Source organism: Halichoerus grypus, chromosome 2, assembly GCF_964656455.1.
Source record: "Halichoerus grypus chromosome 2, mHalGry1.hap1.1, whole genome shotgun sequence".
Taxonomy (NCBI): Eukaryota; Metazoa; Chordata; class Mammalia; order Carnivora; family Phocidae; genus Halichoerus; species Halichoerus grypus.
This window is the reverse complement of record NC_135713.1, coordinates 204,923,205-205,427,963: the sequence shown is the minus strand read 5'-3', so window position 1 is coordinate 205,427,963 and position 504,759 is coordinate 204,923,205. Positions and strand designations below refer to the sequence as shown.

General features: G+C 54.2%; 2 protein-coding genes, 10 long non-coding RNA genes and 1 other non-coding gene across 35 annotated transcripts; 5 read left to right on the top strand and 8 right to left on the bottom strand.

The window, feature by feature from the left end:
* Positions 1-65,332: 65,332 nt before the first annotated feature.
* Positions 65,333-67,748, top strand: LOC118547163 (uncharacterized). Its single transcript, XR_004922967.2, has 3 exons — positions 65,333-65,529; positions 67,000-67,176; positions 67,414-67,748. It is a non-coding gene; the product is annotated as an uncharacterized LOC118547163 (long non-coding RNA).
* Positions 67,749-98,663: 30,915 nt separating this feature from the next.
* Positions 98,664-160,936, bottom strand: LOC118547160 (uncharacterized). 4 transcript variants are annotated; one of them, XR_004922963.2, is made up of 5 exons: positions 160,528-160,936; positions 124,863-124,925; positions 105,926-106,265; positions 100,936-103,507; positions 98,664-100,231 (listed from the first exon to the last, which is right to left on the bottom strand). It is a non-coding gene; the product is annotated as an uncharacterized LOC118547160 (long non-coding RNA). The 4 variants fall into 4 exon arrangements; XR_013445242.1 differs by having other exon boundaries at positions 105,926-106,262; XR_013445243.1 differs by lacking the exon at positions 160,528-160,936 and adding an exon at positions 126,219-126,451.
* LOC144380901 (uncharacterized) lies at positions 134,430-150,537 on the bottom strand. Its single transcript, XR_013445241.1, has 3 exons — positions 148,212-150,537; positions 135,194-135,352; positions 134,430-134,510 (listed from the first exon to the last, which is right to left on the bottom strand). It is a non-coding gene; the product is annotated as an uncharacterized LOC144380901 (long non-coding RNA).
* Positions 160,937-178,300: 17,364 nt separating the features above from the next.
* SEPTIN9 (septin 9) lies at positions 178,301-329,897 on the bottom strand. 6 transcript variants are annotated; one of them, XM_036110441.2, is made up of 12 exons: positions 329,864-329,897; positions 315,571-315,627; positions 248,998-249,639; positions 190,431-190,622; positions 187,863-187,991; positions 187,396-187,477; positions 186,946-187,083; positions 186,125-186,242; positions 185,132-185,227; positions 184,741-184,837; positions 181,306-181,357; positions 178,301-180,200 (listed from the first exon to the last, which is right to left on the bottom strand). In XM_036110441.2, exons 1-12 carry the CDS (start codon positions 329,880-329,882, stop codon positions 180,065-180,067), a joined length of 1,758 nt encoding a protein of 585 aa, XP_035966334.1. In that variant the 5' UTR covers positions 329,883-329,897; the 3' UTR covers positions 178,301-180,064. The 6 variants fall into 6 exon arrangements, with proteins under 6 accessions (XP_035966334.1, XP_035966336.1, XP_035966335.1 ...); XM_036110443.2 differs by lacking the exons at positions 315,571-315,627; positions 329,864-329,897 and adding an exon at positions 307,039-307,353; XM_036110442.2 differs by lacking the exons at positions 315,571-315,627; positions 329,864-329,897 and adding an exon at positions 273,258-273,474.
* On the top strand, positions 212,453-216,603 carry LOC118547161 (uncharacterized). 2 transcript variants are annotated; one of them, XR_004922965.2, is made up of 3 exons: positions 212,453-212,565; positions 213,287-215,018; positions 215,124-216,603. It is a non-coding gene; the product is annotated as an uncharacterized LOC118547161 (long non-coding RNA). The 2 variants fall into 2 exon arrangements; XR_013445240.1 differs by having other exon boundaries at positions 212,474-212,565; positions 213,287-216,603.
* Positions 329,898-353,467: 23,570 nt separating the features above from the next.
* SEC14L1 (SEC14 like lipid binding 1) lies at positions 353,468-416,977 on the bottom strand. Of its 8 annotated transcripts, none has more exons than XR_013445228.1 (21): positions 416,822-416,977; positions 414,740-414,832; positions 382,281-382,430; positions 382,031-382,162; positions 379,926-380,054; positions 378,624-378,858; positions 377,263-377,372; positions 376,123-376,312; positions 374,324-374,412; positions 373,585-373,655; positions 372,477-372,648; positions 372,025-372,159; positions 370,272-370,406; positions 367,356-367,607; positions 366,061-366,239; positions 365,688-365,789; positions 359,548-360,242; positions 356,422-359,333; positions 356,261-356,320; positions 355,549-355,612; positions 353,468-354,914 (listed from the first exon to the last, which is right to left on the bottom strand). XR_013445228.1 is itself a non-coding variant. In XM_078066156.1 (17 exons), exons 2-17 carry the CDS (start codon positions 414,800-414,802, stop codon positions 363,774-363,776), a joined length of 2,160 nt encoding a protein of 719 aa, XP_077922282.1. In that variant the 5' UTR covers positions 414,803-414,832; positions 416,822-416,977; the 3' UTR covers positions 363,255-363,773. The 8 variants fall into 8 exon arrangements, 2 of the variants coding, with proteins under 2 accessions (XP_077922282.1, XP_077922283.1); XR_013445229.1 differs by having other exon boundaries at positions 359,667-360,242; XR_013445230.1 differs by adding an exon at positions 415,626-415,730 and having other exon boundaries at positions 356,422-360,242; positions 416,822-416,975.
* Positions 398,473-414,725, bottom strand: LOC144380900 (uncharacterized). The gene is made up of 2 exons (XR_013445239.1): positions 399,173-414,725; positions 398,473-398,806 (listed from the first exon to the last, which is right to left on the bottom strand). It is a non-coding gene; the product is annotated as an uncharacterized LOC144380900 (long non-coding RNA).
* Positions 416,978-417,247: 270 nt separating the features above from the next.
* Positions 417,248-426,747, top strand: LOC118537251 (uncharacterized). Its single transcript, XR_004918026.2, has 3 exons — positions 417,248-418,119; positions 424,361-424,779; positions 425,124-426,747. It is a non-coding gene; the product is annotated as an uncharacterized LOC118537251 (long non-coding RNA).
* LOC118537248 (uncharacterized) lies at positions 426,084-452,162 on the bottom strand. Of its 5 annotated transcripts, none has more exons than XR_013445234.1 (5): positions 451,139-451,369; positions 450,896-451,015; positions 447,590-448,969; positions 430,351-431,063; positions 426,084-429,353 (listed from the first exon to the last, which is right to left on the bottom strand). It is a non-coding gene; the product is annotated as an uncharacterized LOC118537248 (long non-coding RNA). The 5 variants fall into 5 exon arrangements; XR_013445232.1 differs by lacking the exon at positions 426,084-429,353 and adding an exon at positions 429,395-429,409 and having other exon boundaries at positions 429,632-431,063; XR_013445235.1 differs by lacking the exons at positions 426,084-429,353; positions 451,139-451,369 and adding exons at positions 451,399-451,563; positions 452,050-452,162 and having other exon boundaries at positions 429,822-431,063.
* Positions 444,563-449,855, top strand: LOC144380899 (uncharacterized). The gene is made up of 2 exons (XR_013445238.1): positions 444,563-444,810; positions 445,118-449,855. It is a non-coding gene; the product is annotated as an uncharacterized LOC144380899 (long non-coding RNA).
* On the bottom strand, positions 450,673-450,859 carry LOC118537252 (small Cajal body-specific RNA 16). Its single transcript, XR_004918027.2, has one exon.
* Positions 451,556-465,684, top strand: LOC118537250 (uncharacterized). Of its 2 annotated transcripts, none has more exons than XR_013445236.1 (5): positions 451,556-451,987; positions 457,223-457,279; positions 458,046-458,206; positions 460,732-460,882; positions 464,062-465,684. It is a non-coding gene; the product is annotated as an uncharacterized LOC118537250 (long non-coding RNA). The 2 variants fall into 2 exon arrangements; XR_013445237.1 differs by having other exon boundaries at positions 457,200-457,279.
* A 28,622-nt stretch (positions 465,685-494,306) lies between these two features.
* Positions 494,307-497,652, bottom strand: LOC118537246 (uncharacterized). Of its 2 annotated transcripts, none has more exons than XR_004918017.2 (3): positions 497,266-497,652; positions 496,198-496,342; positions 494,307-495,021 (listed from the first exon to the last, which is right to left on the bottom strand). It is a non-coding gene; the product is annotated as an uncharacterized LOC118537246 (long non-coding RNA). The 2 variants fall into 2 exon arrangements; XR_013445444.1 differs by lacking the exon at positions 497,266-497,652 and adding an exon at positions 496,505-496,982.
* Between the last annotated feature and the right edge of the window lie 7,107 nt (positions 497,653-504,759).

Genomic DNA, 504,759 nt, shown 5'->3' with positions numbered 1-504,759 from the left:
GAGGACAGCCACGCGCCGCCGCTCGCTTGCACAACCCCACACAGTGAGCCGGCTCTTCTGGCAGATCTCCGGGGCCCAATCTGGCAGTTTCGGGCATTTGCAAGAAGCCAGGGCACTGAGAGGAGGTGGGAGGGGCGACTGCCGGCACCGAGTCTTGGCAGTTGTTGCCGGGCGGGCGAGAATGCAGTCCCGCCTCTGCCATGGGTCCTGCGGCCTCTTCGGGCGGGGTGGGGAGCGTTGCCCACACACAGGAGGCCGGTCCGTTCTGTCACCTTGGGGAGGCCGTGACCACCAGCTTCGGGCCCCCCCCTCCCCCCGGGGCCCAGGGCCATCCCGGCCAGCCCCGCACGGAGAGAGCTGCCACATCACCGGGCTACATTTATCCTTTATCTTGCCTGCTGCCGGCTCGGCTCAGCCTCCTCCTCTCCTACCCAGGGCTCACGCTTTCCTGCGCCCTGTTCTTGCTGGAAGAGCAGGGGGGCACCCCGGCTCCAGCCCTCCCCCTATCCTGTCTCCCAGAGGGCTGTGTCTGGCACCCACGGACAGCTGGTGTCTGTCTTGGGCGGTGGGGACCTGAGCCCCCTTCTGGAACACCAGCTCCCCGAAGGCAGGCCCCCCACCAGCTTCTCCAGGGCCACACATCCAGGGGCTTAGGACGCACTGCTGAGCGGACAAGTGATCTGAGAGGCAACAATACCACATCCCTCTCCCCGGCCTGAATTGACCCTTTTGCATCCTCCCCATGGAAACAGGACCTCAGGAGAGAAGGGGCAGACACCAGGGCGAAGTGGCAGTATGGGGCCAGGGAAACGGAGCAGGGGTGGCAGGGTGGGTGGCAGAGAGGCTAAGGGGTGGGCAGAGGCAGGGGAGTGAGGGCAGATCCCGAAGAACTCCGGAAAGCCCTCATCAGCAGTGACCCACACTGATCAGGTGTCCCCCCTCCAGCTAGAGTGGCTGGATATGCCGACCCATCCGAGAGGCCACAGCGGGAGCGAGGTAGGAGGCGGTGTGGCGAGGTGCTTAGAGCACATGCTTTGCAGGGACACAGACCTGGGTCCATATTGCTGTGTGACCTTGGAGAGGTCTCTCACCCTCTCTGGGCCTACTTCCTCCTCGGTTAAATAGGAAGACCAGTAACAGCAGAGTCACAGTGACGATAGCCTGTGTCGGGCTACGGCGAGGATTCAGTGTGATGCCGCATGAGGAGTGCCTAGAACAGGGCCCGGCGTACGGTGCGTTCCGATGACGTTTCAGGGAGAAGTTGTCGGCGATGATCTTGGCCCAAGTGTGGGTGTTGACAGAAGCCTTGGAAGACAAGAGGCCCGGTTTTACAGCACATGACCTCCGGGTGTCGCTTAGCGAGGGAGGGGCCTGGGGCTGGGGGCCGCTGGGGCCCTGCCTTTGTCCTGGAGCCTTTCTGTGCGAAACGATGAGAGGTTTTCGGCTCGTGGTGCACCAGTGCTGGAGTGACCACAGTCCGTCCTCCCGCCAGTGACGACGATCGCCACGTTTCCGGTGAGGAAGCTGGAGGCCCACGTGGTTAATGACTTGGCCACGGAGGGCCAGAACCACAGCACCGACCTCTGCCCGGAGGTCCCGTGAGGCCTGTTTGTTTGTTTTGAATACTTGGCCGTGCACAGTGTTGGCAGCCCAGACAGTCAATGCTAACGTGCAGGAGGCCGTGCACCAGGGAAGGGGCTGGAGTTTACATAGGAATGTTCTGGAACATGCCGTTATGATCACGTCACGGCCGTGTATCGGGGGTCTGGTGCCTGAGAGGTTGCAAAGTACTTGCTCATCTTATGTCACCTGTTCTTCCCAGGAACCCGGGAGGCCCTCATCCTGTTGTACAGACGCAGTCGAGGCAGAGAGGCGGGCATCCGCTCAGAGCCCCAGAACCAGCAAGGGTTGGGTTATGAGCCCAAAGGTGCCCTCTCTGACTTCTAGCATTCTACGACCTGGCCAGAGCCCGGGGTCACCGAAACTTCGCTCCTCTGGGAAGAAAGCCCAGGCAGGGGTCACCTCCTGTTCTCCAGAGAAAGCAGTGCCCCGTCATTGACCCATCAGAGCCCAGAGGATGCTGGGAAACTCCCTCTCAGGTGCAGAGACTCCCCTCCCCCGCCCCACAGTTTCTCTACAAAGGGAGCCATCTCTACGGGGAATATTCCCCAGGAATAACTGCTAAAAGGCCTAATTTTGGAGACAATCTCTGTTCTAGACACCTCAGTGCTTTCAGTAGCGTCGCCCCTGTGACGTGCCGTCCCCCCCTGCAGAGGGACAAGTGCGGCAGCAGCCCGTGTGTGCTTGACCGAGAGGCAGAGCGTGCTCGCGAGGCCCCCCGCCCAGCCTTGTCAGGCCCCCAAGCCTCTCGCAGATGCCTGCTTCCTCCTCCACCGCCCGGATGCCCCGGGGCCCCGCAAACACCCCCCGGGGCCCCGCAAACACCCCACCGGCCCTGGCAGCTGGAGGCTGGCCAAGCTGGTGCTGGATGAGCCAGACGGTGACTCCGCACAGGAGGAGGTGATGCCAGCCACAGGGCTCTGGGGACACACGCACTCCGGTGGGGGGTCCCGGGGTGCATCTGCTCCACCTGGGCATTGTAATAACCTCACCGGCACGCCCTCTGTGGGGGCTCTTGGAGCATCCTCGGTCCTGTTGTTCATGCTTGGAAACCCAGCTCCGAGAGCTCGAAGGGGACGTGGGCAGGCTCTGAGGTCTGTGTGTCTGTGCGTCTGACTCCAGACCCTTCCATACAAGCCCAGATGCCGGAGAAGTGCCATCGCTAGGTTGGGGATGGGGGCTCGGCCCACTGGTCACAGGAGGGCAAGGTCGGGAAGGTTATGAGGAGGGCGGAGCTGCTCTTGCTGCAGCAGAGGGAGAGGGAGTGAGGACTGGTTGGGGCCAGGCTGAGCCAGGCTCCAGCCTGGGGGGCAGAGGGGAGTCAGGACATCCTGGTAGGAAGTTGAAGGGGAGGTAAAGATGAGCACAGGAGGCCTCTGGAGGGTCTCTAGTAGGAACCAGACCGAGTCATGTGGAATCAGGTGTGGCCCCAGGTGGCAGGACCCAGCCAGAGCGTGGGTACCGGTCTGTGGCTCCTGAGAGGTCTTGTAAGCACCAGGCAAGACTCCGTGACCCGGGGCATGGGGTAGGGCCGAGTCATGGGGCGACAGGTGGGTATTCTGAGGTAGGGAAGGGGTCTGAGGTCTCAGCAGGCTTGGACACAAGGCTGTTGATCCCGAGCGCTGCAAGTACACGGCAAGGGGTCCGGGCTGCAGCCAGGGGGGCCGGGCGTGGGGGCAGATAGACTGATAGCTCCAGCTGGAAGGAAAGCCCCTGGGGTCTCCTGGTGGAGCAAAGCCCAGGGTACCTTGGACGGACTGGGATGGGCTCACCTGTCAGCCGGGATCAGCCTGGGCTCAGGATCCAGATAAAAGGGAGTCCACTCCCTCTCCCATCCTGGAAAGCACACCCTGGCAACACTACCTTGCTATCTGTCCTTCATAGCTGGCCTTTTCTAGAATTTCCTGTAAATGGAAACTTCCAGTACGCAGCCCCTTGAGTCTGGCCACGTTCACTCAGCATAGCGGTTTGGTCGTCCATCCGTCATACTGCTGTGCGTGCTGGCAGCTCATGGCTTTTTATTGCTGAATAGTATCCCACTGATGGAGAGACCTCAGTCTATTTTTTCCTCCACCTGTTGATGGACAGCTGGGCTGGTTCCAATTTTTGGCTATTATGAATAAAGCTGCCATGAGTATTTGCCTACAGGTCTCTGTACGAACATATGTTTTCCTTTCTCTTGGGTAAATACCAAGGGATGGAATCGCCGGGTCATCCAGTAAGTGGGTATTAAACTTTATAAGAAACTACCAAACCGCTTTCCAAAGTGACGGGTCCTTTACGTTCCCCGTCCCCCCACCCAGGGTGGGAAAGTCCCATTTTCTCCCTCGCCGCTCCCTCATTTGCAAACCAGAATGAGGGCTAAAACTTCTTTTCTCATTACCTTGACAAAAATCATCCTGATACATGGGAAAATATCTGTGTCACATATATGTAGGTGGGAAACATAGAACGGAAGGAAAGCTGCAAAGTGTCTGAAACTGTGGGGTTCTCGCCAACACCACTGGTCTCCCCTGGTGCCTCCCCTGCCAGTCCTGCCTTCCCCCAGGGGCAGTGCCCAGAGGCAGCCCTGAATTCTGTGTTTATCATTCCTGGACTTTTCAAAGAGTTTTCTCCCTAGAAATGCACTCATCAACATTGTGATATTCTTTTGTTGTTGTTGTTGTGTTTGTTTTTTAGTTTTCTTAAAAAGATAGACTGCATGATGCATGCTCTGCTCAGGATCTTGGTTTTTGTTTTGGTTTGGTTAACTCAGCATTCAGGACTCCCTTGCAAGGGAATTGCTCAGGTCACAGCACGTGGCAGGAGTCCATGCATTGTTAAAGCTATGTAATACCCCACTGGTGAATATAGAGAAATTTATTTATCCATCCTTCTACTGATGGACACTTGGCCCCTCCTCCCGGTGTTTTGCCAGAAGTCGCTATAAATATTCTTGTATATGTCTCTGGATCTACCTATGTAAGGTATCCCTTCCTTGGACATACAGGGGTGGGGCAGCTGGGTCACGGGCAGGGAGAATATCCAGAATGAGTTCTCTTCTTCCTCCTTCGTAACCAGCATCTTTCCCATCTCCTGAGCCCTGCTGAACGTCAGCCTCGGTGCTGGGCACTTCAGCTGGGTCTCATTCAACTCTCAAAATCACATGGTGAGGAAGGCCGCCTTATTATCCCCATTTTACAGACCAGCTAGGGCTCAGAGAGGTTAAGTCACTTGCCCGAGGCCACAGAGCGAGTAAATAGCAGGGACAGATCTGGGTCTGTCCAGATCCCACGGCGTGGGACAAAATCCTTGATCTCAAGGCCCTTCTGCCGCCTCAAACACGCAGAATCCTGGGCACGGCTCTGGGACGGTGGAGGCTGCCTACACACAAGCTGGCCTGTGGACCAGGCCTGACGTGCGAGCCGTGCCTCTCCTGGGAGTGCAGTGGAGGTTCACGTTTGCACGGCTTCGACAGGCGGGTGTCCCACTGTGACCTGTGCGCCTGACGCTGGAAGCGCCCCCCTCCACCCCCGCCCCGCGCAGGGAAAGAGCCTCAGCCCCTGCCTTGCTCACACTTTACTTTCTCTTAAGTGGCCACGGGAGAAGCCATTTCCCGAGACAGAATCTGGCTCCATCCAACCATCCCTGCAAATGGCCCGTCAGCTCAGCCCAGCTACACAAGCACGAGAGAGATGAGTCAGGGGAAGGGAGTGAGCAGGGATGTTTTTTTCCTTCCTGGGGTTAAACATGCCAGTTTGAGGTAAAACAAATTCCTTTCTGGAGCTTATCACCTCCAGTTGGGCTATCGGAAGCCCCGTTGAACCAGATCATTTAGCACTGAATCACGTTAACAAGACGACTGGGCGGGCTAATTTTACACTTGCTGAAGGCCAGTCTCTGGCGGCTGAGGGAGCGGCATGCTGGTGGCCGGTCTGGAGGCTGTGGGGCTGGGGATGGGCTGGTGGAGGCCCTCCGTCCTCGGATCATCTGAAGACATGGGCGGGGGTGCTGTCCTCGGCATCCAGTGTAAGACGGAGTTCTCCCCGGGCCTCTGCTTGGGGTCCACGGTGAGCCCATGGAGAACCCTCAGAACCACTGCCCCTCCTCCAGGTAGGAAGAGGACACCCTCCCCGCCACCGACCTGGGGCCCCACCATTCTGTGTTCATGACGATTCTGGCCAGCCCAGCGCTGTCCAGCTTAAGGAGCCTGGCAGTCATCCTCGCTCCTTGGCCTCTGACTCCAACCCGTCTGCTGCCGAGTCTACCCACACGGCAAACAGGGTGCACTGTCATGGAACCCCTTCCCTAGGGACTCCTCAATCCCAGAAAGGGGAAGAGAGAAAGGGAAGGAGGAGTACCAGCCTTCTGCGCGGACACCCTGACCACTGACATTGCCAGCTCCTCATTCTTTCTGGCAAGACCACTGAGAGGCTCTGCTTAAAGCGTGTAAGAGTAATATCTAAGAAGGACAGTACCTGAGTTCACTGGCACCCTTTAATACTCTAGCAAGAGCTAGCGAGTCCGGGGAGCCCTGTCCCTCAGCCAGGGGGCAGCAGGCCGGCTGGTGTCACCAGGGTGCCCTCTTTGGTGGACACCCGTCACCTACTAAAGACTGCCATTTTCCAAGACCCTCTGTCCGGGAAAGTCTGGTTTAGGGAGTGGTCGGGACTGGCCTGGAGCTGCGCCGACAAGCAGCCCCCGTCTCCGTGTTCCCCGCCAAACACCTGTGCCCCTCTCCCTGCTCATGTTTTCGCTCTTTCATTTGGGTCTTCTAGATTTCCTTGTCCCTTCCTGTCCCCACTGTGTGCCTGCAAGTCTCAGATGTCCTGCCCGCCTCCATAAAGGTCCTTGATTCCCTCCCTGCTCTCCAAGCACTGAGTCGATCGATGCCCATGGCTTGAGACCCAGCTCCTCCTTCCCCTGGCTGGGTGGTCGGATTACATACAGATGTGTCTCATCCACCACGCTTTCCAGTTACTCCGCCGCCAGCCCCTGCCCCGCACAGCCCATGCGTCCACATGGTCGGGTGACAGTTGAGCAAACACATCCTGTGTGCCGGGCACCGTGCCAAGCGTTCAACGCATCAGCTCGTGCAGTTCCCGTGACAACTCTCTGCGGGGGGCGGGGGGGGGGGTGACGAACACTCCATTTCACAGACGAGGGACCTGAGCGGCCACCATTCTTCTGGCTTGCTCCTTCAGGAACGGATCCCTCTGCCTTGGGCCCGCCCCTCCCTGCACCCTGCGGACTCGAGCAGCTGATCTGGGCTTTGCAAGGTGCCCCCAGCCTTGCTGCCTTGGGCCGGGATGTCTGGGGCTCCCGGGTAGCTCTGTCTTTGCAATGGCCTTTGGCCGGCCCTCTTGCACTTCCACTATTGGACGATGGTGTTGGCTGTTGGTTTCTCTGGTTAAAGACCCTGCTTTTCTTTCCGTATGTTCTATGTCTTCTGTTTGCTGCTCAGCAGAAAAGAGAATGAAACTCAGGGTTTCATAACCCTGAGCCCAGGGTTATGAAGCCCAAGCTGCTTCGGTGCTGTCTTGTACGGATCAGTGACTTCAGATAAGCTGCTTGGCCTTGACCGAATGGGAGTGTTTACACCGGGGGAATTGACAAGTGCCACAGCTCAGGGATTTTTTTTCTGCTGGAAAGCTGGGCAAACACTTACCAGCACACACTTGGCGGGACCCCCTGGAGGTCCATTCTGTCGACACGGTCTGCACTGTTTTCACTTGGCTTCGGACCCTCAGCCAACACCAGAACTTACTTTAAAAAACAAATACTTATAAACTGAACAAGACAAGGTCCCCACCCAGAGCCATAGAACAGCATGATTTCTTTCCCCAGTGAATGGGAGACAGAGCCTGGTCAGCATCACCCATTAGAAAATTTGGCCGTGTCGAGCTTTCATCTGTTCCTCTCCCTGAGCCAACCTTCCTGGAAGTTGGAGGTTCCAGGGGTTCCTGGAAGCACGAGTGTGTGGGGTGGGATCACAATACTCTCCCATGTCCTTCAGAACCCCCGGAGCGTGTCAATTACTCCGCTCGGCGAGCCCAGCTGTATGGAGCGATGCGGCCAACTCTTCATTGACACAGTTGCATTAAAGATTCAGGATATAAATTTGAACAAGGATTAACCATTCCCAGAACAAACAGCCCTCACCGGCACTCCTCCCGGCACACAAACCCCACTGCCTTATCCATGTGCAAACAGCCCCACTGCTCTCTCCCTCTCTCTCTCCTCTCTCCACCTCCCTCTGCCTGGCAACTGGTCTTCCACCAACAGAGTCCAGAGTTGGTGGCTGTTGGCCTGCAGGGAAGGTAGCCCGAGTGTTGGAGGAGCAACGGGGACCTCAATCCACCTGCTGGAGTAGGTAGGGGCTAGGTGAGACCCTCGGCAGCTTCCCTTCTGTTCCTCAAAGGGGAGAGAGCCGCACCTTGGCCCCCTGCGTCCCTTGGCTCAACGTCAGCAGAAATGGAAAACTGAGAACAGGTCACGGATGAACCCCAGTTGCCCCCAGTGGCCTCCCAGTTTTAGACAGAGAAACCACAGAGATTGGGGAATTAGCATCCTGATCCTGGTCTGGGGTCTCCCAGAAAATTCAGATGCACGAGAAAGCCGGGAGGAAAAGCCATTGTGTTGGTTGCATCCTGAAAATGCCAGGCAGAGTCCTCCCAAACCCGGACATGGTGCAAGCTACAGAATTGCGGTCCCTGGGGGAAGCAGAGTCCTCCATGAACAGAATCGCTGCGTGTCCACTCACCTTCGGGGGCCAGGCAGGTACCAGTGGGTGGGCCTGGGGTCACCTGGGGAGTGCCACAGTCCGCAGGCAGCCACTGCCCAGATCCAGATAATTGCTGTCATGGGGGAGCCTGGGGTCACCTGGGGGTATCTGGTTTCTTTGGAGGAGCCAGACCTACCAACTAGATTTTTATGTGGAAGCATATGATTTTAGATGTTGGCACCCAGATTTTAAAATTAGAAAGCATGGTATGGGCCAAACAAAGCCTTTGGTGGGCTGGCTTCTCCTTCCTCAGCCTAGCAGTTTACAATCCCTGCTCTAAACGTCCAGCGGCTGGCGGGGTGGGGGCAGAGGAGGGGGGCAGGCTCCGGAGTTTCTGTTTTCAATTTCACAAGCCATGCTTCTTCCAGGGGCTGCTGCCTTCCAGGGTAATTTGATTTTGCCTTTCTCTTGCTGTCCTTGATCCTCTGAGGTTGCCAGGCATGGCTACCATTTTATTCGCAGGCTCCGATGACGGGAGAAGATTTTGAAAGCTGCAGCCTGAAGAGGCATGCTTCCTCTGGGCTGTTGTCAAGTCATTTTTCATAGTCTCCAGGGGGAGTGGAGGCCACCGCACAGGACAGAGAGGCTTGGGCGGAGAGGCCCTCAAATGTTCTCTGGGCCACCTTGGGTTGGGATGACCTACTCCCCTTTGCTGACACTGGGCTGCCAAAGCTAGGAACTAACTCTCTCTACTGGGTGCTGTCACCAACCCATCCATCTACCTACCTATCCACCATCACTCCATCCATCTACTCATCCATCCACCACCCCATATACCACTCCATCCATCACTCCACCACTCCGTCCATCCATTCATCCATCCATCCATCACTCCATCTATCACTCCATTCATCTGTCTACCCACCCACCCATCCATCTACCACCCCATCCATCACTCCATCCATCCATCCATCCGTCCACCACCACTCCATCCATCACCCCATCCATCACTCCATCCATCCATTTATCACTCCATCTATCCATCCACCCACCCATCCATCCCACATTTACTGGGCATTGGTCATGTGTCAGGGCTGTGCTTGGTTACGGGGTGATCATGATGGTGGACGGCGGTCCCTCTCCTCACGGAGACGGCATCCTTGCCCCCACAGTTGTGATGCAGCAGCAGCAAAGTCTTCTTTGCTGGGTTTTGAGGTTTATACAGTTTTGGACCAGACAAAAGGAGGGGAAGATATTTCTGGAGGAAGGAATAGCATGAGAGAGAAGCAGGGGCCCCTCCCAAACCCAGTGCAGACTCAGTGGAAAAGCAGAGGGGCATCCTTCTCATTTCTCTGGGCACAGCACTTAGAGGACCAGGGGTGTTTCCCCTTTGGTGCAGAATATGTCCCTGCAGGCAGTGAGCTGAGTTGGTAACTCGGGATAGATGTCAGCAACGGATGGACATTGGGAAGATGAGCTCCCCCAGAATGGGCTATAAAAAGCTTCATATCATGATTACTGCTGGTAGAAGAACCACTTTTAACTTGAACTGAAGTTTTCCACTTCTTCCAGCCAAATGCCCAAGGCAATTACTCATGCTCACGACACTTTGGGGTAAATATACGCTACAGATGAGCAAACATGCTGAGAAAGGTTTAATAACTAGTTAAAAACCACACAGGTCTCTCTGGTCACAACTCTGTTCCCAAAGCGGTGCTGTTTGCTTGCGCGCCGGGACAGAACCATCGGCACGCCCCGTCCCTTGTCACCGTTGGCCTGGGTGTCAGTGCACAAACACCAGCGGAAACCCACAGTCTTCCTTATAATCATACACTACAGAGCTTTTATCTGTTTTCCATTTTTGCTGACGGATTCCCTTTGCATGGAATTATTGTGCCAAGTCGGTGTTAATAATGTGTCTGCCCCACTTACTCTGATCATCTGTATTGTTGGGCAAACGTGGGTTCCTTCTTATTGTTGTTTTACTCCTCAGAAGTTCTCTCCATCATCAGCAAATCCAAGCTCTGCTCATTATTTGTGCTGCCTGAGCCCCTGTTCACCTGCGCTTCCTGAGGGCCCCCCCTCAGATCCAATGGCCAAGCCCAGGAGGCAGCGGCTGTTTCCATGTGAACTAGAGGGAGGGAGGGGGAGGGAGCGCAGGCTGATTGTTTACTAGTTGTCTAACCTCATCCCTTCCTCTCTTCTGTGCCCTCCTCAGACCCATGGAAGATAGTACCCTGTCTTACCTAGGCTCCCCAAGAGAAGAAACAATGAGCCAGAGTTGAAAACCTGTAGACTTTTTGAAAAGGTAGAAGACAGGTCTTCTGGTTAGCTATTCCCTGGATGTGAGCCCGGGGGGGAGGGGAGGTGGTGGAGAAGGTGGCTTCTGGAAATCTCTATGCCCGGCAATTCCCTGGACTGCAATTTTATTCCCAGATCTCCCATTATCTTAATTTGTGATCTTGAATCCTTCTCTGGGGCTCAGCTTGCTCATCTATACAACGGGAGGATTCGATTAGATCAGGGGTTGTACAAACTTTTTCTGTAAAGAGGCAGGTAATAAATATTTCAGGCTTTGGCAGCCAGAAAGTCTCTGTGGCAACTTCTCTCCTCCACTGTGGTGTAGTGAAAGCAGCCATAGGCAATCTGTGCATGAACAGGTGTAGCGTGTTCCAATAAAACTTTATTTACAAAAGCATATGGTGGGCAAGCCCGCTGTGGCTGTTTATTTGCAGTGGAATCCTTTTATCAAATCAAATCTTGCTTGGAACTCCAATAGATAGACACCTAGCTTCTCCGATTGCATTGGGAGACTGCACCCTCCCTCACCACGACCCCTCCGGCATGCCCAGCTCCCACCCCACCTGACACCCTTCCTAAGCTCCCAGAACACAGCTTGAGACCCTGGGCCTTGATGACCTCTCAAAACCCCCAACAGCATATGATTTATTCATTCATTTGCCCATTTCCCTATGTCGTGCCAGATACCCACACTGTCCTGGGACAGCAGGTGCCAACAGGCTGGTGGATTTTTGATATATTCTGATTTTGTTAAACCACATGTGTATTAGTCAACAAGTTCTGTTTTAAATAAATACATAATGTCTTAGTCTGTTTGGGCTGGTATAATGAGTTATCACAGATACAGGGTGGCTATAAACTATAGAAATCTGTTTCTCACAATTCTAGAGGCTGGAAGTCCAAGATTAAGGTGCTTTTGGGTCTAGTGTCTGGCGACAGTTCCCTTCTTGGTTCACAGACAGCCCATCATCTGTCTTCTGGCTGTGTCTTCACAGGGAGGAAGGGGCAGGGGACCTCTCTGGGGTCTCATTTATAAGAGCACGAACCTCATTTATGAAGGCTCCATCCTCATGACCTCTCACCTCCCAAAGGTCCCTCTTCCTGACACCACCCACCAGGAGGCTAGGAGTCCCACATCCTAAATCAGGAGGACAGGACATTCAGCCCCTGGTGACAGATAACTTAGTATGAACAGTGTATGACCTCGAGTTTGCTGTTAGCAACGTGTACCCAGGACTGGCTGCCTAACTTGCAGACCCAGTGCAAAGGTGTCTTGCTCAAAAATGAGGAGCGTCTGTGCATAAAGATGCTCCCCAAAGTGCTAAAAGGAAAGCTGGGGGGGAATCTCAACTTTCTTCGTGCTTTTCTGTGAGCGCAAAACTTTCTATCACTGTGTGTCACCCTCATTGTAGCAGAAGTGGACAACAGATGCTTTACATGGGACGGAGCCCTCAATGCCCCACTTTGCAGCCGGGTGGGGGCGGGTGTCGGGGGGCCCTGCAAGGGGAGGGGTGTTGCTGCTGAGGGGTGGGTGGAGCGAGGGCCACTTTACCTCCAGGTTTGCCCACGGAGACACGCCTCTAGTCCACGTGGGCCCCCGACCTTCCCAGGGCGTCACCGAGCCCCTTTCCTGGGTCTGGAAGCATGGACCCCTCACCCACACATTTACTGCAGAGTTTTAAAGGGAAATTGGGGCTTGATGAGGGTGCATTCCTCACATCCGAAGGTCTGGGTCCCCAGGAAAAAATTACCACGAGCTCCCCAAGAAATATCCCTGGACGTATAACGCTGTATAAATGTAGATCCAACATACATGAATGGGTCATTAAGGGAAATTAGGGAAGCCTCGGGATAGAGTGCTAACCTTTTAAGGAAAATGTCATGCTTTTCCACAGAGCCCCCCAGGGTGTGATAGGGAGAACCAGAATATTTGGGCTGTTTCCGACTTCCCTCCCCAGGCTCTGGCCAGTCTGAATATCTGCTGTGGCCTTTACCTTTGTCCCTGCCCCCTGCCTGGGGCCCCTGTACCTCGGGGCTGAAGGCTCCCCTGCCCCTCTCCCCAGCTGCAGAGTGAGCACACCCCCTCCCATGCTGGCCCTGGCCCCCTTCCTCTCCTGGTGACCCACCTCTCAGCCAAGCCAGCAAGTCTCAGATTGTCATTCATAGGTCACTGTCACGTCACTGTCCACCCTTCTCGGATGTTCTGGAGCATGTCCTCTTCCTGTATCACTGTTACCTTGAGTTGTGAGGTTTCTGACTTCATCAATTGAGGCGTTCCACTAGGGTGTCATTACGGTGTGTAGGGATGCTGGCGGAAGGAGTGGGCAGTGACGGGGCCTCACAGAGGAAAAAAACATGATACCTGAGGGGGCAAGGGCCATCCCACACAAATCCCCTCCTTGTTTCTTAATGGAAATAAAATTCACGGAACACAAAGTAAACCACTTTCAAGTGTACCATTCAGTAGCACTTAGCTCATTCACACCGTGGTACGACCACGACCTCTACCTAGTTCCCAAACATTCCCATCACCCCAAAGGGAGACCCCATCCCCATTAGCAGCGACTCTCCATTTCCCCTCCCCCAGACTCTGCAGACACTCATCAGCTTTCTGTCCCTATGGATTTGCCTGTTCTGGACATTTTTGGAATCATACGGTATGTGGCCTTTCGTGTCCGGCTTCTCTCACTGAGCAGCCTACAACCCCTCTGTCTTACCGATGGAAAGGCTGCGCCTGAGCAAGGTGAAGTGAGCTGCCCGAGCTCGCACAGCATGCTGTCGGGAAGGAACAGACCTTCCCATGAGCGAGAGAAAATGGAGCCAGGATTAGCAGCCGCAAGGTGGAAATGAAGTAGAGTAGATAATATATCATCTAGAAGGTGAAAGCAAGATCCATACTGACGAAGCCTATGCACTGACTGACTGAACATCAAGCATCTCATTCAAGGAGCATTTCTGGGGTGTCTGCTGAATGCACAGCGAACCCACCGCCTGGGGGAGAATTCTTCCTTTCTCAGAATTTCTGGGTTTTGATACGAAGCTCAGGCGAGACTCCGAAGGCCCCTTTCCCACATGCCGGCCGTGCGGTTCCAGGCGGGCCCTCCGTCTGCACAGCTCCCTTCCTCAGCGCTCAGGGGCCGCACCCACACAGCCTGCTTTAGGGGCAACTGCGGGGTTGAGTGGGGCAGCGCACGGCAGGCGCTCGGCTCGGCAAGCGTGCGACAAATGTCACCATTAGCACCACTGTGTCATCAAGTTGTCATCATGTGAGAAGGAAGCTGCTTCCTTTGGGCGCCTCCATCCCCCTGGGGAGTGCGGCCAGAGCAGCAAGCCGCGCCCCCGCCCTGAGGTCACCAGTAAGGGTGGGGTGCCGGGCCTCGGCTTAGCACAGAGAAGTCAGGGGCTCTTCCTGTGCGTGGAGGGTGGGGCGGGGGGGAGGTGGGTAACAGTGGCAGCCTCCGGCATCGGCCTTTGTCACCATGTCCAAGAAGGGGCAGAGGAAGCCCACACTGGGCTCATTTGTGTCCCTGTCCCCTCATCTATCCTGTAAACCGTCCCCAGTGTCCTGCTTCCCATCACCCCGGCTCCTGACAGAAAAGATTGGAACACCTGCTCTCCTCTGAAGAGACACGTCTCCAACACTCGAGGACCGCATACACGTGACAATTACTAGTCAAAAACGTCTCAGCCACGCGCCGGCAAGCGGGTGTAAATCATAGAGACCTAAGCAGCTCACACCGACCCCCCTCCCCGGAGCTCCCAGGGGCTGGGCTGCTTTATCTCGGCTGGCACAGAGGGAGGGGAGCCCCGCTGCTCCGTTCGGAGGATCTAGAACAGCCCGATATTATTTATTTTTCATCAACCATCCCAGCGTGCTCCCTGTAGTCAAAGGCAAAGCCGGAGCGCGGCGCGGGCACGTGATTGATGGTCAGCTTCCATTTGCCCAGGGAAGTCTGGGGAGCTGCAGTCCCTCGTTTGCAGAGGTGCCCCGGGGGCGACACGGCATTGCTCAGAGCGCGACCTGAGCTTTGCCCAGATAATGTGAGGGCAGGGCTGGGCGGCCCTCCGCAGCCAGGACCAGCTGCCTCCTGCCCGCGTATGGGCTGCCGGGGCGCCAGCCTGGACACTGGAAAAATACCAGCCCCCCAGGAGGAGCCGGGAGCCCTCTGCATGCCCGCCGGCCCCCCTCCCCCACCGCTCCTGCACGCCCAGCTCGGCTGTCTCCCGGCAGGGACACACAGCTAGTGTCCCCTGACGGCCTGGCGTCGCTCGGCTGCTCCTGGCGGCGAGGCTGTCCCACAAAGAGGCTGGCTGCCCCTTCTTGGGGTGTGCTGCGGGCTTCCAGCAGGGGCTGGGGGCACTCCCTGCTTCCCCCACTCACCGCTGTCCACCAGTTTGTGGTCAGCCTCCCACTTGGGACTCTGGAAGGCCACTGCTCCTTGCTAACCTCTTCCTCCTTATTTTCTAGGGAGGCCTAAGCTGGTGATTTCTGAGCCAGAGTCGTGAGGCTGGATCAGGGCCCGGTGGGTGGGGCCGGTTTGCGATTTGGACACTGCAGACCGCAAACAGACAGAAGGTCCTGTAGCCAGCGTCCCTGTCTGCCCCCCGTCTGCGTGGGGATGTAGGAGCAGGTGCAGTGGGGAGGGAGGAGGCAGGAGAACTCGAATTTACTCTGGTCATGTGGGAATGGAGGGAAAAGTGGCTCATCTGAGCCCAAATAGGGATAGACCTGTCCTTTCCATCCCTCTGCTCAGGAAAGTGAGGCCCGAGCACGGGACAAGGGACAAGACCCAATATCCATTAGGGCCTCCTGAAAGCTGCAGACTCATGGGGGGGTTCACCTCCACCCCCCTCCTTGGAGTTATTTACATAATAACCTGACCCTCAGGTTACCTCTCATTAACAAACACATGTGAAACACAGAATCGGCAGGCGACATCTCATAAATATAGATTGTTAACCCCGGTGTAGACGGCTTACTCTCACTCACTCGAAAGAGAGGGGCCCCCTGCTTTGCATAACCATCAGGCGCTGACGGGAAGGGCCTGGCAGAAGATGGTGGCAGCTTCTAGACTGTGCACTCACCCGAGAGATCATGCCTCTTCCTCTGAGTGCTGAGTTCAACCTTCAATTAATTCCTTTGCCCAGGTTCTGGGCTTTCCCCTCCTCACTCCCTCCTGGCGCCGGGAGGTCTGGGAGCCAGGGATGGGGCATTTCAGGCCAATTTGTTAAGTGCTCGCTGGCAGGATCACCTTCCCTCCCTGGTCCCGGGGCTCCAAGAGAGAACCAGGGCTGTGCACACTCAGGTCTGGAGCTTACACACTATGGCTCTTCAAGAAACATGTGTCAGAGGGCCGTGCTGGTCCCATCCTGTCTTCTTACTTTTGGAGGTGCCCCGTTGTTCTCTCTGGGATCCTCACTGAGTGGTGCAGGGGGTTTCTGGGACTTCTGCTGTTTCTGAGCCATTGAGGTCCCTGAGCGGTGTGGGGTGGGGCATGCAGTCTTCAATTGCCCATCTGCCTGGCAGGTGGTGTCCCAGCAAGCAGGGAGGCGACCTAGGTGATGAGGCTTGGGGCCCAGGCTGGGACAGGTGAGATTCTGGAAGGCAGAGCTAAGGAAGAGCTGGTACCAAAGAGGGGGATTCCTGGGCCTCCCTTTCCCGTTCCAATCTCATAACAGTCCTCCTTGCGAAGTTTTGAATTCACCCTCAGCCCCCTGGGCAGCCTGCCATGCGTTCAGGGCTGAAGTGTGGACACAGGGTGACAGCGAGGTCCTGCCGGAAAGGCCCTCAGGGGCTGGAAGGGGCTTCCAGGGTGGGCTGGATCCAAGGGCTGGTCCTAAGCCCTGGATGCCCAGACCCCGGACTTGCCAGCACCCACTCATTTCCTGGCTGGTGTTTCGAGTCAGATGACCACACTGTGAGTGGCCGCACTGCCCATACTCGGGCTGACATCGAGGCCAGAAGACCGATTTCCTCATTTGCAGTAAGGATGACGACTGGGCAGACAGCGCCGCCCGTGTGGCAAATCTGGGTGCTTTCCCCGTGGACCGGCTCTGTGGACGCTGGCCAGAAAGGCTAACAGGAATTAAGCACTACCATCAGCCACGTCTATCAGCTACCTATTGCTCCATAACAAATGACCTCAAAACTTAGCGGCTTAAAATAACAAGCATTGATTATCTCAGAGTTTCTGAAGGTCAGAAATGTGAAAGCAGTTTAGCTGGGCAGTTGAGGCCCCGGGTTGTGGTCAAGCTGTCGGCCAAAGCTGCATGATCTCAAGATCTAACCGGGGCAGAAGCAGCTTCTAGATGCTCACTCACACGGTTGTTGGTGGGAAGCCTCAGTTTCTCACCATGTTGACCTCTCCATAAGGCTACTTGATGTCCTCACCACATGGTAGCCAACTTCCCCCAGAACGAGGGATCCAAGAGGAGGACAAGAAGGAAGCCACAATGCCCTTTAGGACCAGGTTTGCAAGTGACACACCATCATCTCTGCCACATTCTAGCCATTAGAAGTGAGTCCCTAAGCTCAGGCACATTCAAGAGGAGAGGAGGAGAGAAGTTGCTCCTCTTCTTTTTTTTTTTTTAAAGATTGATTGATTGATTGATTTTAGAGAGAGAGTACATGCAGGGGGGCAGAGGGAGAGGCAGAGAGAATCTCAAACAGACTCCCTGCTGAGTGCAGAGCCCCACTCGGGGCTCGATCATGAGATCCCATGACTCATGGGATCACTCCCTGAGCTGAAACAGAGTCAGACGCTCAACCGACTGAGCCACCCGGTCACCCAGCGAAGTTGCTCCTCTTGAAGGGAGGAGCCAGATGCCCTCTCCCTCTTGGGTCCTGCTTTCCTGATTGGCTGTGGACATATTTTTAAACACCACACCAGGCACAGTGTCGGTGCTTAACATGTATTATCTCGTTTAATCCTACCGCACCGAGTATTACTGCCATTTTACAGAGGAGGAAACCGAAGCTCGGAGGGGTTGTGTGATGAGCCCACGTTCACACAGCTGATTAGCTGCACAGCCAGAATTTGGAGTCAGATCGTGTAGAACAGGGCAGCCCAATAGAACTTTCTACAATGATGGAATTGTTCTACGTCTAGGCAGCCCAATATGGTAAGCACTAACCACCTGTGACTACTGAACACTTGAAATGTAGCCAGGGCTGTGTCTTCCAGCAAAGACCGCCAGGAACACACTTGTAGTTGAACAAACTGGGCTTATTACTTGGCACGGGGAAAGAGAGCACACACCCTAAGGGTTCATGGGGTGTCTTGGCAGGAGGGAGTTAGGAAGAATCTAGGATACTGTAGGTCTTTGGTTGAGTGACTGGGGAACCAGGTCATCCTCATAATGACTTGCTGGAAACATTCTTCCCATTTTACAAATGGGTACACTGAGGCTCAGAATGGTTACATGATTTGCCTTGAGCCACGTGGCTGATGAGCTAGACACAGCCCTGCGTCTGACCTGAAAACCTGTCCTTCCCCATCACTCCCAGATCCTGTTCAAGGCGGGAGGAGAGAAGAAACTTGCCCTCGGATAGCTTGCGGCCGCTCTGTTCTGGGGAATGCTCTCTGGGCAGAGGAGATTGCAGCCTGGCACCGCTCAGAGGCAGGTGCAGGTGCGGCTGGCCCTGGCGCTGTGCCAGCCTGTCTGGAGAAAGGGAGAGAGGGTAGCAGGGAAGAGGTCTGCAGCATCCTTCAGCTCTGCGGGCTGGTTTGGGACTCTGGACGCAGTGTTCCCAAATCTGAATCCTAATGATGTTTCTGCACCGCGGGCTGAAATTAACAGCGCCTGCCCCCACCTATGCCGACACGACAGCTCCCCATGCCTTCAAGGGGACGTGTCATTTGACATTAATCCCCTTGAAGCCTTTTTAGCTATTCATTTGGTATTTCCAAACCAATTATAGGCTCAGAGTTTGCAAAAAGGGTTGACACTTTGGTTTTCCGGCGGGGACCCCCTCAGCACCAATCTGAGGATGTGGTAATTTCGCAAAGAGAGAAAGCATATAATTTTTTAGCTCAGGGGAGGCTAGAGGCAATTGCAAATATCCCTTGAGCAGAGTCAAATTCTCTGGTTAAAAGAAGCGACGTGTTCCCTGCCATAATTGGACTTTAGAACCCCTTTAATTTGAAGGGGGGGACAGACAGAGGAGGTTAGAGACGTCATCACTTCGCCGGGCTGTGCCCTCCTGGGAGCGGGGCCTGAACCTCCATTTAATTGGAACAAACCAGGGAAGGTCTCTCATCTGGGCTGGCACCCAGCTGTGCTCAGGAAATGACTAGCACTTCCCCACTTGAGGACAATTCACTGGTCAGTGTGACCAGAGGGGGCAGGGAGCCAGATGCCCTCTCCCTCTTGGGTCCTGCTTTCCTGATTGGCTGGCTGGCCTGGTCCAGTCTCTGGGCATGTCCAGTTCTCCTCTGCTGGGCCCTCCCGGGCTGCCCAGGATGGACAAAACCAAACTGGAGCTCGAGTCCCTAATCCTTCTCCAGGTCCCTAGGTAGGAGCTCCAGCAGCTGTCAGAGCTGCCCCTACACACCGATCCCAAACCCTAGGCCCAGACACCCCATCTTCGTGGGGAGCGGACCCTGGACCAAAGCCTAGCGTTGAGGGAAAACACAGGTGTCTCTCCTGGCCTCACCTCTCTCTAGCTCACCCCCGTGGGGGCCTCTGCAAATACAGCCTTGTGCGGGAGCCCTGGGTCCCATCAGCTTGGGTAAACAGAGACACCTGCTCCCTGGACAGGAGCATTTATGTTCCAGCTCTGTTACCTAGAAAAGCAGACATCCCTCTGGCTCTTCCTGCTTCCCGCTCATCTCCTGGGTCTCTGCTTCTGTATGGAAGTGCCCAGCAGGGGAGCTAGGTCCTGGGGGTTATGGGGGAGGAGGCTGTGCTGGTAAACTCGAAACAACTGCCTCTCTAGCAAAATAAAAGCCCAAAGGTGGTGTTCACGTTTCCCTGGTGGAAATGCTCCCACCACCACCAATTTCAAGCTGTTGGTGTGATGTCACGAAACAGGGAATCGACTGGCTCCAGAGCACCGCCGTGGAGAGAGGGGACGTACCACGCTGAACCCTGCTCCAGAAGACCCCACGCCTTCTCCAGGCACACCCTGCCTCAGGCACACCCTGCGCCTCTGGGGGAGGCCTAAGCGGGGGGCTGGGGGCGCAGGTGAGTCCAGGCCAGGAATCCCCCGGACAAAGGAAGGGCGAGATTCCTAGAAATGTCCCCAGAATGGAAGGGGGGTGGGAGCTGTCCTACCTGAGGATCAGCAGAGCCTAATGAGAAGGCAGATTTCAAAGCAGGAGAGGATTTGAAGCTAATCCTTACCCAGGCAATTAGCCAGAAAGCCACTCTTATGGGGGATCTGGTTTCTTTGCTTATTCCGGAATCCCCTGGCTTTAGGGAACCTCAAAGCACAGGAGGCAAAGGAAAATGAAAATAAATCCTGTCTCTTTCAATAAAGCACAAAGGCCTTGCCTCTTTTGGCAGGAACTGGGCTTGCAGTTTCCCAGACAGCAGATGCCCAATGAGGTCCGTGGAGGCGGAGGGGCTCGGGACCGGGCAGGCTCCGGGCGGCCAAGAGGGAGGGGAGCTGGGCTGCATTCTGCAGACATCACAGTGCGAACAAGGACCCTTGATAAACACCCTTGCCACGCTGAGCGATCCGACCTGGAAAATGCCATCATGTATTTTTAATCTGCCTTCCCCTCGCTGAATAATGAAAGACGAAAATCACAAGGTTTGACTGGCATTTATAAGGAGGCTCTGAAGGGGGCTCAACGAGGAGAAAATGAGCTCCAGGGCTCATCACGGTTCAACTCGTGCTCCTGACACCCACCGCCTCCCGGAGAGCCTCTTTCTGCCCAGGGCCCGCAGCGCCCACCTTTCCCAGCCTGGCCCCCACGGTCCTGCGCCTCCAGTCTGCGAGGCTAGAGCTTGGGGACCCTGACCAGCACCGGCCAGGGGAAGATAGGAGGGTAGAGGGAGCTGGACAGCCAGCTGGGGATGGACCCCTGGCCTTGGCCAAGCTCCATGGTGCAAAAACGCCCACCAGGGCCCATTTCCAACTACCACCAGGAAATGGTTGAACCCGGGGTTGGGAAAAGATGGGCAGAGTCAGCTCTCGAAAGGTCTCGTCTTGGGGGTAGGGGCCTGGGATGGCCAGCAAGTTCCTCCGAGGTGGGAGGTCAAGGGGAGAGGAAGAGGGGCAGAGGGCCGGCGGGGAGCTGAGGAGAAGGACAGGGTCTTCGGAGGGCTGGTGGGGATGGCTGTGTCGTGACCAGGATGCTCCGTGTGAGGAATTTAACCTCTGGGAGCTGCCAGGGCCCCGTGCTGCTGCTGGAGATGAGAGGTGTTACCCACTTGTTTCATGGGGCTATTGGGAGGTTAGGATGAGGTCATGTGTCTACAATTACTTTGCAAAACCGCCTGATACCCTCCAAATGTATTATTACAGTCACAGCTAAAAGGTGAGAATACCCGGCTTCCCCGGCCACACTGGGACCGAAGAGGAGACGATGTATACACTCACTCTTAACTAAAAATAACCTAGAGCGTTTTGTGCAAAGCAGGCAGGCGAGCCCCAACGGTGGCGTCAGCGCCAGGCTCCCACGATTCCAAGTATGAACCGCTCGTTGCCCGGGCTGGTTGGGCAAAGTGCAGGCCCGGGCCTTTATTTTTTTTTTTTTTTTTTAAGATTTTATTTATTTGCGAGAGAGAGAATGAGAGACAGAGAGCATGAGAGGGAGGAGGGTCAGAGGGAGAAGCAGACTCCCTGCCGAGCAGGGAGCCCGATGTGGGACTCGATCCCGGGACTCCAGGATCATGACCTGAGCCGAAGGCAGTCGCTTAACCAACTGAGCCACCCAGGCGCCCCGTGGGCCTTTAAAGATACTTTCCTCCCAAAGAACCCGCCTGCAGATCTCACCCCAAGTGAACACTGGCCGCGACTGCCCTCATCCGTTCACCGGACGGACGTTGCCCCCGGGCGCTGAGTCTGGGCTGGGGGTTCCGACGTGGATCCACCTGGGAGACGCCGAGTGTTTGGGGAGGTGGTCACGGGAGCATGGACTGTTGCTCCAGATGAAGGGCACCGTGAGGGAGGCCCTGGGGGGACCCGAGACTCCCTGAGGTCCCACGCGAGATGCTGTTGTGTGGCCTGGGGAATGGTGTCGCCAGATTCCCTCACTGGTCTGTGGTGCCCGCAAGGTTAGGACCGGATGGGAAGGTGATGGGAATTTGCCAGAGAGGGGTCTGCCAGGGACACACAGGTAGGGATGAGCCTGGCCTGCGTGTCAGGGAGCTGAGTGGACGGAGCCGGTGGGGTGGGGGGGACTGGAGGCCGAAGGGAGGGGTGAGTGCTGGAAGAGGAGCAGCCAGGAGAAGGTGTGGCTAGAGGTGAGGAGCAGGGGGAAGCGAGATCAGGGATGAGCCTCAGACGGGAAGCCGGCCTCACGTTCCCATCAGACTCGGTTTCTCTAGCCAGTCCTTGTTCTGGGCTCTGGCCTGGCTCCTCCCTGAGAGCCCGGGTCTGCTTCAGAGAATCAAAGCCCCAGAGCTTCAAAGTGAAGTGAGAACTTTCTGCTCGGTCCCCTTGGGAGGCAAATTCACCCTTGAGTGTCTACCCAGGCCCCTTAGACTCTGCCAGCTCCAAGGCTGTGCCCCCAGAACCTCGAGGGCATTTCCAGACCCGCCCCATTTTGTGATTCTAGGAGTCTGCTTTCTTCAAGTCACCCCCCCTTGCCCCCACCACGAGCTTCCCTGAAGTCTGAAGGTGATGGGTAGTCCAGAAATGATCTTCACTGTTACTGCCCGGGTTGGCCCGCCCTGGGAGGGGAGGCCTCGCAGGCAGAAGTGGATTCTGTGCTTGGGAGTGAAATGTCTGTGGGCCTTGCATCCAGTCTGTGAGGTGTACAGGTAGGAGGAGGAGGGGCAGAAGTCTCTGAGCATAGATCACATTCACGGATGCTCTTAACCGCACTGGTGAGATAGTTGGTACTCCAGGCCAGAGAATTTTCCACCAACTACAGCCATCTCTGGAAAATGCATGGCCCGCTTTTGTGCCTTCTCCAAGGATAAATCACACTGACCCCTTTCCTGATGTTTCAGGAATTACCGATGGCTATGAATCACCACCCTCGGGTACCTTTCGGTCACGCCCATGGCGGCTGCGGTGTAAAGGACTATCTGCCCTGGCCCCTAAGTGCGTTGTCCCAGACTTGCAATCTTTGGTTTCTTGAGTATTTTTTGTATGTTTTCGACTCCCTCCTCCTTCTTGTCCGCCTCTGTCCTGGCTCTCTCCCTGTCCCCCTGCCCCCAACGGCTTCTTATAATGTGCTGTGGGTCATAAACCCAAACTCTCAGTGTTCAAACTCTTTGAGGAAGTGGATAAAGTGGGCAGACTGCGAGTGAGGCCCAGGTGCTGGAGATAGGGACGCGACAGGATGATACGGGTTTTGGCTACTCCGGGACATTCTGCCTTGGCCCTGATTCCAGTGTGCTGCTGGAGATATGATCGGTACAGTCCCTGAGGGAAGTGAAAAGAATCGTGTTTGATTCGGCCAGAGAAAATACGAGCCGGCCAGTAATGCCTTCGGCTCACTGAGCATGTACTGCTAGGCGTCTGCCGTGTGCCTCGAGGCTCTGGAGTGGACGGAGAGGGTCTGCACGAGGACCACCACCAGCTGACGCAAACAGGCTCATCAAGCAACCCGCCTCCAAATAGCCAAAGGCCCTAACTGACCAGTTACAACCAGGCATACTTCCTAAGATGACCAAAAAAGGGAAAAGTCCATCCATCCCCATACTCCCTCACTCTGCCCTGTAACTATAGTCCCTCACCACCACCTCCTGGCAGACCGTCTCTCCTTTGCTGTCCTGCCCGATGTGCCCTTGCCGTGTATTCGGTAAACGTCTATCTCTTTGTTCTGCCTTGGGGGATCTCTTTCACTGCCCGAGCTGCCACCGAACCCCACCCCATCTGTATGCACCGCATCTTCCCGGACGGTAAATAAAGGGGGATTTTCAGAAGACACCCAGATCCTTGTAGCACAAAGATGGCATGATTCTGACAGTATTTGCATTGTTTTGGGGGGAGCTAAGTCATGACCAGTAGAAACAACCGCTGTCCCCCTCTACTGTACCGTCAGGGATGAAGCAAGGTTCCAGAGTGAGCAGAGCGCCAGAGCTAGATCCTCGGGTCCGCGTGTCCGGGCTGGGGCTGGACCCTCAGTAAAGCGTGAACCTGGACTGGAAGCAAAAATGTGTTGAACTATCAAGCCCAAGAGCTAGAGGAGAGAAAGAAGGTGGTGTGATGTGGGGGTTGGCAGCAAAGAAGGGACAACAGGGAAAAAGAGGGTAGGGAACGGGAGCTTGGAAGCATCTGGGGACACAGCACTTCACAGGTACACGCAGTCCTGTTATCTGAGGGCACACGGTCACGGACTTAAAAGGATTGGCATGCAATGAAATACTTTTAACACACTCAGCAGAGCCCAATTCAGTCTAGGACAGTTTGCACGGCATTTTGAAATCAGGCTGGACGTGGAATGCAGGCTGCTGAAGGTCCCCGCTCAAATCCTGGCTCCTCGGGTCTGGGTATCTCCAGTCCGTGAGAACAGACGCTCTCTCTCTCAAGAATGGAACTAGCTCCGGAACATTAGATTTTCCAGGTGCTTTGCATGCGATTTGGGTGAGCTCTCACCTGGAGCACGGCCACACTGCGGTTTGAACCTCAGCACTGGTCCCAGAGGAGATGTGCACACTGCTAGTCAGTTAGGATTTTCCACGAAAACGAATCTCTTTCTTGCCATATAATTCTTTATTAAGCAGTAAGCCCTGAGAACCATAGACTATTTCATTTCTGAGATTTAAAAGCACACTTTTAGGTAACATTTGGCACACCCAATCGTGGATTTTAGAGCCGGAGCCCACAGTAGAAGTGACCTTGTCTGGCCTTCATTTTACAGATGGGGAAACAGAGGACCGAGAGGTTGTTTGGCCTTCCCCAGACCTCGTAGTCATTTGGAAGCCAGGACCGGTCCTACTGTTCAGGCTTTGGCAGAAGTTGAAGAAGACATTTGTGTTCAAACAAATATCAGAGCTACCATCTGCTGAGTTTTTGGTGTCGGGCATGACACTCGCTGACTTCTTACATTGATTAGTTCATTTAATCTTTACAATGACCTTATACGGGTCTTCTATTCCCACCCCAACTGTGTGAGCCGCAGTTCAATGCTGGCACCGGCCCCCCCAAGTCAGTGTCAGACCCCACAAATCAAGGACTGAGTCCTTCAGGAGACTGCCCCCACGTCAGACGCCAGCCAGGGGTCCCCACACCACCCTCACTTCTGACCAGCTGGCCACAAACCCAGGGGTTCTTCTGACTCGCTCAGGTTTGACAATTCACTGAAATGACTCACGGAATCAGGACGGTGCTATACTTTTGATTCCAGTGTTACTAGAAAGGGTAGACTCCGTCCCTCCTGGGCCTCTGGCTGGCCCCTGGTTCCAACCTTTCATCCTGTGGTTAGTCTTTGTGGGGGCCAGCCCTCCTGAGGCCACCTAAGCACCTGCCCCAAGCAGGATTTGCGAACACTCTCAAAATTCTGAGGGCTTTCTGTGCTGGGAACTGGGGACAAAGACCAGGTATCTTCATCATACGACAGAGGGGTTATCAGGGTCATGTTCTCCAAAGCTGGCTGAGGCCCAGAGGGTAATGTGCTCCAAGTCCAGCCGCCTGCGCTCAGGCCTGTCCAGATCTCAGGCCTGTCCGGATTTCAGACCTGTCCTGATCGACGTCTCTGGGTTTCCCACTAACAGGGTCTGGAGCACCACGTGAAGGCCTCACGGAAGGAGGGCACTGAGCCCACTCTCCTAGAAGGTCAGTGCAAATCAAACGCCCAGAGGCAAAGTTACATGCAGTCAAAGAGGAGGCGTGTGGTCAAGCCACGAGAAGAGTGGCTCCAGGGGAATCAGACCCAGGGCCTGGGCTCCAGAGCAAGGACGCCGAGCCTCACTCAGGAAGCCCTCACAGAGGTCCACCAGTTGGACAAGCCCTTCCCAGCCCCAGCCCTGCGCTACCCGTGCACACCAGCAGTGGCTTGGGCAAGTTCGGAGTCCCTAGGAAGCCTCATACCAGTTAAAAGAATTGATTCTCAGCCAAAGTAGAAAACGCCTGACTGCCCACCTCTCCATCAAATCAATTAATTAAGGCCAAAAGGATTTTATTTTATTTATTTATTTATTTATTTAAAGATTTTATTTATTTATTTGACAGAGAGATAGAGAGAGAGCACAGATAGGCAGAGTGGCAGGCAGAGGGAGAAGCAGGCTCTCTGCCAAGCAGAGAGCCCGATGCGGGGCTCGATCCCAGGGCCCTGGGATCATGACCTGAGCCGAAGGCAGACGCCTAACTGACTGAGCCACTCAGGCGCCCCTTTATTTATTTATTTTTAAAGATTTTATTTATTTATTTGACAGAGAGACACAGCGAGAGAGGGAACACAAGCAGGGGGAGTGGGAGATGGAGAAGCAGGCTTCCCGCGGAGCAGGGAGCCCGATGCGGGGCTCCATCCCAGGACCCTGGGATCATGACCTGAGCCAAAGGCAGATGCTTAACGACTGAGCCATCCAGGTGCCCCAGGATTTTATTTTTATCCTTATTGTATACTGATTTTTTTTTTAAGTTATCTCTACGCTGATCACGAGGCTTGAACTCACAACCCTGAGATCAAGAGTCAGGAGCTCCTCTGACTGAGCCAGCCAGGTGCCCCTGATTTTTTTTTTCTGAAGCTTTTTAGCAGGCTGGGTCAAGTCCAGATCTTTTTGGAAAAGATCTGGACTTCAAGGCTATGGGTTCTCACCAGACGGGTCTGTGTGTGTCTGGGGCCTGGGGCTGGAGTGGCTGGATTGACCCCTTCTCCAGGGTCCATTTAGCTCTGGAAAGAGAGAGTGAAGGAGCGTGGCCAGGTAGGACAGAGTTGTGTGTGCCTGGGCCCATTCTTTTGGGGAGGTCAAGAGCAGTGCCGTCCAATGGAAATAGATTATGAGCCACTGAGGTCATTTTCAGATTTCTAGTAGATATAATAAAAAGAAATAAATAGCATATTATCACTTCAACACATAGTCAATATAAAAATTATTAATGAGGTATTTTCAATCTTTGATTCATACTAAGTCTGCCAAATTCAGCATGTATTTTACACATAGATCGTATCTCATTTTGGACTAGCTGCATGCCAAGTACTTAAGAGTTACTTGTGGCCGGTGGCCGTCATAGTGGACGGCTCATGCCTACATCCTTCCTGTTCCTGAAAGGCACGTGCTAGGACCCATAAAAAGTTACAATCATGGGGCATGTGGGGGGCTCAATCATCTGACTCTTGGTTTCAGCTCAGGTCATGACCTCTGGGTCGTGGGATCGAGCCCTGTGTCGGGCTCCACACTCAGCACAGAGTCTGCTTGAGATTCTGTCTCTTCCTCTCCCTCTGCCCCTCCCCCGCCTCAAATAAATAAATAAATAAATCTTAAAAAAAAAAGTTACAATCTCTGCTTAAGTGTCCGCCATGTTGGACAGGTTCTGATTTGCATATGTAAATGAAGGCTATCCACTTCAACCTTTAAACACCCAGGTCTTTTATTGTGGGTATTCTGTTGCTTTGACACCTGGGGCTTTGCTGACCCTGGAGAGACACCCCCCCAGCCAGCCAGGGTGAGCCCAATCCTCAAGATTGTAAACAACTCACCCGAATGTGCTTTTCAAATACAAACCAACCAATCCCAAGCCACTCCCCACCCTCTTGTTTATTGGGCTCTCATGCTTCGGAGCCCCAACCACCTGCCCTAGTCACCCCAGGATCAGGTAGGAGACAACTAGGAACAGCTCCTATGCTCCAGAGTCCCCCTGAAATTACTCAAACTCGCCAATCCTACATCTGCTTTCCCTGACCCACAGCGTCCTTCCCATGGAAACCACAATAAAGCCTCTTGCCTGTGCTTTCCCCTTGCTGCCTCTGGTGCTTCCCCAGGTGGCCCCAAAAGGCATGGTGTACCCCCTCTTCTTGGGCCCTGTGAGTCACACACTGTGTTTTCAACGGCAATTTCCTCTTGATCTGGGGGCCTCACCATGCGACTTTGCTGTTAATATACTATATGTTAGAGCTCTCTGGCTTTGGCTTTGTGGATGGGGGTGGCGGTCAGGGACCCCGGCAGGCATCTCTGCGTGTGCCAAGCACTAATGACAAATGTTGCTCATCAGCAGAATCTCTCCTGTAGCCACCTGTGCAGAACTTCCTCAGAGCTAATTTGGGTAAATTTGGAGAGGAATTGTTCCCTGGGCCTGGGTCATCCCTGGTCCCCAGAGTCTGGGAAGGCCGGATGACGTTGCTGGCCTCCTGGAAGGACAGCCTGTGATCGGGGCAGGGAGCCCCCTTGGGTCAGAGACCGCTGAGATCATCACAGGCCAATGGATGGTCAGGGAGAGGTGCTGTGACAGCTGAGTTACAAGAGGCTTCCCAGAAGTTGTCTGACCTCGTGGAAAAATCAATGCACCTCTTGTTTTTGTCTCCTGAAATATTTCATCCGTGATGATTCTTCCCCAGGTGACAACGTATTTTATGACAAAGCTCAGCAGGCTGCTGGGCCCCTGCTGGCTTCAGACGCAGGCTGACATCCTTTCTTGTCTTTATTGATGAGCCTCACCTGCACTCCCTGCCCGGTTAGGGAGCCTGGAGGGATCTCAGGTGCCATCAACGCCGTTTCCGGAGAAGACCTCCCCCCCCACCACTCCCTGGGCTGCTGTGACAGGGGAGGGCTGGGAGCCTGGAAGGTCACAGCCAATGTCCGGGCATCTGGGCCCACCCATGCCTTACAGACCAGGAAACGGGCCTGGAGAGGGGAGGTCCCCGAGAGGGTGGGGAGGAGAGAACCCCCAGGCCACACTGCCAGTGAAGGAGGGGGCAGGAACCAGAACAGGAGGTTTCTCCATCCACGTCAGTCTGTCTTCTGCTCCCCCACTAGCTTTTTAAAAAATGGTTCCTCCCTCCCCCTCCTGCTCCTCCTCTCTCTCTCCCATCGTCCTCCCTTCTCCCTTTTGCCTCCCTCCCTCCCTCCTTTTTCACAAATATTGGCGAGGCTTCCCTATGCCAGACTCCCTTGTGTTTCTTCACTCAGCCCCAGTTTGTAGACAGCCACCAGGGCCATGTAAGGGGACAGCAGAGAAGCCATACTGGGAGGCACACTCTCCCCCAGTCCTATGTCCACACTGGCCCTGTCCCCGGGTGAGTCCTGTGTCCACACTGGCCCTGCCCCCCCCCGTGGGTCCTGTGTCCACACTGGCCCTGTCCCCCCGGGTGGGTCCTGTGTCTACACTGGCCCTGTCTCCCCTGGTGGGTCCTGTGTCCACACTGGCCCTGCTCCCCCTGTGGGTCCTGTGTCCACACTGGCCCTGTCTCCCCTGGTGGGTCTTGTGTCCACACTGGCCTGTCCACCGGGTGGGTCCTGTGTCCACACTGGCCCTGTCCCCCCCGATGGGTCCTGTGTCTGCACTGGCCCTGTCCCCCCCACGCCCCCGTGGGTCCTGTGTCCACACTGGCCCCATCTCCTGGGTAGCACCTGCATGTTGGAGCAGGGCCCCTGGGACCCAGTCAGGGTCACCTGGGCAGGGAGGGTCACCTGTGGCGTTGGGACAGGCCAAGGCCAGGTGGCTTCTCCACATCACCTCTGGGGGGACACAAGAGCAGACAGTCTTAACCTGCATCTGGGGAGTGGGGCGGGCACCCTGGGCATGGCCCCCGGGGGACTCTGACCTCACCCTTGGGCAGGCTCCTCACCTCCTGGACACTTAGGGTCAGTGGAGGGTCCGCAGGGTGTCTTCTGCCTCAGGACTGTGTCCTGGCTGCGGGATGAAGAGGAGAGAGGCTGGAGCTCGTTCCTCTCGTTCCTCGTCTTCGCTGGGTGACCGGCTGCTGTGGGTTGCCCCTCTTGGGGCTCTGGGCTTCCGTCTACAACTGTACCACAGGGCCTGGATGAGCCGAGGCAGGGTCCCCTCCTGCCCAGCCACTCCCTGGTTAGGAGGTCTAGGGCCGTGTTCTCTGAACATGGCCCATGGACCACAAGCCTCAGGGTTACCTTGGGGGATTGTTCAAAATGCAGACTCCCTGGGCCCATTCCGGATCTCGGGGTTGGAATAGCTGGGCTTGGGGCCTGGAAATCTGCTCATCCTCAGCGCCCTGCGGTAAGCCCCACGGCACTGTAGACCAGACACCTTGCCGGCAGGCCTGGGACAGGGGGGCGGCAGAGGATGCACTGGCGGAGCCGGGAGGAGGGCCCCGTTAACTGGAGAGGAGCCTCCGCCCCCTCCCTCTCCCGCCCCGCCCCTCCCCCTGGGCTGCCTGCCAGGCCTTCCCAGGATGGAGACGTCTCTCGCCTGCCTGCCCAGCCGGATCCGGGGAGGAGCCAGAACCCAGCCTGTGCCGACTCAGCTCACCGCTCAACTAACGTGCAGGTCCCTGAGCGCAGGGACCGTCGCTGCGCCTGCCAGCAGCTCCCCCGGGACCGAGGTTCTGGGGAGGATGCAGGGAGGCGGCTCCGGCGAGGGGCGGGGCCAGGCTGGTGCTGCCTTCACGTCCGCTGGGCTGCGGCGGGCACATGCCGGGATGCCAGCTCCTGATCTTGGCAAAGGGAAACAAAGCTGCTGCGGCTGAGTTAATTAAGGAGGGAGGGAGGCAGGTGGGTGGGAGTTGGCAAGCGGAGTGGTCCTGAGTGCCAAATGTCCGAGGCAGTGCCCACGTGCGGGGTCCTGGGAAGGGGGTGGGGGAAGGGGGTGGGGGAAGGGGGTGGGAGACGGGGGGTGGGGGGGGTGGGGGGTGTGGGGATGGGAATCCTCACAGAGCAAAGCCGGCTGTGCTGTTCGGAGGCAAACTCATGCCTCCCCCTGCCTGCACCTGTCAACTCAGCAGATGGGGGTGTCTGGCCTCCCCACGGCTTACCAGGCACTTCCGGGAGGAAGGAGACCCAGACCCCACTGGCAGAAGCCCGGGGAGCATTCGAACAACCTCCAGGATGGAAACCTCTGGCCACATGCAGCTGTTTAAACTTAAATTAGTGGAAATGAGATAAAATGTGAAATTCAGTCCCTTGTCTGCTCTGGCCACATTCCAAGTGCTCGGTGGCCACAGGAGGCCGGGGGCTACCCTACTGGACAGAGCAGATGCAGGACCTTTCCTTTATCACAGAATGTGTTGGTCGGTCTTCAGCAACAGGCCCAGCACTTCACACAAAACACAACACAACCAAAACCACTGTATGGCTGTGATGATCATCCTAACAACTGTGTTGATTGTAGCTCAAATACATGTATGTTATTCTTAGGGAGTCCTAGGAAAAGACATAAACACACGCCCCGCATTGAGATTGCCAATCGATGGAGGCCTAGTTACTGAGCCCTGCTGTGCATCTCTCAGGCTCTGTCCAAAGCCGAGGGTTTGCTAACGTGAGTCAGACCACTCTCAAAGAGCGTGAACCACAAGTGTGCACGCGGGCAATGTCACAATCTCTCCGTGTGGCAAATGCTGAGCTGGAGGGACGCGTAGCAAACTGTGCAACCAAACCTGGGGTTCAGAGCCAGGCTTTTGGAAAAATCTGAACTCATCTACCTTTCCTTTGAACAGTGGGTTTTTATGATGTGTTTCAAGACTGCTCTGCTCAGTCTGATAACGGTTACTAAGAAGATCGTCACAAATGCTGCGCGGGCCCGTGTTGGGGCCTCTGCTGCCGAAAGACCGGCTTTGACCTCCCCATTTTAAATGCCCCTGTCCCCACTGAGCCTCTGAAGCACCTTGTCACACAAGCCTGCAGACCTAGGGGCTCTCTTCCCGCTGACCACAGACCGCGTCTTTCCCTGGTTGGTCATTTGGGAACCCAAGGTCAAGGTTTCTGTTCCTTGGCTCCCCTGGGATGGTGGTGGAAGAAGGGGCAATTATTGAGCCTGAAAAGCTTCTGAACACTGTCTCCCTAGGTCCAGGAAGTTCCCTTCCTCCACTGTGGCCTGCAAACCCCCTCCAGGCTGTGAGCTGGGGCACCTGCAGGTCCCACCTCATTTGCTTTCCTCCCTCGGAGATCCCTGTTCTACGACGCCTGTTGTCTCGTGTTTGGAAATTGCTGTTTCCCATGTTTGATGTATGTTTAGTGGTGTAAGGCAGGAGAGTAAGGGCTTATCCCACCATGGGCAAAGTCTAGCTGTTTACAGTCTACTGGAGAGAGAGAGCAGATACATACTTATTGAAATACAAAGTGCTGTCTTATCTTTAGAGCGGCAAGGGCAAATGCCATGATTGCTCACCTCTACCCGTGTGGTCCAAGCTTTTATCCCTGAGAAGGTAGCATTCTCTACCACACCAACCACAGAGTATTGACCCCCAAATCTAGCCCTGCAGCCCAGACTCTCTCTCCTGGATCCCGCCCCATTGTGCACCCAGTGGTGTGGAGCTCATCTCCACTTGGATGTATCGCCAGCCCCTCAAACTCTACGCATCCCAACCTGAAGGCACCCTTCGTCTTCCCAAGCCCTGCGTCTTCAGACTCTCCTCCTCCACTGTTAGCTAGTGGTCTTGGGAGATTGGGCTCCTTGTCACCCCTATCAGGAACCTTTCCCTAACTTCTCCCAGCCTTCCCCGCCATTAGCGCCTCAGCCCTGCCTGCACTGGATCATCCAGCCACCTTCTCTGCTATATCCGGCCGTGTGCTCCTGGGCCACAGTCCCTGGGGATGCTACGAGCCCCCTGAGGGCAGGACAACGTGTGCCTTCGATGTATATCCTTGGTTATTCTAGCTCTTAGCTCATAGCAGAGGTTCCGTAAATGTTCCTTAAGTAAGTGCTTCCCCCAAAATGGTGATTGACAGATAGTGGTTGGAGATCAGATGACCCAGTTGTATGGAAATGAAGAAGATGAACCTGAAAACATTCATGCGATCCATCTTCTAAACCAGGGGCCAGGAAACTTTTTCTTGAAGTGACAAAGAGTAAATGTTTTAGGCTTTAGACTCTTTAGCTCTGCTTTTGTAGCCCAAAGGTAGGCACAGACCACACACGCACACACAGTCACGCTGTGTTCCAATAACTACAGGAATAGGGTAGGGGCTGGATTTGGCCCGCAGGCCACAGTTTGCCTTCCACTGCCCTAAACCAAGCCCTAGTGGGCTTGACCCCGCCCCCCAGGCACCAGGCCTGCTGCTTACGCCCACTCTGCCCGCCCCCTGAAAACCCGCTTCTTGTCCCCTGCTCCCATATGCTTACTTCTGTAAGCCTAACCACCAGCCCGAGGGTGAGAATTCTGAGCATTCCTCTTCCTGGGGGCGCAGGGTAGGAGTGAGGAGACAGAGAGGGAAGAGGGCCGAGCACCCTGGGGAAATAGTAGGAAGATCTTCATCAGGTGTGGCTCGTCCTTCTGTGACAGCTGGTCCCAACAGAAACACGCACCGTGTGCCTGTGTGTTTGTGTGTGAGCACGTGTGTGTGTGCATGTTTGTGTGTGTGTGCGCACACATGCTCAAAAAAGTTGTTTAACCTCCCTGGGTCTCATTTGTGCACCTGCTAAGGGTTTATTCTTGCTCCCTAAGCAATGTGTTTTCATGTTGTCTTTTGTTGTTCTATTTTATGGCACATTCTTCCCGACACCATACTCTTACCATGCTCCTGGGTGTCAGGGGCGGACGCCAAGCACTGCACAGAGTGGTGGTGGGGGGATGGCAAAGACCCCCTTGACTCGCAGAACTGTGGGGATAGGAAGTGAGACATTATTTGGGAATATGCTCTGAAAATAAATAAAATCAGGAGAGTCTAGTCCAACTCAGAAGTGCAAATTTCAGAAGAGGGCAGGAGCTTGCAGCTGACTGGGGGCGATGCGGGGGCTGGGAGATGCCAGGTCCCGCCCCCTCTGTCCACAGCACCAGTGTTCATTCCCTCATTTTTAAAGGAGGACAATACCCCAGTCCTGGCCCTTCAGCCTTGCCAGGGCTCGAGGTTTGTGGCTCTGAATGCATTTTGTGAACAGCTCAGGGCTGGACACGTGTGAGGAATTAGAGAATTATTTCTCCAGATTCTGGACCCAGAAGCTAGGCCTGAGACATGAAATCATGCTTCATGTCTTGTGTGGAGGAGGGTGGAAAAAGGGGGCAAGGCTGGAGCAAAGGTGGACAATGAAGAAAAGACTTGGGCTGAGATCTTTGTCATAAGACGGAGACTCTTCCAGAGGGTTCTGGTTGCCCTGGGTGGGTGGGTGGGTGCTCTCTTCTCCTCCCTGGCCTCCTTGGCTTCCCTCTGCTCTCGCCATTGTTCTGGAGACACACGCACACACACACACACACACACACACACACACGCGCGCGCGCGCACACACGCACACACACGCGCACACACACACACACACACACACGCGGCTCCTTTCAGGATGCTGCCTCCCCTCCCTCTTGGAAGGTAGGGACCAGGTCCTCAGCGAGGGGCACTAGGGGCTTGCGTGATGGAGAGGCTGGGAGGGGCTGCCACCCTGTGCCAAGCATGCGGTGGAATTGAGTTCATTTTTAAAGTCAAAACCCCTCATGGGACTCCCCCCAGCCCCTCTATTATCCTTAGGCCATTTGGTAGTTGTTGCTATGGAGACCACAAGCAAAATGGCATGCAAATCAACACAAGCAATCACAAGCAGAAAGGGCAGGGGGAAGACGGGAGGGCGGTGGTGAGGTGCGGGGGGAGGGGGGGAGGGGGGGAGGGCAGGGAAATGCTTCCACCTGCAGTGCTCATTAGAGCCCTGGGTGCAGAAAAGGCTGGGAGGGTCGGGGCAGGGGTCAAGGGGGTTCCCGTCCGAACTCTAACAGGAGGAGTGGGACGCTGAGAATACAAAGCCCCTGCTGCAGGTGGCAATCAGCCCGGGGAAACGCACGGAGGGGCAAGTTACCCCCATCCAGCATTGACAGGGGCTGAGAGGGGTGCAGGGGGTATAGGGCATACAGCGGCAGCTGGCTTTTGGGGAAGGCCCCCACACTGAGCAAAGGCTTGGCTGGGCTAGCTTGCAGGCACTTTGGGATGAGCCGTGAAGCTCAGCCATCCCAACCCAGGTCCTAGGGGCTTGGCCAGGCGCCTCCACTCCCTCCCCTTGGAAACCGTCTGCCTCTTCTGCGTGGGTCTGGCTATGCAAAGAGGCAACCAAAAAGCTTAAATTTTAAGAGGAAAACCCACAGCCCCCAAGGATAGAAATACAAGAAACTGAGGCTTCTTGATGGAAATAAGGACTGACTCCATGGGACGGAGAATTTGGTTTTTTTTTCCTTTGGTCCTAGAGGTTTCCCAGTCAAGGCTGATCAAATACAGCAACTGTGCCCCAGGGGCTCCAAATGCAGTGCTCCAGGATGGCCAGCTCAGAGGTGGAGGAAAGAAAAGGTAAGCCCCAGCCCATTCCCTTTTGCATTCCCAATAGGGAATGGCCCCGGCATTCTTGGAGACACCGTGTGACGCAGAGATTAGCACTTAGCGCAAGGGCTGCTATCTGAACTTGAACCTGAGTTGCCAAGTTTTCTAAATAGAACACATGGTCTGCAGGAGTTGTGGGAACCGGGGGCTGGAAAGGGCCTGCCCATCCCCTCCCCACCCGGAATCCTACGTCTCATCAGGTTCTGCACTCAGACACCTCTTTGCTTGCTCAAGCCTTTTATCTGAGCTTGCTAAAAGGACGTGCGGGGAGCCTGGCGCCAGCCTCCATGCTCACGCTGCCCAGGGGACCCAGCGTCCCTCTGGGGCCTTATCTCCCCACCCAGTAAGTGGAGTACTCAGGGCAGGGTGAGGCCACCTCCCTCCACAGAGGACAAAGGGACCGGCTCTCCTTGGCTGCCAGGACAGCCAGGGGTGGGCGTGTCCTCGCTCAGCCAATCAGACAATGTCCTGGGACTTTGGCCCCTGAGCCCGGGGCTCCCGGCAGACAGGGAATTGGGCGGAGCTGCCTGGTGTGAGGCCAAGCTGTAGGCCCTGCTGCCCGCCCCCCAATTGCGTGGGCACCCCTCCCCCACCACAGCCTCCCAATAAATCTCTCCTGTTTCCGGTGACCAGTGACCGGTGGAGCTTTCTCTGTCTGCCCCCAAATCCTCACAGGCATGCCCATCTCTTGCCTGCCTCCCGTTTCCTCCCAAAGAGCCAGAGCGTCCTGGGATGGGAGGCTGCCCGTGACACCAGCTGTGCTCCCCAGTGTGACATGTCGCCCTGGGCACCTGGACTGCCTTCCCTCTGGAGGTGCAGAGAGAGTGCCAGAAGGACAGGGGCAGGTGAGGGGAGTGAGGGGAAACCCCGGCGTCTCCAGGGGTCTGGGGCCACACGGGGCTGCCACCATCAGGCTCAGCAAGCTGTCTTCCTGATCCTGTGAGGCTCCAGAGAGGGAGCGCCTCACTCCTCGAAGTCTCTTGAGCAGAAAGGGTCTCCATGTATCACTGAGAAGCTTCCCCTTGCCCTGGGCCACCCAGGAGCTGCCCCACTCGGCTTACGATGGGCAGGTCCCACCTACACATACTCCTGCAAGTGTCTGGAGAAGGTGGGGGGCCATCTGGAGAGGGTCGAGCTCATCGCAGGAAGACAGGGGGATAGTCACTGTGATCTTTGTCCCCATGAGGACAAGGGAGGTGGGGAGAAGGAATTTCCTCCCTCTCAAGCCACAAAAGGTCTTAGAGAACACCTTTGCTCCTAATGGCTTTTAAAACCAGTGCTGGGCAAAGCCCCTTCATCCCCTTGCAAAGTTCAGCTTCCCCGTATGCTCCCCACGCCCTGCCAGCCGTGTCTCATTGATCTTGGGAATGCCCCTTCCTGCTTCTCTTTCTACCATCTTTTCCCTACAAATACGCACATGTCTGCATCCTACCCTAAGAAATCCTGACCAGCCCTGTACCTGGCCCACGACTCCTTCTCTCTTTTCTTTCCTAGGTTCATGAAACAGAGCAGCTAATTGCATCAGGCCCCCCTAGACCACACAATCAGCTAAACGAAGGCCAATCACAGACTCTGGAACCTGGGGCTTTGACCGTCCTGGCTCGGGAGCGGCAAGTTCGCAGGGCAGGGCGGGTCAAGAGTGCGCAAGGCAGCTCCTGCCAGGCGAGAGGTGAAGGTGACCTTGCTCTTGGTGAAGGCTCCAGGAAGCCTTGGGAACCCTGGCTGCTCAGCCAGGCCCACAGAGAAGGCCTGTAACTGGGAAGACGGGGAGCCCGATGGAAGGGTAGGACTGTCCCTTCAACATCCTGGGTGACCTGTGACCCCGTGCTCCGGAATCAGGTGTGTGAGACCCTGCGGCAGGCAGCTTTGTCAGGTTGCTCGGAACAGGCCCAGAGCTTGATGGGTCCCCTTCCTTTGGGGCCCTCGGGCACGGAGTCCCCCTGGCTAAGCTGGCTCCCGTGAGGGCCATCAAAGGAGGCAGCGGAGTAGGGAATGGCCACGAAGACATTTGGCCCATCTGGAGGGGAGTTCTCACTGGGGGGGGGGGGGGTGAGGGGTGCTGTGCGGTGCAGTGGTTAGAACTCGCCCTGGGACCCAAACCAGCGTCCTGGCCGTGCGACTCGGGACAAGCGATTCAAACTCCCCAAACCCCAGATTTGCCAGACTGACTGTTCACGAGCAGGGGTTGGGATTCACTCTGCTGCCAGCTTCTTGGGCATCTGGGTCCCCCCTCCAAGGGGGGCTGGGGCTCCCCAACACTGCCCTGTGGGCCAACTGACTCATGGATCCTGGCAGTGGCCCCAAGACTAATCGCTCCAGGGCAGACATCAGAGCCGGAGAGCTGAGCCAGTGACCCGGCCGCAACTGTAGAAGGCTCCTTGTTGATAAAGACGGGGCCCGGATTCTCGCGGGGTGTGCTGTGTTCTTTTCCAAAGGAGGAGGGCTCACCTCGCTCGCCGCTGGAGTTCTCAGGGGACAGGAGCACAAAGACGCCTTCTGCCCATGGTATTGCTTTCTTGGCAGGGGACCCGCAGCCGGGACCGCATGTGCCAAAGGCAGTAGAGGCAGTGGCGTTTGACAAGTCAGAACAGTGCTGTTTCCAAATTAAATCCCCCAGGCTGGCCGCCGACGTGCCCTCGTGGGGGGACGGAGGGTGGCCAGCTCTGATACTTGCAAAATCTGAACAGCACGCAGAGCCCCAGGAAATGCTGTCAGACGGCCACAGTGGGACCCGAGGCAACCGGCCATGCCTTCCCCTAGGACCAAGGGCACTTGCCATATTCTGTTTCTCAGAAGGGGAGACTGGGATTCCAGAACACCCACCATGAGCCTGGTCCTCATAATGGTCACTGGTAGGCTTTACGTTCTTGCCTGCCAGGGAAGGAAACAGACCGAGCAGTGGTCACTGGCCCAAAGGCACAGAGCTGATAAGTGGAGGGACAGCAATGGAACTCACATCTGGTCACGCCGAAGTTCCTGCGTCTCTCTTCCTCCCCTCCTTCTTCATAGTCATCCTTCTATGCTCTAGTCTATGAGAAGAGGGACCTCTATGCATGTATAACTGGTATTAGTGTTGTTTTTTGTAACTGAGGACACTGAGGCTTGGGGGCTTCATTGAACTCAACACACACTTACTGAGCACCGATCTATGGCGGACCCCGTGTGCTACTGGGAGCACTGGGTGCGTGACCCACGTGAGCCTGCGGCAGTGCCCAGCGTGGATGAGGATGTACTTTGCCCCGGGCTACATGTTTGTTAAAGGAGGGTTTATCTTCAAATGCGGAATGATCCAGAGTCTTTCCTGATGTTGCTTTTTCCCTAATGACTAACACATATTGAATTTACAGCTTGATGTAAAGTTTACCTCTTTGCATGGATTGTCTTCTGGAATCTTTACACCGCCTCCGATGAGGGAGTCAGGAGGGAACAGAATGGGCGGGAGGACCCACGGTGAATGGGGCTGCAGGATGGGCCTCAAACCTGGGGCTGGCCCTTCTCCTGCTCCTGGGCCAGCGTTCCCCATCATTATTGTCCTTAACTCCCTCGGCCTCCCCTGCGAGGACTCCATATTTTGAAATATGTTGCCAACAAAACCGAATGCATTAAGTAAGTGTGAACGTGTTTCCCCATTTTTATTAATCAAAGACATATGTACCTGCCAATCACAGCTCCTGCTCAGCATCCAGCCCCCGGGGAAGAGGCTTGAGAGCTTTGACTTAGTGGAAGGGGTTTTCCTCCGTTTACTACCCACCCCCGGGATTTTGTGCACCCACTACGTGCCCTGTTCAAGGTGCTTGAGATATGTCGGTGAACAAAACAAAGATTCCCAGAGTTTATGTTCCAGTAGTGGGCAGATGGAATGAACAACAAACACAACAAATGTGCACATTATGCATGGTGTGTGGGAAACATGAATGCTGTGGAGACCCAGTGCACAAGGTAAGGGGGGTCGGAAGAGGGAGGGGGCAAGTTCTAGTATAAAATAGAGATTCAGGACAGAACTGCAAAGACTGTGATTTTCAGTGGGCATTTTCTTTCTTTCTTTCTTTTTTTTTTTTTAAAGATTTTATTTATTTATTTGACAGAGACACAGCGAGAGAGGGAACACAAGCAGGGGGAGTGGGAGAGGGAGAAGCAGGCTTCCCGCAGAGCAGGGAGCCCGATGCGGGGCTCGATCCCAGGACCCTGGGATCATGACCTGAGCCGAAGGCAGACGCTTCACCAACTGAGCCACCCAGGCGCCCCTACTCCTGTGAGTTTTCAATTTCTGTATCTACAAAGTGCATATTGTAATGGTACCCATTCCATAGAGTCTCGGGGAGTAAAAGAGATAATGTGTGTGAGACCCTCCACGGTGCCTGGCACAAGAGAGCCCGTTAAATAAACTGCTCGTAGTAATCGATAGCAATGACAATAAATGACCACAGCCCCTTGTGGGGGGGACAGCGTGGGGGTCATTCATCAGGGGAGTCCTGGCCAGGTCCAATTAAATGAAGTCCCCGAGGTCCACGGACCCAGTCAGAGATTGAGTCTGTGGTCCCAGAATGGATATCAGAATGGACACAGTTGGTGGTTGGCGGGGGTGTGGTTTCTGGCCCTGGGGGGGGGGGGCGTCATGGAGGAGCCCACCCAGCAGAGGCCCCTCCCCGTCCCTGCCCAACACAGTGGGCACAAACCAGTAGCCCCTCCCACGAAGGACTAACTGCTATGAGCAAGTGAGTTTCCCAAACACTTTGCTGCAAATTAGAAATTAGTCCCAGGATCCTTCTGGAATTCTCTCTTCTATTTTTCAATACCGGGACAACGTTTTTTTTTCCAGAAATACATATATCTGCTTTGAACAGCTGGTGGCTCTCCAGCCTGGGTGGGGAGCTCTTTTTTCTTTAGTACTTTTTGGAAGCAGCTCACGAGAGAGGCAAACCCTCCATGGCCTCTCGTTCAAGCACATTCTTGAGGGAAGCGAGCTAACGATCCCAAACAGGGTGGTTTTCATCAGGCCCTTACCTGTTATCGCCCTGTGTTTTCGTCCGTTGCCCTCGGAGTTGCGGGGTTTCCGGGGGCGTTAACCGCCGCCCCACTGGGAGTTCTTGGCAGCAACAACCCAGACCCAGCTGCTCTCCAAGGAAGGGCTGGGGGCGGAGCCACTCTGGGACTCAGTGTCCAAGTGACACCTGGACCCAGAGATGGGGCAGAGATGGGGGAGAGCTTGCACCGGCCAGCAAGTAGCCAGACTTATGGCTTGTTAATGCAGTCTGTGCAGAGCATGGGTTAATAGTCACAAAGCCCTGCGTTCGAATCCCAGCCCAGCCCCTTGCTGGCCCTGCAGCTCGGGAAGGTCCCCCACCTTACGCTCTGTGATCCCATCCGTGAGATGGGATGGTAATCTCTCCAGCTCAGGACTGCCGTGAGGATCAGCAGGGAGAGGTGGAAAGGCAGAGCGAGCTGGCAGCGCCCCACCCTCTCTGCTCCGGACCCGCCCTCTCCATTCCTAGACTCCCCGTCCTAGAGCTAGAACGCATGGCATTGACCCAGGCCCACTCACTGCTTGAGGAGACCAAAGTTCAGAGAAGGAGAGAGACTCCTTCAGAACACACAGTGATGGGGTCCAGTTGGGACCCCTTTCACTCAGACTCCATGCTTTGGAAAATAGCAAATTGGATGAATTATTTATTAGTTGTGAATTTTTATATCAGATCCCTGGGTGACCATGTCACTCCCATGCCTGACATCCTTCCCCAGCTCCCCACTGTCCCCGATAAATTCCTCACTTTATGGGAAGTGCCATGGGCCCCACCTGCTGTTATTCATGGGTGTACCTGTGTCCCTTGCTGTCTCTGAGATCCTGGAAGGCAGGGACCATGGCCGGGACTCATCCACATGTCCTCCTTCCCAGGACAGGACCTGGAACACAGCAGGGGCTCAAGAACGTTCGGACGTCCATCAGAACGCGAGTCATAAGATGATAATGATGTCCAAAGCATGAAAACTGACAGCTCATTTAACTCGTGAAGACTGATTGAAGGTAATTTCTGGTTTAAAACATATATTGTGATTATTTATGTTCTGTTATGGGCTGAATCATGTACCACCTAAAATCCGTATGTTGAAGCCCCAATGCCCAGCACCTCAGGGTGTGACTGTATTTGCAGATGAGCCTCTGAAAAGGTGATGGAGTTGAATTGAGGTCATCAGGGTGGGCCCTGCTCTGATCCGGCTGGTGTCCTTGTTAGAAGAAGAGATTAGGACACAGGCACTCACAGAGGGACGACCCAGTGAGGACTTGGGGAGAAGGCGCCAGCCACAGCTGAGACGAGAGACCCTGGAAGGAACCATCCCTGTGGACACTGGGATTCTGGCCTCTAGGACGGAGGCAGCTGATGTCTGTGTTGGAGCTGCTCAGTCTGTGACACTTGGTTAAGGCAGCCCCGGGGCCCTGCTCCCTATGCCCACGTAGAGAATCTATGCCCCTTGCCATCTTTGCAAAACCCAAGCATCCCCAGTGGGTGGCACCTGCTTCCTGGCACCCTGCCCTTACGTGGGGGTCCACAGACCCCCCAGGAAGCACGTGGGTAGGCTTCCCTGTGTCTGTCCTCATCACATGGTCCTGTAGGGGAGGGGATATTAAGACCAGCGTGGAGGTAAATAAGAACCCAGGCCTGCAACCCAGGGAGAAGGCCATCAAAGGCATGCACTGTTGCCCCCTGCGAGGCTTCACTCACGTCCTTGGCACCCCATTTGATGGACCCAGGTCCCCAGCGAGTACAGATGAAAGCACCTCTTGTAGCTACTTACATTTATTTATGGACCCCAGAAAAGATGGGGAGACAGCGCTGGGGGAAGGTTGCATTAATAAGGCAGAGGAAGGGGCAGCCCGTGGATGTGGGTTCTTCCTTAGAGGCGCGGACTGTCAGCTCGGTCCTGCTTCTCCAGGCTGCACGCAGGGATGAGGGGAGACAGCCAGAGGGACTGGGGACCGAGGAGGCCGGAGATGGAGACGCAGGCCCAGAGAGGAAAGGGAAGGAAGGAGAGAGGGGGATGTCGTGCCCCAGAGACAGAGCTGTGGGGTCATTATGGGAGCAGGAGGAAAGAGGCTAGGAGAAGCTTGCTGGCCCCTTTCAGGAACCACTGGAAAATTCTGGAGGGAAAGTCACTGATCTAGCACTGGAGACCTCCATCCCAGGTGGGTTTCTGCGTGAGGCCTGGTCAGATGGCTGAGGCCACAGCTGAGCCATCTCCCCCCCACCCCCCGTTTTTCCCGCTGAGCCATCTCCCCCCTACCCCCCGCTTTTCTGAGAGCCCTGTAGCACGTGAGAAGGGTCCCCTGAGCCCTGGTCTGGAGAAGCCCCAGGGAGGTCAGGCCTGGGCCTTCGAGGCCCCCCAGACCCCGCTTTGTTCCTTCCCTCCGGTGCTGCCAAGGATGGGGGGCGGGGGTGTGTGTGGAGGAAGTGGGGACCTCTTTTCTCTCTGCCAAGCACTCACTTTTGCTCTCAGACTTCTCTGCTACCCTTCTCCGTGAGGGGAGCTATGGCAGGGGAGTTAGGGAGAAGCCACTGTGCCTTCTTTGGACAAAATCTCCCTGTCAACCTCAGCAGGCCACGACTCGAGGAACCCCCACCGCAGGGGATTTGGGGGGACACTGACATGGCTCCATGAGGACAATGGTGATTCATTCTCCATTCTTCCACGAACCTCTAGCGGCCCCACCCCCCTGCCCTGGGCAGTGTCCCTTGATCCCCCACTGTGCCCTGCTCCTCTGCCCAGCTCTGGGGACCAGCAGCCTGAACCAGGTAGGGGTCACGGGACTTGTCCATCTCAGAAGGCAGGAACAAGGGAGTTGTCAAACACGGGGGACAAAGACCCTACCCGCCCCCATCCCACCAACCCTCTGGCCCTTGGCATCTTGCCACACAGGTGCGCACGCAAACACGTGCACGTACGCACACACGTAGGTGCACACTCACAACCACACACATGCACACATACACGTGCCCCGTAAAAATAAAAAAAAGCAAAAAGCCAGTCGACGCTTTGTCATTCTGTCACACAGTGTTGCCAGAAGAGGTGCCTGTGGTTTGGACAAGCCCCAGGCCCTGGGGATCGGAATTCTTCCTACTCAGCCAGACTGCAGCAAGAGGATCCCCAGGTCCAGAGAGAGCATGTTTACTTATTTGTTCATTCAGTGCACACACCCCGGGAGCCGGCTGCTTGCCTGGTCCTGGGACTGGCCCAGGGGACACAGGGAGAAAGCCCCAGCCCTCACTCTCAGGACATCCCTGCAGACAGGCCCAGGGAAGGCCACACACTAAGCTGGCCCTTAGCCCAGGGCTAAGGTCATTTTCCCCAACTTGCCTCATCATTAGAATACCTGGGGGTTCTCACCCAAACTTCAGGCTCCCAGGCCCTGGCTCTGGGGTGGCTCAGCTGGTAGGGGTGGTAGTGGGGAGCCCAGAGTCCTGGAAGCAGGTCCCTACCCACTGGGACGAGGAACGAGATCCGGGAGCTGCCCCGCTAGCCTGCAGAGGTCCCAAGGGTGGAGGGGCCGAGAGCCGTCCTGGTGCCCCCCGCAGACTGGACCAAGGGGCCTCCGGGAGACACAGCCTCCCTCTGTGCCCGTGACCTGCAGGGAAGGTCAATTCACAAGCGCGCAGACTGGCCCCTGCAGCCCTCAGGAAAGTCAGTTGTGTGCCCGGTCCCGGCTCTGCGACACCCAGCACCTCGGTCCCCTGCTGATCTGTGGAAAGGCAGCTTTGATTCTGGCAAAGCAAAAGCAAACAACGAAAATGAAACACCCCCCCCCCCCCGCCCCCGACGGACAGACGCGCCTCTCACAGATGGACCTATTGCTGTCTGCAGCCCCGGCGCCTCCAGGACGGCAGGCAGACGCCCCCCGTCCACCCCTCGCCCTTGGGCTGGAGGAAACTGCTCAAGGGTGGCCCTCCCTGTCACCCACAGATCCCCAGGAACCCCATTCCGAAGCAACAGAAGTCACAGGGACATCCTAGGTCTCTCGTGGGCCCCGCGTCAGTGGCTGGTGTGAAGTCCACCAAACGCAGGTGCCGTGGTGCTGAGGGCGGCCGCCGGGAGGAGCCTTCTCCCCCCACACCGGCTACTCACAATAAATGCAGCTCCCTTTCTTTAGGGGGCAGTCAGGACATGCCACGCATTGTCCCAAGGCTTTACGGAGACCATCTCATTGAAGACTAATAAATGGATCAGTGCATTAGGAACTCCGATTTTACCCCATTTACAGATGAGGACTCGAGGCACAGAGAAGTTAAGTAACTTGCCCAAAGTCACACAGCTTGTAAACAGTGGGACTGGGGCTCCAATCAGGTGGTTGGCTTGCAGACTCTGTGTTCTTCACCATGTGTCCTGTTCTCTGTCTAGCGTCTGCCTCACAACTTCTCCTACAACTACCTGTGAGGATTTTACCTTGAATTTGGGTTTTCCAGTGCCACGAAACCATTCTTGGGAGAGTATATTAGCCTGGATCCCCACGGAGGAGAGGTGTTTAGGAACCAGGAGCTCAGGTCCAAAAGGGACCTTGAAACCAAGGACAGAGCAGGTGTGGCTTGGACCGGTGTCTGGGTGATGGGGGATGGGAAGATTGGGAGCTTTCTCCCCCCCAAAACTCGCCAACTCATGGTTTTGCCTGCTGCCTGAGTATTTTATTTTGCCTTTAAAATTACTTCTATTGCCTTTGGCTATAAGGGAAGTCAACTATAAAGAAAGTTGCCAGGCGCCTGGGTGGCTCAGTCAGTGAAGCGTCTGCCTTCGGCTCAGGTAATGAGCCGGGGTCCTGGGATCGAGTCCCACATTGGGCTTCCTGCTCTGCGGGAAGCCTGCTTCTCCCTCTCTCTCTCTCCCTGCTTGTGCTCTCTCTCTCTCCCTCTCAAAAAAATAAATAAAATCTTAAAAAAAAAAAAAAAAGAAAGAAAGTTGCCTTCCGGTCAGCCCCACTCTCTCCCCTTTCCCTCAAATTCACCAGGGTCTATAGGTTTTGTGTATTTTTTCCAGAAAGAAAGGCATCCATTTGCAGTTATGTATCTATTTCTATAAACCCCTCTTTCTGCACGAAGGGCTCACTTCTAGGTGTTTTCTATTGCACACATTCTTCACACGGCTGAAATCACTCCACAAGGGCAATTGTATATCCTGCGTTTTTCACTTGACACTGGGATAAGCTTTCTCTTGAGAACACGCGCTTCGTACAGACTTCTCCGCCCTGTCCCAGAGCAGCGCCTGGGTGAGCCTTCGGGGGCTTTGGGAAGAGACAGCAGAAAGAGGTGGATTTCAAACGCCAGCCGTCCAGCTGACGGAGGGATCACATGCATGGCTGTGTTTGCACAGGCTGATTTCCAGATCAATCCAGCCGATGTTTCTTGAGCGCCTACTGTGTACGGAGGTCTGCGAAGACAATTTCCTTGGCTTATTTCTGCAGCCTCTTTCTCGAAGGGAGGTGGTGGTGATACCGTGAATGACCTCACGGGCACTTGCGTTTCAGAGTGCCCGTCTGGCTGGATACGGGATCGATCCAGGAGACAGCTCCTCTGAACTCCAGCAGCATCGATCCCAACACCTCCACCTCTGGTCATGGCTTCAGAGTCTAAAACCAATTTTCTCTTTGCTTCTGTGCAGGGTAGCCACCGAGAGCGACAAAGAAGATGCCCGAACAGGCTTGGGGAGGTGGGAGAGGCTGGGAGTCAAGTGTCCCTCAGGCCATGTCAAGCAGTTGGGGTCAGGCCAGGTGGGGGAAAGGCTGGGAGGACAGACAGGAAGGAGGAGGCTCCGTCCTTCTCTGAAGCTGCCCCAGCCTCGGGCCCAGGGTAGTGGGCACCAGGGCTGGGCTGCAGAGCTAGGCTCCTGGACCCAAAGTCAGAGAGCAGCACCCCACGCGGTGGGTGTCCACAAGGCCACCTGGCTTCCAGGACAAACTGGAGGGAACATCTGGTGATTCATCGGAGTCCACGCGTGTGGGCAGCTGAGCATAAGAAGCTACCCCCAGACCCGGGCCGGTGATCCTCTTCCCAGAGGAGGGCTTTCAAGGTTGTGTAAACTTGCTAAGCCTCAGCTTCCTCATCCGTGAAATGGGACAGCAGTACTTCCTTCCTTGTTGGGTCAAAGTGCATTCATTCTCAACAAATGGTGACAAATATAATTATCATGCCATTCCTCCGGTCCTAAACTGATTGCATTGGTTTCCTAGGCTGCCATATGCATCACCACAAACTGGGGGGCTTAAAATGACAGCAGTTTATTCTTGTACAGTTCTGGAGGTCAGAATCTGAGATCAGGGTGTCAGCAAAGCCATGCTCCCTCTGAAGGCTCTAGGGGAGGATCTTTCCGGCCTCGTCCCGTTCCTGCTGCCTCGGAATGTTCTTGGCTCATGGCTCCCTCCAGGCTAGGCTTCGCATGGTCTTCTTCCCTGTGTCTCTGAGCCTCAAAACCCCCTCTGCCTTTCCCTTGTCAGGACACTCGTCACTGGATTAAGGATGAATCAAGAAGGAGGGGTAAGGATGACTCTAAGCCTTTCCCCTGGGAATGGAAGGACAGAGGTGGGAGCAGTTTAAAAGAGGAAGAGGCGAAGTTTACCTTGACTTTGAGGTCCCATCCATGTGGACACGTTGAGTGGGCAGGTGGTTATGAGTCTGGAATTTGGGGGAGAAATAAAAACCTCACTAAGTGGAAGCATCCTGGACTCAACCTTAGAGAAAAGGGGGTTTCAGCAAAAACTTGACTCTGTCCCAGACCCGCAGGGAAAAGCAGGCAGGTTGCCAGTCAGCCATGCCCCTAAACTTCTCAAGGCCTTTTCCCAAAGGCTGTGGCCAAGGGCCCTCTGGGAGAAGGACGTTGGCCACCTGAGGCAGAGGAGAGGTGGGGTGACCTGCAGAGCTCCCACGGCGCACCCACCAGCTGGCCCACTGTGCACGCCCTTCCAAGCTCCTTCCCTTCCCCTGCCCTTCCCGGTACTCCTCCCAAAGTCTCCCACTCATCCTGCTCGCCCACCGGCCGCACTGCTCCCGGGCTTGTTTCCAGGGCTGCTCCCAGCTGCCCACAGCGTGTCCTGTGCAGCAGACCCTTCTAATCCACCTCCGGTCCGACACTAGCCCGGTGCCTACATGCACTCAGTCCGCATTTGTGGAAACGAGCACGCATGCATTTCTGGAGGCCACTCACCAGGAGTGAGCAGAGACAGGCAAAGAATCACGGGGACCCCAAAGGCTCCGGCTGACAGTGGAAGGGCTGATATTCACCAGGAATGTGACAGATGCACGGGCTGAACCAGGAGCTGTCTGACCTCTCGGCCACAATTAGCGGCAGCTCCGCTCCCCCAGGGAGGCCGCTAAGCACCAGCTCGCCTTCTCGCCTTCTCCGGGTGCCCGTCTGCCACCTGCACCTTCACCAGGAGGAACAGCAGCCCGGTGCCCCTGGACTGCAGCAGGAATGATGATCCTTTGGAACAGGGTTGTTTGTTTATGTCACGGACCACTGATTGTTGTCACAGGCTCCCGAAACCCAGGGAGGCTTCAGCTCCGGGGAAGGCAAGGCCTCTCAGACATCGGGAAGTCTCCTGATGGGCATGCTAAACTGGAGAGGTCATTCTGGGGTTCCATCCCAAACACACACACACCTGGGGGGGCGGTGCAGAGAGAGGCAGGCTGACCCTAGGGGGATCATGGCAGCCAGTGGCAGCCAGCGCCTCCCCTTGGTGACAGCATGCCCCACCCCGTTCGGTAAGCTCTGGTGCAGCAGATGTGGCCACTTCAATTACATGGCGGGCGGGCTGCCTGGGCACTCCAGCTCATCAGCCCCGGGGGAGCCGAGGCCCCGAGGTTTGCAGTGAGGTGTGGAGAATGGAGAGGAGGAGGCTGTGTTAATGACAGCAACCCACGCTCCCCGAGCAGCGCCAGCCGACTCGATCGTTCTTTAATTATCTGGAATTAGAGTGCCGTCCTCACCCTCTTTATGTTCTGGTGGAGGAAATCGGGGCATCCATTAATTACCTGATCCATATGTAAAGTGTCACACATAATTTTTCCAGAGCCAAAGGGTTCGTGCTCCAAGACCTGCATCATCTTTAATAATGACGTGAAGTGAAGGGGAAGAGGACCGCAAGCCTGAGTCCTGCTGAGACTGGGTGACGGCCGAGCAGAGGGCTTCACCCAGGATCCCTGAGCACCAGACCCCGTGGGCTCCTCGACGGCAGAGAAGGAGCGAGGAGTCCAGACACAGAATTCAGTGTTTGCTAAAGGACCGCTTTCCATCTATCAGAGTCTGTAAGTAGAAAAATGACTGAAAACAGACCGTGAAACAAGTTTAAGCTGCAGCACGAGGGATGTAGCTTGGATAAGAAGAAGGATTTTCCAACAGGAGGGAGAATTCAGGTGCACTCAGTCTCCCCAGTGGGTGTTTCATGACCAGGCTGGGGAGAAATTCCCTTTTGGGAATCACCACTACAGCAGCGAGAGGACCAGATAATACGAGGTCACAGCCTCAGCCCTAGCTTTCGACACACGTTCTGGGGGCACTAGGGGTGGGGGGAGTAGAGGAGGAGAGAGAGAAAGAGGGAGAGACAGAGACAGAGACAGAGAGACAGAGAGACAGACAGAGAGAGGGAGACGCAGGGACCTATTTGAGGCTGCACCTTCCCTTTTGTCAACTAGAAACATCTTAGCCTTGGACCAGGTCTCCAGGGGCCCAGCCACACTCCCCGGGTGGCCTCTCGGACTATTGATGGCTTCCCATCTGTAGGAAAAAGCACAGGTGTGTCTTCCCTCTGGTTAAGGCCCCCGCCCCAACCCCAGGCAGGTTTCCTTCTGGCCAGACAAAGGGGGCCGAGGAGGTGGCTGATGAGGTAATGACAAGGGTGGGGTGGGGGACAAGGCCCCTGCAGCCTCCAGAGCCGCCCCCCTCACTTCACCCCACTCCTCCTCCTATCCTTAAGCCTCACTTTACAGAAGAGAAGGCTGAGGCCCAGGGCCACACCTTGAGTAGGTGGCCACGCTGACCCGGCTGCGCCAACTCCAGCCTGGGCTGGCCAAGGCCACGCGACCACCCACCAAAAAGCACCGGGCGTCCCTTGTGCTCACGGGAGGGTTGCCGGTGTCCTGGTCTCTGGAGCTGGGCCCTCATGTGGAGACTGTCCTCCAGGGCCCTCCGCCCCCGCCCCGGCTGGAGTCTTAGCCCATTTACAGACAGAATTCCTGGGCTGGGCATGTCCGCAGCTGAGCGGAGGTCAAGGAGAAACTGCTGCCCCTTCCCACCCAAGGCCTCCCAGCTCCTCCTGCCGCCGCGAGATGAGCCAGACCGCAAGGACAGCGGCCTGTGGAGGCGTCTGGGGCCTGGACTCAGGAGCCCACCGCACCGTGGAGCCGAGCACCCTGCCTCCTCCAGGACTGGTCCTTGGCCTGGTGCTGCGCTGGGGGCAGCACAGTGTCCTGAGCACCTGCTAAGACACAGACGCTGGTCCTCCCTTCCAGGGTTTTCGGTAAGTTCAGGGTGGGGGTCCGAGCCGCCCCGATGCACAGCCAGGTTTGGTAACCTCTGCCTCTGACTTCCTGGAGGACAAGGACGATCTCTCTTCTGCGCTGTGCCTCCCCCACCCCCCGACACTGGGATGCCCCCTCGAAACACCAGAGCCCTCTTTCCTGCGTGGCCTCCTTCCCCTCCAGCGTGACTCAGAAACTGTTGTCTTCTCTCTGCTTCCCTGGTCTCGGGAGGGTGAGCTGGCCTGTGGCCGGAGCAGCTAGTGTGAAATGAGGAAAATCTTTCTAGTGGAAACATGCTGTGGATGGCCGGCCACCCCGGGGCAGGTGACGGGGGTCCCTGTGTGGCTCCAGGACGGAGCTGCTCTTGTTGCTTGCCACCCCCAATCCCCCCCACCGCACCCCGGGCTCTAAAGCCCTATAGAGTCGCCAGACAGCTGACACAGGCTTCTGGCATATTCTAGGAAGAAGCGAAATCATTCTGCCTGGATGTGTTGTGAGCACCACCTGGTTGATCCCACCCCAACCCATTAGTTGGATCTGGAACTTGCACAACTCAGGAGAGGGGGATGTTAAGAAGAGTGCAATTACGAAGGACGAGAAGCCGATGTGTCCTGAGAGAATCCAGGTGTCCTGTTCGGCCCCGGGAAACTGGGCTGGCTGGCACCAGTCCGGCCTGACCTGGGACCCATCACGGGCTCACACCGCTCTCGGCTCCGGCTCTGTTCGGCAGCCAGGCGGCCCAGCCAGCCTCCTCCCCCTGCGCCCGCAGTCACCCCTGTGTGCCACCGCTCAGAGGACCCACACTTCCCGGGATCAGATGCTGGCATGAGGCACACTGCCCTTTTCTTGGAGGCCTGACGGAAGGACCCCACAGCTCTCTGCTCCATTCTGGACCCTGGTCCTTGGAGACCCCCCAGGCTGCACACCCCCCCATGGGCCACACTTCCTTGAGGGGGTGCCCAGGCTTCCCGGCAGCCCCAGACACCCAGCCTGGGGGTGCTGGCAGCCCCCCACCTCCTTCCCCCTGCCCCTGGCCCCGTGGGCCCAGCGCTCCCTGATACACCTGCTCTGGGCTGAGGCTGGACCTCCCTCTGGAGGGAGGGAGCGGCTCCCGTTTGTCCCCGCCCCTCACTGGCGCACGCTCTCTCTCTCTCTCTCCTTCCCCAGCCTCTCCCTCCTCCTCCCCTGCGTTTTCCCCTCCATTACATCTCCCTTACATCTCCTGGAATAAAAAACAATTCTCTTGTGTCACCTAATTCCCCCCTCCCGACAGTTTAAGGCCATGATATTAAATAATGATAATCACAAGCAGCTCTTTGTTCCATCTTCAACCACCGCCTGTTCGCTTTAAAGCTCTCAAGCCCAAGGTCACAGGCCCCTCCACTCGGCTTAGATAAATCTTTCCCATCGCTGAATTCTGACAAATCCCCGCGTCTGCCGGCCCTTTGTTGTATATTCTTTGTTTGAAATACGGCCTGCCGTGCGGATGCGTGCCGCCTCTCCACCTTTGCATATTAAATCGGGGCCGCTTCCTGGGGTAGGGAAGGGAAGGGAAGGCTGGGCCTCCTCCCGGCCCCAGCCCTCCCCTCCCCTCCCCCGCCCCCCCCACCGTTGCTCAGCCAACCCTGTGGCTCCCACGGTGGCGGCCCCTCAGTCCTTTGTTCTCTGCTGCCTGCTGGTCCTCATCACCTTCCCGAAGAGCGCTTGTCTCTGCTCCCGAATCATTTATTCTTAATAACTTGATTAAATCAGAAGGCGTCATCACGGTCCCCCCTTGCCCAAGCAGGGGCGAGAGGGTAAATGGGGATGGTGGAAGGCTCCAGAAGGGGAGGCTGAGCAGGGAGGTGGGGTGGAGGGCTCTCCTCCCCTCTGCCCTGTCGACCCGGCTGGGCCCATTCCTGCTCAGGTGGCACACCGGGTGCCCCCATCCACTCTCGGGGACTGTTTTCATTCCCCTCTCCTGCTGTGGTGGGTCGGATAGTGTCTCCCCCACAAAAATTCACGTCCACCCAGAACCTGAGAGTGTGACCTTCTGTAGAATAAAGGTCTTTGCAGATGGCATTAAGGTAAGTGGGCCCTAAATCCCACGAGAGTACCTTGTAAGAGACAGGTGGGGAGGCCATGGGGAGGTGGAGACAGAGGTCAGGTGACGGGGCCACAAGCCAAGGAGCATCGGGGACTGCAGGAGACCCACAGAAGCTGGGAGATATGGAACATTCTCCCTCAGGGCCTCCACAGGGATCTAACCCCGCTTCTGCCCTCCGGAACTCTGAGAGAACACATTTGTGTTGTTTCAAACCTCCCATTGGGAGTACTTTGTCTTGGTGGCCCCAGGACACTAACTTAACCTCTTCCCTTCCCTTCAGGGAGGAGACCCTTCTGCAGACAAGACCAGGAAGGGCACCAACCCAGGTGTGAATGCTGGGACCTTGGGCATGAAGTGCTCAGGTCCAGGAACGGGGGTCCTCCGCCACCCTAGATTCCCAGGCATAGAAAGGACAGAAGCTCGCAGAGAGCTTCAGCCTCCTCTCCCCTCCTCCTTCGCAGGAGAGTGGCCAGGCGGTGGAGGGGCCACGTCTCCCAGGGTGACCACCTGGTGGGCTCTCTGGCCCTCCCCGCCTCTGCACTTAGGACCTGAAACATGCTCTGAGGTGGCAGAAAACGGCTCTTTCCTCCTGGTGTTTGGACCTTTGTCCCAATGCAGCCGGAGTAGGACTCATGGGTCACTCGTGTCATGGCCTTAAATGGGCACACCACCGACCAGCCGGCATTTAGTCTCCTCCCAGGGTTCCCTTCAGACCAGGGGGCTGCAGGAGCCCCACCCAGCACCCCAGCACCCCAGCATGGGGCAGGGCCTCTGAGCACCGAACAAGTGCTGAACCACGCTCAGGTAGGCTGAGGGCCCGGCGAGGACAAGTGTCTCGTCGAGGGGTGGAAGGGAGAGTGCGTGGGGATGAGCAGTAGCAGCTGCTATTTTGAGACCCCAGGAAGGAGTCGTTTTAAACCCCCCGGGGGGCCCGATGCCGGGATGGAACTTGATGTGGCAGGGTTGTGTTGGGGGAACTGCCTGCGGAGGGTAAACAGAAGGATCAGGCGGGGACCCCGGGGAAAGAGAAGGCAGAAGGAAGGAGGGCTGTGGGAGGAGAGCCCCAGACTACCATGCAGTTGGAGGGGCCCCGGCCGGCTGCGGGGGCGCCCAGAGCAGGGACAGGCGTTAGGAGGGCGGGCTGGGGTGCCCCGCCATGCCCGTGCTCAGACGTCTGGGAGGGCGGGTGGGAACCAGGGAGAGAGGGGAGGCTGCGGGGCGCCCTCTCTGCCGGGCCCTCCCCGCGGCCGGGTGCTGCCACCAGCATCCCGCCCGCTGCCTGGGGCCTGTGGCTCCAGGTTCTCGCATTCCCGCTCTTCTGTTTCTAAGCCTTTCCTCCTCCAGCCTCACTCAGTGTTTGAAGGTCTCCTCCTCACTCCCCCCAGTTTCATGTGTTCTCAGAGAAAGGCCAGCAAATGAGCAATGCTGTCGCCTGCATCTAAGCTCCACCGGGAAGGGAGCAGCTTGATCCTTTCGCTTTTTCCCTGAGAGGTGAGCCTAGTGGGGATGCTTCCTCTGCTAACTGCCCTTCCAGCACTGGCCCCAGGCCATTGGCTCACAGCAGGGGTCGGTGGTGCCCCTGGGGTTGAGCCCCATATCCCCTTTCCTTCCTGCGCCCTCAAGGTCTCCCCAGGTCTGTTTCCCAAACCCTCGTCCTGCGCTTTGTCCACCTTGCTCCCCGTCTTCCCCAGAGAGCGGTGCACTCGGGTCCCACCCCCCACCCCCGCCATCTCTAGTCCTAATCCCAGCAATTCTGCTTCCAGCTTTGCTCACCCTAATTGCATGCAGGTCCCAGTGCACCCACAGCACTCCACACCCCCAATCCAGGGGCCTCCTTGACCGCCATCACTCGGGCATTGCTGGCCTCCCCTCTCCTCTGCTCTGACTTCCCTCCACGGGCCCCTCGCCTGCTTCCCACCGCCCTGCCTTGCAGCACTGAGCCCCAGCCCACCGTTCTCGGTGTGGACCAGGCCGAGGGGCAGCAGTTTGGAAGAGGTGCTCCTTCACAGTTCCGGAATGATCCATGCACACTGTCGGTCCCCTGCAGCCCCAGCCCCCCTTCTCACCTCCTGCTGGACACTTCCACCTGGATTATTCAACCAACACCTGCTAAGTGTCAGACCCACGCTGGCTGCTGTGACAGGTGCTAGGGACACCCAGCCGGAAACGGGCTGCGGGGTTCCTGCCTCTCAGGAACCTAGGAGCCTGGCAGAGAGGTCTCCACACCGCCTTCCCCTGCAGCCCAGCAGACTCAAAGTCAGCCTCACCTTCCCCAGCAAACCACAGCCCCCTCAGCTGGCTCCCCGGCCGCCACTGGGACCCCTGCACCCAAACCCTAAAGGCACTATGACCCCTCCCTCAGCCTCGCCATGACCACGCACGGCCGCCCACCAGGCCCCACACGCGACTGCTGGGTCCCCCATCTGACCGGCGCAGGCCTCTTCCACGACTTCCGTCGTCCCTCTGGTCGGCGCCTCCCTCCCTCAAGCCGAGCCCTCCACCTGCCCTAGCCACGTCTCTGCTCCCTCCAGCCCACGCTGCGCACCTGGGCAGACCCGATGGGGGACAAGAGGCCTCAATATAGGCACCGATGTGCATGTGTAATACACGGAAGGGTGATAAGTATGTGTGCTGTCTGCTGGAACAATGAGTGGCAAACACGTAGCAGGTGCCGAGACGTGGGGATTCCGCCCTGAGCCACCCAGCCGTGTTCCCTTGGACGGGGGGACAACGAAGCGGGGAGATGGGGGCTTTGGTGGCCCCTTCCAGTCTGAATTCTTTACTTCTATGCCTGACTCACCTGCATGTTCCTGGTGGCACCCAGGGGCGTCCTCTGCCTGCTCTTGTTGGGGATTCAGGAACAGCAAGAAAGAGGAAGAGCTAAGGGGTTCCAGAGGCCACCTGCCCCCTCCTCACCCCTAGCAAGCTGCAGTCGGGTCCCAGGAAGGCCGTGTGAACCAGTGCACTTCTGGGGTCTCTGACTCCCTCCCAGTGAGGGGAAGCCCCTCGCCCACCCCTGTCCCTCCCATGGCTGCCCTAGGGAACAGCTGGCTTTCCTCTGCTTTCTCACGCCCACTGCCCCTCGTGCTTTCCCACCTTTGAGGATGACTTCTGTCCCCACCTCTGAGCACTCAGATGAGATTTGTGCTGTCATCAGGGAGGGTGCACCACTGCAGCTAGGCCTCCCAGCGCTTGGTCCTGCTTCCGAGATTCATGCACGGCGGGCGGCCACAGGGGCACCCCCACCCACATCAGGATGTGGCAGCGAGCAGCGGAGTGGATGCAGACCCCCGTCCCCTTGGCACACACCTAGTTGTAACTTGGGTCTATAGACACGGAAATGGGCTAAACCCATCAACTCCGTTTTCTCCCGTGGTGGGTGGGAGGATGGATTTCTTAAACACAGAGATTTAAAATTTAGCTTTAAAACTGTAACTGAGCAAGATTTTATCACTGACGATTCGCCTGGACAAACAGTTAATCGCGCCAGTGGGGAAATACACACAAGCTCTGTGCAGCCGGGAGGCGGGCAGTGTGTCGCCCTGCGCGTTAGTGCAATGAAAGGGGCAGCAGCCTGGGGAGGGGGCGGGGGTCACCTGAGGCTTCCCGTCCCAGTGCCCTGACAAGGCAGGAGCAGGGGTGGGACTGTCCCGTGCCACGGGCTCTTCCTGGCAGTCAACCCCCAGCCCCGGGCCGTGGCTGAAGGAGCTGGGGTGACAGAGGCAGCTGTCTCGGGTCTTGGAAAGGGAGCATATGTGGTAAATACGGCCCCGCATGTCTGCAGGGCTTGAAGGCTGTTCTGCCCCTGGGGAGCTGTGTGGGCTTGGACATTATTCACCCACTCTGCACCCCGGTGTCCTTGCCAGTGACATGGGGAGGCACTGGCCCAGGAGGGTCCTTGGGGGATGTGTCTATCTTGGTTCCTGGCCCACGTAAATTCCCGAGGTATGTGCACTGCGCATCGCCCCGTCTCTACTACGCGGAGAGCACCCCCAGGTGCCTGGCACTCCAGCGGTGCCCACAGACGGGCATTTATAACCTCCCATGTTTCTCCCGGAATAGACCTGTTCACCTACAGCAGTGGGGCCCTGATTCTTTGAAATACCACATCAGCGGGGCGCCTGGGTGGTGCGGTCGGTTTGGGCTCACGTCCTGATCTCGGGGTCATGGGATCGAGCCCAGCGGGGAGGCTGCTGGAGATTCTCTCTCTCCCTCTCCCCCCGGCCCTCTCCCCCCACGCTCTCTCTAAAATAAATACGTAAATCTTTAAAAAAATACCACATCAGCAAGACTTTTAAAGAAGGGCCAGGGTCTGAGCCACAACCATTTTTGCCTCGCGCCTCTCCAGGCTGCAAACCCCAATGACCACAGCGACTGCTCTCTCCCTCCTGAGAACCCCAGGTGCATTTTTGTCCATTTCGCGCAGTTTCGGGGAGCTGCTCTCTGCACCTGCATGCGGCCACTTTCCTCAGGAGTCCGGTGCGATGATTTCTGCGTGGGTGGGGTGGACCTATGTCCCTCAGGGCTGAGGAGGGCGAGCGGTGGACACCTGCCCTGCTCCTGTCTCCATTTGTGGGGTGCCAGGTGCCCAGGCAGGGAGCAGAAGGAAGGTAGGGAGGACCGCTCTGTCCTCAGTCAGGGGCTGCGGGAGGCTGGATGAACTGACCAGCAGGGTGGGTGCGGGCAGGGCTGGATGGCCTCTGCACTCAGCTGGGAGCCCCTGCCTTCCTCCCCCCTACTCCCGTGGGCTCTCTGGTACAACCCGTGAGCCGGAGGGATGCAACAGCATTAACACCAAACCCTCGCCTGCCCTTGAGAAGCCTTCAGGCCAGCAGAGAAATCAAACAAAAAAACAATCAGTCCCATTTCAAAAACGATGACCACTATTCATAGCAGCGGAAAGGTAGAAACAAGGCAAGTGAGGACCAGAGAGACCAGATGTGGTGCATCCACACAATGGAATGTTCCTCGGCGAAACACTGACACCTGCTACATGTGGATGAACCTGGAGGACGTGATGCTCAGTGAAAGAAGCCAGCCGCAAAAAGACAAATATTACATGATTCCAATAATATGGCACGTCTGGGAGAGGCAGATCCATAGAGACCGAGAGTAGAGTCGTGGTTTCTGGGGGTTGGGGAAGAGGGGGGATTGGAGTGACTGCTGGTGGGATGGTGCTTCTTTTTGAGGCAATGACAGCTGTTTGGAACTCAAGATCCGTGGTGGTTGTGCAACTCTGAATATACTAAGTACCACTGAATTGTTCACTTTAAAATGGTTAATTTTTTATGTGAGTTATATCTCTATTTTTTAAAAAGATTTTATTTATTTATTTGACAGAGAGAGAGAGAGCACAAGCAGGGGGAGCGGCAAGCAGAGGGAGAGGGAGAAGCAGACTCCCCTACTGAGCAGGGAGCCCGATGCGGGACTCGATCCCAGGACCCTGGAATCATGACCCGAGCCGAAGGCAGACGCTTAACTGACTGAGCCTCCCAGGTGCCCAGTTATATCTCAATTTAAAAGAATGATTCCAAATTGCCAGAGGTCCATGAGGGAAACAAAACAGGGGCTGAGCCGGTGAGGAGCCCTCCGGCCCCCACCGCAGGTCCTCTGAGCCACCAGAATTTGGGGCCGTGAGTGGAGGGACCCCTCCTGCCTCTAAGCCAAGAGCAGGGTAGGAGCCTGCAGGCGGGACAGACACACTGACCACGGGGACAGACCTCCCGCCCTGTGGGCCGGCTCTATGGGATTTCGAGAAGCCAGCTGTCAGGCACCCACCTGACCACCGGCTCTGCCCCACCTGGATTCTGTCCACGTGACTGCTCCCACTTCCCCACCAGAACCATCGCTGGGCTGGGGCATCCCCTGAGTGGCCTGCAGGCAGAGCATTCAAACAGGAATAGAAAGCATAGAAAGGGTCAGATTGCATGAAATGTCCGTTTCGGGTCCACAGACACTTTTATGGACCTGGGTTTTGCAACATCTCCTTCTTGCTATCAGTCAAAGTTTAAGAAGTGTGAACAACTATGTTTTCGGTTAACAGCTCCCCCGTTGCAGCCTTTCATACTCTCCTCACCTTCTCTGTGTTTTCTTTCTGTCTTTAAGTTGCAAAGGCCTGGGACAGCAGAGGGGGGACGTGTAAAAGGGTTATTTGGGTGGGCTAGTCTCCTTGTGTCCCGTGACACACCGAAGGGTGCTTGGATTTGGTTGTGGGGGCAAAGGGAGGACACACGGAGTGAGGTCAGGCTGGGACAGGCTCCCGGGGACGCTGGGCAACTCTGTGCCGCGCGGAGAGTCACAGGGTTCGGTCCAGGACGCCTTCCCAGTTACCCCACGGGGAGCGCCCCCAGCATGCTGCACAGTCCTGAGACGTCACTGTCGCCCGGGCGCCTCTCCCTTTTTGGAAGAGACTGGTCTCGCCCGTGCCATCCCCACCACCAACGCTGCGCCCGTCCCACACAGGTGACCAATAAATCTCTCCAGGTGGGCTGCCAGGTGCCAGGAGTGCAGCCCCCCAGCTCCCAGGGCCGAGGCGAGCTGAGACAGATCCGAGGGGACATTGTCGAGCCGCAGGTGCGTGACAGTGCTGACGGGAGACGGGCTTTCGGTTGTTTCCGTCTTCAGCCCCGGGGAGGAGCCATAGATCTCCGAGGAAAGGGTGGTGTGGGGGAGGGGCCAGTTTGGGGGAAATTCGTGGCAGGCTCTTTGCAGACGATGTACAGAGAGAGGCCCAGACATGCCAACAGCAACGGACTCGGCCCTCGGGCCAGCAGAGCCCCTCCCAGACCCCCAGGGCGCGCACACACACGAACACATACATTCAGTTGGTTCTCCCACCTGGGCTTTCTGAGGACAGGGCCCCTGATGGCTTTGTTGTTAAATGGACTAACGCTATAATGGCAAGTTTACTGACTGTGTGCACTCTGTGTACACCGCTGGGCTAAGCTTCTTGCGTGCATCGACCTGCTCGATCCTCCCAACAACCACAGCCATCTCTCTTTCGCTGATGAGGGAAACGAAGCCGAGAGAGGTCAGGACACCTGCCCAAGGCCATCCGGGTAGTACATGGCAGAGCAAAGACTCTGTCCCAGTTGCTGCAGCCGCAGCGCCCACCTTCTTTTTCGTGACATGACCTTGACCCCCAGATCCAGAAGGGCAGATGGATGCCTGCCTCCTTCCATGCCATGCTCACGGTCACCTGGGCTCACTTATCCCCACACCCTATAAATCTGCACTAGTAAACAAGCTCTAGCTTCAAGCAGAGACAAAATTCCATGAAAGGCAGCTTGTTGGTTCAAAATAATTGCCTCCTATCATGATGTGTTAAAACTGAGGAGTAACCAGGGCTCCGGTTACCTTAAGATTTATGGTACATGACATGCTATTCTTTCCACCACAACACATTTGCATAAAATGCTTATATTACCGCAGCTTCATCGGACCTGAAAATGCAATATGACTCCAATAACATTTCTCTGGAGGTAGACAATGGGCTGAAACAGAAACACCATGTGTTGCCGCAGCTCTGTGTCTTTATTAACAAACATGCCAGGACGCATTGCTGAAATTGCACAATTGAAATGGTGTGAACAGCCCCACCTCACACAGGGTGGCTCTTGCCTTCCTCCGATCCATCTTACTATTTCCTGAGTGTCAAAGCATTGCTTTAAACATGTAAGAAAGCCCCCAGTTCAGACGCGCGCGTTCCTGCAGTTCAACTCCTTTGCCCCTCTGGTATCACTTTGCATTTTCAGCGAAGATGTGGTCGGAGATACTAGGTTTTCTTGATTCAAAAATCTTTGCTCTTTGAGCCAAAAAGATGGCTCAGGGTTGGAAGATGCTCTTGTGAGGGCTGTGGATCCTGGCTGCCCGGGGCTCCAGGCTGGAGGCAGGAGACGGCCCATGGGACCTTCTGTGCCCTGCTAACCAGAGAGGGGAAGGCAGAGCCGGAGGCATGGACAGGACTCAAGGGGAAAAGGCGCTGCTATCCGGTGATGTGAACGCTCCCATTGCCCTGTGGATGTCCTTTTAACATCTGGTGCCGTGAAAATCAAGGCCCAATGTGTGGGAGGATGCTCAGCCTCATTCATAATTAAAGAAATACAAATTGAAACAATAAAATAAGACTTTCCCCCTGTCCAACGGGTAGAACAGCAGAGACTTCCATAGCAGCCAGCCTCGGCAGAGAAGTGGGGAGCGAGGCTTGTTCTCAGCACTCCTCGGTGCCATGCAAGTGGGAACAAAGCCTTTAGATCCTCGTGACACCGAGCGGGGTCCAAAGGTTGGCACCTAGAGCTCGTCAAAATGCAGATTCTCGGGCACCACCCTGGGTTTGCTGGTGGGAAGCTGGGAGCGGGGCCCGGCAGCCTATGGTTTGGGCCCCCCAGGTGATTGGTGCTGGTGGAGCCCACAGTCTGAGAAGTGCTGCTGGGCCTGGGAGGACAACTGCTTTTTTACGCTGAGCGTCCATCTGGTCACGTTGCCGAATTGTCCATTGGTTCTAGCCATTTGTCGGCTGATTCTGCTGGATATTCTGGGTAGAGGATTCTGTTGTCGGAAAATAATGACAGATCTGTCTTGTCCTTTCTGATTTGTGTACCTCTTATTTCTGTTTCTTATTTTCTGTTCCATTTGCTGGGACCTTCGGAGCAGTAATGGATTCTGTTCTGCTTTTAGGAATTGTTCTTCAGACAGGCATCTTTGGACATGTATGTGAAGATGGTGGCACAGGACCGTTCCCACAGTGGCCTCTGCAAGAGCAAAATGCTGGAGAGGCCAGAACGCCCATCGGTGTGGGGCTGGTTAATACACCAGGGCTCGGCCAAGCACCGGAATGCTATGCAGCCATGAAAAAGTTGGGGTCGCTCCAAACGAGCAGATTTTAAGAGACTGCAGACATGCGTCATTTGAAAAGGAAGGACGCAGCTTGGCGTGCACAATACAGATATACACAAACACAGGTGCTCCCGTGCACACACACAGTTTGGAAGTTTACGCGGGTCATCATTCTTCATAGTTGCTTCTGAGGAGGAGGCCTGGGGGCCTGGGGCAAGAGGGACAGGGACTCGGGCACACACTTCTTTTCACTATTTTAATTTTTATATTCTGAAAGTGTTTACTTTTTCAGTAAAAAAGTTAGTACACATTTCTGAAGGAGTTTTTAAAAAATAGATACACGCGGGCTGGTCAGAAACGCATGCCTCTCTCTCTAGGTCAGGGCTTCTCAGCCTGGGCTGCATACTAGAATCCCATGCACCTGCTGTTCAAGGAGCGGAGCCCGGGGCAGAGCCCGGAGCAGACGTCTTGTTGGCTGACGTCTCTGGCTGACGTCTCCCTCTGGCTGACGTCTTGTTGGCACCGAATTCTGTTTCCAGGGGCCGATGTCAACTCAGCAAGAAGCCAACATCAGGGTTCATTCAGCAAATTCACCCTCACAATTTAACTTGAGCGGTTTCACCGAAAGCAGAGTTTCTATTCCCCAGGACACCATGGGCACCTTGCCCTCCACACTTGGAGATGTCGGGGGAGTTTGTCTTCAACAGCCGGCAGTTAAGGTCGTGGCCTTGGGCCCCGTGGATCCAGGTGCGAATCCCCCCACCACTCTGGAGCTATGGGACTTAGCTGGGTTTCCTGACCTCTCTGGGCAGAGCTGTGCCAACTTTCGGGGATGTTAAGAGGATGGGCGAAGAAAAGGTGAGGTGAAAAGTCAACAGACGTGCTCTTGGAGGAGCGTCGTACTAACCCAACCCCAGGTGCTGGGTGTCTGCACGTGGTAACATCTTCATGTTCATACAGGGAAAGTTGCAGGCAGGCATCCTTCCTCCCTGCGCCTTTCATGGCCACCCTCTGCTCTCTGGTGTTTATTCCAGGCTTCATGTCCAGGAAGGGTTTTGGACTTCCTTTTGCACACGGGGAACCTGGAGACTTGGCAAAGTCAGTGGCAGAAAACAAAGCACAAGGGTCCGGATGCTGCGTCCTGGACAATGACACTTTCTGTCCCTTGAATCCCACCTCTTCCTCCTGCCTCGCAGACATTATCGGGAAAAGGCCAGATACAACCTGAACATACTCTATGCGTGTTCCACTCTTATAAGGAAGGAAAAAATAAGAAGGATATGGACCAACATGTTAAATGGTCGGATTATAAATTCTTTCTATTTTCTTCCTTATCTTGATTGCCTAGAATCCGTACAATCATATGCACTTCCTTTGCAAAGGTGGAAACACCTCATATATATTTATCGTACCAATTTTTAAAAAAATACATATTATATATTGACACACAGGAAATGGAAAGACAAACACAGCTACAAAATGACTAGTGTCATGTTAAATTTTAAAAGCACAATACAAATCTGTCCATTCAAACATGAAGACAAAAGCTAAGGTGTTGGGGTGGCGTGATTTCTGAGTGATGGTTATGGAGCAACATGGTCTTCTTCGGTACTTTCCGAAATGCTAACAAAGATATATACTACTTTTAAAATGATCAAGTGTCACCTTTTCCAAGAGGATTTTTCTAGATACTGTGTGGGAAACATTCGCCTGCCCTTGGGGCAGGAAATCATTTCTGCCCCCTTCCTCTTCGCTGTTTTTATTCATCGCCTCCCCTACTACCTGGGTTATGCGATGCAGGCAGGTGTTGTCTCTCTGGACGCTGGGTGTCAGTTCTCGAGGTCCAGGACCTTTGCCCAGAAGAGTGTCTGGCAAGTGATGGGTGTTCACCCTGCTGGATGAGTAATGGATGGGAGGCAGGCGAACGGACGAAGAAGGAGGGGCTCGCGTTGTGGGAAGCAGGTGGATAGATCAGAAATGTGAGTTTCATCATCCTGATGTATATTGAGTCCCTCCTATGTGCTGCTCGCTCTGCTGGGCGCTGGATACGGAAGACGTGCTCACAGTCCGCGAGGAGCATGACCCCTGCGGAATCTGGCCGAGGTGGGGGGCAAGCAGGGAGGGAAGGGAATGAACATTTATCAAGTAATATATTTCATGTCAAGCTCTATGTACGTTATCTCATGTAATATCCTCAGCGACGCTCCAAGACTGATAGTAGAAGATCCGTCTCTCCCCGCGGCAGGTGCTTACTTAGAAGATGGAGATGATGCACGAGCCGAGGGGTGTGGAGGGCTTCCAGTGTTCTCGGCGCTTGGCAGGTGCTATTTAATGGAGCTCACAACATCCATGCAGTGGGCACGGTGCCCACAGAAGCAGAGACAAAGCTGAGGCCTGGGGGGCGGGGCAGGGGCTTGAGTAATTTGGCCGCGGCCCCCTGACTCGTGAGGATGGAGTGGGACCCCGCGGAGTGGGACCCACACTGTAACGTCAGGTGTGCCTCCCGGGGTCGTGACGAGGAGCAGACAGGAGCAGACGGGGTCTGAAATCCATGGCACATGGTAGGTCCTCAGTAAAAACAGGCTCAGTGAGTATTTGTGGTTCACAGATGGGGAAACTGGGGCTCGGAACTGTTAGGGGACTTACCTGAGGTCCAGGAACATAAGCCGGGCCGCTAAGGATTCGAGCCCAGGGCTCTCTGGCACCGAGGCCCCCGTGTCGCCACAGTATAAGCGCCTATAAACAGAAGATGAAAACGCAGTGGGTTAAGGATGAGAGGTGGCCAGAGTCTGCCACGCTGACCTGCAGGACAGGGAACCCTACAGGATCGATGGGTCTCACCGAGGAGATGCAGGCCAGCTGCAGGGCTGGAGAAAATACCCAGAAGGGAAACAGAGGCTCTTTCCTGTGGAGGGATTACAAGTGCGAGGCCCAGAGGCATGACAGAGCTGTGGCTGGACGTGATTTAAGTGCAGAGTAGGAGGGCTCGGATCCCGGGCAGATAGACCGGGGCCAGGTCTGATGAGTACCCAGTGACCTTGAGCTTCACCCTGGAGATGCTGTTTCTCAAGCCTGGCTGCACATTAGACTCCCTGGGGAACTTAAGCATATGGCAGAGTCCGGAGCCCCCCAGACCTGTGCACGACAGGCAGCCAGCTGGCTGGAGCAGAGTGAGGGAGACGCTGGGGCCAGAAGGGGGCCTGGTCACTGATGACCCTGGAGGGCCATCGGGAGGCCTCTGGCTTTTCCTCTAAGATTTTAAGCCAAATCTGTCTGGTCCCAACGTCTGTGTCCTTGGATGGCAGAGGGAGACACTTGGAGGGAGCAGAGCCTGGCTGAGGGGAGAAGCCTCATCAGGCTGCAGGAATTGTCCCAGTGAAAAGTCAAGTCTCCACCCAGACTCTGCACAATGGGAATCAAGAGAAAATCAGGTTCCAGAGATGCCTGAAGGGCAGGAGTACAGGTCGTCCTGGGGCTCCCAAGGCAGAGGACAGCGCTCCCCAGCCTGGTTGCTGTGCGCACCTCACCTGCAGCATTGCTGAGCCTGGAAGGGCCCCCCATACAACAACCTAGCACGGGCCCCACAAAGCACCTCCCAGCAGGACTTGGTGTCTGAGCCATCACTGGGGAGGCGGGGGCAGTCAAGGGAGGAGAGAGAATCAAGCACAGTAGTTAGGAGGATGGGGTGAAAAGAAGACTCTCCCCGCCCCAGGGGAGTGGGGGGCCCACCAGCCCGAAAGGGAGGCTGCCCGAGATGGAGGCAGGGCCTCGGCGGAAGGTGTGGTGGGTGTCTGGAATCTTTCGGCCGCTGTGGAAGTCGTCATAAGACGTGGGCCCCGGTCCTATCTCTCCAGGAAACAGACCTCGACGCTGACACGCCCCCCCTCAGTGTTGGGGCCACTCCCCCTGGGGGTGTGGGGTGGGGAGAGGTCGATGCTGGACACATGCAAGGGGACAGGGCAGTTGGCAGGAGAGGAAGGCAGACCCAGACCATCTGCATCGACTAGATTTAAGCTGCTGGAAGTTCTCATTTTCCATTTCTATCTCATATTGCAGTTAAAAAATAATGACATAGGGTTACAGAGCAGCCTCCCCCTCCTCAGTAATTACCAAATTAACACATTCTAACAGGCCAGCCCCCGGCGGCGCGCTGTGATTAATGTCGAGGGCGATTAGCTGCAGAGCCTTCCCGGCTGCGCTGACCTCCTTAAATAGCCTGATCCCGTGCGCGGGGTCTCTGGGGCAAGTCCCTGCCGCGCACACTCCCTCCACCTCAATTTAATGGGATCTGGGGCCAGGTGACCCCGCAGGTCAGGGAGGCAGCTCCCCCACTCAGGCAGGAAGCTGGAAAATGAGCCCCAAATTAATTTATTCAGCCAATTCCTCAGGCAGGTGGGGAATGAGTGTGCCGGCTTGCCAGGCAGGGGCTGCAAGATAAAAGTAGGATGCGGATGCTGCCTTCTGGAGCTTGCCGTCCAGGGAGGAAAATGATGTGGGGCCAGCTTGGTGCTGACCCCAAGCTCCGGACGGACGCAGGGAGGAGGACGGGGGCTGGTGCGGACAGCGGCTGTGGGAAGGCCGGGGCATGGGGTACGTCCCCGGAGCCAGGTCCGTGGGTCCGCGGCAGGAATTGAGCTGAAAGATGAAGGGTGACGCAGCTCGAGCAGGGGAGCAGATGTTAACGAGGAAACCACAGGAAGGAGGAGGCATCCGGCCTGGGTGTGGCACGGTCCCCGTGAGTGACACCTGGCTTTGGCCGGATGCACACTGGTGACAGGGAGGGGGAGAAAGAGGCGTGGGGGGTGGGGGCCAGCCAAGTGAGGGACACGCCGGGCTGCTGATCCCGGGGCAGGTTAGAGACCAGGGAGTAAGCTGACGCTGAGTCCAGGCAAGAAAGCACCACTCTGGTCTCAGGGCCAGGGGAAAGGAAGGCAGGAATTCAGAGGAAATCGCGAGGAATCCGAGGAGGAATCAGCGAGGCTCACATCGGGTTAGACCTGACGCCCAGGGGAAAGGTAGGGGATGACGTCTGAGGCCACCCTCCAGGAGGGGAGGAAGCTCGGGGCCAGGAACCTGCTGGTTGGGGAGGGCCCGGTGGAAGCAGGGCGGGGGGCTCAGGGGGGAGGCTCTGCAGGGAGGACAGGGAGGGCAGCCCGTGCTGGACCCTGAGGTGTGGAGGGGCCGGTGTGGGCCCCAGGGAAGGCCTGCAGACTCGGGAGTCGCCCAACCCAGGCCTGAAATCTAAGGAGAAACCTCCACTCTCGGACCCCCTTCAAAGCACATCCTGGGGGAGGAGGAGCAGTCCAGATTCCAGACACCAGACGTTCATTTTCCTAACCAGCCGAGCTCTAACCACAGGCCCACTCCAGCCTCGGCTCTAATAAAGCGGCATCCGGAAACCACTCCTCAGCCTCCGACTGCCTTTGGCTGGAGCACCTGGGACCAGGACGGGAGGGGGAAGGACCACGGGGTAGCTTTAAAGGTGGTGCTGGACCACAGCGGCCGCACCGTTTTGTACTCCCACCAACAGTGCGAAAGGGCTCCAGTTTCTCCACATCCCTGCCAACACCTGTTATCGTTTGTTTTATATTTAAGAGTAGCTGTCCTAATGAGTGCAAATGGTATCTCCCTGCAGGTTTGATTGGCATTTCCCTGATGATTAGGGATTTCCTAATCCCCGCGATTTCCTTGTGATTTCCTCTGAATTCCTGCCTTCCTTCCCCCTGGCCCTGAGACCAGAGTGGTGCTCTCTTGCCTGGAGCATCTTTTCCTATGTCCGTCGGCCATTTGTGTGTTCTCTCTGGAGAAATGGGTAGATGAACGCACAAAGGAAATATGTCATGTGCCTACAATGGAGTATTAGCCTTAAAAAAGAAGGAAGTCCTGCCCCTTCGACCAGATGGACGAATCTGGAGGACCTGATGCTCAGGGAAATAAGCCAGGGACAGAAGGAGCAATAGTGCATGACTCCGGGCATCCGAGGCATCTCGGAGAAGCAGGGAGGAGAAAGGTGATTGTCGGAGGCTGGGGGCAGGGAGAAGTTCCGCAGAAGTTCATGCAGGATACAAAGTCCCACGGATCTGCTGTTCAACCTTGTGTCTCTTGTAACAGTCCTGTATTGTTCACTTAAACATTTGTTAAGAGGACAGATCTCATGTTAAATGTTCTTACAATAATAAGATAATAAAATTTAATATGAAAGGTGGCTCTGGTAGTACCTGGCCTCTGAGAAGCTGAGCTGCCAAAGACAATTTATCTGATATCGCCAAAACGTCAAGTCTGTTTGAAGGGAGATTTAGATTTGTAACTCCCACACAAAACCGTCCCTGGGTGCACTTGTGGTTTTGGGGGTTATTTTTTGTTTTGTTTTGTTTTTTAGCACCTTCAGAACACTGGCTTTGGTAACACTCAAAGGGGTAAAATAATAAAATAAATAAAATAAAATAAAATAAAATAAAGGTATTTCTCCACATTTTTGTCTTCAGGAGATGAGAAGGAGAATGCACGCACTCTGCTTGAATCCCTTACCCCGGCTGGCTTGGGAGGAAACTAAGAGAGAGGCTGTTTGTCACTCAGCTACACTTACATGACCCCATTTCATCCTCCCGGCAGACAATGCAGGAGGAACCCTCACCCCCATTTTGCAGACAAGAAAACCAAAGGTTAGTGAGGTGACCCGTCCAGGGGTGGGTGCCTATGTGGTGTCCTTGGGGGGGGCCTGTTGTGAGGCAGAGGCAGGGGGGCCCCCCACTGTGGGGGCAGCAGCGTGGGGTCTGGGGCTCCCACAGGAGAGAGGTCCAGCTTGGCGTCAGCACTGAGCCGCCGTGTGGCTGAGTGCAGGGGATGTGACCTGTCCACCCTCCGGTAAAATGAGGCTAATGATTGCACCTTTCCTGAAGGTTTGTTAGGAAGATTTATCGAGATCATTTGGGGCACCTGCTAGGCCTTCATCATCACCTTCGCCACTGTCCTCCTGGCCAGGAAAATGCAGGCAGTCACAGCCCCTCGCCCTGCATCTCTTCATCCCGAAGTGTGAGAGTCATGTCTTCTTAAATCGGTTATTTCTTTGAAGACATCTTAACCAAAGCCTCATGCCTCCAGAGTCCTTACCATGACGAACGTCAATAACCATGATGACTCCCTGAGGCTGAATTTTAAAAGAGCATTAAAGATTAAAGGACACACAGGTCAATTACTGGTACAAGTAAATGACTTGAGGAGTAATTACATATAATTTTGTCTTGTTTATTTGGCATTAGTTGTAAGTGTCCATAATCCTGGGTCCCGGGGGTCCTTCACTTCGGGTTTGCATTCGGCAGATGAAGGGACTCAGCTCCAAAGGCAGGGGCTGGGGCATGGGGGAAGGGCCCTGGGGCACGGGGACTCTTGGCTTCTCCAGACTCAACCTGGTTGACCGGCTTCAGTCCAGATCCACAGACAGATTCATTCCTCATCCTCCTGCCCCAAACCATCCCCCAGAGGCACCAGTCCATCATGCACCATGCACAGTGGGAGGCGCCAGGCTACCCACCAGCCTCTTCGCCCTGGAGGCTGCCACTGGGATGCAGATGCTGGTGCTGGGAAGACCGGGCCCATGTCCTCTGGGCTCCGCAGCCCAGAGAGGAGGTCATGTGACTGAGGGTGAAGGGCACATGAAGGGCGAGAGTAGGTCACTGGTGGGGGAGAGGGTGTGCGTGGACTCCCATGTCCGAAGGAGACAGAACTTCCAAACATATGTGAAGGAGAAAGGGGTGAGCTATGGCTAAGACCATTCCTGTGATTCAAAGGGGCAGAAGCTCACTCGAACCAGCTTAATAAAATGGTCTCTTACTGGAATATCTGTTAGGTACAAGCTGGGTGGCTTAAAGGAACAGAAATGTCATCTCTCACAGTGCTGGAGGCCAGAAGACTGAGATCAAGATGTGGGCAGGGTTGGCTCCTTCCAGTGGCTCCAAGGGAGAATCTGTTCCTTGCCTCTCGTAGCTTCGGGTGGCTGCCGGCATCCTCGGTTTAGAGACGTGTCCCTCCAATCTACGCCTGTCTCACCCAGCCACCTTTCTGGGTTTCATGTCACTTTCCTTCTGAGCCTCCCTCATCTTTTTTTTTTTTTTTTTTTAAGATTTTATTTATTTATTTGTCAGAGAGAGAGAGAGCACAAGCAGGGGGAGTGTCAGGCAGAGGGAGAAACAGGCTCCTTGCTGAATGGGGAGCCCGAGGCGGGACTCAATCCCAGGACCCTGGGATCATGACCCGAGCCGAAGGCAGCCACCTAATCAACTGAGCCACCCAGGCGTCCCATGAGCCTCCCTCATCTTACAAGGACCAGTCACTGGGTTAGGACCTCCTTACTCTAGCATGACTCATCTTAACCTGATCACCTCTGCAAACACCCTTTCTCCAAACAAGATCCCATTTGTAGATTCTGGGCGGACATACATTTTTTTTTTTGGCGGTGTGGGGGGACACCATTCAACCCAGTACAGAAGGTTACAACAAAGAGACAAACCCCAGAGGACCAACACCCGAGCGGAGCCGGACTTCCCCGAGACTGGACCTGGGGACAGGGAGCTGGGGGGCCAGGGGCAGCGCTGCCAGACTGACAGAACCTGGTTCCGGGCAGGCATCGGACACGCGCGTGCTTAGGGAGGCGGGACCGCCCCAGCCCTAGAGGGAGCTCAGTTTCATCAAGTTAATCAAGGTGATTCCACTTGCCTTATCAATGACTGCTTTAGTCCTGCGCTTGTGAGGCCATCCTGTCCCATTAGATGGAAAGATAAAGTTCTGCTGAATCAAAGTGTGGAGCCCAAACAGAGAGCTCTGTTTTTATTGGGTGGGAAAAAGCAGAGACCAGAGTCCGGCGTTGCTGCGGAATCTGCAGTTTGCAGGGCAGGATACCAGAGTGGGGGGGAGCTATGCAGAGAAGTGGGTCCCCAAACTGGCATGGAGTTCACTTGAGTTTGGGGCCAAAGGCTAATCAGGTTATGCACGGGGCAAGCCTCCATGAGGCCTGACACGGAATAGCTGTTGGAGGTCTGTGGGCTAAGTGGGGATTCCAAAAGCAGGGGACGCTGAAGTTCTGACCAGCCAAAGTGCAGACACGGGACTGGTAGTCAGGAATGTAGTCCAGACTCCAGAGAGACCACGCCCTCGGAACAGGGCTGCTCTTACCTACAGTAAGAGCTACTTCAGATCCACCCTAACAGATTCACCCAGCCAGGGCAGGATGGGGCTGGTGTCCACGAGTAAATTAGCCACCTTTTGGAACAAAAGCTAACGCTCTTTAAATAAAGACAAAATATCCAGATGATCAATTATGGAGTATCACCAATATTACTAGCTATATGAAGCAGTGAAATGGGATGAAATAGCCAGGAGAAAAACTCAGCTGGTAGAAACACCGAGAGGTAACAAAGAGACTGAAGTTAGCAAACAATATTTTATTTATTTATTTATTTTATTTTTTTTTTTAAAGATTTTATTTATTTACTTGAGAGAGAGAGAATGAGAGACAGAGAGCATGAGAGGGGGGAGGGTCAGAGGGAGAAGCAGACTCCCTGCCGAGCAGGGAGCCCGATGCGGGACTCGATCCTGGGACTCCAGGATCATGACCTGAGCCGAAGGCAGTCGCTTAACCAACTGAGCCACCCAGGCGCCCGCAAACAATATTTTAAACACAGCTCTTATAAATGTGTCCAAAAAAATTCTCATGAAAGATATCTATCTCTATTTATCTCTCTATATATCTTTATAGACAGATGCACACACACAAAGATGGGAAATCTCAACAGAGAAATAGAAACTATAGAGTCTTAAAAATCTAACGAAGTTTCTAGAACTTAGAAATTAAAAAAATTATGGACTTAATGGCAGAAGAGACACTGCAAAAGAAAAGACCACTGGGGCACCTGGGTGGCTCAGTTGGTTAAGCGTCTGCCTTCGGCTCAGGTCATGATCCCAGGGTCCTGGGATCAAGCCCTGCGTCAGGCCCCCTGCTCATCGGGGAGCCTGCTTCTCCCTCTCCCCACTCATGCTCTCTCTTGCTATCTCTGTCTCTCTCTCTTAAATAAATAAATAAAATCTTAAGAAAAAAGGATCACTAAACTTAAAGGCAGGTCAATAGAATTTCTCTAAACTGAACTAAAGATGGAAAAAAGTGGATAAAATTAATGGAAAAATATTTGAAGGAATAGTAGCAGTAAATTTCAAATTTGATGAAAAAAATATCAGTGCCAACATCCAAGAATTCCAACAAACCACAAACAGCATAAACAAAAAGAAAACCTTCCCTAAAAAATATCAGAGTCAAATTGCTGAAAACCAAAGATAAAGAGAAAACCCTAAAAGCAGTCAGGAGAAAAAAAAAGAGAAATGTACTGCATGCAGGGAAAGAAATAGTAACTATCACCACTGACTTATTAAAAATACTTGTTGCCAACAAACAAAAGAATAACATCTTTAAAGTGCTAGAAGAATTAAACTAGAATTCTTTACCCAACAAAAATGGCTTTCAAATATAAAGTAAAATAATAATAACAAATAACAAGATACATTAAAAAAATAAGATAAAATCATTTCTGATGAATCTACCTTTCAGCATTGCCTTAAGGTAATTTGGGAACAAATTAGCTCCAAAATAACTGTGGTTCTGGACCTGCCCTAAGGAAGCTTTAAAAATTATTCTCAAAAAAGTAAAATTGGGGGTGTCTGGGTGGCTCAGTCAGTTAAACGTCTGACTCTTGATTTTGGTTCAGGTCATGATCTCAGGGTTGTGAGATTGAGCTCCGCATGGGGCTCCAAACTCAGTGTGGGGGGGAGGGGGTCCACTTGAGATTCTCTCCCTCCCTCCCCTTCTGCTCTGCCACTTGCCCTCTCTAAATCAATCAATTAATTAAATCTTTAAAATATAAAATAAAATTGATTTTAAGTGACTTACTTGTGTTTCACAACACGGTTTAATAGTATTTAAATGAATATTTAAGCCTAGCACCAAGCAGTGTAAAATTAAAATGTCTAGTGTCCAATGAAGAGCCATGCAAATAAACGGGGAGGATATGTTCCTGGGTCAGGAGAAAAATCAATCAATGGAAAAAGACTCTGAAATGACACAGAGATTAGAATTAGCAGAAGAGAGTGTTAAGACAGCCACAAAGCAAACCATGAATGTGATGAGAGGAAGAATGAAAAATATGCAAAAGACCCGAATCAAACTTTGGAGATAAAAGTGCAGTATCTGAAATTAAAAAAAAAAAAACTGGCTACTGGACAAAAAATATTCAGCAAATGTATGGACCTCAAAAAGTATTATCTGGTGTTTTTACTAAGTTCAGTATCTATCTATCTATCTATCTATCTATCATCTATCTATCTATCATCATCATCTGTCTATCATCTATCTGTCTCTCTATCATGTATCTATCTGTCTATGTATCTATCATCTATCTATCTCTGTCAAGTCCAGTGCTTCCAGATTTTCTTTTTTTTTAAGGTTTATTTATTTATTTGAGAGAGAGAAGGCAGAGGATGAGAGCAGAGAGGGTCTTAAGCAGACTCCATTCTGAGCGTGGAGTCTGACTCGGGGCTCCATCTCACAACCCCAAGATCACAACCCGAGTCGAAACCAAGAGTCAGACGTTTAACCAGCTGTGCCACTCAGGTGCCCGGCTTCGAGTTCTGATGGTGTATTCCTATCAGAATAAAACTGTTGAGCACTACCCACAAGACAAGTACAACGGTAAGAGTTTGTGTTGGTTTCAAATCCTTTACACATGTTAACTCCCTTCCTAAGAACCTAGGAGATCGATGCCTACTGATCTTATTCTCTTTTTTTGGATGTGAACATTAAGGGACAGAGAGATTGAAATAGCTGGCTGGGGGGGGTGTCTCAGTCTCAGCACTGCTGACGTGTGGGGCTGGGTCAGTCTCTGTTGTGGGGCCATCCTATGTTGTTTAGCAGCACCCTTGGCCCCCACCCACCAGGTGCCGGGAGCAATCCTCTCTCCCACCCCAATTGTGACTCCCGAAAATGTTTCCAGACACTGCCCAGTATCTCCTGGGAACAAAATCATCCCTAGCTGAGCACCACTGGACTAGAGTAACTGGCAGGATACACATTAGAAAATATATACACGAAAATGAAAAATTTACAAGCATGACACTGAAAAATAAATGTAACTAGAATATCTAACATTGTCTTCCTGCACCCAGTTGGATGCCTTGTGTCCAGGCCTCTGGAGTATATGCACTGTCTATAAGATCATTGTCCTGGGGACGGGGACAGGGGTGTGTGATCCTCTGCCCCCAGGGAGTTTTAACACCCAGGGCAACAAGACTCGTTCTCGAAGGCAAGACTTCCGATGAAAGACAATGGATATGCAAAACACAGCTGCCAGTGGATTGATTGGATTGGTTTTCGTTCATAAACAGTGTCAAGCAGCCTTCCTGCTGGGAGGGCCATCTAGGACTTCAGGACAAGGGTGTGTCAACCAGACCCTGGACACAGAGGGCCAGAAGGACAGACGAGACCCTAGAATGGTTTCACGAGCGTCTTAGCTCTTCTTCTGTGTCTGTGTCTTCTGTTGCTGGAGTTTGTTCATTTATTTATTCACTCAATAGATATTTATGGAGTCCCACTCTATGCGGGGTGCTTCCCAGAGTGGGGACACCAGTGAGGAGAAGGCATGGCTGCCTTTGGGGACTCACATTCCAGCACCCTTTGGGGTTCGGCCCTCCAGCCCACTCCTTGGTTCCACGCCGGGCGGCTGAGCCCCGCATCTACCCCTGGCGCCTCCAGGCTGGAATCCAAGACTAATACAGACAGCCAGAGCTGCTTGGACCGGGTTTCTGTTCCCCAGGCCGAGAGGCAGGACCACAGGCAGCCGCTCCCTGGTGCCCCGTTCCCCGAGGGGTGCCAGGCAGAGTCTGGGGAAATCCCACTCAGGGCTCTATTTTGCAGCGTGTTACTGGCGTCAGGAGCCACGAGGATCAAGAAACAGCCAGCCCTTTCCTCTAACGCTGTTTTACTGGGTTCTTGGACACTGCTGTAGAAATAAAGGTTTTAAAGGCGCATTCATTCGCCATAACTCTGGGCGGGCAGCAAGCCACCGTCCAGCCCTGGTGCTAAGCCCTGGCCGTGGTCTTCCCTTCCCGGGCCAGCGATCCTCCCTGGACCTCGCCACCTTCAACACGAGCCCTGCTTTTTCATGTGATTTTGGAGAAATTAGTTGATGTAAGTTCCCATGTCTCTCGAGTGTGTGTTTGTAAGAGCCCGTCTGCCCACTGTCATGGGCTTCTATCTAATAAAGACCAATAATGCACTGACTGTGCTCACTTTCCTGGGCAATTTACTCCTTTATAGAATTTAATCTGCCACTGAGATTCACTGCATTATTAATGGAAGCCAGTGCATAGCGCCTCAATAATTAAACCATTCACTCAACAAACACCCACGTGTAAACACGCATGAACCCTCTCAGCCGGGTCCGCGGCTAGACGTGCTCAGCCCACAGCCCCCGCCCCAGCCCTTGGAGCTGGGGTTGCGCTCCTGACATAACGTCCTCAGGGACCTATCATCCCCTTTAAATAAAACCCGAACTCCTCGCCTGGTCTGGGGGGCCCTCCTGGATGGATGCTGCCGCCCACCCCGCAGACCTCACCCTGTAAATTCGGATCTGCCTTGACCACCGGTCTGAGGATCCCCCTGCCCTCCATTGTTTGATCCAGTTTTATTTTTCTCATGCTATTTAAAATCATCTTGTTTGTTTCTCGTCTGCCTTTTCCTGATGGAATTCCAACATAATAGAGCAGCGATCCCGCCTGTCCTGCTCCCTCCCCAGTCTCCATGCTCAGAACAGCACTTGCAGTGTGTGGTCGGGGCTCAGGAAACAGGTCTTTAATAAATGAATCCATGAATGAATGAATGACCTTCTAGCTGGGAAGCACTCAGGTCCAGGGAGTCACCCAGAAGTTGACTTGCTTCTGAATTATCAGATCACATCTCCACTTTCCACAGATTGGGGTTTGGGGAGGCCATGGGGGAGAAGGACATCAACCCGGATTCCCCAGAGCAGAGTGTGGAATCTAAAACCCTCTCCTGGGGCGCCTGGGTGGCACGGTCGGTTGGACATCCGACTCTTGGTTTCAGCTCAGGTCATGATCTCATGGGTAGAGGGAGTCAGGCTCTGAGCTCAGCAATGGAGTCTGGAGTCTGCTTGGGGATTCTTTCCCTCTGCCCCTCCCTCCAGTCTCTCTCTGTCTCTGTCTCTCTAAAATAAATAAAATCTTGGACGCCTGGGTGGCTCAGTTGGTTAAGCATCTGCCTTCAGCTCAGGTCATGATCTAGGATCCTGGGATGGAGTCCTGCATCGGGCTCCCTGCTCAGTAGGGAGGCTGCTTCTCCCTCTGCCCCTCCCCCAGCTTGTGTGCACTCTCTCTCTCTCTCATTCTCTCTCTGGCAAATAAATAAAAGCTTTAAAACAAACAAACAAATAAACAAACTGTTCTCTTAAAAAATAAATTAATTAAATAAATAAAATCTTTAGAAAATAAAATAAAATAAAACCCTCTCCCCATGTTGGTGAAATGTGAAGCATGCTTGTGACTCATCGGAGCTCACAGCATGCGGCAGAAGTGACGCTGTATGGCTCTGAAGCTGGGGCAGAAAAGGCCATCCAGCTCCTGCCTCGTTCAACGGGACACCCCCCTTTGCTGCCCCGAGCAGCTACGAGAATGGGCTGACTGCCCCAAGGCCACCATGCTGTGGGGAAGCACCGGCAACATGAGGCGGCCCCAGCAGGAGCCCTGATGTCCCAGCCAATGGCCAGCCTCAGCCGCCAGACTTGTGAGGGAACAAGACACCCCAGCCTGATTCCAGCCCCAGCTGCTGAGCCAGCCCCGGCCACCAAACCTTCCCAGCTGACTCCCAGACATTAGAGAGCCGCAAAGAACCATCCCTGCAGTGTCCCATCAAATCCTGACGCAAAGAATTCAAGAGCATAACACAGTTATTGTTTTATGCCACTAAGTTTCTTACCTAGCAACAGTAGCTAGAAATTCCCCATCGCCCTCTATTCTGGGTTGCATTCTGTCCCTGCAAATTCTTATGTTGAAATCCTACCCCAAGTACCTCGGAATATGACCTTATTTGGAAATAGGGTCTTTGAAGAGGTGAACAATTGAAAATGAGGTCATTCTGGGGGGCTCTAACCCAGCAGGTCTGGTGTCCTTACCGAAAGGGGAGATGTGGACGCGGACACGCACACAGGGCGGTGGTGGGGGAGGTCAGGTGCAGATGAAGGCAGAGATCTGGATGATGCATCTATCAGCCAGGGAACGGCAAAGATGGCCAGCGAAGCCCAGTAGCTGGGAAGGAGGCCCGGAGCAGAGACTCAGAAGGAATCCACCCTGCTGACACCTTGGTCTTGGACTCTGGTCTCCAGAACGGTGAGACGGTCAATTTCTCTTGTTGAAGCCACTGAGTCTGTGGGATGTTATCGTGGCTGATGCTCAGGGACACAGGCCTGATAGAGACGGCAGTAAGCTGGTGATATCCAGGAGCCTGTCTGCACAAGAGGACTCACGAGATGCGGCATCCGGCACGCGGAGGGTGGGTTTTGCCTCTCCGATCGTTATCCCCCTCATTCCTGAGTCATTTCCATGATATGTTGAGGCGCCTGGGTCTCTTTGGGGAGCGGGCTCCAGCGGGGTCTCTCACACCATATCACCGCCTTACATCTTTGCTGGATTGTCCTTTCAACATCTCTGGAAGTTTTCATTTTTATTCTATGTTATTGGTCTTCCTGGGCAAACTTCCTTGGCTCTTTAAAAGAACAGCATTTAATTTTAAGAGCTAAGAGCTGGGCGTCAGGAGAGCACTAAGAGTGTAACTGATGGCCAGTGAAAGAGGTGCCTCATCCGTTCACGCAGACCCAGCATGCATCTGCAGAAGGTATCCTGGAAGTCTGGGGCGGGGGGGGGGCTCGAGTTCCAGCCCTCAGAGCCCCGCCCCTGCCGCGCTGAGCAATGCCACAACCCAAGTCTGGTCTTGATGTCGCTTCCAGCACATTGCAGAGCTCAGGGCGCACAGTAGGCACTCAGTCAGTATTTGTGCAAGGAAGGAAGTATCTTGGAGCTGCTGTAACAAATGACCACAAACAACAGAAAATGATTCTCTCCCAGTTCTGGAGGCTAGAGATGCACCATCAAGGTGTCTGCTGGGTTGGTTCCTTCTGGAGACTCCTAGGGAGAAACCAACCCACGCCCCTGTCCCGGCTTCTCCCAGCCATCCTTGGTGTTCTGTGGCTGGTGACGCGTCCCCTAATCTCTGCCCTGCTGTCACATGCCTTCTCCGCATCTCCCCTCTGCACCTGCGTCTCCTATCTTCCTCTCCTTTCTCGGAAGACACCAGTCATTGGATTTTGGGCCTCCCTAAATCCTGGATGATCTCACCTCAAATCCTTAACTCAGTTACATCTGCATGATCCTTTTTCTAAACGAGGTCCCATTCTGAGGTTCCAGGTGGACATTTCTGGGGGACGATGTTGACCGGTGCAGAAGGAGATAAGGGCTTATGGCAGGAGGATACTCCACACCCAGCAAATCTGGGGCCATGCTGAGAAACTGTGCATCCTGGACTAATGCCACATCTCGGGCAGGGATGAGCAGGTGCAGAATGTGGAGGTGCAGGGAGGAGAGGAAGTAGGACGGGGGTGCTGGAGCATCATGGAGGCTCTGCCCTGCCCACTGGCTCGGAGCTGCAGGAGCGGAGGGGAGAGGCTCCCAGCAGCCAGGGTCCTGTTTTGGAGCCATGGAAACCTCTGTCTTCTGTGGTGTCTCCTGACCCCACGCAGAGCCTCCTCCTGCTCTGTCCTGGGCCCTTAGGGCCCTAGTAGCTTTCAGCACTCCCCAGCCCCAGCCCCTGCAACTTCCCTCAAGCCTACATGGGTTCCAAGTGGTGACCCTCTCAGGGGGCATTTTACTGTGGGAAGAATTCAAGCCTGCAGAACGGGAGAAACCCAGGAGGGATCTACCTTTGGGCAGAGAGGATCCCTTAGTGATCAGGCCATCCTAGATAGGTACAATCATCCTCCAAACTGCACTGAAATGGAGTCTGGATTAGCTGTAACTTCAAATTCAGAATTCCAAAGGGACAGCAGGTAAAGCCATTAGCTTTGGGTGTCAGTATGGTGTCATCAAGACATCTGTTCAGTCAAAATGCTTGACCAGAGGAGGGGGAGCTGTATCCCAGGGGGGACAGTCCAGCAGGCACTGTGACCCCAGAGGAAAAGCACTCTGGCTTCTGGAGGAATCTACAGCAAGCACTCACTCACTTGCCCCTTCCCGTTGGCAGACTTCTCCCGCCGGCAGACTTTTCCCGCCACTGGGAAGGTTCTATCCATGGTATTTGTGAAGGATGATTGACGACGAGGAGTCTTTGTTGTCCTATCAGCTGTAATTATCTTAATTCAAACATACTCCCTTATAGGGCTGACATCATACATGCTGTTTTCTAGAACAAATAGCTGTCAGAGCTGTCAAGCAGAGCTGCTTACTGTTTTATATCATTACAATATTTAATTTCAATTGGCTATTTTTTCCCGTGGAACACTTTCGAGACTGTTTCTTCCACTTCTATCTGGAAAAATTGGAGCCCAGGGAAGTGAGACAGAAGCCATTCTCTCACATCAAAGTAAGTATTGACTTGGAAGCTAGGAGGAAGAAAGGAAAGGAAAGGAAAGGAAAGGAAAGGAAAGGAAAGGAAAGGAAAGGAAAAAAAGGGAGGGAGGAGGGAGGGAGGGAGGAAGGAAGGAAGGAAGGGAGGAAGGAAGGAAGGAAGGAAGAAGGAGAAATAGAAAAAGAAAGAAGAGGAAGAAGGAAGGAAGGAAGAGGAAGAGAGGGAGGGGTGCCGGGAGGAGAAGTTCATGACTTTTTGGCTAGCCAGGTAATGCACCTAATAACTGAGTTCCTTTGGCTACTGAGTACTCATGGGAGAAAGGAGAATGAGCAAAGGGGTCTGGGTGGCCTGGTTATAGACACAGCGCTCGTTTGGAAATACATGTTTAATGGTTGCACTGAAAGATCATGAACAACAGAACAACTTCAAAAGACTAGAGGACTCAATGATCCCAAGTCACATAGGTTTTGATTCAAGACCAACTTAATTTTCACGGTTTACTGAGCTGCATTTATGGGTGGGTTTTGTTTTTTTTTTAAACCAGATTCACTACTTACTTGCATTTCGTGCTTTATCGCAGGCTTTTTCTCTGAGCATATTTTCCCCCCATACCCTTTGAGAGTAAATTGCAGACATCATGCCCCCTAATCTCTAAATACATCTAGATGCTTCAGTGGGCATTTTCCTGAGAATAAGGATACTGTCTTACATAACCATAACTGCACATAATACTAGAATTATCAAAATCAGGACATTTACCATTGATAAACTATTATTATGTAATCCATAGTTGATACTTGTTATGGACTGAATGCTTCTGTCCCCCCCACACCCCCAGATTCATATGTTGAAGTCCTAACCCCCAACGTGATGGAATTTGGAAGTGAGGTCTTTGGAGGTAATTGAGTTTAGATGAGGTTGTGAGGGTAGGACCCCCATGATGGGATTAGGATCCTTAGGAGAAAAGATCCAGAGCACGCTCTCCCTCTCCCTCTCTCTCCCTCCCTCTCCCTCTCTCTCTCCAGCACGGGAGGGCGCAGCAAGAAGTTGGCCATCTGTCACCAGAAGAGGACTCTCACCAGACCCCAGCCATGCCGGCACCCTGATGTCCAACATCCAGCCAGTGCTATTTCGTTAAGGCAGCTTGAACGGGCTAATACACTATTCCAATTCCATCGATTATCCAAATAATGCCCTTTATGCCACGTCCTACCTGGTCAGGACCTACCCCGGGCTCACGAGCAGTGCTTGGCTACCATGCCCCCTTAACTTCCTTTAATCTGAAACAGCACCCGAGTCTCTGTGTTTCTTTACCATAATGTTTCTGAAGAATACAGGCCAGTTATTTTGCAGGCTGTCCCTTGATTTGGGTTGTTCTGATGTTTGATGATCAGATTCGGGGTGTGCATTTTTTAAAAAAGATATTATTTATTTGAGAGAGACACAGAGAATGAGAGCATGAGCAGAGAGAGGGAGAAGCAGACTCCCTGCTGAGCGGAGAGCCTGATGTGATATGGGGCTCAATCGATCCCAGGACCCTGAGATCGTGACCTGAGCCAAAGGCAGATGCTTAACGGACTGAGCCACCCAGGCACCCCGGGGTGTGCATTTTTGATGGGAAAACCACAGAAGTGATGGATGCCCTTCTCAGCGCATCACACCCCGTGTGGTACACGCTGCAGATGTGTTCAGTATCTGCTGGGTTTTCCTGCTGTGCTGACACGCTTTCCGCTTGGTGTTTGCTAAGTAGTGGGGTGGGGGTACATGGCGACTATAGGGTATCCCGACCCTCCTCATACTTCCGCCCACTAGTCCTAGATCATGGACCGTGTTTCCAGCTCCACCGAGCCACCACCCCTCCCGTACGCATTGGCATTCGACTATAAAAAGAAGCTCTCCCTTCACCCTATTTGTTCGTTTTTGTGTACTTTTGACAATTCTACCATCTCCAGACTCACGAAGATCAGCACAGACTCAGCCATAAAGGATGTTTCAGACTGGGTGCCTATGGCCTCCTTAGAGTTAGAAAAATCCAGAATCATGGAAGATCACTTACTTCAATGACATAACTTTACAGATAGTGCGGCCAGGTCCAGAGAGGAAAAGGACAGGGCCAGAGTCACACAGCCGAGAGGACCAGCTGAAGGGCAGAGTGGTGGCTCTGGTGGGGAGCTTGGCCATATCCTAGCGACGTGGTTCCAGAGCCCTACTTGATGGAAGCCCCTGGCCGCGGGCTTTGTTGTTCTCCTCTGCGGCCTCGGAGCCACGTGGCTGACCCACAACTTCGGAGGCCCTCCACAGGGGTGCGTGGGGCCCAGGAACCAATAATCGCATGCCTAAATTCAAGAGGACCTAAATTCACAGTGCCCATGCTGAGGACGCCCACGGCCGGGAGCCAGAAACAACAGAAAGCCTGCAGCTCACCAGCTCAGACCAACCGCGAAGGGTTGTAGGAACCACCTCCTGCTTCCCTGGGACGCGTGCAAGAGCTGACATCGAAATAATCCCCCCTAATAGCTCTAATAGCATGCAGGCGCATTAACAAAATTCCTTAGACCTTGCCTTCCTCAACAACAATGACAGCAATGGATTTTATTATCTTGGAGGTTCTGGCCCCAGAACTAGGATTCTGGAATCTAGAACTCCAATCTCCTTGGGAACTTACTGGATTGGATTAATGCAGAATCTCTTATGTAAAAGCAAGAAATCATTAGCCCTGATAGTAGAAGCAGAAGCAGAATTGTGATTCATGATTCTTCTAATTGTTCTTCTCTCCTGCACATTTTAACCTCCCCTCCCCAGCCTTGGAGTAACATATGTTCTACACGCACATGGACAAATAGAATCACACTGGCATAAATGAGCGTGATTGGGGGGGGTCTGATTCTCAGCCAGCGGCTCCCTCTTTCCCTCTGTGGGTGTCTCTCTGCGCTGGGTACAGAGGTACAGAATCCTGTCGCCTTGCTTGCCAGCACAAATGTGCTATAAAACACCCATAAATTCTCCTGACATTCCAGTGACCTTCGTGGGGTCTAGAAGAGCCACATTTCACACCAAAGATGGAGCTGTAAATATTCTGTCTGTGCAGTAAACACCGAGCTGACGTTGGCACCTCACTCATGTCCCCTCTGTGCCTGCCACCTCTCGGAGGAGATTTATTTACTGCCATGGAAAATTCCGGCCCCAAGGCAGGCAGCTTGCCACGACCCAGCATCTCAGCATCTTGCTGCTGGCTGCTGCCTGCTCTCTCTTACACACACACACACACACACACGCAGGCGCGTGCACACACATACGCACACGCACGCACACACTCCCTCCCACAATTATAAAGCTGGGAACAGGAAGGCGGCCCCCGAGCAAATTACACTAAAGCATACACCACAGTCTTATCAGTCTTTCTTGGGACTAAGAAAATCATTTTAGAATGATTTACATTTTATTTATTTTTCTTTTTTCTAGTCTGAATTTTATGTTGTCTGCAGCAGTCCAATAGTTTTTATATAATTTTTAATTTTTCTAACTAAAATATGTATTTAAAAGAGATAGGTCCCCGCCCCCACCCCACCCCCCCACCCCCGCCCTGGGAAAGGGAGTCTTGGAGAAGCAGGACGTTCCCCTGCTCCAGTGACTCTCTGGTGGGCCACTTGGCCAGCTGACCCATCCAGAACCATCCTCCTTCAGACGTGCAGACGGGCCAAGGGGCGACCTGCGGGGTCTTGGCCGAGGAGGTCGGTTGCTGTAGTCACTGTCTCCTACAGCCAAGAGGCACCTATGGTTTTCCAAATAATTCCATGGGGCAGTCTGCAAGGTGCTGGGTCTGCCAGCTGGGAAAACCATGCACGATCTCGGCTCTGTGTGGGTAGAAAGAGCCAGACAGATGGCTGGACCATCTCTTGTCTCCTGTGGCCTCCCAGAAATCAAATTCCAGCCTCTTAAACCACAGCCCCCCTGAGGGGAGAACTTTACTTTGCCCTCATGCACCCCCTGCAAGAAATCAGGGGTCAATGTAAGCTCCCCACCTGCCTCCCAGCTATTGCTCCCTGCCCCCCAATTCATCTCTGCAATTGTAATTAAGGTGCTGACAGAGAGGGTTAGCCGCCAGAATTGTTTGTTCAATTTATTGATTAGCTATTTCTCAGAAGTTCATTGCCATCTCAAAGCAGGGGATGGGGAATTGGGTCTCTATGGTTTCTCAAGGCTTGGGCTGCTCCCAATGATTAAATGCAGCCACAACACATCCATCCTAGCGAGCAGCTCTACCCAAGGTCAAACATTCATGCAAAACGGGAGCCAAGATCTGCATGTCTAAATCCCAGTAGCAGGAAGGACTGGACAGCGATTCTGAAAGCCAGGAGAAGGGGAAGAAGAGGGAGGCAGGGTAGAGGGAAGCATGGAGGGGAAGGAGGCTCAAAGGAAAAGCAGGAGGTGTGGTTATAGTGATTCTTACAAGGGGACACCAAGTGGGAAAATCTGGGGTGCCCCCCACCCCCTAAACAAAGGCCACAAGGTGGGCTCTCCACACAGGAGCCTGAGCATCCGAATGGGTCAACTTGGTGTCTTAGCTCGGGTGACCCAGAAACAGAGTCTGAGTCAGGCTTGTGTGGGAGGACCTGGGGGAGAAGACCCCAGGGGGCAGGTGGGGGGACCCAGAAGTGTGTGGGCTGCTGACCTCGGAGCTCAATAAGGCGACCTGAGGCAAGTCTCAGGTGTGAAATGTGCCCCCCCACCCCCGGCTGCTGGCTTCTATTGCCCTCGGGGCAGAGACCCCCACACTTCCGAGGGGCACGGGGCCTCCCCCAGGTAAGGTGCCAGCAGGGTGCCCCACTAGCTGCATATGAGCCCCAGGCAATGACAGGAAGAGGTGTCAGCTGCAACCCTAACAGCCCACCTGATCACCCAAGAAGAGCTAAGCCCCTGCTGTGCTTGCTCTCACCTGAGCTAGAGCCCAGTGCTTTGCAAAACAAGCCCCATCTTGCCCTCAGCATGTGTGGTCTAGCTGGGGGAGTGGAGATGGGCATTCATCAATGGAGTGGAGGGGGCATTCACCAATAACCCCTAGGTCCATGAAAACATGCAGCTGTGACATGGGTCAGGAAGGAGAGCCAGGGGACTGGGCACCCAGAGGAGCACAGGGGAGGCCCCCCCAGCGACAGAGGTCCAGGAAGCCTTCTCTGAGGAAGTGGTGGCTGGGGGCAAGGTCTCAAAGAAGGTGGAAGCTTTCCAGGTACAAGGGCAGGAGCCATCCCCAGCCTGTGCTGAGGGTAGTGATGGAAAGGAGTGGTGTCAGCAGGTGGGTGGGCTTTCTCTTCAGAGCTATGGGAGCCACCAAGGGCTTAAGCACGGGGTACTGACGTGCTCAGAGGTGCACTTTGAAAAATGTGCTCTGGCTGCTCCCTGGAGGATGGGTTAGAAGGAGGTCAGGACCCTGGGGCCCCCTGTCTGGGCAGCAGGTGGTGGCGGATTCAATGGAGGTAGAGAAGGTGGAGAGAAGGGATGGGTGAGAGGTAGGGGTAAAACCAGTCTTGGTGATGGGCTGGACTGGAGGGTGGAGGGAGACGGAGACACGAATGGAAGTAGGGTCATAGCTCTTCCCTGGCATGGGAAGACGTGCAGGCTGACTGTGAACATTCAGGCTGAAGTCTAAAAGGCTGGACACCTGGAGGAGATCACATGGTCACTTCTGGGGGAGGACGGGGACGGGGAGAAGGAAGAGACTTCCACTGCGCATACTATAAACTTCCAAAATGTTCTCTTCAAGAGTCACTCAAATATAATAATTCAACTTTTTAAATAATTAAACAAGGTGAACAAATACATGTAAAAGTGCTCAACATCATTAATAATCAGAGAGAGGAAATGAAAACCATAATGAGATACTACTACACAGCAAGTAGAATGGCTAAAATTCAAGACTGAAGATTCCAAGTGTTGGCAAGGATGTGGAGCAACCAGAGCTCTCATCCATCGCTGGGGAACTGAGAAATGACACAGCTCTGCTGGAAGGGCACTTGGCGGTTCCTTGTGAAGCTAAACATACTCTTACTCTATGCCCCACAAACCTCAGTCCTCCAAATTTGCCCAAGAGAAATGAAAACATGTCTTCACACAAGGATCTGGGCAAGAATGCTCATGGCGGGTTTATTCATAATGGGCCCAAACTGGAAGCATGTTTATTATCTAGTGACTAGGTCAACAAAGTGAGGTACATCCGTTCACCAGAAGATTACCCTCTGATATAAAAGGAAAGCTGATACATGAGATGAGGATGAATCTCAAAAGTTTTATTTTTTTTTAAATAAAACTACACCCAACGTGGGGCTCAAACTCAAGATCAAGAGTCACATGCCCCACCAACAGAGCCAGCCAGGTGCCCCTCCAAAGCTTTAGACTAAATGAAAGAAGGCAGAGATGGTGTAAACCACAAAAGATAGCATAGTCTATGATTCAGTTTATATGAAAATTCTAGAGAAGACAGAACTATAGGGATAGCAAGCTTGTGGGGAACGGGGGTAGTGTCCCCAAAAGGACATAAGGAAACTCTTGCGGGTGATGTTAAGTGTTCTATATCTTGATTGTGGTGGTGGTTACACAGGTATATACATTTCTATTTTTATTTTTGTGAAGACTTTTTTAGAGAAATTTTAGGTTTGCAGCAAAATTGAGAGAAAGATACAGAGGTTTCCTATAAACCCTTAACCTCTGACACACATACAACCTTTCCTACTATCAACATCTCCCACCAGAGAGGTGCATCTGTCACAAACAATGAACCTACATTGAAACATAATATCACCATAAGTACGTAGCATACATTATGGTCCTCTCTCGGGATTGTACATTGTATGGGTTTGGACAAATGTACAATGATATGTATCTGCTATTGCATCACACAGAGTAGTTTCACTGCCCTAAAAATCTTTGCTCTGCCGATTCATCCCTCCTTCCCCCCAACCCCTTGGTTACCCCTGATCCTTTTACTGTCTCCATAGTTCTGCTTTTCCCAGAATGTCAAGGAGTTGGAATCATACAGCATGGAGACTTTTCAGATTGGCTTCTTTCACTTAGGGACATGCATTTAAGATTCCTTCACGTCTTTTCATGGCTTATTAACTCATTTCTTTTCGTCACTGAATAATATTCCATTGTCCAGATGGGCCACACCTGTTCGTCCATTTACCTTCTGAAAGACATGTTGATTGCCTCCAAGTCTGGGCAGTTATGAATAACACTGCTCTAAACATCCGTGTGCAGGTTTCCCTATAGACATAAGTTTTCAACTCCTTTGGGTAAATACCAAGGAGCACGATTCCTAGATCCTATAGTAAGAGTATGTTTCGTTTTGTAAGAAGCCGCCAAACTGTCAAACAAAAGTGGCTGTACCAGTTGGCTCCCAATGGCCAAAGCTGCCACAATTTGAGCAATGAAATAAATTATGTATTGAATTATAGCCCAAAGTATAAAATAAATATCCATGAGTCTATACTGACATAAATAAATGACTGAATAAATAAATTTAAAAAAAGGTAGAGAAGAGACAAATCCTCCTTGCAGGAGAACTCCTAATATAATTTAGGTAGATGCTCCACCCTCCAGCAATTAAGTATGGGCTGTGCCTAGTGTTTTTCTCTTAAAGAGCACAGCGTGGAAAGGGATGAAAACAGCACCTTTACCTTGGCGAGAAACACACCTCAGCCAGCTGGTCAAGCTCCCCATCAACAGCCCCTAGTCATGGCTCCTCGATAGGATACAACATGGCACTCCACCTCTGTGCTCTTCCTGCCCCGAAACCCACACTCAGTCTAATCCTGGGGAAAATATGGAGCAAATCCAAAGTGAGGAACATTGTACGACACACCTGGCCAGTTGTCCACAAAACTGAGAAGGTCATCAAGAGCAAGGGGAGATCGGAGATGAGCCCCACCATGAGGAGGCTGAGGAGACATAGCACCTGAGCGTGACTCGGTGTCCTGCATGGGATCCTGGAGCAGGAAAAGGCCATTAAGGAAAAACCGGAAAGCTGAGTAAAGCAGGGACTTTACTTATTTATTGTCTTTTAAGATTTTATTAAGTGATCTCTACATCTAACATGGGGCTCAAACTCACACCTCCGAGATCAAGGGTCGTGTGCTCTACCCACGGAGCCAGCCGGGCACCCCTAAAGCATGGACTCTAGTTAATGATGTTATCGACACTGGCTCACTGATTTCAACAACTGTACCGTGCGAATGTTAGATGCTAACAGTCGGGGAAAACAGGTGTTGGGTATATGGTGATTCTGTGTTATTGGCACATTTTTTTTTTGATAAATCTAAAACTATTCTAAAATAAAAGGTTTATTAAAAAAATAATAAATGAGGGAGGCTGGGTGGCTCAGCCGCTAAGCGTCTGCCTTCGGCTCAGGTCATGATCCCAGGGTCCTGGGATTGAGTCCCGCATCGGGCTCCTTGCTCAGCGGGAAGCCTGCTTCTCCCTCTCCCACTCCCCTGCTTGCGCTCTCTCTGTCTCTTTTTCTCTTTCTCTCTCTCAAGTAAATAAGTAAAATCTTTAAAACAAATAAGTAAATGGCATGACAAGCCAATGGTGTGCGGTGCAGCCCCTCGCTGGCATCTCTCTCTGTCCCGGGCAGGAAGAGCCAGAGGCCACGGTGCAGTCCCGCCATGCCGTTTTGTTGGCCGGGTGACTTTGGCCAAGCCACTTCCCTTCTCCCGGCTCACCATTCCTCATTAAACTTGTGGCTAGTGACACCTGTGTCACTGGATGTCCGGGAGGACTGGACGCTCTTCTCAGTCTTGCCTGGGATTACCTGGGGCACTTCTAGGTCATGCCATGTGGCTTCATTAAAGAGAATTTGGTTCCGTGGGTCCCAGACCCCCACCTGTTTAGCCAGAGCCCCTTGCGGTTCCGAAGACACCGAGGCCCGTCCTTGGAAAGGATGCCCTGCCTGCAGGTAAGGCCGTTAGGATTATTATTATTATTGGCTATTCTTTTGCCCCTGGTGATTTTAGGCTTGACCGTGGGTCCGGAGGCACTGCTTCTTGTGATGGATCCTGCAGAAAAGTGGGCGCTAACCACTGCCAGGCCTCTCACTGGCCAAGAGGCCTCGGGATGCCAGCACACTTTTGAGCATGTCGTCCTAGAGGTGCTGCCACAGTGAAGGGGGGGCGTTTTAGGGGGTGGGGGCCCTGCCCTAGTCAGAGTTCCCACCGTGGAGCCAAAAACCAAGACCCAAGATGGAACAGAAGGCAGAAAGATGCACATAAATAGACATTGACACGTGACCATGTCATCTCCAGGATGGTGAAATACAGCTCTTTTGCAAAAACATATTTGTGTTCATTCTCTTCTGAATTTTCCGAATTCTCTGCGGTGAGGGTATGTTTCCTTTAAAACCAGACCAAAAGGGGCACCTGGGTGGATCCGTCGGTTAAGCCTCTGACTCTTGGTTTCGGCTCAGGAGCTGTAGGCAGCTTGGAATGTACTAGTTGGTGATGCTTACATGGTTGATCAACAGTCACTCGGCCTCCTTTGCGCTGCAGCTTCTCCTGGATCTGGGGGAGGTAAGGGGGTGACCACCAACCACCTCCTGATTCTCCTTCCTCCACAAGCAGCTGGCCTGGGGCTGCAGGGACTCCCGCTCGTGCTGTGTTTACTGGCGGAGACCGGGGCGGGGCGGGGGGGGGAGGGGGGTGCCATCAGCTGGGCTGGTGCTGGGCGTCGAGCCTGCTTAGGATTCTCTCTCTCCCTCTGCCTCTCCCTCCCCACCCTCTTTCTCAAGTAAATATATAAAACCAGGCCAAAAGAAATTTTCTGTGTTCCTTTTTTATATATAAAACTAGAGTAAAGAGAAAGCCTTTTCACTGGGATGGAACTCCAGCCGGGAAACAGGACGGCCTGTGAGGGGACACATCCAGCCTCCCTGGGATGTTGTAGTTACAGCTGTCTGTCTGTCTGTCTGTCTCACCCCCACGCCTCATCAACAATGACACTCAAACACGTGAACTTCGGGGTCCCTGCTCTGCTAAAACCCTTTCTCAAAGGAAAAGAATGCCCATTTTGCATGCCTGTCACGGGACACAAAGAACTTCCTCTGACCAGCTTCTCACAAAAAAAACCCAGGCGCATTCCCGCGCAGAACAGAAGCCTGTCGCCCAGAGTGCCACCACCCACTCCTTGCGCACCCTCACCCGTGTCGCTGTGACTCCCTTTCTCCAGCGGACCTGCTGGTCCCGTCCAATCAGTTCTTCACCTGTGGGGTCGCAGCTCCCACAACAGGGGGCAGCCAGAGGGCACCCCAACAGTTCCAGGTACTCCTCAGAAGGAAAGTCTCCTCATTAATCAGAAAATGCATCTGCCCTGGACCTTCCCACCCCCTCCCTCCCAGCGTCAGACCTCGGCTGCCCTGAGCCCGTTCTTGGCGCCTCTAACACTTTCCTGCTCTGATCATCATCTCCTGGTGTCACTTTGAGACGTGCCCCCCACGCACCACGGAGGCGGGAACCCAGTCCTTGGAGGGCCTCCCATGCCTGGCTCCTGCCCTACCCCTCCCATGTCTGCGAGGACCCTCCTCTCCCCTCCCTGGGGCTCCATGCTCTGCTGAACTAGGGCCCCCGAGAAGTTGCTGTATTTGAGGCCAGCTTCCTTCCCATGGCTGCAAAAGCCCAGAGGACACAGGAAACCCAGAAGACACACCTGGGCAGGGGTGGAGGGTGGAGGGGAGACCGTGGAGAGCCCGCCCACGGAGAAACAGAGCCCATGGTTTGTGAGGGGAGGAAAAGGAGAGGAAGTGAAGGAAAAGGTGCTCCTGGGCCGTTTCCCTCCTGTTTAGAGCTCAGGCTGGAAGAGCTTTTCCGGGGCTGAGCCTGGGGCCCCAGGAAGGGGCTGCCATCCGGCGCCCGTCCTGCCCCCGTCCCACACGGGGGAGCCTCAGAGCCAGGCCCTCACCACCGTCGCCAAAAAGAGCATGTGCAAGACGTGATCGTTTGTCACCAAGATGGAGTATATGATGTGAACCATGGCAAACACCGTAATGACTAATTTCAAACATTTATTACAATTCTTGAGAGACTTGAAAGCTGTCCCCGCTCTTGATTTTAATAATTGCAGTCTTGAAGCAGCCGCTTATCAAAGTGACACAAATTGTGTGGTAAATAGATTATGGCACAGCTGAAATACTGGAAAATGAGATCAGAAATGCTCCTTCTCCCCCATTTAAAACGCCCTGCAATCCTTCAGAGAGCCATAGCCGTGCGGCAGCCACGGCGTGCAGGTGGGAGAACTGGCGCCTGGCGAGGCGGCTTTGATCAGCCTTCCCCCCCCAGACCCCCTGCAGCAGCCCTGGCTCCTGCTCCGGCTCCCTCGGCCCATCCTGACCCAGCAGGGGCGGGAGGGGGGTGCGGGAAGGAAGGAGGGGCGGGAGGGGGGTGCGGGAAGGAAGGAGGACCCGTGTTATGTCAGGAGTGGAAGGGAATGTGGGTTGGGGGGCCGTGGGCACTGACCCCTGCCCCCCAGGAAGCTTTGATAGGGAATCCAGCCCCCCCATCTTCTCTGTCCCCTTGCTAGAGAATTCTCACTCCCTTGAGAGGTTGGAGCCTCCCTGTTCCGGCCTCTCGATTCCGAGTCTCTCCTCCCTTCCACAAACTGAGCACCTACTATGTGCTAGGCATGGTGCTAAGGGTTGGGCATGCACAGGTGGGCCAGCAGGGCAGATGCCTACCAAGGGCTTCCGTCCAGAGCAGGAGCCCATGTGCAGGCCATGCAATGAGGTGACAGTGTGACCCACGCCTGGCTGTGCCTGCCTGACTACGGGAGGGCCCGGGGATGCTGACCCCGGCCTGGCCACCGCTGACCCAGCATCTCAGGACGTTTCCTGGCCAGGGTGCTTGTGCGCTTGGGCCCGGACCCTGCCCTGCCCAGGATTCCAGGCTCCAGGGCCCAGCTTCCTGTCTCTTCCTCCAAGGACGGAATGACCTGGGAAAGCCCCATGCATCTTGAAAGGACAAGGAAACCCAGGGAGACCTAGGGAGACACCTTCCCGTTTGCCTTAAGCCCCTGAACCAAGTAACGGTTAAAGGACCCGCAGGGCTCACTCACCCCAAACGGTTCTCTTCTAAGTGTGTGACATGATTAGAACCAGTCCTGTGGGTTGTCACTTAGTGCGTGGCCCCTGTGAAAGGCAAATGATTTACCTTTGGGGTGACACAGAAGAGCCCGCGGCCCTGGGTGAGGATGGTGTAGCCTGAATGCTCCCGGGAGCGCCCCGAGGTACTTTTCAGGAACCTCCGTACCAGAACCTCATCGGTAACTAAGCCCCAGTGTAACCAGACACAAGCCGTACATCACTGCCAATTAATATTCAAACAGAAAGCTTGGCGCGTCGATTGGTACATAGTTTGATCTCCCTGTAAGAAGCCTCCTTCCTTCCCTGGCCCTGGTGGGAGGGCGGTCGCCCCCCTGCAGCAGCCACACCTGCAGAGGCCCATTGGCTGTGGGCCGCTTGGAACGTACCAGTTGGTGATGGTTACGTGGTTGATCAACAGTCACTCGGCCTCCTTTGAGCCGCAGCTTCTCCTGGGTCTGGGGGAGGCAAGGGGGTGACCACCAACCACCTCCTGATTCTCCTTCCTCCACAAGCAGCCGGCCTGGGGCCGCAGGGACGCCTGCTCGGGCTGTGTTTACTGGCGGAGACCAGGGCGGGCGGTGGGGGGGGAGGGTGCCAGCGGGTGGCGGGGGAGGGGGGTGCCTCCAGAATGTGCTCAGACTCTGACAGCTCTGAGAGCCGTTCTTATCTGTTCCGTTTTTAAAAAACAGGCATTGAATTAAGAAATTCAAGAGTTTAAGGGCGCCTGGGTGGCTCAGTTGGTTAAGCGACTGCCTTCAGCTCAGGTCATGATCCTGGAGTCCTGGGATCGAGTCCCACATCGGGCTCCCTGCTCAGCGGGGAGTCTGCTTCTCCCTCTGACCCTCCCCCCTCTCATGCTCTCTCTCTATCTCATTCTCTCTCTCAAATAAATAAAATCTTAAAAAAAAAAAGAAATTCAAGAGTTTATATATATATATATATATACCCAAGTTAATAGATATTAAATTTTATTATTTATTAAATATTAATAATTCATTAGGATTTTCAAATTAAATATCAGACCTCTAACAAATTAAATTTAAATACTTAAGTCTATTATTAGTGGAAAGAGATTGCTGGGATGGGGTGGGAGGAAATACATTCCAGAAACTATTTTTTTAGCCAAAAGGGCAAGGGTCTTCTTATCGCCATTTTATGGCTGGGGAGAGGAAGAGCCGCGGAAGTTAAAGCACTTGACCTTAAACACACAGTGGATTCATCCGTGAGGCAGGATTCAAACCCGCATCTGATTATGTCCTGGATCTGGTCCCTGCTTAGAATACACACCTGCTTTACTCTGATATGAGAGCAGGACTTGTCAGGTTAGAGGAGGGGAAGGATGGATGCAAAATACGCTAATTTGATCTCAGGGTTCTGGGATCGAGTCCTGCATCGGGCTCCCTGCTCAGTGGGGAGTCTCCTTCTCCCTCTGCCCCTCCCCCCCTCGCAAAAATAAATAAATAAAATCTTCTAAAAATATGCTAATTTTGTGGGAAGGCAGAATGTGGGGATAGGATGTGTGCTTAGGAAGGGCAGTCCAGGTGGGGGTGTCTTGGGGGAGGGGGCTGACTGGGGGAGAGGGCTGACTGGGCAAGGAGGGCGTGGGGGGGGACGGGGGGAGAGAGGCACCCACTGCACTCCCTGGGAGGCTGGGTCCTGCCCCAAATCCCAGTCCTCCCAAGCCTGTGGTGGGTGCAGTGGTGTCCTTGAGGTGTCCTCGAGGTGTCCTCATGCCAATCCCCAGAACCTGTGTGTGTGGCCTTATTTGGGAAAAAGGTCTTTGCAGATGTAGTCAAGTTACGGACCTCAGATGAGATCATGTTGGATTATGTGGGTGAGTCCTAAATCCAATGGCCAGCATCCTAATAAGAAACAGAAGAGGGAAACATAGCGAAGAAATGAAACCATGTGAGGACTTAGAGGGGGGCAGAGACTGGAGGGAGACAGCCACGAGGCCCTGGAAGGCCCGTGGCCACTGGAACTGGAAGAGGGAGGAACAGCGGCTCCCCTGGAGCCCCGGGAGGGAGCACAGCTCCGGACACCCCCATCTCAGACTAGTGTCCCCCAGAGCTCTGAGAGAACCCATTTCTGTTGTTTTCAGGCCCCCAGGTTGTGGGGATTTGTTTCAACAGCCCCGGGAAGCTTCCCTAGTGCCAGAGGAGCTCGCCCGTCCCCTCTCTGCTCCAGCCGTCTGCAACACGCGGGCACCCCGACTCGGTGGGGCAGGGGTGGTGGGAGTGCAGCGAGGGGCTCCGCTTTCCATCCCTCGGGCTCAGGCTTGGGGGAATGAACGGTCCAGTGACAGCGGGGACAAATACAGATGACAGCCTCAGATATTTTATAAGTCTAAATACAAAATTAAAACTTACATTGTCATAGTCTAATTATAAGATGATTCCTTGCTTTGCAAGCAGCTTCTGCTAAATAGAAGACCCCTTTGTCCATTTCAAGTACCAGCTGATTCGTATCTATTGTTCCTGACGCAGCTTTCACCACTCTGGGAGGGACCCCCTAATTGTGTTTCTCCCCCGGGTCCCCTTGTCTGAACAGCTAGACCCCCGCCCTAGTTCAAGGCCGCATCTCCCCTCTGCCCTGCTCCTCCTCCCAATGTCCTGGTCCCAGCTGCCTCCCAGGCTGCCCTCCCATTCTGGTCCTACCCTGGGGGTGCCACTTGCGTGCTCAAAACCCTCAACCTCCCCACTGCCTACCACGCCCAGCACAGACCCAGCTGCGGGAAGGGTAGGGTCATCCACATGTGGCGCAAGCAACCTTCAGGTCTTTCTTCCGGCCACCCCCACGTAGATGCTGAGCTCCAGCACAGAGGGAGCAGGATGCCCCCCACTGTCCCCTTGTTGCTCCCTCTCCAGACTGTGCTCCTACTGTCCCCTCCCACAATGCCCTCCCCCCTTCACCTTCTAAAGGCCATGGCCCGACTGTCCTTCGAGGTCATCTCCAGTGTGATCTCTTCCTTAGAGCCTTTTGGTTTCCCTCCCCATCTCCTTGGACCCTCACGCCGCTTTTGTGGCCCTCTACTGCTCATACCCACCACCGCCATCCAGCTTGTTTGGGCACGGGCAGCCCCGTGGCAGATCATGGACTTGAGGGTCGGAAGACCCCAGTGCCAACACAGTGCTGCATTACCCGCTGCTAGGGCCCCCTTAAGCCACGTGCCTCCCTTGGCCTCGGTCATCAGCCTAGACTGAGGGCAGCCCAAACCAGCAGTGTCCAGCCTCCATTTGGCTGCAGACTCCGATTTCCAAATAAAACCTTGTGTGACTTCCAAATAAAACCTTGTGGGACGGAGGACTGATGTCTTATGGCCCAGCGTGCCCCCCTTCCCCAGCTCCATTCCACTCTGCCCTGCCCACAGAGGGAGCATTGTCTCAGCCTCCCTAGCCCCCAGGACATCTCAGCACCCCCCAACCTGGTTCCTGGGCCCCCAGGGACAGAATCACAAGAGGAAGAGAGAGATCCAAGACCACAGACATAGGAGGGAAGGAAGTGGGTTCTTGTTTGAGTGTCAGTTCCTGGGCTTTTATCTGTTCTTAAAGAATCCAAGCAGTTGGTGAGGTACTAGAAAAGTCCTAAAGAAGCTAGGATGGACAGACAGACAGACAGACACACAGAGAGAAGGGAAGAGAGAGAGAGAGAGAGAGAGAAGGAGAAAGGGAGAGAAAGGGAAAGAGAGAGGGAGACAGAGAGGGGGAAGGAAGGAGAGAACTGACCACTGCCCAGACAGCTGACAGAGAGATGGGTGTATCAGCCAAGACTCTTCAGAGAGAGGTTTGTTTTAGGAAATTGGCTCAAGTAGTTGTGGGGCTGGTGAGCCTGACATCTGTAGGGCAGGCCTGGTGGGATTTGGGCAGGAGTTGCTGCCTCAGTCTGGAGAATTCCTTCTTTCCAGAAAAGCGCAGTTTGGGCTCTGAAGGCCTTCGACTGATTAGGCGAGGCTCACCACCAGTTTGGTGGGAGGTGTTGTTTTCTCAGTCATCTGGTTGTGCATGGCAACCACATCTACCAAATACCTTCACAGCAGCACCTAGATTAATGTTCGATTAAATAACTGGGTACTACTGTCTGGCCAAGTGGACACAAGATGAAACGTCGCATCGGTGACCTGGGGAGTGCGGTGTACTGTCCCCTCCCACAATGCCCTCCTCCTCCTGTTCCTTCCAGTCCCCTCTTAATTGGGAACCGGAGAGAGAGGAAGGAGGTTCTGGAAATCATTGCTGGAGGTTAGGAAAAAGATCCCGTTAATCCCTCAAGACTGTCAGATGCACGTTCGTGGGTATCCAGCACGTGGCTCAGGGACCTGCTCTGCTGGTAACAGGGCTGGGTGGGCAGACCAGTTTTGCCGCAACCTCAACCCCCTCATCTCAAGGGTGGTCTTCCAGCTGGACCAGCTCATGCCTGGACAAAGCAGGAGAGCCAGAGGGAAAAGCCCAAGTCCCTTGCACCCTGCTCTAGCAGGTGACAAACGTGAGTCTGCAGAGGACTAACCACGGGACTCAGGCTGGAGCTCAGTTCTGCACAGATTGCGGGTCAGGGTAGAAGGAGCACTCCAGGTTCCCCACTCCCACCCCCCTACTCCTCCAGGTGTGGGCAGAGGTGAAGCCAATCCTACTGGCCTTCCCCTAGCTCAGCGGGGAGCCCCTGCTCCATCATTTGGGCCCCAATAGGCATTTACAAGCTCAAAGGCAGAGCCCCAGCCTCTCCCCACCACCCTCCACCTGAAATAAAAGTCTAACGACACTGTAGTCCTTGCTTCGTACATCTTCCTGGCACTTTCCCCTGGGAAGTAACTCTCAGGGCGGTGTCCAGATCAGCAATCATCCCTGACCCTTTCCCTCCCCTTGCTGGTCCCAGTTCCTCTCCCTGCTATTTGATCGCCACCCAGGGCTGCGTTTGGGGCCAGGCAGGGCAGAGCCTGGAAAGACTCTGGCATTAAAGACAGAGATGCTCACATTGGCTCATCACCATGGCAACCTGCTGGCTGAGTAGGAAGGCAGAGGGGCCAGGGCTGGGGGTCTGTGTTCTCCACGCTGTGGGGGTGGGTGGCTGATGATGACACCTGGGAACTTCTCCTTGGGGGGCCCAGAGGAGGGGCTGCCTTGCCAGTCTGGCTCAGCATGGGTCTGGTCCCACCCCCAGGCATGATATGAATTGCATGATCTCTCAAGGTTGGGCTCAACCAACGACCTGAGTCCCCGCAAGAGTAGAAGGGGTTCCTGTGCCAGGCTTTGGGAGAGCCCCAATCCCCCAGGAGGCAAAAGGGGTGCAGAGAGGCCAGAGACAGGCTGCCTTATCCTTTAGGGCATTTCCCACCACTGTTTCTGTCTCCTGCAGGCCAGCCACGCACCTGCACCTCCTCACCTGGGTGCTGCTGCCTGGCCTGTCGGATTGACCCCTGCTCTGGGTGGCAGGGCGGGCATCCCAGTCATTTCCAGACAATAGTTCCCTCTGCACTTCCACACCCCCGTTTCTGCTCTCTTAGCCCCAATTCCTGCTGGTGCTCTCAAGAGCATGGGTTACTGGGACTTGCAACTGGGGGCCTGGGCGCTGGGCAGAAACAATTAAGAGGGGACTGGAAGGAACAGGAGGAGGTGAGCAGTGGGCCTGGGCATCCTTCAGATGGAGCCAGGCAGCATGCTCATCCACCATGTTCCAGAACACCCCGGGCCCTTCCGTGGCTCAGGGTAAAGACCAGATTCCAGAACATGGCTCAGGAGTCCTCTTCCTGATCTGGCCCTGTCTGCCATGCAACCCCCACCCTGCCTTATTTCTGGAATGTTCTAACCACAGTGAAACAGCTTCATGTTGTCCAGGCTCTGGGCCTTTGTATAAGCTGCTTGCTCACTCTGCCCAGAACACTTTCCCCTCCCTCCTCCAGGTCTGAGTTTGGAGCTCACTTCTGAGAACCCCCCAGGCTTTGTGAAAGAGCATCCGGGGGGGCCCTCCCTGCCCCATTCTGCTCCCCCCTTTCTTTACACAGGCATCACCCCCAACTGTCACCACACCCCTGCACTTGCACTCATGGGCAGCATGTGGTTTCAGAAAGAGTAAGACTTTGACAACACATGGATTATGTGTGGAATCCTGGCCTTACCATTAACAGCTATGTGGCTACAATAGTGGCCTTGCCCTGGGAGGAGTCTCAGTTTCCACATCTGTAAAAAGGGTGTGAGCCCCTAGCCTGGCCCCCAGCAGCCATCCACATGCAGCCTTTGTTACAATGCTTAGCTAGCTGCCTTTGGATGATGTTTTATTTATTTTTCTCCCCCAGGGTAGGGAGTTTTTGTAGACAGGGACTGTATTTTATCATGTCTATTGCAAAATAGAGACTCGATAACTATTTGGGGATGGTGGATGACAACCCAGCCTCCAGCCAGCTAACAGGAATGAGATAAACATGACCCACAGAGATGAGGGGATTTATAAGGTCACAAGCAATTACAGATGGTGAGGAGATAGAGTCCTTCTTGGTGTCCAACTCAGGACTTAAGTCTTAGTTAAAAAATATCTCGATTCGGAAGAACTGCCCAGCTACCCAAATCCAGCCTGCTCCTTGCCCAGCTCACAGCCCTGCTGACAAGTCCCCGAATGTCTGCAGTTTCCCCTGGGTCTGCCCAAGCCCTAGCTTAGCATTCTTTCTACCCAAGGAGGGAGGCTCCGGCTTCTCCATCCCCCTCCCTCAGGTGGAGCTGCCTCTGATTCTAGGAGCAGCAAGGCTGCCCATCTCTCCTGCCTGCAAAACATTCCCACCTGACATAATTAGGTCTCACCTTCCACCTCGAATGCTGGTAGGAAGTGGTCTCTCTTCAGAGACAGGCCCACTTCGTAGTTTGCTCAGTTCCTAGGCCACAGTGCTCAGCCCCTGACTGGATGCTGGCAAGGCAAGGTGTGGGCAAGTATGCCCAGAGCAACTCACCACCTGCACTGAGGTGAGTGGAAATCCTCAAAAGACATGCCCTCCAGGAACCTATGAATGGGACTTTGTTTGGGAGAAGGGTCTTTGCCAATTACATTATACTTATTAGTAAAAGACTGAATGCTTTCCTGCTAAGATTGGGAACAAGGGGAGGATGTCTACTCTTACCACTCTTTTTCAAGATAATCCTAGAAGTTCCAGCCAGTGCAATAAGGCAAGACAAACAAATAAAGAGCATAAAGATCTGAAAGGAAGAAATAAAACTATTTGCAAATGACATGATTGTCTACTTAGAAAATTCCAAGGAATACTTTTTTTAAAAGATTTTATTTATTTGAGAGAGAGAAAAAGAGAGAGAGAGCGCACAAGAGAGCAGCAAAGGGAGAGAGAGAAGCAGGCTCCTGGGATCCTGACCTGAGCTGAAGGCAAACGCTTAACTGACTGAGCCACCCAGGTGCCCCCAAGGAATAATTTTTTTTTAAATCGTGGAACTTATAAGTGAGTTCAGCAAAGTGACAAGATATAAGATAAACATAGAAAAAGTTATCATATTTTTATATACTAACAATAAACACATGGACACCAAAATTTAAAAACAATCAACCACTCAAAAAAAAAAAAAAAAAAAACAAGAGAAATATTTGGGTGTAAACCTAAGAAAATTTAGCATAGGATTTATATGTTGAAAACTACACAACGCTGATCAAAGAAATAAAAGAAAACCTAAATAAATGGAGAGACATACCATGTTAATGGATTGGTCATAGTAGAGATGTCCATTCTTTCCAAATTGACACAGTGTAAAGCAATTCCTATTAAGATTCCAGCAAGATTTTTCATAGCTGTAGACAAGATTATTCTAAAAATTTTTATGGAAAATTAAAGGAATAGCTAAGATAATTTTGAAAAAGAGTAAAACAAGAGGAATAAATCTACCCTATTCTGGGACTTTTTATCTATCTATAGTAATCAAGATTGTTTGTGGCGTTGGCAGAGAATTGGACAAATAGATCAATGGAACAGAACACAGTACCTAGAAATAGACCAAAACAAGTGTGCCCAAGTGAAATAAGCCAGACACAGAAAGAAAATACCTCATGATACCGCTTTTGTGAGGAATCTAAAATAGTCAAACTCATAGAAGCAGAAAGTAGAATGGTAGTTGCCAACAGCTGGGAGGAGGGGAAAATGGGGAGGTATTAGTCAAAGGGTACAAGGTTTCAGTCATGCAAGATGAATAGGTCCTAAGATCTACTGCATATCGTAGGATATCCCAGCCCCTATAGTAAACAGTACTGTATTTTATACTTAAACATTTGCTAAGAAGGTAGATCCCACGTTAAGTGTTATGATAATAATAGTAAAGAAGCTAGGAAGAAACTTTGGAGAAAATAGTTATGTTTGTGCCATAGATTATGGTGATGGTTTCAGGGGCGTGTACTTATCTCCAAACTCAACAAGCTGCATCCATTAAATATGTACAGCTTTTTGTATGTCAATCATGCCTCATTTCAGTGTTTTTTTGTTTTTGTTTTTGTTTTTTTAATGAACCCAAAGAGCTGGAGGAAAGAGAAAAGGGCATGAACTTGATGACTAGCAGCACAGAGTCGGGAACAAACTGGAAATCTCAAGATACAAACACGCCATACACACAACACACACACACACACCCTTAAAAGCGACCTTCAGATCAAGGTGAACAGGGACACCCACGGTCTCCCCTCAAGAAAAGAGAGAAGGCAGACAAGTGCAATGCTCATCCTGTTTCTGCCTGTTCCAGGAAAGAGAATGGTCTTCAAATTGAAAAGGTTAAAACAAAGCACAGGGCATGCCGCAGGAGCTCAGAGGCTGTTTGTTAAATTAAATGCAAAGACGGGACTGCAACCAGATGTAAGCAAAGAGAGAAAAATCGCTACCTGAGCTGCTGTAAATGAGTTCCTTCCCGAGACCCCGATGAATTGCCTCCCCGGGTGTTTAAGCTGCCAGCAGCAATTGTCTTAGAGCTACTGCTGGTAATTTCAAAAAATTATGGAGGGCCAGGGAGGTGTTGAAACACTGGCCATGAACCACACCTGACCTGCTTTTCCAAAAGAAAGGAATAAAAGAAAATTCTAGAAATAATAGGCCAGCAAATGTGTTGTAAATCTTTAGAAAAGGATAAGACTATTAGAGAGTCGGCCCATGAATGCATAAGGGAGGCAACACAAAACTGGAAACTCGCTAAGACTAACACACACCGCACGAATCTTTTTCCCATTTTCAATGAGCTATTAGATTGATGGATCCAAAGAATGTCTCAGGCAAACACACGGATTTGCATAAACATTTGCAGATTAGGTGGTCAAAGACTACATGATAGAACCATAGGGAAATTCATAGCTCGTTGGACGCTGCGCACAGTGTGTCAGCCTGCGAGGAGAGCTGTAGTGGAGGGCCACAGGGCTCTGCTCTGTCCTGGTACCAGTCAGCACTTCTACAGCGGAAGTGGATAGAAGTAGGGGATGTGCTTTTCAAATTTGCAAATGGCATAAACCTGGGAGAGATGCTTAAAATGAATGCTGATAGAGTCGAGACTCAAAAGTAATTAAACGATAAGCCAGAGTGTGCACGAACCAGTGGGTCAAACATTGCCAGAGATCATTCCCATTTGTTATCCCATCATTAGAAGCCAGGGAGGCCTGACCCGACAGAAGGATGCCCCTGTGGGAAGTTGCTGCCAGTGGACAGAGGTGTACACGGGAGCCATTGGGAACACCGCTGGGAAGAGACACCAGCCCGGCGTGGACTGCACTGATAGCAGCGTGGAACCAGCTCATAGAAACCGCAGGCCACGGGGCTCGTCGCAGCCTGAAGCCAGCGTTCAGTTGAAGGACATGAGCAAACACGAGTGCGTTCACGGGAGAGGCCTGGAGGATGAAGGGTCTGGAAACAGGAGGAATGATGAACAGAGTGTCAGCTGGGCCTAGAGGAGAGATGGCCGAGGGGGGACCTCATCACAGGCTGCAGAGAGAAAACAGATGGTTATTGGAAACCCAGAATGAGTGCGGCTGGCCCTGCCTCCCGGGGAAGGGTGCTATAAATCCCGTGGGCAGGAAAATACATCTCACCTGCTCCCTCATCTTGCTGAGGGATGCAGGGGAAAAAGAGGGTCCTTAACAGACTCTTCCAGTCCCTGAAGTGAGGATCCACAGCTGGGGGGGTGGGATGGGGCCCTGGTGAAGAGGGGGAGGTGCGAGACAGCAGGGGCGGGGTGCATCGGCTGGAGAAACACGGAGGGGGCTTGAGTTGGGGAGACTCACGCAGGGCACAAGCAGAGGGATGCGGGTACCCGAGCCACCCGCTGGGGGCTGTCAGGGGTGGGCGGGGATCCCAGTTGCCGGGGAAGCCAAAGGAGGACTAGGAACGGGCTCTGTGAGGTTGAACCTGGGTCGGCTGTCGGGTGTGCGGTGGTGGGAACCTCCCTCCCTCCCCAGCCCAAACATCGTAGCGGCTCACACACGAATGCTCCCCTGAATAACGTTTGGAGGGGATGACCCGTGTTCCTGGGCCAAGGGGATGGTAAGAGGACCACGTGGGGGACACTGAGGTGTCTGCACACAGGGCTTAGTCCCCAGGAAGCTGCAGAGGGAGGTGGGGGCCCACAGGCCAATGAACCCGAGTCTGAGGCAAGCATCTTTAAAGCTCAGGGGACAAAGAGGTCTTACCCGACAGGATGGTGCTGCTGGTTCCCTAAAGAGAAACAGGATGCAGAAGGAGGCCAGGGTGGGGAGAGCCTTCTGATACCAGGCAGAGGGACCTGATGGTGGGCCGGGCTGCAAGTGAGCAGCCATCGATCTCTGCATGGTTTTTAATAGAAAAACAGTAGCCACATGACATGGGCGCCGGAGGGACTCTTGATGATAAAGGATCAAAGACTAGTTTAATTGGCTGAAGTAAAAGAAGGAGGGGGCTGTTTTAGGGGGGCCCGGGGGGCTCAGTCGGTTAAGTGTCTGGCTTCGGCTCAGGTCAAGATCTCAGGGTCCTGGGATCGAGTCCCGCGTTGGGCTCCCTGCTCCTCGGAAAATCTGCTTCTCCCTCTGCCTCTGCCGCTCCCCCTGCTCGTGCTCTCTCTCTCTCCCTCTCTCTCAAATGAATAAATAAAAAAATATTTTTTAAAAAAAGGTGGGAGGTGTTTTGGCTCACATAACTGAAAAGTCTGGAATGTTCCACATGGTTGGACCTCAACGTGTAAACCATATCCTCAGGAACTGCTGTGTCTCACGTCCGCTTTCCTCTGGGCCAGCTTCATTTCCAGGCAGACCCTCCTCAAGCAGTAGCGGAGACAGACTCTCCGGGCTTCCCTCCCACCAGCCTGCCTCGGAGGAAATCAGGAGGACGGAGCTCACTGATTGGCCAGGCCTGGGTCAGCTGACCATGCAGCAGGTGTGAGTGTGAGGGTGGATGTCAGCCCCCCGGACCTGGGGCTTGACCACCTGACACGTGACAAGTTTCCATGTAAGAGTCCACAACTCTACCTCTTGAGTGTTTGTCCCCGATGCAAGGACCCAAAGGAGAGCCAAATACACAGCAAACTGGGCAAAACTGCGGCTTAGTTGATGTTCGAAATACCTTACCAGATTGTCTATAGTTCTTCCTAATTACATTCTTATCAGACTTGATATTCTCATTAGAGTTGCTTATGCATCATTAACTACTGCCTCTCCCCCTTTAAAAAATACTTTTATAAAGATGAGACCAGAACTTTCTTGCTTTGGACCAAATGCCATTTCAAAACTCCTGGTACACAGAGGGGCCCCTGGGTGGCTCAGTCGGTGAAGCGTCTGCCTTTGGCTCAGGTCATGATCCTGGAGTCCTTGGATCGAGTCCCGCATCGGGCTCCCTGCTCAGCGGGGAGTCTGCTTCTCCCTCTGCCCCTGCTGCTCTCCCTGCTTGTGATCTCCCTCTCTCTCTAAAATAAATAAATAAAATCCTAAAAAAATAAAACCAAAAAACCAAAAAACAACAAACAACAACTCCTGGCACACAGAATAAGCGCCAAGTACTCTTCAGAAAAGGCATCAGGTTTCAGACAGGGCAGAACTAGGAAGTTCGGACCATACAACAGCCGGTGTGTCAAAGAAGGATGGAGATCATTACACCACAGCCGCTTGACTGTGCACAGAAATGAGTGTAGCTCCGATTCTGGAAGCAAAGTTCGGGGAGACTCAGAGTTACCCGTGTGCAATCTCTGGCTCCGCGTGGGACCCTGGAGCCACAGGTGCGCCGGGGCCGAGGGGACAGGTGGCCGGGTAAGGCTGGGTGTGAGCCCTGCGCTTCGCACCATAAAGGCTCGGCGGGGAGCAAAAGGTAAAGTCTATCAGGCAAAGCGTTTCGCTGGGATGTTTCGACTCACCTGCCATTTGGGGAAAAAATGTATTCTTGGTACCGAGGGAAGATTTTATTCCCTAATCAGTCACCCGACGTATCCTACGCCATTCTTTCCCTGGAGCCCACTCCTGGCCCCAAACCTCGTTTCTCATCTGGACTCCTGAAACAGCATTCTAATGCTCCCTACGGCTCCCTTGTCCCCTGCTTGTCACCTACACCGCCCCCTGGGCAAACTTTCTAAAAGTCAACTGTGGCCGCTCCTCCTCTTCGGAAAACCCCGTCATAGCTCCACCCACCTCTTCTTCAGAACCCGGCTTCATCCGCGCACAAAGGGGAGCCTTGCACTCATTGGCGGTGCTCCCCATTTCTCCCGCCCCCTGCCCCCGGCAACCACCAATCAGCCTTCCGTCTCTAGGGATGTGCTCATTCTGGACATTTCATATAAAGGGAAACACACTATCCTACCAACTGCAGGTGGGGCTGCGCTTGAACGAGGAGGTGGCTCTGGGACGGAGGGGGAGGGGCGCCTGTGATCTGGAGGCACCAGGAGTCCGAGTTCTTACACTGGCTCTCAGAACACCTTGAGGACAGAGGTTACTTCCATTTAGCAGCTGGGGAGCCTGGGGTCTGGGGATGGTAGAGAGAGGAAGGCGCCCAGGCTGGGCATTAACACCCCCCCACACTCACAACCTCAGTTCCTGGTGGATTTGGCCACTCAAGAAGGTGGGTTTTTCTTCTTCCAGCCATGGTAGAGGGGTGTCCCATCAGTCTCGATGCCTGAGCGTTGGAACAGTTTCGAGAACAGAAGGCAGGACTCCGCAGCACCTCCTAGTTTGAGAAGTTCCTCCTTTCAAGGTTCCTGAAATTTCTTCTACGGCATTTTTCCCCCGCCAGAGAGGCAGCCAAGTTCTGGAAATCAGACCCAGGGAAAGGAAGCCTCAGATTAAACACGAGACCACAGAAGGTGTCCCTGTTCTCCGAAGTCCAAACCTAGCAGGACACAGAAGCTTCCTGGATTTCGGTGTGGGGCTCGTAAGCCCACCTCGTTTGGGGGTGAAGCGAACACCCCGTGGGGCTGTTAATTCCTCATTAGCCTGATCCAGCTGTGAGCACAGCACTGGCCCAAGAGGGCTCGCTCAGATCCCCAGACCAGGGCCGTGTGAAAAGGGTGGAAAGCAACTTAAAGGGTTCTTGGACCTCAAATTGCTCTTACAAAACAACATTTTTAGGAGTTAAGCAATTAATCCAAACACACATGGATTCAATTTCCTTCAAGCAGAAATGGCTTAAAAACCAAGGCAGAAAAATGCTCAGGGACATATCCCCTCTGAGTTCAGTGTTCCTCCAGCGTGTGGGAAGAACCCGAGGAGCTATTGCACTACCCCCCCGCGCCCCCCAAAGGCACCGGAGCCTCCCTGCCCCCCTCTGTCTTGGTGGAGGGAGAGGAGCCACGTGCCAGCCCGCTGCACTGCGCCTGGGTTTGAGAAGGAAGGAGCTAATTCCCAGAGTGGGGGACAGGCAGGGACCAGGGCCCCCGCTTTCATGTGGACTGTCTTTGGGCAAACAGGACACGAACGAGAAAATGGAACAAAGACCCCGGCTGGATTGCAGCACCATTTCTCCACGGAATGCTTCCTTCCCCTGGTTTTCCTTGAGGCGAAGGAAGGGGTTTCAAGGCAAATGTTTGCTTCCCCCTTGCAGAGTTTTATGACTTGGCCTCAACTATTCACTCGGGAGACCAGCGATTTAATAGAATTATGTTGAGACCTTTAATTGACCTCGCCAAACAAAGGAAATTAAACACAAGATGATGTTTACATAAAACTTCTAAGGTCAAATGGGAAACAAGCCATCCGCTCCAAACGCAGAAGGACACGAGGACTTAGAGCTCTGTCCTCTCTCGGGTCCCACGTTCTGGGGAGAGGAGGGAGCGTTGGGGGGGTGGGCACGCCAGGCTCAGCCACTGGCCTGTGTCCCCAGCAAGCGGCGTCCCTCGGTTCCCATCTGGAAGGTTGGGGGAGAGGTGAAATAATAGGGAGTTTAGAAAGCTAAATGTATATGAAAGAATTATAGCTTTGAAAAACTATTAAGCACCATGCCAGTGTTCATCACTGTCACCTGCCAAGGGACATGGTCGGCTCTAAGGGAAGCCATAGTCCTCAACAGGGCCCAGGGCCTCACCCAGACCTGCACACTCCCCAAGCCCTCACCTCCTCACCCCTCACTGTGCCCACGGCAGCTCCCTTCTGTCTCTTGAGGGCCAGGCAGATTCCTGCCTCTGGGCCTTTGCACCTGCTATTCCCACTGCCCTGACCGCTCTTCTCCAAGACATGCTGTGGGTCTTTGCTCAAAGCCCCTTGTTTAGCTCCCCTAGAGGCCCGTTTCAGCACTGCCCTCCTTCCCCTCCCCCCCCCCACCGCCAGGCCCTCTCTGCTTCCCCTCTGCTTTGTTTTTCTTCGTGCAAACTCTCACCTTCTTTCTCTTTCTTTTTTTTAAAAAAGATGTTATTTTTAAGTCATCTCTACACCCAATGTGAGGCTCAAAGCCACAACCCCCAGAGCAAGAGTTGCACGCTCCACCGACTAAGCCAGCCGGGCGCCCCCCAAACTCTCCTTCTGAGAAGCACTGCATTTCTGTCTCATTATTGCTGCCTGTCTCCTCCAGGATGTCAGCTCTGTGAGAACAGGGCTTTATTCGTCCTTGCTCACCGTTGGACCTCGGTGTGCTTGCTGGCTGGCACAGGCATTTGATAAAGGTTGAGTGAATGAGCAAAAACACTAGCAAAGAGGTCCAACCCTGCTTGGGAGGCGAGATGCTGAGGGGAGGGTCCGTTGGCTGGAGGAGTCTGGCGTCTGCCCCTCCCTTCCTCCTGGGGGTGGGGCACAGTGCCCCGAGCTCGCCCCAGGCCTTCAGGGACCCACGGCTCCCAGGGTACAAGTTGGCCTGGGACCCAAGGATCTCCTTCCCTGAGCAAGGGTCTGTGCCTGTTCATGTTCTCACTGGGGGGCTGGCAGCCCAGCCTCCTGGGCGGTCGCCGCCTGCCTCTCCCCGTGTCACCTTGAGTGCCTTCCCCTTTTTGTGCACGCTCAGCAAATGGCACCAGGGTCTCTGGCTGGGAAGGCTGTCCTCAGGCTGCTGGAGGCTGGTTGGCAAGAGGACTGAAAGTGCTCGGGAATCTATGTCTCCCCCTCTCATGACACATGGTCAGCTCCTGAGCCCCTGACTGGGACCGTGCTCAGCTGTGACCTTAGTCTCCAAACCGCGGTGGCCTCAGCCTGATACCGTCCCCTTGTGTGGCCTTGTTCCTCAGTCTCACTCCCCACGCACCTGCTCTGCTCTCTGCGGACACCTCCTGACACGCCCTTGGGGTGCAGATCCTCCTCTCAGGACCTGCTCGTGGGGCCCCAGCCTGCGACATACCTTGCGGGGTCCTGCGAATCATAGTCCGATGGGGGCGCATACATGTCCGGCGCGTGCTGTGCGCCTTCACCCACTGAGCCCTCAGCAGGTCCCAAGGAAGGCACATCATTGCTCCTTTTTAAACGATGAGGGGGCGCCTGGGTGGTTTAGTCGGTTGAGCAACTGACTCTTGATCTCCGCTCAGGTCTTGATCTCAGGGTTGTGAGTTCAAACCACATGTTGGGCTCTGTGCTGGGCCTGGAGGCTGCTGGAAAAAAAAAAAGAGAGAGAGGGAAACCTGATGCCCAAGGTCACATGGTAAAGGGCAGCAGCAACATTCGAATCCACAGGAGTCCCCCCTGATCTGCGGGGCAGGAGGGGGCGGGGTGTGTTCCAAGACCCCCCAGGGGACCCCTGAAATGTCAGATGGTACAGAACCCTATGTGTGTGTACTGTGCTCTTTCCCCTACACTCATACCTATGATAACGTGGAATTTACAAATCAGACACAGGAATAGATTAACAACATTAATAATCAAATAGAACAATTATAACAATATACTGTAATAAAAATTATGTCAATGAGGTCTCTCTATCTTGCTGTCCCGTATTCCCCCTTCCTCTTGCTGTGGGATGATAAACTGCCCCGTGATGAGAGGAGGTGATGTGAGTGACGGCAGCTACTCTTGACCTTCTGATCATCTGTGTCCAGGCTGCGGAAGGCCAGCCCGCGGATAAGGGGACGCGGCCTGGAATGTGTGTCCCGCCACGGCGTCCTGCTCCCTGCAGAAGGCAGCAGTTGTGAACCGCGTCTCTTACTTCTCAGCATACAATGTTTCAGATGAGAGCGCAGGTGTGCTTTTTCTTTCCACCCGACACATTTTTAAAAACTTTCGTGTACTTCTTCTCTTGAAAATGGAAGAGACTAAACATGGTGCTCCATCCCATCCCTGCAGAATTTGCTCCACGAGAAGAAAAAAAAAAAAATCATCCTGCCATATTTTTAACTGATTGCTTGCTTGTGCCTGTTTGGTGAGATTTATTCTCTCATTAATCACTGCCCTCCCTTCATTCATGTTAAATATAAAATTGATTAGGAAAGATCCCCATCATGGTTAAAAAAATAATTAGCTGCTACATCATGTTGCCCACAGTGCGACAGAAAAGAGTGATTAAATTAGGAATATTAAAACCCCATTAATCTGCTCTCAACTTAAGCCTCGCTTGTTCATCTCACAGTGGTGCTTATTATTTCTGACGCTGAAAGATATTTGAATTACCAGCTGCAACAAGGTCACTCGCTGAAAGATGTCAGGTCAGCCATTAGTCAAACGGGGAGAGGCGACCCAAAGGGAGGGCTGGAGGCCCTTCCTCACGGATGTCTTCCGATGCCGCGACATCGGGCCGAAACGCGGGGACACCCCACGCCCAGGCTGGCCGGCGGCACAGGTGCGCCCCTGCTCTCCATCACCCTCGGCGGGCCACCTGTGACCTTAGGGACCTCCACGGCGTCCTCTGTCCCTCCACCCCCGGGCCTCCTCCTCTTGTGTGTGGGAGCTCACAAGCCACACTCCCATGAGAGCCGTCCCACCAAGAACGGCAGGGGTCTCCTGTTGGACGTGTGTACGTGCCCGGCTGGGGCTGAGCTGTGCCCATCTTCTGTCTCGTCCAGTGTCACAGCCCCGTGAGGAGGCCAGCGCTGTCCTCGCAGCACCTGGCCGAGGGTGCGCACTGGCAAGGGGCAGAGCCGGTGCTCGGGCTGGTCTGCTGGGCTGCATCCGTGGGGACAATCTCAGCCCCTCGAGACGCTCCTGCAGCTCACAGGGACTGGGGTCCGCAGGCCTCCCTTCGAGAGCGTGCAGCTGTGCCCAGGCAGACGGATGTGGTCTGTTTTGCACGACTTAACCATTAAATGAACAGCAATTACACAGCGTCTGCCACTGCAAAGCTGGGTGAGAGAGCCTGGCTGAGCCCCTGCAGTGTCGCCCGCAGCACGAGGGACAAATCACCAGCAGGGGAAGGAGGCCTGCTCACCCCCTCATCTTCCTTTTGAGTAAAAATTTAGCTACTCTCTGCCTCTAGCTGTCTATGTCTGAATTTATTTCTGAAAACACCTCTTGTTGCTAAAGAACCCGATCACCCCAAATCCATCACTCCTCTGGCTCCAGAGGAAGGAGGAGGGAAGGTGCTTCTGTTGGCAGCCTCGCGCATGCTGACCACCCGAGGGTCCCATCTCCTGGGCCTGTGCGTCCCGGGGTCTGCGCTCCGGGTACACACAGCCAAGGTGTCTCCCCAGAGCAGCTGGAAGTGGTCGCATTGAGAGGGCACAGGTGAGTGGTGCTGGCGATGGGAGGTGGGGTCCCCTCAGGGGGTCAGGGTCCGGAGCAGGGCTGAACTGGGGTTGGGACTAAGCCTCATGGGAGGAGCTCCATAGATACTTCCCAAATGAATGAATAAAGCCAGGGATGGGAGCTGGGATATCAGCACTAGTGCAGGGAAGAGAGAGATTTGGGGCCAGGGGTTCAGAGGAGGGGATGCTTGGGGGCGGGCATGCTGGCCTTCTCGTTGGGTCCTGGTCCTGTCAATCTTTGTCTGACCTTCCCATGCCTCTCTGATGCAAAACTGCGCTGTCCTGGCCTCAGCCAGCCGGAGAGCACCTCCTCCTCATCCCCAGGAGCACTGAGTCACTTCCCTCGGAGCCTTCCCCTCCAGGGCCAGCTGACTCAGCCCACAAGAGGTCAGATTTCCTGCTGCCTCCGTCCCATGTCCTGCCCCAAGCGGGCACAGCCCTGCCATGACCTCGGTGGCCCCTTCCCACCCCTGATCACCCACCTGCAGGCCCCTGGGACCCCACTCCGGGCACCCACGCCTCACAGCACACCCCTCTCTCGGTTCGCTGAGTGCCTGGGGCCCCCGTGCTCAGTCGAGGCTGTTGAGCTGAATCCAGTGGGGCTGGAGACCCCTTGGGCTACATCCTTCATTTCACTGATGAGGAAGCAAAACCCAGGTGGTCACCGATCTTGAGCTGCTCGCACAGCTGGCTGGTAACGGGCTGCTCGGGAGAAGTGCACGCGGCTTACTTAAAAGCAGAGGAATTCAGACTTGATAGAAAGGGTTTTCTCCACAAGGAATGCCTGGAACAGTCCAGAGTTGGTTCCTGTTACACAGTGTTCTCTGTCTCGTTTTGATGCTTACCAGATGCGTCGGCCAGGGACTGGCCCAGGGGAAGATGCTTTTGGACTTGGGCACCACGGCTTGTCCCAGATAACCAGAGTCACGTGCCGGCCACAGGGCCAGAGACGGTGCGCGGATCCTGAGCCAAGCAGGCCGGCAGGCCCCTCCTAGACGGCGGGGAGAGGGCTCCCCCACCCCCTCCAGGTTGTCCCTACCCTTGCTGTGGCCCCAGCCCAGAAGCACTCAGCTGGATTACTGGAAAAAACGAAGTCGCAAACCTGTGAAAACAGTCCCTACTCCTAGCGAATTCCTGAGCCTGGCTATTTATAGAGGCGGTTTGGATCAGCCTGCGGCCCTCCCTCCAGGTCTCCTCGGAGCCTCCATGGAATCTACACAGAGGGAGCATGTGACAGGTCGGACAAAGAGGCTCTGTGGTGCACGGGCTCCGGAGCCCCAGGCAAAGGCTGCCTACGCGGAGCCAAGAATCGGGTTTTATTTGCCACTGGCCTGCCATTTTTAAGGGCACAGAACACATTTGTGTCAGCCCCGCTCTCCTGGATGAGGTCCGGAGCAGGGCCAGACCTCAGACTTCTCGGAAGGCTGGCATCCTCCAGGCTGGGGACCAGGCTCGGCCACAGCTCAGAAGAGCGCGTTTAGGCCCTTTGTCTCCAGCACACACACCTGGGGGAGAATTGTAAATGATCTGGGGACCCTCAGTCAGATAGGTCCATTCAATGGCATAAAATATCCTAGAGAACAAGTATTTCATTGGTGACTTCTGGGAAAAGGACATTGTAAGAATCAGAGAAACATCCTAAAGGCTCTTTATGATCGGCTGGATAGACCCACAGGGCCCAGTGAAGAGGAGAGCGGCCCCCCATCCCCACCTCCGCCCTCCCAGGAGCACAAGGCCGACCTTGTTTTTGGTCGGGACAGTGCATGCATGTCACATTGTAGGAATCAGGAGGCAGCCAGAAGGCAAGGTCAAAGAGGCAAGGTGGAGAGCCTCGGAAAAGTACCCCGCCCTCCGACGGCTGCCTGAAGTCCCTGTGTTTAGCCAGAACCAGAAGAAGCAAAAGGAAATAAATTTGTCGCCTGCTCTTGGCTAATGATCTTTGAAGAGGACAGGAGCATTTAATGCTTCTGTGTTCTTAGCAGGGAGGGTGACCCGGGTGGACAGGGGCAGCCCCAGAAGGTGACAGTTCAGATTTCAGAGGGATGGGTTAGTGCTGTCATTTAGAGTGTGACATGGGGACAGAGTTGTGGGAGGGCTGGGGGCTCTGAGAGGATCCTTCACACTCGGAGTCTGTGTGGGCAGTGAGGGGGCAGGGAGAGAAGCTGTGAGCCCGCCTCCCGTGGAGCTGGGCACCGGGGGTGCCTCATGCCAGCAGGGGACCTCAAGACAGGGGAAGTCTGTGCCCACACAGGAAGGTGTCGCACCTGTGGACCTTGACTGGACCAGCCTGACGCTGGGAAGCACGAGGGAAAGGGGCCTGGGGAGGGTGGGAAGTGTTCAAGCGACGCACAGGAAGTCCAGTCCAGACTGGAGGGCACCAACAAATGCTTTGACTGAGTCCAGTGTCATGAGTGGCCCCAGATGAGCCCAGCAGACCCAGCGCAAGAGTCTGCACTTGAACTCAGAGGACACGGACCCCAGGTCTCGCCCTGCCATTCACTGGCTATGTGACCTCCTTACAATCTTGGACTTCAGTCTCTGCATCTGTAAATTGGGCGGATGAGTCATTGTGAGGGGTGAATGAGCCTGGCATACAGTAGGCACTCAATAAATGCCCGGTGAGCCTGGATCACCGCAGCTTTGTATCATTTATATACCGGGAGGACCCATGCACCCTCCCTGGGCAGGGGGGGCTTTACATTCAGTTACATTTAAAATTACATTAGAAAGTTTCAGAAAGATTTAAAACAAGAGTCCCAAAGAAAATGGGAGACAAAGATTGATTTAGAAATTTGGCCTCAACTCAAAAGGGTGTGATACATTGCAAAATACCACCCCCAATCCTAATCCCCAGAACCCGAGATAGGACCTTATTTAGAGAAAGGGTCTTTGCAGATGTGATTAAGGGTCTTCGGATGAGGAGATTATCCTGGATTCTCTGGGTGGACCCTAAATGCCATTGCCGGGGTCCTTATAAGAGAAAGGCAGAGGGAGGTTTGGAACAGCCACCCCGAGGAGAAGGCCATGTGACCACGGAGGCAAATCCTGCAGGGACAGGCCCACAGGCCAAGACCGGTGGGAGCCAGCGGGGGCTGAAAGAGCCAGGAAGCATTCTCCCCTGGAGGGAGCACGGCCCTGCCGACATCCTGACTTCAGACTTCAGGCCTCCAGAGCTGCAAGAGTCCATTTGTGTTGTTTTAAGCCCCCAGGTTTATAGTAATTTGTTACAGCAGCGACAGAAAACCGATGCAAAAGGGAAAACAAGCTTGTCTCAAGGAGCCCTTCACGAAAAATGTGAAGGCAGAGGCAGAGGAGACATGACCTGCTCACCCCAAGACAGACAGGGGACCAAGAAGGGGACTAAGAGCTGAACCCCAGGACTAAGGCCTGGCACCCTGCCCTCGCCTTCCACCGAAATTCCTCTCCGTGCACACGCTTCAGGTGGGGCTGACTCCCTGCCTCATTTTGTCCTTCTACAGGCACAGACTTTCATCCCCCTTTGGCAGAGGGTGGCTTCTGGGGGTGCTGACTGCCCCCAAGCACCTTGCCTTAGCTTTGGAAAAAGCCCTGAGGCAGCACTCGGGGTTGGGGGACCTCCTGTGGGACAGGAGGGTGCACAGTTGTACCATCGCGAGGCTCACTGGCGGGCCAGGAGGATTTGGGCGGGAAAGTGCTATTCCTTCACCGACCGCCTGACCCCACATGGATCCACATGTCAGGCACGCCCTGTGATCGGTGCAGGTCTGTCCAACGAGCAATTAGGAAAGAACAGACGGTCTTAAAGCTGGTAAATCAAGGGTCTGGAGTGGCCAGGACCTGCCACGAGAGGAGCCCACCTGGGAAGGAAGCTAACACAGAGGAGCTCAGAGGGGGAGACAAAGAGACACCTGGTCCTGACCATAGTGTTTGAGTACCAGGATCCAGCCAGACCTGAAGCTATTGAAGCCAATGAATTTTCCTTTTCCTTATTTGAGTTTGGGATTTGGGTCACTTGCAACCAAAGACTCCTGATTAATACAGCCCCTGCCATGTTCTCACTTAATCTCCTCTGCAAGGACAGGAAGGAACCTGGGACAGAACTCAGGCTTGGTCTAAATCAAAAGCTCATGATCATTTTTTCCTCGCCCTCCAGGTCTGAGCTAAGCTGAGATACAGCTGAGAAGAGAGCCAGTCATCACCAGCTTGTGCCTGAAATCTTTGCTTTTCCCCCCTGCTCTCCATAAGTGACCGTAGGTGACTACTGTTTATTCAGTAACTATTTTGATGAAGCACAATTCTGAGCTCATGTTCATTGTCCAAGATTAAAAAGCCAAGATCAAGCACATTTTCCTTGCTGCTGGAGACCTGGACCTCTGGGACAAGGTCCTAGATTCCAACAGTCTGCCTCTGGGGACCAGGCTGGTGGCATCACCTTGCCTCAGGGATAGTCCTTGCCAAGCTGTCCAAGACCCTCGCACTCTAACAAAGGAATCCTGCCCTTGCCTGGTGGGCAGCGTCTGTGCACCCTGCCGGGGAGAAAGGGAGGGCAGTTTGCCCCCAGCGGGTGCAATCCTAGAGGGAAAGCAATGTCAAGGACGTGTCCCTTTAAAAACATCCTGAGGCGAATCCTCCCTTGACTTTCGGGACCAGCAAAGGTGGCTGCTACGAGAGCCACCGGAGGGACAATGAACACAAGCTCACCTACCACCCCAGCCCAGCTCCGGACCCTACTCTAGTCCCTCTCCAGAGGGAAGAAGCACGTCTTCAGTAACATCTGCCCTCGATGGGGCTCAGGGTCTCTGTGGCTCTCTTCTGTTTCCAAAATCTGTCTCAGCCCAGCTTGTCACTGGATGGCAGCCTTTGCAGCCCCTTCTGGTTCTAAAGCCTCTGATGACAGGACTTGCCTGCCCGACCTGACAACGCTGGGCCGAACATCTGTGCCCAGGAGCTGGGGCTACAGCAGTGATGAGAGGCCTCCTGATGGTCATGGTGATGAGTCAGAGCAGGAATTTGGCTCCAGACAGCAAACTCCTTCTTACCCGAAGTCCCGGAGGCCAGCCACCGGGTCCTCTGTTCACTCCGGGCGGGGCGAGATCCCACGGGACCCTCATTAACACTTGTTGACTGGCTCAGCTCTGAGAGGCTCCTAATTGCAGTGCCCGCCCTGGGGGAATAGAACAGCTTCCCTCCGACCCAAGGATAGGGGATGAGATGGTCAGGGAGGCCCTGAATGGTGCATCCTGACCAAGCTGTGGTCCTGCAGAGAGAGAATCAGTCTGTGCTGGGAATGAGAGCTGCAAGTTTTGCTGGGGACCGAGGCTCACCCGGCGCACGGTATCCCAGCAGACAGCCCGGCGGAGCCGAGGGGAGGGCAGGATGCACCGCTGGTGACTCTGGGGAAGCTGGTGAAGTCAGAGGGAAGCCGGCCCCACTCTGCTCCACAACCACATTTTCTCCAACACAAAACCCTGCCAAGAAGCTTCCATCGGGGGCTTCTCGCCGACCGGCTCGTCCCGGGACTGTCTGGGCAGGCCCCCATCACCCCGGTTTCTTGCATAGAGACGATTGCTGCCCTGCTCTCCCGAGCAGACTAAATCCAGGTCACGTTCATAAAAACAACGCAGCATTTTATTTTGCGGTTTCCACCAACGACTCACCACGCCTCTACCACCTGTTATCACAAGGTCGGGTCAGACGGCCGCAAACGCCCCTCAGGGAGGAGCAGGCCGGGCAGGCTCCAGGGAGAGAGGGCTGGTCTGACCCCTTCCCTGCCTCCCCTGCCTCCTGGACCTGGGGACTGTGTGGGGAGAGGCAACCGCAGAGGCCCACGTGCAAAGAAATCTCGATCATCTGCCAAGCTCAGGCCTGAACCAGTCACGATGGACACTTTACTGTTTGTTCTCTTCGGATAAAGAGGAGGGGGAAAATGTTTTGAGTCTGATGCCATTTTTGTATTTCAGACACAAAACACACAAAACCAAATGAAAACAAATCCCCTATGCCCTGGCTCTCTTTTGTCCCAGCTAAGCTAGATCCAGCTGGCTTACCAGGCAGCAAGAGACTGGAGTCACGGGGCCAGCCCAGAGAGGGCGGGTGGGATGCTCACCACCTCCTGTCCCCTGCAGCCATCCAGGTGCCCGCACACCCAGAGGGCTGCCCCTCCCTCGTCCAGGTACCTTCTCCAGCGGCAGACAGGTATAGGCTGCGAAGAGCAAGAACATTCCTGGAGGGAATGAGTCTCACTACAGAAGAAAAGGTGACAGAATAGCAGTGGTCATCTGTAATCAGAGAGCGAGCCAGAGCTTGGGCAGGGCCACCCAGGGGAGCCACTTCAGAAATAAGCGCTTGGGCAGCAAGAGGGAGGCGGATGCCATGCACCCAGCTGTTCGTTTCCGGGAAGGAGCCATCCGCCCCACATCGAAAATGCCAGACGGGGTGACTCGGCTGTTAGCTCCTGTCCCGCCCCACCAGATACCTGGGGGGACCTCGGCTGTGAGGTCACAGGAAGGGTTTCTGGGTTCGTCCTAAAACAGCTGGGGTGGCCCCAGTGACTGGTCCCCTTCTGGGGTCCGGGCTGTGCTGGGTTCACTGCGGCCTGAAATGAACTAACCAGGTCCTTGCTTTGGAGCATAGAGGTTAGGGACCCTTGGACTCTTCACGTGTAACTGCTCAGAGCTGGACACTATCCAGCGTCCATCTCGATGATAATTCTGCAGCTTCAGCTCTTGCTCTGCCTGATTTCCCACAGCACAGACCCGGGGGTGCTAGGGGCAAGCGGCTGGCCCTCCTCGAGGCACAACAAAGTTCCTCGTGCTCTTACCCACAGATACGGCTTCTGTCTCCTCTCTGCGTGCACTCTCCTTCTGGAGCCAACCTGCCCTGAAGCTGCCCGGGGTTTGGGCAGAACCAGAACAATCCCCATGTGGAGTTGCATCAGGAAGGGTCCCCCACTCCACACCAGAGACGAGCATTTGATGGGATTCGGTATCTAACCCCCCAGCCGTTCCTGTCCACCCCACGAGCACAGACTGCGCCCCAGACTCGAAGCTGCCTCTCCATCCCCGCCTCCTGCTCAGCCCCTTGGCCGCCCCCACTCCCTGCAGACCGACTGGCTCGCTCTTTCTGGCAGAAGAGGGCATCTTTGTGAGGCAGCTCTGGTCGGTGCTAGGTTGCTGCAAAGCACCCGCACTTTCCTTCCACTGTAGTCCTTGTGGTGGGAGTGGGGAGATGGTCTGCTCTCTGCAGAACCAGTCCAAACCAAACCCAAGCCAAGCCTGGCTTACTTTTGCACCTTACAAACAGGTGGGCATACATGCCAATGCAGAGACACAGCATGACCAGCTTATATTTCCTCCCCCTGGGTAGAGGAGCAGAACAAGAGAAATTTGGGGGCGATTGTATTAGCCATGCACCGCAGAAGAAAGTCCCAGGAATGATTGACCCAGCATCAGAATCAGCAGTGAGGCATCCACCGTTGAAGGTGTAAGGAGAAGCCTGTGCTGTGGATTCCGAGTGGGCGTGAAGCAGAACCACACGAAGGTAGGTGTGTGCAAACAGGTGCTGTTGGGAGCAAGCTACGGGGCCAGCCCACCGGAGCAGGACTCAGCCTGCCACGGCCGGGTTGTGTGGCTTGTGAAGCCACTTAACTTCTCTGGGCTTCATCTTCCTTTGTCCAAAGAGCTGGCCGGACCTGACCTTCTGTTTTCTTTCCAGCTCTAATGTCTTTGATTTAATGACCAGGAATCATGGAAAGTAAGGATTATTAGAGAGAACACATGATGACCACCTGCTTATTTCTTTAAATCTTGCTCTCTCTCTCTGTTATCCCTTAATTCAAATAATCAGGAAAATCTGTTTAAGTTATTATGCTCGTCTTGGGATGCCTGGGTGGCTCAGTCAGTTAAGTGTCTGCCTTTGGCTCAGGTCATGATCCCAGGGTCTTGAGATCAAGCCCCGTGTCTGGCTCCCTGCTCAGTGGGGAGCCTGCTTCTCCCTCTGCGGGAGGGTGCTAGGGCCCCTGCTTATGCTCTCTCTCTCTCTCAAATAAATAAATAATCTTTAAAAACAAATTCCATACAACCATGGAAATATTTCCAATAATATTTTTTAAAAATTGGAAAGTATTCATAGTGTAAACACGCCCACAAACATGACCACATCTGCAATGGGTATCGCTAATTGCATGTGGCATTCTTTCCTCTTGGAGATTGGATTCAGGCTCAGAATCCTACTGAACACTGCACTCAGAAGAGCCCCCCACCCATCAGTTATAATTGGATGACATCTACTAGCGACCTCAGTATGAGATCCTTCAGTGACAAGTCTAACGGTCAAGGTCAAGGAGGAAAAAGGAAGCTAAATGAAAGTTTGATAGCTCAAATCAAAGAAGGTCAAGTGAAGGTGAATGCAGGGTTATGATAGTAGAGTCGTTTCCTAGGGTGAGGTGATTGGAAATGTAATACATTTCCTGCTGCTTTGGTTGGAATTGTAGGAACAGAACATTGTTCTTTTGAGACAAATTTAAAAGGTTTTGGGTTTTCCTTGTTTCCCCATTCCTGTTGGGGGATGGTCCTGGAAGGCGTAGCTGCTTGAGAATGCCAGACTCTCTTAGTTGTTTGAGAATTGATAGGCTTTTAGGGGAAACTCCCCCAAAAGTAGGTTTGCCCCAGACCAAACATGACTGTGATGTCTCTGGGCTAGCAGACAGAGGACCAGGGTCCCCCTGGGCACCTTGCAAGGGAGGCTGGGAGGAGCCGTTTGCCTCGTCCCTCCTCATGGAGGACGGGTGCTCTGAGGACAGGGAGATTAAGAGGCTGAGCCATGGAAATCTACGGACCACACGGGAGCAGGCGGAGGTAATCCCGCTGCCGGGTGACACCTGGGCCCACGGCCTGCTGGGGATGATGGAGGGACTTCTCCTGGCGGCCATGCATCCCTTCCCCCAACAGACACTCTCTACTACTCCCGTGAGCCCGTGTGATTGCGAGGACGGAGTTTTCTAGATTAAGTCCTTTATTAACCCTCGGGCGGGAGGGGGAAATGGGCGGAGACAAGAGCCTTCTTGGCATCTTCATTTCCTCTCCCCCACCCCATAAATCCAATCCGAGTCAATGACATTTGCAGAGTGTATTTTCACGGGTCTCCATAATCCCTTCAGAATATTAAGGCGGCATTACTTTATCTTTGGTTACATTAACTTCAATTTTCCTTATGAGTTCGTATTTGGCTAAAAATTAATATAGTGAAGTTGAAAAGAATCTTATGATAGGAAAAAGACTAATTTCATCTCTGGCTGCTCAGATCCCGGAGTACACTGGGGTTAATGTAATTAACTTACAATTTGAGCCTGGGTTGTGTACATACACTGAATCTCCCCGCTGGAAACGAGATTAGATTTTATTACTCTATATATCCTGGTTATCTTCACTGCCTGCTCGGTGCCGCAATGAAAATGCAGAACCATCTGGTACTGAGCCCATGCAGTTTATTTAAGGATTTAATTAAATGCTCTAAATGGAGAGCTTCTCCGAATTAACATTTTAAATGTGACTTATTGCAGGTTTAATATTGTCTTAATGCCAACCTGGGAAACTCCAGGGCCAAGTTGTTGACGTTCGAATTGAATTCATTTGGGTGGCTCCAGGGGGATCCATTAATTAAACAACTAATGGGGATTGGTTCTGACTTTTGATGAAGATTATTTACTGAGACAATTTGCAATGAATAAAGAGTCACAGTAGGCAAATGCTTAATTGAATTCAAAAAAGTCTCATTGTGTTTAATATCAGGGACGCATCGTGTGAGTAAGCTTTGAAAGACCATGAAAGGGGCTATTGCTCCAATCTTCTTAGCTGTGCACTAATAACAGTGAATGGGTAATTACATTTTCCTGGGTAATTTGCTGCTTGCAAAAGGACAACAGGTCTGGCTGGCTAATCGCTTCCATGGAAAGAAATTTCTAAAAGCACAAGCTTTGCCCTTGGATGGCACGGGGCCCCATAGGGTGCCCAAAGGCAAAGACACGTGCAGTGTCTCGGCTGCTCACCCTCGAGCTGTCAGGAGCCCGGCTGGCTGAAAAGCCCCCCCCCCATAAAGTCCCAGATAGCCACTCTGCCAGACTCAAGGGTCTCTGATGAATCCGATTGAATCAAGTGAGGATGAGCTTGCCCATCCGTCCTTCCTTCCTTTGGTTTTCACCTTCTGGGTCAATGCAAGTAAGACCTCTGCTTCGAGGACAATGGAAGGTGGCCCCAGCGACGAGTACGACCCCCGTTCTGTCCATCCTTCGCGGCTCCGGGCAGCGTCTCCAATCGCCGCACTCACTGTGCCCTCTCTCCCCGCGGGTCACGGCTTTCCCCGTGTCCCTGAGTATGGCTCAGGACCTGCGGCACCAGCATCACTGCGCATGTTGGAAATGCAGACTCTCAGCCCAACTCGACCCACTGAATCAGAGTCTGCCTTCAGCAAGTTGAGTTGAGACCACTGATCTGGGGCACTTATTCTGTGGGATAGTCATGCCGCCCTGTTGAATGAGCTTTTCTTTCTCTGGCCCACCTAGTGTCAGCGCGTTGGGAGCGGGGCTCAGGGCTTTGCTTCTCTGGGATCTGCGGTGGCCCTCGGGACCCGGAGAGACACTGAAAAAGATGGAGGTGATCGGTGCTTTCTCCCCAGACCTCTCCCGAACCTGGTGGGGTGGGGAGCCTGGGAGCTGATTCCTCGGTACTGGGGACCACAGAGACCTAACCCTGCCAAGGCCAGGGAGCACCCGGCTCTCATGGTGATGCCCTCAGAGCCCCAGACCTGGGGACAGTTGAGAGTGAATGAGCCAATTGTTACCGTGGGATGAACGCAAATAGCTCCTACGGACACCAGTTCGACCCAATGGCCTGTCCTCAAGAGAATGGACTCGGAGTCCCCCAAAAAGGTCCTCACACTCTGTGTCCTGCCACCCAGACCTCTCACTTCCCAGATGCAGATCTGTTCATGTTTTGGCGGAAAGTGCCCCTGGGTTCTGGTTTTATAAAGCTAGACCTAACGTGATTTTTACCAAACAAATCAATGATGCAAAGGTGATCCGTGTGACAGAAAAGTTTTCTTGCATAAAAGGGTTCACCCTGTGGAGGAGGCCTTCTTGGTGCACTTAGAGTTTGTCTCAGGCCACCAATGACTTGGAGAGCAGAGGGTGCACGAGGTGTAAAGAAATAAAAGTGTTAAGTTAAAAAGCCAACTGATCACAACAAAAGAAACGGTCAGGAAAGAGAGAAGAAAACCTAAGGAATGGCAGAGGGTATTTGCAAAGCACACATCTGATGAGGAACCAAGACCCATAACACATAAGGAGCTCCTACAACTCAATAGCAAAAAAACCCCAAACAACCCAATTAAAAAACAGGCAAAGGACTTGAATGGGCATTTCTCCAAAGAAGACAGACAAATGGCCCGTGGGCTTATAAGAAGATGCCCAACCTCACTAACCAGGAAAATGCCAATCAAAACCAGTTCATTGGGACCTGTTAGGATGGCCATTATAAATACAGAAATATATATACAAAACAAGTATTGAGGGTGCCTGGGTGGCTCAGTCGGTGAAGCGTCTGCCTTCGGCTCAGGTCATGATCCCAGGGTCCTGGGATCGAGCCTCGCATTGGGCTCCCTGTTCAGCGGGGAGTCTGCTTCTCCCTCTCCCACTCCCCCTGCTTGTGTTCCCTCTCTCTGTCTCTCCCTGTCAAAAAATAAATAATAAAATCTTAAAAAAAAAAAAACCCAACCAAACAAGTGTTGAGGATGTAGAGAAATTGGCATTGTGCATTGTTGGTGGGGTTGCAAACTGGTGCGGCCACCATGGAAAGTGGTCTGGAGAATCCTCAAAAAATTACAAATAGAGCTACCAGCAATCTTACCAATGCAAATTTATCCCAAAGAATTGAAATCAGGACCCTGAAGAGATAGTTGCACTCCTGGGTTCATGGCACCATCATTCACAACAGCCAAGGTGTAGAAGCAACCTGAACACCCATCGACAGATGAGTGGATGCAGAAGATGTGGTCCATCCAGACAATGGGATAGTATTTATTTCATCTTAAAAAGGAAGGAAATCTTGACACCTGCTACAGTATGGATGAACACTGAGGACATGATGCTCAGTGAAATCAGCCAGTTCCAGAAGAACAAATACTGTATGATTCCGTTTATATGAGATCTCTAAGAACTTGAACTCATAGAAGCCGAAGGAGAACAGCAGTTGCCAGGGGCTGAGGGGAGGGAGCAAGCAGAGATGCAGTTCAACGTGCATGAAGTTTCAGTTACACAAGATGAGAAAGGTCTAGAAACATCTGTACATCGTTGCACTTATGGTTCACAGTAATATTCTGGACACTTAAAAATTTATCAAAAGAGTAAAAAAAAAGCCAACCAACATCAGTATTGTACCAATGTTAATTTCTTAGTTTTAGTAAATGTACCATGGTTATTTTAAGATGTTAACATTTAGGAAGCTGGTGAAGGGCATGTGGCAAGCCTTCTCTGTCTCTGTTCTGCTGACATTTTGAACGAGATCCTTCTTCGAGGTGGGACTGTCCTGTGCGTTGTAGGGTTTTCAGCAGCATCTCTGGCCTGTACGCACGACCCACAATGTCTCCTGATCCTGCCAAATGTCCCCTGGGTAGCTCCCAAGGAAGAACCTCTGTCGAACAGCACTCTTTGTACTATCTTTGCACTGTTCTAGAAATCTAAAATTATTTCAAAATAAAAAGTTTATGCCATAACACCTAAGGGGCCATCCATGAAAGAAATCCTTGATATGACAGGCTTCATCAAGATTAAAAACCGCTGCTCTGGGGCACCTGGGTGGCTCAGTCGTTAAGCGTCTGCCTTGGGCTCAGGTCATGATCCCGGGGTCCTGGGGTCGAGTCCCGCATTGGGCTCCCTGTTCGGCGGGGAGCCTGCTTCTCCCTCTGCCTCTGGCTGCCGCTCTGCCTGCTTGTGCTCTCTCTCTGTGTGTCAAATAAATAAATAAAACCTTTAAAAAAACAAAAAACGCTGCTCTACAAAAGGCAGTGTGAAAAGAATGAGAAGACAAGCCACAGACTGGGAGAAAATATTTGCAAAAACCCATCCGATAAAGGACTGTGATCCAAAATATAAAGAATTCCCAAAATTCAACAAGAAAACAAACAACCCAATTAAAAATGGGCCAAAGACTTTGACCCCTCACCAAAGAAGATACACAGATGGCAAATAATCACAAAAAGATGTTTCACATCGTACGTCATCTGGGAAGTGCAAATTAAAGCAACAATGAGATACCACTACACACTTACTGAAGTGGCCAACAATCCAGAACGCAGATGACACCACAGGCTGGCGACGGTGGAGAACAACAGGAATCTCACTCGTGGCTGGTGGGAACGCAAAATGGCGCAGCCACTTTGGAAGCCAGTTTGGCAGTTTCTTATGAAACTAAACATACTCTTAGCATGCGATCCAGCATCGTGCTCCTTGGTATTTACCCAAAGGAGCTGAAAACCCACGTCCACACAAAAACCTGCACGTGGATGTTTATAGCAACTTTATTCATAATCACCAAAACTCGGGGGGTGACCACAATGCCCTTCAGTAGGTGATGGATAAATACCCTGGGGTCCATCCAGACAACAGAATGTGATTCAGCACCAAATCGAAATGAGCTATCGAACCATGAAAAGGCACAGAAGAACCTCAAGTGCATATCACTGAGTGAAAGAAGCCAATCTGTAAAGGTTACAGACAGTGTGGTTCTATCTGTACGACATTCTGGAAAAGGCAGTGAAAGGATCCGTGGCTGCTGGGGGTTGGCAGGGAGGGAGGGAGGAGTAGGTGGGGTACAGGGGATTTGAGGGCAGTGAAACCACTCTGTCGGATACTGTCATGGGGGATACATGTCATTGTACATTTGTCCAAAACCATAAAATGTACGACACCAAGAGCGAAGCTGAGGGGCGCCTGGGTGGCTCAGTCATTAAGCATCTGCCTTCGGCTCAGGTCAGATCCCTGGGTCCTGGGATTGAGCCCCGCATCGGGCTCCCTGCTTGGCAGGAAGCCTGCTTCTCCCTCCCCCACTCCCCCTGCTTGTGTTCCTTCTCTCGCTGTCTCTCTCTTTGTCAAGTAAATAAATAAAATCTTAAAAAAAAAAAAAAGATTGAAGCTGAGTTTATAACCTATGGGCTTTGGGTGGTAGGATGTGTGATGGAAGCTCATCCATTGTAACAAATGTACCCTCTGGGGGGGGGGGCTGGTAGTGGGGGAGGCTGTGCATGACTGGGAGCAGGGGGATGCAGGAAATCTGTTCCTTTCATTCAATTTTGCTGTGAACCTGCTCTTAGAAAAACTATATTTAAAAAAAAAAAAGAAGAAGAAGAAAGAAACATAAATAGATCAAAGCCTCACAAGGCTGGGCTGAACGGGGGTTTGGGGGATGATGCCGAAAGTCCGTTTGAAGGGAAGCAATGATACGCTATGATGACAGATGACATCTAGGATGTGGATGGGGGACCAAAAATGGCAAGTTTCATAACCTGAGTTGAGCTACTACTCGTAAGAATTGGATGCAAGAGATGGACACTGCCAGTCACTTCCGGAAAAGCCAGCTCGCTCCCCTCCCCAGGCCTGCCCTGCCCTGGCCTGGCCTGGCTAGCTGGCCGCTGTGTGACCCGATGTGGCAGCCAGTCCTTCCTCCCTGAGCCTGGAGAATGGAGCCACAGGTGGCAGGCCCATCTGTGTGAGGTCCGAGGCCCCGGGGTCCGAGGATCATTCGCCTCAACCACAGGCTGAGCCCAGGCATGCAGCCTTCTTGGCTGGAAGCACCTCTAATCTGAGACCTCAAGGGTGAGTAGGAAGTTGCCAGGTGAGGAGGGTGGAGCACGTGCCACGCAGGGGGACAGCAAGGCCAGAGAGAGGTCTGGGGCCTTGGACACCTGGAGGGTGCACAGCTGGGTCACAGGTGCTGACGGGGTGTGAGGTTCCCTGTGATGTTGGAGAGGGGCTGCCTGCAGACGGCCTCAGGGCTCTTGTAGGGAGCTTGGACTCTGGCCTGAGGGCAGTGGGGAGCTATGGAGGGATTTAGGCAGAGGTTTAGGCAGATGGGGAAGGCAGGCTGTGCCCACCCCACGCTCCAGGCAGGTCACCAGCAGCCACCGAGCAGGGCATATAGTGTTCACAGTGTCACGGCAAAAATGTTGCCATTGAACGGATGAAAAGTGTGACCAAGCTCCTCCCCCAAATTAAAGGCGACGACGTCAACAGCACAAAAGAACAAACCAGAGATCCAAGAGCTCGGGAGAGACGAGAGAAGAGGCGGCAGAGCCCAGAGAAGGACGGGAAGGAAACACAACAGCAAGGACCCCCGTGTAGAAATGAAGCTGCCACAGGAAGAATGAAGGGGGGCGCGGCCCCCGAGAGCCCTGGGAAAGCACGCGAGGCAGGGACAAATGAGGCGGGAGCAGAGCCACCCCTGCTGAACGTTGTCCAGCCCACAGTTTCTCACATTAGCTCATCACATCATCTAAACCCCATTGTTTAGAAAGTACCTGTTAGCGTCCCGTGAGACTTGGTTTCCCCAGAATACATGTTGGGAAATGCTGCCCTACACCCGCCCGCAGTTCTCAACCAGGCGTGGGCGTGTGCCCCACGGGATAACTGACAATGTCTGAAGGCATCTGGGGTTGTCATGAGGAGGGGTGCGGCCGATGTGAAGTGGGGGGGACCAGGGATGCTGCTCACATCCTACAACGTTCAGGACACTTGGGCCCCACGTGTCCACAGTGTCATGGCTGAGAAGCCCCGCCCTTGAGGGTCACGGGGGCATTTGCACTTACACAGCAATACATTCAGCAAGCATAACCCCTTGGAAAGGGGAGCCCCCGTGTTCGGTGCTGCGTATGCACCCTGACCGTCTCAGGGGCTCCCTGCTAGCGGAGGTGGCTGGGGTGGGACCCGTGGGAGGAAAGGGGCGGTTTGGTCGGCTTTGGAGACCAAGGGCAGGTCCAAACTCGAGGGAAAGCAGAGCTGCAAAGGGGCACGAACGCTGGGAGGCACCGTTGGAGGGCAGAGGGGTGTGAGCCTCTCACACCCGGTCTTCCGTTTATGGAAGAGATTTCCACTTCCCTGGCTCCCATTCACAGGTGTATGGACCCCAAATGTGCTCACAGAGGGGACAAAATGGAGCAAAAACATCACCCCAGGAGACTGGCTTGACCCCTGCCTTTCTCCGGGCCCCGAGGGGTAGGGCAGTCCCCCAGACCAGCCTGGCTCCCGTTTTCTTCCTGCGACAGCCCCGTTCCAGGGAGTTCAAGGGAAGCTTTGTGTGAGCTTCTATTTTACTACATTTATCTCATTGCCAAGCTTCAAAATGCCAAACGCTGCCACTCGCCCTGGGGGAAGTAATTTTGTCTCTTACCCCAAATGTCAGCACAGAAACTCACTTCAAACCCCACTGACTGATCGGCTTCTCCTTGCCGGCATCCACTGGCGCGCTAGGCATCAAAGACAAAGGGACTCACCTCTGCCTCTCCGCGCCCTCGGCTTTCTTTGGTATTAAAATCACAAGGTGCCACTTCCACATCCTGAAAGAGATGTGGAAAATAATGTATTCGCAGAAAGAGCTTCACGATGACACATCCACATTATAAAATAGTATGCAGCCGCTAAAAAAAATAAAAGCGGGTATTGAAGACTATTTAAGGAGATGGGGGAAATGCTCGCCTGATGATGTTAGCTGGAAAAAAAGACAGAATACAATATGATCTTAAGTTTATAAAAGTAAAATAAACAGAGAGAAAGAAAAGAGAAGAACAACAACAAAACAAAGCAGAAAAATATGATCTCTTATCTCCAGACAGGAAAGTACAGATAATTTGTTTACCACTGTGCTATATTTTCCAGTTTTTCTGCACGAGTATGTATGACTTGGATGATGTGCAATTAAAAGTTCATTTTTATAAGAAAGTTGAAATCCTAGTGCTCTCTTCGGGCTCAGGGCAATGATGCTCTCATGTGTGACACCCCACAGGAAGGGCCCACATTTGAAGCCACCAGTCACCTTCTCACCTAATTTATCATAAAGAATCTCCCTACAATTCACCCACAAAAGACATTTTCGGGGGATTTCTTTCTGGTGGAGGAAGTAGGCAGAAGGAAGCCACTGGGAAGAACATAGCATGGCCCATTGTCTCAAAGCCAGAGGTACACAAAAGTACTTTCAAGGCACAAACCCATCCCGACCACAGCACCAGAGCCCCACCCCCCACCCCTCCCCTGCCATCCCACCAATTCTGACACCTATGGAATCTTCCAGAACCAGCTGGTCCTGCGAGATGCTCCCTGGGCCCAGGAGCCTGTCTTAGACCTGATACCAGAGCTCAGCAGGCAGGGGGAGCATGTCTGGGTGTCTGGCCTGGGAAAACTACCTGCTGCTTGCGCACCATCCTCCTCTCCTCGCACACCCCCCGGACGCACTGGGGAGCAGGTGTGCCAATGGCCAAGAGGCCGGATTTGAGGACAGCCTCCCCAGCTCCGTCCATCCGACACCTAGTTCTTGAGCACGTCCGTCCGTGAGGTGGGTAAGTGCTGGGTGCCGGGGCAGGGCAATAAACACCGGGCACCGCCTTTCTCTAACACAGATGTTCTCACCCTGCATGGCTCTCAGCATCTCCCAGGGGGGCTCGTTAAAAGCCCAGGTTGCTGAGCCCACCTCTGATTTCTGATTAAGCAAGTCTGGAGCAGGGCTCTCCCCACACGTGCATGTGTAACAGGCCCCTGGCAACGTGGTGCTGCTGCTGGTCAGGGGACCCCACTTTGAGAACCAGTGAAGCAACAATAGGGAGGCGGCAAGGTTGAAACCCACCAGCTCCTCCTACCCGTGAAAACGGACCCAGCCTCCGAGGGATGGCCTGCCGCGGGCACAGATCCGGAGGGCACAGAGTGAACCGGGCTTGCCGAAGGGGCTCAGCGCCCGAAGAGGGCGAGTCCCTCCTCCGGGAAATCTGCAGCCTGGCTGGAGGGGCTGCAGCAGGATTCCTCCCCCTTTGTCTGTGCAGACGCCGGGGCCCAGAGCTGCGGGCTCTGCTCAGCTCCAGCCATCTCCGTGGCAGCCAAATTGCAAGAAACTCATTGGAATTCAGGCTGCTTATAAACACCTGCAGGTTTTTGAGATTTTGCTGAGGTCCAGAGCTCGGGGATTTTGCTCGGGGAGTTTATCAGAGTTAAGTCGGTGTAGGTAAAAAGAGGTGGGTGTGTGTGGTGGGGGGAGGTGGTGGGGATCAGTGAAGATTAGTAAATTATTCACACATCTCTGTCTACCAGAACGAAAGCTCGCCTTCCACTCAAGAATGCTTATCAGCACCCTTAGTTTTTTTTTTATCCATTTTTAAAGGAGGTAGAAGGAAAAATAAAATAATTTTTAATTAAGAAATCAAGCCATCCCCTTCCTAAATATTCTGCGTTCATCACTTCCAGGAGGGGGGAGGGGAGAGTCCAACCATTGCAAGGAAATGGTTTTTCATCATCCGCAAAATCCGATGCCCAAAATAGCCCCTTTGTTGCCCTGGCAACTAGCATTTGCTCCCCCTTCTCCTCCCCCCCTCATCCCTTTGCATATTGCTGCATATTTCTATCATCTCTTTCCAGGCACAGTTCATAAACAGGACGGCATAATAAAGAATGTTATCACCAATGACTTACAGCCCAGCTGCGCCCAGCGAGATAGGAAGTGGCAAACAAATACAATTTCATGCAGTGAGGGTAACAGATTGATTGGGTGCCCTTCAAACGTGATGCCACCTCTTTAAGTCAGTCCAAATTCAGAAATAAAGTTGGTCTCGCCCTTTTCCTGGCCACGATAGACAATACATGCAGGGATAATGCCCGGGGGTCTCATTAAGACTGGAACAATCTTGCCCCGAGACAGGGATTATTCCGACAGACTTAGCTCCTCTCCCTGCCTCCCCTTCTCGCTCGTCAAAGGGCCGAGGCCCCAGGATGTGGGCCTTTTCGAATTAATTATCCTCTCTTGCTGAGGATTACTCAGGCCCCACTGCTGGGGGCAGTGGGGGTGGGATGGGGGCTGTAGTTGATGAAGATCAAGTGCAATTTTTTGTATCTGTACCTGGATCCTCCTGTCAGGGGAGTGGCCACGTCCATTATGGGGTCTCTGTCTTTATGGGTTAATGCAAGAAGGGTGGGATCTTAGTATGACCCTTGGGAGCCACTTCTGTTCCAAGAGGTTTCCTTGAGGCCCGGGAGGTTGGGGACCTGCCTCTCTCTGCCCACCAGGCAGGGATGTAGCAGAGGAAGGAGGGGTTCCCCAGGGCACCAGGAGACACTTGGGAAGATTGTAGTTGGGGACAGGTGATGGAGATGGGGGTGGTGGCAGGATAAGGGCATCAGGGTGAAGACTCAGGTAGAGTCTTCTCAGAATCCCAGTCCGTGGTGGGGTTCAACAAGGAAAGCTCCAAGGAATGGTCCCAGGGAGAATGAGCTGGCAGAAGACCACCCACCATCCTTGTGGAAAATCTTAGGGGCTGCCTGGGACCCAAACACCATCCAGAAGGAAGACTCTTTCATTCTTCCTTCTATAGACACCATTTATGAAGCCAGCCTGAAAGTCGTCCCCGGGCCAACTGCAAGGGAGAGAAGCAGAGAAATTGGGCCGTCCTCCTGAAGCCCGCAGGTGGAAGGGGGAGACAGGGGCACCATGTCTCCTGGGGGCCATGCGTGCATCCCACGTGCTCGGCTTCCTGGCGTTGTACCCCCAGCTGGCTGCCCACGCCCTTGCCTGTGCCAGCTCTCGTGGACCGGCTTGGCCCAGGCAGAAGAGCCTGGTGGTTTGGGCAGGTGGTTGTGTGTGAGTGGGGTGGGGGCGGGGGGCTTGCAGCAGAGGAGGAGACAATCACCCTCTTGTGTCCCCTGGGTTCTTGGCTCTGTCCAGGCTGGTTCCCAAGGTTCTCCCAGAACGGATTGTATGCGTTACCTGATGTTCCCACCAAGCCTTCATTCCTGGGATGGGAGAAGCAGGAAATTCTGGAGGAAAACACAGCCAACCTTTCTTCTAGTTGCGACAATTCAGCCTGAGGCAGCCTGTCTCCCAGAGCTTGCTTCTCAGGGCCCTGCTTGAAATTTTGGTTTAATATACTTTTCACAGAGATGAAACTTGCACAACATAAAATTAACCATTTCAAAGTGAACAAATAATCCAGTGGTTTTCAGTACGTTGACAATGTTGTGCAACCAACCCCTCTATGTACTTCCAGAATATTCGTGTCACCCCGAAAGGGAACCCCATACCTATTAAGCCATTATTCCCCATTGCCTCCTCTTTCCAGACCCTGGCCACCCAGTAATCCGCATTCTGTCCCTACTCTGTTCTGGATATTTCATGAGAGCCGAGTCACACAGCGCGTGACTGGTTGCTTTCACTGAGCGCAGTGCTTCGGAGCTTCGTCCACATCGTAGCAGGGGTCAGCGCTTCCTTCCTTTTGAGGGCTGAGTAACACTGCTCTGTATGGATGCGGCACATTTCGTTCGTGCTTGCATGCGTGACAGACAGCGGGTTTGGGCTATGGTGAACAGGGCTGCTACAAGCATGTGCGTACACGTATTGGTTTAAACACGTGTTTTCAATTCTTTGGGGTCAAACCCAGGAGTGGGATTGCTGGACCACAGGTAATCCTATGTTTAACTTTTTAAGAAACCACCAGACTGTTTTCCGAAGCGGCCACCCCATTTGACGTCCCACCGCACCCCCCGCCCCGCACCCCGTCCCAGCAGCGCACGAGGGTTCCAATGCTGGAACATCCTGGTCAGCACCTGTTACTAAGGCCCTTGGTTCCACCCATCCTCTCGGGTGTGAGGTGTGATCTCACTGTCCGAAGGTCTTTCTCGATAACCCACGATGTTGGGTGTCTTGAGCATGTGCACTGGCCCCCACTTGAATGTGACCTGGGTTTCTTTGCTTTTCTTCCCTGCCAAGAAATGGCGTTCTAAAATGAAGCCTCTCCCTCACGGAGTCAAGGACGAGGTCCCTCTGAGACAGAGAACTTTCCCTCTCTGTCCTCAGGCCTTCCCGATCGCAGAGCCGAGCAGACAGAACTGCGGGGGGGAGGCTGAGAAGAATAAGGTTTAGAGAAATCTCTAGCATCAGATGCTCTGCTGTTGCAGGAGCTCTGCGATCCGGCCTGGAGAGAGTGGGAAGACGTGCTCCCCGGCTCCGCCGCACCAGAAGGAAGGGCGGCCTTGGGGGGGCGGGGGGGAGTGCCTCTTCATTTTCTTTACATACGGAAGGAGGTTTGCAAATCCCATTTATCTTCCTCACCTTGAGTACATTTCCAAGAAAAGCAAAAGAAAATCAACTTGGTATTCTGCCGACAATGAGGGTCTTTGCAGGACAGTAAGTTCACAGTTAATTTTTCCCTCTCCTGGAACCTGACACCCTGGCACCATAAAACATCTCTATGGGCCATCAGATGATGGGGTCCCAGAATCTATGGGGACATTAAATGGAGGAAAATTGTGCTGAAAAATGACACTGCGTCTCTGCCCCCCGCCCCCCTGCTCTGGGTTTGTGTCAGCCCAGGTCAGACACGGGCTTCCTCTTTGTCATTCTCCACCGTGACAAATGCCCCTGCACCCCGTCCCTCAGTGTCTCATCAGCCTGCCAGCCGATGCAGCCTCATAACTGGGCTTTGTCCTGAGAAGAGCCCTGGTGGGGACAATCTGTCCCCCATCCTGTCTCCCATGGACCCCCATGAGTCAGATGAGATCTCGCTCTGGCCTGGTGTCAGACCTGGGGCCGGGGCTGTGACCCGAGAGAAGGCTGGGTGGGCCGGAGCTGGGCATCACATGGGACGACAATCCGAGAGCCAGTCCTGTCTCCTCGTCTTGGCTGAGATGGAGCCCCTTGACCCCAAGGCCCAGAACTTGTTTCTCCTGACGTCTTGCTGCCCTGCCTCCGTGGGCGACAGAGAACCTTCTGGAGCTCATCTGTGTGCCACCCTCACCCTGATGAGGGTGAAGGACAGAACACCGAGGAGGGGGGCACAAGGAGGAAGAGAGGGCACAGGGCTAACCCCTCAGCTCTGGTACGGAGGACCCACGATGTGCCCGGCACTGTGCTAGGGGGTGCTGCCCCCAGACTCTTGGAAGGCACAGTGGTTTTGTAAAGCGCCCACTGTGTGCTGGGCACAGTGAGGGCCCTTCCCCTGTGAGCTCTGATTCAACTTCAGCAAAGTGCAGTAAGACCCACACACGAGAGAGCTGAAGAAAAAAGAGGCAGTGCAGAGACAGTGGGTGAAACTCTGTGATCAGAGAGGCCGGGCTGCCTGCTAACAGGGATTATTATAACAAGAAGCCTGCGGATAATCCGCGGGGCACCCCTGCCCTGTGCCAGGCACCGCTTGGAGTCCTGTCTGCATTATCCCATTTAAGGCCCACAGGAACAGACGAGACAGACACCATCAGTCACGAGGATTAGACACGGTGGAGCTGAGATTTGAACCCAGGACTCTCTGACCCGAGGCCTGAGTTTTTAGCCAGCAAATGAATTTCTTTCCGATGGCATGACACGTGGAAGGAAGGAGGGAAGAAGGAGAGAAGAGGGTCGCTGCCCGAGGACTAACTCAGACGCGCACGGCATCGGCAGGCATTGCCCATCGCAGGGGCCTGTCCACGAGCCCAGGATGGGAGGGCCGCGGCGGGTCTTCAAGGAGCGGCTCTGGCTGTGGCGGGGCCGTGACCCATCGCGACATGGCCGTGTGCCATAGCTGGTCCCGAATCATTCCGACAGATCATCTCCCGGAGGCAGAGGGTGGCCGCCCACCCGCCTCACGCCGGCAGCTGGAGTCTCCACTGCCCTGTAGCGCATCTCTGGGAAGGAGAGCAGGGAAGGAGGTGAACGAGAGGCCTCCGGAGAAAGGTGGACACGGGTCCGAGCCAGGACTCCAGGTCTGTGCGTCCTCACTGTGGGGCTCAGGCACAGGTGGGCAGGACAGACTTACCTAGAGGAGCTACACGTGGGGTGCCCTGGGGCCTCAGCCAGGCCTGCCTGGCCCACCCGCCCATCCCTGCTAGTGTTTTTGGCTTACGGGTTTTGTAAAAGCAGACTTAGCAGGGTCCCAGGCTGCAGGCCCACATGTTATGGGGGCCACGGATCTGGGGGAGCTGCCTGACCTAGAGTCCTAAAGCCAAATGAACAGCCCCCGTGGAGGGAAACATCGTCGAGGTCCCTGGAAAGCGTACGTGACCACACAGGGAAGATGTCATCCCCGCTGTTGGAAAGGCACCCAGTGTCTTGGGGTCAAGGGCGGGGGGGTTCTTTCCATGGTGGAGGGGGACTGGAAAGGTCCTCACCAAGTGGTAACGTTTGCAGAGAGCCGTTAGAAAGCTTAGGGTTTCCACAGACCGTAACCAGGGTGGGGAGGACACTGCAGTGGAAGGCATAGCCTGAGCGAGCCCCAGGAGGCGGGCAGCTTCTGCAGTTGAGGGGGCTCCCCGGGTCCCATGCTCTCACCAGGGTGTGGGGCCTGGGTGGGAAGGGACAGGAGCAAGAGACGGACAAGGGGGTGGAGCCAGTCCGCAGAAGGAAGGTCTCAAAAGCAAGACTTAACACTTTGTCCTGACCTCTGCCCTGTGCCTGGCAGGAGGCGTCAGCTCTGATCAGCAAGGAAATCCCTGGCTTCTCCCTTCTTCTTCTCCAGATGCATAAGAAGCCCCTGTCTGTGACCCGGCGGCAAGCAGTCCTGTAGCTGAGGCCAGGCGGCAGGGCTTAGCGACCCTCTTGTGCCCTTGGGGGAGCATTACACCATGTGCCCCAGGGCCGTTTGGGCGTCCTTGATTGCTCGGACCCTGAGGCTAGCTGCCACCCTGCACATGCGGGTAGCCCCCCCGCTGGCCTCCTGGACATGACCCTTCGTCAGCCCAGCCCCAAAGTACCAGCCAGCCTCCTCCTTCTCAGGCCTGATCCGTTTCTGCCTCCACCCCACTCATCTCCTGGGACGCAGACGCCGTGGGGGGCTGGAGCCAGCTCAGACCAGCTTACCAGAGCCAAACCCGCACAGTTCTTCCCAAGCACCCCCCTCAGAGAAGTCCCGTCCGTTAGCCTGAAGTTGGCCATGGTGAGAATTGGCGAACGTCAGGGCTTCTCTCCCCAGAAAGCCAGGTGTGAGACACTCGCCCACCGCCCCACTGAGGATGCTGGCAGGGCAGGGCGAGAGAGAGCTGACGAGGAGCAGAGTCCCTGGGCTGGGTCCCTGAGGGTCGTCTAGGGGAAATGACCTTTCCTAACGAGCCTCCCTGTAGCAGCTTCGAGAAGGACACACTCACCTGGAGCTCTTGATGGTGACCCCGGTTCTGGCACTCTCCTCCTCCTACTCCTCGAGGCCCCTAGGAGGCCGAGGTCCCTAACTGTGTCACTCACTGCTCTGAGCCTCCATCTCTTGTCCACAAAAGGGGGGACAAAGGGAAGTGCTCCGCAGGGTGCTCTCACACCTCAGGGTGCTCATGAAATACCTGTGTGGCCGGTGGGATGCATCTGCCCAGGCCCAAGCTCCACCAGGAAAACCCAGCTCCCTGGGGCTGAGCCTGAGAAACTGCATTGAGTCCAAGGCGGGTTGTCTGAGAACCACCTTGAGAAATGCTAAGCAGCCAGAGCCACCACCCCCCCGTGTCCACCTGCTATCTCAGAGGGGTGACACGGTGACCTGCTAGTGGGCCATCCCTGTGAGCGTCTGTGTCCTCCGTCAGCAGGGGCCCAAAGTACATCCGCCGCATGGAGGGATCTGAGCATCTTCCGTGTTCAGATCAGCCGTGGTTTCTGAGACCCCCTCCGGCCTGCGGTTCAAATTCGCCGTGACTAATTGTCGCTACACCCTCGGGATTCCACCGGCCACTCACGAGGCCTTGTTGGCTCAAGAGCCATATGTAAAACACTTGGAAAGAACAAATAATTCCTACACAAACAGCAAAAGGAGAGGCAATTTTCATCAGCCGAGGAGCTATAAATCTTTATATATTTTATGAATCTCACTTACATTTCTTGTCCAACTTGTGCATAAAACTTCAACAGATTTATACAAGCCAACTGCGTAAGTCATTCCCTTCCCAAACGGGCTCTATATCTTGATGACCTTTTAGAAACCAATAACTGCTTTTCTGTTGTTATCCATAATTGGAAAAGCACTGGAGATAAGAAAATTTATGGCAATGAATGATCTACCTGAGCAAAGCCATAAAGAACGCCAGGTATCTAAGAGAGGGGCGGAGGGAGAAGGCGCGCTCTCCCCGTTTATCAAATGTTATCTCCATCAGCCAGGGTCTTCCGTAGCCGTGGCCCCCTAGGCTGACTCCTGAAACCCAAGGATGTGGCTCATGCGGGCTGGTCCGGCCACTGGCCCTCGAGACGATGGTCCAGGAGCAACATCGTTTCACTAGCCAAGTTCACTCTCATGGCCACGCTGATACAGACTGATGAGCAAGGACAGAGAGGTCGGTGTGGGGGAGGGTCCCAGGAGTATTTTCTTGTCCCTGCCAGTTCCCTGTTGGTTGACCGAGGGCCTACTAGGCGCCATGTGCTATTGTAAAGGCTGGAGACACTCAGTACAAGAATCCCGCCTTTGCGGTATTTACGCCTCTTGGACCCAAGATACACTCTGACGGTTCCCGTCACAGAAGGGGCAGGACATGACTCTGAATGGCTAGACAGGCACCAACCAGCTTTCCTTCCTCTGAATGGCCCCATGAAATTGACTGCTCCCCAGGAAAGGACTGTTAGCTAAAGGAATTCATGATATTCCTCCTGGCCACCGGGAGAGCCGAGGAAAGCCAAGGAAAGCATGCATTGATGTAACCAGCCTTTATCGAGCCCCTTTGATATACAAAGTCCTCAGCCTGGAAGCTTTCATTCTCAAACACATCTGTCTAGGTCTCTAAGGAACACAGAGTCAGTGGTTCATGGCAACACCGGAGGAATTGAGCACGTCCCTCACGCGGGACAGGGAAACGTGTGGCCTCTTCCCCGAGGCGGAGAGGGGCAGCTAAACCAGGACAGCCACTGCCCCGGGAAGTTCACTCACCGAGGATGGACGATGGAACCAAGAACTCTGCCTCCACCCGGCTGTTCAACCGGAAACAACCAGTTACTCTCTCTGAGTCTCACATTTCTGGAAGAGGAGAGGGTGGAGGGTGAAGAGCTGCAGGAAGAGGCATTTGAGACCAAGACCCAGCGAGGGGCCGGAAGGAGGATGCGATGACCCATCCGTCAGGAGTCCTGGCTGCAGCCTCCATGGTGACCACCCAGGCTTGGTGCCTTCAGGAGGCATCTGGATGGGGGGTGGGGGGGATGCCATGGAAGAGCGGCCAAGGACAAAGTGAATTCACTGGTGACGGATTGTACGATGGAGCTCACCAGTGGGCAAGTCCAGATGGCAGGGTTTTGCCCCCCGGGATGAGAAAGGCGTGGGAAGAGTGAGGGGCCACGGGGAGGAGTCTGTCCCCACTCCGGGGCCCGCACTAGGACCAAGCTGGAACTTCCAACCATGACACTCTCTCATGCTCTGTGAGAACCAGCAACAGTGGGAGCCCTTTTCCTAACACCACCCGCCCAAGAAAGACCTGCTGAGCCCTCCAGGGACACGAGCTGGCCATGTCCACTGCCCAGCGCCCATCCATGCAGCTGCGATTATGTGGCACCCACGGCTGGCAGGTGTCTACTGGGAGGGACCCACGGGAGGCCATGCACTGTGAGAGTGAGAATCGGGGGTCCAGCTGGCTGGGTTCCAGCCCGGCTTTCACACCTTGACGCTGAGCAAATCACTGAACCCTCTTGGAGCCACCATGTCTTTACCTGTTGTACCTGTTCACGAGACAATTGAGAGCACCGTCTTCGAAAGGGAGACGCGAGAACTCAGCAGGAGGGCGTGGGTCCCGTGCTTGGCACACGCTGGCTGTGGTCATCGCTCGTCGCAGCTACAGCTCCTCCTCCCCCTACCTTCCGAGACGGAAGCTTTCAGTGAGGACGGAGAACCAGGTTACTGATTACAAGCAAGACTGTGGTGCCAGCAGGAAGGGGGCACTGCCCGGGGTGCCCTTCTCTGACCAGTGCCCAGGATGGCGGGCCGTGCTGAGGACACGAGGAAACGACTGGCTAAACGTGCTCAGGGTCTCCCTGAGGGGCTGGACATCACAGGAAAATGGGCAAAGATGGTACCTTGGGCCACCCCCAACAGCAGTGCCATTGAAGGTGCTGGGACCTCGGGAGCCAGACAGCCTGGACCCCAATCCTATGTGACTCCGGGCAAGAGACCTTCCCCGGGTCTCACTTTGCCCTTCTGAGACACATACCTACCCCACGGGGCTGTGGGAGGGCCGACTGAGATAATAGGGTCACGTGCTTAGTATGATGGCGAGCTCCAAGGAAGCCTCATGCTCTGGGGTCCCCGCAGCTGGTGGAGCTCACTTGGGGTGCACGGGAGACACTGTCCCTCCGAGCCTCTGGCCAAGTTGGCGGAGGGACTGCAGAGCTGCCGCTCCCTCTGGGCCTCCCAGCCTAACTTTGGGTGACCCCTCCCTCCCCAAGTGCCCCTTCTCAGCCTAAGAGCCACGTTAATGGCTTAAGCTGGGGTGCCTGGAGGAGCACCAGGCCCATGGCCCCCCTACACTGTGTGTGTGTCTGTGTGTGAGTCAGGGTGCAGTGTGCGAGCGTGTGTGAGCGTGTGTGCTGTGTGCGAGCGTGTGTGCGTGTAAGCATGTGTGTGCTGTGTGTGTGTAAGCATGTGTGTGCTGTGTGAGCATTGTGCTGTGTGTGAGCGTGTGTGAGCGTGTAAGCGTGTGAGAGCATGTGAGCTGTGTGTGAGCGTGTGCTGTGTAAGCGTATGAGTGTGTGGTGTGAGTGTGCAAGCACGTGTGCGCTCTGTGTGCTGTGTGAGTGTGTAAGCACGTGTGAGTGTGTGTGGTGTGTGAGTGTGCAAGTGTGTGTGTGCTGTGTGAGTGTGTTTGTCCTAGGGAAGGGGCCGAGGCTGTGCTCAGACCCTCCGAAGGACAGGAACTCCCCCGACACCCGCCACTGCTCTCATTCTATCACTTTCTCAGTGCGATGTCAGGTGTCCTCGGGACTGGGAAAGAACCCCGGGGCCGGACGCGCCCACTCGAGTTCTAGGCCAGCTGGCAGAACACAAAGAACCGACAGGCACTAAATCCTAGGCAAGAAGAAGGAACTGATCTTGCTGTGAAATGGCGCTCTCGCCATGCGGCGGGACAGGCACGGCGGGCCCGAGGCTGCTCTCCTTAGAGAGGTGTGCGTGCAAGGCTGGGCACGCAGATCCCAGGACCACCCCGCCCCTGCACCGGGAAGGAAGGAGCAATGTGGTTTATGCTACATAAACGCCTGCTTTCTCTCCGGGGGTCTGGCATCCCCACTCGCGCCAGGCAGAGAGAGCCCAGTGCAAACCCTGGGGGCTGTGTCCCCGGTGGGCTCTCCTGGGCAGGAACGTCACACACGTGTTGCTGCCTTTTCCGCACTGGGGGAGACTCCAAGCTTTCTAGTGCAAGACGCAAAGTGCTGACCATAAGGGAAAGGTATTAAAATGAAGAACTTGGGCGCCCGGGTGGCTCAGTTGGTTGGGCGACTGCCTTCGGCTCAGGTCATGATCCTGGAGTCCTGGGATCCAGTCCCACATCGGGCTCCCTGCTCAGCAGGGAGTCTGCTTCTCCCTCTGACCCTCCTCCCTCTCATGCTGTCTCTCCTTCTCTCTCTCGCAAATAAATAAAATCTTAAAAAAATAAAATAAAATAAAATGAAGAACTTCTGGGGCTCCTGGGTGGCTCAGTCGGTTAAGTGTCCAACTCTTGATCTCAGCTGAGGTCTTGATCTCAGGGTCTTGAGTTCAAGCCCCACGTTGTGCTCCACATTGGGCTTGGAGCCAATAAATAAATAAATAAATAAATAAATAAATAAATAAATAAATAAAATTACTGTTCCTCAATAGTCAATACGATTTCTTTTTAAAGATTTATTTATTTGACAGAGAGAGACACAGCAAGAGAGGGAACATAAGCAGGGGGAGTGGAGAGGGAGAAGCAGGCTTCCCGCGGAGCAGGGAGCCCGACACGGGGCTCGATCCCAGGACCCTGGGATCATGACCTGAGCCGAAGGCAGACGCTTAACGACTGAGCCACCCAGGAGCCCCGATAGTCAATACGATTAGGAGGATGGAAAGGCAAGGCACAGACACAGACTAAAAAGACGTCCTCTGTCTGTTTCTCTCTGTCTCTTTATATGCACATACAGGAACAGATTTAGTACAGGGCACTCACATGACCGTGGAGGCTGAGAAGTCCCATGGTCCGACCTCTGCAAACCAGAGACCCAGGAGAGTTGGTGGTGTAGTTGGAATGTCTGAGGGCCAGAGAGCTAATAACACAGGTTCCAGCCTGGGTCTGGGGCCTGAGAACCAGGAACACTGCGGGCAGGAGAAGATCAATGTCCAGCTCAACCGGCCAGGCAGTTAATGCAAGCTTCTTCCACCTTCTTGTTCTACTTGGGCCCTCGGTGGAGGGCATGATCCCCATTTACGTTGGGGCAGGACATCTACTTTACTCATCCACCAATTCCAAGGCTCATCTCTTCCAAAACCACCCTCCCAGACACACCCAGAAATAAGGTTTAACCAGCTTCTGGGCCTCCAGTGGCCCCGCCAAGTTGACACATAAAATTAACCATCACAATATAGAAAGAACGCCTACACGTCATTAGGACAATTTAATATATAAATGAGCCAAAACCTTGAGCAGGGACTTCACAGAAGTGATGATGGTCAACAAACATATGAAAAGGTGGCCAACTTCACGAGTCACCAGGGATTCGCAAATGAAATCCACAAGGGACACCGTCACCAGAGCCGCACGGGTGGCTGCAGGGCGGGGAGTGTGGGGGGCGCGTGGAGCAGCCAGACCCTGGCGCGCTGGTGAGAATAGGAAGTGGTACAACTAGACGTTGCTAGAATCTGCTAGATCACTCCCAGGCTCGCACCCCACACAAATATGCCCCGTGTTTGCCAAAATACGTGACAACAATGTACGCTGCAGCGCTATTCGGAGTAGCCCCGACCTGGAAATGCCCCCAAATCCACTGATGGATGGATAAACACGGCACAGCTTCTTACATACAGCTGGACGGTTTGCAGCAACAAGAATGAGAAATCTCCAGCCGCGTGTGAGATGATGTTGAGGCACAGAAGCTAGAAGTATGATCTTATTTACATGAGATTTTGAAAGAGGCAAAAATTCATCTATTCTGTTCGAAGTCAGGCTAGCGGGCACGATGGTGCATCACGCGCACCCCAGGTTCAGGCCTACGGTCGTCACCAGTAGCCCCAGGGGGGTCATCCTCCCCTCCCTGCCCCTCCCCCACCCACGATTCACTGGCCTCCTGACCCAACCCGTCCTCTCCCGAGAGATCTGGCTGAAACACGGATACAGCCGTGCCGCTCACGGCCCCGCGGGACCCCGCCCTGGTGCAGCCACGTTCAAAGCCGCGCTCCTCACGGTAGCCAGAGCATCTGTCCGTGGATAAACACGATGTGGTCCAGACACCCAAGGGAATCTTATCCAGCCTTAAAAAGGAGGGAGACGCTAACACCTCCTACAACGTGGATGAACACGGAGAATGTGCTGCCCAGCGAAATAAGCCAGACACGAAAGGACAAATACTGCATGATTCCACTTACATAAGGCACTTACTTTGGAGCAGCCCAGTTCTCAGAGACAGAAAGGAGAATACTTCTGGGGCGGGGGCGGGAAATGAGGAGCCAGTGTTTAATGGGGACAGAGATCTAACTGGGGAAGAGACGAAAGTTCTGGGGACAGACAGTGGTGATGGGCGCATGCAGGGTGAATGGACTTAATGCCCCTGAGCTGTCCACTCAAAAAGTGGCTAAGATGGTAAGCTTTACACTATGTGTATTTTATCTCAATGAAACAATTAAATAGCATGAATGAAATCACACTGGTCACTTCACCCCGTCCTGTGGTGTGTCCCCATTTGCTCCCCCCCCGCTGAGGCCTCTTTTTGCCCCTTGAAAGCACCAGGCTTGTCCCTACCTCGGGGCCTTTGCATTTGCTGCTCCCTGTGCCGGGAAAGGTTTGCGCGGGACTGGCCCCTCTCTCTGCTGAAGGGTCAGGTTATATGTCACCTCCTCACAGAGACCCTCCCGACCACCTGAGGAAGGTGGCCTCACCCTGCCAATTTCTAGAACATCATCCCTTTAACTGAGCAGAACACGTCTATCAGATATTTTTCCTACGGTTCCTTTCTTTTCTGCCTCCGCCAGCCTGCACAGATGCTCCATGAGAATAGAAGCTTGTTTGTCTGGTTGACGGTGCTCAGCACATAGTAGGTGTTCCAAGGACTTTGGAAGGATGGAAGGAAGGAAAGAAGGTGCTCAGAAATCACACACGGACACCAGGCACGGTTAGCCTGCAGGCCGCGGGCTGGAGACAGAGTTCGGGGGTGCAGGAGGTCGCCCATGCTCTTGGAGAGCTGACGCAGGCTCGGGGAAGACTCGCGGCCCCACTGGGAGCCCTGGAGCTGGAGCCAGAGGCTCCCCAGCTGAGGCAAGGCGCTTCCAACACCCCCCCCCCCCGGCCGGCACACAGGCCGCTCTGTTCAGCTGGAGGCAAGTCCCCCAGGAGGACTCCACTGAGACCTGGGGGCGAGTGATCCCCAAGCCTGGATGGGCCCCTGGGGGGTCCGCCACAGCACACGCTACCCAGACTGCCTTCATGTGGCCATCACCCCAAACCTGAGGACAGCCCTTCCCAAGGGTTTCCCATTGCAAGCGCTTTCTGCAGGCAGCGGGGGGGGGGCTGGGAATAAGGGAGGGGGGGCAGTTGGGGGGAGACGTGGAGGGGAAGGGAGAGGTGGGTGGGGGACGGGGGAGGGAGAGGGGGCGGGAAGGGGGTGGTGGGTAGGGGAAGGGAGAAGTGGGAGAAGGAAAGGTGGGTGAGGGAGGGAGGGGGGCAGGGAGGGAGAAGTGGGGCTGGGAGGGGAGAGGTGGGCGGGGGAGGCGGAGGTGGGCAGGGGAGGGGAGAGGCGGGCAGGGGCAGCAGAACGTGCGGGACCCTCTGCATAGGCCTCGCCGTGCAGGAGTTGCTGGGGTGCTTCCTGAGCCCACCCCACTTCCTGAGCTGCCCGCTCCCGCCCCCTCGGGAGCCATTTTCCCGTCCAAGTGCCCATAAACATCTTGCTCAATCTGCTTCCTCAGCAGCACTTCGAGGAGCCAGCTCCTCTCCCTCGCTCACAGGGCGGGCCTTTCCAACCAGCCTTTGCAGGGCCTGAGCCTGGCGGGGGGTGTGCCCGCAGGGATGTGGGGAAGGGGTGGCCGGGGGCACGATGACACCGCCCGTGGCACTTGATTTTCCTGCGGTGTGGGTGGTGTGGTGCGTGCGTGTGTGTGCTCGTGGTGCGTGTGCACATGGTGTGTGTGTGTGCGTGCGTGTCACTGCGGATTGCTGCCAGAGCAAGTTGGTTTCCAAGGAAACGGTGTGAAGGTGCGGGCTTCTGCGCTCCCGAGTGAGAAATGCATGTCATCCGGAGCCCAGGCGCCCAGCTGGAGCCCAGCCAATTACTGCCCACTCGGCACACGGAGAGCCTTGCCTGCCACGGAGCTGGCCGGGGGCCAGGGGGCTGGGGCGCCCCAAGCCCTGCCCCAGGAGAGGCCCCTGCCGGGGTGGGGGGGCAGCGCTGCACGAGTGGGGGCCGGGTCGAGGGGTGAGGATCGATCCGAAGCCACTGAAGCCCCCTGGTGAAAGCCGGTAGCCCACCTGCCAAGCCCACCAGCTCCCCCCGCCCCGCGGCTGCAGGGTGGGGGCGCCAGGCAGGCAGGCAGCAGGCCATCCCGGGCCCCACTCCACCGCTAATTATTTTCCATGATGAACATGTTATTATGTCTTACACTCGAAATAATCAATTTGGAATCACCACTTTGATGAGTTAATGGGCACTTGGTGGGTGTCATTTGAGAATCGCTCTGCAAAGTACGGCTCTATTTTTAACAGCAGCTACCTCGGGTACCGAAGAGGGCATGCTAAGCACGCAGGAGTTCTCACCTCCCCTCTCTCCCCCTCTCCCACCCCGTCTCTCCCTCTCCATGTCTCTCACCTCCAACACCACCACCTCCTGCCCCTCTGGGCTGGGGCCCCGTGGACCAGTGAAAGCCAGCGAAAGAGTTCCAATCCCTGTGCCCAAATCAGGGTCCCCCCCACCCCCCGGCGAAGCCCTTGACGTCTGCTGTAGATGGGATGTTCGTGTCTTCGTGGGGTTCCTAGCTTGAATCCTAACCCCCAGCGAGATGGTATTTGGAGGCGGGGCCTTTGGGAGGAGATGAGGTCATGAGGGTGGAGCCCTCATGAATGGGATCAGTGCCCTTATGAAAGAGACCCCGAGAGCTTCCTCATCCCTTCCTCCATGTGTGGACACAGTGAGAAGCAGAAAGAGGACCCTCACCAGACTCTGAATCTGCAGGCACGTTGATCTCGGACTTCCAGCCACCAGAGGCGTAAGAAATACAGGTCTATGGTTTAAGCCCCCAGTCTGTGGGGGGGTTATGACCTCCCGGACACACTAGGAGGATGTGCCAGGAGCCTGCCGAATCCACCAGACGTCTTCAGAAGGCAGTTTTGATCGATACTTCCATTTCTCTTGGGAGAACACTGAGGCTCTGGCATTTGAAACCAGAGAGTCTGGCCTCATGCCCAAGGATGTCTGCACTATCTATCCCAGTATCCCGACCTAATGTTGATGAAACAAGCAGCAGAATTTCAACAGATGGAACTGTTCCTTTGCAAAGGCCGACAATGGAAGGATTAGATGAGAGTCGTCAGACCCTGCAGGGGAGTGTGGACAGAGTGGGCTGAGCAAGGGGGCTGAAGCTCGTCGTCCAATGGCGCCAACAGCCGGTGGGCCAGGGCACCCCTGCCCCTACACACCACAGACTCACCAACATCCACGCTTCTGAGGTGACCCTAGCCTGGTTCCTGTGGGCACCTGCCTTGCAGGGCGTGGACATCTGTCTCTGGTCTTCTGAACCTTAGTAGGATGGAGCCCGGTTGGCTGCCTCCCTAGCATTCCAGCCCTCTTCCCAGCAGCCTCCAACTCTCACAGTGGGGATCTCTCCGCGTCCCAGGAACCTCACTCCGTTGCTGGGTCCAGAGATAAAGCACATGACACAGGCTGTCACCCTATATAGTTCCCATCCCTTTGTCACACTGATTAGCCCAAAGGTGGGCATGTTAACGAATGCAGCTTCATTAATGCAAGTTCAGAACCTTCGCTTGGAATGTTGGAACAAAGAGGCTCTCTCTCTCTTACTGGATATGACCATGAAACCATGGAGCCCTGAGGAGCTGCCAGCAGCCACCTGGGACCTATCGGAGGCAGAAATTAGAGATGAAAACACAAGCCTGTGTGCACGCACGCCCACGCATTATGGCTGCCATGGTTCTTCTGTATCAGAAGGTCCTGGTTCCAGCGCACACGGGCACCCTCGGGAGAAGTGACCAGCAGATGGCCCCAGTTCAGTTTGTTCTTCAAAAGCTGGGCAGCTCTAAGATCTGCTTTCTCCATTCGGGAAGAACAGGAGACATCCAGACAGGCCAAAGCAGAGTCCTGCTGTTTCAGCCAACTCCTTAGGAAGCCAGATGGTCTGTCCTCTGGCCCCCTCCAAAGCAAATCCTAGTTTCTCTGCAGTTTCGCATGTGGAGGACCCAATTCTCTTTGTTCCCTGTTTCATTTCTATGTCTTCTGGCCACAGCCCACCCAGGAGGGAAGAGGAGCATGGAAATTCTTGCATAGCATTTCTCTCCATGGTGCCTGAGCTATTAAGCCTGCAGAGCTGGCAAAAATCCTCACTCAAGTGCTTGCTGGGTACTGGGGGGTTCATAGGGCTTTGTAGAACTCATGAAAGCCAACATTACAGTGAGCTCTCCAGGGCACCTTTCCAAGAACCAAGGTGCTACATGAGGGGGAAAAAAGGGGGCACCCAGAGAAAAGCAAGTTTGCACTTGTTGGTGTTGTGAATTCTAGGGGCTCCCCCAAACTCATAAAATAAAGGGCTAGAGATGCCTGCAAAAGTATGCAAACCCCAAATTCAGGATATGACCCACAGGAAACCTGAGGGGGTACGCAGACCTACCACTCCAACACTGGTAGGTAGACTCATTGAGAAGCCTCCTCTCTGCATCCCAGACACGCAGGTTAAGCAGGTGTGGCTCTCAGTGAGGCTGTCCACAGGGACCAACAGGCTGGTGTCCCCAGAGCTGCCCCTACTCTCCAGTACCTGCCAGATGAGAGGACACTCTGTCTTTGGTACTGTCTGATGCGTTCAGCTCTATGGTCAAAGACAGCTTCACTCGTGCTGGATAAAAGTCTGGGGGGGTGGGGTGGTAGGGGGACCTCCAAGGAGGAACAGAGTAGAATTCAAAGAAGCAAGATCCTCAGGAACATACAATCTCCGCAAGGAAGGAATGCCAGGAATGCGCCCACCATAGCAGGAAACAGCAGGGAAACTGGGAGCTACCATTTGAGAACATCACCTTCCCAGTCTCCAAAGGCAGAGCTTCATCAACATTTTTTAACAGGTTAGGGGGAAAAAGACTATGGATTGAATAGAAAAGTCAAACCCTACAGGTGTGGAATAAGTCACAATTGACAAAGAACACAGGTTTCACATATTCATTAAAGCTCGGGCATTAGCCCCTCACCTTATCCATGTAACACATTTCTGGTATGGTGCTCAGCGTCTAGAAAACCACCAGACAGGTGGAAAGTCCTCAGTAGAGTCAAGTTGGCATCATCATTGCCACCTGTTCAAAAAATATCTCATACGTGTGTATATAACAGAAGCAATTTCCTAACAAGTTTCTAAAAATATTTTATATGAAGAGTATTGTGGGTTTTGAACTCATTTGTTAAAGATATGAAATGTGCAACACTTTCCAAGACTGTGGGAACAACTGACTGACATAAGGAAAGATGGAAATGAAACCAACAAATTTCAAATAAAAAAAAAACCCCACACAATTGTCAGATGGGATTGAAAAACAAGTGTTTTGGTTTAGTAGTGCAGGCCCCATCTTGCTTCCTCTGGATGGATCTACGTATCTTTGCGAGGCCTTGTTTCCATCTAGGATCACCACAAACAACTGTTGACGTAAACAACTTAGAAGGAGACCTTCAAGTCACATTAAGCATTAAGCCAAATTTTTCAAAACCAATGAAGGATGGTCAATTTATTTTCTATAAAGCATGAAGACATGTCAGTGGGGAAAGGACAATCTTTTAAAGAAACGGTCTACCAACTGGACACCCATAAGCAAAAGAGATGAATCTCAACCTATATCTTTCACCATATATAAAAACAAACTCACAAGGAACTCAGACCTAAACTTTTAGAAGAAAACATGGAAGAAAATCTTGGATTAGGGGAAGATTTCTCAGATACAAAATAAAAAGCCTACTCCATAAGAGAAAAAAAAATGAGCTGGACTTCTGGACTAAAAACTTCCACTCTTTGAGAAACATTGTTAAGAACACAAAAACACAAGCCTCAGACTGGGAGCAAATGTTTGCAAAACATATTTCTGTTCACGGACTCATGTCCAGGATATTTAAAGAACTCTCAGAACTTTAATAAGGCAAAATAAACCACCCAATTTTTAAAAGTAAGCAACAGATTTGAAAAGACACTTCAGTGAAGAAGGTATATGGAAGGTAAATAGGCACACGAAAAGATGCTCAACGTCATTAGCTGTCAGGTGAGGATGTGGGACTCTCGTCCTGCTGGTGGAAGAGCCACGCTGGGAGGACCGCTTGGAGGCATACACTCATACGACCCAGCAATCCATCCTGTGCTTCCACACAAACCTGCATGGCAGTGTTTACAACAGCTTTAGTCATCATCATCAAAAATGGGAAACATCCCGAATGTCCTTCAACTGGTGACAGATAAAGAAGCAGCAATAAATTGTACAACAGGATACGACTCTGCAATAAAAGGGAACAAGCCTCCGTGCACTCAGCGCAGATGATGCACAAATGCATCATGTTACGTGAAGGAAGCCAGACCCAAAAGGCTACACACTGTAGGAGCCTACTCATAGGACATTCTGGAAAAGGTAAAACTATAGGGAAAGATGACAGATTATTCGTTTCCAAAGACCAAGGGGAGGGGAGCTTTGCACTGGGCTAAGGGAACTAAGTGTTACACAGCTTGATTGTGGTGCTCTTTACTTAATTGTATGCATTCATCAAAACTCACAGGGCTGGCCACTAACAAGGGTAAATTTTACTGCATGCAAATTATACCCCAGTAACCAGAATTAAAAAAAAAAAAATATGAATCAGACTGACCTCATTAAAATATAAATTTGTAACAGGAAGGTAACATTTATTATCAACACATGTGGCATGTGTTCAAGTCAGGGTGCTAATGCCAAGTCAAATAATTAACAGTAAGGCTCTCTGGCATGCCCTGCACGGGAGGTTCGTGCCATCCACTGAGAGGGGAGCTGGGCAGCACACGTGCCAACATCCTTGTGGGTCACCCAGCGTGCTGAGAAAGACGGAGGGCCCACATGGGTGACAGCTTAGGAGAAGAGGTGGGGAAGGCGGGGGAGGGACCAAGCAGAGGAGAGGTGGGGACTTAAGGAAGAATGTGTGCAGAGAGGAGTGTTGGGAGGGAAGAGCTGGAGGCCACCTGGGTGGCGCTGGGTGCCACTTAGCAGCCCACCACCATCACAGCTGTCTGCGCCGTCAGGATTATGTGAGCAAAGCAGGCCAAGGGCTGAGGTCTAACCACCACAAGCCAGTTCTCCCCCCACCGGGGATCATCTGGGCCCATGAGCAAATAAACTAGTGACCCCATCACTCCAAACTAAAAGGGGTCACCTGCCCCTTGACCTCTGTGTAGTTTGACCGAAGACAAATAAATTCTCCTGTTTGTTTAAGGAAAGGTCTGCAAAGCCCAGAGCCCTGGGAAGAGACCTTCTTCCCTCCACTTGAAGTAATAGACTCCCCGCACATCCCTGGTGCCCGGCCCTAGGGGTAGGACAGAGGGGAGGCCCAGCTCTCTCCTGTCCGCGCTTAGGGCCACCACGCAGTCTACTCTTCAAACACAGGCATCTTGCTTTTATTAAGTGAATGTACCGTCACCTGGGGAGGATGTGTTCCAGCTCCTAGGATGTTTCCAACATTCAGGAGAGTTGCCTGGCCCACAGCAATCCCGGGTACAGAGGTGATGCTCTGGGAGCAAAGAGACAGAATGCCAAATGGACAGACAGGGGCCCTACCCTGGGAATTTGGAATTGACATGCACAGAGATTCAGTCTTGCTCTGAGTGGCTGGTCCGTGCATTTACCCACAGAGAGACCAGAGGACGGGTCAGTGACCTGCTGAACTAGGGTGTCATGCGCGGCTCCAGAGGCCCTCCCATTCTTACAGTCAACACCCTTCTTGCTTCTCTGAGCTGGCTCCGGCAGTCTCCGCTCCTTGAGGAATTATTTCCATTTTACTAATAAGCTCTGAGGCGCTGGCCAGTGGAGTCACTAGTCCAAAGTGACATGGTCAGTTAGGGGACAGCCGAGAGAGAGCCAAGCTCAGATAGGTTTGAATCTGAAGTCTATGTTCCCAAAATAGTGCTCTTGGCAGGGCAGCTTCCAGAGAAATCTCCCCATTTCTGAACTCTTCCCAGGACCTTCCCTGGGGTTCTCAGCCCTGGCTGCCTGTCAGAATCAACTGTGGGGCCTTGAAAAGGGACCTGACCCCTCCAGAACCACACACACCTGGCCCTCTGCCAGAGGAGAGCACAGGTCAGTCCTGGGAGCCCCTGGACATACCCACGGGATCCAGCCTCAGAATTGGTCAACTGTCTCCATTTCTTTGGGGACTCCAGAACCCCAAGCCATGCTGAGGAAAGGGCAGGAAGGGGGCAGGGCGGCGGGGGAGGGGGAGCTGGGAAAGCAAGGGTACATTCCGGGAGGCAGGCAGCTCAGGAAGGAGGATGCTCCCAGAGACCAGAGGATGGAGATCGGGCGTGGAGGGGGCCGCCTCCCAGGCCAGAACGGGTGGGCAGGGCCTGCCTGAGAATGCCCACCTGCGGAGAGGGTGGAGCACGGGGACCAGGCTCACAGGTGTTGGTGACAGGCAGGAGGGAGGTATAGAAGCTGCAGGTGAATCCTGCAAGGTAAGACGGAGCCAGAAGGACCCGGATTCCTCCCCGCTGAACTCACCGCCCCACCCAGTACCTGGTGCGGGTTTTTATTTGGGAAGAACTGGCGGTTACTATACCACCGGTTTGTTTTCCCCTGGAAACACCGGGCTGATCTCCCGGTATTCCCAAGTCCGGTGAGACTTCACCGGAGGCCGCAAACAGCTGAGCTGTGGAGCATGGCTTCTGCAGAAGCCAAGAACTACGGCTCAGAGGGGAGCCAGTCACAAGAATCTCTCCTTCTAACTGCCCCTCAAACTCTCTCAGGAAGCAGCAAAAATGCTGTTGTCTTGCGTGTACGGCTCGGGCTGACCCAGATAAGATGGGCTCCCCGTGCCCCGCCAAGGCCCTGTGCCTCTGGGTCAGTGACTTTGACACAAGGACTGCGGGGCCCCGGGGATTAAGCTAAGCTTCTGTTAAGTCCCTGACCTTCCAGATAACATCATCCAAACCAAACCCACGGGACATTGGTTCTCCTCTCAACACAAATGCATCTTAGACTCTGCCAAGAAGGCTGTCAGCCTACTCCCACGTCCGTTTCCAGCCCTCTTCCTCCGGGGACCGCTGAGGGTCCCAGCATCGGGGACACGCACACACACACACCTGAGACACCGAAGCCAAGGCCGCCACCTCTCCCAAGCAGGCTGGCTTCTATTTGAACCGGCCACTTCCGGCCCTGGGGAGGGGTGTGAAGACCGCGGGCGCCCACATACTGGGTTAGGACCACCTGGGATGGTCTCTACTGCAACTGACGTCCTGCCCCCCCTCCAGCTCCTGATTGGCTGACACAGCTGTCCATCACCAACCCAGGGAGCCAATAGGGTGACAGGCACGTGACCGCACACGCGGCGTCCACGTGCCCTGAACAGTCACGTGACTACACTTCCCAGCGGAGGATGTGTCCCCCGGCCCAGTACCCAGTCGCTGGTGGAGGGACCGCACAGCTCCTGTAATGTAGGGACAGTTTCGAGGTGGTGGGATGCGCCGAGTGGCCCGTCCTCAGTGGAGGGTCAGGGTTCTTCCCAGAGCGATGATGTCCCCTCCCCGCGGAGGGACACTTGTTTGCCAAGTATTCGTCTTCGCATCCAGCCTTGTTTCCGGGCGAGGGCGAGGCCGAGCGGGGGTCCCCGCACCACCCCGTCTGCTCCAGTCTTTGCACCTGCAGCTTTAGCAGCGGACAGACGCGGCATTGCGGACACCCCCCGGCTCACGGCAGCCTCTTTCCATCCCTGGCACATCCACATCCTCAGCATTTCGGAACTCCGGGGAGGCAGTTCATGGAAACTCCGCTGACCGGGGCGCGGGGTCACGCTTCACCCCCACGGTGCCCCGATCAGCCCGTGACCTTGGGCATGTCCTTGAACCTCCCTGGGCCTCCGTCTCCTCCTCCAGGAGGTGAGCAGGGTGAGGCCGCTCGGTTTCCGTGGCCTCTCTCAGCTCCGAGGTCTGTGCATTTGCTTCCGACACCTCTGTACCTTCTCCCTGAGTCCAAATCTGGAAGAGAGGAATCTGCCGCGTATGAAAATGCTTGTGTTTTCCGGAGGGACCCTCTCATCCCCTGGCATCCTTTTGTGTGCTGCTGTCTACCTGTGTCTCTGGCTCCCAGGGAAAGGATTATTTGATCTCATTGTACGGTGTCCTGATTGTTAGCTCCATCTGGGCGATTGAAGAAGTTCCAGCCATAAGTAATAATGATGATTATAAAAATAATAACAGGCACAGTCTCCTCCCCATGTCAAAGCATTGGTTGCTTCCTCTTCTTTTTTTTTTTAAATGCCACTCTGTGCCAAAGGCCTTCAGAAAAGGAGTTAATTAATATCCCTTGCTGTGGACTAATTCTCGTTTCAACATGTGGCTGTCATTTCCCTGTCATCATAGCTGATTTACAACAAGGTTTAATTAAATTCTCCGTACATTATTCAGCATTCTCCAAAGACAACACCAGAGAGGCCCGGGGTATTTAAAATGTCACCTGCTGAGACATATCACCTCTTCTTAAATAAATATGACAGTGATCAAACTTTGGCTAATTACAGTGACTTAGTTATTTGTTTGTATGTTTTAATATTTAATTGCTTTCATGTTCATCCAATTACCGAGCAACAGCAAATAGAAATTAACTTTTTATCAGCGTGTTCCCAGCTTAGCGAATAAACGCCCCGAAGCCTCCGTACAAGGGGAGCTGCCCAAGCTGAGAGACTGCAGACACGTTCTCAGCTCAGTGCACGGGTCGATTAAATTAAGGGAGAATCCTCGCTGCTCCTGCCCCAACTCGCAGCCTGCTTGGGGCTGCACGCCCAGCTTCCAGGAGCATCTGACTCGAGACTAAGAGCCGTGAGCAGAACACGCTCAAGGATTTAATTCCATACTGCCACCCCATGGCCACTCGGCACAATTGCCCCGCTTCCTTCGGATGCTCAGGGTTCCCTGGAAGGAGATAAAAGAGAACGTGGGGAGCTTGTGTCTTTAAGTTCCCCACACCACAACCTGAGTTCTCTGCACCACGGAGGCTCTGTTTTCATGCTCATCCAGCTCCGTGGGGCGTCTGCTCCTTGTTAGAAGTTCTAGCGCCTTCTGCCAAGCTCCCTGGGACAAAGGCAGCACCTGAGAATGTGTCTACTGTTGTTGTCATTTATTTCACAAATTCCAGCAACTGGATACCCGGCCAGCTAAGAAATGGGAGCCAGAATATGCACACAGCTTACCATGAATGGTGTTCTGATCACACGCCTTAGCCAGACCCTGAGATGTCCCACAGGGCTCCCAAAATCTAGTCCCTCAGGCATTATCTTGAAAGCTCCCACTCTCTCCAGCACATCATTTGACATTTCGACGTTTGCTTTTCTCCCAGTCCTAACTTCAGTATCTCAATCTCTGCAGAATTTCAAAAATAAAAAGGGATGAAGAATTAAGCCTTCCTGGAACTCTCTCAGTGATTCCAAATTGGATAAGCCTGTTCTGCCTCCAGCCGAACCCCACAGCCTCATGGGATGTTGGTTTAAAATGTTCAACTTTCCAAAAATAAAAATAATCTTTTCATGTCCTTACGTCTTATCTTCCCAGCTCAGCTGTAAGCTCCTTAAGGGGCGGGTCCAGAAACAAGCAGAGACTTAACCATGATAAAAGCTAAAGAAAATAGCAACTGGCTAGCCTTCTGCCAAATGGCCCATGAGTGGCCTTATATAGGGTCTGGCTCACGAAGGGGCACACAGGTGTCCTGGAAGGAAATACATCTGTTCATTGAGCAAGTAACACCTACTGTGCACTAAGCATGGGCTATCCAATGGCGATTAAACAATGCAAAGGCCCTGTCCTTGGTGCTGGAGTCTGGGAGAAAGCACAAATAATTGTGAGCTGAGGCATGTGGCTGAGAAGGCAGAGGACAAAGGAGTGTGGCCAAATGAGGGGACCTGGTCTGAGGAGCCAGCACGAGCTTGCCCAGGAAGCCATTATGAGCTGACAGCTGAAGAAAGAAGAGGAACCTTTTTCATTTAGCAAAGAATAGGTCATTTGGAAGATTTTTCCTGGGGGCCCTGAGTTTATGCAAATGAACTCAGCCCAGAAAGAGAGATTCTAATTGGTCCCAGCAGGTGCTTCCCTGGTCAGGGGTCAGCACACAGTTCAGCACCTGTGTGAACATCTCCATCGGGGTCCCTGAGGCTTGCATTGGCTGTCACACCCACTCTCTTCAGATCCTGGAGATTTTTTACCTTAAATTCACATCAAATCCTTATTCCCATTTCCTCTCAAACTAATTCTCCTTGACAGGCAAGTCCTTAGAGAAAGCAAGAAAGCTTCAAATCCCTTGGCTTGGTCAGGAATTACTGAGACACCAAGGCAGCAAAGAATACAGCACAGTGGATCAAGGCGAGCCCAGACATCAGGGAAGGGTCTGGACCTTAGGAACCTGAGGGGGCCCTGCTAACATGGGGGTCCAGCTCGGATGGTCCCTCTGAAAAGCAAAAGCACCTCTACGGTATTGAAGCCATTCAGTTTATCCTTGTCAGAGCCCATCAGAACGAGGTGAGTGGTAGGGCTCAGGCGTAAGTGTCACAGGTTGTCACAGGATGAGGCAAGGTTCTGGCTGTCCCCATCTGAGCCCATCTGGAGGAGCAGGAGAGGTTGCAGAGAATGTAGGAGGATATATAGAACATTTAGGACATGAAAAAAGGACAGGAATGGGCCAGAGGGAAAGATCAGTCAGTTTTACAACTTCTCCCTGACTCCTTCTCTCAAGACACACATCCTTGGTGTCAAGCCCCATAGAGAGGCAACAGTTAAGGGCCTGGATGACAGCCAGCATCAGCCACCAGACTTGTAAGTGAACATATCTTTGGATGATTCCAGCCCCAGCCTTTGAACCATCCCATATGATGCTGAGAAGAGCAGAGAAAAGCTGTCCCCACTGAGCCCATGAGCAAAATTAATGCAATCATTGTTTAAATAACACCCAAGTTTGGGCTTATTACATAATACTAGAGAACCAGAACAATACCTGTGATCAGTCTCAACCTTGTCCCTCTGACGGCAAAAGATATTACCACTTTTACCTTCAAAATTTATTAATTTTTATCTGAATTTCTTAATTCAGATACTTCTCATTCCAAATTCCCACCTGGGCTAAGATGAAGTGGGTCTTTTCTTTGCCTGAATTAAGGAGTTACCTAAGCAACTTAATCATGTACCCAGATGATAGGGCAAAATCTTTCAATTGAAACTATCTTCAGGGGATGCCTGGGTGGCTCAGTCGGTTAAGCGTCTGCCTTCGCCTCAGGTCGTGATCCCAGGGTCCTGGGGTCGAGTCCTGCATCAGGCTCCTTGCTCATCAGGGAACCTGCTTCTCCCTCTCCCTCTGCTGTGCCCTCTGCTTTTGCTCTCTCTGTCAAATAAATAAATAAATTAAATATTTTTAAAAAAAGAAACTATCTTCAGGTACATCTATTATAACATGTATTTGCATACAAAGAGGTAATATTCCAGTCACAAAGTAAACTTATCTGTTTGTTCTGGTCCTTACCAAGTAACTTTGAGACATTTGAGTACATTAAGTAGTCACTACAGGTGCTTGAACATAATCCATCAGTGTTTCTTTAAAAACATTCAATAACCAGGGCGCCTGGGTGGCTCAGTTGGTTAAGTGACTGCCTTTGGCTCAGGTCATGATCCTGGAGTCCCGGGATCGAGTCCCGCATCGGGCTCCCTGCTCAGCAGGGAGTCTGCTTCTCTCTCTGACCCTCCCCCATCTCATGCTCTCTCTCTCATTCTCTCTCTCTCAAATAAATAAATAAAATCTTTAAAAAAAAATAAAAAAATAAAATAAAAATAAAAAATAAAAACATTCAATAACCAGCTTGCTTCCCCAGCATTGCTCCAAGGACTCTGAACCAAATCATAAGTAAATCCTTGAACTTTCTATATAGAATTACCCTGATGAGAAGCAGCTCTGTCACAAATCCATACCTGCAATTCATCTGTATTGTCCTGTGACTTTCCATTTAAGACTTATATCTGTAACGACTGTGCATTTTCTCTGTCCTCAACATCTTAATATACTCAGCAAATCTCTACCAACAGTCAGGCAAACCTACTTGTTATCATACTTTTATCTTCACCCCCTTAGCTAGAGTAATTTCTTTCTCCTTGTGATGCACCCTCAAAGGCCCTAAGAAACGTTTACATCAACCTATAGAATATTTTAACTGAAAGCACCATTAAATTGAGACCCCAGAAAGCCCAGGTCTTAGCAGGAAATACCATGTCTTAGAGTAAGGGCCACACCCTAAATCCAAGTTGAAAACCAAAGCAGTCCACCCAGACAAAGAATACAATCAAACCTTGCAGGAGGAAAAGCATTCACCAGAATTTACTGTATGCCAAACAAAATTCAACATTTTTTTAAAAGTAGGATAAGACAATCCAGACTCCATATAACATATCTTCTGAAATGTCCAGCATACAATCGAAAATTACTAGACATGTGAAGAAATAGAAAAATATGACCCGAATCAAGAAAAAAAAAAAGAAATGAATAGAAAAAGATCTGAGCTAACCTATCTTAGCAGAAAAGACCTTTAAAGCAGCTATTAAGAATGTGCTCACAAACTTAAATGAACGTTGGTGATGAACAAAATAGGGGGAATCTCAGGAAAGAAATAGAAACTATTAAAAAATAACCAGATTGATTCCAGAACTTAAAAGTAAACTATTTAAAATTCCCTGACTAGGAGATTGGAGACTATGGAAGCAAGGATTAGTAAGCTTGAAAACAGGTCAATAGAAATTATTCCATCTAAAGGATATAGAGAAAAAGATTTCATGAAAACCAACAGAGATTTGGCAGTCTATTGGACAAAATTATGTGGTATACATATATGTAAGTAGGAGGGTTTTTTTAATGTAAGTAGAGTTTTTAACAGAGAAGATAAAGAGAATGGGGCAGAAGAAATATTTGAAGAAATAATTGTTAAAAATTTCCAAATTTGATGAAAAACGTTCATTTACAGATCCAAGAATCTCAGAAAATCTCAAGCAGGGTCAATTCAAAGCAACCCATACCAAGGTACACTAGAGTCAAACTGCAAAAAAAAAAAAAAGAAAGAAAGAAAGAAAAAGAAAAAAAAGAGGATCCTGAAAGCGGGCAAGGGAAGAAAAAAAAAAGATGCATTACATAGAGAGAAACAACGATAAAAATTATAGCCATTTTCGCAACAGAAATAGTCACAGCCAGAAGACAAGGGAGCAAAAATCTTAAATAACTGGAGGCAGGGGGTGAAGTGGAGGGAGGGTTGTTGGCTCATGAGTCTACATCAAGTGAAAATAGCTCTCAAAAATGAGAATGAGACAAACACATTTGCAGATAATGAACTCAGAGAATCCCTCTGCAGCAACCTGGCATGACAAGAAATGCCTAAGGCAGTTCTTCAGGATGAAGGGAAATAATGCCACACAGAATTCAGATCTACAAGAAAAAATAAAGAGCACCAGCAATGGCAAATATTACGGGTAAAAATGAAAGCACATGTTGCACGAGGGATCAGGTGTCCAATGGCCTGGGCTTCTATCTAGTTCTACCACTTCCTAGCTATGTGACCTTGGGCACTCCCTTATAATGAACCTCAGTGTCTCCATCTATAAAATGGGAATAATTCTAGGACTGAATTTATAGAGTTGCAGGGGGATTAAATGAGAAAACCGATGTAGAGAGTATGATACAGTACCTGCCTTAAAGCCTTCACCTATACGAGCTCTTTTAACCATTCAGCACCCTTGTTTGGTGGCTGTTGTCCCCATTTCAAAGGGAACCAACAGAGCACAGATCAGGCAGCCATGAAGAGGGAAAGGGTGTCCACACTCAGACACAGCATAACCTCAGATGCATGCATGTACTCTAGGGCACACCAGCAGTGCCTAACCATGGCTCCACCATGGACCCTGTCTCAGAATACTATTTATAAATGCACAAAATTAAATACATAGAATTACAATGGTGACCAATGACAATGAATGCCCGTTCTTAAATATGTTGCAAAGATTGACATTGTATAGGTGCTTCTTCATCAATGCATTAAATAAAGCATAGTTGCTGATTTAATAACCAACACGATTTCTTTTTTTTTTTAAGATTTTATTTATTTATTTGACAGATAGATAGAGAGCACAAGTAGGCAGAGAGGCAGGCAGAGGGAGAGGGAGAAGCAGACTCTCCACTGTGCAGGGAGCCCGACGTGGGGCTCGATCCCAGGACCCTGGGATCATGACCTGAGCCGAAGGCAGCCGCTTAACCGACTGAGCCACCCAGGCACCCCTAACCAACATGATTTCTAAGTGATGATGAGCATAAAGAATATTTTGAGATATCTGCAACAACTTTAATGTAGTGAAGAAACAGTTGTGAAAACCACAGTGGTGTGTTGAGTCCATTTATAATGGAAAGAAATGCTAAATTGCAGTAGAACTTTGCCGAAACTAAAAATGTAAATTTGCCTCATCCAAGCTCCTGGACCTCAACAGATCCATAAACGCCAGGTTAAGGACCTCGGGTGGTCTGGTCTGTATTGCTCTCAATAAATGTTAACCACTATCCTCTGGGACGTGGATTCCCTTTGTCCATCTGCAGAAACCCCCCGACTCACTTCCTCAGAGGGAAACTAAATGCCTATCCATGCATGTGGATACAACATTTTCCAGATAATTGCAAGGGGTTCTCAGACCTTTGGAAGCCCCCCTTGGATCCCAGATTAAGGAGCCCTCCTTCCTGAACAGCTGTCAGAGTCCTTATCTGCTCAGGAGGAAAATAATCTCCCCAAGAACACACAGTATTTGAAAGGAGAAAACATGGAGCAGAATTGGCCATTCAGGAATAGAAAGAAAACATCTTTCTTGACCATCAAAGCCAGCAGGTAGCTGTGACCCAGCGTAGCCCATCTACAAGACTGATTACTTAATGGGATCCAGTTGGCGATGAGACGCGGGGTGAGGCCAGTGGAGGGCTGGACAGAGAGGGGACATATTACGTGATGCAGTTTGATGACACTAATTACTCATAATGGCCCAAGCCACCCAAATGACCTCCGCCACCCAAAGCACCTTAAGGGACTCGTGGCTCCAACGTGTCCTGTAGATAAGCTTCCCCAGTGGGAGCAGCCATCCCCGACCTACTCGGGAAGTAGATTTGGACTGAACATCTTCTCAAAGCAGAATTCCTTGACACCTAGCAGTAGTAACCCCATTGTTAAATGGCTTCACGTCCCCAAATTTCCACTGTGGAATATTTTGGAAGAGCACCAGATATATATATGAGGCCTAAAAATCGCAACTGCCGGGACTGGGCCACGTTACTGAGCTTCTCTGCCTCTCTCTCTCTCTCTCCCCATCTGTAAAATGGGCAAGATGTGACCTCTTTCATTTACTCTGGAGTCTAGGGTATAAGATAAGGGCTCTGTCACTAGCAGTCAGGGCATAAGATCCCAACTGCTTTGGAAATTTAAAGGAAGGCAAGTTCACCCCTCATTGTGGACATCATCACCAAAGGCTCTGTGAGCAAAGGAGGGAGCTTGTGAAGACCAACTGAGGCTGCGTGATTCTGCAGGACATCAAGACTCAGTGCCCACCGCCACCCAGGTCCCCAGGAGCAGTCACACCCCGTACCCTCTCCCGTGACGACGTGGATGGCAGGGCCACATGCTCTGGTCCCCACACAGGGAGGCCCTCTCAGCACGTGGGCTTCTGACAACTGCTCCCTGGGATTGGAAAACAGCAGGTGTACCCTGGGGGAGGGGTGGGCGGGCAACAGGGTCCCTCCTCCTTCAGAGTCATTCCTCTTTTACTGGAATACTTCACCCCCACTCGTAGCTAAAACTGAGAGGATGGGGTATTATCATAAAGGTAAATACATAATTACAGTAGGTGGTAGGTTTAAAAAAAAACATGCAAGCTGATTATTTATTTATCCAACCAACTGGAAACACATGAGCGACACCATCTTACTCTGACAGGTGAACATAGTCATAATTGCTCTTTAAACATGTATTTAAATGTTGATCTGTTGTGTAAATACATTTTTAAAAGAACACGTTTTGAGAAAACATCTTTGGGGGGGATGTGCTGGGCAGGGGGCTTGGAGCATGAAAACATCTTGGTGTGTTCCAGCACATGCATTCCGGAAGTTTCTTCTCCTATCAGAGCAGATGTTTTTAAGGCCCTGGGATGTACCTTTTAGAAATACATTTTGTTTTTATTTAATTAATTAATTAATTAATTAATTAATTAATTAATAGAGGGAGAGAGTGGGGAGGGGAGGCACAGAGGGAGAGAATCCCAAGCTTCATGCCCAGCACGGAGCCCAACACAGGGCTCAATTCCAGGACCCTGAGATCACGACCTGAGCCAAAATCAAGAGTCGGACGCTCAACCGACTGAGCCGCCCAGGTGTCCCTGGAAATACCTTCTGGATTCACATTTTCTAAGAGATTCCATCCTCGTCTGCTCAGGCTGCCGCAACAAAGCGCCACAGGCTGGCTGAGCGGCTTTAGCAACAGAAATTTACTTGCCCACAGTCCTGGAGGCTGGAATCTGAGATCCAGGTGTGGGCAGGGCTGGTTCCTCCGGAGGCCTCTGTCCTTGGCCTGCAGACGGACACCTCCTCCCTGTGTTCTCGCACAGTCTTCCCTCTGTGTGTGTGTGCTCATCTACACTTTTTATAAGGACACCAGTCATACTGGATTAGGGCGACTCTAGTGACCTCATTTCCGCACCCTCTCTCTGCACCCTGAGCTGCTGGGGTCTGAATGGGGGTGGGGTATCCAGTCCACACCAGACCCCGTCCGATGGCTGGCGCTGCCCGGGTAGGAGAGGCTTCCCGAGGACCCGTGTCATGCATCTTTCTGAGGGCTCTCCTGTAAAAACGCTTGGTTCCAGCCCCTGGCTTTATTTATCTTTAAGGATAAATACACCAGAGGGTGATAAATACATGCCTCAGTGGCAGAGAACACATTCCAGAAAGTTCCACACTTGAAGGACTGTCCTGATAAGAGAGGGGAGCAGGTGGTTTCCAGGGTCAACCTTAGGCACCCCACCAGGTGGCCGGGAGCGTGGGAGGGGAGGGGCCTGGCCAGCAGGGGGACGGCACCCACTGCCCTTGCCCTCTCCCCCAGCCCGCCCCGGTGGGCACCCCCTCTGCGGGCTCATTAGCAGCCATCCTCAGCTTTTAGGGGCGGTTCTCCCGGCTCTGGGAGCAGCGGCGGTGGCTCTTCCCCGGGGGGAAGCGGGCAGGAGGCCAGTGCTTATCTGACACGTGTCAGGTCAAATCACCAGCTGTCCTGAGAACATCTTCCTCTCGGGCACTGTCGCCTCTAGCCATGTTGTGCCAGCAGTGGACAGAGAGACAGCCGGCTGCTTAATGATGCCAGGCAGGCAGCCCCCGACAGCACGTCCCTCCCGGCTCTCCAAGGGTCCCAGGGGCCCTCACCCCCGCTTCAGAACAGAGTGCAGCTAAGAGCAGGGGGCTCCCCCCGAGTGGCAGTGGCCGGGTACCGCTGGGAGGGGTAAGGACCCTCATCCTCCCGACTGGCGCGTCCCTTCCAGGCAGCAGAGAGAAAAGGAAGAACCCATTTCCCGGGAGACTGGGCGTCCGCAGCGTCTCCACAGCCGTGGTGTGCAGTGGCCCCCGTCCGCGCGCGCAGCCCGTGCCCGTTTCCTGTACTACGATCATCACGTTTACTCTGTGCGTGGTTTAGCATCACAGCCGCTTGGGCATTTCAAGCTCTGCACCAAGACAGAGAACGGAAATGCACATTCCAGCCTCCTGTATGCTCCTCTACCCATTCTGGAATGCTCTCTGCTATTATATGAGCTAGTGTTCCAGAAGCTTCCTCAGCTGGCCACATACAGCTGGCCCTGGCCCTGGCACCGGTGGTCCTGCCTGCTCTGCCCCCTGCACAGGTGGGCACAGGTGAGCCGTCCTTCTCAACAGTGGTCACTCTGCCCCTGTCCCCTCTGTCCCTCCACATCCCAACCCCACCTGGGAAGTTGTGGAAGGAGGGGGTCGTGAGGCGAGGGGGCGGAGGAAGGGAAGGAATAGCTGCCCATGGTGTGACAGCTCGCACGCAGGCAGAGGAAGGAAGGGTGCCCGCCCCAGCATCCAGATGCTTTCAGATTCTTCCCACCCCGTGGACCTCCTGGAAGCTCGCGGAGAGGTGGCGGCCCTGAGCACCTTCCAAGGCAGGCAGCACCGCGGGACAGCGCCGTGGCTCGTGGCTCGGGGAGCTGGTACCAAGAGCCTTGCAGAAAGGAAGGCATTAAAAAGCAGGGGAGGAGGAGGGGCTGTGCTAGGGGAGGAGAGAGAAGGAAGGGGTCCTCTCGGCCATACAGGGCCCCAGGGCAGAGCAGAGGGGTAAACAAAGGCGGGGTCTGTGACCCACCCGGTCCCTGGTGACCATGGGGCACGCTGCCTGGCTGCCCCACTCCGGGTGCCCCCTCCCCCCAGGTTTTGTTCTTCCTTTCCCCAAATATCTGCGCTGTGCTCTAAAGTGGAGGCAAGGTCCCCGGGGACCACGGCCAGCGCAAGAGGGGCCTCTGCTTGGAGGACATGAAAGGAGAGGCTTGGTTGAAACAGAGCCCTCGACTGGCCCCTTGGGATCCCCCCCCCAAGCCCATGCACACACCCCCTACGTGCGCTGTGCAGCCTCTGAGCAAAGCCTGGAGCCAGATGCTGCCCCCGGGGCACCCCGATGGGCTTCGCCCTCGACAGCCCAGCCCCCACCACGCTGGTCCTCCGAGTTCCTCTCCCTCGGGTCGGTCGCAGAGCAAAATCCACACCCTGAAGGCGCCCCGCCTCCCTTGCCCGCTCTTCGGCAGGTGGTTGGCCCGGAGCCCCCACGCTGCCTCGGGGCGCAGACGGTGGTAGAGGGGCCTCACACAGCGCGCTCGCGCTCCAGGTATCTCTGCAGGGAAGCCGGGCCCTCAGATCAGACCTGCCCTGGAGCCCCAGCACCCCGGCGTCCTGTCCCCGCATCCTGGCTTGCTCTGCCCACCGAATGCATTCCCAGCCTGGCCCCCGCCCCTGGCTCACCCAGGGAGGCTGCGGAGTTCCTGGGCAGGGGTGGGGAGCGGGGGGCTCACTGCCGTGGGGCGGGGAGCAAGACAATCCTATCACGGGGGCTCCTATCCTCTCTCCCAGCCCGGAAAGCCAGAGCCTATCACTGCTCTCTTCGTAGGATTTTTTTTAATCCTGTATATTACAAGAACATGAATTAAGCTCTGATGAATGCAATATTAATTAATTACACAAAGATCCACGTGGGAGACTGGAGAGGGGGTGCGGAGGGAAGGATGGTGCAAGCAGATGGCAGGGAGGAGGGGCTGCCGTATAAACACATCTCCCTGCATTTCTCCCCGCCCTGGCTCACCCAGGGAGGCTTACCTGCAGCAGAGATGTGGCTCTGCAAGATTCAGGCCTCTGGCCCCATGACAGGCGCAGGAAGCTGGGGACGCGGTGGCCCCATGACAGGCGCAGGAAGCTGGGGACGCGGTGGCCGCATGACAGGTGCAGGAAGCTGGGGACGCGGTGTTACCCACCCCCACGCAGGGGGGAGGGGGAGGAGGGCCCTGGCTCAGGCCTTCTCTCTCCGCAGGTACGGATTTGAAACCTTGGAAATCCATTTTGCACATTCCAAAACAGCTGCTCTCAGCTCTGAGCCCTGCCAAGTGCCGAGGGCCTGATGGGGCCTATGAACCTCTTGGGTTTCTTCTGTCCATAACACGGAGCGTGAGCACCACCAGAAGAGTCCCCATCGGCTAGAGGCAGATTGTCCTCCAAAATATATTGCAGGAGGCCCATAACCCCCCCGCCTCCAGCTCTGAGTCCCATGGGTAGGGGTCACTGCCACAGAACCCTGGCAAGACGAAATGACCCTTCCAAGGACAAAAGTAAGACTGAACTTGAAAATCACCACAGGAGACGCATAGCCGGGGCTTTCAGCTGCCCAGATGTCAGCAGCCACTTCCCAGATGGCTCTTGGGATATGGTCAGGGCCTCCCTGGTGCTTCCAGCTTGACATGGGACAAGCACCTCCACCTTCAGGAGCTGACCTGAGGTGTCCTATCGGGCGGGATCTGGGTCGCCAGGCTGGGCGAAGTAAGAGAGAGAAACAGGGCATACTGGTCCCCAGCATGATACTCTCTCCTCTGTAGGAAGCATCACGTCCTTTTTCTCCTTAACAGGAATGTTGTCAGAATTCTGGAGCCTAACATGATGGTTAGCTACAAGGTCTTCCATTTATTAGACTGCATGTTTGTGTCCCCCTAAAATTCATTTGTTAAATCCTAGCACCCAGTGTATTGGATGTAAGGACCCTGGAAGGTCCCTCATGAATGGGATTCGCACCTGAGTAAAGGAGGTCCCAGAGAGCTCGCTCACCCCTCCCACGGAGGCAGCCTGTCGCCGACCTGGAACAAGCTCCCACCACGCACCGGGGCTGCTCACGTCTTAATCTTGGACTTCCAGCCTCCAGAACTGTGAGGAATAAATGTCTGTTGTTTATAAGCCACGCAGTCTATGGTCATTTTGTTAAAGCATCCTGAACAGACTAAGACAGACTCTTTCTGCCACATCTAGCCAAGGTTTCCAAGTTTTGAAGCCCCATCCATAAAATGCCAGACATCTCATGAATGTTCACAAGCCGTTCCCCTCGCTTCACCTGGGCTGTGTACCCAGAGAAATTCAGAACAGTTTTGGAGCTAAAGTATATCTTGTTATTCTGTCCAAAGACCAGGGGAGAATTTTTCTACGTGCTTGCATGACACAATTTCTGTCGCACCCACAGTCCATTTCCACCACTTCGGTTTTTCAGTGATTTGTTTGTTTGTTTTAAAATTTTTATTTATTTATTTACTTGAAAGAGAGAGCTCAAGCAGGTGGAAGGACAAAGGGGGAGGGAGAGAGAGGGAGAGAATCTCCAGCAGACTTCACACTAAGTGTGGAGCCCTACGTGGGGCTCGATCATACAACCCTGAAACCGTGACCTAAGCCGAAACCAAGAGTTGGACACTCAACCAACTGAGCCACCCAGTGCCCCCATTTCCACCACTTTGTATCATGAAAGCTGGAAGGCTCAAAGCCATGTTTCCCCAACAGCCTTGCTTTTTTATAGAATACCAAAAGTGATTTAGGGTCTGGAACAGAGGCACTTGTGCAATACGTGGAAGGTGCAGGGACACAGGGGTCCTAGCTCTCTCCTGCAGTGCTGGTGGGGGGTGTGCATGCACCAGCTCCCCGTCTCCAGCCCCATGGGTGTGAGGTTAACTCCATGTGAGGACCTCTGTATCCTAGCTGTGGAACCACAACCTCGAAGCTGGGGTGCATTCCAATGCCACTGTCCCAGCCTTCCACCAATCCTACAACATCTACTTCCCTATGTCAAATCCGTTGGGGGGTGGCTGCCTGGCTCAGTCAGTACAGCATGTGAGTCTTGATCTCGGGGCTGTAAGTTTGAGCCCCACGTTGGGTATAGGGATTACTTAAAAATAAAAATCTTAAAAAAAAAATCCGTTTGGGTTTGGAGCACCCGGAGTGGCTTCTCACTTTGAAGAGACAGCTTCTAACATTTCACCAGGAAGGGCAACGCTTGCTGTCAGTTTTTGGTAAACAACCATTATTATAGATTAGGTTTATAATTATTACTCATGGCATCTTATCCTTTACTTTTCTGTATCTGTTGAGATTGTCTGGCCATATGGTCTTTAAACCTCAATCTGTCGGAGGTCCTTCTGGGCTGCGATGGTATGAAGTGGTCAGTGAATTCACTCCACAAAAAATAAGCATTAAACTGGACACAGTTGTCAAAAATCCACCTTTTGGGGGCAGTGGGAATTGACTAAAGACAGACAGGAAACTGCGAAGTTCTTGTTCAGGGGAGACTAGGAGGGTCCGTGGTCTTCTCGCCTGGGGGCCCCCATCCTCCCGAAGCGAGGTCAGCAAGGACAGTGGTAGGGCGACCTGATCAGGGATAAGGGGAAAACCCCACAGTTTTGTAAGCTCAAGGCAGCACTGTGAGCTGGGGCAAGCAGGGGGCGAGCCATCCATACAGGGTGTAGGGGGAGCGAGGGAGAGACCAACGCTGGGAGCTGAGAGTGCTTCCAGGCCACCTTGCCTGAGCTGTTCGGTGCCTGTTATTAAAGGCACATTTGTTTAATAAGAATTTGCATATGTCGAAGACCTTGTTCTGAGTCCGGATGCGTCAGCATCGGGCAGCATCACTGTGGGGGACTCACTGGCCCTCCCCACCTCAGACTTCTTCCGTGGCCACCAGTGTCCATCAAAAGAGCCCAAGGTTGTGGTGACCAAAGTACCTGAGCTCAACTCACAAGGAAAGCACCTACCAAGGACCCAGTGCAGTGAATTTTAAATGAGCATGTCAAGGTACATCACAAGGATACTTGAATGGCAGCACTAGAGAAATGATCTGAACAGCTTCGGAGGGTAAAAGAGACCATGCGCAAAGGACGGAGATGGCCCCAAGTTTGCCACCGCAGTAGGGGACTGGAAGACAGAAGTGCAATGTACGCAGTGTTTCCAAAGCAGTGATTTTCAGCAAGCACTTCACACCCAAAGAGTGAAGGCAGAACAAAGACATTGTCAGGTGAAGTCTCAGGAAATGTACCTCTCGGGCGTTTTCAGGAAGCTCCTGGGACACACCTGATCTGGGAAACAGGCGCCACAACCCAGTGGGAAGGAAAGAGAAGTTGCATATTGATGGATGGGAAGGGGGGGTGGCAACTGCAGAGAACAGAAGAGCTCAGGGCGGACGTGGGAGGTCCATCCGGTGCAGGGGGAGAGCTCATGGAGCATCTGATATAATAATCGTGGGGAACATAGAACTGAGTGTGGTGTTAGAGAATTTAGGGAGAAATTGTGACCGTGACCTAGTCAACCGTGTAACCAAATAGTAATATCTAATTAGATATTATTAACAAATATTAACTCTAAGAAGAACAAGGACACAAAAAAGGAAATGTAACCATAATAACAGTATTTATCTTGGTGGTGAAAATCAGGTGATTTTTTTCTAGGTCCTTATTGCACGATCCCAACAACCCAACGTGTGCCATATTAGATGGACAGAGAGCAGGGAAGGGGTTGTGGGGTGGGAAAGAGTGTGGTGATAAATCTTCATTCTCCGCCACGGGACATTGAGGGTCATGTCAAGACACGTCACAGAAGTACATTATGGAGGTGTGAACCAAAACCAAAATCAAAACCAGATAAAATATGCTTGGAAAAGGGATCTCAGAGATGAGGTGGGCAGATGTCTTAGTCCATTCAGGCTGCTATAACAAAATACCAAAGAAGACTAGCTTATAAGCAACAGAAACGAAAGTCTCGTAGTTCTAGAGGCTGAAGTCCAAGATCAAGCTGCAGCAGATTCGGCTTCTGGTGACGGTTTGCTGCCTGGTTCACAGACCATCCAAGATCTTACTGTATCCTCCAGCAGCAAGAAGGGTCTCTGATGAAAGCCACTAATACCATTCCTGTGGCTTTGCCCTCATGACCTAGTCACCTCCCAAAGGCACCATCACCTTGGGTCTTAGCATTCCCACCTATGAATTTTGGGGGAGGGACACACACATGTAGTTCAGTGCAGAGAAAGGTATAAAACTGGTGACTTTTTGCTACTTTCCTTTTAAGATTATTTAACATTTAAAGCAATGCACATGCTTTAGTGTAATTAAAAAATAATTTTGAAAACTAATAGATTTTTTGGGGCGCCTGGGTGGCTCAGTCGTTAAGCGTCTGCTTCGGCTCAGGTCACGATCCCGGGGCCCTGGGATCGAGCCCCATATCAGGCTCCCGGCTCATCGGGAAGCCTGCTTCTCCCTCTCTCACTCCCCCTGCTTGTGTTCTTGCTCTCACTATCTCTCTCTCTGTCAAATAAATAAATAAAATCTTAAAAAAAAAAAAAAAGATTTTATTTATTTATTTGACAGAGAGAGACACAGCGAGAGAGGGAACACAAGCAGGGGGAGTGGGAGAGGGAGAAGGAGGCTTCCCACCAAGCAGGGAGCCCGATGCGGGGCTCGATCCCAGGACCCTGGGATCATGACCTGAGCCGAAGGCAGACGCTTAACGACTGAGCCACCCAGGCGCCCCTAAATAAATAAAATCTTAAAAAAAAACCAGAACAAATAGATTTTAATGTTCTTAAATTTACAGTTGGGGCACCTGGGTGGCTCAGTTGGTTAAGGGTCTGCCTTTGGCTCAGGTCATGATCTCAAGGTCCTGGGATGGAGTCTGACATCGGGCTCTTCTGCTTCTCCCTCTCCCTCTGCCCCTCCCCTCCATTCATGTTCTCTCTCTCTCTCTCAAATAAAAATAAATAAAATCTTTTAAAAAAACAATTAAATACAGAATTAATAAGAGGTACATACCTTACAAATACCCAGAGAATATGCCAAGAAGGTAAAAATACAATCTGTAGAGAAAAATCCAGAAGACTTAGAACACTCACACACACACAAAATCAGAGAAGCAAAGGAGATAAAAGCATTAAAACTAAATGTGTTTGTTATAACAATAAAAGTAAATGAGAGTGTTCTTTTATTAAAAAAAAAAACTTACAAGTATATGCTGTTTACCAGAGGCACTTCCAAAACAAAAGAGAAATTAAATATTAAGGAGAGATTAAATTTAAAACAGCAGGCAAACACGATCAGGGAAAGGCAAACAAAGAGAAAACGGAGGCGGGAACGTTCTTATTAGTCAGCACGGCACCAAGAGCAAAAGATACCAAAATGCACAGTTATTTTATGATGATCAAAGGCAGGATCCACAATGAAAACACAATGTAATTCGTCATATGGAAGATTAATACGGAATCAAAACAAATCAACAAAAAGTGGCCAAATACGAAAAGAATCAGAATTGCAGTGGTTGACAATAACCATCTCTCTTGACTGATAGTCAAATGGATGAAAAAAAATAGACAAAGTACTTTAATAATACAATTCGTAAGGTTAAAGAAATTTCTACCCATGTCTATAAATGGATCAAGAGGTAGATTGGGATAGCCAGTCCCCACAATGACCCCTGTGTCCTCCCTTCCCGCTTGGCGCTGAGGATGCTCTGTGTATCCAGTGGAGGACACAGGAATGTTGGTGCATCACTTCCAAGACGGGGGTATTAAACACATCACAGCGTCTGTTCACGTCGTGTTCTTTCTTTTTCCCTTGGGTCACTCATTCCAGGGAAGCCAGTTGTAATATGAACAGAGGTCCACATGGCAAGGAACCCATGTGGCTTCTGCCAACAGCTACAGGAATGGAGCCATCCCTGGGCTGGACCTTCCCCCTTCGCTGGTCCTCAGTGCCTGAGCCACAGAGATGGGGAGAGAATAACTGCCTGTTGCTTGAAGCTATTGTTTGGGAGTCATTTGTTATGCAGCAATAGATGACTAATAGATGGGTAGGAAAATAGATTTTTCATAATATTCCCTCTTGTCAAACATCAAAGGAGAGGTTACAAAATTGATTATACCTTGGGGCGCCTGGGTGGCTCAGTCGTTAAGCGTCTGCCTTCGGCTCAGGTCATGATCCCAGGGTCCTGGGATCAAGTCCCACATCGGGCTCCCTGCTCAACAGGAAGCCTGCTTCTCCCTCTCCCACTCCCCCTGCTTGTGTTCCTGCTCTCGTTATCTCTCTCTCTCTGTCAAATAAAAAAATAACATTTTTTTAAAAAATTGATTCTACCTTGGATCACAAAGTGGGTCTTTTCCAACTGCTTTCTTTTCTACCCACATGCAGGTCACATCGGATAAGGAACCTCTCTACCCGGATTAAAAAAAAAAAAAGGAAAACTGTTGCCAGACCATGTGATGAGGCATTATGGTCGCCTACAGGTCAAGACGATAACATCTGGCTCTAATATCTGGTAGCGGTTGTATGGATTTATCCTCTCATTGAAGATAGTTATTTTTTAGAAAGATACGTTGCTTGACTTCACACTACTGCTGATGTAGCTTAAATATTTTGAATGCATAAAATTCTTTAACTCTTTCCATTCTTGCTACATTCAGGTTTTGTGCCCAAGGACACAATCGAGAGATGGTTATTTTTACCCTGCTCTCGCAGTATCAATGTGCTAAGAGATGCATTTGCTAGCTGAAGCGAGCAATATATTTTTAAGGGTGCCTGTGATCTAGACACCAAACTATTTCCCAACAAACAGGAAGTTCTGCTCTGTTCATGTGGGATAGATAAAGCTAAATCCAGGAATACAGCACATAGCCAAGCTTATAGTAAAATCCCGGAATTACTGTCTATATGAATTTTGAACCATTACGTTGCTGGCCTCCATAATAAGAATAAAAGGTTTACAATTTTATTGGTTAATTAGTTAATGCAACCATTTTAATGGTTAATTTTTTAATGTTCATTTTTGTTATTAATTCTCTGTCTTACTACACTGAAGTCAGATGTAGTTAGTAATGTTTCTTCTTTGGGGATTTTATTGAGCTTTTCTTTGTGGCATGCCTAGAATCAGCTTTTGTAAATGTCCATGGCCACTCGAAGAGAAAATACACCACCTCCAGGATATTGTTAACATACACCGGGTGCCTGGGTGGCTCAGTCCATCAAGCTTCTGCCGTCAGCTCAGGTCATGATCCCGGGGTCCTGGGATTGAGCCCCGCATCGGGCTCCCTGCTGAGTGGGAAGCCTGCTTCTCCCTCTGCCTGCTTCTCCCCCTGCTTGTGCTTTCTCGCTCTCAAATGAATAATCAATAAATAAAAATCTTAAAAAACAAACAAAAACATACACCTGTCAGCTCCATCTAGAGCTGATATTTAGCTTCTCTGAAGCCTTATTTCTAGTCTGCTTTTCCTGTTATGTGCGGAGATAGGCAAGCCACAGTATGCCGACCTGCTTGCTCTCCTGGATCCGCCACCTGGCCCTCTAGATCTCATGCCACGTTGTTTGGGTGGTGGTGGGTTCCACTATGGTGGACCCTTTGTTCCACTTAGTGCTTCTGCCCTTGAACTGAATGCTTGCCGGTATAAATATAATGACCCTGATGCTTCTGGTTCTGTTTGGTTGATCTAGTACGTTTTTTCCTTTTTCTGTGTTTAACTTGACTGAACTGCTTTATTTGATCTATGTTCCTTATAAATACTATATAACTGAGTTTGTTTTCTGACCCGATTTTAGAGTCATTTCCTTTTAACAGGTGATTTATGCCGTTTACATTACTTGATATAAATGAAATAGGAAGTCCTAACTATATTATTAAATATCATTAGTCTACCATTTTCAATGTTTTTTTTTTTGTTTTCTCTCTCTTACTCTAGGTCTGTTATTGTGTGTGTGCATATATATCATATATTTATATAGTAAGTATATACTTTATGTACATATAAAATATACCTATGCATATTTTATATATACACAAAATATATTTTAATATATAATAAATCATAATAGTATTATAACATATAAAATATATTTGTATAAATATATATGTGTGTATATATATATATATGGTATGTGTCTGGTTTTCTCTGTGATATAAGTACCACCATCCACCCAGGCACACAGTAACAAATTCATGAGTCATTTAAGCTCCCCCCTCCATCCATGCAATTGCCAATACCCAGCTCTTCGACGTATCTCTCAAATCTGTCATCTCCTCTTCCGTCTCTGCCTTATGCCAGATTCTTTTTAATTTTTTTTAAGATTTTATTTATTTATTTGACAGAGTGAGTGAGAGAGCACAAGCAGGGGGAGTGGCAGCGGGAGAGAGAGAAGCAGGCTCCCCGCCGAGCCAGGAGCCCGACGCCAGGCTCGATCCCAGGCCCCGCCTTGTGCCAGATTCTTAATGCTTCTCACCTGGATCATCACACATCATCCTAACCGGCTCCTCACCTGCCCTCATCCCGCATCGACACGGTCTTTGTGCAGCTGATAAGCTGATAGAGGACACTGTCTAAAGCTGCACCGTCCGATACGGTAGGCAAGTTTACTTTACATAAAATTAAAAACAATTCAATTCCTCAGATGCTCCAGCCACATTTCAGATTTTTAAGAGCCACGTGGGTCTCGTGGCTGCCGCCCTGGACAGCTCCACCACAGAACACGGACACGGCTGCGGAAAGTTCTTTGCATAGCACTGTTGTGGATGCAGATCTAACCATGTCATTTCCCTTCGGGAAAGTCTTTTGCAAAACACAGCTCAAATTCCTCAAGGCTGTAGCCCTCAGGGCTCTTCGCAACATGGCCCCTGCCTGTAGTCCGACCCCTCTCCTGCCCATTTCCAGATTTCCTCTCCAGCTCCACAGAATTATTTACTTGTCTTTGACCACCGTGCGCTGCTTCTCTTTCATGCCCTGACGCTCACCACCCGCTCAACCCAGTGCTGCCCCTTCCCGGGCTTTGTCTCTCCGGCGTCCTTCCGTCCTTCCCACCCCGGCTCCCACAGCCACTGTGCCAACTCCGCTCCGAACTCGAGTTCTGAGAGGTCATCTGTCTTCCCCACCATGCTACAAACTCCTGAGAAGAGGTCCTGCCTTTGATGACTAAGATTCCCCATAGGAAGCAGATTACTGGCATGTGGATACTGGCACTCGGAGGTTCTCAAAACAAACCTTCCTTAAATGAACAAACAGGTAATCACATGAATGGAGGCCAAGGAGCACGAGTGTGCTCGTGCGATCAGGGAGCAGTAAAGGGACTGGTTAATAACAGAGCCTGGGAGGTGGGCCGATTAGAACTTGCGGCGGGTTTCAGTCCACACCGATGATCAAACTAGATGGATTCTGGGCTTTGAAGGCATGTACAATTGCAGAGAGCAAGTTCAGTTTCCTTTGGGAGCTGCCGAACATTAAATTAACCTTTTTAATCCTTGAAAAGCAGCACAAACGCAGTCTGCTCACTTTGTGTGCTTTGCAGCTGCCTGGGGTGGGGGTGGGGGGAAACGCCAGCCTTTGGAGCATTAAAGAGAAAGCTATTAAAGCTGCGTATTTTTTAAAAGAGAGAGAGAGTACAAAGAAGAATTACGAGAAGCCCCCGAAATTACAAGTGTGGGTTACAGTAATTGCTAAATTACAGAGCTCCAGCTTTATTAGACACACACCCCCTCGGCTTCCAAAGATTTCTAGGGCTGTCTTGAGCTGACAAAAGCCAAAAAGCTCTGTGGGAAATCTGGCAGGGAGCTGAGTGGTGCTAATGGGAGCCCCTCTCGTGGGCGAGGCTGGGACTCAGAGATCTGGTCCAGGACCAGGGCAGTTTCTGTTTTCTAGTGGTGAATTCCTCTGTGGGGGGATGATGCACCATGCACTGGGGTTTGGAGGTAGAACTGGGGTGTTCACATTTTCCTACTATGTGGAAGCAGTGGTGGCCTGTGGCCAGTTGATTTGGAAGTCCTGAGATGTCTCCCAGGGTCTGTGAAGGGACTGGATTCAGCAGAGAAGGCCCTTCATCAGGCTAATATGTATCATTTTCTCCATTCACAGCCATAACACCTAAGCTTCAAAGGTAAGTTCTGCCATCTTTGAGAATTACCACCCATCTCCGCACACCAATGGCCTCCTATTCAACAGCATTCCCCCTCCATACACCTGCCTCCTGCCACGCCAGCCACATATGAGCACGCTCCACCTACCTTTTGCGTAGAGACACACATTAACTTTATCATGCTGTTGTCTTCTCTCCAAACACTAAAGGGAAAGACCCCATCTTACCTTCAAAACACTGGAAGCAAGTGGCAAAATGAATCTAATGAATGCAGCATCCAAGCCCAGGCCCGGCTCAGATGCATACTAGATGGGCTCAGCCCCTTACACTCACGGCCTGAAAGAAGAAGGGTCATGTTCTTTTTCCAGGAGAAATATATTTATTTTCCACACTCCTGGGTTTTTTACACATAACATTTGGAGTAAATAAAAAATTACATGCAAAGAAGGAGGAAATTGTGACCCATAATCAGGAGAAAAATCGTCAGTAGAAGTAGACCCAGAGATGGCTGAGATGTTAGAATTACCAGACAAGGATTTTATGATAAAGATGTTAAAAGATCTAGTGGGGAAGGTGGGCAGCATGTATGAACAGCAGAAAGGGCACCAGAAGGAGCTGCAAACAGCTCACCTTCTCCTCTGCTCTCAGCTCTGCCCTCCACCTTCTGGCTGGTTTTCATTCCTTTTTTTTTTTTTTTTTTTAAGATTTTATTTTTAGGTAATCTCTATGCCCAACGTGGCTCAAATTCACAATCCCGAGATCAAGAGTCATACGCTGCACTGACTGAGCCGGCCGGGTGCCCCTGGTTTTCATTCCTTTAGACTCCAGGGCAGAGAAGCAAGTTGAGGCCATCCTGTCAGCCTCAGCAGGTTGGTGATAATGTTGGTGATGGTGATGGTGCTGGTGATGATGGTGGTGACAGTGCTGAGGGTGATGATAATGGTGATGGTGGTGATAATGGTGGTGATGGTGCTGCTGATGGTGGTGAGTGATGATGATGGTGATAAAGATGGTGATGGTGGTGATGATGATGGTGATGATGTTGGTGATGGTGATGATTATGATAGTGATGATGATGATGGTGATGACGATGGTACTGGTTATGGTGGTGATGATGGTGGTGACAGTGGTGAGAGTGATGATGATGGGGGTAAAGATGATGATGGTGGTGATGATGATGGTGATGATGGTGATAATGATGGTGATAATGGTGATGATGATGGTGGTGGTGATGATGATGATGATGATGATGGTGGTGATAATGGTGATGATGATGGTGGTGGTGATGGTGATGATGGTGCTGATGGTGGTGATGATGGTGGTGATGGTGGTTGTCTTCATCTGCTTGGGCAGATATAACAAAATACCATGGACTGGTGGCTTAAACAACAGGAATTTATTCCTTACACTTCTGGAGACCAGGGAGTCTACGATCAAGGTGCTGACAGGCAGATTCTGCTCCTGGTGAGAGCTGGTTCTGTGGCTTGTAGACAGCTGCCTTCTCACTGCTCAAATGGCCTCTCCTCAGTGCGTGCACATGCAGAGAGAGCTGTCTTGTCTCTTATAAAGCATGAATCACATCCTGAAGAAACCTAATCCCTGCCAAAGACCCCACCTCCAATTTCCATCACATTGGGGGTAGGCTCCGACATATGAATTTGGGGGGGGACACCGATTGCAGTCCCAAACCAGTGGGCTCTCTTGACCCCGTGTGTTTCCCTGTATCATGTGCTATGGGGGCATGCGTGTTTGCTGGCGTGCTCACATGTGTGCATGCAGACCACACTCCCTGCTCTGAGACCACAGGCAGCCCGGCGCAATGAGACTGAATACGGCTGTGTTCCAGCCCCGCTCCTCCTGGGGGGATGGCGGCAGAGGAAGGGCTGTCCAAAGCAGCTCCCAGAGCACAAGGCACTCAGAGGAGGAAGCCGGGGAGCCAGGCCTCCGCCACCACCCTGCTGCATGACCTGTCTCCTCACCCGGGCAGCGGAGCCGGCAGCCCTGGATGTGCCTTCTCCAAAGGCATCACTTGAGTGGGAATCTCTGTAAACCTTGAAGTGCTGGACAAACATCAGGGCCCTCTGTTCCCGGAAAGGACTTTTCTCTCCCCTACCTACCCCCAGCTGCCCTGGGGAGCTGGAGCTCCAAACAGGACCCTGAGGAGGGGGGGTGGGGTCAGGTGGGGGGCTGTGCCTCGGCTGCCAAATAGACAGTGAAGACCCAAAGATGCCACTGAGCCCCTGTAATGACTGGCCCCCTTGAGTTAATCTGGTTGCAAATCCCGAGACTCAGCAACCCCCTCCCCAGGCCATGTCCACACCCCCCACACCTCACCAACTGGGAGGCATTGCTGGTCCTACCCCCCCCCCCAGCGTTCAAAGCCCTACTTGCAGCTGGCTGAAGGGCACAATTTTCTCTTCCCTTGGCAGAGGCCCCCTTGCAGCCCCAGGGCCCCTTTCTCCAGCGGGAGATGCAGGTATTCACCCTTTTCTCTTTGCCATGCTAGAACATGCTGGAACCACATCTTCCACCGTGAGACCAGCCTGTCCCAGACCCAGTGGGCCTGAGACACAGACAGCCTTTTTAAAAATATTTATTTTTAAAACTGTGGTAAAATAGACATCACATAAAATTTACCATTTTAGCCTTTTTTAAATGTACAGTTTGGGGGCGTTGAGCACATTCACATTGTTGTGCAGCCGCCGCCGCTGCCATCCACCTCCAGAACGTTCTCTTTTCCTAAACTGAAGCTCTGTCCCCAGAAACATTCACTCCCGTCCCCCTGCCCCAACTCCTGGCACGCAAGGACGTTCTGAGGGCGGGATGTCTGGGAGCCACCGGGCCAGGGGCATCCCCTGGGGCCGCGCATCCCCCAGCCCCCTCGCGGGGCTCCAGGCAGGGTGCAGAGCCTGGTTCTGAGTGGTGCCCACCCTGGCCTGGCTGGTAAAGCCGCCCCTGGGGGTCTCCTGAGTGCTCCAGCTCCAGTCTCAGCTCTGCCCGCGTGGGTCCTCGGTGCCTCCCCCACGTGATCCCTCCATGTGGCTGTTTCCTTCAGGGGACTTGTATTTCTTCGTGGGACAGGCTCCAGTGAAGTCATAATCAGGGAGATGGAGGGGCCATGGCAGCTCTCCATGTGCCAGGACTGGCTGATCAGCCTGATGCTGGTGTCCCTGGCACCCGAGGAAGGGGAGGAGGGAGGAGGGAGGAGGGGGAGGAGGGGGGGGAGGAGGGAGAGGAGGAGGGAGGAGGGGGAGAGGGAGGGGAGAAGGGGAGGAGGAGGGAGGAGGGAGGAGGAGGAAGAGGGAGGGGAGAGGGGAGGAGGAGGGAGGAGGGGTAGGGGGAAGAGGGGAGGGGGAGGAGGGGCAGGAGGAGGAAGAGGGGAGGGGGAGGAGGAAGGAGGGGGAGGAGGGAGAGGGCATTGTGGGAAACGGGCAACCGTTCCCTGGCACAACACTCTCCAAGTAATTAGTTTTTAAAGCCGGCAGACAGTTCAAGTCCCACTCACTCTGGGCAGCTTTAATCATTCATAGTCCCTCTTTATTCTCATTATTTACAGCCGACAGGAAGGAAGATGCTCTCTCCCTGGGCTCTGGGCATCCACTCAGCTGCACTCTTCTATCAGGATCCGCGGCTTGCCTGGGAAACGGCGGCTGAGCGGCGGCCCAGGACTCTCCAGGGACCTGCAGAGGGCTGGCCAGGGGCCCCGCCTGGAGGACTTGGGGCATCAGTGTCCTGGGGGGGGCACCAGGCAGGGGCACAGCGGGAGAGTGGCTGGGGCTCACACAGGCGGGAGAAAGGAGGGTGGTGGGGCCAGCCTTGCAGGGGTGCGGGGAGGGGCTTGGCTTGGGGTAGACTCAGCCCAGCTGGCCTCCCCACCCCCTCTGCCGCTTCCAGCCTCTGGCCTCCTGGTCCCCTCCAACTCCATGCTCCCCCCGACTCAGGCCTTCACACAAAGGAAGCCCCGTCTGATGCCTACCCCATCATGGGCCGGGTCCCCCATTATACGACCTTCCAGGCCTGGACCTTCTCCCTTGGCACTTACCTCGATGGACAATGACCACAGGGCTGTTTGTACCTTCCTGTCTCTCCTGAAGCTGAGGGACTGGTCAGGGACCAGTCTGAGGGTCCTCGGTGCCTCTCCCACGTGATCCCTCCAGGGACCATTGCATCCACCCCTCCATTCCCCACCCACCCCCTCTAGCCTCTGGGGCGTCTCAATATGTGATCGACGAGGGGTGACCTGCTGGGGTCTCCCTGGCGGACCCATTCAAGAGATGCCCAGCTGCCTACTTGAATCTACGTGGAAAAGCAGCTCAGAAATGAGCATTTCGGTAATAGGGTCACAGCAGTGTTCTGTGCAGTGAGCCCTGAGCTCCGTGACACCGTCACATGTGAGACTCTGATGGTTGGTGTGCACGACTTCACAAGGATGCTTCGCCCACCCACATGCCAAACCTCAGTAACGAGAGCCTCGATGGAACCGGGCAGGAGGAGGAAGGACGGGTCAACACAATCCTGGGGTCCCTCCTGGCTCTGGGTCTACACAGTCCCTTTCAGCGTGGGCTTCTGAACCATTTCCAGTAGCTTCTGCAACCAGGCACCTCTCTCATCTGTGAGGAGGACAGGCAAGGCTTGCACCCTTCCGGCCCTCTGGGCACAGCCCACAGACAGGGGTGAAAACGTAGCAATCCTCACTTAGTAAGACAGGTGTACGGGATGGACTAACGTACCGCCATTAAAATCCTGTTTTCCAAGAAAACACAATGAAGTGGGAAAACCCTCACTGATAGGAAGTGAAAATGCGGGTTACAAAAGGATGTGCTCGATCTGAGCTCAGTTTTGGAAAGACAACAAAGTTTGCCGATGCATTTAAAAGCGCTTCTTTATCTCCCATACAGTAGCCGGTTGACTGGCAACGGTGGGTTTCTGGGTTCGCTGTTAGGGTTGTTGTTTTCTGGCTTTTCTCTGTTTTTCACACTTTCTACAGGAAGCAGGTGTGACTAATACCATCAGAGAAAAGCCAGGGCATCTTACTTTCTGGAAAGGCCAGCGCCCTCAGAGTGGGGGCAGGGCTGGGGTCTACAGCCAGCCTGGATCAGCAGAGGGAACCACAGCCTCCCTGGGACTCTCGAAGGACAGGCTCCCAGGTTTGGGCTCCTCATGGTGACATTTTCATCAGTGACTGACCCATGTGCTGGCATTAGGCCAGCGTCCCTGACACAGCTGGGTCGGGTTCCCCGGGCCCCTCCTGCCTGGGCCTTGGGGCAGTGCACACATCTGGAAAGTGTTCTAGGCGCCAAGGCAGGAAATGCATCTGGTCTGCTGAGTCCCAATTTTCACCGTCCTAGACAGCCGAGCTGGGCCCAACCTACTTGGAGGGCTGTCCCCCTTCTCCTTCCTCAGGGGGAGGGGGAGAGCAGGGAGAAGGGAGAAGGGGAGGGCCAGGGACCTCTGCAAGGTGGTCCCTGAGACAGGATGCCTCCAAATCCCTCAGCTGTGCACACTGGGGTCTGGCCCAGAAGTCTGCATGGCTCTCACCCTCCCTCCTGCCCCCCAATTTCCTCTCCTCAGCACCCCTAAAACCATATCAAGCAGGATACAAAGCAAAGCCCAGGAACCACGATGATAATGACGCCAGCCCCCACCAGAGTTGGCACTAGGGAGGAGGATGGTGGGCTTTTCATTTCCTGGTGGGGTATTTTTTTTTTTTTCCTGGCATTTTCCACATTCCACATTGTCTACTTTGTCTATGTTACTTTGGTAGTCAGAAAGTAGTGTTTAACAATGAGGAGGGCACATCCATAAATATAGATCTGAAAGGAGACCCCCCAGTCAGCTGATTGACATCTGGCTTCTCCCCCAGGTGGAGGCCACCTGCCATGGATCCTCACCGGATGCAAGGACACACACAAGGCAGGGTCTGGAAAAGCACCCCACCCCAAACTGCCTGTTGTTGTAATCATTTTCCCGGCTTGTTCAAACCCTGCAGCCCAGAGCAGGGAAGGCATGAGCACAGGACACCTGGTCACCACAGCCCCTCGGGACATCCCACCCCCACACAGGTGCTCAGAGCCAGCATGACTCTATGGCTTGTCCTTGGGGCCACCTGCTCACCCCCAGGATGTCTTGGCAACAGCCCAGCCCAGACCTCGCAGCTCCGTAGGAGCCCCTTGGGCCAAGGAGTCCACGACCAGGACCCTGAGCGGTGGGAGAAGGGTCAGGGTGGTGTGGGGTCTACATAGGGTGAGCAACTTGTCTGGCTCACGCAGGACCTTCCCACTTTTAGGGCTGGAAGTCCCAGATCCCTGGAAACCCCACATGTGCAGGCAGACCAGACAGTTGGTCACCCGGATCTATAGGGGATCTGCTTGCTTGGGTGGGGGACGAGCCCCCATCACCACAGGCATTCCCGGGTTGCCCTTGGATGGGCAGAGCTAGTGTCCTGGTCGCCGCCAGGCTGGCACGTGAGGGACCAGCAGTGCCAGGGACAGGGAGACGGCCAGACACGGTAAGTAAGCCCCCGGGGGGAAGGAGCCAGATTCTAGAACAGAGATCAAGGCTTGGAGCCCGTGTTGGGCCCTGGAGAGGGTCAGGCCCAGAGAGAGCAGCTGCCGGACGCGGGTGTCCAGCAGGGGCGAAAATGGGGACAGTTTCAGTCTGGAGGAGGGAGGGGGAGCTTCAGAGCTGGAGGAGTCCTGAGATGATGACCCCGCAGCCCCCACCCCTGGGCTGACCCTGTCCTCCTCCTCTACCCCCAGCAGACGTCGGCAGCGGGGGGCACCTCAGAATCCAGGAAGCAGATGGTCCACGTGGCCACCGCCCATTGATTCATTTGGACACGAAACCCATTTACTTTCTGCAGAACGAGCCACCCTGCCCGACGGAAGGGCTGGGGCGGCCCGAGGGGCTGCGGTAATCCTCCCCCAGCTGGTCCGTGGCAGAGCAAACCTTGAACCCTCACCATCTGAGCCCCGCTGCAGGGCCCTCTGCGGCCGCCTCATCCCTGAGACCCAGCGATGGGGAGGGGGTGGGTAGGGGATGCCCTGGGTTGAACAGCACCCGCCCCCCAAATTCATGTCCTCTCAGAACCTCAGGACGTGGCCTTATTTGGAAACAGGGTCTTTGCAGATGTAATTAAGGATGAGATGAGGCCATCCTGAAGATGGGCCCCAAATCCAAAGGGAGTGCCTTACAAGAGACCTGTTTCTCATCTGCAAGGACAGAGGGGGGCACAGAGCAGAAGGCCAGGGAAAGGACAGCCCGCCGGCACCTCGATCTCGGACTTGGGGCCTCCGGAAGCGGGAGGGAATGGATTTCTGTTGTGCGGTGGTGTGTCATGCACAGCAAAGGGCTCGGCCCCGAGCGCCCGCGGGGGTGTGCAGAGACACGCGCCCCCGGCAGCCTCCACTCGGGGCCACCGTCTCAGCTCCTGACCAGCTCCTGGGGTTCGATCTGGTAGGGCGAGATTCAAGAAGAGAAACTTTATTTCGGACAATACAGAACGAAAGCCGCTTGCGGCGCCTCCGGGGGGAAGCCTTGCCCCTGGCTTTCCACGTACACGCGGGCTTCCGAAGCCCCCGAACGCGGCGCCCCGGCACGAGGTTCAGCAGCCCCCAGAATCGCGGCGACAGCGGCTTCCTCCCCAAGGAGAATCGCGCCTCTGGGGTCCCGGAGGGGAGCACGTCCCCCCCGCCACGTTCGCGTTCGGACATTTATTTCAGGAAATACAGTTTCAACACTTTGTTATTTATACAAAAAGACGAATTTCTCAGGAGGCACAGAGCAAAAGGCCACTGTGGGACAGAAGCCAGTGAAAAGTCACGATCTGTCACGATCTGGCTACAGAGAAGGAAAGCGGGTCCGTCCCGCCCGGGGGGCTGCCCCGCGCCCTCACCCCTCCGCTGAAGCTGGAGGTGTCCTTTGAAATCTTGGTTTTGGCAAAAACGTGGCAAGTCGGCAAGTCAATGGTTTCGCTAAGGGGTCCTTCCTGTCTCCGGTGGGGAGTGAGCACGCAATGCAAGGACATCGTACACACACACGCACACGCACACACGCACACCCTACACAGGCCTGTCTGCATCCCCTTCCTCCCGCTGCTTGCAGACAGACGTGTACCTCCCCCGTGTCTAATCTCAGGACCTGCGCCAGCCCCCTGGCTCTCCAGAAGGCAGGGAGAAGCACCCGCCGCCTGCCGTGCGCGGCTCGGACGGCCCCAGCTGCTCTCCCTGTGGAGACACAGGGTGAGGGAGCGGGAGCGACCGGCCGAGCCCTGCTCGTAAAACCCCGGGCTGCAGCCCGATGAGGGGCCATGCACACCTGCCTCCTGACCTCTCCCTCTTCGGGGGGGTCTTTACGATGGGCTCTGGGGTGCAGGAGCCCAGGCACATTTAGGGCAACAAAAAGCTCCCGGGGTCAAGGTCAGCAAGGCCTGGGCCAAGACGGCTGAATGTGTACCTGGGGTGGAGCATCTTAGGCCAAAGAGATTTCTAAACAGACAGACGGACGGACAGAAACACACTCTCCCAGTCACATGGGACGGTGCAGGGCAGGCCCTGGGGTCACATGGGCAGCTCTGAACAGGCCCGGCCCCACACAGCCCCCCCTTTTCCTGCACAGTCACCTCTTCCTCCCTCAGCTCCTCCACCAGATCCACCTGCTTGGACCTTCCCCCAAAGCATGGGGGTGGGCTGGAGTGGGGTGCATCTTTTTCCTTCCTTTGCATGCTCAATCAAATCCTGGGGGGGGCGGGGAAGGCGATGGAGAGATGAAGACACACCTCCCTCTCTCCGACTTGTCCCCAGTTCCCAGTGCCGGTGGTGGGGACAGCGGGGACAGCGGGGGAGAGAAGGCTGGCTCGTGGACGGCTGATAAAGGCACTTTCTGCTCCAGGACGGGTTCGCGGGCGGGCGGCAGGCGATGCACCTCCCGGTGTCTAAGCAATTGGCAACCTGCATCTCACGGAATTAACTATTCTCCCCTGGGCGGGGGGGGCAAGGGTGGGGGCTCTCTGAGTTACGGGTCTAGGCCGTGTAGAGAGGGGGCAGGAAGGGGCTCCGGGGGTGGCCAGGACAGCTCCCCTGCACAAGCCTGCCTCAATCAGAGGCTGGGGCCGAGGGCGACCCGGAGCTGTGCCTGCAGTTGAGGGGGGGGTTGGGGGCTGGCACCGAAGCCGCGGGTCCCCTCCTGCCCCTCCTGGCCGTGGCCCAGCCTCTCGCAGACCTCGAGGACGGCCAGAGGGACGGCCTCCTGCCCGAGGCCCCACCCGGTCCAGGCCCCACAGTCAGCGGCTAAGAACGCACATACTCAGGAGGGCACACGTGATCTTGTTACTTGGTGGCGTGTAAAGGGGCAGAGAACGATGACAAGTGAGAAAATTATATAAAATAAAATGGGGCATGTGGGTGGGCCTGGGGGTGGTGCTGGAAAGGACGGGGGGGCAGGGTCCCGGGGGCAGGGTGGGTCTACATCTCCTGGGCTTCGGGCCCCTTCTCCTCGACGCCGTTGGACATGGCATTGCTGCCTTCGTGCAGACGCTTCACCCGGTAGGCTTCGAAGTGGATGCTGCTCGTGATGTCCTTGATGTTCTGCATGTGCGTCCTGGGGGGACACAGGGAGGTCGCGGATGCTGATCCCGCTGGCTCGGACCCAGGACTCCCACTGCCTGCCCCCCTTGCACCCCATGCCCCCTGCTTGGCTTTCAGGGGGCCCCCGGGAGGGCTTGTAAGGCCCAGCGAGCCGGCCCAGGCCTGGGTATGGCAGGGGTGTGGGGCCGTCTCCATGGTGACCCAGACCTTCTCCCAACAGCTCTGTTCTAATGCACGTGTCCCCTCTGTCTGTGTCAAGCCTGTGGCCAGTGCAAGGGTAGGGGCTGGGTGCACGGAGGGGACAGCACCGGCATGTCCTTGCTGCCATCGAGAAGCACCAGGCCAACGGCCAGTGGGGGACTACGGCCTGAGCTCGAGTGCTAGGTGACCCTACAGTCCTGTGCTCAAGTTCTGCCTCCCTCGCAGCCCCGCAGGAGAGACTGGAAAGGCGGGTGGGAAGGCCTTGTGGTGGGCATCTTTTGCAGCCAGGCTCTCCAACACGGTGGGGTCACTCCCACAAGCCACACTCCACTTCCTAACCTAGAGGCCCCGAGAGACGGCCTCGTCCCTCCACTGGACTTCACGCCCAGGATGCATCCGCCTGCTGACTGAGAAGCTGGGAGCCTCTGGTGCCATGAGGAGCCCCTACTGTCTCCAATTACCTGCCCAGGCCCAGGCACCTGGCACCCTCTCTAATGGCTTAAGGATGGCCACTCCTTGCCTGGGCTCAAGGAAAAGCAAGGAGAAGCCTCAGCTAGGTCAGAGCGGTGGGGTCAGAAGACGCTGGGATGGGAGTGGGGGACACCACCCCCATGCCCAGCACAAAAGACCCCCTGGGGCCCTGAATCTAATGGACTCACGCTGCGGTGATCAGAACCCGGCCCCTTCCCCAACCCCTTCCCATCCCCCTCCCATCGGGTTCTCTCCCACAGATTAAGAAGGCTCTTTACTTCCTGCTTCATTTCCATGGATGTGTTTTAGACAATGGGCTTCCGAGGTCTTCCTGGGGGAGGACAGGCCAGCTGCTGACCAGGACCTCTGCCTGCTCCCCCAGTGCCCACGCTCCTGATTTAGGGCCCTCTCGGGGCCAAGGCAGACACCCCACAGCCCTCTCTCACCTGATAAGGAGGTCCCGAAGGTAGGCAAACTCACAGTGGGTGGTGTTCTCAACTGAGGAGAGGAGACAAAAGGAGCTTTAAGGTCACTTGAAGCCCCTCCCCCCAGTAGTTCTGGTGCCAAGAGGACCCTGGGCAGGTGGGCTGGTGGGGGCAGGAGTCACCGCCCCACAGGGGAGCCCTGGGCACCCACAGGCACGCAGGCCTGACCAGGCGCCCGCCCTCCGGAGGGGTCTGGTCTAATGGGGCCATTGCTGGGGACCAGGGGGGTCTCCTGGGAAGAGCAGCATGTCCCAGGGGACCCTGAAAGCAGGGGTGGGCGGGGGCAATGAAACAAGGCAGGGACTGAAGATGGCATTTCAAGAACCTGTGCCCCGCTGGGCGTTCTCCCACACGTGTCACCATTTACATCGAGCTCAGGAACCCTACGTTCCTAGCCACACACAGACGTCCAAAGCATGGGCTGCAGGGCAGGGGTTAGCTCTGGGGACGTGGGAAGACGGGGCAGGCAGGGGCCCCCAGGTGCCCCCAGGTCCCCTTGAGCGGTACCCTGGTGGTGGCTTGGGGCCAGAGCTGGTGGCAGTCTCCCTGTTCACTTTAAGGCTCTGCTGTGTGACTCGTGTGCATAATTACCACGTACGTGCAGACCCTTTAACGGGCGGCAAGCGGCGCCGTCTGCACTGAGGCGGGCGGGCACAGAGGTCGAACGGAGAGGCGTCAGGTGCAGGGCGCCTGCACGTTTAACCCACACACCCGAGACACTACTATGGCTCCTCTTCTGTGATCTCAGGGAATCGGGGCTCAGAACGCAGGGAATGAGCCTGTCCCCCCCCACCCCCCCCATAAGCTGGCAGGCAGGGCTGGCGAGAGAAAGCCTCAGTGCCTCCACCTTGCCGAGCCCTGGGGCGCTCCTGATTTTATTCCAGCTGCGGCTTGCCTGGGTTCCGCCCTCCACACCCCTGGTCCTCCTCCCACATCCCCACCCGCATGGGCGGGGCCCGCACTAGAACCTTCTGCGGATGGACTCTCACGTAGCATTGCTACCTGACGTGGAGAAGCGGTGAGAGCCGGCAGGAAGAACAGAGCCCTGCTGCTTTTCCTGGCCTGGGGTGACTTATCCCGGCCTCTCTGACCCTCAGTTTCCTCTTCTGTAAAGTGGGGCTCAGATGTCACCCACCTCCCAGGGACGCAAGAGGACTCGATGAGTTAGTTAACTGTGCTTTCTTACACCCCACCCTCCTCCTGAAGATGCCAGGTAGTTTCCGAGGAGGAGTAAACCATCTCAGGATGGCGCACACCAAGTGGGGGGAAAGATCAAAGAAGCAGGACCAGGGATGGAGGGGGGAGGCAAGAACGAGGCAAAAGCGTGTGTTAACCAGGCTCGCCGGGGCGAGCACAGAGCGGCCCATCCTCTGGTCAGTTCTGAGCGCACAAGGCCCCGGAGATAAAGAGCCGCCAGTGTGCTGGGGAAGTTCAGCTACGCAGACGGGGGCAGAGATTTCCTCCAGGTCCTCATGAAGGCTGCAGGAATGGGAGACCCGCCACCTCGCAACCGTCCCTACGGGAGCCGCGGGACTGTTTCTCACAACCACCGCAAGGTGAGCCTGCGGGCCAGAGCCGGCCGCCAGGGGGCAGCAGAGGCGTGTCCATCCCTGGGCTGCCCCCAACCCTCTCCGGCATCCCTGCGTCCCCACGGGCCTTTCTTATCCCACACTTCTCCACCCTCAGGAACATGGGCCCGGGGAACAGTTCCTAAACAGCAACATTTCAGGACGAGCTGGAGCCAAGGCAGACGAGCCCAGGTAAAGCCTGGTTGAGGACTGCCTTCGTGGGACGGGATGCTGAGCGGCCCCCACAGAGACACCCCTAGAGGAGGGGAGAGCTGCGACAGGAGAGAGCCAGCAGACACTGGTTCAGAGAACACCATCCTGCACCCACCCACCAGCACCTACGGGGGTGCCCCGAGGCGGGTCTGTGCACCGCTCCATGCCTCCCCCAGGCTTTAGCAGTGCAGGGGTGGGCCCTTTGGGTGCTACAGCCTGGGCCTCTCTGCAGGAGGGTGCAGGGACAGCCGGGGGTGGGGGGGTTAAGCATGCAGCAAGATGATGCATGTAAAGTGAGCCAGCACGGGGGGGGGGGGGGGGGGGGGGAGGGGGAGGGGGAGGGGGAGAGAGAGAGGGAGGGAGAGAGAGAGGGAGGGAGGGAGGGAGGGAGCTCACTGACCGGATTTCAATTTCACGGTGATCACTTTCTTAGAGCATTTGCTGCCCCCAAAGCTCTAAAAGTCTTTGAGACATTCTGTCATTTTTACTAAACTCTTGGCACATAGTACCCATTTTAAGGATGGTGAAAACTGAGGCCCTGGAGGATTAAGGGACTTGCCCAATTTCACGGCCGGGGCGGCCGGGGGTGGGGGGTGTGGGGGCGTGGGGGCTGGTGAGCGCCTTCCCGACCTTGTCTATACCGGCCCTCAGCCACGGGATCGAAGACAAAGTGGCCCATTTCAAACTATCCCTTCTCCCTCCTCTGTTCTAAAGAGGGAGGACGAACAGAGCGGAGGGTGAAGAAACGCCCAGGTGCAGCCCACCTCGGGCGCCACCACCCGAGGGGGTTCAACTGTGTCTCCCAAACCATGTCCACCTGCCAACTCCCTCGGGACTTGTGAATGGCAGCTTACTTGGAAAGAGTTTTTGAATTTATACTTAAGGTAAAGAGCATAAGAGGGGATGACCCTGGATTTCGGGTGGATGCTAAGCCAATGACAAATGTCCTTGTGAGGAAAAGACAGACACAGTCAGAAGGCTGAAGGTGGAGTGGGGATTGGGGACAAGCCAAGGGACGCCAAGGATGGCTGACAGCCACCAGGAGAGAGGCCTGGAACACATTCTCCCTCAGGGCCTCTGAAAGGAACGAACCCTGCTGACACCTTGACTTCTGGCCTCCAGAACTATGAGAAGAAATTTGTTTCAAGCTGCCCAGTCTGTGCTAATTTGTCACAGCAGCCCCAAGACACCAAGATGTGGGGGTCTCGGGAACTTGTGCAAGGGGCGGGCCGTCTGGTTCTCAGAGCTGGACAGAGCTATAGCCCAGCCCTGTCCTAGGCCCAGAGAGGTAGAGCAATTTGTCCAGGGTCACACAGCATGGCCGTGAAACAGCAGGACCAGAACCCAGGACTTGGCAGGACCCCTCATGGCTCCTTCCTTTCCTCTCTGGCTACTTCCCTGCCCCCTAGGAGATCGGGGTGAAGGCACAGCTCCATCAGCTAATGGCTGTGGGCCCTGGACAAGCCACCTGCCCCCTCCCAGTGGCTGAGTGGGGCAATGCAACAGATGAGATCCCAGGAGCACCCAGCTGAGGCCTTGGTGCCCAAGCTCCAGGCCAGCAGAAGCAGCTTGAGTTTTCTGATCTGTCTGGAGGCCCCAACAGCTTGACGATTACCTTCGATGGTGCCCCATTTGGTTTTCCGTCCAAGGATCCTCTTCCCATTCACTTGGTACTCGTGGTCACTGCCCACCACGGCGAACGGGATCATCTCCTGGGGGAGGGACAGGAAGCACTGGTCACATGTGTGCAAAGGCCAGTCCGCTCTCTGGGCCCCGGGGAAGAGCTGTCCTGAGCCCGGGGCCCCCCGGAACAAAAACCCTTGGCCTGAGAGAGCCACATGTGACCACTTGGGCTCTGACGCCCTCCGGCCCAGAGAATACGTTCTCATGGCTCAGGGCCATCCCACCCATCTCCCCAGGCCCACTGGAGCGGGCTGGAAGACCCCGCCGTGTCCTTAGCAGGAACTGGGGGGCCTCTGGGAACAGCATCTGGCCAATCCACTCACTCGGAACTTCTCATTCACCAGCCGGTCCTCCGAGTCCTCATCAAACTCCTTCTGGGGATACACGTCGATGCCGTTGGACAGCAGGTCCGCGGTGATCTGGGGATCCAGAGGGGAGAGATGTGGGCGCCGTCCACACAGAAAGCTGGACTGGCCCACCGGGGTCTGCGTGCGCTGTGACCTCCGGAAAGTGAGGGGGCCCAGCCTGGGGTCAAGGGCAGGCTCTACAGGGCTGGTGACCCTGATACTCCAGTTCTCGTGCCTCCTGAGTGGAGGAGGGGCAGCTGCAGGCCTGCCTGCCAGGAGACACGTGCAGCCACCCCAGTCCCGAGCGAGTCCCGAGCGAGTCCCGAGCGTCTCCCTGTCCTCCCTCCCTAGCCCATCACACCCCGGAGACAGGAGCTCCGGGTTGTCGAGTCGTCCCTCAAGCTCCACCCGGAAACCCTCTGTCACGGCGGGCCCCGGATGCTGCCCGGGACCTCTGCAGCCCAGCGGCACCTATCTGCGTCAGGCTGTCACCACCGCTTGCGGCACCGGCTCCCCGACACGTGGGTACTCCCGTGCACAGCTGTCATTTCTGCCCTAAGTGCAGACCCACAGCCGCGCGCAGCCTGCTCCCTCCAACAGACGCACGATGGGAAGGGCACAGTCCTCCCCTCAGCCTGCTGGGAAAACGCCCCGCACCCGGGCCCAGGGCCGAGGCCCGACGGGGGCGTGCGCAGCTTCGGGGATTAGACCGAAGGGCCTCCTGGCTCTCACCCACCGGGGTGGAGGCTCTGTGGGGCCCGGGGGCCTCGTTGTTCTGGTCGCCCAGGCGGCTCTGACGTGTTAGGAAGCCGCAGCCCGGGGGACGCCCTCCTGCATGGATGGCGGCGGGGAAGGAAGATGCGCCACCTGTCCCCTCAGTGGGGACCACCCCCTCTGGGCTTTCCCTTCCACCTGAGGAAGACCTGGCATGTTGTATCTGACAGCCCGGACGGAGGTGGGGAGCCCTACCCGCTGTTTGAAGTAGACCCTCTCCTCCAGGGTCAGCGTGTCGGCCTTGGCGATGACAGGAACAATGTTCACTACTTTGCTGAGGCGCTTCATAAACTCGATGTCCAGGGGCCTGAGGCTGGAACAGAATGGCGTGGATGATGAGCGTTTGGCCAAGGGGGTCGGAGGGATGGGGACAGAACGAGAGTGGCAGGGCTGCCTGCCTCTGGCTGGATGGAGCTGAGAAAGGGCCCTCAGGGTGCCCGTGGGGGCTTCCAGGTGGGGACATGCAAGCAAGGCCAAGGCCGTGGGTTGCGTGCCGGCCAAGCCCTGAGCAAGGGACAGGAAAGAGGAAGAGAGCATTCCCCAGACAGAAGCGCCACCGGGCTGGGCAGGAACAGGCAGGCTGGAGACCAGGCCGGCTCTGAGCACCGTCCCGGGTGAGGTGTCCTCTCAGAGAGGACATTGCTCACACAGCTGCGGGGCTTCCCTTGGGAGGAAGAAGGAGGGAGAAGCGGGAGGAAGCACCCAGCAGCTCTGGGCCCACCCAGCCAAGCCTCCGGGACAGGCTGCTGTCCAGGGCGTCCCCAGAACCTGGCCCACGGCCCTGGCGTGCCACCCGCCTCCAACCGGAAACCCGTCCTGAGCGGGCGTGGGAGCAGAATCGCAGGGCCCCTGAACGGCGGCCACCATCCTCCGCCCCGGAGTAGAGCTGCGTCCGCTCTTCCCACACGGCGAGAGTAGCAGTCACAGACACGGCACGGGGTCTGAGCTTGGACGGCAAAGAGCCACCCGATCACACAGGACTGGGGCCCCAGGGACGCGGCCCGCGCGGCACTTACGAGTGGCCTGTGGCGGGGATAAAGTACAGGCAGCAGTGGACGCGCGTGTCCGGGATGCGCTTCTTCCGGTTGATGTTGACCTCTTCCTGCAGGTACTTCTCGTACTGGTCGTTGATGAACTTCATGATCGGCTGCCAGCTACAGCGAGAGGCCCTATCAGCCTGCAGCGGGGGACGGCTCCCGCCCGGTCCTCGCCGGCAGGCCACAAACCCCCGAATCCCAGCCCGGTCCTCAGCTTTCCAGTAGAGCGACCAGGGGTGCGGGGCTTTCCGAGCAGAGACCGCAGCCTTCCCTGAGAGCTCCCAAACCAGCCTCCCATGCTGACCCTTGACCCCGGGGGGGGGGGGGAACGACAAGATTCTCAGGGTAACTGTACGTTGGCCCAGGACTGGGGGACCTCTGAGGGTTTAGCAGCAGAGCAGGCCAGGAGACAGGCCCACGGGCCCTTACCAGTTCTCATTGTTGATGTGGTCCCCGAACCCTGGTGTGTCAATGACTGTCAGCTTCATGCGGACGCCCTTCTCTTCAATATCTGCACAGAATCACAGCGCCCACGAGCTCAGGTGAAGACCCCAGAGCCTTACAGATACCTGGCATGGGCTAGGTCCTGCCCGGTAGGAACCGGACCAGCCCCACCCTGAGGCCCACTTGGGGTGCCCATGGGTGACCAGCGATGGCCCCCCCCAGGTGATGCCAGGGAGAGGACCTGCCTCCAGCAGGGGCTGGTGACAGATGTCCTGGGCAGCCCCTGCCCGTGGGTTTTGGTGGAAAACTCAGGTGTCTCTAGGGGGCTCTGTCGGACCAGGGCCTGTAGGGGTCCTGGAGAACATCCCTGACCCAAGTTTCAACTTGCCCAGCTCAGGACTCAGCACCCCTACACCCCGCGTCGACACCCCCAGGCCCACCCCGGCACTCACCATGCGTGATGGACTTGATCTCAATGGTCTTGGGGATGCGTTCCTCCGAGGTGGGCTGCACCGACTTCCTGCTAATTTTGGACTTGAAGAGGGTGTTGATCAAGGTGGACTTCCCCAAGCCGCTCTGCCCTGGGGACAGGATGGGAGCCAGTCAGCGGGCCCTGTGGTTCAGCAATACCTGGGCACTGCCCCCCAGCACCCCACAGTGGGGGCCCCAGGTGGGGGAGGTCAGGAGGCAGGAGGGGCTGGGAGGCTCAGGCAGTGGCCCAGCTCCCATGCTGCCTTGGAGCAGGACGGGACCCAGAGGGCCCAAGAGGAGCTGAGATGCAGAGCAGCCCCGGGGAGTCCGAGTGGGGGGCTGGGCCCCCCAGTGCAGCTCTCCTCTTCACAGTTGGACACAGCGGGGTCATAAGGTTTGAAGGAAAACTCTACAGAGCCCCAGGACCACAGGAGGGAGGTCTGCAAACCCGCCAGGGTCTAACCACGGCTAGGCCACCCACGCTGCAGCGTTCTGGTCCCAAGACCCTGGGACCGGGCTCATCTAGGCTGGAAGTGCTGGTACGCTCCGCATACAAGGCCTGCAGCCGAGCGACCACGGGGCTCGGTGAAAAGCCACTGGGGCAGTTCCTGCTGGGGCAGGACGGGGGCCCCCAGACGGTGGGCAGCTATGTCTCGCTGCCAGGAACAGCCAGCGGCCGGTCCCCACGTCCACAGACCCTGCTGCTGAGACTGACTGGCCAGCGAGCCCCCGGGGCATCAGGCCGCCCCCCTATGTGGCTCCTTGGCACCCGGGATCCAGCAGTGTTCCTGGCCCTGCTGTGCCCAAACCTCACCTCACTGAGCCCCTCCCACAGCAGGAGGGAGAGGGCAGAAGGCACGGTGGGGGGAGGGGGGCTGGACTCAGCTGTGACCAGAAGGCCCCTCCTGCTCACAAAGGTCACGGATCTACGGCTGGCCTTGCTGCCGCTGCAGAACCCTAGACTCCGCGCACAGTGCTCACCACACTCGCGCTGGGCACTGTCCTAAGTGAGGCTGTTTAACCCCCTCGCATGCCCAGGAGCCGCCACCGTCCCCTCTGATGGATGAGAAAACCGGCACGGAGCCCAGCGTGGGGATGGGGACCGTGCAGCCTGGCTCCAGGGCCCCGCCGTGACCCTGCACCCCGGGGTCCACACAGGGAGTGCCTCACAGGCACGACCCCACACGTGGAGCCCCAACACCTCACCCCTTCCCGGAGCTGCCCTACGCCACGCTAGCCAATGTATTTTAAAAAATTAAATTACACGATGGGACGCCTGGGTGGCTCAGTTGGTTAAGCGTCTGCCTTTGGCTCAGGTCATGATCCCAGGGTCCTGGGATCGAGCCCCACGTCTGGCTCCCTGCTCAGCAGGGAGCCTGCTTCTCCCTCTCCCTCTGCCTGCAGCTCCCCTTGCTTGTGCTTGCTCTCTCTCATCTCTCTCTCTGACAAATAAATAAAGTCTTAAAAAAAAATTAAAAAAAAAAAAAATTAAATTACACGAATTTTCCGACTCTGATAACCTTGCAAGGAAAAGCGTGGGCTCCCAGGACGCCGTAGGTGGACGTCGGGAATCCCGGGGCCAAGCTGTCCACGTGCCCCTCAGCCCACCTGCTTGTGTCCCTGCCAGGTTAGCCCAGAGCTACGTCAGACGTCCTGTCCACCGCGCCGGACAACTGGGAGAAGCCGATGGGGACTTTAAAGCGCAAACCGTTAGTAGGATTATCATCCTTACCAACCCTGCTGCTGCTTCTGCGACTTCCCCACTTCCCCAGGGCCCGTGGCCACGTGGCAGCCACACACGGTGTCTGATTTGTCCCTCCCCATGGTCCCATTTTATGGATGAGTAAACCAAGACTGGGAGAAGCCCCAGGGAAGAGAGGATAAGCACCACACCGCTGAGTGGGGGCAAAGCCGGGATTCCACCCTGGGTCTGCAGACCCCCAAACAGACGCCCTCCCAGCCCAGCTGCCTCCCTGCTATGTGAGGGAGGAGGGAGAGAAGAGCTCGGGCTCTCCCCCAGTGAGCAGAGTCCTTGGGGTGCCCTCTCTGGGCCTCACTGCTGCCTACAAAGTGGGGCACCCTCTTGGCAGGGCTTCTGTGAGGACCAAAAGGGCTTCAGGAACAAGAGGCTGCCCAGTGTTCCCCCAGGTCTGGCCCCCAACCTGATCAAGGCCGGGCTAATCAATGACCTCCTCTGGTGTCCCTCCAGCTCTGCTGGGGCCTCCAGGAAGCCTCCAGCCGGGCCTGCTGGCCGTGGGGGGCCGGCCCCACCCCTGAAGTCCAGGGCTGAGCCACAGCGGGGTGAGGCCGCTGGTCAGCGAGCTGCCGCACCGAGCACCTGCCCGGCCGTCCCGGGTTCCTGCGATGAGGAGCCCAGGCCCCTCTGCGGCGCAGATGGAAGCCGGGGCCCTCCTGGCAGGCACATGGGCACACATGGTGCCACGCGCCATCTGCCCTGCGGGCCAGCTGTGTCCACCCCCGTTTCTCAGAGGAGCAGACTGAGCCCCAGAGCCCGCGGTGTGGGGTCCCGGCGCGGGGCGCGCACTCACCGACCACCATGATGTTGAACTCGAAGCCCTGCTTCATGGCCTTCCTGCGCATCTGCTCCAGGATGGAGTCGATCCCCACATAGCCGAAGTCCGCGGGGGCCTTCTCGTTCCGGGGCGCGGGCGCCTGCTTCAGCCCGGCGTCTCTGGGGGTGTCGGCCATGTCGCCAATGCCACCAAGAGCTGCCTCAGGGGCTGTGGGGAGACCGGGGAGGGGGGGCGTCAGGGGGTCTGACGTCTACAAAGCACCTGCATCCTCAGGTGGCTCCAACCACCACCCCCATTTCTCCAACAGGGAAACTGAGGCTCAAGACCCCTGCAGAACACCCCAGACCTAAAGCCCCCCCCCCCACAGTGCCCACAGAGCCCCACGCTCTCCACCAGTGGCCTACGAGGTAGTGTCCTTCCCTTGGCTCCAAGGCAGAGCTGACCCCAGCCCTCCTCTTCCCAGCCTCCACCCTACCCCAGGGCATCCAGGTGGGCCCTCTCCACCTCCTTCACCTGGCTCAAAGGGCCCCCACACCTGCTGCAGGACCCTCGGGGCCAAACAGCTGAGTGTTTGGGCCAGCCTGTGAGCCAGGACAAAGGGGAGGACAGCCTTCCGAAGAGCGAAGGGAGGACCCGGGTATTTGTTGTCCGGCAGCTCCCGGGTGAGGCGTGTGAGGTCCCAGGTCCCGCCAACAGCCCCGCACGCAGAGCACGCTCCTCCCGGCCCAGCGGTTCCCAGGCAGACAGGGCCCTGGGCCAGCTCCCCGCCCCTACCCTGGCCTGGGCCAGGGGGTTCTTCTCTCTGCCTGGCACCTGTGTGCCCCACACCCACAGGTTTTGCTTTCAGGTCTGCGGATGGGCAAACGGGACCGAGCTTCTAGAAACAACTCAAGCTTCTGCAGTTTGCAGATCAACCTTCCTCCCTTCCTCCCTTGGCTGCCCCGAGGAGTCCACATGCCCAGGTCAGAAGCCTAGCGAAGGGGCGGCCAGAGGCACCCAGGGGGGACATGAGGGGCACTCCCCCAGTGGAGCTGGTCAGGGTGCTCAGGAGAGCATGGGTCCCTACCAGGGCCTGGCAGGAGCACATCGGCCAGGACCCGGCGCACCCCTAGACACACCACACTTGCCTGACCACACCTCTCCTCGGCCAGCCCCTCAGTTCCCCTGGCGGCCTTCCCTGCCCTCGACCACTGAGAAGAACGGTCAGCTCCCTCCCACCTCCCAGGGATGCTCACGGGAAGAAAGCACATGGTGCATCTTGACATCTCCCTGGGCCCCCTCGGGGAGGGGCTGGCTGGTTCCCTGGGCATCAGCCCCAGAACCCCCTCTCCCGGGTGTGCCCTGGGGGCGCAGGGTCGTGCAGCAGGACACAGGACAGGTAAACTGTTTCCACTTCCTGGGGAAGTGACTGGACTCTCCCCTGCAACCAAACCCCGGTGCCAAACCCCAGCGGGCCCAGCCAGCTCCCACCTCCGCGGCCACACCTCTGCTTTGCAGGAGTGTCAGAGGGAACCGACCGTGGGGGCCAGCACCTTCTCCTTCCAGAAGGAGGATGATCAGCTGATAAATTCCAGAAATCGGAGTGTGGGTGGTTTCTCCATACAACGTCGCAGCACAATGTCACTCAACTTCCCCGTTTGCTCAGCCTGACAAAGCGCCATAATTCCTACTTCACAGACTTGGGGGTCAAGCAAATAACAGAGCCCACGTAAAAGCACTAGGGACCGTCACGGGTCCCCGCTGCCCACCCCCGCTCCCAGGCCGGGGACAGGCAAGGGACCCAGGAGGCAGCGATGACAGCGATGGGGCCTCCTTCCAGCAGCGCCCGGAAGGCATCTGCCTCTGCTCCCTCCTGACTGTCCCCGAGCTCCAGCATCTTTAAATAAACAAAGACAAGCGCCGCATCTGGCCTTGAACATGTGGTTGTGGGGCTGCTTCCTGGAGACAGACATGGGGCCTTGTCTTGCAGGCCAGCAGCTCAGCCCGCCCCACGTGACCGAAAATTGCTTCCATCTGCCTGAGGGTCTGGGAGCCATTCGGTCCGGGCCTGGGCCACCCCCCGCCCACTCCCACATCCATCCCTCACCCCCTCTGAGCCAAACTGGGGGGAGGGGGAGGCGCACCAAGGCCCCTGGAACCCCCCTCCACTCCCTCCTCTGCTCCAGCTGCCCCCCACCCCCTAGGCACCAACATCCACTGCAGAAACTCAAACCACAAAGCAAACATCCTGCCCACCAGCACCCTGCTTGAGAAATAACAATAAAAGCACAACAAGCCCCATCCTTCCCACCGACTGAGGGAAGGGCCTGGCCTTTGCACAGGTGGGGGTCCCTTCCTGCAAGCCCCTCCTCTCCCTGCCCGGAGGGTACCAGCGGTGATGCTAGAGCCCCGCTCTGCGCTCTGCCCGGCCAGGAGGCAGGACCTCCACGCGGGAAAAGCAGAGGCCCCATCACGCAAACTTGCCCGGAGACACTTTCTCTGAAAACTCTCGCTTTCCACAGAGAGCCACCAGGGCCCTGGCTGCAGGACCCCTGGCTGCTCCGGCCGGCTGGCAGGGACCACAGAGACCATCTCCTCCAACACCGTCCCGAAGGACTTCTATGATGGAAAGACCCCATGCCCACACTGTCTAAAATATGGCGGCCACATGGGACTCTTTTGTTAATTGTGGTAAAATACACATAACATGAAATTTACCATCAACCATTTTAAGTGCACAGTTCAGTGGTTTCAAGAACATTCACACTGTTGTGCAACCAATCTCCAGAACGCTTTCTGTCTTGCAAAACTGAAACTCTCTCCCCATTAAACACAAACTCTACCCCCCACCCCGCCCCTGCAGCCTCCATTCTACCCTGTGAATCTGGCTAGGGACCCCCATAAAAAGAGGAATCTTCCAGCATTTGTCCTTTGGGGGCTGGCTTATTTCACTTAACAGCATGCCCTCAAGGTTCACGCACGTTGTAGCAGGTATCAGAATGTCCTTCCTTTTTAAGGCTGAGAGTCCCTGGTGTGGCCAGAGCACATTCTGCGCGTCCATTCGTCCCTCGATGGACGCCTGAGTTGCTTCTGTGTTTTAGCTCTTGTGAGTAACGCTGCTATGAACACAGGTGTGCGAATACCTCGAGACCCTGCTTCCAATTCTTCTGGGTACCTCCCCAGCAGTGGGATCGCTGGGTCATACGGCATTCGTATTTTTAATTTTTTGAGCAACTGCCACCTGTTTTCACACGTGACTTCTGAGCTGGAAATAGCCGGTCCAACTGAGGAACTGAATTTTTCATTGTATTTAATTTTAATTAATTTACATTTAAAAAGGGACCCAGGGCAAACGGTAAAGATACTGGACAGCACAGAAATCTAGTTCAACCTACTTCTTTTGTAAATGGGGAAAATGAGGTCCCCAGATTTTTTTTCCCCTGAAACGCCATCAGAAGCAGCCAGGCCAACATGCGATGACCTTCACGGCATTTATTCAACCCCGAAGCCTCACATTCACTGCTGTGCCGTGTGATTACCGTCCATGTCCCCCCCAGACACACCGTGAACCCCAGGGAGCATGGCAGCTGGCCTGGGTGGATCCCCCCTCTACGTCCAGAGCTGTACAGGGACGGAACACTCAATCAAGACTCACGGAATGACTGGGGTTTTGGGAGTGTCCCCTCGGTGCAGGCTGGGTGGAGGACTCTGCGGTCCCAGGCTGGCCCACAGCCCCACCAAGAAAATGGTCAGACCTGCATCCAGTCCACCTCCCCCACTGACCTCTCCCTGGGGCTGGGGCCTCACACTCTTTCCCATGGCCCCACACCTGAATTTGGACAGCGACGGGGCATCCTTCCAGCAGCGCCCGGAAGGCATCTGCCTCTGCTCCCTCCTGACTGTCCCCGAGCTCATGAGATGCTATTAATAGCAAAGGGATGTTCCTCACAGAAAAGAAAGTTTCACATTTATGTCCCAGATGACACTCTCTGCACCCTCATCAGCTAAAGAGAACAAGAGGGAGCCCCATTTTTTAAAGATTATTTATTTGAGAGAGAGCATGAGCAGGAGGGGCAGAGGGAGAGAGAGAATCCCAAGCGGATTCCATTCTGGGCGCGGAGCCTGAGATCACGACCTGAGCCGAAACCAAAAGTCAGATACCCAACCAACTACGCCACCCAAGCGCCCCAAGCCCCATTTTTAAAAAAGAGTCACTTTTTAAGTAATCTCTACACTCAGCATGGGGCTTGAACTCACAACCCCGAGATCGAGAGTCACATACTCCACTAACTGAGCCAGCCAGGTGCCCCAAGGGAGCCCCATTTTTTAAAAGTATAAAATTCAGGTTCAGAGAGGTTAAGTAATTTACTCATGGTCACACAGCACTGCCTGCCTTCTCTCACTGTTTCTGCCTGCCTCTCGGGCAAGGCAATGTGGAGAGAGGGCAAACTGCCAAGCCCGTCCTTCCCCTCCTCAGAGGAGAGGATGCCGGTTTGCTCTGGGGGTGTGGGCCCCCGTGCAGTCCCTCCCCAGCAGCCCTGGGTCAACAATTTCTCCCCCCCCCAAGGCTCTCAGGCCCAGGGTGACGTCATTGCCTGCCAGGCCACCAACCTCTCCCAAGGAAGGAAGGCCCGAGACCACCCAGGCTGGGATGACCCTACACACTGGCCTATACCTTCCTCCAGCCTAATTATCCTCTTGGTTGTGGTAACATTTACATAACATAAAGTTTCGACCATTTTAAATCATGTTTCGGTGTCTGTTTCGTGGCCTGCAGCCCATCCACGATGGCCACCACCATCTACCTCCAGAATGTTTCCACGACCCTCGACAGAAACCGCGCCCACCGACCTGTAACTTCCCCTGCCGCTCCCCCGGTGGCCTCTAGTCGACCTTCTGACTTTGTGGATTTGACTGGTCTACGGACCTCACGCAGCCCTGTCCTCCGTGTCCGGCTTCTGTCGCCGAGCCTGACGTCCTCACGGCACATGCGTGTTGCAGGAGGCGCCGGAATGTCCTTCCTTTTCACGTCTGCATAACATTCCACTGTTTATTGTGCATCCGCCAGTGGACGCTTGCGCTGTTTCCCCCTTTTGTAAATGATGCTGCTGTGAACACGGCTCTGCAAGGGTCTGAGTCCCCGCTCTGAATTCTTGTGGGGTGCCCAGCCTAATTATTAACAGAACCCAGGTGACCCTCAGAGAGGCACAGTAACTGCCACGGTCATCCTCCCGTCAGAGCAAGGCTCGGTGCTTCTCTGGACTGCACGGTGGGTGCCAGGGGCCTCGGCTGCCGGCCGTGGCTCCACGTGGCCCTGAGCAGGGCCCACACCCTGCCACAGCAGCACTGCCCACCTGGGCGGAAAATGGGCCCCGTGGTTCCTGACCACCGCCCCCCACCGCGGCTCTCCTCGGCAAGCCCCTTGAACCTGACACTGGCCTGCTCGGTGGCGTCCCTAACTCCTAGCCCAGAGAGTGGCGCTCAGGAAGCATCCACGATCTCCACCAACAGAGGAACGGACGAACGACAGGTGGTGCACCCCCAGCATGGGACGTTGGCCATCCAAAGCAGCGACGTCCCGCCACCTGCTACAGCACGGATGAACCGCGCCACCACGATGCTCAGTGTTTCACTCAGCCCGTCGCAGAAGGTCACCTATGTAGGATTCCACTGATGTGAAACGTCCAGAAGCAGCAAATCCACGGAGACAGAAAGTAGATGAGCGGCGCCGGGGGCTGGGGAGGGAGAGCTTCCCGCGTAGGGGGTTTCCTTTTGGGGTGATGAAAATGCTCTGGAACCAGACAGAGGGGGCGGTTGAACACCACCCGGAAAAAATGCCACTGAATTGCTCACCCTGAATGGGTGGATCGTCTGGTGTGGGGACTGTCATCTCAATAAAGCTGTCATATTAAGAAAGAAAAGTGGAGGCTGCCAGTGGAGCTGGACTGGAAAAAATCCGACTGTGCCCACGAGTGCCCACCAGCTGGCTCTATGGCTCACAGGACGGCTGAGGCCCAGACGCCACGCTCAGGCCTGAGGTCGGGAGCCCCAGTGCTGCCAGGTGGTGCCCCGGAGTCAGCAGCCCTGTGGCTCCCAGAAAGGGCAATTCCTCTCTGCAGGTCCCCATTTCGAGCCCTGTGGGAGAGCCCCCACCCCCCACAGGCAGGTGGCAGGTGGCCTGATGCGGCCTGCCCCCTCCTTCAGCACAGGCCTTTTCTCAGGAGCTGGGTGGCAGGGTCCTAAAGCAAGAAGGAAGTGCAGGGCTCCACCCAGCCCCACCTGGCGACCTGGCTCTTTTGTGTGCCCGCAGCGGGGGCCGTAATTCACAGCCCCGAGCCAGCCCCCTCTGTGGCCTTCTGCCCCAAGTGACCAATTCTCCCCTGACCCAGGGCCTGCCAAGGATGATGGGATCAGACTGCCGCTGTAGCTCGCTGGGCCTGGGGCTGTGGGGTGCTCCCCTGGCTGGGAGGCAGCCCCCAGAGAGGAGCCAGCTATTGGGTAGGATGCTCTGGAGCTGGGATGGAGTGTGAGTGGCCGGACTTGGAACCCAACACCCAGGGGTCCCCCGTATTGGCGTGCCGCCTCCCTGTTTGTGTTGCTGCCTTGCTCTGCGTCCCAGCAATGTCCCCACGAGTGCCACCCTCCCCGAGCATCAGTCTCATCTGCCCTGGGCCCTCGCCTGACTCTGCTCCCAGCAGGACAGCAGCCACGTGGTACCAGCGTCAGAACAGGCCCTAGGACAGCGCTCTCGGGGTCAAGCCAATGCCGTTGCCCTCGCTCACCCCAATCCTCTCCATGCCTGGCTCTCAGAGCCTGGGGACTCGGACACTGTTGTCTGAACATGCTTTGCTCAATCACCACCCACCCACAGCGCCTGAGCAGAAAGCAAGGCCAACCGGTCCGCAGATGCCTAGCAGGCTACCTGACGGGCCCACGAAGGGAACCAGAGTCGCCAAGCAGATCCAGGTAGACCCACTCGGGGGCCAGATGATGGGGTTCCTGGGGCACCAGGGTCCAGCAGGGCCTCTTCTCTTCCCGCCCCAAGGCCTCTCTGGGAGAAAACTGCCTTCCGTCTCCCAGCCCACCCTAGCTGAGGTGGTGCCAGTAGTCAGTCTGAGCGCACAGCGTAAGGATGCCCACAGGAGAGGGCTCTGGGGCTGCTCCCCACCCCCCAGCTGCCTGGAGTCCACCCTCTGGGACCACGGCACAGACTCTGCCGTGCAGGCCGAGGGGACATCTGCAGACCCCGTCGGGGCACCCGAGCCCGTGGCCCTGACACAGGTGGCTGATGCTCCTTGTCCCCCACAAAGAGGCTTCTTCAAGGCGGGCGAGGCCCCGATGCAGGGAGTGCTGGGGGGACAGTGGCCAGAGCTGCTCCTGCCCTCCCGTCGAACCTCCCCGGGTGCCTGCACTCCTGCAGGCCCTGGCCTGGGCGCCACACTGGCTCGTCCCCGCGGCTCCCCTGCTGAGCCTGCACTCTGCGTTCCAGCAGTTTCCACAGTGGCTGCGTTATGACGTGCGCAGGGTTCTCTCCCTCCCACGTCTCCCCCTCCACGGGCCAGTCACGAAGCCAGAGCCCTCATCCGCCACGTTCAGAACAGCACCGGCACATGGCAGGTCCAAGACTTGACGTCTGTTGAACAAATGAGAGAACAGCACAGGCCTGACGCTGATCACAACAGCCAACGTCTAGCGGGGGCTCGCGGCGCACCAGGCGCTTCTAGACGTCACGCGTGCGCTACCTCACGACCGGCCCAACAGCCTGCTCAGCCAGATACTGTTACTGTCCCCACGTCACGGAGGAGGAAACAGGCCCACAGCGCTTTGGTCTTCTATAGGGATCCAGAGCTAGTGCATGGCCGAGCCAGGATTTGAACTCGGGCAGGGGGACTCCACGGGCCAGGTCCTCCAGCGAAGACCCAGACGGTGTATGCTGCGGGGGCAGGGACGGGAGGCCTGGAACTCTCGCCCCTCTCTCCCCAGGAGCTGCCAGGAGATGCCCATCCCATCTGATGGGAAAGGGATTCCCGTTTAGGGAAGCCCCAGGCCTATCAAGGGGCTTAGCACTTTAGCCCCCATAACCTGGGAGAAAATCACCTAAAGGCCTGGCTGGCCAAGCTCCTCGACAGCAGCTGCAGGGCCCAGAATGGGGGTGCCAGATTCCAGGGGCCTTCTCCAGGCCGCAGAACTCCCAGGGCAGGGGGGCCGAAGTACACAAACCCTGGTGCAGCGGAGGTCTCACGCCAGAGGCCCCACCAAAGCTCCCGATGGTCCATCCGCGCAGAGAGCAAAATGCCCATTCTCATCCTAAAACTCCACCTCCTGGAGGTGGTCCCAGGCTAAGCCGACAAATTCACAGGGGCCTCAAAGATGACTCCCCACTTCTGGTTATAAGTGGCGGGGGGCGGGGGGAATGCTATTGTTAGCCAACTTGGGGAAGTCAGTGGGGCTGGGGACCAGACACACACATAAGGAGCTGCTCTGGAACAAGATGTTAAAGAAATAGCTATAAACAATAACTGCGGAAGAAGATCCCGGGTTCTGGGGCGCCTGGGTGGCTCAGTCAGTTAAGCGTCTGCCTTGGGCCTAGGTCATGATCCCAAGACTCGCACTGGGCTCCCTGCTCAGCGGGGAGCCTGCTTCTCCCTCTCCCTCTGCTGCTCCCCCTGCTTGTACTGTCAAAAAATTAGACAAAATCTTTGGGGGGAAAAAAACAAGATCACAGGGTCCTAGGAGACCAGGACCACAATACAGATTCATTCAGCAAATGATTCACGGCCAGGGGGTCTCCCTCCCTGAGCTGCAGCAGGGAGGACCTTGGAGAACCAGCAACGTGTACTACCGGGGGTGGGCGGGGAGGGTGCAGGGCCTCACTCCCTGAAAGGCTTTGAAAACAGGACCTCTTCTCATTTACTCCACTCCTTGCTCCTTTCTCCTTGTCCACCATTCACCTACCCAAGCCGCTACAAGCTCTCCATGAATGTCGCCGGGGAACTTCCTGTTCCCTTCTAAAGACGTAAACACTGAATATAAATGACCAAATTTTGCAAATTTGTGCGGGCAGGAATCGAGGACTGAATTTCAAAAGCACACATGCCTCCTCTAATTCGATAAGTAATTGCAAATCAAATTACACTTCACACTTTGTACGAGGCAGGAAGCATCTCGTCAGAGTCTGGTCAGGAACCGGGATGCCAGAAATCTGAGACTTTGCCCTCTGGCCTGAAACTGGGCTTAGAAAAGGAGCACAAAGGCTCGTGCCTCTCTGGAGAAAGGAGGGATTTGCAAATGCAAAGGGCTGCATTTTTCTCCCGCTCCGGGCTCCTTCCCTTTTCCGAGGAGGCGGAAGGGAAGTTGCAGTTCTCCGGAGGAGACCCGGTGGGAGTGTGCATGAATCATGATCTCCCAGGACCCCGTGCCCTTTGCGGACCTGGCAGGGGACACAGTAGAGAGAATGCCATCCCCATCCGATTCATTCATTCATTCCTTCAGGGGCCGGAGGCGCCCCAAAGGCGGGGAGGGGGGGATCCCCGCTCCTACTGCCCGCCAAGGCTCCTCGGCCTTGCTCCCGCCAAACGCGTGAAAGCAAGCTTCTCCTCAATTGTGCAGGAAGGAATCTCAAGAAGCTCTTCGTTTCCATTGGCCTGAGACAGATTTGGACAGCGGCCACCTCTCACCAGGCCACCCCACCCCTTCTGGAAGAGGCCCTCTTCTGTTCTTTATTTGCAGCCCGGCCTCCTCCTTCCAGGGACTCTCGGCCAGGCTCGGTGGCCCCACGGAGACTTCGCTTAGAGCAGGCTCTGACCTGCAAGCCCATATTCGCTTCCTAAAAAGCAGGCTGCAGAAATGACAGGCAGCCAGGGCCAGGGATGAGCCCTCCGACTTCCTGCACCAAGGACTTATTTATTATTCCGTTTTCCACCACCCACTGGCCTCACAGGATCAGGGACTGTGGCCTCCCCACAGCCTTCTCCCACCCCAGAGAACCTTCCAGCATGATGGGCCCCCACCCCAAAGCAAATGCAGAATCCAGCCCCAGCCAGCCCGCCCACCAGGTCCGAAGAGGCCAGCTGACCACAGAGATTCCGTTAGTTCTTGGCAAATATTTGCCAAGTTAAAAAGAGAAAGAAAAGATCCTCCCCGTGGATGGGTGGAAACTGGCCATTTGTCACAGCGTGGAATTTCCTCTTATCAGGGATGTCCCCCTAAGGGGGGGGCGGTGAGGCCTCCCCTTCCCCCTCTTCTATCAGCAAGACTGTCAGCAGATGCTCCCCAGAGCTGGGGGTAAGACCGGACAGAGGCTGGGGGCACTGGGGGTTCCTCCCCAGCTGATGAGGTCATCTGAGAAAACAAAAAGCAGACAGGGTTCCCTGGGTGCAACAGGGCACCCCCGCCCGCCCAGGGGCTACTAGAAAAAGATATCAAAATTCACCACCCCCCCAAAAGTTATGAAACAGTTCGCATCTGTGCAGTTCTGGTCAGGCCTGTGGTGGGGTGGGGTGATGGGGGTGCTACCTAAGGCGACCTCATGCCCAGAGCAGACTTCAGGAAGGCAAAGGCAGAGCCTGGGAGGGGGGCTGAGCAGGGAGGGGCACATTCCTGGGCCAGAAGAGAAGCCTGGCCAGATGACCCCCGAAGCAGGGAGATGGACAGCTCATACCACCGGCCGATGGGCTGAGGGTCCAGGAAGGGTGGGGGACAGGCGGGGCGGGGTCAGCAGCTCCGGACCACCTTGAATCAAGTCACGCATCCGTTTGCAGTTCCAGCTCTGGGCTGAGGGGGGTCAAGAGAGCTGGAGTCATTTGCTCTCCCACCGCTGGGTCCGTCCTGCTCAGGAGGGCAGGGGCCCTGGAAGCAGTGGGTTCAGGGCCTGGGGATCAGCAAGGACCCTTCCACAGCTCCCTCAGCCTACCCTAACCCTTCATGTCCTCAAGACCCCACTGCTCCCTGCCCCCCTGCCCCTTCCAGCCCCTGCTCGCCCACAGGAGCCACTCACCCAGTGAATAAACCAAAGAACGACCCTTTGCAATCTGAGGACCCACCCTAAGGTCACATGCTCTCTGAAGGGAACGTGGGATGGAATGCCCGCCTATCCAAGGAGTCTCGGAAACACACCCACCCCTCTACCCAGGCCCTTCCCAGGAAAAAGCCATGTGCAAGGACAGCTCACTTCCACCACCTCTGAAGCACTGCCTGGCGGGGGGGGGGATGCTGGCCATGGGCGGGGTGCAGACACCCCAGTGCCCAGTGCTGTGTCACAGAGCAGAGAGAAAGACGCAGGTATGGTCCATCTTCCCGTCTGCGCTGTGGCACGAAGTCTGGGTGCACTCTGGGCTTGGGGTTTTGAGTAGACACAGCCGCCAGGCCTCGCAGAGCCAAGTGCTTAGGGGTCACCCCTCACCCCAAGCTACAGGGAATGCGCCCTGACCACCCCAGCCTTTCCTTTCCCGAAACGCTCTCTTCTCTGGGCTTCCGTCCGGGCCTCTACTGCTTTGCCTCCTCCGTCTGAGGCTAATGGGGCTAAGGCTCTTTGCTAGCCCCTCCTCCACCCGCAGAATCAGTCCTGGTCCCCGGCTGGACACTCTACTCTCCCCAGGCGACTGCCCATCCTCTGTGCATTAAATGCCAACCTCTGTCTACTTCGAATACTGCTGCTGACTGACTGGTACCCCCCACTGCACTCGCTGTGTGACCCTGAGCAAGTATTAACCTCTCTGTGCCTCCATTTTCTTTTGTGTAATTGGAATAATAACACTTGCCTCCCAAGAGCGTTATGAGAATCAAGATTATTTATGAGGCGCACAGTCAATGCTCTAAGTTGTCGTTCATAAAATACGGGCCCATGCCCAGCTCTCCAGCTTGGGTGCATGGCCCGTCTCCCTGGCTCCTTATCAGCTCTGCAAACAAGGCTCCTCAGAGAGGTTCTCCCCGCCCCCTGCTCCTGGAGAAACCTCCCTTGTTCCCCCAGGTTGTTGAATGAATAGGGAGCTCGCTGCCCTTCCTCCCGCCCTCCTCTCTTCCCAGAACATCGTGGGGGGCCGGCCACTGCTCCCCCGCCAACCCAGGTGGCGCCTCTCCCGCCCTGGCCCCCAAAGTGCTGGCCTGCATCCTTTCCCACGGACTCCCCCGCGGCTTTCAGTGTGTGGCAGCATGTGAGTTGGATGTTAACCATTTCCAGCTTCCATAGTCCTCTGGAGTCAAGGAGCACCCAAGAGGAAGGATGGATGGATGCACTTCCGGGGACGGCTCCTACCCATTCAGGAAATTCTGCTCAGGAAACGGTGGGGGGAAGGGCGCCTGCTGAGGAGGAGAGGTGGGCGGACACTGGGCGGCCTGGTGGCCTGTGTCCTTCCCGATCCCTAGCCCCGTCCTCACCCACCAGGCGGCGGGGCTCTCCTAGGGGCACAGCAGAGGCAGAGCCTGGGGCAGGCAGGGCAGGCCAGCACGCAGGGGCTCAGAGCAGAACACCTGGGGCCACCCTGGCCACTGCCCTGAGCTGCCCCCCCCAGCTGTAGCCGGCCTGGCCACTGCCACGGTGCCAAGCGGCTCCCCTATGTGGGGAGACCAGGCCATGGGTCACTGGGCAACCCCGAAGATCAGCCCCTGGGAGCTGGGGTCTGCCAGTGAGTTGCATAGCTCCAGAGTGACTTTTCCTGCCGTCCCTGAATCTTTGGCCCAGCTGTTCGATGTGACATACCTCCAGCCCAAACTGAAGAGCGGTTGGGACAACTGGCAATGAGAATTTATTAACTGAGACACCATCAGGGGCTCGGCCAGGGGCTCAGACACAAGGGGCCGTGGACCACCAGAGCAGCGCTGACCCCCAGGGCTGGGCTGTGCACGGGCACTTCAGTCCCTCCTTGGATTGCACATTTCCTGCGGTAATTAGCTGCGACTCTTGACACGAGACCGAAAGAACCACCACCACGGTACTGTGTCCTTACGCAAGTTACGACAGAAGAAAGTACAGCGAGGAAGTGTGCCCGTCGGCGGGGTCCCCGCCTCGCGGGACCCCACCCACCGGCAGACCCCAGCCTGCCTGCGCCCTCCGCACCCCGGGGGGTACCTGCCTGCGGATCGGAAATGTCGTCGGCCTCCTCTGCCTGATGGAGGACACCGCAGGCGCAGAACCTGGAGGCCCTGGGGGTGGGAGCCCGTCCCCTCCCAGGTCCCTCGGCCGCGGCTCCGGGAAGGAGCCACATTCATATGGTAATTTCTGCCTGCGAACTGGCGAGCAGCGGCGGCCCCTCCAGCCGCGGCCAGAGGAGGAGAAGAAGGGGGGCGGGGAGCCTGGCCCCGGCCTGACTGCCTGCTCATCGCCTCCCAGCCCCGCCAACCCAGCCAACCCCGCCAACCGGGCCCTTCCCGGTGCCCTCACCTCGGGCTGAGGGGCAGGGGGAGGGGGGGCAGGCTCCCGGGGGCGGGTGGGACAAAGGGCCTTCGCCTTGTGTGTTCACGTGGTGGTTTCAGATGACAATGGACACGGACACGTTCGTTTGAGCCTAACTTTTCCGTGTGTGACGCCGGGCAGATGCTCCCACCACCGCCACCCGCGCCCCCCCTTGGGATCCCAGAGGCAGCGCCCTGCACTTCCCACCCTCCCGGGAAGGAAGAGTCTCCCTGGGGCCACGGCGGGTGGGGGCAGGGGGAGCGCGTTCTCTCAGGAAAAAGAAAGGCCGCTCCCACACCCCAGTCAGTTCCCCCGGCTTCCTGGGCGGGGGGGTACACACAGCCCAGCCACTCCCCTCCACCCACTTCCTCCCCGCCCCCCCCCAGGAGCGCGGCTGCAGCTTCCCTATGGCCCGGGAGGGAGGACACGCAGACCTTCCATTTGCGCCTCCTGCCTAGTTCTGGGCCCCCTGTGCAGGCGAAGGGAGCCAGAAGCCAGCACCAGTGCTCAGCTGCAGACCCGAATGGCCCTCTGTGCCCCCTCACCGACCCCCAAACCCACCCACAGGCCCAGTCACCATGTCCCACTGAGCCGGCCCTGCACCCCTGGAGAACTGTCCAGACACGGATTCAAGACATGTCATGGGGGAAAACGCAAGAAAGGCACAGGGACTGGGGGCCAGGCAGGACGCACAGCACACCCCCACCCGGCGCTGGCGAGCCAACTACCTACCAGGCTACAGGCAGGTCCCCAAGAGAAATGAAAACACACACCCACCCCAAGACCCGGGCACCCATGTGCACGGCGGCATGATTCACGATAGTGAAAACGCGGGCGCATCCCGCATAAACAGAACGCAATGTGGCCATCGCGTGGAGTACTATCCAGCCACGAAAAGGAATGAAACTTTGGCACCTGCCACGGCGCGAAACTTGAAGACATCGCACCGCGTGAGCCAGATGCATGGGACTCCACTTAAGGAGAATATCCAGAACAGGTGAATTCACGGAGACCAAATGCAGATCGGTGTTGCCCGGGGCCGCGGGCAGGGAGCTGAGGAGCGAGTCGCTGCTAATGGGTACAGAGTCTCTTCTGAGGTGACAAGAATGTTCTGGAATTAGTGCTGATAACTGCATGACTTTGCAAATGCATTAAAAACCGCTGAATTGTACACTTTGGAAGAGTGAACTTCACGGTGTGTGAATGCTATCTCAACAAAGCTGTGAACAACAACGTAGCGGGTGACCCGTGAGGGCTCCCCAATAAACGACAATGAGGACCGGGTCCGCGTCCACGGCCAGCTCCCAGCACTGCTCCAGCTCTGCGGCCCAGGGAGTGGGGGGCCGACGGGCTCCTCGCCCCGTGACTTCCTACTCGCCCTCTCTGCTGCTTGCACCAGCTGTGCTCATGAGGACTCACCGTTAATCTCAGAAAAAAGGGCCCTCAGTGGCCCAGGCTGGAGCCTGCAAGTCAGAGTGGACTAGGAGCGGGGCCCTTTAATACAGAAGGAGGCCCTAAGCCTCACCCTGAAGAGAGGGGACAGTGGGAATAAGCATGCAGCAATCAGCAACCACAGAGGGCGCACTCGGCTCACCCCAGGTCTCTGGGCAGGAGGGACAAGGGAAAATCCACGCAGCATCCCCTCCCGGACGTGGGACCACCGGTACCAGAACCAGCTGTGCAGCAGCAGGACCCAGAAACCCCCCCTCCCCCCCGGGGGGAGAGAGAGGGACACACACACACACACACACACACACACACACACACACACGGCAGGTGCTCCGGGTCGGGCGGAGGAAGTGACTGCAGGAGCCCCCCCTCCCCCCCGGGGAGAGAGACACACACACACACACACACACACACACACACACACGCACACACACACACGCGGCAGGTGCTCAGTCTTCTGCCTGCCACGGCCCGGGTCGGGCGGAGGAAGTGACTGCAGGAGCCAGCAGCTGCTGGGGGCGGCCCCCGGATTTCCTGAGCCATCTCTGGCAGCACCCACCCCAAATCTGTTAGAAGCCCCAGGCTTCTCCGTCCCCCAGCCCAAACCCTAAGGATGCTGCTGGAGGATCCTCCGTGAAAACAAGTCAGAGAGAGAGAATTCACCGAAGCCCCACTTGTACAGGGCGGCACAGGCCCCAGAGGGAGAGGGGCCTCCGGTGGCTCAAGGTTTCATTCTAACTTTAGTACTGAGTCTCCCAGTGCCCCGTGGTGTTAATTAGCTCTTTACTCCCCAGCTGTCCTTGGAGAGCCCCGCGGTGAGGGGGCAGCCCAGAGCAGCACACACGGAGGGGCTTCCCTCACCCCCAACCCACCCAGCAAACCCTGGGACCCTCCAAGAACCAGCCTCCCAGCCCTGACTCAGTCTCCCCCACAGCCCCGTGAACTAGCAGCAGACGGGAGTTTCTGCTCTTACATCGGAGGCAGAAAGTGAGGTGCAGACAGAAGCCCCTGGCTCATCCTCCCACGGCCCACGACGGGCCCGGCCCCAGCTGCACCCCAGGAGCCGGCAGCGTGAGGTTCTAGCAGGCCAGGCCTGGGTCTCAGGCCCAGAAGTATTTCTGCACCTTACTGTTGAGCGGTGTCCAAGACGCACTGCTGGGTGAGTGTATAAGGAAGTGACAAAGACAGAGGTAGCTATTGGCGCCCACGCAAGGTCCCAGGAGCCTCGGGGAGACAGACCAGGCGCTCCGGTTCCACTATGAGCCCTGGAGGAGGCTGGGGAGGCAGCCAAGACCTTTGGAAGGATGGCAAAGGTCAGCTGAGGAACCTGTGCCAGGCGAGCAGGAAGCAGGCATCTGCGGAGCGGTGCTGTGTGGAGGGTGCTCACGGAGGTTGGGCGGCCTGAGGAGCAGCACAGGGGACTGGCCCCACCGTGGAGGCTGCCACCTGCACCTGGACAGGCGGGCACCACGCCACCGAGCCCTTCCTCTGCCCCTCCTGTCCTGCTTCTCTGGCTGCCCCGATTCTCAGCTGCTCTCCTCTGTGTCTTGGGGGAAATTCCAGGGAGCCCAGGGGGAGCACCCCAACACTCCTGGGCCCTGAAGCCTTTGCTGAGGCCCCACCATAAACAAGCTGCCTTCCTGGGGACACCCGTGGGTCCTAGGGCATCTCATCTTAGGGCTGGTGTGTACCTACCACCTAACTGGATTGGAAGCTTCTGGAAGGCCCGCCTCATGTGTTCCCCTACCTGCTCGGCCCAGGGCTGCCACGTGGTTAGAACTCATGACAGCAGCAGCCGCAGGCTACCATACATTTCCGTGTCCAGGCCCACACGTTCTCTGTTTTATGTCCGTTCATCCTCAGGCCGACCACATAAAATGGTAACTGCCATCACGCCTTCTGGATGCCAGACGGTGGCTCAGAGGCGGCGAATCACGTGTGTAAGGCCACAGGGTCATCCAGAGGTGCACAGGGGGCTGGGCAGGTCACTGGCCTCACGTGGGAAACTGCCTCCTTGGAACATCCATCCCCTCACTGAATTTGGGGAGCGGGCAGCCAGGCCATCTCCCAGCGAGTGAGCAGAATGACCGAGCACATGAGGGGGCCGGTCAGGAGCCTCAGGAAACATTGACCCGGTCCTTAGGGGGCCGGCCTACGCCTAGTTAGCGGAGGTGGACACCCAGTTAGCCCCCGTCTCCGCCAAAGACGAGGGTCTTCCGGCCACCTCACTCCATCCTACTCTTCCCTCGTCTGCTGCAGCCAAACCGGGCTCCCCACTGTTCCCCAACTTCCCGCCTCCCACCTGGAGTCACCGCCTCCTTCGCTGGAACAGCAGGCCTCACCCAGGGGGCTGCGTTCTCTTGGATCTGGCCTCCAAGGGTCCTTAGCCCGCTGGGGCCCTAAGCGGGGGGCTAGGAGGGGCTCACACTAAACCTGAGTAGGGGACGCATGGGAAGGGGGTCCCGGCTCCACTGCCACAATTTGGCCTCAGCAGGCAAGTCGCTGAACCCATGGGGCCGAGCGACCTGCTTCCCAGGCCTTACGAGGTGGGGAGAATGGGTTTGCGCCATGAGCTGTAACATCCCTGGTGTGCGGGAAGACTGACCGGGAGGCGCCCGCACAGTCCTCGCTGGTCACCGTTCGGCTGCACGGTCCCCTCCCGCAGAGGAGATGGCATGAAGCAGCCCCCGGCCGGCCAGGTGGGCTCCGGTGGGCTCCCGTGGGCTCCGGGGAGAAGAGGCTGCAGGAGGGCCGGGAAGAGGCACCTGCATCCAGAGCAAACCAGCCTTGGGGCGGGGTGGCTCCAGGGGTCAGCTTAAAGCTCATTTCTTCTGTAATAAATAAACTCATTCCTATTAAGTGACCTTACTTATTGTCTTGGAAGAAACTTTCTCACCCACCTAAAAACGCTTTGGGGATGACTTCACTGTTTTGCCTCAGTTTCCAGGTAGGGAACCAGGCAGCCTCGTTACTTCAACTCCCCAGGATGAAGACTGAGGGCCCCGGGCACCAGGCCCAGAGCAGACTGTGGGCAGCAGGACGGCGCCGGCCGCAGGGACCGGCCCCAGCAGACCGCCAGCCGTGCTCCGGAGTGACGGGTCCCAGCCCTGCATCAGCAGAGCGTGTGGTCTGCAAAACGACCACAGCCTCCCTCCACTCCGTGGTCGTCGTCCGCAGGGCTAGGCCAGCGCAGGTGAGTGAGGCCAAGAGGCAGAAAATTCCTGGCAGGACACGAGGCCCCGCCACGGATGTGCCACCTCCCTCCACTGCTCCGCCGAGCTGCCCACCTGTGGCCCTCTAGCCACAACCAGCAGCCATTCCCCTCCGACTCAGTGGGGCCGCTGTCGCTAGCTTTAGTCTTCGGAGCCCACAGCGGACAGCCAGCGATGGGCGGGCGGCATGGATCCTTTCCTTGGTCCCCTACTTCCCCGGAACCGGGGCACGGAGCAGGGCCAGGGTCATCTGGTCCAGTCCCCTGCCCCGGGGAGAATGCATTCAGATCCTGAAGAAAACACTCCAAGAAGAGCCTGTGTTAAAGACAGCAGGACCCAAGGCTGCCCTCGTTAAGGCTCTCGAGCTAGTTGTACAGAAACCACAGAGTATTTGGACAGAAGATGAAAAGCTGGAGTCACACACCACGCCGACCAGAGTGCATTCATTCAAACATGAATTGAGCAAGCTCCTGTGAGGTCCGGGACCCGGAGACCGAGATCGATGAAACGCCATCTCTACGCAAGTCCACAGTCTAGCGAAAGACAGGACACAAACATCCCCACCCGATTTGGGGGGCGGGGGTCCTCCACGCAGGAGGGTGAATTCACCATCCTGCTCTGGGCTAGGAAAATCTTATCTGCTGTCGGAGGCCTGGTGACAGGCACCTAGAACTGGGCCTGGGAAGCAGGGGGAGGTCTGTGCACATTCCACCGGGGACAGCAGCAAGGGCACTCTTCCGATGACCATCCAGATGACCAGGCATTCGGTGCCTGGCACTCACAGGGCAGGGCCGGGGCTGGCAGGCCTCTGGGGGCACAGCAAGGAGCTCCAGAGCAGCACGAGAGAGCCTCCTTCCCCAAGGCCAAGTGGGGGTCAGTGTCGGTGACTCCCCCCAACCCAGAGCTGGGGTTCCAAGTACAGCCTTGGGTGCTCAGGAGCCAACATCTCAGAGGCTGTCCCCTCACCCCCAGCTTCAGGAGAGGGACAAGAAATTTGGGGGTGCTTCTGCCATGATCCAGCTACTGAACCCAAACCAAAACGTTGAGAACTCAATCGAGGTTGGAACAGCCAGGACGAGGGGAGCGAGCTGACAGGTTCGCCCTCACCTTGCAGACCCTCTGCGCGAGGCTGCTGCCCCCAAACCAAGGCCCAGGCCCTCCTCGCAGAAACCAGCTCCCAAGGGCTGAGCAGTTAACTCTGCTCTGATGGTGGGAATGGCCCGCCCAGACGGCAAGTGGCAGCTCAGACCCCTGCACAAAGTCAGAATCAGAACTTGGAACCCCTGGGCCTCGCAGGCCTGTTCTTCTGCCCCTCAGGCCTGGAGGCCTGGTGCTTCCCAGAGGTGGTAACAGAAAGAGATGAGGGGAGCACCTGAACCCCACTCCCTCACCCACAGCCCAGGGCCGAGCCACAACGGGCGAGATGTTGCCACCCACCCCTCCACCAACCGTGGAACAAGGCTCCCAATGAGCCCGCTGGGAGGTTGGCGGGCTGGAGGGCCTATAATTAGTCGTGGGCCTCCCCTGCCTTCCCGCCTGCTCCTCCAAGATCAGGCCCCCCTTCGCAGCTAATTGCACGGCCCACCACCCTCAGGAGCGGTCCTGGGCAGGCCTCGTAAGACTCCACCGAGCTCCTGAGAACAGGCCCCTACCTGTCCAAGGAACCAGGCTGACGCTCAATAAACAAATCAAAGCTTGTCAATGGAAGGCAGGAGTCTGGGAATGGAGTCTCGGCCAAGGGCTGTGATTTGTGCTGGAACCATCTTCCCCAAGAGCCCGGCTGTGGGGAGTAGGGAGCAGGGCTCTCCCGAGATCACGGGCCCTGAAATAAAGTCATTCTTCCTGTGCACTTGGCCAAGAAGAGTAGGAGGGCGCCCAGAACCCTCGGGTGGTACGGAAAAGCCGGCCCAAGAGTTCATGGCACAGGGGGCATGGGATAATGGAAGCTCGGCCAGTCAACCAACAGCTTCCTAAGAAAGCACGGAGATCTCTGACAACACAGGAAGCTGGGCACGGCTGGAGGCTGCTGGGGGCGCTCTCTTAAGGATGGGGTCTTCCCCTCTGTCAATGCCCCTAGGGAATGCTTCTGTCCTATCTGACAATGACAAGGGCAGCTCAGGGAGTGACATAACAGGAAGTGGGGAGGGTCTGTGGCCAGAGAGGTGGGGACGGGGGAGGGAAGTCAGCCCAAAGACTCTGGTCGCCCAAGCGGATACAGGGCTTCTGGGGTGAAAGCCCCTGCGAACCCCGTGCTCCAGGCTTGGGGCAGTGGGCCAGGCACTCAGGGAATGACCCCACGGGCCCCAACCAGGCCTGTCTTTGGCTTGGGTGGGTGGGGCCTTGTGACTGCCTCCTCCCCATCAAGAAGGGTGCCATCTCCTGGGTCCAAAGTGCCCCACACAGAGCAGGCCCCTCCCCACACACCGGCGACCCGGCCGTCATCCCTGACGCTGTGCCAGCCACATGGAGCAGTCTGGCGGAAATACACACACACACCAGTGGACACAACAGTGTTGCAGGGGCCACAACACGGAAATGATCGGGGACCGTGGGGATGCCTGGGAGGGGTCAGCCGCGGAAGAGGTCTCCTTCCGCAGTCACACCTTGGCCCAAAGGTCACCCAAAGGAGAGAAGCAAGAACCCTACCCTGTCAAAGAGGTCTCAAGCAGACACTGGCCCTCCGGCCCCAAATGGTTAAACAAACTCATTCTTCTTCCTATTTCCTGAAAAGGGGCCCCCTGGGTTGCCACGGGGAGCCAGCCAAAGAGAAATGACATTTATGTAAACACCCACGGAGGCAAAGCAACATGAATGAAGTGGGAAACCCACGTGTAAATTATAAGGGAATCTAAGGGATTATATGAGAATGGGGGCTTTTTCTCCCTTGTCCCCGAACAGGATTTTCCATGAGGGATCCAAACCAAATTCCTACTGGGGTCCTGTCCCTACAGCCAGAAACCCACTGACTGGATGGCACATTTTTCTCCAGGAAAGGAGTTTCAAACTGCTCTTTGGTGAGGAGAGATGCTCCCCCAAACCTCTGACAAAAGCCCGGCAGATTTCCTGGCAGAGAGGAAACGGCGGGGGACCAGGATGGAGGGATCCTGGGCGGGTGGGGGCATGTGGGATGAAGTTTCAGGAGCAAATGGCATTGGCTCTGAAGCACCTCGGCCCTCCCAGCATTGGCGCACGCGTGATGCGCTGGGCCGGCCGTGGGATTTGAGTCTGGGGGTTTTCCCAGAGTCTCAGCTGGAAGGCCCTTTCGATGGCAGGTCCCCATGGAGCTGCGTCCTCGCCCCTGCTCCTTGACACGGAGCGGCGGACCGTCCCACTCCTCCGGCACGGCGCACGCATTCCGGCCCCTGCCCGCTCCGGGAACAAGCCGCACCTCCCCACAGCTCCCCGGAACCCAGAGACGAGCTGCAGCCGACTCCCCGGCGCACAATACCACGTCGGATCCCGCATTTCTAGCGTCTGCTGAACCCCATCTCTGGCCCGGCCTCTGGGCCGCCGGCCCCAACGGCTGACAATCGGTGCGGAACGGTTTTAAGAGGCACGGCGGCCAATCCGAGTCCCCCCACCCCCGCCCGGCCTCCTAGAAGTCAGGGAAGCCCCTTGCGAAAGGGAAACGGGCTCCAAGAAACTCCCCGCCGAGGAGGACCTAACCACTCAGCCTAGCTGGCCAAATATTTACAAAGAGATAGCTGTGGCCGCACAAAGCCCTTTTCTTCTGCTCCGCGGCCGAAAATCTGGGCCCCGCGTGGAGACCGAGCTCCCGCCGCCCCTCTCCCGGGGACCCGGGGCTGTCCTGCTGGCAGGGGGGGCCGGGCCCGGGGGGTGGGGGGGCCGGGGGTCGCCCCGGGGAGGCGCCGTTCCCGGCCCCGCCGCCGCGCCCTCGGAGGGCCACCGGGCGGCCGCACCACCTGAGGGCCCCCGCCACCGGTGCGAGGCTGCAAGGAACAAAGGGAGCGGAGGACTCACCCCAGCAGCTGAGTCGGGCTGCGCCGGCCGCCGGCAGAGAGCGCGGCCCGCCCACCAGGTCACATGGCTCCGAGCCGAGCAGAGGATCAAAGGGGCTTTGTGGCCGCGGAACAAGGAGCCTCCCAGAGCGCGGGCAGAGGTAGGAGGGACCGCCTGAGAACGGAGGCTCGGGGGCAGGGCGAGGGGAGTGGAGGGGAGGCCGCGGAGGAGACCAGGGGCGCCCGGCTGAAGGCCTGAAACCAACCGGGGTGTGCAGGGTGCATCCCGGGCATGAGAAACGCCAAGCTCCCCAGCCGGCTTCAGAGTCACCCCCAAAAGGAAAGCGCCCCGGGCCCCGGGAAAGAGCTCCGGGAAGGAGAGAGGGAAGGAGGCTCTCACCTGGACGCCCGGTCCAACTGCCCTGGCCAGAAGTCAGTGCACCAGCAAAGCCTCCAGTCCCCTCCCCCCAGACTGTCCTCCTGCCTGGGTGAGGCGGGACGGGAGTGCAGGCCGGTGCCGGGAATCTGGCGCTGCCCGGGGGCGCCCTCTCTCCCTGCCGCCCCGCCCAGCACTCCCCCCTCCGCCAGGTGAGCCCCAAGTGGGCCCTGACCCCGGCCAGCTCAGATGACACGCCCAGCCCAGCGGACAGGCCGCCCCCCGGGTCGGCAGACCTCCCCAGGAAAGCCGTGAAGAACCAAAGCCGGGGTTGTCCCGGAGTCCGGGCATGGGGGCCGGAGCACAGCCAGCCCTGTGTGCCGTCCACTGCCTAAGGCTACTGTGGCGGAAACACCCCCAAGGGAGAAGCAGCAGAAGGGGGACTGGGGTAAGGGCTAGGGAGGTGGGGCTGGCGCCAGCTCACCCTGAGCTCCTTCTTCTTCCAGGAGCCTAAGGACTCGGATTCGGGCGGCAGCTCCTACAGCCCTCAGGGCCCCGGGCGATGAGTCACCCTCCCTGCAGACCCCGGTGATGTGCTGGGACCCTGAGGGGGATGGGCTAGGTGGTCCCCAAAGGGAGGAGCTTGGGAGCCACGCTGTTTGGGGCTGGGCCTGGGCGCTGGGATCTGCCAGACCCATCCTGTGCCACGACCTCTGACCCTGATGAGCCACGCCCAGGCACAGGCGTGGCCAGGCAGCCCCAGGCCTACTCCCGACTAGGAGAGAGCTCCCGCTGGGTTTGGGAATTTGCAGAGGCCGGGAGCGAGGAAGTTCAAGTGCAAAGGAGCCCTGAGTGACACCTGAGCAGGCCGTCCTAGGGCCCTCCAGCCTCCCACGCCCTGGAGGAGGAACTCTGGCCCAGGCCCCGCTCCAAGGCATGCTCTCCTTCCCCATGCCCACAGCCCCCCCCATGGCCGGTGGGTGAGGCCCCAAGCACCCACCCCACTGGCCACACTGGCAGACTGACCACGTCCAGTTGGTGCACCTTCCAGTTCCTCAGAAGCCAGCTCTCCCTAGTAGCAGCCGCTGGCGGGGCCAGCCTGGCCACTCCGCACTCCAGAGGCCAATTTCCTCCCCGCGGCCTCCCAAGTCTCCCGGTTTGCCATAATGGCCTCGGGGGGCTGCCCTCCTGCTCCCTTCCCCACCCTGCACAGAGTGTAGAGCCGCTGCCGTGGGTCTCTGGGCCCCCGGGCCAAACACAGGGAGCGTCAGGGGAGGGACTGGGCGTCCAGAGTCCTTGTTCCCATCCCAGTGGGAGGGAGGACGGTGAGGGCCTCAGAGACACACACCAGAATCAAGGCCCCCCTCACTCAAATCAGCCTTGGCTCATTACCCAACCCTGTGGGACCTGACCTTCCCCACCTGTGAAATGGACATGATCACCTCTAGTCACAAGAACTAAGACAAGACATGACGGACATGACGTCCGGAAGGAGGAAGACTGGCCACTCAAAATCGACGCTTCTCTTTCCTCCAAGAAGGTGGTTTCCTAGGACAGGGAATAGGGAGGGCCGAGCCCCTCCAGCCACCCGCTGCCCAACCTGCTGGGCCCTTGTCGCTGGGCCCTGAAGGACAGCTCCAACAACCATCACCAAACGACACCAGGAGGGACTCCTGTCACACCGGGTGTCAAGGCTGACACGGAACCTTGGAGATGCCATCTCCACTCTACACCTGTCCTGCGGACAGGGCTCTTCCTTCCCAGCGCTCCCCTTGGAACCTCCTTCCCTGCCTCTCACCTAGCCTTGTCCCCCAGGGCCCACCACCCCTTCCTGGGCACCACGTGGGCAACCGCCAGCTCCCCGAGGCCACTCCCTGCGCTACCTTCCTCCTCTCCCTACACCTCTGCGGACCGCTGGCCCTGGAGGTGGCCTGGGTGCTTTCCACACGTTCCCTGCTCACCGCCCTCCGGATGGGGGTCTCCAAGGGCACAGGAGAGGGAATCCCTGCGCCTGACAAGACCCCCAGGCTGGGGGGCGCTTTTCCAACGCAGAAGCCCTTCCCCCACTCTGGGGCCTGCTCAGAGTTCTCGACCGCTCAGCACACACAGCGTCTAGAGGAACAGCCTGAAGCCCGCACAGCCGCCCACCGAATCCCCCAGCAGAAACAGAAGGCCCAAGGCACCAGAAGCACACCACATTTTCAAGTTTCCAGTGGCCACATTTATAAGAAGAAACAGGTGACATTTAATATATTTTACTTAATACAGCCAAAATATTATCAACTCAACATGTCATCCGTATAAAAACTTGTTTTTTTTTATTTTTAAATTTTTTTTTAAAAGAATCTATTGTAGGGAGAAAGAGAGAGAGAGACAGAGCATAAGCAGGGGGAGCAGCAGAGGGAGAGGGAGAAGCGGACTTCTCGCCGAGCAGGGAGCCCAACACGGGGGCTCGATCCCAGGACCCCGGGATCATGACCTGAGCCGAAGGCAGACACTTCATCGACGGCGCCCTGAAACTCTTTAGATATTTTACGTTCTTTTTTCTTTCTGTACTAAGTCTTTGAAATTCAGTGTGCATCGTACATTCACGGCACCTCCCGATTTGGACTAGGCACGTTTCTTTTTTTCTCCTTTTTAAGGTTTTATTTATTTAATTTCTGCACCCCCTGTGGGGCTCGAACTCACGACCCCGAAATCAAGGGTCGCACGCTCTTCCAAGGGAGCCCGCCGGGCACCGCTGGTCGCGGCACGTTTTAAGCGGTCGTTGGCTGCCGTGGCTGCCATGCTGGGCGCAGCTGTCCAGGTGTTCCCGACTGCACCCTGGGGGTACACCAGGTCCTTGGCGAGCTGTTTATTCAGACCACAATGTTTCAGCGCTATGCTTCGTTCTCAGCGGTGGATGCACAGCCACAGTTGGGGTGCCACAGGATACAGCTCCATGGAACCCCCAGGAGCATCTCCTATATGGCTGAGGCCACTGATCCCTACATCACAGCGTCCCCCTTCTGGGATGTGCTGGGGACATTTCTCCCAGATTCTACTATCAGAAAGAGCAGAACTTCTCCAGAGAAGTTACTTTGCTAGATTTGTGCTAAGCATCAGTGAGACCACCACCCGTTTCTGGGGTTCTCTATCCTATCTGGTTCACAGGTGCTCAGGCCGGGGCGAACTCCTGACTCGAAGGCAGCCAGCCACAGGCTGACCAGCGACCCGACCTCACGCCTGGCTCGAACAGGTGATGAGCTGGGCCGCTGGAGTTCTGCCCCCCTCACCCCCAGCAGCCCAGACCAAGGAGCCCTTCTGGTCGAGGGTCCAGAAGCTTGAGGTCATGTAGACTTCAGGGCTGGGAAGTTGTCTGGGGCCATTTGCAAAGGCAGAGAGGGCAGAGTAGGGGGGAAGCGCAGGCGGAGACCCCAAGAAAGGAGCAAGGGAGAAGAGAGCGTGGGCTGGCTGAGCTCTTGCAAACCCTGCCCTTTCTGAGCCCGGGCATTCCACACGCCGACTTCCTTGTGCCTTACGTCCTTCCAATAACCAGCTCGTCCTGCCTCTGTTTACTGACTTCAAAGTCACACACAGCCACACTGATTAGAAAAGAGTCTATAAAGACAGAAAGCAGATTGGGGGTTGCCAAGACCGGGGTGGGAGGGGGGGTGAGAACTGACCGCTTAATAGACATGGGGTTTCCTTTTGAGGGGATGGGAATGTTCTGGAACTAGATCATGGTAATGTTGCCCAACCCTGTGAATGTGCTAAGTGCTATTAACGGTACATTTCATGTTCTGGGTATTTGATACCATAAAAAACATATTTATAAGAAAAAGAGTCTAATGCATCCTTTCTTCTCTTGAGCTGGTTTGTCGTGTTGTTTCCCACCTGGAGACCACAAGGGCCCCGAGACAAAGCGCACTGGGGCAGATGGAGCAACACCCCCTGCCTGGAGCCTGGGAAGGTCCCCTGATACGGCAGGAGGAACTCGAGATGCAGAGACCATCCTGCGGTGTCCGGGGGGTCCCTGTCTCGTCACAGGTGTCCTGTGGGAAAGTTGAAGACTACAGAGAAGGTGACCACATGACGATGGGGGCAGGGACTGGGGTGCCGTGGCCACAAGCCAAGGACCGCCGGCAGCCACCAGAAGCTGGAGGAGGCACAAGGACAGATTCTCCCTTGCGGCCTCCGGGAGGAACCAGCCCTGCCCACACCTTGCCATACCCCAGTGACCCTGACCCCAGACCCGGGGCTTCTAGAACTGTAGGAAAGTAGGCTTTTCTGTTGCGTGAGGCCCCGGTAATTTGTGGTACTCTGTCACAGCGGCCCCAGGACCCTTACACAGCCCTGCAATCCTGACCTGACCCAGAGTAAGGTAGGCGCTTCCTCCTACAAATGTGGAAAGAAACACTCAGAGCTAGAAGGAAACTTGCTCTAGGCCAAGGCAGCCCAGAAGCAGGAACAGGATCCCTCCCAGCCCTTTGGAGGGGGGTCTAGGTCAGATTTTCCAAGGCTGTCACTTCTGGGAAACTCTGGCCCCTTCGCTGGACACCAGGCTGCCGTGTGGGGGAGGGGAGAGGGTGCTATGCTGTCCCTGCCTGACAAGGAGGCCTGCCGTGGGCCATTTCCACCTGCTTGTGAGCAGCACCCACTGCCCTTCCTGGGGGACCCCCACCAGAATGGTCATCAGGGAGGTGGCAGCCCTGGTCAGCTGTCCTCCAGCAGGGTCCTACTCTGAAAGCTGCAGGGGGGCAGTTGGGGCAGGCTCCCACCTCCAAATGGGCCAGTTGGGAGAAAAGCACAGTCTGGCGGTGTCACCCACCCCGCCATGCAGGGACACCCACGTGATGCCCAGGACCCACCCTCTGGCCCACAGCAGCAGCAGAAGGGAAAGGAAGTGGTCACATGGCATCCTCCCTCCCCTCCCCCTCTCACACACATTCAGGCACGCACGCCCCAGTGCCCAGGCCCCCCACTTTCTCCTACCAAGCCCGAAGCCTGTTGTAAACACGACACTCAGCCCTCCCACGACCTCTTTTCCAACCCACCCTGCGCAAACTCCCATGGGATGCAGCAGATACTTGCCATCAAAGGCCAAGAAAAAACACCCTTCCCTTTGCTCTGCAGGCGGGTCGCTGGGCTGGCCTGCACACAAGGGCAGAGGAAGCCGGCGGGTCAGCAGTGTGGGGCGCCGCTGATGTGGGCAGCCAGCAGGTGCAGCCACACACCCCCTGGCGGGGGAGCCCGCACACGGCCCTGCTGTCCCTGGGGGGACTCCCAACGGCCCCAGAGTGAGGGCTCAGGCAAGCCTGGGGGGCGGGGACCTGCAAAGTCTCTTGCCACAGAGCAATGCTTAGCGGGCTGGTGGTTCAGTCATATCTGGTTGACATCTTTCTTCGGGTTCCTTTGCAACTTGACCGAGGACAACAGTCAGGCTGCTCCTAATCTCAAAAACAAGCCCCCTCCTTGGGCCCAGCGACGTGCTCCAACCGCTGACGTTCTCTCCACCTCTTAACAGTTGGTCTGCACTGTGGTTCTGTCCTCCCACCACCTGCTCGCGTCTTAACCTCTGCTGTCTGGCGTCTGCCCATCTCACTATTAAAACCGCTCTCTTGAGAAAACGCTCAGCGCCAACATCCAGCTCCACCAGGCTGGCCTGGGCCACCATGTGACACAGATGAACCGCCCCTCCTTCTGGAAAGGCGCTGCTCGGGGCACTATCCTCTCCTTGTCCCACAGCACACGAGGGTCTCCTCTCTGTCCCCAGAGTCACCCCAGAGACGGCCTGCCCAGCTCAGCCACCTCTCAAAGCACACTGTCTTCTCCAGGGCTTGCAGTCTCCCAAACCCCTAAAATCCCCACCCCTGTTAAAAGTCACCGCCTCCAGGGAGCCCTCCAGACGCCCTCCCTCAAACATGACCACCCTTCTGTGTTTCCGGAGTCACACCCTGATCTGGAGCACTTGCCAGAGGGACTTACTCACCCCCTCCTGGTCTCCTAGGCAGCAGATACGGGTTTGTGGAGCACCGAGGCAGGAAGGCCCCATTTCCTCCTTTCTAAGAAGTGTGGGCCTCCCACCTCCACTGTCAGGTTGCCTCTTCCCCTCCAGGGCACCTTAATACACATTTCTTTCTCCTCTTCAAGAGCTATCATGTCAACAGGGTGTCTTAGAAATTATGTGATGATATCTTAACTTTAGAAAATCGTGCTCCTCCTCGGCAGCCAGCTCTGTTCTCCCGCGGGCGTGATGGCCACTCAGGAGGATCAGAGAGGCCCCGGGCACACTTCCAACCGCACCCACCCCACCCACCCCACCCTCCCTCGGGAACCCGCGAGCCCCGGGGCTGCGAGCTCCCCGCTGACACCCAGCCACAGAACAACCCCCGAACCCTGCGCGGATTTCAAAGACTGTTTCATAAACACCGAGGTGTCTCCTGCGTGCTCTCTCCGGGGTGTCAGGAGGGAGGACCGCCAGGTGGGGGCGCTCCAGGTTGGCTTTAGGTGCGGTGCGGAGGCCTCGCCCTCGCTTCACCGAAACAAGGACCAAAACCAAAAGTCCAGCAGCTAAGATGGTGGGATTCTGAGTCAAACACAGGACTTGGTAGTTAGAGGGGGGCCCAAGGCTCTGACAGCCCGGGTGTTTGGCTTCTGGAAACAGGTTCTCAATCCTAGCAGCACATTACTATTCTACTGGGGAACTCCCAAGAAATACAGAGGCCTGGGCCCCACCCTGGCCATTCTGATTTCACTAATCCAGGGGTTGGTATTTTTTGAAAACTTCTTAGGGAACTCTACCGTGTATTGCATTCCGGGTTGAAAAGCACCTTGTGGGGGCACCTGGGTGGCTCAGTCGATGAAGAGTCTGCCTTTGGCTCAGGGTCCTGGGATCCGACCCCACATACGGCTCCCTGCTGAGCAGGGAGCCTGCTTCTCCTTCTCCCTCTCCCTCTGCCCCTCCCCTGGCTTGTGCTCTCTCTCTCTCCCTCTCTCAAATAAAATCTTAAAAAAAAACACCGTGTGGGACTGATAGATACATACACACGTCTGGGATCTGACGAGATCCCGGGATCTATGGCAAGAGCATTCTGAGCCAAATGTACACAAGAGGAACGCATGGGATGAGTGGGGTGCTGGGGGGGGGGGGGAATCAAAAGCTCCTTCAACTGTCCAGAAAAGGCCATTCAATGGGCAAGGCTCAGGCTTTTCATTAAGTGTCTCCAGGCTGCCCGCTGCCCGCTGCCTGGCTGGGACTTGGAAAAGAACAAGAAAAAAGGAGACCTAGGAAGGGGTCCAGAGTACATCACTGTGGCATAAAAGTGATTTTGAGAAGCCATTTGAGCTCCTGAAATCTCTTATCTGTCTAAAAGCAGAACTTCCCAGAAGGACTCCATTGTCATCAATCCCCTGCTCTGGGCAACCAGGCAAGACTGACTTTATCACAGATGAGAAGTCTTCACACCACACCTAAACAGACACTCACAAAACTATCTACCTCCCATCTATTCTCCTAAGGGCCACTTATCTTTCCAAAACGTCATTTGTTTTCCAGTAAGTGCTCTTCTCCCCCTCCCATGATACCATATAAGCTTCAAGTTCTAACTGCGCCTTTGAGTCACATTTTTCTGTAAACTCCCATATGTATATGATTAAAGCTGTCTTTTCTCTCACTACTATGGCTCTTGACAGTTTAATTTGGAGGGGGGGGCTCCTGCCAGTTTAATTTACAGACCCCCAAGTCCTGAACCTAAGAGGACAGAGGAAAAGTTTTTTCCTTGCCAGCACCCACAAAACAAAAACAAAAACCGCCCCTCTCTTCACTGCAGATGCACCCTTTCCCCACCCACAGCCAACAATTCAGACCCCTGTTTCTGAAAGCAGGAAAATTTGTCCTGTAGGATGCTCCCATCCTGAAAGGTTTCCACAGATATATCCATCAACTGCTACCCTCCACAGTCCCTCTTTCGATGTTCACAAGTATTTATCAGCATGCTAAATATTATATTCTATAGAGTTCTTTTTTTAAGCTTAAACTCTTTATTTCTTAAACTTGTTGGATGGGGGAACCACTTTGCCTCTTTAATACCTATTAATGGTCCCAGAGAGAACAGAGTTTGGGAAACACTGGTTTAGACTTCTCAGCCTGTCAGCACTCTGCTCTGGTTCCAGACCAGACATCAGATTGGTCCAGACTCTCTGGACACAAGCTGGGGTGGGAGCAGAGATCATGAGCCCCACAGGTAGGACGGCTTACCCGAGGCCACCACAGATCTTGGAATAATCTTTTTAAATCCAAATTCCGAAGTTACCAGAGAACACAAGAACGTATCATGGCAGCATTGTGTATAAAGGCAAAAACTGAAAACAACCCAGTGTCCATCAAGGAGAGAACAGAAAACCCTGGTATATCCACCCACCGATGACCCTTCGGCAGTGAAAACGCACAGACCAGAACTATAGACACGAGGGCAGATGACCTCAATTTCCAAACATAGAAAGATACAAAAGGATGCTTATCCATAATATGCCCCAGTTATGCAACGTGCAAAACAACACCATGCACGACTGAGAGAAACACAGCAACACAGCAAAAGTTCTAAGGCCCACGTGGGAAGGATGAGCGTGAGCACAGGATGTGGGCGCGTCTGGTGGGAGGAAGGAAACAGGGCTGGTTAATGAGGTTGCTCAGGCTGGACAGAGACACGCAGGTGTTCACTGTCCGGGACGGTGCAGCTTTATTAAAAACTAAATCGGAGGGCGCCTGGGTGGCTCAGTTGGTTGAGCGACTGCCTTCGGCTCAGGTCATGATCCTGGAGTCCCGGGATCGAGTCCCGCGTCGGGCTCCCTGCTCGGCGGGGAGTCTGCTTCTCCCTCTGACCCTCCCCCCTCTCATGTACACTCTCTCTCTCTCTCATTCTCGCTCTCTCAAATAAATGAATAAATTTTTAAAAAACAAAAAAACAAAAAAAAACTAAATCGGAGGCCCTGGGGAATAACAAGGCGTGAGCTTTTCTGTGACTAACTGGCTAAAGGCATAATAACCTCCCTGAGCCTCAGTTTACTCACCTGTAAACCAAGGCAACAAACCCATCTGCTAGTCAGCTGCTTGCAAGGAGCCTGCTCAAACTTCCTGCCCTCCCTGATGGGGTTCTGGGCAGGATGATAATAAGCTTACAACCCCAAAGGGCTTCGAAAACCACACGAAGCTCCTAACGAAGCTCCTAACCAGGAGCGGGGAGCCAGCGACTCTGGGCCTGTTTTTGTGACCTGGCAGAAAACACCCCAGCCAAAGGAAACCTTGTTTTTTCCTCCGGGGCAGAGGCCTCGGTCTCAGGCCTGAGGTCTGCCGGCTGCTCAGGCTATCTGACATGAGGCTTCTCTCAGCCCCAGACCCACTTTTACTGGGGGGCCCCTGAAGCCCCTCATCCCTTTAGCACAGACACCGTGCAGATGAAACCACCATCCGCGTCAACGGAGAAGCTTGTCTGAACTGGGCCCGAGCCGGCCCTGCTCTTCCCTCTCTCCTGGCAGAACCAGGAGCTCAGGAAACTCGAGGCTGTGAAGCTGCCGGAACATCATCTCCAGCTGTTTATTCAGAGAGGGGACGCTGACCCTCCCGGGCTCACTCCATAAGCCCCGGCCCCTAGTGCCAGACCCTCCCTGTCCAGAGGAGCCTGTGGTCTCAGGCAACCACCCCACTTCGCATTCCATCCCCCACCACTTAGCAGCTGAGGGACTCTGGGCAAATTTCTAAGCCTCTTGGAAGCGTTTTCCCATATGCCAAAAGGGGGAAGGGGCTCTCCCCTCCCCGGGAGCGGAGAACGAGAAGGCAAGAAGAGGCGGACCGTGCACAGACCAGCGCCGTGCCTGCCCCCAAGCCAGTGCTCCAGAGCGATGCCCGCCCACCTCTTCCCGGCACCGGCGCAGGCGAGGGGCCGGGACCAGCATGCAGCAAGCAGGCATCTGCCAGCCTCAGGATGCACGGCGCTCTGAGCGGGAAGTGACAACAGGAATAAGCCGAAACTGTTGGTGGACGGACAGGCTGTGAGCATCTGTGCTTTAAAACCCTAATGGTGCACCCACAGGATCTTCTGGGGAATTTCTCTTTTAAAAGTACATTTAAAAGGGCGCCTGGGTGGCTCAGTTGGTTAAGCGACTGCCTTCGGCTCAGGTCATGATCCTGGAGTCCCTGGATCGAGTCCCGCATCGGGCTCCCTGCTCAGCTTCTCCCTCTGACCCTCCCCCCTCTCATGTGCTCTCTCTCATATAAATAAATAAAATCTTTAAAAAAAAAAAAAGTACATTTAAAAAAGAAAAAGATATAAATACACAATAATCAATGAAAGAAGGCAAAATAAATTAAAAAAATAAAAGTATGCTGTCTAGTACATTAGGTAAGTTCAAAACCAGGCAAAATTCTTTGGGGGGACGGAACATTTCTGTCCCCCGATTACGTCAGAGAGTACATGAATCCATGTACGTGATAAAAGTTCGTGGAACCAAACGCCAAAACAACAAAGCGCCATAAAGCTGGTGAAGCTTAGTGAGGTCTGCAGCTGAGTTCATACTGGACCACCGTCATTTCCTGGCTTTGATAACGAACCAAATCCTGTAACATGTCATGGGGGAGGATGCTGTGCTGGGTAAAGGGCACAGGAACTCTCTCCTGTGACTTTTGCAATGTCTTGTGAGTCTAAGACTATTTCAAAATAAAGTTTTAAAAAGTACATCAGAAATGTAATATGCCGTGAACATTGACCATGATATACAAGTTAGAAACGGGGTACAGGACACTTCATTCCTTCCGTCTCTTCGTGCGGTGCGTCTGCACGGTGTCCGGAGCACAGGCTCTGTTCTGGGTGAGGGGACCCTGGCAGCTCAGAAAGTGATGGTTTCATGGCCATAAGGAAGAGCCTAACTCTTGCAAGCTGCTGGCCTTGGGGTGCCGATGGGTAAAGGCAGGGGTAGAAAACCCACTCACCAAGGTCTCCGGGAGCCCTGGGCAGCCTGGAGGCCCCTGCAGGAGGTAGGGGGCAGCAGCAGTCTGCAGAGGAGCCCCCCATGCCCATGCAGGGCATCTGGCCCTTCCCCACCTTCAGCCAGGCCCCAGCCCTCAAGCCAGGGCATGCTCTGGTCCCTGGGGCTCCCAGGGCTGCAGGGCCGAGACAAGCGGCCGATGCAGGCCTCGGGTCACCTGGGGGCTGCGGGGAAGGGAGCAGAGACTGCAGGGGTTGTTCTCCCAGCTCCCCCAGGCCCATCCAGTTTGCTCCCTGAAGTCCACTAACCATCCACCATGGAAGAAAGTGCTTGAGGGGACGAGCTAAAAATCTGGCTTGAACTCCCTGCGTGCCCCTGACCCTGGCACTGAACTTCCCTGGGCCTCCCTTTCCTCACTTGCAAACCAGGCAGATGAACCCCAGAGTCTCTTCCAGCTACAGAATTCTCAGAAAAAAAAAAAAAAAAGCCACAAGAATGAGGCGGGCGAGCCGGCTCACACCCTTGCCTTCACTTGTGAAAAGGGGAGTCAGTTTCTCGACTGGACTCTTTCCTGCCCTGCCTGGGGGAGCCTTCCTGCGGACTCCGGAGCAGGCAGAGGCTGGGGGAGCCCAGCGTCTTCCAGGGCTCAGGACACATAGAGAATTCCCCCGGAATTTTTCCAGAAGGAGATCACCACTTCCTGACTGTATCAGCTTTCCGTCGCTGCTATAACAAACTGCCACAAACTTAGTGACCTACAACACAAATTTGTCATCTTACAACATTCTGCTTCTCTGGGCCCCTCTGACTTCCTCCTCTGTAGGGAGTGGGGCCACAGAATTCCATGAATCGCACCCGCGGAGGGCGGTTCTGGAACCCAGTGGCAGCCCCTGCCTAAGAGACACTTGGGGACATTCTTTAGGCTCTGTCCCACATGGTGGCACCCTGGCCTTCTCCCTGGTGTCCTCCCGGAGCCCGGCCGGTCAGCCCACCCTGTGGGGGCGTCAGCACATTTCAGCAGCTTCCAGGACCAGGGCGGCGGCCGGGAAGCGGCTTTTGCCCACGCCCGCCCCAGCCTCCGTGAGAGAGGCCAGGGCAGCAAAACAGGAGGCCGTAGGTGGCAGGGGCCAACGAGGCCAGGCCATTCTCTCCAGCAGAGGCCAGCCGGGCACGTGACTCCAGCCCGAGGTTCTCAGGGGAAGGGCGAGCCGGGCACAGGGAAACGGGGGCCCCCGGGGGTGGGGGCTCAGCTGCGGGGGATGGGCAGGGGCTCTTGCCCGACAGTGCCCCCCCCACCATGGCTCTGGCCCAGGGCCTCCCCGCCCCCGTCCCCTCTCAGGGGAGAAAGTGAGGCTCCTTGCATTGCCAAATTCCAGTAATGAATCCCACATTCATTCCATCCTCTGCTTATTGGAAGCTCTCCCTCCACCTTCTGGGCGCGCTCTGAACAGCCGGCCTGCAGAAATCGGTGGAATTTAAATATGCAGGGTGGCTGGGGTGCCTGTTCTCACTGCATCCCCCACCCACCCCTTCCTCTGAAGAGGCCTCTTTCCCTGGGAAAAGCTGCAGCAGGAGCGATCATTAACTCTTTCCTGCCCGCCAACTTCCTGCAGGCCCCCGGCCCCTCCCACCGCGCTGGGAACGAGGGACACACAGCAGAGGCCCCGCCAGCCGGTCCCCGCACCCTCGTGCACAAAAACACGCACAGTCGAGGCTGAGAGAACACCCCATCGGCTGGTACAGCGCTCGCTTTCCTGCGGCCAGGCCTCCAGGCTCTCGCCCCTGCCCGGGGTAAGCCGTGCGCGGGTTCTGCAGGGAGATGGGGAGCCCCGAAAAGGTTCCCGCCCCACCAATTACGCAAAGGCAGGGCTCCAATGCCAATGTATGCAGATTCCTGCAGCGCTGCTCCCCCGCAAACTCCCGCGGCTCGTCACACGCACACACACCTGTGCTGAAGGCAAGCCGCTGACCGAAGGCGGGGAAGGGAGGCGAGACCCAACAACGGCGAGTAACTGTGGTCATCAGCCCAAAGGGTGTCTGTGTCCCTCCAACGCCCCATCTTGGACTGACCTCTTTCCGGAATGACGTGTGGGAGACTGGGCTGCACTGACCGGTGACCCCTGGCACCTCCAGCCCCACTCCAAGGACGGGCCATCCCACCTCCGGACAGGCCCTGTTCGGTGGCCTGGGAGACAGGATTCCAGCTCTGCCACGAGCCTGCTGTGTGACCCCGGCCGAGTCACTGCCCCTCTCTTGGCCTCAGGTTCTCCACCGAAACAAGAGAGAGCTAAGTCAGAGGTCCAAGGAGCTATGTCACTGGTTAGGGACAGGGGCTCTGGAGTCAGGCTTCTTGAATTCAAACCTTCTCTCTGTCACACTCACCAGCTGTGTGGCCTTGGGCACGTTACCTAACCTCTCTGTGCCTTGAGTTCCTCATCTGTGAAATGGGATGACTTTCCAGTGTGGTTGATCAGATTAAAGGAGATAGACCAGGTAAAGCGCCCTAAGGCCATGCAGAGTCCACAGGAAGCCCTGGTTACCATGAATGGACACCAACACCATGTCACGATCTTTGGGGGCCTTGGCAGCTCGAGGCCCCAGTTGACAGATCGTGCTACCCTCCTTACTTCTCTCTCCTCTGGTGACAGTAGCTGAGATGCTGGAGCTCAGCCTTTGTTCCCAGCGACCAACCATCCCCTGAATTAGTAGCCCCAAAGGCCCCAGGCCACCACCCTCGGTCCACATTTGAGAAAGGTGAACAATCACCTCATCTTCTTCAAAACCATGCTTCTTCCTCCCTCCTCCAAACAAGCCTTAGCTTCGTGTGCGAGAGAGAACACCAACCGTCCAGGCTGGGGTGGGGGAGTCCAGGAATACCCCAGACTCAAGGCTTCAAGGAACCAGGGGCTTTGCGGGGCTTCCGGTGCTTCCAGTACCCCCGCACTGCCTGGGGCTGCCCGCACCCCCGCCCGCACACCGCTCCCAGGCAGGGGAAGGGCAGGGCCCCAGCCACGCAGCCCGCACAGGCTGCAGCTGGTGCCAAAGCCTGAGCTGGTCTCGCAACCCCACTGTGTGGCCCTGTTCTAGGGAACCAAAGAGGAGCTGCCCGGAGAGGCGGAAGGAGCCCTGCCTGCCCCAGCGAGTGCTGGGGACCTGGCCTGGGAACCCCAAGCTGAGGGGCCTTCCCCAAGTGGAAAAGTGAGAAACTCAGACACAGAACAGCATCGATTCGGTGTTCTACTGCACCAAAACCTACACGCACAGGCAAAATGTCTGCTTTCTGAAGGCCAGAAGATGGGGAGGGAGCCCCCCAACCCGGGGTCGGGGGAGGCCCCACACAAGCTCTGCTCTCGTCCACTGAGCTGTGGGCGGAAGGACTTAATTAGTACCATACGCGCTGTGCTGAGAGTGAGTGGAGAGCCGGAGGGAGGGGGCAGGAAAGGAAACCTACCAACGAAGAACATGAAGGGTGGGAGGGGGACCAGGAAAGAGCAGCGTGCACTCCCAGCCAAACCTGCAGAGGAGCAGCCGGGCCCCCCCGACCCCCCCTGCAGATTTTCCCCCAGCATTTGTATCTACAGCCGGTCCCCGGGACAGCTGGATCCGGCTTGGAGGTCAGGCTCCAGCTCAGCCAACCCTCTCCGGCCCCAAGAAAGCCGGCCCGGTCAGTGCCTCGGGCCACAGCTGCTGTTTGTCCAGTGTGGACTGGGGGTGGGGCCCGCAGCAAGGTCCCCCTGGGCTGGCAGAACCGGGTCCTGCCTCACTGGCTCACACCGACTGCCCTGCTTGCCTGGTCGGGAAGGGCTGGCCCCGAGGTGCCCCGACTCCACGCGGACACCAACCAGAGTCAAGGCTCTTCCCTGCTCCCTCTGCTAAAGGAGGGTCTCTCATTCAACTCCCTCTTTCCCAGCCAACCCTAATTTGGTTCAGGGGCTCGCCCTCCTCTCTGTTCAGCCTTATGCTACAGGGCAGGAGCCACGGCGTCTTAGCCGAAGGCCAGGGGCTGGACCAGCCGAGAGCAACACCACACCCGAGCACAGCTGAGCAGAGCATCCTCTGGAGCATCCCAGAGCTGCCCGGTTTCTGGACTTCCCACTTCATGCTAAAGTACATTCTCCGGCCATTCTGCGTTGGGGTTTCTGTTACACAGCCCCCAAAGCACTCTGCTGGCACAGCTGAGAACATAGTGGGCCCACGAGGTGAGGGAGGGAGGACCCTCCACATCAGAGCAGGGACCACGTAAACTTGGAGAATCAAGACCCCCAGCGTCAGACGCACCCCCACCCACCCCACCCACCCCACAAGTGTCCGCGAGAGGGACTCCAGGGCAGCCCACCTCCCCCTGCAGAACAGTGACTGTGCTCTGGGCAGGGACTCCCAGTCACTGTTCCTGCAGCCGCTACAGTCCCTCCTTGATGGCTCCCAGAAAAAGCATTCCATCTACGGTCGTCAGTGTCCCGAGATCCAAGAATATTCTCAGGACAGCAACTATGAGAAGAGCAAAGACTGAGTAAGAGCTTATGCATTGCAGGCACCGTTCCCAGAGCTTCACACGCATCCCCCTCGGGTCCTCACAGCAACCCGACTGGAGCCTTCCTGTGGCTCTCCTCCTTTAACATATTAGGAAACGGGGGACAGAGGGGCTCAGCAACTTGTCCCAGGTCACACAGCAAGAGGGGGTTGGAGCTGGCCCCATTCCCGCTGAGGAGGGGGTGGCGGGGCAGCCGGAGCCAGTCCCTGCAATCCTCGTGTTCTCGGAAACCGCAGGATCGACCCCCAGTCCTCAGCTCCATGCCTGGCACCTCAAAAGGTGAATGAATGGATGAATGAAGGAGAGCCTGACAGTGGACAATGGAGGTGGGCAACAGGGATGAGGACAGAACACAGCCAGACATCACGGACCGCGATGGCAGAGCTACTCGAAGCCCTCTGCTTGGATGGACACATCCGTTTCTCACCGAGGTCTCCTGAGTGAGTGTTTCTATAAGCCCATTTTACAGATGGGAACCAAGTACCTTGGCCAAGGTCGTGCTGCCAGGAAGGTCGTGCAGACCAGCACACTCCCGCCCACACCACTCACAGATAATCCCACAGAATAAAAAGAGGAAGCATCCAAGGGGGCCCAGCACTGGTCTGCCACCCCCAGCCAGGGTCCCCCCTGTGCTGAAAGCTCCCCAGCCTGTTTCCAAGTTCCCCCGGCCCCAAGATGGTCCTTTGACTTGCCATGCCCTCCTACAGCAAGTGGGCCCAGTCTTTACAAGGCCAGACACGGGCAGAATGAGGAAAATCCCCCCGGGAGGGGGCACTCTCGTATGTGGCGGAAAGCAGTGTCCAATCCCACTTCTGTTTTGTTTTTGTTTTGTTTTTTATTTTAAATGTCATCTGTGTTAAGTATACGTGTAGAAAAACCGCCTGGAAAAAACGCCAACAGCGCTTATTTCTGCAGGACGCAATTATTAGCGATCGTATTCTCTACAGCTTTCTAATTTTTCTTTGTCGTGAGTTGGCATAATTTTTAAAACACAAAAAACAAGGGTTGTTTTCAATCAGGAAGACAGATGCTTCTTAGCTTCTCAGCAGCCCCTACGTCGGCACGCTGGCACCGCCGGCCAAGCAGACGGAATGTTCCAAAGAGCTGTCCGCCAGGCCCCGGGCCGGGGCTTCCCTGGATGGCTCCGAGGGGCCTGGTCCCCTTGCCTCCACGTGCAGAGCTGGGTCTAGGACCCACCGACGGAACGCGTGGTGGGCGCGCCACAGGCCCTGCCACGAGGTCACTTCCCGCTGGGCCGCAGGGAGGATGTGGGTTCAACTGGAGTTTGTATCAACACAGCTCTGCTCCGTCCCCAGCCTGGGGAGGACCCCCCCCCCCACCCCGCCCGGCAGGACAACCCCAGGAAAAATGTTAGCAGGGAGGGAAGCCACGGCAGGCGGGATGGGCGAGATCGAGATCCGGGCGAGATCGGAGAGACTTCCCAGGGACAGATTTATCAAAACTGCTGCGTCCGCTCCTCTCCAGGGACCCGAGACCTCCACTGCCCCCTACTGACCAGCCGCGACTCAGGGAGGAAGATGGGCTGGCGTGCCCAGGGAGGCTGCAGGCTCCCGTCTCCAAAAACCTCACTGCCCCCCATTCCTCTGTGACGAAATGAGGCCGCCCAGGACTGGACACCCACTTCCCAGGTGGGCGAGTGGGTCTGCCTGCACAGCACACCCCAGAGACCCCAGGGCTGTCCCCATGCAGAGGAGACCATGGCCACCAGCAACACCCGGAAGCACCCGCCCTCAAGCCCATTCTCGGGATCTGATGACTGTGCGGTGCGGGACGGTGGGCGGTCGGGGCGGGTGGGGGGGTCCATCCCCTATGCTAGTGAGCCTCCTGCTCAAGGCCAGCACGGGACCACCTCTGGTGGGCTAGCCCCGGCAAGGCACAGCACAGTCTGAGGGGCAAGCCTGGGGAGGCAAGCTGCAAGGCATGGTGGGAAGAAGGGCCGGCACATTCAGACCTGCCCCGTGCGTGGCACCAGGTCGACCCTGGGCAGGTGCCGGGACGTCTGAGGCTCACTCTCCTCCTGCAGAATGGGGGACTGGCATTTATGTGACGGGGCAAAGCCCAGCTCCGAGGTAGGTGGGTGGCTCCACCAGCCAGCGCCACCAGACCATCCACAGCTCCGCAGGCAAACCCAACAGAACCGCTGCCTGAAGCCCGGCCCCAAGGCTGCCCCGTCTGCTGTGCGGCCCTGAGTTCCATCAGCTCTCAGGGGCCCTGGAATGACTTCCCTGCCCACCAGGCGCTGGCACAAAGGAGGTGCCGAAGCGAGTGAATCCCCCAGCTGGAAAGCACGCCCTCCCTCGGCTGACCCCCACGGTCCTCCCTCCTGTGCTGAGGCTTCCAGCATTCTCCCCTCCAGCACTGCTATTTGCAGTCTGAGCTCTTGCTGTGTGACTTGGGTCAGTGCCCTAACCTCTCTGGGCTGCACCTTCAAAACGAAGACATGGCAACACTGGCCTACTCCAAAAAGTCACCGAGGGGTCGCCTGCACAGCTAATGTCAACCAAGCCCGTGACACAGGCCAGCATTCCTGGAAATCTCGTGGAGCTGTCCCCACCTGCCTTAGGGGTCAGGACTATTAGTTCTCCTTTTCCCGGGGAAGGAAGCCAGACAGTTCTGGAAAGCACCTGAGGTCACCTGGTTTGCAAGTGGGCGCACGTAGCTCAGAGCCCACACTTCTGCCTACTAGGTCCATCTCCCCCAAAGAGAGGCACAGGTGACAATTATGCTTTGTCACGGCCCAGCCCATTGGGTCACTGGGTCAGCCAGGCCGGCGGGGCCACCCTGCCCGAGCTCCGAGGCGAGGTCAGCCCTCATACCTTGTTTCATTGCCAGTGTCCCACCCTGGCCATGCAAAGGCCCTGGGGTCAGAGGTCCAGCATAATCCCTGGTACTTGCTGTGTGACTAAAGACCAGTGACTCAGCCCCTCTGTGCCTCCTGGGTTGCTGCGAAGGCTACAGGAGAGGCATGGAGAGCTCTGAGCCCAGTGGCCACCGTGCCAGAAAGGCTGGGTATCTGGCAGCCAGCCGTGGGGTAGTGATGACAGCGGTGACAATGAACAGATCAAACCAAAATGGCGGACGAGCCCAGGGACGGGGTGCTGGTCAGACAAACCCATGCTGCTCCGGACGCTCTGACATGATGAGCAGAGCTCCAGGAGCAACCGGGGCAGGGCCTGGGTGCTGTCCAGGCCCCCTGTCCAGCCTGCACCCCTGGCCTCCCCATGTTCTGGCACTGACTGTCCCATGGGGTGTGATGGGCTCCAGTGGGTCTCCTGCCAGGACCGGGACAGAGGCAGGCAGGCACAGAGTGGGGTCGCCCCACCCGAGGCAGATGCCGCCAATCGAGAGCAGACGTTTTTCCTCGTGGCCTCAGAATCCTCAACACAGTGCTTCAAGCGGCCATGACCACGGGGCCGAAGCCAGCCCTATGCCCAAGGCACATTCACTGTGCTAGGCCAAGAGCTAGAGCCAGCCCGGGCGGGGAGATGGGAGAGCCCTTGATTCAGTGGACCAGAGCCCCAGGCCCTTCTGTCCCTTGTCCTCCTGTCCATCCGCCCACCCATGCTGGACTGGTCCCCTAGAAACACCTCCACTTGTCCTAATGCTTGGTGGGCTTAGAGCTGCCCATCCTCTGATTAGGCTCCACTGGACACTGAGCTGCACCCACCGGTGTCATTCCCACCTCGGGCCTCTGCTCGGGCTCCAACACACAGGTATCTAACTCCTACTCGGCACCGGCCACTGGCAATCCACTTCACGGCAGTCTTCGCTGCTCGCGGCCGTCTGCTGAGGTCTGACAATGTCCCTTTGCCTTCTACCCTAATCTCTGCACCAGACAAACCTTTCACTTTCCAAGGCCCACCACACACCACTTCCTCCAGGAAGTCTTCCACAATTGCTCCAGCTGGAGGGAACCTCTTCTCCTGTGCTCCCCTACTGCTCAGTGCTCAACAGGCTCAACTGAGCACGGATGACATGCCAGTTCTGGGGACACAAGCCAGTTTCTCCTGCCCTCGTGGAGTTTGTACTCCGTGTGGACAGTAAGTGATGAGACACACGTGCGCACCCATTCACACTCGCAGCAAGTGACCCACTTCCGTGAGAGAGCTGCCTTAGCTGAGGTGACAGGGGACGCACCTTTCAGGTGGTGGCATTTAGGCAAGGACCCAAATGAGGCAGCCAGGAGAAGAATCAGAAAAAGATGGCCCAGGAAGGAACAGGCAGGGTGAAGGCTCTCAGCTGAGACAAGGCTTTGTGTCCCAGGGGCAGCCAGGGCCAGGCCAGAGGGCAGGACACCAATGATTGGGGGGGGGGGAGGGGGATGAGTGTCCCAAGGACAAGGGGTGCCCACGGGAGGTTTGAGACGCAAAGTGACCTGAACCGTTCAGAAAAATCACTGAGGACCGCCAGGATCGCGGTGTCGAGCCTCACGCACATTACACGTGGGAAGGCGTAGGAGCCTTGCGGGACGGGGACGGCAGGGGGCGGCGTGGGGTGGACAGCCACTTCCAGACGGGGCCACTGCCTGGGATCTGCTTTGCAGACAGCTGTGTGTTGCAGAGGACTCCCACTCTCTCAGGCCCAGGCAGCTCAGTGGGTGAACAGGGTGCTGTTTCCTGACTGGGAGGCCTGGGGCCTGGGCTCAGAAGGAAATGGCGGATTGTGCTGGAGAGTGCTGGGCTGCGAGGTGTACCCTCCCCACCCCGAACCCTCCGCTCAGCCTAATTCACTGTTCTGGGTCACCTGTGTGAACGCAGACCTTAACTTCTTGGAGGTGAACGCCCCAGCACGGCACATAACCATCACGGCCCACCTCCTCCTCCTGCAGATAAGGACCCACGTGCAGGGAGGCCTGGCTCTGTCCAGGATCACGTGGCCAGTGGCCAGCAGAGCTGGGCTCACCCCGCAACTTCTGGCTCCAAGCCAGACAGACAGCCTCGCTCCTCACACAGACCGCAAGCGCACGTATAAATGTCTACCGGGCGGATGGGGGGCGGCGGGTGGACAGATGGACGGGTGGGTAACTTGACAGGGATATCCTGTGCAGAGCTGGGTGACGCTGAGTGACCCCCAGCTGGGAGTCGAGCCCGCTCCTGTGCAGAGTGGGCGCTGGGCCAAAGTGAGCTCTGACTCCATTCCCGGGGAGTGGGGCCCCCTCCCTGCAAGCCGTTCCTGGCACCCTGCCCGCCCCCAGAGCAGCGCCGACCGGCACCACGTGACCCAGCCTGGGAAGACGGTCCCAGATGTGGGAGGTCGTGCCGACTGGGGACTGGGGACCGAGTGTGCAGGACAACGAGCTGCAGAGGAAGGCGGGCCAGCAGCCTCCGGAAGCCTCCCGGCTTCGCAGGCCGGACTCCCAGGGTCTGCCGCTGTGGGGGCCGCTCCTGCCGGGGGCGGACAGCCCGACCCGTACCTGTGGGCTCCAGAGGTCCAGGAGGGGAGATGTGGCCTCGGCCCCGGGGTGGCTGCCCACCGGGCGGGAGGCTCTGGCTGCAGCCCCTTCCTCTCCTGGCCCCAGTTTAGCTGTGGGGACACTGCGCTGGGGCTGGCCGTCCCTGGAAGGGACCTCGGCACAGCTGGTTAACCAGAGGCTGGCGAAATGGCAGAGAAACCAGGCACGGAGTTAGAGACCCGCTGGGGCTCTGGCGTCCAACAGCCCCGCGTTCAAACTCAAAGCCGGCACCTGCCACTTCCAGCTGTGTGGCCCGGGCTAAGTTTTTCAACCTCTCTGCGCCCTGGTGCCTTCTCCACAACACTAACAGTCGGGAAGTGCTTGCGAAAGTTGCTGCACAGATACATCCCATGAAGCAGCTGAAACTGGGAGTCCAGCACTTGGAGCGGTCACCGTGATTAATGGAATCTTAATAAAGGCTAGGAGGAGAATGACAGCCTCCCCACTGTGTCCCTAAAATGGAAACAACTCTGCTCTCAGAACAGCAGAGAGCCAGCCAGGGGCAGGCTCCCAGGTCTGGCTTCCAGCCGCAATCCCCGTGCCGAACACCCCCCCCCCACCCCAGCCCCCGCTCAGTCGTGGGCAGGCCCCACCCTCCAGAGTAGCTCATGGCTGGCACCTGCTTCCAAAGCACATGTCGGGACTTTCCAGATCTTTCCTCCCCTCACTCTGACCTTCCCCTACTCAGTTAACCCCCCTCCCCCCCACTTTCTTACTCACTCTCTCCTTTCAGGCCTGTTCAAAAACAAACGATCCAGGCCAAGTGTGTCAGCTGGCTCCCTGGAAAAGTTTCTCTGCAGCAGGAACATGCGGCCACCGCAGGGGCAGTGGCGCTGGGAAGGATTACTCACCGCAGAGCCACGATCTCTTGGGGCACGGGGTCACTGAGCAATGACCCAGGCCAGCCTGGCCCCCCACTCCCCGATGAGGAACTAGCCAGGGGCTGCATCTCTCCAGTCTCCTGGGCAAGAGCCTTTGCCCCCACACGGTCACATGGTCCCAGACACTGCATCCAGGGGTCCCCCCGGGTGGGCCACCGAGCACTGTGTGGACGACATGCTCAGAGGGGCTACAGCTCCTCACATTCACCCACCGCCTGGTCCAGAGGCAGGTGCAATCTCCGAGCCCACCACTCTCACCTGGGGCCGACCCTGGAGCCGAGTGCTGACCAAGACCCCAGAGAACTGGAAGGTATGGGAAGGCAGTTCATAGCAGCATTCAGTAAGCTCCCTCCCTCCCCAAGGGCCCTGGGTCCAAAGGGCTGGGTTTGGGCCTAGGAAGCTGCATTTCAGATTCAGAACTATCCAGAGACTGGAAGAAACAACTCAGGCCCAGGAGACTCGTGGAGACTCCTCACGAGCATCAGCCTCCCCATGGCCATGTGTGGCCAGAAGCCTACTCCCTGGGGGGTGGGGACAGATGGTTTTCCAGGGTTCCCCAGCACCCCCGGCCCCCTGCTCTCACCCCAGCTTCCCCGCCCCACCTCACATCCCCAGGCAGAACTCTGGGGGCCAGCTTCCAAAGCCCAGAGACCAGAAATGAGGGGACCCAAGGACGGAAGCTCCCCTCCCCATCCCTGGGGCCATGCTGACCGGCAGGCCTCCCAGAAAGCCATGTGGCCTCGCTACTGTCCTGGCCGCCCTGCCTGGCCCCAGGGCGGGGCGCTGACAGGAGTGCAGACCCGCGTTTCTGCTGGCTTCCCCACCTGACACTCTCTCTGACATCCCGAGGGGCTGAGCCGCGGTGTGCAGGGAACACGGCCCCTGTGCTGTTGCAGGTAACACCCGTCCGGAGCTGAGCCCGGTGCCCGCACGCAGCTGGGCCTCTGAAAAAAGCATGGAAGCTGCCAATCCCGGAGAGTGTGACCCACCACCCCAACCTTCACCCTGGGGCGGTCAGGAAAGCTCCGTCCTCACCCACGTCGGCGCCTTGCTCAGCCCCATCAGGAGGATGGAGAACTTCTCCAAGCTCCAGGAAAACCGATACCCCGGGCAAGCCTGTGGAAGCCATCACTGCCCAGGGTGGCATGCTCTGGGGCCTGTGGGGACCTGCTCCAAGGCCTGGGCGTAAAGTTGGCAGGTGGGAGGCTGGCTTGCCAGCGCACAGTCTCCTGCGGGTCTTGGGGCCAGCCGGGGTTTTAACTCAGCCCCTCCCCAACCAAGAAGGCACAGCCCCACCTGCACCCAGCCAAAACATCTCCCTCGGCTCTGCCAGCAGCCCTCGGGCCCGTGAGGAGGGGGGAGCAGACAGACAGAATGGGAGCAGGGAGGAGGGGCAAGGGCTGGGATGGGCGGGGCTGCAGGGGCAGGGCGGGGCTGCACTGAGCTGGGGGGCCCGGCCGGAGTGGTGGCGGGCAGCCACGCGGGGCTCCCTGCAGCTGTGATCCAAGGGCGAGAAATGGGACTTCCAATCTGTTCCCACTCAAGCCCCCGACAAGTGGTATCTTATTTCAAAACCCAAGGCAGCTAAGGGGCTGGAAGAAAAGGGGGAATACCAGAGTCTCTCCTTTCTAAATGGGGTTTTCTTTCATCATCTCATGGCGCCTGGCGAAAGAAAGAAGCAAGCAGAGGGTGCCAGCCCGGGCTCCTCCTCGGCATCCCAGCCAAAGCTTCGGGGCAGGAACCCAGCTTCACGCACTGGCCGGGTCCCCAGGCAGCCCCACCCCCACCGCCGCTGCCGGCTGCCCAGACCAGCTGGGCAGCCAGGCTCCCCCAGGATTCAAATCCAGACCATTAGCAGCTGCCGGGCCTCAGGCAAGAGGCTGGTGGCTCTCGGACTTGATTTTCTAATCTAGAAAATGGAGTAATGAGAGCAACTATGGCCGGAAGCTAGCCTTACGGTGCTGGAATTGTTAGGTTACTATCAGCGGCTCCCAGCTGAGATAAGGATTTCGCTAATTGCCGTGACCGGGATCTAGACCTGGAAGGACCAGGAGAGTCTTCCAATTCCGAGTCCCATCCAGTCCCATCCGGAAAGGGAGGTGCTTGTGCCAGATGAAGAGCCTCCGGGGAAGGGAAGAGGGAAGGAAAAGCGAGGGAGGAGGGGCAGGGATGTGCCAGAGGGAGAGGGAAAGGGGAGGACCCTTCCAGGACGACGCATGTGACCATGTGACAGGAAGACTGCTCGGATTGCCCCCCGCCCCCCCAAAGACTCCTCTGGATACGAGGCCGAACATTCCCAGAACTTCTGAGTCCAAAGAGAATCATCCATCACTGGAGCCAAGTGTCTCACGGGCTTGCAGGCACTGGGGTGGGGGGTGCAGCCCGGCTTCTGTTTAACATGCGGGCAGGCACCAAGGCCAGGGGGGCTGGGGACCCACACCGCCCACAGAGAGCAGAGCGCGATACCTGCCAAGAACAGGCATGCACAATAAGCAAGGATTTGGGCAGAGACAAACTTGCTGCTAAATTAAATCTCAGGGAATTCGGCTTCTAACTCGCTGGGCTGGGCTGCCTCCCCAGAACAGAACGTCCACTTCCAGAGCAAGCCAGGTAAACCACAGGCAACGGGTCTGGATTCGAGGTATGCCCCCGCCACGCCCCCTCCCGTGCGTGCTCCAGCCTGGTTCACAAGGTTGCCGGGCAGCCTAACCCACTGCTTAGTCCTCCCCAGAGACAAAGAGGCGGCCAAGGCCCCCTGGGCAGCCACAGAAGAGGGTGGGGCCCAGGGACCAGGCTTCTCTCCTGCCCAGGGCACAGATGCAAGGATCCGCCCTCCTCCTCCACCCCAGCCTCCCCAGCCACGCCCCACCCCAGAAACCCACCGCACCCAGTCCGGCCACACCCAGCCTGAACTCACCTGGTGCGGGTGTCAGGACGGGGGCCTGAAATCCAGGCAGCAGTGGAGGGTCAGTGGCTTTGGGGCCTTGTTTTAGGAGGTGCCTCAACCCTCAGTAACCTGAGCCCCTGTGACAGGGGCCTGCTGCCTCACCATGCCGTCCTTCCTATCAGGGACCAGATATGCATTAGTCAGCAGGCGGGCGGGCAGGGAGCCACAGACCTAAGGAAGGCCCGAGGTTCGACCAGAATTAAGGAGGGGGCGGGGATCACCCTGAGGATGAAAACAGAGCCCCCTCTTCTCCCTCTTGGGCTGGGATACTGGACCGTGCAGAGAAGCAGACACTGTCCCCCGGACAGGGATCACACCATGACTCAGGCATGCTCTGGGGTCACCAGTGACGAGTGGTGACCATGGGTGTCACCTCCCCTCTAGCTCAGTTCCCGGTTGATAACAGGCTCCCCACCAGCTCCCGTCCCCGTGCACAAGAGGGAGCCGACACCCCAAATTCTGCCGGACCCACCTTAGGGGAGGAACACAGGGAAAAACCACTGTAGCCCAAGCCCTTCTGTTCAAACGGCAGGCTCCTCCCGCCCTCCGGGGGCCCCACGGGGTCTCCTGTTCCTGCCTGACCAGAAGGGAGGCAAGGCCTGAAGTCCCAGTGCGGACAGAGGAAGTGGTTCTGGAGACAGTGCCTGAGACGGCAGCTTCCGGGCTGGACCCTGGAGCCCAGGGAATAGGAACTGAGGGGCTCAGAAGCAGGGAGGGGCTGCCCCCGCCAGGGACCGCACAGTCCGCCCTCCCGCCTCCTAGCGGTGGTCTCTAGGGGTAACTGTGAGCCCCTGCAGAGGGGGCCTCGCCTCGGCCCACACACACCCCAGGGCAGTCCAGCACGGGACGCAGGGCCCACAGGTCTCAAATGATGGCAGGGCTGCCTGGAAAGCGAATGTGCTGTTTCGCCAGCTCAAGATGCGCCCCCCCAGGAGGTGCTTCTGGCAAAGCATCTGGAGACTTCACTAGGGCAGTGAGGGAAGCGGGAGGCTCAGCTGCATCCGTGAGGGCCTTGGATGGCAGAGCCAAGGCCAGCGGCCAAAGGAGGCCAGGTGGGGAGGCCCTTGTGGGCGAGCCCACTGCCTCCCACCGTCAGCAGCAGAGGGGTGGGCCCAGGCCCGAGCTCTGCACCTGCGGAACTCCCAGAGGAGCGAGGCTATTCCATCACCACCGCTGTCTACCCCTGGGCAGGCCATCCTCTCTGGGAACTCAGTCCGGCCCGTGAGGCCGACCAAAAGGCCTGTGAGGCGTCGTGGGGGCTCCAAAACCTATGGTCTCGCCGGTGCAGCACGTTATCTTCCTTAACCTTCACGGCCAACACCTGAACACCTGGGCAGCAGGTGCTCTCTCACGGGCGGCCCACCCAAACCCCACCAGGAAGGCTGGGCTCCTTGGACCCGGGAATCGGAGGATTTGAGACTGAGAGGAGATATTTTGGAGTAGAGAATAAAGCCTGGGGACACACCTAAAAAAGCCCCCAAATGAAAATGAATATATGCACGCATTTTAAAGGAGTACATTCATAATAGGCAAGAGGTGTGAACAGCCCAAATGGCCGGGAGCTGATGAGCGGATACACAAAACGTACTCGAGCCACACTCGGCTATGGAAAGCAATGATGGGTGCTGCCGCGTGGATGAACCTTGAAGACATCACACAGAGTGAAAGAAGCCAGTTGACGAAGACCACGTACTATATGGTCCTATCTCTTTTCTTTTCTTTCTTTTTTTTTTTTAAGGAGGCTCCACGCTGGGAGTGGAGCCCAATGCAGGGCTCAAACTCACGACCCTGAGATCAAGACCTGAGCTGAGATCAAGAGTCAGATGCTAAACTGACTGAGCCACCCAGGCGCCCCTGGTCCTATTTCTAAGCAAGGTTCTGAATAGGCAGATCTAGAAAGACCCGTCACCACTTAGGGCTGGAGGAAATGGTGGGGGGAAGGGGGGGCGACAGCTAAAGAGTACGGGGAGTCTGTCTGAAGTGATGGAAATAATCTAAAACTGGACGTGGTGAGCACCACTCTGCAGGTGTGCCCTTCCGAGGAGCGCACTGCGTGGTCTGTAAAGTGTATCTCAATAAAGCTGCTTTGAAAGAAATAAGCAAAGCGCCTCCCGCCCAGAAAGAGGAAAGAACAGAGAACAGCAGAGTGCAGCAGGCCCAGGGAAGGTAAGGATTACTCCCGGGAAATGTTGCATTTGTACACACCCAGCCCCCCAACACACTCGATCTACACAATCGTGTGTCCTGGTTTGTGGTGTAAAATGTGTCTCTTACCGGGAGCTGCAGCCCAGCAAAGTTTGAAAGGCACTCCCTGGGCAACACCAAACTCACGATTCCTGGAACACAGGCCCTTCACCTGCCTGGACCACTCTGTCCCCTCTGAGACCCAGGTCCCCCAGCACCACCACCAAGAGGGTTCTGCCGGCAGGGTGGGAGGCACTCTCCCCGGGGTGCTGTGGCCCTCCGGACTGGTCCCTCTCAGAACCCTTGTCACGCTGCACTGCTCGCGTGCCGCAGGGAGCATCGCCAGACAGCGGCCACATCCAGTGTGTCTCTGCACGTGGCCCTGGGCGGACGGCGCCTGGCCCAGGGCAGTGGCCGAGGTTCCCAGGGCGATGATGCCACATTACCACCTCTGAACCGTCCACGGGGTTTTAAATGGCTTAATGGATGATCTTCTGGAAAAACCCTCGTTAAGGTTTTTAAAGTATGAGGACCCCTCCGAAGGTATCAGGCGCATATGATTTCACTAGTGAATTCTCTAAAAGTTGTAACACGAAGAAGACTGTGTTGCTGTTTACAATGTTCCAGGACACAGAGGAAGAAAGAAACACATCCAAATTACTTTTGCAAAGCCAGTGGGACTCTGACACCAAAACTGATAAAAATAGCACGCATGTGGGGTACGTGGGTGGCTCAGCCGGTTAAGCATCTGCCTTTGGCTCAGGTCATGATCCTGGGGTCTTGGGATGGAGTCCTGCGTCGGGCTCCCTGCTCAGTGGAGAATCTGCTTCTCCCCCTCCCCCCGCTCATGCTCTCCCTCTCTCTTGCTCACTCTCTCTCTCAAATAAAATCTTAAAAAAAAAAAAAGCACGCACACGCCCACCCCACACACAGCGGACCAGGCTCACGTGTGTATATCCATGCAAAACTGTATGTCCCCACCTTGCTCTTTAAACCTGAATAAATTCCAATAGATTAATGACGGCAGTACGTAAAAAGACGAAACCGTAAGTGCTAGAAGAAAACCTGGAGGGCATGTTTCCTATAATCCTGGAATGCTGGAAGCCTCTAAGCAGGGCATGGATCCCAACAGAGGAAGAAAAAAAAAGAATGCACTTGACAACCTTTGGGTTAAAAACCTCTGTTTGGAAGAACACACTATAAATAGAATCGAAAGTCAACAACTGGGAAGAAGCACTTGTAGCAGCTACAACAAAGATGCACAAGGTGACAATTTCTTAAGAAGAAAATGTCAACACTACAAGGATGAACAGCCCAACCCGGGTAAAGAAGGGCAGGAAGTAGCCACTCACAGAGAACCCAGGGCACTTGGCCTGTAAACATAGGAGATACTCCCCTTCACACCCAGAAAGACAGAGGAAATAAAGCCCCAGTCCCATAGCTTTCCAGCCCCGCTGCCCCAGGCCAGGGCCCAGGACCGCTGGGCTGCGAGCACCAAAATTTGGTGTAACTGCTTAGAGGCCAGTTTGGCAACATGGATCAACATTTTAAATGCACCTGTCCCATGGTGCAGAAATCCCACTGCTGAAGTTGGGCAGGCCCATGCACACGAATATAAATGCAAGCATGCTCATCGAAGCCTTGCGCATCACGGTGAACAGCGGAGCAGGGAAGGTAGGACCAGAGGGACCTGCTGGGCACAAAGACAGCACCAGGATAATGGAGAAATAAAAAGCCAGTTGCAGGAGTCTGATTTCACTTGATATCTATGCAAAGACTTCTCTCCACGGGCACTGAAGGACGGTCCACAAGTGCAAACCCAGAAGGACACACAACGCACCCAGCCGTTAACAACAGGCTGCCCTGGGGAAGGAGGAGGGGGAGGGTGTCCAGAAAGACAGACTTCCTTTCCACAGTTCCTGGGATCATTATTTCTTCTCTTCCAACACTGGCCACGCACTGCTCTTTGGGATGAGACGAGAAAAGCTAACTGGGGGTCCAGAGCGGACAAGCCTGAGGAGGGAGGGGCACCGTGTGAGGAGCAACCAAGCCCGTCCTCGAAGGGCTAAGGCCTTCGGTTTTCGTTCACGTGCTTGTTCCGCCAAAGCCTTCCGGTGCCGGGCCCGCGCTGGCCGGCTTTGCCCCACACCGCGTTCGTTCTGCCGATGCTGTGCTGGAGGAATCGTGCCCACCGCACAACGAGCCGCCGGCCGCCGGGGCAGCAGTGACCGGGCGTGCACGGGGCAGACGTGGGAGCCCGGGCGGCCCGACGATGAAGCCCGTGCCCGCCAGCCGCGCCCCCACATGCGAGTGGGCAAGGCCTCCCAGGTGACCCCTGCCTCTTCACATTCTATGCTTTGACATCGAAACCTCTGGGGGTCCTTCTAGAAGGAGGGAGATGGCAGCGGAGGGAACGGGGAGGGGAGACTGAGCATGGGCGCTCCATGCCCCCCTCTTCAAAAAGGCACGTCCCCTTTTATCCCTGTCCCACTGCTCAGGGAACTGGAAGCTCAGGCCTGGGCACAAGCTGCGTCTGCTCACGAGCGACATCCCGGAGCTCCAGGTGCCCCTGGGATTCCCGGGGGGCACCTGTGACGCCCACGGAAAGCCCCAGGTCAGGGAAAGCCGACCCGGAGAGAGGAAGTCACATCGTGCCCAGAGAAGAGCCTCTGGGCCCGCTCCCCGCCCCCCGCCCCACGACTCTGGGGCAGGCCACCACAGGTCCACGTTTGGCCACGGCAGGCCACTGTGAACAAGTGGCGTCCTCCAGGCCAACCGTCAGAACCCGGAGTCTGGCCAGGGCTGCCCACCCTCAGGGCACCGGGTGGGGGTCCGAGCGCACTCCTCCAACACTGAACGTGTCCTCTGTCGGGCCGCACAGAGTGTGGCTGTCCGGCACGGGCACTCCCCCCGACGGCGGCCCCGCTGTGCAGACCCTGGCTCCCAGCGGCCGTCCCGGGCCCGGGAGGCTGCACATGCAGATGCAGCTCCTCTTCGGACAGCTGCTCCAGCTTCCCAGAACGAGCATGCGGGAGGCCTCAGCCAGCGCCACGCGTCTGGGAGCCCGGGTTCCATCCTGGGGCCAGGCCGGGTGGTCAGGGCCACAGCCCCCAGGCAGGGAAGCGCGGGGACCCGCCTCCAGCGCCTGACTCCCTGCCCTGCCCTCCCCGCAGCTGTGCCTGGCTCTGTGTAAGGCATTCTGCAGCTGCTAGGGCTGCGTTCCCTGCACGGGCTCTCGTTCCTTCTCCCGCCCTGGGCTGCGCTGGGCAGACAGCCGGCCGGGCCGGCCAGGGGAGGCGGGTCCTTTTTCCCGGGCCCCGGAGCCAAGTTCTGTCCTTCCTGCCCCCTATTCTGCCTCACCTCGAAGGACACACCCCTGGTCCTGGCACTGTCCTCCTGCACCCCTGTGCATGGGGACTTCCTGCCTCAGACACAGAGGGGAAGTGTGCTCGTTCCTACCAGGGGGAAGGAGAAAGAGACCCAAACCCGAAAAGCAAGTGGGTGCCTGGATGCTCTCTAGGGCCGGGTCAGGAACACGGGAGGAGCTTAGAGCAGAGGGGTCTTCCAGGTAAGGCAGCTTGGTGGGAACGTCCCTGCTGAAGGCATGGCCTTGTCCTGCCACAAGAGAAACATTTAGAGGCGCCTGGGTGGCTCAGTCGGTTTAACGGCTGACTCTGGATTTCAGTTCAGGTCAGGATCCCAAGGTCCTGAGATCAAGCCCCACATCGGGCTCCCTGGTCAGCGGGGAGTCTGCTTCTCCCTCTGCCTTCCCATCCCCTGTGGGCACACATGTGTGCACGCACTCTCTCTCTCTCTCTCAAATAAATAAACCTTTAAAAAAAAGAAAGAAAGAAACTAAAAGAAACATTTAGCCCCACACAGAAGGAAATTCTGCAGGCCAAGGGCCCAGGGCATGGTGAGGTGCCAGCCCACAGCTCTGCTTGCTTTATCACACACAAACGAGCCCCTCAACATTTATCAAGTCCTGCTGTATGCCAGGTGCTGGATGAAACGCCACCAGGGAGTTCATGGCCCAGTGTCAGGCCCAGAGTGGACCCTAGTCAGTGGGGTGTCCTGTTAACACGGTGTGGGGGGAGTCTAGGGAGGCTTTGCACAGCCTGGGCCTTTCCTCCCTAATCCAGTGGTCACCCTCTCCCCCACCTCCCCGCTCCGGGCCTGGCACATTCCTACCCACTGGCTGACCCCTCCTCCCCCTTCACACTCAGTACACACCTGTCTTTGCCTGAAGCCTCCTCTGCCCAGCCTCCTCCATCCCTGGGTCTCTGCTGGGGGTCCCATGAGCCCCGTGCTTCTAGCCCCCGCTGTCCCCCACAGAGCTGACACCGTCTCTGTTCTGTCCCAGCCCCTAACGCAGGCTTGGTGCAGCAGGAACCCAGGTCCACCCAGAAGGCAGGCAGGCACCCCCGGTGTGCACAACGCCATGCCCACCGCCAGAAGCCTGGGGACCTGATGGCCACCTGCCTCAATGCTCCACCCAGAGCCAAAGAACATTTCCAGATGTTTTTAGTCAGAGGGAAACCCTACCGAGACACTTGGTGAGTCTGCCCCACCCCAATTCCACACCCACCATCAGCAGCCACACCTGTCACCACTGTGGAACAGGGTTCTGGCCCTAATGCCTCAGGACAGGAGCCCCAACCGGTCCCTTGTGGGACAGATCAAGAAACTGAGGCTGGGGGGCGGGCAAAGGGATGGCTCACAACCAGCTGGCCCATGGGGCAGAACCAGGCCCCGGGCAAGAACACAGCGGGAGCCGGTCCAGGGCCCTTCGATCCCCACCCAGCCCAGTCAGCCCCAGCCTCCCCCAAGGCTCCCAGTTAGCATCCGGCGACAGCAAAGCAGCAGCCCGGAGACTGAGCAGCCTGTGCCCGCCTTATAAGGCAGTCTCGGGGGAAACTTGGCTGGTGTCAGCCATGGACCAGAGGTGGGTGGTTCCCGAGGGGGAGCCGAGCCAGTAGCTCACTGCACAGACACGGTTCTGGGTCCTGTGGCCCAGCCCCACCCAGAGCCACTCATGCAGGGGCAGGGGAAAAGCAGGGACCTAGGCGAGGGGACAAGGCCGTACTCACCCAGAGCCTGAGAGAAGCAGGGATGACCGAAGGGTGACAAGGAGGGTCAGGGGTCAGGGCCTGGGACCAGCAGCCTCAGAAACACAGACCCCAATGCGCCAGAATGGAGCAGGTCAGACCTGCGGGTTATTGGTTGACCAGGAAAGGATCTGCTTGGTCCCTGCAAGGTCCCATGGGGTCCCTGGGGTCCTGATGTCTGAAAGGGCCACAAAAAGCCATCTCACCCCTCCAACATTGTTTTATTGAGCACCTACTACATCTATGTCACTCAGCCAGTAAAACAAACAAACGAAAACAAAAAAACCTTGAAGGAAACAGACAACAGCCTTACCCTCAAATAACCCAGAACCTAGTAGGGCATGGAGGGAATTCTGAAAAATACAGAGCAAATGCTCAGAGTGGATATTGCTGGATTACAGGTGAACCTTAGATTCTAACTTCTAGATTTTCTAAATCTGAAAAGAAAAGGTACGCTGAGAAGCTATTTTTACATTAGAAGTCTAGCAGAGGAAAAAAGTTTCATGCAACACAAATAATTAACATTGTAAGCCACACACAAGATATCATAGACCAGAAAAAATGCAAAAAGGCACAGGAGTCAAAGGAAGTGAGACTACCTCTGACTCTAGTAGGAGGGCTTCATGGAAGAGGTGCCATTTGAGCTGGGCTGTGAAGGATGCACAGAAGTTGAAAAAGCAGCAATGTGAAAAGGAAGAAGGTCAGGGGCTAGGGGTCAGGAGGTCAGGGCAGGAGGTGAGGAAAGGTGACCTGTGAAGGCCGTGACAGGACCAGAGCAGGAGGAGCCTGGGGAGCAGGGAGGTTTGAGCTGGACAAGAGAGGGAACCGACTGTGGAGGGCCCCATGGACAGCGGGCCAGGGAAGGCCTGGGGCTGGTGGGGATTTCATCAGTGCTGTGCTGTAGGAAGCTCCATCTGGGAGCAACTCGGCCATGGTCCCTGGAGACCCTGTCCTGCACCTGAAGCCACAGTCCAGAAGGCAGAGGGCACGGAGCTCCCTCCCTCCCTGATCCTTCACCCCTGTGGTGCCAGCTGGCCTCGGGTGCCAGGGACGGCGTGCCCACAGGGGGCAGTCGGAGCAAGGCCTGCAGGGTGGGGGGCTTCTGGGAGGGGGCGGAAGGGGATGGGAGTGCCAGTCAGGTGGGAAAGATGGATGGGAAGCCAGGTTGAGGGGCAATCGGATCTGTGTCTGGATGGACTGGACGGGATATGACCAGAGGAGAGGGAGGGGCAGGGGAGCAGACAGAGCCTCGGAGCAGGGGACCCCCAGAAGCCACCGCAACGGATTCCAGGACCACACATCCACTGGAAAGGCCCTGCCTGCCACCGAGCTTGCCCAGGACTCCAAGAATGGACATCCAAGGCCGAGACGGTCAGGGCCAAGTTCTCCAGCCCACAGTGGGCCCTGCTTCCTCCTCCTCACCCAACCTCTCACACCCTGCATTACTCCCAGGCCCCAGGACCGGAGTCACCCGCAGTGCTGCCCAAAGGGAACAGAATCCTCCCCAACGGAGCCATCCAAGCCCCCACTTCCTCCAGCCCTCCCCCTCCCCCAGCATTCCTCCCTTTGCAGCCGCCTATCTAACTACCTCTGTCCAGCCTGAAGGTTCTCAACCTGTGAGCACCGGTCTCAGAGAGCCCCTTCCCCACCCAGCTGATGAGACACGGGAGGTCCCGGCACACACACCCCCCTCCCCAGCTGACACTCCGAGGCAGGACGACAGCCTGGCCCATGAGCTGGACCCCCATCTGCTGGACCCACTGGCTGCTCTCTGAGGGGCACCGGGGTCTGGGCTGCTGATCACAGGGCTCTGGCACTGGGCTTGGACATTTAAACTCTCTTCCACGGAGAAAGTCTGCGGTTCCCTCTGAGCTCCAGGCTCCGGGGCACCTTGGGAATGCTGCCTCAGCTCCCCTTCTTCGCCTGGGTAAATCCTACTTTCTCCAAGGCTGGCTCAAGCAGCTTGGGCTCCGGGAAGACCCCCACAGCCCCCTCGATGGCTCCTGGCTGCTCTTAGTGGCTGTTCTCCTGAGGCAGAGCCAGCCTGACTGGCCCCAGCAGCCCTGGCGCCCAGCACAGCCTCTGGGCTAAGTGGAGCCCTGAGGCTGTGCCCTGCCCGCCCTGATGACCCAGGGCAGTACCACCCTGGGCGGACCCCCCCGCCCATCCCCCAGAGCCAGGACCGCCTCCTCACTCAACCACCACGAGCTGCCATCAAGATCTGGACGTGGACGGGCCTGGTGATGACCATGTCCCCAACCGGGATATGACCAGAGGAGAGGGAGGGGGTCGTATCTGGTGGCAAAGGCCCTGGACCAACAGAAGACCACTCCCCACACACTGGGCATGCCTTTGTGCCAACACCACAGTATCTGAGTGGGTGGGCGTGGCTCTGCAGGGTCAAGTTTGGGGAGATGGGAGGGTGGGCTGAGGCCCAGCACTGCAGCCAATGCAGAGTCTTGGCCCCCACCCCCATCCCCAGCTGCTCGGTCAAACGAAGGGAGCTGCTCCCACCGAAGCGTGAGGAGCGCTGGCCCCCATCCAACGCCCCACCCCGTCTGACGTCGAAAGCCGCCCTAGTCCCTAAGCCCACGGACCATGGGAAAACTTGTGTTCAAAAAGGAAAACCAAGAAAAACTGAAAGCAGGGTACAGACAGGCTATCCGTGCACCCATGCTCACAGTGGCCAAGGAGCCGTAGCCTGGGGTCCGTCCGCGGACTCTGGCGTAAGTGAGCATGAGCCGAGTCTGTGCTGAAGGAGGAAGTCGTGGGCCGGGGGGCAAGCAAAATGGGGTCTGTCTGCACAACAGAATATTACTCAGCTGTAAAAAGTAAGGAAATGCCGACACAGGCTACACCACAGATGGACCGTGAAGACACGGCGCTCGGTGAAGTCGGCCAGACACGGAAAGATGAACACTGTCGGATCCCACGTCTGGGAGGTTCACGGGGACAGAGGGTAGACGGGGGGCGGGGACGCCAGGGGCTGGCAGAGGGGGACAGGGAGTTAGTGCTCGGTGGGGACACAGTTTCGGTTTGGGAAGGTTCTGGAGACAGAGGGTGGAGTTGGCTGCACAACAGCGTGAGTGTGCTCAATGCCACTGAGCCTCATACTTCACGACGGTTCAAGTGGTCAATTCATGGTATGCGTATTTTACCAAAATTAATAATAGTAATAATTTAAAAGGTAAATCAAAAATCTAGAATGTTTTGTTTATCCAACCCAAAGAATACTTACTGAGCATTTACTGCGTCCAAATCCTGCACTTGGAAAAGGTTTACAGCCCCGCCGGCCCCTGATCACCGTGTCCCATGGCCAGATGTTCCCAAGCGGGCCCCGGTTAGCTCCCCACAGGAGCACAACTCCGAGTTTGGGCCCTCGGAGCACAGCACCCAAGCCCCTGGCTTCCCTCCCTCACCGGAAGAGCATCCCAAACGGAGCTGTGTGCAGGTATCATGGGGTTCCCCGGCCCAAGGACCCCTTCCTAGTTGCCCCGAGAATTGGGGCACACAGAGATTAGGCATTCTTGTTTCCCTTGCCTCCAGCCACGACCCTCCCTCCCTGAGGAAGAGTTGAAGGAAGATCCTCCAGGACAAAACCTCAGGAGGGCACGAACCCCCTCCTCCCACCCGAGGCCTCTGCCTCCGGCAGGTACTTACAGGGCAGCCCACAATCCCTCCTGAGCAGGAACCTGCCTCCCCGTGGCCCGGCAACCAGCAGCACATGGGAGCCGGTCCTTGGATCCCAAACCACGTCCCAACATGAGCCTGTTGCCTCCTCATTCCCCAGACTTCCAGACCCCTGCCGTTCGGGGCTCTGATAGCAGAAGCTCTACACCACGGTGCATTCTGACCAGTAAAGGGGGCCCCTCGAAACCCAAAGACTCTGTCCAAAGCCCAATGCAAGCCAAGCTTGCTGCTGCCTCCTAGTCCATCCCCAATGGAAAGAAAGGGCTGCCAGTCCCCCTCACCAGCCTTGGGACCCCTGCCTTGGTGTATTCTTGGCCTCTCCGGAATCGCGTCGCCACCCACCTGCTACCCACCCCCTCCCCCCCATATCCAGACTCCAGGGCAAAGCCAGCTCCCCATCCCCGAGCACCACAGCATGGAGGACTCGCTTTTGCTACTCACCCTCTTGGCTCTTGGGTGGGGCCTCGACCACGGGGTGCTGGGGCTTGGGCTCCAGCCTGTTCTGCAGCTGAGACATCAAGGTGTGTTCTGAATTCTCCAGGGTCTGGGGTGGGATGGGGGAGGCGGGCACCTCGGCTGGCTTGGGCACCTGGATCTCGACCCTCTTGGGGGCTGCGTCTGCAGTGGGAGCTGTGGGCACCTCGGGGATCTTGGAGGCAGGGGTCTCCATCCTCCGGTGGGTCGACTCCTGGGGCTTGACTATGGTGATCTCCGTCCTCCGAGGGGTGGGCTCTGGCGTCTTGTGGCCCAGCGCCTCGGCTCGCTTGAGCCCGAAGCGAGACGGCCCAGCGGTGCTGGCGTTCTCCACCTGCTTGGACGAGATGTCGATGGAGATCTCCGTGCGCCGGGACACAGGCTCAGCCTTGGGCCCCGAGAGCTCGACCCTCCGCAGGGCAGCCTTGGGGGATCGCTGGCTGAGGGAGTCTACATGGCGGGCTGCGGGCTCGGAGTTCTTCACGCCCAGGTCCTGGAACTTCTGGGTGGAGCTGGCCACAGTGGCCCGGAGCACAGGGGTCTGGACCCTCCGGTGCGGGGTGGAGTTGGGCGTCTCGGCCTCTTCGACCTCAAAAGATCTTTTCAAGGCTGGAAAACAGAGGGGGGGGTGGGATGTGAGGAGCGGACAGTTCAGGAACGCGCTGCTGAGGGAGCCGGCATGGGTGCTGCCTTGAGGGGCCCGGGAGACTCCTGCACCCTCCACCTCTTGGGAAGAAAGGGGACAGCCCCACTCTCCTAGGGGACTCCAGCACCAGCGATCACACACACACTGGGAGAGAGAGCGAGAAGGCTGGAGCTCGGAGGACACCAGCTCTCTGTCCCCCATGGCCACGGCGTGGATGTGGCAGCCACGTTTTCTATAAAGATGTTGTGGCTCAAGCGGAGCTTTGATTTCTTCCTTGGCAGCCTTCCTTTAACCCTCCTCACCTCCGCCCAGCGCAGACACCACACACCGCGGGCAGCAGCAACTGGGCAGGGTGGGGCGGGAGGCGTCCCCAGTCACACCAGCCTCAACCACAGTCTGTCAGAATCAGGACGGCAATGATGTCGTCGTGACAACCGACATCAACCACCAACACGGCCACTGGGCTTACCGCGTATGTTCACTCCTCACGCGACCCAATGCTGCAAATACCGGTTAACCCCTGGTACGGACGGGGAAACTGAGGCCCTGGTGCTTAAGCAACGTGCCCAACAGCGTGGAGACAGAGTGGCAGGGCCAGAAGATGCACCTGTCCAGCGGCAAGGCCCAAGATTCTGACCGCTTGGCTGTCCTGTTTCAGGCAGCAGAACAGAGCCCTGGCGCAGCAACTCTCTCGGTCCGCACCCTCAGCTACATCTGCCTCCGTGCTTTGCTACCTGCCCTAGCCGGACCTGGACCCCCGTGGGACGCTGGCCACCTGATTCCCACCCCGCAGCCCAGCGCTTCCGCCCGGCCGCCCGCTACCTCCGCAAGGACCTGCTCCCTCCGAGGCCGGGGGACAGTGCCTGGGAAGCTGCCGGCCATCCCCACAGTCCCTGCGGCCACGCTCCCAACAAGAACCAGCTGCTCCCGCCATAAAGACCAGAGCAGAAAGGGCCCACGTGGCAGGAACATTCACCAGCTCCTTCCTGGCCAGGCCCCCAGCAGGCCCTCGGCGGCCCAGAGTGCCTCTCCCACCCCTCGCCTCACCTCGCCAACCCAGACCCCCTCCCCGAGCCCAGGATTTCCTAGGACCCTGCCAGTTCCCCCCCCAGGCCCCCAGCTGGCCCCGGCCCCAACAATAGCAATCTGGGGCCATTCTCACTCAGCACCACCCCCCAACCCTGAGTTTTCCCTCCCCCAAATTCCAGCACAGTCTTGTCTCTTCCCAGTGGACGGTGCTTCCTCCAGAGATCAGGGCCTGGGGGGCGGCTGAGTGGGTGGGTGGCCAGAGAAGCATGTGCTCGTAAGCACTGGGAGAGTGAGGAAGCAAAGGAGGCCCTCACCCCCGACGTCTGGCTGCCTGATCTACCGGCTCCCCAAACGTGGCACGGCAGCAGCACCCCTCTGAGCCCTGGGCACGTCTCCTTCTCAGGGCACAAAGGGCACAAAATCCTGAGTTGCAAAGCTCAGCCATCCCAGAGGCCCTGCAGGGACAGAAATGTCCCTGGTCAGGGGGACCTAGCATGTCACTGAGCACCCTGTCTCGGGGATCCACCAGCTGCCCAGCTCTGCTGCTGCCTGGCAGGCCCGTATGCCCAGTGCGGCCAGAGCTTCAGACTTGGCAGAAGAATCTGGAAATCTGCACTTTTTTATGTGCTATCTCCTGATCTGTATATGCTGGCGCAGAGGAAAATAACCCCTCTTAAAACACGGAGCAGTCAAACAGAATCCCATCCACAGGCTGCAATTGGCCTGGGGGCCCAGCGTGTGACCTCTGGTGGATAACGTGGCCAAGGGCGGTGGGTGGGGTCCTGTGCCGAGTGGCAGGGATGTGTCCAAGCAGGGATGCCAGCACTTCTCCCCTGGGGCCTAGCCCCTAAGAGAACCACAGAGTGCAAACCGCTCATTCCAAAGAAGGCTGAGGTGACAAAGGACAGGGCCAGGGTGCATTAAACTGGCCAGAAAGTCCTGAGCCGAACACCTGGAACCGTGACCTCACAGGGTTCCCCGGGACCTCGAGGCATCTGGTCTACCCCCAGCCTCACGAGCACTGTCCAAACTGCCCCCGGAATGGTGGTTCCTGTCTGTGAGCTCCCCAGAGGTGGGGTCCACACCCCACCCACCTCGGCACAGGCATTTCCAGGTGTCCCTGGGGTTAATCCATGGGGCCGAGTTGGAGAACAGAAATCAGGGGGGTAGGCCTTTGCCCACGTTCACCCCAGAATGAGACAACCTCCGCTCCGGAAGTACCGGCGAGGCCCGTGACCCCATTTGGAGAACCCCCTCCCTGGGAAGCCCATTTGGAGGCCTTAACCACCGACCCACGAGTTAGAACCGTACACCAAAGCAAAGCCTGGTCCCTGACTCAGGCACCGACGGTCACAGGGTGGCGATGAATTCGAACCCAACCCGCACACAGATCACTGTTGAGCCGGGTTGGCAACCCTCCTCCCTCAGCAATCTCCACAGACGCACGCGCCCGTCCCCACCCGCCGCCCTCTCCTCTCGCTGCTTTGAGCCCCGTCGAAGCACACGCCATCCCTGGCCCTACATGACCTGGGAGCTCCTCGTCCCACTACACCATCGACCAAGGTGTTCACCCTCGGGCTTCAGGCACCGCCCCATCCCGGGTTACTCCTAGGCTCCAAGAGAACAGGAGCAGTTCCCACCCTCAGGGTGGTGACTGTCAGCAAGCCGGCTGCGTTGTTAGGGTTGTTCTGGAGAATTTACACCATCCCCCCAAAAACTTGATTCCAAGTCCCCTCCAAGGCCAGGCTCGCTGTCGCCTCCTGCCCTAGCCCAACACATTCATATGTCTCCCTCCCATGGCATCCAGGCCATGTCATGACTATGGTGATTAGCTTTGGGGTGGGGGAGTGGGTTTGGGGTCCCTGGAAACATCCTCTCATTTGTAACTCCACGAGCCCCCTCTTTGTCCCTTCATGGGCCTCAGGTGCTGCTTCTACACGAGCTGAAGGTGGGAGCAGGTCACAGGTTTGTACCTGTGGGCACGGAGCCCCGGGGAAGCCCCTAGACAAGGGGCCTCGGGAGCAGAGAGGCACCGGGTCTTCACCGCCTTTTCAGCCTGAGAAGCTCCACCTTCCTCTACGGTTCTGTAATGAGTTGAATTGTGTCCCCCAAAAGATACGTCCCAGTCCCGACCCCCAGAACCTGTGAAGGTGACCTTACTTGGGACGATAAGGTAAGGATTCAAGATGACACCATCCTGAATTTAGGAGGGGCTCTAAATCCTATAAGTGTTCTTATACAGGAGAGAAGAGGGGGATTTGAGGCACAAACTCAGGCCCTGTGAGACCAGCAGAGACCGCAGTGATGCAGCCCCAAGCCGAGGGACGCCTGGGGCCACCAAGAAGCTGGGAGAAGCAGGAAGGATTCTTTCGTCATGCTTTTGGAAAGAGTATGACCCTACTACACCTTGACTTTGGACTTCAGGCCTCCAGAACTGTGAGAATAAACTTCCGTGGTTTGAGCCCCACAGTCTGTGGTAACTTCTACGGCAGCCCCAAGAAGTGACCACAGCGACCGCTGGAGGGGTGAGACCTCTGCGCTGCAGGCCTGTCTGGGCTCTCCGGCCGGTGCCACCACGCTGCCCTGCTCCCCAGCCCCTCTCCAGGGACCCAGGAGAAAAAGCCACCTCCTTTTCCTCTCCTGGAATCCACAAAACCCCAGATGGTAGGAGCAGTCGTCGGGAGTGACCCTGCTCTAGATTTACACCAGGAAATTTGGTGATGAAACAAGATCATTTTTTAAGGCAGGCTTCGCAAGGGACGCCCTGTACAAAGCTGCCTCCCCACGGAGGATGTCGTGACACGAGCAGCACCCAGCTGGGAAAAATTAGCAGACTGTCCTGAAGCTTCCCCCCTCAGAATCCTAAAAACACACCCTGGGTCCCAGGCACACACACACAGCCCCCGTCCTTGGAAGCCCCCTCCACCAGCTCCGGGGGGAAGGTGGGTGTGACCTCCCCCGGTGGCAGGCACCCCTCCCCTTCCCTGCAAGGGTAGAACCTGCCAAAGGGTGTCCACAAGTGGCCACGGAAGCCAACAAGAGTGCTCATGAGCTGGTCATTTTGCAGATTTGAGACCCTATGTGACCGTATGTCAGATCTGATGCCTGGGCAGAAAAGCGGCCTCTCACTGGACCCGTGGGGAGCCGTGGGGAGCAGCACGGAGCTGCCTCTTCTGTCTGCAAGATGTCATTGAGTCAGAGGGCACGAAAGACATCCGCAGCTGGACAGGACAAACCAGACTGCCTCGGAGCCTCAGACAGGTACGGGGCCATCATCGGGGAAGAAGAGATCCTGCCATCCATCCCCATGGGGCAGGAGGTGCCCCGGCTCTGCTTACATGGTTCCCAAAACAAGACTGCCCCCATTCCCCCTCCTCTGTATTCAAGTCCCCCCAAAGCCTCAAACCTCACCTGCTCCCAAAAGCCCTCCCTAACGGGCACCGGGAGTCTAGAGATGGTGGTCCGTGCACCTTGGCCTGCTGCTGGGAATTTACCCCCAGGCAATAATCCGAAGCAGAGGATTTATGTATGGGGACGTTTGCATCAGCGTTAAAATAGCAAACGCTGGAAACAATCCGGGTTTACATAGATTTTCTAAACCCATATGCCGAAGTCCTGCACCGTCATCAAAATCACGGTTTTGAAGATGAGAAATGTTGAGAATATTGAGTAAAAATAGCACGATACAAGATGCGTGCAAAGATCCGACTGCGTCTCACACGCACATGTGCGGTGCGTGCGCACGCTCGCGGAGGACGCGGTCTCTGGATGGAGTTCAGGTGGGTGGTTTGCTCCATCAGGCTCTCCCGCCTCTTCCCAGCACGTCCGCACCAAGTGTGGGCCGCTTTCCACTTTCAGGGAATAAAACCATCAACGCTCTTTTTTAAAAAACAGCCCTTGCTGCGAACAGGGGAGGCTGTGGATAATCACACGCTGGCCCAGCCCCACTCCTCCTGCCCCAAAGCCCGGCCCTCCGCAGCCCACTAACCACCTCTGGGCCCTCTCCAGATGCACGTCCGTCCGTGCCGTGGGGGTCAAAGCAGGAGCAGCAGGATCTGGGCCTGTTTAAGGAGGAATGCGTGGAGCACAAGGGGCCATTGTGAAGGCCCCTGCTCAGACCACAGGCTGCGGCGAAGCTCTCCGGCTTCCGGGCGCACAGAGCGGCCGGTCTGGGGAGGGGGCACCGGGGCTAGCCACAGAGCCCTGCTCCAATGGGGGGCCGAATGTCATGCAAGGAATGTTAGAGACCAAGGTCAAAACAAACCCAAGCACAACTCCCGGGGGACGGAGCGCCGGGGACACTGCCGATCGTGGGGTCCTATTCTGGCCTCAGGCCCCAAGAACACCTGCCCCGGCCAAGCAGAGCCTCTTCCAGGTAGTGGCAGAGCAGGTTCTGTCCGTGAAAGGGTGGCCACCCAGGAGCCAGGGTCGCGGCCCAGGGAACCAGGCAGGGAGTATTGCCCTCCTCCCCACCCTGAGCCCGCAGGGCAAGGCCACAGGGAAACGCCACCCCGGAGGTGACTGCTCGGCCGTCAGGATGCACAGGGCTAGCCATGAGGCCCTGGTTCTCCTCCCGTGGGGGCTGGGCCCTGACACAGGCCCCTGGCTCTGGGTCAAGGACTCCGGCGGGGCCTTGGTGGGGACAGAGCGTGGTCTCGTAGTGGCGGACAGGAGCTGGGGGCTGGGGCCACAAGAAGCTTCACCGAGTACAGCAGGGAAACGGGGCAGACAGAACAGGGGTAAGTCATGGAAGCGACAAATCTTCCAAAGGAAAAGAACCCCAGGCCACAAAAGCAGGACTCATTCCAACTAAAGAATGAATTACCTACGGAAAGAGGGGCCCGGCAGGGGCAACTCCAGGTGGGGGGGGGTGGGGGTGGGCAGGGCAGAGGGCCAGGGTGCTCTGGAAGGGCTGACAGTCGCGGCACCGTGTGGGGCGGACGGCGCTCACCGGACTGCGCTCCTCAGTCAGGGCTGTGGGGAGAAGCTCGAACCGGGAGTGACTCGACCTCAGTCGTCATCACTGAGTCTCTGTCCTACTGTGGCATTGACAGGATGACACGATGGTGCCTGTGACCCAATTATCACTGTTGTTCACGTGTGCACCTGTGGGTGGGTGTGCACGCAGGCGTGTGTGGTCACCCCAGGCGTGGCCAAGGTTGCACGGGCCTTACCGATGTCCCTGACACCCACGGGCAGCCTCTGCTGGTGCCCAAGCCTGGGAGGCAGCAGCCTTTAGGCTGTAAATGGAAGGTAAATACCCCAGCTGTCCCCCCTTGGGACAACTCTGGGGTGCACGGTGCAGGGTCCCCCGGCACTCCCAGTGGGCCCCAGCTGCCCACCTGCCTAACATGCTCGGTGCTGCACCCTCCAGACCATGCCCGTCCCGGCCTCCTCCACTGGGGGAGTACCTGGGATCACCCCGCCTTGGATCCCTGTCTCAGGAGCTGCCTCCAGGGGCTCGGTGGAGGGGAGATGGCTAAGGGGGCAGGGGGGAAGGGGAGAGAGGTGTGTCCTCAGGAAGCAAAACAGTCCAAAAGGAAAAGCTTAAAAACAGACCCTGGATGAGTGGGGCCTGCCCTGGGAAGCCGAAGGCCGCAAACAGCTCGGGCGCCACCAGGCAGCTGGGCCTTAGATTTCACACAGAGAACCACGTCTAACAACAAGCAAGAGGCCAAGTCCAAACAAAGGAAGAGCGGACGGATGGAGAGCAGGGCACCCATGGGTCTAAACCCTCTGCCCGGCCCCTCTCCCTCTGCCTCCCCAAGGCGAGGCCTGGCTGGGCTGCAGGGCCAGACACAGCCTGAGAGCCACATCCCATGCCAGCCCCACGCTGCTCCCACTCTGGCTCGGGTCTGGGGGCCAGCAGGGTGGCTAAGGCCTACGGGCTGCCCTGGGCTGGCGTGCACGTGTGACCAGCTGAAGGCGGCCTGGGGAGCACGGGCAGCATGCACGTGGCCCCTCTCCCTGGCCCTGGGACCACCAGCAGGCCTGCATTTCAACACCAGGCACGATCTTACCAAGGGTCCAGCCTGGGCCCCCTGGACAAAGAGGGACTGGCTGACCCCCATGAGCCCCGAGGGGACAGGGACAGCCAACAGCATCCCTGAGAACTCTGGATTCCCCAGCAGGTCTCTGCACCCAGGGGAGGCCAGGCAGCCCCAGGCAAAGCATGTGAGGTGCCCCCGCCCCGCCTTGATTTATTTGGATGACTGTCTTTCGCTTTGCGTGTGAGGAGGCACTCCACCCTCCCCCCACCAGTACCCTGGGCCTCGGGGACACAAGCATTCCGGGGTCCTTCCTGTTCCTCACAGCCTCCACCAAGGCCTGGCTCCCTGCTCTGGAATGGCAATGTGAGAAAGTGCAGGCTGGGTTTCCCAGATGGGGCCAAGAGCAACAAACAAGCCCCCTCCCTCCCTTCCCAAGGCCGAGCGGGCTGCCGCTCACGGCAGGGGGCCCTCCACACAGCCTCCATGGCACCCGGCCCTTCCCAGGCCATGACATTTCCAGGCACAAAAAGAATACAAAAGCCAGGAGTGGAGCACCAGCGACCCCCAACCCATACACATGCACGTGCGTGTGCGCGCGCGCACACACACACACACACACACGAGACCCCCTCGGCTATGAGCGGGGGAGCCCAGTGGCAGCTAGGGTCAAAAGCAGCCCCCAGACCCCAGACCTTCTCTTATTCCCCAAACTCCCTGGAACAGGCTCTCTGACAACCTGGCAGGCAAGCAAGGACACAGACGGAACCAGCCCTCCCCAGCCTCGCTACACAGTCCAGTCCCCCCAGGATGGGACGGGAGGTCCTACTTGATTCCTTTACAATGGCTTCCAGATTCTTCTATGTGACCTACAGAAGACTGGTCGAATGGTAGGCCCCAACATAGGTCCAAGTCCTAATTCCCAAAACGTTTGAAAGGGACCTTGCTTGGGAAAAGGGTCTTTGCAGAAGTAATTGAGGATCTAGAGATGAGATCATCCTGGATAAGGGTGGGCCCTACATCCGATGGCAGATGTCCTCCTAAGATACAGAAAACGAGAAGAAGGCCACGTGACGGGGGGCAGGGACTGGAGGGATGGGTCTACAAGCCAAGGACTATCACTGAAGCTGGGACGGATGCCTGGGACAGACGCTCCTTCCGAGCACCCAGCAGGAACCAACCCCTGCCCACACCTTGACTTCGGACTGTGGGTTCCAGAAGAGGGACAGACTAAACGGCTAGTGTTTTAAGCCATCCAGTGTGGCACTTTGTTACAGCTCCAGGAAATGAACACACCAACAGAACACGGAAGAGAGAAGGGAGGTCTTGCAACCACCGTGGCCGCCTTCTGTGGATGCTGAAGCCACTTCCCGCCATGACTCACCCCTCTGAGAAGGGGAACATGGGTACCCCGGAATCAGTCTGGCCTGGCGAGAAGGAGCCTCTCCCCCTTGGCCTGCATCAGGCCACTGGCTCACCCCTTCCCCCTCCTGCTACTTGCTCTCCCTCCCCGGCCTCAGAGCCTCCCCCATGTCCACCGGGCCAGAGCCCATTCATCCCGCCCACCTAGGATGTCCCAACTCACACCTATAATCCCAGTGTCACAAGACAGTGCACCCTGTTCGCTCCCAACACTGTCCCCCTTGGGCAAAAAGTTCTCTGGTCGGCCTCCCTTCAGAGGGCTCATTACTGGTGTTTACCCCTCCCCAACCAGAGGAGGGTCTCGGGGTGACAGCTGTCCAGTCCGGGAGACCCAGCAGGCAGCCAGGGACAGCCGCCGAGCAACTCCTGCTGCGAGAAATCTCTCTACACGGAGCAGAATGACGACACACAGGCACGGGGCCTCTTCTCCCGGATGAAGGCCCCTTTGTGTTTGCTCCTGCCATCTGCCCGGTCCCCTTGGGTCCGGTGACACCAGCGTCATTCTGGGCAGGTTTAAAAGTCCCCTAAGACCCTGGACCACATCTCTTCCTTGACTAAAGTTATGGGAACGTGTGCACATGCGCAACAATCTTTGCAGACGGAGGGTCTTATCCTCCCCTCTCTCAAACCAAGGAGAGAGCAGCGAGAGGGAACCCGGCTGAGCTCCCAGCAGAGATGCGGATGAGATAGGGCAAGAATGTCCTGCCCTGGGTGGGGGACGCCAGGCTACCCGCGGAGCTCTCCCTAGACGGAGGAGGGGCCCAGCCTGGAGGGAGAGGAGGGGATACATGACCTCTTGGCCTCCTGGGGTCGAAGGTTCTCAGATAAATGGCAGCCAGGGAGGGCAGGAGGGAGGCCCTGGGAGGGGACTGACTTCAAAACCCGAAACCACGGACCACAGCTTCAACGGCCTCAGAGGTCACAAAGCCCAGAGCCCTTCAGCCTGTAACCTCCTTCCCAGGCACCCTGGACACCCTGTGGGGGTCTCCAGGGGGTCCTGCCCCAGAAAGAGAACAGAGCTGCCGGTTCCAGGTCAGAGCACGGCCCCTCCCCCCACAAGAGGGTCCCCACCACCGACACAGCCCTCTCCCTTCTTTCTACCCACATCCTCCAACTGCCCACCGCTCCCCCAAACACACTTTCCCCCAAACCTCGGGATGCCGCCCCGGCCCCACCCCTGACCGCGGAGCAAGGATAGTCCATGAAAATCCCTCTGCATGGGATGCCTGGGGGGCTCAGTCGGGGAAACCTCTGCCTTCGGCTCGGGTCATGATCCCAGGGTCCTGGGATCCAGTCCTGCATCGGGCTCCCTGCTCCTCCCTCTGCCTGCAGCTCTCCCTGCTTGGGCACTCTCTCTCTCTCTCTGACAAATAAATAAAATCTTGAGACAGACAGAAAAAGAGAGAGAGAAAGAAAAAGAAAAGAAGGAAGGAGAGAGAGAGAAAGAAGGAAAGAAAGAAAGAAAGAAAAAGAAAGAAAGAAGGAAAGAAAGGAAGGAAGGAAGGAAGGAAGGAAGGAAGGAAGAAAGAAAAGAAAGAAAATCCCTCTGCAAACCAGCCCTGGTGCACCCGCCCGGCCATGCCCCCGGTGGCTTCTCTCCCACTGGCCACTGGGCCACCATGGCAGAGCAGGACCGTGGCACCGAGGACATCTGGGCTCCACGGCGCAGGCCGACCTGCCAGGCCGCGGTCAGGGTGGGGGGCCAGCTACCTAGGGGGGCTACTCCTCCATTCTCTGCGCTCAGCCCAGCAACCTCGCACCCGGGCGCTGGCTGTTCCCGATCTGCGGGGGCAGAGGAACCCCCCCTCCCCTTCCTCACCTCATTGACTACTGGGGTAGATGGTCAATACACTTAAAAAAAAAATGAAGCGAAAAAAACCAGTCTACTACCAGGGGCCACTCGGCCCAGGTGGAGCCCTCCATTAATCACGCGGCCTGCCGAGGGACGCCACGGCGACAGATGGAGCTGCCTGTGTTGTGGCCTCGGGGCGGGCAGCAAGCGGGCGCTGCCCAGGCCAACAGGAGCTTCGGCCTAATTACAGGGGAGGGTGACCCCAGGGAGCAGGGGTCAGGCGCCGGTCAGAGCAGCACCCAAGAGTCAGCTGCTCCCCAGGCCTCCCGAGGAATGGTGGGGGTGGGGGACGAAGGGACGCAGTGGCCGCAAAGCCCCACCTGCACCACGTGGACTTGTGGTTCAGGTTCCGCCAACCCAGAGGGTGGAGTGGACTTGGTCTCTATCCTCAAGGACAGGAGTGGTCTGGCGGGGGAGGGGGCACAGAAAACTAAAAGGAGGTGGTGAGTTTGTTGTGTGGAAGAGACCACAGCTGGACACTGAGAAGATTCTGGAAGGGGCTCCCAGGGAGCAGTAGCACCTCCACGGGGGGGGCGGCGCCTGGCTGTTCCAAAGAGCCTGGGGGGGCGGGGGGTGCTAAGTGAGGCGGCCTCCAGGGGCCCTCCTGCTCTGGGCCTCACTGGGCTCTCACCAGGGACGGCAAGCTCTTGGTCAACTCTACATATGCATCTAGAACGTGAGGAGACCCTTGGACAGGTCCAGCAGGTGGGCCACGGGCAGCTGCTTGGAGGACGGCAGACAGAACCCACCACACTCCTAACGCACAGACGTGGAGGCTGGGCCCGGGCGGGCCAACGTCCCTCAGAGCCTGGCCTGCCACTCCCCACTCACCCAACTCACCCCAAGCCTAAAACACTCTGCTGCCCCTCAGATGGGTCACTGCAGCAGGTTGAAGAGTGGTCCACAAAAGGCATGTCCACGTTCTAGCCCCCAGAACCCATGAACGGGACCTGATTTGGAAATAAGGTCTTTGCAGATGTGATTAAAAATCTCAAGACGTGATCATCATGGATTTAGGGTGGGTCCGCAAGTGGATACTGAGCGTGCTCTTAAGAGACAGGAAAGACAAGGCCATGTAGAGGAGGGGGCCACGTGAAGACGAGGCAGGCAGGTGACACGTCCACAAGCCACGAATGCCAAGGACCGCGGCCAGCCCCGGGAGCCAGAACACAGGCCTGGAACACATTCTCCCTTGGGGCCTCCAGAAGGAACCAGCCCGGCTGATGCCTGGATTTGGGTCTTGGGGCCTCCTGGCCCGGGCTTTATGCCCCTCAGCCCATGGGACTTTGCTAAGGCAAACTCACAGCTCCCGCTGCCACCCGGCCTGCTGAGCCCTCTCTCCCACCTGTGCCCGAGGTCCCCCGAGCTGGTCGCACACACTTGTCGAGTCCATGTCTCACTTTCTGGTGCCCACCTGGCCGCAGCTTCCAGGCAGCGGTGAATGTACTCTTTTCCCATTTTACGTTGGGTCAGAGAGGCTCCGAGCGTTCATCTGCCCTGCACGGCTTCAGGGGACGGGACAGACCCCCCCCCACTCTGAGCAGAGCGGGCAGCGTGCCCCAGCAGCTGGCCTGTGGGGCGTCCTCCCTTTGCCGCACGAAGGGCCTTGGGGGCAGGCAGTGTGTGATCCTCAGCTCCCTGGCTGCTGGGCTGCAGGTGGGCCAATAAATGACCCCTCCAGGGCCACACCCCATAAAGAGACAACCCTCCATTCTGCTCCTGGCCTGCAGAAGAAACGGAAGCGCAGTCTACAGTGAGCTCTAAATCCTGTGCCAGAGCTCCTGGCAGACCACCGCCACCGCCACCCCCCACCTCCCAGGGCTGCCAACCCAACCCCAGCAGCCCTGACCCACCCAGGCAGGGCCCGGGCTGCCAATTGCCACTCCCGATTCCTGCCTCTGCGGCCTCGGGGCAGCCAGACCCTCCCTTCCACCTGCTGCAGGAGCCATCACCCGCCCAGGAACCGCCCAGGGTCCACCGCTCAAACAGGGACCCAACCCCCCTACCCCCCCGCGAACACCCCCGTCAGGGGCAGGAGACGGAGCTGCCTGCAGGAATGATACTTTTCTTAACTAAAAAGAGAGAATTTTAGCTCAGTAGTCAATATAACTGCTCAGTGTGGGAGGGTCAGGGGCAGCTCCGCTGAGCCCAGGGCTGGGGAGGCTGCCTGGGCTGGACGGATGACCCCTCTGGCCTCAGTGTCCTGGTGACAGACCAGAAAGAAGGGCAGGGCTGAAGAGCCCCTTCCGGCCCTGGCACCCTCTGCCCCGAGGGCCATTCTGAAGTCCGCCGGCAGCTCCGGCTACGCTCGCTGCTCCTCAACCAACCGGCAATCCCCGCGCTCAGCAGAGCTGGAGGGGCCCGGCCAGGGATGCACAGGGAGGGCCAGCCCCCCTCCGCCCCGGGGTTCTGGCCACGTTCCTCTGGGGCCAAACACACAGCTGGCGGCCGCGCTCACCTCTGGACCACGCGGCCTTCCCTCAACCACCCAGCAGCCCAACCTGGAGCTGGAAAAGCCAGTGGGCACCCATCTCTCTAGCCAGCGTGGGAGCCTGGGTTGACTGAGTGATTTTTCTTTTTTGACAATAAACTTGCAAAGATAACATCTATTGCTCTTTTCCTGGCTCTAAAAGCAATTTATGTACAATGTAGAAAATTTGTTAGACGCAAAGGAAATAGAAAAAAAATCATCGATAAACCCACAACCCAGAGAACTACTTCAATATCTTGGCCAAGGTCCTTCCAATCCTTCTGCTGTGTATATATGTGCCCGTGTTTTGTAAGCAGGCTCGTGCAGGGACGCGCTCTGAGCTGCCCTCCGGGTAGCATCACACGGGTCAAATCGCTACTCGTTCTAGCACCAGCTCTCTGAATTCCTTTGTAGTTGTAAGGTCCTGGTTCCCGATCGTTCTCACCGCTGACCGCTGGTCAGATTCATTTCTGGAACTTGTTAAAAAATCAATTGCCAGTCCCAGCCTCCTGGAGGTTCTGGATCAGGAGGGCTGAGTGGGCCTGGCACGCCAAGGTGCGTCAGAGGGGAAGCCGGGGGAGGCCCTTACAAGCCTCCGCTCCACCACCACCCCCTACCGAGAATCCTACAAAAAGAAAATCCTAAGCACCAACCATCAGGGGGGCCGCCTTGGCCAGAGACCTTGGAGATGCCAGCTCAGCAGCCCCACCTGCCCCCACCTGCCCCAAAAGTCACCCAAGGTCGGTGTCTAGCCTCAGCTGCCACCATTCAGCTCCCGGATCAGTCATGACCCGCCCCAAGGACGCACTGGGCACTGCTAGGGACAGAGGCACATGTGACGAGGGGGGCGTGTTGGTCACGAGGCCTCAAAACCTGCCCACAGCCCACACCGTGTTGACCTTGGACAGAGAAGGTCCAGGCAGCCCGGCGCCCCCACAATAACACACGGTTTAACTCACCTGCTACGGGAAACACAGACAGGACAGAGGTACAGCCCGGCACGCAGGGCCCCCGCCCACCTCCCACCTCTGCCAAATCTGCCCACTCCTCACCACAGACCGTCGCCCTCCTGGGGACAGGAGCAAAGCTTGCTAGTGGGTGTCCCTGCTGTAGCCATCTGTGAGCCAGGACTTGGCAGCAAGGTGGTCCTGGATCCCCAGCCTCCAGGACGGCGAGGGATGAACGCACGGTTTAAACCCCCACCCTCAGGTTTTTGTGACAGTGCCCCAAACAGACCAGCACAGTCCCCATCTCCACCAGGGCATCGGACACTGCCAGGCGTGTCCTACAAACCCAGAAAGTCCCATCGCTTTGAACTTCTAACAGCCGACGTTGTGGAGTGCTTACTCCACGCCGGGCACAGCTCTGAGGCCCATTTAATTCTCATGGCCACCGCAAGACACGGCGACTTTATGCCCTCCCCATTTCGCAGATGGGAAGCCAAGGCCCGGAGAGGCAAGCGACTGGCCCAGGATCACAGCCTGGGCGCCGGTGAAGCCAGATCCCAGCCAGCATGCTAACCAGCATACCACTCTGACTCCAAACCCCACCAGCCCCCCGCCCGGAGAGCCACATCCTCAACGGGAGAGCGCCCGCTACCCCTCAGTGCTGCACTGAGCCCTGAACCCTCACCCCCTCTCCCAAGCTCCCCGCCACCCTGCAGTGTGGGCACCGTGATGCCCGCCTCACAAAAAGCCGTCGTGGAGCCGGAGGGCAGCGAGGCCGGGACTGGAGGAAGGGCAGCCCCCGCCAGACTGCAGGCTCTGGATGCCCAGCTGCTCCCCACCCACCGCTGACATTTCCATCACAGCCTGGCAGGGTCAGCCTGTGGAAGGTGGCAGCAGGGAGGGCCAGAGGGCAGGATCCAGCAGTAGGGCGGGATGGGCAGGTGCAGGTCCGGGTCAGGAGGACCTGGGTCTGCCTGCCAGTGTGGCCTGAGGCCAGGGGTGACCTGAGTGAGCCTCAGCAGCCCGTCCACCTTGCTGGACTCTGGGAGACTGAAAGACTGAGCATATAAAGTGCCCGACCCAGTGCCTGGCACGTAGTAGGTGCTCAATAAAGGAGATGCTTATGGAAAGTAACAAGAGCCAGCTCGGGCAGAGGACATGCCTGTGAGCAAACGGGTAACAGCTGGAAGGGCCGGGGACTTGGGTCAGAAACAAAGAATGCGGGAGGGAGGGAGGGGGAGGGGAGGGGGAGGGGAGGGGGGAGGGAGGGAGGGAGGGAGGGGGGAGGGGAGGGGGGAGGGGAGGGGGGAGGGAGGCCAGAGCCGACAGCTGGCTCCAGGGCAGCTGTTTGCAGGAGCCTGGCTTCATCATTTAAATATTAGGAGAGATGTAAATATTTGAGTGCACAGGGCAGGGGGGAGATTTCCTCCCTCACCAGTGTCCCCATCCCCCCAGCTGCCCCGAGACTCGGTGTCCCCCAGGGCCAGGGGCTGGGGCGGGGACAGCCACCCAGGAGGGAGAGGACACCACTCCACCGCCTCCTACAAAGGTGTGAACAAATGATGAATGACGGCCTTCCCCATCTCACCCCCGAGGGGCCCCAGGCCTGCCAGGGGTTTCTTTCGTAGCTCAGCAAAAGAGCAAAGCAGCCCTTCCTGAGGGTTTGTGGAGAAGGCCCAGGACTTAGAGCTCGCCGCTCCACCCCTGCTAGGTAACAAATCCGGGGCCTCTCCCCCACCTGGATCATTCACCACCCAAGTCCCTCGCGGCTCACCCAGCCTCCTGACCAGGAGCAAAGACGGAGCCCGGATCCTCCTTGCAAGCACAGCCCCAAGGGCACCTCCATCGGGTGCAGGCACCTCTACCAGGTGTGGGCACAACAGGATCCCCCAAACAAACTACGAGTTGGGAGAAATCACAAGAGAAGCCATCCAGCACCATGTGCCCAGAGACCCTGCCTGGTTAACTCCCACCCGGGACTCTGGTTAGGTGCTCCTTCCTCCAGGAAGCCCTCCTGAACCTACCCCTCTTCTCTTGAGCTCACACCTGGACCCCCAGAACCTAGAACAGAGCTGGCACCTAGCTGGCGCCCAGACAGCTGCTGAATAAAAGGAATGAGCTGACTGCTTCTCCCACTCCACGGATCCTCCTCCTGGCCCACCAGAGAACAAACGGATGCCGGCACTTCTCAAGCTGAACAAAAAGCCAAAATCCAGCCACTTTCCAGAGCACGCCTTCCCCTGACTTCTTATGGGGGACAGGAGGCAGGGGACAGCAGAGAAGACCACCTCTCCAGGCCTGGTTGGGAGCCAGGAAAACTTATATGCTTTTACTATAGATAATCTCGGTCTCCAGGGGACACGGGGCAGGTGCCTGGCCTACCACTCACAGGAAAACTGCCCACCCACATGGAACGGAGGGCCAAATATCCCAGCTCAGAGCCGGCTGCCTGCATCCAGGGAGGGGGCCAGCCCGGATACAGAATGAGATCCTGCCTGGGACAGTATGGAAATCCACCAGGCTGCTGGCCACCAAGGTTAGAACCAGAAACATCTCCATCTTCCAGGTCAGTGCCTAAGGGAGGGGAGACGGCAAGGTGCCTCATACTGGGGACATCTCTCTCTTCCCACCAAAAAGAAAGATGATGCTGTCTGTCGCCTAACCTCCCACGGGCAGAGAGGGGGCTGTCTGTGGCCCGGGTGGCTCCCTTCCTCAATTCCAGGGGACCCTCAGCTGTAGCCTCCCACAGGGAGGTGCCCAGGACGCCCAGACCCTGCCCCAGGGGACAGCCAGAAGCCCATCAGCAAAGAGAGCCAGCCACTGGCCAGCACTCCTCTAAGGGTCCGGGAAGGCTGTGCCTTTGGTTAGGAGACCAGATACAGAATCATGGAAAAAGACCTGACAAGGTCTGCAAAAGAGCTTAGCGTTCCAGCCCCTCCTTGGAAAACTGAGGAAGTGGGGCACAGAGGGGAAGGAACCCTGGAATTCCCCCACTGAATCCAAATAAGCCCCAGGCCGCAAGACCCCCCCCCACCTCCCCACGGCCCCCCATTTGTACCCAGGGAACAACCATGGTACCCCCAGCCAGACAGACAGGCCCTCAGGGACCAGAGGAGTGGAATGGCCAGGAGGTGGGGGGTGGGGTCACCTCTCTGCTTCCCCTTCCCCATCTCCCCTGGCTTTCCCAGGAGGCTATTCTGAATGTCTGAAGGCAAAGGCTCCCGGCCTTGGGCCCAGGGACACAGGAAGCTCTAAGCCTTGGGTGGGGAGGACACGCTTATGCATTTAAGGCCAGGGCCCTGGATTCTCTGGATTTTGCAACTCCACCCAGTGGAGGGAGAAGGCCAGAGTCCGTAGAGGTTCACCCTCCCGGGAAGGGCTATTAAAAACTCAGGAACATGGGAAAGAGAGCAGACAAGGAAAAACACCAAACGCAAGAAAGAGGTAGGCTGGAGCTTCATTCCAGGCTCCCCACCTTCTCTGCAGCCCCAGCTCCTGACAGAGCCCTGGGCTGGGCATGGGGACTCCACGGACATCAGACATCGGCGCTGTCCTCTTATCCCTCTGCCTAAGTTTCTGGGCACTGGCAGCACTTTTAAAAATGACAACAAGCTTGGGAGCTTCCAGAATGTCTCCTGGCCCAGGCTGAATGGAGCCTCCAGGCTCTGTCCCGACCAAATTAAACACCCGAGCGCAGAACTGCCCCAGGCTCCGGAGGCGTCCAGGGTGTCAGCTGGGTCTGTTTGGCTGGAGATTACAAATCCTCAGGCTTCTGGGACCATGTTCCAGAGAGTTCCGGACCGTTCGGTCTCATAACCAACTGAGAGAGCCTCCAAATTTGGGAAAAACCAAGAGGCCTTTGGGAAGAAAGCCACTGTTAGACCATTTTTCCTCAGTGGCTTTGTCAAAAGAAAGCACAAGAGCTTGTTTCCTGGCTAGGTTTCGGGGATGAATCAAAAACATGAAATCTCCCGGGGCCTCAACCCTCTGATGAATCTCCCACCGGAGCCCCTGGCTGCCCCTGCCCTCACCCCCTCACCGCGCCCCCACACATTCTACACACCCCACCAGGTCTTTGAGGATATTCAGCACGTAGCCCACTGTTCCGGCCACAAAACAGTGAGCAAAGAGGGGCTCCGAGCCCAGCGGGAAGCCCCTGGTCTGGCCAGGCAGGCAGATGAGACTCCTTCCTGGGTTTGGGGGGTCACGATAGATTCCCTGAGTCTGGCCCCCAGGTCCTTGCTGCCAAACCGGGGTACACTCCTATCTGTACCCCGAGGAGACTCTTCTGAGCAGCCAACTGGCCCAACCCCAGGGTTGCCTGGCCGGTAAACTGAACCGTGGAGGGGGCCGGGTCTCTGAATGGGACCTCCCCTGACCTCTGGGCACGCAAGGGGAAAGAAGACGAGGGAGCCCTGCTCTGCTCGGCCAGCGCCAGGGTCTGCGGGCCACAGCACCAAGGGGCAGGCTGAGGCCTCGGGCACTGGGCGGAGAGGTCCCTGGCTCCCGCGGGGCAGGTGCACCCTCTGCACGTCTGTGTGGCTCTTGGTGCCACCACGTCATGAGCGGGCCACCGTATCACTGCCCCCACCGGCAAGGGGGCCGCCTCTGTAAATGTGGCCTGAGCAAGTGCCCCCACGCGCCGGGCACTGGGCTGGCTGTGCCCCCCACTGGCCCTCGAGCTCTGGGTTTGTCTCTCCAGGCAGGGAAGCCCCCGGAGCCCCCACCCCACGTCCAGGCTCCCCGGGCCCTCGGCGGGCGGGGGTATAGAGCTCACGGGCTCCTGGGGCACAGGCAAGGCAGCCGGCCCGCCCCTGCGCTCCCCCTCGGCCCCAGACGAGACTGTTCTCTGCGCTCAGAGCCCACACACAAGCAGCCCTCGCCAAAGGGCTGCCGGCCAAGGAGGTTGCCCCACCTGCACGTCCCCTCCCCGACACGGCCACCCTGCCTCACTCCCCTTTCAGGAAGGTGGGCCGCCCGAGCCCACCACCTGTCTTCAGTCAGGTTGTCCAGCACCAGCCCGTGGCCCCCCATCTGAGATGCTCTGGGGTGGGGAACGGCAGAGGAGGTGGGGTGACCTCTCCAGGGAAGCAACCCGGCAGCCCACAGGAGCCCAGCCTCCACTCTGACGGGCAGAGACCTATGGCACCTCCAGGGAGCTCTGCCAGGCCAGAGGGGGGCTCCCTTGGCTCGGCCAGGAGCCTGAGCATCTGCTGCACTCAGAGGGAGCCCCGGGTGGGCTCCGCAGAAGCTACAAATCTGCAGTGCTGACCACACTGTGAGCCTCACCCCCAGGGGGACCAGACAGGCCCTTGCCTGTGGCCTTGGAACACTTCCCATCACCCAGATCCCCACATTTCGGCGTCCACCCCCACCCGCCCCTTGCAAATACCCACCCCACCCCCCAGGTCCAAGAACGGCAGCAGCACCCCCCACGCTCCCGGGAGCGGGCCCTGTGCTCGGTGCTGCCGGCCACATCCACCTAAATCCCAGGACAACCCTCGCGGAGAGGAGAAACTGAAGCTCAGGCTCAGACACTTCCCGTGAGCCACCCAGCTTTCGATGGCAGTGGGCTCGCCCTCGTGAGCACTGCACCACGTGGGCTCCCGGTTGCCCCATCTGTCACCTCTCTGGAAGGCCCTCCCCCTCTGGATGCAAACTCTGCCCACCTGCCTCGTTCCAAACCTTCCTGGAGATCCGCGTCCTCCAGAAAGCCTTTCTAGACAGATGCCCGGCAGCGTGAGATGTGCCCCCCACCTTCCCAGCCCAGGTGTGACACTCGGCCCGGCCCGGAAGCCCATGACAGAGGGGCTTCTGCTACCCCACACGTGCATGGCGGCTCTCCTCCCCACACCGAAGCCGTGGGTGTGCCCGGTCCCGTGTTCTGGACACAGAGTACCCGGCCACTGTCCCCTCATCGCTGCAGAACAGGCACCAGCCGAATGGCCCAGGCCCGGCTCCTCCAGGCCAGCCGAGTGAACTCAACGCCCACGGCTCCCGCCTCCTGCCCCAAAGGTGCCAACGACAGGGAGCTGGTACTCACGAGGGGCCTTGCGTCTGGCTGGAAAGCAGGAGGCGTCACCCGAGAGGCCCACTGGCATTAATCAGGGACAGGTCTGTACCCATCACCAAGCAACAGGCCTTGTCCTTCTGGGAGGAAAGGGGCACCTGCCTCCAGCAGGCGAGGGAGCCCCTGTCCCAGAGGTGTCCGGGCTCCCACATGAGCGGGCTTGTCCGCCTGGTCCCTTCCCCCCTCACCCCACCAGGAGACCCGCTCCCTGCCCCCGCCCCCCAGCCCCACCGGCCTGCTCTCCGGGGCCCAGAGCTCCAGGACCCCTCTAGGAGGGTCCTCCAAAGAGACAGCAGAGGGTCTCGAAAGGCAGGCGCAATCTGTACGTGACAGATTCTGCGGGACCGGAGCGCCAAGGTTCCGGGCCAGACTGCGTTTGCACAAACATCCAGGACTTTCAGGATTCCTTCCCCGCATGCGACTACGGTTCCAGCAGACAGCGCCGAGGAAGGCGGGCAGCAGCTGGCCGCTGCAAAGGCTTTGTTACACGAAGACCAGAGTAGTAATAGCGTTCGCAAGAACAGATTTGGCCTGCTCTCACCCAGAACATGCCGCCCAACGGCTCCGTGCCTCCACCGACCCAGGGTGAGATCGGGGAAGGAGTCATCCCTCCGGGCCCATCTTCCCGGGGGCCGGGGGGGATCAAAACTCTCTAAAAAAAAAAAAAAATCACATGAGCAAAATACAAAACTCTCTTCTTGCTCCTACGTGGGGGTTCTCCACAGAGCCCCAAGGTCGTCCTGCAAGGGAAGGCCAAGGCCCGTGTGGGACGTTCACGCCCATGAAGACCACTGCCACCCTCTCAGTGCCCGGGGGAGAAGTGAACCCGATAGACATGTCCATGAGAGAGGGCAAGCTGAGTCCCCATGCCTCCTCGACAACATGACAGAGCCAAAACAAGAAGGCTGCTCCCCAGGGCAGGGGACAGATGTGCCCGGGACGTGGGGCATCAGCAGATCCACACACCCCGCACACATCCACCTGGGGCGGCTTCCTGTCGGCCCTGCAGGGGCACGCTGCTCCAGTCTGGACACCCACCCTGCACCCCCCCCAGGTGCCTTCTCCTCTGCCCTACGGGGCATGCCACCCTGGCTCGGATACTCCCACTAGGCTCCAAACCTCCCAAAGACACCCGACGAGGGCCCTCTGGCTCCCCTGCAGGATTCCAGTCTGCAAGCATTGCAAACCACCCCCAGCGACGCCGTGGCTCAGAACCTGCCAGGCTTTCCTGGTGGCCCCTGGGGCTTCTGTTCTTCAGCAACAAGCACATGTGTTGTGACAGGCCGTGTCCGCGGGCCCCAGAACTCTGGGGGCACAGCAGTAGCTGAGGGGCTGCCAGTCTCCCCCCCAACCCCTTTCGTCCTACCTTGCACAAACCCCGAGACACCACGTAGGCAGCCCCACGGACCCAGACCAGAACTCCTCCAGCTCTGCTCTCACCACTCCAGCTGCCTCCCCAGGACAGTCCCAGCTCCCGGAGGGTACGCCTGGCCTGGCCCTCTGATCCGCTCCAACCGGCCCCTCCTTGTGCCCCATTCTCCAATGGACCAGCTCATTCCAGCCTCCCCCGCTTCTGCCTGCTGCCCGGGACCTGAGTGCTCTCCTCCTCCCTCCTGCAATTGAATTCCGACTTTCGCCCAAGGTCTGCCTCCTCCACTGCGACCTTTCCCTGCCTGGGCCCCGCTGCATTGTATCTGTCACTGCTCCTCTAGGTCGTGCACTGTCCTCCTTCTCTGACTTCGCTGACGGCTCCTTCCCCACCTCCCACCGTTCCAGGCCCAGCCCCCAGCACCCAAGTGCATTTGGAGCTCCTGGGACACTTAGGGAGGCCATGCCGGTCCCTGAGCTCACACACCCTTCCTCCCGAAGCCCGAAGGACTCTAACGTCCGACCCCTCTGCCTTTAGAGCCCTTTGAGCTTGTCAGAGCACACAACAGGACGACAGATACACACAGGGAACCAGAGGTTCCCTAAGAATGAGAAATCTCCCCCTGGACCCACAGGGCTGCCCACTGTCGCATCAGGATGGTCTCAATGAGGCCATTGTCTCCAACCAAATGAGAGGGTCAAGAAGCCGCTGGGAGCCAGGGCAGAGGCCTCCAACCTCTCCACAAGGGGCCCATCGGGGTCAGGATGGAGTCACACATGGGGACCCGGAGGCAGAGGTGCGAACTGGAACAGCTATAGGACCACACCACCCCCAAATCTCCCCCCGCCCCGCTTCGGGGCTACCATGGAATCCTGTCCTGCCCCACACACCCCGCTGCCGGCCCAAGGCTTTCGGGACCGCAAGCCAACCTCACTCCCACAGGCCCCAGGGAGGGTGCACGCGCGGCGCGGGACCTGAAGGGGGCAGCCGTCTCCAGACGGCCTGGTTCTCACACTTGGACACTTAGGAAAGGCTCCTGAGAGCAACAGTGGGAGTCTCAAAGGAGAGCCATGCTCTGGGCCCGAAAAAGGCGAAACAGAACGAAGGCGATGTAGGGAGACCCCGGTAGGAGCACATTATCCACGTCGGAACAGCAGGGCAAAAGCCACCACAGCCCTGCAGACCAGAACTCCCCTTGTTCGGTGCTCAGTGCCAGAATCACAAAAGTGCTCCGGCCACTGAGCCAAGAGCAGGCGCGTCCTCTGCATGGGTGTGCCAGCCACTAGACCCCAAACGCTCTAGTCTCTTCACACCCCTGCCCAAGCCAGCGCAGGCCCAGCCCAGAATCACAGCTGCCGCGGCGCGGCTTGGGATCCACCCAGAAGTGCCCCACAGAAGCGCTGACCCCAGGTAGACCATGCGTGCTGCAGAGCTCGGGACACACAGATCCCAGCCCTGGCGCTGCACCCCCCCCCCCCCAGGGGTTAGAGGACCTCCTGGCTGGGCCTGGCACCTGGACGTCTAAAACTCCTTCCAGCACAGCCGCCCCAAGGCCGGGCCCACCAGAGGGCTCTGCCCAAGGCTGCCTGGGAGCCCCTCGGAGGGGCGGGGGCTCCAGGTCCCAGCAGAGGCAGGCCCGCCCCTCACAGTTCCGGCCCCAGAAGTGCTGCAGACTATTGTGTGAGCTTCCCTCCCGACCGCTTTATTTACTCCCCAGGACGCCAGGACGCAGAGCCACAGGCAGTCACGAGGACGCCCGAAGGCGCACACTCACACACAGGCTCAGGGCTGGGAAGCCCGGCGCACTCGGACGGAAGAGCCCCCCAAGTCTCTGCACACTGTACACCCCGAAGGGGGGAGGGGACCAAAATGCGCTCCCGACCGGCCCGCAGGCCCCTCCTCCCCCGCGCCGCCCGACTCCAGGAGGCGGAAGGGGGTGTCCCGGGCCTGGATGGGGGCCCAAGGGGCGCCCCCCTCTAGACCCCGCCAGCCCGAGCCGGGTCCGCTCGGCGGCCTCCCCGGCCGGAATTCGGCTCGGTCCGGCCCCGAAATGTGTGGGGGAGGGCGGCCGCGCTCTGGGCAGGACGCAGAGGCGGGTGACCGGCTCCCCGCCCCGCCGCAGGGCCGCGGGGGCCCGAGGGCCGACGGGGAGCGCCGCAGGGAGGGGACCGAGCGACGGCCGCGAGGGAGCCGCGCGCCCCGGCCAGTTCCGCGGGCGCCCCGCGAGCCCTCGAGGGGACTGTCGCCGCTCGGCAAATACAATAAAAGGAAGGAAGCCGGGAGGTAGCGCGGGGGCCGCCAAGGCGCGCGGGCCCCCGAACCGGGTCCTCCACGTAGGCGACGCGGGCGCGGGACAGGGGGCGCGCGGCGGGAGGGCGCCCCTTCGGGGGTTCCCGCCCGCCCCTCCGCGCCCCCGCGGCGCGCCCGGCACCCACCTTCGAAGTCCGAAATGATCCCGTCCAGCTGCGCGTTGACCGCGGGGTCGGACATGGTGGCTGGCGGGCGGCGCGGCGCGCGGAGGGCGGCGACGAGGAAGCGCCCCGGCGGCCCGGGCCCTGCGCCCGCGCTCCCGCCGAGCAGAGCTGGCCGCCCGAGCCCCTCGGCCCCCGGGCTCGGCTGAATGAATGGGGGAGGCGGGCGGGCGCCGGGCCTCGGCTCCCCGCGCCCCCGCCCCGCCCCGCCCCCGCCGCCCGGGCGGATCAGGTTCCCGCACCCGGCCCGGCCTCCCCGGCTCGCACTGGCTGCTCCGCCCGCCCGTCAAGGCCGGGGCCTGGCGGGGGGGCCGGGGGGGTGCTGGGGCCCGAGCGGCCGCCGCGGGGACAGGCCGAGTCCTGGGCGCCCGACTCGGCGCCCCGCTCCTCCCCGCCTGGCCCGCGTCCCCGGGACGGCGACCGACGCGGCTCGCCCCTCCCCCCCGGACGCCCCGCCGCGGCCAGATGTGGGCGGATGTGGGGGCCGGGCGGCGGCGCGGGGGCGGCGCCAAGGGGGGAAGAGATTCCTCCCCTTCCCTGGGGCGCAGGGTTCCTCCTGCGGGAGGTTTTATTTACGCAGCCAAACAAAGTTCACCGTCGCCGCCGCCGCCACCGCCTTCCCGCGCTCAGCGCCTGCAAGGGTTAAGCGCCCGAGCTGCCCGGCCGGGGGACCCCCGCCTGTGGGCCCGGAGCCGCGGAGCGAGGGGCGAGCGCAGGACTCACATGGTCCCGGGGGGGGCGCCCCCCCAGCGACTCCCCATCCCTACCCGCCCACCCCCGGGGTCGCTTGCTGCACCCTCCGAGCCAGGTGACAGAAAAGGTGCCAGCCGGGGGGGGGGGGGGGGGGGGGCGTGGGGCAAGGAAGGAGCGCCCCTGCCAGAACAGCCAGGGAAATGTGCCACCCCCAGCTTCCACAATAAGGGGGGCAGCTTGGTGGCAGAGCGTAAACCTCGGTCTTTCCCCCTGGTAGGGCGACGATATTTCCTAGGATCTGAAGGAAGGAGTTCCGTAATGGGAGAAAGGGGGCTCCCCATCTCCGCTGAACCTCAGGCCTGGTCTTGCCCTCCAAGACAGCCGTTTCTACACGTGCCCCTCCAAACACTGATTAAATTCTGTCACCTACAAGGAAGGCAGGCAGGTCCTCCAGGCTGGGGACAACAGGACGGGTTGGAACTTGCGAAGCAAAAGGAGGGAGCCCCCAGGCTGGGCCCTCCAGGGCTGGTCCCCACAGCGGAGGGGGCCTCCCTTCCGCTCCCCCTGCTAGTTAGTTAGGCGCTGGGCTCCAACCTACTGTCCCCCTCATTATCTTAGACCCAGAACCTCTGCCGGAAGTCAGGCCCAGTGAGAGTCCATGGCAGGGAATATACCCTCCCCGCTGGTGCCCGTTCTCTGTGTGAGGCCTGGGAGTGCCTGAGAGCTGGTCCTGGGTCTCAGGTTGATCACTGCCACTCCCCTCCTAGCCCCCACACCCCTAGTCTGGAAAGATCCCAAATGGGCAAGGGATGATGAGGCCCGACTGCCATCCCAGGTACTCCCCACCTCTTTCTGAGAATACACTGGGTTGGATGGCTTTATCAAGTACATGAAATCGAGTCCTTTCTTTTTAAGAAAAGCAGTCACTCCCTCCCTCATGCTTTGGATATTTTGAACTATTTTCAACTAAGGGAGTTTGTGGACATGGAACTGCAAAACCACAGACATTTCAGATGCGCACACACCCTCCTCTGCCTGGGAGCCCGGGTTTCAACAAGGGAGTCACGGCTGCCATGGAGGGCACCCCGATGGCCTTCCCAGCGGCCCTGGCATGTCACGTTGGAAAGCCAGCACCTAGGCCTGCCTGACGGCCCTGCCCTCTGGGCCACCTGTCCACCCAGTATTGGGGAGTTTGGTGGTCCACTGCCCCTACGAGGCAGCCTAACTACCCAGGCCCCTGGGAAGATGCTGGTCCACAGCATTATTCTCCAGTGTTTTTATAAAAAGCACCTGGTGAGTGTAGACACACCCATGCGATTGTTCTCCCAGAGAGCGGGCATGGAGTTCCACCAGATTAGCATAGGGTCAGCTTATTGTGCATTCTTCATGTCCATTCACAGTGGAGCTGAACAGACGTGGGCTTATCTCCTCGGGGAGCCCAGCCAGGGTGCACGCCTTGCCAAAATGCTCCCCTGTGGGAACCTAAAGGACAATGGCAGGAGGGAACCGACCTCCACGGCCAGAAAGTGCCACATGTTGGCATGACTGCACTCTAGAACCCATCCGGTCCATGCCCCCACCTTCCGTTTAACCACCGGGGCCATGGCTGCCAGACCTTGACACCTCCAGGTAAGGAGATGCCCCGTGCTCCCTCCGGAAACCCTACCCAGCGCTTGGCCACACTCCCAGCCAGGAAGTTCGCCCTTGTATCTAACCAACTGCTCTAATTGTACATCATTTATTTCCTCTTTTTTTTCTGTCTTCAGAGAGATGGGAAACAGCTGGGCACCACCCTTCACATAATAATCACCTTCTCCAAACTCGAAGACAATCCGGCCGCTCCTCGGCCTTCTCTTTCCCCGCTGAAATCGTGCACCCAGCCCTGTCTCAGCCCAGCCTTCGATCACCTCTGATGGCTTCGTCCAGTCCGCAGCGTAGGCCTGATCCTGATGGGCAGGTGAGGGGTCCCTAGGCCCCTTCTCAGGGCAGAGCAGTCAGGGCGGGGGGGCAGGGGGGGTTAGGACGGGCAGTCCTGGCAGGGGCGCTGGGCAGGTAAAGTGAGTAGCAGCAGAGAGAGGAAAGCGAGCTTAAATTTGGCAAGAAAAAGGGAACCACAAGGCGTCCGCATTCTGCAGTGGTACACTCTTCCAAGGCCATGGGGAAGGCAAGACTGTAGGCCTGGCCCAAGGGGAAAGTGTGATTAGAGGGGACACTGGAGGGGCCACCCGCCTCCTAGGTTCCCCCATGAGACCTGTGGTGGGTGCTCCAAAAACACACATCCACCCGAACCTCAGAATGGGACCCAATTCGGTATAAGGATCTCTGCAGATGTAATTAAGGTGAGGATCTGGAGATAAGATAACTCTGGATCAGGGTGGCCCCTAAATCCAATGACAAGTGTCCCTGTAAGAGGCCAAAAAGGAGACACAGAGAAGCCATGTGAAGGCAGAGGCAGAGATTGGAGGGATGTGGCCACAAGCCAGAGACACTTGGGACCCCAGAGGCTCGAAGAGAAGAGGAAGGCTTCTTCCCTTGAGCCTTCAGAGGGAGTGAGGCCCTGCTGACACCTTGATTTCGGGCTTCTGGCCTCTAGAACCGCGAGAGAAGACATTTCTGCTGTGTTAAGCCCCTCGAGTGTGGTCCTTTGTAATGGTGACCCCCAAACGCTCTATAGACCTCGACCCTATGCATACCTCCCAAAGATGTGTGTGAGCTGCACAGCCTGCTATAGGTAAGGAACGCTGCCCGGCAGGTGGCCGTCCTGAGGGGACCTGGGGGGCTGGGGACACCCCGACAGCAAGCAGCAAGTTTTAGTAACACCTGAGGACCAGGGATGGGCAAGAAAGGTCTAATATGAAGTCCAGTTCTAAGCCTTTCTGGGAATGGGAAGGAGCAGGCCTGGACAGAAACCCCACAGGTCAGGCCCTGGTGGGATGAGCCTTGGGAAAGAGAGGGAGGGAGGAAGTCAATGGGCGGAAACAGCCATCTGGCTCAACCTCGGTATCCATGACCCGGGGCTCCATGTGGGGACTGGGGAGCAGAGGGAGGACAGTGGCTCTTTGCCCGGCTGCCCTAGGCCTTTGGACAGGACAGTCTGTTAAGTGGACCATCTGTTTCCTCAAAGACCAGGATAGGCACCCATGGTCTTGGCCCTGCCCAGGCCTGGCGCACAGTAGGGCCTCCCTGAGCTCCAGAGCCTTGGATCCATCAGCTGCCCGACCTTCCACAGCCCCCAAGCTCCCTCAGTCCGCCATCTTTGTAAATGGTCCCTCCATCCACCGATACTTGGTTCAGGCCAAGTATCTAGGCATCACCCTTGGGTCCCCTGTTTCCCTCACCCCCACATCCAGGCCATCAGTGAGTTTCCACCTCCAAAATATCTACGGGTCGGGCTGCTTCTGACCTCAAGTGCCCCCAACTCAGGTCCAAGGCCCCCCCCTCCAGTGGTACATGCTGCCTAATGTTTAACAACCGGCATTCTGGGGGTTAAAAAAAAAAAAAAACCCACCTGATTATTCTGTAGCATTTGCCCATTTCTGCGGTGTAAATACCCTCACCCTGGCCAATTTTGAGCTAGCAGTGTGACACCATCGAAGGCCCAGCAGGGAAGCTCCGGGAAGGAACCATCACCGTGTAGCATTTCTATCGCACAGGTAGGACAAGCGATGCCGAGCTCCATCACACAGAGAATATACTAGAATGTACTGAAAGACTTAGGAAGTGTGAGTTCCATGTATTTATTACCTTTGTTTGTAATGTCATTACTTGTAATTTGTATTATGTAAATCTAACAGATAACTTCGTTTTATAATATGATTTGTTTCTAATAGGGCAATGCATTTTTTATTGTGCTAAAAACATACATAACGTAAAATTTATCACTTTAACCACTTCTAAGTATACAGCAAAATGGCATCAAGCGCACTCATGTTGTTGGGCACCCATCAGTCCCGACCATTCCCAGGACTGTTGCCGTCCTCCCAAACTGAAACTCCTATTTCCATCAAACAGGAGTCCCTGTGTCCCCCTCTGCTCCCACGGCCCACGGCAGTCACCACTCTACTTTCTGTCTCTGTGACTTTGGCTGCTCTAGGGAACCTCACGCAAGTGAAATCATAGTGTTTGTCCTTTTGTGCCTGGCTTAGTTCACGGCGCATAATGGCCTCAAGGTTCATCCATGTGGTCGCGGGCGTCAGGATTTCCTTCCTCTTTAAGGCTGCTATTCTATTGTACATACACACCACATTTTGTTTATCCGTTCATCCGTCGATGGACACTTGGGTTGCTTCCATTTTTGGAAGCTGTTGTGCTGTTGTGAATGATGCTGCTAGGAACCTGGGTGTGCGCATGTCTCTTGGAGTCCCGCGTTCATCCTTTTGGGCATTTACCCAGAAGTGAACCTGCTGGATCATATGGTAATTCCATGGTATTTCATTTTAAGCAATAATTTATATATAATTTATTTTGTATTTTATATACATTCCACAAAATCTTAATTATATTTTTTATGTACTACGCGATTAAATTTCTAATAATGGTTGTGTTTAACAACCGGCTCACAAAGTACCTCCGAATTGAACAACTGGTCGCTCCACGCCCCCCTCTCCCTCCTGCATGCCTGCAAAGCTTCCTCACCAAGGTGCCTGCTTCTACTCTCACTCCCCTCCATCCAGATCTCAGTGAAGCTTAAAGATCAGATTATGTCACCTCCAGTGGCCCCGTTCACACTTAGAATCGAGTGCAAACTCCTTACCTTGGCTGCCAAGGTCCCACATGCCCAGGCCCCTGTCCACCTGGTCTACTCACTGGCCCACTTCTTCACACTGCCTTCTGCCTCAGGACATTTGCCTCAGCTGTTCCCTCTGCCTGGGCAGCATCCCCAAGGTGTCCCCCCTGCTGGCTCCCTATCTGTCATTTCTGTCTTAAATATCAGAGCAACCATCCCAGGGGCCCCAGGAGACCCCTTGAGATAGTTGCTTCCTCGCCTCCAGGCACGCAAGGAGGACTCCCCAAGAACCTGCCAGATCCCCGTTGCAATGACAAAGTTCAGTTTCCTTCGCAGGATGGCCGGGTCACGGTGGCTCCTGACGGGGAATCAGCCCATGGGGGCGGCGGGGGGACATTCAGAACTCACACGGACTCCCTGCATGCCCACCAGCCACCACGCAGACCTGCCCCAGCCCCAGCATTCAGGATGACAGGCAGGACACCGTCTGCACCCAGGCCAAAGTGCCAGGACCCCGTCTCCCTTTACATGGCCCCGTGACACCGCTGGAGTCCGACCACCGAGTCTCCCAGGCTGCCGGATTGTGAAGCTTCCCGTGAAGCCTGTCTGTGGGTACAGCTGACATTTAATCAGTGTGTAGGCCACAGAACACCCTTACACCATCTGCCTGGCTGCTTAAATGCAACCATAAGGTTTCACTTCAAAGGGGAATGCCGTTTTCTTAGCACATGATTAATCTGTTCCCCAGACTCCCCAGCTATCGCCCCAGCCTGCTTTGTTCAGAAAATTTACAGCAAACTCTGACCACAGCAGCCCGGGCCTTATCTCTGAGGCAGGGAGCTTTTTAAACAAAGTATTACTCTTCTAAACTCATGCTTTCGAGTCACAGAAGGAAGCTGCTGGCAGGCAGGACCCAGGCAAGCGCCCTGCTCCCTGGCTGCAGGCCTCCCACCCCTGCCCCGCCCCGGACCCCCCAGCCCCGCTGACAGATGCTCAGGACCCCGGCAGCTTGCAGCTCCCGTGGCCTGGCTCCGAGGGGGCCTGCAGCCCTGCCTGGCCCTCCCATTTTCCGTTTCACTTGTAAATTTTCCTGCAGGGACATGAAAGCCAGTGGGACCACCTGAGCCAAGGCAGGGCAGGGGCGGTGGCCGCTAACACGGAGGGGGGGAGGGGCGGGCTGCAGAAGATTGTTCAGAAGCTGTGACCCTCCAAGGTGATTCCTCACCAGCTGAACTCGGGGGCTCTGGCACGTCCTGGCAGGTTCAGATGCCTGGGTCCCCACCATGGGCTTGGCGAGTGATCACCCAGCTAGGAAGGGGGAGGAGGAAGGCAACGGCTCATCCCTTATCCCTGACGCGTTCCCTTTTCACACAGTCCGTTCCGACCCCAGCCCCCAAAACAGGACTTTGGAAGGGACTTGAGTCCCCAGCCCGCTGGCCGCCAGCTGAGGCTAGAGGTATAGAGATGGTGTCAGGATTTCCTTCCTGCACCCCAGCTGATGGGGAAAAAACAAACAAACAAACGCTCTTGCCCTCCCAGGAGCTCCAGAGTCCCACAGGGGCCTCGAAGGAGGGGCCGGCTCGGTACCCAGCCAGCCTCAAAGCAGCAAGTGGTGGTGCCTCACCCCCAGGGCTGCTAGGACACCTGGCCAGGCCACCTACCCGAGAGGACAGGCTGTCCCCTGGGTGTCCTGACCGCCTCACCTCCTTTCCTGAGCAGGCAACCCTGCTCCGAGGGCTCAGAGGCTGGAGGCAGCTCACTACTGCTGCAGTCTGGGGACAAGAGCTGAGTCACCAGCCTTCCCCCAGCTCCACGTCAGCAGGAACAGCAGCATCTGAGCGGGATCCGAGCAGAGAAGAAAGGGCAACAGGCCCTCTGTGGCCGAACTTATTTTCAAAGTCGCCGCAGTGACCGAGGCGATGTTGTCCCCAGGGAGCTGCCTGTCCGCCTGCCCTCTTGGACTCGGGCCACATGCCCTAACAGTGCTCCTCCCACTGCCCAGGACACAGCCAGCAAGCAGGTGGGAGGAAAGCGGGCTGAGGCTCGGAGTGGCAGCCATCAACACAGGAACGGCAGGGAAGGGGGAAGCCCCTTCCCTCTTCACCCTCTCACAAGGGTCTTCGGGGCTTGTGGGGCATGCACAGCCCTTGCTGGGATCCCCCTTCAATGCCCACCCCTAAGTGCCCATCCACCCTTCCCTTGAACACCTCCAGTGACAGGGAGCTCAGTGCCTATTAATGCTGCTTACTCGGTCTTTGTCCAGTTTGGGCTGTTTAAAAAAGACAGAGCGGTACAGACAGGGCTAGAAAGAGACAGAGTGGGGGAGGGAGGGAGAGAGGGAGAGAATTAAAGTCTGCCTGACTATAGTTTTTGCCCGTGGAAGAAGGTATCAACTCTACTCTGTTCAAGAATAGAAAAGTGAGGGACACCTGGGTGGCTCAGTTGGTTAAGTGTCTGCCTTTGGCTCCAGGTCATGATCCCAGGGTCCTGGGATCGAGCCCCTGCATCGGGGTCCCTGCTCAGCAAGGAGCAAGCTTCTTCCTCTCCCCTCCCCTCCCCATGCTTGTGCTTTCTCTCTCTCTCTTTCTCTCATAAATAAATAAAAATCTTAAAAAAAAAACTTGGGGCGCCTGGGTGGCTCAGTCATTAAGTGTCTGCCTTCGGCTCAGGTCATGATCCCAGGGTCCTAGGATTGAGCCCCGCATCGGGCTCCATGCTCAGCGGGAAGCCTGCTTCTCCCTCTCCCACTCCCCCTGCTTGTGTTCCCTCTCTCGCTGTGTCTCTCTCTGTCAAATAAATAAATAAAATCTTAAAAAAAAAAAAAAAAGAAAGAACTTAAAAAAAACAGAAAAGCGAAAAAAACAAAAAAACCCAGAAAAGTGGAAAGAAGATGCAGAGGTATGTGTTGCCAGCAGCCTTTCTAGGGGCCTGGAGTCTGGGGCATGTGGCCCTCCATTTTGAGGAAGGGGCTGAGATGCGGGCCCCCAGGGAAGGGTTGGAGGAGGGGCCCCTACGGGGACATCAGCTCCAAGGCGTCCCTGGCAACACTGGGAACCTGACTACAGAAGCTTGCCCGGGAAAGCTCAGGGCTTGCTCTGGGGCCTGGAAGAGAACTGGTTCCCCATCAGCTGGCCGCTGTGGGGAAATGTCCCCAGAAACCAGCCAGTGAGCCAGGGCCTCCTAGAAACAGGAGCCAGAGGAGGAGCAAGTATCTCGACCCCCCTGGGCTCCGGGCCCCTCCTCAGCCTTCGACCCCAGGACCCCGGGTGCTCAGCACCTCCGAGCAGGGGGCACACCCGGGGTCGGGTGGGGGGAGGGGAGAAGGCTGGGTGCCCCGGCCACTGTCTGTACCAGGCTTCTAGGGGCTCAGCGGGAAGCCACACATATTTTGGGACAGTCTTGAGCCGGCAGGTCCCCAGCCCCCAGCCTCTCCCTCTCCTCCTCCTCCTCGCTTCCACTGAGCATCTTGGGCCATGCGTCGCCTTCTCTATACCTCCACAGAAGGATGGAGAAGAATGAAGAGGAGCCAGCCAGCTCACCCAGAAGATGCTTGAGAGCACGACATCTGGGGACAAAGGGCCCGGCGTCGGTAGCCAAAATGTTGGGGGGGGGCTCCCCGTGGGCTGGATTCTTCTGCCCGATCCTGCCCACCAGGACCTGAGAAGAGGTTGTGTACCCCCGGATACATCCCTGGGCCCGGCACGAACCCAGGGGAGGGTGGCCACTGTGCCCCACTGTACCTGGGGTGCTGCCTCTGGGTCTTGGCCCGGAGCCTCGGGAACAGAACACTCTGTGTGGGAGGGAGGCTGGCTGGGCCCCCTCCCAACAATCTGGTACTGCTTTCCTGGATAATGACATCTCCCCACTGCCAGTGCTGCTGGGGCCAGCCGGCAGCCAAATCAACCTCAATGAACCATTTGTCCCTCATGTGAAGTGACCTCAGGGATGGGGACGTAATGGGTTTGCTATTAACACACCCCGCCTGGTGCTCTCTTCCCCCCCCCCCCCCCCCGGCCCTGGCATGAGTCACTCGCCAAGATGACAAGGCTGGGCTGAGGGCCCTGACCAGGGGGATACCAGCTCTGGCCAGGCTGTGAGGAGATAGACCAGTCCCAAGGACAAAGGCTGCCCAGTGCAGAGGCCCGGGGCGGGGGGGGCACCCCCAGAGGCTTCCCCTAGACTGTCTATATCCGGGGGCCCTGAAGCCAACCGAAGGCCCCTGTGTGTCTCTTTGGTTCCTTGGGCATCTGGGCAGCCATGCCCCTGCCCACGTGGGGACAGACAGTCTTCCAGGAGACTCCTGCAGAGGGGGAGCTGAGGGGGCGAACCAACACGGAAACTGGCCAGAGGGAAGAGGGACAAGACAGCCCAAGGCCTCTGAGGGCCAGCGGCCCCCCTAGTACCTCTGGGATGGCGCCAAGTCAGAGACAGGTTTGGGGTGTCACTGTCTTTCATTACTACTAAACACTCGGGCTCCCTCACACGCGTGGCCCCCAAGCTGGCCTCCCTGCCCAGGGTGTCCGCTCCTCCCAGCCTAACTCAGAGCTGCTGGTGGGACACTCTTTCTAGAATGCACTTCTGACCTTCACCTGCTGAAGATGGTGAGAGCCTAGCAGGGCCCCCAAGGCCGTCCCAGGCCCTCCGTCTCCATGCCCTCCGCTCCCGCCCAGCTGCTCCTAGTTCCCGGACAAGCCAGTGTCACACCTCTGTGCCTGTCCTCTTCTGTCCCCTCTGCGTGGTAGACCCCTGCCACCCTCCTTGGCTGGTTCATCCTTTTTTTTTTTTTTTAAAAGATTTTATTTATTTATTTGAGAGAGAGAGAATGAGAGAGACAGCACATGAGAGGGGGGAGGGTCAGAGGGAGAAGCAGACTCCCCGCCGAGCAGGGAGCCTGATGTGGGACTCGATCCAGGGACTCCAGGATCATGACCTGAGCCGAAGGCAGTCGCTTAACTAACTGAGCCACCCAGGTGCCCTTTTTTTTTAAATCTTTTTAAGTAGGCTCCATGCCCAGGATGGAGCCTAATGTGGGGCTTGAACTCACGACCCTGAGATCATGCCCTGAGCAGAGATCAAGAGTCAAATGCTTAACCGATTAAGCCACCCAGGCATCCCGTGGCCTTCAGGTACTCGGCTCAGATGCCACTTCTCAGAAACCTCCCAGGAACCCCTGGGTGGAGGGACTCTCTTCCGGACCCTTCTGTGAGTTTTCCCAGTGATCGGGGCAGCCTCTGCCCCGGACGATTCGCTGGAGGAGGAAGCCAGGAATCAGCCTGCAGGGGTGACACTCCTCTCCTGCCACAGGGAAGAACACAGCCAGAGGAAGAAGGAGGCAATGAGCATCCCCTTGTCCATCCCCAGCCGTCCTGCCGGCCAGATGGGCTACCTTGTCCTAACAGCTGTTCTCCAGTAGAGAGAAATTTCCCACCTCGGGGACAGGGTGGAGATATGCCAGAGAGAGCCACGTCTACACTGGTCTCAGAGACCATGGAGTCTGGATCTCTGCGGTTTTTTCCATCCACAGGGCCGCAGACCTGGCCCCGGGCCTGCCACTCCTGCCCAAGTGAGCACACATCTGGAGTGGCACAGCCCCCAGGGCGGGGCGGGCGGGGGTCCGGGGCTCAGCTGAAGCCACAGCACCAGTGGAGAACAGACCCGCACATGAATCCAAGTGGAGCCTTTGGTACCAGGGGCATCATTTTCAAGGAGGTAAGCGCGGACATTCCAGACCAGTGAATCACCAGATGTCAGCACATCTCAACAGGGCCGTGGCCCACCCCACGGCTGGAGAGAAGGAAACAGAAGGAGCCTACGTGGCGCATGTGGTCTTCTGGGCCAGCAGGGTGTGCAAGGCCCAGGACTGAGAGGTTCCCACTCGATGATGAATGATCTAGATCATCTATCTAGGAAGAGTCCAGCATTGTCCAGTCGGGGACCTCAGATCTCCGAACACGGGTCCCCTTTCTGCAGAACCATGTGGCTTCCCTGGTGCCCACCCCATCCAGCCAAGCCTCAGGTGCCCGGGACACGTGCCTGGGACACAACAGCACCACACAACCGCTGTCAATCCCACGGGCCTCCCGAATCTGCCCACTCCCCGCCACGACCTTAGTTCTGAGCGGAGCTGACACTCAGAATGGTGACCCCAAGGCAAAGCAAGATCTTCAAAAGGAGGGAAGCGCTGTGCAGTGGAACCCCCATTAAAACGAAGAACAGCGCTCAGACCTTTCAGGAAGACTTTGGTTAAGAAAGGAAGAAAGACAGGGCTGACGCAGCGGCGTGCTGGTGAATGTTTAATGGCCCGCCCGGCGGCGGGGAAATGCCTGATTTATCACATTTGCCAACTGCCGTGATGGAAATGGTCCCACCATGGCCAAGTTCAAGCCACCAAGAGGATGGGACTGGACGCGGAGTGGGCACGAGGCGCGCCCACCGCTAGCTGATGCGGTCAGACAGCCGCAGCTGATTCGTTTTTGGGGGGGCGGGTGAGACACCCACGGTGCCCCCTTGCCTCACAAAACAGCGGGGCCGATGGGGTTCAACTGGCAGGCCTAGCCAGTCGCCTGCCCGCGGGGGGGATGCGGGGCAGGTTTCCAGGGCTGCTCAGTGCTCAGGGAGAAAGACAGCTATGATGATCGACCGACGATGTCTGCCCCAGCCCCAGGACAGGTGGCTGGCGGCACGCATGCCAAGACAATTGCCATTCCTGACCTGAAGACATTTGTCTTGCCCCTCAAGCTCAGGGCAAATGTCACCTCCTTGATGAACTCTTTCCCAGTCTCCCCTTTCCCGGGAGTGATCCCTGCCACAGGGCTGGCCACCACTTTGTACTTACCAAGTGTGGCACAGACCCTAGGTGCCCTCCATCATACCTACTCTCCCTTTCTTGCACAGTGACAAAAGTTTCAGCTGGACCTATCGATGCCCATCTAAAGAATACATTTCCCAGGTGCCCTTGCTGCTAGGAGTGGCCATGTGACTAGGTCCTGGCCAGTGAGAGGAGAGCTGAAGTGTTTAACTTTCAGGGAACTCCTGCCCCTTCCCCTCCCCCAGCGGGAGCGTAGATGTGATGGCAGGAGCCGCAGCAACCATCTTATTTCATGAGATGGATGCTGCAGTTGAGGAGGCAGAACAGCAAAGCAGCAGCACACCGTGTCCCCGCTGTGCTGGGCCACCACGATTGCTTACACTTGGACGGGGAGGTGGAAAAGAAGTGAATTTCTCTCTTGCATAAGCCTCTGTGTTTCAGTTTTTGTTACACAGCCATACAGCTCCCTGATAGACAGGGTGTATGCCCAACATCCCGCCAGTCTGGGAACTCCCTGAAGGCAAGGCAGAGGACTAAGCTTTATGCACTCAGCCCCTGGCAGAGTCTCATACAATCACAGCAAAATGAACAGTCTAGTTCACCCAAGGTTTGTTTTGTTTGCTCGTTTGGGTACTTGAAATTGGAAAATAAAGGTCTGAGCTTAACAGAGGACAAACACTACCATAAGGCAGAGGGGACACCAAATAAATACATGCCCAGAGTAGGAGGCTGGGACTGCTCTAGAAAGTTCTGTGTTGACATAGATCTTGAGAGGTCACCAACACGAACAGCTGTGTGCTAGCTAGAACAGAACTGGCCACTTCAGGGACAAAGCATATGACCTTAGAACATCAGTAGGAGCTGAGGCCTGGGCTCCGGGTCGGACTGCTGGGCGCAGACCCAGGGTGGCCATTCACCAGGCAGCAGGATCGCCAGCGAGTTCCTTCACCTTTCTGAGCTGTCACGGATTCCCCCGTCTGTTGGAACGACAATCCCTAGATTGAAGGGATCAGTGACGGTAAGTGTCTGGCATAAAATAGGAACTTGGTTATTGGTAGCTCTCATTACCTATAACATACAGGTGAACCCCGTTTATAGCTGGACCTAGAGAAGTAAAATGGTTTGCCGAGGGCCACACAGCTGTGAATAGCGGAGTCAGGATTGGGACCCAGGCTGCATCCAACTCCGTCTACAGTGCTCCTGCTGGGGAAGGAGCAGCCCGGCCGCGTACACGGAGTATGTGGCAATGATTCTGTAGGTAATCAGGATGTTTGTGACTTACTTTGCAATGCACCAGAAGTAACAATAAGGTGGATGGAAGGATGGATAAGCGGACAGAGAGGTGATAAAGCAAGCATAATTCGGCGTCAGTGGTGGAATCGCAGTGATGAGCATGTGGGTGTGCACCGTAAAATGCTCCCAACTCTGCTGCATGTTTGACCATTTTCACAGTCCATGGAGGGAGGACAGAGGTATAGGGAACCACCCCGCTGTTGGAGCAGGGGCAGGCCCCCAAACAGAGCCCGTGTTGGAACACAGCCCTGTAAGCGTGGATGCACCTTCTCTCTTCTTCTGAAGACTGTCAGAGGGATACTTATTGACCATGTGCCTTAGGGGTTCAAAGACCCTTGCTTCTCAGTCCTGACTATCCTCTCCCCACTTGCACCTGGAAGGTTCTCCGGTGGGGGGGGGGGGGCGTGCTCGGCATGTGACAGATGCTAAGCGAACGTCAGCCCCTGCCCCACACCTTATCTGCCTGCCCAGAGAGTTCCCCCAGCAGCCTAGCCCAGCCACCCAGCGGACACTTCTGGACTTCTGGCCAACAATTTCTCCAGCTATGCTCCGGTCACCCCGCAAACATCCTAAGTCATAAATAAAGCACTAGCGAATGTCTCAATAGCTTCCCCTCCCATGGCGCCTACCCCTCCCCCCCCCCAGGGTTCTGTCCTGACGGCCGACCCTTGGTCCAAGAGCCCCTTTCCGGGGTGGTGTCTCCTGAGGCTGCCCCCAGCCCCCAGCAGGCCAAACGCGGACAGAGAAGCAGGCTGAAGACTGCATACAGTCCTGCTCAGTGCCTGGCCGGTGGGAGCCCCCCAAGGTGGGGCAGCCCCTCTCTGTCCTCCAGTCCCCACTTAGAGAACCAGAGAGAGGACAGGAATGGAGGAGGCCACTGTGGGCACCAAACTGTAGTGCTAGTGGTAGTGTATGGCGGAGGGGGGATGGAGGGAGGAGGGGGGAGGAAGGGGGAGGGGGAGGGGCAACAGACGGAGGAGGAGTAACAAGAACAGGAGAAAAACAGGAGGAGGAACAGCGCTTCCCAAGGGTGGGCCGGGTCCCTGCAGCCCACTGCATTTATTACATTTATGATTACTGTGACATTATTACCTGCGCTATCACCTCCTTTAATCCTGGAGAAGCCGCCGAGAGGTAGCCTCTCCATCCCCCCAATTTCTCCATGGGCGGCAGAGGGGCAAGGAAGGCAGGAGCCTGCCGAGGCCCCAGGGATCAGTGGAGCTGCTGGGACGTGAACTCAGCCTGTCCAACCGTATGGCCCTAAACAGAATCAAGGGCAGCAGGGGCTGTGGCTTTGAGTCCTTGAAGAAGGCTCTAGAAGCCAGGGAGACCAGGCTGGAGGCCAGGCCAGGTGCGCAGTCCGTGTGACGCTCGGGAGAAGCTGTGTGGCACGTGGCGGGCGTTCACGAATCCCTGCGGAGTGGGGGCACTAACGGGGCCAGGATGCTACCCACTGCTGCAGAGCGGAGCTTCACAGGCAGCAAGAGTCCCTGTTTCGCGTGACATCGCATCTAGGTCTAGGAATGCCCTCACCAGCAGGGAGATGCCACCCACCCGGCATTACTCAAAGATTCAGATGCTGGTTTTCCCCTGAGGATGGATACTCAGAACCCTGCCACGGGAGGAAGAGGCCGGAGTGCTCCTAAACACCCCCCCACCCCGCCCCCAGTGTTTGCATGGATCCCGCATCAGCCCTTCACCTTGGCAGGCCCTTCAGATGCCACAGCCACCGGACGAGAGGCAGGGGTCTCCGCCCATGATGTCGCAGGTAGAAGGGGCGTGGGACACACGCATGACCCACAACCCACGGTCAGGCTCTTCGCACACAGCCCCGTGACCTAAATGAACAGCCACCACAGCCGGGACACAAGGCAAGACCCCCCGTTGGCCAACGTTCCAGAGCAGAATGTTGGCAGCCGCCCAGGGGCCCTGTGCCGGGGGGCGGGGGCGGGGCGTTTGCACAAGGCTTACATGTGCAGCTCTCCACACACATGTGGCTGACAATCACCCACGCATCCGTGCCAGGAATCTGGCGCACAGCCCGCCAGCAACAGGGCGCTGGTAATCCCCAGCTGCTCTCCTGACGCCACTCGGAGACGCTGTCCAAGGCACGACGGAGAGGGTCACCATTTTCAAGGTCACATACCCCAAAGGGAGACGCTGGGCCAGGGAACGGAGATAGGCATTCGGGCCAAAGCCATCAGCTCTCAGTCATGCCGGTGAGCCGGGGAGGACCCACCCATTCATTCAGCATTTTATTGAGCAACTATTATAATGAGCCGAGCAGCACAGACCATCCAAATCATTAGCTTGTGGAAAAACATCCCGAGCTTTTCCTGGGCCTGATGTCATAGGAAGAACTTGGGTTTTTGGAGTCGCAGGGCCCTCGGCAGAAATCCTGGCTCAGCTAAGTTATCAGCTGGTGGAATCTGGACAAGTTTCTCGACATCTCTGGGCCTCAGTCTCCTTGTGAAAAAGCAGGTCTCAGCGAGACGATGAGAATGTGTCTGTAGGCAGCACTGGCCTGGGCTGGGTGGGTGGGTGGCCCCACACAGGACTAAGGCGAGTCCTCGTTGGCACGTGCGAAGACAGGCATCTTGCCCGCGCTGCCCTGCGCTCCCGGTGGGAACGTTCACGCGGTGATCTACCCGTGCCCGTCCTTGGGGGCAGGGAAAGGGTAGCAGGAGGCCGCATGTCCCCACAGCTGCTTCTCCCAAAGCTTCCTGGAGGCTCAAGTGTCATTTCCTTCCCGGACAGCTGCTGGGTGCCCAGATCCAGCGGCAAGACTGGCGGCCCCCACAGCCAGCAGAGCGGTGACTGGAGGGGCTGACAGGAGGGGGTCTGAGCCTGACCAGTCACCTCCAGTGAGCCCTCCCTCCGAGCTGGGCAGGAGCTCTGGGGGAAATCCAGTTCCTGGGAGATGGGCCAGACCAGAGGGGTGAGCCTACAGGAATGCCCCTCAGTGTCCGCAACAGAACAAGGCCAGAGTGAGACCCAGACCTGATCAGGGTCCTGGTCGATCTGAGACCCACTTCACATCTGAAGAGAACAGCCACCATCGAGCACATGTGTGAGCGTGTGTCCGAGTGTGTGTGTGTGTGTGTGTGTGCGTGCGGGAGGGAGAGAGGCAGGCCTTGGGCAAATCCCTGTACCCCACTATGCCTCTGTTTCTTCATCTATAAAATGGGGATAACATTACCCACTTCCAAGGGTTATCACGAAATGAAAATGTGTTCATATCTGTAAAGCGCTTAGAACATGCCTGGCACAAGACAAGTGTTATAGGTTTGCAAATAGGTAAAATAATAATAATAATAATAAGATGCGTGTTATTACGTGCTTAAAACAGAGCGTGGCATACGGCGAACATCAATAGCTGGCATTCCTGACTGCTGCCTCAGACCCAGGGGCGCAGCAGATGCGGGGGCCCTGTACCAGGGACCCTCGGCGGGGGATGTGCTCACACGTGCAGGAAGAGGCATGTGTTCATCCACACGTGTGACTATCTGCACACGTTTCCCCAGACCCGTCCGACACGGAGCTTAATTACGTCATCGGGGCTCAGGCAGGTGGGCCACAGGGCAGAGGCTCCCTTTGCATAGGAACCAGAGGCAGCCAAAGACAAGGGGGGGCGGGGAGAAAGCGCTGTAGGATCAAGCCCAGCCTGATCCCCAGTCGTAAAGACAAAGCAGAATATGTAGGACCTAAGCGGAAGGCACCTCCCTCTTAGGCATGTTCCCCACATCATTACACTTTGAAAGTTAAGTTCTCCTCAAATAAGACACCTGGTCTTGGCAGTAACCTCAGAGGTCCCTTCTACAGCTTTCCTGAACAATCTCCACACAGTCCCTGCTTGAATACTTCTAGTCATGGGGAACTCACTACTTTGTGAACTGGCCTGCTCCGTTGTCAGAAAATTCAGCTTGTGGGCAAAAGGCCTCTTTATGTAACGAGTCAAACTGCACTTCCTGGGACCTGCCCTGCAGGTATCCGGTCGTAGGGGTGCGCTTTGGAGGAACTCAGACTAAGTCCTTTCCTCCTTCTATGTGACGACCCTCCAACTATTCAGCACAGTGACTGTAGCTCTTTTCTTTTTCCAGGTAATCTCTACACTCAAGGTGGGGCTCGAACTCATGACCCCAAGATCAAGAGCCACATGCTCTACTGAGCCGGCCAGGCGTCTCTGCAGCTCTTCTCTTTCTGTCCCTCCTGTCCAGACAACCCCACAGCACCCTCCCATCCCCTGCCCTGACTCACTCCAAGCGCCGCCCACAGCATGCGGGTACCCCCCACCCCACACCGGGGCCCTCTCTTGTCCACCCACATCCTCGTTCACGACTGAGTCCTGGAGAGGGCCCCTCTGCAGAGAGAACCTATTGTAGGCTGAGCTGTGTTCTCCAAAAAGGTATGTCGAAACCCTAATGCCCAGAACTGTGAAAGGGATCTTATTTGTAAATAAGGTCTTTGCAGATGTGATGGAGTTAAGAGGAGGAAATCCTGGATTAGGGGGGGCCCTAAACCCACAAGCTGGTGTCTCTGTAAGAGAAAGAGATGGCTTTGTGAACACAGAGATGCTCGGGGGGAGACAGCCTTAGGGAGCTGGAGGCAGAGACTGCAGCGGGGAACCTGCCCGCCGCGGAAGGCTGGCGGCCACCGGAGACCAGGGAGAAGCTGGGAGAGGATTCTCGATTCTCCCTCAGGGCCTCCAGAAGGAACCAGCCCTCTCTGAGGACTCCTGGCCTCTGGAACCGTGAGGGAAGGAGTGTCTGCTGTGTGAGCCCCGGGTCTGTGGTCATTTGTTAGGACAGCCACAAGACCCGTCCAGGGACTGAGTAAGGATGGCCCAATGGCCGGTGTCCCCTCCATCCTGCAGCCAGAGTCTGCATCCGCTATTCTGTCTCATCCGCCAGGTCACGCGGCTGTTCACCCGGAGCTTCGTCGGTCAGCGAGTACGTGCAGATCTTCCCACGCCCCACAGGCAGGGCTGCCCCGTGTTCCCAGAGCACCTGCGGCGGGGGCCCCCTGCCCCACTCACTGTCAGCACCTCATCAGACGCTGGGGTTTGCAGGGCAGGCCTGGACCCCGTATTTTCACAGGCTGCCCAGACAACTAAATCAGCCGCCTGCCCTCAGCCAATGTGGGGAGCCACTGAGCGGGGTTCTGGCCGAGGTTCCTTTCAGTGGCGACCCCATGATCCTGGCCCAGAACTCCAGGAGAAGACCCCACTTGGGGTGGGACCACTCCAGACCTGGGCCCAGATGTGCCTCCCGAGGCTCCCAGAGCTTGGGACGGGAGCCACCCAGACGGGCCCTCAGCTGCACTGGACGCCTGGGGCAGGATCTGCTCTTCTGCACATAAACTGGCCCCACCCCACCCCCACTTTCTGTTCCCTTGAATGTACAGCAACAAAAAGCCTAGTTTTGTGCCAAAGGTGGGGCCTGAAGTTTCCCAGAGTCCGGTTTCCTGCCAGGCCTAGGTACAAATCTGTAGGACTGCTCGCCCCTGACTGTGTGCGTGCGTGCGTGTGTGTGTGTGTGTGCACGCGCGTGTGTGTGCCCGCGTGCCCGCGTCCACACGTCCCACCTCAGGGCAGGGTGGGGAGCTTCGCAGACACTCCTGCTGGCGGTCAGGAAGATAGTAAGATGGAGACGACAGCTGTGCACCCATGTGCACACACACTCACACACACACACTCACACACGCCCCGCAGGGGAAGTCCTTTTCCTTCCTTTCCTTTCACCTCGAAGGATCCCGGGCCTCATGGAACAGGACTGAACTCCAGAAATGTGAGCGAAGCGCCGTGCTGGGCACTGCGGAAATCTCCAGCAGGCCTCCTAGGTGTGGTATCTGTCGCTTCTCCTGTCTCCACGCCCACCCCCGTTTCCTCCTCTGGGCTCCTCGAACCCCGGGGCTGCCTGCTCCGACCCCCACCTTTGCACTTGGGTGTGAACCATTTCCTCCGCGCGCACACAGACACGCACGCCGCGCGGGAGCACAGACCAGGGAGAGGCTCCTTGGGCGGCCCCCAGGAAGGGGCCTCTCTTCCCGCCTCCCGAGGGCCCAAGCAGCGGGGTGCTCGCCCTTCACGGCGTTTCTCTGGCACCCAGAAGACCCCTTCCTGTGCACGGGCTCTAGCCCCCAGCCCACCCCCCCAAAACTTCCTGTGGACCAGCTCCCACCTGCCCACACCCTCCAGAAGTTTCTCTGCCACCCCGTAAGCTGCTTCTGCTCCGTCGACACCCTCCGGGAAGAACGTTTCACCACCAGGAGACCGCGGGTCTCCGGCAGCCACACCTTGTCCAGCACGGCCTGAGCCCCAGACCGAGTGAGGCAGGGCTGCTGGCGCTCCCAGTTCTCCCCGGCCTAGCACGTCTGCCCCTGAGCCCCAGAGCCACAGCTGCCTCTTCCGTGAGTGTGTGGTGAAACGTCCGTAACACAGAACAATATTCAGGGGTGCGTTTCTGCGGCAGTACGTTCATCCACACCGCCGTGCAACTATCAACATGACCCATCTCTAGAACTTTCCGTCTTATCAAGCTGAAACTCTGTACCCCTCAGACGCTAACTTCCCATTCCCCTTACCCCAGCCCGCCAGCCACTGCCTTCGACGAACGTGCCCACATACCTGCACGGGCCCCTGCTATCAACTCTTTGGGGAAATCCTGCTAGAAGTGGATGTGCTGGAGCGTGTGAGAATTCTAGGTTTAATTTTTTGAGGACCTTCCACAGTGCTTTCCACAGCTGCCAGCAGCCGAGCACGAGGGCTCCGATTTCTCCACATCCTGGCCAACATGTGTTACTCTCTGTTTTTTGGGTAACAGCCATCCTCATGAGTATATTTGCAAGTCTCTAATGATTAGTGACACTGAGCATCTTTTCCTGGGCTTGTTGGCATCTGTGTGTCTTCTCTGGAGAAAGGGCTATTCCAGTCCTTTGTCAGGTTTTTTTTTTTAATTGGGCTGTTTGGGTTTTTGTTGTTAGATTGTAGGAGTTCTTTATATATTCTAAATATTAATCCCTTATGGATATGTGGTTTGCAAATATCTCCCCCCCATCCCGTGGATTGCCTTTGCCTTCTGTTGAGGTGTCCTTTGAGGCAAAAGTTTTTAATTTTGATGAAATACAACTTATCTGGTTTTTTTTTTCTTTTGTTGCCTGTGCTTTTGGTGTCCTAGCCAAGAAATTGTTGCCAAACCCAATGTCACAAAGCTTTCCCCTGTGTTTCCTTCTAAAGTAGCTGCTTCTTTATTTGCTGCTCTATATTCCTCAGAGTCTTGTTTTACCCTTTTAGCTAACCAGCTTTTACCTGTTAATAATTCTTTTTATTACATTTTGCTATTCAAATTACTGGTGTGGTGTGGTTTCTGTTTCCTGCCTGGGACCTGACTGATACATCAAAGTAAGCAGAAGGAAGGAAGTCATGAAGATAAGGATAGAAATAAAGGACATAAAAAACAGAAAAAAAAATAAAGCCAAAAGTTTGTTCTTTAAAAAGATCTACACACCATTAAAATCATAGCTAGACTAATGAGAGAAAGAAAGAGAGATGGAAAACATAAATTACCAGTATTAGGAATGAAGGGTTATCCCTAAGATCCTATAGACATTAAAATGATAATAAAGGAAAACTATGAACAACTTTATAAGTTCAAAAACTTAGATGAAATGGACAGATTCCTTCAAAATACAACTTACCAAAATTGACACAAGAAGAAGTAAAAACCTTGAATAGCTCTCTCTCCACATCAAATAAATTTAATATATTCAATTAAATATTAAATTCATTTAAATATTTAATCCAAGTCTTTAATTTGTCATTAAAAAAAAAACAACTTTCCAAGAAGAAAATTCTAGGGACAGATGGCTTCCTTGCTGACTTCTATCAAACACTTAAGAAAGAAGTAACACGAATTTTATGCAAACTTTTATGAAAAATGGAGAGGAGGATACACTTCTGAATTCAGTTCATGAGGTCGAAAAAACACTGACAAAGGCATTACCAAAACAAAGTAACTAACCAAAAAAACACCACACCAATAATATCCTTCGTGGATCTATATAAAAAATCCTTTACAAAAAACCAGGCAAATCAAATCCAGCAATGTATGAGAAGGATTACATATCATAACCAAGTGGGGCTTTTTCCAGGAATGCAAGCTTGGTTTAATATTCAAAAATCAATCACTGTAACTCACGCTACTAGTAGAACAAAGGAGAAAATAATGGTCATTTCAGTAGATACAGAAAGAGTATTTATCGAAGTCAACATCCATTCATGTTAAAAACTCCAGCAAATTAGGGAGAGAACAGAATCTCCTCAGTCTGATGAAGAGCATATTCAGAAAATCGATAGTTAACATCCTAAGTTCCAGTACAAGACGAAGATGCCTACTCACTTCTATTCAATATGGTCCTGGCAGTTCTAGCTAGTGTAATAAGGCAAGAAAAAACAATTAAAGGAATCAAGATCAGGAAGAAAGAAGTAAAACAAGTACTAGGATAAAAAAGGACTTTGACAAGGTCACAGGATATAAAATTTATATGCAAAAATCAAGGGCATTTTATATACCAGCAACAAACAACTGGAAATGAAATTTAAAATATATGCTCAATTTACAACAGCACCAAAAAATAAAATAGTTAGAAATAAATTTAACAACTGACATGAAGATCTTTTCACTGACAACTGATTGAAGAAAAAGTCTTTAAAAATGGAGACCTACCATGTTTATAAGATTAGAAGAGTCGATGTCATTAAAATGTCAATTCTCCCTAAATTGACCTATAGATTCAATGCAATCTCAAAATTCACACAGCATTTTTATAGACGTTGACTCTCTACTTCTAAAATTTATAAGGAAATTATAAAAGTGTTCTTGGTCTTAGAAAAGACCAAGAACATCTAGGGGCACCTGGCAGACTCAGTCGGTAGAACGTACGACTCTTGATCTCTGGGTTGTGAGTTCAAGCCCCATGTTGGGTGTAGAGATTACTTAAAAATAAAATCCTAAAAAATTTTAAAAAGAACATCTAAAGCAGTGGTTTGGATATATTGGGAGAGCTTATTTCAAGGCTTATTATGAAGCCACATTAATCAAGACAGGGTGGTCTTGGCCAAAGAATAGACAAAATATGAATACAACATGATAGACTCTGGAAATAGAACCACATATACAAAATCAATTGATTTTCTTTTTTTTTTTTTTGAAGATTTTATTTATTTATTTGACAGCGAGAGAGAGAGAGCACAAGAAGGGGGAGTGGTAGGCAGAGGGAGAGGGAGAAGCAGGCCTCCCGCTGAGCAGGGAGCCTGATGTGGGGCTCGATCCCAGGACCTTGGGATCATGACCTGAGTCAAAGTCAGATGCTTAACTAATTGAGCCACCCAGGTGCCCCATCAAAGTAAATTGATTTTTTTTTTTTTAAAGATTTATTTATTTATTTGAGAGAACGAGAATGAGAGAGAGAAAGAGTACATGAGAGGGGGGAGGGTTAGAGGGAGAAGCAGACTCCCTGCCGAGCAGGGAGCCCGATGCGGGACTCGATCCAGGGACTCCAGGATCATGACCCGAGCCGAAGGCAGTTGCTTAACCAACTGAGCCACCCAGGCGCCCCAGTAAATTGATTTTCAACAAAGGTGCCAAGGTACTCCAATGTCTTTTCAACAAATGGTGTTAGAACAACCGGGTATACATACTGAAAAAATAAACCAGCAAGCAAAACCCAACATGATGAACCTTAACCCCCTACCTCATACCATACACAAAAGATGATTTCTAAACCTAACATTAAAGCTATAACCATAAAGCTTCTGGAAGAAAACATTGAAAATATCTTTGCCACTTGGGAGCAGGCAAAGCCTTCTTATAAAGAACACAGAAAGCAGTAACCACAAAGAAAGGAATTTGTTACGTTAGATTTCATCAAAATTAAAATTACAAACTTTTGCTCATCAAAAGATATCATTAAGAAATGAATATGTAAGCCACAGAGCAGGAAAAAACATATTTACAATACACATATCTGACAAAAGACCAGTATCCAGAAAGAATAAAAGTCAAGCAACCCACTTCTATTTTTTATTTTTTTAAAAGATTTTATGTATTTAGGGGCACCTGGGTGGCTCAGTTGTTAAGCATCTGCCTTTGGCTCAGGTCACGATCCCAGGGTCCTGGGATCGAGCCCCGCACTGGGCTCCCTGCTCGGCGGGAAGCCTGCTTCTCCCTCTCCCACTCCCCCTGCTTGTGTTCCCTCTCTCGCTGTGTCTCTCTCTGTCAAATAAATAAATAAATAAAAATCTTAAAAAAAAAAAAGATTTTATGTATTTAATTGCGAGAGAGAGGGGAGAGGGGAGAAAGAGAGAGCAGCAGAGGGAGAGGGAGAAGCAGGCTCCCCAGTGAGCAAAAAGCCCAATGTGGGGCTCGATCCCAGGACCCTGGGATCATGACCTGAGCTGAAGGCAGATGCTTCACTGACTGAGCCACCCAGGCCATCCCCAAGCAACCCACTTTTAAAATGGGCAATAGATTTGAAAAGACCCTTCGCAAAGGAAAAATAGATGAGTCCCCAGTAAGCACATGAAAATGTGCTCAACAGCATTAGTCATCAGGAAAATGCAAATTAAAACCCTAATGAGATACCACTACACACCCAGCAGAAGGATGGAATTGTAAAGAAGGACAGCACCAAATGTTGGCGAGGACGTGGAGCAACGGGAACTCTCCTATATGGCTGGTGGGCGTGTAAAATGGTACAGCCACTTTAGGAAAAGATCTGGCAGTTTCCTGTAAAACTAAACTCATACCTACCTACCCTCTGGTCCAATAATTCTACTTGGTGTTTACACAAGACAAATGGAAGCATATGCACACACAAACACACAGAAGTTGTATAAGAAAGCTCATAGCAGGAGTGCTCAGCTGGCTCAGTGCATGGAGCATGCAACTCCTAATCTTGGGGTCGTGAGTTTGAGCCCCACGTTGGGGGTAGAGATGACTTAAAATAAAAAAATCTTGGGGCGCCTGGGTGGCTCAGTTGGTTAAGCGACTGCCTTCGGCTCAGGTCATGATCCTGGAGTCCCTGGATCGAGTCCCGCATCGGGCTCCCTGCTCGGCAGGGAGTCTGCTTCGTCCTCTGACCCTATCCCCTCTCATGTGTTCTCTCTCTCTCATTCTCTCTCTCTCAAATAAATAAATAAAATCTTTAAAAAAAAAAAAAAAAAAAAAAAAAAAAAAAAATAAAATAAAATAAAAAAATCTTAAAAAAAAAAAAAAGAAAGAAAGCTCATAGCAGCTTTATTCATAAGAGTCTCACCCTGGAAACATGCAATGAACACCACTCAGCAATCATGGGACTACTGGTGTGGGCAGAAATATAGATAGATCTAAAAAACACACAAACTGGCAAAATTAATCAATAGTGGAAAAAAACAGAATTTTGGCAGCCCCCAGGCAGGTGGAGGCAGAGACTGACTGGCAAGGAGCATGGATGGTGATGCTCTGTATCCTGATAGGAGTTCAGATGCACAGTGTAAGTCTATGCCCAAACTCAGAGTGCTACACTTAAGATCTGGGAGTTTCGTGGCACATAAATTTTACCAAAAGAAAGAAAAAGAACCATAAACAAATACTGGACTCTAGCTAGTGAGATGCAAGCTGAAGTGTTTGTAGGGTAATGTGTATGGATATCAGCAACTTATTCTGAAATGGATCCCTCCAAAGCCCATGGATTGTTGGCAGATGGAGGGAGGGACGTGGGTTGAAGCCAACAGAGCATAACGTACATTGCAGAGTCTCCGTGGTGGACGTTGGGGGGGGGGGGTTGGTGCTAGAATTCTTTCATCTTTCCTGTGTGTTTGAAATGTTTCATAGTAAAAAGTTGGAAAAATTTTAAAGAGACTGAGACATATCAACCACAAATAGGAAGAAGAAGGATGTAGCCAGAGCCCCCTCCCCTGAAGCAGGAAGCCCCCCGGTTTCGGGGGGGTCCTTGCTCCCGCACCGGTGCCTTCCCATCCTCGCCATGATTCCCGCTCTCTCCACCCGCCACTTCCCACCGGTAGCGAGCAGCCCCGGGAAGTGGAGATAACACCGGGCAGGCAGCCTGTTCCCGCAAATTCGGTGAGCCGGGAGACGGGCAGGGGCTGTCTCTCGAGGGCCTGCACTGCCACCTGCTGGGGAAAAGGCTTTCTGCAATCCGTCTCCCTTCGGGTTTGCGGCCTCCTCCCTCCCCAGGCCTCACTCTGCCCCTCACTGCAGTAAGCGGGGGCACCCATGCCTGGATGATGCATGTTTCCAGAACCCAGGCCCCTCTGCCACTCCTCCCCAGAGAGGTGCGAGCTGGGGCGGCGGGCCCTGCAGGGCGTTCCCTAGAGTACCCCCCCAACCCTTAAACACACAGCACAGAGGCACAGCCCAAGCCCCCAGCCCACCGTCACCCCCAGCCCCATCCCTCTCCCTTGGACTTGGCGCCATCGGGATCAGGACACGCTGAAGATGCTGGAGCTTGGAAATATGCTGACATCCACCATCCCAAAGCTTATTATCAGATAACAACATCCGTGACATCTCACCCAGCCCCACGGTCCAGAGCCCTGCATCCTTGAATCGAAATGCCACCTGGAGAGGCCCCCTGGCCCCTGGTGGGCTGGCCGGGCAGATGGTGGGGGGCCGCCTGTGTGCACACCAGGGGCAGCCGGGCCAGAGAGGGGTGCAAGTCTGAAGCGAAGCCCCGGAAAGGTGAGGTCTCGGGCCTGGGCTAGGCTTCTGTGCTCACCCATCACACCACACCAGGTGGCTGGTGGCTGGTCAAGGGGCCACTAAGTAGCAAGCAGGGCTTGACCGAAACATCCCCTGTGTGGGCCGGGGATGCTCAGGCACCCAGTGTCCGCCGTCCTGTGAAAGCAGCTCTTGAGTCTTCGTCCCCTCCCCAGCCCTTGCCAGCTGAGTAGAAACACAGGTGCTGGAGAGGCTGCAGCTCCGTCCACACCAGCAGGAGGGGCATTAGCCCCTGGCGGGCATGTGGCATCGCACCAGAGCTAACTGCCTGGAGACGCGGGACCTTGTGGGACATGAAGGAGCGAGCCGCCTCTCCCATGCTGCGGTTCCTCTTGAGGCTGCCCGCTCAGGATCACTGTCCCAGGACTCAGGCGGCCTCAGCCTCACCCCACGGTTGGCCAAGCCACAACCAGCATCCTCCTAACAGCCAGCATCCTCCTAGTGGGGACGGCGCAAGCCTCCCTCCAGGGCAGGGCTGGGCGGCAGGGCAGTGCATCTGCGGCCTCGTCAACCACCCGGGGCGCCCCCAGCAATCGGAGGCCCTCCCTCTCCCACTGCAAAGAACAACTGCAGCGTCCCCCTTCCCTCTAGGCCTCCCTGCTTCCCCTCCCAGCCCGCCGCAGGTGACTCAGCAGCCACTGGGCATTCAGGGCCTGTGGCTCCCTCCACAGGGCACCCGGCAGGTCTCCCCAGCACAATCTGACCCGGGCCCACCCCTCGCCTTGATGATCCAACCTCAGGGCCTTTGCATTTTCTGTTCTCTTTGCCCGAAAGCTCTTCCTTTGGACGCTGGCCTGGTCAGGTCCTTTCGGTTATGCAAGTTTCAGCTCAGTGTCACCTCCTCAGGGAGGGCATCCACTAATTCCCCAACACACACACACATACACACACAGGGACATGAGCAGCAGGTAATGATCACATCACCTGTTCTAGGCTCCTTCACAGCCTTCGTCTAGAATCATCTATCCATGTGCTTATTGGCTAGCTGCTTGACATCTAGTTCAGGTGGAGACCCACAGGAACAAGGGCTGTGTCCTCCTCGCTCCTGTAGGCCGAGAACCTAGGTGAGCACCTGCACATTGCAAGACCTCAAGAAATATTCAAAAAGTGAACTGGAACGGCCTGAGCCTAATGGTGCTGCCAACAGGACCCCCGCTAATGAATGACAGGAGGTGAACTCCAAGCAGAAGATACCACACAGATTGTTGGCCCTCTGGTGGGAGGGGGTAGGAGAGTGGCAGCAGAGCACGGGGCATGCCGGTTCCTGCCACCCGAGCCCCACGGCCCCGCCATACTCATCTGCTCCCACAGATCCACCCAGCCCCAAAGCATGTAGTTTTTATAGCAAAGTTTCAGGGCTGGTGCCTCTTCACTAATTTCCTAGGGGTGTGTTGCTTTGTTTACTCAGCTTTGCTCAAGTCAGAGTTTCCTCATTAGTTTAAAGAAAAGGGAAAAAAAAGAAAAAAAAGGAAGGATCTGAAGGTCTAAAGGCAGAAGTGCTCTCCACCACGAGCTGAAATCCATGTTGCTATCTGTCTAGAGTTCAAGCTGTGGCCAAGACATTTCTCCAAGCTCAGGCCACTTGTTAGGAGGAAATCTCCCCCGTTTCTCGGTCAGGTCCCACCCTACCCTTTGCCCGGTCACATGCCCAGCCCAAAAGGAGCTGAATCCACAGCCAACCCTGTCAGCGGAATCTGTGTGTGGCTGCTGAAGGCGTGCCGAGTGCTGGAGGGCCTCTGGGCAAAGGGGTTTGAGTGGCAGCCTCAGGACAGAAGTTTCTGTCACACAAGAGGGATGACCAACTCTGAGCAGGAGGCAGAAGAAGCCACGTGGGAGGGTGTGGGTGGAGAGGGTTCCTGAGAAGGAGCATGGAGACAGACCAATGGACACTGAGCCCCACACCCTGCCACAAAGACAGCTAATGTCTCACACAGACTGGGCAGGGAGACCACAGAGAAGTAGAGGTACCTCCACACGGTGGAACCCAGAACACCCCAGGCTGGCCTCCACTGTCAGCCCAGAAGGGCCCGGGCGGGCTGCCCCGGGCATAGCACACATCCAGCTATGGTCCAGGCCAGAGCTGAGGCTCTGTGGCCAGCCTAGGGCAGGGAAGGATTCAAGGCCTGGCCCAGCCCAGGATTTCCCCACTCCCTGCCACCCAGAGGAGCCAGCCTGGGTGTGAGGAAAGAAAAAAGGGAATCAGGAACCTTACCTCACCCCATATCCAGAAATTAACTCAAAGTGGATCAAAGGTCTCAACGCCAGAGCCAAAACTATACAACTCTTAGGAAAAATCACAGGGGAAAAGCTTTGTGACAAGGGTATGACAGCCTACACGCACAGGCAACGGAAGAATGAATAGTAAAATGGGATTTGGTCAAACGCAAAAACTTCTATGCATCAAAGAACACCATCACTAGCATGAGAAGGTAATTGACAGAATGCGAGAAAATACTTGCAAATCACGTAGCAGATAAGGGATTAATATGCAGGATATATAAAGAACTCCTACAACCAACAACAAAAAAAACCAAAACAACCCAATTAAAAACTTAGCAAAGGACTCAAAGAAACATTTCTCCAAAGACACACAGATGCCAACAAGCCCGGGAAAAGACGCTCACCGTCTCCAAGCATTTAGAGAAATGTACATCAAAACCACAGTGAGACACCACTTCGCACTCATTAGTTTGGCCATTATCCAAAGAAACAAATAAGTAAGTAAAATAGCAATGTCAGTGAGGGGCTGGGGAAATTGGAACCCTTGTGCCCTGCTGGTGGGAATGTGAAATGGTGCAGCCACTGGGCAAGCAGGACGGGAGCTTCCCAACAAAATTAAACATAGAATTCCCACACGATCCAGCAACTCTGCTTCTGTGTATGTACCCAGTATGTCTGAAAGTGGGGACTCGAGCAGATATGTGCACACCCATGTTCATAGCAGTAGCTGTCACAGAAGCCTAAAGGTGGAAACAACGTACATGTCTATCCAAAGATCAAAGAAGAAACACAATGTGGTCTATCCATAGAATGGAACATCACTCTGTCTTAATCTAGGAAGGAAACTGACACCTGCTACAACATGGATGAACCGGGAAGAGATTATACTAAGTGAAATAAGCCAGGCACAGACAGATGAATAGTGCATGATTCTATGTCTATGAGGAATATTCAAACTCACAGACACGGAAAGTTGGATGGTGGCTGCCAAGCGCAGAGGGGAGGGAGAAAGGAAAGCTGATGTTCCGTAGGGACAGAGTTTCATCCTGGAAGGTAAAGAAGTTCTGCAGATAGATGGATGGTGGCCCAATTCTGTGAACGTACTTATTAAATGCCACCGAACTATATACCCTGAAATTGTTAAAACGGCAATTTGTATGTTATGTGTATTTTACCACGATGTTTAAAAAGAGTTCAGAGTCCAGCACAGAGCTCCGGGCATCCCTGGACCCTGCAGTCAGGACCAGGGAGCTCCAGGCAGGAAGCAGGCCAGTCTCCTGGCTGGCTCTTGGAATCCCAACAAGGTTGAGTTCTCCACACCCCACCAGGCATACGTGACCCAGTGGAAAAGGCTAGTGGCCACACCAAAAGGTCCAGAGTGGGACAACGAGGAATCTGAGACATCCAGGATACATCAGGACTGGAGTGGGTTAAATGGTGATCCCAAAAAAAATGCATGCTCACCTAGAACCTTGAACATGATCCTATTTGGAAATAGGGTATTGTGAGTGTAATTAAGGTAAGGATCTGGAGATTCGTCATCCTGGATTATCGGGGGGGCAGGGAAGTCAAGTCCAGTGATGAGTGTCCTCATAAGAGAGAAGAAGCAGAGCTTGGGGACACAGAAGGCTCTGTGACAACAGGCAGAGACTGGGTGATGCTCCTACAGGTCAAGGACCACTGGGGATCACAAGCAGCCCCCAGAAGCCAGGAGAGGGGTACAGAGCCTTCAGAAGGCCTTCGGAAGGAACCAGCCCTGCCAACACCTTGAATTTGTACTTCCAGCCCCCAGAACTCTGAGAGAGTCTGTTGGTGTTGCTTTAAGGCTCTCAGTCTGTGGCACTTGGTTTCAGCACCCCTGAGAGACTGCTCCAGGGACCAAGTCCCTCGCCAGTCAGAGCCAGAAGAGGAAGGGGGCTGGGAAGGCTACTGGCTACTCCTCTGGTCTTGGAGATGAGGGAAATAAAGCCAGAGAGGACAAAGCAGGGCCAGGCAGCTTGTGACCCGCAGTGTCTGTCCAGGACCGGGATGAGAAATGCCCGGGGGGACTCAGAGACAAGCAGGGACAGGTGATGGGTGTCCAGCTCCCTGCCCTCCCCCTGACAGTGGACACCCTGAGAAGAGCGGACCACCAGCTCTCCCCCCCCCCCCACCTCCTGGCTGAGTGCTCTGTGCCTCACTGTGTTGGGCAGACACCCAGCCACGGACAGACGTCCGGTGACGGAGCAGCCGGCCCTCTCAGGACCCCACATCGACGTCCATGACAGAGCAGAGAGCCTTCCACATTCCCTGCATGCAACTCACCCGCGAGGCCTGTTCCCACCCTCCCCGAGGCCCAGCTGAGCTAAGTAATAGCTCCCCAGTGGAAAGTTCCCTTCTTGGAGATTCTCTCCCTGCTGAAATACAAGCGCTTGGAACAAGATAAAACTGCTTAATTTGTAAAAGCCACAAAGCCAGTCCAGAACAAGGAAAAAAACCCGACCCTTGGCTGGAAGGAGCGGCCTTCTGTGTCTCAGCGGCCAGTCACTGCTCCGTGACTCATCCCTGCCCTGCTGACAAGCTCTCCGGCATCTTCCCGGGGCGGTGGGGGGAGGGGGGGAGCCTCCGAGAGGGCCGGGGCTACCCCGCCGCCCAGGAGGACCCCAGGCCCCAGAATCACAAACCGGGCAGGAGCCCAGTGCGGCCGAGAGAAGGAGCGAGCAGATGGCAGGGTCCTGCGTCTGCCTGCACCTGCCCCAAGCCCCTTTCCCCTCCCCATCAGCTCCTCCTGGACAACGCCGGGCAGTGGCCGAGAGCCGGCCGGACGCACCTCAAACGCCAACCCCGTGGGGCACGGGCAGTGGCAGTTCTGTCTGGAAGTGGTCGGGTGGGGCGCTGGGCCGGGCAGGACACCCTGGCCCCCAGCCTCACCTCTGCCCGGTGTGCGGGTGGGGACTGAGGTAGCTGTCACAACTGCCTTACCGCAAGACAAGTGGAGAAGGAAGGAGCCTTCGGGAGCCCCACAGAGCAGGCTCAGAGGCCCACCGGCAGTGGGGTGCTGCCTTGGGCCACGCCAGTCCAACCCCTTCACGTTACAGGCTAGGAAACTGAGGCCCCAGGCCACAGAGGGACAGGATGGAACTCATTTCCCTGGGGGGTGGAAGGGGGAGTGGCACTGCTTAGGAGCTGAGTTACAATCAAAGACCAAGGTCAAGATCTGAGCAGGTCTGAGGAACACGTAGGGAAAGGGCTTGAGGATTTCCATTGTCATTCACGCCTGTAACCAGTTTCTAACGAAGCTTTGAAAGAAAGAAGTAATTTTTAGTGACAACACATCCCTATGAGAATTTCATCAATAGTACCAATTTTTCCTCAGGCACATCCTGAGAGAAAGTCCCTTTTTTGTCCCTCGCGGGCAGTCTCAGCCGAGGGCGGTGGCACCTAGCGTGGCCGTAAAGGTGCAGAGCTGACCGTTTTCAAAGGCAGTTTGGTTCAGTTCATGAACAGCTGCTGGGGTCTGGCCAGCCCAGAAGGTTCCAAGAGTGTTGTCACTTCCCAAGGGTCTCCTCCCCACTTTGTGTCCTGGCTCTCTGCTCCCCTGGTGTCACCCATCTGGGCCGTGGTTTGGTCATCTGTGACATGAAGGCTGGACCCACGGCCCCCGAGGCTCTGCAAGCCAGGCTGGTGAAGTGACTGTCCTCCCAAGCCCCGCAGGGACCCTGTCAACACCCCGTGCCAGGCGAGCGCAGGGAACTCTGGCTCCACACCCCTCTACCCCAGCTTGCCCATGTCACTGAGCTCACAGCTTGGTTCCGCGGTCTCCATGGCTGCCCCTCGTCCTGTGGCGGTCCCAGTGGTACCCACGTGCACACACACACACACACACACACACACGGCCGGTCAGCAGCTCTCCTCCCAGGGGCTGCCCCATCAGCCCTGACATCCCATCAGGATCTGATCAGCCCCTGGAGCAGCAGATAAGGAGGAGCCTCAGGACTGGCCACCCTTTCCTCTGGCCTCTTTGGGAGCCCCCCAACACACACAGTGGCAAGCAGCAGACGAGGGGCTATGGCACCTGTGGGGTGACATTCTGAGGCTCACCAGGACCCAGGGGTCAGCGTGGAGTAGCTGAAGCCCGAGGATGCCCCAGAGCTGCCCGGTGGACCCAGGACGCCTGAGGGGCAACACGGTAGGCAGCAGGCGCTGTAATGAAGGGGACTTACTCATGACGTCAGACGCTGACCGAGTCACAGCGTGCCACGGCTGGCTGAGGGGCGGGGAGCCTGACCCGGGACAGGGGGCCATCTAACAGGGATGACTCAAGCCAGAGCTGCCTTTCTCTGCAGGGTCAGCTCTTGCACCACCCTTATGGCTCCGTGCCCGCTCTGTGGGGGTCGGCAGTGAGAACGGCCCATCTATGAAATGCTGGACCCCAGGGAGAGCAGGGATGGGTCCAGACCCGCGAGGCCCCTCTGGCCCAAGGACCAGCATCTGCCCTCCCTCCGTGCCTGATGCGACATCGAGATGCTCTAAACAGTGATTCTGCTCCAGAATCTGAGCAGAGCCCACATCTGCTAATCTCCCTGGCCTAGAGCGTCCCGCGGTGACCCTGGAAGATTGTCACTCCCCCTCCCTGCTGCAGGGTTCCCAGGTGAGTGAGGACCTGAGTGACACCACCGCCCTGGCCCCAAGGGGGATTCACCTTGGTTAATGCCCCAAGCTTCTAGGACCAGCTCTGTCTGCCGTGCGTGGGCACACACACGTTTGCACGTCTCCTCTGAGCACTGGGAGCTCCACCCCTGCAATGAACTCCTGGGAAGGCACCAAAATGCTATTTCAGGGAGGAGACCGGGGCAGCCTTGAAGACGGACTTTGGCTGGCGGCAAAAACACAAACCACACGGTGGACAAACCAACCAACTAACGGCCCAAATGCCGCCACCCCAGAGCCGGGCGCCGGCCACCGGTCCCTCCACCCTTTCCCGGAGTGCGGCCCCAACTGTCTTGGCACCCCCAGCGCCTCGAGATGCACTGGGGACGGAGTGAGAATAGCGAGGGGAAGGAGAGCAGAGTTTCAATACAAGCCAGACTTCGTGAAGCTTAGCTCTGGGAACACTGTGTCCCACGACCTCAGAACAGTCAAAAGGAAAAGAAATATGTCCACAAAAATGAATAAAAGTGACCCCGGGTGCTTATTTCCCAAAGCACAGACGCAGCTCTGAGTTAAGGGAGGGGGCAGCGAGTGGCCTACCTGTGATCCGGTCTCTCTCCATTACTACGGATATATTTAGCAGCAGGCGGGAGTCCCGGCGGCGTCCCCCTTTCCAGAGGCGTCCTCCCCTTCTCACCCCCGACGCCCTCCCTCTTTCTGCCTCCTCCTCTTCCAAAAACACTCTTTGTCTGGTCTAATTTCTTCAATCTGTTGCAATCACGAATGCATCCAAATTACCACATTTCCATGTGCTGATCATATGTTTGTGCCCCAAACTGAAGTAGCATTGTCTCTTTGAATCGGGGAGGAGAAGGGACCGAGGCAGAGCCGTGAAGGTGAGGACGGCGGGGCGGGGGCCGGACGTGGGCCGCGAGCCTCCCGCAGCCCCAGGGTCCCGGCCGGACCGCCGTCTGGGCTTTGTGCGCGCGCGGCGGCTCCAGAGGGGCAGCGTGTGGCTTCCGGCGGCCTGCTCTCCACCCCCTCTAGCCCCTCCGCCAGGCCTGCAGCTCCTTTTTAATATCCACTTGGAGAAGCTTAACTTAGCCTCTTGGAAACCAGCTCACAGTCAAATTCCTGGCGACTTCCAAAGTCTTTCATTTTCCCCGGCTCGCGATGCGATGCTACGTTTCCTCTGGCTGGAGCGTTTCAAAAGCCTCGTTCCTGCGTGCCTGCCTCGCCTTCCCTGCGCCGCGGGGGCCCTGCAGCCCACCCCGACCCCCGGCTTAGCCCCAAGGAGGCAGGCGGCCACGGAGGGCTCCGGAGCACCTGCCCCGATGAGCCCGGCGGAGCTGCCCGTGGCTGCCCGGTGTCCTGTCAGCGGCGGCGGTGACACAGGCCACTGGCCGTCCCACCCAGGCCAGTGGGGGGTGAGGGGGCGGCGCGAGGGAGACTTCCTGGAAGGTCCCACTTGCTCATGAGTCAGTGCGTCCCCAGCTGTCCCCGGGGAGGGAGCCTGGCTCCTCAGCACGGTTCCCCACACTCAGCCCTTCTCTGGGAGGGGCCCCCCCAAGGCCTGGCTAGGGGCTCAGCTGTTTCCCGCTCTTCCCCTGGGGTCCCCCGGGGGGGCTGCTCACCTGGCAAACTCAGGGGGGAACCCACCAGCACCTGGTCAGAGTCAGGGGGTTGTCCATGCACATCTGGATGGTGCCGGCAAAGTTCCCATGCCCTCCTGCCTGGGACAGGACCCCAAATGCAGTCTCCTATGTAGCAAGGCTGTCTCCTTGGGGGCGGGGGCACCCAACAGCAACCATCTCCCCACCCCACCCCAAAGCAGAGCTTGGAGGACAGCCCCAAGAGTGGCCTGCCTGCTGAGGGAAGGTGGGAGCAGTGTCTCAGCCCAAGGAGGTCCCACAGGCTCAATAATGGCCCCCAAAGATATCACATCGTAATCCCTGTAAATGGGACCTAATTTGGAGAGTCTTTGCAGACGGGGATTAAGTGAAGGATCTTGAGCCTGGATTATCAGGGTGGGCCCTACATGCCATCACGTGCCTCGTGCCTCGTATAGGAGGGAGGCAGAGAGAGGTCTAGGGTACAGGCACAGAGAAAGGGATGTGAAGGCAGAGCAGAGAGAAGCTTGATGACCCCGCCTTTGAAGGCTGGATGCAGCCCCCAGAAGCAAGAAGAGGCCAGGAAAAGACCCTCTCCTGGAGTCTTACAGGAGGTGCGGCCCCGAGCACACCTCGGTCTCAGACCTCCAGCTCTAGAACCTTGAGAGAATGCGCTTCTGTCATTGCAAGTCACCAAATCTGCGCCCATTTGTTCGGGCCCCCCAGGGAACACAGACAGACACCATAACCCAGCGAGCCAGTGTCCCCCGTCTAACATTGTCTGGTCATCATATTCCATTCGAAAACATTATGTTCCACCAACCACCAACAACCCTTGAGTTCGAACGATGGCAATCAGGGAGAATTTTTTGGTTTATTCATTCAATCCCTTCCCCGATTTTGAAAAAATATTCCTTACTGGTTTTTCTGATTATAAATGTAGTATTTGTTCATTGTATTAAATTTAGAAACGAAAGAAAACATATAAAGAAGAAACCCCTTTAATACCACATGGGACTCTCCGGCACCAATTCCCAGCAGGGCAAGCAGGCCCAGGAAGGCCCCACAGACAGGCACGCTGGTGGGAATTCGGGGTAGGCCAGGCCCCCGGCTAGCGGTGGGGGCCACGTCCCTCCTGGCCGCCGCCTCCGGGCGCTGAGCACACAGACTGTGATTTCATTGCCGTAGTCGGTGCAGCTGAGCACAGCTCTGACCCTCGGTTCTTCCCCGGCATAGTTTGGCTCAATGTCCATTCCCCCACCATGCCTAAAAATCCAAGCATTCTGGCCCAAGCAAGGGATCATTTGAAACCAAAAACCTGGCAGCACCAATTGGCTCCAATGAGGCCCGTGTTAGTCATGAGCCAGCTCAGAGGCCAGGCGCAGAAGTGGGGTGAGGCCAGGCCGTGGGAGAAGGAGGCAGCCAACCCCCTAGGGCTCACCGAGGCCCAGTCTAGGCACCAGCACTCTCCCCGCCCCGGGGTGGGGGTGGGAAGCAACCTTCCAGGCCAGGCCGGACCTGCATCCCCAAAGTTGGTTCCCCGCGTGGCTCCATCCTCCACTGACATGGCTCTGTGGTTACATAAAACTAGAAGCCTGCCTTAGATTCTTCCAGCATATTAGCATAGTAAATGCAATGAGTAGTCCCTGTGAGGGGGCTGGTCTCCTTCAACCCAGCACTTCCCAAATTGGACCAACACCTGCCATCTGGGGGAGGCAGGACCCCCCCACGGCCACAGCTTTGGGAAACTGCCCCCGCTCCCGGCCACCCCAGCCAGCCCACGTCCTGGGGTTGGCACCGTTGCCCAACAGCCTCTTCCAGACAGTCCTCAAGATGGTATCTCTGTCCTTCACCCCCCCAACAGATCTGCACCCACCACCTGCACACTCCCATCGATGCCCCCATCCCCAGCGAGGGGCGTGGTACAGCGCGAGGAGGAAGAGTTGGAGGACGGCTTTGTCGTTGAAGACATGGCTCAGGCCCCCCCATGAAGCACAGCTGCAAGCCCCCTGCACCCCGTGGGGAGAGGACACACAGCTAAGAGATGTTCCCGGGGTGCCCCGGACTCCCACCACCAGGCCAGGGGGATGATTCCCATGATGTGGGCAGCAGGGGCCCCAGGACCAACGTGGCCTCGTTCCCGGTGTGCCTTCTGAGGAGGGGCCGTGAGGAGGTGGGGGCAGAGGATCCCGGCTGAAAGGAGGCTTTCTGAGGCTCTGGGCTCAGGCTTTCGGCCCCCACCCCCTTCCAGATACTTGCAAATCCTCCATAATCAGCTCCACGATACGGGGAACTCTCACTCTAAAAAATGACTTTTCCGTTCACTTCCTGCTCATCCCCAGACTCCACCACTGAAGTCTGCTTCCCTGAGTTAAAAATAAAGGCGCTCCATCCTGACCCCCTCCCGCTGACCCTCCCACAGCCGCCTCGGCTACCGTACCTGCCAGGAGAGTGGGCAGCCTCCCCGAGCAGGGCGGATTCTGGGCCCGGGCGGCTACATTCCTCTCAGGAACCTTCTCTCCACTCTTTATTGTGCAGCAAGTTTCGGCTGTTCCTAAATAAATACAACCCAGCTCCTCTCTGCCCTGGGGACAGCTGCGGGGTTTACTGGTGCTAACAGCCTGGGCCAGCCTGTTGCTCTGGGAGTTCTTCCAGGGCAGTGTGGAAGGGAACCAAGACAATGGCGAGAGGCAGCCCAGACGGGGCCCAATTCCGTCACTAACGGGCCTCACGCTCAGCCATCCATCCTGGGCTGCAGCCCGGCCGGAGCCCAAGGCCCCCGACTGTAAGGGGATAGAGGAGTACGGAGGCCAGGCTCTCAGAAGCATCTGCCCCAGGGCCCCCTGGTTGAAACTTCTCCCGAGAATATTGGAAGCTCCCCTGAAGAGCTGGTGTCTTTCACTTCCTGCCGGGAACCCACTAGGTGCCCAATAAATGCTCGCTGGAAGAACAGTGAACTTGAAGATCCAATGTGTAGACTCTCCCGACCAGCACTGCCCACCAGAACGTTCTGCGATGACATAAACGTTCTCTATCTACCGCCTTCAATATGGCAGCCACGTGTGCCTACTGATGCATGGGTGTGCTTCTCCCAACCCCTCCTCCCCAGAGACACTGCATTCTCCATGAATTTCTTCACCAGAAAACAAACAAAGAGAAAAGCTACTTTCCAGCCAACGCAAAAGAAGGCTGACATTTCTATTTTAAACTCGTTCTTTGGCCGACCATCCCAAGCTTGTCCTATCAAGTTCAATTCAACAGTATGTATGGCCTGCTAGCCATGTGTCATAAGAACATCCAGCCCTGGGGGCAGGAGGACAAAGAAACCCCTGAGGCCAACCTTGGAGATGGACAGGTTGGGTCACAGTTACCCCGGAGAGACAATGCCTTCAGAGATGAGAAGGCGCAGGGCCCATCCTGGAGCTGTGGGCCTGGGAAGGCCAGAGCGCACCGACCAAGGAGGGAGGACGCGGGAGTGAGAGCCTGGAAGGGGGGACGGGTCAGGCTGGAAAGCGTCATGGACACTGTTGTGTGGCTTACTTTAACTTGTGGGGAAAAGGGAACTAAGGGTTCTTTAAGAGCCCATGATCAGGTCTGTTTCGGATAATCACACGGATGGAGCCTGTGGCCCAGTCCTGGGCAGGCAGGCGGGTCTTAGTAAATGCCACCGAAGGCCGAGGCAAATAGAGCAGCCTCCGTGGGGAGAAGGGGTACAGAGGAGGAGGGACACTGATGCCTGCCCAGGCCCAGGCCACGAGGCAGCCCATCCAAGGGTCATCTGAGGGGAGGGGGAGTTGCTAAGATCTTGTGACCTGCCAACCTGAGGGCGCTGGGGGTGGGGCAAAGGTCAAGGACGACGCTGAGATTTCCTGCTTCCTCAAGCAGGACCCTGGATGGCCAGGCTGAGAGCTGAGAGGAACGAAGGAGGAGCAGGTGTCCATGGGTGCGAGGGGCAGCACCAGCGAGGGGTGCCCGTGGGGGCCCCGGGCAGCCGGACTCTGGCTGTGTCTTCCTTGAGCAGCTCCCCAAGGCCCAGGCACACTCTTTCCCTTTGCCCACACGGCCGTGATGATGGCAGCTGGGCTGTGCGTACAGCTGGGCATCCTGAGCGTGAGGCAGACAGCTCACCGGGCCCAGAGCAAGGAAGGGGTGTGCGAGCCCGGACAGAAGGACTGGGGGGTGAGGCGGGAGCAACTGCCGGGGATCCCATGGGGCACCTGCATTAAGGGCAGAGACACGGTCCAGACAGCAGTGTTTCAGGGAGATCCTCCTGTGGGGAGAGGGTCGTCCGCCCACACGAGCCCAGGGGGATGGTGCATGGGCCTCCTGGGGCTGCTGTGACAAATCACCACAGAGGAAGAGGCTTAAAACAACAGAAGCTGATTCTCTCCCCGTTCTGGAGGCCAAAGTCCAAAATCAAGGTATCGGCAAGGCCCAGCTTCCTCCAGCGGCTTCGGGAAAACCCTTCCTGCATCTTCTAGCTCTGGGTGCCGGCGTCCCCGGGCTTGTGGCTGCCTCACTCCATCTCTGCCTGTGTCCTCACGTGGCCTGCTCCCCTGCTCCCCTTCTTGTAAGGACCCCCGCCGTCAGACTTAGGGCCACCCTAACTCCAGCAGGATCTCATCTCCAGGTCCTTAACTAATCATGCTTCTAAGACCTATTTCCAAGTCAGGCCACTTTCTGAGGTTCTGGGTGAACATGAATTCCGGGGGGACATTAGTCAACCCTCTACAGCAGGGATGAGGCCACCCATCTCAGAGGTATTTGAAGGAGGAAAAGCAGGACCCAGAACACACCGGATGTCCGGGCAGAAGGAGAGGCTCTGAGGAGCCCCAGAGGGGACGGTCGGGCAGCCGGCTGGGCCGGCCGCGGGAGGTGAGAAGCTGACCGAGGGGAAATGCTGTGTGAGCTGTGGGAACCAGGGCAAAGGTTGGCCGGAGGCAGCAGCCCCGAGAGGCTGCCCGAGGGACCGCAAGCGGGTGAGCGTGGGAGAACACACTGGAAGGCCACTTGGGAGGTCTGAGTGTGGGCATCCCCTCAGCCCAGACGATCCGCCTGGGGACACACACGTGTGCACGGGGACACATGAGAACATTTCCAGCAGCGTCTGTAACAGAGGAAACCTTCCACGGACCTCCAACAACAGGCCAGTGGGTAGGTAACTCTGCCTGCCCACACGGAGAAGCCCTCGCCTACGGTCAAAATAAATGAACAAAGCTGCACACACCCCGAGTGGATAAATCTCAAAGTCATCCTGTCGCGTGAAAAAGCAAAGAGCAACTACCGGCCAACTCCCCTTGCACACCCGATGTGACGCTGCCGATCCGCAGGACGAGGTGCGTGTCGTCCACGGACACGCAACACAGACGTGCCCGGCAGTGACCGGTTCTGAATTCAAACAGGTGGTCACCCTGGTGGGAATGGGCATGGAGAGGGTCACCTGGGGGCTCACAGCGCACCTGGAACACCTTATTTCTCAAGAGGGATGGTGGGTGCATGGCTGGTTTATTTTAGTTTTAACAGGTTTTTTTATATGTCTACCAATTCCATTTTTTAAAAAAGGGCAGAAAGTGAGTGAGCTCGTCAAAGGCTTGACCGTGGGTGCGGCCTGAGCTGATGGACTGTGGCTTGTGCCGGAATCGGCCGTCCCCGGCCTGGTCCCAAACACAGCCTCGTGAAGAATCTGAGCTCATGGAGGATGTGCTGGGATAGTCCCTTGCCCTCTGGGAGCACTGGGGGTCCAGAGTCCCGGACACAGGCGACTGGGCCATGTGCGACAAGTGGTCAGGCTGGGGGGAGGGGAGGAAGGGCGGCGGCTCCAAATGGGGATCCTGCAAGGGTCAGAGGGGCGGGCTGAGAGGCTGGGGGTCCAGGGAAGAACCCCGCTGGGACCCCGGTCTTAGCTGCAGGATGGCCGGGATTAGAGGAGCCAGGAAGACAAGGAAAGGGTGTCCCGGGGCAAAGCCCGCACAGGCCCCCACAGAGTGGATTTCGTGTGTCAGCAGGCGGTCCCAAGCAAAACCCAGATCACCGGCTTGCAGCTCTGGGCTTCGGCAAATTATGCCTTAGGCTTCCAAGCGGAGCCATGGCAAGGGCTGCCAAGTGCTGACGGCACAGAACTGGCTGGTCTGAGCACAGGGAAGCAAGGGCCAGAGGAGACTGTCCCCACGGCCCAGGGCGCCAGTCTCCCGAGACCTCAACCCCCGAGCTCAGCAGCCCGTCCCCAGCCCCAGCACAAGGCAAGGCCCCTAGACCCAGCCTGGCTGCTGGAACGGCAGAGAAGCAGACCAGCTGCAGAGGCAAAGGGCCCCAGAGAAAAGTTCCCCAGAAAGACAGCGGCGGCTGGGCAGTCCAGTGGTTAGTGGCCCGACGTGGCTGCGGGGGGCGGAGCTCTTGCTTAACCACGGATGTGAATCATTCAGCCGCCCTGGAGACCTCCAGCCGGGCGTCACCCTTCCCTTTCCACACCCGGCCCCATCCTGCACCACAAGGGGCCTCAGACACAGCCGTGGGGACATCCCAGCCTGGGCATCCACACGCCCCCGATACTGCCACCCCCACTCCCTGCCAGGCGCTGCCCCTTGGCCACCCCACGAGCCTGGGGGTGCCCAGCCCACAGGCAGGTGACACCTCTGACAGATAGCCCTCAGAGAGGTTTGCAGTGGCCCCGGAAGTAGGCTCGGGAACATCTGGGTAAGGAATTCTGGGGTAGCCAGAATGATCCGGGGCTGTCTAATTTCACAGCTGCTAGCTACATGTAGACATTATGTGGAAGTTAATTTAAAATACGTTAATTAAGTCATTCTACGCAAGTGATTGAATGAATAAAATAAACTTAATGTATTCTCCAGGCAGTCGAGAGTCACGTGGCCGCTATGGCTGGTGTGGAACATTCCCACCATCACAGAAAGCTCTGCAGGGCAGGGCTGGTCTTGGAGGGAGGATATGGGCCCTAGGGGAGGTGAGTCCCTTCGTCCTTCATCTCTGGGCCCCAGTGTCCTCTTTGGAAAGAGGCCACCCGCATGGACACACAGAGAAAAAGCAGAGAGAAGAGCTCGGCCAAGACCACCGAGAGCCCACTTCTGTGACCTGTTCCCCGCTGCGTGTCTGCTCTGTCGCGGGAGCCCCCTCAGTTCTGCAGGGAGCAGCAGAGGTCCATGGACCGACTGGCCCAGAGCTGTTCAGGGTCAAAGCCACCCGCCCACGGGCCGCCTGTCCCTCAGCGCCTCAGCGGGGGCGGCCCTACCGCATCCACATCCACCTCTCCCCTCTGTCCTCTGGCCCGCACATGCGGGCCTGCTCCCTGGGCCAGCGCTGCCTCCCTACAGAGAGCCCCCCCGCCACGAGGCCCACCTCCGGCAGAGCTGTGGTCAGTGGGCCTGAAAGCCACCTGAATCAGAGCCATCAAAGACAGGGCCTCCCTGGGCCGCAGGCGAGGGGCCCCGCTCACCCGAGAAGGCCAGGCGGGACGGAGTGCTGGGCTGGAAGAACAGAGGGGGTCACGGCTGAACAAGCCACTTACCTGGGCCAGTGGGGTCGCCGAGCTTCCGGAGACGGTTGCTGGAGGTCCGTGTGACTCCTAAAGACAGGGGCAGAGGGCAAGGGTCACACGAGGCCGCTAGGGGGTGGTTCACACAGGGCATATCCTCACCTCTGCTCCTGCAATGGGCTCCAGGACCAGCAACCAGTTCCTTGTGGGGCCAGCGGCCCTGGTCCTCCCAGGTGACACCCAGACCCAGCAGCTACCCACAAGGACAGCCACCGCCTTCTGGACACCGGCCAAGCCCTTTGCACACATTTCCCACGTAACTCTCACTACTCCATTTCACTGCTGAATTTCAGTGGGATTGAGTAACTTGCCTGAGGCCACACAGCTACTAGGAGTTGAGCCCAGAATGAACCCAAGTCCCATCAACCTCCAGAATCTGGGCTTGGCCAAGTGTGCCCGCCCACCCCGACTGTCTGCAGGATGGTGAGGGTGCTGTCACCCAGTCAGGCACCTGCCACCCCCTGGGATAATGCACGTCTACCTGTACTGTGAATTGAGATGTCCCTGCACCAGAGTCCCTGACCCAGCCCCCTCTGCTCTGGGCCTGGGCAAAGCCGGGCTGGATTTGGGAGGGTGGAGGATGAGCTGTTCTCTCCCACAGCCCCAGGAGGGAACAAGGACGGAGCCCCAGATTAACACGGCCTCGCGCTGCACGCGCACTGTCCCAGCACACACACCCTTGGACCAGTGCGTGCTCCCTGGAGAGGCTTACGGCAGGCAAGTCCCGACTCGAGGGGATTTGCAGAGGTGCTAAGCCGAGCAAACCCAGGGCTGCCAGGAAGGGACCCATGGGAGTGGCAGGGGAGCACGATTGCTGCCAGATCCTGCTGCTCCGGAAGCGGGCTGCCTGGGCAACCGAGCCATCCCTTGAAGCTGTAGGGACACCCCATGCCGGCCAGCAGAGGCCCTCCCCGCAGACAGCAAGGTGAGCGGAGAAGGGGCCCCAGGTTAACCCAGAAACCTGCCCCTAGCCTCCACCATCTGACACCCGCCCAGAACGCTGGGGTCAGAGGTGCTGACTCCTCTCCTGCAGTCCTCCAGAGAGGCTCTTGGAATATTCATTTATTCCCACATTCATTCCACACAAACCCACTTCTAAACTATGGGCAACAGGGAGTGGATGCAGCCGGCGCTGTTCCTAGAGGTTCCAGAGCTCCAAGCAGGGCGACCTGCAGACCTGGCCTCATGCCCAGCTCCCCGGGGACACACATGCTCTCCACGTCTGGAGGAAGCTGGATTTAGCAACAGAATGGGTGCGGTCCACCCTGCAGGGTCTAGTACTGACAGACACCTGCCGCTAAGCCTGAGCCTCTTTCCAGGGCTGGGGAGGACCCCAAGATGTGCCCCAAATGTTGAACCCACACACCACGAAACAATGCCGAGAGATGCACGTGGCAGGAGATTCAAGGGCCTGAAGTGACCAGCGAGGCTTTGAGGAGGCAGGGAGGCCCAAGCTGACCCTGGCAGGAGGCCGGGGGGAATGCTGTGCGGTCATGACCACTTCCACGTGCCGAGGCCCTAGGATAGTCACGAGCTCGTGTCCATTCCCCACCCACCCCCACCAGGCAGGTGTCACCACTGCCATTTCAGGGCAGGGAGGCTCAGACGTCCCCAGATGCCAAGTTCTCCTACAGAGCCCCCCACCCCACCCCAGCCACACCGGGTCAACTTGACTGCATTCCCAGGTGCCCAGATATTTGGCCAAACATGGTTTCTGGGGGTGTGTGTCGTGGGGGAGGGTGTTTCTAGATGAGGTTAGCATTTGAATCGATGGACTAAATGCAGCAAGCCGTCCCCCCAGTGTGGTGGGCACGCACGGAACAAAGCAAGGGAGTATGTTCTCGGCCTGGCCGGGACTGGGACACACACCAGGGTGTCCAGCTTGCAGATGGCAGCCCGTAGGCATTCCTCAGCCTCCATAACGACATGAGCCCGTTCCCCCACTGGTCTGTTTCTCTGGCGAACCCCGACTGCTACAGTGATCTCACCCAGCAGACACGCAAGCATCCGTCCTCGGTGCCCACCTACTCTGACGCACATCTGCTCACGGCTGAGCGATGAACACCTTCCCTCCTCAGACGTCCAACCAGAGCGCAGGGATTCCAGGCCGGCCCTGCCGGACAGGGAGCCTGGACCACGGCCTCAGGCCCATGCGGGCAGCTTCTGCCTTGGACTTCTGGAACGGACAGCTCTCTTAAGACCGAGAGAGGGTGGGCCCGAAATGTTTCTGGTGGGCTGCCCAGGGCAGGGAAGGGCGGGAGGGGACAGGCCCTGCTCCCAAGGCTGCTGAGGCGTGAGCGAGGGCATCCCCGGCCTCGGCAGGCCTCCCTTCCACGATGGCTGTGACCTCTCTCCACACCCCTGAATGGGAGCTACACTGCATGTAACAACCCATGAGAATCACCATCTCATCATCACCCCCAATACACACACACACACGAGCCACTCAGGGGTCCCACTGTCGGGCTAAGAGTGGCACCAGTCAGCCACAGCAGTGCCTGTGAATCCAGCGAGTCCCCAGTATGGAAACCGTACGGGGTGAGGAACAGAGAAGGAATGGGCCCAACATTCCTGTGGATTGACTCACTTCCGGCTGCGACTCCCCCTGGGCCAGCTGGACGCCCACCCGTGCCCCTACCCTGCTTCCAGCAAAGGTAAAAGGGAAGAGGTCCCATTCAAGTTCCACACCCCCGCCCCGGGCATCTGGTCCCCAAGCCCCCTTCTGGGCTCGCTGCTCCCCAAACCCGGGGTGGGGCTGGAGTGGCGGCTAGGAGGAAAACAGCATCTGTCTCAGATTTCTTGGGTGGAGTTTTTGTTTTATTTATGCTGTTTGTTTTTCCGATTTCCCAAAACATGCGGCTGGTGCCAGGCAGCCCCTGGCATGGAGAAGATGCTGGGCATGCTGATTCCCGAGCCCGGGAGGTGGTGGCCCACGGCTCCCGCCCTCGCACAACCTCCCTGCCCAGTGCCGCCCACTCGGCCGGGCCTCCGCCTGGGAGGGACCCACGGCCAAGAGCTACTGAAATCCAGCTCCTTGGAGCTCACTCCTCAGGCCCTGCCTCGAGTCCAGCGAAGAGGGAGCCAGAAAGGCCTCCAAGCCATCTAAGGGCTCAGTTGTTCCAGTTGAGAATTGAGTTATTTTTATGTGATTTTAAAATAAAACATATTCTGAAGGAGAGGAGGCGATTTGAAATCTGGCCGTCTGGAGTCATCCCCGACCAAACTGCTGGAGGTCCCGGAGGCCCGGGAGGCGGGAAAGCCGGTAGTCCGAGGAGCAGGGTTCAAATCCGGGGTTTGCCAGGTGCTAGCTGCACCCCCCCACCCCCCCGGGAAATGAGGTCCCCGTTCCAGTGTCGGCTGCCCCATCGGTAGCCCGCGGACCGGGCACAGGGCACGCACACGGTGACCAAGATTAAACGACACCACACACCGTGGGCACCCGGCACAGCGCCTCGCACGAAGTAAGCACTCAATAAATTATATAATCATTATCATTAGTAGCATATCAATCATAATCATAGTAAGTTTAAAATTATTTTTATGCTTATTATTCACCAGCCACATACACCAGCCTGAACCCAGGGATCTAGAATTAGGAATTCTCAAAGCTTGGCTGCCCCGAGCTGATACATTTGAACAAAGTGTAAGTTAGTGTAAGATCCAGAGGGAACAGTCACGCTTGGGGGAACTCAGGATCTGGGTGCTCTCCTAGACCCGGGCACCCCAGAAACTCCGACGCTGGGCGCAAAGGCCGTTTCATAAACAGTCACACACTCCAGACCAGTGACACACACCAGTAAAGTGTACCGTGTCGAGCCCCGAGCCCGCGGGACTGAGGCAGAGGGCAGCAGAGGGCAGAAAGGGGGACTCACCCCTGGCCGGCGTCTCAAACCGAATGAAATCGCAGCATTCCGGAGCAGGAAAGAAGATGCCAGACCAGGAACGGGGGCTCCTTGGTCCTGGAGAGAAAGGTGGCGATCCCGGGCAGGGCTGGGCCAGGTGGGGATCCCAGGCGGCGTTTTCCTGGTAGATAGGGTGTGCCGGGTGGGGACACGGAGCCACCGTGGCAGCCTGGGGGCAGAGCCCACCTGCAGGCAGCAAAACCCGGTCCGGGGAAACCGCCCGGCGCCCGCGCTGCCCTCCGCCCGCGGCCCAGCTGCAGCCCCACCCGGCACAGCAGCCGTGCGGCCCGGGGAGCCCCTCGGCCTGTCTCCTGGGCATCCCCCTGTGCGTGCAACCTGGAGCCTGCACAGGGGGTGCAGGCAGGGGGGCAGTCGGTGTGAAGGCCCTGTACTTCTTCCTTCCGGCCAAGGTTTTATGATGGGACCCAGTAAATTACAAGTTCGAAATGGTCCAACAGGCACTGACTAGATCACTAGACTCTCGAGTTCATACATTATTATTAGTTATGATTTTAATGACTGCAACGCCGTGCACAGCCTCAGAGCCGCGTCTCCGCCCAGGATCTGGCGGCCGTGCCCAGCCCCTCTGGGGTCGTGCACAGCCGGGACACCCCGACCAGGGGGAGGGTGACGCCCGCCCACACACACATACACATACATGCACCCGGTTCTGCTCTGTGCCAACAACGAATGAGGTCAGGACAGTACCTTCCTCCAATCAAGAAGTCACCATTTTGCAGGAAGAGACACTATGAAAACTTGCACAAACGTCCATTTTCAATAAAGAACAGAAAAGAATCCATTTTCAATTTTTGTCTTCAAACCCCTGAGTTTGAGTCTCTCAGGAAAGAACGGGGAGGTCACAGCGACCTTGGCTCGGAGCCACCTGCCCCTCCACCTCCGATCCCAGGATGGGGGTCCCGGGACCACAGTCTTCACCCCTCTTTCTCTACAGCACATGTGCCCACAGAAGCTGGGAGGGGCTTCAGCAAAGTCAAGGGTTGCAGGTGGGAGTGAAGAGTCAAATCTAGGCTTATCTTGAGAAGAACCTGAGATCAGGAGATAGGCTCCTCCCTCTTCTCCCAGCCTCCGCCTTTGCTGCCCGGGGAAGTGCACGCTATCCGGGGCGCTGGGGAGGTGGGGAGGCCTTCCCGCTCACGTCACAAGCTCTGACTGCATCTTTGGGCCAGTGTTCACTCTCTCTGAGCCTGAGTTTCTGTATCTACAAGATGCAGACTCATGAAAATATTACTGAGCATCTACCTGCACCGGGCACCATTCAAGGACTGGGGGATACAACAGTGACCAAAAGTGACCTGGGCTCTCCCGGCGGCCCTCACAGCCTCGTGGGGAGCCAACAGGGGGGTCCGGCTCACGGGTCAGGAAGGTGCCAACAGCTTATGCACATGGGGGGCTCTGCTCAGCTCTCACCAGGTAGCCCGGTCTGTCACATGACATCGGTGCTGACCAAGGTCCCTGGACATCTGGACTCTGGGGTCCCACCCACATAAACTACATTGCCATATGAAATACACTCAGTTGAACCTGAATTTCAGATAAACAACAGATAATCTTTAAGCACGAGTGTATTCCTCCATTCCTCGCCCCTCCCAGGCTCTCCTTCGAGGGGCAGAAGAGCTGTGGTCCACAGGCCTGCCAACCAGTGGGGGGTTTGGGAGAAGACTGCGAGGTGGGAGCAAGGCAGAAACGGGGTAGATCCTTCCCCTCTCTCTGCCTTGGGAGGTTTCTCCAGCAGCAGATCTTGTCTCTGCTGAAAGCTGCAGCTCCGGCGGGGCAGGCCCACCTTTGCCCCACTACCATCAGGTGATCATGGATTGGGACACGACCTCCTCCCTCTGACCCTCTGACCTGGGAGAGGGGTGGTGGCTTCCTGCTGCTAATCTGTAGGTTGTCTCCAGGAAGCCAAGGAACCTGAAGCTTCAGGGCCCTTGGCTGGCATGAAAAGGGCCCTAACAACACATCCACAGGGTCAAACGTTTTTGTAAAATTTGCAAAACAGAAAATACCTTATACCCAATCAGGTAAAATCACTGTCTATGTCCACTCTGAGTTCCTCCCCATCATACTCCTCCTGTGTAAGGTACGCGGGGGGCGGGAGGGCTGGCATCCGGGGGCTCCCGCCAAGGACAGGCTGGATGGGAAGATATACATACATAGTTTGGACTCAGCTGGGTTGTATTTACATGGCTCACAGGTATGTCTGTGTTTACTTAGGGGCCTGCTGGCCATCCCCAGGTGGCAGTCCAGCAACACTCCTTCCGATGACCACTCCAATCTGTCTGCTATGCGGAATCAGAAGGGATAAGATGTGAACATGACCTGAGTGCCTGCCAGAAAAATGTGGGCAGTGGCGGGAAAGTGAGATGTAGAATGTGCGGAGCCAGAAACTACTAGGCCACTGGAAAGTCCACGGAAAATCATTCTGATCGCCAGACACAAAGTTGTAAGCAGAGAATTCACTTCTCTTCCATGGGGAGTCAAAACACAAAGTATCTCTGGTCAGAAATAAATACAAAGTTACAAATGCCCCATACTTTCCTATTTCTTTCTTAAAACAGAAATTATCTTAGAGATAGAATATATCAGAATTCTTGTGTGTGTAGGGCAAAAATTGTGGCAGTACCACAAACTCTGTGTGAAGTCACACCTTTTTTTTTAAAGGGTAACAAGTATTTTTTTTTTAAGATTTTATTTATTTGACAGAGAGAGAGAGAGTGCATGCACACAAGCAGGGGGAGCGGCAGGCAGAGGGAGAGGGAGAAGCAGCCTCCCTGCTGAGCAGGGAGCCGATGTGGGGCTCGATCCCAGGACCTTGGGATCATGACCCAAGCCAAAGGCAGATGCTTAACTGACTGAGCGTCTCAGGTGTCCCTAAAAACAAAATCTTTAAAAAAAAATAAAATAAAATAAAATTTACAATCCGGTGTTATTTCTTTCCTCATTCTAAACAAGGAATCATGTTCGTACTTTTTTTAAGAGTTGTATAGACCCCACGCAAGGTGGATCTGCCCACGGCTGTTTCTTTCCATCATCTGTATAGCAAAGACCTTACATGGAAGTGCTTCTGTTCCAAGTCCTCGAGTGATTTCTGTGTCCTGGTTAGACATCGAAACACACACCATGAACAAACTGCACACGTGAGAAAGACGAGCAGATTAACAAAGGGCCAGTGGACCCGAGGGAAAATCGAGAAGCCATCAGAAACTGCTGACTACAGCAGAACGGAGCAGGAGGTAGGTGCCCCCGGGATACGTGGAAGGCTTCGCCGGTCTTTGCTTTTACTGATTTTTAATAAAAAAATTTTTTTGTCTATCCTCACATGGCGGGTAGGGGGAACACTGGAGTCTCTTCCTCTTATAGGGACACCAATCCCACCATGGGGGCCCCACCCTCAAGACTGTCTGAACAGAATCACCTCCCAAAGGCCCCCTTCCAAACACCATCCCACTGGGGGTTGGGGCTCCACCATACGGATCCGGGGCTGATCTTTTAAACAAGTCAGTCCTCGAAGCAGATTGATAAGCAGAGCAAATGGCATTTTCGGTTCATCAAGCCTCCTTACAGAATGCTGCAATAAGAACACTCTTCTGGTTTTGGAGGCAATCCCAGGAATGATGGAAAAAAGGAGTCATCATGTACAGTGTTTTATTAAGCTAATTACCTGGAGAAATTTTCAGTATCCAAACAACCCATGTGCCACAGCTGGGAGCACGGCTACTGTAACATCTTGAGCTCAGCACAGAACCCTCGATTAGAGGCACGTTCCGCCCGCCCCGCGCCGCCATCCCAGAAGAGGGTCAGCGTCAGCAGCTAGTAAGAGGATGGTTAAGTCAATCAGGGGACATGCACTCTGAAGAGCCAGTAAAGTTAGAATTCTGCAGTCCATGCATGAGATCTGATTTCAGGTGGAAAGAGCAGAATTAAAATGGTTTCTGTAGGGAATGCCTACCTCTGGGAAAATACGTTATATCCTTTGGATAACCAAATGCTGTGCCTACGGCCGAGGGCACACAGAAATCAAAGTTATGACTGATGGGACTGAAGAATTTGCTCTCGCAATTTCCTATTCACATTGGCAATAAGTAATGAACAAAACGAACCACTGGGGGGAGGGGTGGAAAGACAAAAGAGAAAGGAGAGACGCACAGTGTGTATTTTAGAAAGCTTTTCTTTAAGAAAACAAACCCAAAAACCGTATGCAGAGGTCTGGCAGCTGGAGCGTCAAGCCCCCGCTCGCAGGAAGGCGCTGCGGTCCAGAACGGCTGGCTCCCCAGAGCTGAGGGTCTGCCACGCCTCGGCCCCTCGGCCCCTCGCTGCCCCGGCCAGGAGGCCTCACGCTGCCGCCGCGCTGTGCCCTGGGAGGTTACGCCACCACCCGTGTCCCCCACAGCGTCTACACTGGCTCACCTCTGTGCAACAACCATCCAACACCTGCCCCTCGACACACACACGTGTTTGAACCTGCGGATACAGAGCCAAAGTCATGGTTTTCTTAGCACGTTTTGTGAACTAACCCCCAAATCCCTCTGAGCGGATTAGTCCTTAACAGGCTAGAAGACAACAGGGATTGGATTTAACCCACTTCCAAGTGGCTTGGGTTACAGGAGCATTATTCTCCCACTGGGATCTGATCCTGGCGGGGGGAAACAGGAGCACGGTCCCTGGGACGTCTGTGAGAGCCCCAGGATGCGGGTCAGATGGAGGTGCGGGCCAAGCCCGAGGCCGCCTGCCAGCCTACCTCTGCCTGGCCCCTCCTGGTAACCACGCTCCCCAGGAGCGATCTCCAGCACGGGCAGACGGCCGCTGCCGCCTGCCTTTCAGCTGCTGCCCCAACATGCCTGGCCGGGCCAGGACCGGGGGCCCTGGCTCAGCTCTCAGGGACTCGCACGGCTGTGTGACCAGCCCCTGGCTCCCAGGTGCAGGCCCAGCCACCACCCAGGCGTCACTGCACGTCCTGGAAGCTGCCCCGGATGAGCCAGAAAGAGGACAGCGGACAACCCCCCCACCACCACCACCCCATCATCCTATCTCGGCCCCACTCTGAAACCCCAGGCCAGCAGAAGACCTGACTCTCCAGGGGGCGTCAGCCAGCAGGACGGAGGTCTTCCCAGGCCTCCTCCCCCAACCCGGCACTTTGTGGGGCCCACACCTGCCGCGTGGGGCCTGGAGCCAGCAGCCCTTGGAGGATGACCGGTGACGCGTGTTCCTGCCAGAAAAGGCAGGCAGCCTGGGCTCGAGGGCCACCCTGTGACCCAGATCATCTTACTCTCCCTGCTGCTGCCCCTTTTCCTGTCCTGGAGGCCTGCAGGCAGCCAGCAGTCACGCTCCAGAGAACCAGGTCAGACTCGGCCGGGAACAAAGCTCAGTTGTTAAAGAGCCTCCAAAAGGCCACTGACAGCAAGACGCCTGGGGGCCGCTGTCCCCTCTGCCGGCAGCCGCTCAATGGCCCCCTTCACGCAGGCTGCAAGGGACCTGGGCCCCGGGCGGGGACTGGGAGATAAGGCAGAGAGAAACGGGGCTGGCAGCAGAGTGCCACACTCGACCTTGGAGACCCAAGGCCAGGCCACCCTTGCTGAGCGTCAATGAGAGCCACCGGGGAGCAGGAAGGACGCGCAGAGCCTGGCACTCAGCAGCGCTCTGGCAATGAGGGACTGAACCCACAGGGAGAGTCAAAACAGGCCAGGAAGCTTGGGGAGACAGGCACCCCACAGCTCTGGGAGGCTGGGTCCCTCGTGTGCTCTGCACAGGCCTCTCCCACCCACAGACACCCCCCCCCATCCCCAGGCCACGCCTAGAGCTGGGCATTCCAAGATAATAGCTCCAACAGAGAGAGCCAGGAACCCCCACAGTCACCTCCCTCCCCACACAGAGGCTCACACCCCTGGGGCCTGGGGCCTCTCTCTCCAACCCTCCCACCCCCAAGGCCACCAGCAGGATCCGCCCAGGAACTGGCGCTCCTCGCCCCAGGCTGGGCCCTGCGCTGCTGTGTGCCGAGCCTTCCTTATCGAGCACATCTTAGACAAACTGCACGGCCCACGCAACACTGCCCATGGACAAACAGCAGTGCGGAAACAAGGCCCCACCCCCAGGTCCCGTCCACGTGGGGCAGCCTGGGATGGGCAGGAGAGTCTCACAGGGCTGCCCAAGGGGTTGGGTGGGGGTGGGGAGAGCCTCCTTCCTGCTAGTGGGGTCCCTGGGTCCTCAGGTGAGATGCCCTCTGCTGACACCCTCCTGAGAGCTCTGAGCTTGTCTGCCTGGTTCATGGGCTCTAGGCCTCTGCTCCGGAGGGGCGATCTCATGTCCCCTCTGCACCTGTCCTGACTCGAACTGGCTACCTGGAGGGGGTGGATCTGCGGGAAGAAGGTGGGCTGCCTCAAACTCAGGTGCATGCCACTGGACTCTCAGAACCCTCTGGGCTGGCTGGGAAGATGCTGCCGGGCAGGTGACTGGGAGCTGGGGTGAGCCAGAAGGGCGAGCAGGCCCATCACCCATGCCTGAGCGTGCCTCCCCACCTCTGCAATGGGCCAGCAAGAGGGATGGCCCCAGGTCTCAGGCTCGGCCAGCTTGCTCACGACTGGGGGGCTCCAGGGGTCCACGAGTCCCACGGTCCTGGGCACAAGTCCACGGGGCCGCAGACGAACTGCACTTCATAGCTCTTTCTCTCTACCCAGGTCCCCAAATGAGCCAGAGCAAACAGGCTTGGACTCAAGGAGACAAGGGGCAGCGAGGACTGGGTGGGGGGAGGGGCCGGGATAAAGAAGGGGAAGAACCCTGCCTTAGCCCCCTGCCCACGCTCACCGGGCAACCCGGGGTTAGCTCACTGGGGAAGTATTCTCGGAGGTTCCTCTCCTGTCCCATAAGTCAGCTTCTAGGGCACTGGGTGTGAGGAAGGCTGCACTTCCCAGGGGCCACCCCAGACATAGTCTCTTTCAGGCCGTTCCCCTGGGGTCCAGCCTCCTACCCAGGCCTCTGGAGAAGCCTCTTTAACGTCTGATAGGCCAGGTACCCCTTTGGGAATATCCTGAAAGCCACACAGAATCTCAGACTAATTCCCAAGTGCACCCACAGAACAATCCCCACCCCCGTGCTCCCCGTTTCTGTGGTTTGTGGGCCTTAGGTAAGCGCCTGTGCCCAAGAGGATTCCCAGGGGAGCCAGGGACACTGAAAGGCCAGGTCCCCGTGACCCGGCGTGCAGTGAGAAGCCCCAAACTCAGAACACCAGAAAACCAGGGGGGTTCAGACCGCAACCGGCTCCAACGCTGAGGGCCTGAGGGAGAAGCCTGGGCCTCACTCCTGGCCTCCGAAGCAGCAGAGGTGCAGGGAGGACCGGGCATCTTCCCGGCTTCCTGGGAAAGGGGAGGAACATACGGCCTTCCCGGCCTTCCTACAGCTGGTAAGAATGATGAAGACGGTAGCGGCCACCAAGGTCCAGGGCAGGGGCTTCTAGGCCTTTATACGCAGGGGCTCATGCAATCCTCACAACAAATCAGCATCAACCCTGTTTAACAAATGAAGTGAGATCAAGTACCCTGCCGCACAGCGAGGAGGTGCCAGCCTGGGATTGGCTTCCAGGAGCCCCGCGGTTCGCCCCTGGGCCACGCTGCCTGTGGACCGGAACAGCAGGTGAGGGGGATCCAGGGAAAGGCTGGAGTGGCTTTGGAGCTGCCGTCCTGCAGCCCCCACCGGGGCCTTCGCTTTGTTCCCCACCTGGAAAGCCCTTTTGTATTCTCCACCTACTCCCACCTCTCATTTCTCAGGGCCCAGTTCAATCTTGCCTCCCACTCAAACCTCCCGTCAGGCCTGGGATCCCTCCTTCCAGGGTATTTGGTAGCATTTGGGGCCTACAGCTCAGGTCGGGGCGGGGGGGCGGGTGTCATCCAGCTGGTGTCTCGCCTGCTTCTTGTCTCCCCTGTGAGCATGCAGCAAGGACCCCCGTCGTTTCAGCATCTTTGTCCCCTCGCGGCCCTGGCGGTGGGTGCCCAACGCATGGCGTGTGTTCAATGAATGCGTACAGCCCCAAGACACTTGGGATCCACCCCAAAGCATAGCTTAAAAATGTTCCCCGTTTCAGAGACTCATGAGTGCTCAAAACCAGCTCTACAGAGGACCCCATTATAATCATTTGATTTCTTTCTGAGCCCATAAATAGGTCCAGAAGCAATGATCCCACTCAGTCCAGGCAGAAAATAAAAGCCTTCTCAGCTGTCCTTGGATTTTCAGCCCTGGGGTGGGGGGTTAACACTGTTTGGGTTCTCCTTAATTTCATAGCATTGATGCTACCTAGGGGTCAGTCTGACTTCTGCAGAGCACCCCTCTGAACAGGGCGCACCGAGAGAACTGGGGCAGGCTCAGAATGAGGCCAAGAGGCCAGCCCGCCCCTGGGCCAGGCCCCTCCAGCCCAATCCCATACAACTGCAACAGAGTGACCCAGCCCGCCTTGGACCACTGCCAGCAGGGGAACAAACTGGAAGTGGTCCAAGCCCTCCCTGCTCCCATCCTCCAGGGCCCCGCCCCGTTAGGTAAACACAGGAGCCATGGAGGCTGCCTTTACAAGAGCTAGTTCCTACTCACCCCATAAACCCTACTTCCATTTATTACACAAAGCTTCATCTTTCTTTTTTTAATTTACCTGGGGGGGAGGGGGAGAAGGCCTGGAGGAGAGGAGCCCAAGCCTGCTTCAGGGGCCCTCTGGCATCCACGGAGGTCTCAAAGTCTCCCCAGGAAAATGCCAAGGACCTATGACCCGGCAGGACCCGTATCGCCCCCACTGTCCAGACCCACCAGCAGGAGGTGAAGCACAAGGAGCCTAGGGCGGGAGCCAACACAGGTCCCTGGGATGCACTGGGCTAGCGATCCAAGGGAGAGGGCCGCACACGGCCGCAATGCCCACAACCATCTCAAGTATTTGGAGCATGCTGGGGAGGAAGGGAGGCCGAGTGCCAAATCCCAGCATATGCCACCTGGAAGCCCCCCCCCCATTACATCAACGCGCCCACGCTCCCAAGATAGAGCTGTGCTGCGGGTGTCTGAAGGGCCGTGCTGTTTGCAACAAGGGGGTAAAAGTTGAAATTCTAAGCCACTGACCCAGAAGAGTATTTTAAAGGAAGTTCTGAGTAACCCCCTTTGAGACAAGTTATTCTTTATTACTCATTTCAGTTCCTGAATATGGAAAGCAGGAGACTGAGAAATGGCCCAAAGGCAGGGGGGTGGCCCGAATGGCCTCTTCAGCTCCAACTAAGTCCCATGATGCTGTCCTCTTTATCAGTAAAAATCAGTTCATGAGTCCTTGGCAGAAAACTTCATGTCCAAATAGATTAAGGGGAGGAACACAGTTTGCAAGGTGAGCAAAAGAGGAGATGCTACTTATTATTTGAGAACTGAGGACAACGGATCCTCCCAGGATCCTTTGGTGGGGGGGGGGGACCACAAAGAAAAGACAAGAAAAGAAAAGAGAAAGAAAGAAAGAGAGAGAGAGAGAGAGAGAGAGATCTGGGTTACCCTTGTCTGCCCTTCCATGCTCGTGGCCTCAGTTGGCCCATCTGTGAAATGGAACTTCAGAGTGATGCGAGCCAGTGAGGCCTCCCCCACGTGTGTGAGGTTAGACCTGCCGGTGGAGTTAGGATGCCAGCACCCGGGGGTGGGGGACGCACTCTGAGACCCACCGGATGAACCCGCGGTACTAAGCCCGGGCCTTGCTGGGTGGTCCCATTTGGCGAACCTCCCAAGCTCCACCGGGTAGAGGGGTAACAAACAGTTCATCTGAAGAAAGGATGCTGCGGCCTGGACCACCAGCAGCCCTGGAGGCTGAGCCCCAGGAAATCCTCCACCCCACGACCCCCTGCACACACACACAGACGCGCACGCCGGGACCCGCGGGCGGCGCCTGGAGGGTCGGACGCAAGGGGCAAGGAGGGCGAGCAGGAAGTACGGCCAGCCCAGGGCCGCGGCCCCCACGGCGGCCCCTCCACACACCTGAGCGAGCAGTGGCTGACGGCGGCGGGGACCCTGGGCGAGGTCGGGAGCGGGGCCAGCCGTGACAGGGGTCAGAGGCCTCAGCGCCAGGACTCCCCCCACCCGCCCCTGCCCCCGCCCCCCTCACGGGTGGTCCCGACCCGCGCGCAGGCCCCGCGGCCTGGGAGCAAAGGGCAGCTCCGAGTCCGTCGAGGGGCTCACGGCCTGGGGGACCCTGGATCCGGGTCCGCGGCGGGGGCTGCGAACACGGGCCGGGCGCGAACGCCCCACGCGCGGGAGCTGCGCCGTCCCCACCCGCCACCGCCTCGGCTCAGGTAAGAAGGGCTCGTCCCGGGACACCGACCCCTCCCCGCTCCGGCCGCGGCGCCCACCTGAGTACGACTTCTTCATGGTGCCGCCGCGGCCGCCGCTCCCAGGAAAGTGGCGGCGAGGCCCCGGGGCGCGGGCTCCCGGGTCGCTAATCCCGGGCCCGGAGAGCGCGGGGTGGGGCGGGAGGAGGGGCGGCCCCGTCCCGCCCCCGGCCCCGCCCCCGCCCGTGGAGGTGCGCGCCCGGCCCCGCCCCGCGCTGCACCTGGCGCGGCCCTGCGGCCCCGGCTCCGCACCCCTACGCAGCACGTCCGAGGGTGGGGACGCCTCGTGGCCCGCGCCGGCCTGCGCCGCCCACCCCCTACCCCCACCCGCCAGCGCGAAGGGCTGGGCCCGGGGCGTCGCAGCTCCTTCCGTGTCTCGAGTCCGGGCGCGGGGGCCCAGGTGACCGCGGGGGAAGGAGGGAGCGCGGGGAGCGGCCGCGCGCTCAGGCCGAGGGGCGAGGTGGTGGCACAGCGGGCCTGCCCCCCGGGGGGTGGGCGGCAGAGCCGGACTCCAGTTTAGTTGCCCAGGGCAGGGCAGGGTGGGCCGGGTACCTGTCTCTCTACCTGTCTAGTAGTCAAAAGAACAGACTGCCTCGACTCCTCTGATGAGCGGGGGCCTCAGTTTCCACATCTGTAAAATGGGCGCATTGTATCAGCTCATTTCTGTTCCATCTGAGAAACATTGATCCGCTCTGTTCCAGGTACTGTGCGCGGCTCTGAAGAGCAGACGCAGGGGGACACTCGGCTTTCCAACCCGTGTAGTACAGGCAGTGATGAGAGTGTGCATTCCCTGGCAAAAGTTGTCCAGAGTCTCTCTGCTTTTGTATCCTTAAGGAAATTTTCCGTAATAAAACTTTTTTTTTTTAACATACAGGAAGAAAGTGAAGCGTTTTGTCTAGAGGATGATGCCAGAGTTGTATTAAGGTGGTGCCAATTCAAGGTTTTAAAGAATGAGTAGGAATCTGCCAGGTAGCCAAGGTTTGGGGAGGCAGGCTGTTCCAGGTAGAGGGAAGGGCATGGCGGAGCCCGAGGCGCGATGTCTCACAAGCGCAGAGAGACGCACCCGGCCGGCCCTTCCAGATTTGCCAGCCCGGGCCCCCAGGTAAGACAGGAGTGGGGGAGGAGATCCACGCAAATTCTCAGTAAGGGCTCAGCGCTGCCTGCTCCTGGCCGCCATCCCAAACAGCACACAGGAGAAAGTAGGCTTAGCTTCATCAGCACTCTCTTCCCCTCTTCTCCTTTACTTTCCATGGGGGTCCAAGAAGAGTTTTTATTTCCTGCCAGGGAGTGGGAAACCCTTATGAATGAGAACTCGGGTACATGTGGCTCAGTGGGTGAGTCCTTCCCACCTGCTCCCCATCGTCAGAAATCTGTCCAGCCAGGTGACCTTCCCCAACCCCTGGTTAGAGTCAACTGGACCAGAGTAGACCCTGGACTCTGCCCGGGCCAACTTCCCACTCCTTATTTAGGGATGGTAGGCTGAGGCAGGGCAGGGGTGTGAAGGAGGTGAGCAGCCCCAGGCCTGGGGATATAGATGAATTATGAGCAGCTGTCAGTAGATTCTGGGATGGCCACACCCCCCACGACCCCCCCCCCCCAGTCGTCACTTGAACTAACACAACACCCCTAACTGCCATGTGTGCAAATTCTGCTCCGGTCAAGCTTTGTTCTGATTCAGCCAGAAGGCATGGTACGGCCCTGACACTGAGGCCTCTGGTTCCCAGAGCCCAACCACCTCTCAAGAGTCTGTCGAATTGTTGGCTTCGTTCATTTTATTTAGCTCACGTCAGAGATGCCCCGGTGCTCATCCATCCTCAGAGTAGATGCATCCTGGAGTCATGGAGGATGTTTTCTGTTGGGTTGGCCCCTCTCTCGACGCTCACCTTTCTGCCTGTGGGTCATAATTCACATGTACCTGGGCACCCAGGAACCAGGAACACCTGTGTTGTAGTGATTCAGGACATCTCACATTCCCAAGACTCTGAAGGAAGGATGAGAGGGAGGGAGGGAGGGAAGGAGGGGCAGTGAGGTATTCTATACAAGTGCATGGCTTTCAAGATGCATGAAGGTTGTTTAAGCACAAAAATTTTATTTTCATTCTTTTTATGGACACCCTCTAATAAAACGTATAACAAAATCACTTGCCTTAATAGAGTATACCAAACTTTCTCATGGCTCAAGATCATCTTAAATGACACCTTTAACAGTTATTGACTCATATAATGCTATGTTGCTTCTTCACGAAACGTCCCCAGGCCACTGTGCTGGCCACCTTTTAAAAATTTTTTTTCAACACTCAGCTCCCTCACCTATTGTGTGGCTTGTGACAAGCCATATGACGTCTCTGAGTCTCAGTTTCTGCTCCTATAAATGTAATGACAATGTCTTACATAGCTTGCGAGGCGGATGTATTGATTAGAAAAGCAACGTATGGGGACACCTAGGGGGCTAAGTTGATTAAGCGGCCGACTCCTGATTTCGGCTCAGGTCATGATCTCAGGGTCCTGGGATTGAGCCCTGCATCGGGCTCCCTGCTCAGTGGGGCGTCAGCTTCTCCCTCTCCCTCTGCCTCTCCCCCTCCCACTCGTGCACTCTCTCTCTCTCAAATAAATAAATAAAATGTTAAAAAAAAAAAAAAAGAAAAAAGAGTGCTATTGCCCTCTGGGGGACAGGAAGCCTTCACCAAGTGGTGGCAGAAAGCTTAGCAAAGCTGGTGTCTGCAGTGGTATAGAAAACAGACGGAAAGTGAGCTCGCGAACTTGATGATCTAGCTAAGGGGCTTTCCAGGGGGAGGCAGAAGGCTCTGCCTATAATAAAATGAGAAAGGAGAAAGATGAACCAAGAGCAAACGATATGAGTTTCAAGTGGAATTGCGAGGAAATGAGAAAAGCTGGAACTGTCTCTGCAGCCAGCAAAGGGTTCTCAAAGTAAGAAAGGGCCTCAGAACAAGGAAGTCCAGATGGGACTGTCAGATCCTTGGGGAAGACTTCAGGGAAAAATGTGCAACAAGAGTGAGCCGTGGGGGCGCCTGGGTGGCTCAGTCCGTTATGTGGCTGCCTTCGGCTCAGGTCATGATCCCAGGGTCTGGGATCGAGCCCCACATCGGGCTCCCTGCTCGGCGGAGAGCCTGCTTCTCCCTCTCCCTCTGTCTGCCACTCTGCCTGCTTGTGCTCTCTCTCTCTCTCTCTCTCTCTCTCTCTGTTAAAATAAATAAATAAAAATCTTTAAAAAAAAAAAAAAAGTGAGCCGTAATGTGAACTGTGGGCTTTAGTTATCATGTATTAATATTGGCCCATCAGTTGTGACAAATGTACCACTCCAATGCAAGATGTGAAGAAGAGGGAATGCTGGGGGCGGAGTGGGGGGCCGTGCGGGGCCCATGGGAACGCTCTGTGCCTTCTGCTTCCCTTTTCTCTAACCCTAAAACAACTCTTTACACACAAAGTCTATTCATTTTTTTAAAAGTTTTGTGGGTAGGGTCTTTAATGCAAGGAGCCGATTTTAAATGAACACATAGGCAGCCCCCAAGGTTTTAAAGGAATTAGGTTTGGACTAAATGGGATAAAGACGAGGCAAAATGAAAAAAGAGGCTTTTGGACTCTCAGCCTTTTAGAGGAGGAAGCAGGCTGAGAAAGCTATTCAGTTGCAAACTCTGTTTTCTTATGAAAGAGGAAGTGTGACTCAGAGAACAGCCCCAGGCAGGGGCGTAGGACTTGAGGAACCCTCCCCCGGAGACCCATCTGCACCAGGTGGCCTAGACTGGATCCTGCACCTGGAGTCTGGGCCCAAAGCACGTGGACCAGACGTCAGGGGTCTTGGGGGCGGGTGAGTGTACTTTGCATGTGGGAGCATGTGGGTTGCTGTGGCCCAAGGATGGGCCGTGTCAGAGCATATTTCCGAAAAACGGCCACGGCACTGTCTCCATCCCACTTCCACACTGTGACCTTAGTGTTCTTCCCTATGTCCCTCCCTTTGAATGTGGGAGAGCCTATTGTTTCATTATAACCCTTAAACTTGAGCCGCTCCAGACTTCTTTGTGATGAGGAAGCCAAGGCACAGAGTGTATCCGTTGACTACTGCTGTGTAACAAATTGTCACAAACTTAGTGGCTTAAAATGACACATGGTTAACATCGCATGGCTTCTGGGAGTCAGGAATATGTGCGTGGCTGGGCTGGGCTCGGGGCTGCACAGGGTCTCATAGATGGCAGTCCAGGGGCTGGCTGGGGCAGGGTCTCATCTGAAGGTTCAGTGAGGGAAGGATACACATCCAAGTTCATGTGGTTGTTGCCAGAACTGAGCTCCGTGGAGGCTCTTAAACTGAAGGCCTCAGTTTTGCACCAGCTAGAACTGAGCTCCTTGACACGTGGGACTCCCCGACTCAGCAACTTTTCCATCAAGGAAAGACGGTCTGCTGGAAAGATGGAAACCATGATCTCGTAATCTGATCACAGAGGTGGCCGCCCTGAATACCGGGAGGCAGGCAAGCTTTGGGACCATCGTAGAAGCGGCCTGCCCCAAGGAGGCCACAAGTGGAGATCTGGTCGGCAGTCCTGGTCTCTGGCTCTTCCCAGCCCAGGTGCCAGCGAGGTGAGCCTTCACGTGCTCCCCACACTGCACCTCCCACATCGTCTGCCGGCCTGAGACCCCCGGCCCCAGCCACCGCCCGTGCCCCCTGCCTCTGCTCACCTTTTCTTCTCTGTCTTCCGTCAACGTCTTGCTAGTCCTTTCCCTGGACATCCCACCCAGGTTTCCAGGCCCGAGTGGTCAGACTTGGCTCTGACAAGCCATCCGGGGGATTGCTCCTGTCCTCTGTCCTTAACTGGCCCCGGTCACACCAGGCGTGTGGCTATCTTTGCCTCTTCAGCTCGGCTCAGCATCTCTGCTGCTGACTGTTCTCTAACTTGTGCCGTCCCTGAGCCTGAACTTGTTAGATGACTGAGGCCTTGCTGCGTGCGCAGAGTTTATGGTGAAGGCGTGGCCACCCTGACACCCGCATGTGCACTGTGGGAGAGTGCGTTGCTCCCACCCGTCCGGAAAGCACTCTGGCAAATATGTGTCAGGAGCTTTATCCTCTTAATTACATTGTTTTTTCATTGGCTGATTCAACACATATTTCTTGATTACTCATTATGGCCCCTTCCCTCTAATGCTCCTAGTTGGGTCGGGAAAACAGACATTAACCAAACCGACATAGAAGAAGGTGCAGTCAGAGTATACACTAAAAGCTTCACATCTGGTCCGGGGTCAGGGAGGGCTTCTTATAGGAGGGGGGACTGGGCTGAGGCCAGAAAGATGAGCCAGGATTAACCAGGAAAAACGGAGGGGAAGGAGACGACAGGCAGAGAACAGCCTGTGCAAAGGCCCTGTGGTGCGAGGAAATGTGGTCCCTGCAAGGAACCAGAGGAGGACGAAGGAGGCTTGAGCCTAGAGAAGCTGGAGAGATGGTGGAGGAAGCAGGCCTTACTGGCACTTTAATGACTTGGACCTTTACCCTAAAAAAGAACGGGAGGTCATGGAAAGGTTCCAAGAGGGAGAAGTGGGGCTGGCATGAGCAGACTGGCACTCTGGAATAGCCGTCTAGACGGACTGCAAACGACAGGAGGAGGCCAGAGTCCAGGGGGAGCCTGAGGCAGTGTTCCAGGCTGGGACGATGATGGGGGTCGGGGCAGGGGGATGGTGAGATGCAAAGAGAGAAACTGCAGAGTATCAGAAAGGAGCCCCAGAGGGGCTCTTTTTTTTGTTTTTTTTCGCTTTTCTGTTTTTTTTAAGTTCTTTCTTTTTTTTTTTTTTTTTTTAAGATTTTATTTATTTATTTGACAGAGAGAGACACAGCGAGAGAGGGAACACAAGCAGGGGGAGTGGGAGAGGGAGAAGCAGGCTTCCCGCGGAGCAGGGAGCCCGACGCGGGGCTCGATCCCAGGACCCTGGGATCATGACCTAAGCTGAAGGCAGACGCTTAACGACTGAGCCACCCAGGCACCCCGTCAATAAGTTATTTTTAAAAAATGAGGGTTGCGGGCTGGGCTCAGTCGGTGGAGTGGAGCGTGCGACTCTGGATTTCGGGGTCGTCAGTTCGAGCTCCGCGTTGGGCACAGAGTTTACTTAAAAAACAAAAAGAAGGCTGCAAGGGCCGTAGGTACACAGAGATCTTGTCTAGAAAACAGAAAGATGACGCATATAGTAAAACATTAAAATATAGGAAATGTTACACCGGATGCTAACAGCAGTGCCTACCCGTCGTGGGATTATGGGTGGCTTGGTTTCTTCTTTGTATTTTTCTGTGTTTTCCATGATAAACGTATATTGCTCTCATCATCTGAGAAAACAGCCACCCACACCATGTATACACATACGGACAGGCTCCTATCAATGGGTATTCTTACCTGTGTGCGTAGACACCCGCGTTCGAGGTCGATGTTGGTATACTTTCACAGCTTTGTCTGGCCTTCGGATCTTTTACAATCAAACTCATCGTTATCAGGACCTCAAGCAGGGTTTTTTTACATTGGGGCAGTTTGGACTGCCGACTTTCAAAGTGACTTTAACCTTCATTTCAATGGGTGGTTTTCTCGTGAGCCCATTCTACGGAATACGGGACACGGAGTCCGAGGTCACCCAGGGCCCTCACGCTAGGATTTCCCTCCCCACGAAGCACGGCTTCTCCCGAGGCCACGAAAGCCAGCGCTGGGCCCCAAATCCTGAGAGTCCGAATCTGCCATTCTTGCAGGTGGGGCCTCAAACAGCGGCTGAGCCCCCTCGAGGGAGAGATCGGTCCTGGACTCATGCGAGTGCTTCCTCAGACAAGGCGCTTCCCTCCCTCGCCAGCAGCCTGAGGAAGGGTGGCCCTTCTGAAGGATTAACCTGGCACCTCGGATCCAGATAAGACCTCCACTTGCCGCCCCTCTCTCGGGAGCCCTTCTCGGGGCGCCGGGAGCAGCCACTGCCCATCTCCAGGACGCATTCCATGATGCTCTCAGGGTTCCTCGTTGTACGGAGAAGGGCTCTGAGGTCACAAAGCGTCCGCACTTACATCAAACAAAACTAACTGGGCAGCACTTTGCTGTAGGACTTCTCAGAGCCTTTAATGTGCTCGTAGATGCTGTGAGGCTCCAACAAGAGTTAGAGTACACAGCATTTCCCAAACTTGGGACACCAGGACTCTTTTGTTACAAGTGCCTTGCGGTTCCGCGGGACATTCTCTGGGCAAGGAGGCTTGTAGGAGGGCCGTGGGTCGGTGGGGGCAGGGAGGGCCACCCACCAGCCAGGGAAGTCCGCCAGGCTCCAACGTCAGCTACAAATGAAGGCTCCTCGACCCTGGGCCTGCTCTCCTTTGCCCTTGTCACTTCCTGCTGGCCTTGCCCACTCTTCCTGTCCCCTCCACTGCCCTTCGGGAGGAGGAGCCGGGATGAGCTTTCTGATGGGAAAACCACCAGGCCCTGGAGTGAGGCGGGAAAGGGACTGGCATCCTTGGCGACACGGCACCCGTGCTTTCGGCTCAGGGGCAGTGGGAATCCCCAGCAACGTGGAGAGGAAAGCCCGAGGCAAGCCCCCATTTGGAGCTCAGCCCTCTATTGGCCCAGGAGCACATCCCACCTCTGCGCCTCTGCTCGTGCCCCCCTGGGCCCCTAGCACACCCTCTGGCCCTGGAGCCCCTCTGCCTCCGTGGGGCTGTTCCCCCCGCCGGGAGGAGGTGCAGGGAGAAGCCAGACTCGTCTCTGTCCACTGGCCTCTCCCAGGGAGCTTTCAGAGCTCCCCACCAGGCCCGTTCCATCAGGAGGTCTGGCAGTGGAGCTTTCCAAAATGCTCCCTGGGCTCAAACCACCGGTCTGCTGGAGGGAAACCTGAGGTCTGGGTGGACAGCCCAGGGCCGCTAGGCATCAGCCCGATGAGCTTCTGCACAATCCTAAATCTCTGTGCCTCAGTTTCCTCACCTGTCCCGTGGGGATAACAACGCCTGCCCTGGGCTATTGTGGGGTTGGGGTAGAACAGTGGCGCTCCCCCATCCCCAGGTGGACGGTGAGTGAGTGAGGGCAGGAGTGGCCTTCCCTCCCTCAGGGCCGTGTGCAGGGGCGCTCCGTAAGCATCCGACAGCCGAGTGCTGGAACCAGAGCCCCACGCGGGACGCGCCGGGCTGGGAAAAGCCAAGTGTCTCCTCTTCTCATAAGAGCCATCGTGTTACAGTTCTCCAGAGTAAGTGAATCTTAATTTGCTTTCATTAAAAGCATAAATAAATATAGGGCCTGCCAGAGGATGCGGCTGCAGGTGCCACGGGTCACAGAGTGGGGGTGGGGCGGGCACACTCTGGTGCTCTTGGCACACTCGGCTCAGCCCTCATGCTCTGCAGGTGTCCCTCGGCGAAGTTGCAGGACCAAACACAGAATGTCCAGTGAGATTTGAACTTCCAGGTGAGCAGCAAATAATTTTTGTAGTATGACTATGTCCCATGTAGTATTTAAGACATAAAGGTATACTTTTAAAAAATTATTATCTGAAATTAGCATGTAACGGAGCATCCTATATTTTTACTTGCTAAATCTGGAGACTCTGGCCTCAGCCCCCGGACCTAGGCTGGCAGTCCTGGAGAGGAGCTTTAACCATCCCCCAGTCGGGGTTTCCAGACACCAGGCTGGGGGCTGGGGCCGTGCCCCCGACACGTGTTCCAGTCAGAAGCAAAATGAGACCAGTGAGAACAATGCAAAGAGGTGGGTTTCTTGTTTTTGTTTTTGTTCACCCTTTTCTCTTTTGTGAAAGCCTAAGATATTCAAAGGACTGGTCTTTCTTCTGAAATTTTCCTTTCCTGTGTAAATGCTCCCCACCCCCCACCCCCGCTCTCAGAGCTGTTCCCCGAATGTGGGGCCATGAGGCCTGGCTGTGCCCTCCCTGTTATGTCTCTTCCTAGCTGGGAACCTTGGAAAAAGCACTTAACCTCTCTGCTCTTTCACTTCCTTACGCATGGAATGGAGATCATGACCTCTCCAAGGCCACAGGCTTGCTCAGGATTGGACAGAGCCCACCCTGGTACATCCACATGCAGACGCTCGTCACGTGGCTCATTTAGGATGTGTGCACTTTGCCGTGTCATGCTGTAATTCAACAAAATAGTTTCTAAAAAAAATTCAGTTAGCAAAGAGGCTTCCAATAGAGAGAAGCTTACCCCATTTATCTTGCAAGGAGATATTATTACCTCCAACTTTGCAATGGGAACATGAATTTATTACCCATTGTCTGCACGCAGCTGCAGAGCCCGCCATTTTGGAGGGAAAAAGATGTGTAGCTGAGCTCACATTTGGGTCAGCTTGATGAGGTTGCATTTTTAAAAGTTAACCTTCAAACCCATTACATTCCGGGAAACTGAGAATTTACACTGGTTTTCTATTTTTAATGGATTTACAATAAAAGGAAATATTTAAAGCTTAAAAAAGTAGATGGCACTTTAAGTTCATTTTCCAAGTCATCTCATTTAGCAAAGGCAGATAAACTATAAAAAGAGAAATTTAAAAAACAGCCGGAAGAAAACCTAAGATCCATGGGGCGCCTGCGTGGCTCAGTCGGTTAAGTGTCTGCCTTCGGCTCAGGTCATGATCCCAGGGTCCTGGGATCAAATCCCGCATCGGGCTCCTTGCTAAGCAGGGAGCTTGCTTCTACCTCTCCCTCTCCCTCTGCTGCTCCCCCTGCTTGTGCTCTCTCTCTCCCAATCTGACAAATAAATAAAAATTTTAAAAAAAACTATTAAAAAAAAAACCTAAGATCCCCATCTCCATGTAACAGATACTGAAAGGAGACGGCGGAGTGTGGGGGGGGTGTTCTGGCTGGGGCTACGCCGTGGGGGGGTTGGGGCAGGGCTCCCAGCCGTGTGCCTGGACAAGTGGAAAGGAGCAACTATAGTTTCTGAGCCATGACACCCAGGGACTCAGCAGCTGGGTCCCCAGCATCCCCCCACAAGATGGGCACTCCGAGCCAACAACAAATGGCTTCATTGTTCTGCACTGGGGCCCCCAGCAGGCCAGGTGGAGGCAGCTAGATGATGGGGGATGGACGGAGAGGGGAAGAGATTGGAGAGACAGAAACATCGACTCAAGATGAACCTACAAACCTGATCCCCAAAACGGGCAAAGCTAATGCTGATAAAGACAATCCAGAAGATCAACCATGCAGATACAAAATCACTCCTGGTGAAGTGGAAATAATAGAGGAATCTGAAAATGATTTTCATACTATTTACTGATTGATTGAGAGAGAGTGAGCGCACGTGAGCAGGGCAGCAGGGCACAGGGAGAGGGAGAGAGAGAGTCCCAAGCAGGCTCCATGCTGAGACCCTGAGATCCTGACCTGAGCCGAAATCAAGAGTCAGATGCTTAACCGACTGAGCCACCCAGACGCCCCTGCAAATGGTTTTCAAATAAAAGTGTTTAGGAACATCAAAGAAAATAAAAAGTTATGAAAGCAAAACCAACTTAAATGAAACAGAACCGCACGGTCATGATAAAGAATCAACGGGCAATCCCAGAAATGAGAAGTTTCAAAGTTAAACCTCGACAGACAGAATATATGTTATTGGACACACTGAGGAATGAGGTAGCTGGCAGATATTGCCGAGAATGTGGCCCAGAAATAAACAAATGAAGCAGATAAGAACAAGAAGTTACAGGGCGCCTGGGTGGCTCAGTTGGTTAAGCGACTGCCTTCGGCTCAGGTCATGATCCTGGAGTCCCTGGATCGAGTCCCGCATCGGGCTCCCTGCTCGGCGGGGAGTCTGCTTCTCCCTCTGACCCTCCCCCCTCTCATGTACTCGCTCTCTCTCATTCTCTCTCTCTCAAATAAATAAAATCTTTAAAAAAAAAAAAAAAAAAAGAACAAGAAGTTACAGGTAAGAAATGCAGAGAGCGGATCAAGAAGTTCCAGAATATATCTCACAGGGGCTTCAGAAGAAGAAAATAGAAGAAATGATATAAAAAATAATGTTCTGAAACATAATTGCTGAAAGCTCTCAAAAACTAAAAAAGAAACGTGCTGTGCCAGATCAATAAACACCCACCCGTGATTAGAGACTTCATGGCGAACCTGCAGTACACATCCAAGGACACAGAAAAGTCGGAAATGCTACCAGAGACAATAAGATCACCCGTGGAGAAATGAGAATCCAGTAGGTTTCTTGTAGTCTGGGGCGATCCGTCCAATGGCCGAAGGAACCCAGCTGCCATTCTAGAATTCTAGAGCCAGCTAAGCTCTTCCTCAGCAGTGAGAACCAAGCACATTTCCAACATGCAAAGTCTAAGAAAGAGTTCCCTAACCACAAACCATCCCTGAAAATTTACCAAGGGTGAACTTTGGTAAGAAGAAAAGTCAAGCCAGGAGGGAAGAGAAGGCTGCAAGAAACGAGGGTGAACACAGGGGTGCCTGGGTGGCTCAGTCAGTTAAACGTCTGCCTTCGGCTCAGGTCATGATCCCAGGGTCCTGGGATCGAGTCCTGCTTTAGGCTCCCTGCTCAGCAGGGCATCTGCTTCTCCCTCTGCCTCTTCCTGCCACTCCCCCTGCTTGTGCTCTCTCTCTCTCTGTCAAATGAATAAATAAAATCTTTTTTAAAAAAGAAAATCTTAAAAAAAGAGAGAGAGTGCGGAAACCCTTCTCAGTTCCACAGAAGAGAGGAAGAGGACACAGAGACGTGATAAATAAAACCATAAAATCGAATGACAGAGGAAAGTCCAAATCAGCCAGTTATGTAGAATGATGTGAACAGGAAGGTTAATACACACAATTCTAGGTGTTGCTTACAGATATTTATACAAGTAAAAAAAAAAGTATAAAATTATAAATGCAAAGACATTAGGACAGCAGTTAGCTCTGGGGAAGGAGGAAGAATAGGGCCTCAGTGGGGACAGAGGGGACTTCAGTTCTGTGTATAAGCGTGTGTTGTTAACATCTACTGGGAGAGACGGAAGGAGGGTCTGAATCACATGTGGCAGGATGCTCTCCTTTCCTAGCACTAGGCGGCGTGAACAGGTGTTTGTTTTATGGCTCTCCATTTTTCTGATGCTTGAAATATTTCATTATTTTTTTAAGATTTATTTATTTATTTTAGAGAGAGAGAGAGAAAGTGAATGGGGCAAGGGGCAGAGGGAGAGGGAGAAAAATCCTCAAGCAGACTCCCTGCTGAGTGCAGGGCCCCATGAAGGGCTCGATCCCAGGACCCTGTGATCATGACCTGAGCAGAAATCAAGAGTCAGACGCTTAACCGACTGAGCCACCCGGGCGCCCCGGTATTTCACCTTTTCTGTGTACATTCAGGGGCCCCGAAATATACCCTCTTCCCTGAGTCCTACCTGTGCAATTCAGTGTCCCTTCCAGGCTCCAGTCTGGGGCCCGCGGGCCAATGTCCTTCCTGTCATGGCTCTTGGGAAGGGTATCCAGCAGGTGAGTGAAAAGTCGGGAAGATAGAATTGGGAACCACACACAGGAAGCCCACCTTTAAAAGGACCACAAAGACAGACCCCGCAGGGCGCCCCTTCTCCGCGGTCCCTAGACAGTCGGATGCCTTGAGAGAGTGGGGTGGTGGGGGCCGGGGCTGGGGGGTTAGTGTTTCATGGGGACAGAGTTCCAGCTGTGCAAGATGGAAGAGTTCTGGAGACAGATGGTGGTGAGGGCTACACAACAGCGTGAATGGACCTAACGCCCCAGAACAGGATGCTGAGAAGGGGGTGAGGCGGTAAATTTTGTGTTATGGTATTTTACCACAATAAAAAAAAAAAGGGACTCCGATTCACCGTCCATCGCTGTGAGCACTCGGAGGTGGCAAGCCCCATCCTCATCCCACACCAGCTTCCGTGGGTCCCAGGACGTCCTGCAAACTCTCCGACGGTGGGTCAGGACCCGCGCAGGGGGATGGATGCTCCTTCTGGATAGACAGAGATGGTCGTGGTGGCTGTCCTCAGTGGTGGTTCGTTTTCATAAATGCCCATTTAATGTTAAATGAGCTGAGATCTGCTTTCCCCCCACTCCCGAGTTTACCCCCCGTTTCCCCTTCCCGCCCCTGGGCGGCCCCTTCCAGCACCCGGGCAAACATGGGAATGCATCAGAGGCTGAAGGGCCCCAGAGGGACCAACCCGGGCAATCCTGTAACTGGACTAAATCCCCTTACCACCGTCCCCCAAGGCGGAACATTCCAACAGCCGCCAGAGAGCACCAGGGCTGCCGAAGAGCCCCTGCGTGGGGAGGATTTTCTGAGACCTTAATTTACACACCTTTTCCCTGTATTTCCCCAAACCTCGATTCTAAGGGGTCAGGGATTTGGGGCAGGGCGTGAAGCAGACACTGACACTGATGGAAGACAGCGTCCCCTCTTGCCTTTCAAGAAGAGTTCTGCTGGCTCCGTGTGTGTGTGTGTGTGTGTGTGTGTGTGTGTGTGTGTGTGTGGTGGGGGTGGGGGGCAGGTTGTGCAGGACGGAGGGGTGCCTTGAGAGAGAGCGGGAGAGAAACAGGAGACCCCGTGTGCGGCCAAGAGGATGGAGGTCGGTGGGAGGTCAGCAGGGGCTAGCCCGACACACCTGGAGGGAACCGCTGTAGGGTACCCTGGGAAGGTGGCCTGGGGTACTTGGGGATCCCTGTGCCCAGATGCAGAGCCAAGAGTCAGAAAGGACCCCGAGGTTGCCATGGTGGGCATCTCGGCGGGACCAAGGCAGAGCAGTGACCAGGGGCCCACCTGGGAGGCCTGGGACCTCGGCCCACCCCACGGTGGCAGTGACAGCAGGGGGGGGGCGGGAAGAGCAGGAATCCCGAATGACAGACAATTTCCTGTGAAAGCAAGCTGGGGGCTTGGGGTCAGCTCTGAAGACACTGAGGCAATGGGCTTGCTCTGGGCCTCCTGTGTTTGCGGGCTGAGGTTCAGCCCGCTCCCATGAGGCTCAGATGCAATCCCCAAACCCGGGATGGCCGCCTTCTTGCTGGGGCTCAGCTGCCGGCTTGGGGGGCTGCCGATCACTCGGCGCACTGTGGTTGCTCGGTGGGGGGGGCGGAGGCCGAGTGCGCAGGGGACCCGTGAGCTCGGAGGGGCTGCTGGACCTCTCTGCCTCTGTTCCTCATCTGTCCAGTGGGATGGCAAGTCCTGCCTGGCAAGGTGGCTTCAAGAGCTGAGAAAGGACCCAGCACTGAGCCTGGCCCCCCGGGAAAAGGTGCGCCTTCTGGGGGACACCTTCCCGCCCAGCAGTTCAGCTAGGTGCTCGTCAACGGCACACCCCCACCTTGGGTCAGGAGCCCCCAGCGGGGCAAAGAGGAGCTGAGGGCCCTTTTCCGGGATGTTGGGTGTGGCAGGGGCAGGCTCTGGGGCTGCTCTGACTTTCCCAGTTAGGAGATGGTTTGGACGGGTGCCTTTCGGGGAGGAGCATGGCAAGGTCAGGAAACAGCTGGGGGCGGTGAACGGGGGCTGTTCCAGGCAATGACACTGGGCAGCAGTGGTACAGGACGTGGACGCAGAGACAGAGGAGGGGACGGGGATGGCGGGGATGGGGACGGGGAGGTGGGAGAGGTAGGGTAACGGCGGGAAGGCAGCTGACGGCCGCCTCCTCTGTAGCTGGAGTTCATGTCGTGGTGAGTGTAACCAGCTTCCTGCAGGGGCCGAGCTCAGCAGATCATTTTTCTCCCCACTCTGGTGCCCCCACCACCCCTGTTAACCACTCAGGCGCTTCACAGACTTCATTCATTGTCAGCACTAAGAACCACCTAATCTTTGCTCATCTAGACTCACTGTCACGTATTAAAATAACCAGACTGGCCTAAACCAAAACTTCAGTGTCACACCCCATTCAAAGCTCCTGTCTACACTCCTCCCCGCTCCCCACCTCTGGTCCTAAACCTTGCCCCCGGCGAACCCCACCTCCAGATTCTAGCATCCTCTCCAGCCTGCCCCGCATGCTTTCCCCTGCACTGATTCACTGAAGCCCCATCACATTCCCATCCACAGATGAGGAACGTAAGCACAGAGAGGTGAAGTGACCTGTTGAAGGTCACACAGCCACTCAGTGGATGAGTGTCAACTCCATCCCAGGCAGCACCCCTCTCCCTGGCTCTCCAATAACCCTCTGCTGGACTGTTCTGCATGGATATGTCCAGCACCCTCTCCGAAATATGCAGCCTTCATCCAAAACCCCGGAGCATCAGGGAGAGCACGCTGGACGTGCTGGAACCCAGTCTGAGGGAGCCAGGCGGCTCCTGACATGGGTGGGGTGAGGGAATAAAGGCTCGGTTATTCTCCACCTTGATCTTTGCTTTTTAAGACTTATTCACAGGCCAGGCTTCCTGGAAATCGGTCCCTGGGCACCTCACCTCAGGGCACCGGTCCCAGTAGCTCACTTCTGTGCCCCGGGCCGGGCAGCCTGCTGACCCGTCTAGCCAGCCAGCAGTGACTCAGCCCTTGGAAATTACAGGCTTCCGCGGAATGGTGGGTGCCTGTCGGGGAAGGCCGCCCATGGTGGAGGAGGGGGAGGCCGGGCAGAGCCGGCAACAATGTCAGAGGCCTGGGGGTGGGACCAGGGCCCCTGCCTGGGGAGCCACAGACAGGGCCCAGCAGGAAAGACGCGGGAGGGGGCAGCCGACAGGCCTGGGGGTGGGACCAGCCCTCCTGGCCCGGCCAGGTGCCCACGGAGAGAGAGAGGCTGGCCCTGTGCAAAGACCCGGGCGTCTGAAACCTTCCAGCACTCTGCATCGCTGCGCCTGGGGCCGGACTGGATGCTGGGCTCATGTTGTCCTGGCCCCGCCGAGCTCTTCCCAGGGCTGAGCCGGGTCTGACTCACCTGTGCGTCCCGTCCCACTCCCACCTTCCTCAGAGCACAGAGCTGGGTGCCGAAAGGCACTTTCTATGGAAAGAAATGGAAAAGGAAGGAAAAGAATTGGCCTCTTGTGGTGCCCCTTTTTTCTTGCCCTCACCCCCCACAGCGGCCCTGCGAGCCTCCCCCGCTGTCCCCACTGTGGTGGGGCAAGAAGGCGCGGGGGGCCCGACAGGTCCTAAAAGATAGCAGCCCCCTGCTCTGGAACAGAGACGCACACCGAGCTCCGAATTTCCTGGGCCTCCAGCGTGCGGCCGGAAGACAGCGGCCCAGGGCGCCCGCAGAGCCCTCTGGAGGTGTGTGGCCCCCGCCCCCGTTTGCTGCCAAGTCACCAGGCTCGGCCCCGGGGCAGCAGGGAATGGCTGTCGGGGCGGGGAGGAAGGAGCTTCTGTCTCGGGAGGCCACCCCGAAAGGCTGGCACATCCATCCCTACAAACCCCTCCAATCGCAGGGGTGACCGGCAGCGGGGGGTGGCCGCGGCCCCGCCGTGGGGTCTGTTTTCCAGGCGTCTCTGCTGGGGCTTCTCCCCTCTCTCCGACTCTCGGCATCCCGTAGCTGGGCAGCAGTTGGCTGTCACCCCGCCCCCCCGGCCGATGCCCTGCAGTGGGGCCGCCGTGGGGGCCGCCGCTCCTGACCGCCCTGGCCGTGGGGCTGTGACAGGAGCTGGCTGGCCCCGTAGTCCAGCCCGGACCTCACGGCTCCGGCGTGAGGCACTTACCCTGCTTTTCACAGGGGCCTGTGTTCACCGCTTTCTTTCAAACAGTCACTCAATCACATAATGAGGGACTTTGAGTCTGGAAAAGATGGTGTCAACACGTCTCTTCCCGCCCCTCTGTGCTAAGAACAGCTACAGGCCCTGGGGATGACGCAAGAGACAACCCAAAGGGGATCCTGAAGAGCAGAGGGAGAAGGTGAGGTGGTTGGGACCCCAAGACCGAGTCAGGAACAATTAGCCGCAAGGCATCGTAGGACCCCCCTGCAGCCCCCGCACCCCCAGACCGAGGAACGCACTTCCCAAGCCCCGACCCAGCAACGGAAGGCTGCCAAGTAGGCTCATTCTCTCCTGGACCGAGCGAGAGGCTCACAAAACACCAGGCCTGCCAGGCAGAACCAGTCAGGGGAAGGACTGGGGGGGCCCGGCAATAAGTGGCCAGGCAAGGGCTTCCCTTACTCACGGAGAGACACCCAGGGCCAAGGGAAGGCCCCCCTCCAGAAGCACAGGCCCAGGGGTGCTCTCTGCCCCCGCGAGCTGGAGGTCCCTTCCCACGGAGCGGCACCAGGCGGCCGGGCCTTCTGCCCCGCAGCAGCACCTGGCCTGACGCCTGGCTCTGAGTCAGCCCGGGACTGGGAGCGCGGCCCACAAAGGTGCTGAAGGAAACAGAGCTCTGAACTGTGAGCCTTAAATCTGGCAGAAGTACCCTTCGGGAACAACGGGGAAATAAAGACATCCTCTGATGGAAGAAAATGAAAGGAATTTTTGTGAGCAGACATATCCTTAAAGAATGGCTTAGAGGAAGTTCTTCATCCAGAAGGGAAATAATAAAAGAAGGAATCTTGAGCATCAGGAAGGAATCAGGAATAATGGAAAGAGCAGAAATGCGCTATGTACAACAGACTTTCCTCCCCTCGAGTTTTCTGAATTGGGTGTGGTGGGACAAAAGTTATAGGGCCGTCTGATACTCCAGACATTTAAAAGAGGGGAGGGTAACGGGACCCCCATGGATGGAGTTGCGTAAGTTTCCACGTGAAATGCTAGAGCACCGGTGTCAGCATTTGGTGATACGTTCTGTGTGTGGCCGTACCCAAGTTTGTACGGAAACATACACAAAACTCTCAGAAACACCATAAAACCTCAACACGGGGTCCTAAAATATTGCCACAGGTGGGCAAGGAAAGAGAAGCAGAGGAAGGAGAAGCTGATACACAGAAAACATACCCCAAAACCCTCACATACTAAAACGGCGGCCTTACGTGGTCTCGATCCGCTCATGAAAGGCAGAGACTGTCAGAGTGGAAAAAACGGGACCCAACCAGATGCTGCTTACAACACTCACTTCAAACCCAATGACACTGGCGGACTGAAAATAAGAAGAATGGAAAAAAGACATGCCATGCCAATGATTTCTTTTTTAAAGCGTGAGTGGCTATATTCATATGAAATAAAGTCTGCTTCAGAGCAGAGAAAATTACCAGAGACAAAGAGGGACGTTACATGGTGATAAAAAGATTCATTCACCAGAGACTTGGTAATCCCAAATCCGTGTGCACACCAAGCAGCAGAGCCTTAAGATGCACGAAGCAGAAAACTAGCCGAGCTGAAAGGAGAAATGGACCCACAGGTACATCCGGGGACTTCAACACCTCCCCGCACCCCCCACCCCGGCTCCACCAGCAACTGATGGAATAACCGGACCAAAAATAGGCAAGGACATGAGTGAGGATCTGATGGCCCAATTCACCCCGGGATCCCGCCCACAGATCCAGAAGATGCCACCTGACAGGAGAAGACACTTTTTTTTTTTAAGATTTTATTTATTTATTTGAGAGAGAGAGAGAGCACAAGCAGGGGGAGCAGCAGAGGGAGAGGGCAAAGCAGGCTCCCCGCTGAGCACAGAGCCCGACGCAGGGCTCGATCCCAGGACCCCGGGATCATGACCTGAGCCGAAGGCAGACGCTTAACTGACTGAGCCACCCAGGTGCCCCAGGGAACCCACTTTTATCAAGTGCCCAGGGAACATTCACCAAGATCCACCTGTCCTGAGCCACCAAATAAACCTCAACACGTTCTTTGCCACTGAAATCACACAGAACGCGTTCTCTGACCATAATACCATCAAACTGAAAATCAACGACAGAGAGACAAGGGGAAAATCTCTAAACACTTGCAAGTTAAACAACACACTTCTAGATAATCCAGGGTCAAAGAGGAAGTCTTGAAGGAAATGTAAGCATGGAGCTGAGGGAAAATAAATCTGCGGCGTGCAGAAGCGTGCGGGGGGGCAGCTGGGCGGGCGTCCAGGGGGCACTGCACACGCACGAGGAGGAGGCCTCCCGTCAAGTAGAGACGCGGGCGCACGTGGCGCGGGGCGCAAAGGGGAGCATGGTGACGGCCTCCCTGCCCCAGCGGCTTCCAGCCCGGATGGACACAGAAGCAGGGACACAAAGACCACACGCACAGTGCGGTCGGGGGCTTCCGCCGGGGGTGGTCATGCGGTGCCCGGAGAGCACACTCGGCATCGAATCCAGGCTGGGGGAACCAAGGAAGGCTTCCCGGAGGAGGCACTAGTGAGCTGAGTCCTGGCAGCTGAGGGGAGAGCCTCACCTGGGGAGAGGGCACTGTGCTCAGGGAGGGACCCCCCCCAGTGTGCCAAGGGGAAGGAGAAGGTGGCCCATGAGGGCACTGTCGGCGGGGGGCCAGGGCGGGAGGGGCCTCCCGAGACCTGTGAAGGGGGCTTGACCCTGAGGCAGCTGCGTTTGCAAATCCTTCCTCCCCTCGCACAGGCTGCTTTCACTCGGTCAGATGCTTCCTTCGCTCTGGAGCCCCAGATGGGAGAGGGCTCTGTGCTTGGTGTGGCCCACCCTGATAATCTCCCTATTTCAAGGTGAGCTGCCTGGGGAACCCAAGGACACCTGCTAGCCTGGCAGAGCCGTGTCTACACTGACACTTGGCTGCACAACTGGGAGCAGGTGACGGGACAGCAGGGCCGGGAGTCGGGACACCTTGGGATTCTGTCCCCATGCACTGAGTGGAGGAGGCCCATGTCGTTCAGCCGAGGGCATCGGCTAAGCCATCTGCGATAATAAAGCTGTTTATCAGGATGGTAGGATCTGGGCCAAAGGAGCACAGCGAGCCCGTCCCAAAGCCCTGGGGAGGGTGCTGGAGACTGAGTCGGGTGGGGAGCACTGGCCTCTGGGGGCGGGAGGGCAGGATCGAGCCCGGGCGTGCGGCCTGTCCCTGGGATTCAGCACCCGGGGGCATCAGTGGGGGCCACCTCGGAGGGCCGCGGTGCAGGTGGTCCCACCCGGTTTAGGAAGAGGGTAGGGGAGGACGGGGGACGGGAAGCCCCAGGTGACAAGTCAGTGCCCTCGTGAGAAGCGTCCACAAGATGGCCCTGCTGCATGGGAGCCGTGACCAGCTTCCGGGGCTGTCCCTGGGCTGACAGACAAGGGTCCTGGCAGCCGTCTGTGAGCATGGCAGACGTGGGTCCTGCCACCATGCTGCTCAGAGCCCGGCTCAGCATCTTCCTGGGAGGAGCACTTGTTGAGGAGTCCAGGCAAACACAGTAAGAGATGGGCTTTTGGTACACCCTCTGACCTCGCCCCTTCTTCATAGCTCTCTGACCCTCATAATTAACTCAAAATTGTGCAGTTCAAGGTTTGGGTCATTACACAGGGCAGGTGAACAAGACACAAGTGACCTCTTCGGGAGCTCACAGACTGTGGGGCGGTGGGGGGGGAGGTAAACCTGGGCCAGGTAAGCAACCTGGCGAGAACTAAAACGGCGAATATGGGTTGCTAGCTGAGCACAGAGCAGGAGCACCCACCCTAACGTGGAGGGGTCAGAGAAGGCTTCCTGGCGGAGGTGGCATTTAAGTGAAGGTCCTCCGGTTAGGCAAAGCAGAGAGAGCCATAGGGGACTGGAGCCAACCAGCCTGGGCCAGAATCCCAGGCCCTCTACCTACTGGTTGCAACTTCTCTGGGCCTCAGTTTCCCATCTTTAAGCCGGAGAAGGAACAGCCCTGGCTGCCTGTGTGAGGGCTGCAGGGCAATGACCCTCCACCTGATAGAATGAGGCTCAGTAAAGACCAGTCCTGGCGGGAGTGTCCACTGAACATCCCAAGCCCAGCTCTGGGAGTTGGACCCCTACCCATGCTGCCCAGGTCTCCCGGCCTCCGTCCTTCCTTCAGGAATTCCCAGGATGTCACAAGCCCAGGGGGAGGACTAGGTGTTGCCTCTCGCCCTCCCTCGGGCCGGGTCTGGACGGCCGGCCGCCTGTGTTCCAGCAGGTGGCGCTGTGGCCCATGGGAACTTGGCCAGGCAGCTCCCGGAGGGCGGAGCTGGGACCTTCAGAGGAGGTGGGACAAAGGGGTGGGGACACACGTGCACACACGTGCGCAGACACACATGCACACGTGTGCACACATACAGACGCACACTATACATGCACATACAGACGTGTGCACATGCACACACATGCAGACATGCGCACACGTACAGACCCCCCACACACCCCCAGACCGAAGGCTGGTGGTGGCGGCGGGGAAGGCCGGGAGGGGAAGCGGGGTCCCTGGGTGTGCAGGTGCACTGTGGCTGGCTCGAGAGCCACGCACTCGGGGAGCCACGTGCCGTACGTCTGCAAGCAGCTAAGACCAGGGGTCCCCGACCACCGAGCAAGGGCCGCTGGGGGGGGGAACCAGGGAGTCAGATGCCCTGGGAGGTCCTGTCCACCCCGGTTCTGCTTGGGGGCTGCAGTCTTGCCCTCTGCTGACAGGGAGCAATAGGTGAGCCGCCCCTGCCACCCTCCGGTCCTGCCTGGGCCACGGGCCATCCCTGCGCCCTGCCGACCAGAGCCTCGCTGGAGGTCGGGAGGCTCTCAGCCCTGCACAGCCCGGGCAGTGGGGTCTGGGCCCTGGGACCACAGGTGCCCTCACCACCACCTCCCCGGGCTTCTCGGCTTTGACGAGGACACCTACGGGGCAGCTTTGCCTGCAGGATCTCACCGGACCCTGAGAGGCTCTCATTCGTTAGCCGCCCCAAATGCAGTGGGTGCCAAGGGTGCGCTGGGCAGGAGGAGGACCAGCCCCGGGGGGCCCGCCAGGCTGGCTGCTCAGACCCGGGCTCCAGCAGCGCTAGCGGCCCGCAGCCTACACTTCATGGCTCGAACGGGCCCAGAGAAGCTGCGGCTCCTGGCAGCTCCACACGTGTCCCTTCCATTCACACCGTCTCGCGCCATCTGGGGGACAGGGCATGCAGGGCTCAGCTGGAAGCCCTCCCATTCACAGGAGCTGGCCTTTCAGGAGGCACTACCCAAATGCACCATTTCTGGGCTTTTCATTTCTACGTCCTGCAGCGACTCACCACGTGAGTCACCTCCCAGCCCCTCCTGACCGGCCGTTGCCCCCTGCCCCCAGTGTCCTCTCCGCCCTGCCGATCTGTCCCCCGAGTGTCTTCCAGCTGGTGGAGACTGTACACTTCGGTCCAACTTGCTGAGAGCTGGCGGCAGAAGCGCGGGCTGGGGGTCCCCGGGGCCCAGTTCCAGCCCGAGCAGCCAGCCGACTGGGGTTTTCTCCAAGCCTCTTCTTCTCCTTGTGGCCTGCACGGCCGTCTGTCAGGGGTCCCAGCGACAGAAGCAGATCTGCGCCCCTGCTCATTGCGGGAGCTGACCTGATCGGTCATTATCCGGGAGCCGCGGCAGGTAGGGCAGGGGACACAGAGGCCGCCATGCCTTGCCCTCTGCGTGCGCCCCTGCGGCTGAAGTGTCTTCCAGGCTTCCCCTTCAGAGCGAGCCTCCCTGCACCGCAGGCTCACTTGGGGCCCCCGGCCGGGCGGCGGGCTGGGACTCTGACCTCACCCACCCAAGCCAGCGCTCTGGACCACACGGTCTGCAGCCCCAAGACCCCCGAGGGCCTGGAGACCCAGCCCCCTGCCCCCACAGCCTTCTCGTGCACCTAAGGACCTCGATCATCTACCTTCAGCCATCCCCCCATTCAGCCACTCCCACCTGTTGGACGTTCTTCTGGACTCTGGAGCCATAGCAATGAACACAGCATATGAGGTCCCTGTTCTCATGGGGTGTGAGTCTGGTGGGGACAGACACTTGGGGCACTTAGGAGGAGAGTGCCAAAGTGCCTGGATGGGTGGTGCCATTTAGATCAGGTAGTCAGAGAAGGGACTGCCATGCCAACACCTGGGAGAGAATACCACAGATGGGGAGGTGGCAGGTGCAAAGGCCCTGGGGCAGAGACCAACCTGACTTGCTCTGGCAGTGAGCCCATCCGGGACCGCAGCTGCAGGGCCAGCTGCAGGCTGTCGCTGGGTGCCCAGGCAGGCCGAGGTTTGCTCTTCCACCTCTCTGTCTTCCCCTGGCACCAAAACCATCTCCATTGGCTGTGAAAGGATGCTGGAGGACAGCACAGAACAGCAGAGAGCCTGTGACCCCACCCAGCTGGGCTAGGGCTGGACGAGGGCAGCGGCTCCAGGGTCCCAGCCGCAGCCCAGAGCCCTGGAGGTTCCGGGCCACTTGTGATCACCTCTGAGTGTGCGACTGCAAGGCCTCGAGTCAGCCTGGCATCACTGTCATTATCTGCCTTCTTACTGCGGCTGATTGTTCCAGAACTCTTCCCACGGACAGGCCAGGCCCGATGCACGCGAGCTCATTTCATCCGGAGAACAACCCTCCTGAGATTTAGATTTAGGTCTGAGAGACTCCCCAGAGCTGAGGACTGGGGCTCCCTGGGTTTCCCTGGCTCCTGGCAGGAAATTGAGCCACACCGGGGCCGTGTGCATCTCGGCCAGCAGACGCGCAGCCCGGCGTGCAGCAAGGCTGCAGTCGAGAGGCAGGTCCAACACCGCATCCCAAGGGAGGCAGGAAACTGGGCTGAAAACAGAGCCAGCGTTTGCTCCTTCGAGTGTACCATCCCCCCAGCCGCTAACTCTAGGACTGGAGAATCCACTGCAGGAAAGAATCTACGTATCCTGTTCTAATACAGACAAACTCAGTCCTTAGGCTGTGTCTGACCCCCCCCACGCACACACACACCCCCACTTCTATCCCACCTCCAAATAAATGTGTTGGTGCTTTAGGAAAATTCCACACCGTGCTGAATTTCATTTATTAAACCCCAAATCAGGAAGTAATCACCAGAGGAATCTGGCATCACGGAAGGATTCTTCCTGGGGGTTCCTTTCAACAGCCTTTCCCAGAACACATCTGAGCACACGGTCTGGTGTCCCGGGAAGGTGTTTATTGAGCAGACTGTGGGCCACTATCTCACGAGAGGGGCACGTCATGCACTTGGAGTTTGCGGTATTTATCGGTGACGATGATGAAGGCACCACCGTGAAGCTTAAGCAAAACCACCAGTCTGGAGGGGACTTCTTCACTGTCGTCCAAATGTCCAGGCTCCCCAGCTAGAAGGCTGTCTCTGTGCAGGATCGGTGGGGAGAGAGTCCGTGCTGGGGCCTGGCATTCAAACGCTCTCGGCTCTCTGCAGCACCAAGGAGGTTAATTTTCTGCCCTGCCTGCGCATTCACGATCTCCGTGATTTCCAGGGGACAACTAGACCCTGGATAAAGTCCAGTTACACCTTTTGTTAAAATCATGCTCATTGCATCTGCTGTTGTGTTCGCAATGGACCGAGCACCAACCTGGGAGGCCAGGGCAAGAGGTCAAGCCCCAGCTCCACCACCATGGACTTGCTGTGTTACTTTGAGCAAATGTCTCAACCTCTCTGGGCCTCAGTTTCTTCCTCCCAGTCCTAAGAGTGTTGGATTAGAACCGTGATTCTCACCAGGGATGGTTTTACCCACCCAGAGGACAGTGAGGAATGTCTGGAGACATGGTTGGTTGTCACAACTAGGGGATGCCAGTGGCACCGAGAGGGGAGAGGCCAGGGACACCACGGCACATCCCACAGTGCACTAGACAGCTCGCACAGCAAGGGATTATCCCGCCCAGAATGCCAACAGTGCCGAGGTCGAGAGACCTTGGGGTAGACAAACCCCCGCCCATTCCAAGTCCAGACCAGGCTGTGGGGACAACGGGACAGGACATGGCCTTACTGCAGGACGCCAACTGGGCAAGTGGAGAAGGTTCACTGCCCTTTCTCCACGGTCTTGAGGCCTTCCAGGGAGTCTTGGTGACGTCTCTCAGGAGCTCCCTCCGCTCTGGGAAGAGCAGAGAACAGTGAGGGCCGACGGCCGAGGCCAGAGCGTCCCATGTGGGGATCCTCAGAGTGTCGGTGACCGAGGCCTCTGTCTGTGCCCCTAAAACTGATCCATGTTCACTTCGCGCTTCCAGACGCAGAGAGACCTTCGTCTCTTCGTCTTCTACCGACGGCCCGTGCGCCCCTTCCAGATGTGCGCTGGGAGCCAGAGCCGGCGCAGGGGGCGCACCTCGGCCAGAGGCCCCGACGCCCGGCCCCCACGAGCAGGCTGGCGTCCAGGCAGGTGCAGAGAAGCGCTCCCGGCTCGCAGTCGGCATCTTCTCTTGTGATTTTCCAAACCAAACAGCCTCTTGGGAGGCACGCTGAAGTGCTTAAAAATGAGGCAAATAAAATAAATCACTGGTTCTCGGAAGACAGCCTGTGGGTTATTAGGCTGCGTGTTTCTGCTGAGTAAACGCTGCCCCAGGACGCTGATGGCCGGGCCCGCCGTCGCCGTCCACGCGAGGGCGCTCTCGGCCATCAGGAAGGCATGCGGGGCGGACGCCCGGGCTCGCAGGCTTCAGGGCTGCCATTTATTCCTGCAATATTTCAACACTTACAACTGCCTCATTGTCCACCGGCGCTGCCCAGCTGGCCCTGGATCTCCCGGCTACCTGCGGCCGTCCACCCCGGCCTCCCTGCCCCAACCAGCCACAGTCCCTAAGCTTGTCTCAAGAGGGTTTTTGTGGGTTTTTTAAGATTTTATTTTTAAGTCATCTCCACACCCAACAAGGGGCTCGAACTCACAACCCTGAGATCAAGAGTCTCACGTCCCACCGCCTGAGCCGGCCGGGCGCCCCCAAGAGGGTTCTGAAGAGCTGGAAGTGAGTTTTGTCCTATAGTCACCAAACCTGGAGAACCATTTAGGACTAACCAGGTCATTACGTCACTCTTGACACAAAACCCGACATCAGAGGCATCAGACATTTACGTGTAAATGTAAAAAAATAAAACCACGGAAGTACCTGAAGAAAATGTAGGAGAGTTTCACGTGGGGAAGTCCTGAGTAAGATGTAAAACCCAGACGCTCTTCAAGAGAGGAAAAGAAATTTGATGTCGTAAGGATTAAAATTTTCTACTCAAAACCAAAGAGCCCAAGCCACGTGACAAACAAGACCGCTGCTCCCGTCTCATTCAGAGTTGGAGCCGCAAGCTGGTGGCCTCGCAGGACCCACGAGGCCTTTTGGGACCTGGCCGCCCCGCCCCCCCCCCCCCACCGGCCTCACGCCTGTTTGTCAGGATAAGCTCAGTTCTGCAGGGGTGAGGGCAAACCCTGATGTCACGGACGCGTTTACTTCCCCCTTGCACGAGGCCCCTGAGGGTCAGGCAGCTCCCCGAGGCTGCAGCCACACCCCACGGCGACACCGACCCAGGCCGTCCTGGGCAAGTGCTCCCCCCACCCCCAGAGGTGACATCGCCCGTTGGCCGGAGCTGTCCCAGCGAGGTCCGCGTGGTTGCGGTGCCTGGTGAACTGAGGTCTCTCCGCCTCAGCCCTCCTGCTGAACATACGCCTGTCCCGTGGCCTCTGCGTTAGCGCCTCCCTCGTTCTAGAACGTTCTCCCGGAAATCTGCTAGGCTGGCTCCCTCACGTCCTTTGAGTGAGGCCTTTCCTGCTCACCCGGTTGAAGACTGCGACCTCCCATCCCACCCCATCATCCTGTCCCTTGCCACACTTACCTTCCTCCCGGCACACGTCACCATGTGGGACAACAGTCAGGAGAACGGAGATCATCTTTGCTGTTTTAAACAAAAGGATATAATTTAGGAAGCAGGCTCCTCGGGTTTAGAAGGGGAAAGGGACACATTGGGACTCCCATCTGTAGGAAGCAGCCACTTACCCAGCAGCGGCGGGGCTTCTGGAAGCTGGGGCTGCAGGGTGGGACACGCGAGCAGCTGCGGGGCCTGGGGGGGGCGCAGTCTGGGGGTCACACCACCAAGCCAGCCCCTACCCCGACCCCATGAAGAACCTTCCAGTCTAGAACGGGGCAACAAGCCAGTTCCACAAAGTTCTTGGGGTTGCAGAGTCCGTGCAGGGTTCATAGGAACACGAAGAGCTTTCTGAGGTCTCCTTCCCAGGGACGGGGGCAGGGGGTCAGGGTTCCAGGTGCTGGGAACAGCAGGGACAAAGGCCTGGGGGCCAGGCAAGTGTGGGGCCCGGGAAGGAGAATGGAGCAGGGCAGGGGGCCCAGAAGGCCCAAGTCCACTGCTAGTCCAGGCTCAGCTCAGCTCCGTTGACAAACAACAGTGCCTCTAGGAAAAGGGATTCACACGGATTCCGCTGGGGAGCTTTAGACATGACTTTCAGAGTCGACAAAGAATAAATTAATTTATCCATCTGCTCCTTCGGAGAACATTCACACTGGGGCCCAGTCGGAGGCCACGAGTAAAGGGGGCAGTGAGGGTCTGGCCCACAGGTCTGCCCTCTGCACTCCCAGGACCAGGTGGCGAGGAGCACCTGCCGCCATCATGAGCCTGCTCTCCCTGGGCTGGCCCTGTCTCTCTGCCAAGCCTCTACGGGCTCCCTCCAAGCCCTCCTCAGGCGGGGGGCCACAGGGAGGGCTGAAGCCAGAGATTCTGTGGCATATGGTGAGTGTTACTTAGGCAGAAAAGTAAATATAAGGAGAGATGCACTGGAGGTAGAAGAGTATGGAGAAGAAGACCCCCCAGAGGGCAATGGGGCAGCTCAGAAACAGTATGGCCTGAGCACAGTCCCTGGGCACCTCCCTAGCACCAGCATAGGGACCCCTCTCCCAGATGCTTCTCCAGGGCAGAGGGTGTGGGCCCGCCAAGCAGAGGTTGTCACAATGCCTGACGCCCCCCAGCTCCTCGGCTCTGCAAGCTAAGCCAAGGTAGGCACATCGAAGGGCTGGGAACAGACTCTGACTCACTGACTCGCTGGCGCCTCCCACTGGGAGCAATCAGACCGTGAGCAGGGCCCAAGGGGCGAGCGCCCCGCAGACTGGCCAGAGCCCCCAGGCCCAAGGAAGCAGCAGCTCCCCAGGACCTGAGTGCACCGACAGCCACATCCCTTCCACACCCCTCGGAAGGGTGCTGAGTTCTACACCCATCCCGGTGCGCAGACCGACCCGGCTCACCCCCAGCTGACACCAACACCAGGCGCACAAGCAAGCGGCATCCCCGCGGGAAGAGCTTTCGGGGACGGCTCCCAGGGCAGCCCCAGCAGGGCTCAAGGATTAGCACAGTGGGGAGGGTCCCTTCCCCTGCGCCCTTCCGGGCTGGGGCAGGCCAGGTCCGCAGAGGCTTTCCAGCCTCTGGGAGCAGGGCCCAGGGTCCACGATTCTTTTAGGGGTCCACAAAAATGCTTTAACTTTAATTTCTTTTAAAGTAAGAAGAGAAAAAGCAACCCATTCAGGACTCCTCTCACTCTAGAGGGTTTTCTGTTCTCACCTTCACTTAATAAACTAGCACTCCACCCTCTTGTGTTCCCGAGATTCATTCTTTGACTCTGCGGGATGAGAACCCTGAAAACCAGCCCCCCCCAACACGAGGGTGACACGTGGGGAAGAGAGAAAGTGCCAGAAGGGCTGGGTACAGCTCTGCAGGGCACACTGGCCCCCTCCACAGCCCCGGGCTCCAACAGGTGTTCAGTCCAACAAGCTGTCTGTCCTTCCATTCCACGGGTGCTGGAGCAGAGGGGCAGTCGGGTGACACTCCCCCCACGGCCCCCTGCCACCCTGTGGCCATCTCATTCCCTCTCGGGAAGAGGGAGGAGAGCGTGCCGTTAAGCTTTCTTATTTGCTCCTAACTTCAAGCTGTTCTTTCTGGCCTCCCCTTTAGTGGCGTGTCTTCCATCTGATGTCCAGTGTATTGTCTTCCCAGAGGAGCAGCCACTGATATGTCCCGGCCCGGGCCCAGGACTCTGCTCCCATGCCCTAGGCAAGAACAGAACTATACAGAACACCTCACGTTTGCAGAGCACTTGGAAGTGAACAACACGGTCTCATCATCATTTGCTTCTTGTGTCTTGACAACGACCCCAGTGAGATGGACCTGCCTCTTCCCATTCCATGGTCAGTGATGGCAACAAGATGGAAGGGACTGTGGAGGCCTCCGGACTTGGCCTTCACAGTGAGAAGCGGGGCTTGGGGAGGCTAAGTGGCTTGCCCCACGTCCCCCAGCCTGCCGGACTCGCAGCCACCTGCTCAGGTACAGCCCCTCCCCCCTCCAGGCTTGACCATCCTCAAGCTGCAAAAGCTGCAACTAGACCATTTTAGACTTTCCCAACTCAACTTTAACAGTCTGTAATTTTATTCTACATTCAAAAAAATAAGCCTATTGATGGAAAAAAAACCCTAAACCAAAACACACACACACAAACCAGAGAAAGATGATTCCAGATTAACCAGGTTTTTTGTAAAAGTCAAAGGCTTTGCAATTCCAGGATCTCGGAGCACACTGCCTGTATTAGTCGGGGTTCTCCAGAGTCGGAATCAAGAGAACGCACGTATAGAAGGAGTTCTGACGTAGGGAATAGGCTTGCACGATTATGGAGGCCGACAGTCCCAAGATCTGCAGTCGGCAAGCTGGAAACTCTGGAGGGCTTGATGCTATTATTCTGGTCCAAAGGCCAGCAGGTTTGAGACCCAGAAGGAGACAACTTTTTAGTCCGAAGGCAAGAAAAAGCGGATATTCCAGTTTGAAGACCACTAGGCAGGAGGAATCATCTCTTCCTTTGAGGAGGGCAGCCTTTTGTTCTATTCAGGACTTCAACTGATTGGACAAGACCCACCTGCATTAGGAAAAGCGATCTGCTTCACTCAGTCTACCCGTGTAACTGTTAATCTCATCCAAAAAAGCACCTCCACACAAACACCCAGGATAATGTTTGACCAAATATCTGGGTACCGCACGGCCCAGCCAAACTGACACATTAACTACGGCGCCCCTCCTGAGAGATTTCCGGAGACAGGGGGAGCTAGACAATGTCCTCCCACGGCTCTGACCTGCAAGAGCTGGAGAAAGGACGTCACCACCACCCCAGCTGGGAAAGCAGGGTGTGTGTCTCCCATGCGGCCACAAGGTGGCATCCGGGAGGGCCTTCCGGGGCCAGAGCCGGGACTACCTTGAGCTTCAGCGGCCTGGGGGGCTGAGCTTGGGTTTCACTCTGGCTGTACCACCAGGACTGTGAGATCATGGGTGTAGACTGGGTTCAACTCCACGGAGACCCACACTGCTCTACGGATGGAGCTGGGAGCATCCTCCTCCCTGCAGCCAGGCCTCTTGCCCCTCGCTGGTTCCCAGAAATAGCCCAGAGAGCAGGCCGCAGATTGTTCTCTCCTTCATGGGTCACAGGACACAGAGCGGTTGGGCTGATGCACGGAGGCTCAGTGATTTGCATATCCGAGGGCTCGTGACTGTTTCCCAGTGGATGTCAACACGGGTCCTGGAGACCGAGTTCTTAAACCCAAAGGCAAGGTCAGAGTGGGAGAGGTCTAGCCACTTCTGTTGGGGAAGCAAGGGCAAGGGGCTCGACTCTCACGGGACCGGCCTCTCAGACGTCCTCCGGGAGAACAGCGCTGAGCTTCGCAGTCACCTGCCGCCAGCGAGTGGGCTCGGCTTTGCTGTCCCGCGCACACAACAAGCCCGGGATGGGACAGAAGCTGCAGGCCTCAGCAGCCCCAACCGGTGCTTTGGTGATCTGGACAAAGGAAAGAAAGCCTGAGTCCCAGCAAGACAGCCGGTGTTATTCTCCCTCGAGGCAAATTACCTGTCTAAAACCCTAACTAAAAACACCACCACCCACAAACCTGTTTTATAAAATAAAACAGGGATCTAGAAAAGCGCATGGATCCAACAAATGACTCAACCCCCTGGAGCTGCCGGACTCCCCCACGCCCACGGGGCTTCCCGTGACGAAACCACCACGGGGGGCTGGGGCTTCTCATCGCGGTTGGGCTGGTCCCACACAGACGCATCCATATGACTGACCAAGACTCTCAGATGAACCACGAGAATGCCGCCACTAATATGATTATGAAAAACAGAAACTTTTGCGTACGCTGTCCCTGTTTCCTGCCCCATTTTTGAAAATACGGCGGTAGCCAACACGTACCACCCTCTCCCCGTCTACAGCCTCGCTGGCCCTAAGGCCCCCCAGTCCTCAGTCTCCCCCTGCACCTTGGCGCCCTCTCCGGACTCGGCAGGAGGGCGCGCGGCCACCTGACCCCAACATGCTGTGTTGCTGGCTAGAAATTCTGAGGCTTCCTCTTTCTTTCCTCGAAAATCCCAGTTATTCTATTTCTTCCCCCACAAAGCTCAGCCTTTGGAAAGCCTGAGTTCCCCCCGGATGCCTCAGTCTCACCGAAGTATCTCTCGGTACTGGGCTTCCTGCTTCGCTCACCTTCAAGCTGTGTCCCCTTCGACATCTCTTCACCTCTGTCCTTCCTGATTTGTATGATTTTCCCCTTTGGTGCTTTTCTCTTAGAGCCTTATCTGTGGCGTTTTCCACTTTGTGTCCTCCTAATTCCATCTGAATTTCTGAAGTGGTTTCATTCATTTCTAATTCTTGTGACTTTGTTTCTGAACTTTTTTTTTTTTTTAAAGAATTAAGGTGTTTTTTGTTTTTTTTTTTTTAAAGATTTTATTTATTTATTTGAGACAGAGAGAATGAGAGAGCACATGAGAGGGGGTAGGGTCAGAGGGAGAAGCAGGCTCCCTGCCGAGCAGGGAGCCCGATGTGGGACTCGATCCAGGGACTCCAGGATCATGACCTGAGCCGAAGGCAGTCGCTTAACCAACTGAGCCACCCAGGCGCCCTGTTTCTGAACTTTTCTAATACATTCTTTCCTGTCATGTTTACTCTCTTGATGTCTTTGGGTTCCTTAAAAAAAACCCAAAACACAGCCTCTCACACCCAGAGGACTGGTGGTCGCCAGAGGGGGCAGGGATGACAAAGCACAAACTTCCAGGCATGAAGTCAGTCAGTCACGGAGACCAGAGGGATCCCGGCACGGGGATGTCAACGACACCGTGACGATGTTGCGACAGGCGGTGACCACACTGGTCGTGGAGAACACGGAGCCACGCACAGAACCGAATCCGTAGCTGTACCCCCGAAACTAGTACAACATGTGTGTTCGCTATACTTCAGTTGAGAAAAAGAAATCATTTATACATTTGCCGGTTTTGTAGGCGCATCTTTCTGGCCTTTCCTTGTCTGTAGGATGCTCTTCTCATTCTCAGCTTCGTATGGACTGGACTTGGATCCTTTTCTGATGCTTATTTTTATGTGAAAGTATGTCATAAACTTTCAGAATGAAAGGGGCTTCAAGAAAGCATTTCTAATTCTACAGAGTGCCCTCTTCTGTCGTTTTTGGGAAGTTTAAAAAAATGTGTCCCTTTGCTTCCAGAGCTTTCCCGGCTCCTGCCCTGCTTCAGCCTTCTCACCCTCGTGTAGGTCCCGTCCTGCTTAGTTTTCATTCCATCCTAGTGGGTTTCCCTCAGTGTGGGACCCTTCCTGGCAGGGAGCCCTGTCAGGCCGTGCTGGAAGCTCCAAGGGGCCGACCGTCCCACCCCACAGGCCCCTCGCCCGCGGCCCCGGCATCCACCATCAGAAGGAGGGCTTGCTCCAGGTCCTGCTCCCGTCCATCACACTGAACGCTGTTGGACACTGGGGCTTATGACTGTTGCTGGTTTGTGCCTCTGTTTGGGGTTTGTGCAGATACCTTATTACCTAGACTGTGAATGCTGTCCACAGCGGTTTTTCATCGCGGTAGAAAGTAAGTAACAAACGTTGCCATTTTAACCCCTTTCAAGCCCACAATTCAGATGGCTGCAGGTGTGAGGCTTTGCGGTCTAGCTGCTGTTTTTACGCGGGATGCCACTTCCCTGTTCCCAGAACCCCTGCTTTCCAAAGCCCTTTCAAACAAAACTGATTCACTGGGGGGGGGGGGGGGCCTGGGTGGCTCAGTCAGTTGAGGGTCTGCCTTCGGCTCAGGTCATGATCCCGGGGTTCTGGGATCTCTGGGATGGAGCCCCACGTCAGGCTCCCTGCTCAGCTGGGGGTCTGCTTCTCCCTCTCCGTCTCCCTCTGCCGCTGTCCCTGCTTGTGCTCTCTCACTCTAATAAATAAAATCTTAAAAAAAACAAAAACTGATTCATTAGTCTGTCATGACAACATTTTACTGAGAACACCTCTGCCTTGATGGGAGAACTGAGAGGCGCCCTACGGTTGTGCTCAGGTATGAAATGGGGACGTGTTTAAGGAGAAACACGTATTCAAGGTTTGGCGGCCCAACAGAACACCAGGACCGTTGTTCAGGACATCCCACTTTGTCACTACGTTCTGAGACGGCCGAGACAGCAGCAGGTAACACATGTTTTCTCATGCCGCCACCGTGAGAATCCGACGCTAACCCAACAGCTTGGTAAGAGCAGGCCTGACGTGAGGGCAGGCAGAGAACTCAGAGCCCGAAAGGACCTGGGGTGAACCCTGCCCTTCCTCCGGCAACACGCTAAGGCGTCAGTAAGGCACGCAGGTGCTGCTGAGGCGGGAATGACGCACGTCACCTCTCTCGCTTGCTGACAAACTCAAAACTCAGACTGAGCTACGGATGTGCGGACATCCACGCATCTGCTCACCACCCCACATGTGCTCAGTCCACACTCCAAGGGAGGCTGATGCTTCACGTTTCACAGGAAGAAAGAGACATTCTCTTCTTTAAACAGTTCATGTTTATTATTGATAACAGTAAAAAAATCTTTTAAAGACTATCAGTATTGTATTACCAAGAGTGAGGTAATATGTTTACAAAACATTTACAGAATTTGATATGCAAATAATGAATTTAGGAAGAAAACTGAGTTAAGACACTAGTAATAGAGGGGAAATCAAAAGAACCCTTAGTGCAGGAGAAAGGCGGAGTGTGAGAGTGCAGGGCACTGGAAGAAGGGGCAGAGTCCGGGTCCGGGCGCCCGCGGCCCCCTCCAAGGAGAAGCAGGTGCCGTGTCACTCATGAGGAACCCTGCAGGCGTCTGCGCAGTGATGTGCTTTGAACTCTGAGAGACGCGTTCAACTCTCTGGGGACAAGACAGTGCCACTTCTGAGCCAACTTAAAACGAACACGTCTTCGGACTGGGGGAGGGGGGGGGAATGGCTGCAACTCAAACAGTTCTACAAACATCCCTGGGCTGAGGTGGACTGTGGAGGGAAGCGTTTTCTTGGCAGCTGTCAGCAAAATCGCCATCTGAGACACAGAGAGAGAGAAAGAAAGAGAAGGAAGGGACCATCTTCAGGTCCTTATAATTTAGAAGCAGGAAGCACTGATCGGAAGCAGCACAGGTGCACTAACCAACCCTACTGTGCTTTCTGGAAACAAGGCTTTAGGTGCCAATGCGAGCGTATCTTTTCAAAGGCCACACACTCCGGGAAGGCCGGCAACCACGGAGAAGCCCAGTCTTCGGTTGTGCGGGCCGCCTTGGGGGCCTCCCTGACCCGGCGTTCCTCACGAGCCCCCTGAGGCTCGCCCGCGGGGCCCACACTTGTCCACCCTGCAGCCACCCACCTGGGGCCTCGAGAGTGGATGGCAAGCAACGCGGCCCAGGCTTCCGTGCCGCTCACACCCGCCGCTAACGGCCATGTTTTGGCACATATCTTTAAAAACACAGCCTCTTCCAACACACGACACCACACGTCACATCCTTATCACAAACGCTGACCCTACACAACATCCAGACAGATTCGCAAATGACCTGCTTTTCCCATAAAAAGCTGAAAAAAACATGGGCCAACACAAGAATACCACACTTTGTAACTGGGAATCAAAAACAAAACACAAAAGGCAAACCAAGCTCATATTCTGATTTGTTTCGAAGAAGAATCCCTTGTAACTTGATCTCACTTTCTACTCTCCCGTTTCTCACCAACACCACACTGACGCCCACCCCCCACCCCCACGCACTGCCACACTCATGTGCCCCCCACTGCCACATGTGCCACACACATGGCCACGCTCACCCACGTGTGCCCCCACGCACTGCCACCCACCCCGAACACCCCCCCGTGCACTGCCTCACTCACACGCGCACCCCCCACTGCCACACACCCCCCACATGCCTGCGCACGCACACACCCCCCACACGTCTGCAGTGTCCCTCTATGAAGCAGCGGGGCTCCTGTAAGCGGCCACACGGCAAGAACACTCATCAGCGCAGAGGAACACTGGACGATTTCAAAACGGCAAACGTGACTGAGTCTTCACAACAGCCTTCTAGGGACTAGAAAGACCACATGGGCTCTGACGCTATCGAGCTAAGAGGAGGCAGAGGGAACCTAAGTCTAGAGTGAGGTCAGAACTAGCATTTGCAGGTAAGAACATACCAGAAGGAAAAGGGAAAGAATCCCTTCCGCGGGAGTTCACATACAGAAAAATCCTGCTCTGAAAGTACCAAAAAGATGTGGAAAGGAGGACAGGGAAGCTGTTTAATGGTGGCGGTGCTCTCCTGGCGCTGTGGGGGGTCCCCGAGCGCCCCCGGGCCCACCCCCACCCACTGCAGGACAGCGGGTCACCCGCCCGCGGGGCCCAAGCGAGGTGCTCCTGCAGCCCGCCCCCAAGTGCTCCCCACGGAAGCCGCGCTGCTCGGAGGACAGGTGCCTAGTGGGCGGCCCCTCAATCCGTGGGCCGCGCCGGCCAACAGCAGAGGGTGACGCTGTGACGTGGTGTGGGGACGAGCTGGTGGTTCCTGCCCCGTGTAGGAAGGTGGGTCACCTCTGAGGATGGTGTAGGAATTCATCCGCTAATGGACAGGGTGTGGAGGTTGCTGGAAACATTTTTTGCATCAACATTTGAGACGAAGTCAACCTCTTAATTGTATATAAACTACTTTTCTTTCAAGAGAGCCCTTGTGCTCTGGTTTGATTTGTGCACACCGTATACAAAATCTATGGCTACGGAGTTAGAGTTCCAACTACCTGTCGAGATAGTCTGGGATCAAGCACTACACGTGCCATCTGGAGAGCTATGTGCTACCTAGAGGGTGAGAGGTCTGCACAGTGTGGCCGCCGGGCGGGTGGCGGGACGCGGCAGGCTGTCCGAGGAGGCGCGCTGTCCCCTCCGCGCCCTGGGCACGGGCGCTGCGGCACTACCTGGAAATCATGGAGCTGGACTGAGACTGGCTGGAGGAGGTGGTGGCGGCGCTCAGCTGGGAGAACCCGCTGTGGCTGGACTCCAGGCTGGTCATAGAGCCTCTGCAAACAGCACCGGGAGGGGCGAGGCGTGAGGACCCCACTGCGGGCCGCCCTCGCTCCCCGCGGCCCACTCGGCCCCCACAGCACTCACAAAGCAGGCTCTCCCAGCACCGTGGCTCCCTGCTGGCCCGGCCCACAGATGACGTCATCAACCGGCCACAACAAATGGCCCAAAGGCCGCTCCCAGCCGCCCCCGAGCCCCACCGTCCTTGCGGAACCCCCTGCCCACACCCGTGGTGCTGCGGGGGCCCTGGGGGCGGGGAGCCCGTACCGGAAATCCTCGGAGCCGATCACTTCGGTGTAGTACATCACTTTGCACTTGTGGGACGACACCTGCAGGGAGGCCAGCACGTCGTCCACCCGGGGCAGGTTGGTGGCGGCGCACGCGGGCATGCTGTGGAATCTCCACTGCAGGATGTAGAAGCCCGGCCATCTTGTCACGTGTGAGCCCTGGAACGAGTCGGGGAGCACCGGCTGAGAACTTACTCCCAAGCGCCTACCTGCCACGGGCCCTGGCGGACACCACCTGCAGCCTTCCCCGGGCCCACTCGGCTTCAGCAGCGACGGCCGGCCATCTCCGTGGCTGGAGGACCGACTCCTCGCTCAGGGGCCAGTCCCACGCGGCCTCCGGCCCTGCAGCGAGGCCCCTCCCAAGAGCTGCGCAGGCCTCGGGGAGGGACTCTCCGTGTCTGCCCACCCCAAGGACTTGCAGCCTTGGGGGGAGGGGTAAGGCCACAACAGAAGCAGGCGCCTGGAGAGGTGGGATGAGAGAGCTCAGGGGGCCCTTCATTCAGCCTTAAGGGGGTCAAGAAAGATCATCTGACCAGGCAGTGCTCTCCTGGACCTGCTTCCAATGATCTTACCAGAGCATTCTGGTTAAAAGGATGACAATCTAAAGTACAATGTCAACCTATGAAAATTACTTTCTTCATTTAATTCTGAAGCTTAAACCATCCATTACTTTTAAAACTAAATAAAATACTCTCTTTTATTCTACTTCTCAAACCACGGAACACTGACAGGCTCATCCCTGAAAACTGTAAAGGCAGCAAAATTATGCATCTATTATGCAGGCCAGAAGCACCCAAGAACCACCGTTCTCAGTACAAGCACTCAAAATAACTGGCCAAAATGTAAAAAATGAACTGACAGAGCATTTTTAAATGAATGAGAATGCTCAGTAACGACAGCTAACAGCTCCCTCAGCACTTGCTTGTCTCCCTGCTATTTGGGGTGACTGTCCTCTCGGTGGAAGTCTGGGTCCCAGCTGTCCACGTGCACTGAATGCCTCTCCCTTCCTTCCACGTCGCTCTTGTGAAACTAACTTCTGAAGAAAACTCATGCACTTGAGATAAAAGTTATGGATTCATTCCAAAACCCCTGCTCAGGGCTGAGTTCCTTTCTTCCTGGGGCTTCCTGGGCCACTCTGACCGTAACTGACGCCGCACACCCCTGCGGGCTCCCCGCAGACAGACAGTGCCAGCCGCGCAGGACAGCGATGAAGCAAAAGACCCTTCTTTTTGAAGACAAAATACCGAAGCTGCAGAGAGTCCCAGATGGCTGTACCTGCACGCTTTCCCCTTCTTTGCAGATCAGAGGTGACTCCACCATGCTGTAGTCACGGCCCAGCTGCCAGACTCTGTCTATCAGCTGCACGTTGTTCCCTCCTGGGGAAGTAATGCTGTGTGCCCCCAGGGAGTCCTTTTTGGGAGGCTGGGGCGACCTCTTGGAGTGGTAGATGTTGAAGACAATGTCCCCTTTGCACACGTCAAAATCCCACGTGATCACTGAAGAGGCGTCCACAATCTGAATGAGGATCTGGAAAAAGAGAGTGCATTAAGCAACCAAGGTAAGCACGAGCCCCCCTATCCCGAGCCCCCCAGTCCCGAGCCGACACTGTGGTGCTTCATCCCTGGGGGAGCTTCTGGGCCCAGCCGTGTGTGTTGTGGGAGGGAGGGAGACATGTCCCGTCAGCTGTGTCCTCACCCGCACCCACCGTTCTGCCACCCAGCTTTTCCTGCTCTCCCTCCTCCCAACCTTCCTGCTCCATGTCACGTGCCAAGCTCCATGCTCTCCCTTAGCTACACCTGCAGTGCAGAACGCCCACTGCACGATCCCTAGCACTCCGACCTCCCACTGCACGATCCCCGGCACTCCGACCTCCCACTGCACGATCACAGGCACTCCGACCTCCCACTGCACGATCACAGGCACTCCGACCTCCCACTGCACGATCACAGGCACTCCGACCTCCCACTGCACGATCCCTAGCACTCCGACCTCCCACTGCACGATCCCTGGCACTCCGACCTCCCACTGCACGATCACAGGCACTCCGACCTCCCACTGCACGATCACAGGCACTCCGACCTCCCACTGCACGATCCCTGGCACTCAGACCTCCCACTGCACAATCCCTGGCACTCCGACCTCCCACTGCACGATCCCTGGCACTCCGATCTCCCACTGCACAACCCTAGCACTCCGACTTCCCACTGCACGATCCCAGGCACTCCAATCTCCCACTGCACGATCCCTGGCACTCCGATCTCCCACTGCACGATCCCTGGCACTCCGATCTCCCACTGCACGATCCTCGGCACTCCGACCTCCCACTGCACGATCCCAGGCACTCCAACCTCCCACTGCACGATCCCTAGCGCTCCGACCTCCCACTGCACGATCCCAGGCACTCCGACACACTGGCTCCTGGCTGTAAAAATGCCTTAACAACACAGAGCAGAAGTGACTCAAGATGATACGGAAGTGGTTCCATGGATTGTTCTAGGCTGGTGAGCACAAGGATGGTCCCAGAGAAGGTGGGAGCTAAATAAAGGGCACATGGAGGAACAGAAGGAAGTGTTCCGGGCAGGGGGAGGGGACAGACTCCCAAGGAGCAGTGGCAGCTTGGGGAGAAAAGAGCCACGTGGCCCGGGGCAGGGGAGGGGCCTCGGCCCCAGGGACTGAGTGCCAACCCAAAACCCAAACTTCCTAATGGCGCCCCTGGAAGAGTTTGCAGCAGGGAATGGTCAAAGTCAGAGAGTTTCAAACATTACTGTGGGAGGGATGTGAGAACTGAACCCAGCCGTGAGACCTCAGCGGAGGCCGTGCCCCCGGCCCCCGGTGAGACCCATCTTGGCTGCTTGTCTGGCTGCTTGCTCTTCGGCTCTCGGCCACCTGTCGTCAGTCAGGCAGACTCCTCGATTCCACCACTGCTGCTTCTCACCACACAGACCCCACCTCGGAATCTCCCTGAAGAGCAGACTCCCCAGAGCACAAGAGTGCTGTCCCCAGGGGCCGAGATCTCCCGGGACACAGCCCCCTCTGCTGACAGGCACCCTCCTTCCTGCACTCACCGTGGGGCCACTGAATTCAGCCTTTATTTCAGGGCTCTTGTGTCCTTGATTTGTGTTTTACTTCACCCCCAAAGCAGCGTTTAGCATTCTGATGTAGAAAACCTTCACATCTCACAGATACCTTGTGACGCATGAGAAACGTCCTATGCCACGGAGTTCCCTCCCACAGACAAGAGCGAGTTACCTAAGAGAAATAAGAACTCCACCTCCTCAAGCCTGTTCTCCAAATAAGGAATGAATATAAATAATCCTCAAGACAGTCATGAAAATCTGAGATTTCCCCTACAGAATCTACGAACGAGGCGGACCAAACCTGCCTCTGCTAGTTCAAACACGGCAACAGCACCCATGTGCCCCACAAGCGAGGGGCCGGCCAGGCGAGGACCCAGGCCAGCAAGGATGAACGCAGATGGCAGTAAGGGGTCAGCTCCCGGCTACCACCAACAGCCTGAGCCCACGGCCCCGCGCACTGAACGCTGGCTCGGTGCCCAGCGCCCCCGTCCTCAGCAACAACCCCTGAGGCACGAACAAATCTGCCCAGAGCTCAGGAAAGGTGACTTGGTTGTGAGCCCTCACAGCTCAGACCACTCACGATGTCACAGGACACACAGCGTCTGCAAAACACAGGAACACTCTTGCTTCCACACCCAATGTGACAGCAAGAAGGGAAAACAGAGATGTGCTACTTTCTCCTCACTCCATATGACTTAAAAAAATGTGCAAATCCCTTAACAAATGTAAATAACCAAAGCCCGGTCACGAAAAAAACAGAAAATGAAACCAGCCCTACATAACCGTTAGATAAACTAGATTTGAGAGTCAACAATCTTCCACAGGAAAGCATTCCACACGCAACTCATCCCTGTGCTCAGGGGTCTCTGGTAACGCAGAGGCCAGGAGGCCTAACCTCCTTCCGGGCGCAGATCCCTTGAGAGATGGCTGTACGTCAGTGCAGACTTTTACCTCAACTAAAGATCTGAAAAAACAACAACAAAAATCTAAAGACAAAGCCCAGAAAAACCATTTGATTCTTCTAAAGTAAATCCTACTGGGAAGACCCGCCGAAGAAGGTGTCTGCTGGGAGAAGGGGCCCCGCCACCCGGGGCCCTGGGTGCGGGCGGCGCACCTCATGCGGGGCTCCTTTGAAGACGCTTGCAGACTGGTAGATGGTCTCGGTCCAGAGCCTGAGGTCTTCGTTCTCCAGCTCCTCCGCAGTCCTGTACAGAGACTTGGGGACCAGTCCGCCCTCGGGCACTTCACACTGGAAACACAAACACAGCAGTAAAAGCTGTGCGCACAGAAGGGACCCCTGAAAACCAACCCTCCGTCAAGGCCCACACGCCCCCAGCCGCTTAGGGAATGGAACACACTGGCAATGTCCAACAGCTTCTGCATGATTTAGCAATGGAAATTTTTAAAACCTCTTAAATCTACCTGTCTTACTTTAAATGAGAACATGTTGAAGCTAATTTACCACAGAATTTACACTACTAAGTGTGAGGTACTGGACTCCATTAGGAACTCTAGTTCATGGAAGAATTACAAGCAGTTACACTGTAAAGAGAAAACACGGTATGAAGAAAAGTTTTATTCTCAGCAACTACAGGCTGGGTTGAATTAAAATCTATATACTTCATACATTTCCTAGTTGGCCTTGACCTAGTGACTCAATACTGAAGTTCACAGAATCCCAGCCCCTCCTGCACTACCGGCCCTGGGAGGCCGTGACCCAGAGACAGTCTCCAGTGGAAGACCTCAGACGGACCTGGAGCAGGGAAGCAGGGAGCACAGGAGAGCCGAGAAGAGCCTGGACCCACGGATGAATGAGGAGGACTCTCACAGTGGGGAGCACATCATGGTCGGTCCAATGTGCTGTGAGTCAGGTCTCCCTCTGCTCCAGCTCACCGTCAGAAGGACCAACCACTTGGGACCGTTCGTAATGGGAGTCATCTGTGGGTCGCTACACAGCTGACCTCCCAGTTTAATCTCATAGCCCTCGGTAAGGGAGGGTCCGGTGACTCCCCGGCCCCTCGTACCACGCCGCGCTGATGCCTGCAATTCTTGACAGCAGGACCGAGGCCCTGAAAGCTGAATCCGGATGCTGTTCAAACTCCTCTAACCAACCCGAGAGACTCCCCTGAAAACCGGGTTCGTTAGGTAAATACGTGCATCAAATCCAGTGTGTACACATCTCAGAAAGACAACTTTTTTTTCTATGAGGATGACAGAGATCCTTTCCCTAAGGAGAACCACACTCCCCTCTGGCTTCTGCTGTCACTTCAGGAAGCCACCTGGGCCTCTGCAGTCTTTGGTCTCCCTTGCCCTCGTGTCAGCTGGGCACGCCCCGCGGGCTGTAAGGTCCTCAAGGACCCCTCATCACAGTTCAGGGCATAGAAGTGGACATGGCTGCCTGATACCCTAGCAACACCATGCATCAAAAACCCCAGATTACGGAAGTATTTCCCTTAATGTGTCCCCTTCAAAATGTTATCCTTATTTATTGTCAAGGAGATCTTGCAGAATCACTTTGAGTTTTTAAAAGTGTTTCTATAAAATGCATAGCTCCTCAAAATAGTTATAAGAAATCTGATCCACACAAAGCTGAGTGAATAAAGCAAGCTGCAATTACATTAGGTTCTAAAACAAATTCTCATTAGCACGTAACAATGAAGAAATGTGCATTTGTCAACCATCACCTAAACCGTTCTATGTAGTTTAACCCTGGGTCAGAGAAACGTCAGCAAAATAAAGAAAAACAAAACAAAACAAAAAACAATAATCCAAACTAAAAGTTCTGAAAATCATTTGTACCAACCGACACCCACCTCTCCTACCCCTGTGAAGCAGCCAAACGTAGAGCTGCTTGCCTCAATACCTACCATGCACTCCCCGCTCAGGAAATCTGGAATGATCTCTTTATCGATGTAGTCCAGCAGGCCTCCAGGACCCTGGTAGTCGTTTCCTGCATAAATCAGGAATTTCCTTCTGGTGTTGTCATCAATGAATGGACTAACCTGTAAGTAATGAAAAAGGACCACGTAGTCATTTTGCTTTGCTGTCTGATTTCCAAAGATTCAAATCACCGTGTGACAGTACGAGTGGGTGGGTGGGGGTAGGGACAGGGAGTGTGACACACTTTTTCTGTAAAGTCTATTTGCGTGACAAAAGGACTCCCAGGAATTCTTTCTTCCCTTAAACTATTTGAGAAAGTGTGTATCTTCCCACATTTGTTATTTCCTGACTAGTTCAGGCGAACAGACACAGGGGTATGAACGCACACCTCTCCACCTCTGCACGGCTAATCGTTTCCCCCAACCAGCACCACACGCACCAGCGTCCAGAGCACAGGGAACACACGGGGAGCGCGGAGGATGAGGAGGCGGCCGAGCGTCTCGGGGTAGTTGGCCTCCACCACCTCGATGATGCGCAGCAAGGCCTTGACGCCTGGCCTCCACAGGTGCCGCATGTTCAGTCCCTCCAGGTCCACCAGGCAGGTCCACGAGCTGCAGGGGTGCAGACGGGGGAGCTACTCGCTACAAGGCACGCGTGCAAACCACGTCCTAAGCTAGCTTCTTCTGGATATCACAAAACCGTCATTTATATCCATTTCCAAAAACATACCAGTTTCTAAAAATTAAAGTGTTACGAACCGCATTTCTATCTACTTGTATGAAGCACACGGGATCAGCGTGGTAGGACCAATCCCTGGGACAGCAAAACCTCAATGGCTAATTGACAATTAATAACCACCTCATTCGGACCTGCTCGTGACCCAGCAAACAAGGTGACATGCTGGGCTGGACATGCTGGGCCACCTCTACGGACCCAACAGGGCACGAATCTGGCTTTTCAACGCACAGTGTGAACTTCAAGAAGCTCTTCTTCCACAAATACCCACTAACCCAGCAGTGTCTCAGGAGCCGACAATACAGCAGGGAACAGAAAACCCTCAAAACCCCTTCCTGTCGTGGTGGAACTTCCCCTCCAGTAAACCCGCTATGCCCTTCTAGTGTCCACCTCTGAACCACTGCACATTTTCCAAATAGTTTACCATAACTACGAGTAAAGTTTAGAAATACAGAATAATCTCCTTGTGCCCCTGCAACGAAAACAAACGAACAAAACCAACTGCGACCCTGGGCTCCCAAGGACCATGCACACTAACCAGGCAGGCCGACCCACTCAGACTGAGGTGACAGCAACGTCTCACTTGGGGTCAGAAACACCAAAATCCAGCACCTATCCCTCCTAACTGACCGAATTACATGTTAATTATCTTCTACCTTCTGGAACACTGCAAAAAATGGGAAGCTATTTAGATTTGGCTCTAGAAATCTAAAAGCCTAAAAATCACACCAGATTTTGGTCCTAAAAGTCAACTAGTTTTATTTACCTCACATTCTCAATAAGCTGGAAGGAAAAACAAAATCAACATCTACCTGATAGGTCGACCAAAGACTTTTGTATTTTCTTCACACCGTCTCAGCCCTTCTTCGTTTATGGAGAGAACCTGTGTGTAAAATGGCCATAAAAAGCCCACGATTAGTCTAGTAACGCCACTGTGTCAAGCTATGAAACACAGAGACAATAATACAGCCCACTGAGTGGGGAAGGGAGTCTGACGCAGGGCTCGACCCCAGCACCCTGGGATCATGACCTGAGCCGAAGGCAGACGCTTAACCGACTGAGCCACCCAGGTGCCCCTGTTTGTTTGGTTTTTAATTTAAGCACATTCTTCTCTTCATAACTGCCCATGCTATGGAGGCTGAAGTGGAAGGGGAGCTGGGAGTTCAGGGGGCAGGAAGGAAGCATTTATAATCGTCCAGATAAGAGATGTGAAGACCTGCAAGTAAGGGAGTGCAGGGCAAAGAATACTATGAAGCGGTCTGATCCGAGAGACAGCTCAAAAGGAGAGTGGGGGGTGGGGGGGACCATGGCAATGAAACAAGAAGACCCCAAATCGGTCCCCACAAAGTCATCCTGAGTGGCTATACAGATTTTTTGTTGACACTTCCCTGTGAAAAACATTTTTATAATTTCCGTGCCCTCTTTTGAAATTTTAAAAATGTATTAATAGATTGGCCTAATTACAAAAGCACTCCATGCTTGCTCTGATAGCTGTAAGATCACCATCCTGCTGGCAAAGAAGGGGGCGGGACCTGCCCAGGAAGCACTTACGTATCGCAGCAGAGCCTCCTCCCCGAGGGCTCTCACCAAGCCCTTGGTGTCCATCTGCCCCAGCCTGAGAACGTACAGTGGCCGCCCGTCTGCAGGAGGGGAAGCAAAGGTATGATCAGCACCATTCCTGATGAGAAGCTGACAATGCAACTCCAGGAACCTTAACAAGGAGCGTGCTTTCCCACTTAGAAGCAGCAGCTGGCTGTGCGTGCAGGAGATCGCCCCCAACCACTGCCCCTGTGCCCAGGATGAGAGGCACCAGGTGCAACTCAACCTCTCCTCTGGCTCCAACCACCGGTACCGACCGGGGCCATTGCCAGGCTCAGCCTCCTCACTTAAACAACCAGGGGGTTGAGCAGAGCTGACTTTCAAGCCGGGGGGACCTCAGAAGATCCAGAGACACATTTTCTGTGAATATGGAGTTATTTTAAATTTTTATATCTTAGAGAAAACAATTTTTTTTCATTTCATGAGTTATCAGTAAGTTAATGTCTAGATTTTTTTTAAAAAGCCAGCTTCCCTTGATTCCCATCCAAAGGATCAGGATAAATGAGTCCTTTCAGGAAATTTTTAAATCCATACCAACCAGCACATCTTGGCTCTACATGTTTATACCCCGAAGGTCTAATGGATGGAACGTGAGAGGAATCTCATTCACTATACAAATGCCCTGTCATCACAGGCCAGCTACATAAAGGGGAAAAGATCGCGGTGGCCACAGTGTCCCTTGAGTCAGCAGATTCTCTAGAATCTGGACTTCTGACACTTGGTGCCCCAGGGGAGCAGCAGAAAGGACAGGAACGGAATCTGCTGCTGACAAGCAATTAAGACTTGTCTTCTGTTAATGGAGGGTCAGTCCTGTCATCCTGACAAAGAAATTTTCCTTGTATTTATCACCGGTCTGAACTAGATCTGTTCTACTTAAAACAAGAAGGTCTTTGTGCTCCCAAATCTTGTTGAAAAGAAGATTTATAAAAAGTGTCTCCCAACATTTATAAGACACATTTGTTAATGTTTCACTACCAAACTTTAATCTTTGAAGGGTGGGAAAGTAGAATAAATATGTTGCTAGCAAAAACGAATAGAGCTACAATTAGTCTGGAAAAGTACAAAAGATGCAGTCCAGAAAACACACAAATCCGAGCTGTCCCATTCTGGAAGAATCTGCCTGGAGGGGGAGGGAGCCCACGGCCATCCCTGTGCCTGCTCCACATCCCCGGTTCTGTTCTGTCCACTGTCCAAATCCGAACCAGGAAATACCGAGCAGACTCTGGCAATGCCCGCTTTCCTGCAGGGCGTGCCTTGGATGCAATCCGAGAGAACCCTGCTCACTTAACTTACCCTTCGTTTTAAGCTATCACTTCCTTGGCTTATGTTTTGCTTCCTGCCCAAAACAGAGCTGAAGTTCTTCACTGTTTCGATGTAGAAAACCTGGCTACATACTGTTACAGATCTTGTAGGGATTTAAGTTATTAAAAGTTCCTTTACTAGCACTGTGCTCCTGAAAACACTGCCCTCAAACTTGCGGGTTTTTTAAATAAGTCGAAACAAAGTCTTTGTGACTAAGAAAGGAGGTGAAGAAACTTGGCGGCCAAGGGGCCATGAGCCGAGGGAAGGAGCAGACAGCCCGCACCTGCTGCTCTATGGGGGACCTCAGGGGGCTTCCGAGTGGGCAGGGTGGTGTGGGGCTGGCCGTGATGAATGGGCGCCACCCTGGGAGAGGGAGGGCCCAGGCATTCACAGGTCCCTTCAACTCTGCACAACATGGCCTCGAAGAATGTCCGGGATGCCCAGCCCACCTTTGTCATGATGGTGCCAGCCTCCCGCGTAGTAGTCCTGAAGGACCTGGGGAGGGCTCCAGGTCTCGAGAATGTAGTCCACCTGGTGCTGCTTTCGCCAAGTCAAAGACTGACACATGATCTCTCTGGCTTTGTCGATATTGAAGTCCCGGGCGCGTAAGAACCGAAGAATATGCTCATCTTTTGGGATCTAGTAAGAGAAAAAGATGTTTCTAAGCAATGTTAAAAGTTGCTAAGGGAAAAAAAAAACCAAGTTACTAAGGGAATAAAACTCTAAAACTGTCACTTCTCATCCAGAGGGAGCTGCATTTTTGCACTATATAAAATTAGCCGTTACTAAAAAAACCTTCCTCAATGCTTTAGAAAACTGGTATCGTTAATCTGAATAATCTTTATAGTATTCCATTTTAGTTTCAGCCAAGTAGAGCAAAGGCATAAATAATTTGTTGAACATCAGACGCTTCAATTCACTGGACTGATCTATGATTAGGTTGTGATCTCAGGGTCGTGAAATTGAGCCCCACATCGAGCTCCTCGCTCAGCGGAGAGTCTGCTGGATATTCTCTCCCTCTTCTTCGCCTTCTACCCCTGCCCCTGCTCTATCTAAAATAAATAAATAAATATTTTTTAAAAAGTCGGAATACTTGGAATATAATATTGCTTTGTAGCTTGACCTGTAATTGTTTTTAAGGGAGACCCTCCTCTGGTAAACCTAGAAAAGCACAGCTGGGGCGCCTGGGTGGCTCAGTCGTTAAGCGTCTGCCTTCGGCTTAGGTCATGATCCCAGCGTCCTGGGATTGAGCCCCACATCGGGCTCTCTGCTCCGCGGGAAGCCTGCTTCTCCTTCTCCCACTCCCCCTGCTTGTGTTCCCTCTCTCACTGTGTCTCTCTCTGTCAAATAAATAAATAAAATCTTTAAAAAAAAAAAAAAAAAAGCACAGCTGATTGTACATAGAAGGGCATCACGACTCTCCACGAGGGACTCAGATGCCACACCCAGAAATACAGAGCCAGTGATGCTGGGACTGAGAGGGACATCCCCAGCTATGGTAATCGGGAACATTTACTCTGAGTAACTACGAACAGGACCAGGGTCCACAGCTCACAGACAGCACGCCTGCACATGGGTGCCGTTCTCACTTTGCCCTTGTGGGTCTCCTGGAGCCACTGGCGAAGCCGGATCAGGCAGCTCTCCTGTAGTGGGGTCAGGTCACCCAGGTATCTCTTGATGTAGTCCGCATCTAGCTTGTCTGCAATGTAAGTTACATGACATTTACACAAAGAACGGGGAACGTGAAGGCTTCCAAAGTCATCCTGCTCAGTAAAGTTAAGTGTGGTCCCCAAGTCACAGAACTCAATGACACCCCAGGGACAGCAGAGCTAAGCTGGCCCCCTCGAGACCCTCGGTGATCGTCTGTAAGAGCTAATCACTGACCAAGCCCCAGGCCAGGCTACTGATTCAGTTATATTCCCTGATCACCCTGTGGTCAACTCTATTTGCAAAGTCTTAATACTAGTCACAACAGAAGAAAATCTGTAACAGATATTGAGAGACTATTTTAATTCAAACTTATATAAAGAGGACCTACATGACATAAGACTGAAATAAAACAAGTATGTGGACTTAAACCTATTCTGAATAGAGCTACTGTACTCAAGAATATAAGAAATCTTCTTCTTCATGACGCGGTACCATAAATACAGCAAACATTCACGAGATGGAAAAATAAAACGTGTCCCCAAACCAATTAAAACACCTGTCACCTGCTGCCTACTGCACGGCAAACAGATGGTGCAGTTTAGCTGCAGAGAAGAAAGCGTGGAGAGAGAGACAGCAATACTTGAACAAGATTTGTGAGTGGTAGAATTTTCTTGTGTGGTTTTACAACGGGCATCACTCTGAGAAATAAAGAGGTGCGTGTGTGCGCATGCGCGTGTTTAACACACACGAAAGGCAGCGCAGCACAGCGGCTCGTGCAGACCCTGGCGCCAGCCGCCCAGCTCCGTCCCAGCGCCACCACCTGCCACTGTGACTCCAGGCAACTTACTCAGCTCCTCTGGGCCTCAGTTCACTCATACATGAAATGAGGGTAATAAGCACTTCGTACCAAGAAGGAACCACTGTTAAGTGAGTAAATAAATACTCATTAAGTGCTTACAACAGGGCCTAGCACAGAGTGAGTATAAAGTGTTTGATGGTGACACAACTGTGTTAAAACGATTACTTGCTACCTTTCATTCACTAAAGACGCCTTCAATTAAAATAAATGAAACACATTTCCTGGTTTCAAGAAAAGAATAACTTGATATAACCCTTCCTGCCCATTAAAAAAAACTAAATGCTTCCTCATTCTAAGAAAAAAATAAAATGTGGAAAAGGGACAGTAACAAAATTATGTCCACATGTCCTCAGGACACAAGAATGGGTGGAGGAAGCAGAGGGGAAAGGACTCCATGGAGGCCCCAGCCTTGTTCGTGGGACGACCCTCTTTCCGACCCACCGTCAGGGGTCCCCGCCACGGGCTCGGGTGGCCCACTGGGGCTGCTGAGGGCCTCACTGCCCAGCCCCTCCGCCTGGGCAGCATCTGGAACCACAAGAGCCAAGGATGCTGCCTGTTTCTTGCACAATGAGGAGGTCTCTGAGGACGGAGCAATGGAAGGCGGAGTCCAGCGGGGCACGAACGTTATGCCTTCTTCTTCCAACTGACGAAGATAGTATTCAATTATTTCTTTTCCCTTTAAAACAAAACCAATTTTAAGGTTAGTATATATTCAACATTCAAATTATTCATCTCCCACAGGTCTTTAAAACACTAATAAAAACTGAATTGCTACAGAATACATCTATAAAAAAGTGAAATGCCTTTGTGTTTTTGTTTTTCATAATTATTTTACTTCCTCTTCTCCAATGGTCTAGGAAATAATATCTAAAGAGATGGAATTTTTTTTATGACTAATTAAAAGCACCGATTCATCACACTTGTACTCAATTAATGCTTTGTGTCTCAATCCAAATTTTTTCTAACACCCTGAAAATAAAACAAGCCTTCAAAAAGCACTTAGAATCCAACATGGATACACTTCACAACCATATTCCACACCAACACTGAGCAGCAGTATAAAAATGAGAAGGAAAGTGGGGTGCCTGGGGGGGCACAGTCAGTTAAGCGTCTGATTCTTGATTTCAGCTCAGGTCATGATGTCAGGGTTGTGAGATCGAGCCCCACATCAGGCTTCGCACTCAGCAGGGAGTCTGCTTGAGATTCTCCTTCTCCCTCTGCGTCTTCCCACTGCGCTCATGCACTCTCTCTCTCCCCCCACCTCCCTCCCTCTCAAATAAATCTTTAAAAAAAAAAATGAGAAGGAAAGTTTTTCCATGGAAGGTAAACCTAATAATCCAAGGCCTGGGGATCCCCAAGAGATCCCCGGCAAGCACCTCCTCATGCAGCACCTCCTGCCCACAGACCGAGGTGGCAGCTGGGGGTGCTGTAAGCCAGCTGCTCCCGCCTCACCCCCCCACCCCCCAACCCCAATCTTCCAGTGATTCTAAGCAGAGGACGTCATGGCCTGTGGCTACATGCTCCTCCTTACCTCCACCAGCCACCAGCATCATCTGAACCCGCATCCAACCCTACACCTCCCTGGAACACAGGCTTGGGGAAAAGCCAAAGTATTTCCTTGTCTTGAAATGGCTGGGCTCCCTGACTAGCCCATTTCCAGCCTCCTGAAAACATTGCCAGCACCTCGGAGCACCTCAGAGGCTCCTGCCTCCCCGTTTCCATAAAATCCCAAGCTGGACTCACTTTTTTAATGTTGCTGGTATATTGTTTCATTGCAATTTTTTCCACTGTACTTTCAAAACCAAAGAAAGATTTAATATCTAAACTTGCAGACTGTTCAAAACAAGTCCAATCTTCATTTTCAGGGTGAACCTGTAGATAAATGAGAAGTCATTCCCATTAACTATGCTGATAACTGACAAGGTCATTTGCTCATCAAGTGGTAACCAAAAGAAAACATTTTATTTGACTAATAATATTATCATGAAAGCACCAGATGGAAAAATTACACAGAGAGGTTTAAAATCATGAAAAGACCTAAATCATATTTCTAAAATAGTCTAAAAAAAAAAATTCTAAAAATGACTGTGAAAAGGAGAGCTTCATTTTCATTCTTGGTTCATTTGTTCATCACATTTATTGAGCAGTGTTCTCCATCATAAACAAAACGAAGATCCCTGCCTCATGAAGCTTACAGTCTGAAGGGGGAGAATGGCAATTAGCCATAAACATAAGAGGTAAGAAATTCTGTCGTTGTTGGAAGACAAGTGCCAAGGGAGAAAGGAACGGTGGAACAGGTTAAAAGGACCAGGGTTGGGGGCGGGGGCGTGGCGGGGAGGAAGTAGAATTAAATAGGGTGTTCAAACTGGCTTCATCCAGAAGGGCAGAAATGAGCACAGACTGAAGGAGGTGAGGGCGGGAGTCAAGCAGAGATGCGGGGGCGGGCAGAGGGTGCACTTGGAGCAAAGGTCCTTAGGGGAAGCACGCCTACGTGACCAGGAACAGCAAGATGGTGCGTAGGCTTGTGCACAAGGAAGGCAGGACAGCAGATGTGTGATTAAGAGAAAATGCAAGGCCTTGTAAGCCACTGGAAGGCCTCTGGGCTCCTTCTCTGAGTGAAATGCAGTAACACTGTAGAAAGTATGACATGATCTGATATACTTTAAAAGGATCATTTTGGATTCAGCACTGAGGATATGTTGTAGGAAGGTAAGGGAGAAGCAGAGAGACCCTATTAGATTCTTCTAATAATCTGGTAACAAGTTATTGAAGATGGTGTGGCAGATAAAAGCACTCAGCCTGATCTTAGAGGTATGCATTACAGGTATGCCCCCTCCCTTCCCAAAGTCTGCATTCCACCACTTTGCTTTTACAAAAGATCTACATTTGTACTGGTTTTGATAACCAAAAGAAATCCAAAGAGGATTTCCGCTTTTAGGAAAAAGGGCAAAAAGCGAAAATAGCATTCACCATTTGTTTTGCAAAAGCTGTTACAGAGGCGGCTCGTACCCCAAGCCCAGCCCTGAGAGTGCCACCAAGCCCCCTGCCAGAGAGCCACACTCAGCATCTCAGCATCAGGACTCCAGAGCCTAGAACTGTGTCTGTGAGCACCTGGGCTTTATCTGCATTTATTTTGTACATCTGTTAGCAAGATGTGTCCTAAGGTCTCAGAAAAGCTTAAAGAGGTTATTTTTTGAGTCTAGGAATGCTAAAAAATTTTTTCCATATAAATTCATGGTAATTTGCTGTTTCGCTTTGCCCCATTTCGGCTTACAAAAGAGTTCACAGAAACACTCTACTTTCAGAGAGTGGAGGAAAACTGTATCTCGAGTCCGTCCATATATACTTCTAAAGTGTTAGAGTGGCGCCAGAGATGAGGGGGCATATAAAGTAACATTTAAAGACAAATCAAGGGGCGCCTGGGTGGCTCAGTCGTTAAGCAACTGCCTTCAGCTCGGGTCATGGTCCCAGGGTCCTGGGATCGAGCCCCACATCGGGCTCCCTGCTCAGCGGGAAGCCTGCTTCTCCCTCTCCCTCTGCCCCTGCTTGTGTTCCCTCTCACACTGTTTCTCTCTCTCAAATAAATAAAATCTTTAAAAAGTAATAATAAATAAATAAAGACAAATCAAGACATCACTAGGCCCCCTGAACTGCTACGACAACGTAACCCATTCTGAGGTAAACCACGCCTGCCACCTCGCGGATCCCAATGAGAAATGAGTGACCGTATGTGCTGAAGAGCTGCCCTCTGAGACAAGGCAGTGGACTGTGTAAAGCGGTGCCCGAGCAACTCCCCACAGCACATGGCAGCCCGCACTCGCGTCCTTCCCCAGATGCCGGGTACTCACGGTGTAGCAGCAGTGCTCATTGATGATGACCCGATTAGAAAAGGTTTCATTGTGAGCCTCAATGTGCAAAGTACGTTCTCGAGAATTCAGTGAGTTTTTCTGGACAAAATAAACATAATCAACTCCTGCAATCTTTAGAAAACAAAATAAAGAGAAAAAGGGCTTGTTAATAATACCAAATGCAACAGAAGCTGTGAACATAAGTTCATCTAGTTTGGGGCTGGCCTTTCTAAGGTGTCCCCGCAAGTACCTTTTTCAGCAGTCTTGGTGCGTCTATGTCCAGCTTACAGCGCCTTTCTATAACGTGAATAGCCCCGTCTTCACTCTTGAACTCATTCACAGTGTCACTGTCCACAAACATTGGAATCAAAGGACATGTAGGAAACCTCCTTTCATAGGCCTACGAAAAAATTTTTTTAAAAAAGTAATTGAACAAAGATGCAATCTGACAGTTTGTCATTGATAGTCTCCCTGGAAAAAAAGCATCTCTTAACACATGTCAACATGTTACATCAGAGTCATCTTTCTCTTTACATCATAAGCTTTCATTAAAAAAGGAAAAGACAGGGCGCCTGGGTGGCTCAGTTGGTTAAGCGACTGCCTTCGGCTCAGGTCATGATCCTGGAGTCCCTGGATCGAGTCCCGCATCGGGCTCCCTGCTCGGCGAGGAGCCTGCTTCTCCCTCTAACCCTCCCCCCTCTCATGTACTCTCTCTCTCTCTCATTCTCGCTCTCTCAAATAAATAAATAAATCTTTAAAAAAAAAAAAAAAAAAAAAAAAGGAAAAGACATTCTATGTTCATGGATTGGAAGACTCAACGCAGTAAGGTGTCAACTCTTCCCATACGGATATAGAGGCTTAACATAATTCCTACAAAATCCCAGCAAGGCTTATTTTTTTTATGCTACAGGCAAGATTATTTTAAAATTGATATGGAAAGGCAGAAGAACAGAAATAGCTACAACAATTTTGAAAAAGAAGACTAAACTGGGAGGAATCACTCTACATGGTATGGTATTATCGCGGACTACACACCTACAGTAATCCAGGCTATTGGTACTGACAGAGGGACAAAGAGATCAATGGACAGATTAGAGAGCCATAAATTGACCCACACAAATATGCCCAACTGATTTTTGACAAAGGTGCGATAGCAATTCAATGGAAGAAGTATAGCCTTTTTTCCAACAAATATTACTGGAGAAATTGCACACCGACAGGCAAAAAAAAAATGGACCTCGACCTGAACCACACACCTTATATAAAAATTAACTCAAAATGGATCAAGGACTTAACCATTTTTTTTTTTTTATTTGAGAGAGAGAGAATGAGAAAGAGAGCACATGAGAGGGGGGGAGGGTCTGAGGGAGAAGCAGACTCCCTGCCGAGCAGGGAGCCCGATGCGGGACTCGATCCCGGGACTCCAGGATCATGACCTGAGCCGAAGGCAGTCGCTTAACCAACTGAGCCACCCAGGCGCCCAAGGACTTAACCATTTTTGTAACCTTCTTGAAATGACACCACTATAGGGGCACCTGGGGGGCTCAGTCAGTTGAGCGTCCAGCTCTTGGTTTCAGTTCAGGTCATGATCTCAGGGTCATGGGGTTGAGCCCTGTGTTGGGTTCCACACTCAGCACAGAGTCTGCTTGAGATTCTCTCTCTCTCTCTCTCAATCTCTCTCTCCCCTGCCCCTACCCCCCAAAATAAATGAATAAACTCTTAAAAAAAAAAAAGAAATGACACCACTATAGAAATGCAGAACAGATTCGTGGTTGCTGTGCGGTAAGGGCAGGGGGTGTGGGTGTGACTGAACAGGGTAACAAAGAAGGATACTTGGAAAATGTTCTGTATCTTCACTGTGTCAACATCAATATCCTGGTTCCGACGATGTTACCACAGTTTCCCAAAATGCTACCTATTGGGGGAAAATGGTTAAAGAGCACATGGCCTCTCTCCATATTATTCCTTATGAATAAAGTATTATTAATAAATCATGAATCTTCAATAATCTCAAAATAAAAAACTAAATTAAAAATAGAAAGTTTCACTTGCTATATATAATTCATCCAAACTTTTATTTTTATTTATTTATTTTTTTTTAAAGATTTTATTTATTTATTTGAGAGAGAGAGAATGAGAGACAGAGAGCATGAGAGGGGTTAGGGTCAGAGGGAGAAGCAGACCCCCTGCCGAGCAGGGAGCCCGATGCGGGACTCGATCCAGGGACTCCAGGATCATGACCTGAGCCGAAGGCAGTCGCTCAACCAACTGAGCCACCCAGGCGCCCTCATCCAAACTTTTAGAACATGCACTCAGGCACCTGAGTTTGCTGTGTGGTGTGTGGTGGTCCTTGAAGACAACTTTGCTGAAGACCTTGCTACATTCACACTAAAACCTAAGCTACCTAGCAGCTCACAGGGGTGCATGAGCAGGAAACCACAGGACTCGGGATGACAAGTCCTGGGTTGTAAGAAGGAGCATAAAAAAGAAGCCCAGAGCTGGGCTCACCACTTCACTGAAGTGATGCTCCTAATAAAGTGACAGACATCACTCCTCCGTCAGGTTGTCCTAAAATGGTGGGGGGGGGGGGGGCTGACTTCCCACCTTAATCACAACCAAGCACAGATTTAAGAAGAAATGTATGGTGTTAAAAAGATGAATGAAAATCTGAAAGCAACATAGACTGCTCTGATTTTACCTCTAACAAGGAGCGAGTGGTTTTGGGGCACCACCATACTAAAAACACCACCTTTCACAGAGAAGTTTCCTGACGTTCCCCGTGAACAGGCGTGAAGTCTGCACAGAAGTAATACTCCGATCACAAGAGCTGCACTGAAAACCCACTACAGCACCAGAGCCACCTATTAATCCCTCCACCTGGTTTTCACCAATCCCGCTCCAAGTGATGCTCAATTCTCTGTTACATATCTCATCTCCTCTCCATAACATCGTAGGGTTACACCAATCTGAACACTTTGGGCTGTGCTCCTGCCATCTACATGTTTACAGGATCCCACGCTAGGGAATGCTGGAGGGAGGGGAAATGAAGCAGACAGTTCAGGAAAGGGAGTCAGGGTGATATGAAAGCATACTAAGAATACGTAAGGTATAAAGGCTTGAGGAGAAAGAGAACACCCTCAGCTTTGGAGAGTTGGTGGTTTGGGAAGTCTTCATGGAAGAGGAAGCACTGACATGGCCTCAAAGTGTGGGAAGGTCTGTCTGTCGTCAGCAAGGAGGGGAGAGATTTCCAGGAAAGAGAACCCAAGAACGCGGCCTAAGGGAACAGGCACCCGAAGCTGGCAGAGGGGAGGGAACGGGACTGTGATAAGGCGGGTCTCCACTGAGCACCAACCACATGGCCACGCCCTGTGGGCACAGTGCTGGCCGCCCTGGAGCTGACCTCCTCCACAGCGGATGGAGAAGGAGGGAACTCTACCATGTGACCAGAGTCGCCTTTTCAGAAAATTAATGACAGTCTTGCACAGGGCATCTGGAAAGGAGGCAAAATTTACATGGCCACCAGTTATATCTGCTTTTTAAAATGTTTTTACTTTGGGGGACGCCTGGGTGGCTCAGTCGGTTAAGCATCTGCCTTCGGCTCAGGTCATGATCCCAGGGTCCTGGGATCGAGTCCCGCATCGGGCTCCCTGCTCCGCGGGGAGCCTGCTTCTCCCTCTGCCTCTGTCTCTCTCTCTCTCTGTCTCTCATGAATAAATAAATAAAATCTTTAAAAAAAATAAAAATTAAAAAAATTAAAAAAATAAAATGTTTTTACTTTGGGAGTCAAAAACATATTCTTCATATTTATCTACTCCCCTCCTCCACTCAAATATATTCTGAATCCCATTACTGCTACAATCTTGATAAATCACACAATATTTGTCTCTTAATGCATTTTAAATAAATAACATTTAAGAAGTTTATCCAATTGCTCAGACAATACCACAGATAAGTCTCAAGGAGGCCCTAAAATTTGTATTAAGCACTACACACATGAACAATTCTAGAAAAAAATTTGCTATCATTTGTTCTACAGATACTGAAAACCATCTAAACTGACTTCTAAATTGTAACACATTAAAAAAAAAAAAAAAAAAAAACCAAAAAACCCAAACCTGGCTTTGTACATTCCAGCACTATGACATACCAAAAAACTGAGAACACTAGGGCTTCAAACAAAACAATTCTTTTTAGGTTACATAAAGGGTAAAGCAAGTACTCACCAAGAAAAAACGTAAGCTAGGGTCTCTCCTATTGAAGGACCTATTAGATCATTTTCAACATACCCACAACATCTTTTAAACCCTTGAAATAGAGTGGTCAGCACAGGGCATTTCCCACACAGCCCAGCCTTTAATTCAAAACACAGTACAAACTTTCCGTCCCCTGTAAAGTCATCCAACCAGGTAGTCACCTGTGCGCACTCACTTGTACCTCGGCCAGGTGGCATTTCAAGTACCCAGGCTAGGAAGCATCTACCTTCCTCCCTCCACGGGCTGGTCTGCATCCGTCACCCTGCCCCAGACGCGTTACTTAGCCACAGCGCAGACACCAAGTCCCATTTTTCTTCACATTGCCTAAAACAATGTCACTGTTCAATAAACATTCTTTGAATTATGGAATAAAACCTTACTAAATAAACCAGTGAATCCAGCTTTTTGTTTCCTGTGCTCATTTACCTGGGCCAATCTTTCAGAGATATATAAGGTTAATGAATTCTACATTCTGTTAGCACAGAAAATCCTAAATTTCTAGAGGGTTGTGGAAAAGGAAGACTGCAGAAAGCTTTAGTCTCTGAAACTGCTTACAGATACCAGACCCCAGAGAGCCACAGGAAGAGCCTAGAAGCAATGACATATCAGCAGTCACGAGAAACTTGGCGTCTAGAACCTGGTTTCTAAATACCACTCCCCACCACAAAGGAATGCGTGCACTGTGAAGAAGTGGCTGATTACAGTCTGAAGGAAGGAAAGGTCAAGGTGAATCTAAAGTACTATCAGAAATCGAGGATGTGCTCAGTGACTGATGGGGACATGTCAAAAGGACACAGAGACCGGCCTGAAGGGGTTCCCCTCCCCAACTTTGGGGTCATTTGAGTACCAGAAAGAGAAAAGATAGTAAAGCTTTATAAGCCATAGAGTGATACTCAAGAAAAATGGGCAGGGGAGGAAATCTTACAGGAAAATGTCACCTAATAACCACAAGAGCGAACGACACAATTAGAGAATCCCAGTAGTGCAAGCACTAATCCTCAGTCACGGGTTCAGACAAGGACCACAGGGCTCTGCTGAGGGGGGCTGCGGGATGAGGTATCACAGTCTCACACTGTCATCCTGCAGCTTACCATCACAAGGGGACAGAGGTGCCTTTACGTTGGAAAGATCTAGTAGATATCACCTGGACCGAACAATTCAACTCAGGACCAACAACGGGACAGCCTGACAAGCTGATGGGACACAATGGAAGCACACACAGCTCACGCAGTCCTCACGACAAAATGGTGAGCCTGGAGCTCATCATGAGGAAACAATCAGATAGGTCCAAGTTACAGAACATTGTACAAAACCACCAGCCTGGACTCTTAAAAATAAGTGAAAAATGCTAGTGTCTTGAAAGATGAACAGAAAAAGCAGAGACCAATCAGAATAAAGGCAATTAAAGAGACAGGACCATCAAATGCACTGGCTCTTTGATCAGAAGAATAATAGCTATACAGAATATTTAAGGAAATGTGACCATGCATCACACATTAAATAATACCATTCTGTCAGTGTTAAATTTCTCGGGTGTGATAATGATGACCGTTAAGTAGAATTTCTCTTCTTAGGCAATACATGCGTTAGTATTTAGGGCAAAAGTGTTAAGATATACACAGCTTACTTTCAAATGGTTCTGCAAAATATATACCGTGTGTATGTGTGTGTGAGTGTATATGTAAGAAAGAAAGCAAATGTGCTAATTTATCTAAGTGGAAATGTATACAGGTATTCACTATACTTCCTCATTTTTTTATTATTTTTAAAATATTTTATTTATTTATTTGAGAGAGAGAGAGAGAGCAAGTGAGCACAAGCAGGGGGGAAGAGGGAAAAGCAAGCTCCCCACCAAGCAGGAAGGCCGATGTGGGGCTCGATCCCAGGACCCTGAGATCGTGACCTGAGCCGAAGGCAGACGCTCAACCGACTGAGCCACCCAGGCACCCCACTTCCTCAATTTTTTTTAAAAATTGAAATTTCTCAAAAGAAAAAGTTGGGGAAAATACTAATAGGAGAAGGTAACTTTGGGGGGGAGGGCCATACGGAAACTAGCAGCGCTTTTGCACATAACTGACTGAATATGACGCTGTCCTATTTCATACCTGAAAATGTACAAACCTGAGGTTGGCCCCGGCCTCAGCCCAAGGTGAAAGGCCGGGTGTGCAGTCCACCAGGGACTTGTGCCTCTGTACAGGGGCCCCCTACCCAGTCCTGCCACCATAGCTCTGAGGAGATGCAGGTCCAGAGAGCTCCAGCTTCTGGTTGTTCAAGAGAAAACAGCAATCTGAATTTCTATGTGAAGCTTCCCTATTTTTAAAACCTCGTTTGGGACAATGAGCCCACATAAGCAGACCTGCGAGTCTTCTCTCTGCACAAAGAAGTCTCTCCAGGAGAACTGAGCAAGAACCCAGGCTAAAGCTCACATCAGGTTCAAATCACCGCCTCAGGAGAGCTGCAGGAACTTCCAAATGTCTTCTTTTTTGTGACTATCTGCAGTATTATCAAGTCACTTCCTAATCACACTCAGAATTTATCAAACACAAAAATCAAGAAAGGCTGAACAAAATTAACTCTTCCAGAAGGAACTTCTCCAGAGAGAGAGAAATGTTCTTCAATGTCTCTTAAAAGGAAAAGTTGCTCTCGCAAGAGAAATAACTATTATAATCATTTGTTCACTCTTTTTGTTTAACAGAGCAATTGTTTCAATAATAAAAACAAAACCAGGGCCTGATACATTTGCCCCGGGAGGAAAGCTGCCTTCTGGGTAACTTAGCTTCCTCCTACCTTCCTACACCCACTCTTCCTCTTTCAAACGGGATTTCTGAGACTGTAATTTGGGAGCCTGGCAACAGTACTTTCAGTTTTTAACCAATCTTGGAATGCAATTTTGAGACGTTAGAAGCTTGTACTGTGCTAAAGAAAACCATACTTTAGTGAAGACATTTCAACTTGAGAATTAATGAGCTTACCAGTGCATTCTGCCAGGAAAACCCATTTAAAAGAAATTCCATTTAAACAATCTACCTTTAAATTGAACTATGTTCATACACAATTTAGCCAATGAACTAAGCCAGCTGCTTTCTGTGTAACAACTTGGATATTCTATGGCACTGGACATGACATCAAACTCAGACATAGATCTGGTTTTACCACAGAAAGAATCCGTAAGTGAAAAAACCAAACATGGCTTAAGTGTGTCTCAGAAGTCGCCGGTGCTCAAGGAAGCAAACATAAAACCTATCAAGACAATACAGCAACCTGACCAAAGTCCCTCAGAGTCAGGATTCCATAATTCATAGACTATCAAAGCGACAGGGACTTACAGAGGGCCTACCATCTAAGGCATTATGTTAAGATCCCAAAGAACACAACAGTGGAGGACACAGGGATGGGGCTTTTTTAGAGGCAAGACATGAAAACATACACTGTGTACAACAATAGAAAAGAAGACAGGGAGGAGGTGACAAGCATCAGGGAACTCTATTTATTGGGGCTAAAACTGCTTGAGAGAGTCAGAGGGAAAGGGCTTCAGGTTGGGTGGTGAAAGGCTTTACCCAGAAGTGCATCTGCGGAAGGGAACATTCCTGGTGGGAGGAACCAGAGCGAAACCAAAAGGGAGCAAAGCACAGATGAACCCTAGGGCAGCCTTTCAGACCTGTTTACACAACGGCAGTTTCTCAAAGCTGGCCCAAGCACAGGAGGTTGCTCCATGAAGAGCTTCAAACACCTGGTCTGCTGCTGAAACTCGAAAGTATGTAAACAGCTCAGCCAACTGTAGATATGAAAAGTGTCAAACCACCCAGGGAACCTCGGGGCCCTGACACTGCATTTACTCACAAGTCAGTCCTTTGTGGGCTCCTGAATTCCACCTCCAATATTACTTCTATTTAGTCCGCTACTAAAGGGGTTCCAAGTTACAGGCTACCTGTAAATGCATGTGTCATACTTATCAAGATATTTATAAACTTAAATTTTTGAAAATGTGAGCCCTTTTAAAGAAAAGCTATAATCCTGTTAGTTATGTTATACTTCATTCATCCAAATACTTAATGACAACCCTATGAGATGAGCGATTTTCAAAGGAGCGCCAGAGCACGAGCACGAGCAAATGCACGAGGGTAGCACGGTGCGCACAACCATGGCAGGAGCGCTGCATTTACAGCCCAGTCCTTGTCCTCATCACCGTCTTCAGAGAGACCCACGTGTCAAGCCACGGCAGACTGGAACACCCACCGGGAAGCTCAAACAGGAACATCCAACGGCTCTACTAAAGCTAGAAAGAGATCTGTAAAAATCTCATCGATCCCAAGCCGTATCCCTCTGAGATTAAACACATTTGAAGTTTAAATTATGAATTTCATCTCAGAAAACCTCAAATCCCATGGTTCTGATCACACATTCTTTCCAGGTACTATTTAGTATGGAGAAGGCGTGACTTCAGCCTCCGGTGCTGTGAGCGCTAAGGACAAGGAGGGCAGGGTGATGGATGCCGCAGTGATCCGGTGGAAGAGCTTGGATTCTCTCCTGGGGCCTCCCCGTTAGAGTACGAGTGCGCTGCGGAGGACACCGCTACGGTGGAAGAACAGACGGCAGACGCGCCGACGTGCTCCCAACTGCAAACACTGGAGACCGTCTTCACCAGGAGCACCTTCTTTTCGCCATGCCTCTCTCCAACACCCACCCTCACGGCCACCACGCCGTGACGGAAACCGGCCTCGCTTACCGTGGTGACGCAGGTGCCACTCGGCGCTCCAGAGAGGGAGGGCGCGCACATGAGCGTCACCGCTGCCCGCACTCACACGTCCACTCCTGGGCTCCGAGTTCCCAACAGGAAATAGTTTAGTGAAAGGACAAAAAATCCTCAGAATTTCTTCTAAAATCCACATATTTTCAGTTAGAGAACAGCACACACACGCAGGCCATGGCGCCGCTGGGCATGCCGGGCCGCCACCGTGGAGGGGTCACTGCACACAGTGGCCATCTGTGTCCCCTGCCCTCAGCCCACTTTCACTGGCCTTCAGACGACTGCCGGCACAATTCTACACAGCCTGCTAAGAATTACCCACAACATTACAAGACTTCACATGTCAGAAGTTTTCATTCCAGAGAAATCGTTAATCTTATTCACCCATACCATGATAATTTTAAATAGTATCCAAAAAACCCCACGTAATAGTAGGATATTTTCTGACCTCTTAAAATAACTGGGGCCAGTGAGACCCAAACTGTGCTTAACTCTACTCCACAAGGCAGTGTTCTTTCTCACAGACCTGAATGAAAGGTGGGATGGGAGGGCCCAGGCAAAGGTCTCTCCTGAAGAGGAACATAAATTAGCACTACATGAAGTTCTACCCATTTTAAGATTTTCTACCACAAATTTTCCTAACGCTCTGGGTCCTAGAAATAAATGGTGGTACGTGACCAAAAAAAAAAAAAAAAAATAGTGAGCAAAGGAGCAAGGAGCAGGAACAAGGAGCAGCAGGTAAACCCCAGGAAAAGAGCCGGGCACCCCCACAAAATGCCCCTGCCCTGCACCCTCCCCCCAAAGGCCAGGAAGCCTGACGCTAGATTTTATCCTGCACATACGGAAGTATGGGTCCCGCTACCAAACTGTTCCTGGTTCACAGCAGAGAAGTGACTAGAAGTCACTATTACATGACAGGCAGCAGAGTCCCGGGACTTCTCAGGATCTGAACCACTGCTAACAACAAAGCAAGCCAAAGAACTGTCCTTAGAAGAAAAATAATCCTCTAAATCTATTAAAAACTTAGCATGTTTGGGGCACCTGGCTGGCTCAGTCGGTAGAGCATGGGACTCTTGATCTCAGGGTCATGAGTTCAAGCTCCACATTCAATGTAGAACTTATTTAATTAAAAAAAAAAAATTAAAGGGGCGCCTGGGTGGCTCAGTCGTTAAGCGTCTGCCTTCGGCTCAGGTCATGATGCCAGGGTCCTGGGATCGAGCCCCAAGTCGGACTCCCTGCTCAGTGAGGAGTCTGCTTCTCCCTCTGCCCCTCCCCCAGCTTGTGCGCGTGTTCTCTCTCTCTGAGAGAAATAAAATCTTTAAAAAAAAATAGCATGTTTACATTTGGCTAAAGCAAAGCTACCAACTCGCAACAGCAGGACAGTTTGTTGTTCCTGGTTAAAGACAAACACCAAACCACTCCTTCTCGCCTTGAGGTGTGCAGCCAACTGCAGCTAAAGCTCTGATTTAGGAAGGTCTTCTAGAATACTCTTACAGTACCGGGAGTGTATTCCTTTAAGAATTTCCGGGCAAGACTACCTGGAAACTTTTGTTAACACAATTTAATAGACTGACACAGAGCTTTTGAGCTTTCAAATAAAATTCCAAGCACGATCTAGTGTGCTTGATTAAACTGCATCTTCTGCTTTTTAGCCAAGATTAGAAAGCTAGGGCCTGCACTGGTTCAACTGTGTCGGATTTCTGAAAAGAGCTCAAGACTGACATCTCACACAACAGCCTGGGGGTGATTTCAGTTTGTTTACTGTCTTAAAGATAATCACTGACGACATTTCGGACTATTCATCCTTAGGCATGGTCACAGGGAGCTCTACATCAGAGGTTTTTCCAAATTTCCCTTCACAGCACCCTTGATATCTCAGTAACTTTTCCACGGTGCCCCAAAGCCAAAAGAAATACCATTTATTGGGCGCCTGGGTGGCTCAGTTGGTTAAGCGACTGCCTTCGGCTCAGGTCATGATCCTGGAGTCCCGGGATCGAGTCCCGCATCGGGCTCCCTGCTCGGCGGGGGGTCTGCTTCTCCCTCTGACCCTCCTCCCTCTCATGCTCTCTGTCTCTCATTCTCTCTCTCTCAAATAAATAAATAAAATCTTTAAAAAAAAAAAAAAAAAAAAAGAAATACCATTTATTATTAGGTCCAAACAACTTAAAAAACATTTGTGTCCTAATAACTTAGTAACCATCTTAAATAATACACATTTAAATTGAGGGAAAACATGTTTTTGTTTCCTTCCTAAATACCCAGGATTACTTGTAAGCATATGTACTTGGGTACTAGGGAGGCTTGGAATCACAGTGGACCCTCCTACTCTGGTTTCCTGTTGCTCACTGATTCTCATGTGGCAACGGCTTTTTTTAGCATACCAACCAGCGAAAACCCGGCTCCACAAAGATGCGACACCCTTAAAAGAAATGCCAGGGCACCTGGGTGGCTCAGTCAGTTGGGCGGCTGCCTTTGGCTCAGGTCGTGATCCCAGGGATCGAGCCCTGCATCGGGCTCCCTGCTCAGCAGGGAGTCTGCTTCTCCCTCTCCTTCTTGCCCTCCCCTAATTGTGCCTGTGCGCACTCTCTGATAAATTAAATCTTAAAAAAAAAAAAAAAGAAACGCAGTGTGATCTAATCTTAAAATGTGAGCTGATGACTATCACTGTGTTTCCTCAAAAATTAAAAATATCCTACAGCCCTGTGGTGTTCTAGGGGGCCTCAGAACAGCGAGGGAACTGTGGCTCCAAGTGCTTTAAATTGTATTCATTTGTTCACAAGTTCTTCTGCCTATATAAAGAGTAAGTATTCAAAATCTAAAGAAACGAGCTCCAATCCAATTGATCATCCTCTACCACCAAACTTTCTATCAAAAACAAAGGGTCCAGTGTTCTAGCAAGTTTCCAATGTCTGCATAGAGACCTTTAAAAATCGACGAGAGGGGCAAGCAAACTTGTCCTGTAAGTAGAGGGCCAGATATCAAATATTTTAAGCTTTACGGACCAGACAGGTTCTGTTGCAGATACTCAGCACTGCCGCCGCCCACACGTGAGCAAACGAGCACAGCTGTGCCCCGATGAGACTCAACTTAGAGACACCGGGAAATGAATTTCATATGCTTTTCACATGTCGGAAAATGTTATTCTTTGGGATTTTCCCTACCCATTAAAAAATGTAAAAACTAGGGCGCCTGGGTGGCTCAGTCATTAAGCAACTGCCTTTGGCTCAGTCATGACCCCAGGGTCCTGGGATCGAGCCACCGCATCGGGCTCCCTGCTCAGTGGGGAGTCTGCTTCTCCCTCTCCCTCTGTCCCTCCCGCCTGCACATGCTCTCTCTCTAAAAAAAAAAAAATCAGTTCCTCAGTCTCTCGAGCCACATTTCTTTTTTTTTTTTTTTTTTTTTTTTTTTTTATTCATTTGAGAGAGAATGAGATAGAGAGAGAGCATGAGAGGGGGGAGGGTCAGAGGGAGAAGCAGACTCCCTGCCGAGCAGGGAGCCCGATGCGGGACTCGATCCCGGGACTCCAGGATCATGACCTGAGCTGAAGGCAGTCGCTCAACCAACCGAGCCACCCAGGCGCCCCTCGAGCCACATTTCAAGTTCAAGAAGTTGCTCTGATATTCTTGCCTGACTTACAATGAATAACTGAACCTGTAACACACGTTTTGACCTGACAACTCCACACCTTTGTCCTAGTTAGTGTCCTCAGAATCTCTGCAGGGCTGTGCCGGCAGATGCCCCCAATCATAAGCCTTATGGTAAATTTCTTCTCTCCCAAAACCCAGAGTCATTCATACTTAGGTTAATTATATTAGTCTGAGTTTCAAATCTGTTTTATTAATTAGGCTTTGTTATTTAAAGCCTTTTGTCCAGACGCAGAATAGAAGGCTGTATCCCCTATTTTAAAACTTCTGGCATCAGAGGGAATTTTTTAGAAAACATGCAACCTCCGAACTCGTAACACCGATCACAAAGCTAACTTAAGGGTAAACATCAGTTAATTCCTTCAAAGACAGCTCACTGAGGCAGCTCATAGCTCTCTTCAGCCCCTCTGAGGCTGCTCTCCTACCCCTCGGTGGGCCCCTTCCTGCTCCACCCTCCCCCAACCTGATCCCTGGTATTCCTTCCCTCTCTAGGTCCCAAGAGTCTCAGATCTAGTTTTGTTTTCTGCCTAGAATGTAACTTTAGTAACTGTTTTTCTTTTTTCTTTTTGCTGACAGCCTGGAAAGTATCCCTTCTGTTTTCTAGTTTACAAATACTAACCCAGAGTTTTAAAATAAATTATAGGAAAAATAAAAAATAAATAAATTACAGGTTTTACTCTTGATTCTAAGAGATCCAAATATCTTAGAAAAGCCCTAAAGAATCAAAAAGTGTTCTTTTTTAGTGCCAATGTTTTCTGTGGCAATATATATATAAACAAATAAATTGTGGTATACCCACCCAATGAAACACTCTTCAGCAATACAATGTAATAAACTACTTATGCACACATGAATGAATCCAAAATAATTATGATGAATCAAAGAAAACACCAAAAAAGTACGTGTGATTCTATTTTTGTAAAATTGCAGGAAATGCAAACCAATTTATACTAACAGAAAGCAAATCAGTGGTTACCTGGTGGTAGGAAAAAAGAGAAATTACGATGGGGCATAAAGAACTTCTGGGGTGATGGATATGTTCATTATCTTTATTACAGTGATGGTTTCAAAGGTATATACACATGATAAAACTTATCCAACTATACATCTTTAAAATGCACAGTTTATTATTCAACATTTATACCTCAGTAAAGCTAAAAAATAAAAATAAAAACACAAGTACACATAGGTTTAACTGACAAGCCAACTTAGGGAAGCATTTCTAGCAGTGCTCAGGATTTCCTGACGCAGGAACCCGATTCACGATCATCCAGCACGGAGCAGGCACACGTCAAGGGCATTTGTTTGTTTTGTTTCGTTTTGTTTTAAGATTTTATTTATTTGACAGAGAGAGACACAGCGAGAGAGGGAACACAAGCAGGGGGAGTGGGGGGGGAGAAGCAGGCTTCCCGCGGAGCAGGGAGCCCGATGCGGGGCTCGATCCCAGGACCCTGGGATCATGACCTGAACCGAAGGCAGACGCTTAACGACTGAGCCACACAGGCGCCCCTTGTTTTGTTTTTTTTAAGATTTTACCCATTTATTTGAGAGAGAGAGTGAGAGAGAGCATGAGAGGGGAGAGGGTCAGAGGGAGAAGCAGACTCCCACCGAGCGGGGAGCCCGATGTGGGACTCGATCCTGGGACTCCAGGATCACGACCTGAGCTGAAGGCAGTCGCTTAACCAACTGAGCCACCCAGGCATCCTGGTCAAGGGCATCTGAAAAGGAACGCAGCATGGCAGGCTTTATTCCTAATCATCAAACACTGGAAGCAGCTGAGATGTCCCACAAAAGATGGATAAACAGACTGGGGCACATCCATACAAGGGAGTATTATTATTTTTTTTATTTATTTATTTTTTTAAAAGATTTTTATTTATTTATTTGAGAGAGAGAGAGCATGAGAGGGGGGAGGGTCAGAGGGAGAAGCAGACTCCCCGCTGAGCAGGGAGCCCGATGCGGGACTCGATCCCAGGACTCCAGGATCATGACCTGAGCCGAAGGCAGTTGCTTAACCAACTGAGCCACCCAGGCGCCCTACAAGGGAGTATTATTCAGCAATAAAGAAAAATCAGCTGTCAACCCACAAAAATACATGGAAGAAACTTCAATGACTATTGTTTAATGCAAGGAGCCTGTGTGAAAAGGCCGTGTCCCATATGATTCCAACCACGTGACACTCTGGTAAAGGACAACTATGGACACAGCCGGAAGCTCAGTGGCTCCCAGGTACTGGGGAAGAGAAGGGAGGGAGGAGTAGGTGGAACACAGAGGGTTTTTTGGGCAGTGAAACTATTCCATAGGATACCGTACTGTGGACACATGCCATTCTACACGCATCCACACCCACAGAATGTGCAACACAAAGAGTGAATCCTAATGTAAATTATGGACTTCAGTTAATAATGATGTATTAATACTGGTTCATCAATCGAAACGAACACACCACACAGGATGTCAATAACAGGGGAAGGGGCACCTAAGTGGCTTAGTGGGTTAAGCGTCAGACTCTTGATTTCAGCTCAGGTCCTGATCTCAGGGTCGTGAGATCAAGCCCAGCGTCGGGCTCCATGCTCATTGTGGAGTCTGCCTGGGATTCTGTCTCTCCCTCTGTTCTTCCCTCTGCTCACCCGAGTGTTGTGCGCCCACTCTCCATCTCAAATAAATAAGTAAATGGGGAAATTGTAAAGGGGTATATAGAAACTCTCTGTACTATCTGCTCAATTTTCTGTAAACCTAAAATTATTCTTAAAAAAAAAATTATACCTATTAAATATGAAGAAAAGGGGCAAAAACCTATTAACTGTGCTGTAAGAAAATAAAAAGACAAACTTCTTTTCAGAAGAACCTAGAGAAATTCAGGATATCACTCACTCAGCAAACACTCTCCCCCTTCCCCATGACAGGCACTGTAGGGCAGGTGCTGAGGGGGCACGAACAGAAGGCAAGGACCGTGTGTGAAGAGCACTCACCGCGGGGGAAACAAGCCTGAGAACACACTCCCAAACCTCTGCCTACTTACTGAATCCTACGTACGCACCATAATCGGTTTCACAGAGATTAATGCGTTTACTAGGCAGGATCTTTCTATGAAATGTTTCTCTCTCCTCTGAAATGAGGAAATGGGAGGCTGAGAGGAGCTAATGTCCCAGGATTTGAACCCGGGTCTGCCCCACTCCTGATGCAGATGGCTTTGAATCTCAGAGCACAGACCCGGGGAAAAGAGACCAGCTTCAAATCCCAGCTCTGCCCTCAGCTGGAGGATGGCCTTGGGAAGTTACTAAATTTCCTCATCTTCTTTAATGTACAGAATTGTAGAAGATTAAAAAAGAAAATGTTTAGTAGATCCTGACATAGAATAAGAACGAGAGTCAAAACACGCAGCTACGTGTGTTCACAGGCCCGCTGCACATGAACTTCCCAAAGAGGAAGAGAGTGACGAGCCGTGGGTAAGGACACGGCCACCCAACAGTCCCAAGGAGCCAACTCGGCAATGCATAAAAAGAGGAAGGACACCTTTCTAATGCAAACAGCTTTAAAAACTAAAAATTTTTTGACATTTACCTTTTCTATTATACTTCAAAAATGCACCCCTCAGAAAATCCATGTGTTCACCAGACTAAAATGATGATTATGTCCCCAATGGCCCTAGAAACACAAGATGCAAAGCTCACGAGGCTTTGGTGGAAACCAACTATGTTAAGCTTATAAACAGCCAACTAAAAAAAAAAAACTTGGTGTAAATACTATCAATTGGTCTCCCTCTTTCTATAAGGAAAAGAACAGGCAAACAGAAGATAAAGATAGAAAAATTCTTTATTTCAATTTTGGCATTGTGGATAAAATATTCCCTCTGTAATATGAAATAAATACAAGAAATAAACGGATTTAGCTAGTTAAATGATTAATTAGCTAAATATAAAATACTCAGTTACTGGAAGCAGAAAATATGGCTCTGAAGACAAACATAACCAGAGCGGGGAAGAGAACTTTCATAAAACGCATGAGGGCTGGCAGGAGGGTGCCAGGTAACAAGACGTTCTCTGAAAAGGTTGCGGTTACAGGCAGCCTTGAATCAGGCCTGATGTTAATGGTATTAATGTTTTCCACAGAACGAGGAAATACAATATACCTGGAAGGGAAAGAACTCACGTCAGGAAACTAATCGCTCAGGTCCCACAGTGGCCTGAATAAATGTAAACATTAACCTGCTGTCCCCACAGTCTCGGAAGTGCCATCCACCGTTCCCCAGACAAAGCCCTCCCCGGGTGGTCTCGCACAACTGCTGACCAACGACATGATGCTGCACCAGCACTTACAGCCTCAGATGGACTGTTTTATTTTATTTTATTTTTATTTTTCAAATGGACTATTTTAAACTCAGAGTGCTAGCAACTTTCAATCCTCCCTGCACCCCGACCCTGCCAATTACCAGGTATTTGACTCAACTACCCCACAGTGTCCCTTCCCTCCACTCCTGCAGCACCAAGACACAAACCAGGGAGGCACACCACAGCCAATGCAGAGCTTTGGACCTTGATTTGAAGGCCAGTAGTACCCACCGATGAGCAAGAGGCTTCTGTTAAAGAAAAGAGAAAAGACGGGGAGATAGGGCACTGGGGGGAAAAGTTTTATTGCCCAGCAGGGAACCGGGTCAGACACAGATCAGAGGGAGAACGAGGAGGAGAAAGGGAGAGGAGTTTTAAAGCAAAGTCCAAAAACCAGCCCTGTCCAGAATCAGGAGAGGCAAGGGTCGAGGGTCAGCGGCCGGCTGGTGAGATCGGGGTTTGTCTGGAGGTGAGCCAGCTGCAGGCAGCCCACCCCTACATGCCGGCAGGCTGCGCCACGGTCACTGGGCGAGGCAGCCAGGTCAAGGGCCACCCCCTGGACGAGCCAATTCAACCTCAGTTCTCCCCCTTGTACAGCGGAATAAGAGAAGACCTACTCCAAAAAGTACACACTTCCAGTTGTAAGTCAGTCAGTCGGTGGAGCGTGAGACTGCAGACCTCAGAGCTGTGAGTTAAAGTCCCACGCTGGATATAGAGCTTACTTAAAAGAAAGGGGCGGGGGGGCGCCTGGGTGGCTCAGTCAGTCAGTCGGTTAAGCGTCCAGGTCAGGATCTCAGGGTCATGAGATCAAGCCCTGAGTTGGGCTCCTCGCTCAGTGGGGAGTCTGCTTGGGGATTCTCTCTCTCTCTCTCCCTCTACCCCACACCCCTGCTCACGGGCACACTCTCTCTCTCTCTCTCTCTCTCTCAAATAAATAAATAAATCTTTAAAAAGGAAAAAAAACCGGTAAGTCCTGGGGATGTAATGCACAGCACAGTGACTATAATTAAATACTGTACTGCATATTTGAAAGCTACTAAGAGTACATCTTAAAAGTTATCACAAGAAAAAAATGTGTAACTATGTGAGGTAATGGAAGTTAAATAAACTTATTGTGATGATCATTTCACAAATATGTGCATATATCAAAGCATTGTTATTCATCTTAAACTAATACAATGTTAAAGGTCAATTATATCCAAATAAAGCTGGTGGGGGCCCTACCACCAGGTTAAGTGTAAGCAATAAATGAGATACTGGCAGCATCCTCAACTTCTTCTGGGTCTAACTTAGATCTGTGGAAATTAGCACAGTGTATACATTATTTTTTAAGATTTTATTTTTAATTAATCTCTATACCCACCATGGGGCTTGAACTTACAACCCCGAGATCAAGAGTCATATGCCCTTCCAACCGAGCCAGTCAGATGCCCCAAAAGTTTTAAACTTTGAAAGTTAAAAATATGATACAGTTATATTTGAGGACCATTTACAAAACACTCAAAAATTCCTTTCGTGAAAAAAAAAAAAACATGAGTTTAAGAATCATAAACATAAAAGGACCCCCCCACACACCTTTCCACTGTAAGGTGACAGAGTCAAAATGTGTACACTGTGTGAATTTCCACAGCTCTAAGTCAGATCCAGAAGTTTGGGGACACTACCATCCCTCTTTTCCATTCTCGGTCTCACCAATCAAAACTTAGAGGACAAACTACCACTATGGGTTCATTGTATAGAAGGGTTATTTAAAACAGCTGGACCAACAAGCCATCAAGTGAAGCACCCCCCGCCCCGCACAACCTCTGGTTGTTTTCAACCTCAGGTTGCGTTTTCAACAAAACCCAACTTAAGGACCTGGCTGATATGGATTCATGCAAGTATAGCAAAATCTAACTCCAAGTAACTGGGTACCAAGCTTGAATAATGTTCAAACCTCTTTTAAGAGAGAAAAGTTTCTTTGGACCTTTGGTGTTGACCAGTTATTTTTATTATTATGTTACTTAAATACGTACAAACTAGGAAAAAGCTCATACAATTATGAAACCCATGACATACGTTTACTAGGAGGGGTGACAACTTGTTGGAGTCGATTGCTCCTTCAGCGTAGAGACAAACTGGTGGCCAGGGCACAGTGCTTTCAGACCTGGGAGAGGCTGCAGGTGACCCACCGTGCCCACTGCTTTCTTTAGTTAACCCTTTACTTGTACAGCTCCCTGTCTGCGAGGTACCTTGGCCTATACTTGGCTCAAACACATCTTCTACATATTAATTCCACCTCAATTCTATTTGCTTTCCACCATAAAAATAGTCTTATTTGGCACCCCCAAATAAACATAACGGCAAACCATGTTCTGTCCCATAGCACTTAGCTATGTCAGGCATCCAGATGATCTCAATGTGTTCATACTTTTTTCTGACTGTCAAAATAAAAAGCACAACATTAACCAATCCCTATTAGAAATTAAAGGACACTACAGTTGACCCTTGAACAACGAGTTTGAACTGTGCAGATCCACATATACACAGATTTTTTTCGATAAATACAGTACAGTATGGTAAATGTATTTTTCTTAGGCCTTTAACATTTTTTTCTTTACCTTATTTGATTGTAGGAATATGGTATATGACACATACACAAAATCTGTATTAATCAACTGCTTATGTGATCAGTAAGGCTTCGGTCAACAGTGGGCTATTAGTAGTTAAGTTTTTGGACAATCAAAAGTTATATGCAGATTTTTAACTGCACTGGGGGAGGGGGGGAGGTCCGTGCCCCTAACCTCTGTGTTCAAGGGTCAATTGTGGTGAGAAAAAAGAGGTAGACACATCTTTTAAGTTGATCTTTATACTTAAGATACCACTGTCAATAAATCTTGAAGGTCAAATGTTTCACAGGCCACAATTACTTAAGCCCCAGGCAAACAAGAGTGTCCAGAGTGCTATGAAAGGTTTCTCCTCTCTCAGGTTTTTGTGTGCAATCACATGACTGATCCGTGCACGGTCCAATGGCATCCAAAACACACCATGATTTACCAAAACCATTCCTAATCCATAAATTGTTTTGTCTAATAAATAGCAAACAGAGTATAGGTGGCAACAAAAATAGCAGTTTTGCTTATTCCTGTTGAAATCAAGTTGGATTTGGCAGAGTACTGTTTTACTTTCCAGAGTGTAAAAAATAAATCCATGGACTTCAGAAAAGCATCTGGTGTTCCAGCGTATTGCAGCTGTCAGCTTTGAAAGATGCCATGTGTTTGCCCACATAAAAGAATGTAATGAGCTATGGAAATATTATCCGGTTTCATGAACCAGAATAAAAACTCCATCATCAGTAGGCTGAAAGTAGGAGCTGTTTTAACCCGTCAGGAACGTATCTGTCGTGCACTATTTATTAGAGGCCTGTTACACAAGTCACACCTCCCAGACCTTCCAGCGCCCACTTCCCTATTCTCTCTGCTGCTTCTCTCCCCCTATGGCAGGAGCCCACCATCGTACTTCAGTGGCTCTACACCTACTGTTAGATGCTGTTCTTTCTTCAGAAACCGGGCGCCTGGTGGCTCAGTTGGTTGGGCGTCTGCCTTTGGCTCAGGTCATGATCCCAGAGTCCTAGCATCGAGTCCCGCATCGGGCTCCCTGCTCAGCGGGGAAGTCTGCTTCTCCCTCTCCCTCTGCCCTTCCCCCTCCTCTCTCTCTCTCTCTGAAATAAATAAAATCTTTAAAAAAAAAAAAAAAAAGAGGGGCGCCTGGATGGCTCAGATGGTTAAGGGTCTGCCTTCGGCTCAGGTCATGATCCCAGGGTCCTGGGATCAAGCCCCACGTCTGGCTCTTGGCTCAGCAGGGAGCCTGCTTCCCCCTCTGCCTCTACCCCGATCATGCTCTCTCTCTCTCTGTGTATCTCTGTGTCTCGAATGAATAAATAAAATTTTTAAAAATAAAATAAAATTTAAAAATTAAAAAAAAAGAAACCAACAGCAACAGCAACCATGAGATGTAAATTACAGATATACTTTGAATAGACGGGACCAAATTCAGTGGTAGAATTCTTCAAGGAAGCTGTCTTTTGGATCTAGAATCTACTAATACAAAGGACAAAAAAAAAAAAACACCTAGAGAGATATGCATTTTTTTGGTTGATATTATAGTCAAAAACTAGATCTTAAAAGTGTACAGTAAACACGATAGCCAAAAAGTGGAAGCAACCCAAGTGTCCACTGAGGGATGAATACATAAACAAAACGTGGTATATACATCAAATAGATTATTCAGCCTTAAAAAGGAAAGAAATTCTGACACCTGCTACAACATGGATGACCCGCGAAGACATGATACTGAGTAAAGTAAGCAAATCACAAAAGGACAAATGTTGTAGGATTCCACTCATATAAGGAACATAGTTCTATTCAGAAACAGAAAGTAAAAAAGGGGCAGGGTGTTTGCCAGGGGATGGGGGATGGGGGATGGGGAGCTGGTGTTCGATGGGTACAAAGCTTCTGTGTGGGAAGGTAAAGCAGTTCTGGGGATGGACCGCAGTGATGGCTGCACAACAGGATGAACATGTTAGCACACGGAATTGTACACTTGGAAATGGTTCAAATGACAGATTTTATATTATTGTATATTTACCACAATACAGTATAGTACAAATACAGGTCCTCTACCTGAAAATTAGCAAAGTCATACAAATAACTAAATTAAGACAAGTTCAAAGAAACACATGCTTGTAACTTTGGTATCACTAAATAAACTCAAGAACAACAGTCTGAGAAGCATATAAAGCAGATAAATAGTCTCCTTCTTGGCACGTTAAATCCTTCAAAAGAAAACATAATGTAGTAAGAATCTCCTGACACAGCCTGTTAAAGAATCTAGTCTTTTCAAAAAATTTAACAGTTATAACTGAAACCAACTTCCCTTCCTCCTATTCCATCTGCTATAAATTCTAGTTAAGGAGAGCTATACCAGTGGTTCTCAAACCCGAGCAGTACCAGAATCACCCGGAGAGCTGTGACACCACGCTGTGGAGCCCACTCTCAGAAAATCCCGATTCAATAGAGAATCAGGACTTAGAACTGCTAGAATTTGCATTCTAAACCAACTCTGTGTTAAAAGCAAAATGAAGATAACAGGTGTTTGGGCAAGAGTCCCAATATTAATAGCATAAATCCTGCAATACAACCAATGATCTCTTAAATAAATTTACTTCTTAAAATTTGTACCTTACAGCTTTTAGGTCTGGACTCGGTTTTTAAGACATACACAGGCATTAAGCTAGGAAAAAGAAGAGAAACACACACATTTATGAAGACTACCTAATGTTACAGAATAACTTATTCATTAAGGAAAAAAAGTCATATAATAATCAACCTTTCAGGTTTAAACCTGACGACATCTCCAAAAAAAAAAAACAAAAAACTAGAATACCACATTACCAGAGTCAACAATTTTTTTTTTTTTAAGATTTTATTTATTTGACAGAGAGAGACACAGCGAGAGAGGGAACACAAGCAGGGGGAGTGGGAGAGGGAGAAGCAGGCTTCCCCCGGAGCAGGGAGCCCGATGTGGGGCTCAATCCCAGGACCCTGGGATCATGACCTGAGCCGAAGGCAGACGCTTAACAACTGAGCCACCTGACAATTTTTAAATGAATTTCATGTTCTATAGGAGAACCACAGAAATGAAATTCTTTTATACTTGGTATTCATCACTATGTGAGAAAAGCCACCCGAAACACCAAATGATACATAAACCAGGACACATTTTTTAGTCAACTATAGTGATTATATACTTCAGTTCACGGAATATGGACTCTGTTTTACCCACAAAACATGATTTGAGTCAGATTCCTTCAAAACATGACTCAAGGACAAGTAAAAGAGCATGATCCAACGTGACCTTCTGTCAGAATTTTCATTCCCAGAAGCAGAAGTTCCGTAGGAACACACGCATATATTCCAAGACTGACTGACTCCTTAGACAAATCTATTTCTGAGAGCTTACTATATGCTCAAGTTACAAGCTGAAGGTGGAGAGACCAGTGAGGTGACGGGGCCATGAGAACACAGAGAGGGAATCCCACCTAGGAGAAGTGAGTCCAACCAGTTAGAGCCAGCCAGGTGGGAAAGAGGGAGGGAGGAATCCCAAGCAGTCTGCAGAAAGGCGCAGAGGCCGTGGGGAATAACGGCATGCTGTCGAAACTCCCACTGGTCCAATATAACTGGATGTGCAGCAAACGTGGGGGGCTCATGCGGGGAGATGAGGCTGGGGAGAGAGGCAGGAGGAGATGGGGAAGGGCCCCGGGTACCAGGCCGGGTACCAATGTGAGCCTCACCTTGAAGGTGTGGGGCAGACACTTAAGAACTCCAATACGGAGCATGTTCAGGTTTACAATCAGAGCCCCTGGCAGCAGCCCAGAGAAAGAGTAAGTGGGTGAGATGGGGTCAGCAGTCCGAGTCCAGAAGCCCTGAACAGATTGCCAGGAACTGTCATCCTGTCATCGGAGAGGAGCCAACACGATCGGAGACAGGCAGATTCAGAAACACTTCGGGTGGGCCACCTGGCTGGCTCGGTCAGAGGAGCATGTATGTGACTCCTGACCTCGGGGTTGTGAGTTCAAGCCCCACATGGGGTGTAGAGATGACTTAAATAAATGAAACTTAAAAAAAAGAAGAAAGAGAGAGAGAGAGAGAGAAAGAAAGAAAGAAAGGAAGGAAGGGTGAGTTCATTCGTTCGTTAGACATTCTGGACAGGGGAGCGTCTGGTCATCCCTGAGCCCGAGGGGCGAGCAGGGAAGGCAGCCAGGGACGCCGAGGTCTCTGGTCTGAGGGCAGGGCAGGCCACATGGCCGCGGCACTCATCAGAAGCAGCAGATCACAGGAAAAGGCATAGCTTCGGAGAGACATTTTATTGGGGTTTTTGGTGTATTTGTTTTCTGTTAGGCTGTGTTCTTTGCGCAGGCAGGAGGGAGTGGATTCTGTTTCAGAGACACTGAATTTGTATATAGTCAAATGGAGATGTCCTAGCAGGCAGCTGGCTAGGAATCTGGAAGCTCCTGAGTGGGAGTCTAGGCTGAAGATAAACTTTGAGATCTTCTGTTTATAAAGTAACAGTTGAAGCCATGAGTTAAATGAGGCTGCCCAGGAAGAGATGTCAGGTGAGAGAAAACTGGATAGTTCTAAAATAGCATTAACTACCAATTATAACACCATGATGTTTATGAGGGCCAGAAAACACAAAATATATAACCGGTGGTCCCAAAATAGCAAGACAAGTATCATTAGAGGGGGAGTCCATCTGCCCCCAGAAAGGCACGGAAGTGGGGAGTGAGAGGCAAGATCAGTCGGAGGGGCAGGCTGGAGAGTTCCACATGCAGCCTCTAATCAAATATGCAAGACACTTACACACTGGATGCTTATCAATAACTCAAAGTATGCTCTGAATACTCTAGTGCGGAAACAAGCAGGAGAGCCATGAAACAGATGGTAAGATTTCTGAATGGAAAAAGGATCCAGTACATATCAAGACACATAAAGCAGTTACCTTATATAGAGTGATGATACATACATAAACTTTTCATTAAAAAACAAAAAAAGGCTAGTTCTCCTAACATCAAATTGTACCTTGCAAAAGAATTTGAATGCAGTGTATGCTCTCTGTTTCAACATGTAAAATCACTCCCCTAGAAATACACAAAACTGCTTCCCCCTGTACAGGTTAAAATCAAGACAGAAGAATCAGTTATGGCACCAGCAAGCCAAGTCCTCTCTTCAGTCAACTTCTCTGTGGACGCTTCTCCAACCAGCCTGATATCCCTACCCAGGGCTCAGATGGAAGAACCGCCGATAGCCAGACCCCGCAGACCACTGCCCCCCCACCTCACCAGCCCCCAGCCAGGCCTCCACCAGCACCCGCTGCTCTGCTCGTGCTACACACAAACCCTCTCAATCAGACCTGCCAACAGATGAACTCCTTTCAACTGCTTTCTGTGTGAAACATTAGGACCAATGAAGTGGGTTAAAAAGTAACTATAAATAAACCCAGGAGTATTTTGCATCTTACTTGCAATTCAGCATTCTTGAAGAGGGTCACTGGGACCAAAGAGGAGCAGCAGGATTTTGCCACGAAATAAATAAAGCCAATCTCCACCATCAAGCATTTCAACGGGGCTGCTAGAGTCGCTGAACTGACCCGAGGCTACATGGGCTCCTATCTGCTACCGTGAACCATTAGTAAGCCAAAGGTTAAGAGGACGGGACTGGGCAATGACCCAGCTTCTCTAACAAAGTGAGGGCGTGAAAGGAAACAAAGGGAAGGGAGAATGTGGGAGAAGTGTGAAGACTGAAGACACAAAAACCAAGAGCGATGGCTGATCCGGAGCGGAAACCAAACAATGTCTGAAAAGACATCGTTCTAGACAGTCGAGAAAAGTCTGAACACGGTGTTTTCATTAAATGTGATGATGACATGGCAATGGAGTTTACAAAAGAAAAAGGTCCTTACTGGTTAGAGATACATGCTGAAGGAGTTATGGATGAGTTCACAAGATGCCTGAAATCTGCTCTAAATACACCAGGAAAAGAAAAAAGGGGAGGGGGGATAGATGACACAATAGTTGGTGGCAAAGCGCTGTTCCTGCCGGAGTGGAGTGATGGGCCCGTGGCATTAACTGGACATTTCATCCTCTCTACTCATATATGCTTGAAAATGTCCATAATACAAGGTTTCGGGGTTTTTGTGTTTTCACAAAAACAGATAAATCAAAGAGGCAAGGAGCTGAGTCAGATCCTGCTTTATATCTCCTTTGGATATTTCCTACTGAGCCACAACTGTCTTCACCCTAGCACATTAAAAATAATTCGGAATGCATAATGTGCTGGCAAGTGGGTGTAAGAGAAGGGAAAATGCCTAGTTCTATACAAAGTAGCATGTGATGAAAGTGTACTATAATTGTCCATTTCCAAAACTAAGTAAGCCTGACTAATTAGACCCCAGCTTGTATTAAATGCAATAGGACTCACACTGTAGCACTCGAACACCCTATAAATGAGAAGAGCACGGCGTCCCCCCACTGAAAACTGACCTTAATACACCATCAGAGAAATTGGATCACTTCCCTCCATTCCTAGACTTGAATAAATTGTTTAAAGTCAGCTACCCAAAATACACGAACACTGCTTATTCACCTCTGAGTAAAAACAAATCCTACCGCCTATCAGGCTGCCCGAAGATCTAATACCACCTCGGTCAACGAGAGGATGTATTTCAGTATCACCATGAGAAACTGGGAAACCAGAGTCAGGGATGCCAAAGGCCCAGGGATGAAATCCAGGATGAGAGGAAGAAGAGTGCTTCGAGAAGAACAATGAGAGACGGGATGACAACACTTCAAACTAAATGCTGCTCAAAACCCAACGTGCATGCAACTCAGGTCAGAGGGAAAAACAGTGAAAAGCGGGACAGGTGGCTCAAAATTTCTTCAGAACGGACAGGGCTTCCAAAGGCAGCCAGCTGCCAGAAAGAGTGAGCAAGGACAAAGCAAGTCTGGGTTCCAGCGGGACTTGTGCTCCTCCACCCCAACCAACCCGAGGAACAATCTGAAAGTGGGGTGGCTTGCGTGCCAGGCCGCCTCCTCAGGAAGCACTCTATTTCTCGGATTTCTGCACACCTCGCTCTCACCCCAAGAAGACCAGACTCGGTTCAGCTCAACGTGAGGCTCTTCTCACACACAGTCACACATACAAGTCTACCTGGGGTCCCCACAGGTGTCCCCTGCTGTTTTGATACCGGAAATAAAGCCTAAATGTAAGTACAAATGCCCGTTTAATCTAAAAGAAATCTTAAAAATAAAAGAAATACACACATTCAGAGAAGTCATTTACTTACTGATTCATTTCACCTCGTATTTGGAAGTAGGCAAAAGGCTGGACGTCAAGAAGGAAGAGGGGAGGGCACAGGTATCACTAGCCCTGGCCTCCCTACTTTCCTATCTGCGGGCTAATTCCTCCACACCACAGCCTTACACTAGGTAACTGGCCTAGTCACTGGGTCACCCAGCTAGTTTGTGGCAGGGATTAGATGTGCATCCAACTCAGCAAATCTCTCCTTCCTGCCTTCATCATCTGGTCTTAGTGGGAAGCCAGGAGACACCTGGGGAAAGGGAAAAGGGGCTAAAAACACAAAGAATGCAACAAAAATAAGAGAGAAGAGCAAAAGCAAATTTAGTGGTCGTGGGCCATTTAATCAACAACTATACACTGGCAAATAGCTTTTCTGTTTGCTCAACCTATAAAAGTACACTGCTTAAACTACTAGTAAGGTGCCTGTCAACAGAGCTTCGTATAATTTATGAAGATGTAAAAAAAAAAAAGTCAAATTCATCACAAAAGGGCTCTGTTCCTAAGGAAAGTATTGGTTAATTGAAGGATCATAGTGTGTTACTTTTGTTCCACAGAGAAAACATAAATCTCTTATCTGAAAACAGACCACAGAGTTACATTGTAGATCTGAGTTTCCATCAGACCCACTTCCCAAGTCCTCACATGCAAAGTTCCTGCGCAAAGACATCAGCTGAGCAAGTGCAATCCGAGAGCCTACTACGTGTTTAGGGCCAACACTTGAGGGAACAGGGGAAATAATCTGCAAAGTCACTGCCCCTGAGGAACATACACAATAGTTGTATGGAACCCTGAGAATAAAAGAAACTCTAGTTAGCAGGGGAAGTAGCTAACCCTGACGACCCTGATAAAAAAGGAGTCGAGGAAAGGGAGAGAGACACGAGCGGTCCCTCAGAGGCCCGGGGAAGGGGCCAGGTCAGCAGGACCGAGATTCAAAGAAACAGACGGGGAAAAGCAAGCAGCTAAGGCGAGGAAGGAAGTGTCAAAAGGGTGTAAGGGCCGGAAAAACACTGTGTGGCAACCAGAAGAGCACAGAATAGATTTAAAAATGCATGTTTGTGAAGTAAGGTTACTTACTTCAAGGAAGGTCCTCGAGGAAGAGCACGGGAGTTTAGAGTGGGTGAGACAGTAAGAGGTCACCCAAATGGGACTGCCACGCGGACACAGCGTCTGGCAGCAGAACGCGGGGTGACCTGAAGGCGTACAAGACGGAACAAGAAAACAACTCACTCGGGCAGTGCCAGGAGAGAAAGGGACAGAAATGGGGGACCCAAGGGCACAATCAGAGGCTGTGTCTGCTGGGCCACAGATGGCGGGGGGCGGGGTGGGGGGAGGCTGGAAGAAGGCCGGTGCTCCTGAGAGCGGGCCTGGGCGCACCGTGCCGGTGCGGGGAGGGGGGGGGGACAGCGGGGCATGCGGCGGGGCCTCTCCCAGCACGCGCTCCACCGGGTCAAAACGACAGCTGTCCACGGCAGGAAAGGGAGGAGAGGCCAGTCCTCGCCCTACTTGTGCGTTCTGGCGCAGAGCTCCCTGGGCCGCAGAGGACAGCGGCAGGCTTCTCCTCTCCCCGCACCCGCACCCAGAGGTACCGGGCCCCCTCCCGGTCGCCCTCCCGCTCCCTAGCTCCTTCACCCCTCCTCGGGTTGGTAGTAAGAGGCCTGTGACGTCAGGAGGGGGAAAGCTGTGCCTGAAAATGTTTCGTTTTAAAACTGTTTTCCCCGAGAAATGTCAACGTGAAACACCCTCCCGCAAGCGCATCAGAGTCCTCCCTGCCATGCCAAGCTCCTGCTCTGTGGGATCCCCTCGCTCTGCCTGGGCAAGACCCAAAATCTTTTAAGTGTCCTTCAGGGATTCAACATGCCTCCCAACAGCCCGGGCAGAGACTGGACAAGTCAGAGGCATCCTGGGGAACAAGAACCTTCGGAAGCCCCTGCAGGGTGCAAGGAACGACGGACTTGGGAAGCAGATCTCTGCCACTAAGTGCGCCTCGGGCTCCTCACCCTCCGAGGTGAGACAGGGGCTTTCAGGCCATTTCTCCGCTCACTGAAGCTCTAACATGCTGTTTCTGGGCAAACGTCTCACAAAAGCAAGCCCTTAAAATGCTCCTAGGGCCCGCTGGAAAACTCCACCTCCATCTTGCTTGTTTGCCATTTACAAATCAACGGGAACATCAACAAGATTTCTTCGTGCTACGGGTATACTGATCCCAAAACAAATGATAAATTTTCATTAACTCAATCAAATGCAATTAACAAATCTGACGTCCACCACGTCGCTATTTACAGGAGGCAATTCCCACCTGAACCGTTTTTTGGCAATACTCCCTCAGTCACAGCCCTGCTCGACAGACAAGGCCATGTGCTCACTGAGTGGTATCTTCCCCAACAGTCTCCTCCCCCCAGGGACCCCCCATGAAGCAAGATTTGGAGCCTCCAATCAACCACCCGCAGCGCCCCGGCACTCCCACCACCACCCTGCACTCGCTGTGGCGCTCTCTCAAAACCCTTTCCCTCGAGGGGCACCTGGCTGGCTCAGTCGGTAGGGCATGGGACTCTTGGGCTCTGGGTTGTGGGTTCGAGCCCCACACGAGGTGTGGAGCTTACTTAAAAAGGGCAACCTGAGGATCTTTGTGGGGATGGAAATGCTGTGTATCTTGACTGTATGAATATCAGTATCTTGGTTGTGATACAGCATTATAGTTTTGCAAGATGTTCCCATTGGACAAAAATGGGTAAGGGTACATGGGATCTTTCTGTATTATTTCTTATGACTGCATGTATATCTGAAAGTATCTTGAAATTAAAAGTTTAATTAAAAAAATAAAAAAGTAGGGGCGCCTGGATGGCTCAGTTGTTAAGCATCTGCCTTCGGCTCGGGTCATGATCCCAGGGTCCTGGGATTGAGCCCTGCATAGGTCTCCCTGCTCCGTGGGAAGCCTGCTTCTCCCTCTCCCACTCCCCCTGCTTGTGTTCCCTCTCTCGCTGTGTCTCCCTCTGTCAAATAAATAAATAAATAAATAAATAAAAATAAAAAAGTAAATCCCTTGATGCTATAGTTCTGTTCTTGCTTTAATTGTGTCTCTCCTCACCCTGAAGAACTGCAAAGAATATTTCCGGACTTATTCTATTATACTACTGTTTCTTCTCAATGCAAAAAAAAATAATAAAGCAAGGTAAATAAAGAGAATTTTATGACGTACAATTTCAGTCCGAAAAGTGGCCAATGACACCACACAAAAATCACTAAGGACTTAAAACACTCTAGCTTCTATCTAATTCTGGAAGAACTTATTTCATTTTCAGATTAAAAAATACTTTCCACAACCCAAAAGAAAATGACTACCTCATTTTTTGCCTCAAAACAAAAGCAATTTAAAAATGAGTTAATTTTAAAAGCCTGGGGGGATGGTTCAGAACTTGAATTTCAAATTCTCCTGTAAATCCATGTATAAAATGGGCAGGACAAACTTCACCATTTTGAAAATAGTCAAGTAAGGAAAATAGGGAAGTTGATCATTAGTCAAAACTCCTCTTTATTAATCTAGTGTCTGCAGAAGAGACCAAAAAACCTTTGCCTCAATCAATCAGGGTAGCACTGAGCTTTTCAGATCGTAGTTAATGTTTTAGAGAACAGAACGCACCACCCCTGACTCCTGGCTCCTGTGTTCCCCTGCCGATCTGGCCTGGCCAGCCCCTGGGGCAGTTCTCGGCCTCACAGGGGGCCACTGGGCTCCACTGCTCCCCACACCTCTCCCCCAACTCCACCAGCCTCTGCCAACTGAAAAGGGTTAGGCCACCAACCCTGGGCAAATAATCCACAGCCTGGCCAATAACCTACATCCTCGCACCAGGGGAAAGATGCCCAGATCGAGTCTCTCTAGAATCTGAAACATGACAAGACTCGGTCACTTAGAAACTGAAAGAAAGCAACAAGAAATGCCACAAAGTTGAACTAGGGCTTGGAGGGGCTTTGAACAGCTAAAACAGCACCAGAGCTGAAGCCACAGGGGAGGGAAAACCAGGAGTGAGCAAAGCAGCCGACTGGCAGGAGACTGGCAGGAGATGGGGAAGAGAGGCTCCCCCCTATGGAGCAAGGCCGAGTCCCACGGGGTGAAGTTCCAGCGACAACTGCAGCCAACGTTCCCCAGAGCTGCCGGGAACCACCTTCCAACGCCCAGTTCTTGGAGCTCAGCCCAGCCAGCTCGCATTCCTGCATTTCTGTGCAATTCACATCACCACATCACACCACATGTGTTCCCTCGAACAATACCCCTTCTCAAGCTCTCTGGAGTGGGTCTTTGCTGCATACAACCAAAAGCCAAAGCAGTACACATAACATGCAAACAGGAAACAAGCCTCTCTGATAAACCATTAACATAAAATACTGAACAGTCCTGGTATTTAAGGGAAACACGGTGGCGCCGGGCTGGCTCCATCAGTCAAACACGCGACTCTTGATCTTGGGTTTGGGAGTTCGAGCCCCACACAGGGTGTAGAGATTACGTAAAAGTAAAATCTTAAAAAAAAAAAAAAAAAAATAGGGAAATACAGAACTAAAAACACCACCCCCGTGCCAAAAGAAAAACCCCCAAAACCTCACACTGACCGAGAAGAGGTACAAGGGAACTTTCTAAGGTACTGGATGGAAAGGTTCTGCATCCTGACAGAGGTGTGGGTCACTCTTTCATCAAAACTGATCAAACTGTACACCTAATGTTAACGTGACCATCTCACTGTATGTAAATTATGTCTCAATTTTTAAAAATTCCCTAAATCTAAATTGTTTCCTTGAGAGGACTTGCGTTTTGGGGGTTATTTTTCAAAACCATATTGCTCCGGATAAATCTCACAAACAAGGTTGCGCAGAAGCAGCCAGATGCAAAAACACCACCTGAGTTTCTAGTTAAATATAGAACAGAAACAGCGAACACTCATCAATGGTGTTCGAAGTCAGAGCAGCGAAGTCAGAGCAGTGGCTGACTTTGAGGTGGGAGGGAAGGGGCAAGTGGGATTTCTTGCTGGGCTGGTATGTTCTGGATCTTAATCTTGGTCCAGTTTGGCATTTTCATCGTTACGTTCATGACAAAAGCATTTCCTGTACGCAAGTTACATTACACCTTAACAGCAACACAGAAAAGAAAGGAGAAGAAGGAGTACCCAAAAATATTCTAAAAGTGATTGGGAAAGATTTGTTTTGCATCTGGTGAAATGTTTATTTTCAGCCAAACTCTAAATAACTTTGTTTTGCATCTGATGAAATGCTTATTTTCAGCCAAACTCTTCAGATAAATAACAAAGAAAATTAAGACTTGAGTGACCCCGTTTATGGAATTCTACTATGCCTCATGAACTTGATGTCAAGGGGAAAAACTCACTCAGCAGAGTCGTTAGAATAATCTAAATTAAACTCCATCCCATAGTGCTCATTGCTATGTAAGTGAATTCCCTGACAACCAGAGCGCGCTTCTGAATGAGCAGCAGAGGGAAAAAACCACTCTCCACATCCCTTTTCTACTTCAACAAACAAACAAACAAAAAGACCAAAATCCAGAAGAAGTATTTTCAGAATCCCACTTCTGTGTTTTCAAAGAGAGAATTAACTCAAATTCACATATTAACCAGAGATGCATTTGTAAAAAACAAACATGCAGGTTTTCATTTTTAGAGATTTACGGTTTAAAAACATTTCATGAACTCTAGATCCGGATCATAAGCATAAAAACAGAATAAGTAAAAGCGGAGCAATGGAAACAAATTATAACATTAACATCCGTTTACAGATCATCAAATTTGAATACTTAAAAAAAAAAAAGCCAAAGACTAAATTAAAATGTAAAGTACTTACAGCCATAATTAATTCGAAGGGGTGTTTATACACCCTCACTGGTGACTGGTATTTCTGCACCATGATTATAACACAACAGCAATCCTCTCACACCTGCAAAACACAAATATATATGATTTAAAAAAAACCATGATTAAGTCTGGAAAAAATTAAGTCTGCATTTACTCATCATACCACAGTCTAACTGTAGAAAGGGACCTCAATAGGTCACATAATTCTCTACACACAAAAACCCAAAGATGACACTTGGACTATACAAGGAAGGAGAAGGTAATGAGACAGTAAGAAAAGGTGAAGGAAGTCCAAGTGTCATGAGGGAAACAGTCCTGCTCTGCCTCCTGAGGCCTCTCCAGGGGCTGGGCTGGGTACAGGATCCCAGTTCTTTCCAGCACTGAAATGTTATATGGTCCGATTATTAGTTCTTGAATCATTTACTCTTCCACAACTTCTACAAGAAGCCAAATAAAAATGATGGCACTTCAAGATATTAAGTCTGAAGACACACAAAAATAAAAATGGAAAAAAATACTACTGTATTTCAAATTATGGAATACTCCTCAAAAGCTAGCTTCAAAGTAAACTTGGCAATCCCTGTTTTCTAACTGCACAGACTACAATTTCAGAGACCTGTCTTCCAATGGCAGCAACACCAAGCACTCCAGCTGGGTGGAACCTCCAGCCTCCAACAGCTGGGATACCTGTCATTAATCCACTAAACGCTGGAGCCTACTTCCCAGAGGAAGGAATCCTCCTGCAAGGTACCTATTCCCACTCCGGGGCCAGCCTACACGCATTTTTCTGAAAAACACACTTTTTTTGGAGTCCTTTGCGCGACTTTGATTCCCTATTTAAAAGTGAGGAAGAAAAATAAATCCAAAGAGCCTACCTGTCCTGCTGAGAATAATGATTAAGAATGTTACTTCATGCTGAACATGGTCAGAGGATATTCAAATATACAAAATGGAATATCCTCAAGGAGCCCAAAGTCTAGCTGTAATTTAAAAAAAAAAATTATGGAGATATATTTTATTTCAGAAGATTCTTATCTATATTATTACATTTAACCAGGTCTGGAACTCTCTCTGGCATGTTTGCTTAGCGTATCTCTCCGCAAGAACAGGTCATGGTGGACAACAGTACTGGCATGTTACAGAATTACTCCCGGTGACCTCAAACCAGTCATCTGACTTCCATCCGACTCAGTTTCACCTCTGTAAAATGAGGTTTGAGGTGAGATAATCTCGAAGGACTTCCAACTCTGAAATCTTGACACTCAGAGCCAAACTCCGGAGTCCTCCACGTCACTCCACTGGAAGCCGGCATTAATATCGATTCTGGGACTGGCAGGTCCCGATGCGCGGGGACCACGTTCTATTTCGTTTTGCAAACCTAACAATGCCGGTGTACAATTTTAAAATTGGGAAAATTAACTTCAGAGCATCGCCCAGAGACGGGGAGGCTGGTCACAGGGTATAAAAAGGGATGCGGGGGTTGGAGGAGACTTAAAAAGCAGAATGCTCGGTGAAGATACTCTAACACCCATTCAGGATTCCACTGCCCGGAAGAACCCAGAGTGACTACGCTGGGGAACCTGCTAATTCACGAGCTTCTGAACTCCTGCCAGTGCCCAGCTTCGGATGCTCAGGTCCAGAGAAACGTCCTACGTGGGAATCCGGAGTTACAACGGCCAAGCGGCATCCTGGACCAGGGCAGCCTCTATTGCATGACAATTGGTGCTTAAAAATTAGCCAATGGCCAGACCCAGGGAGTCCACCGCGCGCAGGCGGAGGGGCGGCCGGGCCCTCGGGCCGGTCCAGGGAGTCCAGCCCGGCGGGCCCCACGCCCCTAGCCCCGGCCAGCCCGCGGGTGGGGAGCCGAGGGCGGGCTTGGACCCCAAACTCGACTTCCCGCAGGGAGGGCTCCCGGAGTGCGAAGGCGGGGGCTACGCGGGGCTACCGGGGAAGCGGGGGCGGTGGGCCCCCTCCCTCCCGGGCCGAGGAAGCCGAGGGGCCGCGAAGAGCCCCGCGGCGCTGGGAGGGGCCGGGGGCGCGCTCGGAGCCCGCCGCGGCGACGCGCGCCTACCTCTTGTCAGAAAGGCCGAGCCCGGGACGCGGGGCGGCGGGGGGCGCTCATGCCGGCGGCTCCGTGATGCCGTCGCCGTTCCACTGCCGGCGGCCGCAGCTCCGCGGCGGGTTCCGGGGAGTGGACCGGGGTACGGGAGCGGGAGGGGCGCGGCGAGGCTCGAGTGGTTGTTACGGGTGACGGGGAGGGCGGGGCCGGGCGGCCGGAAGGAGCGCGCGTGCGCGAGCGCGGCCGAAGGACGGAGGCGGGCGCGACGACCGTTGCTAGGGGAGGGGGAGGGGGGCACAACCCGGGCCGAGCCGCGCTGCGCAGGCGCCACTCGGGGGCCCGGCGGGCGTGGGAGGAGCTCGGAGCTGGCGCAGGCCCTGACGCACCGGCTGGTCTCACTAGAGGCCGCTGGCTCCGCCCTGATTGCGTCACGGGGCGGGGCTAGGACGAGGGGCGGAGCGAGACGCCAAAGTGGGTAGCGAGCTGGGCGGGGAGTTCCGCTGAGTTGGAGCAGGCCGGTCCCCGCCCCGGCCTTCTGGTTTTGCGGCTGCCGGGGGCTGCGGCAGGGGCGCTGCCCGGAGGCCTGACCGGCGCCGGAGGTCCGGTGCCTCCTCATTTTTTGTGCACTGCTCAGGAGCGGCAGGCCTCCCCCTGCAGTGCCCTGACCACATTCTCGCCGAGTAATGCAGCTGAGGCGAGTGTCAGGGCTTGGGAGGGGTTGGGTGGAACCGAGCATCATCTTGTCAACACGTCCAGGCCCCGCAATGGAACTGACGTGGGACCAGGTCAGCCCCTCGAGACCAGGAGGGCTGCGTTCCAGCGGGACAGCGCAGTTCCAGCGCCAGCTTTGAAGCCCGAGTGTGATGCACGCTGAGACGCGGGTCCCTAAGAGGGGCGAAGGACTGGAGAGGGCCACCGCGCACGGCCACCCACACGTGATTTCTCCGGCGGTGTCACTGCTGTGCCCTTTGCATTAGTCACCCTGGGTGGCTGCACACTGGATGCTCTGCCATCGCACAGCCCATTCCCGGAACGGCTTTGGAATTTCCTTCAGGGCCAGTTTAGCAGCCACACAAGAACGTCATTGATAACTTGATCACACCTTGTTTTTCGCAAACCATCATTTTCCAACTTGAGCACCCACACTGCTCACTACACTCAGCTCCGACTGGCTTTTGCCTGTTAGTAAAAATCACATCCACCTTCAAAAGATGATTTCAAAAAGAGACATCCCAGGAATGATGAGCCTCCCGGTAGGAGTAAACAGCAGCACCTATGAAATTGGTCTTGCCGAAAACTGACCTGATTTGGTAAGTCTGTAGGTGTAACCACCAATTTACAGGGAACAGAGAACAGAGGAACATGCCAAATGATACCATGGGGAAGCAATTGCCCAACCATCAGCTGTGGGAAACCCTGCATGACAAACACATTCTTTATCAGATAAATTCCAAAGGAAAAAACTGGGGGGGGGGGGGGGCTAAAAGATTGGGAGATCACTGAGCCATATACTTAGGACTCCTGCACTTTTGTCTGTATATAGTACACTTCAATTAAAACTTTTCAAGAAAAACAGACCTGAGACTTCGACCAATTGCAGTATATGAACTTGATTTCCATCCTGATTTTCACAAATAAAGTTTTATGAAACCAGGGAGCTTAAACACTTTGAACATACAATGATACTAAAATATTACTAATTTTTTAGGCGGGATATGGTATTATGGCTAAAATTTTTCAAAGAAGCCCTGTCTCTTAGGGTCATGCTGAAATATTTTGGAGTGAAATGATGTGATGTCTAGGATTACCTTCAAAATAAGCCAGGTGTGGAGAAGGGGGAGTAAAGGCTTAGATGAAATAAGACTGGTCTTAAGTTGATAATTGTTCATTGTATGATTGTGTCCACTGTTGTATATGTTTGTAATTAACAATAATAAAACATTTTTCACAAAAAAAAAAGATGGTCTGTCACCACTGAGGCTAGCAAATCAACACATAATTACAAAAGAGGTATTTGAAAATGTCTCAAGCAATAGTAGTATCGTTGGGATACAAGAACAGACTCCCAAGGAATCTAATTTGAAGGAAACCACACTTGTTTAGATATATAAATTATGGTATGTTTGTTTTTAAATCAGTTTTGTTGCGCAAGTGTCCAAAACCTACAAGAAACTCTACTGAGGGACATACTACAGAGTTAAATGAAAAGAAGCAGTCTCTGTCTGGTTAGCACATGTATGCAGAGCTCTTACTATATGGCAGACCCTGTGTGAGGCATAAAGATGAGTACAGTGTAGAGGGGAAAGCAGAGAAGTCAGGGGATCAGCTTTGGCGGCCAGTGACCAGAACCCCAAAGTAAAAGTGTCATGACAAAATAGCAGTGTATGTCCCTCACCTGTGAATGAGGTCCAGCGCTGGTATGGTGCCTCCATCACCAATATCAATTGCCAGCTCCCCCAAAGGACCATCAGAATAACGTGCTGATGAACCAAACCAAGGCCAAGGTGACTGAAGCAACGACAGCAGGAGAGAGCTCCACCTGGACCAGAGTCAGTCTGGAGACACTCTTGGTGTGTCAGCTGGGGGAGGTCAGGGGGAACATTTCAGGGTGTATGGGTCTCAGCTTAAGTGTTCAAGGCAGGTCTCTCAAAGCTGAGGCCTCAGAAGGACCAGGCCAATGTGTAATGTAGTTGTGGAGGCCTGGTGGACACAACAAGCCGAAGGTGTCGAAGATTCTAGTCTTGTTAAGTAAACAGTTGTCTGATAAACAAGCTGTTTGCCCAAGTGAGCAATCTATCCTCCTGAGAGGGGAGTTGTTTGCCAAGATGAGCCACCTTTTGTTAGAAGACATTATTTGTCATGAGTATCCTGAAGCAAACAGTGAAGCTATTTATTGGTTTACAGTCTTATCTTCCCCAGGCAAGAATTCTAGATGAGGACTCTTCTAGATGAAGAGTCAGTCATGTTGACACAGGAGTCCTGACAGTTAAGCTGTGTGGATTCAGGTGGTCTCATTTCTCATCATCAGGACCATGGGTTCCTTCTGTCTCGCTGCCTTGCCCTTATCTCAGTATCAGCTTGGCCCCCAGCCAGCAGGTAGGAGGAGAGGGCAAAGAGGATGAAACACCCTTCCTCGAACAACACTTTGTCGATGCAGGGTATGTGTGCACACAGAGCAAAGGGCAGGACTGGTGGGACCGTGAAACTCTAGCCGAGATGATGTGGCCTCCCTCGTCTGCAACAGCACCCCTGCTCTCTTCTTCAGACTCTCTTGAAAGTCGTACTAGGAGAGTATTCTAAGACACCCTGAGTGAAGCCCCAGCTCGATGAGCATTTTTATTAGTAAACTCCTCACCTGTCTGTTGTCACCTCTCATTTGGTGGATGGAAGCCTTGATGGGTGCCCTGGGAGGGAGACCGAAGATTCCCAAGTTCTGGCATCCACAGAGAGACCCTCTGGCTCCTTTGGGTCGCTCAGCTGAGTTACCACTAGGAGGTGGAAGCTGAAGCTGCCGTTCCGTGGGGCCACCTCTGGCTGATGTGGTCAGGATGTGGTATCAATGGCCTGCTCACACCTGCCTGGGCACCGACGCTGTGGCTGTTACATCTTTCCCAACAGGATTAACCGGAGCTGGGGACACCGTCCCTGGTCCCTACAGCCACATCTTCTCCATTGCTCTTAGTGCTCTCAGGAGTCATCCCAAGGAAAGCATGGGAAGTTGGTGACACTGAAAGGATTGAGGGTATGGATTAAGGAGGGTCATTGCAGGAAAGACACTGGGAGGCACGTGACAGTCTTAGCTCAAATTTCAGCCTGCAGAGCCCAAATCTCTTCCCCACCACAGCCAAAGAAACAGGAAATAAGGTCTGAATGATCCCTTTGAATGTAACTAAGAGTCAGGGTCAATTAAACATCTAGGCTGTGTGAGAGGCCCAGTGGCACTTAATTTTATTCTCCGGGGGCTCAACCCACCCTGGCATTTGCCCCTTGAAGGTCAGTCAGTCCCAGGGACATGTCCACTCTCCTCCATGTCTGGAAGAGATTACCTTCTCACTTGATGGTAAAAGACAGCCTTGCAAAACATGACAGATTCTCCTGACATGGGCCATCTGGCAAAGTTTCCAGCCTGGAAAAGTATGGAAAATGTAGCTTGCCCCACAGGCACAATTTCCTAATGGAGCTCTGGCAGTCATCCAGTGGCCTTGCGCTAATACCATTGCATCATTCCCAACCTGGGAAAACTTCAGGCCAAGAAGCCAGATCTGCAAAATTATCATCTGACCTGACACATTTCTAAAATACCTCATTTCAATCTGGAGAGGCAAAGCTCCCCTTTCCTTAATTGGTTTCGCTGCTAAAAAGCCTTCCTTCTTCCAGGGCCCTCTTAATGCTGCTGGCAGAATTCTCTTTCAAAACAACACAAACACAAACTTACACCTTGGCTCAAAACCTACATGGATGACAGAAATAAATTGAAGCATCCAAGCCTGTCATCTGAGATCTTCTATAAATCTTGTCCCCAGCTTTCCTTTGTCCAGAATGACTTTCTTTCCACCTCTACTCTGTCTGTTCATTTATTCATCCCTTTGTTAACTCGGCAAACGTTTATTCAGCTCCTTAATTTATTCAGACACCACATTAAGCACAGGAGTGTGGGAAGATACACTATATAAAAGCAGATTTGCCTTCCAGGTGCTCAGCCTACTGCATAGGGCAGACATGGAAATGGGATAAGACTTCCTACATGGAAGCTGTAGCTGGTACGTTCTGTAGCCCTCCCTAAAGCCTTTCCTGTCACCGGTTCTTTTTCTATATGCCTATGAACTTGGCACTTCCACTTAAGGCATACTGCCTTCAATGAGATTGGAAGAGAATCGGGTCTGTGTCCCATCAGATTGTAAGTTGCTTGGGTCCTAGGACCGTATCCATTCATTTTCTTCTCCTTGTCATGGCACCTGCCATTTTCTAGAACCCTATTAAATATTGGATGGGTTGAAGTCATGAGCCTTACATTGGATTGGATCTTTATTCTGAGTGCATTAAACACATCTCTCCATCCCATGGACTGAGCGGAGGCATCTTTGGGGGTGGTGCTCTCCTCACCCTGTTCTGTCCTCTGTGTCACCAAGCTAGGACACCGAGCCTAGGGAAGCAGCCCAGCGTAAGACACTTGCTACCCTGTGCCCTGGGAAGCAGGGCGCTCATCCGATGAGATTTAGGACAACAAAGGAGATGACCTGAGGCCTTTCAGCTTCCAGCTCAGAGACAAACAAATAGCCAACCCAATCATACTTCTTTTTGGTTTGTTTGTTTACAAAACAGAGTCCTCGCTTCTGGGACCCTGATGCAGCTACGGTAAGCTAGATTGGGATTTAGCAAGTTAGCAATCGCTCCCCAGGCTGCTCCTCTGCTGGTCACACAAGATGGAGGTGGGGTTGGCCTAGCAGGGGCAACCGAGTGTCAACAAGGGACACACCAAAGGTCACACAAGATGACACCGAGTGAGGGATCAGAAGCAGAGCACCCTAAATGGGATCAGTGATGCACTTTTCCCAAGGCTACAGAGGGAAGAGAAAGGCCTGCTCCACTTTCAGTCCTGTGGGCAGAGAGTGGACCTCACACAGAAGAGACAGAGAGGGCCCAGATCTCCCCCACTTTCTCTTTAATGTGGATGAAAGAGAGGGCCACCTCAGACCGTGAAATCTCCTGTCACCCCAAAGGCTTTTGGCCATGGTGCGGGGGTGGAGGGGTGTTTCTGTTCAATTCCTTATTTGGAGTGCAACCCACAGCCAGGCATCCCGCAGCTCTGCTTCCAGAATGTTCTGTGACCTCCCGCTGAGAACCACACATCTGCTCATTTCACACCTCGCCGAAAATCCCATCTCTCAGCCCTTCCCACCTTGGCACTGCCCAACTGAACCATCTCTGTAGCCCAGAGCAGCTTTTAAGATCTTTCTCCTCCAAAGGAAAAAAAAAAATGTTTTAAATTGGATGTTGATGGGATTTGGTGTCAGAAAATGTATCTCACAGGGTTGTAAAGCTTAGATAAGAAAATGTTCATGAAGGGCGCCTGGGTGGCTCAGTCGTTAAGCGTCTGCCTTCGGCTCAGGTCATGATCCCGGGGTCCTGGGATCGAGTCCCACATCGGGCTCCCTGCTCGGCGGGGAGTCCAGTTCTCCCTCTCCCTCTGCCCCTGCTTGTATCCCCTCTCTCACTGTGTCTCTCTCTGTCGGATAAATAAATAAAATCTTAAAAAAAAAAAAAAATGTTTGTGAAAACAGTTTGTAAATGGTTAGGCTCTGTGTAAACGCTTCCCATGGCCAGGCGTCCCACAGCTCTGCCTCCGGAACATTCTATAACCATAGATTATTATTACCCTGCCTACCCCTTTGGTTGGTTAGTAGTATCATCCTCTATTTAGATAAGTCCTTCCCCATCTGAAATTTCCCCCAGACGGAAAAATAATACAAAGGGTGCTGATCAAAAGACCAGTCCTCATGTGAACGGCTGTAAGCACAGACCTTACCTCTTTCTTAGTAAACCACCTCCTATAATTACAAGCTACATAGGACTTGAAGGTGTCAGGGAACACAGGCAGAGACAGTTGTCTTACTTAGCTGGGCACGAGAGCCCCTGCCACCCTCCAAGTTCAGAGAACCCACTCCACTCTAAAATGCTAACGTGTGAATGCATAACCGCCCCTAAAAGGGACCACGCCTCCCAGCCCTGCCTCGCATGGTGGCCTCTGTCAGGGCACCATTGCTCTTGCCAAGGCATGACCTGTAGCTGCCTCCAGGACATTGGGGGCGGGGGTAGGTGTTCTACTGCTCCCCAGAAACCACGCTGACGCAAAACCAAGAGCCCGTGCAACATTCCTCCATACCCCAGGGACACAAGGTACGCCCTTGAACTTTACACAGCAGGAGACTTTTTAACCACCAGGCTCAGGAAGCCCCCGCAGCCTGAGGACAAAGACATCACTGTCCTTGTGACCAAGGCTGGCCTCTGTGTCCGGACTGGCCTTATTCAAAGGTTTGGCACGTGCACCTGTCACGGGCAGGCACGCAAAGGACCTCTCTGGGGACCAGCCTCTTGGCAGCTCAGGAGAGTCTTCCAGGAATCCCTGTGATGCTGGCAACCTGAGTTTATTCCATACTCAGGGAAACTGAGGCACAAGGCGGCCAGGTGGTTTAATCCCTACAGAGTATCCAGAACTTTGGAGCCCGGCGACTGTGCCTCTCCCCGCCCACGACATCTAAATATGGTGCCCTATTTAATTTAGTTAAATGAAGAGATCCAGCTGAAAACAAAAACAACTCCTCTGCTGCCGACCAACTATACTGGGCTGGTGCTAGGCGCTTTCCACGCCTCATCACCGATCCTCAGAGGAGCCCATTTTACAGATGGGGCACCGAGGTACACCCAGGGTAAGTAACTTCCAGGGCAGAGAATCTGAACCCAACACTGACTCCAATGCTCACGGGGGTATTTCCATTGCATTAACTTCTCTCTGCTTCACTCAGTTTCTTTGCACTTTGGTCTTTCTTCCAGTTTCCCAGCTTCGAGCTGTGTATGCCCGGGTGTCATGGTGAAAAGCCCATCAGACACAAGCACATAAAGCGTGGGGATGCCAGTTGCGCAAACACCTGATGGATGTGGGTGCCCGGACGTCCTCGGACATTCTGCCAAGCAGGCGAACCAAGAACATCTCTGGCCTTCAAGACTTTCCATATGGGCCCTGAGTAGCAGTTCAAACTGTCTTGACTTATAAATTCTTTAAATAACAAGTGGCAAGATCCTGTATGACTTTTTAATGTTCCATTTATTCTCCCAACCGTCTGTTGTTCTGAGATTTGTAATCGTGGGGCTCCTTGGGTGCCTAGCACATGACATGATGGAGGCAAGAAAAGCTCCACAGCTTTGCAAGCGAGGGATTATGCTGAGTTTTAGAATGCTGAGTGAAGTTAAAGGTACCCATAACTTGGTGAAAATAATAGGGAAGTTTCTTTCTTTTCCTTTCATCCCCCTCCTTTTTTTTATAGTAATCTCTACCCAGCATGGGGCTCAAACTCACAACCCCGAGATCAAAAGTCGCATGCTCTCCCGATTAAGTCAACCGGGCACCCCAAGAATAAGTGAATTTAAAGAAAAAGAAAAGTGGGGCGCCCGGCTGGCTCAGTCAGGAGAGCATGCGACTCTTGATCTCGGGGTTGTGAGTTCGAGGCCCATACTGGGTGTAGAGATTACTTTTAAAAATGTTTTTTTTAACTTATAGAAAAATAAAAAAATAAGTCCACTTATTCTTATGTCCTAGAAGCAAAGACTTGGAGGACAATCGAATCTCAATGCGGAGTAAAGCTTCTTGTCTGATGGAAGACGTTGAACCCACTGGCTTAACTTCTGCAACTCTCGCTTTAAACAGTTGAGCAACTCTGCAAGTTGAAAGGAAACAATGATTTCCCGGCAGTTGGTTCAGACTCAGTTGAAAACAAAAACAAAAACAAAAAAACAACCCTGAGGAAGTTTATGGACTCAGGAAAACCCGAGGGGCCTCCAAGTGGCTTCTGCTACCTCGACCCTCACCCTCAGATTTGCAACACTGGGACCTGGAGCACTTCCAAGACCCCTTCACTCATCTTGACCAAGCCTTTAACGTTGAAGAAGGCTGCATCAGATAATGTTTTGTGAAAGCTTAGCAGTCTTCATGGCCAAGGACAAAACTTCATGTTGAGCCTTGACACCCTGAGTCAGGAACCTTCTTAGCCGAGCCTGGCAGCCCCCATCAGTGGTCTGGCTCACATGACCCAAGTGACAGATGCACCTACAGAATTTCGGACCCCACGACTGCCAGGTGGGTCCTGTTCAGTTTCCGATGTTCCCAGAGATAAAACAATATCCTGGAGCAGAAACAGCACGGGGTTTTTGTTGCTGCTGAGGCCATGATTATCTTCCATTAGGAGCAGCCAGGTTTCATAAACAGAGTAGACCCGGCAACACGGTTCCCACCAAAGCCCACAACAGCAGGTCCAACCACACAAGGGTAATTTTTTTTTTTTTTAAAGATTTTATTTATTTATTTGACAGAGAGAGACACAGCGAGAGAGGGAATACAAGTAGGGGGAGTGGGAGAGGGAGAAGCAGGCTTCCCGCCGAGCAGGGAGCCCGATGCGGGGCTCGATCCCAGGACCTGGAACCATGACCTGAGCCGAAGGCAGACACTTAACGACTGAGCCACCCAGGCGCCCCCACAAGGGTAATTTTAAATTTTTAAAAATTAATGTAATGTTTTAAATAATCAAATAAATATCTGCCCTAGGAGACTCTCCACATGGCACCCACATCCCCATGTCTTCACTCCTAAAGGCCGCCTTTGTTCAGGCATTTGCCCTTGTCCATATTCCGGGGCTCCCGGGGAAGCTGGGTGCTGCCCCAGCTCCAGCAGGTGCACCAGGTGCGGCTAAGGCCTCCCTCCTGCCGGGGACTGGTTTAGGAGTGAGCGTGTCACCCAGTTCTGACCAGTGACGCCTGCAGGGGAGTCTGCCAGGAGGTTCTGGAAGGGTTCCAGCACTCTGACAGAGGAGACACCTGAACAGAAATCCCCTATTTCTGTGTGCGGACACCATTGTGCCAGCTCTCTCCTGGGACAGCTCCAGGGTACTGTGTGCACGAGGGGAGCCAGCGTTCGCTGGGGAGGATGCTGGGGCCACAGAGAAGAGAGGAGGAAGAAGCAGATGGAGTCTTTGGTGACATGCCCTGGTCACGCGTCTGCAAGACGTCGAGGCCTGGGAACCCATCAGCGTCCTCATTGGGCAATCCAGTTTGACGAAGGGTTTTTTCTGTTCCTTGTGGCTAAAAGCAACCTGAGCACATCCTCATTTTAGAAATATGGTTAAATGCAGAAACACATAAAGAAGAAAATAAAAATCACCTATAATCCACCATGCCATAATAACCACAATTTATGTCTTGGTGCTTTTCCATCACTCTTCGGCAGTGCTAATTTTGATGTCTACATTACATAAGTAATACACTTGCTTCCTGTAAAAAAAATTCCAACAGTGCAATTGTCTTATGCAGAAAGGAAAAAGCTGCTGGGGAACCCTCCCCACCCCACCGTCACCTCAGTGGTGGACCCTTTGCAGTGTTTTCTGAGGTATGCTCTGCTCCTGACTGATGAATGCCCGTACATACATAAACTGTAGTGTGCCTCAGATGGGGGTGGGAGAAGGGGAAGTCAAGAAGAGGAAACAGAACGGGACAGGAGCTTCCACTCCCTTCTGCACACAGGGCTGTCCTGGGCAGAGTAACAGAGTGGAGAGATCCTGGGCTTTGAGCAAAAGGATCTGGGTTCAAATTCCTGAGTCACAGTCGAAGGCTGTGTGGCCTTGGGCAGGTCCCTTAACCATTCTGAGACTATGTGCTCATCTGTAAAACAGGAATAAAAATGCCTAACAGAGTTGTTGTAAAGGTTGGAGATAATGTGCAGGGTATGACCATTATTCAAAATACTTGTCAATTTCCTATATCTCTTTCTTGACTCTTCTACCACATCCTGAACATCCTTTTCCCTGCCCTCTGCTGTCTTGCTCCCTCTGCATCAGCCGGGGATTCTTAGTTGCAGACAACAGGATCTGCTATGGCTGATTCAAGCCTAAGGGATTTCTGAAGGGGCAGAAAGCTCACAGAACTGTTGAGACGGCCGGAGATGCAGGCACTGGGTGGGCTTCCAGGAACAATCAACGCCCCGAGTCACACCGAAGAACCAGCTCCCGGCTGCACCTCCCCGGGATTAGGAAACTGCCAAGTCAGGATGTTGCTGCCTTGGCTCCCGCCTCCAGAACCCGGCTGGCTCTGCCAACAATCCATGCCAACAGAACGATGCCCTGTCCCCTGCCTCCACACAAGCCGGTTCCGAATCAAAGTCTCCTGCCGGAGCGCGCAATTAGTTGAATCTAAATCACACCTCTGAGCCCCAGTGGGGTTTACGTGTCTACCTTGGAAAGGGGATACCTATAATCTGGAAATCTGAGTACAGTCAGAGTGTGGAGAGAAGGTTCAAAACCCTTGGGGCAGCCTCAGAGTATGGCGGGGAGTAGATCAAGGATACACGCTTGAAGTCTTGCACCTGTATGCTGGTCCATTGGAGATGGTATCGGGACGTGATCCAGTTCGACCCTAGCTGAGCTCGGATGCGAGAGGCAAAACAAGGAGATCGATCAGGCTATTCCTAGGGGCACAGGTTTTGATGGGTCCTTCACCTTTCACACTTTTAAGAACATGCTCGGGATGGGGTTCAAGACATACTACCCCCAAATATGGCACCTTGGCACATTAAATAGTGCACACTGAAGGGATTTGAGAAAACAGCAGAAGCAGAAAGTCCACTCCCACCTTCCCTGGCTTCTCCTGATACAGGTCATAAAATTCTGCCATGAGAGGTGCCCTCCCTACACCCGGGGCAAAGGAGCATCCTTACCTCCAGTGACAGGGGGATGCCAGGAGGAATCCCAACCAACAGACCTTGCTGAGCTTACCCCAGTTTACCACCTCTTACCTCAGATTCTTCGACCTATCACATTCCTCCACGACCGTCCACTCAGCATCGAACCCCATACAAAAATGTTCAGGTTTGCGGCGCCCGGCTGGCTCGATTGGTGGAGCGTGCAACTCTTGACCTCAGCGTCGTGAGTTCAAGCCCCACGTTGGGGATGGAGATTATTTAAAAATCAAATCTTAAAAAAACAACAACTCAGATTTAACTGTTTCTTCAACTCTTCACTTCCTTATGACAGCTCCCATGTCCCAGAAAACGTCTATTAAATAATCGTGTATGTTTTTCTCCTGTGACTGTCTTTGTCAGTTTCATTTTCAGACCCAGCCAGGGACCCTAAGGGAGTCCAGGGAGACTTCCCCCTCCCTGTGCTTGTCCATTCTAATCTCCAGTTGATGAACTCTCAGGCAGTGTAACAAATGAGCTGAAATTGTTTTTGGTGCAATAAAAGAAAATATTGTCAGTAAGGGGCAAATGTAGCCCGAGGGTCAGTGAGGCCTGGGAAAAGTCCCCACAGTCACATTCCTGAAACTGTTCCTGTTTTTTCTAAGCTGTGGCCTCTTCTCTGGCATGGGATCAGAACGAGTCTGTGCAGCCTCGAATTTGTCTAATAATCCTGCCTTTGCACCGGAGCAAGGGGGCCCAGCAGGTGTGAGCGCAGTTGGCTGATGTCATCCAGGGATCACACACATAGCAGAAGGACGAACCACTACCATGGAAGGGCCCCTCAGGACAAGCCAGACTGGCCCTCTTCTTACGGATGATGTCGTTAATTACCTGCACTTGTAGATGATATTTTGCACTCACTCAGCATGAATGATTTCATCAAATACTCCTTCATTCTGCAGGTGGATAAAAGAAGGGCTGCTTCCTGTCCTGCCAGGGAGCTGGCATCCCTGACAACAGCCCAGTCTGCTCTCCCACAGGGTACGGGCTCTGTTGCGAGCTTTTCCTCCTGCTAATGCACTGACGTGAGCCTCATCGTTTCACCTCCTGAAAGAAGCAGCTGTTTGGGGCGCCTAAGTGGCTCAGTCGGTTGAGCATCTTGACTCTTTTTTTTTTTTTTTTTTAAAGATTTTATTTATTTATTTGACAGAGAGAGACACAGAGAGAGAGGGAACACAAGCAGGGGGAGTGGGAGAGGGAGAAGCAGACTCTCCTCTGAGCAGGGAGCCTGATGCGGGGCTCGATCCCAGGACCCTGGGACCATGACCTGAGCCGAAGGCAGACGCTTAACGACTGAGCCACCCAGGCACCCCGAGCATCTTGACTCTTGATTTCAGCTTAGGTCATGATCTTCAGGTTGTGAGATCGGGCTCCGCACTCGGCATAGAGTCTGCTTAAGATTCTCTCTCCCTCTGCCCCTCCCCCACTCTTGCACACACACACACACACACACACACACACACTCTCTCTCTCTCTCTCTCTCGATAAACAAATAATCTTAAAAAAACAACAACAACAAAAAGGAAGCTGTTTATTCCAGGGTAGGACAGAAGCCTGCAATTCACTCATAACCCCCAAGGAGAGGTGGCCAAGTGATCTTCTAGACTCTCTTTTCCTTCCCCCAATGCTGCAAGCAGAGGCAGGCTCATTTTCCTGCATGTTCATCTAGCTCTTGGGACTCTGCGTGGGAAGACGGCACCACCAGCACTGCCTTCCTCTTATTGAAGGGGATGGGACCGTTACTGGAAGGTACTAGTTATTTCTTTCCTGTTCTAAACCCCCTGGGATTACCTTGCCCGTCAAAGCCTGTGTTCCCTGCGTGCTGTGACAGAGGCAATGATGATGGCAGGAAGCAGGGACCGCAGCATCTAGACGCGCCGCCCCGACGTGTGCCTGCACACACGTTAGAACAGTCAGGTTCCCGAGGCTGCACAATTATAACCTTGACTTAGGAAAGATGACCTGCTCTGGCTGGGGCCAGGGCTCTCCTTAGATTAAATGCCCTTTCTGGAACAGCAGCTGGAAATACCCTGTCTTTTGTTACCTTTGGACCTAGTGGCGCCTGGGATTGTCTTCCGTAACAGAAAAGTGTCCATTGCCACGTGGAATGTGTGGGGCTCAAAGGACAGCCTGACATGGGTGGAGACAAATGGGCCTCATTCACATTCCTTCCCTTCTTCTTCCCTTCTAATTAGGGTGACGGACGACCCTGTTGGAGACAATGTCCGTGTATGCCTGTTGACTCAAGGTAGTTATTCATAATGCCCCCTTATCACTCTCAGAAGTGACCTGGTTGGACGGTAAATTTTAAAATCATTGATTTGTAATTGTCGTTGACAAAGAGGGAGACAAGACCTCTCTGTAGGGATGGACCCCCCTTGAGAGCCTGCCTGGGTCAGAGGCATTAGGTTGAAGAAAGGGGCAGCTTTTCCAAACCCTTCCAAAGAGCTGTCTGATGCATCCACCCATTATGGCTCTAAGCAGCCACACACCCCAGCTCCCAAGGCACTGGGGAGCCCTACCTAAGCCAGGTGCCCTGTTGGCCTTCTCTGTATGCCCAGATTGGAAACATCGCATTACCCCTGCCATCCAGTTGACCCTGCAGCTGACCAAGATGAAATGCTGGTCTTGCTCTTTGGCCTCCAAGCCTCAGGCCTTCTGGTCGTAGGTTCCAGACAACGTCAGTGCCAGGCTGGTGCAGTGACTGGTCTTCTGGTCCTATCAAGGCCAATTCCACCATTCTATGTAGATTCTCACCTAGGGAGATAGGAATAAGAGGGAGGGGCTGGGCAGGGGTCTTCAGGGAGTCTCAAAGATCTGACACCCCCAAACTTAACCCTTTGCCTCCAGCTCCATGGTAATGAAGGCCTGTCTAACCCCTCAGCCCTACAATGTTTCTTCCCACAGGAGATGGCCTGGGCCAAACCCAGGGGATGGGTTTTCCTGAGCAATCACTGGGGACAGGCGAGCTCTATGGAGAACATTCTCATCTAGGGTTTGATCTGTGAAGTTACTCTATAATTCAGCAGCTCTGTCTAAAAGCTGTAGAACACATCGATCACCATTAGGCTGTCAAAACATTCATTCAGCTGATGAGAAGAGCTTATTAGGGCTTTTAAAAATACCAATCTTTTGCAAAGATGTTGCTGGTTTCTGCATGCCCCCGAAAAATGTCTTTGCGCACAGATTAGTTCACTAGCATTTACTGCAAAGAGAGAGAAGCTGGAAACAGAGGGGTAGGTGGTGCTCAACAGACCCAGAGATCACCAATTATGGCATGAAAAGGATGCTAAACATTTAATTTTGTAAAGATGGGGTGTCAACCTGAAATCACGGTCCCAAAACTCCCCCTACCCACAGCCTCACCCCCACTCCCACCCACACTGTCCATGAAGAGGGGTGAATTCCTCAGTCGAAGACTGAGTATCCTGCCTGGTACCTCCTCAGAGGAACAAGAGGGGAGGTCTTGGAAAAGTCTGTGACATTCCACAGTTATTCGAACATGCAGTCGCTGATAAAAATGTGTCTTTGAATTTCAAACAAAAAAAAACCCTAACCTTGTAGCAAATTTATGTTCATGTTAGATCTCAGACTTGTAAAGCACAATACAGAAACAGCGATAAAAATACCAGATTTCGGTTTACCTCTGCCCCAAGTGCCGAGGCCATCATGCTGCTTGCTGCTTGAGGACGCACCGCCCTGTGCCTCCCTCCCTGTTGCCCCCTCTGGAAATTTGAACCTCTCCCGCCTGGTAGGGCTTTTGTCCCCGGATCTGCTCTACGAAATCCCGCCCCGTCCCCCATGACTCAGTTCCCCCACGAAACACCCGGACGCAAAGGTCAGAATTCATTCCCCCTTCCTCCAGATTCTGGGTTGGGTTTTGCTCATACTATTATTCAAGTTCTCAGGAGATTCTGCCTTGGGGGGCAATCCCTCAAGCCCACCAATCCCCTCCAGCAGCACGCCCCCCCCAAAATGGGCTCTTTTGCATCTTTACAGCTCTGTGAATTTTTGTAGGGTTTATAAAGACTTAAGAGTCAAACTCTTTCATTTCTTCCTTTCAGTTTCCTTTCCAGCACAATGAACTGACTTCAAAACAGGCCCTGATGGAGAGGATTTTACATATAAGTGCTCCTGCTTTATTCTGCCAAGTACTCTCAGATACTTGGAAAACATCTCCCACGACCTCTCCCAGTGCTAATTTTGCTCCTTTTCATTTAGGAAACAGTGACTTGTTTTCTGGGTTTTGAAAAGCAAGAGAACACGCTGCTTTGGTGGCAACAACTCAGAGGGTAGTCAGAACTCACAACGTCCCTCTTTTGGGGAGGTGGGCAGCATCCCAGAAGGGCCATAGCCACCAAGCGAAGACCCCAGGAGCCGTTCCCACTCATACACCGTACACAGAGCAGAGAACAAGGGTCTGGTTCCCAAAAGGGTCTGAAACAGGTGGGGTCCTGGAAGAAACCTCCCCTGCCCAAACTTAGCTGCCAAAGGTGAACCCAGAGGGCTTGGGGCTTTAGGCAGATAATACAACCACAGAAATGCTCTGCCCGACATTCCCCACGTGAAAAACCCACAATTGCATTTAGCAGTTTATTGGTAGCTGGTGGACATCAGACCCAGGAAAGAGCCAGAAGGGGATAGTTTTATGGAGTGAACACTTACAGACAAAACAAGAAAACAGCTCTGAAGTTAGGAACTGGGAAGAGCTTTGTTGCCGCGGTTTATGGCTGTAGGGCTCCAGAAGATGCGAGCCCACTGGGACTTACTTAATGGTTTGAATTTGTGCCTGACTCCTGAATCCGGAGGTGGGGTGGAGGGGAGCAGCTCCCAGGACCTCTACGATAATGTCATTTATCACAGACACCCAAGTGGGCCACACGGTTTTGTAAAAAAGGTCCCACTTGGGACGCCTGGGCGGGTCAGTCCACTGGGCGTCTGCCTTCGGCTCAGATCATGGTCCCAGGGTCCTGGGATCGAGCCCCGCATCGGGCTCCCTGCTCCTGGGGGCGCCTGCTTCTCCCTCTCCCTCTGCCTGCCACTCCCCCTGCTTGTGCGCTCTCTGTCAAACACATAAATAAAATCTCAAAAAAAAAAAAAATGGTTCCACTTAAGGCAGGGATGGAACACAGACACTGGCCCCTTCCTCCCACCTGGGGAGTATTCCGGGCCTGTGCGTTAGGATAAGAGGTTGTGTTCACGCGCAGTCAGGGGCAGCTAAGGCATAAGGTGGGGACGGTAAGAACCACTGACTCGTGTTGAACTGCGTCGCACTCACGGGAAGCACAGAGGCCTTCAGGATCTTCACTTCGGAACTGTGGTTTGTCCCCAAGACAGTGATACCCTCAGCCTGGCGGGATTTCAGGGGCAGGTGAGCAGACAGACAGACTCCCCCAGGCTGGTATCTGCTCCTAACTACTTCTTTATCCTGTCTGTTGCTGCAGGTGCGTTTTGGGTGCGTTCAGCCTGTGACCCAGGAGGTACCCAAGAGCAGGTGTGTGGCAGGGAAGGCAGGGGGTTGGGGCGGAAGAAACCCGTGGCCGCTGTGCACTCCGAGGTCCTGTGAGGAGGGGCAGCGCTGCCCCATCTCGGACACGCGGGAGAAGGAACATCTAGGGATTGTAATTTGTTTGTTTCACCTATTTAAAAAAAAATCCATTGTGAAGCATCCTTTTATTTCAACATTTGGACTTTAAAGTTGGATCAAGGGGCGCCTGGGTGGTTCAGTCGTTGGGCGTCTGCCTCTGGCTCAGGTCATGATCCCAGGGTCCGGGGATCGAGCCCCGCATCGGGCTCCCTGCTCAGGGAGGAGCCTGCTTCTCCCTCTCCCACTCCGCCTGCTTGTGTTCTCTCTCTCACTGTCTCTCTCTCTGTGTCAAATAAATAAATAAAGTCTTCTAAAAAAAATAAAGTTGGATCAAAATTTTAAGCAGAAAAATCTGTTTTTCTGGATAAGAAGAAGATTGTTCTACAGGCCTGGAAAGAGCATGGGAGTTTCCAAGGGGAGTGACAACAGGTGGCGGTCCACTCAAGGCTTAAGTGGTTTTTATTTTTGTTTTTTTTAAGATTATTTGAGAGAAAGAGAGTGAGAGAGAGAGAGAGAGCATGAGCAGGGGGAGGGGCAGAGGGAAAAGCAGACTCCCCACTAAGCAGGGAGCCTGACCTGGGGTTCATTCCCAGGACCCTTAGATCATGACCCGAGCCCAAGGCAAACACCCAACCGACTGAGCCGCCCAGATGCCCCTTAAGTGCTTTTAATTATTCTTTTTGAACATACACCATCAGGAGCTCAACACAGGGCTCAATCCCACAACCCTGAGATCATGACCTGAGCCAAAACCAAGAGTCTGAAGCTTAACCAACTAAGGTACCCAGGGGCCCCTGCACATATGTTTTCAATGGAGAAAACAGGACCATACTGTACATCATATTTTTAAGTAATCTTTTATTGAAGTATAGCGTTCAAGCAAAATGACAGATCCTCAGCAAACGGGTGGATATCTCAAAAAGATGCACCTGTGTGACCACAGCCCAGCCAAGAGCTCTCCCATGACCACCCCCCAGAGGCCCCTCACCCTCTTCCCGGTCACCCACATCCCAGAGGGAACCTCTTCTTCTACACCACAGCCTAGGGTTCCTGTCCATGACCTTCACAGATGAAATCACACCATTTGCACACAGTATGCTTCCTTTTCTACGGAGCGATCCTTCACACACAGCCAAGAGCCCAAACTCGAGGCGTGTTTTCACGTTTGCACACACTGATGAACTGTCCTGAGAAGGTAAAGATAAGGATCGGGTCCCGCAAGCACCCTCCCTCCCCAGAATAACCGGTTTTCTGACCTCTTGTCACCGCAGAGTGACTTTTGTCTGATTTGGGACTTCGTGTCAATGGAATCCCACAGTTCTCGGAAACCTTTTTCCTCACTCACCACAATACCAGGAGCTCCTTTCCAACCGTAGAGCCCTCCCACAATCTGTTTACTGGATCGCCCCTTTCTGTCTCTGGTTGCTTCCAATTTCTGATTAATTTTGAGATCAAAGTATCTGAGACACATCAGGCTTCTCTGAGTCACAGAGGCTGGCCTGCCAGTGGTCAAAATCGACATACTCACAGGCAGGGTCCTCGCGCTGGGTTATCACGCCCCCCGCCCCCCCCACCCCCGCCCCCGCCCGGGCCAGGGCAAGCGGCAGGTCCAGCCACTTCCCCTTCTGGAACTGATAGGAAGGAGACTGTCCCCCCCCGAAACAATTGTTCTCTCAGGCTATTGCCTGTCCCTGCAGCCGGGCAACCGAGGGGGCCTTTCCTCCCAGAGCTCGGTCAGCCAATCTAATTACTCCAGGGGGTAAATCACCGAGCAGAGCTTCGTGTTCCAAGACAGGAACTTTTCTCATGGGTGCTCTGGAAGACAAAGAATGTTCCTGAATGCAAACCAAGTAAACAAGTCCACACCTCTCTTCTGGGTAACTGGACAGAAGTTAAAACCAAAGCAGTTTGCCTGCCGTCGGTTCCAACTATTGTGTTTGCCCGGAAAGTACGGAATTAGGAAGCACGGGAGCCCGGCATATTCCAAGGAAAATGTTTGCAAGCTGACAAATCATGATGAAGTATGACGCCACTTTAAGAAAATGTGCACACTGGGAGATGAGCATTTCATGCCTTCAGTGAACGTAGCGGGTAACGGCCGGCTACTGGGTGGTGAGACTGAGCGCGGGAAGCGGGTAGCTGCCGAGGACTTGCCGGTGATTTGGTTCCTTGTACAGTATGTGAAGCGGTACCCACTTCTAGTGCGGGACATAGAGCGTAAACGCCACAGCAAGTAAATGGAAAGTATGGCTTTGAATAGTGAGTTTTAGTTCTTTCTCCTTCAGAGGGAAGCTGTTAAAAACTCTGCTCAAACAGCCTTTGTGACAGTGTCACAGAATTTTCTTGGGATGACCACAGTTCTACCAGAACTGGGATGACAACTCATTTGGGATAGGAGATGCCACGGTGCACACGATAATCTGTAAAACCGGGGTCCCCTCCCTCTGGCCCCCGTCATGTCCCGGGGGGAAGAGCGAGAGCCGCCTGGCACCAGGCCGCCCTCCCTGCCTGTGTCCAAGATGCACAGGTGACCCGGCTGCAGGCCTCGGGCTGTGCTGACACCTCGACTGGGCAGTCGGGGACTCGGGCTGAGGGTGCAGGGACAGCTGGGCCATGCAGGCTGCGTCACCACCAGATCCCACTGCATGCTGAGCCAACAGGCTGGAGGAAAACTGCAGAAGTGGGAGGACGTGTGGAAGGGTGTGGGGTGAGGGGGCTGAAAACAATGACATAAATCTCAACCCCAAATTGAGGGAGAGGGAGAAGTGGACTCCCCGCTGAGCAGGGAGCCCGATGTGGGGCTCGATCCCAGGACCCCGAGATCACGACCTGAGCCGAAGGCAGACGCCCAACCGACTGGGCCACTCAGGCACCCTAAAAAGGACTTCTAGGACCTTCTATAAGAGAAGTCTGTGTGCCATTGTTGCCAGAAGGTCAGGAAGAGCCCCTCTCACGGCGCTCAGTGCTGACGGGCCCCCCGGGCTGGGCTGCCCGCTGTGTGCGTCGCGACAGGGACTTCTGGGCTGCCCTGCAGGCTTCCCGTGTTCTCGTCCTCTCTCCCCTCCCATGTCCTCATTAACGGAGTCTAACCGAGAATGGAAGTACATAATAGATATTTTGTATTTCTCATACTTGTAATTATTTCTATTTCATTAGCTTAAAAGCAGCCGAGTGAGACTCTTCACTGCCTGGCACTGTGGGGGTCAGGCGAGGCCCAGCCGTGGGCCTCTGGCAGTGGCCGTCCCTCTACCCCCGTCCCCCTATCTAGAAGGTACAGAAAAGAACCATTCGGCCTCAGAAACCTGTTGTTCGAAGGTGTAGTAAATGAGATGAAGGTGAAGCGCCAGGCCCGGCCCCTTGGGGGGTAAGGGGTCCTGAGGTGGAAGCTACTTTCTGCTTGTTCTGTCCCCTGGGGGTCTACGGGGTGCTGGGCCGAATGAAGACTCCTCACCACTGCCCCAGAATCTGAAGGCATGGAAGCTCCACCATGGGCAGCTGGTTTTCTCCAGGACAGAAGGGACTCCTTCCTGGTAAATCACAGCCCAGGGGGCATTAACGAGCGCCCGTAGGTGACAGGCGGACGCCTGCTCCCGGAGCGCCGTGGACAGGACGGGCGGGCACAGGTGCTCACAGGAAGTTAGCTGCGGGGTGAGGCGAGGGCACAGCAGGGGGAAGCTCCGGGGACTGGAGGCCGGGGGGCTTCTTGTCTGACTCTAGAGCAGACCTGAGTAATTTCAACTTCCCCTCACTTGGGAGGAGGGAAGTGAATTCCCTTGACTCCCAACAAAATTAGGTAAGAAGAAAGCCAGTGAACGGGCCCAGGATAAGAGGGGTTTTTTTTGTTTTTTTGGTGGGTTTTTTTTGGGTACTGTTTGATTTTCTGAACTCCCTTATCTGCCTAAAAGCAGAGCCTCCTGAAAGAGTTCAAGTGTCAGGGCGCCTGGGTAGCTCAGAAGGTCAAGCGTCTGCCTTCGGCTCAGGTCATGATCTCAGGGTCCTGGGATGGAGCCCCACGTTGTGCTTCCTGCTCAGCGGGGAATCTGTTTCTCCCTCTCTCAAAGAAATAAATAGAATCTTTAAAAAAAGAATTCAAGTATCATAAATGCCCTTCCCAGGCTGGAATCGCAAGCCGAGAAGATGGACTCCTATCAGCAGAGGAGAGCAGTCTACATCCAGATGAGAAATCAGCCTTGTCACAGAACTATCACATCTACCACCTATTCTAAAGGCTCACTCACCTTTCCTAAAAGTCTTGCTTTCCTGCACGTGTCCTTCTCCTCTCCCCTCCCCTTCTTAAGATGGTAGATGAGCCCTCAATTCTAAGCCTCCTCTAGGCACATGTTTCTGTGAACTCCACTACAAATCTCCCTTTTTCTTGCTAAACTGTCTTTGTCAGTTTAATTTGCAGGCCTCCAAACAAAGCACCTAAGAGGGTAGAGGAGTTCATACCTCTCTCCTACTAGTAAAGAAAAAAACATGCAAGGACACTTGTTAAGGATGGTGACGCAGCTCCATCCAGGACCCTCACGATAGGCTGATGGGTGTAGGGACCGTATGCTGGGATTTACAGTCGGGGAGAGAGATTGGGCTCAACTCCGAGTGCAGCGGGGACAGGCAGGAATTTATAGCCAGGGAGCACGGGAGTGGAGCAGCGAATGGAAAATCACTAAGAGGAAACGTAGAGGTTAAGGGGGCTCCTGGCTAAACTGATCTAGCGGGATTCTCGCTGAAGGCCAGCCAGGGTGTCAGGCATCACCCAGGGGCCAGTGGAGGATGAGGAACCCGGTCAGACATCCGGGAAGCAGAGGGGGCTTCTGGTGAAGCTGACTTAGCAGGGTTCTTGCTAAAACTGGATTTTATAAGGAAGTGCATGGACGGGCCTAGGAGATGGTCTAGGAGCCTGACTGAAGTTTGGTCAACAGCCCTGGATAACAAAGCTCTCCACAAAGGTAGAAGAAAGCAATGATAAGCATTCAACCACAACGTGAGGAGCACCCCACGAAACCCACTGAAGGAACCAAAACACAGAAAACACGATCTGTGATAGAGCTAAGCAGCTGCCGTAAGACAATGGGTCCTCGTGTAGGTTTGCAATTAGTCAGGTGACAGTGGAGTGGGGCTGTCCCCTCCCAGGACACTGACAGCATTATCCTCCTCACATTTCAAAGGGGAGGCTCTCTGGTCCTAGGGAAGACATTCCTGAGTTGTGAGATGGGCCAGAGACTAATTTAGCCACGAAACAGATTAGCATACTTGTGAGAAGGGCAGAGAAAGAAAGGCGGAGAGCAAAGGGAGAGAGGGCGGGGGAGGCTCTTCCGTTGTTTCTATACTTTTAAACAATGGCTTATTTTTACAGGGTCTCAGATCCTTTTTTTTTAATTGAGATATAATTGGCATATAACATTATATGAGTTTCAGGTGTCCAGCACCATGATTCAATATTTGTATATATTGCAAAATGATCACCACACCCGTCACTCTTCCCTGGTTTTCAACAGGGAGAACGAGACCTCCAACTTTTTGTTTGTATTTGTCCTTTCACGCAGTACAGGATTACTGAAGCCAGACTCCGGAATACCAGGAATGTCCTGGAATTCTTCTTTTTCCAGCTGCTTTTAATCACCCGTGTTCTCTGAGACCAAGGAACGAGGACCACCGACAGCAGCTGGGTGTACGGCTGCCCCTCCTCGCCTGAGATTCCCAGACCTCACTGGTGTGCCTGGCCCGCCGGAAGTGACAGAACCACCCATACGGCTGGCACACGGGGCTCACGCTTTTCCCGTGGGAAGTCGAGTTCCCAAATGTGACACTTCTGGCATCAGCTCTGGATTAGACATATCTAATCATATCCTGTAAGGAAGGAGGACAATTCACTGATGACGCACCTGGCTCCTTAGCTGGGAAGAGTAGGGGGACATCACGAGGCATTACGGCACTGTTTGATCGCTGCCAGGAGGCGGCTGTGGACAAGGCCCATCTATCAATGTCAAATTTTTTGCAAATTGTGATGGACTCTGCCAACTTATATATGAAGGTCAAATCTTGGTTTTTGCTCCAGAATCAGGTGCGAGACCTTGAACAAGTTGCTGAATCTGAGCATCCGCTGCTGGGCTTCCCATCTATCTCCTGCCATTACTGATTGCTAAATAAAACCAAACATGGATGACGCTCACCAAAAGGCATGGGGCGCTCGTGAAAGCACTCAGCTGTGTTCACTCCTTGAGCAACTTGAAGCACTTCCACTGGAAGGAAGCGCCAGTCCACAGGCACGTGTCTGCCTCACGTGGCCTGTGGGCCCAGCCTCTGCTCAGAGAACATGTGTTGACACGAGTCAAAATGGCTATGAAGGGGAGAACAGACCCCCAAATGTGTCTCTTTGGCATATTATCTTAAACTGGTTATTTTTAAGAAACTACAGTCACAGGAGGAGCTCTTACCCTTTAGTAAGAGACATTTCGTTCTGAGGGAAGTCTCCATGTGTGGGGGTGTCTCCTGAGGTCTCTGGAAACTCATCAGTGGAGGTGTGAACTTAAACCCTAACAACACCCTCACCTTGTTCTTGGCGCTTTTCCCGATCACCTCCACAACTGACCCCCCCCCCAACATCTCCTATGTCTTTAGCTGGAGGTGGTATTTAAGGTGATGGCTTTGGCCATTTGGGGGAGTAACTGTTTTTCCTGCCATGTATATAGGAGGTATGCATGTTATTAAACTTCCGTTTTTCTCCCATTAATGTCTCATGTCAATTTAATTATCAGCCCAGCCGAAGAACCGCAAAGGGCAGAAGGAAACCTCTTCCACCCCCGCAGCCTCACAGGGTGACCTCAGCTAACATCTCTGGCCAACTCCTCAAGCAGCCACCCTTCCGCCCCCTCCCCCACACCACTCCTCCCATGAAGGAAGTTTCCTTTTTGCCAAACTCTTCCAGGGCAGATCCCTGGTCAGAGTATCCTCCCTGGTGGGGTGGCCCCCTACCCCCACAATCATCCTTAACAAGATGGTCTGTTTCCTAAGTCTGGATCTGTTTCTTTATTTGACACTGGGCAGCAAAATGGCAGAGGCCTCAGTGGGGAGACCACTGACTTTGGAGTCAGGCAGCACCAGGTTCAGGTCCTTGGCCCACTGCTAGTTGACTCCTGCCGTGTGGCCTTTGCACTTGCTGTTCCTGCCACCTGGAATGCCCTTCCCTCTTCATTCCTGGCCCACTGCTTCTTGTGATTCAGCTTTCAGGGCAGACACCACCAGTGAGGCCTTCCCTCTCCTCCAAGCCAAAGTAGGAGCCCCAACAGCACTCAAAGCAGGGACCTTCCCCAAAGGCCTCTTCTTTGTGTGTTCTATGTGATGGTTTGTTTTGTTTTTTTTGGGAGGGGTTGTTCCTCAACTAGAAAGCCTGCTCCAGGGCTGTGGTGATGGCCTTGCTCCCCCTGTATCCCCAGGGCCTAGCATGGTGTCCAAGTGTGTGACCCACATTTGTGAATGAGAAAGTGGACACTAGCCTGTGACCCTAGGCAGTCACTGGCCCTCAATGAGCCCACTCCCCCCACATAAGAGATTCAGGGAGATCAGATTTGCAAATTTTTGGCACCTACTGGACCTGTGATAAATTTTGCTTACTATTCTCTCTCAATTATACAACATTCCTTTCCTCTCAAAGTTTAGAGAACATTCAAACTAACCTCAAAAGGACTAATCAAGGTTAGATTAGGACAAAGATTCTATGTTAGATTCCTGGACCATCTCCTAGGCCTGTCTGTGCACTTCCTTATAAAATCTAGTTTTAGCAAGAACCCAGCTAAGTCAGTTTCATCAGAACCCGCCCCCCCTCCCCTTGCCTTCCTGGATGTCTGATCAGGTTCCTCATCCTTCACTGGCCCTGGGGTGATACCGGACACCCTGGCTGGCCTTCAGCCAGAATCCGCTAGGTCAGTTTAGCCAGAAGCCCCCTTACCCTCGACATTTCCTCTTAGTGATTTTCCATTCACTGCCCCGCTCCTGCTCCCTGTCCCTGCTCCATTTGGAACTGAACCCCATTCTATACTGAGGTCTCTTTTCCTTTATTGCAATAGTTCTGAATAAAATCTGTTTTTACCACTTTAATCCAGCTCTGATTTTTGACAGCTGGGAGGTTTTTAAATTATCTTTCATGTGACTTTAGTTTTATTAGACCAACAGTAGAGATGTTCATCATTGCCTCTTGCTCTACCTATCTATGGAACAGGCCTCACTGAATCCAGCTTACATATGAGAGAGGCCTTGGTGCACAGACTGTAAGAAATCATGACCACTACATGCTGTGTCAGGAAATTCTTCCTTAATATAGGAAACTGGCTCATAAATATGTATAGATACCGCTAGTAATCACAACTGGGCATGTGTCAGACAAATTAAACCTACATCCAAGTCTACCATCAATGGGAGATGCACCAAGCAACCAAAAATGCCCTCCCTTACTCCTCAAAGTGTGGTCCCCGGACCAGCAGCACCAGGGAACTGGTGAGAAATGCAGAGTCCCAGGCCCCACCTCAGTCCCACTGCACCAGAATCTGCATTTGACAAATCAGGGGATTTGTGCGCAGGTTGTTTGGGAAGCGCTGAACTAGACAACACTTCCCTTTATGTTCTTAGAACCAAAATGCAACAAGATGCATTCTTAAGCAAGTCAGATATGATGTCTAGGTCAAAGAGAGGGTATAAAACACTGATCTAGGGGCACCTGGCTGGCTCAGTTGGTGGAGTGTGCGACTCTTGACATTGGGGTTCTGAGTTTGAGCCCTACGTTGGGTGTAGAGATTACTTAAAAATCAAATTAAAAAAAAAAAAAATTGGTCTAAACCTAGCTTGGGACAGAGCCTTTTTCTGCCTGATTAAAATCATAGCCTCCTTCTGGGAAGATTGGCATCCCCTTGACATAATGTGAAAGGAACTTCCTGGGAAACCAGTTACCTACCCACCCAATTGTCAGGTCTTCAGCCAGGATTCTTTTTGTATTTGCCCTGACAATAATCCAACCTTTATATTTTCCTGTAAAATATAGAATTCCTAACGAAAACTGAACTTCTGAATTGGCCTAGCAGGGCCTCTCCCTTGCACGTGATTGTAACAAAACCATAACAACATCCTCCTAACTGCATTGTCTGAAAAGCCTTCTTTCACACATCTAAGAAACAAGCGGAATGGATACATGACGTCATGTGGTTGACCCTGTGCAAAGTTAGAGGTAATGTGGTTGACCTTGTGTAAAGTTGGGCCGAGAAGCTATGGGCCATGTGGGAACAAGAATTAGCGACCAAAGAAAGCTCCACCAAAGAAAGAGCAAGACAACTAGGGGAGAACAAGAAGGAAATGAAAAGGGTCTTGCAAGGTGAGGCCGGGGGGCAGCTAAGCACTGTTACCTGCAGGACAACACGGAATGCTGATCCGAACAGAATTCACACAGGATGATTGTACTGGAGGATGCCGAAGGGGAAGCGGAGGGGGGTCTGTGAGTGCTTGGCCTGAATCCACCACAAAGGAAGTCGACAGGCAAGGCTTAATTAAAATGAGGAGTCAAAAGGAAAAGCACAGGGGCGCCTGGGTGGCTCAGTCGTTAAGTGTCTGCCTTCGGCTCAGGTCATGATCCCAGGGTCCTGGGATCAAGCCCCGCATCGGGCTGCCTGCTCAGCGGGAGGCCTGCTTCTCCCTCTCCCACTCCCCCTGCTTGTGTTCCTGCTCTCGCTATCTTTCTGTCAAATAAATAAATAAAATCTTAAAAAAAAAAAAAAAAGGAACAGCACATACACGATAGTCGGAAGTGGGGAGATGAGCGCACTTGGAAGACAGAGCAATGTGAAATGGTTGTCGAGGGCAGGCCCCCGGCAAGCGGGGTGCAGGGAGCTGCTGTTCGGTACCAGCCTTTTAATCCTCTGAGCTCTAAAACTTGTGCATTGTTGGGGCACCTGGGTGGGGCAGTCGGTTAAGCATCCGACTCTTGGTTTCGGCTCAGGTCATGACCTCAGGGTTGTGAGATCGAGCCCCGCACTGGGTTCCACGCTGGGCACGGACCCTGCTTAGGATTCTCTCTGCCCCTTCCCCACCTCTCTAAAAACAAACAAAAACTTGTGCATTGTTACTTTAGGAAAGAAATTAAAAATGAAAGCAAACACTAAGCAGTGCTTACACATATGTAAAAAGCAACTGGAGGAAGTAACCCCTTTATTTCGTTTAGACTTCTTAATATTTCCTATCTCCTCCGTTAACTTTCAAAGGGGTGCGGTGATTGGGAACAGAGATGGCATAGGAGTGAAGGGGGTTTATGGGAGCTTTGCCCATACGTCTCCGGGATGGATGACAACCGAGTCAAAGTTTCAAAGGGGCACGAAAGTCGGGAGTTTGACTTTAGAAAATGTGTTCCACGGGGACAGCCGCAGGGATGGAATATGGCTTACGGAGCCTCTAGTGGAAGTCAGTATTAAAAGCCCAAGTCTGGTTTTAACAAAGAATGTGTTGTTCAAGGAAAGTAAGAGCCTTATTTTAATTCCATACGATAATCTGAAGGTTTTGCTGCTGGTGGCCGAAGGTCGAAAGCAGCGTTGCGTAACCGGGACAGAACCGCACAGCTGCCAGGCCCCAGACACGTGACCTCCCCCGGGCTCATTCGGCTCCGTTTTTAATTACACTTGCAAGAAAAGAACTAGTTTTCTGCTGCAGTTGCATAATTGATCTGAAAAAAATATCGGCACGAAGAGTCGTTTTAAACACAGTCATTATGTGTGACCACGTAAAACCAAAACAGGCCTCGACCCTGTGAAGCTCAGACGAGAATGTCCTTTTTGTTGTCTTCTTGGTAGTAATTTAAATGACACAGATCTACTCTTTGTTGCAAAAAACAAGAAGTACACGGTTCCTACGAGGTGGCAACAGGCTAGAAAACGACGACGGGTGAGTTCCACGACGGAGGCACGCCTGCGTGCCCGGGGCCCAGGGTCCTTGCCACGCTGACATGGGTCGTCTGCGCGGTCTCTGGCTTCATCTACAAGGTGAAAGGCACCGGGCTGTCCCAGGAACTTATATCCAAATGTCTGTTCCCAGGTCGGTTCCCTGGGGAACACCAGGGTTACGGTTCAACAGAGCCGAGAGGGAGCCTCCCACAGTCGCACAGTCCCTCTGCATAGATCAGGGATCCCCTCAACGGGCAAATTTGTTAGCGCAAGAACAGGAAATACTTCTAATGCCAATACTCTGTTAGCAGGGGGAAACGGTCCTTAAAAGAGGAGAGAAAAATATGAGCTACTGACTCCTACTTGGGAGTAAAAGTCAGACTTTCCCACAAGGCTCTGCAAGACCAGGCGCCCAGGCGCCTCCAACTGTCCTCAGAAAGCCGCCTTGTTCATCACCTCCGCCGCTCCCCCTGCCTTGGATGCGCTTCCAGACTTTCGCGTGACTTCCTCTCTTCCCTTAGGATGTGGGCCCTTTCCTGACCACCCTACCTGAAACTCGCACCCCGCTCCAACCCAGCCCTGTTTTCCTTTCCTCCAGAGCACAGCGCACACTTCTCCCCTTGTCTCGTGACTTCTGGAATGGGAGCTCTCCGAGGGCGGGGGGTTGCTCGTGCCTGGCTCCCCTGCCCAGTCTAGCACGGCCCGCGGCCAGCGCTTAACTCAGCATGGTTTTTTTTTGTTTTCTTTTTGAGATTTTATCTATTTGACAGAGAGAGACACAGCGAGAGAGGGAACACAAGCAGGGGGAGTGGGAGAGGGAGAAGCAGGCTTCCTGCTGAGCAGGGAGCCTGATGCGGGGCTGGATCCTAGGACCCTGGGACCATGACCTGAACCGAAGGCAGATGCTTAACGACTGAGCCACCCAGGCGCCCCTCAATTCAGCATGTTTAATTCATCAGAGAGCGGTCAACGAGGTTCCCTTAGTACTCTACCTAAAACGACACTTTGAGATCATAACTCTCTTTCCGATTCAACAGCACCTTTAGAATGGATGACAATCGGCAGTCTAAACCACACCAGCTCTGTACAGATCTTGTTCCGTGTTGGTGTGTACCTTTCAACAGCAAGTATGAGTGACGTTCTCCCGAGAGATGCTTCTAAACCCTTAACACACTGTCTGGGACCTCAAGTACTGGTATGTGTTGCACGTAAGTCCTTACCGAAGAAAATCTCTCATGCCGACTAGAACTTATCTGGGGAGTGTGGATGGCAAGTTGCATTAGAACATGCTCTTCTCTTCAAGTACAGTGTCCTCTGCCTGGGTGGGGTTCAGCTCGTCCACAACACGATGAACACTTCCCAGGAACTGTGTGCAACGGGGACCTCCTGACAGAGTCCTAACAAGGAGCCCAACCCTTCAGATTAACCTTCTGCAGAACTTTCTGGTGAAATAAAGGCTTGGCTAAATTAAAAAACTAAAATTGGACCAAGTTACAAACAAGAACAGGGTGGCTCATCAGGATTGCGTCCTCTAGTGGACAAAGAGAGAAGTTCAAAACCGTGCCGTGCTGTAACTGTTTTAGTTTGAATTTCATTCTGTTTTCAGCAACTGGCCTTTTAACATTAAAAAAATTACTTCTTACAGACTGTGCATTTCACTATCCACTGCTATTATTAAAAGGCCCAGCTCTTTGAAAACACTGGGCTCCTGCCTACCTCAACCCTCTCTTACATAATCCAGAGGAACAAAACCCACAAATGCTGAAGCCCATCCACGTCATATTGCAGCCTATTTTAGATACGTGTTCTTTCGGGGGAGCAAGCACACCATCGCCGCGCCCAGGCCAGCTGGAACCGAATGACTGAGGAGACAGCTGGGGAATATTCTCAGGTATGGCCTCAGCCAAATGCAATCCCGAGCCCTTCCTGTGGGTTCTGGGCTTCCCTCCCGTCACCGACAGCACCCAGCACACTGCATCAGGGTGCAGGATGGATGGAGGCTGTTGTCTTGGGGTGCGGCCCCAGAGGAAAGGGGCAGAGGTTCAAGGTTAAGCACCCACATTGGAGCAGCATCTGGAGGGGGTAGGGGCTGCCGGGGAAGACTGCAGGATCTCAGCCCACGCCCCCCTCGGCATCAGAGCAGTCTCTCCTCATCCATCCTTCCCATTCTCGGCAGGCTCTCCCGCCCTGAGAGGTCTCAGACCGAGCCGTGTGGATGCACCGGGGACACCCAGGCACCCTCCTCCATTGACGCCGATGCCAAATGAGAACGAGAAAGAGGTACTGCACATCACAAACGACTCTATCAGTATGAAGCACTCCCATGTCATCATGTTCCGTGCTAGAAACACCATGTTCCTGCTCAGGGGGGCCCAGGAGCTAATGCTTCTGGTTAATCTATCGAACCAAAGGCTGAAGCAACTCACTGAGCCAAGTCTGCAGACACAGAGCCCCACGGCGGCTCCTCGACACACACCAAGGCCAGACAAGGCCCTGCCCACAGCCGCTGTGCCCAGATGGACGTTTACACTCAAGAGAAACACCGCAGAGAACAAAGCACTGAGCGGGCTCCAACCTGTTTCTTCCAGAAATACCAATATGTACAATTTCCCCCAGTATATGTATCCGGACACAACATGTTAATTTGGGCAATTATTACACTTTCTCTAAAGACAAGCACGTAGAGGGCAGGGCCCACGCTGAGACTTACGTGCTCTCATGAGAGGCCCAAACGTGAACACGGACAGGGTGAAAAAGCCAAGAGCCTGTAGCAAACCCACCTCAGCTCCCGGTAGCAGGCAGGACCCTCCTGTGGCCAACAGCACCTTGTACCCCAGGACCCGCCGCACAGCAGCGTCCTGGAAACTCGCAGCCAGAGACACCACGAAGTGCCCTAAAAATCCAAGAATGGGCAGCAGCCAGCTCACAGGTCTGAAGTGCTCCAGAGCATGTCACATGATTTGCTGACTCCTCACAAGCGCCCACCTTTGGGAGTCACCGTCATCATGGTCCCCATTTTCCTAAGAAATAGGGAAGTGGCCTGCCTGAGGTCACCCAGCAGGCCAGGGGTGGAGCTGGGATGTGAAAGCCCCACGCTAACCCCTCGGGTGCAGACAGTGTGGGTACGTCTGCCCTTCGGTGCTGACACACGAGCCGCCGTCTCCCGGGGTGGCCATGCCCGCCCTCCACAGCGGCGGTCTCTCGGACTGTGGGTCTGTTACAAAGCCCACCAACGGCCTCCCTGGCAAGGTTTGAAGTTACATTCTTGGCTCTGCAGGCACTCGAGGGCCAGACCCTCCTGGGAGTTGAGCTGGACAAGAGGAGGATTGGGCCAGAGGATGTTAAGTCAAGAGATTCACTAAGTATGTGAAAAACACAGACACAAGCAAGGAGGTCAGGCAGGAACCCTGGGTGTGGCACGACTAGGTCTGAAGGTCCGGATAACCTTTCTAGGCCATGTAAAAACATACGTGTCATACCCTGTCACACGAAGACAGCATGAAATAGAGGAACCACCACTGATGTGGTTTTTCCTTTTCTCACATCAATACGCGGCGAACATTCAAAAGATAGGAAGGCCTGGGAGAACTCTCTGGACGGCCCCCACACGGGGCTAGAGACCCAGGTGAGGAAGCAGAGGTGGGCAGTGCCCGGCAGCTACTGGGAACCAGTTCTGAGGCCAGCAGCCACTTTCCGGGAAATTCTATTCAAAGGGAAGTCTGCACGAGGTGAACACCACCCTGAACGACACCAGCCACCCTCTTCCTCTTAGATCACAGAGACAATGGTCACCTCCCTCCACGTGCCCCCACTGCTCACACTCCCTACAGAGAAGCGCCAGCGGCTCAGTCTCGTCAGCTGGGAACCGTGCTGCCAACCGCACATCTCAGCAGCAGAGGTGACACCGCACACAGGTCCCCGGGACGGAAACCACGAAGCGCATGAAAAAGTCTCCTTGGGGACGGACCCCTTTTATTTATATCCATACAAAACAGGGTCTTAAGCAGGTCAGCATTCAGAAGTTACATGGTTGAGTAAATGAAACCAAAGAAACCCGGAAAGTTCCAAGCCCCCAACAATTACACTTCGGGTACACGGAACCAGGCAGAAAAGAAACCAGCACGCATTCATCCCGCACGCAGATCTTCCCGTGAACTCACCTGCAAAGAAAGTACACTTTTATGTTTTCACTCTACCTTAGCAAGTCTGTTAGCAGCATAAAATACCTTCCAAGATCTAGTAACTACCACCCAGAATACAACATGGAAGGTGCCCTGCAGTGACCCCGCCTCTATGAGCCCCTCCTCCTTCCAGGTCCGCAGACTCCATGGAGGACTGGCCACCTTCTCCGTGGAGGCAACCACAGTGATCTCCTACCTACCCCCTCCCTCTCCGGGCTGTAATCCGCACACCGCCTGGGGCCTTCCTCACAAACCTGCCTGCACGGAAGCCACAATGAAGCCAGCCCTGAAACCCCACACCAGCCTGTGTATTCCTACATCTTCTTCCCTGCTTCCAGCCACATGGTTCTCCAGTTCGGCCCCAACTCACGAGCTGCCCACATCCTCAGGCATTTCCACCCCTCCTGCCCTTTGCCACGTGTCACCAGCTGGAAACAGCCTTTACGTCCTCAGGGGGGTCACATTCCATTAGGTCCTACTGAGTATGTCCCTTCCTGTGGCTCCACAGCACTTACGATGCCCACCTCTCTAGATTCTAGGCACCCCTCCTCCCGCCTTAACACCAGCGACTGCTTTTCCTTCCCCTCCGTCCCCCTCCCCAGCACAGAGAGCATGCTCTGACCACGGCCGGCGCTCTTCCATCTTCCATCCGTGTGCTGATGACGGGAGGGAGCCACTTCACCAGGAGCAGGCTGCCCTCCAGCCAACAACATAAAGGCACTGCTATGTGTGAACTCCTCAGAAAATGGGAGGGTTCTCAAAAAGCAGACTTCCTCTCAGCCTTTACCTGGGAGGGGATGAGGTGCAGGAGATGTAAGAGTCTCTGGGTGGCGTGATTCCAATAAAGGTGCTCCTGGGCCTCCAATACACGCTAGGCCTGCGCTCTCCAACACGGTGGCCACTGGCCACACGTGGTTATTTACATTTAAAGTAAAATGAAAAATCCAGTTCCTCCGTAGCACCAGCCACACTGCCAAGTGCTCAACAGCCACGTGTGGATTGTGGAACTCTAACAAACAGTGCAGATATAGACCATTTCCAACACTGCTGGGAGTTCCACTGGAAGGCACTTTCTGTACATACTGCTGTCTTGAAATTACAGATTTCAGCACATCATCCTCTTGTTTAAAACCCAGAATGACCCCTGCATTCTTAGGGAAGACCAAAATGCTTGCGGGAGCCACAGGTCCTGTGCCGTCTGGCCCTTCTCCACCTTTTCAACTTCACCCCACACCACTTGCTTTTTGGGTTACAATGGTCTTCTTCCAGGTCCTCCACTGGCCGCACTTGCTAGGTCGCTGGACCTTTAGCACAAGCCACCCCCCTGGCCTTCCACAGAACTCCCACTCATCCTTCAGAGTCCAGCTCAAGGATCCCATCCTCAGGAAAGCCTCCATCACGCTCCCCGTAACGTTGCTAACAGGAATGTGCTTTCCTTCAGAGTTTCAGCCTCAGCTTGAATTACACCCTCTTTAGTGCAATCATTTGACCTCATCTCCCCAAGGGGCTTTAGCTCCCTGAGAACAAGGGCCTGGGCTGTCTTGTTCATCTCTGCACCCACTAACATTCAGCACGGTGCCCGGCCCAAGTATCAATCGATATTTATGAGGTCAACCGTTTGCAGATTTTCGGAAGCCACTGCTCCCCGGTCCTAACTCTAAGGGTTTTCTTTTCAGCGCGGGTCCTGTTTGCAGTATTATACATGATCATCAAACTGCTGCTAGAATGTTCACACCTGTTACTGCAAATTCAAACCCCAGGAAAAACTGCTCCCGGGAATTTACTCTAGGTCAGGGTCGGGCTGCCTGGTACAAGGCTGCACCCACACCCGGGCAGGTTCAGCAACACAGGAGCCTTTCCCCAGACCATCGGCCTTAAGAGTCTTCGTCTCGGTGCCTGACGTACCTGGATCCCCCAAACTGAGCGCGCTCTGAGTGCTCTCACCGACCAGGAGGAAATGGCCAACCGCTGCCTGCCCGCTTCTAGTCGCCGAGGGCTGGAAAGTTCTCGTTTTCTGAGGAAACCCTGGGGAAAGAGTCACACAACGTGCTCTAGGAAGAGGAGTCTCATCCGCTATCTACGCGCTCCCCAGACCCCCGCGCTGGCCCCGGCCGCCCGGTCTGGGCGCTCGTCGGGCAGCAGCCGCACCTGCCGCAGCCCCGACCCGGCGTCGGGCCTGAGTTCGGCCCAAGCCCCCTCCGCCTCCCCCGTCCGGGGCCCTGCTGCTCAGGCTGGAGCCGGTGACGGCGCACACCCCCGCGTCACCCCGCGGGCCGCGGTCGACCACCAGCCGGAAGCGAGGAGTCCCCCTCTCTTAGACACGAGGAACCACGCGCCTCTACTCGCTCCCCGCCCCCTGCGCCGAAACCGCTCCGCACACGCACTTCCGGCCGGAAGTGACGACGCACCATAGAGGCGGCAGCCAGAGGGTCGCCCTGGGCTTTGAAACTGGGTCCTCCAAGGTCGTCTTAAAGGGGCCGGAGCCGGCGGGTGCTCGTCCGCGGCGATGGGGCACCTCTTTTCGACGCTAATCCAAGTTTTGGCATGTATCGGTGCTTCATTTCTGTTTGTGACTGAATAACATCCCACGCTAGCAGACAGGGCCTTTAAGGTTATGTTCCAATCAAGAGGACTGCGGAAGTGCCACATGCCCCACTGGGGGCAGATGGTGATTGCTCGAGCTGCCCTGCCTGCCTTCTGCTTTCTTTCCGGCCTCCCCAGCAGAGATGGCCTGAGCAGCCAGGGCGGGGGCTGCATGTCTCCCGAATCTCCTAGGTAGAGCTGGGGCCTGGCCTCCCCAGGCTCCTCGGTCCTCAGTGCCCAGTGCCGGCCTTCCGAGAGCGGAGCCCCCTCTGACCGCAGCCCCGGGGCTGCGGGGGGCTGCGGGGGGCTCGCCCGGAGCCACCTCACGGAGAGGGTGCAGCCCCAGCCTCTGGCACCTGGCCTCCCCTTCCAGGACCCTCAAGGAACATCCTGAAAGAGTGTGGGGTCTTGCAGGTAAAGGTGACAGAAACCCAACGCGACTTATATTAAAAAAGTGGACTTATTCGTTCATGTACCTGATGTGTCCAGGGATGGAGCAGCTGCAGGGGCTCAGGAACCCCACACGGATGGGGTCAGGCCTCTGGAACTCCAGCTCCCCTCCGTCCTCTCCTCTCTAGCTGGTGTAGGGAGGGTGGGGTGAGGAGCGGCACAGAGTGGACAGTTCCCAAAGGAAGTCATCTGCGTGGGTGAGGCCAGAGGGACAGTGGTATAGTGGGTCTGGGATGAAAAGCACAATTGCTCCCATTGCTGTGCATGCCCTAGTCCCTGGACCCTGTGAATGTGTCACCTCACAGGGCAGAAGGGACTTTGCAGATGAGATGAAGCTAGGAACCCTGGGATGGGGAGATTGTCCTGGACTGTCCAGGTGGGCCCAATGTCATCACAAGGGTCCTTGTAAGACGGAAGCAGGAGAGTGAGAGACAGAGAGGAGACTTGACCCTGGAAGCTGCTGAACTTGAAGGTGGGGAAAGGGGGCCATGAGCCAAGGAATGCAGTGCCCTCTAGAAGCTGGAAAGAGCAAGGAAAGTCTTCTCCCTGGAGCCTCCAGCAAGAGTCAGCCCTGCAGACACCTTGATTTGTCACATTGGCTACAAGGGAGTTTGCAAAGTACAGCCTTTTAACTAGGTGCTCCTGTTGCCGGAGGGACAGGGGCGGGGACTCTGGCCTCTGCCTCCGGTGCTGTGCATGGTGTTTGGAGGCTCAAGGATGAAAGGGCCAGGTGACAGCTGGTGCTCAGGAAGCAATCCTTGGGGAAATGGCAGATGCACTTCTCTGTGTCTTTCTTTTCAAAATGTCCCCTCCGAATGCCGGGCACATTTATACCTGTAACAGGAACTCTGCAGATTGGCAGGGATTCACTGATTTGCGAGACCCGCTGTCACTTTGATGTGTAACAAACAACCTCTTCGCCCGTAGTGGCACATCTTACAAGAGTCCGATGGAGGGGTAGAAACAATGCCTGGGCTTGGAGTGCTGCCTAGTGGTTCGCGGAGTGCCTCCCGCTCATCTTAATGAGGACTCTATTGCTCTTCAGTCTAGTGGCTCAGAGAGGCCAAGGAGGACCTGGCTAAGCCCTGTCACCACTCTGAGTGGCTCTCGGTGTCCTTGCTCAGAGGCCAAGGGACTGGAGCAAGCCCGGGGTTCAGCAGACAAGAGCTGTCTTCTGTACCCACCTTAGGAGACTTCCCTTTGGGGCCCAGGGAGTCATGGGTATTGTTTGCCTTTGAACCTGACACCCCCCTCCCCCGCACACCCCCTTTCTGAGGAGGCCGGCATCCTGCCCTGGCTTTGCAGCTCTTCTCAGGCTGAAAACATGTTCTGGAGGCTGAGAGCAGATTTGCTCTGTGAAAGGAGCCAGTGGGAGGTGGGGCCCCCCTGTGTGCCCAGATTTATGCCCTTGCCTAGCAGATAAGGGCAGCCCCACAGCCCACCCATCTTGGGGTTACATGTTTTCCTGCAGCAGCTGGTGCATTAGTTTTAAACCTTTTTATTTAGCCGGGCACTCCAAGGGCTTCTGATGACTGTCGCTCTGCGGGGCCGCCGGAACCAATTTCCTGAGGGTGATAGATTTCTTCTCATTTGCTGCTCTCAAGCTGTGGGTTCCTTCTGGGTGTTGGAGGAAAACATTTTCAAAAGATACCATCTTCCTGGACCATCCCCCAGGGTGGGGATGGAAGGGGGTTGTCCTGGGCTGCCCCCACTTGGTGTTTTCTGCACAAAAGTAGGCAAGTTTCAGGACACCCCCCGCCCCCCCAGAGGCACCATGGAAACCAGGCTGGGCCTGGGAGGGAGAGGAGAGGAGAGGAGAGGAGGGATGGGGAAGAGCTGGGGAGGAGGGAGGGAAGGAGAGGAGCGGGAGGGGTAAGTGGAGAGTGGGAGGGGAGGAGAGTGGAGCCGGCCAACTGCTCTTGCTTGGATGTCTTCAGAGTAGCAGTTCTTAACTTTGGAAGCACATCAGAATCACCTAGGAGCTTTAAAGAGCCTGACACCAGGGACTTCCCCTGCATCCCCCTCCCCCCCGAAATACTGATTTTATGGGTCTGGGGTGTGGCCTGGGAATCAAGATGTTTAAAAGCTCCCCTTTCACGGGGTTGCCTGGGTGGCTCAGTTGTTAAGCATCTGCCTTCGGCTCAAGTCATGATCACAGGGTCCTGGGATAGAGCCCCGCATCGGGCTCCCTGCTCCTCCCTCTCCCTCTGCCTGCCACTCCCCCTGCTTGTGCTCGAACTCTCTCTCTCTGTCAAATAAATAAGTAAAATCTTAAAAAAATAAAAAGTAAAAGCTCCTGGGTCATTCTACTGTGCTAGATTGAGGTGCTCTAAGGTGGTCTTGCAGGTGTGAACGGACCGACGTAGTCTCCTGCGCAGAGGGATTGTCCCCTTGAAAATGGGCAGAAGGATATGAGCACACTTTCAATAGGGTGTGGGCATAGCCCCCTCCCCAGGGCTCGCCTGGCTCTGGAGGAGGGTGTACACGAGGCTACTTTACAGCTCCGAATGGGGGGGGGTGTTAAGTTGTAGAAAACCGAAATAATTTTTGTCCATAACAATGCAAATGGATTTTGTCCCCCAAAGATACAACTGGTGTCTGTCCTCAGGAGAAAATGATGTCAAACATTCTGTGTTAATGCCCCGTAGGACACTCAGCAGTGTGGCATCGATTAGCAAACCCATTCTAGCATCCCTGATTGCCTACATACGTGGCTGATTTTCCCATTCTCTTTTCAGCTGGTCTTAACGTCTTCTTGGTTTCCTCATTAATTAGCAAGTTGGAAAAATTACTTCTACATAGTCATTTTATATGTGATACTCATGTTTTTAACTTTTTTTTGAAATTATAACTTAGCCCCCCTCAGAGAGAGTGGGGTACCCCTCCTTCCTCTCCCTCAGCACCTTACCCGCCACCCCACTATGGCTCCATCCTATTACATGGTCTGTTTCTACCTGCTTGTCTCCCCGACTGCATCGGGCCCACGAGGTCCTGCATTTTGCCCTGCTGGTCAGATCCTATGATATTTGTATACCCTGCACCTGGCACAGTGTCGAGTGAAAGGTGGGCACTATGTGCACTCAGTATGTTCAGTACAAGGTTGAACAGGAGTGGGGCCATCTTTGTCTTCCCAAGGGCTTTTTTTTTTTTAAGATTTTTTTAAAAGTAATCTCTACACCCAACATGGGGCTCAAGCTCACAACCCCGAGATGAACAGTGCATGCTCCACCAAAGAGCGAGCCAGGTGCCCCTTCCCTGGGGCTTTATTACAATTCTTCGCAAAATGTCACTATTAAATATATTAATGGTAGGCTTTTGATGAATCCTGTTTATCAGGTAGGAAGGTTACTTTTTTTTTAGATTTTATTTATTTGAGAGAGAGAGAGAGCATAAAAGGGGGAGGGGCAGAGGGAGAGGAAGAAGCAGACCCACCCCCCCACCCCGCCCCGTAAGCAGGGAGCCCACCTACCGCAGGGTTCAATCCCAGGACCTTGGGATCATCACCTGATCCCAAGTCAGATGCTCAACTGACTAGATCACCCTGGTGCCCTGGAAAGTTATTCTTTTTCTTAAATTTTTAAAAAGATTTTATTTATTTATTTGACAGAAAGAGACACAGAGAGGGAACACAAGCAGGGGGAGTGGGAGAGGGAGAAGCAGGCTTCCTGCAGAGCAGGGAGCCTGATGCGGAGTTCGATGCGGGGCTCGATGCGGGACTCGATGCGGGACTCCATCCCAGGACCCTGGGATCATGACCTGAGCCAAAGGCAGACGCTTAATGACTGAGCCACCCAGGTGCCCCGGAAAGTTACTTTTTAATTCTAGTTTGTTAAGAGTGTTTTAAACTCAAGAGTGACTATGATTTGTATTGGGTGTTTTTTCTCAGACCATTAAGATGGTCACATAGTTGTTCTCTTTTAACCTGAATGGCACTAAGAGAGTTTGTGATCTTATTGTTTTTACATGCCTGGAATAAAACACAACCAATTTTGTTTGATGTCCACAAAGTTAAATTTGCCATTATTTAATTTCCGTATCTTGCACATGCCTTCAGAAGGGAGCTGGGTCTTTACTTTTCCTTCTCCTGATGGCCTTTGTTTGGTTTTGGCTTTAGATTGGGTGGTGCTGCTCCTGTTCCCTCCCCCTTTTTCTTCTGAAACAAGTACTATGTGTTCATTTTTTTTTAAAGTAAACTCTATGCCCAACGTGGGTCTTGAACCCCAAACTCAGAGTCGCATGCTCCACCAACAGAGCCAGCCAGGTGCCCCTGAAACAAGTATTTTTTTCCTTGGTGTTTGAGGAGTGGGAAGCAGAGAGACTGTGAATACAGATTCAATTTCTTTAATGTTAATTGTTTATTCAAGTTTTCCTTAAGTCAATTTTGGTAATTTACATTTCTTTAGAAAATTCTCCATTTCATCTACATTTTCAAATGTGTTGACATAGAGTTGTTCATAGTATTCATGTATTATTTTAAAAATCTACTAAGTCTGGAGTTAGGTCCCGCTTTCTATTCCTGATACTGTTTGTCTTTTTTCTTGCTTCAGTTGGCTACAGTTTTCTTTTTTTTTTTTAAAGATTTTATTTATTTATTGAGAGAGGGAGAGAGCGCATGGGGGCACGCACAAGCAGGGGAGCGGCAGAGGGACAGGGAGGGGGAGAAGCAGGCTCCCCGCTGAGTAAGGAACCCTAAGTGGGACTTGATCCCAGGACTCTGGGATCATGACCTGAGCCGAAGGCAGGCGCTTAACCGACTGAGCCACCCAGGCGCTCCTGAGATACCGGTTTTGAAGCAAAAAGAAAGTTTTGTCATCAGAAGGGCAGCTGGACAAAGAGAAGGCAGGGGATCATTCCCAAAGCTGCCTTGCCTGCTGAGTCTAGGGCAGCTTATATACATGAGAGGTGGGTAAGGGGGCTCTTGAAACCTTGAGGGAGGGGGTTCTAGAAACAATCTTCTGGACAATGAGGCACCATTTGGGACCTGGTATGATCAAATACGTCAAGACAAATGTCACCTTCTGGCCCCCATTAGGTTTCTACAACCAGTGGGTAAACAGGGAGTAGGGGTAAAAAGGCAAAGTTAATAATTGATCATGCATGAGGTTAAGAGGTTCATAAAATATAATTAAGTAGAGAACGTGGAGCTAAGTTAATAATGCAACTAATACCACTATAGTTCTGCTTATGTTTTCAAAACAGGTCCAGGAGCGAAGCGTCTGGCCTGAGGGATAGATATGAACAGACAAGGCAAGAGCAGTTAAGTGGTAAAGGTCGAATCTAGATGGTAGATCTGTGCATGTTCACTGTCAATGTTTTCAGCTCTACTGTATATTTGAAAATGTTCATAACAGAATGTAGGGGGGAAAGGGTAGGAAATAGCTAGGGGGAAAGCCCCCTGGGTGTGGATCCCAAAGCCTCACTCTTACCCAATGAGGCTCATCGTAGTAATAAATGGAGCGGGACAACCTGGGGGGTTGATTTGGCTGCTGCTGACATGTAGTGAGTGAGTCAGAGCTGCTGGGAGCTCATCATTGGGAGGACAGGCTTTTAATTTTGCAAAACAATTTTGCAGCAGCATAAATTGCCTCAATCTTGTCCACTTGGAGGTAAAGTGTTTTAACCTAATGTTTTGGGAGGCTGTGTCATAAATGGAAAACACTGGTCTGGACTCTGGCAAATCCAATTTTCAACCTTGGGCTCTATTACCCATGAGCAGGGCTGCCTCAGGCCAGTCACTGAGCCTTTCTGTTTCAGTCTGTTCCCTCGGGTGTCGTGTGGGCATAGTTAGGTCTCCCTCACAATGTAGAGTTAATGGGAACCCTGATCGTAAACCTGCTGTGCTTGGCACAGATGAGTTCCCAGTAAGTGGTAGTTTTTATTCCTCTACATATGGAAGTAAAGACCTTGCCCCAGAGTATTTTATTTTATCGGGACCACGATTCGGAAGGACAGCATATGTAGGGATTTGAGCCCTGAAGACATGTCATCAAGCCCAGTATTTCTGACATGTGGCTATTCGCAGATCCTCTCCGTCCACCGCTTCCTGGCATCTTCGATTTTCAGTGGAGCTTGACAAGAAAATCAGCTCTGTCTCCCAGGGTTCCACAACATGTCAGCGTCGCTCTATTATTTGCTACATTTCTTTTCTCCCGGTGTCTTTCTTTCAAAACAGCAGCTACAAGAGTGAGTAGCATGTACATGTTTTATAAATTCTTTCTGTCTCCTGTCGATTGCTTGGCAAGCGTCCGATTCCACGATGACAAAGAGAACAAGCCGCGGGCCGCGGGGGTGCTCACCACGCGGGTGTAATGCCCGGGTGCCTGTTCATCATCCTCTCCCACGCTGCTCCCAGCCCCGCCGCTCAGCGCATCCAACACTTCATGGCTCCCGACTTCCGCCCGGCCTCATCTGTCACAACCAGCAGGCTCGGGACTGGGTCTGCTCCTTCCTGCTTTAGTGAAAAATGGGCAGGGGAACGGGGGGGGGGGGGGTGTCGTAGAGTTCCCTTCTCCTTTTTTTCCCCTCTCCTGTGTAAGGGCTTCTAGACACACATGACTTATTTATATTCTGACTCTGAAAGCAGTTTGTTCTGGAGGATGCCTGCTGGGGAAGTGAAATGAATGGGTCTTTGGAATTTTTCGACCTCCCGTGGGCATGGCTATTCAGTTACCCACAATGGCATTCCTGAAGAACCGAGTGCTCTTGCCAGCTCAGGCCCCAGGCTTTCCAGCGGCCCCAGAAGCCATTCTGCTCCGCTCCGTCTCCAGGCGCTGGCCAGTTGTGTGGCTCCTTGAGACGGTGCCTAGTGGTGCTCAGGAATAACCCTTGCGGTGGAGAGCGATGGGAAAATCGTCCTGCATTCTTTTCCCCACTCTTTTTCTCTTTATTGCACCTATGACGGATTGCCCAGGATAAGAGTCAGTGAGGCAGGACGAACAAACACATGCTTTTGAGGCAGAGGGTCCTGAGTTCAAATCCTAGGTCCCCACCTGTGGTCGATGAATGAGATCTTGGCTCCCAACTCTCCACTCACTCCCTGTATCAGATTTAGGCCCTGCTGCCCTTTGGCGTGTGAGTCTGGACTACCTCCTGCTGGAATGGGCACGGCCTGTGGCTGTGGGGGAAGGGACCACGTGGCCCCAGGCAGGGCCTTCAGTGAGTCCTGTGTTTCTGATGTGGGAGACAAAGGTAGAAGGAAATGTAGATAAAATGAGATGTCCTTACAACCTGCAGCCCATTGACAAATACTTGAGGCCGGCAGAGTATAATGTTCCTCCAGGAAGCTCCCAACTGTTTTATTTTTTTAAAAGATTTTATTTATTTATTTGACAGAGATAGAGAGAGAGCACAAGCTGGGGGAGCGGCAGGCAGAGGGAGGAGGAGAAGCAGACTCCCTGCTCAGCAGGGAGCCCAATGCGGGGGCTCAATCCCAGGACCCTGAGCCAAGGCAGAAGCTTAACTGACTGAGCCACCCGGGCGCCCCCCCCCAAGCGTTTTAATATTAATGCCTTGCTAGAGGGAAAAACAACCTTAGCTTGACAGTAGCCAGACCTCCAGGATCCTGTGAGTCTTCTTTAGCAGATAAAAGTCCTTTTGAAACTTCCCTTTGTCTTGATTTCCCCCCAACCCCAAAGTATATATTCAGTGGCCCGTCACAATCCCGGGGCAGCACGCCCCAGTAGCTCGTTCTGCCCACGGATCCTGTCCACCTGCTTTAATAAAACCACCTTTTTTGCACCAAAGACATCTCAAGAATTCTTCCTTGGCTGTGACTCCGGACCTCACCAACGTTCCAAAACATCATTTCCACTGTACTTCCTCCACCCACCGTGAGACGGACACGTGCCCTGGGTCCTCCTGGCCCCAGGCAGGTGCAGATGGAGCTCCCCCCACAAACCCAGCCTGCAGCCCGGAAATAGCCGTCGCAGACCCAGAGAACTGGGAGTGAGAAAAATCAATGTTGGCAGGGTTTGGCTAACTTCTTCTTTAAAGGACCGGCTACTAATTATTTTAGGCTGTGAAGGCCAGATGGTCTCTGTTCCAACTCCTCAACTCCGACGGTGTAGGACAAAGCAGCCATAGACAATCCATACACAGATGAGCGTGGCTTTGTCTAATAACATTTTCTTTATGGACATCGACATTTGGAGTATACACAAATCTCTCATGTCACAAAATAGTCCTCTTGTGAATTTTTATTTGACCATTTAAAATGTAAAAACCATTCTTGGCTAGTGGGCCTTAGGGAAATAGGTGTTGGACTGGATCTGGCTCACTGGCCATGGTTTGCCTACCCACCCCCCTGCCCCCAGCGTCATTGAGATTCATAAGATTTCTTTGTTACACAGAGAAACAGATTAATGCACCGTTCTGATCATGCAATCTTGGACAAAACACACTCCCTAAATCTCAACTTTTTCATTATAAGATGGAGGCAAAAGTAGAATATTTCTCTTAGAGTAAATGAAATAATGTATGGGAATTGCTTCATTATAAGTGTTTAATCTATTGTGATTTTATTCTATGTTCCAGTTGGTGGGCGGGGGGCGCCAAGTGAGGGAGTGTTTCCCTCCCCAGCAAACCACACAGTGGGGCTCCAGGGGATAATTCTCAGCATTGACAGGGTCTGTGAGGAGAGGCCATGGGGGATGGGCTTCTAGCTGGGGGCTTGCTGGGCTCTAATCTTCCCCGTTCTGCCCTCTGGACAGACCCGGGCGTGAAGAAGGCGTCCCCGGGAGAGCCCGGCCTGGGTCCTTTGGAGTGTGGTGTGCATGCAAACATAGGAACTGCTGTCCACTTCCCACCTGGAGCATTCCCAGGACAGGACTCTGGCTGGAGCAGCTGGTGATGACTGGGCAGGTAGGGACTGGGATGCCTTTGCCAGAAAGAAAGGACAGGGGGTCCCGCAACCCACATCTTCCCAGGACACAGGAAGCATTGCGGAGCACCTCACTGACTCCTGTGGGTCCTTGTGAATGATCGTGACACTGAGGACAGGCAGCAATTGTGAATCGCCCAGGGATGCCCCACAAAGGGTTAAGGGCCCAGACCATTGGCACGGCCTGGGGGACATAGGTGTCTTTTTGGAGGGTGTTCTCAGCCATGGGGCTGTCTAGCTCGAGTCTGAACATCACCCTAGGGAAGTCGGAGGGGGATGGGCCTGCCACCTCCATGGAGACCACCTCCAGGGCAGGAGCTCCCTGGGGGGCAGATGGAACCGGACCAAGTCAGAGAGCCAAGCCTCCAGCCCTTCCCACACCTGTCTCAGGCCACAGCTGCGCTTGGGTGGGGGGATGGGACCGAGGACTCAGAACTACACTGAGGTCATGGTTTGAACCAGAGGGAATTTCTAATAACTGAAAGGGACCAGAAAGCAGGGGGTGAAATGTCAGCAGGAGATGGAAGGCGGAATTTGACAGAGTATGGCTGATGGCATTGATTAGAGAACATGTAAAACCATTTTATGTTTTTATGTTTATATCCCCGAGGCTGAGACCGCTCCATAAACCAGTTACACATTTGATTACAATCCTCACGGTCTCCCTCCACCCCGTCTCCCCACTCCCTGACAGTGGGGAAAATGTTGCACACTGGTTTCTGCCTCTTGCTGGAGGAGGGAAGGAGAGGGAGAGAAGGGAGAGAGAAGCACAGGGGGGTGGCTATTTGCCAGGACACACCTGGGCCCAGCACGTGCTACTTATTACCATCTCCCCTGAGCTGGTGAGTGTGGTTCCCTGACCGCCCACGGGATTTTACTCCAGGTTATGACCTACGTGGGTGATAAAAACGTGGAAACACAGCTCAAAAGACAGTTTACGCTTCTGAGCCCAAATGAACCAAACGTTTGTTTTCTCTCTGGGTCCCTTTCCCTCCTTGTCCCCTTAAAAATTCCCATGCATGATCTGAGACCCAGTTTCAACCACGTCTTTGTGTTAATTGTATTCCTCAATTTGTTGACTTGGATTTATGCCCTACACACTTGGAAAACTTTTGCAACTTCCAAAACCTAAAAACATCCATGTAGGTATTTTTCTTGTACTTTGATGGTTTCCTTTTCCTCATTGAGATCGATGATCCAGCGGGAATTAACCTGGGTATAAGGATGGAGACAAGAAGCAAGATTCTTTTTTTTTTTTTTAAGATTTTATTTATTTGACAGAGAGAAGGACAGCCAGAGAGGGAACACAAGCAGGGGGAGTGGGAGAGGGAGAAGCAGGCCCCCCGCGGAGCAGGGAGCCCGATGTGGGGCTCGATCCCAGGACCCTGGGATCATGACTTGAGCCGAAGGCAGACGCTCAATGACTGAGCCACCCAGGCGCCCCAAGAAGCAAGATTCTGAGACAAATCTGCGTTCCCCAGAATCACCTAATGTGGCCGTTCTCCTGTCGCATGCGACAGGTAGTATTTGCACGGCTGACACGCCCCTGGGAGCTTGTGCAGGGCTAACGAGACGCAGGGCATGCAGAGAGAGGCCAGGACAGAGTAGGCGGGAGGGCAGCGGTCTCCAAGGCAAGCGGCAGAAAGAGAAGAGCAGGTGTAAAGACATGACCCAAGGGGCACTGGCAAGGCTAGGAAGTGGCAGCAGGAAGGACGGCCCTCACGATGACAGACAGGTTGGAGAGCTAACGGAAGAAGGGAGAAGGTTAGTGTCGTTGGCAGAGTCTGGCCAAATATCATGCAGGACAGCCTGACTGTTGGAACTGTTTCTGCTGCAGCCAGGAGCAGTGTTTTGGGGGCAGCTCGTTGCAGAAGCAGGAGCGTGGGCTTTGGGGTCTGACATCCTGCCTCGGGCTTAGTCTAGCTGAGTCACCTTGACCTGGTTAACTACCCTCCTGCAGAAGCCTTCATTTCCTCCTTTATGAACTGGAAACAAGGCCTGTCCCTGGGGTTGTTCCAAGGATTAGATGAGAATTCTGTGAGCTCCCAGGACGGTGCCCGGTGCCAGGGAGAGGACAACATGCTAGTTCATTTTTCTTCCCTCCCTTTTCTTTTGAATTCCACAAGAGAGAAGCTGGGCCTGGGAACCCAAGGATACATTATCTCTTCAGGTAAAAAAGGTTAAAAGGCATTGTGGGTGGGTTGCTTTGGGGGCCAGAGACGGTATGGCAAGATTGTGGATGTGGGTGTTACAGAGCAGGGATTCTCTATCACGCCCACCCCGGAGGGGAACAGAGCCCCAATGGCACCCGCGTGGCCCTTCCCAGGGTGCCATGTCTACCCGTGTGTCTGTCTGCCTGGAGGAAAGAATAATGGGGTCAGGACCGTGGGGACGTTAGGAACCAACTTGGCACCAGTTGGTTGGAACAAAATAATTTCCACGTGGACCCATCTCCTGATTGTAAAATAGACACACGGCAGGGGCGGGGGGCAGCACCTGCCTGGCTCAGTCCGAGGAGCATGCAACTCCTGATCTCGGGGTCCTGAGTTCGAGCCCCACGTTGGGTGTAGAGATTACTAAAAATAAATTAAAATTTAAATTAAAAAATGGGGTTCCTGGGTGGTACAGTCAGTTGAGTGTCTGACTCTTGGTTTTGGCTCAGGTCATGATCTCAGGGTTGTGAGATCTAGCCCCGTGTCTGGCTCCACGCTCGGCGGGGAGTCTGCTTGAGGTTCTCTCTCTCCCTCTGTCCTCTGCCCACCTCCCCACTCAAATAAATAAATCTTTAAAATAAAATAAAATAAAATAGACACACCAGCAAAGCGGATTTGTAAAGGTTTATGAGTGAGCTGGGTTTACTGGAGCATCTCCTCAGCTCTCGAGAGTGTCGCTCGCTATAAACTATGAATCTGAATCACCAAGAGCAGATATGAATGGCCCTGTAGGTGTCGAAGAGCCAGGTCTTGAAATCATCTCGGAAAGCTATAAGAACATTAGTCACCTCTCATGTTTCGTGGTTACGGCCAGAGAGACAGAGACAGAGAGAGACAGAGAGGGAGGAAAAGAGAGACAGACAGATGGGGTGTGTGAGGGGAGAGAGAGAATGCGTGCCCTAAGGAAGGACTCTCAAGATAATAAAGTCCAATTCTTGTCCCTCTAGGGTTCTCATTTCTCAAGCTGCCACGGATGTCAGGGGGTGTCGGCACTCACGTGCAAACACAGTAATCCTGCGGCGCCTGTGCCCAGCGCCAACCTGAGTATGGTCACGGGTCACCCATTTGTGCTGACCGGCTTCCTGCCACACGCCGTCTTCAGTCACGGTTGGAGGGAGCAGCATGTTCAAACCCACAGCCCCGTACGTGGACCTCTCTCCTTCCTGCTGGAAATGCCCCTGCAGACAGAAGGCGGTGGGACCAGGGAGCAGAGAGTAAGTCCAGATATAGTCTCTCTGCATAAGTGCCCTGACCGAAGGTTCTTTGAGCAATGATGCTGGGCGATCATGTGACGCGGGTGGACCGAGGGACCACCTGCTGGAGGCAGAGGGAAGAGGTGTTGGCCACGGAGACCTCATGCGCTGCCGTGGTTCCGCAGCGGCCACTCGAGACACACTTCTAATCCACTGGTGACGCCTTGCTGACGGGTCACCAAGTGTCATCAGTGTAAATGTTTTGGTCTACTGTCTGTTCACCCCACAGAGCTTGGGTTCCACGAGTGTGGGGGAGGATTTGTTTTAAATTATTATATCCTCAGTAATTAGAGCGGGGCACCGAGTGGTACCGAAGATATTTTGGGGAATGAATGAAGAAAGGAATCGGCAGGGAAGAGAGTGAATGCTCCTGAAGGTATCACAAGACACTGTTACCGGGACACGTTTACTCCACGGGCGCCAGAGTTTGAGAATCACGCCCCCATGGACCATGGCCCATTTGGGCACCTTTCCTTAATCAGCCCCAGCGGCTTGGGTGGTCTCCGAGGTCCCCCCAGGCTCAGCCGTCCCAAGGCTGCCTGCCTCCTCCATCACCCCTCAAGTTGTTTTGGAAATCTCCTTTATTTCGTTTTCAGGGCAGAGATGAAGACGGACAGGAAAGCTTAGCCTCCAGGCCCTCCGATTTGCTTAACTGGGTTCAAAGGAAAAGGCACTTCTCCAGTGGAGTGCTAAGGCTGGCTTGCAATTGCGTTGGTGACGGGTAAATGAAAACACTAAAGCAGCCCTTGGTGTTGAGAAAGCCCACGGGATCTGAGGGGGGAGTGGGGTACACGCTTGTGGATAAAACACACTTCCCCACCCCTCGGCCCCTCGGCTTTCGGAGGCGGGAGGCGCGGGGACAGGGTGGCAGTCCCCGTGCTGCCCACCTGCTTCCTGTCCACGTGGATCCCCCGCCCCAGCTCGGCCTGGTGGGCCGGGAGGGGGGTTTATCAGGGCAAAACACTCCAGCCGTTGGCGTGTTTTATGGGCTCCCAAACCGTAGCAAGTGGAAGAATGTTCTTCCCCGACGCTTCCCTCAGGAGAGAGAGAGAGAGAGAAAATGAGGTTGGGAGAGAGGAAAGGCTTTTTTTTTTTTTTTCTTCCAAAAATTGGAACCTCACTTCAGATGAAAATAATGCATCTTGAAGGTGGTGATAAGATAGAGGTGAAAATTGCCCTGATGTGTTTAAGACAACGCCTCCCGCTTCTCTCCTGGCGCCCCTGTCGAGTGGAGTGGAGACGGTGTGCTCTGCTGATTGAGAAAACCCTGAGTCGGCAACATAAGCTGTCTTTAAAACATGGTCTCTGAGAACATTAGCCTATTTTTCTAAAGTGTCTGATTTCAAGGTTTCAACACGTTCTTTTTCTTTTCTTTCTTTCTTTTTTTTCTTTTACAATTCCACGAGGCAATTGTGGGGAGCAAACCAAGTACGGCTGCCAATTAGTGCTGCGTCTTGCTCGCTTGTCTAACTGCTCCATCTTTTGTTAAACCGTAAATGCGGTTTTCCAAGCCACTTGGCTTCTTGGATGCTGTATATTTAATTTGCCTGAAACTTTCCTGCAGTCCAGGCGCTTTTAAACCAGCATTTCATTAGAGCCCCGTGTGATGGCTCAGGGAGCCGGTGCACGGGGCGGGAGACCAGGGAGGGGTGAGGGCAGTCTGCCGTCTGGCTCCGCACCAGCTCCTCCGGGCCGTCCTAGAGGGGCTGGAGGTCTCAGCCACCTCCCCCTGGTCAGCGGAGCCCTGACCGCCCGCCTTTCATCTTCCCCGAGGCTCTTGGGCAAAATGTGTCTTTAGCATACAAATGTGGCTGACCGCTTGACTTAGAAAAGCCTGACTTTCTAGAACATTCCTTCACACTCAGAACAACTGTTTGGACACTTGGCCCTCCAAGGCCGGCCTGGACGAATCAGGCAGTGCGGACATCTGAGCCCTGCTGAGCGTGAGGAGTTTCCCCTCAGCTGAGGGGCTTGAGCTCTGTCGTACCACCCCTCGTGATGACAGCTGGTGCCCGGCGACCCGCAGTGCCCGGGGGCTGGCGAGAGAGGGTGGGGCCTGGGGCCTGGTCTGGGGACACTTCATGGGGTAGGGACATCTCCCCAGCCTTTTAAAGACGGGGAGCAATGGAGCTGAATGTGGGAGGCGAATGAGCCAGACGGGGCTGACATTTTGCGGTGGGAGCAGGGGAGCAGGCAAACCCAGCGCGGAGGGCCCGAGGCATGAGTGCAAAGAATGGGACATCAGACACACGTGGAGCTTGTTCTTGACCCCAGGGTAAGAGGGGAGCCCAATAATGTGCGATCTACTGCGGACTGAATGATGTCCCCCCCCAAAGACATGTTTAAGCCCTAAGCCCAGGTAAATGTGATTTTATATTTAGAAATAGGGTCATTGCAAATGTGATCAAATCAAGATGAAGATGCACTTGATGAGCGTGGGTTAGAGCTCTAATCCAGTGTGACTGGTGTCCTTGTAAGAAGAGGACACACACGCATACACACACAGGCGCGCACGCACGCACGCACGCGTCCACAGGGGCAATGCCGTGTGGACTGCCAGCAACTCTCAGGAGCCAGGAGAGAGGAGGCGTGGACCAGTCTCTCTCAGGGCCTCCAGACGGAAGCAAGCCCGCTGACTCCTTGGTTTTGGACATGTGGCCTCCAGAACGGGGAGAGAATAATTTCTGTTGCTTTAAGCCACCCCATTGAGTCATTTGTTACGGCAGCCGCAGGAAACTGATACGGCAGGGCTTCTAGCGTCTAACGACAGCCAGGGGGTGAATGGTGGCTCTTTTTCCAAGAGGCTCCGAGTGAGCAGCAGGGTCAGGATGGGAGCACTGGCCACCCGGCTCCCCAGAGGGTCAGCCCAGGGCTCTGCGCCCCTCCTCTCCTGCGGGGACACAGACCCACACCAGCGCCTCTTCCTCTGCAACACCTTCCTCCCCTGGACGGGGCCAACCTCTCCCTCCCTCATCCCTCTTGGCCTCTGGCGGGCAGAGGGGTGGAGCCCTCCATCCGAGGTTGGAAAACCTCCTGCAGATGAGATGGGTCAGGACCTCAGCAGGATGAGCAGGTGCAGCCGCCTGCTCCTCGCGCAGGCCTCTGGGGCCACACCAAGCCTGTTGCTTTCCAGAGAGCTGGCCCTGGGTTTGCCCAGTGGAGACTCTGAGCTGGATCAAGCTCAACCATGGTATCATTTTAAAGGTGCCTAGAATTCTGGTCTCTGCCCTGGAACACCCCTCCCTGCGGTGAGCCTGGGAGCCACTAGATGGCAGTAAAGACCGAGCCTGGACTAGTCTCATGGACAGGGGATGGTGGAGGTGAGGGGGCCTGAGGAGACCCAGAAAACCCCTTGCAGGAGAAGGGAGGGCACTCGAGCCACCTGTGTTCATGAAGGACCCAGGAAGGGGGATCAAAGGATCAACGTGTGGTGAGGATGAGCTGGGAGCCTGATGATTCGGAAGGAGGTCCTCTGGGGAGTCCACCTGGTTCCTCCATTTTGAAGCAGGTGGTTTTCCAGAGCCCCAGGTGTTCTTCGCAGGAATTACGGAGCCCGAGGCTGCTTGCCAGACTTGCACATCTGTGTCAGGCCAAGGAGACCCAGGGAGATGGGGGCGGCACCACAGCAGGGCAGAGCGGAGGCCGCTGGGGCACACGGTCCTGGGGGAGAAGCCTGGCACCACTACCTACCAGTAGTGACCCCAAACATGTTACTTACCCTTTCCTCACCTGTGAATTGGGGTAGCCATGGCAGGGTCACACGAGACAGTGTAAGGAAAAGATGCACAGTACTTGGGACCCAATGTAGCTCAGAGCATGTGCCATGAGCAGCATCACCAACTTCATGATGCTTGTTCTTCTTTTTTTTTTTAAGTTTTTATTTATTTATTATTTTTTTTTTTTAGTAATCTCTACCCCCAATGTGGGGCTCGAACTCACAACCCTAGAGATCAAGAGTCACATGCTCCCCCAACTGAGCCAGCCAGGTGCCCTCATGCTCATTATTCTTAATGGCATAGGGTTATCTTAGAAGATGAGTCAGGTGTTAAAAAAGCAAACCAAACTAAACCTGACTCATTCGCGGCATGGTCCACACATAGGAAGTCCAGCTTTGAATTGTGGTGTGGTCAACCCGGCCTCTTCCTAGATCCCTTCCCAGGGTGGCCCCTTCCCATGGATGGCTCAGCATTGTCTGCAGATGTACTCAAGCTCTCTCCCTGACTGTCAAGGAGGACCCTAGGTGCTGGGGCACCAGGGAGGGGTCTCCACCTGCCTTTACCTGTGATGACTGAAAGTGATACAGGCGGTGTGTCTTGAAGAGGCCCCAAGGTCAAAACCAAGAGAACAAGCCTCAAACCAGTCATTGGCCTAAGGGCCAGGCTGAGAGTGGGAGCCATTGCGTGAAGCCATGTGGGAAAAGAACGAGGTCGGGCAGAAGGTCTGGAAGGCCACAGGGCTTGGAGCTCAGAGGGCTGACTGGCTGGGGAGAAACCCTGGAGAGAAAACATGGGGAGTGGCCGCCTTGGGGGTCATTCTGCCGCTGGTTTGGATGGCTGGTTAATGAGGCTGAGCAGTGCCACGCAGGCTCAAGGGGGAGTATTGTTTGTTCTCTGGGAGGATGTGGGGGCTGGGGGGCTCAGGGGTTAGGTCAGAGGCCTGTGAGTCCCTTCCAGGAGCAGGTCCACACAGAGCGTTCACTTTCAATAAATGCTGTATGAGAGAAAGTGCCAGCAAGTAAAAGTGCGAGGCCTCCTGGCCTTCATTCACTGCACGCACATTAGACAGGATTCCTCCAGGTTAGCTAGTTCATCCGATCTTTGGGAACCTGGAGAGGAGAATCACTTACGTTTGCCAGCATGTTTCCCTGGGCCCAAATCATGACCACCCTGTAAGATGCTTTGTGGGCTCTTTGGACCTGGCGTTGACAGTGATGAAGAAACAACAGGGAAGGTTAGTAAAGACATTTTAGTTCCTAAAAATAAATACGACAATACTAGTTACCATCTGTCAGATGTATATGATGAACCAAGCATTTTGTGTGCGTTACCTAATTTAATTCATAATAACCTGCTCAGATAGGAAATGAAACAATAACTCTCATCCTGCAGATGAAGAAACTGAGGTCCAGAGGGTTGGTGGAAAGGCTTTAGGTTGCAAAGATTGCTTAAGGCACAGTTCCACTTTCCCCAAATATCTTGGGTCGAACCTTACACGGAAGATCACGTGAGGACAGCTCCATAGATAAGACAGTCTGGGCAACGCTGGGTTAAGTGCAATACAGTGGGGCCCTTTGCGGCAGGATTTTCCCTTCCACTGAAGCCCAAGTGGGTCTCTGAGAAAGGAGGGTACGGAGGGACAACGGTTCCAAAAGCTATTCGGCCACAGAGCCTTCCTGGGAACGGCTGGTGGGACTTGGGTTCTAAAGCACACACTTTGGAAAACACTGCTCCCTTGGAATCTGGAAGACTGACGCTCACTGGGGGGTTAGCTGAATAATGGCTCCCTAGAGACGTCCTCCCGATCCTGGAACCCGTGGAAATGTTAGTTTCGTGGTGTGCAGGAAGAGATTGACCTTGCCCAAAGAGAGATTTGGCCTTTGGCTTTTGCCCTCAGCTCCTGGGACGTTACCTCTGAGCTCTTGGAAGGTCCTGTCTGATAAGAGTATCCTTGTTTACCTGGGGACCTTGGGCCAGCCAGATAGTCTTTGATAACAATGAGTTTTAGGGTTGGGACTTTGGGCCACATGGTACCAGCTTGACCTCTAGAGAGGCTGCAGACTGAGGTCAGCCCTGTGGACAGTCAGCTATATTGACATGACTGAGACCCAGTGAAAACTCTGGACACAAGGCTCAGGTGGGTGTCCCTGGCTGGCAATACTCCATGTATGTTGGGAGAGTGAAGAGCTGTCCGAATGGCCCTACTGGAAGGACACCAGGAAGCTCACACCTAGCTTCTCCTGGGCCCGTCCCCACCAGCCTCTTCCCAGGGCTGATTTTAATCTGTGTCTTCTCACTGTAAAAAACCATAACCATGAGTATAACAGATTTTTTTTTTCTAAGTTCTGTGTGTCTTTCTAGTGAATTATCAAACCAGAAGGTGGTCCTGGGGACTCCCAAACTTTGCACATGGCAAAGGGACTTTGCACATGGCAAACGGACTTTGCAGGTATAATCAAAATTGGTAATCTTAACATAGGGAGATCAGTTTGGATTATTGGTAGGGGGTGGGGGATCTAATCACACGAGCCCTTCAAAGTGGAGAACTCTTTTCCACCTGAAGTCAGAAGAGGAAGCAGAGAGATTTCATGGGTGGCAGGGACTCGACCTGCCATGGTTGGGGGAGGGGGCAAAAGAGAAGGAGAGTGAGCATCCCCTAGGAGCCAGGACTGGCCCCAGCTGACAGCCTGCAAGGAAGGGGGATCCTTCCTTGTCCTACACATCACAGAACTGAACTTGGCAATTACCCGAATGACCTTGGAAATGATTCTTCCCAGAACTTCCTGATCAGAGCCCAGCCTGGCTGACACCTTGATTTGCCCTTGTAAGACCTAGAGCGGAGAAACCAGGGGAGCCTGGACATCTGACCTGTGACCTACTAAATTTCTGTTGTTTTAAGCTGCTGAATTTGTGGCGATTTGTTGCAGTAGCAATAGGAAATTAACACACTCACCCAACATGGATTCTTTCCGTTTCTGTTTTCTGGACCTAATTGCATGATCTTTGGCCCCCCTGCAGTCATGCCCCATCTATAGTGTCCCCAGGGTCTGTCTCACTCTGCCCTGGCTCCAAGGGTGAGGCCTGAGAGCCAAAGCTCAGAGGGCCTTTTGAAGTTGTCTGTATAAAATAGGGTCTTTGAAGTCTGGAAGGAGAGGCAGGGAGGCAGGGAAGATGTGCGTGGCCCCACAAAAGCTATTTTGGATTCCAACACAAAGATTCCAAATCTAGAAGCCTTCTCCAGCACACAGACTGCATGGAAAATTAAAGTTGCTTAAATATAATTATCTGGCTTTATGCTGAGTTAAAGAAGCCAGACACAAAAGAGCTCATTCTGTGTGATTCCACTTCTGTGAGGTTCTAGAAGAGGCACAACTAATCTTTGGTGACAGAAATCAGAACAGTGGTTGCCTTGGGGGTAGGGGGGGTGGGGAGGGTGTTGGGAGGGGGGTGGGGATTGACTGGCACAGGGCAGGAGGGAACTTTCTGGAGGAGAGAAATGTTCTGTATTTTGGTAAGACTGTGGGATACACTGAGATATGTATTTGTCAAAAGTTATCCAGTTGTATGCTTAAGATACATACATTTCAATGTATGTAAATTCTACTTGGATTAGAAATTGGGAAAAATTAAAATAATTGCTTAGGGAAAAAAATTGAATCTTGTGAACAAGCCTATGTTCATTTAGAGGAGAGGCACTACGGCCTTACAGATGAAGAAAACACATTTCTCTCCAGCATCCAAATAACACACTTCAACGGGCAGGATTGGCTCTGGGGTCCAAGGGCGACAGACAGATGGTCTACTTCTGCTGCTCCGTCCCTGGTGGGTCTGACTGGATGGGAAGTTCATCAATGCATCATGGGGCTGAGAGAGAATGGGCAATTCTGGTATGTGGTTTAGGTCTTCCCAAAGCGGGGCCTGGAGCACAGGATGTTCTGAGGTGCCGGTCAGGTGGGCTTGGGGACCCCCCCACCACCCAGCTGCCATTTGTGTGCAGGAGAGACTGGGAGGGTGTTTGGTGTTCAGAGGGGTTCCCTGGGGTTGAGAAAACACTTCCTCAAGCACTGGGGTGTTACAGTGTTGGCTGATCCCTGCTGACATTAAAGTTTGGGTTTGAGCTGGCTATGCCTGCTTGCCTGGGGGGGGGGACAGTGTCCTTTGGAGGGGTAGGTGGGGGTAGAGAGCTCGGGTGGCCCTGCCTGCAGGTCCTTGGAGCATCAGTTCTAATTGCATGACGGGGAAGGGGTATATCAGACCTCCCTTGCCAGGCAGCAGGGACCTGGGCTCTGGCAGGGCTGAGAAGGGCTTGCCAGGGTTGGTGTGTGGATGCCGGGAAGGTGTGGGTCAAGGCTGCAGGGTGTGTGCCTAGGGGAAGCCCAACCCCCAGGGGCAAACCTGGGGAACAGGACCATTCCCGTCATCAGTCCTAAGGGATGCATGGGCAGAACGCAAGAGGGGGATTCAAAGTGGAGGGTTGTGCTGAAAATGAGCAGGAAGGAGGCAGGGAGGCAGAGTCTGGACAAGTCCTGAGACCACAGAGCCTTTTAGAGGTGCTGGCAGCAACCGCGGGTGTGTGGGGCCTGGTAAGGGTGCTTGAATCTTTCCAAATGCGTTTCCTACGGAGAGCAATTGGTTTCAACATAGACTCGAGGAAACCCAGGGCTGGCATTCCGCTTTCTTTTTTTAACCTTTAGATCTAGGGGTGCATTGGTAAATTTTAATTGCTGACTCTCTGGACCAAAAGTAAGAAAAGCCATGATTTATAGTATTTACCAATTTCTGTGTTGTAAATACTCCCACTGTGGTTGATTTCAATCTATCAGCATGAACACAGAGTTACCAGATACCATTTACTTAGTATTTCCACCGTATAGATACAATAGACGTAAATAACCTCAGGAGCACAGAGAACAGTAAAATGGTTAAGAAGGTGATGAGCTTGAGTGTTCATGATCTTTTTATAGAATCCATGTCACTGTAAGTTTGCGTAATTTATTTTATTTTTTTAAATAATGACTGCATTTAACAATTGCTTTGCCAGAGTCCTGAAATTTTCACAATCTTGTGAGCAAATAGGAGCTGGCTCCAGGACCGCACTGTTAGACCAAATCCCAGAGATATAAAAGCCAGAGCAGCTCCAAGCTGGGAGCCTGGGCAGGAGCCAAGCCATTGAGAAGTGTGATCTGAAGAATGGGGTTTTTTAGCAATGCTCTCCACTGAGATCACACAGCCCCTGGGAGAGGCAGGAACGGAATAGGCAGCCCCTCAGCAGACATTGGTCCAGGAAATGGGAGCTTACCTTTCCCTCAGCCCCCTCCCACTCATTCTTTGTGCATGATTTAATACGTTGTATCTTTGGGTCCTGACTTACATTTTCTGGTCCGCTTCCACAGCCTCCATGGGGATCTCAGTGGTGGGTGAATGTTAGTTAGAGGTTTTAAGCTCCTGGATGTCCGGTTAGTGATCCTGGACCTCAGCTGGATGCTGAGATCATCTGGGAGGCTTTTAAAAATTCTGAGGCCTGGGTTACATGCTACCCCTACATTCAGAATTATTGGCTCTTGGGTGCATCCAACAATGGGTGGTTTAAAAACTCATCAGGTGGTTTAATGTGCAACGGAGCTGGAGATGTGATTCACGTTAGTTAATTCACTCAAACATTCATTCATCAAACACAGATCTCCTCCTGTGTACCAAGTCCCTGGTATGACCCAGACATTGGGGAAATAGGTGAAGAAGCCATCGTCCCAGCCCTGAGGAACTTATAGTGCAAGTCCCATGGGGAAAACAGGCCACCGAGTAGAACAGTCCTGGTGTCTATTCCCCAACACCCACTGTGTCTGCAGTAAATTTGAAAAATTGGCCACAAGTTCCTTTCATCCCTGCATGAGTGTCCCTTTGCAATGTGACTTTGCCAACCCTTCTATCCAGAGGTGAGTCTACTGTACATTGCCTTGACTTGGTCTAACCTTGTGATTTGCTTTGACCAACAGAATGTTCCAGAAGCAGTGTGTGTTGGAGTTTAAGCAAACCATGTGGTTTGTAGGCACTGTCTTCCACGTGACTGTCCTCAATTCAGACACCAGCCACAAGTTCAGGGGCTGGCTATGAATTTGGGGCTCCCCACAAGCACCCTCCTGTTAGACAATTCACTTAGAATGACTCACAGAGCTCAAGAAAGTGTTATACCTAGGATTACAGTTTTATAATAGCAACAGGATACAAATTAGAACCAGCCAAAGGACAAGGTGAATGGCAGGTAAGTGTCCAAACATGAAGCTTCCAGTCACCCTCCCTGTGGAGTCCTGGGCGGTGTAACATCCTCCTGGTTATGATTTATGAGCGCACACAAGAGTATTGCCACGGGGGAAGCTCACCGAGCCTTGGCGTCGAGTCTCTCTGGAGCGTGACCTCACACCGCCACGTGCTGACCTTCGCTCACCAGCTCCTCTGGGCGTTGCAAGTGCTATGGCCTGTCCCAAAGCCCACCATGAATCACACTGTCGGAATTCCCAGGAGCCAAAACCCCATCAGGCAAGGCACTGCAGGGTCCTAGAGATCACCTCCCAGTAGCTGAGGGCGGACACCAGACCTCTCTCCGGGTGAGGTTATTCTGAGCCTAGACCTCAAGAGGCCTTGCAATTTCCACTTGTGCCCTCTTGGAATGTTCCTGTCACCAGGCTGGCCTCCCTGAGGGTGAGAGACCACATGGCGGGAGATGCACCTGACCATCTGTACCAATTGCCAGACGGGATGAGCGAGGCCACCAGACTGTCCAGGCTCTGCCGACCACCCGATGACCGCAGCTGTGAAAGTGACATCTAGGCTAGGTTGCCAAAGAAGGTATAGGGTGCCTGGTTAGATTTGGATTTTATGTAAACAATGAATAATTTTTTAGCATTAATTATTGCCCGAGACATACTTACCCTAAAAAAAAAATTATTTGTTGTTTCTTTGAAATTAAACTTTAACGCGGCATCATGCATTTTTATTTGCTAAGTCTGGCAATCCTATCAGAGGTGAGACTATAGAAGATCCAGCCAGTGGAGCCCAGCCTGAACTGTTAACCTATGGAGTCACGAGCAAATAAAATTGTTATTGTTTAGGATGCTAAGTTTTGGGGTGGTTTGTTCTACAGAAATAGATAATGAGGCACCATCCCAAATTGTTAGTCTCAACCAGGGATTCTCAAACTTTACCATGTGTTAGAATCTCCTGGAAAGCCTATTAAGATGCCACTTGAAAAAATTAGTAGCATTTTCAGGTCTCACCTAGATAAAATGTTTTTATATAAAATCACGTGCTTCTCACATATACAATCGTAGGGATTTGTATTTAGGAGATCTTTATTTCCTTAGGAAATTAGAAGTTCATCTTGCGTTGAACAGTGGTTAAACCATGGTAATTATACTAATTATAGCTAATGAAGTATAGTTTAAAAAGTGCAGTCTGCTGAGGCCCACCCCCACAGCTTCTGATTCAGCGGCTCCGGGATGGGGTCCAAGAATCTGCATTTCTAACAAGTTCTCCCTCAGTAGTGAGGCTGCTGGGCTGGGTACCACACTTGGTCAGTTTGATCCAGGCAACCCTGTTTCCGTGGCCAGTGATTGGCTCAGGAATGAGCATGTGACTCCATCCTGACCAATGAGTGCTGAGGAAGTCTGCGGGAGCGCTTCTAGGAAAGAGTTTCATGCCTCTTTTTCTTCCTTTGGATGCTCTTCTCTGGACTTGATGCCTGGAGCTACCTCAGCCATCTCGTAGCCCAGGGGGGAGCCAGCCTGGGGCCTTGGCCAGCACCCCGGGGGAGAGAGCTGGGAGAGAAAGAGGCCGAGTCCTTGTGACATTGTTGATCAGCTGACACTAGCTTGCTCCCTGCCCTTCCCCCACTTCTCTTGCTCTGGAGATAGCAAGGCCCCTCATGAAGAAAGCCAAGTGGATTCAGGGCCTCTGTGATTGCTGCTAAAAACACCTAAGCTGACCTACCTACAAGCAATTGCCAAACGGCGAGACAGATGCTAGAATGGAGCTCTACCCAGTACTTGGCACAGCTCACTTAGGTGCTTCACGAAGATTCTCATGGACGGAGCTGGTGATGATGTGGGGATCAGACGTTGGCATGGGAGGTGGGAGAGAATGCTAATCTTTCTCCCTGTGCCCAAGTTTCAAGGTCAGAACGGCAGGGACCACCTGGTAGCCGATGTTAGGAGGGCTGTGCGCACCTGCATTGTGCAACAATTGGATCGAAGGGTTCAGTCTGTCCAATAGCGGATGCCCCGGGCTAGCAAGAGATTTGAGGGGAGGGGCGGATACCAAGGGGGCTCTCCAAGCTCTTTTAAGCTCCCATGGAGTGGGGTAGGGGAAGTGGGGCAGCTTCCTCACTAATTTCATGTGGGGGGACTGCTTTACAGAATTTGAGGAGAATCCAAAGGGATTTGCTCTCCTGGGTATGGCTTAAGGAGACAAATAAACCCTCGGTTATTGTATTAGCATCGCTGGGGCAGTGGCTGATCCAACTTTGCTTTGGGTGCTGGTGAGCAGGACGGTAGAATCGCAAAAGCGCTTGGCCACTGTCCAAACCCTGCCTCGGGGCTGCAAGGTTTTTTGTTTCTTTTGGACATGGTCTAAAAATAAAAAAGTAAGGTCCAAAGTCCTCAGCAAAGGCCATTCAGATGCCACAGCTTAACTGAAGTATTTTCTCTGACAAACACGGGTCCCGGAACAAAGCGAGGGAAGGGGAGAGAAGAGGATGATGGAGCTGGGTGCCTGGGTCACGCAAGGTCAGAGCGTCTGCTGCCGGGCTCTGGGAAGCGGGCGGCGAAACAGGAAGAAGTAATTTGACCATAAAGCGGTAATTTGTGTGAAAGCCAGGCTTGAAGTCATTACTCATCAGTGAATCAGGAGTCATGTGTGTGACTCTGTTTTTTTGTATAAAAATTGCGATAAAACTCACATAATATCAAATAATCAACTTAAAAGTGAACAATTCAGTGGCATTTAGTACATTCACAGGGTTGTGCGACCACCACCTCTAACTAGTTCCAAGACATGTAGTCACCCCAGAAGGACACTCCAGACCCACTAAGCAAGTCACTCTCCCTTCCTTCCTCACCCCAGCAACCACCAATCTTCTGTCTCTATGGATTTACCTATTCTGGATATTTCATATAAATGGGATCATATGATATGTGACCTTTAGTTCTGGTTGCTTTCACTTAGAATCATGTTTTCAAGGTTAATCTGTATATTGTGTATCATTATTTCACTCCTGAATACTATTACACCTGAATAATATTCCATTGTATGGATATACCACATTTTGGGGTTTTTTGTTTGTTTTGATTATACCACATTTTAAAAAAAGATTTTATTTATTTATTTAACAGAGAGAGCCCACAAGCAGGGGGAAGGGCAGAGGGAGAGGGAGAAGCAGACTCCCCACTGAGCAGGGAGCCGGACACAGGGCTCGATCCCAGGACCCAGGGATCATGACCTGAGCCAATGGCAGACACTCAACCGACTGAGCCACCCAGGTGCCCCTGGATATACAACATTTTGATTATCCACTCACCTGTTGATGGACATTTGGGTTGTTTCCACCTTTGGGCTCTTATGAGTAATACTGCTTGAACATTCACATACATGGATTTGTTTGAATACCTGTTTTTAATTTTTTGGGACATGTTTTATTTTATTTATTTTAGGACATGTTTCTAGGAAGTTCTTCGAGGGTAAGTCTGAGCGTACAGTCACACACACACACGCTCACACATGTGCCTGCTCATGCTTGTGCCCACACACACATCTGCGAAACCAGAATGTTACCGCGCTCACACCCCCAAGTTGGTATACAAGCAGTTTAGGGACTGGAATGAGATGAACCCTATGCGTTGGCATCATGCAGTCTCCATACTTAGTAAAAACAGAATTTCCTCCCTGAGAATGGCCAAATAAGTGATAGTACATTCACAATATGGAATATGATGCAGCCATTAAGACCATTTTCCAAGACTGATGCCTCTGGGTCATGAGATTATGTTCAGTAGAACAGGCAGAAAGCCAGGGTCTAAAACACGATGTGATCATTATTTGGTTGAAAAATCCCTGTGCACAGATGAAGAGCTGTGAGAAAATGCATGATGGGACTAGGAGCTTTATTTCCCTTCCTTGTAATTTTGTATTTTACAAATTTTCTGCATTGAAAACGTTAGGAGGATTAAATGAGTTAATGCATCTAAAAGACTTAGAATCGGGCTTGCTGCAGTGACTGCAATAGAACTCTTTGCTCTCGTTATAATGATTTCTGCTTAGAAACAGACCATTTTCAAAGAAAAAATACTTCTTTCCACCCTTCCTGAGGATTGGAGTGTGCACCTCAGAGAGGGCAGGGAGGGTCTGTGGGGAGTCCTGGGGGGCGGGCAGCGGCTGGCCCCACGGATGTGGGAAGAAAGGCAGCCCTTCCTGTCCTCGGCAATTGTCCCAGGACGGCGTGAGAGCCTCCCCTCATTCCATGTCGCCTCTAAGATCCCCTATCCATTCTAGAAATTCAGAGGGCTTCAGAGTGCTCTCAGCTGATTGTTGCTATGAGAGGTCTACAATTGCATCGGGCTGGAGTCCAGGGTGACACCTGAGGGTGGCTTTCCTCCTAGGTGAGTATCGTTTCCAGGCATCCATGGGACTCTGCCCCTGAAAAGCACCCCAATACAGGTTTCATCCTCTAATACCTAGGATTCTTGGAAGAGGTGGGGGGCCAGCAGGGGACAGGAGAGGGTGTGCTTGCACCCCTTGCCTCCCACCCCACCCCCCTTCAGGTGTCGGGAAAGTTCTTCAACCCCAGGTGTCCAGCCGCTGTACCTTCACGGCTTTGCCACAAGGGGGAGCTCCGGAGCTTGGATGCGCCTCCCGTAAAAGAAGACGGAAAATCATCTTCTTAAGGCGAGGGGCGATGCTTTAGCCGCCGCGGATCCTCCCTAACACCGGGTGGTGCAAGCAGGGCTGAGGAGCGGCTGAGGGGGTGGCTAGGAGTGGGTTTGGAATAATTTCTCTGCCTGGCCTCGGGACAGGGCCTGGAGGAGGAAGGCCATCCGCAGAGGATGTGTGCTCTTCCCCAAAAGAGCAGCGGCTTGTGAAGGAGGCTGGGAGGCAGAGGCTTCGGGTGCCCAGCGGGGCCAGAGGGTCGAGGGGTTCAGAGCTGGCCCCTCCCAGCCCATCTGTCGGGCAGCCTGGAGGGTCCCTGAGGGCGGCAGCCTCTGGGGTGAACAGCGGGGCTTGGGCCCCCGAAAAACATCAGCTCAAAGTTAAGGCCCGGCTGCTGGGGCTCTCCAGAGCCTCCGCCACGCAGCAGCAGAATACCCAAGTGTGTGTGGGAATGTGTGAGAGAGGGTGTGCGCGAGTGTGGCCATGCGCGTGTGACTGCACATCGCGTGTCCTGACGACCGGCAGGGCGCCGGGCTGGTGCTGGCGGGATGCTTCCGCCCCGGGCTTGCTGAGACGAGACTTGATCCCATCCGGGCCAGCAGAGAACCGGAGCACGGCCCAGAGCTGGTCGACACACACGCGCACACACGCGTGCATCCACGGGCACGCACAGACACACACAGACATGCACAGCGCACACCCGCGGTACGCTCACAGACACGCGCACACACACGCATACACGGGCACGCACAGACATGCACACACGCACACCCGCGGTACGCTCACAGACAGGCGCACACACACACATGTACACGGGCACGCACAGACATGCACACACGCACACCCGCGGTACGCTCACAGACACGCGCACACACACACACGCGTACACGGGCACGCACAGACATGCACACACGCACACCCGCGGTACGCTCACAGACACGCGCACACACACGCGTACACGGGCACGCACAGACATGCACACACGCACACCCGCGGTACGCTCACAGACACGCGCACACACACGCGTACACGGGCACGCACAGACATGCACACACGCACACCCGCGGTACGCTCACAGACAGGCGCACACACACACGCGTACACGGGCACGCACAGACATGCACACACGCACACCCGCGGTACGCTCACAGACAGGCGCACACACACACGCGTACACGGGCACGCACAGACATGCATACCGCACACCCGCGGTACGCTCACAGACACGCGCACACACACGCGTACACGGGCACGCACAGACATGCACACACGCACACCCGCGGTACGCTCACAGACACGCGCACACACACGCGTACACGGGCACGCACAGACATGCACACCGCACACCCGCGGTACGCTCACAGACACGCGCACACACACGCGTACACGGGCACGCACAGACATGCACACACGCACACCCGCGGTACGCTCACAGACACGCGCACACACACACACGCGTACACGGGCACGCACAGACATGTACACACGCACACCCGCGGTACGCTCACAGACACGCGCACACACACGCGTACACGGGCACGCACAGACATGCACACACGCACACCCGCGGTACGCTCACAGACACGCGCACACACACGCGTACACGGGCACGCACAGACATGCACACACGCACACCCGCGGTACGCTCACAGACACGCGCACACACACGCGTACACGGGCACGCACAGACATGCACACACGCACACCCGCGGTACGCTCACAGACAGGCGCACACACACACGCGTACACGGGCACGCACAGACATGCACACACGCACACCCGCGGTACGCTCACAGACAGGCGCACACACACACGCGTACACGGGCACGCACAGACATGCACACACGCACACCCGCGGTACGCTCACAGACAGGCGCACACACACACGCGTACACGGGCACGCACAGACATGCATACCACACACCCGCGGTACGCTCACAGACACGCGCACACACACACACGCGTACACGGGCACGCACAGACATGCACACACGCACACCCGCGGTACGCTCACAGACATGCGCACACACACGCGTACACGGGCACGCACAGACATGCACACCGCACACCCGCGGTACGCTCACAGACACGCGCACACACACGCGTACACGGGCACGCACAGACATGTACACACGCACACCCGCGGTACGCTCACAGACACGCGCACACACACGCGTACACGGGCACGCACAGACATGCACACACGCACACCCGCGGTACGCTCACAGACACGCGCACACACACGCGTACACGGGCACGCACAGACATGCACACACGCACACCCGCGGTACGCTCACAGACACGCGCACACACAGGCCCACGGGTACGCACACGCCGATCTCCCAGTTGGAGATAATGACAAGACACTCCAGAATGAACAAAAAAATGTAGAGGCTGGTACAAGCCAAACCTGCAGGCTCCTGGTTCCACATAATCAGCCCCACGGAGCCAAGTCGTGACTGAGGCGGAAACCCAGTGATTTGCCTGCTGACAGGCCACTGAAGGGCCCCTAAAGTCAATTGCCCTGGTGGCTGGCTTTTCCTCACTGAGCTGGGGAGCCGCGTCCCTGGGAGGAAAGGAGCAGACCTGGGCTTGGCCAGGCTGATGGCACAGCTGGCTGAACGCCCCCTCCCGCCCCCCTCCTGCCGCACCCCCCCCCCCCCCCCCGCCCAGGGCAAGTGACAGAGAGGCAGGGTGATGTCCCCCTCCTCTGGCCTGCAGAGCTGTCACCTCGGCCTGGCTCTGCTCAGTGACCTGTGAAACCTTGAAAACAGAGCTGGGAGTTGTCTGTTTCCACCGTGGATGCTGGGGGGCACTCCCGCCCCATCCCCCGGGGCCCGGAGGCTACTGCCTTCACCAGCTTCTCGGGGGTCAGAGAATGGCCTCCTCTGGCTTCGGCCGAGGCCTCTCCCACCCGGGCTCTACCTTCCTCTCTCCTCAAATTCTGCTCTCCGGCCCCAGCACACAGGATGCACCACCCCCTCTCGGGCCCCCCACCCCCAAAGTCCCTCTGCCTCCTTGCACACTTTTTTTTTTTTATGACCTTTTTTTTTCTCATGAGATTTGCCCTTCTTCTCTGTTTCCACCCACCTCATCCTGGGAGGGGCCTTTCTATAAGAAGGAGTAAGGAGAGCTTCCTTTGCACGATTCCAGCCAGAGTCGGTCCGGAAGAGGATGAACATCTAGCCTGCAGAGGTTCGTAGGAATGAGGTGTCCCGCGGGGTCCGACTCCAGGACGGAGCTGGGACCCTGGGGTGGAGAAGGGGCGTGGAGGCAGAGAAGCCAGGGAACTAGAAAGAGACAGGAGGGTGTGGGGGGAGAGAAGGAGGAGGCCAGGGAGAGCAGGGCCTCCCAGTCAGATGTTACCCGAGGTGGACAGCAGGCGACCCACAGGGGAGAGCAGGAGTATTTGTACTGGGCCGCCTTTGGACACCGCGAGCCCACAATGCATCAACACTGAGACCTTCTCTCCTAAAGAGTGTCTTCACACCACCTGGGCCCCGATGCGATAAGGAGAGCCTGCAGGTGACATGCAGGCAACAGACATGCTGCTTGACCCAGCCGGAGGCTCTGAGGCCCCAATCCCAGACCACTGTCCAGATGACCTAGGTTCCCTCTGGCCCGGGGTGAGGGGCGAGGGTGCGGACGGCAGCACCAGGTCAGTGACAGGGACCAGAATGGGCAGAAAGGGAGAGATGGACAGGGCCACACAGGGGCATGGAGAGGACAGGACAGCCCAGCCTCCAATATATCTGCTCCAGGCAGCCCACTGGAGGATGAGAAGGGGCTCCGGGCATCCAGCAAGAGGCCTTGTACTCGCCGGAAGGGGCGGCCTGGACCTGCCCCGCAGACTGCCCAAGCCCTCCTCACTAGGTTTCTCCTCAGCACTCAAGATGAAGCCTGACCTTCCTGAAGACTGAACTCCAAGTGCTTGGTCCTGAGGCTGTCCTCCCTCGAGATGCTGCTGCCTGGGCAGGCCGTGTGGTCAGGCCTGCAGCCCAGGTTCCCCAAACCAGAAAGAGCAGAGTCAGGATTTGAATGCAGGCCTCTCTGACTCTGGAGCGCGGTGATCATGACCACGTGGAGGGCGGTGGTAGCTGAGGGCTAGGGGGTTCCTACCTGTGTCAGACTCTCCAAATGCTCCCTCTGCCTTGCTCCTCCAGCCCTCACACAGCCAGCGAGCCCGGTGCTATCTGAACCACTGTTTGTTTGGGGTTTGTTTTTTTTTAAGATTTTATTTATCTATTTGATAGAGAGAGGGAGCGTGTGCGCACAAGCAGGGGGAGCAGCAGACTCCCCACTGAGCAGGGAGCCCGATGCGGGACTCGATCCCAGGACCCTGGGATCATGACCTGAGCCGAAGGCAGATGCTTAATGATTGAACCACCCAGGCGCCCCTGAACCACTGTTTTATGGACAAGGAAATGGAATTACAGTTCCAGATGAGGACTGGACAGTGAGTATTTCAGGGAGAGGGAAGAACGTGAGAAGCCATGAAGGTATTCCTTTGGGAGACGTTTCCCAAGCACCAGCGTGCCAGGAGCAATACCAGGCATGGCTCTACAAAGACTGAAGACGCAGCGGTCCCTCACCCCAAGGAACTCCTGACACGGAATGGCACAGGGTAGCTGGTGCGCTGTAAAGGTGGTGGGGGTGGGAGCTGCCAGTGGGGAGGACTCACGTGTCATGCTGAAGAGTTTGGACATTTGCCAGAAGCCCTAGGATCCATCGAAACAGGGGAAAGACGATCAGCAGATGGACACCTTCTCCCATGCCCCTCCCACCCCAGCACGCTGGGGATAGCATGTTCCTTCTGTAATGGGAAGAACAAAATTGGCATTTAAGATGACACTAAATGAAACCCAAGTGCACCCATTTCTGTCCATCCCTGGGGAAGGTTCTGGTATAAGGTCTAAAATTAAAGCCCAGGTCAGTCCCCTAGCCAAACAACTGTTCTTATTGATGTGACCAAGCATAATTCCTGCTTATCCCAAGTCGTGGGCTTTAGCTTTCTACCCGTCCATGGAATTATGCAAACAAACCAATCACATGCTACTGGGGAAATAGAGGTCACCCCAGCCTTCTGATACTACAGAGTCTGTTTCCCACAGCCCATAGCCATGCTCACTCTGTTCCTGAGTACAACCCCTGAGTGGCCCTGCATGGCGTGCAGGATCCTCCCCCCAGGCTGTGAGTACACGGGACTAAAAAACCATGGATAATCTCATCTGTCCAGGGCTGGGTGCTATGTGCTTAGTCCTCTCTCACCAACAGGGTCAGGAGGAGGTAATTCAACATGTGTGTTTGGTTTTGCAAAGAAGATGCCTTGATGGGCCTTTGTGGTGAAGACAGCAGGCGGGGGCTCTGAATGAAGCGGGGCTGCACAGCGAGAGGAGAGAGAATGTCCCTGGGAATCTGGCCTGAGCAAATGGCAGAGAGTCCTGGGGAAGCAGAGCTGTGGGTGAAGTGTCCCAATGGGACCTGAGTACTGCTGGGGGTGGGGCTGGAAGAAGGAGGGTGGGGGGGCAGTGTAGAAATATTCCTTGACTTGTTTCTCTAAGGAATTCAAGAAGAATAGGGGATATTCACTAACAGTAATAATCAGAGCTTTTCTAGTGCACGGCTTGTGTCAGATGCTTTTTGCAGGAAGAATTGCATCTAATTTTCAACTTTGCCCTCAGAGTCAAGTGTTTTTCCCATGTTGTGGATGAGGAAAACAGGCTGGAGAGACCAGTCCTTCATCCACAGACACAGACCAGTGGATGGTGGAGTCTGTCTCTAACCCCATGTCTGTCTGGCTGCCAAGGCTCCACACCTCACCACCGGCCGTGCTGTCTCCAGCAAGTGAGGGGAAGACAGTGCCATGTGGCCAAGGCTGACCCAGGGTCTCAGCTGGCTCACTCCTAGGATCTCCTCTGGCTCTTCGTTCTTCATTTTCATAGACTGGGGAGTAGCCCTGGGGAGAAGCTCCTTATCGGGGATCCTGAAGTGGAGCCTCCTGGAGAGGAGGCCCTGCCTTGAGCAGCTGGGGTACAGTTTGGGATGAGCATCATGCTTGGGTCCCTGGGCCCCTGGACTGCCTGGCTGGCTCCTTTTCAGGGATAGCAGGTAGTATTCAAAGTGACAGGTTTTTTTGTTTTTTTTTTTAAGATTGTATTTATTTATTTGACAGAGAGAGACAGTGAGAGAGGGAACACAAGCGGGGGGAGTGGGAGAGGGAGAAGCAGGCTTCCCATGGAGCAGGGAGCCTGATGTGGGGCTTGACCCCAGGACTCTGGGATCATGACCTGAGCCAAAGGCAGATGCTTAATGACTGAACCACCCAGGTGCCCCTCAAAGTGACAGTTTAAACCAATAGGCCTGGCAGGGCAGGGAGGCAGCCTGCAGCTCTGCCTGCAAGGCTGCAACTTCTGTTCAGCTCACAGGGTATGTGGGGAGGTGGAGGAGGCTGGAATTCAGCTTCTGTAACTGCTTTTTGGATAAACTTGGCCTTGATGTGGCTGACATCACAGTGCAACTGAGGGAGTTTTCTATTCGCACAGTTTTCGATTTATCTTCTGCTATTTTTTTCCTAGTGCTTTGAAGAGGTTTTAAGTGCCCATCAATAATACTTTCCAAATGTTCGCAGATGTTAGGTAATTGATTGGGGCTGGCATCAGAGCGTGAACGAGGGAGGAAGGAGGGTGCCTGTGAGGCATCCTTAGCATAGTCAAGCATGCTCTAACTCCTTCTGCATCGCACTAATGGGTTAATGGGGTTAACCAGGGCCAAAGTTGGGGTCCCTGGTGGAGTAGACTAAGCACCTACTTGTCTGTTCTTGGTTGCCTTTTCAAAAATGTTCTTTCCCACTTTACTTTTAAGTGAAATCCAATGTTGATGTTAATATGCCTATAGTTTAAAAGATCAAATAATAACAAAAAATTGCAGCCCCACCCTTACCCTGCCCCAACCCTTACTTCTGGGAAAGCCAATTACAGTATTTTCATCTTTTACTTCTGCATTTTGTCTCCATGATTCTAAATGCTATGCTCACACTGTTATTTTCTTGATTTATTAAGTTAGATATTGTCTATTTCCTGTTCAAGTAGGTGAGGATTTAGCTCTCTTATCCTCCAATACCACCCCCTTTTCTTCCCACAACCCTCCCAATATGGTTATATTACTTTTTTATTATTATTAGTCAGTGTTTGCCTTGTTATGCCTATGTAAATATTGCTGTTTTCTTTCTTCTACAGCTTTTTGTTTTTCCTGGTGTTAATCATTGCCTCATTTTTTATTTGTATAGTTTTCAATTTGGCTTTGATAATATTTTTCCACATGCTTTGAAAAGGTTTCAGATGGGGGCGCCTGGGTGGCTCAGTCGTTAAGCGTCTGCCTTTGGCTCAGGTCATGATCCCAGGGTCCTGGGATCGAGCCCTGCATCGGGCTGCCTGCTCGGCGGGAAGCCTGCTTCTCCCTCTCCCACTCCCCATGCTTGTGTTTCCTCTCTCACTGTGTCTCTCTCTGTCAAATAAATAAAATCTTAAAAAAAAAAAAAAGAAAAGGTTTCAGATGCCTATCAATAATATCTTCCAAATGTTCACAGGCATTAGATAATATATCCGTTCCATTGTTTTCTTGGAGACCTCTCTTTTTGCTCTGATCTGGAGCCATCCTTTCCATCATTTTTTCCCTCTCCGTCATTCTGAGACTTCCTCTCACTATTTTCCTGTGCTGAGTCTCCTGTTACTTGGATCCTATGTTTTTGTCTAACTTGATTTATGTCCTCATTTTGCTGGAGCACATTCTCTGAAGCTTTCATAGAAGGGGTAAGTGGGGATAAGTGTCCTGGTGACTCTGAAATCCTTCTATATAGAAGGTCCTACTCTGCTCAGTCCTCCCACCAACTCCCTCCATAATCCAAAGAGACAAAGTCATTTAGAACCAAATGTCAGGCCAGAGTGAGGTGAGTTCCAGGTGTCACAAGAGGAGGACAAGCTGTGGGTCCTCAGCCTCCAGAGGAGTCTGTCTCCTGCATCTGCCCAGGGTTCACCCCAGCTGGTCTGGCCTTGCAGATATATCCCTGTCTTCCCAACCAGCCTGCTCAAGTGCTAACCTGATCACATGATTTATATCCTCTGTAAGATCACATGGAATGAGCTCTTGCCTTGGATACCAGCCTGGGGGGCCAGCCTTGGGTGAGCCTTACATACTCAGTGACCACAGGTTTTTCCCCATACCCTGATGTTCTTTTTCTGCAGAAAAGAACACTCCCGCCTGCCCCTACACAGCCTACTTCCCTTCCTAGGCCTGTATTTACTGTGTGTCATAAGGCAGTTCAGGTGGAAAGGCCCTGAGCTCAGAGTCAGAGGCCTATAAACCCAACAATCATGAATAAGTCACTCAGCTCCATTTTACAGATGGGGAAATAAAAGTTCAAAGAGTCATACTTTCCCGTGGTCAAATGAGAACATATACAAAGGGGTTTATATGGTGTTTAAACATGACACAGAGTTTGGATTATTATTACTCTTGAAAGAAATCAAGTCATTCCTGGGGGGGTCCAGTCTATCAGTTAATTTGCCAAGTCACCAAGATTTTCAAGGTCAGTTTTACCTGTGGGCAGATGCTATGCAGAATTGAGTGACTTTCTTAAAGCCAGAGGGACCCAGAGTTTCTAGGAGCTCATTTTGAAGCACAAGGATAAGTGTTTAGAGCAGTAGCACAACCTCGGCTGAGCATTAGGCTTAACTGGGGAGCATTAAAAACGCTGCTTCCGGGAGCATGGGTGGCTCAGTCGTTGGGCATCTCCCTTCAGCTCGGGTTGTGATCCCAGGGTCCTGGGATCGAGCCCCACATTGGGCTCCCTGCTCGGTGGGAGGCCTGCTTCTCCCTCTCCCACTCCCCCTGCTTGTGTTCCCTCTCTCACTGTGTCTCTCTCTGTCAAATAAATGAAATCTTTAGGAAAAAAATGCTGCTTCCCAGGCTGTGCCCCAGGCCCATTAAGTCAGAGTCTCTGGAGCAGCGTCCTGACATCAGTGTTATTTAAAGCTTCCTGAGAGGGGCGCGTGGGTGGCTCAGTCGTTAGGCGTCTGCCTTTGGCTCAGGTCATGATCCCAGGGTCCTGGGATCTCATAAAATCCTGTTAAGTAGAACAGTTATTACCCCATTTGACAGGGGAGAAAACCACATCTCTCGCTGTGTCTCTCTCTGTCAAATAAATAAATAAAATCTTTAAAAAAAAAATTAAAAAAAAAAAAGCTTCCTGAGAGTTCCAGGGCACCTGGGTGGCTCAGTTGGTTAAGCGTCTGACTCTTGATCTCAGCTCAGGTCTTGATCTCAGGGTCGTGAGTTCAAGCCCCACATTGGGCTCCATGCTGGGTGTGGAGCCTACTTAAAAAAAAAGAAAAGAAAAGAAAGGAAAAGAAAAGCTTCCAGAGAGTTGCAAATGCAGTCAGGGTTAAGAAACCCTTGCATCAAAGATTCCCTTAAGGGAGTGATTCTCAACTCTGGCTGGACATTCAAATCCCCCTCATAAGGGGACGTTAGAAACACTGATGCCAGAACCTCACCCCAGAGAGTGATTGACTTGCTTTGGGGCAAAAGCAGCCCAGGTGATTCAAATGTGCAGGCAGAGGAACTTTGCTCTAAGGTGGTTATCACCCTTCCCTTCTCTGAGACCCCCAGGAATTAGAGAGCAGAGGCTGAGTGTGGGTGTCTTGTGATCCACCTACAGCTTTAGGATGTAAAATTTGCTTTGCCTGGAGGAGCCGCGGGGAGCTGATGCTGCCTCTCTATTGCTTGTTCTGCCTCCACAGCTGCCACTGGTGTTTCTTTCGAAACCATTTCCTCCACTGTAGTCCCTGCCAGTGCACCAGACCTTACAAACCTAGGAGTGATAGAGTGCAGCCTTCCAGCTCAGCTGGAAAATGCTCGGTCGGCAAAATGGGAGGGACCAGGGCTGGAGGGTACGCTTCCCAAAGGTGTGCCTGCAAAAGAATCTTGGGTTGGTTCCTTGGTTCCTTTGCCCACTGTAGTGGAGAGGTCAGCCTGGGATCTGAGGACACTCAGTGATCACACGCAGAACATCTCACCCCTATGCGCATAGTATGATGGGGCGGGGGAGGGGGGTGGTTATTGAGAGTGGAAGACACCGTTTCTCCCTGGGGAGAGATTAAGGAATCTGGCTTTGTCTTCCTGGAGAGAAATTTCTCATTGTCTGAGCCATGGCTTGCTTATTGCCTCCAGGTATATGGAGCACTCATAAAGAGGATGTAAATCTATTCATCTCCTGGTCCACAGAGGACTGAAGCCTGCTGCAAATCAAGAGGATTTGGGTTCCACTTCCTGGTCATCAAGACAACAATACCCTCGGGTGGTTCTTATGAATTGTTGGATTCACCCTCCCCAAATTAATGGCTAAGTGCCAGGCACTGTTGAGCTGCAGGAATTCCTGGACCAAAAGTACAGTCCTTGTCTTTAGGACCTTCCCCTGGTGCCATGCTGGCTGGAGCCTGGGCCCAGCTCAGCACGGAGGCAGGTGGGTTCTCTGTTAGCTTTTTCACTCACTCACTGTTGACCTCAGACTTTGGACAGCGGTTTTCTCCCCTGTCAAATGGGGTAATAACTGTTCTACTTAACAGGATTTTATGAGGCTCAAACATGATAGTGGGAGCGAATTGGCTTTGAAAAGCCTTTCCAAGGTATATAAACAGAAGGGATTATAGGGCGAGGTCCCTTTGGCTCAGTGGTGCTGTGAAGCTGTGTGCACAGCCCACAATCCCCCATGGAATTGGAAACTGTAGAATTCATTGCCTTTGGAGGTTCACTTTGTTGTGTGTTCACAGAGAAGAGGAACAGAGGTGGGGGGGCTGGCCTTTGCCTTTTATGGCAGTCTGGGAATTTGAAATACTCAAATCCATCATTCTTAAAAAGCTTTTTATAGTCCTTCAGAAGCTTATGTCTCTGCAGATCCACACATCACAGGTACACAGCTAGACAGGGCTCATTAAATCATGAGCTAACACAGAGGCTAATTAAATGTTTCTGACACTTGTTACCATCTGCCGAGCTGGAGTGAGGTCTGAAAGTTCTGTGTGTTTTATTAAAGCCTCAAGTCACCACCACCCTGTGGGGCTGAGCTCTCATGGTTTGAGCCCAAGAACTAGGGAAACAATATCAGAAGATGGATTCGATCCTTAACTGATTTCCATTTTAAGACACAAGCTGTGGGGATTATTACAAAATTACTTCAGTTAATTAAAAAAGAGAAAAGCTTTGAAGTAATTTACTAGTGTTTATGTATTTTGTCCCAGAGTGGTCTCTGCGGATATACTAAATTCCGGGACTGTGTGGCTTTCTCTTATCACTGACTGCAACAGAAGAATCTGTGAGATTAATTATTGACATTGATTTTCTTGATCCTTCAGTAACTTGGAAAAATCCTGGTTAGTCGGGCTTGATAAATTGATCAACTGGTTTCTACAAAGTAGCCCCTCTACTCCTCCTCCCGTAAACACGCGAAACGTTCATTTCCATGGATGAAGGGAGGAGGATGGGCTGTCGTCACGTCCCCCCAACCCGCTGTGCTCCCTCTCTCCCCAAGCCTTTTTTGTTCACTGGCTTTCTGGTTTAGATTCAGTTCTAGGAGAAAGGAATAAGAAGCCTTTTACTCAAAAAGAGTGGGGTGTCTACTTTTTCCTTAATGATTTGTAAGGGTTCTTGATATATTCCAGACACAACTCCTTTGTCAAATATATGTGTTGCACATCTCTCCCTCCACTCTGTGGGTTGTTAGTCCTTAATAAGCAATCAGTGCTTGCCAACCTCAGGAAAAAGAGAGAGAACCACGCATTATAGGGTATTGATAAAGGCTACTTATAAAGTAGTCTTACCACGCTGTGAATTGTGCAAGACTGTTGAATCTCAGATCTGTACCTCAGAAACAAATAATGCAATATATGTTAAGAAAGAAAAAAAGAAGAAGAAGAATGTAGCAGGAGGGGAAGAATGAAGGGGGGGAAATCGGAGGGGGAGAAGAACCATGAGAGACGATGGACTCTGAAAAACAAACTGAGGGTTCTAGAGGGGAGGGGGGTGGGAGGATGGGTTAGCCTGGTGATGGGTATCGAGGAGGGCACGTTCTGCATGGAGCACTGGGTGTTATGCACAAACAATGAATCATGGAACACTATATCTAAAACTAATGATGTAATGTATGGGGATTAACATAACAATAAAAAAATTAAAAAAAATAAAAATAAAAATAAAGTAGTCTTACCAACACATCAAACCTGAGTCTGACCAAGCTGCCTGATCTAACTACTAATCCACAGGAAACATGGGGGATGGGGGGAGCTGGCAAACCACACCACGGACAGGGTGTAAGATTCAGCTCCTGGGAATTTCTACAGGACAGGTGATCCTCCTTTTCAACTAATAAACAAAATGGATGGATTACAAGAAACTGAAGAACCATACCAACCAATTACAATGTTTGGAATTTATTTAGATCCTGATTACAATAAACCCGTAAAAAAAAAATCAAGACACTTGGAGACATTTGAACACTGGATATTTGATATTGTGAAGAAATGAAGGTTATTTCTTAGAAGTGTTATAATGAGGCAGTGGTTTTTGTCTTTGTTTTTAGGAGTCCTTGCCTTTCAGAGATGCCTCCTGAGGTACCTATGGGTGAGGTTGAGGATTTGCTTAAATAGAATCTGATGGGGGAGGTACTGGGTGGGGGATGGGATGAAAGTGAATTCACCAAGGGTTGATCACTGTTGAAGCTGGGTAACAGGTCCATGGATATTCACTGTAGTGTCTCTGTGTGTGAATATTTGGAATTTTCTACAATAAAAAGGATTTTTAAGCAAGTGGTTTGCTTCGAACCAGGGTGTCAAGTGATACATCACCAAAGTCTCGAGAGCAGCGAGTCCCTCCTCACGCTGTGCTGTGATTCTCTGGCTTCACCTGCTGCTGATCCTTAAGAGCCAGCCCTGTGTGCTGCCCCACTTTTGGCAGCTCCCTTCATTTCATGAGGATGGTGTGAAGGCTTCCAGTTGCCTAGCAATAGCTGGCAGCAAATCGATCCCCCGCTCTGCAGCACAACAGTCGAATATTGATTATCTGGGTGATTTGGAGATTTGACTCTCTGGATGAACAAATTTTTTTCCTGGGTAATTGATCAGGGCCATGCCAGGGGCTGGGCAAGAGACATTGAAGAGAGGGGCTGCAATCAGGTGGAGAGACTGGCAAGGAAAAAGGGAGTATTTAGGGCAGAGGGTGGAGAGCAGCTGACTGATGTCCCCAAAGTCAGTGATGTCCCTGAGTACTCCACCCTCAAGCTCTGCTCTCCAAGACCTTCCAGAAGGGACTGCCCCAGATTCAGCACCTCCACTGCTGGACAGAGCCTCATGGAGGCCAGGTTTCTGAAGGGCAGCCTCAACACTGCACATTCCCTGAATGTTGAGATGACCCTGTTACAGCCAGCTAGCTCAGCTGGTTAGCACACGATGTTCTGGAGGCCAAGGCCCCAGCCTGGAGCCTGGCATTGACCAATTGGCTTGAGCAGTTGAGCTAGCTTTGCTCTGCTTATAGCCATATTGATAAGCAATAGGGGGTGGCTGTTTGCTGGAAAGCCTGGTAAGATAATGGGCCTGACACCATGTAATGGGACCCTCATTCCTGGCAAAGCTACTGCAAGTTTATGCTCTTCTTTGGGGATGATCAGCAATGCCAATTGCTGCCAATTTCATATTCAAAAGAACAGCTGGGGAGAATGTGGAAGGAAAGGAAGCCTGCCCCCTTGAATTAGCTGACTATTCTTGTCTAACAACCAATTGCAAAACTCAATGGCATACAACAATAAGCATTTATTTCCCCCCATTTGTCTGTAGGTCAGTGGGGATTTGGCTGATCTCGTTCAGGCTCAGCTGGTCTCAGCTCCAGGATTTGACTGGGGTCAAGACCTGCTCTGTGTGCTCCTGTCCTCAATGGACCTGGAGTCGCTCAGGGCACATCCTAGTCATAGGAGAACGCAGGTGAGCCAGAGGGCAAGCCCTTACTCACGAGTTTACTTCTACCCTTTGCTCATACTACATCTGCTAACATTTCATTGGTCAGAGCAAGTCCCAAGGTCAAGCTCAATATCAGTGAGACAGGGAAGTATGCTCTGCCCATAGTGTACACAATGAATACTTGCTGAACAGTAATTTAATTTACCTGAAAAGTAGTCTGTCTTATAGCTAGAACAGTCCTGAGAGAGACAGTGATGGGAAAGGGAAATCAACAGTGTATATGCCAGTTAGCAATGACATAGGCAGGGTCTGTCTCTGGCCTTCCTGCCCTCGGTGGGTCCCTGAAGGAGGTAGAAGCAGGTAACTAATATAGGAACCTAGCAGCTGCTGGCTGCCCTCATGGGGGCCCAGGGAAACTTGGAGGCTAGGAAAATGTGTCTGCAGCTTTTTTGAGCTAAGCAGTCTTGCAGCATTAAAAGTTCTGTGTGTGTGTGTGTGTGTGTGTGTGTGTGTGTATCTCTATTTATAGACTCCTAAGGGGGGCAGGGATAAGGAAGGCCTCCATTAACACCAGACAAAGAAAGCAAAGGGATTGTCAAGTCTGCCAAAGATGTATCAAAGACGCAGTGGTGTTTGCACAGAAATCTCTGGCATGTAATAAAGGCTGGGAAGAGCAAGGAGACTGAAATTAAAACATAGGCTGGCTAGTTACTAAACACAGTGTTTCTTGGGAGGTGTTAGCAGCTGTTTAAATTCCAGAGCATGGAACAGCATGTCATTCTGTCTTATTCACCTAGCAACTACACAGCACTCTGGCTGGGCACGGACAAGGAGTAACTGGACAGGCAAACCCATCGCCATCTGACAGATTTTAAGTTAGTGCAAATAGCAGGTGGGCCCGGAGAGCCCCTGGCTAGTTCCCATAGCTGAACCGCAGAGAGTGGGAGAGATTCTCTTTCCTCTTCCTGGGCAAAAGTGAGGAAAAATGGCATCAGTCCCGGCACACGGAGGAGTCATGGGCCCCTTCCCTGCCTCCTTCCGGCCACAATGCTTTTTCTGCAGATGTAGGATCAGAGACAAACAGGGCATCACCTCTGAAAATGTAGAGAAGGCTCCCTGCAGAATGTAACAACGAGCTAAGTCTTGAAATATATTTAGGCCAAGAAGAGTGTATTCCAGGCTAAAGACAAAATAAGAGGGGGACAAGGAGTCGAAGTCAGTGATGTACAGTATACAACACTTTAGTGTCCGCATCAGTCACCTAGTGCCACAATAATGCTTTGTAACAAATATCCCAAAATGTAGTGGTTGAGAACAAGAATCGTTTATTCGTGCTCAGGTCTGTAGGAGGGCTGGAGTGAAGGCACTGCACTCCATGTGCATTCACCTGGGGCCCCAGGCACGGCAGCTACCCCCAGGCAGCCCTTCTCCTGGAGACGGCAGAAGGACGAAAGGCAAGCTCAAGGGCATTGCTCTTGACACCGCTGCCTGTGTCATGCTTGCTCGCTTCCCATTGGCCAAAGCAAGTCACGTGGCCAAACCTCTTCCCATTGGCCAAAGCAAGTCACATGGCAAAGCCCAAAGTCGAGGGGCCCGGAAGTACATTTTACCTTTGGCGGGAAGAACTGCAAATGCACATCCTAAAAGGGGTGGATTCAGAGACAGATGATGAACTGGGGCCAATGCGTGCATCTAGCGCAGTATCGGAGGGACACCTGCAAGCAATTCAACAGTTTGCAGGAGCGCTGCACGGGCCATGCGGTGGGAAGGAGAAGGCACTGCGGAGACGGGGAAAATGTGACAGCTGGAACCTCAGGTGCCGAGCGAGGAGCCTGGTCTTCCCCTGTGGGCACTAGGGGGCCTGCTTGGTCCACGCGGGCTGCCGTACCAACATACCACCGTCTGCGGGCTTCAGCGATAGACATTTCTTTCTCACAGTTCTGGAAGCTGGGAAGTCTAAGATAAACAGGTTCAGTTCCTGGTAAGAGCCGTTTCTCTGGCTCGAAGACCGCTCCCTTCTTGCTCTGTCCTCACATGAGGGAGAGAGAAAGAGATTGAGCTCTCTGGTGTCACTTCTTTTAGGGGCCCTAATCCCATGCGGAGAGCCCCACCCTGGTGACCTCATCTAAACCCAATCCCCTCCCAGAATCTTCATCCACAAACACCAGCACATTGGGGATTAAGGCTTCAACATATGAATTTGGCGGGCACAATCCAAATCACAGCAGAACCTATAAAGAGTTTCAAGCTTCACTGTGACATGACCAGGTCTGTGTTTTTAAAAGTTGCCCCAGTGACCCGGCAGGAGAGATTTGAAGTGGGAAGACTAGTTGTGATACACTGTGTGTGTGTGTGCACGCATGCATTCCTCCCTCTATTTGAACAGGTTTGAACCAGCCTGTGGTCATAAGAAAAAACAGGAAGGCAGCAGACCCAGTTTTGAGAAATACATTAGCAGTGAAAGCAGGACATGGTGACTGGTGGGGCGCGGGAGATCAGGTGATGTGAGCGGTCAGGGCAGACCTCCCGGGTTTCAACCGGGGACTGTGGGCACCAAACCCCTCCTGAGACTTCAGGAGCTGCTGATGTGAGGAGGAGGAGCAAGAATGCCCGGGCATCACAAACATCCTTCTGGGGAGCCAAACTGTTGGAAGGGGAGGGCACCGGGCAGGGCCCTCAGTGTCCCAGATGTGTCCAGTCCCCCATGGGCACTCAGGAAATGCGTAGTTGATGGAGATTGGCCTGGGCATTTGAATCTGGATTCCAGGGAGAACCCTGGCCTGGAGACACAGTTTGGGGGGCGGGGGGGGGGGCGTCATCCAGATCCAGGTGGTCACATGACACCCGGGGATCAACTTCTCTGTGATATTCCTTCATGGTCTGGTTGATCATAATGGCCATTATGCTGGTTGCTGTTTTCTTTTTCTTTTTTTTAAAGTAAGCTCCACGCTGGACTTGAACTCATGACCCTGAGAGCAAGACATGAGCTGAGATCAAGAGTCCGCAGGTGCCCCATGCTGGTTGTTGTTTTTTTCCTAAGTGTTCTCCTCCGTGTTGAAGACTTCCCATCCCCCAGCATGGCCCTCCCGTCCGCTGCAGGCTATTCCTGCCCAGCCCTCCAGCCCGGCACCCCCCTTCGCTGTGACTCCATCCCTCCTTCAGGCCGTGCCTCCTCCTGCCCCCTCCCAGACTTTACTCACAGCTCTGTATGGCCTTTCTCTCGCTTTCCATGTGCTGGAATGCTCCTCCTCATTCCAGGCCAACCTTCAATACCACCTGCTCCAGGAAGCCCTCCATGCCTCACGCCTCACCACTCAGAAAGACGCCCTCCCTCCTCACTTGCACCTGCCGTGATGTAAGACCCAACAGTAAAGTGTGTTTGAGATACTGCCTTGATATCTTTGAGCCTCACAAGACCACAAAGGCCTGAGTTTGGCTACTGGCACCAGGTACCGCCTCCCACCTCCCCCAGTAGCTCCCCTGCCAGCCCCACCAGCTGCACCTCACCTGGTCCTCAGCCTCATGGGTTCCATCTCCCTGTCGCCTGCAGAATTATGCAAATTACACCCTCCATGGGAACCAGGGGGCACCTCACCCTCCTGTTAAAAAGCCAGCCACCCACGGCCCCTGGTTCTTCACTGCTCCTGAATGTGGCCCCCGTGAGGCCCTCCAGAGCAGGCGGTGCCCTCCCCCAGCCCAGGCTGGGAGTATCTGTTGCTAATAAACTGCTGGCCATCGCATCTGTCCAGTGTCAGGTGTCCTGTGCTTGGCCATCTCGCACTGTTTAGTGTGGGGCTTCTCCCTCACGATGGGGTACATAGGAAGTGGTCGGAATACCTCCCTTCCTGCTCTGGTCAGGTTGATTAGGTGCATTTGGCCCTTACCACTCTTTCCCTCAAGGTCAGGGACAGCCTGGCTCCGTCTTGGTGGCCCTAGCACCTTGCTTGGCCCATGGAATCGACTCCAGAAATGTGCGTGGACCAGATGGTTCCTTCACTCCCCTGCTCCACCCCCAGCTCTCCCAAAGCCCCTCCTCCAAGTCCTCGTCCCTCCAAGACTCATGGGACCAAGTAAACCCTTATAATCTAGGGCTCTGTCTTGCTTTCTCAGTCTTCTTTGTCCACACCTAGGCTGAGCTTGGGAATTCTGGACAAACATTGATAGACCCCCAGGAGCCCTTGCAGAGACTTCCTCCAGAATCAATACCCCAAGGCCATTTAAATATTGTCTGAAACCAAGCCAGTCCCCCGCTCATCTCCCTCGCTCACCTCCAGATGATATTTAATTTTTCTCTAAATGAACTTGCCCGGTGTCACAGTACATTACTGCACTTGGGAACATTCCTATCAGGATCCATGAGCCGCTGGCATGCCGAGCGATGGCACCGCTTTCCTCTAAGGACATTTTCCCGTAACGTAGCTGATTAAAACACAGCTGACTGCGGGAGAGGCAGCGGCGCTCCAGGCAGCCGGGGTGAGCCGGCCGGACGCAGAGATAATGAATAACGGTTTGTGGCCAAACTGGTAATGCACCCGCTATTATATCGACCGGGGTTGCGGCTTCAGTTACTCGCGCTGAATTGCTAGGCTGGAGCTGAGTTCTGCGGGAGGCCTGGTTGCTGCCCTTCCTCTTTTGAAAACGTCCGTTTGTCTGAAGTTGGGTTCTTGCTCCTTCCTCCTGTCACTCCATTCCAATGAGCTGGCTATTTTTGCCGGTGGCCACCGTGGGAGTGTGAGTTTGGAACGCAGCAGAGCTGTGCATTCCATCTGCTGGCGCGTGTGCCCACCTCCCACGGGGTGCGTGCCACGTGCGCTGGGCGCCCCACATATGAAGTGGCAGCCTGTGGTCCAGGGGAGGAGACACACACCCAGCCATGGGGTCGGTGTCGCCTCTTGAGGGCTTCGGCTCTGCGGCTGGTCTAGGGGTCGGCTCGAAGCCGGCCTCCTCCTCTTTGTAGCCATGAGACCTTGAACCTGAGACCCCTTGACTATAAAGTGGTGCTGGCCCTGTACGCCCGTTAGGGTGTCACGGCGTTAAAGGGACCACGTAAGGGGACTGTTTGGCACTGTGCTTGGTACCAAGTGAGCTCCTGCTACGTGGGCCTTGTCGCCGGGAGGCCTGTACAAGGGCCCCAGGGTGCAGAGGGAGCAATGACTACTGCCGCCAAGGTCAGGGCGGCTTCACGGAGGAGGCAACCGGGAGCTAAGTTTTGTAGGGGAGAGTAAGGCTATGGGGCCAAGTCCTCGCACACTGCCAGGGGCTACCCTGACCCGTCTCCTCCATCAGCTCGTGCTCAGAGCGGCCCTGAAATGTGGAGGTGCCCATGCCCCCAGAGACAACTTCCGGCACCCAGTGGGAGTCGTAGCCTCCTGCTCCGTGGTCGGCGAGTCTGGGGCACAGTCCATGCGGCTCCTGGGGCCCCAGCAGGCCTGAGTCAGAGTCCCTGACACAACCTTCGCTGGTTTGTCTTGTGCTCCTGCCTCCTGGGGTCTCCGCAGATAAACAACACACATCTACGTCCTGGGCTCAGGTTCTGCTTCGAGGGAACCCAAGTGAGGGAGAGGAACACACTCCTCACCATCCTACCCCCACGAGTCTGCCCTTGCCCCGGCCAAGTCTCGAGAAGAGAAAGGTGGACACAAGGCCCTCTCTGTGACAGGCACAGTGGGCAGGAGCTGTGCCTAAGAGGGGCAAGTCCAGTCCGCCCTTCCACTCCCACCCCCGAGAGAAGCCTGGGGGCTCAGAGCTCCCTGGAGGAGTAACTGGAGTGTCTCCCCCAAGACTGCAAGCCACCCTCTGCCTCACCACAGGCTTTAGCAGTGGGGGATGAGAAGGCTGGCCGCTGCTCCTCCGTCCCCAGGGCCCTTCCTCAGTTCCAAACCCAGCAGAGAGCACCTGCTAGGGCTGACTCACCCAATGCTGATTCTAGTTGGAATCCAAGTGTATCCATTACCTACTGCTGCAGGAAGACTGAGGGAAACCTAGCCCTCAGTGGCAGTCCACATGGAGCACTGACTTTTACTCCCAAGGAGTCAGCATTTGGCAGGACGGTTCTGCTGCTGGGGGCTGGGCTTGGCTGACCGCAGCTGGCCCTGCATGCACCTGCTGTCAGTTGGCAGGTGGCTGGGGGCTGACTGGGCTAGGACAGCCATAGCCGGTCTCCGCATCGCTGCTATGCTCTCCCCCAGGCTGACCCGGGCTTGTGCTCATGGTGCTGGCGGGGTCCCAGGAGAGAGTGGAGGCTGAGGCTCAGAGCTGACATTACCTCGGCCCCATCCTTGGGGCCGAAGCAAGTCAGGCAGCCAGCCCAGATTCAAGGGGTGGGGAACAGAATAGACTCCCGCATTGTCACAAAGGGTGTGGGTAGAGGGAAGGGTGGAGGACATCAGTCTACCACCAAAGGGTGAGACAGCCTGTCGTGGGGAAAAAGCCAGGTCCAGTCCCTGCCCTGATCCTCCTAGCTGTGTATCCCTGGGCTGGGTGCCGAACTTCATCTGCAAAAGGAGATGAAGGCCACTGTGAGGCTTCTTGTGTACTAGGGACAATTCATTCTTCGGACCAGTGTTTACTGAATACATGCTATGTGCTAAGCGCTCTCCAGGTACAGGGATGGAGCTGTGAACGGAACAAAGATGCATGTAGTTTGCACCGTAGCAGCAGGGGACAGACCACAGACAAGCAGCTCGGCAAGTAAACCACACAGAGCATTACAAGGTGCTAAGTGCTGTGGCCAAGTAGGGCAGAGAGGAGTAGGGGCGTGCTGGGGGGGCTGGGGGAGTGTGGGAAGGACGCAGCCTGAAACAGGCTGTCAGAGCAGGCTTCACTGAGATGTGACACTTGATCCCGGGCACAAAGGCGATGAGGATGTTAGCCGTGTGGTTATCTGGGGCAAGAGCATTCCAGGCAGAAGAATGAGCTGGTGCAAAGGCCCTGAGGCAGGAGTGCGGCTAGTGGGTTTGGAGAACAGGAAGACCAGTGTGGCTGGAGCAGAGTGAGTGAAGAGATGAGAGCAGAGAGGTGACAGGGCGAGATTGTGAAGAGCTTGGAAGCCTCCAGAAGGGCATTTACTGGGTAAAATGGGAGCCCATAGTTTGGCTGCCATGTGTGAGAAAGCTGGTGGCCAGGTGGGGGCAGTGATGGGAGCTGGGGGTCCGGGGGAGTGCTGGCCCTCTCTGGGGGATTTTGAAGGGGAAGCCATGGATTTCGTGTGGATTGGTTGAGGCACGGTGGGGGGGGGCAGGGATCCAGGAAGGGAGCACTTCCCAGAGCACCTAGAACCTGCGAGTCCAGACAGAAGACGTACCACAGCGGGGGAGGGGACTGGGTTTGAGTCCCACCGCCACCGCCTACTAGCTGTGTGGCCTCCGTCAAGTCACTGCCTTCTCTGTGCCTCTTTGTAAAGTGAGCTATTAATGATGCCCTCGTCCTCACGGGGCCCCATGAGGACACAGGGGCTAATGTCTGCAGCACGGAGTGGAGGACCCACTGAGCACCTGGCAAATGGGATCCAGAATTCCAGACAGGGATGCATCTGTGACATAGCATGGGGGCCCTGGGGTGCCGACTGGCCCTTCTCCCGGCCTGGCAGGGGCCCAGGGAGTGGGAGGCCCCCTGAGCTGCAGGTGGGCTCCCTGCCAGTCTCTCCCAGGTTCCTGGAGGGGCAGGGTCCTAGTTTGGGTCAAAGGACCACTGAGGAGCGTGGAGATTTCCCTGTGAGTCTCTACCAAGTATTTACCACCACCAGGCCCAGAGTAAGCTGCTCTGTGTGCCGAGCAAATCGTGCGGAACCTGGGACCCCAGCCCTGGCATCACCCTTCTCCGAAGACCCCCTCTGATCCTCTACACCCCCCTGGTCCCCCACCCAGGCCAGACAGCCTCTCCCAGTGGTCGAAGCTCAATCCTGCTCCTGAAAGGTGACTCATTAAATGGACAATCAAATGCAAACTGGCGTGCACGCTTTTTCATAAGGCTTTTTATATAAGTAAATGGCTAAATCAGGAAAACATTTCTGGGCAGACCATCTGTCTCAATTTGAGCTTTGAGAAATATGGTCACCTAGCAATGTGCCCGTGTCAGACACTAAAAACGAAATACCGGGCAGGCAAGGGAACATCACTCCTGCTCTGAAAGTGGGTTGCTTGTCCCGGCTTCATGGAGCACTGAAGACTTCCCTCAGGCTACAGTCACAGGGGCTGGGGCTGCCTGGGTGGGGGCCAGCTCGGGGGTGGGGGGGGGGGACACCAGCGCACCTGCACTGGGCTCTGGCTCTCCTCCGCGGGCCACACGGAGATGCACAGACACGGGTTTAACAGTGCCCTGCCCTTTTCTATTTTCCACATCTCAGAGGCTCTCACGGGGGCCAAACAGGACTGCCTTTGGGGCACCGCACCTCCCCACCCCACCTGGCCCTTGTGAGGCAGAAATCGGGCTCAGCGGATAGAAGGGCCCCTAGAGAGGATGCAGGTAGCTGGGGGAGGGGGGGAGGGAGACGGGGTGGGAGGGGTGGGGTGGTGAGTGCCTAGTGTGGAGGTACGGAAGTGCCCACAGGTGGCCCCCTCCTGAGAACGCCAGAGAAAGTGTTCAAGGACCTGGCTTGGGTTGGACCAAATACTCATCATTGTTTCACTTCTGTGACCTTTTTCTTCTGCTCGTTCTATTATTTGAATATCGATGAGGCCCCAGCAGGAAAAGGGAAAACACGCCGGTGTGAAAATTGGAGGGAATGCTGGTCACGACGTGCATTCTTTCCACACCTGCACGGTTGCAGAGAAACAGGCCTTGGGCACACGTGTGTCCTCACAGGGACATCCGTCTGTGTTTGGGAGTCTTTCCCCGTTCTGCGTGTGTGCGTGTGTGCGTGTGTGTGTGTGTGTGTGTGTGTCCACCCTACGGCACCGGGCCGACCCCCTGCTGTATGGGCTCCTGGCGGGGAGGCAAAGGGTCCCTCACAAGAGAGGGGTGTGTGCAGATCGGCTCCTCGTGCTGGCGGCAGGCCAGACCTGTGGCCACGGGGACCAACGCCCACTCCCGAGGCCGGTCTTGCGCTGTGGGTTCTCTGTGAGAGTTTCGCCTTGCTCCACCCCGTGCCTGCGACAGTTGCGTCTTTCTTGGCGAGCCCAACACCCGCAAACGGCGCTGACACCCTGGGGCTGCTGCTCCCCGTGGCCGGTCCTCCAGCTGTGGGGTCTCCCCCAGGGGTGGGACAGGTGTCACTGGTGTTAACAGTTGCAGGATGGTGGAAGAGCTGAGGATCCAAAGGGGGCAGAAAGGCGACCTAGAGGGAGCTGCTACCACACTTGGGGCTGGAGGGACAGAGGACAGACGTGGACCTACCAGGACCTCAGGACCAGGTCACTGGTGGGGCCACGTGGAGAAGCAGAGCCACTTCAGGGGGGTGGCCGGAGGCAGAGGGAGAGGGGGAGGCTCGCCCCTACTCCCACCCTCCCATTGGCCACCAGCGCCTCCCGTGGCCTGAAACCAGTCAGAAACCCACTGATATGGGAGCCCTGGAAAAGCCAGCAAGGTTCAGACCCCCAGAGCTCAGCCCCCAGACGGTGAGGAATGGATCTGAGGATGCACAGGGCCAAGACTGACCTGGTCAGACGCATATACTCATGACAAAACTCAAAATGTACTAGGATGGTTTCCTAAGGCTGCTGGAAAAAAGTGACATGAGCCTGGTGCTGTAAAGCAATGCGCATTTCATCTCTTCATCTGGAGGTCAGGAATCCAGAACTAATTCCACTGAGCTGCAATTAAGGAGTCAGCAGGGGTATTCCCTCAGGAGACTCAGAGAGAGTCGGTCTCCTTGCTTTTTTGGCCTAGAACTGCATCCCTTGTGACCTTCTCCTGTCTTCAAAGGAGCAGAGTGGCTTCTTCACACTTCTGTCTCTGCCGAGGTTCTGCACACCTTGTCTTTCCCCTACGGTCAAATCTCCCCCAGCCTCTCTCCCAGGAGGACACTTGTGATTACACTGAAGGCGCATCCAGAAAATCCAGGATAATCTCCCCATCTCAAGATCATTAACTGTGGGGCACCTGGGTGGCTCAGTCAGTTAAGTGTCTGCCTTCAGCTCAGGTCAGGATCCTGGGGTCCTGGGATCGAGTCCTGCTCAGTGGGGAGTCTGCTTCTCCCTCTCCCCCTCCCCCTGCTCAAGCTCTCTCTCTCTCTCAAATAAATAAAATCTTAAAAAAAAAAAAGATCATTAACTTCATCGTATTGGCCAAATCCCTTTTGCCATAGAAGGTTATGTTCACCGGATCCAGGGATTAGGAGCTGGATAATTTTGGGAACCATGATTCAGCCTTTCCTAGGTACAAAAGTGTATAGCCTCTGTAATAGTTATCTCCTGCTGTGTAACAAATTATCCCCAAATGTGGCAGCTCAGAACAGCGAACGAACGTTGATCATCTCACACAATTTCGGTGGGTCCGATATTTGGGAGGAGCTTAGCTGGGTGGTTCTGGCTCAGCGTCTCTCAGGAAGTTGCAGTCAGGCTGTCAGCCAGGGCGGCGGTCAAAGCCACTCCGAGGTGGCTCGGTCACGAGGCTGTTGGCAGGAGGCCCCGGTCCTCACACTGGGGGCTTCTCTGGAAAGCTGCCTGAGTGTCCCCCAGCATGGCAGCGGGCTGGCCTCCCCCACACCCAGTGTTCTGAGACGGGGAGTGCAGACTGGAAGCCCCAGTGCCTCTTTGGAATTTGGCCTCTATTCACATGCCACCCTGCTGTGACAAAGCACCACGGACAAGGGGCCTTCAACAACAGAAATAATCCTTTCTCACAGTTCCAGGGGCTAGAAACCTGAGATCAAGGGGTCGGCAGGGCCGGTTCCCTCTGAGACCTCTGTCCTTGGCTTGCAGACCTTCACCCTGTGTCTTCACACGGTCTTCCTTCCATGCGCTTCTGGGTCCAGATTTCTTCTTATAGGGACACAAGTTCTATAGGATGAGGGCCACCCGTATGGCCTCATATTACCTTATTGACTGTTTTAAAGGCTTCTCTCCAAATACAGTCACATTCTGCAGTGCTGGGGGTTAGGACATCAACATGTGAAGTGAGGAGGGGACCCCGTTCGGCCCCCAACATAACCTCAGAAGTTCTGTTCCCAGAATGAGAAAGTCTTCTCTCGGGCACACAGACCAATCCTGCTGCAGTGAGGGGTGGGGGGCCGCAGACACGGTGTGAAGACCAGAAGGTGGGGCTCGCTGGGGACATCTCGGAGGCTTCTTCCTTCACCCCCAAGGGGAATTCTTACTAGTTCTTGTGTGTGTTTCTAGGGCTGCTGTATTGTGGGTACAGCCACGTGTGTGCGCGTTCTTTGCACACATGCATAGAAGCGTGTAAACCCGTCGTTCTGCACCTCGCTCTCCTCACCGAAGGATCCTCGAAGAGCTGCCCACTCCCTGTAGAATTTGTCCACATGAGTTGCTGCCATTTATTTAACTGGCCTTCTGGATGTTTACATTGTTTCCACTATTTTGCCATTGCACGCGACATCCGTGTACTGTGTCATCCTTGCACCTGCTGGCGGATTTACAGGGTAAGGGCTGGGCCAGAAGCTTCAAGCCTGAGACTGATGCTGTCTGATCGCGGAGTCGTTCTCCTGGACCTGCTCCCATTTATCCTCCTGCAAACCGTGTGCCCAAGGACCCGCTTGCCCACCACCTTGCCAACGGACATGGGCTGCCACAGCCACCAACCCGGTTACTCTGGCCAGTCAGGTGGTAAAAAAATGGCATCTTGGTGTCGTTTTTTTCAATGGA

Excerpts from the sequence above, each read along its gene's own strand:
- SEPTIN9 (XM_036110441.2), bottom strand. Across the intron at positions 185,228-186,124 it reads GGGTCTACTTCAAACAGCGG|ATCACCGCGGACCTGCTGTC; the intron begins GTAGGGCTCCCC and ends CTGGATCCCCAG. Across the intron at positions 181,358-184,740 it reads CAAATGGGGCACCATCGAAG|TTGAGAACACCACCCACTGT; the intron begins GTAATCGTCAAG and ends TCCTCTCCTCAG.
- SEC14L1 (XM_078066156.1), bottom strand. The coding sequence starts at position 414,802 with ATGGTGCAGAAATACCAGTCACCAGTGAGGGTGTATAAACACCCCTTC. Across the intron at positions 374,413-376,122 it reads CTGGCACCATCATGACAAAG|ACGGGCGGCCACTGTACGTT; the intron begins GTGGGCTGGGCA and ends CCCCTCCTGCAG. Across the intron at positions 373,656-374,323 it reads AGGAGGCTCTGCTGCGATAC|GTTCTCTCCATAAACGAAGA; the intron begins GTAAGTGCTTCC and ends TTTTACACACAG.